The following is a 528,046-nucleotide window of genomic DNA, read 5'->3' as shown; positions in this document are numbered from 1 at the left end:
GAGAAGAGATTGCTGAGCCTCTGGCTACGATCTTTATGTCTTCGTTGTCCACGGGAATGGTACCGGAGGATTGGGGGGAGGCGAATGTTGTTCCCTTGTTCAAAAAAGGTAGTAGGGATAGTTCGGGTAATTGTAGACCAGTGAGCCTTACGTCTGTAGTGGGAAAGCCGTTGGAAAAGATTCATAGAGATAGGATCTATGGGTATTTAGAGAATCATGGTCTGATCAGGGACAGTCAGCATGGCTTTGTGAAGGGCAGATCGTGTCTAACAAGCCTGATAGAGTTCTTTGAGGAGGTGACCAGGCATATAGATGAGGGTAGTGCAGTGGATGTGATCTATATGGATTTTAGTAAGGCATTTGACAAGGTTGCACACAGTAGGCTTATTCAGAAAGTTAGAAGGCATGGGATCCAGGGAAGTTTGGCCAGGTGGATTCAGAATTGGCTTGCCTGCAGAAGGCAGAGGGTGATGGTGGAGGGAGTACATTCAGATTGGAGGATTGTAACCAGTGGTGTCCCACAAGGATCTGTTTTGGGACCTCTACTTTTTGTGATTTTTATTAACGACCTGGATGTGGGTGTAGAAGGGTGGGTTGGCAAGTTTGCAGACGACACAAAGGTTGGTGGTGTTATAGATAGTGTAAAGGATTGTCAAAGATTGCAGAGAGACATTGATAGGATGCAGAAGTGGGCTGAGAAGTGGCAGATGGAGTTCAACCCGGAGAAGTGTGAGGTGGTACACTTTGGAAGGACAAACTCCAAGGCAGAGTACAAAGTAAATGGCAGGATACTTGGTAGTGTGGAGGAGCAGAGGGATCTCAGGGTACATGTCCACAGATCCCTGAAAGTTGCCTCACAGGTGGATAGGGTAGTTAAGAAAGCTTATGGGGTGTGAGCTTTCATAAGTCGAGGGATAGAGTTTAAGAGTCACAAGGTAATGATGCAGCTCTATAAAACTCTGGTTAGGCCACACTTGGAGTACTGTGTCCAGTTCTGGTCACCTCACTATAGGAAGGATGTGGAAGCATTGGAAAGGGTACGGAGGAGATTTACCAGGATGCTGCCTGGTTTAGAGGGTATGCATTATGACCAGAGATTAAGGGAGCTAGGGCTTTACTCTTTGGAGAGAAGGAGGATGAGAGGAGACATGATAGAGGTGTACAAGATAATAAGAGGAATAGATAGAGTGGATAGCCAGCGCCTCTTCCCCAGGACACCACTGCTCAATACAAGAGGACATGGCTTTAAGGTAAGGGGTGGGAAGTTCCAGGGGGATATTGGAGGAAGGTTTTTTACTCAGAGAGTGGTTGGTGCGTGGAATGCACTGCCTGAGTCAGTGGTGGAGGCAGATACACTACTGAAGTTTAAGAGACTGCTAGACAGGTATATGGAGGAATCTAAGGTGGGGGCTTATATGGGAGGCAGGGTTTGAGGGTCGGCACAACATTGTGGGTCGAAGGGCCTGTACTGTGCTGTATTATTCTATGTTCTATAATATTTCAAATGCAACCTCATAAACACCTCAAAAATTGCAATGCAACATCCCAACTTCAGGACTCAGTGTCCTGACTGATAAAGGTCAGCATGCCAAGAGCCATCTTCACCACCCTGTTGTACCTGTGACTCAACTTTCAGGGAAAAATGTACTTGTACTATTAGATCCCTTTGTTCTACAGCACGTCCCAAGACCCCGATTTGTCTTCCTAAATTGCAACAAATTAAACTCCATTTACTATTCCATAAGACACAGGAGCAGAATTAGGCCATTCAGACCATCAAGGCTGCTCTGCCATTCCATCACGGCTGATAATTATCCCTCTAAACAACATTCTCCAGCCTTCTCCTCGTAACCTTTAACACCCTGAGTAATCATGAATCTATTTTAAATTACTCAATGACTTTGTCTCCACAGTCATCTGTGGCAATGAATTCCACAGATTTACTACCCACCAGTTAAAGAAGTTCCTCCTGATCTCTGCTTGAAATGTTCATTCCTCTATTCTGAGGCTATGTCCTCTAGTCCTAGACTCTCCCACTACAGGAAACATCTTCACATCGATTCCATCAAGGTTGTTCAATATTCAATAGAATTTAATGAGATCTCCCTCTTCTAAACTCCAGCAAGAACAGGCCAGGAGACATCAAAAGCCCCTCATACATTAACCTTTTCATTCCTGGAATTATTCTCTGGACCCTATCCAGTGGCAGCACATCTTTTCTTAGATAAAACTGATCACAATACTCCAAGAAAGGCGTTACCAGTGCCTTATAAAGTTTCAGCATTACATCTTTGCTCTTATATTCTAGTCTTCTCAAAATGAATGCTAACATTGCATTTGCCTTCCTTACCCCTGACTCAACTTGCAAGTTAAACTAGGGAATCCTGCACAAGGATTCCTAAATCCCTCTGCACCTCTAACTTTTCAATGGGCCATTTAGAAAATATTCTTCGTCTTCGTGGGACTAGGAGAGAGTAAGAGTTTGACATGGACTAGAAGGGCTGAGATGGCCTGTTTCCATGCTTAATTGTTATATGGTTATTCCTTCCACCAAACTGCATGATCATACACTTCTGTACACTATATTCCATCTGAGATTCTTTGTTGTCCCTCCTCCCAATCTGTTGAAATCCTTCTCCCAATCTGTCGAACTTCCTGCTTCTTCAACACTACCTGCCACTGCACCTATTTTTGCATTGTCCACAAATTTGTTCATAATTCCATCATCCAAATCACTGAAATAAAACGTGAGAAGAAGTGGTCCCAACACCGATCCCTGTGGAACATCACTAGTCACAGCAGCCAATCAGAAAAGGCTCCCTTTATTCCCACCTGCCAATCAGGCAATCCTCTATCCATGCTGGTATCTTTCCTAAAATACCATGGGTTCTTATCTTGTTCAATTGCCTCATATGTGGCTGAAGTCAAGGTATACTACATCCACTGACTCTTTGTCTATCCTGCTTGCTATTTCCTCAAAGAAATCCAACTACCCTGAAACCTCATCCTTAATAATGGACTTCAGCATTTCCTAACCACTGCGATCAGGCTAACTGGCCTATAATTTCCTTTCTTCTGCCTCCTTAGATACAGAAAACCTTCTTAAAGATTGGAGTGACATTTGCATTTTTGCATTCCTTGGGAACCATTCCAGAATCTAGTGATTCTTGAAAGATCATTGCCAATGTCCTTTCAATCTCTTCAGTTACCTCTTTCAGAACAGTGGGTGTAGTCCATCTGCTCCAGGTGACATACCTACCTTCATATCTTTCAGCTTCCCATTTCTGCCATTTCTTTGTCCCCATTACTACCTCTACAGCTTAAAATTTCCAGTGGTCTGATATCCACTCTTGCTTTTCTTTTGCTCTTTGTATATCTGAAATAAAACTTCAGATATCCTGTTTTATATTATTGATTAGCTTACCTTGATATTACCTCTATTGTCTCCTTATGGCATTTTTGGTTGCCTTCTGTTTGTTTGTAAGAGCTTCCTATTTATCTAGCTTCCTACTAATTTTCACTATATGCAGTCTTTGACTTCCCTCGTCAGCCATGGTTGCATTATCCTCCCTTTAGAATACTACTTCAACTTTGGGATGTATCTATTTTGCAACTTGTCCATAGAACCTAACTCCATTTTTGTTCTGCTCTCATCGCTGCTAGTGTCCCCTTCCAATTAGCTTAGGCCAGCTCCTCTCTCATGGCTCTGTAATTCCCTTTACTCCACTGTAATACTGATACATTTGATGTTAGCTTCTCCCTCTCAAACTTCAGGGTGAATTCAATCATTTTATGATCACTACCTCATCAGGGTTCCTTTACCTTAAGCTCCCTACCCCACATTCTGGCTTCTGTTCAGAGGGGTGTATAAAATTCCCATGAAGATCTTTTTACCCTTGCAGTTTCTTAACTCTGCTCTCAAGGATTCTAAATCTTCCAATCGTATGAAACCTCTTTCAAGGGATTTGATTTCCTTTTTTTTTTAAACCAACCCCTCTGACTTCCTGTCTGTCCTTTTAATACAATATGTACCTTCCCCAGATGTGATCCCAATGATCTAAAAATCTGAAACCCTGCCCCCTGCATCAGTTCCTCAGCCACCTATTCATCTGTACTATCATGCTATTCCTGCTCTGACTAGCTTGTGGCACTGGGAGACATCCAGAGATTACCACCTTGGAGGTTCTGCTTTTCAGCCTCTCTCCTAATTCCCTGTACTCACTGCACAGGACCTCGTCCCCCTTTCTAGCTATGTCATTGACGTCAATATGCAGCATGACCTCTGACTGCTCAATCTCCCACTTGACAATATTCTCTGAGACGTCCTGGACCCCAGCTGCTGGACAATCGGTTTACTGATCTATAGTTCCCAGGTTTCTCTTTGCAGCTTTTCTTAAATAAAATTACAATGTTACCCACCCTCCTGTGTTTCACCACTTGTTAACGATGCCTATTTCTCAGCCAGTGCTCCCACAATTCCTTCTCTTATTTCCCACGGTGTACTTGGATGTACCTGATCAGGCCCTGCAGATTTATTTATTTTCATATGCTTCAAGGCATCCAGTACCTCCACCACTGTAATGCAGCCTACCCCAAGACATCTTGGAGTATCAGAGAAAACCTACAGCACAATACTGCTGTGCAGATTGACTCTGTGGTTAAGAAGGCATACGGTGTGTTGGCCTTCATCAATCGTGGGACTGAGTTAAAGAGCCGAGAGGTAATGTTGCAGCTATATAGGACCCTGGTCAGACCACACTTGGAGTACTGTGCTCAATCTGGTTGCCTCACTACAGAAAGGACGTGGAAACCATAGAAGGAGTGCAGAGGAGATTTACAAGGATGTTGCCTGGATTGGGGTGCATGCCCTATGAGAATAGGTTTAGTGAACTTGGCCTTTTCTCCTTGGCATGACGTAGGAGGAGAGGTGACCTGATAGAGATGTATAAAATGATGAGCGGTATTGATTGTGTGGATAGAAACATAGAAACATAGAAAATAGGTGCAGGAGTAGGCCATTCGGCCCTTCGAGCCTGCACCGCCATTTATTATGATCATGGCTGATCATCCAACTCAGAACACCGCCCCAGCCTTCCCTCCATACCCCCTGACCCCCATAGCCACAAGGGCCATATCTAACTCCCTCTTAAATATAGCCAATGAACTGGCCTCAACTGTTTCCTGTGGCAGAGAATTCCACAGATTCACCACTCTCTGTGTGAAGAAGTTTTTCCTAATCTCGGTCCTAAAAGGCTTCCCCTCTATCCTCAGACTGTGACCCCTCGTTCTGGACTTCCCCAACATTGGGAACAATCTTCCTGCATCTAGCCTGTCCAATCCCTTTAGGATCTTATACGTTTCAATCAGATCCCCCCTCAATCTTCTAAATTCCAACGAGTACAAGCCCAGTTCATCCAGTCTTTCTTCATATGAAAGTCCTGCCATCCCAGGAATCAATCTGGTGAACCTTCTTTGTACTCCCTCTATGGCAAGGATGCCTTTCCTCAGATTAGGGGACCAAAACTGCACACAATACTCCAGGTGTGGTCTCACCAAGGCCTTGTACAACTGCAGTAGTACCTCCCTGCTCCTGTACTCAAATCCTCTCGCTATAAATGCCAGCATACCATTCGCCTTTTTCACCGCCTGCTGTACCTGCATGCCCACTTTCAATGACTGGTGTATAATGACACCCAGGTCTCGTTGCACCTCCCCTTTTCCTAATCGGCCACCATTCAGATAATAATCTGTTTTCCTATCTTTGCCACCAAAGTGGATAACTTCACATTTATCCACATTAAATTGCATCTGCCATGAATTTGCCCACTCACCCAACCTACCCAAGTCACCCTGCATCCTCTTAGCATCCTCCTCACAGCTAACACTGCCACCCAGCTTCGTGTCATCCGCAAACTTGGAGATGCTGCATTTAATTCCCTCATCCAAGTCATTAATATATATTGTAAACAACTGGGGTCCCAGCACTGAGCCTTGCGGTACCCCACTAGTCACCGCCTGCCATTCTGAAAAGGTCCTGTTTATTCCCACTCTTTGCTTCCTGTCTGCTAACCAATTGTCTATCCATATCAATACCTTACCCCCAATACCGTGTGCTTTAAGTTTGCACACTAATCTCCTGTGTGGGACCTTGTCAAAAGCTTTCTGAAAATCCAAATATACCACATCCACTGGTTCTCCCCTATCCACTCTACTAGTTACATCCTCAAAAAATTCTATGAGATTCGTCAGACATGATTTTCCTTTCACAAATCCATGCTGACTTTGTCCGATCATTTCAGAGGCTTTTTCCCAGGGCTGAAATGGCTAACACAAGAGGGCACAGTTTTAAGGTGCTTGGAAGCAGGTACAGAGGAGATGTCAAGGGCAAGCTTTTTACGCAAAGAGTGGTGAGATCGTGGAATGGGCTGCCGGCAACAGTGGTAGAGGCGGATACGATAGGGTCTTTTAAGAGACTCCTGGATGGGTACATGGAGCTTAGAAAAATAGAGGGCTATGGCTAATTCTGGGTAATTTCTAAAATAAGTATACAGTATGTTCAGCACAGCACTGTGGGCCGAAGGGCCTATATTGTGCTGTAGGTTTTCCCTATGTTTTCTATCTCTTATAAAACTATCTCAAGCTCCGAAGTCTTCATGTCCTTCTTCATGGTAACAGCAAAGATGACATATTGATTGTCTGTCTTTCCCACATTCTGAAGCTCCGCTCTAAGCTCCAGCTTGACTACGAGAGGCCCCGTTCTCTCTATTCTCTTTTTCCCTAATCTCTTTTTCTCTTAATATACTATTAAAGGCCTTTTGGGTTCTCCTTAATCATCTCTTCTGAAGCTGTCTCATGCCTCCCTTTCTGCCCTTTAGATTTCTGCAAATACAGGCCCGCATCCCCTGTACTTGAGGGATTCACCCAGATGCTTGACCTGACCCTTCCACTTACAAGTGCATCAATATCCCTGCTCACCTAGTCTTTCCCACTTTTGCCAGCCCTTCCTTCATTCTAACAAATCTTGAAATCTCAATCACACTTTTAAAAGCTTCCCACTTGCCAGATATCACACCACTTTTGCAAGTTCCTGTCCAGTTAGTTACTGCGTGTAATACACTTGTGTTTAGGGCAGCAACAAAGGTTCTCCATCTCTGTCTGTCATAGAACATAGAATAGTACAGCACAGTACAGGCCCTTTGGCCCACAATGTTGTGCCGACCCTCAAACCCTGCCTCCCATATAAGCCCCCACCTTAGATTCCTCCATATACCTGTCTAGTAGTCTCTTAAACTTCACTAGTGTATCTGCCTCCACCACTGACTCAGGCAGTGCATTCCACGCACCAACCACGCTCTGAGTAAAAAAAACCTTCCTCTAATATCCCCCTGGAACTTCCCACCCCTTACCTTAAAGCCTTGTCCTCTTGTATTGAGCAGTGGTGCCCTGGGGAAGAGGCGCTGGCTATCCACTCTATCTATTCCTCTTATTATCTTGTACACCTCTATCATGTCTCCTCTCATCCTCCTCCTCTCCAAAGAGTAAAGCCCTAGCTCCCTTAATCTCTGATCATAATGCATACTTTCTAAACCAGGCAGCATCCTGGTAAATCTCCTCCGTACCCTTTCCAATGCTTCCACATCCTTCCTATAGTGAGGTGACCAGAACTGGACACAGTACTCCAAGTGTGGCCTAACCAGAGTTTTATAGAGCTGCATCATTACATCGCGACTCTTAAACTCTATCTCTTGACTTATGAAAGCTCACACCCCATAAGCTTTCTTAACTACCCTATCTACCTGTGAGGCAACTTTCAGGGATCTGTGGACATGTACCCTGAGATCCCTCTGCTCCTCCACACTACCAAGTATCCTGCCATTTACTTTGTACTCTGCCTTGGAGTTTGTCCTTCCAAAGTGTACCATCTCACACTTCTCCGGGTTGAACTCCACCTGCCACTTCTCAGCCCACTTCTGCATCCTATCAATGTCTCTCTGCAATCTTTGACAATCCTCTACACTATCTACAACACCACCAACCTTTGTGTCATCTGCAAACTTGCCAACCCACCCTTCTACCCCCACATCCAGGTCGCTAATAAAAATCACGAAAAGTAGAGGTCCCAGAACAGATCCTTGTGGGACACCACTAGTCACAATCCTCCAATCTGAATGTACTCCCTCCACCACCACCCTCTGCCTTTTGCAGGCAAGCCAATTCTGAATCCACCTGGCCAAACTTCCCTGGATCCCATGCCTTCTAACTTTCTGAATAAGCCTACCATGTGGAACCTTGTCAAATGCCTTACTAAAATCCATATAGATCACATCCACTGCACTACCCTCATCTATATGCCTGCTCACCTCCTCAAACTCTATCAGGCTTGTTAGACACGATCTGCCCTTCACAAAGCCATGCTGACTGTCCCTGATCAGACCATGATTCTCTAAATGCCTTTAGATCCTATCTCTAAGAATCTTTTCCACCAGCTTTCCCACCACAGACGTAAGGCTCACTGGTCTATAATTACCCGGACTATCCCTACTACCTTTTTTGAACAAGGGAACAACATTTGCCTCCCTCCAATCCTCCGGTACCATTCCCGTGGACAACGAGGACATAAAGATCCTAGCCAGAGGCTCAACAATCTCTTCTCTCGCCTCGTGGAGCAGCCTGGGGAATATTCCGTCAGGCCCCGGGGACTTATCTGTCCTAATGTATTTTAATAACTCCAACACCTCCTCTCTCTTAATATCAGCATGCTCCAGAACATCAACCTCACTCATATTGTCCTCACTGTCCTTGGTTATCTTCCCCATTATGGCATAAGTGTGGTTCAAACTCTTTATTTCTGCCTTTATGGTACATTATCAAGTTTTCTTCGGTCTCCGGTGTTTCCTCCACCCTTCAGGGGTCCAATAAACAGCTATCTTAATGACGTACTTGGCCTCTCTTCTCCTCATGTCCAACGTATTTCCAACGTTTCCACATGATGAGAAAACGTCTGTGTAATGCAGGCAAAATTTGCCCTGCACTGGTTTAGAACTTCAACTTGTGGACAAGAGCTGTTATGACCCTTTACAAACTAATAGTCACTGTTGTGCTTTGGTAACTCCAGAAACTAATCAAAAGAAAAACACAAGTGTCGGGAGACAGATCTACTTTAATTTTGATCAGATGGTGTGATGACATATGCCTTTCACGTACTACCTACATGTAACCCATAATGAATTATGGAAACAAAGAATGTTTAATCAAACAATATGTTCACAATATTACTCTTATTACTGAAATACTGAACACATTACACTCCTCTTGAATTAGCTATCAAGTCCAGCTCAATATAGAATGCACCTCAACTCAAACATGTAACTTATTGTTCTCTAGCAATCATGAAGAATACTGAGGAAAAGTCTGAGGCATATATAGCTAAGGTGCTTAAGATTTTTGTACAGTACTGTATAGTACAATCCCAACAAGGTGATCAAACCCTTCTTATTTCACAGCTCCAGGCAGAAAAATTCACTGGATGATCCCTCTGGAATTTTACCTTGGACAACTGCAGTGACTTTCTCCTTAATTAGATTAGATTAGGTTCATCTTTATTGTCATTGTGCAGAGTACAGATACAAAGCCAATGAAATGCAGTTAGCATCTGACCAGAAATGCAAAGAATAGTGTTATTTACAAAATAACTGTGAATAAAAAGTAAGTGCTACAGCACACAAATATAAAAGAACTGAGACAGTACAATATGGGTACAATACTGCTTAGTGCTGTGATTTGAGGTTCTGCAGGGTCACAGCCTCAGGGAAGAAGCTCTTCCTGTGCCTACTGGTGCGGGAGCGGAGGCTTCTGTAGTGCCTACCAGATGGGAGGAGAGTAAAAAGTCCATGGTTAAGGTGAGATGCATCCTCGATAATGCGTTTCGCCCTGCCCAGGCAACGTTTATGGTAGATGTTCTCAATGGTGAGCTATTAGGTGCCGATAATCCGCTGGGCATTTTTCACCACCTGCTGGAGTGCTTTGCGGTCCGATACAGGACAATTGCTATACTGCACTGGGATGTAGTTGGTGAGTATGCTCTCAATGGTACAGAGGTAAAAGTCCGTCAGTATCCTGGGCAGAAATGTAACTCCCTTCCTTTCACTTCTACCTAATACCTATTGTTTGTTTTCACACCTTGTGGTGCGTTGGGTGGCATTTTTTTGCCGTTTCCTTAGCATCTGTTGGTTTTTTATGAGGCCGAGTTGCTAGCTCAATGCTCAACCTAGCACAGATGGGAAGTGTGCAAGGGGCTGGCTGGATTCGAACCTGGGACCATTCTCCCCCTGACCACGTGAGTTTCCCCTGGGTGCTCCGGTTTCATCCAAAATTCCACAGACGTATGGTTAAGGTTGGTGAATTATGAGCAAGTGGAGACTGCGCCTGTCTGTTAATGGAGTAACTGCACTTTTCTGCTGCTCTTAGTTTCCTTTCTCTCCCCCTAGTTTAAACTTAGAATTTAAAAATTTTAATTGCTGATTCTTGAGGGGGAACAATATGTCTATGTCTATGAGGAGTGGGAAGAACTTGTCTGAACCTAGCGATAAAGGTAACGGGAAAGGAAAGATCTGATGAAATGCCACCATGGGCTGAAGATATGGTCCGGATACTGAATTCAATTAAAGATCAGAGTGGATCAGTTAAAAATCAACTGGAAAAGAATAGTAATGAAATGAAGTCATTTCTGGGAAAACTTAAAGACTTGGAAACTCAAGTTGTTACACACGAAGAGGAATTGAGGATAACTAAGCAAAAGTTGTCTGAAACTACAACTCGTTTGGAAAGATATCAAAATAAGATTATAGACCTGGAAACTGGAGCTCACCAGAGAAATATACGAATTGTTGGACTCCAAGAATGAGTTGAAGATGGAAATTTAACTGCTTACTTTGGTAAACATTTCCATACTTTATTTCCTACTATATTATCAAAGCCACCTACTATACAAAGAGCACACAGAGCCTTTATGTCGAAATTTAAAGATTCAGATAGACCAAGGTCTGTTTTGGTCTGTTTTCATCATTTTAAAATTAAAGATCAAATAATGCGACGGGCAAGAAAACAGAGAGTTTTTAAATTTATGGAATCTGAGCTCCGTTTTTATGAATTACGAGCAAGCTACATTGGTGCTGGAAGTGTGCCCAGCGCAATCTTTGCTCATTTCATTTGATGCAAATGATGCATTTCACTGTACATTTTGATATACATGTAACAAATAAAACTAAACGCTTAAAGTGAAAGGTTTATCCTCACTCACTGCCACACTGCTGCCCATCTTGTCCACTGACCTGACAATTATTGAATTCGATCTTGACTTTCAGTCTCCCATCTGGTTTGGATCCCTCACCACTGCCAATCTGTTTTAAACAGGCCCTAGTAGCACCAGCAAATATGCCTGCCAGATCTCCCCCCACACCCCCATCTCAGTTCCAGTGAAACCTGTCTTGTTGTACCGGCCTGCTCTGTCCTAGAAAAAATCTTATTGGTCTGATAAACTGAAACGCTGTTCCCGTTTCCCATATCCTCCTATCCTTGCCCTCACTAGCAGGTGGCACAGAGAGTAATAGAGAGATTACTACCCACGAAGTCCTATCTTTTCAACCTACCTGTATTCACTCTGCACACTACATCCCTTTTTTACCCATCTCATTCATGCCAACATGCCCAATAACTTCTGGCTGCCCTTGAGAATGTTCTATAGGTGCTGAGCACTATCCTTGAGCCTAGCACCAAGGAGGCAACATACTAGTCTTTGCACATTCCTTGCAAATTGAAATGTTTGTTGATCTTTGTTTGTATGTAGCTTTTCAGTGATTCTATTGTATTTCTTTATTCTACTGTAAATGCCTGCAAGAAAATTGATCCTAGGATAGTATATGGTGACAAAAACTGTATGGCCTTTGGTAGGTTTACTTTGAACTTTGAATTTTGAATAAATAATGTTTCAAAAATTTACATTCATTGTTTTTCAGAGACTGGAGTTAATTACCTGGCCTATAGTTGCTACAGAATAGATCTGCACCATTTGCCTTTTTAATGCATAGGAATCTTTGTAATTAAATGAGATTGCAGCCAAGTCAAGTTTCATGAGTCCCAGTTTGCAACTTGTTGTAAGAAGTGCAAATGTCTGTAAATTGATCCTATTTTAAGATCCGTTTTTATCATCAGTACTTGCATGTTGTTCTGATCTTTCCAGAAATCTGAGATCCAACTTTATTCTGCCCATGTAGAAACTAATTAGACCTAATTTCCAGCTTTCATCAATCTATTATAAACATACTGGTTATTTATTTCACTGTATGTCTGCTAAATTCCCACTAGTCTTGCATTCAGAATTTTACTTGGCTCCTCTAATATTTTGTGCCTTAATTTAATTCTGTAGTTTACCAGACCATCTTGTTTCTGGATTTCATGACATCTCCATAAGAAATGAACCAAAATAAAAGCCTGTGGAATTGTAATGAGTAATTTAACATGTGTAGCGATCGAAGTAATACTTGACAGTGCCAGCAGTTGGGGTTTTGATTCCCACCACTGTCTGTAAATACAAACAAGAGAAAATCTGCAGATGCTGGAAATCCAAAGCAACTCGCACAAAATGATTGAGGGTGTTGTGGATCGTGTGGAGGCCTGTCGGAGGTTACAGCGGGACATTGATAGGATGCAAAACTGGGCTGAGAAGTGACAGATGGAGTTCAACCCAGATAAGTGTGAGGTGGTTCATTTTCATAGGTCAAATATGATGGCAGAATATAGCATTAATGGCAAGACTCTTAGCAGTGTGGAGGATCAGAGGGAATTTGGGGTCGGAGTCCATTGAACACTCAAAGCAGCTGCGCAGGTTGGCTCTGTGGTTAAGAAGGCATACGGTGCATTGGCCTTCAATTGTGGGATTGAGATTAAGAGCCGAGAGGTAATGTTGCAGCTACATAGGACCCTGGTCAGACCCCACTTGGAGTACTGTGCTCAGTTCTGGTTGCCTCACTACAGGAATGATGTGGAAACTATAGAAAGGGTGCAAAGGAGATTTACAAGGATGTTGCCTGGATTGGGGAGCATGCCTTATGAGAATAGGTTGAGTGAACTCGGCCTTTTCTCCTTGGAGCGACGGAGGATGAGAGGTGACCTGATAGAGGTGTACAAGATGACGAGAGGCATTGATCATGTGGATAGTCAGAGGCTTTTTCCCAGGGCTGAAATGGTTACCACAAGAGGACACAGGTTTAAGGTGCTGGGGAGTAGGTACATAGAAACATAGAAAATAGGTGCAGGAGTAGGCCATTCGGCCCTTCAAGCCTGCACCGCCATTTATTATGATCATGGCTGATCATCCAACTCAGAACCCTGCCCCAGCCTTCTCTCCATACCCCCTGATCCCTGTAGCCACAAGGGTTATATCTAACTCCCTCTTAAATATAGCCAATGAACTGGCCTCAACTGTTTCCTGTGGCAGAGAATTCCACAGATTCACCACTCTCTGTGTGAAGAAGTTTTTCCTAATCTCGGTCCTAAAAGGCTTCCCCTTTATCCTCAAACTGTGACCCCTTGTTCTGGACTTCCCCAACATCGGGAACAATCTTCCTGCATCTAGCCTGTCCAATCCCTTTAGGATTTTATACGTTTCAATCAGATCCTCCCTCAATCTTCTAAATTCCAACGAGTACAAGCCTAGTTCATCCAGTCTTTCTTCATATGAAAGTCCTGCCATCCCAGGAATCAATCTGGTGAACCTTCTTTGTACTCCCTCTATGGCAAGGATGTCTTTCCTCAGATTAGGGGACCAAAACTGCACACAATACTCCAGGTGTGGTCTCACCAAGGCCTTGTACAACTGCAGTAGTACCTCTCTGCTCCTGTACTTGAATCCTCTTGCTATAAATGCCAGCATACCATTCGCCTTTTTCACCGCCTGCTGTACCTGCATGCCCACTTTCAATGACTGGTGTATAATGACACCCAGGTCTCGTTGCACCTCCCCTTTTCCTAATCGGCCACCATTCAGATAATAATCTGTTTTCCTATCTTTGCCACCAAAGTGGATAACTTCACATTTATCCACATTAAATTGCATCTGCCATGAATTTGCCCACTCACCCAACCTATCCAAGTCACTCTGCATCCTCTTAGCATCCTCCTCACAGCTAACACTGCCACCCAGCTTCGTGTCATCCGCAATCTTGGAGATGCTGCATTTAATTCCCTCATCCAAGTCATTAATATATATTGTAAACAACTGGGGTCCCAGCACTGAGCCTTGCGGTACCCCACTAGTCACTGCCTGCCATTCTGAAAAGGTCCCGTTTATTCCCACTCTTTGCTTCCTGTCTGCTAACCAATTGTCTATCCATATCAATACCTTACCCCCAATACCGTGTGCTTTAAGTTTGCACACTAATCTCCTGTGTGGGACCTTGTCAAAAACCTTTTGAAAATCCAAATATACCACATCCACTGGTTCTCCCCTATCCACTCTACTAGTTACATCCTCAAAAAATTCTATGAGATTCATCAGACATGATTTTCCTTTCACAAATCCATGCTGACTTTGTCCGATGATTTCACTGCTTTCCAAATGTGCTGTTATCACATCTTTGATAACTGACTCCAGCAGTTTCCCCACCACCGACGTTAGGCTAACCGGTCTATAATTCCCCGGTTTCTCTCTCCCTCCTTTTTTAAAAAGTGGGGTTACATTAGCCACCCTCCAATCCTCAGGAACTAGTCCAGAATCTAACAAGTTTTGAAAAATTATCACTAATGCATCCACTATTTCTTGGGCTACTTCCTTAAGCACTCTGGGATGCAGACCATCTGGCCCTGGGGATTTATCTGCCTTTAATCCCTTCAATTTACCTAACACCACTTCCCTACTAACATGTATTTCGCTCAGTTCCTCCATCTCACTGGACCCTCTGTCCCCTACTATTTCTGGAAGATTATTTATGTCCTCCTTAGTGAAGACAGAACCAAAGTAATTATTCAATTGGTCTGCCATGTCCTTGCTCCCCATAATCAATTCACCTGTTTCTGTCCGTAGGGGACCTACATTTGTCTTTACCAGTCTTTTCCTTTTTACATATCTATAAAAGCTTTTACAGTCAGTTTTTATGTTCCCTGCCAGTTTTCTCTCATAATCTTTTTTCCCCTTCCTAATTAAGCCCTTTGTCCTCCTCTGCTGAACTCTGAATTTCTCCCAGTCCTCAGGTGAGCCACTTTTTCTGGCTAATTTGTATGCTTCTTCTTTGGAATTGATACTATCCCTAATTTCTCTTGTCAGCCACGGGTGCACTACCTTCCTTGATTTATTCTTTTGCCAAACTGGGATGAACAATTGTTGTAGTTCATCCATGCAACCTTTAAATGCTTGCCATTGCATATCCACCGTCAATCCTTTAAGTGTCATTTGCCAGTCTATCTTAGCTAATTCACGTCTCATACCTTCAAAGTTACCCCTCTTTAAGTTCAGAACCTTTGTTTCTGAATTAACTATGTCACTCTCCATCTTAATGAAGAATTCCACCATATTATGGTCACTCTCACCCAAGGGGCCTCTCACGACAAGATTGCTAATTAACCCTTCCTCATTGCTCAAAACCCAGTCCAGAATAGCCTGCTCTCTAGTTGGTTCCTCGACATGTTGGTTCAAAAAACCATCCCGCATACATTCCAAGAAATCCTCTTCCTCAGCACCTTTACCAATTTGGTTCACCCAATCTACATGTAGATTGAAGTCACCCATTATAACTGCTGTTCCTTTATTGCACACATTTCTAATTTCCTGTTTAATACCATCTCCGACCTCACTACTACTGTTAGGTGGCCTGTACACAACCCCCACCAGCATTTTCTTCCCCTTAGTGTTACGCAGCTCTACCCATATCGATTCCACATCTTCCCGGCTTATGTCCTTCCTTTCTATTGCGTTAATCTCCTCTTTAACCAGCAACGCCACCCCACCTCCTTTTCTTTCATGTCTATCCCTCCTGAATATTGAATATCCCTGAACGTTGAGCTCCCATCCTTGGTCACCCTGGAGCCATGTCTCTGTGATCCCAACTATATCATAATCATTAATAACAATCTGCACAATCTGACAGAGGAGATGTCAGGGGTAAGTTTTTTATGCAGAGAGTGGTGAGTGTGTGGAATGGGCAGCTGGCGGCGGTGGTGGAGGCAGAAATGATAAGGTCTTTTAAGAGACTCCTGGATGGCTACATGGAGCTTAGAAGATAGAGGGCTATGGGTAAGCCTTAGGTAGTTCTAAGGTAAGGACATGTTCGGCACAGCTTTGTGGACTGAAGGGCCTCTATTATGCTGTAGGTTTTCTTTGTTTCTAAAATCCTGGAGGAACTCAGGTCAGACAGCATCTACGGAAAAGGGTAAGCAGTCGATGTTTTGAGCCGAGAACCTGCATCAGGACTGGAGATAAAAAAAGTCAGAGTAAGAAGGAAGGGGAGGGGTGGAAAAGCAGCACAAGGTAGGTGAAACAGGGGAAGTAAAGGGCTGGGAAGTCGACTGGAGAGTGAAAGAGATAAAGGGCTGGAGAGTGGACAGAAGGCCATGAAAGGAAGGGGAGGGGAGGAGTACCAGAGGGAGGTGATGGGCAACGTAAGAAGATAAGGTGAGAGGGGGAAATGGAAATGGTGACGAGGAGGGGAGGTCAGTTACTGGAAGTTTGAGATGCTACCTGTCCTCCAGCATTTTATGTGTACAGCCTGTAAGTAGTTTGTACATTCTCCCCCTAAACTGCATGGCCTTCCTCTAGCTGTTTGAATTTCCTCTCATGTTCTGAAGAGGAATGGGTTAGGATTAGTAAGCTGTGGGCATGCTATGTTGGAACTAGAAGCATTGTGAGACTTGTGGACTATGCTGAGGTGTGAGGGCATTCCCTGTTTAAGTTCCTTACTTGTACCGTTCTGACGGTGCATATTAAACCAGTCTATATGAATACATGGCCACTTTCTTAGAGGCACAGTACATCATGCTGTCATACTTTCATCTCTGCCAATACTCCCACCATTAAAAACAATCATTATTTGTGTGTGTGCCACGCAGAATTATTATCTGAAGTTTGCCTGTGAAATTATTGTGTCATATCCACATTCAGATCATACACAGTGTCAGTATCTGAGCTGGACAGCTTAATCAAGTGAAAGTGTGTGGTTACCTTTGTGTTCTTCTACTATAACCTGAGTTATATTGCAGTTCATGTTCACCGAAAGGAGAAAATCTCAACGAGGGTGGTAGTAGAGGAGTGGATGACTGCCACATCTGCAACTGGGAAACTGGAAGAGATTGTGGCATTTGGGGATGTAAGGAGGATACAAGGTTTATCATAGTCTTCAGCGTTTCAACCCCACATTAAACTGATCAGCACTGCTACCATTTTGGTGCTAACTGTAGTTACTTCTGTATCCCATCAGTTAGCTGATTCAATGATAATTGTTAATTGGTAACTAGCTTATTCTTGTGTCACATGCAATGAGATACAATGAAAAAGCTTTGTTTTGCGTGCTACCCATACCCAATTAAGGTAGGACAAGGGGAAAACAATAACAAAATGCAGAATATAGTGTTACAGCTATAGAGAAAATACAGACAAATCAAAAATAAAGAAATAGCTTTATTTATCACATGTACATTGAAACATGCAGCACAATGCATCGTTTGTATCAAATTAAATCAGTGAGGATTGTACTGGAGCAATACATGGCAAGTGACCATAAGACATAGGAGCAGAATTAGGCCACCTGGCCCATCAAGTCTGCTCCGCCATTTAATTATGGCTGATCCTTTTTTTTAAAACATCTCCTCCTCAACCCCAGATCCCGGCCTTCTCCCCGTAACCTTTGTTGCCATGCCCTGTCAAGAACCTATCAATCTCTGCCTTAAATACACCCAACAACCTGGCCTCCACAGCTGCCTGTGGCAACAAATTCCACAAATTCACCACCCCCTGACTAAAGAAATTTCTCCACATCTCTGTGTCACCATACTTCCAGCACAAACAAAGAATACACACAACTTACTAACCCTAACCTGTACACCTTTGGAATGTGGCAGGAAATGACAGCTGGCACTGTAATAGCATTACGCTAACCGCTATTCTACCGCGCCATGTTCTACGCTACAGTACCGTCCCTAATACCGTACCAACAATAGGGTGCAAGAACTTCATGAAGTAGATTGTGAGGTTATGAGTTTAGTGGCGCAAAGTTAATGTAGCATTTCAAGATCAACTTGACTACACGTGTGAAGTCATTGAGCTTATAGTGGTATTGAATTCCAGCCCTGGCAATGATTTTTCACAGAAAAATCTCTTCTTTTGAGCATGTTCCTTCATGGTCTCCTGACTGCCGGTAAATTTCGAAACTATAAGGATTTAGTCCTGTGCAGAATGTAGGGTAAAAGGAAATAAAGTTTCTAGCCAGGAAATGGCTGCATTTATTTTTTTTAATATCTGGGAACTGTATTTTGGAACACCCCACAGCCATTTATGAACTTGAACTTCAATTGTGTTTCTCACAAAAATGTTTTTTTTTGCTTTCTTGTGTAGGCTGTTTTGAAACTGGTGTTACAGTCTGACATTCCCTATTGATATATAGGGTCACAGAGAGGGCACACAATATTGCAAATATTTGTGAGAGCCTAGAGGATTGGGGAGCTTTTTAAAAACTAACAGGAGGCAGCTGAAGAAGCAATAATAAGAGAAAAGATGAACTATGAAGGTAAGCCCAGCCAATAATATAAAAGGGTACTCTTTTCAGATATATGTTATGTTGAGACTTTATAAAGCACTGGTGAGACCTCACTTGGGGTATTGTGAGCAGTTTTGGGCCCCTTGTCTTCGAAAGAAAACTGGAGAGGGTTCAAAGGAGGTTCACAAAAATGATTCCAGGATTGAATGGCTTGTCATATGAAGAATGTTTGATGGCTCTGGGCCTGTATTCACTAAAATTCAGAAGAATGAGGGGTGACCTCATTGAAACCAATTGAATGGAAAAGGCCTTGATGTGGAGAGGATGTTTCCTATGATGGGAGAGTCTAAGACCAGAGGACACAGCCTCAGAATAGAGGGCTGTCCTTTTAGTGGTGAGTAAACCACCTTGCTCAGATTCTGTATTTCTAGGGTTTGTATGATCCAAAACTGGAAAACTGGATGTCTCACCCACCCTGAACTCAGATCTGAATGAATACTGTGTAACTACTGCTCCCATGAAATCTGCTGTCAGCAAGAGATAACAGATTGTACACTGCATAGAATTATAAAGAAAGTATATTTATGAAAGTTAACTTAATCAAACCATTGTTAAAGGGAAAAGGGCCCATTATAATTAAAACAGTTAAATGTGTATCAGGTTGGAGCTCAAATCTTCCAAAGCTGACGTGTCCAGTGTGCTCACAGTGCCAACTTCTATTCATCGATCACCGGTAGAATTTCCTATCTCGGACCCCCTTGAATCATGCATTCCAGTTGGATCGAATCCTATGGCCAGTTCTCTCGGGCTTCTTCTCACTCCAACTCCCACAGAAAAAGACCTCTACCTACCCCAGTGTCTGTCACAGAACCTCTCCGCCCAGCATTTTTTGAGAACCTTCTCTCAATTCCACCATCCTGATTGGATGATATGACATCCCTAAGCTGAACATAACAATCCCTTATCTTTAATGGTAACCCAAACACGACCAGCAGAACACACTGCGTTTACAGAAAACCATTAAATCGAACACCCCACAACATTGGCAGTAAAATATTAACCAGGGCGTTGCATATAAGGGGTACAAGAGAGACGAGAGTAGACTGCTGGAAAATAACACTGGACAGATAGTAATAGGGAGCAAAGAAATGGTGGATGAACTGAATTTTGCGTGAGAGTTCACTGTGGAAGACACTGGCAGCATGCCAGTTATTTGATTGAGTGTAGCTGCTAAGTCCCCACCAGACTTAGTCTGGTGAGGAGGGTGTGAGGACACCCAGCAGGACTAAAAAAGAACAAGACCTGACAAAGGGCGGATGAGCTCCTTGTGAGCCAACGGCCATCTTCCGTGGAAAAGATTAAAGCCTTACCATGTGCCTACGAATCATATGCTATGCACTTAGAAGAGACGTGATGAACTTGGGCGTTACACTGTGTGCCTGGACCCGCCCAAGGCCTCCGCCTAAGGAAGGGCCAAGCTCGAAGAAGCGGCCGCGGCTGGAGACCGACACGGCCTCGGGCTCGAGTTCGGCAGGGGCGGCAGCGGGCAGTGCCAAGGTGGCCAGCGAGAACAAACTGGAGGGGAGGCTGTACTCGGTGCTGTCGCAAGTTCAAAGAAGATGGAGGTGCATAGTCACCAATCCTGGATTCGGGACAGCACTCACTGACTGACTGAGCTGCTAATACTAAGGAGTTGGTGCTTGGGAAGCTGTAAGTCTGAAAAGTGGATAGCTCACCAGGACCAGAGGGACCACACTCCAGGGTTAAGAGAGAGTTAGCTGAAGGAATCATAGAAGCATTAGCAGTGATCTTTCAAGAATCAGCAGAATCTGTAGTGGTTCTGGAAGACTCACAAATCACAAATATCACTCCACCCTAAGAATGGAGGGAGGCAAAAGGCAGGCAATTATAGGCCGGTTAGTCTGACGTCAGTAGTTGACAAGATATTAGAGTCCATGATGAAGGATGAGATTTTGGGACACACAATAAAATAGTCCAAAGTCAGCATGGTTTTCTTAAGACAAAATTTGCCTGACAAATCAGTTGGAAATCTTTGAGGAAATAGCAGGCAGGATAAACAAAAGTTGGACACTGTGAGAGAAGCATTAGGAACCTCAGGGCAATGGATTGAAATCACTTACAATGGAAAAATATCTTTGTTTCTTTTTATTTCTGCATATATACCAGTTGTTCCATAGCTCCAGTTCCCTGGGTTAAATCCTGAGCACCCTGTAACCCGCAGAAAGACCATTGCATCATTATCCAAGTATAATCGTTTCTTCTTGTATCATGTCAGTTTAATTGGTGACTATTAATTGTCCTCTTGTATAATAATAAGTACTTTATTGATCCTGAGTGGGAAATTATTTTGTTACAGCAGGAAGATTTAAAAACACAATAATAATAATAACTAGTGTATGAAATAATAAAACAGACTAATGTGCTATGATGTTTGTTCTCGTGTCTCACAGGGATGAACTGTTGTATATGCTTATTGCATTTGGTAGGAAAGATTTTCTGTAACGATCCATGTGACAGCAGAGCTGAATGAGTCTGTTGGAAAGGGTGCTCTGCTGCTTATGTAATAGGTCATGGAGAGGATGTGCCTGATTGTCCATAATGGACCCGGATCTGGGCCGTACCCTCCAAATATCTGGACCTGCATCTGGGTTTTTTTGCACTACCTTACTTTCCATTTTTCTATTTTCTATTTATGATTTATAATTTAAATTTTTAATATTTACTATCGATTTGTAATCCAGGGAGCGAGAAGCGCAGAATCAAATATCGCTATGATGGTTGTACGTTCTAGTATCAATTGTTTGGCGATAATAAAGTAGAAAGTATAACAGTTTGTTTAGTGACCTCCTCTCCAACACTAACTCAAAAGAGACCGGATTCTAGCCAAGGACGGATCCAGTCTTTTTCAAAAGAATTAAAGCCTGGGTTAGTCAAGTCAAGTCAAATTTATTTATAAAGCACATTTAAAAACAACCCACGTTGACCAAAGTGCTGTACAATCCATAACAGGTAGATAAAATCACAAATACAAGAAACACAGATATAAACAACAAGGCACACAGCTTATAGGCACAAAATAAACAACATATGAGCCTAAGCACAAGCCAAAAAATCAGCCACATCAGGAAGATTCAAATGCTAGTGAATAAAGGTAAGTTTTGAGCCTGGACTTAAAAGAGACAATGGAGGGGGCAGATCTGATAGGGAGGGGAATGCTGTTCCACAGTCTAGGGGCTACAACAGCAAAGGCACGGTCACCCCGAACTTAAATTTAGATCATGGGTTCCCAACCTTTTTTATGCCATGGAGCCTTACCATTAACCGAGGGTCCGTTGACCCCAGTTTGGAAACCCACGAATCAAAGGGTCGTTGATGGCAGTGTAATCTCGTTGTCTTGAGCAATGACAATGAAGTTCTATTCTATTCAGTTTTTATGGGGACTGAGAATGCTGGATTGCTTTATTGGCAACTGACATGAACTTGAAGGATGGAATGTTTTCCGTCTGAGTCGTAATAAATAGGTAAACATGTTAACAAGCTGTGAAATTGTGAAGAGGGAAAGATCAACTCTCTCTTTTCTGTATCACTATTCTGTTTTACAGTGAAACTTGAATTGGTCAAATGTTATTGTTATTGCCACATATGGCTCTGGAACCCATCATTGGGTATACTTAAAACAGAAGCTGATAGGTTCTCGATGACTGAGGGTTTCAAAGGTTATGAAGAGAAGGTGGGAGAATGTGACAAAGAAGGATAATAAATCTGCCATGATGGAATGGCAGAGCAGATTTGATGGGCTGAATGGCCTATAACTCTGCTGGTATGTCTCATGGTTTTATTTGTCAAGCACATTATCTAGCCTGTATTTCCCTCATGGTATTTCTGCCCAAAAATGACTTTTGACAATTGTCATCACATTTAATCTTGTGGACTTGCAGGAGTCAGCTGAATGATCTAAACTAAAGTGAGTTATTTCTATCATCTCAATTTGCTCAATGTGCACAGTTAAGATTTCTTGCCAATAAAAATGACATTCATATTAAGCTTTGTGAGCTGTAAAATTGCTTTATTTGGCAGCCGTCCATGAATTTCAAAAAAGAAATAATTAATTTTCTGAGAGCAATAACACAATCATAATTGATGGATTGAGATGATGCCTGTAGGAGTGACTGAAACATTTAGAATCATTATCCAATTTAAAAAAAAGCCTCTGACAAAGGCCTTCACATGTGGCTTGCAGAACCATTTCCACTGACAGGAGAAGGGGCAAAGGCAGGTTACTGGCGTTTAAAACCAGTTGTTTCGGGCGGATGGGGATCATCAGCCGTGGTTGGCAGCTCATCTGGGAGAAAGACCACTCTGACCTCAAACCTCGGCTGCCTTGCGGCTATACCCACTCATGGGGGAGGTTTCAGGAGTAAAACCCTGGGGAAAAATCTGTTGGAGTCTTTAAGCCATTCCTGCGTTGAGTTCAACACATACTGCCAACTCCTGTGATGCCCCTAGTGCCAAACTGTATCAGTCTCAGCTGTTCCTTTGGATTCTCCAGCCGCATGGAAAGGGGGAGGCTGTTGCATAGGCATCATGTTGCTCTTCATATTGTACTGTCCTGGCTGCATATCATGTAGACAGCTGGGATGCAACCTCCATGGTCGACACCGGCCGGCAGAGGGCCTCAATGACCGTGTCATACATGCATTGTAATATGGATATATTTTAAAAAGTGATAGTAGGAGCCATGCACCTGTTTTCTATCTGCATTGTATTCCATGTTGCATGTTTAATATAGTAGTTAGTCACATGGATGGGAACATGATAGAAGTAAATTGTTTTAATTAAGTGCTTATGCTTGGACAAGTGGGATCAAGGTCGTGAGTTCGAGCCTCAGCCGAGGGAACGTGTTGTGTCCTTGAGCAAGGCACTTAATCACACATTGCTCTGCGACTGCACTGGTGCCAAGCTGTATGGGTCCTAATGCCCTTCCCTTGGACAACATTGGTGTCGTGGAGAGGGGAGACTTGCAGCATGGGCAACTGCTGGTCTTCCATACAACCTTGCCCAGGCCTGCGCCCTGGAGAGTGAAGACTTTCCAGGCTCAGATCCATGGTCTCAAGACTAACGGATGCCTTTACTTTACAGCTTTTTAGAGTCATTCTGGTTAGTTTAGGACAAGGTAGTAGGTCGGGTGATATCTTTTTGTTACTGTTTATTTTTGTTTATCTTAATTTAATTTCATTTTAGGTTTATTATTCAAGATTATTTGTTTTCCTAATTTCTTAATAAAGGATGGAATAAATCTTTTCAACTTTGAACATTGTTATTAGATTGTATGGAAGATGCATCAACCAACACCCCCCACCGTGCCAAATCTCTAAGCAGTGTTGGTTGTTTGAGTAGCTGCTACAAGGAGCAATATAGTGAGGTAGTCTTCATGGGCCACTCAGTAACTTGAATGATCACTTGACTGCATTCTACACTCCATGCGGAATGATTAAGAGCAGACTACATAGAATCACCTTATGACTTTTCTGCTTTCCCATTCGATTTCTTTTGCAAGTAGAGCTTCCCTTGGATAATCAACTTCTCATCCTGAAATACACATGAGATTTTCCTAGTTTAAATAGTTTATAGAGATTCCCGAGTAAACCAGTTGTTACAGCACGGTGACAAATTTAAGAAGGTATCAACTAACCTCTGCCGCACTCCTCCAAACATCACCAGTGTTTATTTTTGGGCTGTTTGTTGTTGGGAGATTATGATCATTACAGCTATCAATGTACCTGCAAGATTTGGATGCGGAATCAGAATCAGGTTTATTATCACCAGCATGTGATATGAAATTTGTTAACTTAGCAGCAGCAGTTTAATGCAATACACAGTATAGAAGAAAAAAATAATAATAAATAAAATAAAACATAACAAATAAACAAGTAAATCAATTACGTGTATTGAATAGATTTTAAAAATGTGCAAAAACAGAAATACTGTATATTAAAAAAAGTGAGGTAGAATCCAAAGCTTCAAAGTCCATTTAGGAATCGGATGGCAGAGGGGAAGAAGCTGTTCCTGAATCACTGAGTGTGTGCCTTCAGGCTTCTGTACCTCCTACCTGATGGTAACAGTGAGAAAAGGGCATGCCCTGGGTGCTGGAGGTCCTTAATAATGGACGTTGCCTTTCCGAGACACCACTTCCTAAAGATGTCCTGGGTACTTTGTAGGGTAGTGCCCAAGATGCAGCTGACTAGATTTACAAACTTCTGCAGCTTCTTTCGGTCCTGTGCAGTAGCCCCTCCATACCAGACAGTGATGCAGCCTGTCAGAATGCTCTCCATGGTACAACGATAGAAGTTTTTCAGTGCATTTGTTGACATGCCAAATCTCTTCAAACTCCTAATAAAATATAGCCACTGTCTTGCCTTACTCGACTTATGACCAAGAAGAAGAAATCCCCAATGTCTTTGAAAGCTCAGCAATATTTCAGAAATATCTACAGTAGATGAGCAATAGAATCACCAAGGCATGAACCAAGTACCAGTAAATGGGTTTGAGCACATCCACATGAAGCATCGTCGCGGGAAAGCAGCATCCATCATCAGGGGCTCCCACCACCCAGGTCATGCTGCCATCAGGAGGAAGGTACAGGAGCTTCAAACTCACACCTCCAGGTTCAGGAACAGTTATTACCCCTCAACTACTTCTGGAACTGTTAATGCCTGCAATTTACAATTTGGAGATCGATTTACAATTTGGAGACCTAGCACTTTGCTATCTCAGAGAAAGTTCCAGGAGGCTAGTGCGGAGCTTGAGGTGAAGCTTAGAGATGGTGCATGACCCCGCGATCAACTCCATTTTGCCGATTGAAGCATCGAGGCAAGCGGGTGTTCAGCACTAACTGCCTGCCTCTCGCTTTGCTGTGATGGACCTTTGCCAGAAGGGGTGTCTGTGGGTGGAGGCCTATCTCTCTTGCAGCTCTGCCTCTGCGATTGTGTGGTCTCCCACTCTCGATGCTGTCGGAGGATGTTACCAGAGCTCTGTGATTTATAGATTGGACAGGACTGTTTCTGGTTTCATATCTTTTATATTCTTTGTTTTCACCCATTCTTTCTTGTTGCGATTTAATTTGGGATGATTTCTAAGTTTTTTTGTGTGGGGAAAGAGGAAGTCGATGTTTTTCTTTGAACAACGTCTATGGTTTTCTTTGTTTCATGGCTTTTCAGGAAAGATGAATTTCAGAGTTGTATACTGAATACATAATACAAAATGAACCTTTGAACCCTTGGGCTCTTTAACAAAAGGGGATAACTTCGCTCACCTTCACTTGCCCCACCATTGAAATGTTTCCACAAGCTATGAACTTGCTCTCAAGGACTCTTCATCTCACGTTTTTGATATTTATTGCTTATTTATTCATTATTATTATTTCTTTCTTTTTCTATTTGCAGTTTGTCTTTTGCATGTTGGTTGACTGCCCAAGTTGGTGAGGTCCTTCATCGATTCTATTATGGTTAATATTCTATTACGGATTTATTGAGTATGCCAGCAAGAAAATTAATCTCAAGGTTATATATAACGACATAAATGTAGTTTGATAATAAATTTACTTTGGACTTTGAATTTCAGAATTAGAATCAGGTTTAATATTACTAGCATATGTCATGAAATTTTGGCATAAAATAATAAATCACAAAAACTGTAAATTAGAGTAAGTATATATAAAACAGACCCAGCTGGTGGCGTAGTGGCATCAGCGTTGGACTTCGGGACGAAAGGTCCTGAGTTCGAATCCAGCCGGCTCCCCGCACGCTTTCCATCCGTGCTGGGTTATGAGCTGGTGATCTCTTTGGAAACTCACCCCGCAGAAGGCAATGGCAAACCACTGCCGTAACTTGCCTCATACGCGGTTCCCCACTACATCAGAGAGGCGTGGAGGGAAATTGTCTGCTAATCGGAGAAACTCCAGATGCGACCTACCTTTCCACATGTAAAAACAATCAAGTTCAAGGAAAATTTATTATCAAAGTACATATATGTCAACATGTACAACTCTAAGATTCATTTTCTTGTGGGCATACTCAATAAGTCCAAGACCCATAATAGAATCAATGAAAGACTGCACCCAACAGGACTGACAACCAACCAATGTGCAAAAGACAAACTGTGTAAATACAAAAGAAAAAATATAATCGTAAGTAACCAATAAATAGCGAGAACGTGAGATGAAGAATAATTGGAAAATTAGTCCTGAAGTGCAAAAAGAAAGGGTGAAAATACTGATGAAGTATTCATGGGTCAGAAATCATGGGTCATGTCCTTTCAGAAATCTGATGGTGAAGAATAAGAAGTTGTTCCTGAAACATTGAGTGTGTCTCTTCTGGCTCCTGTATCTGCTCCTTGATGGTAACAATGAGAAGAGGGACTGTTCCAGGTGATGGAGGTCCTTAATGATGAAAGCCGCCTTTTGAGGCATTGCCCTTTGAAGGTGGCCTGGATGCTGGGGAGGTTAGTGGCTATAATGGAGCTGACTGAGTTGTAACTTTCTGCAGCTTTTTCCCATCCTGTGCAGTGGTCTGTCCATACCAGACGGTGATGCGACCAGTTAGAATGCTCTCCATGGTAAACCTGTAGAAATCTGTGAGTGTCTTTGGTGACATAATAATAAGCACTTTATTGATCCTGAGTAGGAAATCCTTTTGTTGGATCAGCAGCAATTAAGAACACACTTGGCAGTGTGCAGGTTTAACTAATAATAACGGACTGAATAATAATACATAATAATAATGTACCAATATCCAATAATGTGCAAAAGTAACTTATGAAATAATAAAGCAGAGACTATTACAGTATGATGTGTGTTCTCCTGTCGCACAGAGATGAACTGTTGTATATGCTTATTGGTTATATGTCGTGTGCTTATACGATACACCAATTCTCCTGATGAAATATAGCCACTGTTGGGCCCAGGATAGATTCTCAGAGGTGTTGACTCCCGGAACCTGAAACTGTTCACCCTTTCCACTTTTGATTTCTTAGAGTTACAGAGAAGTACTGCACAAAAACAGGCCCTTTGGCCCATCTAGTCCATGCTGAACCATTTAAATTGCCCACTCCCATCGACCTGCACCGGGACAATTGCCCCCCATTTCCCTACTATCCACGTCCCTACACAAACTTCTCTTCAATGCTGAAATTGAGCTCACACGGACCATTTGTACTGGCCGCTCATTCCATACTCTCCTGACCCTCTGAGTGAAGAAGTTTCCCATCATGTTCCCCTTAAACTTCTCACTTTTCACCCTTTAAGCCATGACCTCTGGTTGTAGTCCCACCCAACCTCAGTGGAAAAAGCGGTCCTTGATAAGAACTGGTGTGTGTTCCCTTGACCTGCTCTTCCAGGAGTCCACAATCAATTCTTTCATCTTACTGATACTGAGTGCAAGACTGTTGTGCAACATCTCTCTACCTCAGTCCTTGTCACCATCTGAAATTCTGCTGAGAGTTGTGTCATTGACAAATTTATAGATGGCATTTGAGCTGTACCAAGCCACACAGTTGTGGGTGTAGAGACAGTAGAGCAGTGGGCTAAGCACCTATCCTTGAGGCGCACCAGTGTTGATTGTCAGTGAGGAGGAGATGTTTTCCCTGATCTGCACAGACTGTGAGGATCCAGTTGCATGGAGAATTACAGAGGCCCAGGTTTTGGAGCTTACTAGAGCTGAGGGTGTGACTGTGTTGAACACTGACCTGTAGTCAATAAATAGCAGCCTGATGTAAGTATTACTATTGTCCAGATGATGCAAGGCCAAGTGGAGAGCCAGTGAGATTGCATCCACTGTAGACCAATTTTGGTGCTGGTCAAATTGCTGCCGGTCGAAGTCCTTGTATAGGAAGGTGCTTTGTTGGTTAGCAGCAACTGGATTGGCTGAAGGGCCCGTTTCCTTACTATATGACTCACAAGAGCTGAGCTGTTCAACATGCTGATTGTTTCCAGTGTTGGTGTCTTTAAGTTACATTCCTATCATAGTTTTATATGTGGACATTTATCCCATAATTAAAATATCTTTCAAAGCTTTTCACGTGCTTTTTTAGAGTGGAGTGACTTTTTTTATTTAAAACTAAACCCTGTCTAATTCTGTTAAAGATAAAGATTAGCTTTACTTGTCATGTGCACATTGAAACATCCCTCCTGTACGGTCACTGAATGTCTGTTTATAGTCTTCTGCAATTGTAGACTATCTATTTCAAGATTCGACGTGTTGTGTGTTCATAGTTGTAACATGAGGTTACTTGAGTTATTGTTGCTTTACTGTCAGCTTAAACAAGTCTGGCCATTCTCCTCTGACCTCTCTCATTAACAAGCTATTTTTGCCCACAGAATTGCCGTTTACTGATTTTTATCTTTTGTTTTTCACACCATTCTCTGTAAACTCTAAGGACTGCTGTGTGTGAAGATCCCAGGAGATCAGTGGTTTCTAAGATACTCAAACCATTCTATCTGGCTCTAACAATCATTCCACAGTCAAAGTCACAAAGATCACATTTCTGATGTTTGGTCTGAACGATAATCAAACTTCTTGACCATTTCTGCATGCCTTTATGTATCGAGTTGCTGCCACATGATTGGCTGATTAGATATTTGCACTGAGTTTACAGTGAAGCACACCTTTTTGCGTCAACGACCAAAACAGTCTGAGGAAGTGCTGGTGCAGCCCACACGAGTTGCTGTGCTCCAGTACCAAGACAGTATCCGTACAGCTTAATAGCCTTACTTCTAATCCGTATGTCTTTGAAGTGTGGATGAAACCAGAGCACCCCAAGGAAACCCATGGAGTCGGGGAGAGAATGTACAAACTCTATACAGACAGTGGCAGGAATTGAATGCCAGTCAGTGTTCACTAAAGCTGCAAAGTAGTTGTACTGAGTTTTGTGAAGCTAGCCTTTCCCTTTAAATGGTCTCCACCTGTACTGTGGAAAATATCTAAAGCCACAAAAACCAAGAAAGGATTAAACCTCCAGCAATGGCAAGTGCTCTTATAGCAACTGACCCTTCATTTCCTTGGCTAAGTCATACACTGGGTCAGATACACTGAGAGAGAATCACAATGGCTCTTCACAAGTCTTGGGTTAAAATTAATAAATGAACCATGAAGAAAGATCCTATTTCTGGAGAATGTCCTTCCTGTCTATTCAGGAAAGCTGACTGAAATCTTTGGGAACTCTAATGTCCACATGATTCATTTTGTGGTTCCCTCTCCTCCAGGCTAGTCTCTGCTGTGGAGGAAGGGCTAACAATTCCCCTGTCTCATTGTTGTACACCAAAGTTTGATTATCCTTGTTTAAAAAAAACACAACTTTTCAAGGAGAGTGTGGAATGCAATGTTATAGTGCTACTTTTATTGAGTTAATGCTCAGCTTGCAACATTCCCTCTAATCTTTTTTTAATAGCTGCACTGACCAACCATTACTCTGAGAAGGATATTTTTTTTATAGCCTGAAAACTGCACGGCACTTAAAATGTTTTATTTTTGCACAATGGCAGAAGTAAAATATTTAGACAAGACAATGTTCGTGTTCATCAGGACAGCAGATTATTAAAAATGAACAACTGACTTTATTCTGTGTTTATTTTTTACAATTTGTAACAGAGTTGTAACTTGAAATACTGACAATGCAAATATGTTGAAGCTCTAAAAAATGTTTCAAACTAAAGGTCATGGCACGTTTATTATTTAGAAAATTTATAGAAAATTTATTAACACAAAGTTTATATTTACAATTATATTAACAGATTTCAAAATTATTAGCAGTTTCATAATTATATTAACATTATATTAAAGAAAATCCTAGTTGCGTGGCAGCAAAGGCTCGGTATACAGCAGCATTTGTACCTGCATGCTATGTAGAACATAGCTTAGAGGAAACACTGCAGGATATAAGCATGGCATCACTTGCATATGGGCGTTGCATGCAAGTGTCAGTATGTAAGTGATAACATGTTTACCTTTTTCTCTCATCTTGCTCGTGTAATATCAAATTTGAAGGGGTGAGTGTCAGATTTCTGAAAGCCATCGTGATGACCCACAGAGTATCTCATCCCTTTTACAAGTTGAAATTGTCTACAGGCTTATCAACAGTCGCTTTTGATGATTAACTTTCTCCTGCCATTGTCCAATTTTGCATTCCCATTTGATCAACGCACTTGGGCTAAATTCCCACAGGATTTTTGTTTTTAGCGTGTCGCACCAGACAGTCAACTATTCTTGTCTGCCGCGTGGTGTCAGGATTGGTCTCCTTTCGGATTAACCAGGTCACGATATGAATGTTCCTGACTTGACCCCTTTTTTTTTATGAGGTCGAGCGGCTAGCTCAGCACAGATGGAAAGTATGCTCGGGGGGGGGGTGGCCTGACTTGGATTCGAACTCGGGAGCCTTCACTCCGGAGTCCGGCGCTGATGCCATTGCGCCACCAGCCAGCCCCCACAGGATTATAGAACGTTTCAAATATTAATTTTCATTTTATTTAACCTATGAAGAGTTGTCGGACCTTGTAGGCCCAGAGAGAGAAAATGAGTGACCAGCATAACAGCATTAGAGTGGTGGTGTGGGATAAACATTTAAGGAGTATCATATAAAATACAATGCATATTGAAATTAACCATGTGCAGGGATCCTGTAGTGAATCTTGAATAAGTATAACGCAAACCATAGGGCATAAGAGCAGAATTAGGCCATTTAGCCCATCAAGTCTGCCCCATTATTCCATCACGGTTGATTGATTATCTCAACAATGTGTCTTACAAGTGATATAACTTTTGAAGTATTGCTATACTTGACACTCCCATGACTTGAGAATATTGACTTCAATAAAACATGGCTTTTCATAGCCCTGCTTGGTTTTAATGAGCAAATAGGTCGACCAACACCATAACAGTAAGGCTTACAGTTGCACAAATGTCCAGAAGATTTATGGGCACACTAGTGTTAAAGGCTTGTAGCCTGTTTTTTGTGCATATCTTGAAGTTCTTTTATCCAAAAAGGGGTCTGAGTGTATTGAATTCCGTTTTTTTTTTGTCTGAATGATCAGTTTAAAATCTCTGTGATGGAGACACTAAGACAGAGTCCATTTGAGTGCAATCATTAGGGGAGCAAAGAACTAGATAGGTGAGTAAAAGGGAGAAAGGAACCAAGAAGTTCCTCACTAAGGCCAGGATGATGCCAGAGGTTCATTTTTTAGGATGAGGCCAGAGAAATTGAAAGCTATAATATCCCACTATCCACTTAATGTAGCTGTATGGATAACTTGGAAAATATTTGAAGCTCTATTAAAAAGAATTAAGCATGTTGTACATGCACTTCTTCTAGTCCAATAATTCCTTGTTCTATTGAGGCTTAATTTTGAGATGCACTAGTTGGAAGTACATGCTGAACATAATAAAGAAATTGCTGACTCCTGCAGTTTCATTTTGAAATGTCAAACAAGGATAAGCTGATTTGATGAATAAGACATTGACTCCGTCCTCTTAGGGACATGAATGAAAGAAAAATGTAAGGGTTTGCAAGAGGGATGTGTTAGAATGATTTTGGTTAAAATGTCGGCACAACGTCATGGTCAAAATAAGTGTATTGTTCTGTGCCCTTTGGTATATTTTGTCCTTTTGCTGGACGATAATGATTTGGTGGACAACTGACTTGTACCACCTGAAATTGACTTGAAATGCTGGCTGCACAAATCAAAGCAGAAGAGCAGCAGGTCCTGGAAATCTATTGGTAATCAGGGAAAATATCATGGCAGTGCTCAGTCAGCACAGTCTGGAGAACATGTCTAGTGAGGCTTTATGGGTGAAACTGAGGAGTTAAAAAGGTATGACCATGTTAATGGGACTATATTATAGACCACCTAACAATCCAGGGGATTTAGAGGAACAAATTTGTAGAGAGATTGTAGACTGTTACAAGAAATACGATATTGTTATACTAGGTGATTTAACTTTCCATATTGTATGGGAGACCCACACTGTAAAAGGACTAGATGAGAGAAAGATTGTCAAAGGTGTTCTGGAAATACAAAGTCCCAATGAGAGAGTGTGCAACAGTTGATCTGCTATTAGGGAATGAGAAAGGGCAGGTAACAAAAGTTAGTGTAGGTGAGCACTTTGCATCTAGTGATCACAAAGCTCTTAGTTTCAAAGTAAATATGGAAAAAGGTAGGTCTGGTCTAAATTGAAGAAAGACCAACTTCAATGGCATCAGAAAGGATTTGACAGGCTATTTTCTGGCAAAGGTGTACTTGGTGAGTGGGAGGCCTTCAAAAGTGAGATTTTGGGAGTACAAAGCTAATACGTCCCTGTCAGAATAAAAGACAAAGATGACAGGTTTAGGTAACATTGGTTTTCAAGTGATATTGAATTCCTGGTTAAGGAAAAAAAAGAGGCATAGGCAGGTAGGAACAAATTAGGTACTTGTAGAGTATAAGAAATGCAAGAGAACACTTAAGAAAGAAATCAGGAGGCTAAAAGAAGGCATTAGTTTGCCCTAGCAGACAAGGTGAAGGAGAATCCTAAAGGGTTCTACAGACATGTTAAGAGCAAAAGGATTGCAAGGGACAAAATTGGCCCTCTGGAAGAACAGAATGGTAATCTACATGTGAAGATGGGGGGAAACCTTAAATGGATTTTTTTTTGCATCTATAGAAGTGTGGCAAAACAGCAGGTAGGCCATGGACCCTACATTAAAACCTACCTGTTTTTAATTTGCAATGGTTATGTAAAAATTGTAAAGAAAGTTGGGAATCCTAGGTTTTGATTGTGCTCAATGTTAACTTGCAGGTTAACTCAGTATAAAAGGCGACAAATGCAATGGCATTCATTTTGCGAGGACTACAATACAAAAGCAAGGAAGTTCTGCCGAGGGTTTATAAGGTGTTAGTCAGAATGCATTTGGAATATTGTGAGCATTTTTTGCTGTTCTATCAAAGGAAAGATGCAGTGGCCTAAGAGAGGGTCCAGAGGAGGGTCAAAAGAATGATCCTGATCAGGAAAGACTGAGGAGCATTTGCATCTCTGGACCCGGATTTACGACATGCAGTAAATTCTATAACAGTACCACAACACATCAAATATCACATGGTTACAGGGTCATAGACATTGAGAAGTACAGCACAGAAACAAGCTATTCGCCCCAACTAGTCCATGCCAAACCATTTAGTACTGATGCTATTTTGGAGTTCTTAAAGATAGTTAATACCTTTTAATTTAGAGGGAAAGCAATTTAGTGCAATAAAGTTTCAGGTGCCTTTAATTACAGTTTTTCTCAGTAGCCTAGACACTTTAATCAAGCCAGCAGTGTAAGTGGTCAATTCTAAACTCCTTATGAGCAAAACAGCAACCACCTCAGCACAGCAGTCAACCATTGGCACACCAGCATGGACACCAGCCTCAATTGCTAATGAACATTTTGCAAAGTTCTAGACACAGCAGTCATCAGAAGTCACAAAAATCAATTGGAAGTGTCAGGTCAAACAAAATGCAGACAAATGCCCCCAGCTGGCAACAATCAATCCCAAATCATTGACTCAAAGTGGCTCCATTTTGCAAGGAATTAAGCTATCATTGCAAATCTATTGATAAACCAATCAGTACACACTCACACACCACAAAAGTGGTTGGTTGTGTTGTTGCTTTTTTTGAACATGGAAAAAGAAGGGAGAGAACATCCACAAGCCCGGTGGGGATGGGGAAGAGTTCAGGCACATGCTGAAAGAGCCGATGGGAAGGACGAAAGTGACGAAAGCAGTTGTCCAACCTCAACAGTGGTTGTTGACAACTGGTGGTATATTGACAATTCATAGGGTGTTGAAACATCACCACATCAAAATTAAACAGAACTACAGAGCACCCTTTGATGGAAACAGTGACTGGGTTAAGGAACTGAGGGATGTGTATGTACAGCAGAGACTGAGGGGAAATCTGGTAGAGGTTTATAAAATTACAAGAGGCATAGGTAGAGCATACATGGTGTATCTGTTTCCCAGGGTTGAAATGTCTAATACCAGAGGGCATGCATTGAAAGTGAGAAGGGGTAGGTTCAAAGGGGATGTGAGGGCTAAGCTTTTTACTCAGAGAGTGGTGGATGCCTGGAATGCGTGGTAGAGGTAAGTACATTAGAGGCCTTTAGGAGATGTTTGGATAGGCACTTGAAAGTGAGGAAGATGGAGGGTATTGGATGTTGTGTAGGTAGGAGGGACTTATTTGTGGTTTTTTAAATGTACTTTTTAGCTGGTTTTGCACAACATTGTGGGCCAACGGGCCTGTTCCTGTGTTGTACTGTTCTATATTCTAGGTAAGTTGTCAACATCATACATGTAGGTTTTGCATAGAAGTACTATATTATTTCTCTTACACACTCTTCCTGGTGTTTCATTTTATCTTGTCTATTGTGATTGCAGAAGATAATGGAACTATTTGGGTGGCAGGGTCACTGTCTTGTAAAGACACTGCCAGAAGGAGACAGTGGCAAACCACTTCTGTCAAAAATTTGCTAATAACGTGATCGCCCATGTTACATGACACAGCACAAAACAAATGATCAAATGGAGCCAGAGTCCAATGCGATACCACAATTTCATTTACGTTGGCGAAGCCAGGTTCAATATGTCTAAGACAAGGAGGGAGGAAGGAAGGAATGCTGTATGGCAAAGGGCACGGTCCAGGTACCATGCCACAGAGATTTAAACAATACAGTGTGTGCAGCCATATCAGGCAATGATGTTCTGACTTGGTGGGCGAGATAACAGCCCACACCTTATCACATTCCTTGATGAGCTTTACAGACGACTCTTAGAGTCCAAGGAGGAACAGAATGCCAGGATCACTGGCCCACATTATGTCAACATATGGGACAATTTATCTTTCCACCACTTTTCCTGAGCCAATAAGCTGATCCTGGACTTATTTCCTGGCATAATTTACATATTACTATTTAAATTTACTATTTTGTCTTTTGATTTTCACAATGACAGATAGTGAACTGCTGAGATTACAGTGAAGACGTGTGGGTGTTTTCATTCTTGTATCTTATTCTGTTAGCCCTTCAATGTTCTTATTCCTGATTGGAATTATAATCATTTCATTTACAAAAATGAACTAAATATCACGATCTCTGGCAGTATACACAACAAGCATCACACTGTACAACTGACTGCACCAGTACCATTATTGTAGCACCCTTGGAAAGGTTTCACTGCTAACGTAATGGTCTTTCTGTAGAAACAGTGTTTTGGTTATGGTTAGGGATAACGGGTGCTTTGGAATGTGAGCCGTCCAATCAGGGGAGAGGGTTTTTGTGTTGTGAGCCTGACACCAGTGTGAGCTGGGGTCCCTTGTTCAGCGGGAGATGAAGACGCTGGAGAGAACCAGTCATAAAATTTGACCCAGTGGGGGACCATGATTTGATGGAGCAAGGTGCTGGGGTCGACTGTGGATCGATGAATAGGACTTTAGGAAGAGCTGAGCTCCAACTTGTGCACTTTTGACTGTTTAATTATAATGGGCCCTTTTTGTTTTTTTACTTTTTGTTTTCTTTACTAACCCTTTAGTTAGTTAAGGTTCATAAATATCCTTTAATCGTATGCAGCGTGCTGTCTGTTATTCCTTGGCACTGAGTTGTAACAGGGTAGCAAATTACACAGCATCCATGCAAACCAGGATTTGGGGTGAGAGAGCCGTCCCAATCTCACAGGTTTGATGGGACCAGAGGTCTGTTCCCTAGACTTACACAATCAAGGAAACTGGGGGGCGGGGGGAGGAGGATGTTTCATTATGCTTCAGTGAGAAGGATGATGTGTGTTAGTGATGTAATGCTATGGTTTTGAGTTAATTATTCACTTTTGCTGCAAGTATTTGTTGTTATGAGTGTGTTCTGCAATGAGAATGAGGAGTTTTGCAAAATGTATTGGTGTTTTGCGGGCTGTGGCGACTGGTTTGAGAATGTGGCTACTGTTAAGACCGGCGTGGTTAGGTTGCTGAGAAAACCTCAAGTTACAAATTTATGCACTGACTGCAGTATCAACAGACTCCGGCCTGTCCTTGTAGCCATGCTGCATTGTGACTGATTCAGTCAAACTTCTGATGCATCTTAACTGGTAATTAGGGTGTAAATATAATGTGAATGATTAATTGAACAACTGCATTAAATGAATACAATTGAGTTACTGTGGATGATTCTGCTTATGACTAGGTCTTGTACATAATATATTTTGGTGCTATCTGACCCCTTCCAGTCTAATATCAAAATGTAAATGGGGGGTAGTGGTTAGTGCAAAGCTTTACAGTACAGGCGACCCGGGTTCAATTCCTGCCGCAAGGAGATTGTACGTTCTCCCCATGACAGGGTGGGTTTCTTCTGGGTGCTCTGGTTTCCTCCCACAGTCCAATGATGTTCTGACTGGTAGGTTAATTGGTCACTGTAAATTGTCACGCAATTAGCCGAGGATTAAATTGAGGGGTTGTGGGGCGGCATGGCTCAAAGGGCCAGAAAGGCCTCATCTGCTCTGCATCTCAATAAATAAATTTATAATGAGACTGGATCTGGTTAATTAAAATTTTATGAAATTACAGCAACATTCATTTGAGCAACTAACTTTATTTTCATTATATAAAAAAACTTTATTGCATTTCTGTACATATAAAAACCGTGAAAAAATAGCTGTTATATTTACAAAGTGTAATATAAATAGAACTTTGGCATTAAAATACCCAGCTGTAAACTTGTTTTAAAAACAGTAGAAACAGCAAAATATATCCTTTTTTCAAAGTGCTAGTTAGCAATTTTCTATTATCATACCATGTCTTTGTATAAGGCTCTTCGACTGAAATTCTTCCCTTTCTTATAAATTAAAAACGAGTCAAAAATCGTACTTATTTCTGTCAGTCACCATGACTCCCTTGTTATGAGGTGCATAGTTTACAGTTAGAATTAGATTTTAAGTTCGGAAAGTGTAACCAGTTACACAGTAGTACACACAACACACGAGGCTCTTGACCATGACACACAAAATGCTGGATGACCTCAGCAGGTCAGGCAGCATCTCTGCAAATAACATTTCAGGCTGAAACCCTTCTTCAGGACTGGAAAAGAAGAGGAAGACAGCAGAATAAAAAGATCGGGGGAAAAGGAGGATGGCTAGAAGGTGATAGGTGAAGCTAGGTAGATGGGGAAGGTAAGGGGCTGTAGGTAAAGGAATCAGTTAAGAGTGGGGAGTGGAGAAAGGGAAGGAATAGGGAACCCAGAAGAGGTGACAGACAGGTGAGAAGAGTCGCTGGGTTTTTGAACTGTTTATAATGAACATTAGGGGCACCCATTAGTAAATAATTTATGGGCAGACCATCAGGCTCAAGGTGAGAAGGGCTGGTAGTATCAAATGAGGTTAGATGCTCACACCTGTTCCCCATGAGTTGAGAAAGAAGGCAAGGAATGTGTTGAAGGAAATACAAATTCAGAAGGTAGGCTGGGTGTAATGCACCAAGGAAACTGGGTGACGGTCTGAGCTAATGTTAGAATGTCGCAATCGTGCTATTGCAAATCATTCGTTACCTTGTCCCCTCCCCATTACATTTTTTTTTCTCACATTGGTCAACAAAAATCAACTTGGGCAATGGAACAGTTGTGGGGGAATTTGAGCAAGGTGCCATGGTTTAACACTAGCTAATTGGTGGCTTATGAAAAATTGACTATTAAAAAAATTGATACATTTCTATGTCACTACCTCCCAGGGCCCAAAAGCTTTTATACCAGGACACACTTTGGCCCTTGTGGGTCAGTGTACTTTTTAGGTTTGATGTTGTCACTGAATATAAAAAGCACTGAAGTGGATCATCCCGAACCGGATCTATAATTAAAGGAGGCTGGAGGCCCAGAGATAGTCCTGGAGTTGGAGTAGAAACATAGAAAATAGGTGCAGGAGTAAGCCATTCGGCCCTTCGAGCCTGCACCGCCATCCAGTATGATCATGGCTGATCATCCAACTCAGAACCCCGCCCCAGCCTTCCCTCCATACCCCCTGACCCCCGTAGCCACAAGGGCCAGAGTACTGTCAATGTATGTGGGTGGGTGGGAGGAGAAGGGCTTGTTTTGCTAGTGTTGTTGTTTTGTTGCACGTCATGTTCTGTGTTGTTCTGCCGAGCATTATGGGCATGCTAATGAAGGCTCCGGCCTGTGTGGCAGCACTTGTGGGCTGCCCCCAGCACACCCCTCAGGTGTGTTGGTTGCTAACAGAAATGATGCAGTTTCGATGTACATAAATCTGAATCTAAATTGACATTCAGGGCAAAAAGGAATCCCTGTTATTGACCATTGAGAGAGCTAGAGAAGGAAGGAAGAACTAAAGACTTGTGCTCTTCATTGGCTCCTGCAGGGATGTTAAGTGAAGTGATGAGATTGGGTGGAGATACGTCTCTACTAGAGGAGGTGTGAGGCGTTCCTTCCCTCTGCTTGCCTGAAGGTCACCCTTGGTTCTTCCCATCTGCTGAGGCCCCTCCCCCCACCCCCACCCCCAAATCAGGGTCACGTGAAGCCATGGGAGCAGGTGGTGGTTGGTTGTATGAGCATCCAGTGCATATCTCAAATCCTGGTTATGCAATCACTGACGCCAGGCAGAATACTCTGCAGAGTATAGAAAATGGCTGATGTCACCTGCCTTGCAAAAAGACACTGCCAAGAACATTCATGATCATGAGACCATGATCGCCTACGTCATACAATATGGCACAGTCAATGATTTAAAAAAAAATCAGATACCTGTTTCTGAATGACAGCTTTCTCATATTGTATAATCCAATAAAACTGGGCATGTTGATAGACTCCAAGGATACAAAAAATAGAGAGGAAAGGGTGAAGAGATTTGTTTTTCTGACCTTTTAGCCTGAATAATCATGTGGTAAAATTAAGAAGAGTGCAGATATACAGTGGAAATTCTGGGAAAGGTGATCAGAAAGACGACTTTGAGAAGAAGAACAGATGCAGAAAAAGATGACTTCTGGAGCTTATGTAACCAATGGGACAAGAGGCCTCTGTGAGAACGGAAGCTAAGCTACATATTGGAATGAATTGGAATCAATACCAGGTCAAAATGAAATATTTTTCCTAAATATTTACATGTTCTACCTCAGTTCATAATCAAGGGCCTGCGTGTACTATGTGGAGAGATGAGTAGAAAGGTATCATTATCATTACACAGGAACAGCGTTTTTGGTTATTTCACATACTTCTAGCTTGCCACAGTATGAATTCCAAAGCAGAAAATGTCAATGGCTTTCTATGCTACAAAATTAGAACACCCAAAGCATTTTTATAATTTATATTCCACAAATCCTTTGGTAGAATTTTGTTCAAAATAAGAAATATATTTATCACCGTCACTCTGCTTACTTTACTGAGCAAGTCATCTCTTTCTAGGGTGATTTTTTCGTCCAATTATTAGCTTAAAAAGAAAACAATCCAGAAATCCAATTTGCTGTACTAAATGAAAAAAGCATTGCAGTGGTGATATGGGAAGAACCAATTAATTATTTACTCTTTTACTCTAGGCATAATCAATTTCCATTTGCAATGGTACACAGTGCTGCAGATTATTGATGCACCAAAAGCAATACCATTTTTCCCTCCAATATGCTGAACTATTTTTCTCATCTGTGGGATGAAATTTACTAGATACCTGCGCCTTCTCATAAAAGAAGAAAAAAAAAATCCAATCATTATCCCTGTGCTTTTCTTTCGAATACTTTATACCATTAAGCACTGATGACTAATGCTCTGTCCTTCCATTATATGAAGCAGTTTGCTTGTAGGGCTGTTCGCTGAGCTTGGAAGTTTCGGTTGCAAAAGTTTTGTCACCAATCGAGGTGACATCATCAGTGCGCAATTGAGTGTTGTTTCAGCCGTGTGCTCATGTCTATAATGGTCTAACTTGTTCTGATTGGGTGCTGTCACACTGGCCACTAGTCTCTGCTGGGTCTAGTGGAGACCAGTGGCCAGTGCGACAGCACCCAATCAGAACAACGCGTCAGACCAATATATACGTGAGCACTCAGCAGAAACACTTAATTGTGCATTGATATCACCTGGAGATGAAACGTAAGCCTCCAAGCTCAGTGAATAACCCTACAAAACAAGTAGCTAACCTGATCTACTAATCTTGCCTTTCATTTCATATAAAGTAGTACTGAGAGTTTGCAAATATTTTCCTACTTTTCACTTTTATACAAAACAGAACACATTCCAGTGTTAGTTTAATAATGTACTTTGGAGTTTTGGATCATTATGCATATACCTATCTGGAGCTGGTCTTTTATAGAAATACATCTGTTTCTATGTCGACATTAAACTTGTCTTTAAACCAATTAAAGTGGCAGAGCTCAAATTACATTCCCACATGACTTCAAATACAGGTCTGTACTCTTTGGTGTTTAACCATTATGGGAAAAGAAAAACTTTGATCTTTCTCACTACGAGTCTAATCGTAGTAAATTTTGGCTTCTGGTTAAAAGGATGCTACAGATAACCTTGTCTGCCTTAGGGCTGATGTAATTTTCAGTGTTTGTGTTAATTCTAATCCTAAACTATTCAGTGTCCATTTCTGTGTTTAAAACCCTTATTAGTTAGAAAATAATCTTTGTTACTTCCAACACTTTTTTTCAGTCAATTACTGGCTGCAGCAAGTGCAGACAGAATACTATATATACGTAGTAATTCACAATGAATTGTGAATTGTTTCTATTTTTTTAGTATATAGTTTAATTCTCTCCACAACTTGTTCTCCCCAAGATTTGACCATTCCAGCTTGGTGTGTTTTCAGACATCATTCAGCCTGTTATTCAGCACTTCTATGAAAAAGTGAGTGAAATTCTGAGGCTAGTGATCTTACTGATAAAAGTAAGCAGAGTGTGGAGATGGACTTTTACTTGGAATCAATCTAGTAAAACCCAAGTATAGTTGTGACTTGGAAGATAACTTTCCCCCAGCAATGAACAGATTATATTCATAGTCTGTTTTCACATCAACTGTACAAGTTAATTATTCAAATAGATATCTTCCACACCCTAAGTAAAACAATGTTTCCAGTGTTACACTCCTCCTTTCAAGGAGGATGTGTATTAATTTATAGAAGCACCTTGCACATCTCTGGCACTTTAAGTCAGTACTCTAATGTGCAAGGTAGACATTGAATATTAACAGCTAATCATCCGTGGTGAAGCAAAATTGAACATCATAACCAAGTCTAAGAGCTGCACATAAGCTCTATTTCAGTTCTCATTATCTTAGTAAATTGCAAAGCTTCAGTCTTCTACAGATTAACTCCATTTCGGAAAAAAAATGGGGATTAACTCACAGCTTCCTGATCAGTTGTGTTCTGTGCCTGCTTGGCATTTGAGCCCTTGAAAGTTAAAATCTAAAGTCAAATTCACCAATCCTAACAATGCCACGTAACCAACTCAAATATATTGAGTTGTATTGCTAGATTCAAATACAGTCTCTTAATCAAATAAAATAACTTTAATTTAAATTAGATTTGTCGGAATCAGTTTTACCTTCAGTAGTTTTAAGTTGGGGTGTGGGGTTAAGAACAGGGAGTTAAATATTCATACATTCCATAACACCATCTTTCAACAAAGCTTCTTTCTTGGCTCATTCAGACGTTAGTTGCAATGTTGCTTTATGGCTCTTTTTAATGGAAGTCCACAGGATAAAAGTGCTTACAAGATAAAATTGTTGTCACTGAGTAATACAGTTGTCACCCATATCCTGAGCATATCGGTCAGATATTATGGTCCGTAATTCATCAATATCTTTCCGTAATTGATAGACATCAGTTAGCTTCTTTGAAAGAAATTCATCACTGTGATTATTCTCTTCATCACCTGAACACTGCAAAGCTGTGAAACAAAAGGCACAGAAAATTTGAATTACTACAAAAATTCATCACAAAGAGAGGTTCTACTTGTTTGTATGTTATTTTAGTAATTTCCCATATCATATTCCTACTCGTGCTAAATAGTGACTATCTGAATATTTATTTTATTTGTTAAAATATTCAGATAGGTTTGGATCTGTTTTTAAATTGAAATCTTGATTAAATTTTGTTATTAATTCCCTTCATGAACGCCACCAAGGACGGTCCAAAAAAACAGTTACAAAAGAACTTTGGTGGAAGAAATAAATGAGTAGACTATTATTTAGATGGGGCAAGAATTCAAAATGCAGAGATGCAAAGAGACTTGGGAGTCCTTGTGCAGGATACCCTAACAGTTAACCTCCAGGTTGAGTCGGTGGTGAAGAAGGCGAATACAATGTTGGCCTTCATTTCTAGAGGTATGGAATATGACAGCAGGGATCTGATGTTGAGGCTCTATAAGGCACTCGTGAGTCCACACTTGGAGTATTGTGAACACGAGGAAATCTGCAGATGCTGGAAATTCAAGCAACATACATAAAAAATGCCGGTGAACGCAGCAGGCTCCGTCCGCCAGAGAAAGCAGGATCTCCCAGTGGCCACACATTTCAATTCCACATCCCATTCCCATTCTGATATGTCTATCCACGGCCTCCTCTACTGTTAAGATGAAGCCACACTGAAGTTGGAGGAACAACACCTTGTATTCCGTCTGGGTAGCCTCCAACCTGATGGCATGAACATTGACTTCTCTAACTTCCGTTAAAGCTCCACTTCCCCTTTGTACCCTATCCCTTATTTATTTATTTATTCTTTAACCCTTTTTTCTCTCTTTTCTCTCCCTCTGTCCCTCTTACTATAACTCTTTGCCCATCCTCTGGGCTCCCCCACCTTTTCTTTCTCCCTAGGCCTCCCATCCCATGATCCTCTTCCTTCTCCAGCCTCGTATCCCTTTTGCCAATCAACTTTCCAGCTCTTAGATCCATCCCTCCCCCTCCTGTCTTCTCCTATCATTTCGGATCTCCCCCTCCTCCTCCCACTTTCAAATCTCTTACTAGCTCTTCTTTCAGTTAGTCCTGACCAAGGATCTCAGCCCGAAACGTCGACTGTACCTCTTCCTAGAGATGCTGCCTGGCCTGCTGCATTCACCAGCATTTTTTTTTTGGAGTATTGTGTGGAGTATTGTGTGCAGTTTTGGGCTCTTTATTTTAGAAAGGATATACTGACATTGGAGAGGGTTCAGAGAAGATTCACGAGAATGAAAGGGTTATCGTATGAGGAATGTCTGGCAGCTCTTGGGCTGTATTCCCTGGAGTTCAGGAGAATGGGGGAGGGGGGAAATCTCATAGAAATATTACGAATGTTAAAGGGCCTGAACAGATTAGATATGACAAAGTTATTTCCCATGGTAAGGGAGTTTAGGGCCATAAGTGGCTGTGGAGGCCAAGTCATTGGATGTATTTAAGGCAGAGAGAGGTAGGTTCTTGATTAGCCAGGGCATCAAAGGGTATGGAGTGAAAGCAGGGGAGTGGAGATGACTGGATGAATTGGATCAGCCCATAATTGAATGGCGAAGCAGACTCAATGGGCCGAATGGCCTACTTCTACTCCTATACCTTGTGGTCTGTATCTCAAGGTATGTTGGGCATAGGGCTAGTGAAAATCCAGTGCTACAGAAATACCAACAGAAGCTCTAAAGACATCATTCCTGAGAGAGGAAGGGTCTTCACTGTAAGACATATGAAGTTGTGTGGTGGTAGACATAAGTCTGTGGGAGCTACAGGGCTGATCAAACTTCTAAGAAAGGCTGGTCAAAGAAAACCTCAGGAACACCCAGAAGATGGCCTCACCTGGAGACATCTTGAAAGTCTAGCCCAGAACAGAGGACCCTGGTGGGCTGCTCTTTGTGGCCTATGCCCCAGTAGGGGAAATAAGCTCAACTAACTTTCTCTTCATGACAATACTCTACTGCTTGAACTTCTCCAATTGTGTTTGAAATCCAAATAGTCGGTAATAGATTCAACTTCCTACTAGAAGGACAGCCCAAACAACAGCAATGCTGGCTAAACTAAAACCAATCTGGAGAGACAATAACATCACTCTCTGATCCAGGTTGAAGCTCCTGCAGGAACTTATGCTCTCCATCTTCTAGTACGCATGCAACCCATGGATAGCAGAACTGCAAAAGAAGATCCAGGCAGTAGAAATGAGATGCTTCAGAAGGCCCAAACGATGAAGTACGAAGAACAATCATCCAGCACGTGAGACAGTATGAAGATCTACTGTCCACAGTAAGGAAGAGGAAACTGAGATGGTATGGCCACATAACAAGATCAAGTGGACTCTCAAAGATCATTCTTCAGGGAACAGTGCAGGGGAAAAGAAAAAAAGGGACAAAGAGTGGAAGTGGGCAGATGACGCTGCTGAATCCCTAGTTGTGAGTCATCACTGCACTCCATTCTCGAGGATGTACATTCTTGAATAAGGAGACAAGACCAATGCACAATATTTCAAGTGTGATCCAACCAAGGGTCTGTAATACTTGGGGTAAGAGCTCTTTACCCTTGTATACATCCTTTTGTAATGTAGAGATTGGCTTCCGAAATGTTTGTTAACTTAAGAGTGATTCCAGTACTATAAGGCCATAAGAGAAAAATTAGACCATTCTACCCATTGGGTCTGCTCCATCATTCCATCATGGCTGATTTATTATCTCTCTCAACCCCGTTCTCCTGCCTTCCCCCTGTAACCTTTGACGCTCTGAATAATCAAGAACCTATCAACCTCCATTTTGAATATACTCAATGACTCAGCCTCCACAGCCACCTGTGGCAATGAACAAGGACATCCAGGATTATCTGAAAGCCAACACCTTTCAATCTCTTGCAATTTAAAAACCCTCCACCTTTTACTTATTCTGCCACAGGGCTTCATGTTTGTTTTATATTTATATTCCATTTCTCTTATCCTTACCCATTCACTTAACCTGACTATATCCCCCAATGCCCCTACCATCCTCCTTTTAATTTGCCCTACTGGGTTCAGTTTTTCAGGGCCGAGGGATAAAGATGGCTGGATTTTTCAGGTATTCATAAAATCAAAAGATATGGAGTCAGCACAGCATAATGGTGCTCGGGGTAAAAGATTATAGAAGTATCTTACAGCTACATTAACATCCATAAGGCATGGATTCCTGAAGTTTTGTGCTTTTTGAAATGGGCATAGTCATTCACTGAAAGCTGTCATTATTGTAAAATAACTAGGAATGAAGCATCCAATAGTGTTGATACACCTCTGTCTAATTATTCTCTCTTTCCATATCTACAAAGCAACAGAAAATCAATAATATGTTCAATGAATACTTGCATTGTATCCCAAGTAACAGTGAAAGATTTGGCTCCTTTCCCTGTGCTCTCTGAGTAAGAATATTGCACAGTGCCTGCAGATCATGCAGGCAATTAGACATTTCCTTCAGCACCATTTGGATGTCTCTTCTCTCTTCAGCTGAGGAGTACTTGTGCTGCTCAGTTTCCTGTGATCGTTCCCCTAAATTTGAGTTTTCTTCTGCTGTCCTTTGGTTCTTTGATGAATTCTTTAAAGGCAAGAAAATAGATTCAATTTGCATGTCATAGAATTACATCAAAGTAAATATATTTTGTCCATTTCTAACCTGCCAGAGATGCATTGATTAAAAATGTTCATCCTTTTAAGACAGCAGGCAGATTCTCGGTTTAATGTTTTACTCACAATTCAGAGTTGGGTATATTATTACTGACAGATGTTGAGAAATTTGTGGTGGCAGTACAGGGCAAGAGAAAAAAATTACTAAGTTACAATAAAAACTAAATCATAGTGCAAAAGAGGAATAACGAGGAAGCATTCATAGACCATTCAGAAATCTGATGCTGGAGGGGAAGAAGCTATTCCTAAAACATTGAGTATATATCAAAACGTATAGTGAAATGCATCACTTGCATTAGTAACCAACACACATTGTTGTGATGGGGGCAGCCCATAAGAGTGGCCACGCATTCCTGCACCAACAGTACTTGCCCGCCATGTTCAATAGAACAACACAGAACACGCCAAACCAGAACGCGCCAAACGGCAAAGCAACAACTGCAAAACAAGCCGCATTTCCCCCTCCCATATTAGGGTGGCATGGTAGAGTAATGGTTAGCACAACACTTTACAGTACAGGGGACCCGGGTTCCATTCCCGCCACTTCCTGTAAGGAGTTTGTACGTTCTCCCCGTGACCACGTGAGTTCCTTCCGGTGCTCTGATTTCCTTCCACAGTTCAAAAACAAACTGGTCGGTAAGTTAGTACAGGAGTCCCCAACCTTTTTTGCACCACGGGCCGGTTTAATATTGACGATATTCTTGCGGACTGGCCAACCGGAGGGGTGCTCAAGTAGAGTTAAACTCACCTCAACCTGTCCTTTACAGTTAGGGTTGTCAACTTTCTCACTCCCAAATAAAGGGACAAAAGTAGCAGTCAAATTCCGGGACACTTTACCCCAGGAAAGACTACCATGACCATTGGGCACCTGTGTGCGCATGTGTGATGTGCGCGTGTCCATACGTGCTGATTTTCTTTCCCCCCACGCATCGGTTTTGCCTTCATCTTCCCGACTATACTGTACATACGTTATTTCTACTTTATATAGGCTGTGTATTTATCATATCATTCCTGCTTTTACTATATGTTGGTGTTATTTATTTTCAGTTTTATGTGTTATTTGGTATGATTTGTTAGGTTATTTTTTGGGTCTGGGAACGTTCAAAAAATTTTCCCATATAAATCAATGGTAATTGCTTCTTCACTTCACGCCATTTTGGCATGAAAGGTTTCATCGGAACGCTCTACCTTAGCCGGGGAAATACAGGACAAACTAATTTAGCCCAATATATGGGATCTCCTGGCAAATATGGGACAGTTGGCAACCCTATGTTCAAGTTCAACAGAGCGTGACAGGGAATGAGGAAAGGTGCAGCTGACTCATATCGTTTTCTCACGGCCCGGTACTGGTCCGCAGCCCAATGGTTGGGGACCACTGAGTTAGTAGGTCATTGTAAATTGTTCCATGATTAAGCTAGGATTAAATCAGGGGATTGCTGGGCAGTGCAGCTCGAAGGGCTGGAATAAATAAACAAATAAATAAATGTTGTCAGGCTCTGTATCTCCTCGCTGATCAAAAGGGGGACAGGTGCTGAGGGCCTTTAATGATGGATGCCAGCTTCTTGAAACACCACCTCTTGAAGATATCCTTGATGGTGGGGAAGGATGCTCCCATGATCGGCCTGGTGAGTCTGCAGCCCTCTGCAGTTTTTCCAATCCAATCAGTTCTGGTCACCTCACTGCAGGAAGGATGTGGATACTATTGAGAGAGTGCAGAGGAGACTTACAAGGACGTTGCCTGGATTGGAGAGCATGCCTTATGAGAATAGGTTGAGTGAACTTGGACTTTCCTCCTTGGAGCGATGGAGGATGAGAGGTGACCTGATAGAGGTGTATAGGATGACGAGAGGCTTTGGTCATGCGGATAGCCAGAGGCTTTTTCCCAGAGCTGAAATGGCTAAGTCGAAGGGACATCGTTTTAAGGTGCTTGGAAGAAGGTACAAGGAGGATGTCAGGGGTAAGTTTTTCACACAGAGAGTGGTGAGTACATGGAAGCGACAGTAGTGGAGGTGAATACAATGGGGTCTCCTAAGACAGGTACATGGAACTTAGAAAAGTAGAGGGCTACGTGGTAGGGAAATTCTAGGCAGTTTCTAGAGTAGGTTATGTGGTCAGTACAACATTCTGTGATGAAGTGCCTGTAATGGGTACTAATACCCTAGCAGGATTGTTTAATATAGCTGTTAGGGAGGGTTTAAATTAAGTTGGCAGGGGGAAGGAAACCAGGGTGTTAGGGTCGAGGAAGAGGAAGCTAGAAATAAGTCAAAGTTACTGTGCAGCAAAGATGGCAAGGAAGACAGGCAGGTGAATACACAGGATAAGTTGGTGTGCGATAGAAATATAGCAAAATTGGTAATAGATACCGATCTAAATGTACTGTACTTAAATGTACGCAGCATTAGAAATAAAGTGGATGACCTTGCTGCTGTGTAGTGCTGTGTAACAAACCTGAGGCGATTAGGGAGCTGGAGGTAAAGGAACCCCTTGGAAGTAGTGATCATAATATGATTGAGTTCAGTTTCAAATTTGAAAAGGAGAAGCTGGTATCAAGTGTATCCATATTTCAGTGGAACAAAGGAAATTACAGTGGAATGAGAGTGGAACTGGGCCAAGTTGATTGGAAACGTAAGCTAGATGGAAGGACAGTAGAGCAGAATTGTATGAAATTCCTACAAGAAATAAGGAAAGTGCAGGAAAAATATAGTCCAAGAAAAAAGAAAATCATGAGTGGGAAAAATGGCAGCCTCATAAAAATGGACAGAGTAGATGTGGAAAAGCTGTTTCCCTTGGTGGGTGAGTCCAGGACAAGAGGCCACAGTCTTAGAATTAGAAGGTACCCATTTAAAACAGAGATGAGAATTTTTTTTAGCTAGAGGGTCGTGGATCCATGGAATTCGTTGCCACGTACAGCTGTGGAGGCCCGATCATTGAGGGTGTTTAAGGAGGAGATTGATAGGTATTTAATTAATCAGGGTATCAAGGGATATGGGGAAAAAGCCAGAAATTGGAACTAGATGGGAGAATAGTTTGGCTCATGGTGGAGTGGCGGAGCAGACTCTGGGTTGAATGGCCTACTTCCGCTCCTTTTGTCTTGTGATCTTGTGAATGTGCTGTTCTATATAATCCTGTGTATTATACCAGGTAGTGATGCAACCAGAATACCCTCCACAGTACACCTGTAGAACTTTGCCAGTCTCTCTGGTGACATACCAAATCTCCTCAAACTCCTCATGAAATACAGTTGATGCCATAGCTTCCTTGTGATTGCATTAGTATAGAGGGACTTGGGAGTCCTTGTTCCCTATAGGTTAACTTGCAGGTTGAGTCAGTAGTAAAGAAGGCAAATATAATAGGAACATTCATTTTGGGATGAATTTCAATTCTCAAACTGAATGCTAGCATTGCATTTGCCTTTCATTGCAAGAAAGTACAGCTGAGACTTCATAAGGTGTTGATCAGACTGCATTTGAAATATAGTCAGCGACTTTGCGTTCCATAGCTAAGGAAGAAAAGTTTTCAGAGGAGGTTCACGAGAATCATCCCAGGAATGAAAGGTTTAATATATAAGGAGAGTTTGATGGCTCTGGGCATGTACTTGGTGAAATTCAGAAGGATGAAGCAGGGATCTCATTGAAACTTACTGAATACTGAAAGGTTTTGGTAGAATGGTCTTGGAGAGGATGTTTCCAATAGGGAGAGAGAGCAGCCTCACAATAAGGAGACATCCCTTTAGAACCGAGATGAGAAGGAACCTTCAACAAGAAGATTGTGAGTCTATGGAATTCACTGCCATAGAGGCCTGTTGAAGGTCAAGTAATTTGGTGCATTTGAAGAGATTATTGATTTGTAACAGAGTTAAGGGTTACTGGGAGAAAGCAGCAGAATGCGGTTGTGAAAAAAAATCAACTATTATTGAATGGTGGACAAGTCTCAATGGGCTGAATGCCCTAATTCTGCTCCTTTGTCTTATGGTCTCCCTGCTGCTTGCAAAAATAAATCTATATATCCTGATCTGTTAATTATTTTGGTTAACGCATTAAAATATTGCACTTACAAAAGTTAGCAGTCGTCAAATGATGTCATAAACACAAAATAATCTGCAGATGCTGGGGTCAAAGCAACACTCACAACATGCTGGAGGAACTCAGCAGGTCGGGCAGCATTCGTGGAAAAGAACAGACCCCATCCCTGTTTCACTCTGCCCCCTCCCCCAGCTGCCTGCTATCTCCCTCATGGTACCGCCTCCTTCCACTAATTATTGTGCTTTCCCCTACTCCTCCTTCACCTTTCCTGCCTATCCCCTCCCCCACCCCTTGATCTTTCACCTGGCACCTGCCAGCCTTCTCTTTCCCACCCTCCCCCCACCTTCTTTATAGGGCCTCTGCCCCTTCCCCCTTCAGTCCTGACGAAGGGTTCCGGCTCGAAACGTCAACTCATCGTTTCCATGGATGCTGCCCAACCTGCTGAGTTCCTCCAGCATGTTGTGAGTGTCAAATGATATCATCAGGCCCAAAAATGGTGCAGCCACTCACACTGAACCAGACTATTTAAAGAGGACTAGTGCACCTGTTCCACTACCAGGTGGGTTATTTTTAACAATTATTTCCAGCCTAATCATTCCCTGGACTCGTTCCCTGATGTCTCACTTTCTTTCCAAAGCTGCCTTACCCTCATCTCTTCAAATTTCTTTCACTGTCACAGCAAATGCTCTCCGCTGCTCCTGAATCCCATCTGCACTCCTCTGACACCCCTGTGGTAATGGATAAAAATGGCACTGTGTGCACGACTGAGTATAGGTTTCCAGGGCAAAACAAGTATTGCTGGCAGGAGACATGCACAAAACTATTGAGGAATCCTGAAGAAGATTCATGGCCTGAAACCTTGACTGTCCTTTAATTTCCATAGATGCTGCCTGACCTGCTGAGTTCCTCCAGCATGCTGTGTGTGTGTTGCTGAAGCACTTCCTTATACTTTGCCAAATTTAACATAACTTTTGGGTGACTATCTCCAGCCCCTTTGTTCACGTTTCACAGAGCTGTGAACCTAGATTGCTCAATTTTGCTCAATGCTGTCCTCACCCAAACAAAATTGTTGTTTGTGGCATTATTAAAAAAGAAGCAGCAGAATAAATCTATCTTTCCAATAATTGTGATGATAGTATTATAAAATTGCAGCTGGTTCAATGCTCTCTTTACAGTGAGTAATTTATCAGCAGCCAGGATTCCTCCACAATAAAGACCAGTGTTACCTATTTACTGCTGAAGCAAAAAATTCCATGTCAAGAATATATTAACAGTAATTGCCTCTTAAAATACATATTATTGAGTCCTAATATTAATGATCTGATCTTTTAAGCTGTGACTTGGAAATGTTTGTGCATTGTATGTCACATCTTTCGCCTATCATCGCCGAGCTTCCCACTTCATCCTGCTTCCCCCTCCCACCCCACCCTGCTATCCTCTTGCCTGGTTTCACTTATCACCTTCTAGCTTGTATTCCCTTCCCTCCCCTATCCACCTTATTCTGGCTTGTTCCCTTTCCATTTCTGATGGAGGGTCTCAGCCCAAAACATCAACTATTTATTCCTTTCTATAGATGCTGCCTGACCTGCTGATTTCCTCCAGTGTCTTATGTGCTTTACTCTGGGTTTCCAGCATCTGTGGAATCTCTCGTGTTTGTGTCTTGATGTTTGAATGACTTGCCAAAAGTGCTACCAAAAATGGTCGTGTTATAGTTTTGAAAGTCTCTGACTAACTTTGAGTACCAAACACATTAAGATTTGGAACGCACAGTCTGCAGAGACGAGACCCATCATTTTCTGCAATGTATTTGTCCAAGTTCCTTTTAAACAGCCACAAAAATATTGGGCCAGATTTCACTGGATATAGCCAGTGCCTTGTCTTTGATATTGTGTTTGCAACTAAAGTCTGATGTAACAGTATTTCAGTGGAATAAGGGAAATTACAGTGGTATGAGAGAGGAGTTGGCCAAAGTAAATTGGAAGGAACTGTTGGCAGGGATGTCAGCAGAGCAGCAATGATGTGCATTTCTGGGAAAAATGAGGGAGGTGCAGGACATGTGTATTCCAAAAACGAAGAAATACTCAAATGGTAAAATAGTACAACCATGGCTGGCAAGGATGCAATACTGCTTAGTGCTGTGATGTGAGGTTCAGCAGGGTCACAGCCTCAGGGAAGAAGCTCTTCCTGTACCTGCTGGTGCGGGAGCGGAGGCTCCTGTAGCGCCTGCTGGGTGGGAGGAGAGTAAAAAGTCCATGGTTAGGGAGAGATGCATCCTTGATAATGCTTTTTGCCCTGCCCAGGCAGCATTTATGGTAGACGTTCTCAATGGTGGGCAATTGGGTGCCGATAATCCGCTGGGCAGTTCTCACCACACGCTGGATTGCTTGGCGGTCCAGAGCTCAAGCAGTTTCATGACTTCACCTAATTAGGATGGTGATACCTGTGGTAAATTTAAGGATGGTACTGTAGTATTGTGGTTTGTACAACGCTTTACTGTGCTGGGGATTCAATTCCCACTGCAGTCCGTAAGGAGTTCTCCAAGTCCAAAAGAGACACATGGGTTAGGGTTATTAAGTTGTGCGGCCTGACTAGTGTCTTATAAAGGTTCAGTATTATCTCCTTGCTTTTGTATTCTATTCCCCTTGAAATAGTTGCCAACATTGCATTTGCCTTCTTTGCCTAGTTTGGTACAGACTAGATAGGCTGAAGGACCTGTGTATGTATTGTAGTGTTCTAATCAATAGTAGCTGTGCTAGGTTTGGTGATTGCTTCAGCAAAATAGTTCCAAATCATGCAGGTTCCCAATTTAACTGTTTACTAGAATAGGCCCACCCCTTAGAAATTAAGAACAATAAACATCTATATTTGCTATAAGAATTAGCTTTATCTTAAGATTAAAAATGTCACTTCCATTCATTTGTCTTTGATTGAGATGTACAATTAGACCCCATATCAACCACAGACAATCCAAAAGATTCACTTACATCTTCCATGAGGTCTTTCAACAGCTGCAGGTTCCTCTGTGTCTCTCCCAGTTCCTTCCGAAACATCTGTGAGGCAAACTTTTCTTGTGCCAACTTTTCCTCTAAAGCCTTCAAAATGTATTACAGCAGTTGGTGAACATCTGGCAAATTAGCATTACCACAACAAACGACTTCTTTCATAGGCATTCTGAAGGATTTTATTATTGAAGTACTATAGTGGTCTCAAAATTTAATCACAAGGACCAGGTTTTCTGTTCTAAGCTGAATAATTTAATTACTAATAATTGCTAAATCTCATCTGTACTTACAGCACAAGTCGACGTATCAAAAATATTGCCGGTGTTTCATGCTTATTGATGTCCTAACCATCTGAAAGTGCTCAGTCACATCAAATGGAACATAATACGAGTTTTGAATTTTTATTGAACTCATTTCTGCATACAAGGTCCATGGCTGCGCATTTCCCTAAGACAGGAGGGGTGTCTTCCTACACAACTTAGAAAGAATTAACCTGACCTGCTCCATTGGGTTTGGTGACGAAAACATGCATATACCTGGTAAAAGGAAGTCTATGCAAGACTTTGTCCTAACCTTTTGTTCCATCTTACAGCTATCCTCCTCTATTTTTATCACTCCATCTCTGCATTTCCACCCCCCTCCCCCATTGCCCTTGATGCTCTAATATAACCACCATAGACAATCAGTATTGGGAAGTCCACTCCCTAATCAAGCAACTAATGTCCTCCCTCCCCTGTGTATTTATCAGAAGCCATAAATTATGCTTTGTGTTTATAAATTCAACAGGCAATTTTGTGAAGACTTGGCAAAAATTATCAGACAAATATAAATCTTTCATAGAAACATAGAAAATAGGTGCAGGAGTAGGCCTTTCGGCCCTTCGAACCTGCACTGTCATTCAGTATGATCATGGCTGATCATCCAACTCAGAGCCCTGTATCTGCCTTCTCTCCATACCCCCTGATCCCTTTAGCCACAAGGGTCATATCTAACTCCCTCTTAAATATAGCCAATGAACTGGCCTCAACTGTATCCTGTGGCAGAGAATTCCACAGATTCACCACTCTCTGTGTGACGAAGTTTTTCCTCATCTCAGTCCTAAAAGGCTTCCCCTTTATCCTCAAACTGTAACCCCTTGTTCTGGACTTCCCCAACATCAGGAACAATCTTCCTGCATCTAGCCTGTCCAATCCCTTTAGGATTTGATACGTTTCAATCAGATCCCCCGTCAATCTTCTAAATTCCAGCGAGTACGAGCCTAGTCGATCCAGTCTTTCATCATATGAAAGTCCTGCCATCCCAGGAATCAATCTGGTGAACTTTCTTTGTACTCCCTCAATGGCAAGAATGTCTTTCCTCAGATTAGGGGACCAAAACTGCACACAATACTCCAGGTGTGGTCTCACCAAGGCCTTGTGCAACTACAGTAGTACCTCCCTGTTCCTGTACTCGAATCCTCTTGCTATGAATGCCAGCATACCATTCGCCTTTTTCACCGCCTGCTGTACCTGTATGCCCACTTTCAATGACTGGTGTATAATGACACCCAGGTCTCATTGCACCTTCCCTTTTCTTAATCGGCCACCATTCAGATAATAATCTGTTTTTCTATTCTTGCTACCAAAGTGGATAACCTCACATTTATCCACATTAAATTGCATCTGCCATGAATTTGCCCACTCACCTAACCTATCTAAGTCACCCTGCATCCTCCTCATAGCTAACACTGCCGCCCAGCTTCGTGTCATCCGCAACCTTGGAGATGCTGCATTTAATTCCCTCGTCTAAGTCATTAATATATATTGTAAACAACTCGGGTCCCAGCACTGAGCCTTGCGGTACCCCACTAGTCACCGCCTGCCATTCTGAAAAGCTCCCATTTATTCCCACTCTTTGCTTCCTGTCTGCCAACCAATTCTCTATCCACATCAATACCTTACCCCTAATACCGTGTGCTTTGAGTATGCACACTAATCTCCTGTGTGGGACCTTGTCAAAAGCCTTTTGAAAATCCAAATGTACCTTATCCACTGGTTCTCCCCTATCCACTCTACTAGTTACATCCTCAAAAAATTCTATGAGATTCGTCAGACATGATTTTCCTTTCGCAAATCCATGCTGACTTTGTCCGATGATTTCACCGCTTTCCAAATGTGCTGTTATCACATCTTTGATAACTGAATCTAGCATTTTCCCCACCACCGATGTCAGGCTAACCGGTCTATAATTCCCCGGTTTCTCTCCCTCCTTTTTTAAAAAGCGGGGTTACATTAACCACCCTCCACCTTTCATCATTCTTCATTCACGGTCTTTTTTCATTCCTTTCATTCTGAACCCCATGCTCTTAAATTTGACTATGTGCTTAATATATAATATTAAAAATGCTTTACTTTTATGAATATTTATCATTCTATAAAAATCTCTAAATAAATTTTATTTGTATAAATGTCCCTTCCACATTGGGGAGTCCAAGACAGTACTCAATATTCTTAATGAGCCATGTGTATTAATATTCAAATTCTCTTATTTTCTAATGTGCAAATATTGTAGTTTTTTTTCATGAAATTGACACAGTGAAAGAGCGCTTATATAACATCTTTTCCCACTCATCCACACGAGTTCAAACTTATTCAATTTATAGAATGAGATAGAAAAGGATGCATCTGAAAAACACAAAACACCCAGCGGCGATCATGCTCGTTGGCCCACGTCTGTGCTGATCAAAACGTTAGTTTAAAGTAATCCCTTCTGTCTGCACATGGTCTATAATCTCTTCACCCCTTTCCTGTCCATGTGTCTTTCATATCTGTTTCCACCACCGGCCCTAGCAGCCCATTGCAGGCACCAAACTCTATGTTTAAAAAAACCCACAAATTACATTGTGAATACACTTTTCCCTCTCACTTTACAGCTATGTTCTCTAATACTTGATATCTGGGGATAAAAGAATGTCTGCCCAATCTATTTCCTCTCATATTTTTATAAACATCTCTCAGCTTCAGATGTTCCAAAGAAAAAAAATTTCCAAATTTGTCCAAACTCTCTTAAAGTAATACTTCTAATCCAGGCTCCCCTCCCAAAACCATCGCATCCTTCTGGCAATGTGGTGACCTCCACGACAGTCAGTACTCCAAACGTGGCCCAACCGAAGTTTAATACAGCTGCAACATGACTTTCCTTTATCAACATGTTAATTCCCCAAAAGCAGCTCCCACAAATGTACAGATTAACAGAAATTCTCTCTCCACGTTGGCAAGAACTCAGTTGGGTGAACGCATTCTGAGTTCAGATAAACTGACTTTCCAAACCGATTTGAATTCCTACATGATGGTTCGGGAGGGTTTAAACTAATTTGCGAGGGGGATGGGACCCAGGGCGATAGAGCAGTGAAAGAAGTGCATGGAGTAAAGCCAGATCTAACATACAGAGAGGCTTTGAGGAAAGAGAAGCAGAATAAACGGTGTAAAGACAGTAAGGTAGAAGGGCTGAAATGTGTGTACCTCAATGCAAGAAGCATCAGGAACAAAGGTGATGAACTGAGAGCTTGGGATACATACATGGAATTATGATGTAGTGGCCATTACAGAGACTTGGCTGGCACCAGAGCAGGAATGGATTCTCAATATTCCTGGATTTCAGTGCTTTAAAAGGGATAGAGAGGGTGGAAAAAGGGGAGGAGGGGTGGCATTACTGGTCAGGGATACTATTACAGCTACAGAAATGTTGGGTAATGTAGCAGGATCCTCTTTTGAGTCAATATGGGTGGAAGTCAGGAACAGGAAGGGAGCAGTTACTCTACTGGGGGTATTCTATATGCCCCCTGGTAGCAGCAGAGATACAGAGGAGCAGATTGGGAGGCAGATTTTGGAAAGGTGCAAAAATAACAGGGTTGTTATCATGGGTGACTTTAACTTCCCTAATATTGATTGGCACCTGATTAGTTCCAAGGGTTTAGATGGGGCAGAATTTGTTAAGTGTGTCCAGGATGGACTCCTGTCACAGTATGTGGACAGGCCGACCAGGGCGAATGGCATACTAGATTTAGTACTAGGTAATGAACCGGGTCAGGTCACAGATCTCTCAGTGGGTGAACATCTGGGGGACAGTGACCACCGCTCCTTGGCCTCTATAACTATCATGGAAAAGGATAGAATCAAAGAGGACAGGAAAATTTTTAATTGGGGAAAGGCAAATTATGAGGCTATAAGGCTAGAACTTGCGGGTGTGAATTGGGATGATGTTTTTGCAGGGAAATGTACTATGGACATGTGGTCGATGTTTAGGGATCTCTTGCGGGATGTAAGGGATAAATTTGTCTTGGTGAGGAAGATAAAGAATGGTAGGGTGAAGGAACCATGGGTGACAAGTGAGGTGGAAAATCTAGTCAGGAGGTAGAAGGCAGCATACGTGAGGTTTAGGAAGCAAGGATCAGATGGGTCTATTGAGGAATATAGGGAAACAAGAAAGGAGCTTAAGAAGGGGCTGAGTAGAGCAAGAAGGGGGCATGAGAAGGCCTTGGCGAGTAGGGTAAAGGAAAACCCCAAGGCATTCTTCAATTATGTGAAGAAAAAAAGGATGACAGGAGTGAAGGTAGGACTGATTAGAGATAAAGGTGGGAAGATGTGCCTGGAGGCTGTGGAAGTGAGCGAGGTCCTCAATGAATACTTCTCTTCGGTATTCACCAATGAGAGGGAACTTGATGATGGTGAGGACAATATGAGTGAGGTTGATGTTCTGGAGCATGTTGATATTAAGGTAGAGGAGATGTTGGAGTTGTTAAAATACATTAGGACAGATAAGTCCCCGGGGCCTGACAGAATATTCCCCAGGCTGCTCCACGAGGCGAGAGAAGAGATTGCTGAGCCTCTGGCTATGATCCTTATGTCCTCGTTGTCCACGGGAATGGTACCGGAGGATTGGAGGGAGGCAAATGTTGTTCTCTTGTTCAAAAAAGGTAGTAGGGATAGTCCGGGTAATTATAGACCAGTGAGCCTTACGTCTGTGGTGGGAAAGCTGTTGGAAAAGATTCTTAGAGATAGGATCTATAGGCATTTAGAGAATCATGGTCTGATCAGGGACAGTCAGCATGGCTTTGTGAAGGGCAGATCGTGTCTAACAAGCCTGATAGAGTTCTTTGAGGAGGTGACCAGGCATATAGATGAGGGTAGTGCAGTGGATGTGATCTATATGGATTTTAGTAAGGCATTTGACAAGGTTCCACATGGTAGGCTTATTCAGAAAGTTAGAAGGCATGGGATCCAGGGAAGTTTGACCAGGTGGATTCAGAATTGGCTTGCCTGCAGAAGGCAGAGGGTGGTGGTGGAGGGAGTACATTCAGATTGGAGGATTGTGACTAGTGGTGTCCCACAAGGATCTGTTCTTGGACCTCTACTTTTTGTGATTTTTATTAACGACCTGGATGTGGGGGTAGAAGGGTGGATTGGCAAGTTTGCAGACGACACAAAGGTTGGTGGTGTTGTAGATAGTGTAGAGGATTGTCAAAGATTGCAGAGAGACATTGATAGGATGCAGAAGTGGGCTGAGAAGTGGCAGATGGAGTTCAACCCAGAGAAGTGTGAGGTGGTACACTTTGGAAGGACAAACTCCAAGGCAGAGTGTGGAGGAGCAGAGGGATCTTGGGGTACATGTCCACAGATCCCTGAAAGTTGCCTCACAGGTGGATAGGGTAGTTAAGAAAGCTTATGAGGTGTTAGCTTTTGTAAGTCGAGGGATAGAGTTTAAGAGTCGCGATGTAATGATGCAGCTCTATAAAACTCTGGTTAGGCCACACTTGGAGTACTGTGTCCAGTTCTGGTCACCTCATATAGGAAGGATGTGGAAGCATTGGAAAGGGTACAGAGGAGATTTACCAGGATGCTGCCTGGTTTGGAAAGTATGCATTATGATCAGAGATTAAGGGAGCTAGGGCTTTACTCTTTGGAGAGAAGGAGGATGACGGGAGACATGATAGAGGTGTACAAGATAATAAGAGGAATAGATAGAGTGGATAGCCAGCGTCTCTTCCCGAGGACACCACTGCTCAATACAAGAGGACATGGCTTTAAGGTAAGGGGTGGGAAGTTCCAGGGGGATATTAGAGGAAGGTTTTTTACACAGAGAGTGGCTGGTGCGTGGAATGCACTGCCTGAGTCAGTGGTGGAGGCAGATATACTTGTGAAGTTTAAGAGAATACTAGACAGGTATATGGAGGAATCTAAGGTGGGGGCTTATGTGGGAGGCAGGGTTTGAGGGTCGGCACAACATTGTAGGCTGAAGGGCCTGTACTGTGCTGTACTATTCTATGTTCTATGAGGTTGAGACCTCTGGTCACTTTGCCCAAGTCGTCTGGTGAAAAGGGGTCTGCTTACACTCAGAATTCCTTACAGGTACACAGAGAGACTTATCTGCACCAGTAGCACCAGTTGTATATGGTGCTGACATGGAGATCATGGCCTTAATCCCCAGTGGTCATTTTTGTTAATAACTATTAGTTTCTTAACAAAGGCCTGCTCACTTTCCAAAATGCTTAATTACCTTTTTCTCCAGGTTGCACTTTTCTATTTGCTGTTCTTGATTGTCAATCACCTGTAGACAAAGAAAAGAAATCCAAAGGAGTTTTGCAACAGTACATTGACTCCAGGCTGACAAGCCTTGTTCATTCTGTGATGATTATGTCGCCTGTTACCAATCTGGCATTTTTACCATTAGCAACACTTCTCTCTTTGCTTCTACAACTAGGTATGTCAAAGAAGCAGACATGTTTACAAAAACACAAAATTCTTTTCAGAGAAACTGATCTCAAGCATTCCACTGTACTGTTACTTCCTGTATACTTGAGCAATTTTAAACAGTGTGGTGAAGAGAAGTGGAAGAAAAAGGCAGCGAAAAATGGGAAGATCAGGACAAAGCAAGGTTCCCTTAGAACTTGGAGGAGGCATAGAGGGAGGAAGGAAAGAGAGAGGGAGTGGGAGGGGCAGAGAGGGGCGAGACATGGGGAAGAGAGATGAGTGAAGACAAGGGGAAGGGAAGGAGTGAAGAGAGCGGGGAAGAGATTATTTGAAATAAGGACAAAAAAGAGAAAGAAGCTGGGCATATACAGATGAAAATGATAAAGGAATAGAAGGGGTCTGATGTTGGATGGTGAGAGAGAGATTTCCAGCCATAAATTTAAAAATATGAAACCCAATTCCAATCTATTTTTAAAAAAAACTCTCACTTTTATTTTAACAAGTATCGTCGACTCTACATTTCATGTAAGCTTATCATTTAATTACCTTGATAAATGAGCCCATCCCCATTTCTATCTCACATATTTAAGTTCTGTGGACCAAGTTTCCAATCATTTGATAAACCTGGTGGCTGAAGAGAAGCAAGGAGTACCATAACCAAAATAATAATGATAATGAATATAATGGCACTAAAGCACCAAAAACAAGATCATTTCCATTCCAGGATTTTAAAGGATGTGAGTGAAGATTCCCTGAGTGTACTTCATCAAATCAGGAGCATTTCTTTCAGACTGGCTGAGAGAAAGTAACAGGTGCAATTACTGAAACATCTATTTTCAAGAAACTACTGCTGAAGTCTATAAATTGATTAGACTGACTAATTGCCTTAAATTTTCACGAGGCCACAGATAGATTCGTAAAGAGCAATTCACAATGAAGAATGAATATTTTGGGGGAAAAAAAAAATGTAATGGACAGCGGAATCAGGGTTTCAGCCTGAAACGTTGACTGTTTTCTATAGATGCTGCCTGGCCTACTGAATTCGTCCAGCATTTTGTGTGTATTACTTTGATTTCCAGTACGTATCTGCGTATTTTCTCGTTAGTGGAATTTCTAAGGATGTTGTTGTTAAGATTTCCAAAAGATATTTGATAAGTCAGTAAGATGAAGGAACACATACCAATCCTCATAGAGGGATCAGAAGTGGAGAAAGTGAGCAGCTTCAAGTTCCTGGGTGTCAAGATCTCTGAGGATCTAACCTGGTCCCAGCATATTGATGTAGTCATAAAGAAGGCAAGACAGCAGCTATACTTTATTAGGACTTTGAAGAGATTTGGCATTTTAACAAATACACTCAAAAACTTCCATAGTTGCACCGTGGAGAGCATTCTGACAGGCTGCATCACTGTCTGGTATGGAGGGGATACAGCACAGGACCGAAAGAAGCTGCAGAAGGTTATAAATCTAGTCAGCTCCATTTTGAGCACTAGCCTACAAAGTACCCAGGAAGCCGTGTCCATTATGAAAGACCTCCATCACCCAGGGCATGCAGTTTTCTCACTGTTACCATTAGGTAGGAGATACAGAAGCCTGAAGGCACACACTCAGTGATTCAGGAACAGCTTCTTCCCCTCTGCCATCCGATTCCTAAATGGACTTTAAAGCTTTGGACATTACATCACTTTTTTTAACATATAGTATTTCTGTTTCTGCACTTTTTTAAATAATCTATTCAATATATGTAATTGATTTACTTGTTTATTTATTATGTTTTATCTCTCTCTCCCTCTCTCTGTCTCTCTCCCTCCCTCCTAGATTATGTATTGCATTGAACTGCTGCTGCTAAGTTAACAAATTTCACATCACATGCCGGTGATAATAGACCTGACTCTGAGGGTCCTCTTGAGCCAGTTACGAGAGATCTTGAAATTGATTCAAGTTTTCTGCCCATGTGACAAGAACCAGAGACAAGGTGCCAGATGTCCTGACGAAGGGTTCTGGCCCGAAACGTCGACTCATGGTTTCCACGGATGCTGCCCGACCTGCTGAGTTCCTCCAGCATGTCCTGAGTGAAGGTGCCAGATGTTCTGATGCCACATTGAGGTCCTTTTTAACAAGTAAGGGACCTCAACTACTTATTCCATTTATAAATGGTTTAGAGAGGCTGGTGCAGAGAGTTGCAAAACTAAACTTGCTGATAACAGAAAGGTTAGCCGACAAGAACAGAAAACTATAGTACCAGAAGATACAGGAGCAAATTAGGCTATTTAAGCCATTGAGTCTGCTACATCATTTCATCATGGCAGATCTATTTCCCCTCTCAACCCTAGTCTCCTGCCTTCGTCCTGTATCCCTTCTTGCTCTGACTAATCAAGAATCTATCAACCTCTGCCTGCAACCAATACAAACAGAGAAAACTGTGACTTTGGGATTTCAATAAAGCAAATACCATTCATTCAAAGCAACACATACATTGCTGGAGGAAGGCAACAGGTCATGCGGCATATACAGAAATGAACAGACACTCAAAGTTTTGGACCGAGACCCTTCTTCAGGACTGAGAATAAAAAGGTGGAGGGAGGGGGAAGTAGGCTCGCTGGAAGGTGATAGATAAGTGAAGCCAAGTGGGAAAGGTCAAGGGCTGGAGAAGGTGTGGGGTAGCGGTTCTTGTGAGTTCATGGTCAAAGAGTCGGAGGGCAGCAGACCCTTCCTGGCTTCACCTATCACGTTCCAGCTAGCACTCCTCCCCTTTCCCCACCTTTTTATTCTGGCATCCTCCCCCTTCCTTCTCAGTCCAGAAGAAGGGTCTTGATCTGAAAAGTCGACTATTCATTTCCATAGATGCTGCCTGACCTGTGGAGTTCCTCCAGCATTTTGTGAGCGCTGCTTTGAATTTCCTCATTTGCAGACTTTCCCATCTTTGTGATTTATTCATCTTGTGGATTTTTTTAAAAAAAGAACAGAGTATTTCCTCAGGTGGAAAAAAAAAAGCAGTAGTAAAGGTCCACTGAGACTTGAGGAGCCATGCAAGTAAGTCACGCAAATGTAGAAAGTTGCAGGAAATAAAATAAAATGTTGGTCTTTAAATTAAAAGTATTAGGATGCAATAAAAGTTTTACTATATCTATACAAAACCATGGTTAGACTGCCCTCTACAGTACTAAATGATATTCTGATCACTAGGACATCAGAAGGCTACAGCAACCTAGGAAAGAATGGGGTGCATGCACCAAAATTATGATTGGAATCCAAGAATAAATTTGGAGAAGATATTACTGAAGCAAGCATTGAAGGGTAGCAAGAGATTCCAAGAACATCCACAATTTTCAAAGTCGGCAAGACCCAGCATGCTAGTACCAGAGAAAAAGCTTCAAGCCATCACAACTGTACTTGACCATAAAAGAAGAGTAATTGGGACATCCTGACCATTACAGAAAGCTGGTCTTCAAATAATTTGGTTCACTTTTTAATATTAAAACATGGCTGAAAGCACTAGCTAAAGGGTCTATATGAACTGATCCTTCCCGAAACTTTCTATAAATCCACCTATATTGGATCTTCTGATCTAACCACCAGCCTTCCCCTGTTATCCCCAATAAAGCTTCCCTCTGAGCTCGCTCTCCGTCTCACTCCCTGATCTGCAGACATGGCTGGTATCTGCAGCTTTCCTTGCCAAGTGGATCACCCTTTAAACCAACTTGGGATTGGAGCTAAGAAATGCAGTTGGAAATGATGGAGTCACAGAATGCTACAGCACAGAAACTAGCCCTTCAACACATGCAGTCTGCATCATACTACTAATTTGCCTAGTCCCATCAACCTACACCTGGATCGTGGCCCCTTGCACTTCCCTATCTCCTAAACATACATACCAAGGCCAGAAAGGTTCCCATTACAGAAATAAAGGATATAAGTGAGCATCAGAGGCATAAATAAGAAGAGCATTCATCAAACAACAGGACATAAGATGAGAACAAGGCACACAAGTCACATTGTGGTGGAGAACAAATGGAAAACTGCTGCTTGGTGCTCCCAAATCAACCATTAAAGTATGCTTCAGAGAGCATGTGGAAAACTCAAACTCCATCTCCTAAAAGGCTGTATTAAAGTGATCAAAAGTACAATATTTGGCAGCTGTCATAGAATAGTACAGCACAGTACAGTACAGGCCCTTTGGCCCACAATGTTGTGCCGACCCTCAAACCCTGCCTCCCATATAAGCCCCCACCTTAAATTCCTCCATATACCTGTCTAGTAGTCTCTTAAATTTCACTAGTGTATCTGCCTCCACCACTGACTCAGGCAATGCATTCCACGCACCAACCACTCTCTGAGTAAAAAACCTTCCTCTAATATCCCCCTTGAACTTCCCACCCCTTACCTTAAAACCATGTCCTCTTGTATTGAGCAGTGGTGTCCTGGGGAAGAGGCGCTGGCTATCCACTCTATCTATTCCTCTTATCATCTTGTACACCTCTATCATGTCTTCTCTCATCCTCCTTCTCTCCAAAGAGTAAAGCCCGAGCTCCCTTAATCTCTGATCATAATGCATACTCTCTAAACCAGGCAGCATCCTGGTAAATTTCCTCTGTACCTTTCCCAATGTTTCCATATCCTTCCTATGGTGAGGTGACCAGAACTGGACACAGTACTCCAAGTGTGGCCTAACCAGAGTTTTATAGAGCTGCATCATTACCTCGTGACTCTTAAACTCTATCCCTCAACTTATGAAAGCTCACACCCCATAAGCTTTCTTAACTACCCTATCCACCTGTGAGGCAACTTTCAGGGATCTGTGGACATGTACCCCCAGATCCCTCTGCTCCTCTACACTACCAAGTATCCTGCCATTTACTTTGTACTCTGCCTTGGAGTTTGTCCTTCCAAAGTGTACCACCTCACACTTCTCTGGGTTGAACTCCATCTGCCACTTCTCAGCCCACTTCTGCATCCTATCAATGTCTCTCTGCAATCTTTGACAATCCTCTACACTATCTACAACACCACCAACCTTTGTGTCGTCTGTAAACTTGCCAACCCACCCTTCTACCCCCACACTCAGGTCGTTAATAAAAAAAATAGGTCATAAACAAATCTGGGGCTTTTGAACTGGATAATTTTCCTCAATATTTCACAGCACCAGGACCCTGCATGAACATAATTGGACGAGGTGGCCCAATGGGTTGTCTGACCACAGAACAGTGTTTCCATCAACAATGGTATCACACAGGAAGAAAAGAGGAGAAGACAAACCTTGCTGGCATGTTCACACTTTTTCCTGAGGTAGTCATTCTCAGTCTGGAGTTGCTTCATGTCCAGCATGGGAAGCCGAACTCCATCTTCCAGGCACTTCTCTACCTTCTTCTGTAGGCTAGGTTTAAAAACAGCAGAAGGCAAAATAATGAGGGCACTGTATATCAAAGATGAGCAAGAGAAACACAGTTATAAATACGTACTCAACAAGACAAGGTCAGTGGAATGAAAGGTGAATTCTGCGTGTGCGTCCGTTCATCTGCAGATTACTGAGAACTGCTTGTCCTTGCAAATAACACTCATGCATCATCAATATATAGGATATGTCAATCACTGACCTGAGCTATCTATATTTTTGTATGACTGCATGTTTTACTGCTATCTTATATATGCTTCGTACTGTGTATGACTGTTTGTACTGTTTTGAACCATGGCCCCAGACGATTGCTATTTCATTTGGCTGTATTCATGTATAGTTGAATGATAATTAAACTTGAAGATGATACAGTGCAGAAATGAAGAAAAATAATGATTTTTGTCTGGTTCCAAGGCATTGAATTGAGATTTTATTTATTTCTTTTCCTATGTGACCTGCTGAACTTTTCCCCATATTCCTTATCCCATAAAGCAACGTGAGGCTGCAAACTGAACGATTGCCCTCAGCATTCACAGCGAGGCCTTACTGGTGCCAAGAGAAGGGGGCGAGTCATGGGCTTTCCGAAGACTTGTCACTTTTCAGCACACGCTTTTCTCATCCATCATCCAAAAGCAATATTTTTGTTGCGTTGTACTCGTTTCTTTTAACAAGAAGATCAAAGTCTTGGAGCTCATTACGTAACACAACTGTGAGTTTATACTTATTACACGGAAAGGAGAAGTTCAAGGTGTTCAGCATTTCAATAGTCACAGGGTTTTCAAAATCAATTGTGATTAGATTCTACTTTCTGCCTCCACAAATAAACAGAGAGATATGAAAGATGTTTTGTGCCTAGAACTCTTCTGTAATTCATGCCATTCAATTCAACATGCTTACATCAACACATGGAGTGTGCAGTTCTTCAAATATAAAAGGAAAATTGCCTCTTTAAAATGCTTTTTTTATGATTGAAATCAAATGGGTGGCCAGTCTTCCACTCTGTGCCTGCAGAAGGTGTTTTTAAAAATTAAAATAGAGCTGTTATAATATCATTAGGACATTCCTCAAGTAAAATTGACAAGAAAGCAATGGCCCTTAACAGGAACTCAAGGTAGTATATGGTGACATACAAATATATATATATATATATTTTGATAAATTTACTTTGAACTTTAGAACTGTATACCAAATGCAGCCTCACCAATGACTTGTACAACTGTAACATATTGTTCCAGCTCCTATACTCAATGCCCTGACTTGATGAAGGCAGGCATGCTAAATACCCTTTTTACCATTCTGACGACCTGTGACTCCACTTTCCATAAACTTTGCACTCGTTCTCCGAGGTTCCTCTGTTCCATTACATTCTGTAGTGCCCTACCATTCACAGAGGAATATGGGCCGAGCGCGGGAAATTGTGACTACCCGCTGGGTGGGCTCCATTTGGTCAAAGTGCCTAAATCCAAACTGTATTGTTCTATGACTGTGAACTGGTACATACAAACTCTATAAAGCACAGCATCCAGGGAGCAAAGAAAAATTATTATATATATAATCCCTAAATGCTGCTTTTTCTACAAGGTTGAGTAAGCACACAAGATTTTATTTTGGAAGTAGAGGGGAAAGCTCAAATGATTATGGTGGGCAGTGGAATAAATCAACACAGCTACAAATAAAATCATTCTTGCTGAATCAAATCATTGACATTTTGCCCCCTATTTTTGTACGTTTGATGTGCAAAGCAAGAAGTAAGGTGATGGGGCCTGTGTTGTGTCGATGGGGTTCTTATTTCTTGCTTTGAGCACTAAGCTTGTACAAAGTCAGGTGTCTTGACACAGCATAGAATTATTGGCCCAGATGCTGTGATTGCAAGGTCAGCAAAATAATTAGCATTCTCATCCATTAGAAACTGACTGTAACTTCAGAGAACAGAATGTTTAAATTCTGAAAATGAGGAAAAGGCCTTCAGGACCATGGCTCTGGCAAGAATCCCAAGTTGTCATGTCACCAGTCTGGCGCACTCTTTGTTCAGTTGCAATCCTCTGCATTTGAGATGCCAGCCTTAGCGTTTGGTCTACCTTGTTGCATTGAGGAGCACATCCCACCCATAGAAACCATAGAAAAACTACAGCACAGAAACAGGCCTTTTGGCCCTTCTTGGCTGTGCTGAACCATTTTCTGCCTAGTCCCACTGACCTGCACACGGACCATATCCCTCCATACACCTCCCATCCATGTTTCTGTCCAATTTATTCTTAAATGTTAAAAAAGAACCCACATTTACCACCTCATCTGGCAGCTCGTTCCACACTCCCACCACTCTCTGTGTGAAGAAGCACCCCCTAATGTTCCCTTTAAACTTCCCCCCCCCCACCCCCCACCCTTAACCCATGTCCTCTGGTGTTTTTCTCCCCTTGCCTCAGTGGAAAAAGCCTGCTTGCATTCGCTCTATCTATACCCATCATAATTTTATATACCTCTATCAAATCTCCCCTCATTCTTCTATGCTCCAGGGAATAAAGTCCTAACCTATTCAACCTTTCTCTGTAATTGAGTTTCTCAAGTCCCGACAACATCCTTGTAATCCTTCTCTGCACTCTTTCAACCTTATTTATATCCTTCCTGTAATTTGGTGACCAAAACTGAACACAATACTCCAGATTCGGTCTCACCAATGCCTTATACAACCTCATCATAACATTCCAGCTCTTATACTCAATACTTGATTAATAAAGGCCAATGTACCAAAAGCTCTCTTTACGACCCTATCTACCTATGACGCTGCTTTTAGGGAATTTTGTATCTACTGCTCTCCTCAGTGCCTTACCATTAACCCTGTACGTTCTACCTTGGTTTGTCCTTCCAAAGTGCAATACCTCACACTTGTCTGTATTAAACTCCATCTGCCATTTTTCAGCCCATTTTTCCAGCTGGTCCAAGTCCCTCTGCAGGCTCTGAAAACCTTCCTCACTGTCCACTACACCTTCAATCTTTGTATCATCAGCAAATTTGCTGATCCAATTTACCACATTATCATCCAGATCATTGATATAGATGACAAATAACAATGGAACCAGCACTGATCCCTGTGGCACACCACTAGTCACAGGCCTCCACTCTGAGAAGCAATTCTCTACTACCACTCTCTGGCTTCTTCCATTGAGCCAATGTCTAATCCAATTTACCACCTCTCCATGTATACCTAGCGACTGAATTTTCCTAAATAACCTCCCATGCAGGACCTTGTCAAAGGCCTTACTGAAGTCCATGTAGAATCCAAACTATTCAGGCACTCATCCAAACTACTCAGCAGGATCTGGGTCTGGAGAAGGTGACACTGTCAGTGGTTCCTTCTCCACAACAAGGTGCAGTCTTGCAACCTTGCACAGGCCTAATCTTCAGTAATCAGTGAATTTATGAGAAGGTCAAGGTTTTATAAACTGTTCTTGCTGAAAAGCACACTGAAAATGTAATGTAGTGATATGTGAAGTGTGCAGAGGTTTCATTGGTACACAGAACCAAGACTAATCCTTAACAACATCTCAGTCAAGTATGTGTGGGTTATTAATAACTCAGCTAGTTCAAAGTTCAAAGTAAGTATAGTATTAAAGGATGTATATGCTGCTATATACTATGCTGAGATTCATTTTCTTGCAGGCATTCACAGTAGAACAAAAATACAATAGAACCAAAGATGACAAACAGCCAATGTGCAAACGAAGGTAAACTATGAAAACTTTAAAAAAACAGATAATAATAATTATTATTATTATTATTGATAATAAATAAATAATACTGAGAACGTAAGTCCTTGAAAGAATCCATAGGTGGTGTTCAGTGAGCAGTTCAGTGTTGAGTTGAGTGAAGTTATCTACACTGGTTCAAGTGCCCGATGGTGGAGAAAATTTATAAGAATGTTGCCAGGACTTGAGGATCTGAGGTATAAGGGAAGGTTTAATAGGTCAGGACTTTATTGCGCTGGAATGTAGAAGAATGAGGGGAAGTGTACAAAATTAGGAGGGATATAGATAGGGTAAATGCAAGCAGGATTTTTCCACTAAAGTTGGGTGAGGCTAGAACTAGAGGTCATGGATTAAAGCCGAAAGGTGAAATGTTTAGGGGAATCTTCTTCATTCAGAGGGTCATGAGGGTGTGCAACTAACTGCCAGTGGAAGTGGTGGATGTGGGTTAAATTTAAGAGAAGTTTGGATAAGTATGTGGCTGAGAGGAGTATGGAGGGCTATGGTTCAGATGCAAATCAATGGGACTTGGTACAATAATAATTCAGCACAGAGATGGGACTAGGTAGAATAATAATTCAGCACACTGTGCTGTAGTGCTCCATGACTCTGTCATCAATGTAATGCCATGGAACATTTGTTTACGAGAGCAACAATGCCTCAGTTTGATAGTTAATTTGAAGGATTTCACCTCTAATAATGCAGCACTCCTTCAGCATTTCACTGTTATAGCTACCTAGATTTTTGACTTCACACCTCTAGCGTGCAAGGACAAATTAGAGCATGCGAAGGCAGAAAATAGATATCTGATGAATTATTACCTTTGCACAGTAGTGACCAATTCTTTTTCCCTTTTTTTCAGGTTTTCCAGAAGGACCTCCTTCTCTCTGCAAAGGACCCGATTTTCTCCTAGTTTTCTCTCAAAATCTTTGAAGGCACTCTGAAATTGTTCATTTTTCTCTTCCAGGATTGTAAGCTGCAGTGTCAACAAAAGGAGCGTTTCAGTCAGTAATGTTGCTGTTAGTACAGTCAAAAATATTCAAGTATTGTACAGAAAGATATTACATCATACAATGGACTATTGCATCTTTACGTAAAAATAAAAAACCTTTTGTCACCTGGATTTGGTCTGGCTATGTAGCAGTCTTGGTTGCTTTTCCACTTGCCCATAATGAGGTTATTCTGCAGTCACAACCCAGTGCTGAACCTCCATCCATCTTTAGTTTAACCTCATCCGGCCTGAATCCCCCACTGAACTCATAGCAGCCTTGATGCCAACTTATTGCTCCCTTGATAAAATACATTCACAAATCCTGATCCCCATATCATTTGATATTATATATCATCACATCCTCCTTAATGAAACCAACCCTATACCAGCTGCCTAAGCCAATTGTCTCCATCCCTACACCTTCCCTTGTCACTGTTTTAACATCTCCAATACTTTCCTCAACAGCTTCCCATGCTCTACCCTATGTTATCCAGAATGTTATTACTGCATTTTACCCAGAATTAATCCTGTTTGTCCTTCAGCTATACACATGCCAAAGAACATGAGTTCTTGGGGGTCAGTGCAATTTTATTTATTTATTTATTTATTGAGATATTGTGTGGATTAAGCCCTTCCGATCCTTCCAGCCATATCACCCAGTAATCCCCCAATTTAATCAGAGCCTAATCACGGGACAATTTACAATGGGCAATTAACCTACCAACTGGTACATCTTTGGACTGTGGGAGGAAATCAGAGCACCCAGGGGAAACCCACGCAGTCACGAGGAGAAAGTACAAGCTCCTTACAGGCAGCGGCAGGAAGTGAACCCAGGTCGCCTGTACTGTAAAGTGTTGTGCTAACCACTACTCTACTGCGCCACCCCATTTACATTCTTAAACGTTTGCATATCTTGCATGCATCCACTCAATAACGTTACCAAAGTTGCGACACACAAAAAATACTGCAGGAACTCAGCAGGTTAGGTGGCATCGATGGAGAGGAACAAACAGTTGATGTTTTGAACCAAAGCCCATCACAGGAAAGGAAAGGAGAAGAAGTCAGAATGTGAAGGGAGAAGAAGGAGTACAAGCTGGCAAGTGATAGAGAGACCAGTTGAAGGGGAGGGCGGGTGGTGGGGGGAATGAAGTACAAAGTTGGGAGTGGTTCTTCTCAGTTTCTTACATCCTCTCCCTTAACCCCACCCAAAAAGCTTCTCCCTCACTTGTGCTTTTAGTCCTTCCCCTCTCTCCCCCCCCCCACCTTCAGCCCCCTTCCTTCTCAGTCCTGACGAAGTGTCACGACCCAAAATATCAACTGTTTGTTTCTCTCCACAGGTGCTGCCTGATCTGTTGTGCTGCTCCAGCATTTTGTGTACATTACTCTGGATTTCCAGCATCTACAGAATCTCTTATGGTGTGTTTACTAAAATTGTATCCCCTTCCAAATATGCTAGAGCTTTCAGCAACTTTAGATGCTGTCTGTAAGGAGCTTGTATGTTCCCTCGTGACTGTGTGGGTTTCCTCTGGGTGCTCTGGTTTCCACCCACAGCCCAAAGATGTACCAGTTGGTAGATTAATTGGTCATTGTAACTTGTCCTGTGATTAGGCTAGGATTAAATTGGGGGTTGCTGCGTTGGGCAGCTCGATGGGCCAGAAGGGCCTATTCTGCACCGTTTCTCAATAAATATAGAATTTTGTTTAAATTTCTCCTGCAAGATATTCCCCCAGCATTAAAAAAGGCCCCAGTGCAAGACACAAATTCCCTAATGCATTGAAATCATCATATCATTTGAGTCACTTGAACTTTCAAAGATCACATTGGTTATGAGACAATGTATTACATTCCAGATCTGCTTACATCTTTCATGTTAAGTGGTTTTCATTTAGAACATCATGCTCAACTAAATTATATTGTAATAAAGGTAACATCTGTAGGAGATCTTTCTTCAGATGGTGGTGACTAGGATTAGTCTGTCCTTGGCATACGGTTGTTGCAGTGATCAGAACCCATCATCAACTTCCAGCGCAAATGAGAGAAAATCTGCAGATGCTGGAAATCTTTCTGTGTTGGTCAAGTTCCGGAAGCTTCATCCACTCTCCATCTCAGTTCAAACTGAGTGAGTCTTACACCACATGTGGAAACCAGATGGGTTCAGATTCTGTTTGAAAATCCAGCAGTTTGCCTGTCCTTTGTAAAACAGATATAATCTAATCATAATTTACCTCTATTAAAATAACAGCATTTCCTATTATTACTGCTGCCATATGAATAAAAAAGTTTAATTTAATTGAATGAGTAAACCTATAATTACTTTATTCCTGTGCTGTATGGTTCTATGTTCTAAACATTTAGATAGGCACCTGAATATGAGGGAAGTGGGAGGATTTGGGCATTGTGTCGGTAGATGGGCTAATTTCATTTGCTATTTGATTACTAAATTAAATTGGTTCAGCAGAAAATAATGGGCTGAAGAACCTGTTTCTGTGCTGTACTGTTCTATTTTCTATGTATGATGGAAGTTGTGATTTATATTAAGTATTCTTTACAGTGGTTCAGAAGTTGTGAAGTTCTACTAATAGTTACTCACCTAACATAGGAGATTTTGAAAACACAACACCAAGCTACTTGAATGCTCAGTAAGGTCTTTACACAAAAGAAACATATGAAAGTAGTTTAAATTTAGCTGACTTTAAGTAATGTTGTACTTACGTTTGATTTCAAGTTCAAAGTAAATTTATTATCGAAGTACATTAAGTATGTCATCAAAAGTCCAAACCAACTAGGCACACAAAGAGTGTGCAAAGACAACAAACTGTGCAGACACAAAAAGAAAGAAAAAGAAAATAATAATAATAATAAATAAATAAATATGTGATAAATATTGAGAACATGAGATGAAAGGTCCTTGAAAGTGAGTCCATTGGTTGTGGGAACACTTCAACGATGGGGCAAGTGAAATTGAGTGGTTATCCCTTTGGTTCAAGAGCCTGATGGTTGAGGGGTTATAACCGTTCCTGAACCTGGTGGTGTGAGTCCTGAGGCTCTTGTACCTTCTTCCTGATGATAGCAGCAAGAAGAAAGCATGAACTGGGTGGTAGGGGTCCTTGTTGATGGATGCTGCTTTCCTACAACAATGCTCTGTGTAAATGTGCTCAATGGTGGGGAGGGCTTTACCTGTGATGATCTGGGCTGTATCCATCACTTTTTGTAGGATTTTCTGTTCAAGGGCAATGGTGTTTCCGTACCAGGCTGTGATGCAGCCCCTCTCAATATACTATCCACCACTCATTATTGAATTTTGTCAAAATTTTGGATGTCATGCCAAATATTTGTAAACTCCTAAGGAAGTGGGGGCACTGTTGTGGTTTCTTTGTTGTTGCACTTACATGCTGGGCCCAAGACAGGTCCTCTGCAAGGATAACACCATGGAATTTAAAGTTTCTGACACTCTTCATCTCTGATCCCTCAAGGAGACTGGTTACTAGACCTCCAGTTTCCTCCTCTTGAAGAAAATAATCAGCTCCTTCTTCTTACTGACGTTGAGTGAGAGGTTGTTGTTATGGCACCACTCAGCCAGATTTGTCACAACCTTTAATTCAGCCTATGACAGTGATGTCATCAGCAAACATAAATATGGCATTGAAGCTGTGCTTAGCTTCACAGTATAATTATTAAGGCATCTGTTAGTCTTGCAAGGCCTGGAAAGTCTTCACTCTCCAGGGCGCGGGCCTGGGCAAGGTTGTATGGAAAACCGGCAGTTGCCCATTCTGCAAGTCTCCCCTCTCCACGACACTGATGTTGCCCAAGGGAGGGGCATTAGGACCCATAGAGCTTGGCATCAGGGTTGTCGCAGATCAGGTGCTTTGCTCAAGGACACAACACGTTGCCTCGGCTGGGGCTCTAACTCACGACCTTCAGGTCACTAGTCAAATGCCTTAACCACTTGGCCATGTGCCCACACTATACTGAAGTCCTGAAGAAGGGGTGGGCTAAAACATTGACTGTTTATTCATTTCCATAGATGCTGCTTGACCTGCTGGGTTCCTCAGGCATTTTGTGTGTGTTGCTCTGGATTTCCAGCATTCTTGTCTTTATTATACTGTGCTGATGTTTTATTTACCCAAAAAGGACCTTATTAGAATTGCAAGAGAATTTGTGGAGTTGTTTGTACTTGCAAATTAATTTGCATAATTCCACAGATTAAAGGTGGTGATGCATAGATGTGTATAACTATGGTAATAAAGAATTTCACAAATGGTTCTTTGAAATGATTTACATCAAGAAATTAATTAGAATCCACTGATAGCTGCCCAAAGCTTAGTTTGATTATTTCCACCTTTCAGAAAGAGAAATAAATATAAAATTTGTATCTCAACAAATCTGCATAGCATGTTGCACGAAGTTCCAATATAGTCACTCCCTTAGCATCTAATGTCACCTTGCACTCAATCCAGAAATACAAGACTAATCACTTCATTGTTTTTCTGCAGAAATGCTTGCTTCTTGAAGTATGGCATACAGGTATGTGTGTGAGAAATAAGAATGTCATAATTAGTAAGAAAGATCTTATTTCACATCACTGTGGTTCAATTTGTACATAATGTATTTTGCAATAACTTTAGTTTCAAAAGACCAATTCCTTCGAGGGCTGGGAATATATAATTTCAAAAATACGAGGAAGTCTGCAGATGATGGAAATCCAGAGCAACACTCACACAAAATGCTGGAGGAATTCAGCAGCTCAGACAGCATCTGTGGAAACGAACAAACAGTTAATGTTTTGGGCTGAAACTGTCCTTCAGGACTGAAGAGCATGGGGGAAGATGTCAGAATGAAAAGATGGGGGGTGGGGATGGGAAGGGAAGGAAGCTGGCTAGAAAATGAGAGGTTAAGCCAGGTTAGGAAAGGTGAAGGGCTGGAGGGAAGGAATCTGCTAGGAGAGTAGAGTGGACCGTAGGAAGAGGGGACCTGGGAGGAAGTGATAGGTATGTGAGAAGGGGTAAGAGGTCAAAGTGGGGAATAGAAGAAGATGAGAGGGAGAGGAAATGCTTTTTTCAAATTATCGAAAGGAGAAATTGATATTCATGCCATCAGGTTGGAGGATACCCAGACAGGATACAAGGTGTTGCTCCTCCACCCTGAGCATAGCCTCACCTTGGCACAAAAGGAGATCATGGACCAACATGTCAGAATGGGAATTAAAATGCTTGGCCAATGCGAAGTTCCAATTTAATTCAAATATTTTCATAATTTCAAATGCCACTTATATGGTTGTGATAGAAATAATGCAAAATCACAAATGACATTTATTTTCATTTAATGAAAATCGGTGCAATTCTTTCCTGTGAAATTACTCTTAATTTTTGAACTTTCATTATTAAAATGCTCTCTAAAATTCTGTTTGACTTAATTTGAAATAGTGTGGACAGTATGCCAAAATTGAGAACCATTTCCAGCAATTGAAGAATATATCAGTAGATAAGGCTACAAAAGTAATTAAAGAACAAAGCTCTGTACATGGATGCACTTAACATTTAAAACACAGCAGACGTACTGAGAGTTAACTAATGAGGTTAAGCAGAGACATAGCTGCTGATGTACATCAAACGCATCTGAATACTGAAGGGCCCACGGCACTTAGATCAGGAAAAGATGGAGGAGAGAGTCTGTCTATTAATTGTGACTCTAACACTACAGAGAGATATGACCCAGGAAGTTCAGGAAGCTACTTTGGTCGAGATGAAAAATAACGAAAGCACGAAGACACTTGTGAAGGCCCCCAAAACAGAAAGCATATGATGTCTGTCTGTCTAGGTACCATATCCGATGCGGACTTTGGTGACCATGGTTTTCCATATAGATCTATCCTTCGGTTTTTGGATGACTTCCATTTCCTCGATGTGTAGCCACCTGGCTATGCTTTTGATGTACACAAGCCGAGGTTTTCCTCTAGGTTTACTCCCATCAATCTTTCCAGAGAGTATGAGTTTTTCTAGTTCACCTTTCCGCATGATATGTCCTAGGAATCTGAGTTGTCCTTCTCTTATTGTCGGTATGAGTGATCGAACTGCTTGGGCTCTTCTGAGAACTTCTTCATTTGATGTGTGTGTGGTCCATGATATTTTTGACATTCTCCTGTAGAACCATAATTCAGCTGCTTCCAGTCTCTTTTCCATTGCTGGAGAAATGGTCCAGCACACACTTTCATATGTCAGGATAGAATAAATGTAACACTGCAGTATTCTGTTTTTAGTGTACGTGCTCATCTTTCTGTCTGTTAATATGGTCTTCATTTTTTGGAAAGCTTCTTTCACCATTGCTATTCTGTACTTGATATCTGTATCACACCTGCCATCACTTGTTATTAGGCTGCCAAGATATTTGAATTTGTTGACTTGTTTGATGTTTGTATTTCTGATCTTGATCACACATTGTGGGATGTTTGTCTTTCTGGAGATGACCATGCTTTCTGTCTTCTTGGTGTTGAGTGAGAGGCCTCTGCGATTACTTTCTGCTGCCACTATAGTCAATAGTTCTTGAAGTTTTGTTTCTGAGTCAGCTATTAGTACAATGTCCTCAGCACATCTGATGTTATTTATATTATGGCCTCCAATTGTGAATCCTTTGATGTCTTTGATACTTCTCAAAATATCTTCACTATACACTCAAAGCTTTCACTAAAGCTTTTGACACTGTCAGATAGCAAAATCTTCTGGAAGTGCTTCAAGATCTTGACATAGATGGGAAAGATATACGTTTCTTAAGAAACTTATACTGGGACCAGACAGCATCCATCAGAATAGAAGGAGAAATGAGTGAGTATGTGAATATCATGAGAGGAGACAGGTAAGATTGTGCCTTTTCACCAGACTTATTCAACCTGTATAGTGAAAATATCTTGAGAAGTATCAAAGCATATGATAGGACAAAGAATAACAATGGAAATTTACACTTGAAATAAAAACAGAAAATGTTAGAAATAGAAGCTGATAAAGAAACATCAACAGAAAATGTTAATTGTTCCCATAAGGCCATAAGACACAAGCTAGAACTAGGCCACTTGGCCCATTAAGTCTCTTGGCCATTCTATCATGGCTGACTTATTATCCCTCTCAACTCCATTCTTCTGTATTCTCATACACCCAATGACTTGGTCTCCACAACCATCTATGGTAATGAAGTCCACAGATCCACAGAGGACCGGGTTGAGACAACAGAGACTTTTGGAGAAGAGGAGTTTGGTGGGTAATACCGTTCCGGCTGACCGGAAGTGCACTGAGAGCGGTAAGCGTAAAGGAGTTGGGTGCTTACTGTTCTGGCTAACAACGGATGGTGCAATCCGGGACATATTACGATTGAGGAACATGTTTGCAGACTGGATAGTGAACTTTTTACTGTTGGACTTGGGCTACATTCCACTATAATACAACACTTGGCAGCATGGGAGGTTGTTCCTGCCTGTGGCCATCGAACATGCAGCTCCTCCCGTGGAGGGTCAGACAACCTGAGCCAATAGACTGGTCCTGGACTTATTTCCATCTGGCATAGTTTGCATTTTGTTGTTTGATTGTTTGGGTTTTTTGTATTGCTATATTTACGCTCTATTCTTGGTTGGTGCGGCTGTAACGAAACCAAATTTCCCTCGGAATTAATAAAGGATATCTATCTATCTATCTATCTATCTAGTTCTGCTAAAGAAATTCTGCTTCATCTCGGTTCTAGAGGGATGTCCTTGTATTCTCAGGCTGTGCCTTCTGCAGCTGTAGGAAACATTCTCTCCACGTCCACTCTATCCTTTCAATATTCAATAGGCTTTAATGAGTTTACCTTCTCTTCCAAACTCCAGCGAGTTCAGGCTGATGCCTTCTTGTCCTAGATTCCCCCACCAGGGGAAGCATCCTTTCCACATCTACTCTGTCTAGGCCTTTCAACATTCAAATGGTTTCAATGAGATCCCCCTTTATCCTTCTAAATTCCAGCGAGTATAGGTGCAAAACTATCAAACATTCCTCATATGATAACCATTTCATTTCCAGAATCATCCTTGTGAACCTCCTCTGAACGCTCTCCAATGCCAACACAACTTTTCTTAGATGAGGAGCCCAGAACTGTTCACAGTACTCAAGATGAGGCCTCGCCAGTTCCTTATAAAGCCTCAGCATTACATCCTTGCTCTTGTATTCAAGACCTCTAGAAATGACTGTTGACATTGCATTTGCCTCCCTCACACTGACTCTAGCCTTCAGGGTGTACTGCACAAGGATTTCCAAGTCCCTTTGCATCTCAGATTTTTGGATTTTCTCCCTGTTTAGAAAATAGTCTGCACATTTACCTCTTCCTCAAAAGTACATGACCATGCATTTTCCAACACTGTATTTCATTTGCCACTTTCTTGCCCATTCTCCCAATTTATCGCATTCCAATCAGCTTGAAACAGTATGGTCATTCTCCTCTGATCTCATTCATTAACAAGGCGTTTTCGTGCACAGAACTGCTGCCTACTGGATGTTATCTTGTTTTTCACACTATTCTCTGTAAACTCTGGAGAATGTTGTGCATGAAAATCCCAGGAGATTAGCAGTTTCTGAGATTCTCAAACCGACATGTCTGAGACCTACAATCATTCCATGATCAAGGTCACTGAGTACGCATTCCTTACTCAATCTGATGTTTGGCCAGAACTCTTGAACAGATCAGCATGCGTTTGTGTATTGAGTTGTTGCCGCATGACTGGCTGATTAGATATTTGTATAAACAAGCCAGTGAACAGGTGTACCTAATAAAGAGGTCACTAAGTGTAGGCATTTGCAAATACCTTTCTGTATACCTACATCTATCAGATATAAAACTAGACTATTTGTTCTATAAGGATCAAAGCAAGGATCATAAAGGCCAAAATTGTGACTGTTAGAACTACTTTGATGGGAAGGGAGTTATTCCAGTTCAAAGTAAATTTACTATCAAAGTACACATCACCATGCACAACCCTGAGATTCATTTTCTTGTCGGCAAAGTCAATAAATCTTTAACAGAATAATAATGGTAACAGAGTCAATGAAAGACAGCACCAGCCTGGGCATTCGACCAGTGTGCAGAAGACAACAAACTGTGCAAATACAAAAAGAAAGAAATAATAATTTTAAAAAAGCAAAAAAAAATATTGAGAACACGTGATGAAGAGTCCTTATGCGGGTCTATAGTAGGTGGGAACACTTCAGTGATGGGGCAAGTGAAGTTGTTAGTTACTGCCTGTTATACTGCTGGCATTTAGGTCAGCAATGAATGTCCTCCATCTCTGTCTGTCCTTGGTCATCTTCTCTATTGTGCCACAGGTGTGATTCAGGGTCTTCATTTCTCCCTCTGTAGTACAGCACCAAGTTTTCTTTGATCTCCTATGTTTTCTCCACCCTTCTGGTGTCCAATGACGGAGTTGGCCTCTCTTCTTATCACATGCCCAATCCATCTCCAATGTTTTCTCAAGATGATTGTGGCCATATCCTCTTGGAGACACTAAAGGAGTAGGGTGGGGTTAGAGATCTTTCTTGGGCAGAAAATATGGAGGATCTTCACTTAGGGGAAGTTGAATGAAGTAGATTTGAGATTCCAAGGAGGAGGAGAAGATGGCGGCGCGATGCAGCACACATCAGCTGCTCCGGTGAATGATGTCTGTTATTTGTCAAGTAGGGTGCCGTGCACAATCCTGATTTGATGGAGACAGACGTGAGAGCACGAAGGAACACTTAGAGAAACTTCTGAAATGCCTTCTTCGCTGCCGCTGCTACTGTATGATCCAGAATCTCCGGAGGAGAAGGCCCTGAGTCCTTGGCTTTGTTTGTTGCTTGGCAGCCGGGGCGGGTTTGAAGCGCTCGGCAAAGATGGTGCTTGGTGCTTGGTGCTCAGTGTCGGAGGGCTGGTCGGAGGGTCAAAGTTTTCAGACGGACTTAGAGTCGGCTGTGGTCGGGTGCTTTCAATGCGTCGGCAGTTGTCGGCGCCTGGAGGTTTATAGCAGGGAGAGTTTCTCCCTTTTGCCACCTGCTATCAGGACTATCGGGAGTGGATAGGTACTTTGAGACTTTTTTTTATCGTGCTCATAGACTGCTCTTGATCAAATTATGGTATTGCTTTGCACTGCTGTAACTATATGTTATAATTACGTGGTCTTGTCAGTGCTTGTCTTTGGTTTGTCCTTTTTTTTGTGATATCACTCTGGAGGAACATTGTATCATTTCTTAATGCGTGCATTTCTAAATGACAATAAACAAGGACTGAGTGTCCTCATAATCTAATCTAATCTAAATTGGAGAAAGGCCAATTTTGATGGTATCAAAAAGGATCTATCCATAATATCCTTTGGTCTTAACAGTCACATACTATACTTAGAGATACTGATTGCAACATTTCAACAGTAAACGTGACTAACTCAGGCACAAGTTAGTCAAATGACAAGTCCCCCTAGAGACCATCCTTATATACCCTCTCGAGTGAGCAGGACATGGGGCTTAATGCTCGATCTTGATCTATTGGATCTGAATTGCCTATTCCTGATTTGTTAGTTTGAATTAATCTTATTCTGATTGGTCGATTTTTGTGGCCAAACCCTCTTTAGGAAGGATCCCATTCAGAAAGGATCTGTCAAGTGTGAAGTGGGACAGGCTGTTTTCTGGTGAAGGTGTATTTTGTAAGTCAGAGGCCTTCAAAAGTGGCGTTTTGAGAGTACAAAGCTTGTATATGCCTGTCAGAATAAAAGGTTTGTCATAGGTAATCCATTTGTGAAGTCAAAAGAGAGGGAGAGATCTTAAACTGATTTTTTTTTTCCACATCTGTATTTACTCAGGAGATGGACATAGAGTCAATCAAAGTGAGGCAAAGCAGTATCCAGTTCATGGACGCAAAACAGATTACAGAAGAGGAGTTGTTTACTGTCCTGAGGCAAAATAGAGCGGATAAATCCCTAGGTCCTGACAAGTTGTTCCCTTAGACCCTGCGGGAGGCAAGTGCAAAAATTGCCGGAACCCTAGCAGACATATTTAAATTATCCTTCGTGACAGGTAAGGTGCCAGAGGATTTTGGAGGATAGATAATGTTATTCCACTGTTTAACAAAGGCTCTAAACATAAAATAGGAAACTATAGGAAGCTGCCAGGAAAGCGGTGAAGGCAAGGCAGTGGATGCTGTCTACATGGACTTTAGCAAGCTAATTGACAAGGTCCTGCATGGGAGATTTTTCAAAAAGGTTTAATCCCTTGGCATTCAAGATGAGGTACTAAATTTGATTAGACATTGGCTTTGTGGGATAAGTCAGAAAGTGGTAGTAGATAGTTGGTTATCTGACTGGAGGCCTATGACTAGTGGTATTCCACAGGGATTGGTGTTGGGTCCATCGTTGTTTGTCATATATATCAGTTACCTGAATGATAATGTGATTAACTGAACCAGCAAATTTGATTGGGTCATAGTGGACAGCAAGGAAGACTATCAGAGCTTGCAGTGAGATCTGGGCGAGCTGGAAAAAATGGGCTGAAAAATGGCAGATGGAATTTAATGCAGACAAGTGGGAGATGTTGCACTTTGGCAGGACCAACCAGGGTAGGTCTTACACAGTGAACAATAGGTCACTGAGGAATGGTGTAGGACAAAGGGATCTGGGAATATAGATCCATAATTCATTGAAAGTGGTATCACAGGTAGATAGGGTCATAAAGAAAGCTTTTTGGCACATTGGCCTTCATAAATCAAAGTATTTTTGGCACAAGAGGTGCAATGTTATGTTGAATTTGTGTAAGACATTGTTGAGGCCTAATTTAGGGTATTGTGTGCAGTTTTAATCACCTACTTGCAGGAAAATGTAAATGAGATTGAAAGAGTACGGTTAAAATGTACAAGGATGTTGCCAGGTCTGGAGGACCTGAGTTATAAGGAAAGATTGAATAGGTTAGGACTTAGAAGGTTCAGAGGAGATTTGATAGAGGTGTACAAGACACAGGTTGACTCTGTGGTTAAGAAAGCATACAGTGTATTGGCCGTCATCAATCATGGAATTGAGTTTAGGAGCCGAGAGGTAATGTTGCAGCTATATAGGACCCTGGTCAGACCCCACTTGGAGTACTGCGCTCAGTTCTGGTCACCTCACTAGAGGAAGGATGTGGAAGCCATAGGGTGCAGAGGAGATTTACAAGGATGTTGTCAGGATTGGGGAGCATGCCTTATGAGAATAGGTTGAGTGAACTCGGCCTTTTCCGCTTGGAGTGCAGAGGATGAGAGGTAACCTGTTAGAGGTGTATAATATGATGAGGGACATTGAAGTCAGAGTCTTTTTCCCAGGACAGAAATGGCTATCACGAGAAGGCACAGTTTTAAGGTGCTTGGAAGCAGGTACAGAGGAGATGTCAGGGGTAAGTTTTTTATGCAGAGTGGTGAGTGTGTGGAATGGGCTGCTGGTGACAGTGGTGGAGGTGGATACACCAGGGTCTTTTAAGAGTCTCCTGGATAGGTACATGGAGCTTAGAAAAATAGAGGGCTATGGCTAACCTTAGGTAATTTCTAAGGTAAGGACATGTTCAGCACAGCTTTGTGGGCCGAAGGGCCTGTATTGTGCTGTAGGTTTTCTATGTTTCCAAAACTATGAGGGATATAGATAAGACATATGCAAGCAGGCTTTTTTTTTATACTGAGGCTGGGTGGGATAGCAACTAGAGGTCATAGGTTAAAGGGGAAAGGTAAAAAGTTTAAAGGGAATGAGGGGAAACTTTTTTTACTCAGAGTGTTGTGAGAGTGTGGAATGAGCTGCCAGCTTAATGATGGCCTCCATTTTAATGTTTAAGAGAAGTTTGGATAGGTACAAAGATGGTAGGGATATGGAGGGCTATGGTTCCGGTGCAGGTTGATGGGAATAGGCAGTTTAGATGGGCTGGGGGGCTTGCTTCTGTGTTCTATTTTTATATGATTCTATGATTCTACCAACAAATACTGTGAATAATTTACTAGTTACTAGCTAAATCATTCATTTTTTTCTCTGAGATCGCTGTTGGCAGAACTTTTTCAACATTGGAGCCGCAATATATCAGAAAATCTTAAAAATAATATACAATACAGTAATAGTGAAAGTTCTGTAAACACTGAATCATTTCGAGAACTTTTGTGGAGACAGAAACAAGTTAGCATGCCTAGCTGTAATAAGGGCTGATTTTCTATGGTGCGAAAGGCAATGGGCGTGGGAAGAAATACTTTAGCATAGTTTTAGCTATCTTTTCCAGCAGATTCCCAGTCAGTGGGTGGGGAGATGGGGTGATGGGGGTAGAGTGCGGAGTTGTTTTTGGGTCAGTGATAGGGGGGATGGGAGCTGGTGGATGGGGGAGGCGAGTAGTATAGGTTGCTGGTCATGAGGCTGGAGATGACCGCTGTGGGAAGATAATTATCCTGGAAGAAGCATAAAGCAAGTCCTGGGGTTTTCAGGAGTGTGACATGACAGCAATCCTGGGAGGTCTTGGGGAGCTTAGAAAGACAACTCCTGTGATGGGAGAAAATGGATCTGTAAGCAGATCAGTATTGGACATGGACAGAGGGGAGCATCTTGACCAGATCTGAGAAGGCGTGTCTCGTTTTTGCTGCAATCTCCTTTAGTTCCATTAAGAGTTCTTGCTTGTTATTCCGCTGCTAGGTTTCCCTTTGCTCCACCTTTATTAAATGAGAGGAGGCAGCATAGATAACAGTGTAGCTGGTCAAACCACTTCACAGGATCAATGGCCAGAGCTTAATCCAGTGTTGCCTACACTTAGTGGCTATTTTATTAAGTACAACTGTATACCTGCTCATTAATGCAAATATCTGATCAGCCAATCATGTGGCAGCAAAGCATGCAGACATTGTCAAGAGGTTCAGTTGTTGTTCAGACAAAACATCAGAATGAGGAAGAAATGTGGTGTAAGTGACTTTGACTGTTGGTGCCAGATGGGGTGGTTTGAGTATCACAGTAACTGCTAATTTCCTGGGATTTTTATGCACATCAGTCCCTAGAGTTTACGGGGAATGGTGAATAAATAAAAAAAAGTCCAGTGAGTGTCAGTTTTGTGGGCAAAAATGTCTTGTTAATGAGAGAGGTCAGAGGAGAATGGCTTGACTGGTTCAAACTGGCAGGAAGGTGGAAGGAAATCAAACAGGTATGAATTACAGCAGTGATGTGCAGATGAGCATCTCTGAATGTGTATCGAAACTTGAAGTGGATGGGCTACAGCAGCAGAAGACCATGAATGTACACTCAGAGGCCACTTTATTCGATACAGGAGGTGCTGACTATCGTGCCACTGAGTGTATATGGTAGGGTAGGCCAATGCACAGGATAGGAACATGCTGTAGGCCATTGTAGACCCAGCCAATACAAGATTTTCCGACAGCAAACATGTTAATTGCTCCTCCCGTTTGGAAGGAAATATGCACATCCAAGAAACTGTTTAATGTTGCATTTGCTATCAGCTTGTTCACTTGTGTCTAATAATGTTTGACCAAATTCTGAAAAACTGCCAGGAACGATGTCAAGTTCTACTTACCTGTTGGCTCTGACTCTGAAAGTCGTCCAGGGTGGGCAGATCTGCAAGGTATTTCTCCAAAGTTTCTATTCTCTGCTGCCGTTCATGGCTTTGCTCAGATTCCTTTTGCATTTTCTTTTTCAGGCTGCTGATATACTTCTCACGTGCCTTCATCTGAAACATTATAAATAATGATTAATGAGAAGCCAGTCTTTTTTCAGAAATACTTGGAGTGGAGGTAGCAGAGCAGTCACCACAATGCTATTACAGCTCAAGGCATTCAGAGCTTGGAGTTCAATAGCCAGGCCGTTCTGTAAGGAGTCTGTATGTCCTCCCCGTGGAATACTCGGGTTTTCCCCAGGTGCTCCGGTTTCCTCCCACAGTACAAAGGTGTACTGGGTAGGTTAAATGTTCATTGTAATTTGTCCTGTGAATAGGTTAGGGTTAATCAGGGTTATCAGGAGTTGCTGAGGCTGCATGGCTGGAAGGACCAGCAGGACCCACTGAACCCTGTCAGTAAATAAAATAAATAATGGCCTTCAGCTACTTTAGCCATTGATATGCACGACCTGGAGAGTGGACGGGAGGAGAAGTGAGCATTGATTCCAACTGTGCTCACATTCTGAACACCAAAGAACTACAATAGTTATGAGCAAGTTTAGCAACTTAAACAGTTTACTCTGGGTTAACCATTCCGATTGCCTGTGGGGAGAGTATTGCAGAACCCTGGGCGTGTTCGATGACAGAGGAGCATTTGGATAGGTAAGATAACGAACGACACCGCACTGGGTTGGGATGACCTGAGCTGAACTGAATATACCTGGACTCTTTCGAAGACTTTGTGGCTTGGTGTTTTATGTTTTGTGTCTTGCATGTTTTATTTTGCCATTGTTGTGCAATTTGTTCTTTGTGCGTTGGGGACTCAATGTCTTTCTTTGAACAGGATCCATGGTGTTCTTTGTTTCGTGGCTGCCTGTGGGAAGGTGAATCTCGGGGTTGTATACTGCATATATACTTTGATAATAAATGTACTTTGAATCTTTGAACATAGAGGGTGGGACTGACATAAGGGGCTGAACAGAGGAAATTTGGACTAGTAGGGTGGTCAGGGACTGGTTGGGCCGAGGACTCTTATCCATTCTGTGTTGGTCTAGACGGTAAATCAGTGCCTCAGGAGAAAGCCTCCACTGGCACAAGAACACAGGAGGCACCAGAGGTCAGGATTCAACCAGGGCTGCTGGAGTGGTGAGGGAGTAGGCCTGCCTGCTCTGCCACCCAGCTGCGCTACCCTGCACCTCTGTTTGAACTTCCATACAAATTGTGGTGGAGCAGGACAAGTGCTATGCAAAATCATGGCCACGAAATTCTTGTATGCCTACACAATCACACTGCTGTAGTCTGTCTCCATGGCCAGCCCATAATCTATGCTCCTGTAAAAGTTGAAAATGTTCCTCCTTTATCTCTATCTTTCTCCAATTCACGTGACAATCTTCACCTCATTCCTATGAGTCCCTTTGGGTGAACATGCTGCCCTTAAAAACATTGATCCAATGCACAATTTTACAATGTTGCCAATATGGAGCTTCAATGATTCTCTCTGAAATCCAGCCACAAAACACCATACTATTAATAATCATTAAGAATATAATTATATTTCAAGGAAAAAAGTTCTGAAATCATAAATGAATATATTTGGCACCTCGTTTTAAATTTACTAAAACCTCAGAAGAATATTAAAGCTTATTTGCACTATCTACAATTCTTGTTATTAGTTCTATAAATCATCAGTTAGACTCTTTACCTTCTCTTCAATTCTCTTTGTGTCTTCCATGTATTTTTGTGCACTTTTCTTGAGACTTTCTTTGAGGCGTACAATTTCAAGTTCAGCTGCCGACAGTCTTTGCTGTAAATCCTTTTTTCCACAGTCAACCACGTTGGGCATTTCCGTAAGCTGTGAATGTCTCACATTCTCACAAGGAGACTGAAACTGCTAAAGAAAAATATTGCAATGTTTATAGGAAAGCAGGTTTTGGTATATCGATTATTTCATTACATAGAACATAGAACATTACATCCCATCTCGTTGAAGATGCAAGTCTCGACACCTTACACATATAATTTTAACGGAAAAAAGGGGTACAATTTTAGCGTAGACTAACTTGTGTGTATTTCTCTGGAGATGTTCGTTCAGACATCCACCATACAGGGCTGCTTGGTAGTGTAGTGGAACGCAGCAGGTCAGGCAGCATCTATAAGAAGAGGTACAGTTGACGTTTCGGGCCAAGACCCTTTGCCAGGACTCGTCCTGACGAAGAGTCATGGCCTGAAACGTCGACTGCACTTCTTCCTATAGATGCTGCCTGACCTGCTGTGTTCCACCAGCATTTTGTGTGTATTGCTTGAATTTCCAGCATCTGCAGATTTCCTTGTGTTTTCGGTAGTGTAGAGGTTAGCACAATCTCTTTACAGCGCCAGTGATCACCGATCGGGGTTTGATTTCTTCCACCATCTTTAACGCTATGACCACATAGTTATCCTCAAGTGCTTCAGTTCCCTCCCATACTCCAAGGGCGTATGATTAAGGTTAGTGAGTTGTGGGCATGTTACTTTGGTGCCGGAAGCCCAGCGACACCCCAGCACAACGCCCGGACTGTGTTGGTCATTAACGCAAAATGACACAGTCACTGTATGTTTTGATGTACATGTGATGAAAAAGCTAATCTTTACAATCTTACAGTTCCGTTGCAGCCAAACTTTGCTGCCAACCTTTTGGATGCTCCTTTGATTTGCTCTTCAAACCTATGCTATTGAGAGGCCCATGCAAAAAACTGACACCATGGAAGGCTATAGAAAAGGTCAAAGTAACTTTTACTCTCATAATAACACTGATGCCCTGAGAGGATCCACTTCATGGCCGCTGAGGTGCTTTTAAAGTGCAGCCATAATTATAATTAATGGATGTGGTTGAAGGTCAGTGCACAGAAAGTCAAAGCTGTGATTCCTTTTGTTATCATTTGTTTTAAGCAGAACCATAGCATTCTGCAACTTCTCATGAAAAGGTGATATCTCCCCCTGCGTGCATTTGCTATACGCAATTCCATCTCTCATGCTGCATCTCCATCTGGCGTGGGAGTAGCTGAGCATGGGACTAGAATTCTGTACAAAGGACTGTGAGAACAGCTGAGGGGATCAGAGGGGTCTCCTTACCATCCATTTGGGTCATTTATCAGGAGTGCTGCATATGTGAGGCCTTTAATATCCATGCAGCATTTTCTTTGACTTTGTAGCATCATGCAGGAGACTAAAATAAATAAAGGCATCCATTAGTCTTGCGAGACCATGGATCTGCGCCTGGAAAGTCTTCACTTTTGTCGTCCAAGGGAAGGCCATTAGGACCCATACAGCTTGGCACCAGTGTCATCGCAGAGCAATGTGTGATTAAGTGCCTTGCTCAAGGACACAACACATTGCCTCGGCTGGGGCTCGAACTCACGACCTTCAGGTCGCTAGTCCAATGCCTTACCAACTTGGCCATGTGCCCACACAGGACACTATGATGCATAAGAACAAGGACAGTCAGAATGAATCTGTTCTACGAGTCTGTGGTGGCCAGTGGTATCATGTTTACTGTTGTGTGCTGGGGCAGCAGGCTGAGAGTAGCAGACACCAACAAAATCAACAAACACATTCGTAAGGCCAGTGATGTTATGGGGATGGAACTGGACTCTCTGACGGTGGAGTCTGAAAAGAGGATGCTGTCCAAGTTGCATGCCATCTTGGACAATGTCTCCCATCCACTACATAATGTACTGGTTGGGCACAGGAGTACATTCAGCCAGAGACTCATTCCACTGAGATGCAACACAGAGCGTCATAGGAAGTCATTCCTGCCTGTGGCCATCAAACTTTACAACTCCTCCCTTGGAGGGTCAGACACCCTGAGCCAATAGGCTGGTCCTGGACTTAGTTCATAATTTACTGGCATAATTTACATACTACTATTTAACTATTTATGATTTTATTACTATTTATTATTTATGGTGCAACTGTAACGAAAACCAATTTCCCCCGGGATCAATAAAGTATGACTATGACTATGAGAAACAGTTTCTTCCCTCAGGCCATTAGACTTCTGAATTCCCTGCTGCATCACATTCAAAGTGCCCCTGGGTTAATCTGTTCTGTACTTTATAATATAAATTAATTTGTGTCCTGCTGAAGGGTCTCGGCCCAAAACGTCAACTGTACTTTTTTTCCATATGCTGTCTGGCCCGCTGAGTTCCTCCAGCATTTTGTGTGTGTTGCTTTAATTTATGCACTTTGTTAATTTATGTGGAATTCATCTGTAGATTTCATTCTCACTTAGCTAAGTTGCTGTGTGTTAAATGTACTATTGTGGTTTTCACCCCCGTCCAGAGAAATGTGGTCTTGTTTGACAGTATACATATATATAGTTAAATAACAACAAACTTGACTTGACGACTTGATTTGACTTGATCACCACTCAAGCCTCTGTAATGGAGTTTGAACATACAATCTTCTTTCTGAGAGGAAAGTTTGCTACTGCTCAGGCAAGGCTGAAAAGCTGGATGACTGATAATACATGAATTGGTCCTCAAGAAAATAAAGCAATCTGATAGAAAATAGATGAGATTGATAGATAAATGAGTAAAGGTGTAATTAATCACGAATAGGTTATTATACAAGTAACATCCATGGGTTCAAGCTGTATCTTGAGAAGGTGCCTGATTGGAGATCTCTGACAAAGATTATTTTTAATAGCATTGCAAAGAATCAGGGTCAAGGGAACTCCTGTTTCTAGGATCCTCTAGGCTATCTTACATGTTATAAATAGGCTTGTAAGGGCAAGGTAGCACTCAAGAATATTGTTAAACAAATACAGAAATATTCAGCTCAGAAACATGAGAGATTCTGCAACAGCTGGAAATCCATTGTAACATGCAGAAAATGCTGGAGGAATTCAGCAGATTGGGCGACATCTATGGAAATGAATAAACAGTTGACGTTTCATGCTGAGACCCTTCTTCAGGACTGGAAAGAAAGGGGGAAGACGCCAGCATAAAAAGGTGGGGGGGAGGGGAAGGAGGATGGCTAGAAACTGATAGGTGGAGCCAGGTGGGTGGAAAAGGTAAAGGGCTAGGGATGGAGGAATTTGATAGGAGAGGAGAGTGGACCATGGGAGAAAGAGAAGGAGGAGGGGCATCAGGGGAGGTGATGGGCAGGTAAGAAGAGGAGTTCAGAGTGGGGAATAGAATAAGAGGGAAGGGGGAGGGGAGAAATACTCAAAGACAAAATAGATGTTCATGCCATCAGGCTGGAGGCTATCTAAACAGAATATGAGGTATTGCTCCTCCAACCTTGACTCATCGTGGCAAGAGAGGGGGGCCATGGACCGACATGTTGGAGCAGGAATGGGGAAAGATATTAAAATGATTAGCCACCAGAAAATTCCACTTCTGGCCGATGGACAGAGTTGCTTGACAAAGTGGTCCCCCAATTTACAATAGATCAGGTCACAGAAATGTAGAGGGAAGCTACATCAGGAGCACCAGAAAGGTGACCCTAACAGATTCACAGGTGAAGTGTTGCCTCATCTGGAAGGACTGCTTAGGGTCCTGAATGGAGGTGAGTGGGCAGGTGGAGAAATATTCAGCTCAGCCTATATGTGTGTAGAGATCAACAGCATTAACATTCCAAGCCAATGATCTCGTATCATCACAAAGCAGAAATGTCACTTTGAATATATGCACTATATATGCTTAATAGAAATGGTTGGATTTTATATCCTCTTCTGACTGTAATCAAAATACAACATAACTGCTATACTTCCCATGCCCATTCCAACATGTCAGTCCATTCCTCTTCTGCCACGATGAGACCACACTCAGGTTGGAGGAACTGCACCTTATATTTCGTCTGGCTAGCCTCCAACCTGATAACATGAACATTGACTTCCCAAACTCTGGTAATTTCACCCCCCCCCCCCACCTTCACCATTCCCCATTCCTGTTTCCCTCTCTCACCTTTTACTTTGCCCGTCCATCACCGCTCCCTCCCCCACTCCTGCCACTTCGGTGCTCCTCATCCTTCCCTTTCTTCCATGATCTTCTGTCCTCTCCGATCAGATTCCCCTTCCTCCAGCCCTTTGGCTTTCTTACCAATCAACTTCTGATCTCTTTACTTCACCCCCTACCCCTTTCCCGGTTTCTCCTACCACCTTGTACTTCTTCCTCTCCTCCTCCCGCTTCTTACCCCGACTTCCATTATGTTATTCCAGTCTTGATGAAGGGTTTTAGGCTGAAACACTGACAGTTTATTCATTTCCATCGATGCTGCCTGGCCTGCTGATTTCCTCCAGCATTTTGTGTGTGTGGCCTTGGATTTCCACCATCAGCAGATGTTTCCGTGTTTGTAGAACTGCTATATTGTGTGTTGTATATCGTGTACCTTGTTTATATGGACTGTAAGAGGTTGAAGCCCCTATCTGAATATCTGAAAGGGCTGCTCGTCTGGTTTTGGGTGCACCTCAGCCCCATGCTCCTGATGCATGGGCACCCAGAACAGAAGGGGGCAGGTCGCTCAGAGGACCAACTGGTGGGCGTGCTCCTGGGCCTGGCCAAAATGGCCATTGACAGGTCCAGGCAGCGGACAGCCGAGTGCTCTGCCTGCCCCTCTTGCAGGGATACCTTTTGTGCCCAGGCGTCCCTGGAGAAAGAGAAATCAGTCACGATGGGTACAGTGAGGGATTTCCTGGAATGGTGAGCACCCCCCCCCCCAGGTATTAACTGTTTTATAGACAGTAATAATCATATTTTAATTTGAATTTGTTCACAATCTTGTAAATACGTGATGTTTATATTTTGTGAATTTTTGTAGTTTTGTACATTAAAAAATTGTTCATTGAGCATATACTACTACAAATTCAATTCCATTCTGTGTACTTCATGCACACAGGACGTGCTCCAACTTCTACCCAGAGTTATGTAGAAATGCATGTAAAGGGCAATACATTGTACAGCACCATGGTATTCAGAATTACCTGTGTTTTCAGTAAGAGTACAGGGTTGACATGCTCCAAGAATGCCTTTTGTGCTTGTAATTCATTTTCTTGTATTTTTCGCTGAAGCTGGAAGATTTGCTGCTCCTGGCTAAAATAAAAAGAGTCAATCAGGTTCTTTTCGTATTAAGTTTACTCATGGGCCTCCAAACAAACGATATTTGTCTTTTTCTGTCATTATTTCTCTCAAGTACATAAATTTCTCTGGATCTTCTTCTGTGCTGCTTCATAAATCCAGATTATTTATAGGCAAGGCAACCTATGTAAACAGCATAACATTTAGCCATGTCATCTCACTTTCTAATAACAGGCAAAACCAATTCCAGTACTTTTACTGGAACTACAATGAAGGCAAAAGTAAAGCAAAAAAATAACTATCAGAATCCAAAGCTACTGCACTGTGCCTCTTCTGATATATGGGCACCCAGAACGGAAGGGTGAGCGTCGCCCGGAGGAACAACTGGTGGGCTTGCTCCTGGGCTTAACTAAGATGGTCATTATTGGGTCCAGGTGATGAAAGATGAAAGACGGACAAAATAAACTGTTTGGTCAATTGAATTGTTTTAGGACAGCAAAAAAGCAAAACTATTTTTTTTTAATACAACTCCTGGCATTTGCTTCCCGAGGTTAAGAAGAAATCCAGAAACCTCAGAAGAATTTGAGATAGGCTCAAGTAATACTTAGACAATAATAAAACAAAACTTAACCTAAAACTATCTCCCACCCCCCTATCCTCACCACATCCTACAGAGGTTGTATTGAGAGCATCCTGAGCAGCTGCATCACTACCTGGTTCGGAAATTGCACCGTCTCGGATCACAAGACCCTGCAGTGGATAGTGAGGTCAGCTGAGAAGATCATCGGGGTCTCTCTTCCCGCCATTACAGACATTTACACCACACGCTGCAGCCGTAAAGCAAACAGCATTATGAAGGGCCCCACTCACCCCTCATACAAACTGTTCTCCCTCCTGCCATCTGGCAAAAGGCACTGAAGCATTCGGGCTCTCACGACCAGCCTATGTTTCTTCCCCCAAGCCATCAGACTCCTCAATACCCAGAGCCTGGACTGACACCAATCTACTGCCCTCTACTGTCCCTACTGTCTTGTTTATTATTTATTGTAATGCCTGCACTGTTTTGTGCACTTTATGCAGTCCTGGGTAGGTCTGTAGTCTAGTGTAGTTTTTGTGTCGTTTTATGTAGTTCAGTGTAGTTTTTGTATTGTTTCATGTAGCACCATGGTCCTGAAAAACGTTATCTCATTTTTACTGTGTACTGTACCAGCAGTTATGGTCAAAATGACAATAAAAAGTCACTTGACTTGACTTGATGTATACTGGCCTGCAAATTCCCAAAAAACTTGTCTTGCATACTGCTTATGCAGATCAAATAATATACAGTGCATTGAACTAGACAAGTTAAAACAATAACAATGCAGAATGAAGTGTAAAAGCTATTGAAAGAGTGCAGTGTAGGTAAACAATAGAGCGCTAGATCATTATAAGGTAGATAATGAGGTCAAGAGTCCGTCTTATCATACGAGATGTCCATTGAGGAGTCTGACTGATAAGTGGGATAGAAGTTGTACTTGAGACTGGTGGTACACGCTTTCATGCTTTTGTATCTTCTGCTCAATGGGAGAGGGAAGAAGAGATGATGTCCATGGTGGGCGAGGGCTTTGATTATGTTGGCTGCATTACTGAGGCAGGGAGAATTATAGACAGAGTCCAAAGAGGGAAAGCTGGTTCCTGTGATGTATAGAACTGTGTCCACAACTCTCTGCAGTTTCTTGCGATCACAGGAAGATCAGTTGCCATACCAAGCCAATATGCATCCAGACAAATGTGTTTCCATGGCACATCGATAGGAATTGGTAAGGATCAACAGGGACATGCCAAGTTTCTTTAGCTTCCTGAGGAAGTAGAGGTGTTGGTGAGCTTTCTTGTCCGCGTTGGATCAGAACAGGCTTTTGGTGATGTTCATAGCTAAGAACATGAAGCTCTCAACACCATGGAGTCAGACACGAGCAAGTGCACCACCCACCTTTCTGAAGTCAATAACCAGCTCTTGTGTTTTGTTGACTGAGGCAAATGTTGCTATGACATCATGTCACAAAGCACTCTATCTCCTTCCTGTACTCCAACTCATTGAAGTGCGGCTCACTACAGTGGTATCATCTACAAACTTGTAAGTGAAGTTAAAGCTGAATCTAGTCATACAGTTATGAGTTACAGGAAGAAAAGTGGGATCTTGTATCCATATTTTCAGAGAATTGCAATAATATTTACAGGGATATAAAAAACGGTATGAAATATGTGGAAATCAAAATAAACAATTCTAAACAGAGGAAACACTGAGGAAATATTAACAGATCACATCTTTCAATGCTTCTTTTTAATAATAAAATTATGAAATTAATGTCTAAAGTGAATGTTACAAGCGTTTTAAAAAATTGCAATTATTAAAACATTGCTATACCGTCAGCCAGTAGTGTACTGGCATTGGATTGGACTTTGAGGCAGATAGTCCTGAGTTTGAATCTGACCGAGTCCCAACATGGGCAGTACCTACTTTCGTATCTTGCCACAAAACCCCTACGGACCACTTCACCATCCATTGGGTTGCTATGACTTGGCGACGATTTGGCGGCACTCAACACCAGCCTCTTTAATATAACATTCTGTCTCCAAAAAATTATCTAAAATGCAATTTAGATCTTGGTAATATTAAATAAATGTGGGCACGTGGCCAAGTGGTTAAGGCATTCGACTAGCGACCTAAAGGTCGTGAGTTCGAACCCCAGCCAAGGCAGCGTGTTGTGTCCTTGAGCAAGGCACTTAACCACACAGTGCTCTGCGACGACACTGGTGCCAAGCTGTATCGGCCCTTGCCCTTCCCTTGGACAACATCGGTGTGGTGGAGAGGGGAGACTTGCAGCATGGGCAACTGCCGGTCTTCCATACAACCTTGCCCAGGCTTGCACCCTGGAGAGTGAGGACTTTCAAGGTGCAGATCTATGGTCTGACAAGACTAATGGATGCCTTAAATATTAAATAAAGATGCTAAAATATCACAGAAGAAACCAAGAAACAATGTTTAGTCTGTGGAGAGCCTAATTTGCGTAAATGTGCAGAGAGAGCTATTGTGGAACCACACATTCTTCAGTCATTTGAGGAGCTACGGTATATAAGTGCATTATACAAGTGAAGAACTTCACAAAAGTACCTTGAGAATCTGAAGTGCTCAAAGAGATTCGGGAAGCATACTTTACTTTGTACAGCTGGTATTAATGAACATTGTGGAGGGAGGAAAAGCCAGACCATTCTATTCCCAAACAATTGGCATGCTTAAATTTTCCTTTGAATTTTAGCTTCATATATTTGAAGTAAAACCAGAAAATGTTGCAAATATACAAAGCATCAGGGCAATAGCACTGGGGATGGTAGGTGCCGTGAATATGATTGTAATGTTCAGAAAGAAAAGGTCATGCATGACAGGAAGAAGTCCCTTACACACAACTTATGCTTTTTCAACTTATTCCATTATTTTCAGTAGTCTCAGAAGAATATCCAGACATTGTACTGTCTGATTGGTGCAGGAACCACAGGCTATCACTCAACATCAAGAAGACAAAAGAAATGATAATTGACTTCAGGAAGGCAAGAGGTCCTGAATAAGCCCCATGGTGAAGTTGTGGAAAGGGTCTCCAGTTTCAAGTTTTTGGGGATGAAAATCACTGAGGAACTCTCTTGGTCCGTCAACACAACCTCGATAGTAGGGAAGGCACAACAGTGACCAAACTACTTGAGGTGCTTAAGGAGAGCGAATCAGCCTCAGAAATTGCTGTGCAATAGACAGCATACTGACATACGGAATGACAGCGTGGTACTCTAGCTGCAGTAAGACAGATCACAAAGCACTCTAACCGGTGATTAGGACAGTTCAACACATCATTGAGACTCAACTACTGGACCTGGAGACAACCTACAACTCTCAATGCCTACTGCGCTCTTGTAACATCATTAAAGGTCCATCCCATCCCGGACACTGCCTGTTCAATCTCTTGCCATCTGATTGGAAATACAGAAACATCTTAGCCAAGACAGTTAGACTGAATAATGCTTGACCCCAGCTTGCTAATAGCCTTTGAGTGTTACTATGGTAGTCACTTGTTACATGTAAATATGTAAATTTCTATTTATGTATTTAAATTAAGCCATACCACATGCATTGTAAATATCTGTTTTGCACGAACAGGAGCAGCACCATAATCTTGTTGTCTTGACCAATGACAATAAAGTTCTATTCTATTCTATTCCGGCCCACTCTATTCTATTCAGCAGCTGAAAAGTCTGGTTGGGTTTACAGAATTAAACAAACTCAATAATACTTCAAAACTTTACACCTCTGTTGTAGTAATGATGTGCAGGTTTTGAGTTCAGCAACACTACAACAACTTTGATCACTTTGCACTAAAATGGACTTTTATGTTCTAATTGTGTTCGTTCATGTGAAAATTATGTATAATTTATGTTAAGTTTATGATTTTCCTGTGACAGCAGTTTATGTGATGCTGCCGCATATAGGTTTTTCATGGCATGTAGTATCATAGAGCACTACAGCACAGAAACAGGCCCTTCAGTCCATCTTTTCTGCTAGTCCCATCTACTTGCACCAGGACTAGCTCTCTCATCCTCACACCTAACACAAATATCACTAAAGTTCCATCTGAACCTGCATTTAAATTTATAGGTCAGGTAATTGGTGAGGAAGACAAGTGCGATGTTAGCATTCACTTCAAGAGGATTAGAATATAAAAGCAAGGATGTAGTGTTGAGGTTTTATAAGGCACTGGAGAGGCCTCACGTGGAGTACTGTAAGCAGTTTTGGGCCCCTTATCTAAGAAAGAATGTGCTGAGATTGGAGAGGGTTCAGAGGAGGTTCATGAAAATTATACTAAGATTGAAAGGCTTATCATATGAGGAGCTTTTGATGGCCCTGTACTCACTGAAATTCAGAAGAATGAAGGGGGGGACCTCATTGAAACCTGTTGAATGTTGAAAGGCCTCAATGGAGTGGGCGTGAAGATAGTGTTTCCTATGGTAGGGGAGCCTAGAACCAGAGGACCTCAGAATAGAGGGATATCCATTTAGAACGGAGATGAGGAGGAATTTCTTTAGCCAGGGAGTGGTGAATCTGTGGAATTCATTGTTACAGGCAACAAGGCCAAGTATATTTAAGGCAGAGGGAGATAGATCGTTGATTAGTCAGGGCATGAGGGAATACAGGGAGAAGGCACGAATTTGAGGCTGAGAGGGAAATGGATCAGCCATGATGAAATGGCAGAGCAGACTCAATGGGCCAAATGGCCTGACTCTGCTCCCATATCTTATGGTCTTATGACCCACCACTTCCACAGCAGCTTATTCCACACTTGCACCACTCTCTGAGGGAAGAAACTCCCCCCTCAGATTCCCTTTCAATATTTCATATTTCACCCTAAACCTATGATCACTTGTCCTATTCTCACCCAGACTGAGCAGAAAAGGCCTGCATATGCATTTATCCTTTCTATATCCCTTATTATTTAAGATATCCCTTTATTCTCTGGTGCTCCAGAGAATAAAGTCCTAACTTTTTCAACCTTTCCTCAAAGCTCAGGTCCTCAAATCCCAGAAACATCCATGTAAATATCTTTTGCATATATTCAGGCTTATTGATCTACTTACTGAAGAAGCTGACCACAACAGCACACTATACTCATGTAGCCTCACCAATATCTTGTTCATATGACAATAAGCTCAACTTTGACTCTTCAAAGCTGCTATAACATACTTACTTATCCCATAATAAATGGTTCAAATGTTTTATGTAACTGGTTACACATTTAACTTAAATAGCTGCCTCCACAATATCTAGTAAAATAAAGGTTTGCCCAGAGCAGCCCAAGTAACCCAAATACCAGGTTGATATGTCACCAACCATATCTAGAAATGCCATTATTTTCAAACAACATATTGACGCAGTCACAAAGGAGGCACGACGGGGGCTATACTTCATTGGGAGTTTGAGGAGACTTGATGTGTCACCAAAGACACTTGCAAATTTCTACAGATGCTCCATGGCAAGCACTCGACAGGACATGTCACTGTCTGGTATGGGGAGGGGGTGGCACCTCTGCACAGGATTGAAATAAGCTGCAGAAGTTGTTAACTCAGTCAGCTCCATCGTGGCCACTAATATCCAAGACATCTTCAAGGAGTGATGCCTCAAAAAGGCGGCGTCCATCATTAAGGACCCCATCGCCCAGGTCATGCCCTCATCTCATTGCTATCATCAAGGAGGAGGTACAAGAGCCTGATGGCACACACTCAATGTTTCAGGAGTTCCTCTCCTCTGCCATCAGATTTCTGAATGAACTCATGAACAATACCTCACTACTTTTTTTCTATTTTTGCACTACTTATTTAAGTTAACTTTTTAAATATATATATATATTTACTTACTGTAATTTACAGTCTTTATTATCCGTGCAATGTACTGTTGCCGCATGACAACAAATTTCATGAGGTATGCCAGTGATATTAAATCTGATTCTGATCCTGAAGCAAAACTTCAAGGTTTTCCATAAAACATCTACCACTTCTTGTTGAGGTTTACTTTGAAACATCAATAGTGTCATTTTTTTTTATTTAGTAGTCAATGATTGATAGATTAGAGATCCAGTATGACATCACAATCACTGTAGTAGGCAAAGCCATTACATAGACTTGGTTAACTTTATGGATTAGTTCATTGGACTCTGCTGAGAGGATTTTCTTCTACTATTTTGAATAACCGTCACTTAAGTTGTGACAAAATAATTATATTTGTTGCTCCAGCACTTCAGCGGATTGAAAAAGTTAGTGCTCAACACGAATTTAATTTCTTCAGACTAAAGTTGACACAGTTCAAATACAATTTATTTATTTATTGAGATACAGTGCGGAATAGGCCCTTCTTGCCATCTGAGTTGTGCCGCCCAACAATCCCCAATTTAACACTAGCCTAACCGTGGGACAATTTACAATGACTAATTACTCTACCAACAGGTAGAGCGATGGAAGGAAATCGGAGCACCCAGAGAAAACCCACACAGTCATGGGGAGAATGTCCAAACTCCTTACAGATGGTGATCACTGGTATGTAACGCGTTATGCTAACCACTATGCTAATCTGTCACCCCAAGATAAGATACAAGATAAGATCCTCTATACTAGAAGACACAGTCACTTCGGTTGTTTGTTATTTGTTGAGGATCTGAGCTCCATATCCTTACAAATGCTCTAATATATATTAATTAACCAGAAAAGTCAAATATGATTTTCAGAAGCCAGCCAGATAGTCATAGATAATATAATAACCATGCTGTTCATGAGTAATTAAGTGTCAAAAACTACCAGCCCTTTGAAGGAAAAGAGGGCTGATAATTCGATATATTGTAGAAGTTATGTCAATATCAATTAGCCAGAAAGGATTTTTTACAGTTCTAGCTGTACAATAGGAAATTTTACCTCACCAACAATGATATTAAGTCTTTTACTTACTCTGGATTATCAGTCAAATCCTAGCTGCCATTTCCGTTCAGTTAAATACTGAGAAAGCTTAGTCTATCATTAACAATCTGGGTTGGCACTATCATGTAATGGTTAAAAACCACCAATTTCTACAGATGTACCATGGAGAGCGTTCTGAGCAGTATTATCTGCAGCTTAATGTGAAAAAGGCTAAGGAGCTGGTGGTAGACCTGAGGAGAGCTAAGGTACCGGTGACCCCTGTTTCCATCCAGGGGGTCAGTGTGGACATGGTGGAAGATTACATATACCTGGGGATACGAATTGACAATAAACTGGACTGGTCAAAGAACACTGAGGCTGTCTACAAGAAGAGTCAGAGCCGTCTCTATTTCCTAAGGAGATTGAGGTCCTTTAACATCTGCCAGACGATGCTGAGGACGTTCTACGAGTCTGTGGCGGCCAGTGCTATCATGTTTGCTGTTGTGTGCTGGGGCAGCGGGCAGAGGGTGGCAGACACCAACAGAATCAACAAACTTATTCGTAAGGCCAGTGATGTTGTGGGGATGGAACTGGACTCTCTCTCGGTAGTGTCTGAAAAGAGGATGCTGTCTAAGTTGCATGTCATCTTGGTCAATGTTTCCCATCCACTATATAATGTACTGGGTGGGCACAGGCGTACATTCAGTCAGAGACTCATTCCACCGAGATGCAACACAGAGCGTCATAGGAAGTCATTCCTGCCTGTGACCATCAAACTTTACAACTCCTCCCTTGGAGGGTCAGACACCCTGAGCCAATAGGCTGGTCCCGGACTTATTTCATAATTTACTGGTATAATTTACATATTACTATTTAACTATTATGGTTCTATTACTATTTATTATTTATGGTGCAAATGTAACGAAAACCAATTTCCCCCGGGATCAATAAAGTATGACTATGACTATGACTAACTGGCTGCATCGCTGTCTGGTAATGGGAGGAGGGGCTACTGCACAGGATGAAAATAAACTGCAGAGAGTTGTAAAATTAGTTGGCTCCATCATGGGCACTCGCCCCCGTAGTATCCAGGACACCTTCAAGGAGCGACGCCTCACAAACAAGTGGCACCCTTCATTAAGGATCCCATCACCCAGGTAATACCCTGCTCTCATTGCTACCATCAGGGAGGAGATACGGAAGCTTGAAGACACACAATCAACAATTCGGGAACAGCTTCTTCTCCCCTGTCATCAGATGTCTGAACCCATGAATACTACCTCACTACTTTTTAATTTCTATCTTTGCACTACTTATTTAATTTAACAATTTATCAGGTATATATTTACTGTAATTCACAATTTTTTCCTATTGTTATGTATTGCATTGTACTGCTGCTGTAAAGACAACAGATTTCACAACACGATTCTGATTCTGAATAACATGGCCCAGGTTCAATTCCCACCACTGTTTGTAAGGAGTTTGTATGCTTTCTCTGTGACCGTGTGGGTTTCCTCCAGGTGCTCTGGTTTCCTCTCTCATTCCAAAAATCTGCACAGGATAGTAAGCTAACTGGTCACATGAGTGTACAGTAATTAAATTACGGGCACACCGGGCCATTTGGGTCTATTATCGTACTGTATCTCTCAATAAAAATAAACATAAATCTCTGCTGCAAATGCAGACCAACAGTGCTCCAGTAGGTGAGAGAAGGTTAGCGGCTAAGAGAAATGAAGACAAAAATGAGAAGAAAATAAACCGATGATACAAAACTTCTATTGAGCCAATGTCTAATCCAATTTACTACCTCTACATGTATACCTAGCCACTGAATCTTTCTAACTAACCTCCCATGTGGGACCTTGTCAAAGGCCTTACTGAAGTCCATGTAGACAACATCCACTGCCTTCCCTTCATCCACTTTCCTGGTAAACTCCTCGAAAAACTCTAATAGATTGGTTAAACATGACCTACCACGCACAAAGCCATTTTGACTCTCCTTAATAAGTCCCTTGTAGATCCTATCTCTTAGTTCTCCTTCCAATAATTTACCTACTACTGACATCAAACTTAACGGCCTATAATTTCCCTGATTACTTTTGGAGCCTTTTTAAAATAATTGAACAACATGAGCTATCCTCCAATCCTCCGGCACCTCACTCATAGATACCAACATTTTATGTATGTCTGCCAGGGACCCTGCAATTTCGACGTTAGTCTCCTTCAAGGTCGGAGGGAATACCCTGTCAGGTCCTGGGGATTTATCTACTCTGGTTTGCCTCAAGATAGCAAGCACCTCCTCCTCTTCAATCTGTATAGGTTCCATGACCTCACTACTTGTTTGCCTTATTTCCATTGACTCCATGCCAGTTTGCTTTAGTAAATACAGATGCAAAAAACCCATTTAAGATCCCCCCCATTTCTTTTGGTTCCATACATAGCCGACTACTCTGATCTTCAAGAGGACCAATTTTATTCCTTACTATCCTTTTGCTCTTAATATACCTGTAGAAGCTCTTTGGATTATTCTTCACCTTGACTGTCAAAGCAACCTCATGTCTTCTTTTAGCCCTCCTGATTTCTTTCTTAAGTATTTTTTTGCACTTTTGATAATCCTCAAGCACCTTATTTGCTCCCTGTTTCCTATACATGTCCTACATCTCTCTCTTCTTCTTTATCAGAGTTCCAATATCCCCTGAGAAGCAAGGTTCCTTATTCTTATTCACTTTTCCATGGGGGACCCGGATCAACAAAGGCCTCATTATCATTATATATCAAAACAAAGAGCAATTTTTAGTTTCAATAGCAAGCAGTTAAATTTTCCTTCATTGGACCAAGTTCAATATTTATCCATTATGCTCTTTGAGTATAGGCTTCATGTCAATCATCCAGCTGTCAGTATTTTCAATATGAGGTTTTGGTTTCATAACAACAAAGCTGCACAAAATGGATTGCTGATATGAAATAAATGTAAACCAGTGATTTATATCTCAACAAAATGGATAATTTAATGGAAAGAAAATTGTCTGCTGATGTGATTACTGGACTTGTATTGTTGCAGTAAAATGTGGTAGTGTTAAAGTGGCATCTGCTTACAAATTGGAAGGCAGAGTTCTGCTTGAAAAGTGTTTCAATTTCAGTGAAAATTAACTTACAAAAGAAAATGAGCACTGACTGCAAGTATAACAATTCTAACATTTTCTGTCCTCGGTCTTCCTCAGATGTAGGCCAGAGCCCTACATCCAGAGCAACACAAACAAAATACTGGAGGAACTTGGCAAGTCAGGCAGCATCTATGGAAATGAATAAACAGTCAATGTCTTGGGCCAAGATCCTTCTTCAGGACATCCAGATTTCCTCCAAATTTGAGGAAGGACATTCTTGCTATTTAGGGAGTGCAACGTAGGTTCATGAGATTAATTCCCGGGATGGCGGGACTGTCATATGTTGAAAGATTGGAGTGACTGGGGTTGTATACAGTGGAATTTAGAAGGATGAGAGGGGATCTGATTGAAACATATAAGGTTATTAAGGGATTGAACATGCTAGAGGCAGGAAACATGTTCCCGATGTTGGGAGTCCAGAACCAGAGGCCACAGTTTGAGAGTAAGGGGTAGGCCATTTAGAACGGAGTTGAGGAAAAACTTTTTCACCCAGAGAGTTGTGGATCTGTGGAATGCTCTGCCTCAGAAGGCAGTGGAGGCTGATTCTCTGGATGCTTTCAAGAAAGAGTTAGATAGAGCTCTTAAAGATAGCAGAGTCAAGGCATTATGGGGAGAAGGCAGGAACAGGGTGCTGATTGTGGATTATCAGCCATGATCACAGTGAATGGTGGTGCAGCGTAGGTTCACGAGGTTAATTCCCGGGAAGTAGACAATAGACAATAGGTGCAGGAGTGGGCCATTCGGCCCTTTGAGCCAGCACCGCCATTCACTGTGATCATGGCTGATCATCACCAATCAGAACCCCATTCCTGTCTTCTCCCCATATCCCTTGACCCCGCTATCTTTAAGAGCTCTACCTAACTCTTTCTTGAAAGCATCCAGAGAATTGGCCTCCACTGCCCTCTGAGGGTGGAGTGGAGGGTCTTTCTTGGTGTGGAGGGCCAATGCACAGGATCGGTAAAAGCTGCTGAGGTTTGTGAACTCAGCCAGCTCCATCATCAGCACTAGCTGCCCCACCATCAAGGACATCTTCAATAGGCAGTACCTCAAGAGTGCGGCATCCATCATTAAGGGGCCCTTACCGTCCAGGACATGCCCTCTTCTCAGTATTACCATAAGGGAGGAGCCTCAACGTCATCAGATTGGTGAATTGTCCATAAACCATACCATATTCATGTTTGCTGATGACAGCACTGCTGTGGACTGTATCAGAGGGGGGTGATGAATCAGTATACTGAAGCAGATTGAACATTTGGCAGAGAGGTGTCGTAACAACAACCTCTCAATGCCAGCAAGACCAAGGAGATGGTGGAAGACTTCAGGAGAGGGAAAGCAAAAGTCCACGATCATCAGAGGATCAGAAGTGAGATGGTCAGTAAGTTTCTGGGTGTTTTTATTTCAGGGGATCTATTCTGGACCCATCACATACAGAAAGTGCGATTGCAAAGAAAGCACTGCAGCACCTCTACTTCCTTAGGAGTCTGCAGAGGTTCAGCTTGACATCTAAATCTTTGACAGACTTCTATAGATGTGTAGTGGAGAATGTATTGACTGGCTGCATTATGGCTTGGTATGGAAACACCAATCCCTTTGAATGGAAAATCCTGCAAAAGATGGTGGACTCAGCCCAGTGTATCATGGGAAAAACTCTCCCAACCATTGAGCACGTTGACATGAAATCTTGTCGTACAAAAGCAGCATCCATCATCAGTGATCCCTACCACACAGATCATGCTCTTTTCTCACAGCTGCCATCGGGTAGAAGGTACAAGTGCCTCAGGACCCCTCCACCAGGTTCAAGGACAGTTATTACTTCTCAACCATCTGGTTCTTGAACAAAAGAGGATAACTACACTCACTTGTCCCTCCTTTGATATGTTCCCACAACCAATGATTTCACTTTAGAGTCTCTTTATCTTGTTATTTCATGTTCTCATTATTTATTACTATTTATTAATATTTGCATTTGCACCATTTGTTGTCTTCTGCACTCTAATTGATCTCTTTTTGATCCTGTTACAGTTACTATTCTATAGATTTGTTGAGTATGCCCACAGAAAAATATAAAAGGGAACATATATATGCTAAGGTAATAAAATATGAACTTTTGAACTTTGAACACTACCTCATTATTTTCTTGCTTTTGCATTTATTTATTTATAGTTTTATATTTCTTATGTAACTTATTGTAATATTTTAGATGTATTGCATTCTATCACTGTCACAAGACAATGAATTTTACTACATACGTCAGTGACAATAAAGCTGATTCTGAATCAAATATAACTTCAGCATATTCAAGTTGGGGGAGAGCAAAGTTTGTTAATGAACTGGTTATGAACCTTTTGGAAAATCCAGTTTGAGAAGTATTTGTGTATGAGACTTAAAAAGTTCAGCATTTGTGCAGATGCAACTTGTTAAGAGAAGTAGGGAACTCAAATTTCAGTCTGGCTTCAGTAGTCTTTCAATAGAACAAAACCAAACTTGCAAAAAAAACCATAAACACAAAGATTGTTAAAATATTGAAATCCTGACAATGCTTTTGTTACTTGATACATAGAAACATAGAAACATAGAAAATAGGAGCAGGAGTAGGCCATTCGGCCCTTCGAGCCTGCACCGCCATTTATTATGATCATGGCTGATCATCCAACTCAGAACCCCGCCCCAGCCTTCCCTCCATACCCCCTGACCCCCGTAGCCACAAGGGCCATATCTAACTCCCTCTTAAATATAACCAATGAACTGGCCTCAACTGCTTCCTGTGGCAGAGAATTCCACAGATTCACCACTCTCTGTGTGAAGAAGTTTTTCCTAATCTCAGTCCCAAAAGGCTTCCCCTCTATCCTCAAACTGTGGCCCCTCGTTCTGGACTTCCCCAACATCGGGAACAATCTTCCTGCATCTAGCCTGTCCAATCCCTTTAGGATTTTATACGTTTCAATCAGATTCTCCCTCAATCTTCTAAATTCCAACGAGTACAAGCCCAGTTCATCCAGTCTTTCTTCATATGAAAGTCCTGCCACCCCAGGAATCAATCTGGTGAACCTTCTTTGTACTCCCTCTATGGCAAGGATGTCTTTCCTCAGATTAGGGGACCAAAACTGCACACAATAGATACAATCTAGACCAGGGGTTCCCAAAGTTTTTTATGCCATGGACCCCTACCATTAACCAAGGGGTTTTTGTGGACCCTGGGTTGGGTACCCCTGATCTAGCATAAGCTGTTGTGTGGCCCATTTGTGATACCAGCTAGAGCAAAGCAGTATTACACTGCAAAACTTCAGCTTCAGATTCTTATAATCGGACTGCTCCTGTCACTGGCAGAAGTGAAAAATATTGCAGTCAAAGTGACTTTCAAAATACATGTTTCAGTTAAATTATAACTTGAAAATGTAATTCTAATAATAAGCCACAAAGGCAAAGCTTGAAAGACTAAATAGAATGGGAAATGTTTGGAAGCTGAGAATCGGCTGCTCTCTTTAGGTTATAATGCTATTCATGAAGAATTGACTTTTTCTAAAGTGAACCTAGTCTAAACGCCATCACAATCTATTAAGAGAGAACTTATTCCAAAAATGGAATATAATAAATGCCATAAAACTGAAAATGCAGTCTCTATATTCACATTGAAAAATATGAAGCAACCCTCCATTGATCCGGCTTCCAATGGGGGAAAAATACATGACAAGTGTCATTTATTCACACAAGTGTAGATAAAGTGCAACACTGCTCAGCAGAGCACTATAGGATGAATATTTGAGGTGCAAAGGGACTTGGAAGTCCTTGTGCAGGATTCCTAAAAGTTAATTTGCAGGCGGAGTTGGTGGTGAGGAAAACAAATGCAATGTTCTTTGGTACTAAGACCATAAAACCAAAAGATAGAGGAACAGAATTAGACCCATTGGCCCATCGAGTCAATTCATCATGGCTGATCCATTTCTCTCTCAGCCCCTGTCCCCTGCCTTATCCCTGCATCTCTTCATGCCCTGAGTAATCAAGAATCTATCAACCCTTGTCTTAAATGCATCCAGTGATTTGGCCTCTCCAGCTGCCTGTGGCAAGGAATTCCACAGATTAATCACTTACTGGCTAAAGAAATTCTTCCTCATCTTCATTCTGCATAGACATCCCTCTAGTCTGAGGCTGTGTGCTCTGGTTCTAGACTACCCTACCATAGCAAATTCACTCTATCGAGGCCTTTCAGCATTTGATAGGTTTCAATAATATCCCTCTCCTCATTCTTCTGAATTCTAGTGAGTACAGGCCCAGAGGCATCAAACAGTCCTCATATGATAAGCCGGAATCATTTTCGTGAGCCTCCTTTGAACCTTTCCAATGTCAGCACATCCTTTCTTAGATAAGGGGCCTAAAAATGCTTTTAGTACTCCAAGTGAGACCTCAACAGTGCTTTATAAAGTCTTAACATTACATCCTTCTTTTTATATTCTAGTCCTCCCGGAATGAATGCTAACATTGCATTTGTCTTCCTCACCACCAATTCTATCTGCAAATTAACCTCCAGGGAATCCAGCATGAGGTCTCCCAAGTCTCTTTGCACCTCATCTTTTTAAATTTGGTCTACACTTTTATTTCTTCTACCAAGTGCATGACCATACACTTTCTGACACCGTATTCCGTCTGCCATTTCTTTGTACATTCTCCTAATGTCCTTCTGCAGCCTCTCTGCTTCCTCAACACTACTGACCCCTTACCTATCTCTGTATCATTCACAAATTAGGCCACAATACCATCAATACCATCACCCAAGTTATTGACATGGAACATAAGATGAAGCGGTCCCAACACAGACCCCTGTAGAACACCACTAGTCACTGGCAGCCAACCAGAAAAGGCTCCCTTTATTCCCACTCTTTGCCCAGTGCTCTACCCATGCTAATATCTTTCCTGTAATACCATGGGCTCATAACTTGTTAAGCAGCCTCATGTATGGCATCTTGTCATAGGCCTTCTGAAAATCCAAGTACATACATCATTCGATTCTGCTTTGTCTGTCCTGCTTGTTATTTCTTCAAAGAACTCCAATAGATTTGTCAGCAAGATTTTCTCGTAAGGAAACCTTTTTGACTTCAGATTCATTAATCATGTAGCTCCAAGTACCCTGAAACCACATCCTAGTAATCGATTTCAACACTTTCCCAACCATTGAGGTCAGACTAATTGGCCTATAACTTCATCTACTTCATCTTTCTCAGGTGATATTTTAAAATTACTTCAAGTCTGCTCACAAAATACTGCATCTGGACGAAATGAATACATCAAATCCCAAAAACTATCTGCATTTAATTTTATTGAAACATACATTTGTCAGTGTAGGTTAGGACTAGTATCCTTATTTTTAAAAAGCTTGGACTTAAAATCCCATTACAATGTTTTGAGCACAAATTCTAGTCAGAGACTCCAGCCAATGTTGAATGGGGTGTCTCTGTGCTCAGATCAATACTGTTCCAATTTAACAGAAATGACCAGAATTCAGAATTACAGTGCAGATTTCCCAGTCTTGTGAAGATGGATTGTTTTTGGTTCCAGCAAGCAACTCCATTCCCTAGCTGTCAATGCTATTCTGCTTTTTGCCACTGTCTGAGGCTGAAACAGACTGCCCATAGCGTTGGTGTCTTATTGGCCCAAATTCCAGATCTGCTCATTTATGAAGATAACTTACTTCCATCTCTGTAACAGTGTCCAAGCCTGTCATTACCTCTGGTTTGCAATCTCTTCTTTGTTTAGCCCGTCTTCCAATTATCAAAATACGCAGCCCAGGTTCAAGACCAATTGGCTCATCATGACTTCATTGGCCTTCCCATTAAAGCAATGTCTTGATTTTTGACATGCTTGTTCCAATCCCTCCTTGTTGCCATCTCTTCCAAACTTTTACTTCCCCAGCCTCATTATCCAGGTCTTCCAGTTCTGACAAAGTGGTCTCCAAGATTATAGGTGCTCCAGAATTGCCTTCTATGCCTTCTGCTGAATTCCCTCTCTAAGCCTCTCAAACTCTTTCTCTCTCTATTTTTTTTGTATCTGCCTCTTAGTATCCCTTTACATTGCTCCACATCAGCTGTTGCTTAGTGCTGCTGTAGTTAAACGCAGGGGTACAGGAATACCGTAGGGTCAGGGTGACGACTTGAAGCTGGAACTATCCCATTCATACAGACAAATGGAGCAAGAGATAAAGAACTTGGGGCCTATGGGTTCTGAGGAGGACACAGCACTTACAGAATACACATCAGAGATTCTGCAGGTGGTGGAGATTTTAAGCAACACACACAAAATGCTGGACCTGTTCAATTCCTTCAGCATTTTTTGTGCATAACTTATATTGTGTTTTTCAGTAACATTCCATATTTGATAATTACTTTGCAGGTACTGCTCTTACGTCATAAAACATCAGCTATTTACGTTTCCTAAATTGCAACAGTGATTCTCCTTCAAAAGTACCTCGCTGACAGTAAATTGTTCTGAGTGCTGCTGAAAAGAACATAGAAAGTGATATGTAGATGCATATCCTTTCCATCAAGATCCGTAAATAGCAATAAAATAAGTGAACTGGATTTTTTTTTCCTCTGTTGCTGTTGTTCTACGAAAAAAACAATTGCTTTGGTACTAAGGAAACTTACTGCTCTTTCCCAGTGCGGCTGAAGAGGAAGAACCCAGGTGTGTTGGAAGTGGCCAGCATTTTGCTTGGGCATTTTCCAAAATGATGGCCATTTTCCTCTGTAACGCAGCATCAGCCAAACAGCTGAGACTTAGGAGATCAACTACCAGACCTGGGGTCCAACTACAATCTGGAGACAATCTACAATTCTCGATGCCTACAGTGCATTCATAACGTTATTTAAGACCCATCCCATCCTGGAGGCTGTCTGTCAATCTCCTGCCATCTGGTAGGAGATGCAGAAACATCTTAGCTGAGATGGTAAGACTGAGAAACAGTTTTTTCCCAAGGAATGCTGTGCAGCTGAATAATGCTACACCCCAGAATGCCAATGGCCTTTATGTGTTATGGACTATTGAAGTCACTTGTTGCAGGTAAATATGGGATTTTGTTTTTAATTAAGCCGTACCACATGCATTGCAAATATCTGTCTTGCATGGACTAGAAGCACCACAAATTCATTGTCTTGAGCAATGACAATAAAGTTCTATTCTATTGAATCTTTTGTTCAACAATTACAGATTTGAAGATTAAGGGGTAAAGCGGAAGTTTTTTAAAATAACTTTATTTTAGTGCTTTCAATGTTTTCTTGGAAGTTAGTATGTTTATGATCTTACTTTTTAAGAAATGTTATTTTTTGTTAAATTGTTAATTACAATGTTATGCAGAGGCAATAAAATGGATAAAAACGTCTTTAAGCTTTCACAGAAGTTACAAATGACCTACTCCAGATCCTATATTCTATTTTTCTGTTCTCAACAACAAACATTCAACCCATTTTTCCCCTGACACCACTGTTAGTATCAGCTTTGAGAATCTAAATTATAATTCTTCCAGAGCTATCAGTTTTTCCCCACTACCGTCCTGGGTGGAGATTCAGGAATACCATTGCACGCAGATATATGATTCTTCATTGCTGTTTCCGTAACTATTTTTTTTGACCAGTCAGAGTTGTTCGCCCTGAGCTGAACCCTCAAATCTGGAGGACTGCTGGGCCACTCTTAGTCTAGCCTCTAACACTGACCTGTTTTTGCATGTGTGACCCTACTATGAGCCAAACCACTAGGCCCTGACTCCATCCATTATAAGTCTCTGGATCATTGAGGCAGGCGAGCCTCCAAACCCTACAACAAGGTTGTGGTCCTCTTGGCAAATGAAGGGGTGGTGTGCCATCACCCTTTCGATCATTTAACCCTTTCTTGTTACAGAACACGCCTAAAGCCTGCAATATCTCTATTTCTATTTCCATCTGCCCATAACACCAGTGGATCAATCATTACATGAAATAAGACTAAAAAGGACATACTTAAAAAAGGTGCAAAGTTGTAATTCACTTACATAAGCCATAGCACTGAAAACACAGAAAACAAGCTGTACAGGTCTTATACAATCAGCAATTTGTCTGCAATTTGAAAGCTGCAGTCATGATTAATACTGAAATTCTATTTCATAATGACAAGCAAATTAGGTTGAAGAAAACTAAATGGATTTTGACACTTAAAAAGGGCAAAGTACTTTTTATATCACCTGTGCATTTTTAAGACTGTTACACCTTTACTTAAGTACTTTTAAATGTATTTCACAAAATAAAATTTTGCCACTCTTTAATGTCCAGAGGACGATTGATGGTATTGACTTAGTGAGTTCTCTGCTCATTCAAGCAAAGACAAATAATAAGAGTATTATTTTTACTAAGCGGTACTCAGCATGTTGCAGTAATGGGTTTAAATGGAGCCAAAACATTGTGAAATAATTGAAAAAAAAACCCTTTATGTGCACCTGTCTTCCTGAGATGTGATGGTGTTATTAAGTCACAAGTATAGCACCTGCAAACAATTAATATTTAATACTGAGGAAGCAGAGGGGTTGTGAAGATGAAAATCCTATCCTAATCTAAATGTGTAGACTGTATACATAATTTTAATTTTAAGGGAATTGGAGGAAAGTATATGGCCAAGTTTTTTTTACCCACACAGAATGGTGGCAGAGGCAGATACATTAAGGATATCTAAGGGACTCCTAGATAGGCACATTGATGATAGAAAAAAGGAGGGATATTTGGGAGGGAAGGGTTAGATTGATCTTAGAATGGGTTAAAATATCACCACAGCATCGTGGGCCAAAAGGTCTGCACTGTAATAGTGTTGCCTAGCAGAGGTCCTGGGATCCAAGTCTATAGCTCCTTGAAAGTGGCTACACAGGTCTATAGGGGGGTTAAGAAGGCGTACGGAACGCTTACTTTTATTAGTCAAGGCATTGAGTTCGAAAGTCAAGTGGTTATGCTGCAACTTTATAAAACTCTGGTTAGGCCACATCCGGAGTATTGCACACATTTCTAGTCGCCCCACTGTGGAAAGGACGTTGAGGCTTTGCAGAAGGTGCAGGACAGGTTTACCAGGATGCTGCCCGGTTTAGAGGGGCTGGACAAATTTGAGTTGTTTTCTTTGGAGCACCAGAGGCTGAAAGAAAATCCGACAGAGACTTGTACGATTATGGGAGGCATGGATAGAGTAGACAGGGAGTATCTGTTTCCCAGGGTAGAAATGTCCAGTACCAGAGGGTGTGCATTGCAGGTGAGAGGGGTAAGTTCAAGGGGGATGTGAGGGCTAAGTTTTTTTTACTCAGAGAGTGGTGGATGCCTGGAATGCGCTGCCTGGTATGGCGGTAGAGGCAAATACATTAGAGGCTTTTAAGAGCCACTTAGATAGGCACATGGATGTAAGAAAGATGGAGGGATATGGATCTTGTGTTGGTAGGAGGAATTAGTGTTTGGTTGTTTTTGATTTACTTTATGGCTGGTTCAGCACAATATTCCGATGACCCAATCAGTGGCAGGAGCAGGCCACAGCAACGAGGCTTCTTGCAGGTCGGCGATGCTTGTTTCAAAGTACAGAAGGGATAAGTGGGGCAGCCATTGTTGGTTGTAGGCCAGTGGTGAGAGTAGGAGTGTCAGGCTTTGGCTCAAAGTAGGCTTCGGCTCGGAAGAGGTGATGATTCTGGTAAGCTTCTGTTAAGGTTCCCTTTTTTTCCTCTTACTGTACCCAGTATAGTAAATGGCTTCTGTGTGTTCTTCATACCAGATGTTGGAGTCCTGGAAGGCACAGAGTCTCCCAAGGAACAAAATCTGCATGAAGTGCACCCAGCTGCAGCTCCTTGAAGAACATGTTAGGGATCTGGAGCAGCAGCTGGATGACCATTGGCTTGTACGGGAGAGTGAGGAGATAATTGATCAGAGTTCCAGGGAAGTAGTTACCCCTAAATTGCAGGAGGTGAGTAGTTGGTCAGGAGAAGTGGAAATGTGAATAGGTAGTTTGCACATAGCATCCCTGTGGCCATTTCCCACAATAATAAGCATATCATTTTGGATATTGTTGTGGGGGATAACCTCCCAGGGGAATGCCATGGAGACCGGGTTACTGGCACTGAGCGTAAGTGTGTGGTGCAGAAGGGAAAGAGGGAGAAGAGGGGAGAGGTAGTGATAGGGGACTCAATAGTCAGAGGAACAGACAGGGGATTCTGTGGGCATGAACAGGGCACCTGAATGGGATAATGTCAGGGTCAGGAATGTCTTGGATCGCATCCACAACATTTTGGAGAGGGAGGGAGAGCAGTCAGTTATCTTGGTACATATTGGTACCAATGACATAGGAAGGAGAAGCAAAGAGGTCTTGAAAAGAGAATTTAGAGAGCTAGGTAGAAAGCTGAGAAGCAGGACCCTCCCGGATAGTAATTTCTGGATTGCTGCCTTTGCTACGCACCAGTGAGGGTAGAAACAGGATGATTTGGCAAATCAATGAGTCGCTGAGAAGCTGGTTTGTCAGGGCTATTGCAGATGGTTTAAACTAATTTGGTAGGGGGTGGGAACTGGAGTGAAAGGACTCAGGATAGGATGGATGGTAAAAATTGCAAAGATGATGTACAGTTGGTCTGTGAGGAAGGGCAGGCAGATGATAGGACAACATTGCAGCCAGCAGGGTGAGTATCAGTGCTTTAGAGATGTAGAATTAAAAAGGGTAGCAAATACAGTACTCAAGGTGATATATCTCAATGCATGGTATGCAAGAAATAAGGTGGATGATCTTGTTGCACTATTACAGATTGTCCAAGATGATGTTGATGGCAGTTAAATATAGGCCTCCCAACACTGGGATGAGGACCACAGTTTACAACAAGAAATAGAAAAGGCATATCAAAAGGGCAATATTATGACATTCATGGGAGATCTCAACGCGCAGGTTAATGGGGAAAATCAGGTTGGAAATGGATCTTAAGACAGTGAGTTTGTTGAATGTCCATGAGATAGCTTTTTAGAGCCATTTGTCATTGTGCCTACTAGGGGATCAGCTATACTGGATTGGGTGTTATGTAATGAACCCAAGGTGATTGGGGAGCTTACGGTAAAAGAACCCTTAGGAAGCAGTGATTGAGTTCAACATGAAATTTGAGAGGGAGAAAGTAAAGACTGACATAGAAGTATTTCAATGGAGTAAAGGAAATTAGAATGGTGTGAGAACAGAATTGGCCAAAGTAAATTGGAAGGAGAAGCTGGCAGGGATGATAGCAGAGTAACAATTGCACGAGTTTCTGGGAAAACTGAGGGAAGTCAGGATATATGTATTCCAAAAATGAAGAAACACTAAATTGGCAAAATAGTACAACCATGGCTGACAAGGGAATTCAAAGCTAACGTAAAAGCAAAAGAGAGGGCATAAAACAAAACAAAAATTACTGAGAAGACAAAGGATTGGGAAGCTTTTAAAACCCTACAGAGAGCAACTAAAAGAATCAACAGGAGGGAAAAGATGAAATATGAAAGCAAGCTTGCAAACAATATCTGAGTAGATAGTAAAGGCTTTTTCAAGTACGTAAAAAATAAGAGAGGTGAGAGTGGATATTGGACCACTAGAAAATGAGGCCACAGAAATAATAAGGGGGGACAAGGAGAGGGATGATGAACTAATTGAGTATTTTGCATCAGTCTTCACTGTGGAAGACACCAGCAGTGTGGCAGATGTCGAAGGGTACTAAGGAGAGCAGTGAGTGCAGTTAATAGTACAAGGGAGAAGGTGCTCAAAAAGTTGAAATACCTAAGGGTATGTAAGTCATCTGGAGCATATGAACTACACCCTAGGGTTCTAAAAGAGGTAGTGTTAGAGATGTGGAGGCATTAGTAATGATCTTTCAAAAATCATTGGACTCTGGCATGGTGACAGAAGTCTGGAAAATTGCAAATGTCACCCCACTCTTTAAGAAAGGAGGAAGGCAGTAGAAAGGAAATTATAGACCAGTTAGCCAGGCCTCAGTGTTGGGAAGATGTTGGAGACAATTATTAAGGATGAGGTTACAGAGTGCTTAGTGACACAGGACAAGATAGGACAAAGTCAGCATGTCCTTAAGGGAAAATCTTGCCTGACAAACCTGTTGGAATTCCATGAGGACATTACACATAAAATAGATAAATGGGATGCAGTGGATGTAGTATATTTGACCTTTCAGGAGGCCTTTGACAAGGTGCCACACATGAGGCTGCTTACCAAGTTAAGAGCTCATGGTATTACAGTAAATTTACTAACATGGTTAGAGCATTGGCTGATTGGTAGGAGGCAGCGAGTGGGAGTAAAATGATCCTTTTCTGGTTGGCTGCCAGTGACTACTGGTGTTCTGCACGGGTTGGTGTTGGGACCGCTTCTTTTTATGGGGTATATAACTGATTTAGATGGCGGTATAGAAGGCTTTGTTGTCAAGTTAGCAGATGATGCAAAGATTGGTAGAGGGGCAGGTGGTGTTGAGGAAACAGGTAGGATGCAGAAGGACTTAGACAGATTAGAAGAATGGGCAAGAGAGTGGCAAATGAAATTCAACGTTGGAAAATGCATGGTCGTGCACTTTGGTAGTAGAAATAAATGTGCAGACTATTTTCTAAACTGAGAAAGAAATTCAAAAATGTGAAATACAAGTGGACTTGGGAGTCCTTGAGCAAAACACCTTGAAAGTTAACTTGCAGGTAGAGTTGGTGGTGAGGAAGGCAAATGCAATGTTAACATTCATTTCAAGAGGTCTAGAACACAAGAGCAGGAATGTGATGCTGAGGCTTTATAAGATACAGGTGAGGTCTCACCTTGAGTATTGTGAACAGTTTTGGGCCCCTCATCTTAGAAAAGATGTGCTGGCATTAGAGAGGGTTTAGAAGAGCTTCACATGGATGATTTCGGGAATGAAAGGGTTATTTTACGAGAAACTTTTTATAGCTCTGGGTCTGTACTCACTGGAATTTAGAAGGATGAGGACGAATCTCATTGAAACATTTTGAATGCTGAAAGGCCTAGACCGCGGGTCCCCAACCTCTGTTGCACCGTGGACCTGTTTAATATTGAAAATATTCTTGCGGATCGACTGACCGGGGGGGTGGGGGGGAGGAGTGTTCAAGTAGGGTTAAACTCACCTCAACATGTCTTTTACAGTTAGGGTTGCCAACTTTCTCACTCCCAAATAAGGGGCAAAAGTAGCAGTCAAATCCCGGGACACTTGTGTTTACCCCAGGAAAGACTGCCATGACCATGAAGCCTTGCGCGGGCACCTGTGTGCGCATGCGTGACGTGCACAAGTGCGTACGTGCCAATTTTTTTTCACAAATCAGTTTTGACTTAATCTTCCCGACTACGCTGTACGTACATTATTTCTACTTTATATAGGCTGTGTATTTATCATATCATTCCTGCTTTTACTATATGTTACTGTTATTTTAGGTTTCATGTGTTACTTGGTATGATTTGGTAGGTTATTTTTTGGGTCTGGGAAAGCTCAAAAATTTTTCCCGTATAATGGCAATTGCTTCTTCGCTTTACGCCATTTCCGCATGAAAGGTTTCATAGGATCGCTCTACCTTAGCGGGGGAAATACGGGACATGGGCGGTCCCATATGAGACAAACCAATTTAGCCCAATATATGGGATGTCCCGGCAGATACAGGACAGTTGGCAACCCTATGTTGAAGTTCAACAGTGCGTGACAGGGAATGGGGAAAGGTGCAGCTGACTCATATCGTTTCCTCGCGGCACATGCTTTGCGGCCCGGTGGCTGGGGACTGCTGGCCTAGACAGAGCACAAGTGGAAAGGATGTTTCCCATGGTGGGGGAGTCTAGGACAAGAGTGCACAGCCTCAGGATAGAGGGGCATCCATTTGAAACAGAGATGCAGATAAATTTATTTAGCCAGAGGGTGGTGAATTTCAAGGGTTTAATACCAGAGGCAGCTGTGGACACCAGGTCATTGGGTATATTTAAGGCAGAGCTTGATAGGTTCTTGATTGGACTTGGCATCAAAGGTTACGGGGAAAAGGCCAGTGAGTGTTGCTGAGGAGAGGAAAAAAGGATCAGCCATATTTGAATGGTGGAGCGGACTCTTGGACAACTGGCCTAATTCTGCTCCTAGGTTTTATGGTCTAACATTGTGGGCCAATGGGCCTGTTCCTGTTTTGTACTCTTCTATATATTCTTCATAGTTGGTATGTTCTATGATTCAGTATTGAACATTTCAGGTCTATAATCAAACCTATGGAGAAGCCTGTGGACTGGATTGATAATTGGATTAGACTTCGGTCAGAACCTTCATTTGAAATGGCCACTGAGGAACAGACCCATTTCGAAGATTCAAACCCTTGTTTCACTTTAGCCATATTCCTTGTTTTGAGCTGCCCTTATTTAAGTCTTAGTTGTTTTCCATATGTTGATCTGACATTTCCTTACTGGGCTCTTTATTCCCCATACACGACAGAGCATGACATCTTCCATTACAAGTGATATTCAAGCTCCCTCCTGTCGAAGGGTTCCGGCCCGAAACTTCGACTCATCGTTTCCACGGATGCTACCCGACCTGCTGAGTTCCTCCAGCATGTTGTGAGTGTTGCTTTGACCCCAGCATCTGCAGATTATTTTGTGTTAACCAAATGCTCCATACAGGTTCCTGCTGGATATAGAATACTGCACTATATGTCATCATAATGGTAGTCACTGTACTTAAAGATAATTCATGAGACACAAGTCTGAGAAACTGAGATATACTGTACTGATGGACACATTTCTTTCTCATTGTTGTATTTCTTTGTGCTTTTAGTGTCTTAGGAGGAAAACACACAACGAAGGAACCAAGGAGATATTAATAATTTCAGTAATTTTGTGTCACACCTCTATCTTTGTTATGCATTAGTATTGGATTTTACTCACAAATAAACATATAATTTTCTGCCCACAGTGCACCATCATTATTAGGAGTGATTTCACATGCTTTCATTATCTCTTTATGAAGCTGGTACACCCTCAATAAATTCAGTCATAACAGTGATGCATGCGTGTATTAGTGAAGCAGGTAGTTTACAGATAATCTCATCGAAGGCTTCATGTTGGTTGGGAATATTGAGCTAAACTGGAAATACACCAATGTAGATTTTCAACTTGCCATTCACTTTGGCTATGGGATTTTATTTTTTTTAAATACACAATTTTAATACGATTATGCTGAAAAATATGGAAATGATTTATCGTGCATGAATTGTATCATGGGATGAAACAGTGAAGAGGAAGTTGAGAAGATGAATTAGTTACAATTATTTCAAGCTGGGAATGGTGAACCTTTGGATTTGACTGCCAGATGGGTTACTGAGGCAGAAACTGAGTAACAAATTGAAACGTGGAAGAACAACAGAAAATGAAAGATTTTGTTTTTGAACTCATCAGCAGGACAGATTGCTTTTACCTAGTTCTGAACATTTTTCCTATGTATTGTAATAACCTTTCACTTACCAAACCAGTGAACATTATTTTTTTTTACTCATCTCATTTCTACTGTTGCATTTTTGAAGTTAGTAGAGAAACCCGTCCCCCCCTCACACACAGGCTCATCAGAATCTTGGAAGCTCAAAGCTATGTGTTGTTTCTGTATACTTGTGAGACTTAATTCTATGTCATTTTACATTTCCAGAATCTAGAAAAACATTGTGTGGTCTAAACATAATGGTAGTTTTAAAGCCATCTCATAATAGTTAAAGCAACACACACAAAATGCTGGAGGAACTCAGCAGGTCAGGCTCCATCTATGGAAATTAATAAACAGTCAATGTTTCACATCGAGACACTTCTTCAGGACTAAAAGGGAAGGGGGAAGATGCCAGAATAAAAAGATGTGGGGAGGGGAAGGAGGTTAGCTAGAAGGTGATAGGTGAAACCAGGTGGGTGGGAAAGGTCAAGGGCTGGAGAAGAAAGAATCTGATTGGGGCAGAGAGTAGACAATAGGAGAAAAGGAAGGAAGGAAGGGGGACCCAGGGGAAAGTAACAGGCTGGTGGGCAGAAGTGAAAGGTCAGAATGAGGTATGGAGGAATGGGAGAGGGGGAGATTTGTTCACCAGACGGAGTATAAGTTGTTGCTCCTCCACCCTGAGGATGGCCTCATCTTGACACAAGAAGAGGCCATGGATGGACACATCAGCATGGGAATGGGAATTGAAATTAAAATGTTTGGCCACTGGGATGCCTCAATTGTGGCAGATGGTGCAGAGATGCTCGACGAAGCGGTCCCCCAAATTACAACGAGTCTTACCAATGTAGAGGAAGCCACATCAGGAGCACCAGACACAGCAGACTCGCAGCTGAAGCATTGCCTCACCTGGAAAAACTGTTCGGGGCCCTGAATAGAGGTGAGGGAGGCGATGTATGGGCAGGTGTAGCACTTGGTTTGCTTGCAGGGATAAGTGCTTGGAGGGAGATTCGTGGGGAGGGACAAATGGACAAGGGAATCATGCAGGGAGCGATACCTGTGAAAGTGGAGTGGGAGAGGTAAAGATGTTTAGTGGTAGGATCCCTTTGGAGATTGCAGATAATGATGTGTTGGATATTCGTTATCCTCTGCATGCTAGCTAATAAAACAAAGTTTCAGAAGTAATTTTATTGCAACTTATCATATTTATGAATTCAACTGTACAGCTATATGGACAGGAAAGGAATGGAGGATTATGGGTTGAGTGCAGGTCGGTGGGACTAGATGAGAGTAAGAGTTCAGCACGGACTAGAAGGGCCGAGATGGCCTGTTTCCGTTCTGTAATTGTTATATGGTTTATATGAATTCAACTATTATATAGAGCTGCAACAATAAGAAAACATTTTGCCATGCAGACTGTTTATCTAAATATTTCCATAACCTTTTTAACAGGATTACTGGAGAATTAACTTCTTCAATTATGCATTGTCTGTTAAGCTGGCAAACTGAAAGATTTTCCTGTTGCACATAAAGCAAGAAAACCAAGAATAATAGAAAATGTCCAGTACTTTACCGTTCAATAATCATGTCCTTTTTTCTGAGCAGACTCTCCTTTATCTTTAACTGTGCATCCTTTTGACATGGGTCATGGTTTAACTGGGTGGGGAACACCATTGAAACCTGCAATGGTGACTTATTGTGCATCTGAAGAAGAAAATGAGAAAGGCAGATTTAATAAACATTTCAGAATTCATTGACTATGTTCAGTTGATAGTGATTAGAATCAAAGTTCAAAGTAAATTTTATTAACAAAGTACATATGTGTCACCACATACAACCCTGAGATTCATTTTCTTGTGGGCATACTCAGCAAACCTATAGAATGGTAACTGACAGATCAACCAGACCGCAGAAGACAATAAACTGTGCAAAAGTAAATATAAATAAATAGCAATAAGAAACAAAAATTTAGATAAAGAGTCCTTGAAAGTGAGACAATTAGTTGTAAGAACATTTCAATGATGGGGCAAGTGAGTGTAGTTATCCCCTTTTCTTCAGGCGCCTGAGGGTTGAGGGCTCATAACTGTTCTTGAACCAGGTGGTGTAACTCTTGAGACTCCTTCTGTACCTTCTGCATGATGGCAGCAGCAAGAAAGGAGCATGGCTTAGGTGGTGGGGGTCCCTGATGATGGATGCTGCCTTCCTACAATAGCATTTCATGTACACATGCTCAATGGTGCGATGGGGGTTACCCATGATGTAGTGGGCAGAAACCACTACTTTTTGTATAATCATGAAGAAGAATTGACAACATATAAAATATTCCTTCCAAGAAACAAAATACTTAAGAAATTACCTTACATAATCATTATTTTTCTGTCTTACCATCACCACCTTGCTTTCATTCACAGTCCCTTGCATATATAAAGGAAATCCATAATAACATTTGCCACATTTGGATTTTTCAAGCTGAATTCCTGGCCTTGAAGATGCGCATGTTGCCCTGTTCCTCTAACCTATTTAGAATCCGGCTTACAATATCACTTACCTTGAAAATCAGATCACTCTACAGTTTATGTTAAATATAACCAATTAAAGTCTGTATTGGGGTTTTAATAATCTTCAAATGTCAGACATTTATTAAACTTGATGTCTATCACTTTTTTTTCAGTTTTTATGGAGTCACAGAGAAGTACAGCACAGAAATAGGTCCCTTGGTCCATCTAGTCTATGCCAAAACCATTTAAACAGCCCATTCAAACCATACAAGTTTATAAAAAATATTTCAGGTTAGATCATTCTAAACTAAGCAGACCAGGCAGCATCTCTAGGAAGAGGTACAGTCGACGTTTCAGGCCGAGATGCTTCATCAGGACTAACTGGAGGAAGAGCTAGTAGTTAGTCCTGATGAAGGGTCTCGGCCTGAAACGTCGACTGTACCTCTTCCTAGAGATGCTGCCTGGCCTGCTGCGTTCACCAGCAACTTTGATGTGTGTTGCTTGAATTGCCAGCATCTGCAGAATTCCTCGTGTTTGCGTCATTCCAAACTAAGTTTTTTTGAAGGACCCTCACCATCCAGGACATGGTCTCTTCTGCTATCATCAGGTAGGAGGTACAGGAGCCTCAAGACACACTCAACGTTCCAGGAACAGCTTCATCCCCCTCCACTATCAGATTTCTGAATGGTCCATGAACAGTACTCTGTTATTCCTTGTTCTTTGGACTACTTATTTAATTTGTAATTTATAGTGATTTTTACGTCTCTTCATTGGACAAATTTTATGTCATAAGTGAGTGATAATAAAAAAGAGTAATTCATGCATCTCAATGATCTCTGAAATGTAATCTTCTGATGCAAGAAACCAGAACGACAGAATTAATGTGTAGGGTTAACGGCAAACTTTCCATTGATAAAGCGGTAAAGCTTAGAGGTTTAGAAATTATTTTGTACTTAAAAAGGTAGACTAAGTGCTGAGTGGGAGACCCATATCACTTTTAGGCATGGACCACTACAGCAGTTATCCAATTGCACACAAGGCTCAAGGATTCATGGATAGAAAAATAAACCACACACACATCCCCTTGTCCTGCTAGGTCCACGCTCAGTGAAACAGTATAGGAAATAGGGTGGCGCTGTAGTCTGGTGATTAGCACAACAGTTTAGAGCAGCAAGATCAGGGTTCAATTCCCATTTCCATCTGTCAGGGAGTTTATACGTTCTCCCCATGACTGCATGTCTTTCCTCTGGCGGCTCCGGCTTCTTCCCACACTCCCAAGACGCGCGGGTCAGTAAACTGAGGACATGTTACGTGGCGGCAGAAGCGCAGTGACACTTATAGACGGCCCCTAGCACATCTTCAGGCTGTGTTCGGCTTTGATGCAAACGACACATTTCAGTTTATGCTTCAGTGTACATGTTACAAATAAAGCTCATCTTTACCAGAGCACATCACCCTTCCCAAGTATGCACAAAGACACAGTGGTGTTGGGTTACTCTGTTAGGCAACAGAACGCATCATTTTTTTTATATTTGTTTAGAGATACAATACAGAACGGGCCCTTCTGACCCAACGAGCCGCACTGCCCAGCAGCCCAACTATTTAACCCCAGCCTAATCAAGGGACAATTCAGAATGACCAATTAACCCACTAACTAGTACATCTTTGGATATTGGGAGGAAACCAGAGCACCCAGAGAAAACCCATGCGCCCTTGGGAAGGATGCACATACATCTTACAGATGGCAGAATTGAAGTCCGAATGCCAACAGCCTAGGCTGCAGTAGCACCGTACTAACTGCTATACTACCATTATGTCAGCGTTACTAAATCTGATGTTGGGACTCAAGATAGTGCTGACAGAAATGAAGCAGGACTTAAAGAACATTCTAAAGCGAGAGAGAGATGGAGCAGTGTTTGGAGACATTCCACGGCTGAGTATTTTCAAAGTTCAAAGTAAATTTATTATCAAGGAACATATATGTCACCACATAAAAAACTGAACTTCAATTTCTTGTGGGTATATGCAATAAATTTACAGAATAATAACCAGAATAGAATCAATGAAAGACGGCACCAACTTGGGTGTTCAACCAGTATGCAAAAGACAACAAACTGTGCAAATATAAAAAGAAATAAATAAAAATAATAAACAAATATGGAGATGATGAGATGAAGAGTCCTTGAGAGTGATTGCATTGGTTGTGGGAACATTTCAATGAAGGGCAAATGAAGTTGAGTGAAACTATCCCCTTTGGTTCAAGACCCTGATGGTTGATGGGTACTAACCATTCCTGAACCTGGATCTTAGATGGTTGTAGGCTCGAGATGGTTACAGAAATATGGAGGGATCCAATTACAGTGAAATAAATAATGAAGAAAACTTCAATTGAAAAGAAAAAAATACTGCCCATGCAAAAAGTCTAAAATGGAAACAGAAAATGCTGCTCATGTGGAGATGCTGCTCTTCTACGAAAAGAGAATCAAGGTTAATGTTTCAACCTGAATGAAGTCTGTACTGACAAAGGGTCTTTGACCTGAAATATTGATGCTATTTTTTCTTTTCTCAGATGCAGAGAATTTCCAGCATTCATAAACACGAGGAAGTCTGCAGATGCTGGAAATCAAAAGCAACACACGTAAGTTGCTGGAGGAATTCAGCAGGTCAATCAGTATCTATGGAAATTAATAGATAGTTGATGCTTTGGACTGAGGCTCTTCTTCAGGACTGAAGAGGAAGGGGAAGACACCAGAATAAAAAGGTGGGTGGGTGGGAGTGGGGAAGATTCTAGCTAGATAGGTGAAGCCAGGCGGGTGGGAAAGGTTGACAGAGGGAGAGGAAGGAATCTGATAGAAGAGGGGAGTGAACCACAGGAGAAAGGGAGGGAGCAGGTGGCCCAGGATGAAGTTCTAGGCAGAGGAGAAGAAGTAAAAGGTCAGAGTAGGGGAATAGAGAAACTGGATGGGAGAAATTGGTTTACCGGAAGGAGAAATCGATAAGGTTGGAGGGTACATTTTCTTTTTGTTCAAGACAACTATAACGTAGTGGTATTGTCTGACTGGGAGCTATTGTAGGTCAGAGAGCATGGAGGCAATGTAAGTCGAACAGTTTTGGAGGAGCTCCAACAGATATGTCGTTGAGAATAAGTGAGAGAGACACAGAGCTATACGACATGGAATCAGACTTCTGGCATAGCTCATCTGTGCTGACTATGTTGCTTAGACCATTTTTCTCTATTTGGCCCTGGTTGCTCCAAAGCATTCCTATCCATGTATCTGTCCAATGCCTTTGAAATGTCATAATCGTACCCCCTCTGCCACAACCTCTGGTAACTCATTTCATAGACTCACCCCTCTTTGTGTGAAGAATTTGCCCCTCAGATCCCAGTTAAAAATTCTTCCCTTTCACTTGAACCCTATACCCATTATTTTTAGACACCCCTGTCTAGGGTGATCAGGTGGCAGGGTGGAGATACATCTCTACCAAAGGAGATGTAAGGCGCTCATTCCCTGCGCCAGCTTGCAGATCACCCTTGGACAAAGTGTAGCACCTGCTTAGCCCCCAATCAGGGTCACGTGGGAGTAGGTGGTGGATGGTTCTATGAACATCCGGTGCATACAACAAGTCCTGGTTATGCAACCACTGACGCCAGGCAGACAATCTCTGAAGGGTATTAATAATGGCTGGGGTTACCTGTCTTGTAAAGACACTTCCCAGCAGAAGGCAATGGCAAACCATTTCTGCAGAAAAATTTGACAAGAACAATCGCTGTCATGGAAAGACCATGATCACCCACATTATACGATGTGGCACATAATGATTGATCCTGGGGGACGAAAACTGTTGACCTTAACTTATCTATGCCACTCATTATTTTGTAAATCTCTACAAGGTCGTCCCTCAGCCACCTCTGTTGTATGAAGCCAATCTGGAAAGTAAGGCATTATTTTCATGTCCAGGAAATCCACCTTAACATTTTATTTTTATTGGATTAAATGGGTTTGGTTCCATTTTCTAACCTTCCTAAAGTTTACCTAATGGGGCCTTTGCAAGTACCCCACACATTGGAAGCCCTATAATATTCAGCCATTTTCTTAGGCTCTCTACAAGTCCAATTCCCAGTATTTCATATGACCATAAGACAGGAGCAGAATTAGACCAATTGGCCCATCGAGTCTGTTCTGCCATTTTTCATGGCTGATGTATTATCCTTTTCAACCTTATTATCCTGCCTTTTTCCCGTAACTTTTGACATCCTTACTAATCAAAAATCCATTAACCTGCACTTTAAATACTTCTGAAGTACATTCTCATGCAGAAACATTGCCACTATACTGTATATTGCTCTCTTCATCTATAAACTTTGAAAACCTATGATTAGCTATCTCATGTGAAGCATTGACCTTTAATCAATTCTCTTGTCATTTCTGGGTTTAATTAATTTTGCTGATGCACAAGCACTTGAGTATTTATAACTGCAGATCTTAATGTTTTGTGAGAGGTAACTGCATATTGCTAGCTGAACGCAGAGAGCTCTTGAAAGGAATAATCTTATGGTGTCCATTAAGCCCTAAGAGTGATTGCTACATCTGAAAGGAATAGTTCAGATATTCTGAAATAAAAGTAGATACTATATTGTCACTCAATTTGTATTTATTTGTGGCAAACGTCTACAGATGTTTGTGGAAATTTTGCTGCTTGGCTGCATTATGGCCTGGTATGGGAACACCAAAGCCTTTGAGTGAAAAATCCAACAAAAGGTAGTGGTTTCAGCCCAGTACATCATGAGTAACACCATCCCAACCACTGAGCACATCTACAGGAAACATTGCTGTTGAAAATCAGCATCTATCATTAAAGATCCTCACTACCCAGTCTATGCTTTCAACCATAAGGCTCTTGAACAAAAGGAAATAACTATGTACACTCATTCTATTTCTGGTGGTCTCACTTTAAGGACTCTTTATCTTGTTATTTCATACTTGTTAATTATTGCTATTTATTTAGATTTGCATCTGCACAGTTTGTTGTTCACCGATCCTGTTTACAGTTACTGTTCTATAGATTTGCCAAGTATGCCTACAGGAATAAGAAACTCAGGGTTTAGATGCATAACTTGTTTGTCTTTAATTCCTTTTCTAATATCACCTTCTCACGTCTTTTCTCCCCACCTCCCATTTTTTTAAGTCACTCTGTACTTTATTACCATAAACTGTATTCAGAATCCTTTATAAGTTTATGCATTCTCAGCTGTCCTGGTGCATTTCTTTTTGACCACAACTGGCTTCTGGCTGTTCAGTATGGCACTAGCCTGGCGGAGAGCGGCCACGTGGAGGTCCTTCCTGTAGTTGTTCTTACGGATGATGTGGCGCCAACTGTTTAGGGTGGCTCGGCCATTCTTATTGATGGCGATCCTTTCATAGGACGTTGCTGGTTTCCTCCGAACTGCTCGCTTTTTGAGGACTACAAGCACGCCTTTGCCACCAGCCGCTGGCTCCACACCCACAGTTTTACGGTGAATAAGTCCATTGTAACGGAAGGAATTTCGGGCTTTTTTCTGTCAGCGCACTGGAGGAGCAGGGTTCAAGATGTCGTCGCACCTTCAGGGGATGATCATCCGTAATTGCTCGAGCTTCCTCATCAAGCAGAACGACCAGGTGTATAGCACGGATCCCAACAACCTGAAGGCCTGAAATTCCCACCTCCCATTCTCTCCCATCTTCTCTCTATATCCAGGCTTCTCTGCACCATTCTTTTCCCCTTGCCCCAATTTCCCTCTCCCTTTTTGCTTTTTGCTCATTTTCATAAGATATCTGTAGCATTGCTTCCAACATTTGTACCATTGGACTGTTGCGAACAAAATAACAAAGTTCACAACAACAAGTTAGTGACAATAAACCTGATTTTGAATAGTTAACTGCTTGATTTAGCATCTGGAACATATTGAATAAGAAAAGGTCGCAGCTTGGAAGCTTTGTTGGAAATGGGAAAAACAAGGAGTTGTATTAAGTTCTTATGGAAAGTAAGTGCCCTGCTGTATCACGACTGGACATAGCCTGATAATTTTGTACATTGTTGGGTAGATGGCAGTGTTGCGGCTGTACTAGAATACCCTGCTCCCTGGACTGGAAAACCATGGTTTGTCCTGGAGTACCAAACTTTAAAACTAGGGTTGAGATCTTGGTCCTTTGCTGTAACCAGTATGCTCAGTCAGTCATTTTTATTGGAACTGAGTCATAGTGGCTGAAAATTGGCTCTGTGTTAGTGGGACCTCAGAGGCCAAGACTGATTACCCACTCAGTGATCCTGGCTGATAGACTGCTGGCCCCTGAGACAACATTGGCAATGTTCTCCTGCAATGAGCCATAGAGTATTATAGAGCACAACAACATAGAAACAGACCCTTCAGCCCATCTAGTCTATGCTGAACTACTACTCTGCCTACTTCCTATTGACCTGCACCTGGACCATAAGCTGTCCGTACCACTTCTCCAAACTTCTCTTAAATGTTGAAATTGAACCTGCTGGCAGCTCATTCCACACACTCAATGAGCTTTTGAGTTCCCGCTCATCTTTCCCTTAAACACTTCACATTTCATCCTTAACCCATGACCTTTAATTCTAGCCTCACCCAAACTCAATGGAAAAAGCCTGCTTGTATTTACCCAATACCCCTCATAATGTTGTATACAGTACCTCTATCAAAACTTCTCTTATTATTCTATGTTCCGGGAATAAAGTCCTAATCTATTAAACTCTTCCCTATAACATAGGTCCTCAAGTCCCAGCAACATCCTTAAAATTTTTCTCTGTACTCTTTCAATCTTATCGATATCTTTCATGTAGGTAGTTGACCAAAACTGCACCCAATAGTCCAAACTGGAACCTCACCAACATAGAATACAACTTCAACATAACATCCCAACTCCTGTACTCAGTACTTTGATTTATGAAGGTCAATGTGTCAAAAGCTTTCTTTATGACCCAGCCACCTGTGATGCCACTTTCAAGGAAATATGGATCTGTATTCCCGGATCCCACTGTTCTATCACACTCCTCAGTGCCCTAACATTCATTCTGTGAATCCTACCCTGGTCTTTCCTCCTAATTGGCAACACCTCACACTTACCTATATTAAATTCCATCATTTATTTTTCAGCCCTGTTTTTCAGCAGGTTCAAGTCTTTGATAGCCTTCCCCAAACTTGGGGTGTCGTTCACAAATTCGCAGATTCAGTTTACCACATTATCATCCAGATCATTGAAGTAGATGACAAACATGCTTCAAATGGTTGCATGGGTGTGATTCATAACAGGAGAAGCCTGGTGACATTTTCAGAGTGAAGGAAAGTGAACTTGAAATGGGAGAGATTGTGTTTCAGTCATGGAAAAAATGATTAACAATTGTCCTTTAAAATAAAGTTACTCAAATGTAACTCAAGGCAATGGTAAATTAAATCCAACTTCACCAATCTATTCAGAGCAGCTGTTAACAAAACTCAATAAAGCCAAGACCTTATTATCCTGACAGAAATCAGAAACACTGTGGGCTGAGTAGGCAATGTAGGTAACCACAAACAAATAAATGATTAAAGCTGAATGATAATTTTCTTGACTGTTATTTTAATTTTGTGAGCTTATAACAATTATAACCTTTGTATTTGTCAAACATACTTGATGTAAGAGTTATGCTAATGCAATGATTAATATACTTGACAAGGAGCTGGAGATCTGGACCAAAGGAATGTTTGATTTCCACTGTGGCAGCTGGGAACATTAAATTCAAGTCATTAAATCTTGTTTTTAAAAAGCTAAGCTCAGTGATAATATTAAAGTACTGGATTGTTGTAAAAGCACTCTAGTTCACTGATGTTGTTTAAGGAAGAAAATTTACTACCACTACCCTGTCTGAATAATATGCAACTCCAGCCTCATCAGGTTGCCTGTTGACTGCTACCTCAGGATAGGGACAATCAGGCATGAAATTAAAATGTTTGCATTGTCAGGGACATACATATTCTCTGAACAAACAGGAACTAAAATACACCAGCAAAACTTTGGATGCTTTGTGGTATGGAAACTGCACTGTGGTGGCCAGCAGGGCTCTACAACAGGTAGTTAAGCTTCCCAACACATCTCTGTCACCAGCCTGTTTGCTATTAAGGACATGCATACAGAAAGGTGCCAGAAGAAAGACTGCAATATCAGGAAGAATCTCACCTACCCTGCTCCTGGACTGTTTGACCCACTCCTATTAGGGAAGAAGCTATGCAGCATCCACGTCTGGACCACTACACTCAAAAACAGTTACTTCCCCCACTCATCATGCTCATCAACTCCTCCACTCATTAACAACCCTCGCCCATCACTATACATATCACCTAATGTCACTTTATGCATATATAATCAGTCCATGTATACAGTACAATGCAGAAGTCTAGGGTGCCTGAGCCTTTTGCACAGCGCTGCATTTGTTAACGTGGAGCAGAGAGTAAGTTTGTAAATCCGGCAGGGGCAAAGGAGGTTGGGAATTGCAAGGATGGAGAGCTGGGGGGGTGGGGGGTGGGGGGTGGGGGGTGTATGGGACGGGTGGCGGAGAGGGAGGTCCAGGGGCGAGGGGTGGTGTCAGTGCAGACACATCCAGCCCTGAGAAACCAGGCAAGGTCATTTGATTCTGAACAATTACAAAATGTCTCTCTGGTGCTTCCTGCTCTCTCCCCTCTCCCTTCCCCTTTTTGCAATCATGATTCCCCTCTCCCTGCCTCCTTTCCCATTCTCAGTCCACAATAGAGCCCAGATCAGAATCAGGTTTATCATCACTCACATACATTATGAAATTTGTTTTTTTTGTGGCAGCAGTACAGTGCATTACATAAAATGCAGTACTGTGGAATACTCTCAGACACCCTGGCAATATATATGTGCTTAAGACTTTTACTCGGTATTGTACAACAGTTACTCGTACATTCTGTTTATAGGATTGTCTTTATATTGATATCTATTGGTTTTTAAATTTTTTTCTGTGTTCCTTATGCTTAGATTTCTATGCTTCATTGGATACTAATCACTTTGTTCTCCTTTACACTCACGTACTGAAGAATGACAATAAACATTCTTCAATCTTTGAATGTTTTGAAATTGTACATTGTTTTCATGATAGGAGCAACTTAACTTTCAAAACACTAGTGAAGCTTTGTTTCCCACACTATGGAATTACATCACACAGGCTATTTTGGAACTTCGTCCTTTAGTGATTTTGAATATTCGTTTTTTTTAAAGAGTAAACCACAAAAGAGCAATAGTTCAAATAGTTTCGGAAATGATTGGGAACATGTACTGCCGTCATCTGACCAGTTCAGCTCTCCACTAAACTCTGGATTACAGATCCATGATACCAGATCCATCTTACACCCTAAATTTGGACTGTAGCACTCCCCCAAAATGTGATGAAGGTTACCAGCCACTAGATAAGATAAAAGGCACAGGTTTCTGATATTCTGTCTGTCACACAAAAATGCATTATAATTACCTTATTATTCATCTTTTGCATGACTTAGTAACTTTTGTCCTGTTCAATATGTGGTATAATTTGAAGATACTATTCCGATTTGAAAACGATATGACAGTGCCTCTATTCTATTAGAGTTTGCACAGATTCAGCACATCTAAAACTTTGATAAACCTGTATGGATGCTCAGTGTGGAGCATCCTGCCTGGTTGCACAACAACCTGGGTATGGAAGCACCATGCACAAGAGTGGAAAAGCCTACAAAAAGTGGTGGATACAACCCAATTCATCACAGGCAAAGCCCTCCTATCACTGAGTGCTTCCACAAGACAACAGCGTCCATCACCATCCAGGTCGTGCTCTCTTCTCACTGCTGCCATTGGGAAGAATATACAGGAGCCTTAGAACCCACACCACCAGATTCAGGAAGTTATTACCCTTCAACCATCAGGTTCCTGAACCAGCGTGGATAACTTCACTCATCTGCACTCTGAACTGATTCCACAACCTATGGACTCACTGACAAAGACTCTACAACTCATGTTCTCTGTATTATTTATGTGCTTGTTTGTTGATACGTTTCTCCATATATTTTGTATTTGCACAGGTTGCCTTGTGCACATGGTCATTTGTCAGTATTTGTTTTTGTGTAGTTTTCTGTTGCATTCCTTTGTTCAATTGTGAATGCCTGCAAGTAAATGAATACATACTGTAATAATAAATTTACTTTGAACTTTGAACATTCGAGAAGGCGGTGTTACAGCAAACTTTATTCGATAATCATTGCACTTTTATGAATACTTGCTTCTCTTATTGCCTTTGTTTTTCCTGATGCAGACTATATTGTATTTATTGGGTTAGCTTGGGTTCAATAGATGGTATAATTTGAAAGTATTATTCTGATTCTGATAATGTGTGGACACACACACTCCAGGCTGGATGCCCCATTTATTGAACCCTAAGGACAAAGTAGTGGACTACACAAAATAAATTGGCAGATAAAATTACCCATTTACAGTAATTTGGTATTCCGTGCACACAATCATGATGCCAATAACCTAAAGAAATACAGGTGGAAATGACAACCTTTGTGCCTGTGGCAGAAACTAGATCAAAGGGCATTTAAAATCAGTTCCGTGCCTTAAATTCACTACTTCAATGATGTGTGACAAGGTTCTTAAAAGTCATACAGGTAAATTCAAATAGCTTGTGGGAAAACTTGATATAAAATATTTGAAGTAGTTTATGAAATTTACATGTGGCTTCGAAGATGGCTTCATGACTTATTCAAAAATAAGAATTAAATATTTAAGACTAGATTTGTTTCTTCTCCCACCAGAATCCCATCAAGTTGTCAGTATTGGGATGGTGTTGATTTCTCACAATGCTCACGAGGTTAGAACAATAAATGACAGAAATTCTAAAAAATGCTATTGGCAAAGAAGGCCTGCATTGGGAATTTACAATCCAAGTGTGCAATTTTACCATCATGTTTGACAGTACAAGGATTTGACAATACATTTAATGACTTCTATGAAATCATGCTAATGTGACTGTAGCCTTTGTTGAAGTTGGCTTTTTTCCAAGTTAGTGGAGACTCAGCAACTCTACTGATAGGTAATTGGACACTGAGCAGTCAGATAGTTAGTGCCTTCAAATTATACCACTTATTGAAATGATAGTTTTAAATAAATCCTACCAAACAAAGGTAGTGAATTTGATCCAGTACATCATGGGTAAAGTCCTCCCAACCATTGAGCACATCTACATGAAACACTGTCGTAGGAAAGCAGCATCCATCATCAGAGATCCCCACCACCCAGGTCACACTCTCTTCCCACTGCTACCATCAGGTAGAAGGTACAAGAGCTTTAGGATTCACACCAGCATGTTCAAGAACAGTTACTACCCCTCACCATCAGGCTCTTGAATAAAACAGGATAATTACATTTGCCCTATCTTAGAAATGTTTCTACAACCAGTTATCTCACTTTAAGGACTCTTTATCTCATTATCTCATGTTCTTGTTATTTATTGCAATTTACTTATATTTGCATTTGCACAGCTCGTTGTTTCTGCTCTCTGGCTGATTTTTTATTGATCCTGTTACAGTTACTATAGATTTGCTGAGCCTGCTCGCAGAAAAATGAGTCTCAGGGTTATATGTGGTGGCAATATAATAAATTTACTTTGAACTTTGAAATACAACTAGTATCAAAAGAAACAAGTATTCATAAAAGTGTAATGATAATTGCATAAATGGTGTTGGTATGAGCACCTTTTGAGATGTTGGGAACTACGATATCAATTCAAACTTGTAAACTTTCAGGGAGTTTCTGTGTATGATTTGATTAGAGTCACTTATTTATTTAGTGATACAGCGTCCCCTTTCCATCCCCTTTCCATCCCCTTTTCCCTCTCTCACCTCATCTTCTTGCCTGCCCATTTCCTCCCTCTGGTGCTCCTCCCCTTTTTCTTCCTTCCATGGCCTTCTGTCTCTTTCACCAATCAACTTCCCAGCTCTTTACTTCATTCCTCCCCATCCCATTTTCACCCATCATCTGATGTGTCTCTCCCACCTTTTTAAGTCTACTCCTCATCTTTTTCTCTCCAGTTCTGCCAAAGGGTTTTGGCCAGAAACGTCAACTGTACTTTTTGCCATTGATGCTGCCTGGCCTGCTGGGTTCCTCCAGCATTTTGTGTGTGTTGCTCAGATTTCCAGCAACTGCAGATTTTCTCCCGTTTGAGATACACAATGAAATTCACTCTCAGGGAATTTACATGGGACAGTGGATTAAACAAATAAACACAGTGAGAAAGAAACAACAGGTTTTGTCTTTTTTTAGACCAAAAGCCCATAAGACATAGAAACAGAATTAGACTATTTGGCCTATCAAGTCTGCTCCGCCATTTCATCATGGCTGACCCAATTTTCCTCTTAGCCCCAATTTATCTGCTTTCTCCCCATATCCCTACATATCCTGACCAATCAAGGATTTATCAATCTCTGCTTTAAATATACATAAAGATTTAGCCTTCACAGCTGACTGTGGCAAAGGATTCCACAGATTCACCACTCTCTGGCTGAAGAAATTCCTCCTCATCTCCATTCTGAAAAAAACATCCTCTCCACATCCACTCTATCAAGGCCTTTCATCATTTGATAGATTTCACTGAGTTTTCTTTTCAACTAGCAATTCTTGACTAATGCAGAGAATAATGTGGATTTGTTAGTGTGGTAGGTTCATTTCACTGTCTAGCAGTTTTTTTTAATATTTCCTCTGAGAGTTTTCCATATTATTTTCCCTCTAAGCGTCTGAAAACAAGTTTAGATGCAAGTTGTAAATCTATACAAACACCGTTATTTGCTATGATTTATATCATTAAACAACCTTACCTACATTTGATAGGTTTTTGAATGTGCATGTCTCCATTCAGATTGACAGCTGGATGGAGATAAGTATTTATAGTCACTTCTGCCTTCAAACACAGCTGCTGGCCACTTAAGAGATTTGCTTTGGAAACTAACACAGCAATCCCTTAAGCACCCATCATTCACTCCCACCATTATGAACCGGCAGTCATTTTACTCCTCTGTATGTTGAGAGAGAAGCATCCCAGTGAATGCATCTCCACTCATGCATTCAATAGGAGATAGGGCAGCACAAGGTGAACCGTTTTCTAGGGACACAACACCTCTGTAATGTGGGGGTGTTCACCTCTACTTGCCAAAAGGGGGATGCAATAATGATTCATAGACTGGTTCCAAGAATAGGAGATTTGCTCTTTAAGAAAAGATTGAATGTACTAAAACTGTTAGTATAGAATTTAGATGAATGAGAAAAAATCTCATCAAAACTTACAAAATTGTCAAAGGGCTCGACAGATTAAATGCAGCAATGATATTTCTCCTGCCTGTTAGCTGCTGCTGTTGGGAAGAAGACACAGGAGCCTCAGGACCCACATCACCAGGTTCAGGAACAGTTATTACCCCTCAACCATCAGACTCTTGAACAAAGGGATAACCTCACTCAACTTCCTTCCCTCATCATCGAAATGTTCCCAACGCCTATGGACTCACTTATAAAGACTTTATCTGAATTAATTAATTAATAATAGGCATCATGAGACCATGGATTTGCGCCTTGGAAGGTTTCCAGGGCACAGGCCAGGGCAATGTTGTATGGAAGACCAGCAGTTGCCCATGCTGCGTCTCCCCTCACCACGCCACCGATGTTGAAGGACATTAGGACCCATACAGCTTGGCACGGGTGTCAACGCAGAGCAATGTGTGGTTAAGTGCCTTGCTCAAGGACACACACGCTGTCTCAGCCAAGGCTCAAACTAGTGACCTTCAAATCACTAGACGAACACCTTAACTACTTGGCCACGCGCCAACACAAAGACTTTATCTTATGCTCTAGATATCTAATGCTTACTTATTATTATTATTATTGCTTTCTTTTTGTATTTGCATTGTTTGTTGGGTTATGTACACTGGTTGAATGCCTCAGTTGGTGCAGTCTTTCATAGATTCTATTATGGTTATAATACTATTATGGATATACCTGCAAGAGAATGAATCTCAGGGATGTATCTGGTGACATATGTGTACTTTGATAAATTTACTTTGAACTTTGAGTCCAGGGGATGTGATTTCAAAGTAAAGGGCGGGCCATTTATGACTGAGAGACTTGTTCACTCAAAGAATGGTGAACCCTTGAAATTCTCCAGGCTATTTGAGTTTGGAGACTCATTCAAAACACCAAGGGATAACATTAGGGGAATCAAATACAATGAGTAATAAGCTTGGAAATGGAACTAAGGTGAAATATCAACCATTAATGAATTGGGGAGCAGGCTCAAATGGCCTGATCATATGGCTGTCCACAGTATTCTCTCTTTGACATTGATTTTGGAGCAAATTACTCTGTCAGTGCCATACAAAACATTCACATTAGCAACCGGAGATGAATTTTGAGATTAAAAAGTATTCATATTTTACTACTGATATTCAAACAGTAAACCACCTTTTTTGGAGTTAGTTGAAAAGCACCAAGATCAATGTCTTCACAGACACAAGAGGTAATGCAGATGCTAGAAGTCTAGAGCAATACACACAATGTGCTGGAGGAGCTCAGCAGGCCAGACTGCATTAATAGCTGGGAATAAAGAGTCGATGTTTCGAGTGATGAAGGGTCTTGGCACAAAGCATTGACTGTTTATCCCCATCCACTGATGTTGCTTAGTCTACTGTGCTCCTCCAGCACAGTGTGTATATTGCTCAATGTCACCGTATTCATTTTTTCACCATATTCATTTTTGTTCTATTAAAGTAGCAAGACAGACAGACCTAAGAAGGGTGAAAGTCTTAAAGTGTAGACCAAGTCTGGACTAATTCAATGCCAAACAAGGCTTGAGAGTCTGAATGAGATGAATAAGTTCATACAGCATGTTCCAATGCAGTGTACAGCAGCTATCTGAAAACAGAACTACAGTTTGTAACCAGGAGAAGTTCAAGTTTCAGTCAAACGGAAAAAAATCCAATGAACATCATGCTATTTGTTTAATTCAGCCCAATATCTGGCCAACATAATAAAGGGTAGATTATATAAACACAACTGCAACACAATGGTTGCTTGGCAATACTGAGTTTACAAATTATCACATCCAGAAATTTGGCTTTATTGCCAGGTGTTTTTTTTTTAAACTGCTTATATACAGATTCTCGGTTAAGGAGTGGCTGAAAATAGCAATAGGACTTGAGGAGCATTTAAGAGTTGAGGACAGGGAGGAATTTAATATCAGGTTTTGATTTACAAATACCAGTTGATATGAAGCGGGGAAAAAGGAAAGTGCTGGTGCCACTCTCCTTAATGTCAATATACTCCTTCTAAATGGAAATTGTTTCAGCCGACAGCCAGGACATTGTCCTCACCCACACTCTTATCAGAATGGAAACTAGACTGGGGTGGCATCATCAGAAAATAATGCCAACATCTGCAAAGCTGTACCTTGTGTTTTATTACTCTAAGGGATAGTCCACTGATCCAACATTGCTGCAATTTCAGTCATTCTACATGACATACAAGGCTGAAAGACTTGTAATTTTGGGAACGGGGATCGATCAGTTAATTTTACAATGATATGCTTTGATTGTAATAATTGCAGGTTAACAAAGATATTTGGTTCCTAATGCACACTTTGTGAAGAGAAAATTCAATATGATCATGAGACCATAAGATATAGAGCAGAATTAGGCCATTTGGCCCATCCAGTCTGCTCTGCTATTTCATCATGGCTCATCCATTTTTCCTCTCAGCCCCAATCTCCTGCCTTCTCTCTGTATCCCTTCATGCCCTGACTAAGCAAGAATTTATCAACCTCTGCCTTAAATACACATAATGACTTGGCTTCTACAGCCATCTGTGGCATTCCACAGATTCACCACTCTCTGGCTAAAGAAATTCCTCATCTCTTTTCTAAATGGATGCCCCTCCTCTATTCTGAGGCTGTGTCCTCTAGTCTTAGACTCTCCCATGATAGGAAACATCCTCTCCACACTCATTCTATCAAGGGCTTTCAAAAATCAACAGTTACAATGAGGCCACCTCTCATTCTTCTGAATTCTAGTGAATACAGGCCCAGAGCCATCAAACGCTCCTCATATGACAACCCTTTCAATCTTGGAACAATTTTCGTGAATCTCCTTTGAACCCTTTCCAATGTCAACACATCCTTTCCCAGATAAGCAGCTCAAAACTGCTCACAATACTCCAAGTGAGGCTTCACCAGTGCTTTATAAATTCTCAACATTACATCCTTGCTTCTATATTCTAGTCCTCTTGAAATGAATGCTAACGTAGTATTTGCCTTCCTCATCACAGACTCAACCTGCAAATTAACCTTTAGGGAATCCTGTGTAAGGATTCCCAAGTCCCTTTGCGCTTTAGATTTTTGAATTTTCTCTTTATTAAGAAAATAGTCTACACTCTCATTTCTTCTATCAAAGTGCATGACCATACACTTCCCAACACTGTATCCCATCTGACACTTCTTTGCCCATTCTCCTAGTCAGTCTAAGTTCTTCTGTAGCCTCTCTACTTCCTCAAAACTATTTGAGAAAAACGATTTGCTGAGCACAGAGCCCCCGACAGCCAATCCACTGTTCCTGGTGTTGCTTTTTCTCCCATTCCAAAGGCATAGAGTCGGCTCATCCACAGCGCCACAAAGCCTCAGAACCCTGAGGGCAGCTTCTAGGCCACCTCCTTGAGATATTGAAAAACGGCCAGCCATGAGACCCTGGGAGCGGGTCCCACCACCGCAAAGAACCAAAATCTGTGGAGTCAATGGATTCCCATTTCGACATGTCACAATAGCTACACATATTATTCCAGATGCTGTCTCAACAACATCTTTTACAGTTTTATATGGCTATATTTATACTCCGTTCTTGGTTGGTGCAACTGTAACGAAACCAAATTTCCCTCAGGATCAATAAAGTATGACTATGACTATGACCATGACTATGTAGAATAACGTTCCCAATTTGGTATAGTAGCAAAGCATTTAGCAGAATGCTTAAAGGTGCCAGCTGTCAAATCAGGGTTCAATTCCCACTGCTGGTTATAAGGAGTTTGTATATTCTCCCCATAATCGCATGGATTTCTTTCTGGTGCTCCAGTTTTGTGCCACATTCTAAAGACGTATGAGTTAGGGTAAGTTCTGGGCATGCTCTGTTGACTCCAGAAGCATGACTGCACTTGTGGGCTGCCCCCCCAGCACACCTCAGTCTGTGTTAACTGTTGACAGGAAACTATACAATCCACCATATGTTTCAAAGCACATGTGACAAATAAAACTAAAATTTAGCTTATCAAGATCCTGTGCTCAATGCCCCACCTGCACTGTTGTTCCATTTCCCTTCTCCACCATCTTGTCTACATATGTCGTCCCTTTCAGGGGATAGTTTCTTGCAAGACCAGGTCTCTCTGTTCTACAATAGTGTGCAGCGCCCTGCCATATACTGTACCCATCTTCTCATTTAACCTTGCAATTGTCCGAGTTAAATGCCATCTGCAATTCCTTTGCCCACCTTCTCGGCTGATCTAGACCAGGGGTTCCCAAGCTTTGTTTTTAAATGCCATGGACCCTTACCATTAACTGAGGGGCCTGTGGACCCCACGTTGGCAGCCCCTAATAGGACACTGTTGTAACCTTCGACAATATTCTTCATTGCCCACCACCGCATTTGGAAAGGCAACTGATTAGGGACGGTCTGCGTGGCTTTATTCATGTTGTATGAATTTAATCAAGTTTATTGAAGAGACAACTTACAGCACTGACAAGGGCAGGTGGGCAGACTTACTGATCATGATTTTTATCCAAATCGTTAATTGATTTGACAGACAACACAGGACCCAGCACCAATTCCTGTAGCACGCCACTGGTCACAAACCCCTAATCTGAGAGATAACTCCACACTATCCCCACCCTCTGTGTCTTTACACCAAGCAGCTTTGTGTCCAATCGGTTAGCTCACGCTGGACCCTATGTGACCTCACCTTCTGACCCAGTCAAAAGCCTTCGTAAAATCTATGTAGTGGTCTACCACCCAGCCTTCATCAATCCTTTCATCGCCACTTCAAAAAGAAAAGTCAAATATGTGAACACTAGCTTCCTTATACAAAGCTATGATGATTATCCTACATCAATTATACTCCTCAAGTATCTATAGCTGACATGCGCCTATTTCTTTACGCTGACCTGAACCTCAATATACGAATGTTGCAAGAAGTAAAATGTGTTTCTCATGATTTGAAGTGAGAGAAACATTTGTTAAGGAAGAATTAGACTCAGGAGATTAGTAAATTATTTACTAAAACTTCAGAAGAGCAATATTGTCATGATTTTATCTTCGAGAAATTCTAAATTGTTTCTCAACACACAATCCCAATTATGCAAATTGTATCGCATCTTATAATTAATATATGCAAATAAAATGGTGAGAAGATTCCTCACTTTGGTTCACTTCCCAGAGAAAAAAAAAGTTTTTCTGATTGAGTTACACTGAGGCAATTGCCCCCTAATTCAGGATTTGGCACTGTAGCCGAGGCTGTTATCTTAGCGCCACCCGAGAAGAATTGTGCACTCTTGGTGATACCAATTTCTGAACGAGATATTAAATGAGTTCCATCTTTTACATGCAGATTGATGTAAAGGGACTAGGTACTGTCTTAAAACAACAGAGATCGACTGGTGTCCAGGTTAATATTCTTTCCTCAGTAGTTGGAGTTGAGGCCTGGGATAGATAACCAATGATTATATTGAATGGCAGGACATGTTTGTGTGCTAAGGTGCCTGCTCTGCCAACTGTTTTATTGTGCTCAGTCTGACTCCCTTGTAGTTATAGCTGTTATTTAATACATATAAAATCCTTTATAAACATCATTACAGAAAGAATACTTAGAAAAGTGAATTGGGTGTGAAACACGTCATGAGTTACTTTCCATTACACAGATTTTATTTAAAATAAACTAATTTTCCAACTTATTCAGCAGACTTAGGTCACAAATCACATTTGCTGACTATTCTGAACACTCTTTCTAGAACTGCTATCCACTTCTTTTACCAACTGCCCGCATATTTCTCATTTTGCCACTTGCTAACTTTGTTGGATATCACAGATAACAAGGATCAGCAGAAGTAACAAAAAGTCCTGGACACGGATCAGCTAGAAATGAAATAGCCTGAAAACTTTCACACACACACACACACACACACACACACACACACACAAACACACTTTAAGGGTCTAGTAGCAGGCCACCAATGGCTATTAAGTTTGTTGACCTTTGACTGGAGACTCCAATTGCATTCAAAGCCCTAAGAATTAGAGCTTGGCATTCAATTGGTTGTGGGGTGAAGGGTGGAGATATATCAGCTCTGGTGAGCAATAAGGGTGGGTTTAAATACAAGCAGTTGAGGACAGGGCTGTAGCAGGATGGTAGCAGATCGAGGGATAGATGATCCTGGAGACTGGCCAAGCTGGGATATTTGGTTTAGATAGTTGTAGGATGACGAAAGTGGCAGGCCGAGTTTTGGAGATGGCCAATGGGAGAACAACACACACAAAATGCTGGAGGGACTCAGCAAGTCAAGCAGCATCTATAGAGGGGAACAAACAGTCAATGTTTGGGCCAGGAGACTTCATCAGGACTGGAAAGGAAGGGGTCAAAAGCCAGGTTAAGGTGTGGGAGAGGGTGGGCAATGGAAGAAGTTGGTTCACTACTAAAGTGAGAGTTAAGCTATAGATTTATCCAAAAATAATTCCTTGATCTGGGAGGAGCAGGTTGCCAGTCAACAAGTTACCCCGGGACAACGTAGTCCATGTTCAGCAGACGAGCTCCTAATGGAACACCGCACAGAGAAATTACATCCTGTTCACCTGTTGCTGAAACCTGCTCAGAATTCCCACAGATTACTTGGATTTACACATGCCTGACCAGAGTTCTGGGGTCCTTGGAGAAAACATTGTCACGTTTCACTGCAGAAAAAAATGTGATTTTCACTTGAAAGAAAGGAATGCATCTGAATTTCTCAGGAAGCCATTTTATATTTTCCTGGTTCATACTCGGGTAACAATGCACTTTATTTTTGATGACTGAACAGCTGTGGTATACCTAGAACTATTAAGGACCTGATGAACTTAAATTCTGACCTTAAAGATGGCTTAAGGATTAAATGAAACATACTATTTCAAATCAAGTATTTTCTAACTTGTACTTAGACCTTAAGACCATAAGATATAGGAGCAGATGTAGGCCATTCAGCCCATCAAGTCTGCTCTGCCATTCAATCATGGGCTGATCCAATTCTTCCAGTCATCCTCACTCCCCTGCCTTCTCCCCATACCCTTTTATGCCCTGGCTAATCAAGAACCTATCTATCTTAGCCTTAAATATATCCAATGACTTGGCCTCCACTCGTGGCAACAAATTCCACAGATTTACCACCTTCTGACTAAAGTAATTTCTCCGTGTCTCTGTTCTAAATGGACATCCTTCAATCCTGAAGTCGTGTCCTTATTGTCCTAGAATCCCCTACTATGGGAAATAACTTTGCCATATCTAAGCTGTTCAGGCCTTTTAACATTCGGAATGTTTCTATGAGATTCCTCCCTCATTCTCCTGAACTCCAGGGAACACAGCCCAAGAGCTGCCAGACTTTTGTTCAGATAAAATAATCTGAAATGTTCACCTTTCATCTCACTCCACAGATGTTACTCGAACTTTAGCAATTTCTGTTTTTGCAATTCTGTATGTTCTGTATGGTTCATGATACAGATGAATTCAGACATTTAACATTTAATACAAGTTGCCTTTTCTTATGTACCATAGCAGGTCGGAACCAGAACAATTTCAGTTCAATATTTATTTTCTCAAGCATACAACCTGTGATTCCTGCCTATCATATTTGTAGCATCAACTGGATGAGACACATCTTTTGTTTTAAAAGAAAAAGAACTATGTAAACATGAATTGTGAATAATCGGGCAGAGTAGCAGTGATTCCATTTCTCTGTCCTTTCTCGACAATTTATTCAGTCTCCGTAATCCAGTGGTAACCTAGTAACCAGATGCAGAAACACCAGCGCATGTCATGTCCTTTGGGACACTCCGTATTATTTGGCAGGCATCTATATTTCCATGACGATCACTGGTGGTGAACAGTGTATTCCAGTTGTCGAAGAGTGCATACTTGTGCAATTTCTGGCAACAGGGTCAGAGACAGAGGGAAGGGGACATGCTTTTACAATCTTTTGGTGATACACTAGGCCAGATCTCGAGTTCCAAATTGAAAAATCTGTGAAGCTATCCATTTGTTTCTTTGCCAAGACCAGCAATAGATCTGAATTTTGCTGGCATTCACACTGCTGTATTGGCCATTGCTAGCACATTTTTATCTCCAGGGAGGCAATAGCTTCTGTGAGAGTGCATACTTTTAAGGTAATTAAAATAAAGCATAAAATATCAGAGCAACGCACACAAAATGCTGGAGGAACTCAGCAGACCAGGCAGCATCAATGGGAAAGAGATAGTACTGCTGAAGAATCCCGGCCCAAAACATGATTGCACTCTTTTCCCTAGATGCTGCCTGGCGTGCTGACTTCCTCCAGCATTTTGTGCATGTTGCTTGGACTTCCAGCATCCGCAGATTTTCTCTTGCTTGTGGGAGATATCAGGGATAGCTTTTGATTAACTCAGAGATGAGTAAAGGCTTGGATCACCCTCCCAGGTGTGGTGAAAGAGGCAGATACCATACATAAGGGATATTTAAGAGTCTCTTAAGTAGGCAGGTAGATGAAAAAAAATGGAGGACTATGAGGGAGGAATGGGTTTGTTAAGGAACAACTAATCCATCTTGGAGTAAGTTCAAAAGTCAGCACAACATCACAACTCCTATAGTTGTACCGTGGAGAGCATTCTGACAGGCTGCATCACTGTCTGGTATGGAGGGGCTACTGCACAGGACCGAAAGAAGCTGCAGAAGGTTGTAAATCTAGTCAGCTCCATCTTGGGCACTAGCCTACAAAGTATCCAGGACATCTTTAGGGAGTGGTGCCTCAGAAAGGCAGTGTCCATTATTAAGGACATCCAGCACCAAGGTCATGTCCTTTTCTCACTGTTACCATTAGGTAGGAGGTACAGAAGCCTGAAGGTATGCACACAGCGATTCAGGATCAGCTTCTTCCCCTCTGCTATCGGATTCCTGAATGGACATTGAAGCTTTGGACACTACCTCACCTTTTTTTAATGTGCGGTATTTCTGTTATTGCACATTTTAAAAAATCTATTCAACATACGTTATTTATTTATTTATTTATTTATTATGTTTTATTTTATTTATTATTATTATTTTCTCTCTCTGCTAGATTATGTATTGCATTGAACTGCTGCTGCTAAGTCAACAAATTTCACGTCACATGCCAGTGATAATAAAACTGATTCTGATTCTGGGTCAAAGGTCCTGTACTGTGCTATAGTGTTCAATGTTCTACAAATTGCAATTCACGTCCTGTAATAAGTCTGACCTGGGCAGAATCCATGACTCAATAACTTCATTCTGCAGAATGAGTAACAGAGAAGAGAAAATTACTTTTTTCTACGTTAATTGGCCCCAGATTCCTGAGGAAATATTTCATAGTTCTATAGGTGGTCATTGCAGGTTAGGTCATCTCAGATTTCCGTGCCTGCACCCTACAGCATGGCAGTCAGAATTGTATAGCACAAAACAGGCTCTTTGGCCAACCATTCACCGTTGCAAACAAGAGGACATCTGCAGATGCTGGAAATCCAAGCAACACACACAAAATGCTGGAGGAACTCAGCAGGCCAGGCAGCATCTATGAAACAGTTGACGTTTTGGGCCGAGACCCTCCATCGGGGCCCTATTCATACCAGCCATTAGGTGCCGGCCTACACTAATCTCACGCACAACACATGGTGTTTAGGCCTCAATGCCTTGAGAATTCAAACGCTCGAATTGATAATTTTGGAATGTTGTGAGAATACCTGCTTCCACCACAAACTCAGGCACTAAGCTCTGAATTTAATAATACATTCGAAAAAATACTTCCGCAGACCCCATTAAACCTTTCATCCCTTATGCTGTACCCACACTCTAGTTTATGATACTGCTGTTGAAGTGATTTCAAATAAATTTCCTATCTACCACCAGAGTACCTCTTATAATTTTGTATAAATTTATCAGGTTCCCTCTCAGACTTGTCCCGTTCGAGCAAAACAGATCTATCTTAACCAGGCTCTCTTCATAAATGGAACATTTCATCCCAGGCATCGTCCCAGTGAACCTCATCTACACCCTGCCCAATGCAATCACATCATTCCTATACCAAACAGCATTGCTCACAATACTCCAGTTATGGCTTAGCCATCATTTTATACAATTTTACTGTAACCTTTCTGCCTTTGTACTCTGCACTTGAACTAATGAAGGCAAGTGTCCTCTGTGCTTTCATCGCTACCCTATTTTTCCTGTTCATCACCTTCAGGTATCTTTGGACTTGCACACCACGACTCCTCTGTTCCCTAATAGTCCTTAGGGCCTTACTGCTCAGTATATGATTCCAACCCTTTTTCCAAAGTTCATCAGCAATCTTAAAAGCATTAATTTCCATTGCTCTGCATATTTTACTGACTGTTCACTATCTTCCTCTAAGCAGATTATTCTCTTTATTTTTCAACAATACCACTGCTTTTCATCTTACCTTCAAGTTTACTAACCATTCTCCCATGTTCGTATCCAATTCTCTAAAGTACACAGCAGTGTAGCAAATAGCACGATGCTACTACAGCTCAGAGCGTCGGAGTTCAGAGTTCATTTCTGTCTCCGTCTGTCCATCCTCCCTAAGGAATGTGTGGGTTTTCTCCAGCTGCTCTGGTCTCTTCCCAAAGTCCAAAGATGTACTGGTTAGTAGGTTAATTAGTTATTGTAAATTGCCCTGTGATTAGTCTAGATCAGGAGATGCTGGGCAGCACGGGTCAAAGGGCAGGAAGGGTTCCAGCACCAACTCCTGTGGTACAATATTCATTACAGGCTTCCAGTTATAAAAACGTCCCTCCACAATTCACCAATGTACCTTCAATCCCATGGGTCTAAACTTTAGGACCAGTCTTTCATGTGGAACCTTGTCAAAAGCCTTGCTTAAGTCCATGTATACACTACTACGCCCCATGTATACAACATCAACACATTTCTTCCCTACTCAATAAATTCAATCAAGTTGCTCAGGCAGGATAATTTCCAAATAAGATCATGCTGACTATCATTGATTAAGTCCTGATTTTCCAAGTGTAGATTATTCCTATTTCTCAGGAGCTTATAAACCTGCAGATTCCAGACATTTTCTGTTGCACTTTTTGAATAAAGTTACAACATTTGCCCTCCTTCGGTTACGTGGCATCTCAAGCTTGGCCAATGAAGATATCAGCAATAAGCTGGAGATTGGATATTAGTGTATGGTCCTCCTGCTCCTCTGCCCAAGGTCATGGTCCAAACATTCTAAGCTGAGGGAAAGATGCATCTCACATTTATAGAGTCATATGGCATTGATATAATGTCTTCAGCTCATCTGGAAAATGCCAGCCAACATCAAACAAGAGAAAACCTGCAGATGCTGGAAATCCAAGCAACACACACAAATTGCTGGAGAGACACAGCAGGCCAGGTAGCATCTATGGAAAAGAGTAAAATTTCGGCCCGAGACACTTCATCACCGATGCTGGCAATGAAGGGGTTAACATATGAGGAGTGTTTGGCAGCTTTGGGCCTGTACTCACTGGAACTTAGAGGAATGTGGGGGGGATTTCATTGAGACCTTCTGAATGTTGAAACGACTAGATAGGGTGGATGTGGAGAGGATGTTGACTAGATAGGGTGGATGTGGAGAGGATGTTTCCTATGGTGGGGGCATCCAGAGCTGGAAGGCATAACCTCAAAACTGAGGAGCAATCCTTTAGAACAGAGTTAAGGAGGAATTTTTTTAGCCAGAGAGTGGTGAATCTGTGGAATGCTGTGCCACAGACTGCGGTGGAGGCCAAGTCCATGGGTATATTTGAAGTAGAAGTTGATAGTTTCCTGATCGGTCCGGGCATCAAAGGATATGGGGTTGAGTGGAATCCAGGATCAGCCGTGATGGAATGGTGGAGCAGACTCGATGGGCAGAATGGCCTAATTCTGCTCCTATGTCTTATGGTCTTATTAGTCCTGATAAAGAGTCTCAGCCCGAAACGTTGACTGTTCACTCTTTCCCATAGATGCTGCCTGGCTTGCTGAGTTCCTCCAGCATTTTGTCTGTGTTTTCAACCAACATTCCCATCTAAGTCAGTCCTGTTTGTGTGCATTTGGTCCATGTCCCTCTATACCAGGGGTTCCCAACTTGAGATCCACAGTCCCCTTGCTTAATGGCATTGGTCCATGGCATTAAAAAGGTTGGGAAACCCTGCTCTAAACCTTTCTATCCAGGTACATGTCAGCTGCTTTTATTGCTGCCTCAACCACTTCCTCTAGCAGCTCATTCTATATAGTGACTACCCTCATGCTTCTATTAAATCTCCTCCTTCTTACCAATGCTATCTAGATCTTGATTCCCCAGCTCTGGGAAAGAAACCTGCATGAATTCACCCTTTCTATGCTCCTCATAATTTTATACCCCTCCTTAAAATCACTCTTCCCTCTCCTGCACTCCAATGAAACAGTCCCAACCTTCTCAACCTCTCTCCGCAACTCAATCCCTCAAGCCTCAGCAACATCTTCAAAACTTCTCTGCACTCTTTCCAGATTAACGTAATCTTTCCTTCAACTGAAACTGAATACAATATGCCAAATGCAGCCTCATTAACGTTTTGTGCAACTCTGACGTTTCATCCCAGTTTTTATAAACACAACCTTACACCAGCCAGGAAGGGCATATGTTATGCAACTTTGCTCACTTGATCAAAAAAAGATAATTACAGATAAGTGGATTTTAAAAGAAAATAAACTCTAATTTTAAAGTTTTTAATTAACTTATATATTAATTAAAGTCTTTAGATATAGCTGTCATTTAATTTTAATGTATTTTATATTTTACTCATTTGAGGTGGTGGATTGGCGATATGCCTTCACTCCGCGAGTCTGCAGGCCACCCTTGGGCAAGGTGTAGCACCTGCTTAGCTCACCTTGCCATGAAAGCAAGTGGTGGATGGTCGTATGAGCTGCTGGTGCATTCACAAAATGGTGGTTGTATGACCACTGACGCCAGACAGACGTCTCTGAAGAGTATTGATAATGATTGAGGTCACCCGTCATATAAAGACACTGCCCAGAAGAAGGCAATGGCAAACCACTTCCGCCAAAAACAATCACAGTCTCCATGATCGTCTACATTATACAACACGACACATAATAATAATGTTGATGATGACTTTATTCATGATTTACCTCTCTTTGAACTCTTAAGATATCTCTTACCATCAGAGACATTTTAAAGCAAGTCCAAAGCCATCAATAATAGCCAGCTGTCAAAAGCCCATTTGGATGATCAGAAATCTACAAAATGAGGTTCAGCCACCTCTTGCAGCCCAATTCATCCCAGAGGTCAGCTACCACAACGGGGCCTCAAGAGTAATTAGACTTCAGTGGGTGCAAAATACAAGCAATGGAAGTGGGTGATTGTGGAGAATGGACTAGGTTGAACATGGTCCAGCTCATTGCTTGTGTGTTTATACTCAAGTTATCTAATTAACCCTTTTATTTAATTTGTAATCTTAGTAAATTTCTCGATTTCAATATTATATACAACTTTTCAAAAGGTGCCACTAAAGCCATTGCTTGTTACTGCCGTTAGAGCAGCATAGCACTGGAATCTGGGACACTCGGGCTGGTGAATTTGGCTGAAGCAGATAAATGTGGGCAGAGGAAGATCAAGGATGGCAATTCCTCTTGAGTAATGTCTAAGCCATAGACTCCCACTGCATCTATCTACAGTCAAGTTCTGAAAATCAGATGATTCTGAAATCCCTCTGGTTTGGTATCTGTCCCACCGGATGCTCACTTTACATCTCATGAAATATGGCCCAGATTTCTTTTTTTCCCTTTAAACTCATCAGGCCTCTGGCTCCCACGTTCCCTCGAAATTCGGCTATTTCTGTTTCTGACACTCCTTTGAAAATGAGTGCATTCATTGGAAAATGTCTAATTCTCCCTTGTCAAATATTTAAAAAAATGAATGTGTTGGAGCATTCATAGGAATAACATCGAAGAGTCCAGAAAGTCTGCTACTTTGGCACAACCTGAACCCTGATACGCCAATTAAAAGAATTCTAAAATAAATAATTTGGATTTTGTGGACATTCAAATTGTGATTTTTTTTCATCATCTCACTAAATTTAAGACATGAAAGAGCCGACTTTGTTTTTAACTAGATGTTTTTAGTCAAAGCTTTATCTGCCTGCAGTTATCAAAGAACCCTCAAAATGCATACACTGTCTGCAAAGCAGCAGCACTTTGAAAGGGGACTGTAGCATAGCACCCACAGGTGCTAATTCTCAACATTCTTCACACGTTCTGACTGTGGAAGCACCATACAGGAATCCAGAAAAACAGCTTATCATGTGTACATAAGCCCACCACAGGCATCCGTTCAGCAGACACATTTTCCTTACAAGATTGATCCAAAAGAGAATAAGGTGTTTTGAAAGATTTGAAGTGTTTTTTCCCCACAAAACCATTTAGAAATCACACAACATGTTCCTATGAAGTCACTCTCGGATTTTCAAAGATTCAGAAGACAGAGAACAAAATAAATTGTGTAGTGATGTCCCTTTATTCTATCTGCCTTACATCGTGTACAGAATGTTTATTAGAATCACAGAACTCAAGTGCCCTTTGGCTCATCTGGTCATGTCAACCATGATGCCTATCTATGCTAATGCAATTTGCCTGAATTAGATCTTTATCCTTCTCCACTATCCAAATGATTTATAAATGTTGGAAATGCGGCAGCCTCTATCACCTCCTCTGACAACTCATTCCAAAAGAGCACCACCGGCTGTGTGAAAAACTTACCCCTCAGATCTCCTCTTTCATCTTAAACCCATCTTCTCCTGTTACAGACTCCCCTGCCCTCAGGAAAAAAAGAACTGAGTTTCTTTTTTACGGAGAAGATAATTCTGTAGATGATAAACACAAGAGAGTCTGTAGATGCTGGAAATCCAGAGTAACACACGTGAAATGCTGAAGGAACTTAGGAGGTCAGGCAGCATCTATGGAGATGAATAATGACGTTTTGGGCTGAGACCCTTCATCAGGACTTCTAAAATTTTAAATGTGTCCCCTGTCCTTGAACTATTTACTGACAGAAGGAAATCTTTTCCATTTACCCCATCTAAACCGGTTACATTCCAGCCCAATTCTATCAAATCTCCTTGCTTTGCTGTGAAGATGACAGGCCCAGTCCCTCCTATTTAACCTTGAAGCGCAGATCCCTGGAACTATTCCAGTTAATCTTACTGGTGTCCTTTCCAAGATCCTCATGTGCTTCCTACAATAGCATGGCATGGCAGAGTTGGATACTATTAGCCTGTCCGGTATCTTATGCAGTACAGTATTTTAGGCAAAACCTCTAGTTTCCCCTCTATTTATCAATCATATATGATTAGCAAATCACTCTTTCAAGATACCCTACCACTTCCAAAGATTTACACATCTGTACACACAGATCCATCTGTTCTTATTCATCCCGTAGCTACAATTTTGTCCTGTAGACTTTGCCTACTCATATAGGCCAGATCAATATCATATTGATACCATAGTGTTGTCTCTTCAGTTGGAGTTGCATTAATTCTCCAACAATAAAGACAACAACATTCAAACAACCCAGCAGTAATACACAATAAATGCTGAAGGAACTCAGCAGGTTGGACAGCATCTATGAGAGGGAACTCAGCAGTATGACAGCAGGGGATATTGGGCTGTCATAAGTTTTATTACACCCTGAGGCTGAAAACTCTCCACTGAGATTAAACTTCTAAAAGTTTAGTCTTTGATTACACTTCTGTTTTCCTAACTGGTGTAAGTTAAGCTTTGCACTTCTTTTAATATCAGAAGAAATGGCAGGCATTTATCTAGTTCCCAAACAAGACATCTCTTTCCCAGATGCCAAAATCAAATAGGTTATTTTGCATAATGTAGTTTCCAGCTTCCAACTAACACCTCCATATTAGGAACAAGAACAGAATTCACTATCTCAGTGGACCTGTCCTGGACACATCATATAAATGTAATTGCAAAGAAAACACAACAGCATCTCTACTCCTTAGCTGTCTACGGAGATTCAGCATGTCATCGAAAACCTTGAATGCCTTCTATAGGTGTGCGGTGGAAAGTGTATCGACTGGCTACATTATGGCCTGGTATGGGAGCACTAATGCCTTGGAGCAGAAAGTCCTACAAAACGTAATGGATTCAGCCCAGTACATCATCAGTAAATCCCTACCAACCATTGAGCACATCTACATGAAACTTTGTCACAGGAAAGCAGCATCCATCATCAAAGATCCTCACCACCCAGGTGATGCTCTTTTCTTGCTACTGCCATCAGATAGAAGGTACAAGAGCCTCAGGACTTGCACCACCAGGTTCAAGAACTGTTATACACTTCAACTATCAGGCTCTTGAACAAAAGGGGATAACCGCACCTATTCTGATGTGCCCGCAACTGATCATCTCACTTTAAGGACTCTGACTTGTTACTTCATGTTCTCCTTATCTACTGTTAGTTATTTATATTTCCATTTGCACAGTTTGTTGTTCATTGATCCTGTTTACAGTTGCTGTTCTATATATTTACTGAGTATACCCACAGGTAAAACAATCTCAGGGTTGTATGTATTCTGATAATAAATTTTACTTGGACTTTTGAACATGCTTGCTGCATATTAAATACTTCAGCAATATTGGAGTAATATTATAAATATATAAACATTCTTGTTTAGATAAATCATTTATTGTGGGTTATATGTAAAAGTACATGAATGGTATACATCTGCACGGCACCATGTCATATGTGTGTGCTTCACTTAAAGAAAAAGTGATGTTTACAGGCAGCTCTCGGGCTCCCTTGTTTTACTTTTAATTAGTTTTTTGTTTGGAGTAGCAAAACGTAATATTGCCAAATTTTCACAAACTTATCAGAATGCAGAGGCACTGCTTTCCTCGTATTGAGGGGATGACAGCATTGAATGTCAACTGGCAGTCAATGAAGTACACCTTCACTGTGCAGATGTTCCAAGTTTGAGTGAAGCACTCATTAACTTGTATATCACATATATATCACAGTATACATTGAAGTACATCATTTGCGTTAACAACCAACACAACCTAAAAAGATACTAGAGGCAGCCTGCAAATTTTGCCACACATTCCAGCACCAACATAGCATGCCCAGAATGCTCGGCAGTACAATACAGAATACAACAAACAGCAGAACAAGCCTCTTTCCTCACTCCCACTGGCCTACACACCCATTCACACATATAACCCCACAACAAGCCTCAGGGCCTCTGGGCCTCCGGGCCTCCGGGCCTCCGGGCCTCCAAACTCCAGTGGATCTGCGGACTCATAGGCCTCTGACCTCCCCAGTGGACTTCAGACTCGTAGATCGGGGTCTTTGCTTAATGAAGTCTCCTATACATCAGGTCTAAACATTTTTGACACAAGTTCTGAGGAGGTTAACACGAACAAATTGCTTCAGTGAACCATGGAAAATAGCAGTTTGGTTTTCTTGATTTACGAAAGAGCTCTTCAGTTTATGCTATAAACAATTGAGGCACCACTGTCCAAACACCACCAGAGGTGGTCAGGCGGATTAGGTCTGTAATAGTTTAATCAACAGTTTGGATGTGTTCGTAACATCTCCAAATCCAGCCACTGGATTTTGGCAGCATCGTATCTTTAAAATGTCTTATCCTCCCATTCCTTGGCCCTGCAACACACTCATGCATCACTTCTTTGTATATCAGACTTCAAGCTAAATGTCCTTTCCACATGCCTCACGTCGGAAAGGCTTTTAAGTCACTTTATATGTCAGTAAAACATATTTCGCTCAATTGCAGAAATATGTCCTTGTGTATAGTTATCCAGTACAATTCTAGATTAGCAAAAACATGCAGGCTGGTTGTGCAAATGGCAAAACATGCATATTTGCACTGCAGTTGCCTGTTTCAGTGCCTGATCTGTCAGAAAATTAACTATATGAGTATCTTAATGGCTTGTTGTGAATGTATAGATTCCACGTTTCATCTCAAACAGACTAAACATCAGCAATGTCTAACAACAAAAGGTACTGAAATGGATACTTGTAAAGCATAATTTTATTTAATATTGTATCTTCCAGTTCAAAAACTTATTACAAACAATTCATGAATTATTTCCCTTTCTGAATTTTTAACTTTCAGAATATATCCATTTAAATTGAAGTTACTTCTGCAGTTTTGAGGGAATCAGTATAGAGTTGTTACTCAAAGTTCAAAGTACATTATCAGAGTATGTATGCAGTGTACAACCCTGAGATTTATCTTCTCTCAGACTGTCATGAACCAAAGAAACACCATGGAACCCATTGAAAGAAAATATAAAATACTGAACGCGCAAAGGAAAGAATAAATTGCACAAACGGCAAAAATCGAGCGAATGGCACGCAGAACATTAAACATCAAACCGCAGAGTCATTGAAACAGTCTGTTTAGTTCAATTTAGCATCGTGTTGTTTGTTGACTGCAGGCCACCTTGCTCAAAATCACACAAAATAGCAATTTAAAAAAGGAGTAACCAGAAACATATATAACGTGAATTGCAGAGCTTCTTAATGAGTCCAAACCACAAGCCATGCCGATCAAATCATGCCCAAGACTTAAGGTTCTGGCACCTTCCTCCAGTAGCAGTAAGTGAGAGGGAGAGAGGGGAAATTATGAAAGAAAATGAAAGGCGTGCCTTCCTGGGGAACGTAACAGAGCCTTCTAATTTACAAAACAGAACAATGTGGCGAAAATCATATCACCATGCACCACTACATCGTTCAGTGCATAATATCACTGTAACAGAATTGACATATAAGTCATTTCATTTTGGCCACAAAAATAATAAACTCTTATGTGCTTTGTTGTGAAGACAATGAACTTAAACTTCGGATTCCGCTAGGAATCCTTGTGCTAACACTTAAGCAGTACAAATTGCATCTACTGCAAAGAGTTTGCATCTATTGCACTGCCTGCAGATCTTCATCTTTGTGAAGGTGAGGCTCTTCACCATGTCTAAACACCTGAACTCACTGGATATACTTTTTCCAGAAAGCTTGCAATGACTCACCATCACTTTCTGGAAGGCAGTTTGGGATCACTCAACACAGATAATCTTAAACTTAGTCAGCTCCCATCACGGGCACTAGTCTCTCTACCAATGAGGACATCTTCAACAGGGAATGCCCAAAAAGATGCCATCCATCATTAAGGACACTCACCATCCAGGACACGCCTTCTTCTCGTTATTAGTATGACCGAGGAGTCACAGGAGCCTGAAGACACACACTCAACTTTTCAGGAACAGCTTCTTCTCTCTCCTGTGTGATCGGATTTCTGAACAGATCATGAAACCCATGGGCTCTTGCGCACTTCTTATTTATATATATATATAAATTTAGTGTTGTTATTCACAGTACTCTTATGTATTGCAATATACTGTTGCTGCAAAACAACAAAGTTAATAGCATATGACAATAATAATAAACCTGATTTTGATTCATTGGCTGAATGCCCCAGTAGTGGTCCATGGCTCAGGATATGAAAGAGAGCAGGACACTAACATTTTCCGACTCTGCTTTGAACATTCAGAGGTGATGAGAAAAAGTGAGATCTACCCACATGCAACTGGACAGTCTATGACAGTAAGTCATTAAAGGCAGAGGAAGCAAAGGCTCCAGCAGTCAGACTGAAGATTCAGAGGGACACTGATTGAAATGCCTGCACTCGGAGACTCGTAGTGTTACATATTTAATATTTCAAAGTAAATTTATTATCAAAGTGCAGAAATGTCACCATACAATAAATTTAATATTTCAGTAAAATTTGAGTAATAGTGTAGATATGTTGTTTGATTAAGCATTCTTCGTTCACTTAAGTAATTCATTATAGGTTATGTGTAAAAGTGCAAGAATGGCATAGGTCGTTGCACCACCACGTCATATGCGTGTGCCTCAGTAAAAAGTAAAAAGGAAGCATACATGCACCCCCCGGTCTCCCCATGGTTTCCTTTTGGAGTTACAAAACATAGTGGGTTGCAAGAGGACATGGCTTTAAGGTAAGGGATGGGAAATTCAAGGGGGATATTAGAGGAAGGTTCCTCTAATGGTGTGTGGAATACATTGCCTGAGTCAGTGGTGGAGGCAGATACACTAGTGAAATTTAAGAGACTATTAGACAGGTATATGGAGGAATTTAAGTTTCGGGGGTTCATATGGGAGGCAGGGTTTGAGGGTCGGCACAACATTGTGGGCCGAAGGGCCCGTACTGTGCTGTACTATTCTATGTTCTATGCTTTGCACTTTGAGTACCGTGTAGTGCATTGATTTCCTTGTCAGAATATCTGTGTGTATCACCAGGGAACACAAAGAAATCTAACATCAACGTTGCATTCAAAAGATAAACATTTACAAAATAAAAAGCCAGTTATGTTGTATTGACCAGTATTTCCTGTTCCTTATTTCAGTATTTCTGGGATCTGCATTTTTTCCCACCTCTGCCTGTAAGGAGTTTGTACATTTTCCTCATGGTAGCATGTGTTTCCTCCGGGTGCTCTAGTTCCCTCCCACAGTTCAAAGACATGCCGGTCGGTAGGTTAATTGGTCATTGTAAATTGTCCTGTGATTAGGCTAGGATCAAAGCAAGGGATTATTGTGCAGCAAAGCTCAAAGAGCCGGAAAAACCTATTCCATGTTGTATATCAATAAATGAATTGTCTCATCACAAGCTCAAGCAGATATTGGAGCCCACACTTTCCAGCTGGAATACGTTGTGTAATTCCATGCATGACTTTGGCTTGCAGCATGTATATATACTAACCTGAAAGTTGCAACTTTTGCCATTACATTTGTCTTAAAAAATCACTGTCTTGGATTACAAATTGGAATAATGTTGCAGTCCATTATTAGAGAAACATCCATTACAAGTCTGAGTAATTTTGTTCACTAAAAAGGACGATTGTCTTGCTTTCAGCAGCAAAGTAGGATGATCATGTTATCTATTGCTGTGTCCAAGTAAAGAAAAAGTAAACAAAATTAAACAGAATATTATCATAGCCAGTCGAATGGTTGACATGACTGAATTGTGATCAATATTTGGCTGGACTGAAGTGCACAGGGCAAATGTAAAACATTGCAGGAGAAGCCATTCAGGACCCAGATCTTGTTGGGCTTTCAACAGTGTTTGATACTGATAGCTTCAGAGGTCGATTCTTTCAGCACGTATGCAGCCCTCACTTAAATTAGAACGCCTCTTGTTCTGCCACTAAAATATCACGATCATAGAAAGCTTGCCGTTGGCAAAGAGAATCCATTTCTAGTTTTTATTGATTACTTCCAAATATCACAGGTGACATTACCCATTTCTGTGCTCTTGTTGAAGCCTTGTGACTGATGGAAAATGCAGAAGGCACTGCCTTGTACTGCTAGCAGTTGCCAGCATGGACGTTTTTTTATAGACTGTGATATTGCAGGTGAGGGCCTTGACAATTCCATATTTCTACTGGTTGGCATAAGAGATTAACACTATCAGCAACTGTAATAACAACTGTTGCTATGACATCTAAAGCAAAAAGTGATCAGTACTAATGATGTGGCCTGTGAAAATGAAAGACCTGGGACTTATTTAATGACTGTACGCTTAGTGGCCACTTTATTAGGGACACCTGTCCTCCTGCTTGTTATTGTAAATATGTAATTAGCCAATCATGTGGTAGCAGCTCACATAAAAGCATGCAGTCATAGTCAAGACGTTCAGTTGTTTTTCAGCCCAGACATCAGAATGGGGAAGAATTGTGATCAAAGCGACTTTGACTATGGATTGATGGTTGGTGTCAGATGGAGTGGTTTGAGTTTCCCAGAAACTGCTAATCTCCTAGGATTTTCATGCACAACAGTCTCTAGAGTTCATTGAGAATGGTGCAGAAAAACACACAAAAAAATCTAGTGAGTGGCAGTTCTGTGAGTGGAAAATGCATTGTTAATGAGAGAGGTCAGAGGAGAATGACCAGACTGGTTCAAGCCGACAGGAAGGGAACAGTAACTCAAATCACCACATATTACAAACATCAATCTTTGAAGTAGTAGGGTAACAGCAGCAGAAGACCACACACTCAGTGGCCACTCAAGTATGGAGGTACCTAATAGTGTATATTAACTACCATTACAATATACAGTAAAAGAATAACGTTAAGGTCACAATTGTAAACACAGGCCGAAGCCATTTAATCTGTTGCTTCAAATTAAGTTAACTATTCATTTGTAACAACTGTTTTAATTATTCCTTTACATCATACAAAAAATCTCATTTGCTTATGTCATGCTGTATATTAGCTTATCTATTGTAGCAGCGAAGTTAGAAGCACAAACTGGTCCTAAAGATTTCGCAATGAACTTTGAGTTTTCTATAATTATTCTATCCTGGATATCCAATGTCTGTAATCATCAAACAATCTCTCAAAAACAAGTGATTTGGAAATATTATTTTCACATTAATTTATTTATCCAGCATTTAAATAAAGTCATTATTTACCAGCCTGTGTATAATTAGACCATTACTGAACTGCCACATCAGATAATCCTAACAAATGACTGGATTTGGAAAGTTACACAACAATTAATTGTCTACAAAGAAATGCCAATATCCAGTACACATTAAAAAACAGAAAATAATATTAGTTACATAATGCTCAATTGCATAGACTGTACATTCTTTCTTCCATTCCACTCAGGGCCATTAGCTTTTTTTAAAATTTTAATTTGGCCAAGAATAATTTCCAGCCTTGTATTCTCATCTGAATTGATTTATCTAGCTTTTCAAAAGGTCACTTTCTATCATCTTTTGTTTAACTAGTGCTGTTTTTTTTTAAAAAAGTCAGCTAGATACCTTTGCTAAATTGCATGTATAATTAAACATGACAATTTAGTCTTATATTTATAAGACGATTAGACCATAAGATATAAGAGCAGAATTAGGCCACTTAGCCCACCAAGTCTGCTCCGCCATTTCACCATGGCTGATCCAATTTTCCGCTCAGCCCCAAATTTCCTGTCTTCCCTCGTATCCCTTCATGCCCTGGCCAATCAAGAACCTGTCAACCTCTGCCTTAAATATACTTAAAGACTTGGCCTCCACAGCTGCCTGTGGCAAAGAATTCCACAGATTCACCACTCTCTGGCTAAAGAAATGCGTCCTCATCTCCGTGCTAAAAGTACAACCCTCTATTCTGTGGCTGGCCCCTCTGTTTTTTTTAATCCTCTTGTAGCCTCTGCAGAAGCTGGACAGGAACATCCAGACCATACACCATGAGACACGGGGCAGAATTAGGCCTTTCGGCCTATCATGGCTGATTTATTATCCCTCTCAACCCCATTCTCCTGCCTTCACCTCGTAACAATCCTTTGGAAGCTCATGAGAATACAGACCCAAAATCAGCAGAGGGAAATCAACAGGCCGCACACTCCACTCAAAAAACTCGTTGAACTCCCTTGGAGACAACAAAGGGTCAGATCGCCTAATTGGCCCAAAAATGCACCACCAAAATGCAAATGACAGGTTCCAATAGTAACAGAGTCATATTTGAAAGAAGATGAAGTGTAAGAGGTAGTTTCATGAACTGTCTGAAGGACGTCGCCTTTGGTCGCGATCTTTGCTGGCGCCATCTTCTTCGACTATTTACAGTCATCCCATTTTACCCTCCTCAGCAACTCTCCCCAGAATCTGCCTCTCTTCTGGTCAGCGACGAATAAACCTATCAGCTCCTACGTCTTTGGGATGTGGAGGTAAACCAGAGCACCAGGGGAAAACCCATATTATCACAGGGAAAACCTGCAAGCTTACTGTATAAGCAGTAAAGATACTGAAATGAAAACGAGTCTCAAGATAATATACTGTATATGCTAACATATACATTTTTGACAATAAATTTACATTTGAAATTTACTTTGAACTTTGTGTCAATAGCTGAAGATATACCTTTTTAAACATAAATAACCTAAGCTATTGAAAATGGCTATAAGCAAAGTACCCCAATCAATAAACTGATTTATTAGTTGTAAAACTTTCAGGAAAATCTCACTCATGACGTCAGTCCAAGTTATTTTTGATTAGAAGGTTTATTGGCTTTAATTTTTCCAATGTCAAACTGATTAGGGAGTTCTCTGGTGTCCCCAACGTATCGTGGTCAGGAATACGCCTGATAATTTCTGCATATACCTGTCACTTCTGCTTCTCAGCTGGTTCGATTCCAGCCACCTGCTTTATCATCCAGCAAAATGTTAAAGTTTATGAAACGCCACATAATTAAGTATTCTGTTATTTAATGTTCACATTTCAAACTTTCAAAACAAAGCAGCATCCATCATCAAGAACTACCACGCTCTCTCCTTGCTGCTGCCATCAGGAAGGATGTGCAGGTCCCACATCACAGGGTTCAGGAACCGTTATTACCCTTCAACCATCAGGCTCCTCAACCAGCATGGATAACTTTGCTCAGCTCAACTCTGAGTTGATTCCACAACCTACAGACTCACTGCAAGGACTCTACAACTCGTGTTCTCAGTATTGTTTACGCATTAATGTAATTATTTGTTTGTTTACTTGCTTAGTTTGTCTCCTTTTGCACATTGGCTGTTGGTCAGTGTTTGTGTGTTGGTTTTTCATGGATCCTATTGTATTTCTCTGTTCTACTGTGAATGCCTGCAAGAAATTCAAACCCAGGGTAGCATATGGTGACATACTGGTATGTATATTTTGATAATAAATTTACTTTGAACTTAGAAATCCTATCGTCAAGCACCAGGAATTTATTTGTTTTGCGCCATTCAATTTTAATAAAGGATTGATTTTATGTAAAAAGCAGTAGTAACACATAACTGGAAATTTGGGGCAGATCCATCGATTCTCTGTAGAACAGCTGGCCTCCTGCCATTCTCCTAGAGTACTGAGAGGGCCCTTTAAAAGCACCAACCCATTTTCCATTGGCCACAATGTAAATGGTGCAGCAGCTGGCTGTACAGTAAGCCGCCTCTGTTTACTGAAGTGTGTGCAAGACTTGCTTCAATGCCTTTAAAGGAGAATAAACCACAATAATAATTTTTAAAGCAAATAACAGTACAATTTTTGAGACTTCTCATGTGACACTAATGCTACATATTATGCTCATTTAGTTAATGGATGTCTCTTTAGAACAGAGATGAGGAAGAATTTCTCTAGCCAGAGGCTGGTGAATTTGTGGAATTCATTGGCAGAGATGGCTGTAGAGGCCAAGTCATTGTATGTATTTAAAGCAGATGTTGATAGTTTCTTGATTAGTTAGGGTGTCAAAGGTTATGAGAGAAGACAGGAAAATGGGTTTTTGAGGGAAAGTAAATCAGACATGATGAAATAGCAGCACAGACTTGATGGGCTGAATGGCCTTATTTTGCTCCTATATCTTATGGTCTTGAGTAACAATACCTCTTCTTCATTTTCTCAGTGTTTGTTCCCATATTATGAGCCATCCATTCTCTAACAAAACATTGAAAGGATACAAGATAACTTAATATCTAGAGTGTCGTATAAATTCATGAGCCTTGCATAATATTGACTGGTTTTCTCTCTCTGTGCATGCTGCCTGAGTATTTCTGGAATTCTCTGTTTAATTACAGGAATCTAGTGTTTACTAAATGAGGTGTAAGGAGCTCCTTCCATCGGCAAGCCTACAGGTCACCCTTGGGCAAGGTTCCTGCTTAGTCGCCAGATCAGGGTCACGTGAAGCCATGTGAGCAAGTGGGGAATGGTCGTATAAGCGTCTGGTGCATATCACAAGTCCTGGTTGTGCGACCAGTGACGCCAGGCAGACAATCTCTGAAGAGCATTGATAATGGTTGGGGTCACCTGTCTTGTAAAGACACTACCCAGAAGAAGGCAATGGCAAGCCTCTTTTATTTGCCAATAACCATCCTGGTCAAGACCATGATTGTCTATGTCATGCAATACGGCACATAATGAATGACTTACAGGAATTATGAAAATTGAAGTTGCTCTATTGCTGGATTGTCTTGAACAATTTGTCAATGTCCATGGCGCGTCAGATGAAACTGTTTTACAATAGGAGCAAGCTGAAATATAAATCACAGTGTATAATTCTGATGGCAGATCACAGCTGCGCTTGGTCTGGCCTATCTCTGTAACACCACAGAACTGAACTGCTGCCAGCGTAAGATAATAGGGTTCATTTCAAGGTTATTCTCTCAGCAGTGGTTAGGTTTCCAGTTTGGGACATAATTTTCACCATCAGCATTTTGGTCAAAAGAAACCAAAATTAAAAGACAAACAAGAAAAAATCTGCAGATGCCGGAAATCCAAGCAACACAGAAAACACTGGAGGAACTCAGCAGTCCAAGCAGCATCTATAGAAAACAGTACAGTCGACATTTGCTCTTTTCCATGGATGCAACCTAGCCTGCTGATTTCCTCCAGCATTTTGTATGTGTTACCAAAATTAAATGGGTGATTCAAAAATCTCTTGACTGCTTTGAAGCACAACACTGAAAGAGGAATATATTTGAGCCTATCATAAATTCTGAAGAATATTTCATGGGAAAGTGGAGCAAACATTGTTGTGGAACAGAGCAAATGTTATTTCCAATGAATGCCCCATGGCTTATTAATAGGTCCTTACAGTTAAGATATCTGAAAAAGCCATACCCTATACTTAATGCAAATGATCTAATATTTTCAGTCATTCATTGTGGATTAAGCTCTGTGATTCTAAGGAATTTACAGTGGAAAGTGCGCATTAACAGTCAAGGATATTATTAATCTTTCATTAAACCAAACAAGATCCACCGTCATTCCCAGACAGTCCAGATGGAGAGTTCAGGATCTATCACTAGATGGAAGATGATGTTTTGGACTTGGAAACCTGACGAAGGAAGGACAATTTCATCAATGCTGGATTGGGGTTTGAAGGATGGGTAATGGATATTGTCTGCCAGTCTCCGGATTTCCAGTGCTTTCTCAGTCCACCAAGAGTTCATTAGAAAGGTCAGTGACCCGCTGTTGGGAAAAGGAAACTCTTCAAAGACAACATCAGAATCAACCTGAAGAAATTCAACATTACATCTAAAAACTGGGAAGACATTGCACTCAATAGGTACACCTGGAGGAAATCTGCTCAAGAGGGAACTGCACGACGTGAGACTGACTCCCGCTGAGGTACTGGGAACAAGCGGCAGCTGCAAAAGGAGAGACTGAACAATGAAAAGACCCAGTCGTGAGCCACAGCAAATACTCTTGCCCATACTGCAGAGGAATCTGTTGATCCTGGATCAGCCTCTACAGCCACCCGAGGGCCCACCAATAGACAACTCTTAAAGACGGGGGTTCCCAACCTTCTTTTTATACTATGGACCCTACCATTAACCGAAGGGTCCATAAAACCCCAGGCTGGGAATCTCTGCCTTAGGAGAACATCATACGCAGAGAGTGGTGAGTGCGTGGAATGGGCTGCTGGCAATGGTGGTGGAGGTGGATACGATAGGGTCTTTTAAGAGACTTTTGGATAGGTACATGGAGCTTAGAGAAATAGAGGGCTATGGGTAACCCTAGTAATTTCTAAGGTAGGGACATGTTTGGCACAACTTTGTGGGCCGAAGGGCCTGTATTGTGCTGTAGGTTTTCTATATTTCGCTATTTCTATACCTGACTCAAGAGATTGCACTACACCACAATGGATATAGTGGCAGAAAAATAAGCATGTTTACATAGCTTGAGGAAATGGTCTGGTGGAATCTAACAGGAAAAGCCAAAGGACTTCCTGCCCTGAATTTCTATTCCCTGGACCCCCAGAGTTGTACAGATGAATCTCAAATCTTATGCCATATAAGCATTATGCAGCATGATTTCAGACTGAAATACTGTCATTAAATGTTGGAGAGATACAGCAGAGAAATAGCCTCTTCTGCTCACTGAGTCCTTGCCATTTGCCAACCATCCGTTTGCCCCCAATTCCACATGAATTCATCAACCCCCTCCTCACCTGCTGTCAGGGTCTACCACTCTCCTATGCTTTAGGAGAAATTTACAGAGGCAATTAACATACTAAATTGTAAACACAAGAGATTTTGCAGATACTAGAAATCCAGAGCAACAAACACAAAATGCGGGAGGAACTCAGCAGGTCAGGTAGCATCTATGGAGAGGAATAAACAGTCGACATTTTGGGCCAAGACCCTTCATCAGGACTGGAAAGAAATGAGGAAGAAAGCAGAAAGAATACTGGCTTCTTCCCCCTTCCTCTCCAGTATTGGTGAAATATCGACTGCTTATTCTTCTCGTAGACGCTGCCTAACCTACTGAGTTCCTTCAGCATTTTGTGCACGTAACATACCAAGTTAAACATTCTTGAGATAAAATTGGAGCACCTGGAAATAAAAAACACTCACTGCCACAAAATGAACATGCAAACTCCACGCAGGCAACGTGCATGGTGCAGATTGAACCTGGCACGATGAGGCTGTGCTGCCCAGTTTAAAAAAAAACACAAAATTACAGCACACACCATATTTTTCTCAAGTTGGTTGGCAAAGTGTTAATATTTTTAAAACAAAATCTGATTGCATCTCAAAGCAGAGCTCCTGAAAACAGATGAACGTAGAACATATGGCAGCTTTGGAAACATATGCGAGCAGTTTATTGCTTACAGAAATTATGTGTTGAGTTACAGACTGGATAAACCTCAAAACAGAGCCAGAATATTCACTTTTATATTACCTTTTTTTTCAGTTTCATCTGCATACATGGCAACGATAGAGAGGAGATCACAGGAGCAGCATGGTAGTGTAGTGGTTAGCACAGGTTGCTGCAGCTACTGTGCTATACAAAATGCACACCAGCCACAGCCCTGCAGACCTTCGCGCCATGCTGCCTTCATCTTATGAGAGACGGCGCACCACACGATCAAGTTTATCTATGCCTGCTCATGCTGCTTCTATGCCTGATGCAAGAACCTACACACTGGATAGAAGCTTCCTTCACTGTGCTATCAGAATTTGGAACAGCCTTTCAGATGCCGTGGTCGGAAACATCTGCGACGATGGGGTCCAAGCCTTCAATAGTCGAGTGCACAAACACCTATCATCTCTGGGAGGGAGGTCACATGCTTCTTCATAAGCTATCATGAAGGGGACCAGGATGAAAATGCTTGGTTGTTGGTAGGTAGGGTTAATACCTGACTCTCAAGAGCAATTGTGAGTCACCCGCCGGCTGGACTTAGTCCTTAAACTGCTGGAGAACAGTGTGGAAAGAACAGGTGCTGTTTTCTCCCGGTAGGGATTAGTTTTTAGTTCCAAGTGCTCCTGCCACGTTTTGTCACCCTGCAACCTTATCCTTCAATCTCTTTGAATTATGGAGGACAGCTTGTGTATAAATGTCTCTCTCCAGCAGACTTCATCATGATCATCATGACTCTAGTATTTCTACTATTTTTTAATGTTTCTTAATTGTACATGCAGTTGAAGTCAGAAGTTTACATACACCTTAGCCAAATACATTTAAACTCAGTTTTTCACAATTCCTGACATGTAATCCTAGAAAATATTCCCTGTCTTAGGTCAGTTAGGATCACTACTTTATTTTAAGAATGTGAACTGTCAGAATAATCGTAGACATAATGATTTATTTTAGTCTTTATTTCTTTCATCACTTTCCCAGTGGGTCAGAAGTTTACATACACGTTATTAGTATTTGGTAGCATTGCCTTTAAATTGTTTAACTTGGGTCAAACTGGTGTAACTGAGTCAGGTTTGTAGTCCTTGTTGCTCGCACACGCTTTTTCAGTTCTGCCCACAAATTTTCTATCGGATTGAGGTCAGGGCTTTGTGATGGCCACTCCAATACCTTGACTTTGTTGTCCTTAAGCAATTTTGCCATAACTTTGGAGGTATGCTTGGGGTCATTGTCCATTTGGAAGTCCCATTTGCGACAGAGCTTTAACTTCCTGGCTGATGTCTTGAGATGTTGCTTCAATATATCCACATAATTTTCCTTCCTCATGATGCCATCTATTTTGTGAAGTGCACCAGTCCCTCTGGCAGCAAAGCACCCCTACAACATGGTGCTGCCACTCCCATGCTTTATGGTTGGGATGGTGTTCTTCGGCTTGCAAGCCTCACCCTTTTTCCTCCAAACATAATGATGGTTATTATGGCCAAACAGTTCAATTTTTGTTTAATCAGAGCAGAGGACATTTCTCCAAAAAGTAAGATCTTTGTCCCCATGTGCACTTGCAAAATGTAGTCTGGCTTTTTTATGGCGGTTTTGAAGCAGTGGCTTCTTCCTTGCTGAGCAGCCTTTCAGGTTATGTCGATATAGGGCTCGTATTAATGTGGATATAGATACTTGTCTACCTGTTTCCTCCAGCATCTTCACAAGGTTCTTTGCTGTTGTTCTGGGATTGATTTGCACTTTTCGCGCCAAAGTACGTTCATCTCTAGGAGACAAAATGCTTCTCCTTCCTGAGCGGTATGACGGCTGCGTGGTCCCATGGTGTTTATACTTGCGTACTATTGTTTGTACAGATGAACGTGGTACCTTCAGGCATCTGGAAATTGCTCCCAAGCATGCACCAGACTTGACACCATTTTCTGACCTCAATTCGACAGAAAATTTGCGGGCAGAACTAAAAAAGCATGTGCGAGCAAGGAGACCTACAAACCTGTCTCAATTACACCAGTTCTGTCTGGAGGACTGAAACAAAATTCTAACTACTTACTGTGAGAAGCTTGTTGAAGGCTATCCAAAACATTTGACCCAAGTTAGACAATTTAAAGGCAATGCTACCAAATACTAGCAAAGTGTATGTAAACATCTGACCCACTGGGAAAATGATGAATGAAATAAAAGCTGAAATAAATCATTCTCTCTATGATTATTCTGACATTTCACATTCTTGAAATAAAGTAGTGATCCTAACTGACCTGAGACAGGGAATGTTTTCTAGGTTTAAATGTCAGGGATTGTGAAAAACTTGAGTTTAAATGTATTTGGATGCAAACAACAGGAATTCTGCAGATGCTGGAAATTCAAGCAACACACATCAAAGTTGCTGGTGAACGCAGCAGGCCAGGCAGCATCTGTAGGAAGAGGTGCAGTTGACGTTTCAGGCCGAGACCCTTTGTCAGGACTAACTGAAGGAAGAGCGAGTAAGGGATTTGAAAGTTGGAAGGGGAGGGGGAGATCCAAAATGAAGACAGGAGGGGGAGGGATGGAGCCAAGAGCTGGACAGGTGATTGGCAAAAGGGGATACGAGAGGATCATGGGACAGGAGGTCCGGGAAGAAAGACAAGGGGGGGGGGGACCCAGAGGATGGGCAAGAGGTATATTCAGAGGGACAGAGGGAGAAAAAGGAGAGTGAGAGAAAGAATTGTGCATAAAAATATGTAACAGATGGGGTACGAGGGGGAGGTGGGGCCTAGCAGAAGTTAGAGAAGTGGATGTTCATGCCATCAGGTTGGAGGCTACCCAGACGGAATATAAGGTGTTGTTCCTCCAACCTGAGTGTGGCTTCATCTTTACGGTAGAGGAGGCCGTGGATAGACATGTCAGAATGGGAATGGGATGTGGAATTAAAATGTGTGGCCACTGGGAGATCCTGCTTTCTCTGGCGGACAGAGCGTAGATGTTCAGCAAAGCGGTCTCCCAGTCTGCGTCGGGTCTCGCCAATATATAAAAGGCCACATCGGGAGACTTTATTAACCTTGCCTCCAACTTTCACCCTGCCCTCAAGTTTACCTGGTCCATTTCCGACACTTCCCTCCCCTTTCTAGATCTTTCTGTCTCTGTCTCTGGAGACAGCTTATCCACTGATGTCTACTATAAGCCTACTGACTCTCACAGCTATCTGGACTATTCCTCTTCTCACCCTGTCTCTTGCAAAAACGCCATCCCCTTCTCGCAATTCCTCCGTCTCCGCCGCATCTGCTCTCAGGATGAGGCTTTTCATTCTAGGACGAGGGAGATGCCTTCATTTTTTAAAGAAAGGGGCTTCCCTTCCTTCACTATCAACTCTGCTCTTAAACGCATCTCCCCCATTTCACGTACATCTGCTCTCACTCCATCCTCCCACCACCCCACTAAGAATAGGGTTCCCCTTGTCCTCACCTACCACCCCACCAGCCTCCGGGTCCAACATATTATTCTCCGTAACTTCCGCCACCTCCAACGGGATCCCACCACTAAGCACATCTTTCCCTCCCCGCCTCTCTCTGCATTCCGCAGGGATCGCTCCCTACACAACTCCCTTGTCCATTCGTCCCCCCCATCCCTCCCCACTGATCTCCCTCCTGGCACTTATCCGTGTAAGCAGAGCAAGTGCTACACATGCCCTTACACTTCCTCCCTTACCACCATTCAGGGCCCCAAACAGTCCTTCCAGGTGAGGCAACACTTCACCTGTGAGTCGACTGGGGTGATATACTGCGTCCGGTGCTCCCAATGTGGCCTTTTATATATTGGCGAGACCCGACGCGGACTGGGAGACCGCTTTACTGAACATCTACGCTCTGTCCGCCAGAGAAAGCAGGATCTCCCAGTGGCCACACATTTTAATTCCACATCCCATTCCCATTCTGACATGTCTATCCACGGCCTCCTCTACTGTAAAGATGAAGCCACACTCAGGTTGGAGGAACAACACCTTATATTCCGTCTGGGTAGCCTCCAACCTGATGGCATGAACATCGACTTCTCTAACTTCCACTAAGGCCCCACCTCCCCCTCATACCCCATCTGTTACTCATTTTTATGCACACATTCTTTCTCTCACTCTCCTTTTTCTCCCTCTGTCCCTCTGAATATACCTCTTGCCCATCCTCTGGGTCCTCCCCCCCTTGTCTTTCTTCCCGGACCTCCTGTCCCATGATCCTCTCGTATCCCCTTTTGCCTATCACCTGTCCAGCTCTTGGCTCTATCCCTCCCCCTCCTGTCTTCTCCTATCATTTTGGATCTCCCCCTCCCCTTCCAACTTTCAAATCCCTTACTCACTCTTCCTTCAGTTAGTCCTGATGAAGGGTCTCGGCCTGAAACATCGACTGCACCTCTTCCTAGAGATGCTGCCTGGCCTGCTGCATTCACCAGCAACTTTGATGTGTGTTGCTTAAATGTATTTGGCTTAGGTGTATGTAAAATTCTGACTTCAACTGTATGGTTTTTTTGTGTTCTATCGCTGAGCAGCAGTGAACCATCTGATTGGCCTGTCAGAGTTCCCTTTGGGAACTAGTTGACTTGATCAGCATTTCTGATCTGGCTATTGTTCACGATTGCACTTAATAAAAAAAAAAATGCTTTATAGTACCAGTAGTCCAGGTTCAATCCCCACTACTGCCTGGAAGGAGTTTGTACGTTCTCCATGTGACTGCATGGGTTTCCCCCACGCGCTCCAGTTTTTGCTCCCAGAGTCCAAGGTTGTGTGCCGGTTGGTAGGCTAATTGGTCGTTGTAAATTGTCCTGCGATTAGGCTAGAATTAAATTGGGGGTTGCTGACCGGCACTGCTCAAAGGACTGGAAGGGCCTATCCATGCTGTATCTCAATAAATAAAAAATAAACATGAAAACATTCGTGAGCGTGTGTAATGAGCCGCCAGCATAAGCGGTGCAGGTGAGCTCGATAAGAGAAGTTTGGATAGGTACATGGATGGTAAGGGTATGGTAGGCTATGTCCCGGTGCAGGTTGACGGGGGTAGGCAGTTTAAACAGTTCAGCGTGGATTTAAGTATGAGCTAAACATCTCATAAGTTGCCCCGTTATACTTCAACAACATTTGAGTCCAAGAATTTTCCAATCATTAAACGCAGTGTGAGAGGTTGTTAAAGCTGTGTGATGTAATGGAAGCAAATTTCTGACTGGACTTGAAAGGGATTCAGATGTTGCACTGATGTAAGGGGTATGGAAGTGAGAGAATGTTGCATATCTTCAGTGAAAGAATGTTGAAAAAATCTGCCTGGGAGCTCTGGCCATAAACAGTAATGAATCTTTTATTTTTTTGGTTTGCTCCTGAGAAACTACTTCAGTTATTCTTTGAACTGCATTACAGATAATCTGATTTCAAACTCTAGGTACAAACAAAATACAGCATTTTTGCCAGAAACTCCCTCCTGCCTTAAAAGGCACGCTAAACGCCTGACCTCCTCTCAGTACTACACTATTGTGCATGTAATCCAAGCAGCCTGGTATTTCATCTGCTAACTTCCTTCACACAGTGGGCAAGTTGTGGGATACAGGTTATAGTGGAGGGATAGTTGTGGGTGGCCTGAGAGAGTCAGAACTACAATCAAAAGAAGTGGGGGTCTCAAGGGTCATGTCACCTTGGATGGGAGAAATGGGAGGGGGTGGAACGAGATTGCAAACAGTGCAGGTGAGGCGGCAGGAGGACATGAACAAGTCGGAAGTTGGGTTAGGCTGGTGCTGGTGTTGTTTCTAGGCCTGAATGAGGTGCACAGGAATTGCTGATGAGGTGAGAATGAGGGCTAAATGGCAAACCCAGAGGGGCTCCACCTGAAAAAGGTTCAGTATTAGTGGAAACAACAGGAATTCTGCAGATGCTGGAAATTCAAGCAACACACATCAAAGTTGCTGGTGAACGCAACAGGCCAGGCAGCATCTGTAGGGAGAGGTGCAGTCGACATTTCAGGCCGAGACCCTTCGTCAGGACTAACTGAAGGAAGAATGAGTAAGGGATTTGAAAGTTGGAGGGGGAGGGGGAGATCCAAAATGATAGGAGAAGACAGGAGGGGGAGGGATGGAGCCAAGAGCTGGACAGGTGATAGGCAAAAGGGGATACGAGAGGATCATGGGACAGGAGGTCTGGGAAGAAAGACGGGGGGGGACCCAGAGGATGGGCAAGAGGTATATTCAGAGGGACAGAGGGAGAAAAAGGAGAGTGAGAGAAAGAATGTGTGCATAAAAATAAGTAACAGATGGGGTACGAGGGGGAGGTGGGGCCTAGTGGAAGTTAGAGAAGTCAATGTTCATGCCATCAGGTTGGAGGCTACCCAGACGGAATATAAGGTGTTGTTCCTCCAACCTGAGTGTGGCTTCATCTTTACAGTAGAGGAGGCCGTGGATAGACATGTCAGAATGGGAATGGGATGTGGAATTAAAATGTGTGGCCACTGGGAGATCCTGCTTTCTCTGGCGGACAGAGCGTAGGTGTTCAGCAAAGCAGTCTCCCAGTCTGCGTCGGGTCTCGCCAATATATAAAAGGCCACATTGGGAGCACTGGACGCAGTATATCACCCCAGTCGACTCACAGGTGAAGTGTTGCCTCACCTGGAAGGACTGTTTGGGGCCCTGAATGGTGGTAAGGGAGGAAGTGTAAGGGCATGTGTAGCACTTGTTCCGCTTACACGGATAAGTGCCAGGAGGGAGATCAGTGGGGAGGGATGGGGGGGGGACGAATGGACAAGGGAGTTGTGTAGGGAGCGATCTCTGCGGAATGCAGAGAGAGGTGGGGAGGGAAAGATGTGCTTAGTGGTGGGATCCCGTTGGAGGTGGCAGAAGTTACGGAGAATAATATGTTGGACCCGGAGGCTGGTGGGGTGGTAGGTGAGGACCAGGGGAACCCTATTCCTAGTGGGGTGGCGGGAGGATGGAGTGAGAGCAGATGTACATGAAATGGGGGAGATGCGTTTAAGAGCAGAGTTGATAGTGGAGGAAGGGAAGCCCCTTTCTTTAAAAAATGAAGACATCTCCCTCGGCCTAGAATGAAAAGCCTCATCCTGAGAGCAGATGCGGCGGAGACGGAGGAATTGCGAGAAGGCCACACATTTTATTTCCACATCCCATTCCCATTCTGACATGTCTATCCACAGCCTCCTCTACTGCAAAGATGAAGCCACACTCAGGTTGGAGGAATAACACCTTATATTCCGTCTGGGTAGCCTCCAACCTGATGGCATGAACATCGACTTCTCTAACTTCCGCTAGGCCCCACCTCCCCCTCGTACCCCATCTGTTACTTATTTTTATGCACACATTCTTTCTCTCACTCTCCTTTTTCTCCCTCTGTCCCTCTGAATATACCTCTTGCCCATCCTCTGGGTCCCCCCCCCCTTGTCTTTCTTCCTGGACCTCCTGTCCCATGATCCTCTCATATCCCCTTTTGCCAATCACCTGTCCAGCTCTTGGCTCCATCCCTCCCCCTCCTGTCTTCTCCTATCATTTTGGATCTCCCCCTCCCCCTCCAACTTTCAAATCTCTTACTCACTCTTCCTTCAGTTAGTCCTGACGAAGGGTCTCGGCCTGAAACGTCGACTGCACCTCTTCCTAGAGATGCTGCCTGGCCTGCTGCGTTCACCAGCAACTTTAATCAGTATTAGTGGAGATGGTCCCTCAAAAATCTCACAAAATCTGGCTTTCAAGTAATTGATTAGTTCCACTGCTAGATTACACATATACAACTGAAATTGGCTCACTTAGGAGGCTCAGTCTTGCCCTGGCGACAATTCCTCTCAAAGACCCACTCCCATTCCAATACACCTAGTGAGTCCACAGAACCTTAGACAATAGACAATAGACAATAGGTGCAGGAGTAGGCCATTCGGCCCTTCGAGCCAGTACCGCCATTCACTGTGATCATGGCTGATCATCCACAGTCAGCATCCAGTTCCTGCCTTATCCGCATAACCTTTGTTTCCGGTATCTTTAAGAGCTCTGTCCATCTCTCTCAATCTTTCTTGAAAGCATCCAGAGACTTGGCCTCCACTGCCTTCTGGGGCAGAGCATTCCACATATCCACCACTCTCTGGGTGAAAAAGTTTTTCCTCAACTCCGTTCTAAATGGTCTACCCCTAATTCTTAAACTGTGGCCTCTGGTTCTGGACTCACCCATCAGCGGGAACATGCTTCCTGCCTCCAGCATGTCCAATCCCTTAATAATCCTATGTGTTTCAATAAGATCCCCTCTCGGCCTTCTAAATTCCGGAGTATACAAGCCCAGTCGCTCCAATCTTTCAACATATGACAGTCCCGCCATCCCGGGAATTAACCTTGTGAACCTACGCTGCACTCCCTCAATAGCAAGAATGTCCTTCCTCAAATTTGGAGACCAAGACTGCACACGGTACTCCAGGTGTGGTCTCACCAGGGCCCTGTACAGCTGCAGAAGGACCTCTTTGCTCTTATACTCAATTCCCCTTGTTATGAAGGCCAGCATGCCATTAGCTTTCTTCACTGCCTGCTGTACTTGCATGCTTGCTTTCAGTGACTGATGTACAAGAACACCTAGATCTCGTTTTGCTTCCCCTTTTCCTAACTTGACTCCGTTTACATATTAATCTGCCTTCCCGTTCTTACTACCAAAGTGGATAACCTCACATTTATCCACATTAAACTGCATCTGCCATGCATCTACCCACTCACCCAGCCTGTCCAAGTCACCCTGCATTCTCATAACATCCTCCTCATATTTCACACTGCCTCCCAGCTTTGTGTCATCGGCAAATTTGCTAATGTTACTTTTAATTCCCTCATCTAAATCATTAATATATATTGTAAACAGCTGCGGTCCCAGCACTGAACCCTGCAGTACCCCACTGGTCACCGTCTGCCATTCCGAAAGGGACCTTTTGACCTCTATTTGTCTATTTAGGTCCACATCCTCCAGCAACTTTTCAGAGGTCTGATCTACTATTCTATTACTTGTGAGCTATAGTAAATTGCTCAATTGCCCAGTAATTAGATGAACCCTGATAAATTTAGGTCAGCAATACACACAAAATGCTGGAAGAACTTAATGGGTCAGGCCAGCATCTAAGGACAGGAATTTACTGTCAATGTTTTCTACTGAGACCTGTCATGTTCTGTAATTACAAAACATTAAATTAATTCAAAGGACGATACAGGAGTCCAAAAATGCGGTTATAACTTTCTCTTTACTTTTAACGTGGGAACGTGATGATGTATGCAATTAATGTAATTTTACCTATAACACATATTTAATTATTTCAATGAACAAGAATGCTTGAACAAACAATACGTATATAAGATTACTTAAATGTTACTGAAAGTTACACCTGCATGTTGAAATTATACCTCTTTTGTCGCGGAGGAAAATATTAAAAATATCCAGCGTTTTTTCATATAATTTGGAAAAACAAGCAAATGGAATTTGCTTTTGCCTGTTTCTGGTTGTATTGGAAAAACTCATAGTGAGTAAAGAGATTCTCTGCATTAACCAGACTCAGTTCCCTTCATCTAACAGAATAATGGATCAAGGTAACTGAATTGTGACAAAGAAGAAATAAGTGCATGCATAACATTTGACTAATTATAAACATTTGTAGATTAGATTATGAGAACACTCAGTCCTCTTCTATTGTCATTTAGAAATGCATACATGCATTAAGAAATGATACAATGTTTCTCTGGAGTGATATCACAGAAAACAGGACAGATCAAAGACTAACACTGACAGAACCACATAATTATAACATATAGTTACAGCAGTGCAAAGCAATACCATAATTTTATGAAGAACAAACCATGGGCACGGTAAATAATGTCTCAAAAGTCCCCGAGTCGATTGACTCCCCAGTCCCCGATAGCAGGCGTCAAAAGGGAGAAACTCGCTGCCATAAACCTCCAGGCACCGTTAACTTGCCGATGCCTTGGGAGCAGCCGACCACAGCCAACACCGAGGATACTCAAACATATTTTGAACAAGATAATAAGAGGAATAGATAGAGTGGATAGCCAGCGCCTCTTCCCCAGGGCACCAGTGCTCAATACAAGAGGGCATGACTTTAAGGTAAGGAGTGGAAAGTTCAAGGGGGATATTAGAAGAAGGTTTTTTACTCAGAGAGTGGTTGATGCGTGGAATGCACCGCCTGAGTCAGTGTGGAGGCAGATACACTAGTGAAGTTTAAGAGACTACTAGACAGGTATATGGAGGAATTTAAGGTGGGGGGTTTTATGGCAGGCAGGGTTTGAGGGTCGGCACAACATTGTGGGCTGAAGAGCCTGTACTGTGCTGTACTATTCTATGTTCTATATAGTCAGAACCATGCAATATGCACTGATAAAACTTACATTCTTTATATTTTCTCAAATAATTGTTACTCTGATGTACTCTGCAAGCATGCTGCAAGTTCAAGCTCTAGCCATGAGTGTCAAGGTTATTACCTCGTCAGTCAAGAGCAGAGAAGCTATGAAATGTTGAGTATATTTAATGAACTAGAATAAATTAATAAAGTATAAAGAAATTAAAAGTGAATTGTAGTTGCTATCATCAAACAGAAAGGAATTGGTTTCAATATTTTCAGAGTGCTCTATCATTACTATCATTATTGTAGTCCTGTCTGTGGTAGTTCGGAATGGTACAGACATGATGAAGTAAATGCAAGTATTTTCAACCATGTGATAAAATAAGTAGCTAATTTCTTTAGATAGAATTAGTTGATTGTTTGGATTTAAATACATCAGAAGCATTAGCATAGACAAGAATGACTAGTAGAAACTACAGAGATAGCAATCGTGAGTTTTAAGTACCAGGACAACTGGCGTACTCTCAGTGGCCACTTTATTAGGTACACCTGTACACCTGCTCGTTAATGCAAATATCTAATCAGCCAATCATGTGGCAGCAACTAAATGCATAAAAGCATGCAGACATGGTCAAGAAGTGCAGTTGTTGTTCAGAGCAAACACCAGAATGGGGAAGAAATATGATCTAAGTGACTTTGACTGTGGAATGATTGTTGATGTCAGACAGGGTGATTTGAGTATCTCAGAAACTGCTGATATCCTGGGATTTTCATGCACAACAGTCTCTAGAGCAGGGATTCCTAACTTTTTTTTATGACATGGACCAATACCATTACGCAAGTGGTCCGTGGACCCCAGGTTGGGAGGTTGGAAACCCCTACGACTTTACAGAGAATGGTGTGAAAAAAAAATCCACTGAGGGGATACTCTGTACGTGAAAATGCCTTGTCAGAGAAGAATGTCTAGATTGGTTCAAACTGACAGCAAGGTGACAGTAACTCAGATAACCAGATGTTAACAACAGTGGTGTGCAACAGAGTATCTCTGAACACACATGTCGAACCTTGAAGTGGATGAGCTACAGAAGCAGAAGACCATGAACATACATTCAGTGGCTGCTTTATTAGGTATAGGGGGCACATGGCCAAGTGGTTAAAGCATTGGACTAGCGACCTGAAGGTCATGAGTTCGAGCCCCAGCCAAGGCAACGTGTTGCGTCCTTGAGCAAGGCACTTAATCACACATTGCTCTGCGACAACACTGGTGCCAAGCTGTATGGGTCCCTTGGACAACATTGGTGTTGTGGAGAGGGGAGACTTGCCGCATGGGCAACTGCTGGTCTTCCATACAACCTTGCCCAGGCCTGCGCCCTGGAGAGTGAAGACTTTCCAGGTGAAGATCCATGGTCTCACAAGACTAATGGGTGTCTTTAATTTAATAATGTAGTCACTGGGTGTATATGGGAACGATGACCTTGATTTCGACTCAGCATAGTCTGTATAAATCTTTCCCTCAAACATTTTAAAATTTCATATAATATATTACAATAGGACTAAATTATAACTAACACTAAATTAATTCGGACAACTATTGATGAAAGCTATCCAAATCCCAGAGATGAGATCATTTAAATACTTGGAATTAACTTCCCATAGCCTGCAAGTGTTCAGAAGCAACTGGTCTGACAGCTGTCAAGAAAATTATAGTGCTCTTCGATCCACTGAAAGAGCAAGGGGAATATAAGAACCAAAAGTGATGTCTTTGCTATGTGCCCAAGAGAAAGAAATTACTTCATTTTGGGACCAGAACAGCTTTGTGTTGCACAAGGCAAGGGACTTTACAAGGCTCTCAGTGGAGTTTTATACACTCGTAAATATTCTTATAACTAATAAGTAAACCAATATTAGAGCCAAAATCCTACTAGTCAAGAATATTTCCACTAATATGTAATCTAAACACAATGTTGCCATTTGCTGAGAAGCTCCTTCAACAATATTTTTGTTACAAAACATGGCAAAGTATTCTCACGACAGATTTGATCTGCAAAATGTTATTGCACTTGCTAATTTTAAATCCTGTTATCTATAAAATACTGACTACGATAATGGCCCAGAAACGACTTGCAAAAGAGAAACACCAGCAAGTATGCAACGCTCATTATTATGTAAGCAGCCAACAATCTGTATTGAGGCAAGTGTACACAATAAGTACCAGTTCACCACAAACTGATGGATGATTGATGTCGAACTGCCTGAAGCCACCAAAACAGAAAACAACTATCTCCACGAGGTTCCCCATTGTGTAACAGGAAACTGGTGGATTTACACCAACATCATGAATGAAGTGTTGGTGCAGTCACTTAAGGCTGTCAGTTCACACCTGAGGATTGTGCTAGTGATGTGATTTATATCCCGTACATGACTTTCAACCTTGAGAGGCCAGTGAGGGAACAATGAAACATTAGACTTTCAGTTCTACAGTAGGAATTCATTCTTATATGCTTGTCCCCTAACTTAAATGCTTTTCCTGTAACTTGATTACATTTTTTTATTTGTCCTGCTCCCTATTTTCTGCCACTGATTAATTTTTTCCCCTTTCCTACTCTTCATTTTCTTTGTACTGAGTTCATATTATCTACTTCCCCTTTCTGATTCTTGTCTCTCTCTGCACATTAAATTTCCTTTGGCCAGACACTTTGAGATCCCAGATGCCTTGTTTATCTCACCTAGCCTTTACCAAATTCCATCAATTTCCAGAGCAAAATTACTACAACAAGGAGATAAATTCAGCTCATGGCACTTGTTTCATAGTGTATCATTTCTGCAACATACTGACTAATTACATACTCTATTCCAGGAGGAATGTCAAGTAGTATTTAATGACCACATTACAAACAGAAATGTATCTAGATAAACATTTACTTAATGTGTATAAATTTACCCTTATTAAGCAATAAAAATATAGCTGCATTTAACAATATATTTTACTCCTGTATTGTGGACATTTTATCCATGGAATGTGTTGAATGAAGTTTACAATTAACGTCTAAAGCTATTTTGTTTATTAATGATCTCAGTTTTAACAGAACCCATTCACGCTGTGCAGCTGTCACACAATTTAGTCAGTTGACCTGACCTTGTATTCAATCAGTAAAGAAGTTGGGAAAGTTGATTACTAAAGTCAAAGAATTCACCAGATGGATGGAGATATGGTATTTCAGATGTTTTGACTGTACACTGACTAGCACGTAGCCTTTAAATAGTTGTAAGCCAATACACTTGGAAGGGAGACTGCCTATAGTGGTTTGTCAACTTCTTTTTGAGTCATAACTTCTTGGGATTTGAAGGAACATAGATGCTCCGAGTTCAATTCAAATTCTTGAGAAGGAAACCCTTGTAAATTACTGCAAGCATTGCAATTTCAGACGCATGGATAAATTTACAAGATAAAGAACCCACTCTGTTTAGGTTAATTTTATACAGATCAGATTAAAGATGGCAACCTTTCATGTCTTCAGGACATTGATGGGACTTTCTTGAAATATTTGCTTTTGATATGGCAATCCAATATCTGGTTTCAAATTCTCAGATGCCAGTGGTGAGACATAAATTAAAATTATATGGATTGCATCCAGGTTCCTAGATTATAAGACCATAAGATAAAAAGCAGAATTAGGTCATTTGGCCCACTATTTCATCATAGCAAATCCACTTCCCTTTCAGCCCCAGTCTCCTGCCTTCTCCCTGTATCCCTTTATGCCCTAACTAATCAAGACTCTATCAAACTCTGCCTTAAATATACATAAAGAATTGGCCTCAACAGCTGCCCGTGGCAATGAATTCCACAGATTCACCACTCTCTCCTAAAGAAATTCCTCCTCATCATTCTAAAGAGGTGCCCCTCTATTCTGAGGTTGTGTCCTCTGGTTTTAGACTCCCCCACCATAGGAAACATCTTCTTCACATCCACCCCATCAAGGTCTTTCAACATTCAATAGGTTTCAATAAGGTCACCCCTCATTCTTGCTGGCCAATGCCGGCCGGTTAAGCGAGCAGAGCGGCAGACACCCCTGCTGAAATCTGGAGGAAAACACACAGAGGATGCAGAGGGGGATCACAAGGTCGAGGAAAGAGGACCAGGTCGAGACAACAGAGACTTATGGAGAAGAAGAGTTCGGTGGGTAATAAAATGGACAAGTTCACAGCGCTAGCTAGGCGTCAGAGAACATTTCGGGAGTGCAGTGTTATGTGTTTCACTGGAACAGGGCTGCACGAGGACATACCCGATTAAAACTTCTCCATGGACGGCTTCCAGACCGTTCGGGCTGACCGGAAGTGCACTGAGAGCAGTAAGCTTAAAGGAGTTGGGTGCTTACTGTTCTGGTTAACAACAGATGGTGCAATCCGGGTCATACTACGATTGAGGAACGTGTTTGTAGACCGGATATTGAACCTTTTACTGTTGGACTTCGGCCATATTCCACCGAGATACAACACTGGGTGGCACGGGAAGTCGTTCCTGCCTGTGGCCATCGAACTTGCAGCTCCTCCCGTGGAGAGTCAGACACCCTGAGCCAATAGGCTGGTCCTGGACTTAATTTCCATCTGGCGTAGTTTGCATTTTGTTGTTTGATTGTTTGTGGTTTTTGTATTGCTATATTTATGCTCTATTCTTGGTTGGTGCAGCTGTAATGGAACACAATTTCCCTTGGGATCAATAAAGTATATCTATCTATCTATTCTTATGAATTCCAGGGAGTACCGGCCCAGAGCCATCAAACTTACTCACATGATAACTGGCCCTGTCGCAGGAGTTATGCATGAAGTTGCAGGTATATGAAAGGGATGCTGTCCAAGTTGCATGCCATCTTGGACAATGTCTCCCATCCACTACATAATGTACTGGTTGGGCACAAGAGTACATTCAGTCAGAGACTCATTCCACTGAGATGCAACACTGAGCGTCATAGGAGGTCATTCCTGCCTGTGGCCATCAAACTTTACAACTCCTCCCTTGGAGGGTCAGACACCCTGAGCCAATAGGCTAGTCCTGGACTTATTTCCTGGCATAATTTACATATTACTATTTAATTATTTATGGTTTTATTACTATTTAATTATTTATGGTGCAAATGTAACGAAAACGAATTTCCCTCGGGATCAATAAAGTATGACTATGACTATGAAAGGAGATACAGTAAATTAATCCACTAAGAATCACAGGGCATCAGTACTGTGCTTTATACACCTATGCTCATGAAATTTGTCTATTTTGGTGATGTTCCCTATGCCAGCCTGTATTGTTCCCACACAAAATCTTTATGACAAAGGTATCTTTTTACCATCAAAAGTTGAACATCTATGGGATGGTAACACATACGTTAACACATAAACAGGCATATATACCTGCAACTGCATTTTGACGCATTTCAAAAACAATCAAAATTACATTGAACCATTGAATTTATACTATTCTGTTGATCCATTGGGATTGAGCCAAATTAACTTCCTTTTAAAAAAAAAAATAATTGTTTCTGACGGTTCTACAACTAAAGCTAAAAATATTCCACAAAACATCTGGTGCATTGGCAGTTATACAAAACGTACTGACCAATAATTATGGACAATATACTTTCACATCAGCCCTCTTGTGTTATATCCTATAAATTGCAGTGCATGGGATTAAATAACTGCCAGAGCAAAATTGATTGTCTCTATTGTCCTGATTATAGTACTGTGCACTTGAAACTTTTGACATCATTTAGACCATAAGACAAAGGAGCAGAAGTCGGCTGGTCGGCCCATCGAGTCTGCTCCGCCATTTTATCATGAGCTGATCCATTTTCCCATTTAGTCCCACTCCCCTTTGATGCCCTGGCTACTCAGATACCTATCAATCTTTGCCTTAAATACACCCAATGACTTGGCCTCCACTGCTGCCCGTGGCAACAAATTCCATAGATTCACCACCCTCTGACTAAAAAAATTTTTTCGCATTTCTGTTCTGAATGGGCGCCCTTCAATCCTTAAGTCATGCCCTCTCGTACTAGACTCTCCCATCATGGGAAACAACTTTGCCACCTCCAATCTGTCCATGCCTTTCAACATTCGAAATGTTTCTATGAGATCTCCCCTCATTTTTCTAAACTCCAAGGAATACAGTCCAAGAACAGACAAATGTTCCTCATATGTTAACCCTCTCAGTCCCAGAATCATTCTAATGAACCTTCTCTGTAACCTCTCCAACGTCAGCACATCCTTTCTTAAATAAGGAGACCAAAACTGCCCACAGTACTCCAAGTGAGGTCTCAGCAGCACCTTATAGAGCCTCAATATCACATCCTTGCTCCTATACTGTACTCTATTCCTCTAGAAATGAATGCCAGCATTGCATTCGCCTTCTTCACCACTGACTCAACCTGGAGGTTAACCTTAAGGGTATCCTGTACGAGGACTCCCAAGTCCCGTTGCATCTCAGAACTTTGAATTCTCTCCCCATTTAAATAATAGTCTGTCTGTTTATTTACCTGTTATAGTAGATGTCATCCAAAATTTTAAAGTGTAATTTCAATATCAGAAGCTGAAGTAATAACAATGATGGAAATAGAAGGATTAGTGGACAACAGAAGTGTGTACTCATTTCTCTAACAGGGTGAACCATGTATTTTGGTGAGTATATGTACACTGGACAATAAAACCACAAGTCAGTATGAATTTTCCGTTTTGCATAAGAAACTAAGTAATCAGGTCTGATGATTAACTATAGATCTGAGGTCTGATCTTCTATTTCAAGCCCACATTCTGAACCAATTTTTATATCACTCAAATCCCTTAGTTTCTAAAATTCTATAGCAATCAACCTGGAGCTCTCATGTCTGAGAATATGCAGGTATGAACAATGACAAAAAGAAAATACACCATCTAAAAATATTGATTAGTGTTTCTGTCCAAAATGCTTGGCCTCTTGTCCTGACTTATGGTAATATATTCTTGAAAAGTGAAAATTGCAAATCAGGTCTTTAAAACCGCCCTGGGATGCACATTTCAGACAGGTAGGCTCCTCTCACATAAACAGGATCCCTTAGGATCACTAAGATGTCTGAGCATACTACCTTTTTGCTGGGCTGCCCACAGCATCACACCACCCCCACCTCCCCTCCCTCACAAAAGAAGGCATTTTCTGTTGTTTGTTGCTTCACTGGTTGAGATTTTCCATTTATAATTCTAAAAATAGGATCTTGTGAACGTTCAATCTTTTTACCTGGATTGTAGCCCTTGTGAAATCCAGAAAAGAAGTGGGTTGATACTTTGATAATACTGTCATAGTTCTTGGCAGGCTAGCAGGCAACTGATTGCGGTGCTCTTTTGAAAGGACAGGAAAAGGATAAAGATTTTATGATTACTCTGATTACGGCAGTGATGAGCAAGGATATAGATCTTGGAGGCAAAATGAATGGGATAACTATGGAGACAGGAGCTCAGATGACATCAGTACTATAGAAGTTCCTGTCATAAATATTATTGTATGACTACCTAACTGTTTTATACCATATTTCATGAGAACCATTTTCATGTTACCATTAACCTATCTCAAAATGATAGGAGGAATCTACATAAAATAGTAGATAGCGTGTATTTAATAATATAGCAATATTTGAGTAATATTGTAAATATATTGTTTAATTAAGCATTCTTTGTTGTTTAAATAATTTGTTATGGTTATATGTACAAAGTACGTGAGTGGCTTACGTTATCACGCCACCGCATCATGTGTGTCCACCTTACTTAAAGTAAAAACAAACTATGACTCATATTTCTTGTCTCCCTTATTTTCCTTTCAATTAGTGTTATGTTTTGGAGTTTCAAAACATACCAGTGGTGATGAAGAAGTTTTATATGAACCTTAGGTGGCTACCTACTTGCTGAAGTTCAGAGAGACTTTCAAATTTAAAAAAAGCATAGCACACACTTTGGAAGGGACAGATACAATCGAAGTTTTAAAGAAGGCAGAAAACAGAAGAATTCACGGGTTCATAAACAATGGGTACTAGGTGATAATAGTCATTTAAAAAAAGAACAGAAATGGCTGACTACAACGGAAAGATTGATGAGTTTGATTACACAACAGATAACTGTATACTGAGCTAATTGAGCAGTATTTTGAAGCAAATTAAATAGCCAATGAGAAGGGAGTACCTGTTTTTCTAAGTGCATTGGATTTAAAGACACACAGTTTACTTAGAAATTTGTCTGTTCCAACCAAACCAGGCAAAATTAGCTTTCCTGATATCGTGAAAGTACTGCGAGAACATTTAGAACCTAAACTATTGCGACTGAAGAATGCTTTAGGTTGCATAAGCAGAATCAAAATGAAGGGCAGTCCATTCCGTGGCTGAATTGAAGTGATTGTCTGACCATTGTCAGTGCAATGATGAGCTTAGTGATGAACCGAGAAATCATTTGGTTTGTAGAATCTTACGGAAAAGCATTCAGAAATGGCTCTTAACACAACTCACACTTAGAACAGCAGTTGAAATAGCAATGGGAAGACAGAGACGCAATTGAATTGAGTCAGGAATGAAAGTGATCATGAACAAAACTCCAGCGTTTAAACAGAAACCTGCCTGACTGAGCAAATTATGTTACCATTGTGGCAGGGGCTCAATGCAGGTTTAGAGGTGAAACTTGCAGAAATTGTTACAAACTAGGACACATACACACAAGAGAAAATCTACTAATGCTGGAAATCCAAGCAATGCACAGCAGGTCAGACAGCATCGATGGAAAGAGTAAACAGTCGATGTTTCGGGCTGAGACCCTTCATCAGAACAGAAGAAAAAAAGATGGAAAGTCAGAGTAATAAAGTGCGGGGAGGGAAGGAAGAAATACAAGGGAGTAGGTGATAGGTGAAACTGGGAGGGGGAGGGGTGAAGTAAAATGCTGGGAAGTCGGCTGCTGAAAGAGATAAAGGGCTGGAGAAGGGGAAATCTGATAGCAGAGGACGGAAGGCCATGGAAGAAAGGGAACGGAGAGGAGCACCAGAGGGAGGCGATGGGCAGGTAAGAGGATAAGGCGAGAGAGGGAAATGGGAGTGGAGAATGGTGGGAAGGGGGGCATTACCCGAAGTTTGAGAAATTGATGTTCATGCCATCAGGTTGGAGGCTACTCAAGTGCAATAAAAGGTGTTGCTCCTCCAACCTGAGTGTGGCCTTATCATGGCAATAGAGGCGGCCATGGATGGACAGGTCAGAATGGGAATGGGAAGTAGAATTAAAATGAATGGCCGCTGGGAGATCGTGCTTTTTCAGGTGGACGGTAGGTAGGGTGTAGATACTCAGTGAAGTGGCCTCCCAATCCACGTCTGTTCTCATTGATTTAAAACAGGCCACCCTGGGAGCACCAGATACCAACAGACTCACAGGTGAAGTTTTGCCTCACATGGGAGGACTGTTTGGAGCCTTGAATGGTAGTGACAGAGGAGGTGTAAGGGCAGGTGTAGCACTTGATCCGCTTAGAAGGATACCTGCTTGTCCCCCCCAAGGTAGCCCTATAGTTTCTGCTTGTTCCTACCCCATTGAACTTATATCTGCATACCTCAACTCAAGTTTATCCCCACTGGTTCACTCCCTTCCTATCTTCATCTGTGACACATCACATGTTCTTGATCTTTCCAAGGATTTCATGTTCCCTGGCCCCCATCATCTTATTTTCACTATGGATGTCCAGTCCCAATACAGCTCCAACCCCCAGCAAGAAAGCCTCAAAGCTCTCTGTTTCTTTCTGGACACCAGTCCCAAGCAGTTCCCCTCCACCGCCACTCTCCTCCATCTGGCAGAACTGGTCCTCATTCTCAATAATTTCTCCTTTGGCTCCTCCCACCTCCTTCAAATGAAAGATGTGGCCATGGGCACTCAGAAGACTCTCAGCTATGCCTACCTGTTTGTCAGCTACATGGAACAGTTTGTGTTCCAAGCCTACACTGGTGTCCATCCCCCACTTTTCCGACACTACATCGATGACTGCATTGGTACTGCTTCCTGCACCCACAGGGGGCTCATCGACTTCATCAACTTTACCTCCAATTGCCCTCAAATTTACCTGGCCCATTTCTGGCACCTCCCTCACCTTTCTTGATCTCTCTGTCTCTCTCTCTCTCTGGGGACAGCTTATTTACTGATATCCTTTATAAGCCCTCTGACTCTCACAGTTACGTAGACTATACTTCTTCCCAGCCCGTTACTTGTAAAAATGCCACCCCTTCTCTCAATTCCTCCATCTCCACTTCATCTGCTCTTAGGTTGAGGTTTTTCATTCCAGAACTAAGGAGATATCCTCTTTCTTCAAAGAAAGCGGCATCCCTTCCTCTACTATCAAAACTGTGCTCAACTGTATCTCTTCCTTTTCACGCACATCTGCCCTCACTCCATCCTCTTGTCTTCACCTACTACCCTACCAGCCTCCATGTCCAGCACATAATCCTCTGTAAATTCCACCATTTCCAATGGGAACCCACAACCAAACACATTTTTCCCTCCCTCAACCCCCACTTTCTGCTTTCCGCAGTGACTCCCTTTGTCCACTCATCTGTCCCCACTCATTTCCCTCCTGGCACTTATCTTTGCAAGCAGAACAAGTACTACACCTCCTCCCTCACTACCATTCAAACCCCTAACAGTCCTTCCATGTGAGGTGACACTTCACCTGTACTCACTGTTGGGGTCATCCACTGTGTCTGCTGCTTCTGCTGCGACCTGCTGTGTATCGGTGAGACCCGATGTGGATTGGGAGACTGCTTCACCAAGCACCAAAATGCAGGATTTTCCAGTGGCCACCCATTCTAATTCCATTTCCTCTTCCCATTCTGACATGTCAGTCAATGGTCTCCTCTCTGCCGCAATGAGGCCACACTCAGGTTGGAGGAGCAACACCTTATATTCCGTCTGGGTAGCCTCCAACCTAATGGCATGAATATCGATTTTCTCAAACTTCCGGTAATGCCCGCCCCCCCCCCCCCCCATTCCCCACTCCCATGTCCCTCCCTCACCTTATCTCCTTACCTACCCATTCAATCCCTCTAGTGCTTCTCACCCTTCCCTTTCTTCCATGGTCTTCTGGCGTCTCCTATCAGATTGCCCCTTCTCCAGCCCTTTATCTCTTTCACCAATCAACTTCCCAATTCGACTTCATCCCTCTCCTTCCCCCCACCCCCTTCCCAGTTTCACCTATCACCTACTACCTTGTATTTCTTCCTCCCCTCCCCACATCTTCATACTCTGACTTCTGATCTTTTTTTCTTCAGTCCTGTTTGAAAGTCTCGGCCCAAAACATCGTCGAGACACATGCAAAGAGCATGTCTGGCAGACAAAAATAAATGGTCTGCACAGGGCAGAGAAAAGCTAAAAAGTCCACTTGCAGTTTCAAAAAGAGCACTAATCTGCATGCTGTTGATGAAAAATCTGATAATGATGAAAGTGACACAGGACTGGGGTAGCCTTGAGATCTACAGTGTGAAAAATTAACAATAAAGGACACTCCTCTGGACATATTCTCTCCAACACAAATCAAAAGTCTCCCTATTACGGCAGAGATGATCCAAAGGGAAACCACAGAAGTCCCCACATTATCCCAGGTCCATATAACCACACAAAATGGCTGGAACGTGCAGCAGAAGCTCCGCTTCCTCCATTTTTACCAGCACCAGGATGAACTTGCCCTTGACAGAGGTGGCCTTATGTGGGGATTGAGAATTGCTGTAGCATCCAAGCTGACATCTAAAGTGTTGGAGGAGCTACATGCAATCATCTAGGCATGGTCAAAATGAGAGCATTGTTTGGTGGCCTGGAATAGATCAGCAGATCTAGCAACTTGCCATGCACTGTTTGGAATGCTAACACACCTAGAGGATGCCAAGAGCACCCCCCACCCCCCATTGCTGGGAATGGCCAGTGTCGACCTGGCAGAGGATTCATGTAGATTTTGCCAAACCATGCCAGGGCACAAATTTCTTGGTAGCAGTGAAAGCAGCTACAAAGTGCCGGAAGAGTTCCCAATAGCCTCCACTGCAACCTCACAGATTGGTAATGTGTTGAAAAGTCTCTTCTCAAGTATTGGTGTACCACAACACTTAGACATTGCCACTGGACTACAGTTTGTTGTGGAACAGTTCCAGTTATCCCTGAAAATGATTGGAATAAGTTGGAACAGTTTGATTCATACTGGGAAAAAATGGTTTAACTACATAACACCTCATAGACCTGATTTTATTCTCACAAGTCAATCAATATGTTGTTTAAAAAAAGATCACTCCTGACTTTGTACATAGTTTTCTTCTTTTGATTGTTCTTTCTTTGCTCTCCTTTCTGTAAGTGTATACCTCAGATGAATATTATGTGGATATTTGTGACAAATATGACTATATGATATATATGTACAGTATCTGAAATACATCTTATGGGAAGTTTTGTTTGATGATGAACTTCAATAAAAAATAAATTACAAAAAAAAAATGATTGGAATAAGACATATTACATCTGCGCTGTACCAGCCTGCTACAATAGGAGAGGTTTGTCCAGAGTCTACAGAATTTGCTGCAAGCCTTCCCAGCAGAACACACTATGCAAATACTGAATCAGAAGCTTGCCAATTTCCTCCTTGCATATCACAATGCAGCACACCCCACAACCAATAACTCACCAGTTACGCTGTTCCTGAGTCATCCCTTGCATTCACACTTGGATCTCCTCAAACCCAGTCTCAGAAGGAGTATGCAGGACAAACAGCTGAGACAGATTGAAGACTCCTCAAACAAGGAGGTTGAGTGCTTCACTCCTGGACAAGCGGTCCTAGTGAGGGACTACAGAGGTGATCAAGAATGGGTACTTGGAAAGATTAAGGACAGAACTAGACCACTCTAGTACGCAGTGGAGATTGTGTCTGACATCATCACTTCGATCAGTTGAGGAGTCCAAAGTCAATTGTTGGAGAAGAAAGGTGTCCAGAGCTGCCAGAACCACTTCCTGCAGTCCCAGAGTCAACTGTTACAATCACCATGGAGGAGCCCCCAGAACCTGAGATTGTCTCGCAGCCACAAGTCACACCTGCCAAGCAGAGTCATCCTCCTTGTCAGGAAAGAACTTATGCCACAAGAGTAAGAAATCCTCCACAGTGATTAAATTGTTAGGCCTGTATGAAACAATTTAAACTTTACTATGCTGTGAGTGAGACAGAGAAAGACAAACAGAGAGGGGGGAAGGGCGAGGGAGGAGGGGAGGGGGAGAGGGAGGGGGGAGAGGGAGGGGAGAGGGAGAGAGAGAGATGAAGTCTACATTGAGTTGGAGTTTATAGCTAAGCAGGGAAGAATGCATTTAATATTTCTGTAGTATTTGAGTAGTATTGTAAATACATTGTTTAATTAAGCATCATACAGAAAGTGCTGCAGGAGCTCAGAGCTCAGCAGACCAGGCTGCATCTATGGAAAGGAGCAAACATCGACTGTACCCTTTTCCATAGATGCTGCCTGGCCTGCAGAGTTCCTCCAGCATTTTGTATGTGTTGCTTGGATTTCCAGCATCTGCAGATTTTATCTTGTTTGTGGTTTGATTAAGCATTCTTTGTTGTTTAAATAATTCATTATGGTTTATATGTACAAAGTTTGTCAATGGTTTACATAATCACACCACCATGTTAAACATGTGTGCCTCACTTACAGTAAAAGTGAAATAAGACTGGCATCTTCTACCTCCCTTGTTTTCCTTTCAATTAGTTTTATGTTTTGCAGTTACAAAACAGCTTCATATTTTGTGCAGGAATAGGAACCACAGAAGAAAAATTCTGTCTATTGGCTAGTATATATTTCCACTTTGACCATTTTCCAAGGTGCTTAATTTATTTTAGTGTCACTAGCAAGTATCCTTGAGAAATTATACAACATAGCAACATAGAAAACCTACAGCACAATACAGGCCCTTCAGCCCACAAAACTGTGCCGAACATGACCTTACCTTAGAAATTACCTAGGATTACCCATAGCCCTCTGTTTTTCTGAGGTCCATGTACCTGTCCAGGAGCCTCTTAAAAGACCCTATCGCATCCGCCAACCCTAGCGTTATACAACTTGATTGTCTATATATTTAATGACAAGGTTATAAAAACTGCAAGACTTTAGACATATAGCAGAATAGAGTTTCCACAGACAGAATCCCCATTGGTATGATGTTTGCAAATGAACAGTGACCCTAAATGTGGTCACTAATAGAATGGACTTACTATAATTTGCCAACCTGAACCTCAATGTAATCTCTTAACCCTTAGTCTGGCATTGGAAGAACACACTCATTGATATTGCCAAAGTGGAATAGATATTAATCCTGACCTGGTCTTTTGTTTTTCTTTTTTGTTTTCTTAATAGTAACAGGTAGTCCACAAATCACCCAAGGTTCATGAGTCAGACCATTTTCAAGGGCTCCTACTGGATAGTGAATTAGTGAAGACAGGGTTGAGCTTGGCTCTGACACTGACTATAGAATGTCCAATTGTTATTTGTGACCTGATCTCACAGGAGCAGGCTATTTGACAAGCTAGCTATTAAGCAACCAGGAATAGAGTGGTTTCCCAAGAAAAAGGAAAGAAATAAAGGGTTTGAAATATATTCGCAAGGAGCTTCTGTAAACTAGTCTTGATGACTGATGGAATGCAGCCATATCAACAGCTTTCAGAAAGTCAGGTTTAATTCTAAATGAAGATAAAGAGGATAAAGAGAAAAGGCTTGTTCTTCAGGCTCCTGCTGACTTAATCCATTGTATATATTTCAAAATATGTTGAAAATGTTTGAATCAAATATATGCAGGAAAAACCACAGGAGGTAAGGACTTTGTTTGATTCCTCTCAACATTTCAATGAAATTAAAGCAAATCAGTTTGGAATTTCAAAATCTGTAATTGTATAAACTGAACTGGAAGGATAAACACACCCACCTCAACTCTGAGTTAACCCCACATCCTACAGATTCATTTTAAAGGTCTCTACAAACGCATCTTGTGAGTATTTTTAACTATTTTTATTTGCACAATATACCTACTTTTGTACATTGGCTGTTTGTCAGTCTTTGGTTATAATTTTTCATAAATTCTATTGTATCTATTTTCCTATAAATGCCTGCAAGAAAATTCATCTCAAGGTGGTATATGGTGACATACAATCTAAATACTTTTATAATAAATAATATCAAGGACTCTACAAGTCATGTTCTCAATATTATTTATGGATATTTTATTATTATTAATTTGTTTTTCTTTTCATACTTGTACAACTTCTCTTTTGCACATTGGTTGTTCACCTGTTTTTGTGTGTAGTTTTACACTGATTCTATTGTGTTTCTTTGTATTTACTGTGAATGCCTGCAAAAAATAAATCTCTGGGAAGTATATGGTGACATACTCTATATGTACTTCGATATTAAGTTTACTTTGAACATTGAGTTTACTTTAACTTTGAAAATAGTGAGCAATCAAATCAGAGACAGAGAGCAATGGGATGCTGCCTCTCCTGTAACATTGATTACAGTTTAAAAAGTCTGTATTTAGTGATCTTTAAAAAAATAAAATAAAATAAAATTATGTTTAAGATGAAGTACCTAAAATAAAAGCAGATTATTTTGGGAGCTGGAAGAGGTTCCTTATGACAGATGTTTGACTTTTTTTTATGATTAAACACAGTTGAGAGTAGGCTTCTGAATTCAATCCAATAAAGACTCATATATCAGCCTGTAACAATACAAACCACGCCCCTTGAAGTTTGTCTTATCCCCACCCACTTGGTTTAACTGTAATAAACTTTGAGCTACTCAGATGAAAATCGTACAGCACACTGACACTCCTTGATCACAGCCATTCTGCAACTCATACCCCTAACCCACTGAGTCCCTACCAAGGTAAGAGAATACTTTTGTTCTAATTTAACAACCGTGGTTTTAAAATTAATGATTTAAAACAAACATAATGAAGCTGTTTAATTTTTTAAGTACAGTCTTTGCTTGGGAACTGGAAGGAATTAATTCAATCAAAATAATCCAATATTTGAAGCAGAGGATTAATAATTGAAAGTAATATCAAACCTAGAAAATACAATTTAGAATATTTTATATTGTAATAATTAATCATTGCAAAGAAGATTGAACAGAAACAAAAACCTCTTTTACTTTATGAATATTTAAAGGAATTTCTCCATCTTTATTACTGGGAAGAAAGAGGAGATACAATAAAACCAAAGCTAATAGAATGACACACTGATTCAATGCAGTGATATGATTAAATTGATGCCATTGAATTTTTAACTGGCTTAACATCAAGATTCTGTATTTTTAAAGATGTCCGTTGAATGAAATATCTCTAAAGTCTTTGGTCTTGGCTGAACATAAATAAGTATACCATTAAAATACAGCCAAATGTAAAAGAAAATTGGTGGGACGTTGAACGTGTAAGCTAGCAATGAGAAATGCTCAGTTTGTCTCCACTTTGAATTGCACGATTTTAAATAATATTGAGTATTTGAAAACTTTCAAAGCTAAAACTGTTGGTACAAATTTTGAGAGATTGCAGGCAGATTGAAGAATTGGACAAAAGATCCACATACTTGAATCATCTATATTCTCAGGATTATCAATATATTTACTGCACAGATTTTCTTGGCACATCTTCCAAGATCCACCCTGGGAGCAATTCATCGGTGTTCCACACGGAGAGCAGAATTCCACTCAATTTATGTCTATATTTGTGCAGTGATGTGACATTTATCCGCAATTCAGAACATGCCAAAATCCCACTCAAGTTCAGACTAAAGCTTCAATTGTTGTTACTGGTGCAATTTTACCATGAAGAATTTACTTTAAGATTTGGATTTCATGTGCTTTCAGACTTTGGCTGCTCTTTTGATTCCATGTATGTGAAATTCTACCAATGAAAGCCGAGTAATGTTCTCCACCTTTGCTACCTTTACAAAGAGTAGGCCATTATGTATTATGTAATACTGAGATATGTGTTTTCACTTTGTCCTTCACAAAAAACAGTACACCCAGAAAAAATAAGCTACTCAAAAAAGTGTTTATTCTAGAAATCCATGGCAGCAATCATATAGAATAATTGTTCTATCTAGCTTGCTCCTTTCTCTAAGTTAATGTGAATGTACTAGTAATTACAAAAGTGGAACTTCAACACTAAGTACATCAATTAGAAAATAGTCACGTGGCTTGGACAATCAAACCCTTGATTTTAAATTAAAAACAAAGTAGTAGATTTTGAACATCACTGCATCTGTTTCATCATCATCATGATGTGCTGCGTTGCATGACGTGGGTGATCATGGTCTACCTGACTATGATTGTTCTTGGCAACTTTTTCTACAGAAGTGGTTTGCCATTGCCTTCTTCTGGGCAGTGTCCTTGCAAGACAGGTGACCCCAGTTATTATCAAAACTGTTCAGAGATTGTCTGCCTGGCGTCAGTGGTCACATAACCAGGACGTGATATACACCAGCTGCTCAGACGCCCATCCACCAGCTGCTCCCATGGCTTCACATGACCCAGACTGGGGACTAAGCAGGTGCTACACTTTGCCCAAGGGTGACCTGCAGGCAAGCAGGGGGAAGGAGCGCCTTCCACCTCCTTTGGTAGAGACGTATCTCCACCCTGCCACCCAAGCATCTGTTTAACACATTCAAAATGAATACATCGAATGACATTTATAGAAACCAATATTTTACGATGCTAGGATGCCTGCCACATATCTGATCCAACATAGGGAAGGGCCTTTTTTATAACAATGTGTTAAGTTGATCACTTTAAAAAAATCTCTTCTTACTTTAATCCACTTCTTTCACAGGGCTATTTCATCAGCACCAGATTTTATATGGTATACAGCAACAGTCCCTTTACATTCTTGTTAATCATGATAGTGAAGCAAACCAGAGTTCAATATGATTGTGCCTCTCACCCTGCAGTACCAGTGGAAAGTTGAAAGAATTTCATTGTTAAGTTACTGATCTGGTGAGCTGGTGGTGGGTTAGGTAAGAGGAGGTAAAAAAAAAAATAATCAGCAGTTGCTCTGAGAACCCAAGATAAATATACTTTTATCCATAGGATTTCTAGAGAATCATATCCTTGATTCCTAAGCCTTGAGCACCCAAGGGGATTTGCTGAAGTGAGACGTGTCACCTACTATCACTAGTGGAAGTGAAGTTTGCTGTCAGTACATTCACTGTATGGTTAGGATGTCAGATGTGGATTGTAGCTATTTTCAACTCTGGGTTTCAGATTTGCCATTATGTCAGGAACTAGAAGCCCGTGACAGGCCAGCAGGCATTTTATCAAACCGTTAACCCCAAGGCCAACAGATGCACTAGATGGCACAAATTAATGAGCCATGTACTGTTAAAGCATAACAATCTTATTGTTGAAAGTGTGCAAGTCTCAAATAATTAATCAAAGACCTTTATTTCAATGTAGATTACAACAGGTTTTTAATAACAGTAATAAATAACTGCATTGGCCACTGCATTTGGTATACTTGTACACCTGCTTTTCAATGCAAATACCTAATCAGTCAATCATGTAGCAGCAACTCAAAGCATAAGTGCACACAGACATGGTCAAGAGGTTTAGTAGCTGTGCAGACCAAACATCAGAATGGTGAAAGAAACATGATCTAAGTGACTTTGGCCAGGAAGTTATTTTTAGTGCCAGATGGATTGGTTTGAGTATCATAGAAACTGCTGACCTCCTGGTAACACTCCTGTGGGCAAAAGTGCCTTGGTAATGAGGGAGGTCGGAGGAGAATGACCAGACTGGCTGAAGCACACAGGAAGGCGACAGTAACTCAAGTGAGCGTGCGCTACAACAGCGGCGTGCAGAAGAGAATCTCCGACCGCGCAACATGTTGAATCCTGAAGTGGATGGGCAACTGCAGCAGAAGACCATGAACATACGCTCAGTGGCCACATTATTAAGTGCAGGAGGTACAGTATCTAATAAATTGGCCGCTGTGTGTGAATTGTACTTCCTGGACTTTGTTAGGTGAAACAAAGGCTAGTCTCATGTGTAATTTTCAACATGAACAGTGGTTGAGAAAATAACGAACCATCAAAATGTGAGTTATATTCATTTATAAAGAAGTTGAAATACAGGAATGGGTCATGCACTGAAATCTAAACTCATTGGGATTTACACCCTGCTGTATTATGAGCCTTGCTCCCATTCACCTGCCCTTTTCTAATCCCAATTTCCTTCTTTACTCTTATTTCTAACTTGTAAATTCTTGATTAAAATTTGCTTTCATTGCAGTTAACATTTCACTGCACAAATTAACACAATACTATTTTTAAAACTACTGAAACGTGAATAATTGACTACAATTAAATTTTGTTAAATCTGCATCAAGTCACTGAAATCAAACTTACATCACAAACTTACAACAGTCATTTGGATTTATAGACTCGAAGGCATGGCAATGCTCACCTCTCTTTAAACAAAAGGAAAGCAGTTTGGGGAATTACGAGTATGCTAATGAGATTGTGCAGTCATCACTGATGTCACAACTAGGGAGATGATATCATACTGCAACTTCTGCAGGTGGTTGCTTATCTATCTTGCAGAAAGCACCTGTGTAGTTATGCTCTGTGTCAGTACCTGAAGCCTTCATAACCCGGTTGGTCACTCTCCACAGGTGCAAACACTGTTATTAATATAAAAGGTACCATTCATTATTTTCAGCTATATCCTTTAAGATCAGCACTCACCTGAACCAACTAAATCTACCTTGAATAAGAATACAATTAGGCAGTTTATCTCATGAGAAGTTGGCACACACCAGAGAACTTCCTATCTCTGGCTTTATCTCCACCTGTCTCTTGCTGACGTTTGTACGTATCCTTTGAAATCAGGCACTTTTTACCCTGTGTCTAGTGTGCGAATCTGCACAGTGGTGCGGGGGGGGGGGTGCAGGGGGAGTCGGGTGGAGTCAAAATATTTAGTACCTGATGCATTTTTAGGGAAAGAATCTGCTGAAATTCCTGGAAGAGACCTGACAAGGGGAAGGGTTTGCTTTCCCTTGGAATTCCTTCTGTCCTGGTTCCCCTGTGGTTTAGGAATTGGGAGGCCAGAATGAACCTGCCACATGGACCACGAGTGGCAGGAGTGGGGTACACTTTACTCAACTGACGTCCACACATCTATGTTTTATAGAGAGATTCAGTGTTTAATGAACCTCAAGTTTTCATGATCATTATGTAAAGATGATATATTTAACTAAGGCCAGAAATTTGAGAGTAAGGATTTAGGATCTTATAGACAACAGACAATAGGTGCAGGAGTAGGCCATTTGGCCCTTCGAGCCAGCACCGCCATTCACTGTGATCATGGCTGATCATCCACAATCAGTATCCAGTTCCTGCCTTATCCCCATAACCGTTGATTCCACTATCTTTAAGAGCTCTATCCATCTCTTTTTTGAAAGCATCCAGAGACTTGGCCTCCACAGCCTTCTGGGGCAGAGCATTCCATATATCCACCACTCTCTGGGTGAAAAAGTGTTTCCTCAACTCCGTTCTAAATGGCCTACCCCTTATTCTTAAACTGTGGCCTCTGGTTCTGGACTCACTCATCAGCGGGAACGTGCTTCCTGCCTCCAGCGTGTCCAATCCCTTAATAATCTTATATATTTCAATAAGATCCCCTCTCAGCCTTCTAAATTCCAGTGTATACAAGCCCAGTCGCTCGAACCTTTCAACATATGACAGTCCCGCCATCCCGGGAATTAACCTTGTGAAGCTACACCGCACTCACTCAATAGCAAGAATGTCCTTCCTCAAATTTGGTGACCAAAACTGCACACAGTACTCCAGGTGTGGTCTCACCAGGGCCCTGTACAGCTGCAGGAGATCTTCAAACATTATCTTTATTTGTCACAAGCACATCAAAACATTGAAACATACAGTGAAATGCATCATTTACATCAACGACTGACACAAGTGTTGCCATGCTAACATAGAATTGCCATAGCTCACTGACCCTTACTAATCCGTACCTCACTGGAATATGGTGTAAACCAGAGCATTCAGAGGAAACCCTTTCAAACTCAGGGAGAGTGTATAAATTCCTCACAGAGAGTGGCAGGAATTGGACCCCAATCACTGGTGCTGGCCATACTGCTACCATGATGTTCTGGATTGAGCCATTGGTCAAACCATTCATAGAGCCTCCAATGGCCCTTCAAATCATGGAAAATATGATAAATGCTTAAAACTCGACAAATAGTGTGTCTTTAGTTAAGATTAAATGAGTATTAAGTGAGTAGATGTAATGGAACTTTGTGAGGAGGAAAACAACGAGAGATGTGTTTATTATCATGAGCAATTCCTCACTCAAATGTGGTTTCAAACATGTACAAAAACAGAATTATCGGAGAGAAACCTGTTACAAGTTGAGTCTCAGTTTTTTTTAAATTGTTTAGTTTTTACACAAAAATCTCATTACTTTTCCTAACAGTTTAGGGACTTCGAGCTGGGCAGTTATGTGAGAAATTTCACAAGCTGAGCCTGAGCTGGATGCCTTTACACGAATGGACAATGAGGTAGTCTGAGTGCAACATGCAGCAAAGTCCAAAGGAGTTCTTACTGCAGTTATACAACTTCTGATTATGTGAAAGGGCTATAAGAATTCTTCTGGTACTCATGCATTTGTATACTTGTGAACGTTTCATAGAACAGAGCTGCAAAAGGGGCTCCTTACCATAACACACTCATGTTCAAGAACAAAAGAAAATCTCATCTTGTTATTGGTTATATATTTATTTCTTGTTCAGGAATATTGCTCATTGCTGAGTTTAGTCACTAATATACACTCTTTGGCCACCTTATTAGATGCTTCCTGTACCTGAGTGTATGTTCGTGGTCTTCTGCTGCTGTAGCCCATCCACTTCAAGGTTTGATGTGTTGGGCATTCAGAGAAATATTTCTGCAAGCCACCGTTGTAACATCTGATCATTTCCTGCAACATGATGGCATGAATATTGATTTCTACATCCTGTGAAAAAAATTCTCTCCCCTTCCCCTCTTCTATTCCCCAGTCTGGCCTCTTACCTCTTCTCACCTGGGTCCCCTCTTCCTTTCCTATACCCAAAGGTCCACTCTCCTTTCCTAACAGATTCCTTTCTCACCAGCCACTTTACCTTTCCCTCTCACCTATCACCTTCTAGCTAACCTCCTTCCTCTCCTCCCAACTTTTTATACTGGCATCTTCCCTTTCCTTTCCAGTCCTCAAGAAGGGTCTCAGCCTGAAACATTAAATTTTTATTCATTTCCATAGATACTGCCTGACCTGCTGAGTTCCTCCAGCATTTTGCGTGTTGCTCTGGATTCCCAGAATCTGCAGAATTTCTTGTGTTTATAGTTATTAGAGTTACGATTGCCTCTCTGTCAGCTTGAACCAGTCTGGCCATTCTCCTCTGACCTCTCTCATTAACAAAGCATTTTCACCCAAAGAACTGCCACTTAATGGATTTTTTTTTTTTTGTTTTTGTATAATCCTGTGTTAACTCTGGAGTCTGTTGTTTACAAGAATCTCAGGAGATCAGCGGTTTCTAAGATACTCAAACCACCCCATCTGGCACCAAAAATCATCCCACAGTCAACATCACGTATGCAACAAAACTGCTTTGAAAGACACTTCAAAAGCTTGAAGGTGGACAGGTTTATATTTTTAAACAGTTTTTTTTATTGTTAATAGTCAGACTTGCTAAGATGGTTTTATTAATGCTAGGAATACAAAATTGCAAATGATCAAAATCTGAAATAACACCACAAAACATTATGAATAATTAGCAAGTCCTACAGTATCTGTAGAAAGAGAAATGGTGTTGATATTTTGGTCAAAGACCCTCTAATATATCTTCCACAATCTAGGCACTGTTTTTTGTATATTGCGGTTAGCACAACACTTCACAGCATCCGCTGGAAAATTGGGGTTTGATTCCCACCACTGCCTGTAAGAAGTTTGTACATTCTCCCTGTGACCACGTGGGTTTCCTCTGGGTTCCCTGGTTTCCTCCCACATTCTAAAGATATTCAGCTAGGATTAGTGACATGCTACTTTGGCGCCGGACGTGTGGCAACGCATGCAGGCTGCCCAGTACAATCCTTGCTGATTTAATTTGATGCAGACAATGCATTTCACTGTACTGTATGTTTTGATATACAGCTGACATATAAAGCCAATCTTTAGATAATTTTTGTATGAATTGAGATGTCAACAACATTTTGATTGCTTACATCTTCAAGTTAAATACAAATAGAAAGCTACTTTGAAGATCTCTTGGTCAGTGAGAATACCCAAATAGATAAACATCTGGATTAAATAAGAAGCAGGCATCTCAGATCGAGACCTCACACATCATTTAAACAATGGGCAGCATTGACAATTTGGCATTAAACCACAAGTGAAATCAGACAGATTAGGAATATAAAAATAAACTTGCTGCAATGTCTTTCAATTTCCATCTCAAGCATCACACAGTAAGCCATAAATATAATTTACATATAATTTTTTTGAAGTACTAGTACCAACCTTGCAAGAGGCAAGGTTATTAGCATTGTCAAAATACTTTATTGTACGTGGCCAATGCTCAATGTTCAACAAGATATGAGGCAGGTGTTGTCCAAATTTGGTCAGAACACAGGGCTTCCCAAGTAAACCCATTTTGGTTTTAAATGTAAGACTATAAAATACCACTGCAAAAAAGCCCTGTTAAAATGCTTATAAAGTGTAATATGTAAGGGCTATTACTGGCACAGATGAAAAGTCTTAACAATAAAAGCACTGATGGCTCACACAATGTCAGTTTTTAATCAATTCCCATTAAAGTAAATCTTTGACCTGAAAAATTCAGATGAACAAGATCCTTTGAAACTGGAAGTGGAATATTAGAGAGAAGTATGGATTTTATTGTGTTATATTAAATGTATGAAGCCAAACAAAGAATCTAATTAAGTAAGGCACTAGGGTAATTATCCTGTAACATCAGCCCTTTGGAAAATAACCATTATGATATTTTATCACTGGTACCTTCTATTCAATGAAGTGTAGTTCCTGTAAATTTAATTTAACATAATAACGGTTTAAGAAATAAAGTTACCAATACCTTCAAATAAAATAACATTTCCCAAAGTTCAGGAATGGTTTCTCACAAATCCAGCAAAGTGACCAGCACTGGTTACAGACTAGCTCACTGTGTTTATGCCAATTTCACACCAGGAAAACAGGTAGAAGGCAAAGAAATTCCTGCTTTGTCACATCTTGGTGTTATTACAGTACAAAGCAGTGGAAGCAGCAAAAAGCTCAGCTTACAAAACTAGGTTTTAATACATGGTTTTTGCTACCACAATGGAAAATAATCATTGTTACTTTACACTGGTCTATTTTTATCTGATTGAATAAATTGATCAGTGTTTTGATTCAAATTGAAAACTCTATTTTACCATACTCAGTAGTGTTAGCTCAACAATGATAACCTTAGCTAATTCCTAAATAATAATAAGGAAGGAGAGTATCAATTTGCAGAAGATCCTGACTAATTTCGTTGATAGGTCACATTCTACAATGATACCTTAGGAAGTAAACAAGTGCCACAAAGATCGTGTGACAGTCATTAGCTGAGTAGTATCTGCATTCCTGCCATAGTGGAACATTGATGTAGATCATAAGACTCTAAATGTAGCCAGCTGTTAACATTTGCAATTCTGCATTCACTTCAACTGTTTTTCCCCTCAGACCCCATGGCAGTGATAACACACAATATAATAAGCAAACGGAATTCTTTCAGTCCAGTCATGTCTGAAAAAGGAACATTCTTCACACACTGAAAAAAAATCCCCCATCTATCCCACTCCCCCCCCCACCGCAGATGATACAAGACTTTGTGATCAAGAGGCTATTTAGTATCTTCCAGTTAAAAGGTAATGTAATCTCATGGAATAAATTGATAGGAAAGGACTATAACCTGGAAAGCATAGACTATATGACACAGAACTAGAATTAGGCCATTTGGCCCATCAAATCTGCTCTGCTATTCCATCATGGCTGACTTACTATCCCTCTTAATCCCATTCTCTTGCTTTCTCCCCATAACCTTTGACACCTTGATTAATCAAGAAGCTATCAACCTCCAACTTAAACACTCAATGATTTTTTTTCTGCACAGCCTTGTGGCAATGGATTTTACAGATTCACCACCCTCTGACTAAAGAAATTTTTCCTCATCTCTGTTCTAAGTGGACGTCCCTCATTTCTGAGGCTTTGCCCTCCTGTCCAAGACTCCCCCACCATAGGAAACGTCCTGTCCGCATCCACTCTATCCAGACCTTTCAATATTTGATAGGTTTCAATGAGAGCTCCCCTCATTCTTCTTAACTTCAGCAAGTATGTGCCCATAAAGCCATCAAATGCTCCTCATAAGTAACCTTTTCATTCCTGGATCATTCTCATGAACCTCCTCTGGACCCCATTAAAGCATTTAGAATTCCCGGCTGTAGAATTTGAAGGCAAGACAAACTTTGAAGGAAAGTCAGCTTGCTGCATTAATCTATGAATAAAATATGTGCCTGTTTGGTCTTGACAGATCTTCTAAAAGTTCAGCACCACCTGTGATTCAATGCTTCAGACTGGAATGAAACTAATATCCTATTTTTATTGAGTCCTATCTTTATGTAGTTCAAATTTGGGATTTGTAATCATATCCAGCCTCTGCCATGACCTCCAGCCACCTCCAAGTTCTGCTTCCTTTGAACTGAAGACTGCAGCTCTTCTCAATGTTCAAAGTACACTTATTACCAAAGCACGTGTAGAGTATACAACCCTGAGATTCATCTTCCCCACGGGCAGCCATGAAACAAAGAAACACCATGGAACGCACTTAAAGAAAAACATCAAACACCAAACACGCAAAGGAAAGAACAACTCGTGCAAATACCAAAAAGCAATAGCAGAGTCCCTGAAACAGCCACTGAGTCAGGTCAGTTTAGCACTGAACAGGACCTCTCTTCAAAATTCAAACTGAGATATTGATTTCATAACCTTAGAAAGGAGAACTTACAAGGTGGAGGATACTATGTGGTGGGGACAAGTGAACAGAAAACAACAAAAAAAACCTGCAAATGTCAGAAATCCAAAAGAAAACAGAGCAAACTTGAAATTCTCATCAGGTCAGGCACAGTTTGTGGACAGAGAAACAGAGATAACATTTCAGGCCAATGACCTTTTAAATCAGAACATCATAAGTAAGGTTATGTTGGAAAAGAAGGACAATTGGACCTGCAAAGGCAAGAGTCCTGCCGAAGGGTCTCGGCCCAAAACATCACCCGCCACATTGTACTTCTTCCTCCCCTCCCCCTTCCTTTCCAGTCCCGAGAAAGGCTCTCAGTCCGAAACGTCGACTGTTTACTCTTTTTCCAGATGCTGCCTGGCCTGCTGAGTTTCTCCAGCAGTTTGCGTGTGTTGCTCAGATTTCCAGTGTCTGCAGATATTCTCTTGTTTGAGAATGGGAATGAATCATATTAGAGCATATTATTTGTCACCTGTAGATCGAAACAAGCAGCGAAATGTGTTGTTTGCGTCAGATCAGCGAGGATTGGGGGGGGGGGCAGCCATGCTTCCATGCCTATAGAGCATGCCCACAACTCACTGACCTTAACCATCCCTCTTTGGAAAGTGGGAGGAAATCCAAACAGTCACAGGGAGAATGTACAAACTGCTCAAAGTTCAAAGTAAATTTTATTATCAAAGTATATATATGTCACCATATACAACCCTGAGTTTCATTTTCCTGTAGGCATACTCAGCAAATCTATAGACTAGTAACTATAACAGAATCAATTAAGGATCAGCCAGAAGAGTGCAGAACAAACTATGCAAGTGGAAATATAAATAAATAGCAGTAAATAACAAGACCACGAAATAGCAAAATGAGGAGTCCTCAAAGTGAGATCATTGCTTGTGGGTCATAATGGATGGGCAAGTGTGTGTAGTTAACCTCTTGCTCAAGAGCATGATGGTTGTGGGGTAGTAACCATCTGGTGGTGTGAGTCCTAAGACTCCTACAGACAGAGGCGGGGATCGAATCCTGATCTTACAGCTGTGTTGAGCTTTGTTTGTTTATTTGGATTTCTTTTTTTGTAATTCATTCCCGGGATTCAGGCATCAGTAACTCAGCCAGCACTTAAAATTTGTCACTAATCAATGGTATTGCCTGGAGTGATACAGCAGGGAAACACATTCTTTGGCTCAACTGGTGCACGGTGACTAACATGCTCATCTAAACTGGTCCCATTTGCCAACATTTGGCCCATAACCTCCCAAACACTTCCAATCCATGTAGCTATTTAACTATCCTTTAAAAGTTGTTACTTTACCTGCCTCTGGCAACCACTTCCTCTGGCAGCTCATTCCACATAGGTGTCTCTCTTTGTGCAACACAGTTGCCCTACAAGTTCTTATTTTCCCCTTCTTACCTTAAGTGTATATCCCTCTAGTCCTTAATACCCAACTCTGAGGAAAGGATGAGTGCTTTCACCCTATTTATGTTTAAGAGCTTCTTCCCTGAGGCTGTGACACTGCTGAACCTCTTATCACAGAGCTAAGCAGTATTGCATCTGTATTGTACTGTTTCAGTACTTTTATATTTGTGTACTGTAGCACTTCTTTTATTTGCAGTTATTTTGTAAATAATATTTTTTGCATTTCTGGTCAGATGCTAAATGCATTTCATTGGCTTTGTATCTGTACTCGGCACAATGACAATAAAGTTGAATCTAATCTAATCTAATCTAATACACCTTTATAAGATCACTTCTCGATCTTCTATGTCTTAAAGAATAAAATCCTAGCCTATCCAATCTCTCCTTTTAACTCAAAAGATTAAAAATATTCAAGATTCAAAGTACATTTATTATCAAAGTGTGCATGCAATATGCAGCCCTAAGGTTTGACTTCCCGCAGACAGCCAGAAACACAGTCCTGAGAGCATTCTTGTAGATCTCTTTTGCGCTCTTTCTAGTTTTGTAACATTTTCTATGACAGGGCAGCGAAAACTGAACACAATACCCCAAAAGTGTGGTGTCACCAGTGTCCTGCAGACCTGCACCATGACTTCCAACCTAGCTCACTCAAATCTCCCTCATAAATCACGATATCCAATCATGATCCCTCTCTAAGGCTTCCACACCATTCCTGTAATGTGGCTTCTTAAATCATAACAGGTTTGGTGAAGGTTTATATTCCAATCTTGAAGAAGGATCCTCATAATTAATCATATAACATACATAAGAGGTCAATGATTGTAACGTTTGTCTGTTTTCATTGGAACAGAGGAGACTGAAGGTTGACTTGACTGAACTATGAGGGGCATTGATAGAATAACAGTGAGAAACTTTTCCCTGTGGCAGAAAACATCTATAACCAGAGAACTGAGGATTGACATAAGGGGTAAGGGGTTTAGAGGAAAGAAAAGGATTTTTTTTTCCAATTAGAGTGTAATTGGGTATTTGAAATGCAAAGTCAAAAAGTTTCATAGTATTTACTTAGTATTGCAATTGAAACAAAGATATTCAGCGGTTTTTTTTCTATAGATGCTACATGGCCTGCTGAATTCCTCCAGTATTTTGTGTGTATTGCTTGGATTTCCAGTATCTGCAGATTTTCCCCTGTTTGTTACAGGTTGATAGGGTGGTTAAGAAGGCGTATGGTGCTTTGGCCTTCATTAGTTGGGTGATTGAGTTCAAGAGCTGTGATGCAGTGTTGCATCTCCATAAAACCCTAGTTAGACCACACAGCCAGGGTTCATTGCTCATTACAGGAAGAATGTGGAAGCTTTAGAGATGGTGCAGAGGAGATTTACCAGGATGCTGCCTGGATTAGAGAGAATGTTTTATGAGGATAGGCTTAGCAAGTTAAGGCTTTTCTTTTTGGAGTGAAGAATGATTGGAGCAGATTATATTCCATCTGGGTAGCCTGAAACCTGATGGCATGAACATTGACTTCCCTAACTTCCATTAATGCCCCTCCTCCTGTTCTTATCCCATCCCTTATTTATTTATTTCCCCCTTTTTCACCCTCTCCTCTCTCTCTCTCTCTCTCTCTCTCTCTCTCTGTCCCTCTCACAATAACTCCTTGCCTGCTCTCCACCTTCCTCTGGCGCTACCCTCCCCCTTTCTTTCTCCCTAGGCCTCCCATCCCATGATCCTCTCCCTTCTCCAGCCTTGTATCCCTTTTGCCAATCACCTGTCCAACTCTTGGCTCCATCCCTCCCCCTCCTGTCTTCTCCTATCATTTTGGATCTCCCCCGCCCCCTCCCACTTTCAAATCTCTTACTATCTCTTCTTTCAGTTAGTCCTGACGAAGGGTCTTAGCCTGCAACGTTGACTATGCTTCTTCCTATGGATGCTGTCTGGCCTGCTGCATTCCACCAGCATTTTGTGTGTGTTTGCATGAAATGCCCTGCCAGGAATGGTGGTGGAGGCAGAAACATGAGAGATATTTAAGAAACTCTTAGATAGGCGCATGGATGAGAGAAAAATGGAGGGCTATGTAAGAGGAAAGGGTTAGATTGACCTTAGAGTAGGTTGAAAGTCAGCACAAAATCACGGGCTGTACAGCACGTACTCTGCTATATTGTTCTATTTTCTATTTTATTCAAAATCCTTTTCTGAGTTGAAATTGTTGAATGTTCATCAGTTAATCACATTTTAAAAAGTGCTTTTAAAAAGATGTTTTGGTTGTCATTAGGTTGTTGTCACTAGTTGTCAAATATTTTACAGGTCAGTCAAGCAACTGAAAATATATAACTAAGATATGGCAACCATAGAATTCTTATCTCTCCCTAGTATCAAAATAAAAAGTATAATTTTTCTAAGAACAAACTTAAAGTCTTAACTAGCAATACAAGTGAACTGCAAATAAAAGTCCTAACGAAGGGTCTCGGCCTGAAATGTCGACTGCACCTCTTCCTACAGATGCTGCTTGGCCTGCTGCGTTCACCAGCAACTTTGATGTGTGTTGCCTCATTCTTCTATATGGCTTTTCTTTCATATTATTATCTTAAAACTAATTCTAAGTTCCTCTTTGGCTTTTCAAATTGTATATATAGTTTTGAAATATATTCTGTGATGTCCCACAAATCTGTTCTAATTCCCAATCCTCAGATGTGAAAATGCTTGCAGCTCTTTCAGTTCAACCACAGATGATTAAAACATACTTTGTGCTATGAATATATTGCATAAACAAATGGGGCCCCCAAATGATAACAGCAACAGAGAAAATCTCTAGGGTTAGGTCAAGACCTCTATATTACAGACTTCCTCAGTATGAATCACAGAAAACGGGGATGTATTAAACTTTTTGGCTACATTGTTCCATTTCTGCCTACGGTCTCTGTGAAGTCCAGCTGTGCAAACTAGTCCAGCTTGGGTTACCCAGCATCAGCTCCGTCCCAGGTTTAATCTTCACCTGGATCCCAGAGCCCATTGATTTCAATAGTGATTGTGCACAAGGGTTTAAGAAGCAAGCAGGACAATGTTATTTTATTTTTATTTCTTTTGATTTATTTAAATGATTTTATTTATCAAGGATCAATTTTTATCACCATATGCATTTACGTGCATTGGGAATTTGCCGTGGTGTCTTGGTCAGGGTGGGACATGCAAGAAAAATCAAGAATAAACTCCTCTCGGGCTTCTAGCCAGGTACTTGTGTCTATAATAACTGACATTTCGATGACAAACTTTGCCATCTTCATCCAGGATGACGCCTGGGCATGTCTAGTCCAGTGGTGTTTATACCTGTCATCCATCCTTCCTGCTTAGTTAGTCCTCATCCAATCAGGTTTCCACTGTCCCACCATGTTTACAATGGAATTCCAGTTCCTAATTCGAGTGAGACCTTCGTCTTTGTTAAAATTCTCTTCCTCCAGGTTTATTTCAGTATCAGCCAGACAGGATGCATGGTGGAAACCCACATCAAGGAGCACAGGAGGTGTATCCATTTAGGTTACCCGGAGAAATCAGCGGTAGTAGAACATTGAATTTGATGGCACAAAACTACTGTGCCTGACCAATGGCTTTGGGAACTACTTGGTGGAGGAAGCCATTGAAATAAAACCAGAGGATAAGAATTTTAAGAAAGGTGAAGGTGTCCCTTTAAGCAAGAACTGGGATTTGATCGTAAACAAAGTGCGATAGTGGAAATCTGATTGGATGAGGAATAACCAATCAGAAGGGACGGACTACAGGGGTATAAACACTACCAGAACAGGCATGCCCAGGCACCATCCCTGATGAACATGGCAAAGTTTGTCAAAGAAACATCAGTAAAAATCGATACCTGGCTGGAAACTCAAGACAAACTCATATATGCCGGGAAAGCATTGGAGCCCTTTTCAAAAAAAAAACAGCAACATTCAACAATTATAAAGAATAAAGAATTATATAAAAATAAAGTCAGAAGCAGATATGGAATAAAATATGCGTAAATAGATAAATACCAGCATGTACTTACAATGTAAACATAGTAAATCTATGTATGTGTTTTGTCTGATTAAGATCAGAGTGCAGAGACAGAGGGTGGAAGGTCTCATGCTATCCATTCGAAGTAGGCTGCCGTGGGTTTATTGCGTTCACTCTCCAGAAGTGGCTGCATGACCTTGGCTTCACTAGAAGAGAGATCAAGTCAACCAGCAGGGTTGTAGCTGAGGCAGCAGAGAAAGGATCAGCATGGGTGTGGACCAAGCATGTCCAGAGGGGCAGATAGTCAGACAGTGTATACATATCTTGCAAACCCTTCAGTAGTTGCATAGACACCTGAAGAGCAGACTATCTGTTGGATGGAAGTGACTGATCGAGGCAGATGCCAAGTTTTTAAGCTCACCAGTGGGAGGTGGTGCTTTAGCACTGCTGGCCCACCACCTCGAGGGAGTCTTGATCATAAGCGGGCCGAAACTCCTGTAGACAGGTGGCAGATCAACTGATGATCCCACTGGTGATAGCACAGGACAGTTAACATCTTAGTCCAAGTGTACTTTTAACTCTTAGTTAACTTTGCTTTTGAGATTAAATTATTAATCTTTTAAATTACTCTCTTCAGTTGTAATAGTTTGATGTATTGGGATGAAATTATAGACATAGTGACAGCTTTCAATGATGAAGAATCCCTTTGGGGAGGGTATAGTTCAGGAAGGTGGGGGATGAAGCATCAAGTTCAAGTTTAATTATCATTCAATTGTACATGAATGTAGCCAAATGAAACAGCATTCCTCCAGGGCCAAGGTGTAAAACACATTACCCATGGTTATGATAGCAGAAAACATACAGTCGCACAAAATATGCCGCCCAATTCCCTGAATGGCAGGGTCTGTAGAATGATGGTGCCAGGGATATTGTCCTGGTCCAGCTTGTTCTTACACCGAGCAAACACCAAAGGAGGGGCCAGTCCCTAACCCAGAATGGACAGAGGCCTCTGCTCTCTTCCACACTTCCTTGGCATCTCCCCTCCTGGGTGGCTGCAACAGAAGACCCTGCAATCCAAGTCCCTTGTCCTGGCACAACCGCGACAACACAGCTTCCCCGCCATCAGTCTCACCAATGAACTAGTGAGCCAGACCCGTATTATTTCACATTACCAATGTTCAACAATGTTCAATCACAAGAAAATCGTCCAGGACAATCATTTGCACCTCTTCTTGGACTGCACATTGCTTCAGCACAACAATGATACCCAAAAGGTCCAGGTGACAACTATGGTACAAAATAAGTCCGGCTCCATCACCATTGAGCAATCCCTCTATCTCCCACCCTCCTCAAAACCAGCTCTGCTGGTGTCAAAGGACATCAGAGAGGCATTTCAGGAGTGGGGCCTCTGGGTCCAATTTCTGGGTTCCTGAGAATGGAGGGATGCTCAGATCAGGACTCAATATTGTTTTGTTTTGTAGCTTCAAAACATTCAACTAATTTGAAGGAAAACAAGAGAGCCAAGAAAGAGAGTCTTAGTTTGTTCTTTTCTCTAAGCAAGACATGCATGTATTGCTTGGTAGCAGGATGACCAAATCAATTCACGTATTTACCCATATAACGTATTTTATTATTGAAACGAACAAGAATACTTAATCAAAGAAGATTACTCAAATATTACTGATATTTTAAATATACAAGTATCCATCAAGATAAGCAATGGCTTTGTTGGACCAGTGGGCATCAACCCAACATGTTTCAAACCTCAGAAATTACTTAGTCCTTAACACACAAGCCGTATGATAAATCTTCCCTGGTAGATCAATTTCATTCTTAAGTAGTCTAAATAAAATGACCCAGATTCAATAATTGGGATTATTTCTACACCTATTAAATGATTTTATGATCCTATTAAAAAAGTTATAAATCTCCCTATGATAGTCAAGCAGGTAGAGTTTATATCTTATTAACAGAGATTACAAGTTCTCCATTTCCATCTTTATAAAGTACAATATAATTGCATTTTATTGAATTTGTAGTTTTCAGTAATATTGTGCCAATACAAATGTGGATCTGCACTGAGTTAATGGAGTAAGAATGTAAAAACTGGAGCAACTCAGTCACTAAAATCCCATGAGAATAATTAGCTACTCAATAAAATCATACTGGACTTCCCTTCACTTGGTATACCCACGTGTCAAAACCAGAAAGGCTCAAATGGAGGGAAATTTTTATCTCCAACTTGCTGGTTTCAATATTCACATGCATCGACACCAATTTATCTGTGGACTCAGTCACTGTCAGCGGATTATCACTCATTCAATCAATAATAAAATTTGAGTTGGTGAAAAAAAATTATTAAATATATTGTATGAGGCAAGGTCTTATTTCATGCAGCTGAACCACAGGTAAGTAATAGTGTTATCAATATTCTACGCTTTACAAATGTTATTCAGAATTAATTGCTTAACTGACTCCTCATTTTAATGATCCAAAATACAGATTTAGCTTGAGATATGCTAAAATAAATACATTTAGAAAGTCTGAACAGTATTTATTGGCTTACTTGAAAAATATTTGGCATATCCCTTCTAATGTCATACCTAATTATAGCTTCTATCATATAACAGAAAAATGACAGATAACGTCTGTCTGCTGCTAATCAACCTACAAATATATGTCACAAAGTGAATCCAATGTCATACCAATATGCCCTTCCTATTTGTCTTTCCCAGCCATTGCCTAAACTTACAGTTTTGTTTCAGAAAATCAAAGGAGGTTGTTTTCATGCCCAAGCTATATTCAGCATTCAGACAATAGAAACTCAAAAGCTGTGACTTTGTCTGACCTTGAGATGGCTTGTCAAAGATGGAAGGCTTTATGCAGAGATGAAACATATATTAATTAAATATGAATCACAGGGAATGGATTTCTCAAAGAATAAAAACCTGCCCTTTGATATAAAGCAGACAAAAACTGGCCCCTGAGCAGTTTTGAGGTTCATGTTCTTGACAATCTCATCCCTTTTAGTCTTCTGACTTGATCATTTGTAACACTGAGGTTGCAGTTGACAAAAGTACATCTGTTGTCCCGTTGTCTTGACTTATCAGATACCATTATTATGTGAGAATGATCTTCTCACGAGTCATACAAAAAATAAATCATTTCAGTGATTTTGCAGAAATACGTATTACACTGGAAAAGGAGAAAGCAAGATCACACATAATAAAATGTTTATATGCACCACATATATTCTGGAATGAACTATCAGACTGCTATTAACACAATTAACTTTAACACCAGAAATGCATATGCTCCATCTATGAGTTTTTCATGTTAGATTAGATTTAATATCTTTGCATTTTAAATACAGTCCTGAAGCTTTGACAGTGCAAGGTAATTTTAAATGAACTGGCTTTCAACTTTTGACTTTCGACTAACACAGTTATTACACATCAACCATCAGGCTCTTGAACCAAAGGAGATAATTTCACTCTACTTGCCCCATCTTTGAAATATTCCCACAACCTATGGACTCACTTTCAAGGACTCTTCATCTCATGTTCTTGATCTGTATTGTTTGTTTGTTTGTTTATTTATTTATTTGCACAGTTTGTTGTCTTTTGCAAATTGGTTGAATGACCAAGTTGGTGAGGTACTTCATTAATTCTATTATGAATCTATTGAGAATGCACACAAGAAAATGAATCTAAGGGTTGTATATGGTGATATATATGTACTTTGATAACACATTTACTTTGATCTTTTTTCTTACTGGAGAATTTGTAATCATCTGTTACCCTTCAGAACTATTTCTGATATAGCCTGACAAAGCTCAGAAGATCTCACCTTGAATTTGTATGATTATCATTGAGGTCTATGATTAAACAAAACTTACAAATCAATAGAAGCCGTTTCACTGAATTTCAGATTACAGCAAAAAAAAACACATATTGCTGAAGGAACTCATCAGATTACAGATTCCAGCAAGTTTGTGCCTCTAAATTCAATAAAGATCTTTGTAACAACTGTAGGCAAAGTGAACATAGTTCTTTCCCCATGGACCATAAAATTTCTCCATTATATGTTGTGGAAAATTTAGGATGCAAAGAAAGAAAGCAAAATCCCATTAGCCGTGTCAAAATTACAATACAGTCTTTAGAAGTGAAGTGATAAGTATTCTTTTTTTAAAATTTCAAGCATATGTTTTGGTGTGAATTTTAATTTGATTAATTTTTGGTGGTGTAGAGTAAACAGAAGAGATTCTGTAGATGCTGGAAATCCAGAGTAGCACACATAACAGTCGACATTTTGGACCGAGACCCTTCAGTCTTGATGGAGGGTCTCAGTTCAAAACGTCAACTGTTCATACCTTTTAGATGCTGCCTGACCTGCTGGATTCCCTAGCATTTTGTAGGGCTGTGGTAATTTAGCTCCTATACCCCATTTAAGACCATAAGACATAGGAGCAGAATTAGGCCTTTTGGCCAGTCCAGTCTGCTCTGCCATTTCATCATGGCCGATCCATTTTTCCTCTTAGCCTAAGACCAATATCCTACTCAGTACAGCTGAATAATTTGAGGAGTATGGGAGAAAAGTGCATAGTCTGGAAACAAAGAACCAAAATAGGAGAGGGGAAAGAGATTTCTTTCTTGAGCTTCCCTGCAGTGATGATGCAACCAAGAAAGGAGCATGTATCATTGGAAATACTCAACTCCCATTATCTCCAAGGCAAGGGACCCTTTCACTACTGACTCTCTGACTACACTGTGTCTCTTTTATCATGCCTTTAAGAGTTATGTTTCTGCAGAACATGTGAACATTATACTGTAATGAAAACAAATTTTCAGATTGATTTCTTGCCAGTCCCTCACACAAAGCCGAAAGTAAATGAAACAGTTCAGGAGGCATTTGATGTTGTCTTTCACCAACATTCCATAATTTAACAAACTGATTTTTAAGCAAGTGAAATCATGAGAAGTAATTACTAATCTTGAATTAGAATTAGTTTATTATTTTCACATGTACAAAGATACAGTGAAAAGCTTGCCTAGCATTCTGTTCATACAGATTAGATCATTACACAGTGCATTGAGGTAGAACAAGGTAAAACAATAATAATGCAGTGATTATAATAGAAAGTATGAGTGGATTTGCAAGTAGCAGCTTACAATAAGTCACCACATTCTGGCGGCTTCCAGCTAGAAACAATTAGAAAAGAGAAGTTAAATTTGTTGGCTACAGAACTTAAAATATGTGATTTCATTTCTGTGTTTTCATTTCTCCTTGGGACTTGGAACATGGACGATTGAGGGGAGATTTCATAGAGGTATACATAATTATGGGGGGTATAGATAGGGAAAATGCAAGCAGTCTTTTCTCACTGAGGTTAGCTGGGACTACAACTAGAGGTCATGGGTTAAGGGCGAAAGGAGAAAAGTTTAAGGGGAACATGAGGGGAAACCTCTTCACTCTGAGGGTCGCGTGAGTGTGGAATCAGCTGCCAGTACATCTAAATGAAGTTTGGACAGGTACATGGATGGTAGGGATATGGAGAGCTATGGTTCTGGTACAAGTTGATGGGAGTAGGCAGTTTAAATGGTTTGGCATGGATTAGATGGGCCAAATGGCCTGTTTCTGTGCTGCAACTTTCTATGATTCTCTGACTTTGTGTTCACAAAGTAAACATTATCAAATCAAGCAATGAATGTAGCTGAAAGTTAGTTCAGGGAAATTTGATTTGATCCACTTCTTCATAAAAATAAGAAATTTGAGGAAATATAAGCTATTAATAATAAGCATGTATGAAGGAAACAAGTTGTTAATAATACCTGGTTTAGGGCTAGACAGTTAACTTACATGTCCAGTTTACTGAGGTGGTGAACTGGGATTCTGGGTTACTACTTTGAAGCTTATTTTAGCAGTGGGCATGTGCGTCCTTCACTTCTGTGCAGAGAAACATTTCTCCTGATCTGCAAATAACCCTGTTGTAAATCTCCATCTGCAATCTGATCTGAGTTCAATTGACTGCAGTCCGAGCCTTGCCTCGGGAGCTGTCACTTTTCCACTTCATCTTCATTCAACATTGCTGGTCCAGAGCTGCAAGGTTCAACTGGCATTACAGATGCCAAAATGGGTCCAAAATAGTGACAGATGCATGCAAACATAACATGCCTCGTGTCATATTGGGAAGGGCACAATAACTTGTATCGGGCTTGCATGCCAGTACTATGAGGTTTAAGCAAAGTGTAAAGGTCATCCTCATATCTGCAAACACTTTATCACAAACCGGCTAATTTTAGAATCAGAATCAGTATATTATATCTGACATAGGTCGTAAAATTTGCTGTTTTGCAGCTGCAGTACAATGCCATACATAGAAATTACTACTATAAGTTACAATAAGAAATGTATAAAAAATAAGTTAGTGCAAAAAAAGAGCAAAATAATGCTCATGAGCAGTTCAGAACTCTGATGGCAGAAGGGAAGAGGCTGTTTCTAAAACATTGAGTCTTCAGGCTCCTATACCTCCTCCCTGATGATGTAATGAGAAAAGAGCATGTCCTGGATGGTACCTACTTACTTACTGCCTGCTACGCCACCAGCGCTTACGGTAGTAATGAAAGTCTTCCATCTTCATTGCTATTTCCATAACAATTTTTTTTGACCACTCAAGTTTGTTAGCCCTAGGATGAATCCCTGAACCTGGAGGACCAGTTCAGTGGACCACTCTTAATCTGACCTCTACCCTTTGACCTGTTGGTCATGGGTGACCCTACCAGGAGCCAAAGCACAAGGCTCTGATTCCAGCCAACATAGCTCTCCAGGTCACTGAGGCATGCAAGCCAAATCCCACGACAAGGTTGTAGTCCTCTTGGAGGGTCCTAGATGGTGAGTGCCCCGAATTATGATGTCATCTTCCTGGGGCACTGCCTTTTGAAGATATCCTTGATGGTGGGGAGGATAGTTGTCATGGTGGAGCTGGCTAAGTTTACAACCCTCTCCATTAAACACAATCACAGGAGTCAAGGCTTAGACACCTACTGCCCCCATTCTGTACTATGCAAAGTGATTATTGATCACATGCAGGTTTATTGCTGATTGATGGACAGAGTGTTAGTTACCCTGGTCACAGACTCATGGAGTCAGATTCACAATGAGATACAGCAGGGACACAGGCCCTTCAGATGACCAGATTCAACTTTGGCAGCATCTGCTGTGCCCTCAATGCTTGGGTCCTTTTCAAGGACTTTTCTTCTCACCAACTGGCTCTTGATCCCAGTGTGAAACCCACACACAGGAGCAGACCATGCATGTAATGTGGCCACCCATCATATCATCAGTTAAGGATCACTCTGAAACAACAGCCCGTCTCTTAGCAGTGCGTTTGTCCTCAGCCTCCTCCTCTTCCAGGGTGAGGCTTAATGGAAATGAAGGGAACAGCACCTCATATTTTACCTGGGTAGTCTACAACCAGATACAGGTATATTGAATCTGCAACTTAACCAGATACATATACATCGAATCCTCCAACTTTGAACATAGAACTGTACAAGGCAGTATAGGCCCTTCAGATCACGATGTTGTGCTGACCAGTTAACCTACTCCAAGCTCAATCTAACCCTTGTCTCCCACATAACCCTCCATTTTCCCTTCAATCATTTGCCCATCTTAAATGCCCCTAACGTATCTGCCTCTATTGCCACCCCAGGCAGCACATTCCACGCATCCACCACTATCCGTGTAAAAGTTCTGCCTCGGACTTTTCTCCAAATAACTTAAATCTGCGCCCACTCAAACTAACCATTTTCGCCCTGGGAAAAAGGCTTCCGGTAATCTTCTCTACCCACCACCTGAACCCTCTTCCCACTTTGCTCTCCTTACATCCACCCCAGGCCCCCTATCACTATTTCTTTCCACTCCTCCACCCACACACTGGTTCCTTTCCCCTCCTACTGTTTCCCTCTGCCCACCACATTTCCTTTCCACCAGTGAGAGATATTCCCGCTAGATTTGAATCCTCTCATATCAGGTTCTGTCATTACCTCCATCTATCACCTCCTGGTCTCCATCACTATGTCCACTCTTCGTTCTTCATCTGCCTATCACCCCTCCTCAGTTCTGTCCACCTGACACCTGCCAGCTTTCCCTCCTCCCCTTCCTTTCACCTTTTTATACTGGATGCCTCCCCTCTATTCTTTACGCTCTTAACCCAAAATATCAGCTGCCCATTCCAGCCCCACAGATGTGCCTGACCTGCTGAGCTCCTCCAGCACTCGCCTCTGTTGGTCCTGTTGCCGGCTCCACTCAGGAGCCGGCTCGAATAACTGCAGATGGGTTTGTCAGTCCGACCCAGTCTGCTGCAGACTGCTCAACTTGCCATCAGGCAGGCTTAGCTCTTACCAAAAGCTGTCAAGTCGGGAGGCAGTCAAGGAGGAGGTAAAACAAAAAGAGACAAGTTAAAAGTAGGCAAGTAATAACCAATCAGACTGACTTTTTAACAATAACAAGTCCAATATTCCCCTTTCACCAGTGTTCCTGTTTCACCATCTCCTAAATTTGAGTATCATTCATTATCCATTTCATTGCAATGATTCTATAAAAAGCAAACTGAAGATTAAAGCATTTAAATATACAAGCAGAACTTAAACATGGAAACACCAGCTAATTCACTTGATTAATTTGCTTTATGCCAACATTCTTCAAGTCTTTAGCTGCCGTGCCATTCCTAAGCTGTGTTTCCCTGATGGCTGCAGAATGGCTAGAGGAAGACTGATCAACAGTGGCTGGTGAGAGAGTATGTACAATTGTCTTCCTGGCAAAGTTCAGATCAATACCATTCACCTCCGTGGAATTGCTGCCACTTTCCCAAGCTCACATCCTGTCATTCCCAGTGATCTGTTGAGCAGATGGCTGGAGGTGCATCGAAGCCTTGAAGCCACTTGCCCAAGGCTATCCAGGTCATGATAACAGCAGGCAGAGCTTGGACAGCAACACTGGGTGGCTTCTCCCTTTCGAAGGATGTCACCGCTAGTTGCTTGCATAATGTGCCTCACCTTTAGGAGATTCAGGTTGGATTTAATCAGAACAAGCAAACTACAACTGAATATGTAATCATTCACTGTGGAGACGCACTGGCAAAATAGAGCGATTAATGCTGGCTGGTTACTGAAGTGACGATAAGGAAACACCACCAATTTCCTGTACTACCCCTAATTTGTCAAATAGGTGCCAGTTATTCAGGAGTTCTGAGAAACACAAGAGGTTCTACAGATGTTGGAAATCTAGAGCAACACACATAGAATGCTGGAAGAACTCAGCAGGTCAGGCATCATCTACGGAAGAGAATAAGTAGTCGACCTTTTGAGCTGAGAGGCTTCAGGCAGGTATATGGAGTTAAGTGGGATCCAGGATCAGCCATGTTGGAATGGCAGAGCAGACTCAGTGGGCTAAATGGCGTAATTCTGCTCCTATGTCTTATGGTCTTAGGACTGGAAAGCAAGAGGGAAGAAGCCAGAATCAAAGGAGTTCTGATGCCCATCTTATATGAGAAAATGTTATGTATGTGATTATATGACAGCACAAAACTATTGACTTTTGAATATAAGGAGGTGAAGATTCACACTTGGCTTCTGGTTTTAAATGAATTATATTAATTTTATAGGATATTATATCCTGCTCTGTCACTTCACTCTGAATTAGATTTTGCAAGCAGAGTTACCTGATGTCATACTTTTAGTGAGGCCAGGAATGAATTTCTGTCCAGTTCACCAAATGGAGAGCACACTATCTATAACAAGACACCGTGTGTCATACTAAATTACCTGCTAATAGTCTAGGATATAATAGTAATATCCCAGAAGATATTCTGAACATCAAAGTCGTATTTGACATTCTTCAGGAAAAAGTCCTGGAAAACTGGGACCTCTTGAGCACTAAGAGGTCAATTGCAAGTGCCTTTCCTGTGAATACTGCTCTTATAAAAGTACCTAAATAACATAGCAACAGTTATTGTACAAGGACTCTCCAGAGAGGGTTGTTATTCACCAAGTGGCACAAGCTATTCACTTTAAACTATCATTTTGTTCACAAAATGTAAATTTTGCTGTCTGCTTAAATGAATGATAATTTTTCTATGCATTACTGTGTTCTTCTCCAGAAGTACTAATATCAATCTTTGATGTACTTGAGCACTTTGATTTCCTTTCTCACTTTTGCACCTTTCCTCTGCCTGCCTTGTTAGATCTCCTTGAATAAAAGCAGCTTCTGCACTTTCTACCACCTCCTCGCTTCTCTGCCAGCCTCGCATAACGTGTGCCTGAATCGCCATGGATAAGGTTCAGCAGATAACTCGCTCTGCCCTACGAAGAGCCTCTGCCATTGAAGTGAATCCGCAAGCCCGCCAAAAGCTACAGGGACTCCTTATCAACTTTACTCTGATTATTAGTTGTCTCTTTTTTATGTACTTCGTAAAGCTGCTGATATGCTAACACTGGGGCATGGACTCTTGACTTGCAGACTGCTGCAGCTGTTCTAAACTGTGACATGATATTGTGTATATCCTGATTTTTTTTTTGTTAAGAATACTTATGAAATGATACATGAACACAAATATGGTTGAACAAATATTCTCAGTTTTGTTTCAACATAATTACTTCAAATGTTAAATCTTCTCAAAGTTGAAAAGAATTCCAGCTTAGGTTCGTAAAACATACGATGAATGAACGAATGTTACAGTTTTGTCCTTTTAGGCAGTCTTGGCTTGCAGAATCATATGCACTTTACTAAAAAAAAGCTACAATCTACAAGTAGAAGTTAACATCTTGAAGAAACTTTTCCCCTTTAGCCTAAATAAAAGACCATCGGAATATATGCTCCAGGTGATGGGTTTAGATTAGATTGTTACAGAAATTTCACTTGGATGCAAGATGTACGTCTGGAAAATAGTTTGAAGTAAAGCTAAAGAGCATGACTGCCCAGTGGTTGTCTGAATCGTTTAAGAATCTTAGTCTCACAAGATTCAGATAATCACTAAACATTGCATGCAATATGTTTGTAAAGTGGTTTAATGTTTCTATTAATGTTATAAAGACATGTTAACTCCTGTCACTGGATTGTTTGCAATCATTTAGTTAGTATGCTTATTTCTTTGCACTTCAGAAACCATTTTATTTGATAAGGACTTGCTTTTATAGAGTGCTTTTCATGGTCCCATATCGGCCTAGTGCAGGTCAAAAGGAGCAGGCAGTTTAAATGGTTTGGTATGGACTGGAGGGACTATACTTTTCAATGACTCTATAACCTTCTCAGAGTTCTCTGAATTGCTTAATATCCAATTAAATACCTTATGGTGAACAGAGCTGGCTGCTGTTTACATATTTTCATTTTGTTGGGCAATTGTTTGCTGAAGTGTAAACACATGAATATTTAGAGTTACTGTAATATGGGTTCAAGTGAAAGAGCTCTTTCGAACATTTGATTTTATCCATTGGTATCTACATAATACAGCAGTGAGCTGTTTCTTAATTGGAGCCCAGAATCCTGTTCTCCGCAATCCATTCTGATAACATTTTAAAGTTATGAATTGCTCAAGAAATATTTGTTAGCCTCTTTCTTTAAGTCTTCATCCAGAGTAGAAGAGTAAGGAGCTTAGTAATTTTCCTTGTTGCATGCACTGGAAACGTTATAATGTTAAAAAAAAAGCTTGCAATAAAATTCCAAACAAGCACTTACTCATCTTAATCCTTTACGCTCTTTTCAATAAACCAACATTTATTGGATGTTCATTGGATACAAGTACTGGGAAAGTATAATGAAGAATGGAGAAAGTGGAAATGTGTGTAAGGGAAAGCAGGAGCTGCCTGTGTATGTGAGATACTAGTGCTCACAGACATCTTGATCCAGTAGCAAGTGTTCAATTGGTGCATAAACATTAATATACACACTTAGGTCGATAAGTGATTAGGTACCTGCAACAAGTATGCAGTCAGAATTATACAGCCAAAGACATGGGTGGATATAGATGCCTTTGCTCACTGCCTGATCATTGTGAGTGCTCCTATCGAATCCTCTCCATCAATTCTGTCTCCCTGTCACTAAATCCTTTGTTCAGTGTCCTCCAAGCTCCCTGGCTTCCCTCCAGCCATTATATCCCCCTCCCTCTCTCTTGCATCTCAACACAATTTTGCCTTATTTTTCTGATCTTCTCCACCTGCACCCTGAGGACTTTCCCATACTCTCCAGTCCTAAAGGCAATCACCCAAAATTACTCTGAAATCCCTGGAATGTCCAAGCGTTGGTCAACAGGATACCAGTGATCCCTGCACTCCTATATTCTCGAGATATGGACAATCTATAGGCACATCACAGAAGTGAAACGATGCCCCTACAACGAACTATCTAAAATCCTACAAATCCATTGATGTTAGTTTGCTCATCTTGCCAATGTTCTTTTCCAGGCTGGAATTTCTGAAAGCACTTACAAAGACCACTTGTGTAAGATACATCAAATAGATGTCCGACGCATCTGATTTCCAAAAAAAAAAACTCCAATGTGTGGCAATGAATTCCACAGAGTCACCACCCACTGTCATGGTCCAGTCCATGAAATCCGGATTCCGGTCCACAGTCCGGTCCACAGTCCGGTCCATAGTTCCTTATTCCAGGTTTCCTAGTTTTCCCTTTTTCGGTTGGGTGCTCTAATTGAGGCAGCTGATTCACATTTTGGGCCGGCTACATAAATAGCCCCTTGGTTCAGCTTCAGTGGCTCTTTTGCAGGGGAAGTTGGAGTGCCAAGGTAGAATTAAAAGATACCCATTTTTAGATTTGGTTAATAACTGAGCTGTGAGATTGAAACTGACTGAGGAAGACATAGTTGGCCAAATTTGCCTGCCATCTTCCCTTTTTGGCTCTTTCCAGAACCAGAAGTAGACCTATTCCTCCTTTTTCAGCTTAAAGGAAGCAGTGCAATTTCATCAGTGTTGATCACAAATGAATATTTAAATAATAAATAGGGATCTTATCTGAAGATTTTTACTGATGGCTCAGTGGACCCAGAGAGCAGTAGGGCAGGATTTGGGATGTATGTGTCTCAACTTGGAGTTAAGATTGGTCACCGGGTTTCAGATGGTGTTTCTTTCTTTGCAACAGAATTATTAGCAATCCTCTGGGCCTTATGGTGGATAGAAGACTCTCAACCACGTAGGGTTATCATCTGTTCCGATTCTGCTGCTGCCTTAGAGTCTATAAAAGGGAGTAAATCAAAAGCTCGCCCTGACATAGTTATTGAGATTCTCTTAGTGTTGTTTAGAGTAGGGAAGATGGATTGTGCAGTTAGATTTTCATGGATTCCTGAGCATGCTGGCGTGGAGGGAAATGAAATTGTGGATGGCATTGCAAAGTCTTCCTTACAGAGCAGACAAGTAGAAATTAGAGTTCCCCTAGGCAAAGCAGAATTGAGAAGTAGGATTTAAAAAGGTACAGAGAAGAAGTGGCAGGAGGATTGGAAAAATTAATTAAGGGGAAGGCATTATTTTTCTAGTTACCCACTAGTTAAAAAGGTCTCAGACTGTAACCTTTTAAGTCGTAGAGATATGATGAAATTTACAAGACTTAGGTTGGGGCATTGTGGGCTAAACTATTATTTAAAGATAATAGGAAAATATTCTACTGGATTATGTGACTGTGGTAGTCCAGAGACAGTCCGGCATGTTTTGCTGAGCTGTAATCGATACAAGATTGAAAGAAGCATGTTGTTCAAGAGGCTATTGGCTTAAATTTATTTTGATTTTCTATTAAATCTTTGTTTGGCCATCAAGAGAATCAACATCTGATTGAAGAATCTATCATTCAGTTTATATGTGAGACTAGGTTGTATTCGAGAATTTGAGTTCCTTGAAGTTCTATAATTAATTATACATCCTGCAAGGGCGGGGGGTGGGGGAGGAAGAAGAAGAAGAAGAAGAAGAAGAAGCTTCTACTTCTGATTCTGATTCTGATTCAGTGGCTGAATTTTCTCTGTCCATACACCTTGTCTGATTCCCTTCCCTTTACCTGCCTCTGGGAGCCCTGCCTGAAGCCTTGCCTCGCCTGTACACTGCTCTCAAGTTCAACTGCTGGAGCAAGAAAAGGAACTGTCTCTGTGTCCACGCCTTTGCTACGTAGGTCCGGCTGTTTGCCACCACCTAGTGTTGGGAACTGTCTTGTTGTGTTCAGCATTCTGTGTATGAGTCCTGGCCCTACGTCCTGTTCCCAAGGAGGGGTCCCAGCTCTGTGTTCCATGTCCCTGTGTTCCTGTCTCTCCCTTGACCAAGTCCAGGCTTCCGGCTTTGTGTTCTGAGGTTCCTGTTTCCCAAGACCACGTCACGTCTTCGCCTAGTTCCAGAGTCCGAGCCCGAGTCCGAACACAAGCCTTGTCACGTCCTCGGCTCGAGGAACCCAAGCCACATCCAGTTGTGTAGCCACGTCATGTCCTCGCCTGGATCCGGGGTCTGATCCCGAGTCAAGACCCATGTTCTGGGTCCTTGTCCAGTCTCTGGCTCAGAATCCAAGCCCAGGCTCCTAGTTCCCAGTTCCTGGTCCTGGTCCCACTTGCCTAGCCAATGTCCTAGCCCAAGTCTGTGTTCTTGTCCCAGCTCTCTAGTCAAGTTCTGTTCTTAGTACTTCAGTGTCTGTGTCTTGCATTTGGGACTGTCATCAACGCCTCCACTATGATACCCACAGGTTAAAGAAATTCCATATCTCTGCTGGAAAGGGATGGCCCTCCACTCTGAGGCTGAGCCCTCTGTTCCTAGACACATGTACTACAGAAAACATTGTCCACTCTCTTTAGGCCTTTCAATATTCAATAAGTTTCAGTAAGATCTCCCTCATTCTTCTAAACTCCAGTGAGTACAGGCACAAAACCATCAAGCACTCAAACCAGGTTTATATCTGCTCAGGTTTTAAATCCTGCCTTGCAGAGTAAACACTACTATTGAGTCCTGTTTGCCTTGACATACTGTATCAGGATATTGATGGACTTTTACCGCTGTACCACTGAGAGCATACTCACCAACTGCATCTCAGTGTGTATGGCAATTATCCTGTATCGGACCGCAAAGCACTCCAGTGTGTAGTGAAAACTGCCCAGCGGATTATCGGCACTCAACTGCCCACCATTGAGAACATCTACCATAAACGTTGCCTGGGCAGGGCGAAAAGCATTATCAGTGATGCATCTCACCATAACCATGGACTTTTTGCTTTGCTCTCCTCCCGTCCGGTAGGTGCTACAGGAACCTCCGCTCTCGCACCAGCAGGCACAGGAAGAGCTTCTTCCCTGAGGCTGTGACCCTGCTGAACCTCTCATCACAGAGAGCTGTAGCACTTTTTTATTCGCAGTTATTTTGTAAACAACACTATTCTTTGCATTTCTGGTCAGATGCTAAATGCATTTCAAAGTTGCTGGTGAACGCAGCAGGCCAGGCAGCATCTCTAGGAAGAGGTACAGTCGACGTTTCAGGCCGAGACCCTTCGACAGGGTCACCCTAGTCCTGATGAAGGGTCTCGGCCTGAAACGTCGACTGTACCTCTTCCTAGAGATGCTGCCTGGCCTGCTGCGTTCACCAGCAACTTTGATGTGTGTTGCTTGAAATTCCAGCATCTGCAGAATTCCTGTTGTTTGCTAAATGCATTTCATTGGCTTTGTATCTGTACTCGGCACAACGACAATAAAGTTGAATCTAATTTAATCTAAAACAACATGGACTCATTGTCCCAGCCATTCCTCACAACAATGTCACCGAGGATTTGTTCACTGAGTGTTATTTTTTAAAAAATCGTTGACTCACACAAGGACAGAATTACCTTAAACACAAGATTTTCTGCAGATATGAGGAAATCTGCAGATGCTGGAGTTTCAAGCAACACACATAAAAGTTGCTGGTGAACGCAGCAGGCCAGGCAGCATCTCTAGGAGGAGGTACTGTCGATGTTTCAGGCCAAGACCCTTCGTCAGGACTAACTGAAAAAAGAACTAGTAAGAGATTTGAAAGTGGGAAGGGGAGGGGGAGATCCAAAATGACAGGAGAAGACAGGAGGGGGCGGGATGGAACCAAGAGCTGGAAAGTTGATTGGCAAAAGGGATATGAAAGGATCATGGGACAGGAGGCCTAGGGAGAAAGAAGGGGTGGGGGAACCCAGAGGATGGGCAAGGGTTATAGTGAGAGGGACAGAGGGAGAAAAAGGAGAGAGAGAAAAAGAATGAGTGTACATAAATAAATAAATAAATAACAGATGGGGTACGAGGGGGAGGTGGGGCATTAGCGGATGTTTGAGAAGTCAATGTTCATGCCATCGGGTTGGAGGCTACCCAGACGGAATATAAGGTGTTGTTCCTCCAACCTGAGTGTAGCTTCATCTTTACAGTAGAGGAGGTCGTGGATAGACATATCAGAAAGGGAATGGGATGTGGAATTAAAATGTGTGGCCACTGGGAGATCCTGCTTTCTCTGGTGGACAGAGTGTAGGCGTTCAGCGAAACCATCTCCCAGTCTGCGTTGGGTCTCGCCAATATATAAAAGGCCACATTGGGAGCACCAGACGCAGTATATCACCCCAGCCGACTCACAGGTGAAGTGTCACCTCACCTGGAAGGACTGTCTGGGGGCCCTGAATGGTGGTAAGGGAGGAAGTGTAAGGGCATGTGTAGCACTTGTTCCGCTTACAAGGATAAGTGCCAGGAGGGAGATCAGTGGGGAGGGATGGGGGGTGCGAATGGACAAGGGAGTCACGTAGGGAGCAATTCCTGCAGAAAGCAGAGGGGGGGGAGGGAAAGATATGCTTAGTGGTGGGATCCCGTTGGAGGTGGCGGAAGTTATGGAGAATAATATGTTGGACCCGGAGGCTGGTGGGGTGGTAGGTGAGGACAAGGGGAACCCTATTCCTAGTGGGGTGGCGGGAGGATGGAGTGAGAGCAGATGTACTTGAAATGGGGGAGATGCGTTTAAAGAGCAGAGTTGATGGTGGAGGAAGGGAAGCCCCTTTCTTTAAAAAAGGAGGACATCTCCCTTGTCCTGGAATGAAAAGCCTCATCCCGAGAGCAGATGTGGTGGAGACAGAGGAATTGTGAGAAGGGGATAGCAATTTTGCAAGAGACAGGGTGAGAAGAGGAATAGTCCAGATAGCTGTGAGAGTCAGTAGGCTTATAGTAGACATCAGTAGATAAGCTGTCTCCAGAGATAGAGACAGAAAGATCTAGAAAGGGGAGGGAGCTGTCAGAAATGGACCAGGTAAACTTGAGGGGAGGGTGAAAGTTGGAGACAAAGTTAACGAAGTCAACAAGCTCAGCATGCGTGCAGGAAGCAGCGCCAATGCAGTTGTCAATGTAGCGAAGGAAAAGTGGGGGACAGATACCAGAATAGGTTTGGAACATAGATTGTTCCACAAAGCCAACAAAAAGGCAGGCATAGCTAGGACCCATACAGGTGCCCATAGCTACACCTTTAGTTTGGAGGAAGTGGGAGGAGCCAAAGGAGAAATTATTAAGAGTAAGGACTAATTCCGCTAGATGGAGCAGAGTGGTGGTGGAGGGGAACTGGTTAGGTCTGGAATCTAAAAAGAAGGTGAGAGCTTTGAGACCTTCCTGATGGGGGATGGATATAGGGACTGGACATCCATGGTGAAAATAAAGCAGTGGGGGCCAGGGAACTTAAAATCATTGAAAAGTTTCAGGGCATGAGAACTGTCATGAACATAGGTAGGAAGGGATTGAACAAGGGGGGATAAAACCGTGTTGAGGTATGCAGAAATGAGTTCAGTGGGGCAGGAGCAAGCTGAGACCATAGGTCTGCCGGGACAGGCAGGTTTGTGGATCTTGGGTAGGAGGTAGAAACGGGAAGTGAGGGGTGTGGGACCAGATGCTGGAAATCCAGAGCAACACATGTACTTCTGATGGAAATGAGCACGTCAGGCAATATCCATGAAAATGAACAAACAGTCAATGTTTCAGGCTGAGACCCTTCTTCGGGACTGGAAAGGAAGGGGGAAGATACAGAATAAGAAGGTGGGGTGGGGTGAGGGGAAGAATGATAGCTAGAAGGTGATAGGTGAAGCCAGGTGGGTGGGAATGGTAAAGAGAGGAATGAATCTGATAGGAGAGGAGAGTGAACCACAGGAAAAAGGAAAGGAGGGCACAAAGGGGAGGTGACAGGCAGGACAAAAGAGGTAAGAGGCCAGAGTGGGGAATAAAAGAAGAGGGGAGAGGGATTTTTTTTTAACAGAAAGAGAAATTGATATTCATGCCTTCAGACTGGTGGCTACCCAGAAAGAAGTTGTTCAACTTCTGTAGATAAATAACAAAAGACATTATCACTGTTTTCCACTCTGGAAATCATTATTTTTACGCACATAGCAATGTAATCAACAGCAGTGCATGTTCATATTTCTTGGACAAGCTGGGCAATATTTAATCTTCCCGCAGGGTTATGACAGAAAAATAATTCCAGTACATTTTTAGTATCATCAACATGGGAAAATAATACTGGAATGATCTGCTTATTTTGCATAAACAGCCTAAATCTCAAACAGATAAAAGTGGCTGTGTGATCCTGTCTCCCGGATCACTCAGGCTCTCCCCCAAGGGCTGAGGAAAATATTTGCAAATGCTGAGAGAACCATGAAAGAAATGAGGATTTGGGAGAAAACCAAAACAAATAAATATTTCATTTATATAGTGCCTTGCAAGGCATCAGATCATGCCAAAGTACTTCCAGCAAATGAAGTACTTCTGTAAGGTATTTAAAGTTGTATTTCACATCATAGAAGTCAGTGATAGCTAATATAATTCAATTGTATGAAAATATGCAATGTCAATGTCTAATGTGTACTAAGGGAGAAAGCTCCCTTAAAAAATTAGTGTCATAATAAATGTCATAAATAACGAGTCAGCCATCAGGATCGAGTATTTGCCAAGACAAACAATGCTATTAAATCCTGGGCATTGTAGAGCACGGAGTTCATTTCTGGTACCTGTAAAGAGTTTGTACAGTCTTCCTGTGGTCGCACAGTCATAGTCATACCTTATTGATCCCAGGGGAAATTGGTTTTCGTTACAGTTGCACCATAAATAATAAAGTAGTAAAACTATAAATAGTTAAATAGTAATATATAAATATGTAAATTATGCCAGGAAATAAGTCCAGGACCAGCCTATTGGCTCAGGGTGTCTGACCCTCCAAGGGAGGAGTTGTAAAGTTTGATGGCCACAGGCAGGAATGACTTCCTATGACGCTTTGTGTTGCATCTCGGTGGAAAGAGATTTCCTCTGGGTGCTCCGGTTTCCTCCCACAGTCCAAAGACTTAAGAGTTAGTAGGTTAATTAGTCATTGTAAATTGTCCTGTGATTAGGCTAGGGCTGTGGAAGGACAACAAGTATACTTCTCAGGTGTGGTTCGATGGGCAGAGGAGTCTATTCAAGAATGTATCGCTAAATAAGTAAACAAACAAACAAACATAGGTCACACCTGAGAAGTATGCTTGTTGTCCTTCCACACCAGAGAAAATACCTGCAACACACACAAAATGCTGGAGGAACTGAGCAGGTCGGGCAACATCAGGAATGAACAGTCGACATTTCAGGCTAAACCCTTCCAGCATCTGAAAAGTGTCTCGTATATGATAAAAAAGTGAATATTTTGTGGAAGTGCTGTCTAAATATACATTCCCCTACATCTTAAGATAAGATGATTGAACATTAAAGATTAGTTTTATTTGTCACATGTACATGGAAACATTAGCACGTACAATGAACTGCGCTGTTTGCATCAAATCAAATCAGAGAGGTTTGTGCTGAGCATCCCATAAGTGTCACCACACTTCCAGCACCAACATTGCATGCTAGTATAAATAACCAAAACCACATCGTTTCTGAAAAAATAAAGATTGAAAATCTCTCGCAATTGCAAATGACCATTGCTTCGCTGATGGTGATACCTGTGCATCTGTCTGCAAGTTGTCGCAGGGAACATGGGGAAAATATATTCAAAAATAAACCAAATAGTTTCAAAAAAAATAAGACATTGAATATGAAAATGAAAAATGAAAATTAAGATACGGTCATCCTGTGGCATCTGGCGCTATCTCTGAACTGGAATGAGATTTCCAAGCAGCTAATTTACACTGTCTCTGTCACCATATACCCTGGACATTGCAGCAGGTGAACTTGAGATTGACAAGATCACTCACCACCTGATTGATATGCCAACATAATTGGATATCTCAAGTGCAGACATAGTAGTCCTTAATTTATGTAGCAAACCCAGTATCGCTCCTAAATAAAAGACAAAATACTCAGTGATAACTGCATCCCAGTGCACTGCATGTCCTCTGGAGGGAATACGTATTGAAGAACTTGATCTCTCATTGATCGCTCTTTGCGTTGACACAGTTGTTCTTGCTAAAAACCCAGGGCAGAAGCAAAGCTTCAAATAAGAATGCAAATGAGATCACAGAATGTTTTCAAATGAGAAGGAAATTGTTGCAGATTAAAATGGAAAAAGTGGCCAGTATTCGTTCCAAGGTGCTAAAGGAAGCTGGGAATGAACTCAACAGATGCCTGTGGAGGCCAAGTCATCGGGTATATTTGAAGGGGTGGTTGATAGGTTTTTGGTTCAAAGGTTACCAGGAGAAGGCAAGAGAATGGGGTTGAGAGGGATAGTAAATCAGCCAAGATGGAATGGTGGAGCAGTCTGGATGGGCTGAATGGTTTTATTTTGCTCTATGCCTCATGGTTAAGGATAATGCTAAAGAACTCAGAGACTGGACTACAATTAAGTACTAGTAGGTTGGGATAAGAACTAAATGAAAAGGAGCCAGTTTATCCCCTCAAACCTGCTCTGACATCAATAAAATGATGTTTCAGTCCCAATGCGCGCTCTCTCCTTGAACCCATTATTTCCCTTTATTCATAAATGATTAAAAATTAAACTCAAGCCATTAATGTTACTTCAGATATTCCCTTCAATTCCTTGCAGAAAAAGAACATACTGTATGCCAAAATAGGTGGCCAAATGAACTGTGATAGTCCTAGTGACAATTACTTTTCCAGATGTACAAATCTGAAAAGGGATGGTGCACAGTTATTGGTAATCATAATCCAGTTCCTGGAAAGACTGGCTCAGGACTGGTACAGGAACAATCAAGTGACTGTGAGATCAGCCAGCATGCTTTCTGAGAGGGTCTCCTACAGCAACCTTCAATGGCATATCCCAAACCTGCAGAGTTTATACACACACAAGCCCTTCCTCTGCTCATTCTGCAGTTGCTAAAAGGTGGAATTGTGGACAAAAAAGTCCAGCTGAACAAGAAGCAAGGAGGGAGAGCCACTGGTACCTGCATATAATTTCCACACCGTCTCTATGATGTCCCCAGGATGCTCTGGTTACCTCCTATGTCTGTCCCCACGTGTGCTGGTGTTTAACTAGCTGATGTAAATTTTCCGCAGTGCCGGAGAATTGGATGGAATTGTAGGCTTGTGAGAGAGAATTTCACAAGGAAATAAGTTTGGGAATGAAATTGATTGCAAGGCACAGACAGCGAGCATAGGCTTACAGAAGTGAATGGCTTCTTTCTACTTCGCAAGAAAAAATATTATAAAAATTGAGCCACTGGCACAAAATGGAGGAACTCAGCAATTCAGGCAGCACCTATCGAGAGGTTGATGTTTTGGCCAAAACCCTTCATCAGAACTTCTGACCGAGACCTTTCCAAATTCAGCAGAATCTCTTGTGTATATTATCTGAAATGAATATTCTGTGGAACTGTTGTTTAAATGTACATTATTAACAGCAACACACACACAAAATGCTGGAGGAACACAGCCGGCCAGCAGCATCTATGGAAAAAAGTACATTTCCAGCATCCGCCGACATTCTCTTGTTTGTGATTATAAATATGCATATGCAAAGTGGACCAGGAAGCATTTGGCAACCATCACACCAATAAGTAGCCAGTTAATTAATAATCAGTTTTCTGACAAAATTCAAGTGGAATGCATGAAAACTCTCCCACAGTAGAATGCAAATAATTTAAAATAGTCTTTGCTGCAGATTCCATTTCAAAAAAATAGAAAATAAAACAAAGTTTATTACTTATACTTCATAAAATTTCTGTGCTTGCAGATGACTGAAAAATTGTGAACATTATTTGCAATGTATAAACAGAACAGAAAATATTAATCACTCTGTTATGATACATGAACTGAGCTGTTATTGCAGTTGCACATTTCCTTCTGGTTTGGAAAACCTTTCCTTTTGATTAACCCAAGTCCCCTCCAACTGAAGATTTTTGTAAGAAGTAAAGTTCATCTAAAAAAAATGAACCTTTCATTTCTATCTTCAAATCACAAGAGGTAATCTACTTCTAACATGGCTCATAAAGATGTAACAAGCTGATGTGACACTGCAGCTCGAAATATGTTCGCATGATTTGAATGCTACTGAGTGTGTATATTTATCTTAAAATGTGAATAAGTAATGCTGAAGAATTCTATATGGACCTGAATAATTCAGAATCAAATAACTAGTTCATTCACTGCCTAAGGGAGAAGAAAAATCATACACAACACCATATTTGCATACAGACTTAATGCTATGATGTATTACTATTGGAGAACAGGCACACAATGAATGTTTTACATATTATGGCATGTTTCCTATTTGTTCAGCTACAAAGGAGCTCTCCAGTTTACCTTAAATGGCTACAGTCTTCATCCATGCACATTTAAAAATAAAATATAAAATTACTCCTTGCATGGCTCACTAGGAAGAGTTAAAAAAGTACCTCGAGTTTCAGCTAGAGCCCACTCGACATTACTTTATATGGTAGCAACTGAAATCATGTCTGGAAAGCATTAAGCCTTTCCCCTCTAAAAATTTCCATTGGTAAGAAAACAACACAATGAGATTCTTAGACCAGAAATGGTTAACTTTTATTCATATAATTATGCTTTTGACTGAGGAATTAGGGTGAGGGTTAAATATTGCAACATGCAAGGAAATTAATGGCTTGTAAATGCCAACATTTAAAAAGGGCTTCAAATTCTCAAGTGATGGAAATCCAGTGATGTGCACAGTACTAATAAATATTTAATAAAATATAACTGAAGTAACCAATAAAATTACATTTGGAGGCATTAATGAATTTAATTTTGATCTCTCTATCAAATGACAATTGCATTTTTTAACTATGTCCATACACCAAATCTAACATAATATTTTATATACAACAGGGAGGAATGAGGACAAAGGAAAAGTGGCAATAAATTGGAATGATGATATGAATCCTTCAGACGACTAAAACGCGACACCAATCATTTCTGCGACGGGAGATATAACTTAATTCCCTACGTCCCATCAAGGTTGTGGCTGTGCTGGTGCAAGTCAATAGAAAGAATGGATTACCTGACAAACAACAGAGGTCTCAGTCTGCTTCTGAATTTTCTTCTAATTGTCATTGTGTTGTTATTAATGTTTATTATTGTTAAACTCATCTGATCCTTTATTTCTGCTAAATTCTGTCCGTCACTGAAGAAAACTCGCTGTGGTGATTGCAGCTTTCAGAAATAGAAAGGACGACCTGATCTTAATCAAACCATTCATCTGAGATGCGCTGAGCTCCACGTTTGAGGAAAGCACTCACGTTCTACAAAGACCCTTGCAATGATCGCTGTTTTTAAATGTACAAGTCCTTTCCTGGAAGGAAACATCTATTAAGAAATATTAAAGCTAATAAAAATGTGTTGTCTCTTCCAGGAACTTCCTCAATAAATTCCAAAACCATATAAAATCATTTTCTTTCTTAATCCATCAAATATTAATATAATCAAAATTTACAGATGTTAGCTGATTGATAATCAATAGGTTATTGTGTCAGGACCATTATCCCTTCATTCAGAAGTGCATTTCTGTCCAAATGTACTATTGAATTATGCCTTTGATGAAGAATGATTCTAAAAATATTTGATATGAAACATTATCGAGATATCTGTGCTCTTTATTTCAGGAGTCCAATATTTAAGCAATCAAGGTTGGGGTGTGGAAAGCAACACTGTGCTCATGAGCTTCTAAACTGATTCTAAAGACCTCTCCGGAAAGCTGCCCGCAATATTTGATTTCCATTTCTCTATTCCTTAGCTTGTGAATCTTGAGGCAAAGCAGTGTTTCTTAATCTGTGAATCTTGAGCAAAGCAGTACCTAACACCTGTTCCAATGTAACAGGGGTAGTTACATATGAGAAATAAGTGCTGAGAAGCATTAATTATTCACCGTCTTTGACTCCTCTATAAAGACAAGGGATGAGCGGTAAATGTTGGCTTTGTCATCAAGCCCACATCCTAAAGATTAAAGGTTGATTTATTCCAGAGTAGATTTGTACCAGTTCCAATTTTGAGCAACATTTACCACAGAGCTGATGCCTGGAGCCCTGGATTCAATCTAGCACTGGCTAAAAGATAGACCAAGTTGCATTTAACACTCCTCTGTGCTTCTGTTCAATAAGACAAATGCAGAATAATGGCATTAATTTTACATTTATGCTGAGCATGTGGAGGAAACAAATACGAAGCAGTTTTGGGCAGAGAATCATATTAGGTCATTAGCACTAAAAAAGTGCATATCACATAACATTAAATGATTGGCAGACACTATATGGCCCATTCAGAACCAGTAGTTAAAAATAAACTTAAGCCGTCCCTCTCAGCTGATTTCCATCTTGGTACTTATCCCTGCAAGCGGGATAAGTGCCACACCTGTCCCTACACCTTACCCCTCACTACCTTGCAGGGCCCTAAACAGTCCTTCAAAAGCAGGTGAAGCAGCACATCACCTGCAAGTCTGCTGGGGTCGTCTACTGTATCAGGTGCAGTCTCCTTAACCTTGATAAGACCAGATGCAGATTGGTGCCCCACTTCAGCAAAAGGCGGGATTTCCCAACGCCCACTGATTTTAATTCAACTTCCCATTCCAGCATCAGCTGGAGCTGTAGTATTTATGAATCACAGAGTCTGAGCTGAGTGCCTCACCTCTGCTCATTTTAACAAAGGGGACATGTATGTCACACTCGAGAGATTCCAAGCATCGTGTCAGCTTCATGACTTCAATCAATTTTTTTTAAGTTCAGAAGTGAATTAATAAATTTAGCCCATGAATTCTTTAGAGAAGCTCCAAGTTCAATACTACAAGGCTTTTCTTTTATAAATTTGAGTAACATAACTGATGTTGCTTTCAGAAATTCCTTTAGAAATGAAACTTTCTGCGCTATATGACAGAATTTCTACAGACACAAGGTATACAAGGCACTGTGAGATTTTGGTACCGTGAGATCCCTCCTTTCTGGGATAAGTTCAGAACCACCACAGAGTCAATTAAACTTTTACGAACTCCTCTGCAAGCGCATTTTTCAATATCATTCCTCCTCACCAGATATGGGAAAAGCTCAATGCCAATCTTTAATGGAAGCTGTACAAATATTTATCACTTGTTGCTATTCTCTCTGGACAGAGTGGCCTTCAGGTATTTCACCTATTTCTGATGACTCATTGGCTTCACAGCTCTACTAGCAAATGTATGGCAACAGAAAAAGGAGCCATTACAGTCACGGAGGCAACTCAACAAAATGTCTAAAACTAAAGGTTGAAGTCTCATGTTGTTGGACTAAAGCAAATTTTTGATTACTTATGTGTAGCAGAGTACCTCAGGTGCTGTAAGCAAACATCAGAATATTAAGGCCCATCGTACAATCATGCATGCTCAAGAAATGCAAACTATGTCTTCACTTGCAAGTATTTTCCTAATGTGTCAATAAAGCTTCCCAATATATGACAATTCTGGATGTGTCACAGAAGCATTGTTTCGCATTTTTAAAAATATCCATTTTTAAAACTTTGTTCAGATGGTTCCAACAATAACAGATGGAGCATGTTAACTTTTTACCCGCAATACTTTCCTCATAAAATAGGTTAGGATTCGGGGAGATTTAAGTTCACATGGTGACCACATTCAACAAACATGCAAGAATGCTCTAGTCAATTAGAAAAAGATTTATGTCTATGTCATGATTATTGCAGATTACAAAAGTGTGTATGCATTTTGTAAATTAGCATCAAATAAAACAATATTAAGAGTTTAATGAGTTTTCTTATTCCTCTGACTGAATATTACACAAGAGCCTATATGGAAAGCTGATGGGTTGACTTGATCTGATTGACGAGTGATCCACTCTCAGTCCCAGAGATTCCTATTTCATATTTCAGCTCAAGTACAGTGAAAAGCCAACGCCCAGTTCAAGATGAAGGTCATATGGAGCTATATAAATGACTTAGATGATGGAATAGATGGCTTTGTGCCAAGTTTGCTGATGATACGAAAATTGGTGAAGGGGCAGGGAGTGTTGAGGAAACAGATAGGATGCAGAAGGACTTAGACAGATTAGGAGAATGGGCAAGAAAGTGGCAAATGAAATACAATATTGGAAAACGAATGGTCATGCACTTTGGTAGAAGAAATAAGTATGTGGACTATTTTTTTAAACATGGAGAAAATCCAGGAATCTGAGACGCAAGGGGACTTGGGAGCCCTTGTGCAGAACACCTTGAAGGTTAACTTGCAGGTTGAGTTGGTGGTGAGGAAGGCAAATGCCATGTTAGCATTCATTTCAAGAGGTCTAGAATATAAGAGCAAAGATGTGATGCTGAGGCTTTATAAGGTACTGGTGAGGCCTCACCTTGAGTATCATGAACAGTTTTGGGCCCCTCATCTTAGAAAAGATGTGCTGGCATTGGAGAGGGTCCAGAGGAGGTTCACAAAGATGATTCCAGGAATGAAAGGATTATGATATGAGGAACGTTTGATGGCTCTGGGTCTGTACTCACCAGAATTCAGAAGGATGGGGGGTCAGGGGAGGTCTCATTGAAACCTCTTGAATGTTGAAAGACCTAGACAGAGTAGATGTGGAAAAGGTGTTTCCCATGGTGGGAGAGTCTAGGACAAGAGGGCACAGCCTCAGGATAGAGGGGCACCCTTTCAAAACAGAGATGCAGAGAAATTTCTTTAGCCAAAGGGTGGTGAATTTGTGGAATTTGTTGCCACATGCAGCTGTGAAGGCCAGGTTGTTGGGTGTATTTAAAGCAGAGATTGATAGGTTCTTGATTACTGGGGGAAGACCAGGAACTGAGGTTGAGGAGGAGGAAAAAAAAAGGATCAGCCATGATTAAATGGTGGAGCAGACTTGATGGGCCAGATGGCCTAATTCTGCTCCTATGTCTTATGGTCTATATCTGACCTTCCACTTTTCGCTAAACCCAGCAGCAATGCACAAACTCATTGAGGATAGAGCAAGGGACGTGCCCTGGATGGCACTGCCAACTTCATCTCAGAGAAGGCAAGCAAGCAACAGCAATCTACCACCTCTCTGAAAATTAATCATTCCTTTTTCCCCTTATTACCGGTACTCCTCTTATCAGCATGGTCAAGGGCTCCCACTCACCTGTACCTCATGATGTTGAACGGAAAGAAATGAAATTGGAATTAGTTTATTGTTGTCAACTGTTCCGAGATACAGTGAAAAGTGTGTCTTTTGTACTGTTCATACAGAGCAGATCGTGTACCTCACTTACATTGAGGTAAAATAAGATAAAGCAATGTCAATGCAGAATAAAGTGTAACAGCTACAGAGAAAATGCATTATATATATATATACACACACACAGAGTATATTATATAATACAACTACTGTACTATATACAGAAGACATCCACTGCATAGTAAATTTTAAATTGTCACATTCAGGCCTAAAGATTGAATCACTGTGGATGATTTCTTACTCTTGTGGGATAATGTCCTTTCTGACAGGGGGATCACTCTGCTTGGCAAGCGAGTCTTGTGGCTGTGAAACAATCTCAGGTTCATGGGCCTCCTCCATGATGGTCGCAGGGGTTGACTCTGGGACTGCTGGAAGTATTTCTGGCAGGTTGGCCTCAACAGATCGATGTGTCAGCTCCAAATGATATCAGTTGCAAATTCCACTGCTTAGGAGAGTGGTCCAGTTCTGTCATTAATCTTTCCAAGTTCCCACTTTTGATTATCTCTGTAGTCCCTCACCAGTACTGCTTGACCAGCAGTAAAACATCAGACTTTCTTGTTTGAGAAGCCCTCAATTTGTCTCAGCTGTTCATCCTGCACACTGCTTCTGAGCTTGGGTTTGAGGGGATCCAAGCAAGGGTCCACCCAGGAACACACACAAAACGCTGGAGGATCTCAGCAGTAGCTCCCTAAGGGTTTCAGCCTGAAACGTTGACTGTACTTTTTTCCATCGATGCTGCCTGGCTTGCTGAGTTCCTTCAGCATTTTGTGCGTGCTGCTCGAATTTCCAACATCTGCAGGTTTTCCCTTGATAAGGGTCCACCCAGGAACAGCATAGCTGGTAAGTTGGTTGTGGGGTGTTGCAATATGTGAGGAGGAAATTGGTGAGCTTCTGACAGCGTTAGTGTAGTGTGTTCTGCTGAAAAGGCTCACAGTGCTTTCTTTAGACTCTGGAAAAACTAGGTAAATAAGGTGGGACAGCAGAAAGCTGATTGGATGAGAACTAACCAATCAGGAGGGACGGATGACATGGATACAAATGCTACTGGATTAGACAAGCACAGGCATCATCCCTGATGAAGATGGCAGTTTGTCATTGAAACGTTGGTTCAAATCAATACCCGGACATGACTGGAAGCCCGAGAAGAGTTTATTTATCATATATGCCAGGAAAGCCGATCCTTTTTCAACTATACAATATTATTCAAATATCGCTGAAATATAAAATTCGGAACAGTCAAAGTCCAACTTATCACACTAGGGAACTATTTAAAAGTGTTAGAACAGCAAGGTAGAAGTTGTCCTGAATGGCACATGCTCTCAGGCTTTTGTGCCTTCAAAAACTGTGTTGGTTCATTGCCAAATCTCAGCCCTTGTCCTGTAACAGCTAAGCACCATTTTCCCTATGCAGAATGGTGATCAGATGTAGGGTATGCTAACTGAAGTTCCAGTAACATCATCTGCTGTCATTCTTCAGACAACGTGGCTGCTCTCACACACCTTTCACAGCAGTCACAGTCAGATCCTGTTTCAAACCATGACGTCTAACCCTGTTATGACCTCCTATATTAACAAACGTAGCACCCTGACTCACAGGTGGGGCTGATTGGGCAGTGACCAAAATCTGCAATCAATGCCTTGATTCATTTCACACACCACACAGACCAGAGCCTGCGATTGATTCTGATCTGTTGAACACGCTAAGTGAGTTTATTTCTTGCCCCACCACTTTCCTAGATGCCTGGGGCTACTAGATTTACGGTCCTGATTCAAGGTAACATGCAAGGCATGTTTGGAAGCTTAGAATATGGCTGCCCACTGCCAGAGTGGAATAACAGTGGGTTTTATTTGATTTTTATTGAGAGATACAGCACATTAACAGGTCCTTCTGGCCTACCAACTTCCTGTAGCAGTATTCCATTGTCCAGCAAACAACTAGACCATGTTCCAGGTGATCCCCAGCTATCACAGTACACATCACTGTTCCCTGCCTTCTTAACTACCCTTTTGGTTCCAATATTTACAATTGGTGCTGACTGTGGTCCACTTGTTGGCAGTGGTCAGCTCAGTACTTGCCTTGAACAGTTCAACACTTAGAGCAACCCCCCTATCTGCACAGTAGTCAGGTTGTTGCCTTCTCTACATTTGATCTCAGGGCCTGCTGATCTTTGCATTTCAAATTTTCTTTCCTCACATTACAGCATCCTTTCCTTTCATGCATTATTGTGCACAGTGCTAGGAAACATAGGTAATACTTCTAGATCAGGGGTTCCCTCCCTCAGGTTCTTGATGGTAATGGTTCATGGTATCATAAAGGCTGGGTACCCTGTTCTAGATCTTGTTTCATTGATGATTTATACCATTTCCTCTAGTTTTTAATTACCATGTTCTCCTGTGAACTTATCTCGTATGGTGCTGATTTTTTAAAACCTTTGTAATATTTTCTATTTTATCCTTCCATGGTTTATCTCCCTTGTGTTTACACAAGTGGAAATATTTGTCTGCCATCTTTCCTCTATTGATGATATTGCTCAAGTTTTACCAGAGGAAAACATCCTTGGACCATTCTCCCCGCAAGCCTGAGTTCCCCACACAGAATAAAGCAATCTCATTGTTCAGATAAATGATCAAGGGTCTGTTCAGTCAAGCAATTTCTTTCCAGATCAAATCATTGTCCCATCTGGGGTACTAACTATAAAATGGTAATCGTTTTTCAACCAGACAAAACGAGCGCCAATAGGTGGATTGTGCAAAAGGTCAGGAACCTATTGATACAAGAGATTCTGTGGACACTGAAAATCTTTTAACACACACAAAATGCAGGAGGAACACAGCAAGTCAGGCAGCATCTATAGAGAGGAATAAACAGTCAATGAGAACGCACTGATGGATTATATGTAACGCTCTCATCATAGGTTCATAATGAATTAGCGACTGCTGTGAACGCAAACCAACAGTAACATAACTCTACAGTATATGGGGATAACAATGAAAAGGCTATTTTCAATAAATAATCACGTCTAGGGTAAATATGATTCAGGCAAGCACAAACATAAAAGTTTGAATGTTCCTTTAAGGAAACGTAGGATTGTTACTTGTATGAATATTGACACACCCTTGCAAATATACTGTTCGCCAGGAAGCAATAATTTAGCTCACACCATATAAGCTTAGACTAAAATTGTATTGACAAAGTATTTTAAACTATAGCAAATATAATAAAAAAAAGGGCCCATTACATATTATGTGCACATAATGATTGGACCTCATTGTTGCATAATCAATCCAGTTTGCTTCATTTTGTTTAATCACTGCCTGAAAACACAGTCCGAGCAAAACATAAATAAATATCCATGCAATGTCCAAGGACAAGGCATTGAACTTTCTCCAAGGGTGTGTGATAACTAGCTAATTAAAAGTTATCTGTAAATTCTCGTCCATCTGCATGAGGATTTTCCAACAGCAGTATCTGTCCTTCCAAATGGGTTCAGTGAGCATATCACTATGTTCTTCTATGTTTATCAGCTGTCTCCATTCTTTCCTCTTTCTCCTTCGTCTTCCAAAAAAGCTGCACTCTCTCCAGAAAATGGCTGCCCCCCACCACCACCACAACCCACCTGATCCTTCTAGACTTCTTCAAGACATGTTATCGGCCAAATGTTAACAAGACAAATCCTGTTGACGAATTCAACAAGCCTAACTTACCAATCAACTGAATTACACAATTGTATAATGTAATTAAAGGAACACATTGCATATTGAGAAAACCTGCAGAGAATAAAATTCCCAACAGTATAACTGTATGAATAAAATAAATCAAGGATATCACACATATATAATCTATACACGTGGCACTTGTCCACAGCTTTCAAACTCTGGAGCCTTCAGATATATGTTTGTGACATTTTTTTTCAGTCTACCCCTCTTATGCAGTCAATGAGAATTTGTTCTGCGTGCTTAGATCTCAGACAGAGGACACTCATTCAATATCCATACATTGTGCTTAACAGAGCCTGGTTGATTTCATTGGATCTAATGGTAAAACATGGCACAGTCACTAAAGATGACTGAGCATACCTCTTCCCATCCTGTTAAACCCATGGACTCTCACAGCTACCTGGACTATATTTCTTCTATTTCATGCATGTCTGCCCTCAACCCATCCTCCCACCACCCTACCACCACCCCACTAGCCTCCGCGTCCAGCACATAATTCTCCGTAACTTGCGCCCACTTTCTGCTTTCCACAGGGATCACTCCCTACGTGACTCCCTTGTCCGTTCATCCCTCCGCACTGATCTCCCTCCTGGCACTTATCCTTGCAAGCGAACAAGTGCTGCACCTGCCCCTACACCTCCTCCCTCACTACCATTCACGCCTCAAACAATCCTTCCCTGTGAGTCTGTTGGGGTGTTATACTGTGTCCAGTGCTCCCGATGTGGCCTCCTGTATATCGATGAGACCCAATGTAGATTGAAAGACTACTTCACTGAGCATCTATGCTCTGTCTGTCAGATCAAGCGGAATTTCCCTGTGGCCACCATTGTAATTCCACTTCCCATTCCCATTCTGATATGTCTATCCATGGCCTCCTCTACTGTTGCGAGTAGGCCACACTTGGGTTGAAGGAACAACAGTTTATATTCCATCTGGGTAGCCTCCAACCTGATGACATGAACATTGATTTCTCAAATTTCTGGCAATGTCCCACTCCACCCCTCCCCCGCCTTCACCATTCCCCATCCCCTTTCACTCTCTCACCTTATCTCCTTGCCTGCCCAGCACCTCCCTCTGGTGTTCCTCCCCCACTTTTCTTTCTTCCATGGCCTTCTGTCCTCTCCAGTTAGGTTCCCCCTCCACCATCCCTGCATCTCTTGTACTAATCAACTTCCCAGATCTTTACTTCACCCCTCCCTCTCCTGGTTTCACCTATCACCTTGTGTTTCTCCCTCCCCTTCTCCCACCTTTTAAATCTACTCCTCATCTTTTTTTTCCAGTCCTGCAGAAAGGTCTTGGCCTGAAACGTCAAATGTAATCTTCTCCATTGATGCTGCGTGGGCTGACAAGTTCCTCTAGCACTTTGTGTGTGTTGCTCGGATTTCCAGCATCTGCAGTTTTTCTCTTGTTTGTCATTAAAGAATAATGTTCTTCTGGGCTGCAGCCAGGACAGCACTACCTGAACATTCAGTCCTTGCTTACAATTACATTTCCCTCACACATATCATTCACATCTATTCCTGTCCCATTCTTCATGCAGACACCCAAGGTCATGAATAACTGCTTGCCTGCCTTTGTCTCTATCAACTTAAAATGACCCTACGACTTTGGGCTGGCTCATCTTTGGTCACTACCTTTCCATATAATAAGCCGAAAGCTGACTGTAAAAATAGTCACTTGCAAAGGAAGGTCACTCAAGTGATTGATAAGTTCGTGGCCTAGGCTAGAAGGAGATGAGTTATCAACTTCAAACTTTCTGCATAATCACTCAAAGAGTTGAACTGCACGTGCATGTAACAAGAGCTGTATAACTCATCTCCTTCTACCTTAGGCTACGAACTTATCAATCACCCCTGCTGTGGACCACTTTCTGGAGGTCCAAGACGCTGACTTCAACAAAGAAGGGATCTGTATGCTCCATGACCGCTGGACTAAGCGTGTAAATGTAGGAAGAATAAATGTGCTAGGTTTTCTAAAATTGACTCCTTCTACTTTAGGCCACAAACTTATCAATCACCACTCATACAGTTTGTATCCGTTCTGCTGTATTGCCTCAGTTAATTAACAAACTAAAGTTCACTGTTGTAGGTAATAGAAACATTACAACCTATATTGTTTACATAGTAGCTGCACAATTCATGAGGGTTTGACTTATCTACAATTACACTTCAACCAATATTTGCAATAGAAGATAAGAAAAGGTATTGATCAAATCTACAACAATTCACCTCCTAACATTGGGTACAGTCAGGTAGTGAAGTCGGCAGTCTTTATTGGATTCCCATGATGTCATCTCCCCCTCTTCCACCATCTCCATCAATTTCAGGTCGAAATTTACCTGCTGGATTGTTTTGGACTAGCATTATTGCAATGAACAGGATGCCTTGGTCCTGTACAGACCAAATTTAACAGTGTTTCCTGTGTACAGGAATACGTGAATTGAGAAAACACTAATTTGGAGAAGCAGCTTAGGTCATCAGTTAACCCAACAGGTATTTTATATCCTGCTTCCAGCCATTTCGGGGAAGAAATTTAAACTTACTACAGAAGTAGAGACTCCAAATCTGGGTACTGCGTACTTCAGGACAAAATCCACCCTTTAAGTTCTACTCCTTGGCTTTTAAGAGATCCCTGTGCTTTTCTTGAGAGTTATTTATACTACAAAACACCTCTTTAAGATTTTTTACATTTCAGAGAAATAATGGCACAATAAAAAAAACAGATGGCAATGTGAAAATCACTTTGGTGTCATTTGATTCACTCCAGAAATTGTCTAGCAGTCTCTCTCCACTCCAATATTAAGCACACGTCATCCATGTTACTAATTTTAATCAGTTATCTAATTATTCTTTACATAGGTGATGTGTTCAACAAGGGTGCCAGAGTTTTAATTCTTCATCTGTTAGTGCTGGCAATAACGAGCTTTGTTACCTGAGGGCTTTCAGTCCATGTTCTTGTGCGATATATACAGTATAAATATTTCCCTCTTTGATGAGATTTAACACCTGATAATTTCTCTCAATTCAGTGCTTCAGTAAATGAGTTCCTCAGCCAAGAAAACACCAACGTGTACCAGATATATAGGGTAGTGTGGCGACATAGTGGTTATGTAATGCTATTACAACACCAGAGATCTGTGCTTAATTTTGCCGCTGTCTGTAAGGAGTTTGTACATTCTCCCTGTGACCACATGGATTTCCTCCAGGTACTCTGGTTTCCATCCATATTAGAAAGATGTAAGGGTTAGTCGGTTAATTGGTCACATGGACATAAATGGGCAGTGCAGGCTCGTTGGGCCAGAAAGGCCTGTTTCGTGCTGTATCTCTGGATAAAACTATATTCAGGTAGCCCTGAAGGACTGAAAAGAAGTCAACTGTTTCTGGATTGTCATTTGCTGGTTAGATCACATAGGACCTATCTCAAACGTAAGTTAACGGGAGAAAGGTAATTTTCCAAGCTATAAATTAACAAATAGGTTATTAGCCAGTAAATGGATAAATGCACATCAGCAGTAGAATGCTTTGTAATACAGATATACAACTTTACTATACATCATTTGAAGACAGAAAATAAAATGTTTTCATCCACTGCGCTAAATTGCAATGAAAATGAAGAATACATGTTCCTTAAATATTTTGGGATTTATTGAATTTCTGTAATTTATAACTTTGCAGACATCTCCGCGTCTTTCTTCTCTACCTGCACCTTTTTATCCATTCATTAACTTTCTCTAAATGAATTACATTCATATAGCACCTTTCATATGTAATATGCATTCTGAAGTACATCACAACTGATGTTGAACACCTTAAGATTGGACATTGCAGTAATAGAAACATGGAATTGTTACAGCATGGAAAAGTTCAAAGAAAATTTATTATCGAAGTACATATGTGTCCCTGTATACAACCCTAAAATTCTCTTTCATGCGGGCATTCACAGTAAATCCAAGAAACACAATAGAATCGGTGAAAGTCCACACTCAACAGTAAGGAAAAACAACCAATGTGCAAAAGACAACAAATTGTGTAAATACAAAAAGGGGAAAACATAATAAATAAGCAATAAGTATCAAGAACATGAGATGAAGAGTCCTTGAAAGTGAGTCCATTGGCTGTGGGAGCATTTCAATGATGGGGCGTGAAGATGATTGAAATTATGCCCTTTGGTTCAAGAGCCTGATGGTTGAGGGGTAATTGTTCCTGAACATTGTAGTGTAGGCCCTGTGGCTCCTGTACCTTCTTCCTGATGGTGGAAGCGAGAAGAGAGCATGGCCTGGATGGTGGAATTCATTGAAGATGGAAGGTGCTTTCCTGCAACAGCATTTCGTGTAGATGTGCTCAGTGGTGAGAAGGGCATTACCCATGATGGCCTGGGCCAAATTCACTACTTTTCATAGGATTTTCTGTTCAAGGGCATTGGTGTTTCCATACTAGTCAATAAACTCTCCACCACCCATTTATAGAAGCTTGTTAAAGCTTTAGATGTCAGGCCAAATCTTTGCAAACTCCTAAGGAAGTAGAGGTGTTCCGTACTTTCCTCATAATTGCACTTAGATGCTGGGCCCAGGACAGATCCTCTGAAATGATAACAGTGGGGAATTCAAAGATGCTGGCTCTCTCCTCCTCTGATTCCCTGATGAGGACTGGCTCATGGACCTGTAGATTCATCCTCCTGAAGTCGATAATCAGCTCCTTGCTGACATTGAGTAAAGGTTGCTGTTGTGATCTCATTCAGCCAGATTTTCAATCTCTCGCCTACATGCTGATTTGCCACCGCCTTTGATACAGCCAATGACAGCAGTGTCATCAGCAAACCTAAATATGGCATTGGAGACGTGCTTAGCCTCACAGTCATAAGTACAAAGTTCATTTGGCCTAGCAAACCCTTGCTGACTCTTGCAGCAGCAATCCTGTCAATCATGTTCTTCAGCTCCTTCCAAGTGTTGCTGCCACTGGTCTCCAGCTTCCCTTGAAAAGTGAGGATTGAATCTAAGGAAATATTCGCAGCTTCTCAAATCTATTTACAATATAGAAATTCCTTATCCATCGAACTATTTAAATTTTTTCTATGCCTTCTTAGGTCTTCATATATGTTCAAGGAACAATGACCAGAAATGTATGCAGATGAACTATTATCAAACTGTGAACTAATGGTCCTAATATCAACCTCTGTCTCCTTTCCTCTTTCTTGTCAGTTTTGACTGATATGTGCACATTTCCATAGTTATCTTTAAAAATAATATTTATCAACATCTTTCACTGATTTAAGATCTAGATGCTAAATTTAAAATCGGATTGGCAAAAACAATGAAGAACCCAGTTGAAAATAATGTGCCATCAGCTGTCCTGGACTTCATTGTTCACTTAACCTTTGCTCCCCAAGGTATCTGTAAATTCATCACACAGCACTCTTGCTGAACATTGAAGACCTTGGTTTGATGGCTAGATTTTGCTCAAAGGTAACATCCAAACCTTTGCAATTGCCTCCAGAGGGGTATAAGCTATGGAAGCACTTCAGACAGGATTCCTACTCTTGAATGACATGTTCAAAGTCAAGATCAAGTGAAACATGAACATGCTTTGCTGCAATACTTTTCACAAATGCAGATTATGAACTAGCCTCAAATATGAAGAAACTCTCTTGGGCAAGTACTGGAAAGCTGGTTTAACACTAATGGAATTACACACCAGCACAGAACAACTAGAAAAGCAGAGAAAATGGAGAACATTATGAGACTTCTCCCCCACCCCACCCCCAACTCATGGTACTGACCGCAGTGGCATCATTGCCTAGTTGAGTGTTATTTCCTTTATAGGATGTTGTGCAGTATTGTTTTAAGGTTGCCAATTCATCTGTGTAATCCAATTAACAGAACATTGAGTTAAAGTCCTCCTTGCCTTTGGAACAGTCTGCTTATCTATAAGAAGATAGTGATTATCAGTCAAAAACCTAAGCTACATTTTCACACTGCAGAGTATCCTGAACACAAAATAATCTGCAGATGCTGGGGTCAAAGCAACACTCACAACACGCTGGAGGAACTCAGCAGGTTGGGCAGCATCCGTGGAAAAGATCGGTCGACGTTTCAGGCCGGACCCTTCGTCAGAGAGTATCCTGACTGGATACAAAATAGCCTGGTATGGGAACACCAACGCCCAAGCCTTTGAAAAGTGTTGGATACAGGCCAGTCCATCACTGGCAAACCCAGCCCCCCACAACTGAGCACATCTTCAAGGAGAGCTGCACAAGCCATGCTCTGTTCTTGCTGCTGCCATCAGGAAGAAGGCACAGGAGCCTGAGGTGCCACACCACCAGGTTCTGGAACAGCTATTACCCTTTCTACCACCAGGCTCCCGAAGCAAAGCAGATAACTTCACTCACCAGAACACAGAACTGATTCCATTATCTATGGACTCACTTTCAGGGAGTCTACAACTCAAGTTCTCAGTATTACTTATTTATAATTATTAGCTTTTTAAAAATCTGACCAGTTTGTCTTTTGCACATTGGTTGTCGGACTTTGTGTGTAGCTTTTCATTTGTTCTACTTTGTATTATTGTGAATGCCTGCAAGAAAATGAATGTCGGGGTAGTATATGGTGATATACTGTATACTTACTTCAATAATAAATTCCTGTTGACCTTTGAACTTTATTTTGAACAGTGTCACTGATGGAAACTTCTGAAAAATATTCCACGGCTGAGGCTGCTGTAAATGAGCTCAGTGAAGGTAAGAGTGAGCAAGAAGAAAGGTTTTCGCAGACTGCTTCTCATATCTTTCCCATAACCAAACTAGGAACCGTGGACAAGCAGACCATAGTATTCTGATTCTTATTTTCAGAGAAAAACATGTTAATATAAAAATTCCCGAGAGCAAACATATTTCTGTTGATGATACTCAAACAGTTAATTTATTTCCGTACACTCCAGATGCATTATGCAGAGGAACAGGTATTATTTGCTCTTAAATGCTTACCTGCTTCTGACCGGCTTCTTGCCCCAGCTGCTCCGGCGGTTGTTTCCGCTGCCAACCCGCAAATGCACAGGAGCCTTCCGTGGCGCCGAGGCCGAGAGCAGCGGCCTGCATCTGGTCACTCAGCCACCGCTGAGTCCTCAGAGAAGAAGGAGTCGTTGTGCCGCAAGCAGGCTGGTGTTCCCAAGACGGAAAGCCACGTCTCGGTCTGTAAGTCTCCACGTCGTCTGGGGTGGCTTTGGTTGCAGTCAAGGCACTGGGCGCTAAGTCTGAGCGCTTCTTGTTGAGCATGGATGACGACAAAGAGGAGTCACCTGCAGCATTATAAAAACCCTCAAATTTGTACTGCCCATCAGAAATGGGATACTGGTTCTGGCAGAACTCTTTGGTAGATGTATCCCATCGCTTTGTTTCCTCGGTTTTTGAACATTCTGTATTGCGATATGTAAAGTTGTCCAGGTCAGTTTCCCCATATGTACTAGGCTTAACATTGATATTTGTTACAGTGGCCATACAGTTTGCAGAGTTTCCATTGCCAGTAAACTCACAGTCCGGACTCTCCTTCCCCGTTCCATTGAGCTTGGAGAGGGACGACCATTTCCTGATGGGTCGGGGGTCCTTCATGTCCAAGGAAGGGTTCCGAGCAAAAACATCTTTTGACTTGCTAGGCAACGTCTTGGAAAGGTTCACTTTAGTACAGGGAGCTCCGTCATCCTTTTCCCCAGGTCTGCTTAGTGAGGGATTAGAGGTAGAAGGCATGACATGGGCTGTAGGGATGGCAACGTGCGATCGGATTGGTTTGAATGATGAGATTCCACTTGAGTGCTCTAGAAAAGGAAGAAAAAGAAACAGTGAAATAGAGCAATAAAGAAATGCTTTCAACTCCAGCTGAAAGCAAAATGCAATGAACACAATTGGGAATGATCTTTAATAAATAAATACACCTTATTCAACTCTTTCTTATATGCACCAACCTCTCTTTTAATTCCACTTATTTTTTTCCAAATCTGGAGAGTGTCATTGAGAAGCTGCTTGACCTAGTCCATGCCTATTTTTTTCTGGGTTTTGTGGTAAAGTGTTTCTTTCAGACCTGCTTTCTCCATGCCTCTTCACACAACCGTTTCCCACCCAGTACACTAATGATTCTACTGGTGTTGCTTCATGCAACCTAAAGTCAAAAATTCCATTACTTTTGCTGCTAGTTTTCATCCTGCTTTCAATTTCCCATGGTGCCAGACTTTGCTTTTCCCTTTCTTGAGCTCGTTATCTCCATCACAGGACATGGGTTTGTGAACAGTATTCGCATGTTTTGACAGCTATCTTGCCTGCAACTCTTTTCATCCACAGCGAACCCCCACACCTGGTGACCCTGTGATATCTGTCTCAGAGGCTGATGTTAGAACATCCTTCAAGAGGAGTGGAGTTTAATCCACTGCTTTACTCTCTGTACTCTGATCACAGCTCAAATGTCATCTATAATTTCACCAGTCACACCACTGTTTTTGGCAGAATCTCAGATGGCAATGAGGAGGTGTACAAGAGTGAGATAAATTGGCTGGTTGAGTGATGTAGCAACAACAACCTTGCACTCTATGTCAGCAACACCAAGGAATTGACTGCCGGCTTCAGGTCAGGGAACTTGGAGAACCGACTCCAACAAAATACTGGAGGAACTCAGCAGGCAAGCACTATCTATGGAAACAAATAAACAGTTGACATTTTGAGCCGAGTCCCTTCAGCAGGGTCAAAACAGCCCAAGACAGCTGCAGAATCTCATGTTTAGAACACACACCAATACTCGTTCAGCAGTCAGTGGTGGAAAGGGTGAGCAACTTCAAGACCCTGGGTATCAACATCTCAGAAGATCTACCCTGGGCCCAGCATATTTATTTTTATTGTTTACTTATTGAGATACAGCACAGAAAAGGCCCTTCCGGCCCCTGATTTAACCCTAATGATTATTCACAAAGACCAATTAACCTACCAGCCGGTACATCTTTGGACAGTGGGAGCAAACAGAAGCACCCCAAGGAAACGCACGCAGTCACGGGGAGAATGTGCAGGAAATGAACTCAGGTCCCTGTTACTGTAAAGTGCTGTGCTAACCACTACGTTACCCTGCCACCCCATCGCAAAGGCATGCCAATGGTGACACTTCCTTAGGTGTTTGAGGAGATTCTGTACGTCACCAAAGACTGGAAATTCTCTACAGACGTATACTGTACAAAATTAAGAGAGACGTGGGTGGGGTAGACAGTCTGAATCATTTCCCTCAGCATTAAAAGCAAGTGGGCACAAGTTTAAGGTGAAAAGCAGATTATTAAGTGCTCTGAAGAAAACAATTTTTCACACAGAGTGACAGAGAGCAGTTGGTGCAGTCTTTTATGGTTATTGGATTTATTGACTATCCCCACAAGAAAATGAATCTCCGGCTTGCATATGGTGACATATATCTACTTTGAACTTTTGGTATCTGGAATGAAGGGATATTGGAACAGATGCAATCTTTATGTGTAGGAGATAGACAGGTATTTGTATAGGCAATGCATAGAAAGACCTAAGGAGACACAACAGAGGGCAGATGCTGGAAGCTGGAACAATGATATCCTGGAGGAAATCAATGGGTCGAGCAGCACTGGAGAAAGGAATTGTTAATGTTTTGGGTCAAAACCCTGCATCAATGCATCAAATGGGATTGGTGCACATGTACAAATTGTTTGGCATGGAGTGGCACACCAAAGGATTATTGTTGTGCTAAGATGCAGCAGTACCTATATTTAGTCAAGAAGGAACAGCAACATCTACACTTTGAGGAGATTGAGGTGTGCTCCATTCTAACAACTTTCTACAGGAGCACCATCGAGAGTGGTCCTGTTTGGCTATGTCATTGTGAGGTACAGAAGCTGCAAGGCATCAGACCACAAGACCCGATAGAGGACAATACCAACTACCAAGAGGTTCATCAGGGCCTCCCTCTCCCATTTATGACATGTACCAGGAGCACTGTAGATGGAAAGCCCAAAGCCTTGTTGAGGATCTCCACCACCCATCCCACAAACTCTTTGACCCACTACCATCAGGAAGGAGGTACAAAAGTATCAGGACTAGGACTGCCAGACTGGGTAACAGCTTCTTCCCTCAGGTTGTGACAGTAATGAATACCCTGCCACCACCATGTTCCTGTCACTAGGTCAACAGGCTGTTTACTGTATTGATTACTGCTTACCTGTGCTGCATTTCATGATATGCATTTAGAATTATATTTTTTATATAATTCGATTCCAAACAATTGGATTATTAATCATTACAGAATGTCTCTCTGGTGTTTCCTGCTCCCTTCCCTCTCCCTTCCTCTTTTCCTAACCATGATTCCCCCCTCCATGCCCCCTTCCCACTCTCAGTCCACAAAGATACTCATATCAGAATCCGGTTTATCATCACTCACATATGCCATGAAATTTGTTTATTTTTACTGTGCAAAAATCTTAGGCACCCTGTCTATAAATATGTACCTAGGACTTTTGCATAGTACTACCTATACAGTCAGATGACAATAAACTTAACCTTCACTCAAACATTCCTTCCAAGTAGTGATTGAAGCCTTTTCTTTTTGTGCCAGAGTTAGTTAGCCCTATTGTGAGCTTATCCTGCTATAACCCCAGCTCAGTTTGTTTTTTCTCCACAGATGCTACCTGACTAGGTTCGGATTTCTAGTAATAGTTCTGCATCTCACTACTGCCTTCTCGTTTTTTCTCTCTTTATTTGTTGGAATTTTACAACTAACAAATATTCACCATCTTCCCTAGGCAAGCATCAGCAGTATGTTTGCCATCTGGTTACCACCTCCAGCCCTCCCCTTCCTCCGCGACTGAAAACCCAATTGTTTGCTCACTCTAAAAGGTTTGATGAAAAGTTAGTGACCTGAAATATTTATTCTTTTTTCCCTCTCTCCACAGCTGCTGGCTAATCTTTTGAATATTTCCAGCGTTTTCTGCTTTTATTTTCAAGTTCCACTATCTGCAATTTTCTATCACTTTTTGACTGAATGCATTTAAAGCAATTTTGGCAATTAATATTTGAAGTAGGAACGTGTATCACTGAGTTGTAATAATTAAGGAATTAGATTAGATTAGATTAAACTTTATTGTCATTGGGTTGAGTACAGATACAAAGCCAATGAAATGCAGTTAATATCTGACCAGAAATGCAAAGAATAGTGTTTTTTACAAAATAACTGCGAATAAAAAGTAAGTGCTAATTGAACTGTCACACACACTTCCAGAGTTTTTGCCTACAAGGTCTGTCAGAGCCTTTTCAAGTCCAGCAATGTTTGAATGACTAGCATTGGGACTTCCTAATCCAGGAAGCACATGGCTTCAGTTCATGCTAGGAGCCACACTCACGTCCCCATCTACATCAACGGAACTGTAGTGGAGCATGTTGTATCAAGTTTCAAATTCCTTGGTGTCCATATTTCCTAGGATCTCACCTGGTCCCTGAACTCCTCCATCCTGATCAAAAAGATGCAACAGCGCCTTTACTTCCTGTGGCGCATCAAGAAAGCTCACCTCTGTCCCAGGATACTGACAGACTTTTACCGCTGTACCATTGAGAGCATACTCACCAACTGCATCTCAGTGTGGTATGGCAATTGTCCCGTATCGGACGGCAAAGCACTCCAGTGTGTAGTGAAAACTGCCAGGCGGATTATCGGCACCCAATTGCCAACCATTGAGAACATCTACCATGAATGCTGCCTGGGCAGGGCGAAAAGCATTATCAGGGATGCATCTCACCCTAACCACGGACTTTTTACTCTCCTCCCATCCGGTAGGCACTACAGGAGCCTCCGCTCCTGCACCAGCAGGCACAGGAAGAGCTTCTTCCCTGAGGCTGTGACCCTGCTGAACCTCACATCACAGCGCTAAGTAGTATTTCACCCATATTGTACTGTCTCAGTACTTTTATATTTGTGTGCTGTAGCACTTACTTTTTATTCACAGTTATTTTGTAAATAACACTATTCTTTGCATTTCTGGTTAGATGCTAACTGCGTTTCATTGGCTTTGTATCTGTACTTAGCACAATGACAATAAAGTAGAATCTAATCTAATCTAACTGGAGACCAGTAAAGATAGGAATGAGCATCAACCAGGAAAATTGTAAACCACTTGGTGCTTCAGTCTGGTTTCAGGACTAATTCTCCCAGGATAATTAAATTGCAGCTCCTTCAGCTTACTTTTAGCAGCTCATTGATTCCACCCCCCACCCCAACTTTGAGGCAGCTCAGTAATGTAGTGATTGGCTCAATGTTAATCAGTGATCCAGGTTCAATTCACGCCACTGCATGTAAGGCGTTGTATGTTCTCCACGTCATCACGCAGGTTTCTTCTGCGTGCTCTGGTTTCCTCTCACTGTCCAAAGACATACCAGTTAGAAGGTTAATTTGTCATTGTAACTTGTCCCATGATTAGGCTAGAATTAAATTGGGGATCTCTGGGTGGCGCGGTTCGGAGCAGAAGGGCTTATTCCGCCTGTATCTCAATAAATAAAAATATTTTTAAAAACTCCCTCCAGACCTACTGCAAATAATCAGCTTCCCAAAAGCTTGGAGCAGACAGCAACCTGGGATACAGTTGCAGTGGTGTTGTCTCCCATCCACTGCATGCCATACCTGCAATGGCGGGCAGTGATCTTTGCCCAAATACTTAAAGATGAAGGTATTTTCATTCCCATGATTTCCATAATTTGTACACCTAATAACTCTACTCTAAAATAGCTCAATAAAAAACTCTGAAATGAGGGAATGTCATTAAAATAGCAACACAGAGCATGAAGGTCTTAGCTCCAATATTTGTTCAGTTTCCTGATAACATATTGAAGTTAGGAAGATACATTGCTAGTCAGTTTGCCTGACAGGTTAGATCAGGCTGCAAAGTTGCCCCCCTCTGTGATATACCATAACAATGGCAAGCAGTCACCACACATCACCAGGGAACCTCACAATAAATCCTACAACTCCAGATTCAGAATATGCCACACAGGAAGACCAACATTGCTGTTTCATGAAGTTCTCACCTCTAGTCTGAATTTCACAAACAGCATCAGTGTGACACACCGCATTATTTTAACAGCAAGCAACATGGTGGCAGGGAGCAACTTCTAGATTTCAGGGCTTAAAGTGTGGTTAAAGTTACAGAATAGGCTAGTCAAAATTTTCAGTGTGATTGGGGTGAGGGTAGTTGGGAGAGAGAAAAAAAAGATTCTGCTCCTGTCCAAAGAGGAAGTGATATGGTCTTTGAAAAGTTAAGAAATGCACTTAAAGAGAGAAGTTAGCTTTATTTGTCACATGTACAACGAAACGTCAAAACATACAGTGAAAGGCGTTGTTTTGTGGCAAAGACCTACATAGTCTGGGTGTTCGGGGCAGCGCACAAACGTCACCACGCTTCTGGCTCCAACATAGCATGCTCACAAATTCTTAACCCTAACCTGTACATTTTCAGGGTGAGAGAGGAAACTGGAGCACCCAGGGGAGTCACATGCGGCCAAGGGGAGAACTTACAGACAGCTGTTGGAATTGAATTGAGTGCTGACATTACAACTGGCACTGTAAAGCGTTATTCTAACTGCTATGGGGCATAGAAGTTTAAAACACTTCACTGTAAAGAATATGAATCTTAACTCTGGGATGAATAGATTTTTGGCAGCTAAAGGTGAAAGGGACGTGAGCCACAAGTAGGATTACAGAATCAGGATGCTGACCAGGGAGGAATAGCACATACGATTGCGGGACTTTGAGTTCCAAAGCTGTTGGTCTTCCAACTAAAGTGGAAAATTCAGCTGCAGTATTTTTCAAGAGCAAAAGGAAGGAAAATAATAGTGAACCTGATTCACAGACCAGCCCTGTAAGTCACTCTCTATGAAGATGGAGAAGAAAACAGATTATGGTGAGCAATGAAAAGACTGAATTAGTGCAAACTTAAAATCTATTTAAAAAGTTATTGATTATTATTAAGACAAAAACATGCAATGTAATGAGACCTATCACTCTCAGTGGAGAATTTTGTTTATTCCAAGGATGTTAATGCTGAGCAGTTTGGGGTGAGTACACTTGTTTAAGACTGCCATCGTGTGGATTACCCAAGAGCTGCTGCTTATTCAGGTAAGTTCTGACTCCATTTCTATCAGTTATTTCACTAATATTCTGTTTATCACATAAATTTTTTAACCCTGTATAGCAAAGCAGTCAGAGAGCGTTACAGCTGCCTTGGCCCATATAATGCTGACTACTTTAAAAACAGATTCACTGTATATACAAGTAGTATCAGTACAGGTCGACCTTCACTAATCTGACACCATTGGGACCTGAGGAGTGCCGGATTAGTGAAAATGCTGAATTACAGAAGGATCACATTAAGCAATAGCTAACATTCACTAATTCGACACCATTGGGACCTGAGGAGTGCCAGATTAGTGAAAATACTGAATTACAGAGGGATCACATTAAGCATAATCAGTGTTGGATTAGCGAAGGGACCGAATTACAGGTAGTCGGATTAGTGAAGGTCGACCTGTACATAATCTCGCTAGCTCACTGCTTTGCTTTGTTCAAAGTAAATTTTATTAACAAACTTCATACTGTATATACGTATCACATAATACAACCCCGAGATTTATTTTCCTGTGGGCATAGTCAGCAAATCTTTAGAATATTAACTATAACAGGATCAATGAAAGATCAACCAGAGTGCAGAAAACTTCAAACTGTGCAAATGCAAATTTAAATAAATAGTAATAAATAACAAGAGCATGAGATAACAAGATAAAGACTCCTTAAAGTGAGATCATTGCTTGTAGGAACATCTCAATGCATGGGCAAGTGAGTGGAGCAACTGGACAATAATATAGCTTATGTCAGGTTGCTATTATCAATAACAGCTTGAAGCTCAATACTACCATCTCCCAAGCTTCTAAAGCTGGGCATCTGTGCCTCCGTCTACAACTGGATCCTCGACTTCCTCTTTGGAAGATTACTGTCAGTGATAACAGCTCCTCCTCAATGACAATCAACACAGGCACACCTCAAACATGTGAGCTTGGCATACTCCTCTACACTCTCTGCACGCATGACTGTGTCGTAAAAAAACACAGCTCAAATGGCACCTATAAATTCACCATTATTGTTGTTGATACAATCGCAGATTGCAACAAGGTGGTGAAGCAGATTGAGATAGATTGGCTGGTTTGAACGCTGCCACAAGAACCTCACACTCATTGTTAGCAAGACCAAGGAATTAATTGTGGACTTCAGGAAGAGGAAGTCGGGAGAACACATCAGTCCTCACTGATGGGTCACCAATGGAAAGAGTGAGCAGCTTCAAATTCCTGGGTGTCCATAACTCAGAGAATCTATGCTGTGCCCAACACATTGATGCATTCTTAAAGAAGAAATGCCAGTGTTTCCACTTCATTAGAGTTTGAGAAGATCTGGTATCTTACCAAAGACTCCTGAAAATTTCTACAGATGTACCGTAGAGAGCATTCTGACTGGAGGCTCCAACGCACAGGATCGAAAGAGGCTGCAAAGGGTTGTATGCTCAGCCAGCCCCATCACAAGCATGACTCTCCACACCATCAAGTACATCCTTCAGAGGCAGTGACTCAAGAAGGTGGCCTTCATCATTAGCGACCCTCACCACCCAGAATAGGGAATCCCAATCTTTTTATGCCATGGACCAATACCATTAATCGGGAGTTCATCGACTCAGGTAGAATATGCCTTTTTCTCCTTACTGCCATTATGGTAGAGAAGCTTGAAGACCCACACTCAAGTATTCAGAAACCACCTCATCCATCCTGCCATCGGATTTCTGAATAATCCATGAACACTCGCTCATTATTCCTTTCTTTTTGCAATATTTATTTTGTAATTTATAATAATTTTATTGTCTTTGATTTTATTTATTTCAACTGCTGCTGTAGAAGAACAAATTTCAAGTAATATTGTTAATAAACCTGATTCTGAACATCTTTTTCTTCAGTTACATGAAAGTTCTGCTGAAAGGCAACAACATTAATTGGCCATTTTAAAACACACAATGAAACTAACAGCATTTTATTTATTCCTGTATAGTGGCTAACATATTTACATTCATATTCTCAGATATGGGCTGGTTGTGCAGGTTCAGGTCAAGAAATCGATCTTGACTGTTAAACACATGCTGACAGGGCATTGGTCAACGTGCAAAGAATCAATGGAATTGGTTTATTATTGTCAGATGTACCGAGATACAGTGAAAAGCTTGTCTTGCATACTGTTCATACAGATCAAATCATGGCATTGAGGTAGAGCAACTTAAATCAACAACAATGTATAATAAAGCTTAACAGTACAGAGAAAGTGCAGTGTAAGTAAACAATAAGGTACAAGATCATAATGAGGTACTGTAGATTGTAAGGTCAAGAATCCAATTTTTCATACAAGGGAACTATTCAATAGTTTTGTAAAAGTGAGATAGAAACTGTCCTTGAGTCTAGTGGTATGTACCTTCGAGCTTTTATATTTTCCTGCCTGAAAGCGGGGGCGGGGTTGTGAGTGGGGTCTTTGATTATGCTAGCTGTTTTACTGAGGCAGACTGATTTCACCGAGGGGGGGCTGGTCTTTGTGATGTGCTGAGCTATCCTCACAACTCTCTGCAGCTCCTTGCAGTCACGTGCAGAGCAGTTGCCATATATCGGTGTGATGCATCCATATACAAAGCTTCTTATGGCGCACCAATAAAAATTTGTAAGGGCTGATGGGGATTTGCCAAATTTCTTTAGCTTCCTGAGGAAGTAGATCAATGCTAAGTTACTTAGTTGTGCCCTAAGGCCTCGATACCCATTGCAAACTGCTCTTGGCATGAAATGAAACCTAATCTCTAGGCTTCATTAGTTTCTGGGCTTTGTCTTCTGCCTGTGGGGTGGATCTTGATGGTACTGAACAGGTAAAGAGCTTGGAGCCAGCCAACCTACATTTCCCCTCATTTTTATTTCCAGTAAAACCTGTGGAGAAATGAAAAGCAAGTTATGATTCACTTTCTGCTGCTTTACAAATCCTGGCAGTGCCAGGATTTATCTCTACAATTAAAGCTTAAATGTCAGTTTTATTTTAAACTTCCGACAGTGCGTTGAAACAGTCATTACCGTATGAACATGCAGATTTTAATGTCATTACAGTGTATCACCAGAAGAAATTATAATCCAAACATAATCCTCTGAACATTCCAATTTACTCACATCTCTGTAGTGTGGCAAGAAGGCATTAATTATTATGATTTCTTATCAAAGCTCTGACCTCCAACCCAGTTGCAACCATGCCTCTCGCTCACTTTGACTGCTTTCTTTGACACACCGTCTGAGTGCTGCATCTGGAATTAAGAGGCCTTGCATTTGCGTAGCAGCATTCACCTTCTTGGCAGGTCCTCAAGGTGAACAAGTGGAGTGCAATTACATGTTATAACGTAAGAAATTACAACAATTTTCTATTATGACATTGTTCAATTAGTTGAATGTCATAATGGGCCCTTAATGATGAAATCAATAAAAAAATTAGCAGCAACAGGGAGACCCGATGAAAGTGAGCCAGTACATTCACGTAGTGCTGTTACGTACATGCGTGGACAGGGAAAACCTCCCCATTGTAGGATTGTCTCTGTCTCAATGCTCACCACATTTCCCATGGAGACAACTTTCACTTACAAATACAAGAGTGGGTTTTTCACTGTTTCAAATTTGCACCTGCAGCCTGAATGTATTCAAATACCTGTCGTGAAGAATACATTGCAGCCTTTGTTCCAAAATGAAAATATCAGCAGCCTGCATCACATTGAACTTGCTGAAGGAAAAGCTCTGATGCAGATGATAAACAAGCTTAACTCACATTGAACGGAAAGATCTCTGCTTATTTTGGCTCAGGCTGCTGCCAGCACTTGACACCTATGGTCAATGTTTAAATTCCCCAGTTTTATTACTTCAGAGGACCTGTCCTGGGCCCAGCACATAACTGCAATAACAAATTAGGCATGGCAGCACCTCTGCTTCCTGAGGAGTTTGTGGAGGTTCGGCACAAACTTTGACAAACTTCTACAGATGTGTAGTGGAGGGTAAATTGCCTGGTTGCATCACAGCCCAGTATGCAAACACTAATGCGCTCAAATGGCAAACTCTACAAAAAGTAGTGGATACTGCCCAATCCGTCAAGGGTAAAACACTCCCCGCCATTGAGCATGTCCACATGAAACACTTACAGGAAGGCCGCATCCATCATCAGGGACCCCTATCTCCCAGGACATGCTCTCTTCTCACTGCTGCCATTAGGAACAAGGTTGATCTTCAGGACTCGCACCGCCAGGTTCATGAACTGTTATCACCCCTCAACCATCAGGCTCTTGAAGCAAAGGAGATACCTTCAACCAACCTCACTTGCTCCATCATTGAAATGTTCCCACAACCTATGGGCTTTGTCTATCTTTGGACTTGTCATTCTTTGTTCCTTATATATTTTCCACAAATTCTTTGTATACCATTTTTTTCCTTCCACAAGGTAAAATAATAATGAATCTCAAGGTTATACATAGTGATATATACACACTTTGATGATAAATTTACGTTGAACATTCAACAGTTCTTATCACACCATGAAGGTTTTCAGGAATGAACAGAAGAATGTTATCCTTCAAGGATGGAGTGGTGGTGTGTCAAATGAAGGGCGATACATAACTTGGAGGGATGTGGTAGCATGTTATAATATTTCTGCTATCTTTCTTCAGGAGAGGTTTAACAGAAGTTTTGTGTATCCTGTACACCAGCGGTCCCCAACCACCGGGCCGCGGACCGGTACTGGGCCGCAAAGCATGAGCTACCGGACCGTGAGGAAACAATATGATTTGGCGATATGAGTCAGCGGCACCTTTCCTCATTCCCTGTCACGGCCACTGTTGAGCCATTACGCATGCGAGGTCATCCGTGTCAGCGTGGGAAGGAGACCCACTCCTCGGGCTTGCAAATGATGGCGGTCTGAAAAGTATGTTTGACATAACATCTCTGCCGGCATTCTAGATCAAAGTCAAGGCTAAATATCCTGAGATAGCCACGAAAGCACTGGAAACGTTGCTTCCATTTCCAACATTTCTCTGCGAAGCAGGGTTTTCTGCAATGAATGCAACGAAAACTAAATTGCGGAATAGACTGGACAGAAGGAACCCCCTTTGAGTATCGCTGTCTCCCATCACCCCTCGATAGGACCGTCTTGTTGCAGGGAAACAAGCCCAGGGCTCCCACTGATTCAGCGATATTGGTGTGTTGCAATGATTTTATATGTTCATACGGGGAAAATATGTGCTGTGCGTTTAATATCCAAACATTACTTAGAATGTTATGATGTTATTGACTTATATAACCATATAACCATTACAGCACAGAAAAAGGCTATCTCTGCCCTTCTAGTCTGTGCTGACCACTACTCTCACCTAGTCCCACCGACCTGCACTCAGCCCACGACCCTCCATTCCTTTCCTGTCCATATACCTATCCAATTTTTCTTTAAATGATAATATCGAACCAGCTTCTGCCACTTCTACTGGAAGTTCGTTCAATACTTACTTCAAGCTCCCCGTCCTCCCCTGATAATTAACTTACCACTATATTCATGCGAGGAAAATATGTGCTGTGTGTTTAATATTAAATTTGTTAGATAACCCTTTTAGAAACAAAATTGAGTGTATTAACCACTTATCACCTATATTCCGGTCGTGATTAACAACCTCCCCCCCGCCCCCCCCCCACCCCGGACAGAATCACCGAAAATGATTTACAGAAAAAAATCGGCACGTACACACATGCGCAGGTCACGCATGCTCACTGGTGCCTGCACAAGGCTTCATGGTCATTGTAGTCTTTCTTGGGGTAAATACAACGTATTTGACTGCTACTCTTGTCCGTTGGCAACCCTACCCCCTGGTCGGCCGGTCCGCAAGAACACTGTCAATATTAAACTGGTCCGCAGTACAAAAAAGGTTGGGGACCCCTGCTCTACACCATATGCTCCCCAGAAACACCTCAGACTGTTGTGATGGAAGTGATAGAGATAGAATTCAGAAGCCTGAAGGCTAATTAAGTAAACTGTACTATCTGGATGATATCCAGCTTCCTGACTGACCACTTCATAGTCATAGTCATAGTCATACTTTATCGATTCTTAGGATTCAGAAGACAGTTTAGAGTCACTCATTCTTATGTGGTGCTGCAGTCAGATCAAAATGCCAGACTTTGTAAGGATGGTCATTATCCCCAAGCACACCAGGTAATCATTTGATTCTAAGGAATATTTCATATTAAGAAAATCATGGCAGGTTTCTTAAAACGTCCAAAGTATGCTCTTCAACTGAAATCGAAATCTCACATCTCCACAATGCAATTTGATCAAAAGAGTCTCTTACATCTGGATAACTTTCAATAATGTAATTACCACATAGCGTTTTCTGAGCAATAATGTCACAGGATGACAACTCTATCTGGCTTCTTGAGACTGGTATACAATCCTCTGCAATATCGTAATGCCTGTGACATTTTTCCACTGGAATCACTCACAGGTAGACTATCTTTGACTGATATGCAAATCTTTGGTGCATTATCCAGATGTGGCCAAGGCTGAGCCATCTCCTTCTTCAGTGAACTTAGCCACTTTTGAATATCATGTGGATTAAGGAAGTTAGAAACACAGAAACATAGAAAACCTACAGCACAATACAGGCCCTGCAGCCCACAATTTTGTGCAGAACATGTACTTAGTTTAGAAATTACCTAGGGTTACGCATAGCCCTCTATTTTTCTAAGCTCCATGTACCTATGCAGGAGCCTCCTAAAAGACCCTATCATATCTACCTCCACCACCGTCACCAGCAGAACATTCCACGCACTCACCACTCTCTGCGTAAAAACTTACCCCGATGTCTCCTCTGTCGCTAGTAATTGGAAATGTAATGATTGGCAGCACCGACTTTGATATTGTTTGCAGTCTTGATTTTGTTATATTTAGTTATTTCTATTAGATTTCTTGTTATTTTTTTGCAATCTTCTAGGCAAGAAAGCAACAAGTTGAATATGGGTAAAGAAAAAGCAATTACTGTTCTATTCAGTGAAAAGAACAGATGAAATGTAAATATCACATAAAATTTCTACAATGGTTGGCTTCCAAAACTCATGCTGAACAATGGAACAGATACAATGTGATTGTTTTGGAGAGTCCTCTCTGATTTGCACCATTTCCTCCCACATAGCTCACTGACCTTATGTCCCAATGCCTTTTCCTTGAGATTCCTGGCAGGGGATCCCTGCTGGTACTTTGGTAAACAATCACTAAACTGTAACATGATTCTGAACAGCTCTGGCCAAGCATCATCAAATTAGTGGAGGACAGAAGGATCCTGAGGTCCAGATCCATAGATCCCTCAAAGCTGCTTTGGAAGTTGATGGGGTTTTTAAGAAGGGATATGGTGTCATAGAAGCATAGAGAAGTACAGCACAGAAACAGGCCCTTTGCTCCATCTAGTCCCTCTCAAAACTATTTAAACTGCCTACTCCCATCGACCTGCACTGGAACCATAGCCCTCCATATCCCTACCATCCATGTACCTCTCTTTAATGATGAAATTGAGCTCATATGCACCACTTGTGCTGGCAGCTCATTCCACACTCTCATGATCCTCTGAGTGAAAAAGATTCCCCTCATGGTCCCCTTAAACTCTCACCTCTCACCTTTAAGCTATGACCTCCGGTTGTAGACCCACTCAACCTCAGTGGAAAAAGTCTATCTATATCCCTCATACTCTATCAAATCTCCTCTCAGTCTTCTATGTTCCAGGGAATATAGTCCTAAACTATTCAATCTTTCCTTATAACTCAGGTCCTCCAGACCAGGCAACATCCTTGTGTGTCGGCTTTTATTAGTCGAGGGATTGAGTTCCAGCACCACAGACTAATAATGTTTCAACTCCTGGTTAGACCACATTTGCAATATCATGTTCAGTTCTGGTTGCCTCATTGTAGAAAGGTTGTGGAAGGTTTAAAGAGGATGCAGAAGAGATTTACCAGGATGCTGCCAGGATTAAAGAGTGTATCTTATGAAGAGCGTTTGAGAAAGCTAGGGCTTCTCTCTTTAGAGTGTAGGAAGGCGTACTGACAAGTTGCATCTCCATTTGGTATGGGAGCAATCAGGCATTGGACCGGAAGTCCCTACGAAGGACTGTGATAGTGGCTGAGAGAATCACAGGGGTCTCCCTACCACCCATTGGGGACATTTATCAGGAGAGATGCATATGAAGGGCCCTTAGTATTATCAAGTATCCCACCTATCATGCAGGAGACTTCGATGCATAAAAACAAGAACAGTCAGGACAAGAAACAGTTTCTTCCCTCAGGCCTTTAAACTTCTGAACTCGGTGCACCTGCATTAATAGACAGTGAGGAGAAGATGTTATGACGGGTCTGTACTGAATGTGGTGTCCCATTGAGGAAGTCAACCATCCAACCACAGTGAAAAGTACCGATGTCCGGGTTTAGAAGCCTGGTATGATGGTATTATTATTGATGGTATGATGGCATTGAACTTCAAGCTATCATTGATAAACAGCTGCCTGACATATGTCTTGTCACTGAGCAGTTATCTCTGAGGCAGCTGTCCCTGCTCTTTTTGGACATTGATGATTGGTGCCCTTTTGAAGCAGTTGGGAACCTCAGAGATGTGTAGTGAGAGGTTGAAAGTATCCTTGAGTACACCAGCCAGTTGATCAGCACAGGAGTTCCGTACCTGCCAGGTACACCATCGGGGCCGGCAGTGTTATTCTCCTTTTCAAAGTGAGCATAAAGGCCATGGGGCTTATCAGGAAGAGAAATGTCACTGCAATTTATGGTGTTAGGCTTTGCCTATAGAAAGTAATGGCATTCAAACCCACTCACAATGTTGTGCATCTGATTAAGTCTCTAACTTCACGTGGAATTGCCTTTTTTCTCTCACGATGACGTTCCATAAATTAGATGAATCCCTTGCAGGACTCTGGATTGTCAGTCTCAAGTGTCACAGATCTAGCCCTGAGCAGACTGCAAAATCCCTGCTCTCATCCAGGGTTTCTGCTTTGGGAAAACATGGTATATTCTGAAAGGCACACACTTATCCAAGGAGATCTCGATAAAATGGTAACAACTTTTGCATATTAATTCGGATCCAGAGATAATCAATGAATATGGTCCCAACTATTGATTCAAAGCAATCGTGTGAAAATTCCTCTTTCTCTCTTGACCATACCTTCGCAGCTCTCAGCACTGGTGCTGCAGTCCTCAGTCTCAGCCACAGCCAATATGGCGGGAGTAGAAGTACAGCCAGGAGATCAGGCTTGGGTGTGGAATGACAGGATAATCACTCTTGATGGTGCTGAAAATGGGATTGGGTGTGTTGGCTCCTCTGGTTCTGGAGTTAACCTGATAGTAGTTTGTCAGAAACTGCTTCAAACTAGCCTGACTGAAGGCCCCTATGATGATTAGAAAGTCGTCAGGGTACTTCGTCTCGTGACAGTTGATCACGATGCTCAGCTCCTCCAGTGCCAGCTAGGGGGTGGAATAAACACCCGCTACCATGACAACAATGGAGAACTCCCTTGACAGATTGAATTGAGGACATTTGACTGCCAGGTGTCCCCGGTCTGGGGAGAAGGGCTGATACAAAACTCCCATGTCTGTGCAACAAAATGTGTTAATCACGAAACAACCTTCCTTTTCTAATCAATCACTTCCTCTGGTGAAAAAAATAAGATTCATATCACAGACCAAGGTATATGGAACATTTAAAATGCTTTTTTTGTGTGGCAGGGTGGAGATACGTCTCTACCAAAGGAAGTGTAAGGCACACCTTCCAACCATTACCTGCAAGACACCCTTGGGCGAGGTGCAGCACCTGCTTGGCCCCTCAATCAGGGTCATGTGAAGCCATGGGAGCAGATAGTGGATGGTCGTATGAGCAGCCGGTGCAGATCATGTCTTGTTTATGTGACCAGACAGACAATCTCTGAAGAGTATGGAGAAATTCCATGGTGATTTTCTTGATCAGCAGCTCAAAATCCATAAGATACACCCAAAAGTATTCAAGAAGCAAAATGTTTGTTGTTCAGCATAATGGCTGTGCTCACCCACTTGTAAAGACACTGCCCAGAAGAAGGCAATGGCAAAACACTTCTGTAGAAAAATTTGCCACGAACAGTCATGGACAAAAGCCCATGATTACCCACGTCATATGACATGGCACATAATTAATGAACTTCTCCTTCGTGGCCCTGCTGCTGGAAAATTGCTTAAGTGTTCTCTGTAAGTCAATGCTATGATCAACATAACATTATCTGAGACCCATCTGCAGTCAGAAAATACGCTTCCTCAATAAAAACCTAACATAAAAGTCTCCAAGCTCTCTCTAGTCTTCAGATTCAATCTCAGTGGACTGGCATTTATTGATTGCAACATGACACATCTATCATCTCTATAGTTAGTCCGTAGTCAGATTATAATAGCAGGCTAGCTTCCTAAACTATGGCGCCAGAAGAGGTTGTAGGGTACTGCAAAGTCTCCTACATTTTTTAACCCTTCCTGCTCACAAATGAGCTGTTAATTATAGCACAGTTCAGTGTTGGTGCTAATATTTGTTATTGAACACTCCAACATTAACATTGTAATTCATTTTCTGACTTTACCGATGTTTGGAACATGGATTACAGTTTGATGAAATAGTGCTGTCAGACATAATGTGGAACTCAATGCTTATTGAAATTAATACATTCATTCTGCTAAAATTCTAGTAAGAGTAGGTTACTCCACAGTATTTTGCTCTAAGAATTCCTCTGTTATTCATAATTCATTTTTATTTGAGGATAAGAACAGCAGCTGCAGAACAGCAATGTCATTTTAGATCAATGAGCAATCTGAGGATGATTATTTTACGGTGTAGTGATTAACAAACTGTTAGAAACCATTTTTTAAAAAATAATACTTCTTCTAAGAGTTGTACTTTTTAACAAATTCATGTATTTTTCATACTCACTGGCAGAAAGCGGTATAGCAGCTAAACTAACAGATTATCACTGCTCTTGTTTCTCATTGGCTAAGTATTAGCACATTACCCACGTGATTTATTTGTTTTAATTGTGTAACCTATGAACTAATTCCTATTCAAGGAATTTCCCTTATCTTATCTATAAAAGTGATAGATTTTTCAGAAATGTTTTTATTTAGTTTGCTTAGTATTTGTATGTTTGTTTGTACTCTGATAAACTGAATAAACTGAAATCTTGGAATTAAGACTGCCTGTCATTCCTGACTCCCCGAAGAACCTTAAGGATGAGAAATTAAACAGAGATCCAACAAATGTATTACAGTAGTTGAGACAAGCCCAGGGAGGACTCAAGTAATCAGTGCAGCATAGAAATATAGTACAAAGAAAGGCCATTTGGTTCAACATGCTCTGCTGAAGTTTCTTAACTGAACTTATGCAATTAGTCTGCTCTAATTCCCAAAGAACTTAGTTAATTCCTTGCTAAAAATGCTCTAGTTCCTGTCTAAATAGCCTCTCATTCAAAACATCTCATTGCCAACATTTGACTTTCCCTTTGATCCTTCATGAATGGCAATTAGTCAAAAATGAAATTTATCTTCTGAGCATCTTTCACAATTCCAAAAAAAAATTTAGATCTGCGTCAAGGTTGGGTGACACAGTAGCATAGTGGTTAGTGCAATGATTTATAGTTCCGACATTAAGATAGGGGTTCAATTCTCACTGCTGTCTGTCAGGAGTTTGTATGTTCTCCCCATGACCGCATGGGATTCCTCCAGCTGCTCCATTTTCCTTCCACATTCCGAAGATGTGCGGTTAGGGTTAGTATGTGGGGAGCATGCTATTTTGGCGCTGGAAGCTTGGTGACACTTGTGGGCCGCCCAAAGCACAAAGCTGGCTGATTTGATTTGACACAAATGACGCGATTCACTGTAAATTTCAATGTATGGTATATGTGACAAATAAGGAAAATCTTCAATTATTACTGGATTAAACAATCCAATTCTGAACATTTTTTTCATAATTTCTTTTGGAAAACTTCATTGTGGTAGATTTCTGTCCTTCCCCTTTGGTATAGATCTGTTTTCTGATTGATCTTCCAGTTCAAATGACTATTGTATTCAAAACCATCAGACATATTGATTCGAGGAAATTACCATGAACTCATCAGGAGCACTGACGCGTGCACACTAATGACTCGTCTTCTCCCAAAGCTTATTCCCACAACAGGAAAAAACTTCCACTTCATACATATTCAATAGCCCCACAGGTGCACAATTGCTCAGGAACATAAATTGTACATTTCCTAAGACAGCATTACGATCAAGAAGGAACATGTAGACTTTATTGTATGCTTGGCTCCATTTCTAATTAATGGCAAAGTGATTTGTTCATACTTCTTTAATGATCTTTTCTCTTTAATTGAAACCCTTCACATTAAAGCGTCCCCTTATTCTAATTTTACAGATTATAGCTGATGGTTTAGTTTTGGAGAGTAATAACATTTCCATTCACATAGCTTAGAAATCACACAGTGCAGCTTTGAATGTCTCCAAGACAGATCCATTTTACTTAAGTACTCGAGCCCAGCTGATTGTTCTGACAGCTTCTTTCAGTTTTCTTCCACTGACTTTATTGGCCAACAAAAGCAGCATTCAATATACTGCATAAGCCTGCAAGTTCAGCCTAAACATAGAAGACAGATATAAAATAATCTTTTGGGCATTACATTAGAGTCAAAAATTAGGCTCTGATTTATATCCCAGAATTAGGGGACAACCAGTCATAATTATAAGTGCTATCAATTTTTACTGTCACCATTATAATTAAGGAAGCTGTCTAAAAATTGAATTCATTAGTACATTTTTGTGTGTCAATAGATCAACAACTTAGTCATAGTCATACCTTATTGATTCCAGGGGGAAAATGGTTTTTGTTACAGTTGCACCATAAATAATAAATAGTAATAGAACCATAATAGTTAAATAGTAATATGTAAATTATGCCAGCAAATTATGAAATAAGTCCAGGACCAGCCTACCGGCTCAGGGTGTCTGACCCTCCAAGGGAGGAGTTGTAAAGTTTGATGGCCACAGGCAGGAATGACTTCTCATGACGCTCTGTGTTGCATCTCGGTGAAATGAGTCTCTGGCTGAATGTACTCCTGTGCCCACCCAGTACATTATGTAGTGGATGGGAGACATTGACCAAGATGGCATGCAACTTAGACAGCATCCTCTTTTCAGACAGCACCGTGAGAGAGTCTAGTTCCATCCCCACAACATCACTGGCCTTACGGATGAGTTTGTTGATTCTGTTGGTGTCTGCTACCCTCAGCCTGCTGCCCCAGCACACAACAGCAAACATGATCGCACTGGCCACCACAGACTTGTAGAACATCTTCAGCATCGTCCGGCAGATGTTGTAACTCCAGTCCTAAACTATACTCTTGGTCACTAATCACTCAAGACTACAAATGACTCAATCCATGCCTTGCATTTGCATGATCCTACACATGCAATCTTCTTTCAGGGCTACAGTGTACTGGAGACCTCCCCTCTGTGGCCATTCTGTGGGGCGGTGACCATCTTAGATAGCCAACTCTCAGAATCCAGCCCTACTGCCGCCCTGAAACATGCTAGCTCAAAGGCACGTTTCACTGGTGTACGGGGTCTTTCTTTTGTTACATTTAAAATGGCGATTTTTGTTATGTTAATCTGTGGAATGCGGCTTTGTTGTGTTTTAACGCTGCAGAGAGTTTGCGCTAGCAGTTTATTGTGGTTTAGAGGGTGATAAGAGGGTGCTATTAGCCAATGGGTGGTTATGTATCGTTTTGTTTTCGGATGCCATGCTGTATGATATGACTGTGGACTGAGTTTTGGCGGGGAGTCGGGAGGAGAGACGAGGAGGACGGCGGACGTGCGGAGAGGCTCCGGTCGATCACTTCGGGTGGTCCCGAGCCGTGGGTCGACGGAATTCGGGTGGTCGTCTGACGTCGAACTTGAGCTCCAACGGTAGCGCGCGAAGAACTTGGACTTTGAATAAGTGTTGGCGCCTTTTTTTTCATTACTTTCCTCTCTGTATCACATGTATATTAATGCCCTAGAATTAGTAATATCTATAAAGTGTATGTGTTAAAATTTACTGGGTGTGCTGGCTGATGATTGATGTTTGTGATTGATTCGGGCGACGATTGACCCTGAGGGGACTGCTGAAGCAGGTGCTGGGCGGGATTTCCCCTAGACATACACGAGCCAAAATAACGGAACGTTACACTGGTATTAAATATCATTGATATTTAGAGACATTTAAAAGAACTTTAAATTGATTCAAATAAACTTAAAAACAAGTTTAATTAATAAAACATCAAACTATTGTTAAACAATACAAATAAAGTGAACTTTAAAAGTAAACACAACTCAGTGGACTTTACTATGAAGCTCACTGATCTCATTAAAAAAAATGGTATGGTGTCACTTCCTGCATGACAGATGTAAAGCCGAGGGGCCTGATGGAAAGTGCATCACTGCCTCTTACACTGCAGTATCCAGACATCGACATCAATATTTAAAGTCAAAGTATGTTTATGTTAAAGTATGTAGGCAGTATACAACATCATCTGGCAGACTGCAACAAAACCATGATCAGCCATGATCACAGTGAATGGCGGTGCTGGCTCGAAGGGCCGAATGGCCTACTCCTGCACCTATTGTCTATAAAACAAAGAAGCACCATGGAGCCCACTCAAGGAAAACATTAAACACCCAACGCGCAAAAAAAAGGAACAAATCCTGCAAACTGCAAAAAAATGAGCAAATTACACACAGAACATTAAACATCAAACAGTATAGAAATGTTCAATTCAATTCAGTTCAATTAGTGCTGTGTCATTCATCGACTGCAGGCCACAGAGCCAGTCTGCCTCGATCAAAATCACACTAAAGAGTAAAGATTAAAAAAAAGAGTAACCAGAAATACGTGTAACATGAACCACAGAGTCCTCTAAAAATGAGTCCAATCTGCAAGACACACTGATTAAAATTTGCCCAATACCCAAGATTCCAGCACCTTTCTCCAGTAGCAGCAAACAAGAGGGAGAGGGAGACCGGCCAAATGCAGGCAGACGTCGCTGAACACCCGCTCGACTTCCGCTCTTGTCCATGCTGATTTCAGTATTACTGGATGCATTAATCGGCGAGATTGGCAAAAAAAGGACTCGATCCTGGGCTCGCGCCCCATCTCCGGCTTTCTGGCCTCCAGTCCGCACACCTACTCCAAACCTCATCGAACACCCTCAGAGACAGCAATACACTAGATCACCTCAAATCAGCCCAAAAACACACCATCTAACTGTAAATCATAGGTTCCAATGACACACAAATTAGCAGTAGGAGAAATGGTAAAAGAAGTCGTTTGGAGAACTGTCTGAAGGATATCATCATCGGTCACTGGCACCATCAATCACATCAAAAGCATCTCAGATCCCCTTTTCTATTGCCCTCTCTTGGATCTGGTTCTTGGAATGAGTTTTCTGCTTTCTCACCCAGCTATGATCCATTTATTCTCAGATCTGTTGATGCAAGTCTGTTTGCTGATGAGGCTTTAAAGTAAAGCAATTTCACTCAATGCAAAATCAATTTGCAAATTTAAAAATCAATTCAAGTAAAGCAGAGAAGGCAACACTGTTAGATGCTCTCAAGCAATAAAAATTTTACTTGAGAACTTCCTTCCAGGCATTTAATTGAATACTGTCTATTTTGATCATTCTTATCGTTGAGTCATAAATTCATACAGTAGACACAACCCTTTCAGTCTATTGAGTCTGTGCCAACCTATTTTCCCACTTGCCCACATTAGGACTGTATCCTTCAGTTATTTGGCTATTTAAGTGTCTAACAATATGCCTTGCAAACGTATTAATTGACCTGATACCATGCGCTCCTCTGTTAGCACTTCCTGGATATCAACCACTCTGCGTAACATCTCAGGTCCCCTTTAAATCTCCTTGCTCTCACCTGAAAACTTTTTCATACCGTCACCGCTGGAGAAAAACATTTTGATTATCTACCCCATCACCCAGGACACGCCCTCTTCTCATTGCTACCATCAGGGAGGAGGTACAGGAGCCTGAAGGCACTCACTGAACGAGTCAGGAACAGCTTCTTCCCCTCTACCATCAGATTTTCTGAATGGACATTGAACCCATGAACACTGCCTCACTACATTTTTCCTCTTTTTCTATAACTATTTATTTAATTTAACTTCTTAAATATATATTTCTTACTGTAATTTATAGTTTATATTATTACATACTGCTGCCACACAATAATAAGTTTCATGACATATGCCAGTGATATTAAAACTGATTCTGATATCTATACCTGTCAAAACTTTACATACTTCCATTAGGTCATCCCAGGGAAACATGCCTGCACTATCCAATTTCTTCAAATAACTAAAGTCCTCCAGTCAGGAGAAAAATTGCACCATTTCTGATGTAATCTCATCCTTTTAGTAGTGGGACAACCAAAAAATGTACACAATACTCCAAGTGTTCTTTAAAGTTGCAACATAACATCCCAGTTCTTGTATTCTTCCCCAACTATGAAGGCAAGCACACCATATAATTTATCCAATCCTGTTCAAAGCTCAAATTTATTATCAAAGTATGTATCTGTCAATATATGCCACCCTAATATTCACAGTAGATACAAAAAAATAAAATGGAATCAATGAAAAACTACGTGCAAATATAGACAAATGACCAATGTGCAAAAATTGCCACTTCTGTTGTGAATTTCATAGAACTATAGAATTTGACCCCAAGGTTTCTTTATTCATTTACATTCCTTGATGCCTTACCTTTTACTGTATACATGCTACCACTTATTCATTTCCCAAAATGCATTACTTTTCACTTGTCCAGATTAAATCTAATCTGCTAACACTCCACCCGAGATACATTCTGCTATAGCCTTGGGCGGTGATGGATTTGGAAATATTGTTCAGAAATCCCTCCAGAAATCAAGAATGAGGCACAAATCTTGTGGTTACAGTCATTTTATTCCATATTCAGAACAAAGGAATAACAGTAAAGCACAGCAAACAAGAAACAGCAGCAGGTAACTAACTCTAACTGCATCCCACTCACTCTAACAATGACCTGGTCTTCCTTTGTACTGCTAGCAGGTTTAAACTGGACAGATGGGAGTGTAGTGGTTAGCATAACACACTATAGTACAGGAGACTCGGGTTCAATTGCTGCCGTTGCCTGTAAGGAGTTTGTATGTTCTCCCTGTGACCGCCTGGGTTTCCTCCCACAATCCAAAGCCCTACTGGCTGGCAGATTAATTATTCAACATAAATTTTCCTGTGATTAGGCTCAGATTAAACCGGGGGATGTTGGGCGGTGTGGCTCAAAGGGCCAGAAGGGTCTATTCTGCGCTGTATCTCAATAAATGAACAAATGAATAAATAAATAAGGGATCTTCTATGTACAGATTTGTACGGCCAGATTTGGGAACAGCTTCTTTCCAACTGTGATAAGACTGCTGAACGAATCCTGACCCAGGTCTGGGCCGTACCTTCCAAAAATCCGGACCTGCCTCTCGGTTTTTTTGCACTACCTTACTTTCCATTTTTCTATTTATGATTTATAATTTAAATTTTTAATATTCACTAATTTTTACTATTTTTAATATTTAATATTTGTAATCCAGGGAGTGGGAAGCGCAGAATCAAATATAGCTGTGATGATTGTATGTTCTAGTATCAATTGTTTGGCAACAAGAAAGTATGAAGTATACAGCCTGTGAGACAACAAAGACAGTCTTGATTTATGCTGCCATGACACCTCAGGTTTAGACAAAGTACTGAACCAGCTATACTACAAATTACTGAAAATCCCACTGATCATTTGCAGGCAAAGAAGTGATTATACAAACATACATAAAGCAAGCATAATGAAAGCAAACTACAAGAAAAATAACAATTTAGACCATAACCAAGAACAGCCACCTTTGTTGCAAGGGAAGGGTTATATTGATCTCACGGTAGGATAAAATGTTGACATGATGTCGTGGGCCGCAGGCCCTATACTGGGTATAATGTTTTACGATCTAGTGCATGTTATCCACAACACCAACTTTTATGTCAATTACAAATTTATGTGTAACAATTATATCATTTACTGTGATTAATATTTAGAATGATTTGGGACATGTTCAGTTCAAATTGTGTTTAAAGTTTCAAATTTTATTTTAAATCTGTGTCAACGTGTACCTGCAATTGTCTAGATATGGCTGTAGATGGCACTGTTAGTGACTAATTTCCAATATAAATATGTCCCAGTAATATCAAGGAACAAAACAGCCACTGGGGAATTGACATTTAATATGTTGAGAATTGCCACGCATTTCCCCACACTGGCTATCTGGTGACTCATCATGGGGCAAGCTCCATGTTAGGATCATTACACATTTACACTCGAAAGGGTTGGAACTCATAAACAAAGTTTTGCTGTTTGCACTGAAAATTGAAATTAGATTTTTTTTTATAGTTTATTACAGTAAAATTCAATCTCATGTACAGTTGGAGGGAGACACTCTGCTTTTCACTCCATGACCTGTGAGATTTTGATATCGTGCAAATACATTTTTGGAATAATTTAAATTCAAAGTATGCCGATTATCGAAGTATGCATACAGGGTCACAGTTGAGAGCATCCTGACTGGCTGCAACTGTCTTAGTTATTCCTTTACATCTCTCACCTCTGCTCCTCTGATCCTCACCATAGGTGCTCCTCAGGGCTGTGTCCTAAGCCTTTACTCTCTGTATACCCATGACTGTGTTGCCACCCACAGCTCCATTCTGCTAATTAAATTTGTTGATGATACTGCATTGATTGGCCTTATCTCAAATAACAACGAGACAGCCTTTCAGAGAAGTTATCACCCTGACACAGTGGTGTCAAGAAAACAACGTCTCCTTTAACGTTGCAAAAACAAAGGAGCTGGTTGTGGACTACAGGAGGAATGGAGACAGGCTAACCCCTATTGACATCAATAGATCTGGGGTTGAGAGGGTGAACATGGATTGTTCCACAAAGCCAACAAAAAGGCAGGCATAGCTGGGACCCATATGGGTGCCCATGGCTACACCTTTAGTTTGGAGGAAGTGGGAGGAAACATAAAGGCAGGCATAGCTGGGACCCATACGGGCTTTGTGGAACAATCCATGTTCCAAGCCTATTCTGGTATCTGTCCCCCTCTTTTCCTTCGCTACATTGACAACTGGATTGGGGCTGCTTCCTGCACGCATGCAGAACTCGTTGACTTCATTAACTTTGCCTCCAACTTTCACCCTGCCCTCAAGTTTACCTGGCCCATTTCCGACACCTCCCTCCCCTTTCTTGATCTTTCTGTCTCTATCTCTGAACACAGCTTATCCACTGATGTCTACTATAAGCCTACGGACTCTCACAGCTACCTGGACTATTCCTCTTCCGACCCTGTCTCTTGCAAAAATACCATTCCCTTCTTGCAATTCTTCCATCTCCACTGCATCTGCTCTCAGGTCTTCCAGCCTACGTCGGGTCTCGTCAATATATAGAAGGCCGCAATGGGAGCACCAGACGCAGTATATCACCCCAGCCGACCCATAGGTGAAGTTTCGCCTCACCTGGAGGGACTGTCTGGGGCCCTGAATGGGGTGAGGGAGGAAGTGTAAGGGCACGTGTAGCACTTGTTCCGCTTACAAGGATAAGTGCCGGGAGGGAGATCAGTGGGAAGGGATGGCGGGGGGGAACAAATGGTCCAGAGAGTCGCATAGGGAGCGATCCCTGTGGAAAGCAGAGAGAGGGTGGGAGGGAAAGATGTGCTTAGTGGTGGGATCCCGTTGGAGGTCATTCCAGGACGAAGAAGATGTCCTCCTTTAAAAAAGGAGGGCTTCCCTTCCTCCACCATCAACTCTGCTCTCAAACACATCTCCTCCATTTCACACACATCTGCTCTCACCCCATCCTCCCGCCACCCCACTAGGTATAGGGTTCCCCTTGTCCTCACCTACCACCCCACCAGCCTCCGGGTCTAACATATAATTCTCCGTTACTTCCACCACCTCCAACAGGATCCCACCACCAAGCACATCTTTCCCTCTCACCCTCTGTCTGCTTTCCGCAGGGTCCGCTCCCTGCGCGACTCCCTTGTCCATTTGTCCCCCCCCCCCACCCCATCCCTTCCCACCGATCTCCCTCCCGGCACTTATCCTTGTAAGCGGAACAAGTGCTACACATGCCCTTACACTTCCTCCCTCACCACCATTCAGGGCCCCAGACAGTCCTTCCAGGTGAGGCGACACTTCACCTGTGAGCTTCGGCTGGGGTGATATACTGCGTCCGGTGCTCCCGATGCGGCCTATATACTGGCGAGACCCGACGCAGACTGGGAGACCGTTTCCCTGAACACCTACGCTCTGTCCGCCAGAGAAAGCAGGATTTCCCAGTGGCCACACATTTTAATTCCACGTCCCATTCCCATTCTGATATGTCTATCCACGGCCTCCTCTACTGTCAAGATGAAGCCACGCTCAGGTTGGAGGAACAACACCTTATATTCCGTCTGGGTAGCGTCCAACCTGATGGAGAATCTGTTGCGAATGCCTGCAAGAAAATTATTCTAGGCTTGTATATGTTAACATTTTTACTATTTTTATTTTATTGAGATATATCATGGAACAGGCCCTTCCGGCCTTTCGAGTAGCCCTGCCCAGCAACCCTCCAATTAATTCCTGGCCTAATCACAGGACAATTTACAATGACCGATTAACCTTCCAACCAGTACGTCTTTGGAATGTGGGAGGAAACTGGGGCACCCGGAGGAAACCCACACAGTCTCGGGGGGAATGTACAAACTCCTTACAGGCAGTGGCAGGAATTGACCTGGGTCACTGGCACTGTAAAACATTGTGCTAATCACTAGATTATTGAACATACATGTACTTGGATAATAAGTTTACTTGGAGGTTTGAGGTTGGTAGATGACTACACATCGGAAGGGTTGAGTGCAAAAGTCCATCTTCTCGCTTGCTTCGGCGAAAAGGTGACAGAGCTCAGCACCGAAGCGTGCACACGTACAGCTGCCATCTGCACTCGGCAGCTTGAATACCGAGGCTTGGGTGATATGGGATTGGAAACGTATTCACTGCAAGGCAGGGAGCTTTCCATCTGCAGGTTAGCTCCTCTCCCACAGGAGGTACGTTGGCTATGAGATGAAATATTGTGACGTGGAAGTTTGGGTGAAGAGTTTTTGCAATGGTACACACACTGAACACATTCCTGTTGTATATCTGCTGGGGAGTTAGCATCACAGTTTGCAAGCTCCATATGGGATGAATTGCTAGGGCCTTTCCCTTCTCTTTCCCAGTGGTGCTGACATGTCCTCCGACATTTAATTCTACCTCCCAGTTATTCTGTTACTGACACTTTCAATATTTCTCTTTCCACTGTTCAGATTGCACTTCTCCTCGGCACTGTTCTGGCCCAGCACATCCTGGGACTGTGTTGGTTGTTGATGCAAATGACACACCTCATTGTCTGTTTCAATGTGCATGTGACAAATAAAGCTAACCTTTAATATTTACTTATCGAGATACATTGTGGAATAGGCTCTTCCCAGCCCTTCGAGCTGCGGCCGACCATCACACACCGATTTAACCCCAGCCTAATCACGAGACAATTTACAATGATCAAATAACGTATTAACTGGTAGGTCTTTGGACTGTGGGAGGAAACCGGAGAACCCGGCGGGAACCCATGCAGTCACGTGGAGAACGTACACACTCCGTACAGGCAGTGGTGGGAATTGAACCTGCGCTGTAAGGCGTTATGCTAACCACTACGGTACTGTGCCTCATCTTGTTTTGCAATCAGTGTACTTTTTGTTGTATTATCATGTATTCTATTTATTCTGCAAACTTCATGCAAGCAAGAAATGTCGTTGCATTTTGGCGTATATGACAATATAACTATGCCCAACAGTCCTTCCCAATTGATGGAAACAATGATATTGGTAAGGCTGAATAATGAATGATGGCTGGTGTTGCTCCCCGTTGTTGTTTCAGTTGTTATATGGTAAAGACCCTATCCACCACAATCTAGATCAGGAATTCCCAACCTTTTTTATGCCATGGACCCCTATCATTAACCAAGGGATCCGTGGACCCCAGATTTGGAACCCCTGATCTAGATGGACAGAATCCGCAGAGGGAATTATTAATCAGAGCATTGAGTATAGGAGTTGGCATGTAATGTTGAAATTGTATAAGGCATTGGTGAGGCCAAATTTGGAGTATTGTGTACAGCTCTGGTCACCGAATTATAGGAAAGATGTCAATAAAATTGAGAGAGTACAGAGGAAATTTACTAAAATGTTGCCTGGGTTTCATCTCCTAAGTTACAGAGAAAGGTTGAACAAGTTAGGTCTTTATTCTTTGGGGCGTAGAAGGTTGAGGCGGGACTTGCTGGAGGCATTTAAAATTATGAGGGGGATAGATAGAGTTGACGTGGATAGGCTTTTTCCATTGAGAGTGGGGGAGATTCAAACAAGAGGACATGAGTTGAGAGTTAAAGGGCAAAAGTTTAGGGGTAACATGAGGGGGAACTTCCTTACTCAGAGAGTTGTAGCTGTGTGGAACGAGTTTCCAGCAGAAGTGGTTGAGGCAGGTTCGATGTTGTCGTTTGAAGTTAAATTGGATAGATATAGGGACAGGAAAGGAATGGAGGGTTATGGGCTGAGTGCAGGTCGGTGGGACTAGGTGAGAGTAGGAGTTCGGCATGGACTAGAAGGGCCGAGATGGTCTGTTTCCGTGCTGTAATTGTTATATGGTTATATGGAGTTCAGTGGGGTCACTCTTACCTTCACACAATGTTACATCTCCACCACCAATCTTATCAAGTAATTTCTGTGTGTCCCGAAGCCCAGTCCTCACACATAGAAAGCTGAGGCATTCACTGATGGTTGCACTACCCTGCACGAGTGAGAGGGCGACAGCATGAAAGAAAGGTTAAGTGTGGGTGTAGACCACAAAGCAGCAGACTCTGAGCAAGTCTCTTTGTCCACAAATGTTCTGTAGTCCCCATGAATTAAAGATCAACTTCCTGGCACAACTGCAATTGTCACAAAAGAAAAGAAACACAGGCTCATTAAAAATCTGTGCTTGTGATATAAGAGTTTGTGAACAATTTGCTCACAATGCATTTTAAAAATACCGTCCAGTGGGATAAGGATGTGGGGGAGGTGAGGTCATGTTCTAAAATCTCCAGGGATACAGTTAACCAGGATTTATATTTTAAAAGTGATTATGGGAACAAAGAAAGAGCAGGTTGAGGAAAAGACAGTTTGCTGAAAAAGAATAGCTGTTTTGAGAGTGAGTGGAGCTAGAAAGAGAACGAGTGGGGAGGTGAAGAGCGAGAGGTTCAAAGTTCAAAGCTCAAAGTATAAAGTTCAAATTAAATTTATTATCAAGGACACATACATGTCACCATATACAGCCCTGAGATTTATTTTCTTGTGGGCATTCACAGTAAACACAAAAGAAACATAGTACAATCAGTGAAAAACTGCACACAACAAAGACAGATAAAACTACTAATGTGCATAAGGCAATAACTTGTGCAAATACAAAAAGGAAGGATAATTATAAATATCAACATGAGTTGTGGCGTCCTTGAAAGTGAGTTTATAATGTGTGGAACCGGTTCAATGTTGGGGTGGGTGAAGTTATCCCCTCTTATTCAAGAGCTTGATAGATGAAGGCTGATAACTGTTCCTGAACCTGGTGGTGTGGGGCCCAAGGCTGATGGTAGTAGCGAGAAGAGGGCATGACCGGGAGAGTGGTGCTCCTTGAGGATGGATGCTATACTTGAGAGAAAGAGGGGGGAATAGAAATAGAGAGAGAGGGTAAATTGGAAAAAGGTATGGGGGGAAATGGAAAGAGAGAGGGGGGCAGGAGGTTGAGAGAGTGGAAAGTGAGATTGAGCTGAAGTGACAGATGGAAGCAGGAGGGATAGAGAGGGTGTAGTCTAGGAGTCAGACAGGAGGGCAGATGGTCAAGGATCATATAGCATACACTGAATTATTGTAGGTAGTAAATTAAGCAAATTGTTAGGATTAAAAATTAAATGCTGTCAGCACTACAATTGCTGGAGAGATTAATGAAGACAAGCAAAGCAGGGACTCTGAAGAGATTACATTCTTATATAGGATGTTGACTCATGGGCAAAAGAGCCTGATTCTCAGATGGGAAGCTGGCAGTGTGCCAATAGCTATGGGGCAGCACCAGGGCACCTCATTAATGGCCCGGGGCTGGTGGATGAATCTTCAGCAAGTTTATAATGGATTAGGAGCCATTTCTCATAAAGTGGTTGCTAATTAATGGACTGGCTGCTGATTTCAAATAGGAACGGGCAGACTGCATCCCTTGTGATTACACCTTAAAGTCTAAATGTGCAGCTCAGCCTGAAAGCCAGCCAATGTCCTTCACTCCTACAGCTAGCAAACGGCAGCTTAACACCTGCCTGGTACCCACTGCTAGTCAGGGCTATGCTTTTGGCAGCCAACATACAGAGTGTTTGGGATCTCACAGTGGTAGCAGCAGGGGTGGGCTTTGATGGCTGATCACAGTTCTCAGTCATCACCTTATCATAATTAAAAAATTAGATAAGGAACACTGCAGAAACTCTAAAAGTATTCATCGGGGAAATTACCATATGCAGTATCATTTAATTAATGCACTGTCAGATATGCAAATCAGATTTATTATCTCGGACATACATCATGAATTTTGTTGATTTGTGGCAGCAGTGCAAAGCTTAAGAAATCGATGAATTACAAAAATTAATAGAGCAAATTTTCATGTTCAATTGTGATTCAACCACATGTCAACACCCATGACTATAGCCAAACGACAGAGCATTCCTCCGATGCCTGGGTGCAAGACACAGTACCAACAGTCATACACAGCACAAAGCACATATATCATATATAAATACCAATAAACATATAGTCACACATAAAAATAATATCGCCCAAATCCCTGAGTCCATGGCTGTTGTTGGCAAGAAGCCTGCAGTAGTCTGCAGACAAATGCAATCTGGCTTGTCTTTCACCGAGTGAACACTGGAGGGCAGCACCAACACCTGCATGGACACTGCACCATATACCCTCAGACACCATCTCTTCTGGGCGGCTACAACAGGCAACAACACGGCACGAGACCTAGTCCAAGCTGCAACCAAGGCCATGCAGCTACCCCACTATCAGTTCCACCAATTAGCCAGTGAACCAGACTTCCACGTAGCTAATGTCCAACGGTGTCCAGCGATCACAAGGAAATCACTCACTGTTAGTCTGTGCACCACTTTTGCAGACTGACTTTGACACTTCTCTGTAGCAGGCAGCAGCACGGTCCACTCCTCCACCAATGAGCAACTCGCTGATGAGGTAGACGTGCAGTACCTGAATTTCTTAACATCCAGCTGTGTCTTGTGAGTTAAAAGGACATTTGAAAAAGGCAAAAAACACCTTTGGTAGGCCCCGTAGAGGCCGCAGCATCTGAACACGCTGCCATCCTACTGGAGGCAAGATGAAAAAGGAAGTAAGATGTATTTAAGAAAACAAATAAAGGATAGCAAGGCAGTATTCATGGACCATTCAGAAAACAGAAGGTGGAGGGAAAGATGCTGCTTTTAAAACGTTGAGTGGCAGTCTTCAGGCTCAATACTTCCTCTCCAATGGTAGTAAAGAAAAGAGGGTATGTCACAAATTGTAAGATCCTCAATGCTGGATGCCACCTTTCTGAAGCACAATCATTTGAAGATATCGTCAATGGTGGGGAGGCCTGTGCCTGCCGTGGAGCTCGCTAAGTCTACAACCTTCTGCAGCCTCTTTTGACCCCGCACATCGGAACCTCCATACCAGGCGGTGGTACAACCAGTCAGAATGCTGTCCGCTGAATATCTGTAGAAAGTTGCTATGGTCTTTGGTGACATGCAGAATCTCCTCAATTGCATCAATGTGTTGGGCCCAGAATAGATCGCCTGAGCTGAGCTGATCCCTCAACGAGGGCTGGTATGTGTGTTTCCCCAGCTTCCCATTCCTGAAGTCCACATCAACTTTTTGTTTTTCTCTTTTACTCTTGTTGAGTGCAAGGTCTTCGCTGCAAACCACTCAACCAGCTGATGTATCATGCTCCGATATGCCTCTTCACTGCTGTCCGAGAATCTGCCAACAGTGGCGTGATTGGTAAATTTATAGATGGTATTTGAGTTGTGGCTGGAAACACAGTCAAGAGAGCAGAGAGAATAAAGCAGTGGGCTAAGCAAGTATCCTTGGCATGCACCTGTGTTGATTATTCGTGATGTTAATTGATAATTTATAGGTATTGTATGCTTATTCCTTCATCCACCCATTGCAACAGGTTAATAAATTAGCGATTATATCAAAATGGAAGACAGCCCAGTTTTTCCATAAACACTTTATGTGGATTTCTAGTACTGCAGCTTGTGATTTTCCACTGACATATTTGTATTCTGGGAATATTTGCCACATTCCCTAAAAACTCTATCATGAGCACAGCTTGCCAAGGATTATTCCTCTCAGCCCTTTCTTTCCCACACTGACATCATTGTTACAGATTACGTCAGCCTTCTGGATACCGTAAGTAGCTGAGAGGGGAAAACAAGGATAGGAAAAGAGAGGAGAAAATCTGCAGATGCTGGAAGTTTGAGCAACACACACAAAATGCTGGAGGAACTCAGCAGATCAGGCAGCATCTATGGAAAAGAGTAAACAGATGATGTTTCGGGCCGAGACGTTGACTGTACTTTTTTTCCATAGATGCTGCCTGGCCTGCTGAGTCCGTCCAGCATTTTGTTTGTGTTGATATGAAGAGAGGGACTGTAGATAATGACATGGTCAATTTAAAATCGTGTCAATATTTCGATGTTAAGTAACAAATGGTGATACAATCCCGAAAGAAGGTTTCTAGCCTCGGTAGAATGAACAAAGAAAAAGGCTGAGGAATCAGAGACTGTCTGCCTCACTGGGTAACATGGGAGAGCAGATAGCTTCAGGAGAAGCCTCAGGTCAGTTCAAGGAAACCACGTGCCTCAGATGTAGCCACATGACTGAAAGGGCAATTTCCAGAAATAAATTAGATCAAATAACAATTCTGGAAATGCTTACATCTTTGCTGAACAAAAAACATGGTATTGCCCATACTTGTTACCATAGGAACACTAACCCGATCACGACAAGGTCATGGGGATCGAAATGAGAAGGAACATCTGCCTCTTCATTTACTCTAGAGTCAGAATAAGTAAACGTAATCATAAGATATATAAACAAAAATAGCTTTGAGCATGCATGAAGTGTGCGGAGAAGGAGGAGAGGAAAATAAATCAAAAATTGAAACTTATAAATAGGAGAAAAAGTTAAGCAAACAATTCTGCTATAAGTTAATGAAAAGTTTATTTTTTAAGATAATTGATTCTGGATTTTGAAACACCAATAATACTCAAGCTACAGTGCTTGAATTCATACAAACGTATCTGCATATTGATAGAAATATTTGTGCACATTTAAACTTCAAAAACATTTGGCTGCGAACTTGTTCAAAATGTGAATGGATAAACACAGAGTGATGACAAATCTGGGATCTCAGTCAACAAGGAACATACACGAAATGTTGAAGGAACTCAGCAGGTCAGGCAGCATCTATGGATATGAATAAACAGTTGGCCTTTCTGATGAGAGCCTTGATCAAGACTGGAAAGGAAGGGAAAGATACTTGAATAAAAAGGTGGTGGGGAAAGGAAAGATCTAGTTAGAAGATGATAGGTGAACCCACGTGATTGGGAAAAGTCAAGGGCTGGAGAAGAAAGAACCTAATAGAAGGGGACACTTGACCAGAGGAGAAGGGGAAGGAGGAGGGGCCTATGACAAGATTGTGGTCCTCTTGGACCACTGTAATCTAGCTGCTTACAAAATTATAGTTCACAATCTGAAGCAAGTATTTCCTTATTATCAACTGCTGATAGGTTAGTGCATTAATTTTTCCTTTTATCGCTTTTAGTAGTCTGATAACACTTTGCTGAAATGATTAATTTTGCTGCGTACAGCCAAGATAAGCAAATGTAAACGAGACGATCGAAGTGGAGAATAATGTATTTTTAGAAGAAGTGTCAGATATGGCAAGGACAAGAGGTAAGCAAACCTATAAAGTAGAGTCAGGCTTACTGTTGTCAAGATATTCAACTCTTTTGTGAGATCTAATTTATTTACAGAAATTCTAAATGATTTTTGAGTTCTTCTAGTATTTGCACAGGCAAGAACAATGTTTGATAGTTCTTACTCAGTATGGCTTACAGTCTGCTTTTTTAGAAAAAAACAAAATCAGTAACTGGGTTTCAAACAGTTATTTGTTTTCACATCCAGTATTTGTTATGATCACCATGGAGAATTCTGAAAAATACTCAGCAGGTCATGCAGATTCTGTGAAATGAGAAGCAGCTAATGCTTCAGGTCAATGATCTTTTGTTAAAACACTTAGATTTTCATTTAGTCATGGAACCATAGTATCAAACAGCATTGAAACAGACCATCATTCCCAAATGGACAAGCAATCTATACTGGCCCCACTTACCAACACTTGGTCCACATCCAACCATGTCTTGGCAAGACAAGTGCTTGTCCAAATGTTCCTTAAATGATGTGGAGACACCTACCTCAACCAATTTCTCAAGCAGCACGTACAAGATTGAAACCATCCTCCAAGGAATAAAGATCTTCATTGACCCCCTCTAAACCTCTCACTAATCACTATTGGATTGCAGTGTAGAAGAGCTATTTTTCTTGTAATTGGCACAAAGTACAAAGTAATTTTTTTTATTATCGAAGTATATATATGTCACCATATACAACCCTGAGATTCATTTTCTTGTGGGCATATTCAACAAATCTATAGAGTAATAACTATAACAGAATCAATGAACAACCGCCAAACTAAAGCTTTCAACCAGAGTTCAGAAAACAACACACTGTGCAAATGCAGAAAGAAACAACAATAAATGTATTTTATATAGTTATCTATATATATGCAATTGTTCTGTGAATTTTCCAGAATTACAATGCAGTTGCTTCTGTATTTTTCTAGAAACTTCTTAGTTTTCAGCAGCAGGTGTCACACTACTTGAATCTGGCTATTATGGGTTAATTGTTATCATGGGAATTTTTGTTATCTCTGAATATGAGGTGACCTCAATTGCTTTTTCTTTGTCCTTTTTATTGTCTTGTTTTCTTTCCTGTTTTTTTTTCTGTTCTTGTAGCATGTAATAGAACGATGGTAAGCAAAAAGTTTTATGCCTCATTCTTGACTTCTGACAGACCTTTGAATAACAAAAGAATCAGGATCCAACATCACCTTAAACCTAGGCCCTCAGGTTTGGACGTCCCTGTTACAGCAGGGTTTCCCAACCTTTTTAATGCCATGGACCCCTATCATTAACCGAGGGGGTTGTGGACACATGTTGGGAACCACTGTGTAAAAAGGAAGACTTTCTCACAACCCACCCTCAGTACGTCCTTCATAATTTTCCAAACCTCTATCCATCTGCCTCCTCTGATCCAAAGTAAACCAAATGCAGCTCATCCAGAGTAACGAACAACATGCTGAGGGAACTCAGTGAGTTGAGCAGCAACTGAAGGGATAGAGAAATAGTCTCCAGTCTATTCAGACTCTCATAAATGAAGCCATCCATTCCAGGCAATTATTCTGGTGAGTCTCCTTTGTACCATTTCCAATGCAAATGCATTCTCTCTACAGTGCAGCAAGCAACACTACACATTCTATCTGTGGCCAAAGTGATATTTGATAAAATCGTAGCAAGACATCTCTGATCTTAGAATGGAAATAATTATGCTGTTTGCTTCATTCATCACTTTATCCACCTACCCTGCAGGCCTCAGTGTTTTCCTTCATTTCTCCAAAAGCTGATCCAGGAAGAACAACCAGAACGTTGCTCAAAGGTTCAAAGGCTCACTTTATTGTCAAAGTATGCATGTACAATACAATTCTGGTATTTGTCTTCTCCAGATAGCCATGAATTACAGAAAGACCATAGGTGTTGATGAAAGAAAAGACATCAACTTTTCCCACCCCACCGGCACGAAAAAGAAAATCAACAAAACTCGCAGACCCAAAAAATCCCCCCTCCCCCACAACAAAAAAAAGTGACAATTACAGTCCCCGACCCCCTCACTCGCAGAAGAGAACAGTGACAGCAGCACCCCCCATTACACACAAAAATTAACAGATCACCCACTGACCAATCGTCCTCAAGAAAGAAAACACTGAAAAACTGAACCAAATCAAATCAAGATAAATTATCAATCAGACCATACATGGATACAGTCAAACAAGACAGCATTCCTCTGGTGCCCAGGAGCATAACGTGCACGCAAAACAGTGAGAGAGAATAAAAATCACCCACATCGTTACAGAAGAAAACACATGTGTAGTCCAATTCCCTGAGCAAAATGCAAATTGATGGTTTAGCTCCTGGCATTCCAGCCTGTCCTTCTGCTGGTCGAATAATGCAGGACAGCACTGACAAGAGAGTCCAGCTCCCAACCAAGTACAGATGCCACACTACCCTGCCTCCAGCGTTTTCTCGCCTGGACTGCAGCAGAAGGCAAGCCTGCTTGAGGCCTTGTCCTCACTACAGCTGAGGCCATGCTGCTGCCTCGCTGCCTGAATCATCACCAAACAAGGGAAACAGGCCTGCGGCACTTCACATTGTCAATGTCCAACAGGCTCTTGCAATCGCAACAGAAACATCCAAGACAGACACTCACGGTTACACTGCACGCTGCTTTCGCACACCAATTCCAATGTCTTCGAGTAGCAGGCAGCAGCACAGCCTACATCCAGGTCAGCTCCTATAAACCCTCTCCAGCCTGTCCGCTGGCTTCTCCCTCACCCTGTGGAACGCCAGTTTCTCCTCCTCCCGGCCGAATGCCAGCTTCTCCTTCTCCGACTCATCTGCTGGCTCCGTCGCAGCCTGGCCGGTGGCTCTGAACAACGAACAGATCACTGATGCAGTAGACCTGCTGTACTCGATGATCTTGAGTACAGGATAGAAGGAAACCAATATAAAGTACAGTCCAATAATCACATAAATCTCAGAATATTGGAAACATATTCGTCTGCATACAAGGAGAGCAGCTGCACAAACTCAGTCCTTCCATAAAGTGTGACCGCTGACCGGTGGCCAGACACACTGATCCGGGTGCCAATCATAGAAACATAGAAACGTAGAAAACCTAGAGCACAATACAGGCCCTTCAGCCCACAAAGCTATGCCGAACATGTCCTTACCTGAGAAATTTCCTTGGGTTATACATAGCCCTCTATTTTTCTAAACATGTACCTGACCAGGAATCTCTTAAAAGACCCTATCACATCCACCTCCACCACCGTTGCCGGCAGCCCATTCCACGCACTTATCACTCTCTGCATAAAAAACTTACCCCGGCATCTCCTCTGTACCCACTTCCAAGCACCTTAATACTGTGCCCTCTCATGCTAGCCATTTAAGTCCTGAGAAAAAGCCTCTGACTATCCACACAATCAATGCCTCTCATCATCTTATACACCTCTATCAGGTCACCTATCATTCTCTGTCGCTCCAAGGAGAAAAAAACGAGTTCACTCAAACTATTCTCATAAGGCATGTTCCCCAATCCAGGCAACATCCTTGTAAGTCTCCTCTGCACCCTTTCGATAGTTTCCACATCCTTCCTGTAGTGAGGTGACCAGAAATGAGCACAGTACTCCAAATGGGGTCTGAGCAGGGTCTATAAAGCTGCAACATTACCTCTTGGCTCCTAAACTCAATCCCACGATTGATGAAGGCCAATGCACCATATGTACCTCCGTTGGGAGTGATTGCTGACCCTCTCTGCATCCACCTCAATGCTTCAATCTTCTTCGTCACTTCGCGCCTCGTCTCTGATCTTTTGCACAAGATCAGCTTGTGTTCTCGGTCATTTTCAGCCCCCTGTCTCTAACCTTCACAAGGCAGCTCTCTGGACACAGCAGAGCACTGGATCCTTCAGTCGAGTTCCCAACTGTATGTCATAGGCTCAACAGTTTCCATAACACAAACAACACAATAAGAACAAGCTAATGGAATAGATAAAGTGAAATAATTGGAGAGGTTTGCTATCTGAGGATGTCGTCCGAGGAATTGTTGTTAGAAAACACATTTAAAACATGACTAAGATTGAATTTAAAAGAATATGTTCTTCTTCTTCAAGCTTTTCCTGGACTAGGAACCTCATGATATAGTCAGATGACGTAGCTTCACAGTGTCCACCCCCCACCCCCAGCTTAAGTACAGGAAGAACTGAACACATAGCATCGGTTTATGGACATAGTCGATGTATGTAAGCTGTCTTATATATTTGTATTTATTGTGATTTTTTTTTCTCATTGTGTTCTTTATCTTGTGTGTTGTTTTGTGCTGCATCAGAACTGGAATAACAATTCTCCTTTCCACTTGTGTACAGAAAGTGGCATTAAACAATCTTGAATCTTGAACTAGAGTGAGGGAGAATCAGTTCCAATCAGATATCTTCCCAACAGTTAGACTCAAGAAAAAGATGAGTTCTCATATCTCCTCACAACAGGGAAGGACCCCATTCAGGTTGTTGAGTTCCTGCCTGTGCACAGAGCAATCCCATCAGATCATATTCCCTCACATCCACTATCTGTTACGGATTCTCTCTCACAAGGCGATCTACACTCTGTGACCCTTCTGCTGTCCACCTTGTTCCACAGTGAGAACGGAGAAGAATAATAGGGAGTCAAAACCAGTACAAAGAAAGAAATAAAAAGAGAAAGAATTACAGGAAATGTATGTAATATGTATTTATATAACTAATATATTTATATATTAATTAAATTACAACAGTAGTGCAAAACCAGAAATAGTGAGGTAGCGTTCATGGGTTCAATGTCCATTCAGAAATCGGTTGGCACAGGGGAAGAAGCCGTTCCAGAAAATTTACCATTTGCAGGAATGTGGATCATCAATATAATTTCTGGTCTTTCAGTTTATTAGATAATCTAGATATACAAATCTCATTTTTAAATGGCATTTATATTGTAAACAACACACAAAAATGCTGGAGGAACTCAGCAGGCCAGGCAGCATCTATGGAAAATGAGTACAGTCGACGTTTCGGACCGGGACCCTTCATTCCAGCATCTGCAGATTTTCTGTTGCTTGTGATTTATATTGTAGATACCAGCTATAATTGATTAATAATACCCTGATGTAGTAAACTTTCAATTCTTAAGGAAGCTTGGCAGAAAGTATTCATTTTCAAAAGGCGCATTGTGTAACATCAGGATTTATCTAACAAAATAAGGGATATCACAATTAGTGGTGTATCCCTTTCCAAACAAAAACTCTGGCTTATTTATTCTCCAATAATCCCACACTCTATTGCCAAGCAAAGCCAGGCTTATTATATTGTCTACGTTTCCAAAACAATGTATAAGGAGCCATACCAGAATAACATTCAAATACTAATGAGCAGTTTGTAGTCCAGATATATTTATGTTATGATTACTAAGCCTTTCCACAAAAATCTGCTCCTGGCTGTTTGGCTCACTAGTCCCTACACATTGACCAGGGATAGGGGGAGGAAACTGTTTACAATCTCAGAGCACAGAACTAGGAAAAGGATGGGCATCCTGTCATTATTTCCCAAATAGCCTACCAGAATACATCAATAACATAGGAGCAATTTTGTAAATAGACTATTATAAAACTAAATGTTTAATTATTATTTTTAAAAAGGTTTATATCTTATAATGTCACAATTATATTTAGCTATTAGCATTTTATTGTCAGAAAAATCCTTGGCCGAAATCTGTGCATTTTGGAGGGGAAAGGATACAAGAAATTGCATAATGAGTTTAAAAACAAACGGAACAAAAATCATGAAGTGTCTGGGATTTAAAAAGGTCTAATTGCATCATGGTGCTGTGTAACGCTGAGGCTTAAAGAATCATGCTTATGCATAGTTCGGAAAGAAATGAAACTGAAGCAATTTAAGTCTGCAGGTAGAATGACATTAAGTTGCTCATGCCTTGTCATAGCAGTAAGCCTACTTTATTGTTTGGTTCAACCATTCCACTTTTTTATGGTATCTCACATTGCTTTAAGTGAGTCCAATATTTTATATTAACATATATTTTGCACTGTATAATCAGAACTGCTACTTTCCATATTCATTTGGTGTGGAATTAAAGATCCATGTCTGTTCTCACCTTTCTTCATTACCTGTGTGTGGTGATCTGCCAGAATTAATGGCTGGCCTATTGGAAAACTCAGCCTGATTCCAATTCCACTCGCTCCAGTGGAACCGTGGGCTCCACAAAAGGCAACATTATCTCTACCACATCACCACTCAGGTGATGAAGAGTAAATTTATTCCCTGGCATTGTTTTGGACATTAATCACAAGGAATAATGTTCATATTCCCGAGAAGTGATAATAATATGTAAGTAAGAACATTTATAAATAAATAAATAGACCGTGAATTTGTGGATTAAATGAATAGCAGTGTACTGTAACCATGGGATATCCCTGCTAGAACCAAACAACAGGAATTCTGCAGATGCTGGAAATTCAAGCAACACACATCAAAGTTGCTGGTGAACGCAGCAGGCCAGGCAGCATCTGTAGGAAGAGGTGCAGTCGACGTTTCAGGCCGAGACCCTTCGTCAGGACTAACTGAAGGAACTCTTCCTTCACTGAAGGAACTGAAGGGTCTCGGCCTGAAACGTCGACTGCACCTCTTCCTACAGATGCTGCCTGGCCTGCTGCGTTCACCAGCAACTTTGATGTGTGTTGCCTGCTAGAACCAAAGCTGGTTACAGTCTGTATCAGTGATGTGGATTAGGAAATCAAGTGTAATATATCCAAGTTTACTAATGGTAAAAAGTAGGATGTCATGCAAATTATGAAGACTACTTTGAGGTATTGGTGGGTGGACAAGGATCTGGCAGATAGGATATTATCTGGAAAAATACAAGATTATCCTTTTGATTGAAAATTAAAAAGCCAGAATCTGTTAAATAATGCAGAATTGAAATGTGCTTGCATTCAGAGGCAATTGGGTGCCCTTGTACTGTTAAACTTAAATAATTAAAGTAACTAACAAAGCAAGTAGATTTTGAATAGAAACGACAGACTCCTTGCTCCAATTACATAAGGTCCTCATGTATCTGGAGGATTGTTTTCTGGTTGGGTCTACCAAAGTATTATAGTTGAGAAAGTGTAATGAAAGATGGCCAGATTAATCACTGAATTGGCAGAAGTATTGTATGAAGAAATTTAATTTAGATTTACAGCACAGTAAAGTGGCCTTCTGGCCCAATCAGCTTGTGCTGCCCAGTTACACACTTGTGACCCATTAATCTACTAACCTGGAAGAATTTGGACTGCGGGAGGAACCAGAGCACCCAGAGAAAAGCCACACAGTCATGGGGAGAAGGTACAGTACATGCTCTTTCGAGGCAGCAGTGGGAATTGAACCCTGCTCGCTGGTGATGCAAAATGATGCGCTAACAGCTACACTACCGTGGCTCCCCCAAAAAACCGTTAAGCAGACTCCTAAGTTTCATTACAAGTGTGATCTCATGGAAATATAGGACATTCTTAATAGCTGTCTGGAAATAGGAATTACTGTTTTAGACACAAGGGATTTACTATTGAGGACAGAGATGAACAGATTTTTTTTTCATGCAGAGGATGATGAATTGTTGGAAATTCACCACTACCAAAGAGATCTTGTGGCATTTACTCTGAGCACACTGAAGGCAGCAATATTTGAATACGTGCCCTCCCTGGGTTAACAATGTGCAAACAAGCCTTTGGGATAACATTTGCCAGCCGTTGCAGGCATCTTCTGACGGGTGGCAATGGGGCAATTCTTCATGCTGGCCCTCATCCACATGCGCAAACCCACACCCCCCAGCCAAACCATAACAATTGTGGCCTGAGTTAAGCCAAGCAGAGCTGGGAATACTGAACAGACTCACTTGTTCACTTACTGAATTAGTGAGGCTCACTGTCAGCTTCTCTTTCTGTGCCTGCTCACTCCACCATCATAGCTGTTACTGTGATCCTCACCCACACACTGACTTTGTTTATTTATGATTTATGAACATTTCAGGTTAAGGACCGGAATCTCTCATTGCTTGGGCACTGCCTGTATCAAGACAGAGAGACAGAGACAGAGAGAGAGAGAGACAGAGAGAGAGAGAGACAGAGACAGAGACAGAGACAGAGACAGAGACAGAGAGAGAGAGAGAGAGAGAGAGAGATATCACTCCACCCTTTGGATCCTTTCATGTTTTATAGCATTGAATCACAGTGGATTTAATTTGGCTTTTTGATATTGATCAACAGAAAAAGACTCTTTTGTTTCAAAGTGAAGACAGATCTCTACAAAGTAATCAGCATTTTGTGTGTGTTACTCTGGATTTCCAGCATCTACGGAATCTCGATCAGAACTAGTGACACTCAGCTATTTAAATTCTTATAAGGCTGGGACTTTCTGCACATGCACCACAGAAGTCTGAGAATTAATGAATGACAGATGGCATTACATCTGTCACAATGCTCCTTTCCTTGACTCCCTTGGGAATCTAAAAAGAATCCTTTTTGCTGAGATTCCTTTGGGAGAAACTGGTTCACCAATCCAAGATCAGGCCAGTCTTGGAATAGCCTGGAGACCACAATGGGGATTCTAGGACTACAGATTAGGAGACAAAGCGAAAGAGGAGATATATTTTTAATTACTTCATTTAATGATGTTTTTAGCTACACACACAAAATGCTGGAGGGACTCAGCAGGTCAGGCAGCATCTATGGAAATGAATAAACAGTCGATGTTTCGGGCTGAGACCCTTTTTCAGGACTGGAAAGGAAGGGGGTAGACGCCAGAATAAAAAGGTGGGGGGGACGAGATGGAGGCTAGCTAGAAGGTGATAGGTGAATCCAGGAGGGAAGGAAAAATAAAGGACTGGAGAAAAATCTGTGTTTTAATTAAATGATTTTGACCATTTAACAAACGTCAGACCCATTTATAAAAATCCTATCAGCTTTGACAAAAAGGTCCTGCTCAGCAGTCAAAGCCTAGGACCTCTGTACCTTTCCAGCTGATGCTTGCTTGCACTCCAATCTTTCCTTTATGTGGGTTGGACGGTGGTGTAGAGATTGTTGTAATGTTATTATAGCGCCAGGGACTCCGGTTTAATTCCACCACTGACTGTAAGGAACTTTCACAAGACATTCTCTCTGTGACAACATGGATTTCCTCTGGGTGTTCCAGTTTTCTCTCATGTTCCAAAAATGTGTAGGTTAATTAGTTACATAGGGTGTAATTGGGCAGAGGTCCAGAAAAAGGCCTGATACCTTTTTTTCTTTTTTTCTCTCTCTCTGTCTTTATCTCTCTCAATATCTCTAAGCAAAAAAAAAAAACCCTTGAGTATGTGGAAGGCCAGGAAGTTTGGCCTTCTGCATCCAGTCCAGGTATGTAGAGCATTTTTAAGGAGATGCAGCGATTCTTAACCTTGGAAGGGGAAGTCCAGGTAAGTAGAGGTTTTTTAGGGAGATACAAACGGTGATTCCTGACTGTGGAAGGGGAAGTCCAGGTAAGTAGAGGTTTTTCAGGGAGATACAAACAGTGATTCCTGACTGTGGAAGGGGAAGTCCAGGTAAGTAAAGGTTTTTCAGGGAGATGCAAGTGGTGATTCCTGACAACGGAAAGAGAAGTCAGAATCAGAATCAGGTTTATTATCACCAGACAACAGGAATTCTGCAGATGCTGGAAATTCAAGCAACACACATCAAAGTTGCTGGTGAACGCAGCAGGCCAGGCAGCATCTGTAGGAAGAGGTGCAGTCGACGTTTCAGGCCGAGACCCTTCGTCAGGACTGAAACGTCGACTGCACCTCTTCCTACAGATGCTGCCTGGCCTTATTATCACCAGCATGTGTCGTGAAATTTGTTAACTTAGCAGCAGCAGTTCAATACAATACATAACATAGAAAGAATAAGTAAATAAATTACTATAGGTATATTATATATATAGGTATCCGTTAGTCTCGTGAGACCATGGATTTGCACCTTGGAAAGTTTCCAGGGCGCAGGCCTGGGCCAGGTTGTATGGAAGACCAGCAGTTGCCCATGCTGCAAGTCTCCCCTCTCCACGCCACCGATGTTGTCCAAGGGAAGGGCATTAGGACCCATACAGCTTGGCACCGGTGTTGTTGCAGAGCAAAGTGTGGTTAAGTGCCTTGTTCAAGAACACAACACGCTGCCTTAGCCAAGGCTCGAACTAGCGACCTTCAGATCACTAGACAAACGCCTTAACCACATGGCCACACGCCAACAGGTATATACATTTTGAATAGATTAAAAATAGTGCAAAAATAGGTATTTACGTACAGTGAATCCTGACAGTGGAAGGGTTGGGTCGAGCAACACCACCTGGCCTATGATGGGCATTATACAGCTACATTAATAGTGTGTACTTTCATACAGCCAGGACCACGCATTTTAACGAGACCCCCTCAAAGGAAGTAGAACCAAAAGATCACGCAGTCATGAGTAATATAAAACTGGTCTATAAGACTATAATAAAATTCATATTTAAGAATCTGTGGAATTAAACGGATAATGATATCCTGCTGATTCCTGCATTCCGTGTTCCATTACAAGACAATGGTACTTTATTTCCTTCATAGATAAGCACAAACTGAGAGCACAAAGCAAGAATACAAGCCACCATTCAATATAATTGTTATGGATATGACACACTCACGCATTGTGTGAGATTAGTAGGAAATTGCTTCAAAAGTTCTTGTGTAATGTATACTTCATCTCAAAGGTCATGCTTGAGAAATCTGGTTTTGAATCTGTTCTGATCAATTGAAAATAATATTACTACGAACATGTTTATTTAAAAAATTAACAATTGGGCATGGTTATAATCTATGACTGAAAGATGTAGCAGCAATGTTTTTGTATTTGTTTAAAAAGAAATTATGTATCTTAAAACCAAGCATATGTTTGTTTCATTCATTTTTTGGATTCAATCCTCTATTTACTTTAAAAACAATAAAAGAAATGCTTAGGGTCGACAATAAAGTGGGCCCTATTTCCCGTGAAGCCTCTCCTTAACAGAACTGCATGGGGAAAACATGTCATCCAAAGGAACTTAACAGGTCAGAGAGCATCGATAAGGAGGAATGAAGAATCAACATTTCAGATTGAGACTCCATGTTTCCTCATGAGTACATTGTGTGTGCTACTTGGAATTTCCAGCATTGCAGAATCTCTTGTTTTCGAACATGTTAAGCGAATAACTTATTCTCAACAACTTGTTGGAATAATGACAGGGATCACTGAAGTATTGCTTAAATTTGTTAAGATTGCTCAAGCTTGCTTCAAGCAAAATCTTCATTGCTTAAGATTTAATGTCTCAATTGTAAAGTCCAAAACCCAATAAAACTACCATTGATGGATTAGAGCAATAAATAAACACTATCTATTCAGTCAAACTCCACCTCAAACTAACTAAACTGCAGAGGCTTCACAGTAGTCAGACACTGTAGAGCTAACATTCTCTTTAAGAAACAATTTCATGAAGGAATTAGAAGCATTGCAATTAAAAAATAAAATCTAAGGCTTCTATTGTGATTATTTTGCATGTAAAATTTAAGTCCAGGTCTCCCCAGGAAACGGTAGTTTTCTGCTCCTGTTTATAATCTGAACAGTTGGCAGATCAGCAAAGTGGCCACAGAGTTCCCAACTGGCACAAAATGCCGGCAGCAGTTGGCAAATCCATTCCATCAAACTCCTAAACACTCACTCAAACATACCTGTTGGGCATTTGCAAGCTGGAAAGGACCTATATCATTAAGCACAATAAATAAATTTTAGAGGTTACTTTACTTTTGAAGAAATTCATACTACCCGTATTTTTAAAAATTATAAACAAGAGAAAATCTGCAGATGTTGAAAATCTTGCTGAAGGGATTCGGCCTGAAACGCCAACTGTACTTTTTAAAATAGATGCTGCCTGACCTGCTGAGCTCCCCCACCATTTTGTGTGTGTTGCTTTAAAAAAAAAATTACAATTTATTCAATTTATCGTAAACCATCAATAATCCAGCACCCTTGGGATATTGTGGTGGGCTGGTAGATTTTCTGGACTATTGGATATTACACCTATTAATACCACAACATACCTTTAAGTCACCTCCTTTCGGACGTTACAGGGTCTAAAAATAAATATTTTCCAGTGAGACCAGAAAACCTACAGCGCAGGAAAGAAAACTAAATGATTTTAAAGGGACTGCAGGAAGCTGGGTGGTAGGAGGGATGCAGGGGGCAGTGAATAAAATACTGGATAATCAGAATTTTTGAGCTATTGCATTAGTAGATTATCAGAGTATTACCATAAATTGAAAGCAATTCCCTTTGATAATCATTAATTTTTTTTTAAAAGTCTTTGCTTTTGGTACAACTTTAACTTATCTTTAGGAAACTCACAGTTGAGCCAGCTTAAACGCTCAAACTCTCCGGAGTATGTGTGGATAGCTGGTATGGCCCCTTTAAGGGTTCAGAACAATCCCACTAACTGGCAATCATATTTTTGGCACCAGGAATTGAGTATTTAAAGAGCACCTGAGCTGAGGTTTGGTGCTCAGTCGTAAGCCTAACTAGAGATATTGTCCAGCATTTTGTTTTTGCTTAGTTCTTGTTTCAGCTTTATACTGTGTCTCGATTCCAGGCACGGATACACCAGCACTTCCATCCAAACCATCCTTGTCAAGGTCTCTCATCACAGAAACCGTTAGATATGTGGGTTATCTTCAAAAGAAAAATAGTTGGGGTAATTTAGCACTTTCGTGCACGGGTGTTTATTAAGTGCGTCAAAAATCAAACTCGCAAAAATTAGCAAAAGTAGTGAAAAGAATACTGTCAATATTTACAAAAAGGTATCTACTCAGAAAGTTCAACAATAGCTCCAGTGTGAACACTTGGCAGCCCCAATCCCTCTCTCACTGAGGGCCAAGAGATTCTTTTTATTCAGCACCAGGACATACTATCTTTAATTACCCACCAAGTTAACTTAAGGCTACACATGAATTACAATGTGATGCACCCCACAATGTAGTTACAATCATATTACAAAATAAACAGAAGTATTTAACTTAATTATAGTATACAAACGATATATACACATTTGCACATCCCCATTTCTAAAGAAATAGAATATCCCACTGTGTATGGGGGGAAAGGCACAATGAAGTCAACCCCAGCCCAGCAGCTTGGTTTAGGACCCATTGTGACAATATTCCAGGGAAGACATTGTAGTCCATGCACTCAGCACAATAACAGCAGAAGGACAAGGCACTGGTTGTGTGTGTGTAAATGTGCGTGTGTAAGAAGTGCATTTATCGAGTACTCTCCATCACAGAAACACTGCATTAGAAACTGAGGACAGCAAAGTTTTGAATTTTTGGTGGTAAAGGTTTAAGCCGCTATTTGACCAACCCACCCACCAAAAGCTATGAGTTGTTTGCCACTGTGGTGAACAAAGCTAAGGATCAGTCATGATTGGTGACATTTTGCACAAATTACAAAATCAAAGAATCAGAGAGGAAGCTTTTCTAATGAATAGTGCTCTAATTAATTACCCACAAATGCTTATGCTAACTGCTCCAGAATCTTTCCCAGCCTCATCATTATCTCCTCTGCCCTCTCCCACTGGGCAGAAAATACCCAAATTTAAAAGCATGCACAACCAGACACAATGACAACTGTATTTCATTACTAGTACTGTCGAGCTGTTGGAAGATTAACTCTTGATCTCCCAGTTCACCTCATGGTAGAACTTACATTTTATTTGTTGACCTGCACTGCACCTTCTCTGTTTCTGTAACACTTTAGTCTGCATTTTGATTCCTGTTCCTGCCTCTATGTAATTATGTGTAGCATGATCTCTCCAAAAGACACACAAAACAATTTTTTTCAATGTATCCTAATTCAAAATACTCTTATTCAAATTACTAATATGTGTTACAAACAACAGAGGACCCATAAATGAAACATGGCGTAAGCCACTGGTCACAGATCTCCATTCTGAAGAAACACTCATTTCTGTCCGCCAAGCAAATTTTGCATCCAGCTGGCTAGTTCATCTTGGATCCCATGGGTTTTAACTTTTCAGACCAATCTGTCATTCAGGACCTTACCAAAGACTTCATGCTGAAGTCCAATATCTGCTACAATTTCCTCATCAATCATCTTGGTCGTTTCTTCAAAATAATCTGGTTACTGAGACACTATTTCCGATGTGCAAAGCCATGCTGGTGTACCCTTCTTAGTCTTCGCCTAGCTGTCCTTGGGTTTTTGCATCAGGAAAAGACTGTTTCATTTGCCTAGGAGTTGGGAACGGATTTATATGTTATAAAATCACCAACAAATATCTACACATCTGACATTAGGCAGCAAAAAACTCAAGATACTCAGCCCTAGGACAGGAGCCCAAAGGATAAAAGGATGAAATAGATTACTCTATTTTAAGTCTTTAAAGCATGTGCAAGCAATAAAGGAGGACTTTGCAGTTAACAGTAACATCAAATAAATGTATACCCAAGCCAGACACATTATCAGATGGACAAGTAAAGGACTTAATTGACTTGTTTGCTTCCCTCTTTTTCCATTTTTATAATTCTCTTAAAATGGATCATTTGCCTAGACTTTTGGTCACATGCCTGATTATCTCCTCCAGGATCAGCTCTTATCAATAGCGTCCTGGACATTTTCCAGTATTGGTCGTGATACAATATAAACTTCATTGCGAGTCATAAAAGTGGTGGTATTGGTTGTTAAGGAAAAAGAGGTGAAGCCGTTGGAAAACAAATAAGGGAAAATATGGAATAATGACAGAATTCTGATTTCAGAGTCTATTTATCTCGACTCTGAGCAACATGTTATCAAGTGACCAAACAGCTCTGTGATTAATGCTCTTTAATTCTTCACAGAAGTTTCAAAAACACAACAAATATGCAAAGTGCTGAGAAAATAGAACACCTGAGACACCCTTCATTATAAATGGTTCAGGAATTGGGGCTATTTTAGTAAGAGCAAAGTGATACTGTAAAAGACGATATTCCTTTACTATGAAAAATGGAATCAATGCACTGTTCTTGTAGAGGTCAAAACTGCACCAGCATGGCTGCAAACTGATTGCCTTTGAAACTCAATAGCTACAGCAAATCCCATAAGTAATCTCAAGGTCCAGACAATGTGCACTTAGCCATTCAATAATTCGGAAATTGAAGATGAATGTCGGATGTGGATTTCCCCAGTAAACTGAAATTTTTCTTATTGCATTCTCATTCAGGATGTAGATCAATTAGGTGGTCCAGCTCAGCACTATGAAACTTGATCTGTGTATGTGTAACAAGATTGCCTGAGAGAAATCAAAAGGGAGAAAATGGTAGAGTAACTCAAACATTAATCCAAAATATGATATTTACAGTGGAATGCTGTGACACAATGGGAATGTAGTAAATCAGAAATTGTGTCAAATTAACGTTCAGACATTTCCTAATGTTTCAAAAATCATTCAATGCATCCCCCTGGCCACCCTCAGGGTCGCTCGGCTCGCTGTCGTCTAGGGAAACAGCCTCGGCCCCGGCAAACTGGGTAATTCGTTAGTGTGGATGCTGTGTGAGGTACCCCACCCTGCCCAAATAACAGACAATACACCAGATGCAATTAAGTGATTTACAGTTTATAGATGTTACTGGAACTATATAATTAAAAGAGAATAAAATATAAAAGGAAAATAAAAGGTGCCACACTTATCAAAGTTCAATCTCTTCATGCACAAAAACCGTTGGAGCTCAAGGACCTTCTTCTTCACTCTTCGACCTCCTCGGACCACCTCGACCGGCTGCCTGGGAACAACAACGGTCGACCAGACACTCCACACGAGTCTGTCTCCGTCTCCTCGCCAAACGCCCTCCTTGGGGTCCGACCCCATTAGCGGACATCACAGCACATCGTCCATCCTCTGTCTCGCTCTCCCGCCTTCTGCCCCAAAACCCCGCGCATACAGTATCTTCAAATACACCAAAATCATAACAACTATCCCAATTGGTTAATAGCACCCTCTTATCACACTCTAAAGCAAAACAAGCTGCTAGTGCAAACTTTCTCAACGTTTAACACAACAAAGCCGCATTCCCCAGATTAACATAACAAAGACGTCATTTTAATTAACCTCCGCAGCAACATGAATGTTGAAACCCCCTTACACTGGCAAAGCCAGAGTTCGTTGCCCTTTGCTAATACCCCTTCAAAAATTGATGGCAAATCACCTTCTTGGATTGCCACAGTCCTTTTGGTTCAGAGACCCCTGTAGTACTGACAGCAAGAATACTTCTAGGTGCATCTTATGGAACTTGGGCTGCTGATCATGAAAATCACCATGAACTTTTCCTATCACACACCATTTATTTTTTTAAATCTGCTATAATTGTTATTTCAACTTATAATTCAAGTCAATTAAAATGTTGCCCACAATGTAAGTGGAAAAGTTTGCTGTCTTGTCCAGGGCGCATGCTGCATGGCAGGACAGATTTTAGAAAGGATATAAATTTCAATGAAGGATTTTGCTATTTGAGGCGGAGGTTTCCCAGAATAACTGATGCCAAGAATAAGGAAGGCATTTTTGTTGGTCCACAAATCAAACAGTTCAATGACAGAAAATTTGAAGAACTTCTGGTGGGGCCAGACAAAATCACATGGAAGTCTTCAAGGATGGTGTTGAAAATTTTCTTGACAACTATGGAGCACCCATCTATGTGCAGCTGGTTGACAACATGCATGAAGTGCAACATGTCACTCAAGATTCATTTACTGCATTTTCATTTAGACTTCTTCTCTGCAAATCTTGGCACTGTCAGTGTCGAGCATGGTGAAAGGTTTCACTCGGACATTGCGGTCATGGAGAAATGGTCTCAGGGCAGCTGGAATTCAACACCGCTGGCTGATTATTGTTGGGCACATAAGCGAGAAACCTCAGTCACTGAGTACAAATAAAAATCATCAACTAAACATTTTTAGCTTACAGTAGTTAATTATTGTAAATGCACTATTATGCAATTAAATGTATCATATTCAATAAAAGTTTATTTCTTATATTCCCAAATTTCTACATGATACAAGTCAGCTGAAATTATATTTCTGCTCAGATTCAAGGGGTCTTTCATAAGAAAAAAAAAATCTGAGGAAGCAACACTTTTGAAAAATTTTGTTGTCCAGTGTAGTCCAGGCAGTTTGGGGTCTGGCAATGATGGATAAATGAATGTGGTTACATTTCCAGGTCAGGGTGGAAGTCTTAGAAGGGAAACTGCAGGTGGTGGTGTCCCCATATGCCCCATGCCCTTGCTGTTAGTGATAAAGTGGGGGTCTGGGAGATACTGACAGAGTAGCCCGTTGATGATAGTCTGGACAATTAAATATCAAATCATGTTGTAGATGGTACATACTGTTGTCCCAATCCCATCCAACGGTCGGGGAAAATGACTGTTTCGGGTGGTGGATAGCATTCTGCTCAATTAGGCTGCTTTATCTTGGATAGTGTTATATTTTATTTTATTTTATTTAGAGATACAGCAAGGTTATGGCCCCCTCCACCCCCAACAAGCCTGAGCCATCGAATAACACCCCTGTGACCTGTCCATCTTTGGAACACAGGAGGAAACCGAAGCACCAGGAGGAAATCCACATGGTCACAGGAAAAACATACAGACACCTCAGTGACAGCAGAAGGACTGAATCTGGGCTGCTGGCGCTGCAGTAGCATTATGCCTACCATTAAACGTCCCTGCCACTTGTTGGAACTGCACAGTTCGGAGCAACTAAAATACTCCATCACACAACTGGCATGCCTTGTAGATGGTGGAAGAACTTGGGCTGTTATAAGGCAAGTGACTGGCTGGATAAAACCTAGACCCTATTTGCTCAAAATTATAGAATCTGTGTGCTAGTACAGATGATTTTCTATCATTTGTAATCCCCCAGGATAGAGATTTTGAACAACTCAGCAATATTATTATTATTGAATATCAAGGATTTGTGTTTAGACTCTCCCTTTTTGGAAAGGACAATTGTCTAACACACTTATAACACAAATGATATTTGCTATACCCGAATAGCCCTTCATACCCCTACCATTCATGTACCTACCCAAACTTCTCTTAAACTTTGTGCTGGCAGCTTGTTCCTCACTCTCACAACCCTCCAAGTGAAGACGTTTCCCCTTATGTTTCCCTTGAAATTTCACCTTTCACCCTTAACCCATGACCTCTGGTTGTAATCCCACCCAACCTCAGTGGAAAAAGCCTGCTTGTTAATACTTATCATAAAAACATTAAGTGAATGAGATCTGTTGCAAGTTATTTCAGCACGTACAGAAGTTAACAAGCACAAAAACTGACTTCAGATACATTTGTTAGTAATAAACCACAGGATTTTTTTTGTTCATGCAAGCCAAACTGTAAAAGACTTTTTATTGCTATTTTGTGTGATGTTGATTGGGACAATCTGGCTCTGGGACCTGCAGTCAATGAACAACACACCGCTAAGTTACACTGAGCTGAACAACTGAACACTTCCAGATAGTTTCAAGGACTTTGTGGTTTGATGTTTTATATTCTGTGTGTTTTTCACTCGATTTGTTTTAAAATAATTTGTGCGATTTGTTCCCTTTTTTGTGCGATTTGTTCCCTTTTTTGGGCGATTTATTCCCTTTTTTGTGCATTGGGTGTTCAATGTTTTCTTTGAACAGGTTCTGTGGTTCTTCTTTTTCATGGCTGCCTGTAGGAAGAAGAATCTCAGGGTTGTATACTGCCTACATACTTTGATAATAAATATACTTTGAATCATTAATAATGCCAAAGCACCTTGTTTTAAAACATATGCTACAGCAGTTTACTGTACAAAATCTGTTCTGCAGTGTTCATTTCAACAAACATTTCTTGACAAAAATCTCCCTTTAAAATTACAGTTTTGTGTCATACAAAGATTTGTTCACACTTCTAATAAGCAGCATAAAAATAGTATTCAACATATGATTGCAAGGAGATCAAAATGTCTACACTAGCAACATCCAAAAAATAAGTTTAGGAACGTGTCCAGTGTGACTTTCTCCCCGAAACAGTATGTGGAGACGAGGAAACATGCCCAAATAACTGCAACAGGAGAACTTGTTGTGCTGTGCAATAAAAATAGTCTGCTCCAGAAGGGGTAACTGTTTCTTCCAAAAGCAGGCCTACATAGAACACGATTTTTGTGGTATGTGCGGCAGTGCTTTCAAAAGGGAGAATAATATTGCAGAATATTGAGGCACCCAACTCTGGATTATGACTGCAAGGCCACACTTTGGCTGTCTGGTATGTTTGGCATGATGGGTTTTATGTGCTTTCTAGAGTTACAGTAGAAGTGTGAAAGGTGACAAATGAAATTTTCAAAACACTTGTTTAAATATTTCATAGTTTAATCCTCAAGCAATAATTTACTGGTAAAATGATACTATTGATATCCAATCACAAAAGCAAACCATGAAACAACTACTATGTGCCCTTGGCTCTCAGCTGTGTACATACATCTATTGATGCTTCCGGACACATCTTCAGTGATGTTCCTGGAATCATCGGGTGTTTCGGGTCTTTCAACATCATACAACCTCCTCCAGGTGACCCAGCCGGGGCTGATCAGACCCCAGCTTGTGTCCAACTACTATGTGCCCTTGGCTCTCAAAATACATACAACACGTGGGTATGAAATAATCAGGCTTTTTACTTGGTACATGTAAATGGCGATAGAGTATTCTGCAGGTATCCCTGATAAATGCTGCCGTTACATCAACTAACTGGTTAGCAAAAGCAAATGCAGTGGGAATTGTAGATGTTATTTATCCAAGTGAGTGATGAGTAAGGCAAAAACTTTCTTTGTTGCTGTTAGCGATTGTTGTGATGTCACAGACTACCTCACGATCAACATCCGTCAGCTATGATCAAGGAATTTCTTACATTTGGTGGAAGAGGAATGAATCAATCTGCTAGTTCAATGTAAGTTGGCTAATCTCTCTTTAAAACTTTTTTTTCTTATATTTCAGTGCAGATTTCCAAATTTCGTTTGAATGCCTTTGCAGTAGACTTCAGACCGTTCAAGGGGGAAGAAGAGCATAAATTAGGACCAATGGAAAGGGAAGGGTTAGATCATGGTTCCCAAAGCTTGTTATACCATGGACCAATACCATTAAAGCAAGGGACCTGTCAACCCTAGGTTTGAGAACACCTGGTTTAAAGTGATATAGGCCAAATGGAACTAGCTTAGATGGTAATCTTGATTAGCATAGACCAGTTGGGCCAAATGGCCATTTGCTATGCTCTCTGACTCCATCCAATTCTTCCCGTGCCACAATTACAAAAAAAAATTGCTATTAACGGGACTTTGTGAGTAGAATTAGAATGGGTGTAGTTAATTGAAAAATATGCAAAACATTGGCTCCAATTGCAAAAAGTTTTCAAATCTTGTGATTAAACTGTATTGAGCGTAGTAACAATGAAATTGAAATCGGGTGGCAGGGTGGAGATATGTTTCTACCAAAGGAGTGCAAGGTGCTCCTTCCCACACCCTTGGGCAAAGTGTAGCATCTGCTGAGCCCCCCACCCCTCTCCGATCAGAGTCATGTGAAGCCATGGGAGCAGGTGGTAAATGGTCATATGAGCAGCTGGTGCATATCCCAAGGCCTGGCTATGCAACCACTGATGTAAGACAGACAACCTCTGAAGAGTATTGACAATGGCTGGGGTCAATCATCTTGTAAAGACAATGCTCAAGAAAAGGCAATGGCAAACCACCAAAAAATTGCCAAGAATAATCATGGTCAGACCATGATTGCCTACATTATACAAAACGGCACATAATGACTGAGTAAATGAACAATGAAGTACCCAGGTTCCTAAAGAAAAAAGCAGAAAGCAATTAGTGCTCTGTTCTACAAGACCAAAAAAGACTTGGAGATGCAATGCTAATAAAAGATGGAATTGCATGGATAAAATTAAAATGGGGTGGAGATCCTTACAACAGTAAGTACATAGATAATAGAATAATCTAAAATCCATGACGCAGTGGCCTTAGTACCTATTATAACCACCCCTACGGGCCATTTTGTTGGCAATGGAATTTCTAGAACAGATTGTTCCAGGAACTGACCCGAGAGGAAAAAATCTCAGTGAAATGACAACATCCCTTTCACAAGAATAAATAGTGTTCATGGAGAAAAATATTTTGTTTTCAGAACTTTAAGCAATATTCCACTTGATGTTACAATTAGATTTTTCTATAAGAGTCATTTCATTCATTGTTTGAAATATCCTGTGCTGTTTCCAACACTTAACACTTTTGCAGCTTTTTATTTTCTCCATGATGCTAAGGTAGTCCTGCATGCTATTGTTCTACATAGATAGAAATAGCAATATATTGGAAATTGCAAGTTTGGATCCAAACAGTGGAATTAATATGAAAGTGGCCACTTTATTAAGTACACCTGCTTGTTAATGCAAGATTGCCACCTGATGCACCAGAAGGCGTGGAAAGGAACAACAATAGATAGGTGGGGTATGGCTGGCTACAGTCCAGTTGCAGGTTGATAGGAGTAGGTAGTTTAAATGCTTCAGCATGGACTGGATGCACTGAATGGCCTGTTTCTGTGTAGTAGTTTTCTATGTCTCTAAATGCCATGAGTCCTGATGAAAGGTTTCAGACCGAAACATCTACTCTATTTCTCTTCATAGACGCTGCCTAAACATCCGAGTTCTTCCGGCATTTTCTGTGTGTTATTCTAAATACCATAAATTTGGCATCATCCCCATTTGAATCCATTGTGATCTTTTGCAAGGCATGTGATTAAAATTGTTACAACCATGGATTCGACAGCGCAGCAGATACGGCAATTGCACTCGTGAATATGCACATGTCAGCCCATTATTATTTCATTGTGATGGTATTGAACTCCATATTTTTCATTGTAGCACTTGTCAAGACCTGAGCAAAGCACAGCAACGTTTCGCTGCCTGCTTGCATTCAGCCTTGCCTGAGATATTGGACTGTCAAGACAACTGACTGAAGACTATCATTTTATATTTAGTTATTCCATTCAGCCGCAGTGTGGCTTCACTGTCCATTTGAGAGTTTTAGTTAATGGCCCTGTTTGGCCTAGCATTTATTGTTTTCCTTTCTTTCTAACTCTGTTCACATTAAAGTCTGTGAACTATTGACCCGCTTCAGTGTCTCTCTCTCTCCGCACTTGGGCCATATCCGAATGAAGTGACAAAAATGTAGTGAGCGGAAGCAGACCGTTGAGCAGCAGAAAGTTCAGGAGAATCCTTGCAAAGTGTTTCACTTTGTGTTGCAGTAGGCACATAATATAATAAGAGCTGAAACTCACCGAGATTATGGGTTAGAGAGATGATTTATTGTATGTGTAATTCATTGGTTCTACTCTGTCTTTATTACAGCATGGAACGAGGCCAATTGGCCCAAAGAATCCACACCATTCTAACTCCCTTACTATTTGCTTCCCATGCACCACCTCATCTGTATATAACCCTACAAAAATTCAGGTTCAGTTCCCTAGTTTATTGCCTTTCAACCGTACACATATATACAGCTAAATGAAACATTGTTCCTCTGGGGCCAAGGTGCAAAACACAGTGGGTATAGTCATCCACTGCACATATCATTATGATACCTAGCACATACAGTCACAAAATTATATTAGCACAAGTCCCTGAGTGGCATGTCCTGGGGATTGATTTGTTAACATAAAGTGCAAGGAGCATTTTTATGTAAGACAGTATAATGTCGCTAATTAATTTAATTTCAGTATCTTACAATTACCCTACAGACAATAAATCACAGATCTGAACTACGTACTCCATTTAAAAAATATTTTCACTCACATCTTTTATCATCAGCTGAGATATTTGATCCTTGAAAGACCAGTTAAGTGAGAACAACTTCCCTCTGTTCCTCCTTTTGAACCCATTTGCGATCTTGGTTAACATAATCAAATTTCAATTCATTCCTTCCAAAAGAACAACCCAGCTTTTCCAGTCTAACCCTTTAGATGAAATTCCACATCTCTGGATCCACTCTAGTAAATCTGTTCTGCACCAGAGGAATCATTGAAGTAAGTCTAATTATGTCACTATAATCACTTCCAATATTTGAGCTGGATCAGAAGTATGGCATTACAAAACACTGGCCCACTTATAATATTGTCATCTGCTGTTAGGCAGAGCTGCAATGATCCAGACATAATGTATTAATACACAGCTCAGTGTATCTGATCAATTCTTTTTGAAAACCTTTGTAGCTATTTATGTTATGAGCCCTGAAGATACTTCACTTTCTGTTACCACACTACAAATACTGCATTGATATTCTTTCTACACTGTTTTCATTGAGAGTGGCGACTTCCTTTTTACAACATGTTAATACGTTGCATGTGATCTGACTCTGGGCTATAGGTTCTTGTGGCTGCAAACTTCAACAATGTGACAAAGGTGTAGGAATATATCAGCAGATAGAACCAAATGACCCATAAATACGATCTACAAAATCAGAATTGGGTTTATTACCACTGACAGGTCATGAAATTTGTTGTTTTGTGGCAACAGTATAGCGCAAGACAAAAATTACTAAGTTACAAAATATGTAATGCAAAAGACAAATAACAAGACAGTGTTCATGGGATCATGGACTATTTTATAATCATGAAAATCAAGTACACGTTTAACACTAATCCCATTTTATTCTTGCCCGATCCTCTTGAAATACCCTCGAATTCTACTACTCTCCTACACCAGGAGTTTCCAAACATTTTTTATGCCATGGACCCCTCCCATTAACCAAGGGTTGGGAACCTCTGACCTACAAACCAGAAGCAATTTACAGTGTCCAATCAACCTCCAAACATGCACATATTTGAGATGTGGGAGGAAATCAGAGCACTCAGAAAAAAACCTTCACAGTCACGGTTCAAAATAAATTTATTATCAAAGTATATATATGGCAGCCATATACAACCCTGAGATTCATTAGGAATACCCAAAATACAAACATTTGTAGAATAGTAACCATAATAGAATCAATAAAAGACTGCATCAATGTGAGTGTTCAACCAGAGTGCAAAAGACAACAAACTGTGCAAATATAAAAAGAAAGAAATAACAAATAAACAAATAAATAAATAAATAAGCAACAAACATCAAGAACGTAAGATGAAGAGTCCTTGAAAGTGAGTCCATAGATTGTGGGAACACTTCAGTGATGGGCAAATGAAGTTGAGTGAAGTTAACACCATTGGTTCAAGAGCCTGATGGTTGAGGGTTAATAACCTGAATCTGGTGGTCTGAGTCCTAAGGCTCCTGTACCTTCTTCCTGATGGCAGCAGTGAGAAGAGAGCATGACCTGGGTGGTAGGGTCCCTGATGATGGATGCTGCTTTCCTGCAAGAACACTCCATGTAGATATGTTCAAAGGCTTTACCTTTTGATGGACTGGGCTGTATTCACCACTTTTTGAAGCAATTTTTGTTCAAGGGCATTGGTGTATCCATTGCTGGCCCCGCTGCAGCCAGTCAATATACACTCCACCACAAATGTATAGAAATTTATCAAAGTTTTAGATGTCACAAACTACTAAGGAAGTAGAGATGCTACCACGTTTTCTTTGTAATTGCACTTATTTATACGTTGGGCTCCAGGAAAAGTCTTCCGGAATGATAACACTGAGGAATTTAGTGATGAGGATTGGCTCATGGACCCCTGGGTTCCTCTTCCTGAAGTCAATAATCAGCTCATTGGTCTTGCTGACATTGAGTGAGAGGTTGTTGTGGCACCGCTTAGTCAGATCTTCAATCTCCCTCCTATATACTGATTTGTCACTACCTTTAATTCAGCCAACAACAGTGGTGTCAACAGCAGACTTGAATATGGCGTTGGAGCTGTGCTTAGCCACACAGTCATTAGTGTAAATCATGGTCACAGTGAGCACATACAAAATTTACACAAGTTGCACCAGAATACTGGGTTTCTGGAAGTATGAATTAGCGCCTCTCTTAACTGAGCCCTCCCACTATACATTTAAATGTTAACGTTTTTTTCTTGATCTGATGCAAATTTATTCATGAAGCTCGTAGATGGTTTTCTACCTTACATCATGCTGTTTGGTAACAAGCTGTTTGGTACTCAATGCCTCGTTGCATTATGTTTAGGTCCTCAAGACGCAATTGACTCTGATGCTGTGGTCAGAAGGATTTTGCTGACCCACTTGTTCATGTTCAACATTCTTCTCATGGGAACCCTGGTGAAAACCAGCAAGAGATAAAGCTAAACCACTTAACCACGGCATACATCGTGATTAACATCTGCCTTTGTGAGGGGGAAGCTGTGATCAGTTTTGTGTCAAGAAGGTTGCAGGACAATGTGTGTAGAAGATGGCCCAAATCAGGTAAATGTTTGTTTTAAATAAGATGAGCAGATTTTGCATTTTCCAACTTACAGTATTAACATGCCAAGCTGCCCAACACATTTCCTCTGAATTCTCAGCAGATGAATCCTTTATTGAAGTGTAGGCACATTTCACTCTTGGCAATGGTGGTTTGTGATAATCAAACATGTCAATGTATTTCAGACCAGCCTGTTATGTTCCATTATCAACTCCAGCTACGTTTAGGGTCAGTATTGATGTAAAGCAACTCACACAAAATACTGGAGGAACTCAGGAAGTCAGACAGCATCTATGGAAATGAATAAACAGTCAATGTTTCAGGCCAAAACCCTTCTTCAGAACTGGAAGGGAAGAGGGAAGATGCCAGAGTATAAAGGTGGGGGGAGGAGGAGGAGGATAACTAGAAGGTAAAACATAGAAACATAGAAAATAGGTGTGGGAGTAGGCCATTCGGCCCTTCCAGCCTGCACCGCCATTCAGTATGATCATGGCTGATCATCCAACTCAGAACCCTGTACCAGCCTTCTCTCCATACCCCCTGATCCCTTTAGCCACAAGGGCCATATCTAACTCCCTCTTAAATATAGCCAATGAACTGGCCTCAACTATTTCCTGTGGCAGAGAATTCCACAGATTCACCACTCCTTAGTTTTTCCTAATCTCGGTCCTAAAAGGCTTTCCCTTTATCCTCAACCCCTCATTCTGGACTTCCCCAATATCGGGAACAGTCTTCCTGCATCTAGCCTGTCCAATCCCTTTAGAATTTTATACGTTTCAATAAGATCCCCCCTCAATCTTCTAAATTCCAGAGAGTATAAGCCTAGCCGATCCAGTCTTTCATCATATGAAAGTCCTGCCATCTCAGGAATCAATCTGGTGAACCTTCGTTGTACTCCCTCTATGGCAAGAATGTCTTTCCTCACTTAACCATCTAAGTGCACAGCAGACTCGATGGGCCGAATGACCTACTTCTGTCCTTTGTCTTGTCTCTTGTCTTGTGATTCCAACATTAGATGAAGAGATATGGATTTGCAACATATATCGAATCGAAAATTAGGGGACCAAAACTGCACACAATACTCTAAGTGTGGTCTCACCAAGGCCTTGTACAACTGCAGTAGTACCTCCCTGCTCCTGTACTCGAATCCTCTTGCTATGAATGCCAGCATACCATTCGCCTTTTTCACTGCCTGCTGTACTTGCATGCCCACTTTCAATGACTGGTGTACAATGACACTCAGGTCTTGTTGCACCTCCCCTTTTCCTAATCGGCCACCATTCAGATAATAATCTGTTTTCCTGTTCTTGCCACCAAAGTGGGTAACCTCACATTTATCCACATTAAATTGCATCTGCCATGAATTTTCCACTCGCCTAACTATCCAAGTCACCCTGCATCCTCTTAGCATCCTCCTCACAGTTAACACTGCTGCCCAGCTTTGTGCCATCCGCAAACTTGGAGATGCTGCATTTAATTTCCTCGTCTAAGTCATTAATATATATTGTAAACAACTGGGGTCCCAGCGCTGAGCCTTGCGGTACCCCACTAGTCACTGCCTGTCATTCTGAAAAGGTCCCGTTTATTCCCACTCTTTGCTTCCTGTCTGCCAACCAATTCTCTATCCACATCAATACCTTATCCCCAATACCGTATGCTAGGTGGTAGGTGAAGCCAGGTGGGTAGGAAAGGGCTGGAGATGAAGAGAGGAGAGTGGACCATAGGAGAAAGGAAAGAAGGAGGCTACCTAGGGAGAGGTGATAGGCAGGTGAGAAGAGGGAAGAGGCCAGAATAGGGGAAAGAGGAGTGGAGGGAGGGGGAGGGAGAATTTTTTTTAACTGGAAGGAGAAATCGATATTTATACAATCAGGTTGGAGGCTACCCAGACAGAATATAAGGTATTACTTCCCCACCTGAGGGAGGCTTCATTGTGGTACAAGAGGAGGCCATGGACCGACATGGTGGAATAGGAATGGAAATTGGAATTAATATATTTGACCACTGGGAAGTTCCGCTTTTGGCAGATGGTGTGGAGGTGCTTGACGAAGCGGTCCCCAATTTATGACAGGTCTCACCAATGTAGAGGAGGTCACATCGGGAGCATCAGACACAACAGACATCCCTAGCAGATTTGCCTCATCCGAAAGGATGTAGTTGCTTTCCCTCTTACACCCATACCACCACCCCGCCCCCAGACATTTACTAACCTCACTGGAAACTGACCACAGTTTAAATGGTAACGATATCATGGATATAGAGTTTTGAAATTTTGAAATCATAAGATCCTCTCCTCTGCACCCATCAAGTCAGCTTCAGGATCCTATTCTTGCATGGTCCCATTTCTAAATAATGAAATCTACATCATATCTAAAAAGCTGTTGTTCAGTGAACTCCAGGTTTCTCCAATATTCTTTTCTTGGATTGATATCCTCAGCTATCTATTTCCCCCCTTGGTGACAGCGCTTGTCATCATGAAATCAAATTCTACATTTCAAGAATCCTAGTGCAACCTTCCCTTTCTTAATTTCTCCATTGTGTTAGCAGGCCGTTTGTTCAACTTCCAAGCACACGAGCTGCAAACTCATCCACTCAAATGTAGTAGAAACAAAGTCAATATCTTTGTAGCAACACACATAAAAGTTGCTGGTGAATGCAGCAGGCCAGGCAGCATCTCTATGAAGAGGTACAATCAATGTTTTGGGCCGAGACTCTTCGTCAGGACTAACTGAAAGAAGAGCTAGTAAGAGATTTGAAAGTGGGAGGGGGAGGAGGAGATCAGAAATGATAGGAGAAGACAGGACGGGGAGGGATGGAGCCAAGAGCTGGACAGGTGATTGGCAAAAGGGATATGAGAGGATCATGGGACAGGAGGCCTAGGGAGAAGGAAAGGGGGGAGGGGGGAAGCCCAGAGGATGGGCAATGGGTATAGTGAGAGGGACAGAGGGAGAAAAAGGAGAGAGAGAAAAAGAATGTGGGTATATAAATGAATAAATAACGGTTGGGGTACGGGAGGAGGTAGGGCATTAGCGGAAGTTTAAGAAGTCAATGTTCACGCCATCAGGTTGGAGGCTACCCAGACAGAATATAAGGTGTTGTTCCTCCAACCTGAGTGTGGCTTCATCTTGACAGTAGAGGAGGCCGTGGATAGACATATCAGAATGAGAATGGGATATGGAATTAAAATGTGTGGCCACTGGGAGATTCTGCTTTCTCTGGTGGACAGAGCGTAGGTGTTCAGCGAAACGATCTCCCAGTCTGCGTTGGGTCTTGCCAATATATAGAAGGCCGCATTGGGAGCACCAGACACAGTATATCACCCCGGCCGACTCACAGGTGAAGTGTCGCCTCACCTGGAAGGACCGTCTGGGGCCCTGAATGGTGTTAAGGGAGGAAGTGTAAGGGCACGTGTAGCACTTGTTCCGCTTACAAGGATAAGTACCAGGAGGGAGATCGGTGGGGAGGGATGGGGAGGACAAATGGACAAGGAAGTCGCGTAGGGAGCAATCCCTGCGGAAAGCAGAGAGAGGGGAAGGGAAAGATGTGCTTAGTGGTGGGATCCCGTTGGAGGTGGCGGAAGTAACGGAGAATTATATGTTGGATCCGGAGGCTGGTGGGGTGATAGGTGAGGACAAGGGGAACCCTATTCCTGGTGGGGTGGCGGGAGGATGGAGTGAGAGCAGATGTGCGTGAAATAGGGGAGATGCATTTGAGAGCCTTTGTTCTTCTCACTCTCCTTTTCTAACCACTGACTCCAACCTTCTCCTTGGACATAGAAAACTTAATGTGTCTTAAATGATATTTTAACATCCAATAGCATATGAAACAAGAGGCTGAATTCTAGAATAGGCATTACTGTAGATCTGTTCTTGATGTTTGGCATGGGTTAAAGTGTCAGATTCTAAACCATATGCATCTCTAACCCTAGAGCTGAATCAAGCAGAACCCAGGATATCCTCAAACATGGTATCCTCTTTTGCTGTATGCTGAGATTTCAACTTGGTTACCTCATCACACAAATATTGCTAGTTTACACCTCAGTAACATTGTCCTTATTGGATTTCCACCTCCATCTTAATCAATTTATTGGCCTACTTCTGGTCCTTTGTCTTGTGAATTTGATCCTGAAATCCTCAATCACGTCATTATCTCCTCTATTCTCCACTGCTTGACTGGATAGCCTCCTACCCCACACATAGATCCTTCAAATTTCTGTAGTATTCACCCAAACTCGTGTCAAGATAAACTTGCCATTTCATATTCATCCACATCCAGTTATAACACCTTCCAATCCCTCGATGCCTCAAATTTATAATCAGGTAATTAATTCTATAAATTCCTCAGATTTCACACACTTCCACTGTAACATTCTCCTACACTAATTTACGTCCCTCCAGTATCTTGTGCTCAACAATTAAACTCAACTCAACTCCTTGAACTCAACCATTGCCAACTTTCTCTGTATCTGCTCAAGACTTGAGATCAAGAATTCTATCCCTAATTCACCTTCACCTCCTTCTCCAAATCTCTGAACTTCCCTCGTTATTTCCCCCTACTCTCACTAATGAGTAGTCGTACTCTCACTAATTATTTCCTTAAAACTCTGCAAAGCACCAGGAAGACATTTTTCCCCCATTATACTCTGATGAAGTTCTTTGAACTTGGTTATTAAATTATGCTGTAAATTGCAAGTATTTCTTGTTAAACACGCTGGATAAATTTAAGCGGTTTTGCAGTTTTAAAAAATCCACATTTTATGGTCTTTGCCTTGGCTAGTTCATTATAATATCAATTTTCAAAGTCAGGGAATCACAAGAAGCCTTGGGATACATAATAGTACATAAAACAGAGCAACTTCCCTGCATGATGTCAGGAGTTGCTATAATCTTAGACTTCCAACTTAATAAGTTTCATTCCAGCTTGTACAAAGCAGAGACTCATACAGGGGAAAGAAGCTATGGCACTGAAGAACAAGGAATATATTGAAATAAAACCAGAAAGCTTAACATTTATTTCATCTGCAGGCAGATAAAACAAGAATCAAAATAGGAAATCTCAACTACTTGTTCCCCTCAAGCAATAGTTGATTCATATAAACTATCAGCAAATGGAATTGGAATTTTATTGTCCCATTTAGTGAGGTACAGTGAAAAGCTTGTCTTGCATACTGCTCGTACGAATCAACTCATTGCATGGTGAATTGAGGTAGTGTAAGGTAAGCAGAATGTAAATTAAAGTATAACAGCTACAGAGAAAGTGAAGTACAAGTAGTCAATAAGGTGGAAGATCATAATGAGGTAGATTGTAAGGTCAAGAATCTATCTTGTCATACTAGGAAATCATTCAATAGTCTTAATAGTCGAGCTGCCCTCATCTGACGGTATGTGCTTTCAGTCTTTTGTATATCTTTCCCCTGCTGGCAGAGACAAGTAAAGAGAATGCCTCCAGTGGATGGGGTCTTTGACTATGCTGACTGCTTTAATGAGGCAGCATGAAGCACAAAAAGTCAAGGAAAGGGAAAGGAGAAATCCTGGAGATGCTGGAAATCCAAGCAACATACAGAAAATGGTGGAGAACTCAGCATGCCAGGCAAAATTTATGGAAAAGAGTGTACAAGTTGACGTTCTGGACCATGACCCTTCATCAGGACTGAATAAAAGGATGAGAAGTTAGAGCAAGAAGGTAGGGTGGAGGGGAGGAAAAAGTACAGGGAGGTGGATAATAAGTGAAATCAGGCAAAGGGGAAGGGTGAAGAAAAGAACTGGGGAGCTGATAGGTGTAAGAGATAAAGGTCTTGAGAAGGGGGATATCTGATAGGAGAGGGTAGATAACCTTGGGAAAAGGGGAGGAGCACCAGATGGAGATGATGGGCAGGTAAGGAGATGAGGTGAGAGAGAGAAACAGGACTGGGAATGGTAAGGGGGAGGGGGCAATTATTCAAAGTTCCAAAACTTGTTCTTGCCATCAGGCTGGAGGTTAGACATATGGAATATAAGATGCTGCTCCTCCGACCTGAGTGTGGCCTCATCTCGGCAGTAGAGGAGGCCGTTGACTGACACGCCGGAATGGGAATGGGAAGTAGAATTGAAGTGGGTAGCCACCGGGAGATCCCACTTTTTCTGGCAAATGGAGTGTAGGTTCTCAGCAAAGTAGTCCCAATCTACAGGATATACAGGAGGCCACACCAGGAGCACCAGATACGGTATCAGGGGTCCCCAACCTTTTTAGCACCGTGGATCGGTTTAATATTGACAATATTCTTGCGGACCAGCTGAACGGGGGTGGGGTGGGGGGGAGGCGGGTGTTCAAGTTCAACATTGCGTGACAGGGAATGAGGAAAGGTGCAGCTGACTCACATCGTTTCATATCGCCAAATCATATCGTTTCCTCGCGGTCCGGTAGCACATCTACAGCCCAGTACCGGTCCGCGGCCCGGCGGTTGGGGACCACTGCAATAGCTGACCCCAACCAACTCACAGGTGAAGTGTCGCCACATCTAGTAGGACTGTTTGGACCCTGAATGGTAGTGAGGGAGAAGGTATAGGGGCAGGTATGACACTTGTTCCAATTGCAAGGGTAGATTCAGTGGGGAGGGATTAATGGAGTAGGGAGTGATTTATGTGATGTTTTACGCTTTCGCTACATCAGGCACATAAAGGGTATTCAATAGTAACAACGGCTCTATGTTTCAGCTTTGCCATCACAGCATGATACTCAAAGAACATTTCACCAAAAGCATTTTAATAAATTCAAAATCAAAATCAAGTGTGGAAAATTGTTCATGGTGAAAGCAGCTATGAAGATACAAAAAACTCAGATGGGTGTGTAGGGTTCTCAGTAATATTAACTGGACTGTTAACTGTGAACTGCTTATTATAATGTGGCTTTTTTGAAATGTTATAATGAAATGGCTTCTTTGTAATGTTAACTATGAGGTAATGTTCACTGTAGCTGAAATGTTTGGGTTATAGTTATAGATAACGGAGGAACTAACCAATGGAAGCTATGTTATGCTATCTTGTATGTGTGTGCTGAGCTGGGGCTTGCGGGCTTTTTCCTCGGAAGGCGAGCGGAGAGGACGGACGTGTGGGGAACGGACAGCGGTTCCAGGGCAGCAGATACCGGGCCTCGGCGGTTCGGATGGTGGCCAAAGTCTCGGAAGGACATTGTGGATGGAATTGGAGGCGTGAGCTCCAATGTATTAAAATATTATGTGCACAAGACTGATAAGTTTACTCATGTGGCGCCTTTTGTTTTAATTGTTTCTACTAACCCATCACCAAGAATTACTATAAAGTATATTTCTTTACTCGCACTTTGTATATTGTTTGATATTTGTGTCGTGGCTGATATTTGGGTGCCTCACACTGTATCCGCACCAAAGCATTTGCACTGTTTGATGGGGTCAACGGCTATTCACCTAGGGCAACGGGAGTCAGTTGGGGTCACAAACGTTACAGGTGATCTTGTAGCTTCTCTTAAAATACCCTCCCACTCACCATCGCTGTTTCCATATAGTTCTGCAGAGGCACGCACTAAACATCTAAAAATGATACAGCACCCACTCTGAATACTACATGTGGCCAATAAGACAAATTATTTGCAATTAATTTTTACAATACATGTCAATACATTTGGGTGAGGGTGTTTGGAGGCTAATATTCTGTTGTGTTCTGTCAGTGTACGGGGGGCGGAAGGGTTTTTTGTTGGGGGGGGTCGATGCTCCTGTTCCATTTGTGCAGGAAGAAGGGGGTTTTGGAGGCAAATGATCGGGATGCCATTTTTTTTTTTGTACAGGGGATGCTAGGTCTGATGTTGCTCTCTGAACAATTTTTGTGTTCTTTCTTTGTTTCGTGGCTATCCGGAGAAGACAAATTTCAGAGTTATATATAAGTACATGCTTTGATAATAAATGAACATCTAAAAGTTTGAATATGTTCCCAAAAAAGTGACCTTCAATATCATTTGGCACTCCTTTGAAAGAGTATGCTTACTCCCTATCTAATGGGGACTTAGCAGAAGCTTTCAATCCTTGAAGTTTCCTGGGAAAATCTTGAACAGTTTCTTTAGCTGACATCTCCTCCTCCCCACTCTTTCAGTATCTTACAAGCCTTGGGCTTATGAGCCTCCTAATCCATGCACTGCTTTTCATCAATATGTATCTGTTCTGTTTAACACCAAGATTCTCCCATGTAAACAGCATATTAAGCAGTCAAATAATAATGAATTAATACGTTTGTATCCATCTTTGCTACAATTATTTAGAAAATCCTCAAGTTTAATTGATAATTTAGCGCACCAAAAACATCCAACATCTAGTTCATAACTGAGGAAGTTTAGGTATCATCATCTCTCTCAAACGGAAAACATTGGTGACTCAAACTAAAAAAGTTAGGCAATATTTTTAATGAATTTCTCCATACAATTTCACACACAAAACAATATTGCAACAGCCAAGTTGTTAGTCACGTAATTCCAGAAGCAGAATAACCATAACACAGCTACAAGATACCTCCTTTATCCAATGATGTGGCCACTGGGTGCATGTTTGTGGTCTGTTACTGCAGTAGCCCATCCACTTCAAGGTTTTATATATTTTGTACATTCAGAGATGCTCTTCTGCGTGCCACTTGTGTAATGCACAGTTATTTGAGTTATCATCGCCTTCCTGGTGGCTTGAATCTGTCTGGCCATTCTCCTCTGACCTCTCTGACCCACAAAACTGCCACTCAATGGATGCTTTTGTTTGTTTTTTTGCACCATTCAATGTGAACACTAGGGACTGTTGAGTGCGAAAATCCCAGGAGATCAGCAGTTTCTGAGATACCCAAACCACTCAATCTGGCTCCAACAATCATCCCATGGTTCAAAGTTACCTACATCACATTACTTCCCTATTCTGATATTTGGTCGGATTAGCAGCTGAACCACTTGACCATGCCTGCATGCTTTTATGCATTGAGTTGCTGCCACATTGGTTTATTAGGTGTGCCTAATAAAGTGGCCGCTGTGTGTGCAGTACAGAAATGTTACATCTTCAAAATACCATCAGATTCTAATTTTAATTGTCTTGCAATTAACTACAAAAATTCTGTCAAGGTGGTGGAGAATAAGAGGTAGCTGAGATTATCCACTGTCTTTGTGGTTGTCTTCCTTGACATCCTGAAAGGAATGATATCTGCAGAGTGCTGGAACTGAAATAATCCTGCGTTTTACATTAGCAGTCATGGTGCCATCTTGCTGACTACACTCCCCAAGTTAGGATCTAACCTTTCAGCGAAATATTATCTTGCATATGCATCCTCTGAATGGTTCTGCAGCCTTAGGAGTAAAACCTCTGCAGAGCTTACCCTGAAAATGTGCCAGCAGACAATACGATTCAAACTAACACAAACTACAAAAATCAATGGAACTTATCAATCCTGTCTTCTTTGGACTTCCTGTTCTGGATTACAAAAAGTTCATTGTATTTGCCTTTCAAGAATACAAAATAAAAATGCATAACCTGCATTAAGATAGATCTATGAAGCGGACAAGGAACGCTTTCTCGCGTCCCCTTTGTCTGCTGGTGCTATTTTCCATTTGTGCAATGACACAGTACCACAGGACTCATTGGAGAAGCAAAGAAAAAGGAATTTTTAAATCTTAACTCTGTACAGACACTATATATTATTAGATCGTACCAGAAAATGCAATTCCAAACTGATGAACATTATTAGGCGAAGTTACCAAAAAATTGGAATTCATCCTATTTTGGTACATTAAACGTGCTAAATATAGAGCTATAGAAAAGTACAGCACAAAAACAGGCCCTTTGGCCCATCTAGTCCTATCAACTTGCACTGAGACCACAACCCTCTATACCCCTATCATCCATGTACTTATACACTTGTGCAGGCAGCTTATTCCACACTCTTACAACCTTCTGAGTGAAGAAGTTTCCCCTCATGTACCGCTTAAACTTTTTACCCTTAACACTAATTGTAGTTCCAAACAACCTCCCACAGGGTCCGAGGGAACACTTTCTCAGGCCCTGGGGATCTATCCACCTTAATTTGCCTCACGACTGCAAACACCTCCTCTTCCATAATCTGTAATCTAGTCCATGACCTAGCTGCTGCTTTGCCTCACTTCTATATGCCTGCTCCACTTCCTTAAAACAAAAATAGAAAAGTAGTGAGTTACAAACATAGATGAGAAATAGCCCTATGGCATTTTGCAATGCATTAGTGAACTAAAACAGGATCTCTGTTTTTTTTCCCTGTTTGGATCCCAATGCAGAGCTGGCAGCTGCCATGCTGCACACTGAACACTGTAGAAGAAGTTTCACAGTAGGGAAGCAGGAAAGCATTGCCAAGGAGGTGAAGGAAGGCAGAGCAGAGAAGACAAAGCATGCTTTGCTGTGGTTGGCACCACCCACCCGAGGAGCTTGCTTGATTGGCTCCCATGCCATCGAGTACCCACAATGCACTGTGAGGTGTGGACAGATCCTACACACACACCACATGGCCAAAACAATTTTTCTTTATACAATTGGTGAAGGGAACCCCAATAAATTAACATTATGCTCACCATTGAAACACAAGGCTGGAAAATGCAGTTTGTGACATTACTCCAGAGTCCTTCGCAATCCCTGACTGGTGTGTTCCTGGCTTTGTTGAGAGCTAGTAACCGCGGTTTGTAGATCCGCATTTTCTGCCTTGCGACAAAATACACAGTTCATGGCCCGGAATGAAGCATTTTGCACCATGCCCTTTTTGTTGGAATCCAAGGCTCACTTAAGATTCAAAAGGCTTCAGTTAATCCTTCAATTGAAAGGCAGTGGGCATGCAAGTACTCCATCAGCCAGATATCTGCTTAATCCTGTGTTCAACTTGAGTTTATAACCTTTCTGATACAAAGGTGAAAGAGTACCTTGAAGCTCCTGGTAATAAATTGTCTGGGATAAAAGGACGTTTGTGAACTAGGAATTGGAATGGATGAATTCAAGATTGGATCTGGGACTGAAAGAACAATAAAAATGAGAGTACTCAAAGACAGCGTGTTTAAAAAGATGCAAAAGAAAAGACTTTCTAAAAGAAAATTAAGAATTACAACGCTTGTTAACTTACAATGCACAAAGGATTTGCGCTGTGCCACAGCAATAACACACATTCAATGGATTATTCTTGTCAGTGACCACATGCAGAGCCATATGAGACTGTTATACAGTTAATCGTCATCATTATGTGCTGTGTCATATGGTGTGGGCAATCATGGTCATGACCAAATTGTCCTTGGCAAATTTTTCTATGGAAATGACTGCCTTCTTCTGGACAGTGTCTTTACAAGACAGGTGGCCTCAGCCGTTATCATTACCCTTGAGAGATTGTCTACCTGGCATCAATGGTTGCATATCCAGGACTTGTGAAATGCACCAGTTCCTCGTACAACCATTCACCACCTGCTTCATGGCTTCACATGACCCTGATCAGGGTGGCTAAGCAGGTGCTACACCTGGGCTGAAGGGCGACCCACAGGCTTGCAGAGGGAAGGAGCACCTTAGACCTCTTTTGGAAGAGATGTACAGTATCTCCATCGTGCCATCCAATGCAGTTAGTAGTGTATTTAATGCTGCACTGGACAGTAACCACCCAAGGTCTTCATTCAATTCAAAGAGTTCAAATTCAATGAGTTACATTTCACCTGGTCTGAATTTACAAAGCAAGTTCTTTACTATATTAACCTGCAGTTATCACAGAGAAGTAATTCAATCTAAAATAATAGCCAAAATAAACATGGAAGAGGAGTGTATGAGATGATTAACTCAGGTACTTGGTTTAGATTCTAAATTATCCATAATACTGTCAATAATTAATCCAGTTTTATTTTATTTTGTTGTTCCTTTTCACACCTTGCGGCACATCGGGCAGCATTGTTTCAACTACTGCACAGAGTCTTGTCATCTTCAGACGTTTTCTGATGACTCTGCCATAGTTGGATGCATCAGCAAGGGAGATGAGGCTGAGTACAGGGCTACGGTAGGAAACTTTGTCACATGGTGTGAGCAGAATTATCTGCAGCTTAATGTGAAAAAGACTAAGGAGCTGGTGGTAGACCTGAGGAGAGCTAAGGTACTGGCGACCCCTGTTTCCATCCAGGGGTCAGTGTGGACATGGTGGAGGATTACAAATACCTGGGGATATGAATTGACAATAAACTGGACTGGTCAAAGAACACTGAGGCTGTCTACAAGAAGGGTCAGAGCCGTCTCTATTTCCTGAGGAGACTGAGCTCCTTTTGCATCTGCCGGACGATGCTGAGGATGCTCTATGAGTCTGTGGTGACCAGTGCAATCATGTTTGCTGTTGTGCGCTGGGGCAGCAGGCTGAGGGTAGCAGACACCAACAGAATCAACAAACTCATTTGTAAGGCCAGGGATGTTGTGGGGATGGAACTGGACTCTCTGACTGTGGTGTCTGAAAAGAGTATGCTGTCCAAGTTGCATGCCATCTTGGACAATGTCTCCCATCCACTACATAATGTACTGGGCGGGCACAGGAGTACATTCAGCCGGAGACTCATTCCACCGAGATGCAACACAGAGCGTCATAGGAGGTCATTCCTGCCTGTGGCCATCAAATTTTACAACTCCTCCCTTGGAAGATCAGACACCCTGAGCCAATAGGATGGTCCTGGGCTTATTTCCTGTCATAATTTACATATTACTATTTAACTATTTATGGTTTTATTACTATGTAATTATTCATGGTGCAACTGTAATGAAAACCAATTTGCCCCAGGATCAAGCATTTTGACTGCTTCCCCCCCCCCCCCCGCCCCGAGGGCAAGGTACCAGCTCGACGCTCACCCCAGCACAGATGGAAAGCGTGCAAGAGACTGGCTGAATTTGAACTCAGGACCATTTGCCTTGAATATAGGTTAAGAATAGCGCAGTACAGTTTAATATCTTTAAAATATTTACATTGCTGTGTAATTGCTACTGATATGTTAAGATAGTACTTAATAATTATAGCTATCATTCCAAACACATTAAAGTTGATCGTAAAAATTATATTTTAATTTTACAAAATTGCTACTGCTGTGTCTGCCTACATAGTAACAATAATCCTTCAAGAAAATCCATTATGTGTAAAATATTGGAACTTTTCAAAAATTTGATGAGATATCATTTAAAGGCAAGCTTTATTTTATATAAACTGCATATTATCACATAGCTGTGGGTATGCTACGTAGGCACGAGAGGTACAGTGACTCTTGTGGGCTGTCCCCAGCATTTCCTCAGACAGCTGGTTATTGATGTTGATACTATTATTGATGCAAATGACTCATTTACCATTGTACATGTGACAAATAAAGCTAATAAAGCTCATTTTTAATCTTTAGCTTCTCTCTATGTCAGTGTCAGCCCTTGTATGTGTCCTTGAAACTGGTTATTTTTATTATTATTATAAGAGGGAAAAATCAAAAAGGACAGCTTGTTGATTTTAGGAAGTCTCAAAAGAGGCTTATGTTGGGTGTTGATTGTCAAGTTGCTGTATTTTCAAATAGTGTACAACAACCAGGTGATATACAATCGAAAATAAGGTGATTTGTATACAAAATTTCATGCACAAGAAGTTTCTCTCCAATAGAATCAGCGTCAGGTTTAATATCATCATATGTCAAGAAATCTGTTGACTTTGTGGGAGCAATGCAATAATAGAGAAAAATGAAAATTACGGTATGAATGCATATATTAAATAGTTAAGTGAGTAGTACAAAAAAAATCATTTTAAAATGTAGTGAAGTGGTGTTCGTGGGTTCAATGTCCATTCAGAAATCGTTTGGCAGAGGGGAAGGAGCTGGTTCTGAATCACTGAATGTGTGCCTTTAGGCTTCTGTACCTCCGTCTTGGTAGCAATGAGAACAAGGCATGACCTGGGAGATGGGCGTCCGTAATGATGGACGCTGCCTTTTTGAGGCACTGCTCCTTGAAGGTGTCTTGGATACTATGGAGGCTAGTGCTTCTGATGGAGCTGACTAAGAAACAACTCTCTGCAGCTTACTTCAGTTCTGTGAGTAGACCCCCTCTCCATACCAGACGGTGATGCAGACAGTTAGAATGCTCTCCACGGCATATCTGTAGTCCATGCAGATCAAAAGAGGATGAACACAAGTATTACCACGTTTCATCTCCTTTTATCATTGGCATACCCACTGAAAATTCAACAGCCTCATTTCTAGTGGTAACTGAATGGCAAAGATGCTTCAGAACAGATTAAATGTTGACTCACAGTGGATTTTTGGATCTAGTTTGATCCATTGTTCAAATCTTGAGTCGCTATGAGTGGGGTAGCAGGATGGAGATACATTTCTACCAAAGGAGGTATAAGGCACTCCTCCCCTCCGCTAGCCTGCAGGTCACCCTTGGGCAAGATGCAGCACCAGCTTAGCCCCTCCCCCCTCCCCCCTCCCCCCCCCCGATCAGGATCACATGAAACCATGGGAGTAGGTGGTGCATATTGCAAGTCCTGGTTATGCGACCACTGACAACTGGCAGATAATTTCTGAAGAGTATTGATAACGGCTGGGGTCACCCATTTTGTAAAGGCACTGCCCAGAAGAAGACAATGGCAAACCAGTTGTGTAGGAAAATTTGCCAAGAACATCATGGTAATGGAAAGATGTCACACAAACGAGCTCTACAATTGAGGTGGATAATTACAACCAGACAAACTTAACAACACTGCTTCCATTTGTAACAAAAATAGTAAATGTTTCTAATGACCTAGCCATATTCAAAATAAAACTCACTGTAAAATGAATCACTTTCATGTTTAGTGGGTGACTGTACGTATAGTTATTGCATTAAGCATCAGTTGTTTCCATCCTGCGCAATCTGCTCTCACCAGTTACAATGAAAATCACTTTCATGCCTTACAATAAGTAATTTACATACAGTTAATTCAAAATTCTCACCTACCTTCGATGCTGTCTGAGCTTGAAGTGCCTATTCCAGTGTCTCCACTATCGGAGGTAGCGCTGAATCTTCTGCTGGTGTTGTTGTGACCACTGGTCAGGAGCACAGGGGCCTGCCACACTGCCTCACAACCTTGAATCCATCCAGTATGTGCAACATCAGAACCTGGGCAAAGGGAGATTGAACCATGGATTAGAGAAAGCAAAAGCCGAGTAGATTTTTGTCTTATACAGGGTTAATAGCGCAAAGAATATTACAAGAGAAATCAAAAACTAGAAGGCTACCCTACCAATTCTCCACTTTGAATGTTTATTCTTTGTTTCATGCAAACTCACTCCGTGACTTTGCATCAGTTTCATTTGTGAAGTATGTGGTCTGAAGGCAGACCTGCCTAGCTCTTTCACAAACATAGACAATGTGCGGTATTGTCAAAATTTCAACAGAGGAAGTTTGCCCAGAACCAAAAAGTATCACTCTGTTACACTGGCATAAATACTGTATTTTTGAAGCCATCTTCTCCTGTTTGCTGCTTAACTCTTCAGATGTAATGGGACTGCTGAGCTTTGATCCAATCCAGTAATTGTGAGATCAGGCAGCTCTGCCTATTGTTTTTGCGATTCAGTGTGCATCTCAGTTAGGAAGAAAAAGTGCAGAGAGTGAAAACTCAAAATTAAAATCAGAAAATGCTGAAGGTTCTCAAAAGGTCGGGCAGTGTTTATACAAAGAAAAGCAGAGTTAACAATGCTGGTTGATGAAAACTAAATTCAGAGTTTTCCAGCTCCATTATGGCCACTAGCCTCTCAGCATCGAGAACATCTTCAAAAGCTGATGGGTGCCTCAAAAAGGCATCATCCATCATTAAGAACCCCCATCACCTAGGACATGCCCTCGTCTCATTGGCTACCATCAAGGAGGAGGTACGGGTGCCTGAAGACACACACTCAACATTTTAGGTACAGCTTCTTCCCCTCTGTTACCAGATTTTTGAACAAACAACAAACCAACCCATGATCACTACCTCACTATTTCTTTATTGCTCTCTTTTAACTGCTTATTTAATTTTTATACATATACTTCGTATAATTTGCCGCCTTTTATGTATTGCACTGTAGCCGCAAAACAACAATTTTCACGACAGGTGTCCATGATATTAAAGCTGAATCTGATTCCCAAAACAAGTGTGTTTAAAACTACTGAGGGAAGGTGCTGAAGATATCTAACACAGGGTGATGAGACTCATCAACCAGAGTCAATCTGTTTGGGATGAACGAGGGTAGGGGACAAAAAGAATGTTGCAACTGGGAGAAGCAGTTTTTAGAAAACTGAAATAAGGCGGTGAAGAAAGCGCAAAGCCAATCAGCAATGATTAACAAACGTTCACCATTCACTTAGGCGACATCAATAGCATTTGATCTTGACCCTATCGCAAACATACCCTGTGTCTTTTCAACACCACACACCCATCCTGCAACTTAATCTGTGCTTGTTTTTTTTTAAACCAGAGATCAGCCAAGAAATTAGATTTGTCTTGTGTACATTAAGACATACAGTGAAATGCGTCACTTCCATCAACAATCAACACAATCTGAAGATCTGCTGGGGGAAGCCTGCAAGTGTTGCAGCTGTACAGTAAATTCCATTTAACACATCCAACTCAACCTCCTTGCTCTCTGATTTCAGAAACTGGTTGATTTCCATCAGGACTGCTATACAACTTTTCTCTCTTGCACTCAAGGCAAGTGTGGACTACCGTGCAAGCACCGTCTTGAGGGACCTAAAATACCCATGCAATTTGCCCTACCTGATCACAATTAAAATGTCCAAAGCACACAGTTCTAGTAAACATGCCCAGTCATGTCAATGGCTGTCACATCTGCTTCTTAATTTTCACTTGCAGTCACATTGCTCTTTTCTGTCATCAAGCACTTACTTGGCATCTGGAACACCCCCAGACAATCTGCGTACAAAGCTAATGACGGAAACCCCTTGGACTTCATTAACTGTTTAATATCCTCACTACCTGTTAGCACACGGTATCCAGAACAGCCCATGGTCTTTTCTCTTGAACCTGCAGGGTGAGAGGGGAGATACTTAAAACCAGACTGAGGGATATTTTTCCCCATGGAAAAGGTAGTGAGTATATAGAATAAGCTGCCTGAGGAAGTGCTTGACGCAAGTACCTCACTATCATTGAAGAAGCATTTGGATAGGTATATGTACAAGTTCTTCAATTGCTGGAAATCCAAAGCAACACACACAAAATGTAATGATGTAGCTTTATAAAATCCTGGTGAGGCCACACTTGGAGTACTGTGTCCAGTTCTGGTCGCCTCACTATAGGAAGGATGTGGAAGCATTGGAAAGGGTACAAAGGAGAGTTACCAGGATGCTGCCTGGTTTAGAGAGTATGCATTATGATCAGAGATTAAGGGAGCTACGGCTTTACTCTTTGGAGAGAAGGAGGATAAGAGGAGACATGATAGAGGTGTACAAGATAATAACAGGAATAGATAGAGTGGATAGCCAGTGCCTCTTCCTCAGGGCACCACTGCTCAATACAAGAGGACATGGCTTTAAGGTAAGGGGTGGGAAGTTCAAGGGGGATATTAGAGGAAGGTTTTTTACTCAGAGAGTGGTTGGTGTGTGGAATGCACTGCCTGAGTCAGTGGCGGAGGCAGATACACTAGTGAAGTTTAAGAGACTACTGGACAGGTATATGGAGGAACTTAAGTTGGGGCTTATATGGGAGGCAGGGTTCGAGGGTCGGCACACATTGTGGGCCGAAGGGCCTGTACTGTGCTGTACTATTCTATGTTCTATGTTCCTAAATGCTAGAGGAACTCAGCAGGTCAGGTAGCATCTATGAAAATGAACAAACAATTGACATTTTAGGTCAAGACCCTTCTTCAGGACTGGAAAGGAAGGCAGAATAAAAAGGTAGGGTTAGGGAAAGGAGGATAGCTAGAATGTGATAGGGGAAACCAGGTAAAGGGCTGGAGATGAAGATATCTGCTAGGAGCGTAAATCACAGCAGAAAGGGAAGGAGGAGTGGGCACGGGGTGGGGTGGGGGGAGTGATAGGCAGGTAGAGAAGAAGTAAGAGGCCAGAGTGGGGAATAGAAGAGGGAAGGGGGAGGGATTTTTTTTAACCGGAAGGAGAAATCAGCATTCATGACATCGGGTTGGAGGCGATCCAGATGGAATACAAGTTGTTGCCCTCCGTCCTGAGGATGTCCTCATCATGGCACAGGAGAAGATCATGGTCCAACATGTTGGAATGGGATTGGGAATCAGAATTAAAATGTTGGCGTGAAGGTGCTATATCTGTATGGGAGGCGGCTGAAGGGATATGGGCTGAATCCAGGAGACTGGCACTACCCAAGTGGACAGCATGGCCTCGCTGGGCTGAAGGGCCTGAATCCATTCTGCAGAGCTCTATTACTCTAATACTTCCACAGCAGTAACATCTGAAAACTATCGTCCATGTGGCGTCCATAGATTTTTTTCCTGTGTTGTTGGTTAGTAAGGCAAGTGGCCAAACAGTGTTACAGATGTGTAACAAAGCCTAGCTAAAATACTTATAAACACAAGAAAGTCAGCAGATGCTGGAAATCCAGGGCAACACACACAAAATGCTGGAGGAACTCAACAGGCCAGGTGGCATCCATGGAAATGAGATAAACGGTTGATGCTTCAGGCCGAGACTCTCCTTCTTTTGTGTGTGCTGATCAATATTTATAGTTTAAATTATCCAAAGTGATAGCATGTGGGACATGGCTATTAAAAACACACACACGCTCAAAACATAAACATTGCTCAAGAGAAAATGTCTGAATGTTTCTCTTTTTACTCTCACATCTCTGATAAAATTAAAACCACTGTGTAAACAGTCATTAGCCTGTGTAAAGGAATGTTTACTTCAGGCATAAATGGAAAGGCATGATACCCACTGTTTTAATTTTGAAACTGCAAAAGGAAGGATATACTGGATTTGCAGGCAGTGCGGAGGAGGTTCACCAGGTTGATTCCAGAGATGAAGGGGTTAACCTATGAGGAGAGATTGAGTCGCCTGGGACTGTACTCTCTAGAATTCAGAAGAATGAGAGGAGATCTTATAGAAACATACAAAATTTTGAAAGGGATAGATAAGATAGAAGTAGGAAAGTTGTTTCCATTGGTAGGTGAGATTAGAACTAAGAGACATTGCCTCAAGATTCAGGGGAGAAGATTTAGGACAGAGATCACAAGAAACTGTTTTTCCCCCAGAGAGTGGTGAATCTGAGGAATTCCCTGCCCAGGGAAGCTGTTGAGGCTTCCTCAGTAAATATATTTAAGAAACAGTTAGATAGGTTTTTACATAGTAAGGGAATTAAGGGTTATGGGGAAAAGGCAGGTAGATGGAGCTGAGTTTACGGACAGATCAGCCATGATCTTATTGAATGGTGGGGCAGGCTCGATGGGCTGGATGACCTACTCCTGCTCCTATTTCTTATGTTCTTATGTAATGCACTCTCATTTTTCTGAGAAGGTGATTTAATTATTTCCTTCCAAAGTACAAAAGTAAACTTGTTATCAAAGTACATATATATTACCACATACAACCCTGACATTTATTTTCTTGTGCGCACACAGTAAACCCAAGAATTATCATAGAATCGATGAAAGACCACACCCAACAGGACAGACAATATCCAGTGTGCAAAAGACACCAAAAAGTGCAAATACAAAAGAAAAAAGTAATAATAAATAAATAAGCAATAAATATTGAGAAATGAGATGAAGAGTCCTTGAAAGTGAGTCCATAGGCTGTAGGTTCCTCACATCTGTTTGACAACTGTGTTCTATTAGTACTAAGATCAATTACTACTTTAAAGAAAAAAAAAGTGAGGCAATAGGATGAAATTTCAGATCCATTCCCCTTAAAAAAAAATCTGACCACAAGTCCTCCCCAAATTATAACAGGGTTCCATTCCAAAGAATGGCTCATAATCCAAACAGTCTGCAAGTCAGAAATGAACAAAAGCTGTGTATGGGAGAGGATCATGTAAACACCTGTGACAGGCATTCAAAGAACAGTCCCCAGCCTATCTCACTTGGCTCAGCGTCCAGTTCTGCTTGGCTTAAACCAGCCCTTGAATATTGCAGCTCAGATTTGGGAGTTGTGGGGTTTCGGATTTGTAGAAGACACTTGGGAATACCCCACTCTATTTTCACTCAGCAAAAGACGTCTGCAGCCTTACAGCACTCACCAGTTTCCCAAACACTCCCTCACGTAGATGATGTGTCCTTGGGCAGTGGTAACTTGAGGAGGAACTGCAAGTGGTTATTAGTGGTTGTGGTGAATGGTTGTAGCCATCAGGACCAGTCCCCAATGGCATTACAGCAATCTTTATCAGCAACCAATGTAGCATTATCAGAGATTCAGTGTGGCAACAGTCCCTTCTGACCAATGAGCACGCACCACCCAACTGCACCCATGTGACCAACTAACCTAGGAAGCCATCTGTCTTTGGAATGTGGCAGGGAACCAAAGGAAATCCTCGTGGTCATGGGAAGAATGTACACACTCCTTATGGATCCTGGGTAGCTGGAGCTGTAATAACATCACGCTAACTGCTATGTTACTGAGCTGCCCTGAGAATTGTACATTGGCGGTCATTACGTCCACAGTGATTTGATTTGGAGGCTATTAAAGATAGCACATCTGAAATGACAGCTATTAGAGTAATGTAATTCCCGCTCATCTCCTCTTTTAATAAATGTAATCTGGATTGATGATCATATAATAATCTGGACTGGCTCCGAATGGAATAACTAATCTGAATAAATGGCCAAAATAATAATGATCATTTGGTTGTTTCACGTTGTAATATAATTTTGGTGGCTTTTGAAATGTCTTCTATCTAAATAGCCACCATTCAAGTAACCACAAACTGGTAAATATGCTAAACTGTAAAGTGAATTAGCTGCTCTTGTAAACAATGGCTATCTGGTCCCAATCCACATCTCAATGGGTGTGGCATTATCTTATTCTTTTCTCCCCACCTCTTCCATTAAAGTATAGGATTCTAATGCACCACCCCAACTCCATCGTCATCCTCGTGACTATTGGCCATCCTGAACTTGGTCTCTGCGAGTAGAAGGTTATGGGGAGAAGGCAGAAAAATGCAATTGAGAGGGAGAAGAAATTGAATATTAGAGCAGACTCAACAGGCCAAACAGCCTAATTCTGCCCTTATGCAGCAGTAAACATGCAAGTCCTGGCCTGCGGCATTGGTCAAAACTGTAGACGTCAAAAGCCAAGTAACCGGGTTCAGTTCCCCCCCGCTGTCTGTATTGAGTCTGTACTTTCTCCCCGTGACTGCGTGGGTTTCCTCCGGGTGCTCCAGTTTCCACCCAGAGTCCAAAGATGTACTGGTTTGTATGTTAATTATTCATTGTAAATTATCCTGTGATTAGGCTAGTAACAAAAACTGGGGAATTGCTGGGCAACATGGCTCGAAAGGCCGATTCCACGCTGTATCTCAATAAATAAATGCCATTGCTCCTGTGCCTATCCAGTACAGCTCTTAAAGTATGTTAGAATTTATTGGCAGTTGCACCGAAGTGTGATCGACAAACGTGAAAGAGTTGATCTGTTGCTGTTTCTGCAGGTCATAACCCTGAAGCATTCTCTCTCTCTCTCTCTCCCTCCCTCTCTCCCCCCCCACACACACACAAATAATCCACAATATTTGGCATTTGCATAATTCCCTTCCATATTTTTTAATGAGAAGTGAAAAAACTCTTCATAGTCTGGTGCCTTTAAATGTTAAAATAATACAGGCTAGAAACAGGTCCTTCATCCCGACTCTTCCATGCCAACCATAGTGCCCACCTAGTTCCACTTGCCCACATTTGGCCCATCTCAGACTAAACCCCTTCCACCTATGTACTTATACAAATGAATGTTGAATGTTGTTGACACACCTTCCTCAACCCCTTCCTCTGGTAGCTCTTTCTGTATATGCATCACACGCTGAAAAAAGTTGGCCTTCAGGTCCCCTTTGAATTCAAAAATTTATTATCGAAGTACAGTACATACATGTTCCCATATACAATTTTTTGAGATTCATTTTCTCGCAGGTACTCACAGGAAAAATACAACCTTTCACCTTAAACCTATGTTTTAGCTTTTGGCTCCCATTCACTGGGGTGGGGTGGGGAGGGGAGAAGATAAGCAAGATTGAACAGTTAGATTGCATTTACAAAGGGAGGAGGAAATAAAGACAGAGTAGAAAAGGGATAATTAGAGTGGGAGGAATATAAATAGCATCTTAAACCAACAGGGGGATGAATAGCCTGCTTCTCTGCCACAGATTCTCTGCAAGGATGTGAAATTTACTTTATTATACTGAATGATCATCTATCATTTGTGGAATAAATGAGTTTAAATGAGAAGGGCTTGACCTCATCCCATCATGCACATTTTCCCTAAGTGCGTTATAAATAGCTGGCGCTGCGCATGGGTACAAAAGGCAGGAAGGGAAAGCCACCCTCAGTGAGTAACATGAAACACATAAATAATAGAAACTGTGGCTGCTCACTTCTTGCTCATGCACTCTCACTGCTCAAGGTAGGTGACATTGGGCTGTGAGACTGCATCACTCACTTCTTCATCAACAGGATGTAAAGAAATAATGAACCATATGACATGTGCCTTAAAGTGTTCCCCATTTTCAATATTCAGAATCAGATTGCGAAATTTGTTCTTTTGAGACAGCAGTACATCACAATAAATAATAAAAACTTATAAATTACAATAAGAAATTTATACAAATATATAAAATAAATAAATTGTGCAATAAGAGACCAATAATAATGAGGTTGTGTACATGGGTTCATTGTCCATTCAGACATCTGATGGCAGAGGGGAAGAAGCTGCTCCTAAAACGTTAAATGGGTGTCTTCAGGCTCCTGTACCTCCTCCATGATGGTAGCAATGAGAAGAGGGCATGTCCTGGGTGATCGGGATTCTTATTGATGGATGCTGCCTTTTTGAGGCAACCATCACCCTTTGAAGATGTTCTCGACACTGGTGAGACTAGAGTTTATGATGGAGCTGGCTGAGTTTATACCTTTCTGCAGTTTTTTCCAATCCTGTGCAGTGTCTCCTCCATACCAGATGCAATCAGTTAAAAAACAACTAGTAGAAATTTGTGACTGTATTTGATGACATATCAAGTCTCCTCAAATTCAGTGAAATATAGCCGCTGTCATGTTATCTTTGTGTTTGCATCAATGTGTTGGGCCCAGGTTAGATCTTCAGAGAATTTGACATCCAGCAACTTGAAAGTGCTCACCCTTTCCACTGCTGATCCCTTGATGAGGACTGGTTTGTGTTCCCTTGACTTCTCCTTCCTAAAGTCCGCAATCATTTCCTTCGTCTTACTGGTGTTGAGTGCAAGGTTGTTGTTGTGCTACTACGCAACCAGCTGACCTATCTCACTCCTGTATGCCTCTTTGTCATCAGCTGAAACTCTGCCAACAATGCTTGTGTCATCGGCAAATTTATGGATGGCATTTGAATTGTGCCTAGCCACACAGTCATGGGTGTACAGAGAGTAGAGTAGCAGGCATCCTTCATGTGTGCCAGTGTTGATTGTCAGCGAGCAGGAGAATGCTATTGTAGGATTTTGCAAATAAAACATGTGAGGGTCATTTTAAGTGCTTAACAAAAGCTACAATCCTTTGCCTTTGCTTTTTTTGTAATGGCCTTTCATGGACGTCATTACATCAGACACGTTACTTAAAGGGAACACAACAACTCAATGACGATGTTTGTGAATTATGCAGAATAGTTTCTATTATGAACAATATGTGTCATCTGCCACCCATTACATTACGCAATGCTATTTCCCATCCAGAATCACTGCGATCTCACAGAGGCCCAGGTTTTGGAGCTTCTTGATTAGCACTGAGGGTTATGATGGTGTTAAATATTGAGCTGTAATCAATGAACAGTAGTATATATACAGTATTCCAATAAATATTTCAGAAATGCCTTTCTTCCAAAATACTACCTAAAAAAGTCTGCTGGTTGCACTTTTGCTTTGAGTGCCAACCCTTGCAGTCGCCTGTTCAAAAACCTGGTTCCCTCCCTTTTGTCTTTAATTTGCCGTTAATAGGGGAAGGGCAATGCCCTTGAAACCTTGAAATATTTCCAACTGGTGTATTAACCAAATTGACTCTTCTTTCCTCTTTGTTTGGGGAAAGAACTGCAGTGGGAGCAGGTGGCTGAGGGTTTCACTTATTAGATTGGGCTAGCCAGATTTCTTTCAGTGAAAACAGTGTCTAAAAGCTTCGGGTGCCACAAGACCAACTGGTACTATTATATGCATTTAGCATCGGAGCCCTGAAAAATAATTATACAGTGTAGCCTCGGGATTTCCAATAGATTATGTTGGATTTGCCAATCCAAAAGACTGAACATTTTGAAGTACGAATCCAGCAAAAATAAAAATTCTGCCAGTATTTTGCCCAAGTTAAGAAATGAAAACTCTGGAAGCAGGTCCCAACAACACTAGCCATATCCAACAGCAAATCTGAGCATATAGAGTACTACGGCACAGAAATAGGCCCATCTATTTTTTTTTTTATTAAGTGCAATTGTGAACAGTAGCCACATCAGAAATGCTGATCAAGTCAACTAGTTCCCAAAGAGAACTCTGATAGGCCAATCAGATGGTTCGCTGCTGCTCAGCGATAGAACACAAAACAGGCACAAGGGTCGCTAGCCCCTGTACCCCAGAAACACACCTGAGCGGTGCGGCGGAGGTACGTGCTGTGCATGACCTCATCTGAAAGGATCATGTTGACTCATAACAGATCGTGTTTGTGGTGGAACAGCTTAGTCAAGGATGGGGTGATCAGCACAGATGGACAAATTATACCTCCACTACACCAAAATCTAGTACATGCCAAACCATTTTTCTGCTAGTCTCATCTACCTGCACCTGGACCATAGCTCTTCTTACCCCTCCCGCTCATGCGCTTCTTCAAATTTCTCTTAGATGTTGAAATCAAACTTGCACCCACCATTTCGACGGTCTCACCACCCTCGGAGTGAAGTTCCCTTTCACGTTCCCCTTCAAGATTTCACTTTTCACATATGACCTCTATTCTAGTCTCACCCAATCTCAATGGGGAAAAAACAACCTGCTTGCATTTATCCTATCTATACCCCTCATGGTATGACTTTGATCTATCAGCCTTGGAAATGGCTCATGAATTTAGGCCATGAGACATAGGAGCAGAATGAGGCCATTCAGCCCATTGAGCATGCTCTGTCATTCCATCATGGCTGATGCATTTGCCCTCTCAACCCCATTTTCCTGCCTCCTCCCCATAACCTTTGATACCCTTAGTCATCAAAAACCTATAAACCCCCACTTTAAATATACCCAATGATTTGACCTCCAAAGCTATCTGTAGCTTTGAATTGCACAGATTCACCACCCTCTGGCTAAAATACCTTCTCCTCATCTTTGTGCTAAAGGGATTCTGAGGCTGTGCCTTCTGGTCCCATTGGAACGTCCTCTCTCCACATCCACTATCTGGGCTTTTTAATATTCGGTAGGTTTCAAAGTGATGTTCACCTCTCATTCTTCTAAACTCCAGTGAGTACAGCCCCAGAGACATCAAATGGTCCTAATGTGTTAGCCCTTTTATTCCCTAGATCATTAATTGTAAGTACACACATAAAATGCTGGAGGAACTCAGCAGGCCAGAGAGCATCTATGGAAAAAAGTCCAGTTGATGTTTCTGGCCAAGACTCTTCATCAGTCCTGACGAAGGGTCTTGGCCCAAAGCGTCGACTGTATTTTTCTTCATAGATGCTGCCTGATCTGCTGAGTTCCTCCAGCATTTTGTGTGTGTGCTTGGATTTCCAGCATCTGCAGATTCTCTCTTGTTTACCATTCATTGTAAACCGCCTCTGGGCCCTCTCGGATGCCAGCACATCCCTTCTTAGAAACGGGATCTAAATTTATTTTCTTTTCAAAAGGCACAAGTCCTAATGGTATGCTTTAAAAGTTTATTTTCAATTACTGGGAAAATGATTACACTAAAGAAAGTTATGTAGTTTTGCATCTGTTACTTGCTGTCAACTATCTAAAACAGACTTATGCATTAATGATAAACTGAACATGGTGACAACAGGAGATTCTGCAAATGCAGGAACTTCAGATTAACACACACAAAATGCTGAAGGAACTCTGTAGGTCAGGCAAGATCTATGCAGAGGAATAAGGAAATGATGTTTTAGGTCAAGACTCTTCATCAGGATTAATGAAGAGTCTAGGCCCAAAATATGGACTCTTTGTTCCTCTCCATAAAAGCTGCCTGACCTGCTGAGTTCCTTCAGCATTTTGTGTATGTGATGCTGTGATTAGAATGGTTCTTAATGATAAAGCTGACTATATCCGTGCAGGCTAACAGAGAATTGCCTCAAAATTCTTGAGTACAATTTTTCCCCCAAACAAGAATTGAGAATTTGAAAACATTGGCTAATCGTGCTTTTGGCAGCTTTTGCATTCAGCAATCTACAAATAAGTTTAAACAGATGCAAGAGGCAAAAGAAAGTATATGGTTTTTACAATTGCTGCGATTTTGAATGTAATGTGAATGCATTTACCTGGAAGGCTGATTCATGAAAAAGAAATGCTTGCCCACAACATTTGACATCATACCATCTGACATGATGGATGATGCCATTGTTATACAGTACTGGGCAAAGGTCTTAGACATTATAAAGCAAAGATTCTTTCAAAAATAATGAAATGAAAAGTTTCTAAATATCAAAAAGTTTATAATAAAGAGCAGTAAACAGTAAAAGATTAAATCAAATTAATACTGGGTGTAACCACACTTTACCTTTAAAACTGCAACAATACTCTTAGGTACATTGTTGAGCAGTTTTAGAAGAAAATTGGCTGGTAGATTATTCCAAGCATCTTGGAGAACTTGCTGCTCTTCTGCAGATTTTGGCTGTCTCATTTGCTTTGTCTGTGCAGGTAATCCCAGACAACTTCAATAACGTTGGGATCAGGGCTCCATGGAGACCACACCATCCGAAACTGTATAAAATATCTAGGGTGCCTCGGACTTTTGAACAGTACTGTATATACCCTAGGGTTCCTTTACTGTTCAGGAAGATATTGGAGGTACGGACGCACAGAAAACATCATCAGACAGTACACAGAAGTGAAACCAATGCTGCACTCAAGTACACAAAGGAGATGAATACAATTATGGCATGTCATGCTTCAGAATAAAAACTGGAGAAGAGTGCAATTGGTAGAAAACGGTGACACACCAGCTCTCTCCAGCAGTGACAACTCTATCCAAATGCTCCTTCTGAGGGAGAAAACTAGCTGAAATCAAACTTACACTGGTTCCAACCCCAATATCAGATCTGTGTGCAAAAAGAATACAACTTAAGAAACAAGATCATGGGTGATATTTTACTTCACTGCCACTTTTCTACACATCTTCTTAATTCCTAAAGGTTTCTCACATTGTCAAGCAAGTGTATTCACATTCATGCCCTGACTGCAATTAAAGATTAGCCTTGCCGCACGTACACTGAAACATATAGTGAAGTTTGTCATTCGTGTTAACAGTCCGAGTATTGCACTCAAGTATTAGTATGTTTCCAGCACCAACATAGCATGTCCACAACTTACGAACCCTAGCCCATACGTCTTTTTTGGAATGTGGCAGGAAGAGGAAACGCACCTGGTCATGGGGAGAATGTTTCAACTCCTTACAGACATCGGCAGGAACTGAGCCCCAATCAATAATTGCTCTCGTTCCAAGTTTACACTTCCGTGCTGCTCATATGACACGAAGCTGGGCGGCAGTGTTCGCTGTGAGGAGGATGCTAAGAGGATACAGGGTGACTTGGATAGGTTAGGTGAATGGGCAAATTCATGGCAGATGCAATTTAATGTGGATAAATGTGAAGTTATCCATTTTGGTGGCAAAAACAGGAAAACAGATTATTATCTGAATGGTGGCCGATTCGGAAAAGGGGTGATGCAACGAGACCTGGGTGTCATTATACACCAGTCATTGAAAGTGGGCATGCAGGTACAGCAGGCGGTGAAAAAGGCAAATGGTATGCTGGCATTCATAGCAAGAGGATTCGAGTACAGGAGCAGGGAGGTACTACTGAAGTTGTACAAGGCCTTGGTGAGACCGCACCTGGAGTATTATGTGCAGTTTTGGTCCCCTAATCTGAGGAAAGACATTCTTGCCATAGAGGGAGTACAAAGAAGGTTCACCAGATTGATTCCTGGGATGGCAGGACTTTCATATGATGAAAGACTGGATCGACTAGGCTTATACTCGTTGGAATTTAGAAGATTGAGGGAGGATCTGATTGAAACGTATAAAATCCTAAAGGGATTGGACAGGCTAGATGCAGGAAGATTGTTCCCGATGTTGGGGAAGTCCAGAACGAGGGGTCACAGTTTGAGGTTAAAGGGGAAGCCTTTTAGGACTGAGGTTAGGAAAAACTTCTTCACACAGAGAGTGGTGAATCTGTGGAATTGTCTGCCACAGGAAACAGTTGAGGCCAGTTCATTAGCTATATTTAAGAGGGCGTTAGATATGCCTTTGTGGCTAAAGGGATCAGGGGGTATGGAGGGAAGGCTGGTACAGGGTTCTGAGTTGGATGATCAGCCATGATCGTACTGATTGGCGGTGCAGGCTCGAAGGGCCGAATGGCCTACTCCTGCACCTATTTTCTATGTTTCTATATTGCTAAGGAGTTTTTAAAAACACTTTCATCGCACTGGATTTTATTTAAAAGTTCATTATTCAGTGTCTTGCCAAACGTGGCCTGAGAAGGTAATGGTCAGCCACCAGTTTAGGTCGCTGCTATCAGGGAGGATGTCTCAGGACCGAAATGCAGTGACAAGAAAAGGAACAGTGATTCTTTTCCAAGGCAGGATGATGCTTTGACATGGAGGAAAGCCTGTATGTGGTGCTGTTCCCATCAGCCTGGTATCCTGGTACTACTTGGGAGCACAGTGTCATAGGTTTGGGAGATGTCGTAGGAACCAAAGTAAGTAATGGCAGTTCATTTTGTTGATGGTGCAATTGAAGCCATTATGAATCGTAGGTAGAGAGAATTAATATCTAGAGTGATCAGTGAAGTACTATTCAGGCTGGCTGCATTGTCCTTGCTAACGGTTAATTTTGAACTTCCCTACTTCTGAATTAATAATAGACAGGAGATCATTGGTGAAGCTGCTGAACATGGTTGGGTGACTTTACTTTGAAGAATTCCTGAAGCAATGGCCTGAGTCTAAAGTGATGACAGTGGTAGCAACCACTACCACCTACCTTTGCGCAATGTACGAGTTCAATCACTAGAGTGTTATTTCCCTATGATGCCCATTGATTCCAGTTTTACTGGGGCATACAGGGCTACAAGCATGCTAAGCATGTTTTTTGATGTTGAATTCCATTATTCCCTCTCCACCACTGAAATTAGCTTCTTTGGAACATGTTTGGACCAAGGCTGTGAGGAGGTATGGAGATGAGTGGTCCTGGCCAAACCCAAGCTGGGCATCACTGATCAGATTATTGTTTGGCAAGTTCTGCTTGAAAGTAGAATCCATCTATTTTTTCAATAATTGAGAGGAGACTCATTGGATGGTAATTGGATTGCATTAAGTCAAGTCAAGTATGCTCATCTTTTTATGTTTAGAGCAACATTCAACATTATTAGGTAGATACTATATACAGGAGCATCTCTGCTAGAGATATGGCTGGTTCTGGAGCACATCTTCATTTCCACAACAGGTTTGATTCACAACCATATTCCCCATGACCACCTGCACCCCTTATTGAATCACAACACAGATGTTGTCTGGGCATTATGTATCCAGCTCGCGCAGATATCTCATGAAATTATTCACACTAAATTAAACCGGTTGAAGACTGCCTTCCTTGTTGGTGGGCTCTTGGAAGATGACATTAATTACCCTCTTGGTACCTCTGGCCAAACGCGGTTGCGAATGTTTCAGACTCTCCTCTGTGGTCCACCATTGCTGAGGATGGGAATGTTCTTGGAGTCAGAGTCATAGAGCAGTAAACATAGAAGCAGGCACTTTGGCCCATCTAGTCTGTGCTGAACTATTATTCTGCCTGTTCCCATCAAATTCCAACTGCATCATAATCTTCCACATGCTTCCCATCCATGTGATCTCCTCTCATTAATTTTAAATTTTCCACAGGCAGAGATGACTAAATTTAGTAAGACTGCAGAGTGATCTGATCCATTGGTTGTGAAATCACTTATTTCTGTTGATTGCATGCTGATTGGCTTGCATGCTGCCCTGTGTTGCAACTTCTTCAGCTTATGTTTTTAAGCTTGCCTAGTGTTGCTGACCATGCCTTCCACAATGCTTATTGAACCAGAGGTTTGACATTTGGAGAGTATATTGACTGGCTGCATCACTGCCTGGTATGGAAACACGATTGCCCTTGAATGGAAAGTCCAGCAAAAAGTGGTGTTTATGATCCAGTCCATTGTGGGTACAGACCTCCCCACCATTAGACACATCTACATGAAACACTGTTTCAGGAAATCAGCATCCATCAACAGGGATGCCCACCATCTGGAAGACTCTCTCTTCTCACTGCTGCCATCATGAAGGTGGTACAGGAACCTCAGAACTCAAACCACCAGGTTCAGGAACAGTTATTACCCCTCAATCATTAGGCTCTTGAACCAAAGGGGATAACTTCACTTGCCCCATTGTTGAAATGTTCATCTCATGTTCTTGATATTTATTTATCATTATTATTTCTTCTTTTTCTATTTGCAGTTTGTTGTATTTTGCACTCTGGTTGAATGCCTAGGTGGGCAGTGTTTCATCGATTCTGTAAGAGTTGTTATTCTATAGATTTATTGAGTATGCCCACAAAAAAATGAATCTCGGGGTTGCATATGGTGACATAAATGTACTTTAATAATAAATTTACTTTGAACTTTGATTAAGAGATGTTCTAGGCCTTAAGGGTCTATGTTCCCTGCTGCTGTTCATGGTCACAGTGCAGCAGGGATGTCCATTTCAGAGCTGCTAGATCATGTCCACACCAACGAGGGAATCCTCAATGTGAAGAAAATTGTCTCTACAGGCACTATTCCATAGTCACTGCGACCTACACCATTATAGCCAGACAATCCTACCACAGTTAGATGCTGAGAATGAAGTGTGGCTAAGTACAGATCCAATGGCGTATTTAAGATTGCTGATAACAGGATTGTTGCTGGCCCGATCAAATGTTGTGACAAATTGGCATATAGGAGATTGAAAATCTCGTTGAATGGTGTCACAACAACCACCCCTCAACGTCAGCAAAACTGAGAAGGGCTTATTCAATCGACTGCGAAAGGATTATCAACTACACGAGGAAGTCCTCATAAGGGGAGCCACATAAGTGGCTCTTGAATCATATATAATAAATCAGACTGAATAAGGAGGGCAAATATCTTCCCCTGAAGTACATTAGTGAACAAAATGTTTCACTGTTTATTATTAGAATTGTAACAATTATAGTTATTAATTATTCTAACAATTCTGGTTTATTTACTGGAATTTAACTCCACAGCTGCCATGGTGGAATTTGACTCGGGTCTCCAAATTATTGTCCACATGTACAATTTTGAATTTAAAAAAAATGATAAGGACTCAGAAGCACTCTGCAAATCAGGTCGCTCAGAAAAAGAAAAAAAAACCTGGGTTAATATTTCAGGCCACTGACCTTTTATCAGAACTGGGAAATTGAGGAAATGGGTTATGTTTGAAGCTGCAAAGAAGAGGAAGAAACAAGAGGCATATCTTGGAAATGCTAACCTATTGGCAGATTGAGACATTTGAAAAGTTAACCTGTTTCTCCCAATGAGGTGTATGATTAGATGGCAAACAGCAACGTCTGCTTTTCTCACCTACTTCGATACAACAGCTGAGCAAGTAGGAGCAGATTATAGTTCTATCTACTGACCACTGACAATAAACTCCTCTCACTTAAATTGTTCCCCTGCTAAAAACTATTATTCATTTTGGGAAATCGTTCATTCATTTGTCTTATGGATTACATGGCCTTGCCAATACATCGCTCAGGTGCTGTATCTACAGAGGGGCCCAGCAAAAATATATTTGACCCTTTCCTCAGAAAAAGTGCTCACTTATTTGTGAACCCTTCAACTTCCTTGTGCATCAACCAACCTCAAGTCTGCCAACTTATGTTGAATTATGGGAGACTTCAAGATCGCAAGAGATTACAGAGTGCTGTAAACTCAGCCAGCTCCACCACAGGCTTAAGCCTCCTCGTTTCTGATCCTGAATCTACTTGCAATATTTAGTCAATATCCAAACTCACTTCACTTTGAAACCTCAGCATCAGGACTCAATGCCAAAGAAATACTTCTGCTGAATATCTTCCCTGAACATGTGGCGTATGGTCCCGAGTCAGTCCTGAATCTAACTGAGATAATCCAATATCCTCACAATAGCACTTATCAATTTCAATATCCTGTGTAGATTATGGATTAGAACAGTCAAGGCACTTTGCTGGCAACAGTTATTCATTCTCCCCTCAAAAAAAAATGTGGGCAGCAGATGAGGTCGGTGTCAGGATCAAAGGTGTCTACATTGTTGACAGCAGTGATCTAACGGCATAGGTTAAGAGCAGCCAATTCTTCACAGGCTGGACCATCTTCTATACTCAGTAGACACTTTATTAGGTACAGGAGGCCCCGAACAAAGCGGCGCCTGAGTGTACGCTCATGGTCTTCTGCCGCTGTAGCCCATCCATTCCAAGGTTGCGCGTCCAGAGATGCTTGTCTGCACACCACTGTTGTAATGTGTGGTTACGTGAGTTGCTGTCACCTTCCTGTCAGCTTGAACCAGCTGGCCATTCTCCTTTGACCTCTTTCATCAACAAGATGCCCTCAGCCACAGAACAGACACTTGCTGGATGCTGTTTTTTTTTTTGTTTCGTGCATCATTCTCTGTAAACATTAGAGAGTATTGTGCGTGGAAATCCCGAGAAATCAGCAGTTCCTGAGATACTCAAACCACTCCGTCTAGTACCAGTAATCACTCCATGGTCAAAGTCACTTGGATCATATTTCTTTCCCCATTCTGATGTTTGGTCTGAGAACAACTGAACCTCTTGACCATATCTGGGCACTTTCATGCCACATGATTGGCTGATTAGATATTGACATTAATGAGGTGTACCTAATAAAGTGGCCACTGTGTGTATTCTTGGTGAATAGCATCCCTGAACACGTGATGTATAATCCCGAGTCAGTACTGAATCTTACTGCGATAATCCAATATACTGACATTAGCACTAAACAGTTTCAATGTCCTGTGTAGATTGTGGAAAAACAGCCAAGGCACCTTGCCAATCAATTGTTACTCTTTCTCCCCTCACAGGCTTAACTTTCAATATGAAAGTAGCAAAGAAACACTGGAGAGGAGGAGTGAAAGATATTAGGCATTATTGAGCAATTAACACTACCCAATGGTTTTTATATGGTATGTGTAAGCTGTAAGTCAATTTTCTTAAAGTAGTAATATAGTCAGCATATGTGAATGGCTTTGAAATACCAACTGGTACATCACAGCATGGAACTGTATAAAACTGAACACATTCATGGGAATGCTTGTCCGTGGTCACTAGTGGTAGTATGTTGTCCTGTATTCAGTTCCATTCACCTTCGAACTAAATAGTGCATAAACCATTACCAAAGGGAGACAAATTTCTAGGCCAACACATTCAGCAAACTGACACGTTCAGTGACTTCGCTTGTTAGCTGGTGAATTTAAGACTGCCTTGGTGAAAAATGCTAAACATTTTGCGCTTATTCAGTAACTTTTAACTCTGTATTTCAAAATAAACTTTTGCAAAAACAGGTTTAAATTAAAGAGCTCCATGGCAAAATCTCTAACAATATCAGCTCCCTCCCAAAGTAAAATCATTATCATTCATGGCCTGTTACGAGATTTACAAAGCATCAAAAATGAGCTTTTGCCAAAAACATTAAAAGAACAGGAGTACTGTACATCTACAATTTCATTAAACTATGCTGAAATTCAATATAGCAGATGCACAATTGCACCATCTGGATCAGGAACACCAATTTAGTAGTCAGCCTCATCAAACACACAGTTTTCTTCCCCCACAATCTCTGACAAGCTCAGAATGTGTCATTGCCTTTGATTTTTTTCTCTTCTTGTCAATTCAAACACTCTGAACAGTTAAACAACATCTCACTTCTCTGAGCCCCAGCTAGTCTCGACTCGACTCGTACATTGATTAGCCACGCTGCTGGTAGGGACATCCTCCTCCAGCTGCTCCATTAACATTCAGCAAAAAAAAATAAATCCGCTTATTGAATCGAGATCCCCTTCTGCATGCTTTTTACCTGTTTGTCTGCTGCAGATCAGAAAACCATTCTTGTGGTCTGAGATAACTCTGCCCCACATAGTGGAGTGTTAAGTATGAAACCAAAAGTAATCCAGAATTGACCATAAAAGTACCAGTGGCAGTTCCGTAAGACTTCTTTAAAAAAGTATCCTACTTGAGGCCCATTTTGTTGAGCTGACCTCAGACGCAATCCTGAGGGTGAAGACAAACGGCTTTTTTTTTTGGTTTCCTGCTGCTGTAATCCCGAGGATATCATGCAGCCCCCCGAGCTGCTGCGATACACTGATATAGACAGCCTGTAGTGCGAGGATGTGATCTCACTCTGAGCTGCACTGTGTGCTCACTGACAAATTCAATAGCGCCGAATCTCCTCCCACCAGGCTCTGGTCTGCCACTTACTATCTTTGCCCGTTAGCTTTCACAGGCTGCCGAGAGCAGAGGGGGGAGAAAGACAAAAAAAATCCAATCTGCCCAAAAAGATTTAGAAGTTTTCTTCATTCGTGCTCACGTAGTTCCCAGTTTTATCGTCTAGGCCTTGTTGCACAGCTACCACTTAAATGCAGAACGTGGCTTCTAGTGGGGATTGTTTCTTCATTACGTTCGCTGTGTCCTAGGGTCCACCCCTAGGCAGTGCATGTTGTCATGCATCTGCTCCACAATACATCATGTTAATTTATCCTCAATCAGTTGATATCCACTGGAAAGTGCACACATTACCGAGCCCCCTTGGAACTATCATAATTTGCCATATGGCTCCAGTTTATGTGAATTACTCAGATGAATGCTCTGCTGTAGAACAGACCCATTTTTTAAAGAAATATAGCATCATATTTCCAGTAGTCTGAGTTTTAGATTTTGAGTATAGTGTTCCAGCTCGTTTTTCAAATGACTTTTTTTTTTGAAACGTGGACATTTTGAAAATAACTTTTTAATTTACTTGACAGTTGGAGGCTTGCAGATCCTGATTCATTATTTATCTATTTTGTTCAGTTTTGCCTGCACAGTGGCCTTGGATCAGACCCTCCATTAATAACCATTACTGAAGTAGGCTTGGAGCATGAGATTCTATACTGCATTTTACACACAAGAAATTCTGCAGATGCTGAAAATCCAAAGCAACACACGCAAAGTGCTGGAGGAACACAGGAGTTCAGGCAGCATCAATGGACAGGAATAAACAGTCGATGTTTCAGGCCGAGACCCTTCATCAGGACTGCATTTCATTTCGAAGTATTCCGGCCCGAAACATTGACTGATCGTTTCCACGGATGCTGCCCGACCTGCTGAGTTCCTCCAGCGTGTTATGAATGTTGCTTTGACCCCAGCATCTGCAGAGAATTTTGTGTCTACATTTCATTTTTAGCTTACTTAGTCATCGGCATCTCTCCCTTTAATTGGGGATGAAGACCCATAATTAGGTTAATTACTTGAGAAAGACAAAGAGAAGCGTGAAGTGTTCTACTGAAACACTAGAGGAATATAAAGCATCTGGAAAAGCTAGCAGGTAAAACAGCAGACAACCAGTTACAAGTAACTAACATCCCACATTCAATAATTCTGGATAGCAGTAGAGGAGGCAGAAGATCAGGCTCAGCAATAGCCGGGATTGCCCGCCAGAACACAGGGACTGTGGGAGGAAACCAGAGCACCCAGAGGAAACCCATGCAGTCACAAGGAGAATGTACAAACACCTTACAAGCAGCGGTGGGAATTGCCTACACTGTAAAGCAATGTGCTAACCACTACACTACCGTCTGGTCATTGTAAACTGTCATGTGATTAGGCTAGCGTTAAATCGGGGGCTGCTGAGTGGGTGATTGAAGGGCCTATTCCACGCTCTAAGTCAATAAATAAATAAATAAATAAATAAATTCTATAGTGCCATTGACATCAGAAGGCACTTCACATGAATATTTTCATACAAAATTTGACAGGAAAGAATATATTAAGATAATAAAGAACTTTAAGGCGGGTGCATGGTAGCATAGTAGTCATCATAATGCTTGACCCAGACAATCCAGGTTCAATTCCCGCACCACCTGTAAGGAATTTGTATGTTCTTCCTGGGACTGCACGGGTTTCCTCCAGGTGCTCTGGTTTCCTCCCACAGTCCAAACGCATGCTGGTTTGTAATCTAATTGGTCACTGTAAATTGTCCTGAGATTAGGCTAGGGTTAAATCAGGAGATTGCTGAGTGGTGTGGCTCAAAGGGCTAGAAAGATCTGCTCCAAGCTGTATCTCAATGAATAGAAATAAAATGGGACAGCCAAAGAGATCTGCTAAAGTTATCTCATGATAGCGAAGAAGGCTGAGGGAAGGAACTCCAGAGCGTAGGTTCTCAGGTACTTTTTTCAGCCAAGAAATTAAGGCGAAGTAAGCAATGGAGATTGAAAACAACAACAAAATAAGTGGTTCAGAAGAGAAATAGAGGAGATCAGAATTCTCAGAGTTGTGCAGAGTGGGAAAGTGGAATGGAAGCTGGTCATTGGGGCAGGGGTAAATAAAAAGATTGGGTGATATCTGGGAAATGTGGCCTCGGGTTATGTTAAGCATATGCAAAACAAATGTCGGTCATTGGATCTGGAGAATTAGTTTGCTCCTTCATGGGTACTAGCCTCCATAGCATCCAAGGCACCTTCCCAGAGCAGAGCCTCAAAAAGGTGGCGTCCATCTTTAAGGATATCACCTAGGACATGCCCTCTTCTCATTGTTGCCATGACGAAGGAGGTACAGAAGCCGGAAGGCACACACTCAGTAACAGCTTCTTTCCTTCTGCCATCCAATTTCTGAATGGACATTGAACTCATGAACACTATTTCACCACTGTTTTTATTTCTGTTTTTGCACTACTTATGTAATTTAACTATTTGATAGACATACATATATACACTTACTGTAATTCACATTTTTTCTATTATTATGCATTGCATTGCACTGCTGCCACAAAGTTAACAAATTTTGCGGCATATGCTGGTGATAGAAAACCCGATTCTGATTCTGGAGAAATGAGTGGTCTGATCATATACCAATACAGCACAGAACAAGCTCTCAGCCCTTTATATCTGTGAAGAACACAATGGCAAAGTAAATGAAAATTTAAATATTTTCAGCCTGTGGATAATCCATATTCCTTTATTGCATTTGCACCTGTCTGTCCAGCAGCCTCTTAAATGTCACATTCCTATTTGCTACCCCTAGCAGCCTGTTTCAAGCACTTAGCACTCTCTATATAAAAAAAACACCCTCACCTTACCTTACCCTCCCCACCCCCTCACCTTAAATGCACATCATCTACTACTTGACGTTTCTATCCTGAGGGGAAAAAAGATTCTGATTACTAATCCTGTCTCACAATTTTATAAACTATTATCAGGTCTCTCCTCAGCCACCAACACTCTAGAGAAAACAATCCAATCCTTGCAGTTCATATCCTCTTCCTTGGAGCCACTTCTAGAACCAGTCATGCTAAAATTAACTTTCTGAACAGAAATCTGTCCACTGTCCTTGCCTCAAGGCAAACTGATCTTAAAAACTACTCAGAATGAACCTGTTGTTTTGAGGCTCTGACCCGAAATAATTGGGAGTGAAAACAGAAAAGCCAAGAATCTGAATGCATTTCTCCCAAAAAGACCTTAAAAATATACAAAAGTACCTTTCAAGATGCTCTCAAGTTCATTTTGGAGATGATAAAACAATGTAGCTCACGAGGATGATACTGATACACTAACCATGACTTCATCGGTAGAATGCCGACTTCCAAATAAGAGATTGCGAGTTCATCCCATTCCAGAAATGTGGAAATAAAAACTTTGAGTTGAATCTCTGGAGGGAACGTTTTACTATCAGTGATTGTCTCTTCCGTTTGGATTATTAAACAGAGGCTCTGTAGGTTCTGTCACATATATGGAATATATGGAACAACTTCTTCCCCTCTGACGTCAGATTTCTGAATAGACATTGAACCCTTGAACACTACCTTACAACCTTCCTTAAATTTATTTTGCACTAATTATTTAATTTAACTATTTAATAAATATATTTACTATAATTCATGTTTTCTCTGTTATTATGAATTGCATCGTCCTGCTGCTGCAAAGACAACAAATTACAAGACAGATGCCAGTGATATTAAATCTGATTCTGAAAAGATCTCAAAGCAAAAATGTGAAGAGAAGGGAAGTTATCCCAGAGTTCTGAACAATACTTATTTCTCAAATAGCATTACTAGATCATCAGGTCACTATTAGTTTGCTGAATATATTTTGTTTAACATCAGAACTTTACACTTCCCTGACTGTAAAACTTCCCAGCATTGGAAGGTAGGAAAAGGAGTTACAAATGCATAGTTTTGATGAGATGCTCTTGGACTGTCAAGGGAAAAAGTACCGGTGAGATTGAAGGCAACATTTCAGTGATAGAAATTATGTCAAAAGACAGCAAAGTGATGAATCTAGGTTTATAAATATTGCACAAAATGACTTACCCATCTAATTATAAATCCATTAGTGTCACACTGATGAATCAAAAACCTGATTAATGAAGGTATGGGCTAATGAAGGATAGAAATTTGAAAAGGTCATCCCTAATTGAGTTATTCTAGTAATTTCTAGCTGCATACTGCATATGTAATAGGGACTGCAATAAAAGTGGCAGATTGTGCTTTTAAGAAACATATGATAAAGTGGCATATAAGCAGCATGTTGTGCAGTTTAAGACTCAAAAGGGTAGAATCCTCAGTCATCTTTTTTTAAGGTGCCATATAATAGCAACTGTTCATTATATTCAATTTCAGAAATTTGGGTTTAGAAATACACTTCAGGAGCAGAATAAAATGCATTGCCATGGTAATATTGCATAATAAGCATGAGTGAAGGACAGGTTTCTACCTGCAGTCTCTAAAGCTAAGTGGATGGTCTACCAATGCAAAGTACAATCGCAAATCCTGGTTATGCGACCACTGATGCCAGGCAGACTGTCGCGGAAGAGTATTGACACCCATCTTGTAAAGACACTGCCCAGGAGAAGGCAATGGCAAACTGCATCTGTAGAAAAATTTTCCAAGAATAATCATGGTCATATAAAGACCATGATTGCCTACGTCATATGACATGGCACATAAAGATGGCTAGTGCAAAGAGAGGAATAGTTAAAGTGTACCACATTGTTAAAGTATACAGCAGGCAATTATTTTTTTTTCCTTTTAGGTTACAAAATATAATTGATGATGTTCCCAGGGTTTATATTAGAACCTCCATACACAGAAGTTATATAGATAGTGGTAGGGGTTAATATCAACGTTTCTCAAACAATACCAATACTGTGCTGTCCTATGGTCTACAAGAAGCATAATTCAATGACTAGTATTCTTCCCAGCACCGAAATGTCTAATACTAGAAAGCATGCATCTAATGTGAAAGGGGAGCAACACACATCAAAGTTGCTGGTGAACGCAGCAGGCCAAGCAGCATCTGTAGGAAGAGGAGCAGTCGACGTTTCAGGCCGAGACCCTTCGTCAGGACTAACTGAAGGAAGAGTTAGTAAGGGATTTGAAAGTTGGAGGGGGAGGGGGAGATCCAAAATGATAGGAGAAGACAGGAGGGGGAGGGATAGAGCCAAGAGCTGGACAGGTGATAGGCAAAAGGGGATACGAGAGGATCATGGGACAGGAGGTCTGGGAAGAAAGACGGGGGGGGGGGGACCCAGAGGATGGGCAAGAGGTATATTCAGAGGGACAGAGGGAGAAAAAGGAGATTGAGAGAAAGAATATAAAAATAAGTAACAGATGGGGTACGAGGGGGAGGTGGGGCCTAGCGGAAGTTAGAAAAGTCGATGTTCATGCCATCAGGTTGGAGGCTACCCAGACGGAACCCTCTGTCCCTCTGAATATACCTCTTGCCCATCCTCTGGGTCCCCCGCCCCTTGTCTTTCTTCCCGGACCTCCTGTCCCATGATCCTCTCGTATCCCCTTTTGCCTATCACCTGTCCAGCTCTTGGCTCTATCCCTCCCCCTCCTGTCTTCTCCTATCATTTTGGATCTCCCCCTGCCCCTCCAACTTTCAAATCCCTTACTCACTCTTCCTTCAGTTAGTCCTGACGAAGGGTCTCGGCCTGAAACGTCGACTGCACCTCTTCCTACAGATGCTGCCTGGCCTGCTGCGTTCACCAGCAACTTTGATGTGTGTTGCTTGAATTTCCAGCATCTGCAGAATTCCTGTTGTAATGTGAAAGGGGGTAAGTTCAATGAAGATGTGTGGAACAGCCACACGCATATACACACACACACACCACACACACAAATGAGTGATACATACCAGGGATGGTGGTGGAGGCAAATCCAACAGACTGTTCAAGAGGTTCTGAGATTGACACATCAATATGTAGGATGTGAAGAGACATGGGCATTGTGTGTGCAGAAGGGATTAGTTTATATAGTCTTTTTTTAAATTATTGGATCATTTAGGTCAGCAGAATATAATGGGCTGAAGGGCCAGTTCCTATGTTGCACTGTTTGATGCTCTATACCAGTTTGGCAAGTTTTGTAAGACCACAAGGCATAGAAGCAAAACTAGGCCATTTGGCCCATTGAGTCTGTCTGTAATTCGATCATGGTTGATTTATTATCCCTCTAGGTCAGGGGCTCCCAATCTTTAGACCAATATCATTAACAGAGGGGTCCGTGGACCTCAGGTTCGGATCCTTGCTCTCGGGTTTCAATGAGGTCCTTCTCATTCTTCTAAAAGATTGTGAAGAAAAGTGTATGTGATCTCAGGGGACAAGCAATCAGTGGTCAATACCATGCTTGCAGCTTATCTCCAAGGTCACCCAGGTTTTACTCACGTGGGATTTTGTGAATAACACATGAGAATTGTTTTATGTACTTATCAAAAGCCACAGCCCTTTACTTCCATTATGAACAAATCAAAAGCAGTCAAATGAATATAGGTCAACTGGAAGGGGTTAACCTATGAGGAGAGATTGAGTCGCCTGGGACTATACTCTCTGGAGTTCAGAAGAATGAGAGGGGATCTTATAGAAACATACAAAATTTTGAAACGGATAGATAAGATAGAAGTAGGAAAGGTTTCCATTGGTAGGTGAGACTAGAACTTGCCTCAAGATTCAGGGGAGAAGATTTAGGACGGAGATGAGGAGAAACTGTTTTTCCCAGGGAGTGGTGAATCTGTGGAATTCTCTGCCCAGGGAAGCAGCTGAGGCTTCTTCACTAAATATATTTAAGATATAGTTAGATTTTGTACACAGTAGGGGAATTAAGGGATATGGGGAAAAGGCAGGTAGATGGAGCTGAGTTTACGGACAGATCAGTCATGATCTTATTGAATGGCGGGGCAGGCTCAATGTGCCGAATGGCCTACTCCTGCTCCTATTTCTTACGTTTTTATGTAACCCAAGTGTGCTGTAAAGCCATGATAGAATAAGTGTAAAAGAACTGAGATTTGTAAAGAGGGTGAAATACTGCTGAAACGGCAAACATGCAGTGTGGCATCAGAAATATAATCACGTAGCACCCACAGTGGCTGCCCGTATACCAACGCATGTGCAGAGGACTGCAGGCCCACCTTGGGAGCCATCTTGAGCCCTAGCAGGACTCACAGGAGATGACTGTGCCAACACTCATCCACCAGGAAGGCCCTCAGAGCAGTCATAAAGGAACGGTCAAACCATTCTCACAGGCTATTGGACTGCAGGTGATACACTGTGGTGTGATGCAATGTAATGCCAAGGTTCTGGCCATTGAGGACCAGAGGTCTGACATGAAGAAATATCAGGTGGGGTGCCAAACCGAGTGACCCAGGTGTTGATGTACACCTGACAGATGTCTGCAGCATTCATCAATGCTAGAGGGATAACCTCTGGCCATGGTTCACATGGTAAGGAGATGCATGAAAACACAGGAGGTGCTGGGAAGAGGGCTAACCAGGTCCACACTGACGTGGTCAAACCGTTGCTCAGAGACTTTGAAAAGTGCCGATGATACCCAACCACGACAGTTAATTTTTGCCCACTGACACACATCACAGGCTGTACCTCAGTGCCACACAAGCTTTAAAGCAACCAGTTTCTAAGGAGCCTTCCCAACCAGAGGTGAAAGGCCGTGAAAGGAGTTAAAAACAGTATGCCTTCAGTTTGCAGGCACCATGGGGCAAGCACAACCAATTGAGACATCACACAGGAGAGAAACTCCTGCATCCCCAAGCTTGACATCAGCCGACCACAAGTCTGTGACTGCTCACCTGTAAGCTTGGATCTCTGGGTCAGTAGCTTGGTCAGTTGCTATGCCGGTATAGTCAGCCCCAATGTGTATGGAACAGCTGGCCATGAGAGGTAACCAGCCACAGCATTATTTTTCCCCCCTAGATGTGCGGTATGTCAGTTGTGAATTCCCAAATGTAGGCCTAGTGGTCTACACTTTGCCTATTGCATGCACGAAGGGGCTTTGGTCAATTAAAGCTGCAAAATGCCAAACCCCTGGAAGAAAATGAAAATGGCTGATGGCCAGATAGAGACCAATAAGCTTGCGGTCAAACGTGTCAGATATCCTGTAGTTCCTCTTGTGGGGGGTGGGGGGGGGGAATTGCTGCTGGCTGAAGGTGACAAGCAGTTTCCACACACCTCTAACCAACTGGTCATGCACAGCTCCCACAGAATAGCCTGAGGCATCAGTAGTGATGGTGATAGGTGCATTGGGGAGTGGTGAATCACTACTGTCGTGTTTGAAAGAGCTTGGTTGCTGTCAAGTGCTCTAGTCATGTCCGCTGACCACTCAAGCATGCAATTAGGGCACTTTAAGGGTGCTATACAAGGGGAGCACAAGTTTACCGCACCTAAAAGCTCTTGTGGAGTGCTTAGGTAGTGCAGGGCAGTGAAAATCCATAATAGTGGAAACTTTTAATGGCAGGGGTGTCTGAGAAAGTCAATAGTAGACAACCCAAACTGGCATGTAGAGGGGTTAATAATCAGCTCATGTTGCCTTAAGTGCTGAAACGTGTGTGGAGATGTGATAAGTGTTCAGTTTTGGATGCGCTGGTGACAAGTATCTTGTCCAGGTAAACAAAAAGGAAACTCAAGTCTTTTAACACAGAGCCCATTAGTCCCTGGGAAGTCGGTGCTGCATTTTTCAGCCCAAATGGCATGTGCAGAAACTAAAAATGGGCCACGCTGTGTTATAACAGCATTTTGGGAATGTTCTCAGTACACACAGGCACCCTTTTCTCACAGTTACCATCAGGGAGGAGGTACAGAAGCCTGAAGGCTCACACTCAGCGATTCAGGAACAGTTTCTTCCCCTCTCCCAGCTGATTCTTAAATGTATATTGAACTCTTGGACACGACCTCACTTTTTTTAAATATACAGTGTATCTGGTTTTTGCACTTTTTAAATCTATTCAATATACGTATATTATAATTGATTTACTTACTAATTTATTATTATTTTTTAATTTATTTTTTCTCTCTTGTATTGCATTGAACAGCTGCTGCAAGTTAACAAATTTCATGTCACATGCCAGTGATAATAAACCTGATTCTGATGCCTCTGATTAAGTCAACTTTAGAAAAAATTATCTTTCCAGCTAAATGCACCAAAGAGTCTTGAATATTGAATTGAATTTACTTTATTTCTTACATCCTTCACATACATGAAGAATAAAAATCTTTACGTTATGTCCCTATTTGAATGTTCAATGTGCAATTTATAGTAATTTGTAATAGAGTATGTACAAAAGAACAGTCAATATAGCACAGAAGTACAAACGTTGTACAATCGTATCGGCAGGAATTAATCTGGTGGAAGAAGCTGTCCTGGAGCCTGAAAGGATGTCCATAATGAATCGTAGACGACCCTAGCAGCTGGGACTCAGGGTGTTCACAATCCTTTGATGTGCCAAGCACTAGCACTGTTGAAGCTGCATGGAGGTGGTACTTCTTGGCATTTGAGCCAAAGCTCATGTGGAAAAACATGGACCCATTGTTGTTTAGCTCAGACCTGTGGGCGCAAGTCTGCTGGAGGCTCTGTTGACAGGGCTTATTGAGACAGGGAAACTGGGAGGAGCGATGCACCTCAGCCTAGCAGAATAGACTACTGGCCATTTTAGCAAGCTCCCCATTGTCCTTCACAAGTGCATTAGCGAGGGCTATGTAAAACTTGATCTGCCATTTCACAAACAAGAGAAAATCTGCAGATGCTGGAAATCCAAGTGCCCCACACACACACAAAATGCTGGAGGAACTCAGCAGGCCAAGCAGTTTCTATAGAAAAGAGTAAACAGTCAACATTTCAGGCTCCCTCTCCCCTTTCTTCCATGGCTCTCTGTCCTCTCCTATCAGATTCCCCCTTCTCCAGCACTTTATATCTTTCACCAATCAATTCCCAGCTCTTTATTTTACCCTTCTCCCTCTCCTGGTTTCACCTATCACCTACTACCTTGTACGTCTTCCTCCTCCCTCACCTGCTTGCTCTGACTTCTCACCTCTTTTTCCTCCAGTCCTGATGAAGTCTCAGCCTGAAATGTTGACTGCATACTCTTCCATAGATGCTACCTGACCTGCCGAGTTCCTTCAGCATTTTGTGTGTGTTACTTGATCAGGCATTTTTGCATAAGAACTAAAACAAGGATAGTGATTGCCCAGGGGAGATAGCGTGTGGTCCAATAGTTCTGACGGCCTAGCGTCACCTAGGCTGGGCAAGGAGAGCAACACAGTCTGAACCCAGGTCAGCTCCTCCAATATCCCAACGGGCTCCCCTCTCCACCATCCCAGCCGGCACCTTTGACACCTCGGCCGACTTCACCAGCGACGCCAGCCCAGCTACACCGATCAACGAGCAGCTCACTGATGGAGTAGCACATGCAGTACCCAATGTTCTTGGAGCAAAATTGTCATTGGATCATAAAAAACACATTTTACCAAGAACAAAGCACCTTTGTTTAGCAACCCCCTCCCCCCGAGGGGCCACTGTCTTTAAAAGCACTGCCATCTTACCAGAAGATCCCTGCAGTTTTCAAAATTTCTTTTATTTTTTTAAGTGCCTCAGAGTTGAAACGTCAACTCTGCTTTCCCTCCCATACACACAGCCTGCCTGCTGAGTATTTCCAGCGTCTTGGAAACATAGAAAACCTACAGCACAATACAGGCCCTTCAGCCCACAATGCTGTGCCGAACATGTACTTACTTTAGAAATTACCTAAGGTTACCCATTGCCCTCTATTTTTCTAAGCTCCATGTACCTATCCAGGAGCCTCTTAAAAGACCCTATCGTATCCGCCTCCACCACAGTTGCCGGCAGCCCATTCCACGCACTCACCACTCTCTGAGTAAAAAAACTTACCCCTGACGTTCCCTCTGTACCTACTTCCAAGCACCTTGAAACTATGCCCTCTCATGTTAGCCATTTCAGCCCCGAGAAAAAGCCTCTGATTACCCACACGATTAATCTTCTGACTCCAACTGCAGCTATTTGCTTTGCTTTTCACTTGGTTCATCATCAAGTGGTATGAAATGATTGATCTTACTAGGAGAGAATTTGGAGACATCTGCTGAACAGCAAAGTTCTATCACAGGAACACAGGTCATCAGAAACATGCCAGAAAATATTGCCAGCATTGATTTTTCTGAAGTTTTTTTTTTCCTTTAGAGAAGTACAATTGAATGAATAAAATTATGTACAACTTTCTGGGATTTCTACATGCGAGGAAGTATCAACACCTTTATACAAGACATTGAAAGGTTCCTTTGGGACTTCAAGCAAGTAGTTTCAGGCAGACACAGACACAATGTGTTTCAATTAATAGTCACTTGTCAAACTCAAGGTGAGAGTGAGCTTCAGATTCATTACAGCTGCCTAGGTTGGTCAGAAAGCATTTTTCTCAAAATTTGACTGGTTTTTATTGCATTTGCCATCTCCCCAAGGAGATTTTGGGCAGTGTGGTACATATATTGTGTTACATCAATATAATGCAAAGGGGTCTTTATTTTTCCATTAATGTACATTTGACTTGCCTCATGGTGAGAATAATGGAATCAAACCAGAGGTGCAATCTAGTTTCACTAGCTTGATACTAGGTGATAAGTTTTAGGAGACCAAGTTCAATACCCTCTAAAAATTAGTTCAATAATTGTGAAATGCCGTTGTCCAACCTATTCTTTCCAATTCAGGCAAATATTAATGTACTTTATCTATTTCTATCTTTCTCAATCAAGGATAAAGTTTCCCAATTTATCTTTAACTCACACTTTCTTGTTGGACATGTTATCCCTGTAGTTCATGTTATCTACGCTTCTGGTTACTCTTTTATTTTTAAATTGCTATTTTGTGTGATTTTGAATGGGGCAGACTGGTTTTGCAGCCTGTAGTGAAAAGGAACTGGACTGAACTAAACATTCCTAAGATGTTTCAAGGACTGTATGATTTGATGTTTTATGCTCTGTGTATTTTTTGCTAACTTATTGCCATTTTCATGATTTGTTTTTTTTTGCACATTGGATGTTTGATTGTTTCTTTGAGCAGGTTCCATGGTGTTCCTTTGTTTTCAGGCTGCCTGTGGGAAGATGAATGTCAGGGTTGTATACTGCATACATACTTCAATAATAAATCTTCGGATTTATTTTCCTTGTACTTTGATATTCCTATGTTTGTGGGTGTTTTTTATATAATCACCTATATACATGTAATCGTTCAGTGAGATTTTCAGTGGTTACAATTACTTCTGTATTTTTCTGGAAATTTTTTGTTTCAGTGGTTGGTATCATATAACTTGAATCTGTCTGGTTAATGTTATCAATGGAATTTCTGTTATCCGTGGTCTGGTACAAGGCCACACTACTTCAAATCCTTCTCTTTCCCAACTGCTCTTTCATTGTCTGCCCCGCTCTTCTTTGTTTTCTCTCATGTCACCTTTCTATTTTTTGCTCTTGTAATACTTAATAAAATTATCATTTTATGCCCCACTCTTAACTTCCGAAGAATCTTTGAATCACAAGATCATCAGGATCCAGCATCCCTAAAAAAAAAAAGCCTGTGAAATATTGAGCGGCAAAGGCACTCCTGGTAAAAGCAGAGGACTACCGGGCTTTGTAATAACTCTGAAAATGGCCACAGCCTGAGATCTGACATGTATAGAGACCAAAACATTCACAGATTGATTCTTGTGTCTAGTGGCATTTTAATAAGGAGTGCTCTTGAGGTAAATGGGAGTTGGTGGAGAATAATTGCTAAAGTTCCTCATGGAAGGTAATATTTTGAGATCCAGCCCATTTTTTATTTTTTATTTCTAGGAATTTGACATCCTGCTGGTCTACAGCTGCCCAAAATGGATATAAAAGTAAATTGGAGCACTCAGTACTGCGGGGGGGGGGGGGGGGCAGTCACTTGGGCATCTACTGGTGGGCTTGCTCCTGGGCCTGGCCAAGATGGCCATTCATAAGTCTAGGGGGCAAGGGGCAGGTTGTCAAAGGCTCCACCCAGGCCAACTGCCTGTCCCTTTTCCAGGAATACGACCGTGCCTGGGTGTCCTTGGAAAGAGAGCATGCAGGCACCATGGGGGATTTCCAGGAACAGTGAGCCACCCGAGGAATTGACTGCTTTATAAACAGTAATAATAGACAGTAATAATCATATTTTATTTTAAACTTGTGCACTCGTAAATATTTGATGTTGGAAATTTCATGTATTTTTGTGTCCAGAAAATTTTATAGTTGTGTTAAAAAAAAAATTAGAGAATGTGAACGTCCGAGGAGCAGTGATTGGTTCCCTCAGAGGCTGCCTACTAGCAGCTGGGTCTGTCTCACTGGGGAACAGCAAGGGTACTATTTTCATCCCATAGAGAGCAGTATGAATGAGGACAGGGTCAGTACACTGGTCATATTATATGTAACTTTGATTGCTCTCAATAATCCTTGACCATCACCTCAGAGAAACATTCATGTGATTAACTGGCCCCTGGATACAACAACATATATGGGACACTTTCAGAGGCAGTTTGCAGATTTGAACAAACTGTGCACAGTGCATTAGAGGTCCTCATTATCTCATGTTTTGTACATTTCACAATGGATTTCTTTAAATATTAAGAAAGATCCTTGACAATAGGAATAAATTTTTTTTTAACATTCAATATTAACGGACCAAAATAAATAAACAACTTCTGAAGCGGGAGGAGAGAGAGAGAGAGCAGCACACCTGCACATGCGCAGCCCTCCGGCGAAAAATGATATCATATCCGTTAAGAAGGGGCTATGGACAATTCTGATTTGATGGAGATGGACGTGAAAGCACAGAGGAACATCTGGAAAAATTTCTGAAACACTTGGTCGCTGCTGTCGTTACTGCGCAGTCGGGAATCTTTCGGAGGGAAGGTCTCAAAATCCCCAGCTTTGCCTGCTGTTGGCGACTGAGATGGAGGTCGAATCGTTCGGATAGAGATGGCGATCAGTACTCGGTGTCGGAGAGCTGATCAGAGCTCGAAGTTTTCGGATGACTCAGAGTCGGACCGTGGTCGGGTATGGCAGGTCTTCCTTCTCTCCGTCTGCGTGAGATGTGGGACATTTGAGAGACTGAACTTTACTGTGCTCATGGACTTCTTCATCAAGTTATGGTATTGTTGCACCGTTGTAACTATATGTTACAATTATATGGTTTTGTTAGTTTTTTTCAGTCTTGGTCTGTCCTGTGTTTTATGATATCACACCGGAGGAATATTGTATCATTTCTTAATGCATGCATTACTAAATGACAATAAAAAAGGACTGCGTGTTTTCATAATCTACATGCTGATCGTAATACTTCTTTACATAAACAAAAGAGATTCTGCAGATACTGGAAATGCAGAGCAAAGCTCAACAAATGCTAAAGGAACTCAGCAGGTCAGGCAGCATCTACGGGAATGAACCAACTGTCGTTTTGGGCTGAGACCCTTTTTCTGGACGGACATGTCCTGAAGACGTATTTACATGTGTACATAGAATTTGTTAATTGGAATTTATGTTTGTTCTTGTCCTGTAATACACTGCACTACTGCTGCACAATGCCGACTTTCATGGTACTTACACTCTGTGGTTGCAGGCCTATGACAATAATAAGCACAAACTCCTGTCTTTGAATTTATACTTTGACAAAAGTCAGTGCAGTTAATTTTACTGAGCTGATTTAATACAGGGTGGAGATACTTCTCTTCTCGCTCCTTTCCTCCACTAGCCTGCAGGTCACCCTTGGGCAAGGTAGCACTTGCTTAGCCGCGCCCCCCCCCCCTCCCGGATCAGGGTCATGTGAAGCCATGGGAGCAGGTGGTGGGTGGCCAAACGAGCAGCTGGTGCATATCACAAGCCCTGGTGATGCGACAACTGATGCCAGGCAGACAACCTCTGAAGACTATTGATGATAGCTGGCGTCACCCATCTCGTAAAGGCACTGCTCAGAGGGCAGCAATGGCAAACCACTTCTGTGGAAAAATTTGCTAAGAATAACCATGGCCATGGATAGATCATGATTGCCGACATCATACGACGTGTCATATAATAACGATGATGAACATCAGTGAAACCAGAACGACAGCAGTCTAGATTCCTCCTGACGTTTGGTGCTGGGGTCAAGTTAAAATAAGGAAATCAGCCCCCATGATCCATCTAGGCCCATGTTAAAAAGTACAGGTCCACAGCAATCATTCTGACTGCCTCACATTATCGATGTTAAGAAAATCAGTTTCTAACTATTTTCATGCATATTAAGTATTGCTGCAAGTGTTAGATTTTGATCATGGACATTATGTTGGATTTTCACTCTCTGCAAATTCACCCATCCGTTCACAGACTTATCTCTACTAAATACCCAAATGTCACAATATGGTTTGTATTCATTGTCATTTTCCTGCTCAGAAATTTTCAGGACATCTCAACCCATGTTAAAATTCAGAAAACTGGCAAAAACAAAGGCAAAATTTTGTTGCTGAACAAATCACTACCAGAATTCAATGTTTTGCTTTTAACTATTTGTGTCATGATCCTCAGTTTATGAATATTTGTATTGAAATGGACAGCATCTAAGAGCCCCATGATTAAAATCTAACTTTTGCAGTAGTGAAAGATGATCTGAAACTGATTTTCCAAACAGGCAGACAGAATAGCTGTTATGGACCTGTATTTTTTGACATAGGCCTAAATGCGGATTTAAAACATGTTTGTAAGTACAAATCTAGTTTTCATCCTATTATCTTGTTGAATTGACGACACCAAAGTGCATTTGCTAAATGATTCACAGCCAATAAATTACACAGACAGAATCTAATCAGATGACCTACTTGCGTCTATCTCATCGTTGCACAATATAGAATTACAGCCATTTGCTCCACCATGTCAGTGTGGAAACTGCAAAAGAGGATCTTCAGCTGCTCCTTTCCTTCAAAGAAATTATTGCTCAAAGTGCAAGGTTTCTAATGACCTTATGTACCGTTTCTTCAGTGTAAACAGATGCTTAAAGATTGGCTTAGAACTGAACAGCTGCTTCCTTTAATAACATCTGAGTCCCAGTCTTCTGCTAGTGCCAGTACAAGTTCTTATTGTGTATGGTAACATAGGAGATAACCCCACTAAGCCAGGAGATTTGATCATGAGAGAAAGCTCCCTCTCTTCACTTCTGCTGGACTCCAATAGGTAAATCTCTGCAGAGCAACAATAATCCTCAGAACCCCATTTTAAGGAGGAGAACTTCATCCATGGCCTCTGCATCTATTAGTGGAAATCCTGTTGTCAACATACACTCAGTCGCCACTTTATTAGGAGTCCTGTGTGGTCTCCTGCTGCTGTAGCCCATCTACTTCAAGGTTCAACATGTTGTGCATCCAGAGATGTTCTTTGCACACCACTGTTGGCTATTTGCCCCATGGCTATTTGAGTTACTGTCGCCTTCCTCTCAGCTTGAACAAGTCTGGCTATTCTCCTTTGACCTCTCTCAATAACAAGGTGTTTTCACTCACAGAACTACAGCTCACTGGATGTTTTTTGTTTATTGCATCATTCTCTGTAAGCTCTAAACTCTACAGAGTGCTGTGTGTACAAATCCCAGGAGATCAGCAACTTCTGAGGTACTCGAACTACCCTGTCTGGCACCAACAATCATCCTGTGGTCAAACACTGAGATCACAATTCTTTCCCATTCTGATGTTTGACCTGAACAACAACTGAACTTCCTGACCATGTCAGCACACTTTAATGCATTGAGTTGTTGCCATATGATCGGCTGATGAGATATTGTACGGGTACAGTGCTGATACAGAGTTTTCAACCCCTTGGAAGATTTCACATTTTATTGTTTTACGACATTGAATCCCAGTGCATTTAATTTGGCATTTTTTGACACTAATCAACAGAAGAAGGCTTTCATGTCAAAGTGAAATCAGATCTCTACAAAGCGATCTAAATTAATTACAAATATAAAATGCAAAATAATTGATTGCATGAGTATTTACCCCCTTTAATATGACACACCAAATGATCACTGATGTAGCCAATTGGTTTTAGAAGTCACATAATTAGTTAAATGGAGATTTGTGTTTGGAGACCTGTGTGCAATCAAGGTGTTTCAATTGATTGTAGTAAAAAATATACCTGTAGCTGGAAGGTCCAACTGCTGGTGAGTCAGTATCCCGGCAAAAACTACACCAGGAAGACAAAAGAACACTCCAAGAAACTCCACAAAAAGGTTATTCAAAAGCACAAGTCAGGAGGTGGATACAAGAAAATTTCCAAGTCACTGAATATCTCTTGGAGTACAGTTAAGTCGATCAAAAAAATGGACTGAAAATGGCACAGCTGTAAATCTGCCTAGAGCAGGTCATCTCCAAAAACTGAGTGACCGTGTAAGAAGGGGCTAGTGAGAGAGGCTATCAAGACACCTATGACAGCTCTGGAGGAGTTATAAGCTTCACTGGCTGAGATGGGAGAGACTGTGCATACAACAACTGTTCTTCATGGTAGCTGCATCATGTGTGGGGATGCTTCACTGCAGCAGGCCCTGGAAGGCTTGCGAATGTAGAGGGTAAACTGAATGCAACAAAATACAGGGAAATCTGTCTTGAAAAGAACTGCGAACAATGACCCCAAGCGTAAAGCCAAAGCGACACAGGAATGGCTTAAAAACAAAGTTAATGTCCTGGAGTGGGTAAGTCAGAGTCCAAACCTCAATCCAACTGAGAATTTGTGGCTGGACTGAAAAGGGCTGTTCACTCATAATCCCCATGCAACCCGACAGAATTTGAGCAGTTCGTAAATAAGAATGGGGAAAAATTGTGGTGTCCAGATGTGCAAAGCTCATAAGAGATCTATCGGCACCTACTCAAGGCTACGATTGCTGCAAAGGTGCATCTACTAAACACTGACTTGAAGGGGATGAGTAATTATGCAATCAATTGTTATATTTTTAATAATTGTAATAAATTTAGACCAATTTGTAGAAATTTGCTCTCCCTTTGACACAAGAGAGTCTTTTCTGTTGATCAGTGTCAAAAAAGCAAAATTAAATCCATGGTGATTCAAAGTTGTAAAACAACAAAACATGAAATTTTCCAGGTTCGGTGGGGGGGGGGGGGTGGGGGGGTGAATACTTTTTATAGGCAGTGTATACCTGACAAAGTAGCAACTGTATGTGTATGTTCAGTGACTTTACACGGGCAGAAGCAGGACTCCCTCCTCTTGCAGAGTCCCAATAGCATGGGAATTAGACCCATAAAAATCTGCCCCAAACACAACCCATTCTCACAGGTAAGGACCCAGAAACACACTTGGTTCTCAGATTTCTGTCACTAAAGGACAGTCACTTTCCCCAGAGTAGACCAAAAAATTTAATTTGCGCAAGGGCTCCTGAACATTAAGCAAACCTCTTTAAAGACAAAGAAATAACCTCAGAGATTACTAACAGTGTCGGCTGATGACTTCAGCTAAACTTTGCGGTTTACTGGAAAGGTACCATATCTGTGCACTATTGGAAACTGAAGGAGATCACTTCAGGAACCCCTACCTCCATAGGCCATCCTTGGACAGTTATATTTGAGGTCTATCAACAAAGTTCAAAGTAAATTTATTGCCAAAGTACATTATGCCACCAAATACAACCCCAAGTTTTGTTTTCTTGCAGGCATACAGTAAATCCAAGAAACGTAATTGAATCAATGAAAGACAGCACTCAACAGGACAACCAATGTGTAAAAGACAAATATGCAAATATGAAAGAGAAAGACAAGAAATAATAACTAAAAACATAAATATCCAGAACACGAGATGTAAAGTCCTTGAAAGGGAGCCCACAGTTTATGAGAACAGTTCATGCTGGAGTGAGTGAAGTTATCCCTTTTGGTTCAAGAGCCTGATGGTTGAGGGATAATAACTGTTCCTGAACCTGGTGTGCGAGTCCTGAGGTTCCTGTACCTTCTTCCTAATGGCAGCAGCGAGAAACATGCCCTGGGTGATGGGCGTCCCTGACGATGGATGCTGTTTTCCTGCGACAACACTCTGTGTAGATGTGCTCAATGGTATGCAGAGCTATACCCATGAAGGGCTGGGCTGCATCCATTACGTTTTGTAGGATTTTTCATTCAAGGGCATCGGTGTTTCTGTACCAGGCTGTGATGCAACCAATCAATTAACTCTGCACCACACATCAGTAGTAGTTTGTCAAAGTTTTAGCTGTCATGCCAAATCTTCGCAAATTTCTAATGAAGTAGAGGCACTTTCCAAGCTTTTGTCGTAATTGCACCCAAGTGTGGAACCAGGACAGATCCTCTGAAATGATAACACTAAAGAATTTAAAGTTGCTGCCCGCTCTCTACCTCTCATACCACCCCCCCACCCCCCCCCCAAATGACAACTGCTAATGGACCCCTAGATTCCTCCTTCTGAAGTCAATGATCAGCTCCTTGGTCTTGCTGACATTGAGTGAGAAGTTGTTGTTGTGGCACCACTCAGCCAGATTTTCAATATCCCTCCATATGCTGATTCATCACCACTTTTGTTCTGGTGAAGACAGTGGCGTCATCAGCAAACTTAAATATGGCATTGAAGCTGTGATTAGTTTTAAACTATAAAATGAGTGCAGCAGGGGGCTAACCATAGGGTCTTGTGGTGCACCTGTGCTGATGGAGATTGTGGAGCAGATGTTCCTGCCAATGTTCCTGCTTATTTTCCATCTGGCATAGTTTGCATTTTGTTGTTTGATTGTTTGTGGTTTTTGTATTGCTATATTTACGCTCTATTCTTGGGTGGTGCGGCTGTAACGAAACCAAATTTCCCTCGGGATTAATAAAGTATATCTATCTATAATGACAAGGATCTGCAAGTATGGAAATAGAGGATCAACTTGCACAGGGAGGTATTGAGGTCAAGGTCTTGAAGCTTAGTGATTAGTTTTGAGGACAGGGAAGTGTTGAATGCCAAACTATAGTCAATAAAGAGTATCCTGATGAATGCACCTTTGCTCTCCAGATGTTCTAGTGTTGAGACAATGAAATGGCCACTGCTCTGGACCTGTTGTGCTGGCAGCCAAACTCAAGTGGATTCAAGTCACTTCTCGGGCAGGAGTTGAGGTTTCATCACCAGCCTCCAAATGCACTTCATCACAGTAGATGCAATTGCTTTTGGGTGACAGTCATTGAGGCAGGTTACCACGTTCTCCTTGAGCATTGGGATAATAGAAGCAGGTGAGTACCTCAGACGGCTGAAGAGAAAGTCTTAGTCATAGTCATACTTTATTGATCCCGGGGGAAATTGGCTTTCGTTACAGTTGCACCATAAATAAATAGTAATAAAAACATAAATAATTAAATAGTAATATGTAAATTATGCCAGGAAATGTCCAGGACCAGCTTATTGGCTCAGGGTGTCTGACCCTCCAAGGGAGGAGTTGTAAAGTTTGATAGCCACAGGCAGGAATGACTTTCAATGACGCTCAGTGTTGCATCTCGGTGGAATGAGTCTCTGGCTGAATGTACTCCTGTGCCCACCCAGTACATTATGTAGTGGATGGGAGGCATTGTCCAAGATGTCATGCAACTTGGACAGCGTCCTCTTTTCAGACACCACCGTGAGAGAGTCCAGTTCCATCCCCACAACATCGCTGGCCTTACGAATAAGTTTGTTGATTCTGTTGGTGTCTGCTACCCTCAGCCTGCTGCCCCAGCGCACAACAGCAAACATGATAGCACTGGCCACCACAGACTCGTAGAACATCCTCAGCATTGTCCGACAGATGTTAAAGGACCTCAGTCTCCTCAGGAAATAGAGATGGCTCTGACCCTTCTTGTAGACAGCCTCAGTGTTCTTTGACCAGTCCAGTTTATTGTCAATTCATATCCCCAGGAATTTGTAATCCTCCACCATGTCCACACTGATGCCCTGGATGGAAACAGGGGTCACCGGTGCCTTAGCTCTCCTCAGGTCTACCACCAGCTCTACCACCAGCTCCTTAGTCTTTTTCACATCTTGGTGAAGATTTTGGTGAACACTCCAGCCAGTTGATCAGCACAAGTTTTTAGTACTCAGCCAGGGACTGCATCTGGGCCAGATGCTTTTCGTGAGTTCACACTTATGACAGTGCCAACAGGTGGTGTAGTGGCATTCGCGCCAGGCTTCGAAGAGAGTGGTCCAGGGTTCAAATCCAGCTGGCTCCTTGCATGCTTTCCATCTGTGCTGGGTTGAGCGTGGAGGTAGAAACTCGGCCTCATTAAAAAAAAGACAAAATGCTAAAGAAACAGCAAGATTGCTACCCGATGCGCCACAAGGCGCAGAGAGGAACAATTCTCCCGACAGATCCTCTCACGTCATTCTCAAAGACTGAAATCACAGGATCATCAGAGGATGTGGGAGTTCATGAAGGTTTCTCCATATTTTTGATAGTCAAGGCAAGCATCTGGAAGTGAAGCCTTGCTCTCACCTATGTTGTTTGGTTTCACTTTGTAAGAGGTATAATAACATTCAGGCCCTGCCAAAGCTGCGAAGCATCCATTAGTGATTCAAGTTTGGTCCAGAATTGCAGGGTGCAGGTCAAAGGGAGTATAGTTCAGAAGAGGTACATTTCGAAGTTCTGTCACCAGCCCGCAACACGTCATTATGGTTCACCGGCACCATCATGGTAACCAACATCCTAAACAGAGTCCTGAAGAGCAGAGAAGAAACAGCCAGAAATATTGGTCTCCGTACAGGCAGGTCCATCTCACCTCCACACATCTTGGTATACAGCTCTGTGCCAGACAGTGTCTAAAGAAGATTGAGGGGGGATCTGATTGAAGCGTATAAGATCCTAAAGGGATTGGACAGGCTAGATGCAGGAAGATTGTTCCCGATGTTGGGGAAGTCCAGAACGAGGGGCCACAGTTTGAGGATAGAGGGGAAGCCTTTTAGGACCGAGATTAGGAAAAACTTCTTCACACAGAGAGTGGTGAATCTGTGGAATTCTCTGCCACAGGAAACAGTTGAGGCCAGTTCATTGGCTATATTTAAGAGGGAGTTAGATATGGCCCTTGTGGCTACGGGGGTCAGGGGGTATGGAGGGAAGGCTGGGGCGGGGTTCTGAGTTGGATGATCAGCCATGATCATAATAAATGGCGGTGCAGGCTCGAAGGGCCGAATGGCCTACTCCTGCACCTATTTTCTATGTTTCTATGGCAGATAAATGAACAGCAAAAAAATTCTGTTCAAGTTCCTCCTCTGCAGACAGGACACACACCAGAACATCGAGCAAATGCCTCTTCTTTCAAGGGTATTGATCTGCTGTTTCTTGCCCCATAAATAACGCAGGCAACTTGGAGTTCTGCCCAAAGATGAGTGCTTGCTTCCACAATGGACATTGATGTGCAAAACGATACTTCTGACTAAGGCTGTATATGTTATTTATGTACAAAATGAGCTCAACAAATGACTTATTGCAGTGCACCCAGACAACTTTCCCAGACTAGTCACCTTCATGTCCACTGAATGAACTACAATCATTTTAGATGATGTTCACAGATCATTGGCATTTGTTCAAATAAAAGAGAGGAGAAAAGCCTTTACTGGTGTGATAAATACAAAGAAGAAGGGTCTCAGTTCAAAACGTCGACTGTTTATTCTTTTCCATAGATGCTGCCTGACCTGCTGAGTTCCTCCAGCATTTTGAGTATGTTGCTTTGAATGTCCAGTATATGCAGAATCTCTTTTGTTATGGAGATATCAGGATATGGAGTGCAAAGAATTGGGATACACATACAAAATGCTGGAGGAACTTGGCAGGTCAGGCAGCATCTATGAAAATAAATAAACAGTCGGCGTTTTGGATCAAAACCCTTCATCAGGACTGTAAAGGAAGGGGGAAAACGCCGGAATAAAGAGGTGCGGCAAAGGGATTGAGGACAAGCTAAAGAGTGATAGGTGAAGCCAGGTAGCTGGAGAAGGAATCTGATAGGAGAGGAGAGTGGACCTTGGGGAAAAAAAAGTGAAGAAGGAGGAACACCGGGGGAAGTGATAGGCAAGTGCGGAGAAGGAGTTAGAGGCCAAATTGTTGAATAGAAAAAGGAAGGGAGAGGGAAAGAAAAAATAATCTCGGTAAAATTGATGTTTATGCCTTTAGGTTGGATGCTACCTAGGCTGAATACGAGGTGTTGCTCCTCCACCTGAGGGTACCTCCTTGTGGTAGGAGAGAAGCCTTTGCACCAACTTGTTGGAACGGGAATGGGGATAGGAACTAAAATGAATAACCACTTTCAGTGGATGTAGTAGAGTTGCTCAACCAAGCAGACCCCAATTTACGTCAGGTCTGACCAATGTGGAGGAGACTATATCGGTGTATAATGGATGACCCCAACAGAGTTACAGGTGAAGTGTTGTCTCACCTGGAAGGACTGTTTGGGGCTCTGAATGGAAGTGAGAGGGGAGGTGAATGGGTGGGAATATGTGCCAGGAGGAAGATCAGTGGGGAGGGATAAAGGAACAAGGGAATCATGGAGGGAGCAATCCCTGTGGGAAGTGGACAGCAGGGGCGGGGGAAGTGCTTGAGGGTAGGATCCCTTTGAAGATGGTGGAAGTTATGGAGAATGATGTGTTGGATGTGGAGGGTCATGGGGTAGGAGGTGAGGATAAGAGAAGCTCTATGCCTGTTAAGGTGGTGTAAAGAGTGGGCTGAGGGCGTATATCTGGGAAATGGAGGAGATGCGGGTGAGGGCAGTAGCAATGGTAGAGGAAAGGAAGCCCTATTCTTTGAAGGAGGTCACTTCTGGTGCCCTGGAAATGAAAGTTGCATCCAGGGAACAGAGATGCAGCTGAGATGAGGGAACTGAGAAAATGGAGTAACATTTTTATAGGAGACAGGGTAAGAAAAGGTACAGAGTTAGAGGAGATGATGATGGCGCGACGGCAGCATGCGTGGCCACTCCGGTGGTGATGTCTGTTATCTGTCAAGTAGGGGACCGTGCACAATTCTGATTTGATGGAGACAGACGTGAGAGCACGGAGGAACATTTGGAAAACTTCTGAAATGCCTGCTTCGCTGCCGCTGCTACTGTGTGGTAACCGGAATCTCCGGAGCAGAAGGCCCCGAAATCCTCGGCTTTGCGTGTTTCAGTGGCCAGGGCGAGGTCGAAGATGCTCGGCAGAGGATGGCGCTCGGGAGGCTGTATCAGAGAGGCTGGTCAGAAGCTCGAAGTTTTCGGAAGGATGGACTCAGTGTTGGCTGTGGTCGGCTGCTTCCAAGGCATTGGCAAGTTGACAGTGCCTGGAGGCTTATGGCAGGGAGTTTCTCCCTTTGCCACCTGCTATCGGGGACTCGGGAGTCGATCGACTCGGGGGCTTTTGAGACTTTATTTATCGTGCCCATGGTTTGTTCTTCATCAAATCATGGTATTGCTTTGCACTGCTGTAACTATATGTTATAATTATGTGGTTCTGTCAGTGTTAGTCTTTGGTTTGTCCTGTTTTCTGTGATATCACTCTGGAGAAACATTGTATCATTTCTTAATGCATGTATGCATTTCTAAATGACAATAAAAAGAGGACTGTGTGTTCTCATAATCTAATCTAATCAATAAAGCTGTGGGAATCGGTAGGTTTATGAAAGGTGTCAGTAGATGGTTTGCCTCCAGAGATGAAGACAGATTAAGAAAGAGGAGAGAGGTGTCAGAAGTGGACCAATCAAATTTAAGGGCAGGGTGGAAGATGGAGGCGAAGTTAATGAAATCGATGACTCAGCTTGAGTGGATGAAGCAGTACTGATGTAGTGCAGAGGAGTTGGGGAGCATTACCAGGGAGGGCTCAAACATGGACTGTCCTACTTAGCCAATGAAAAGGCAGGCATAGCTATCCCTTGAGTCTGAAAAAAGTAGTTGGAGCAGAAGGAGAAATTGTTGAGGGTGAGGAGCAGTTCTGCCAGACAGAGGAGGGTGATGATGGTGGAGGTGAACCAGTTGGGTCTTTTGTCAAAAAAGAAACAGAGATCTTTAAGGCCTTCTTGATGGGGGATAGAGGTGTACAGGGACTGGTGAAAAGGAGGCAGGGCTCCAAGATGAAAATAAGAATAGGAATATGTAGGAATAAAACAGGGCAACAGGGATAGGAAAATTTGAGGGATATGGACTAAGTACAGGCAAATGGAAGTGGAACCATATTGGTCAGCATGGATGTTGGTCCAAAGGGCCTGTTTCCATACTTTATAGCTCTGAGTCCATCTATGGCCTGAACAAGTGAGAAACAGGACAACACTAAACGCAACAGTGAATTTGCTACCAACCTAATCAACTATTCTTCCTGATCAGTCATCCGAGCTTGGAAATGATAAAAATTTAGAGCAACTTAAATTGATAGGATTATGAGAGGCATGAATAGAGTAGACAGGGAGCATCTTTTTTCCCATGGTAGAAATGTCTACCTAATACCAGCATTGAAGGTGAGAGGGATAGGTTCAAAGGGATGTGAGGGGTAAGTGTTTCTTTTATTCAGAGAGTGATAGATGCCTGGAATGTGCTGCCTGGGGTGGTGGTAGAGGCAAATACATTTGAGGCTTTTAAGAGATGTTTAGAAAGGCACATGAATATGAAGAAGATGGAGGGATGTAGACATCGTGTAGGCAGGAGGGATTAGTTTTTGATTTACTTTTTAGCTGGTTCAGCACAACATTGAGGGCCAAAGGACCCGTTCCTGAGCTGTACTGTTTTATGTTTCATGGTCAGGGTGGAAAATCTAGCAAAAATAAAAAAAAAGGAGGAATATGCTGCCTTTAAAATAAAACATCAAAGACGAAGCTGCCACAACAACCATTAATACTTCAGGGAGGATTGAGAACACGCAAACCTGATAGGATTGGACTTTCTCTTCAGAGGCCGCTGAATATTTAGGCCAAGCTCAAATGTATCGCACCTCGTGTTCTACTCTCTCTCACAAGTGACAGTAGCAGTCCTCCAAAAAAGAGAAAAATCTCTTGCTGAACTTAATTTTAAATAATGCTGCAAGTTTGTATTTTCATAACAATGGACGACATTCATTTCCTACTCTAAAGCAGCATCAATTCTCTGGAAAGGTGGATTATAATATTGTTCACTTAACCCCCCCCCCCCCCAGACAAACTACAGCAAGAGTGGGTATATAGAACATCTTTATACTGTGTATGAATAATGAGGTGTCACTCTCAACTGCTGTGAGATGAAACTAAGGAGGTCTGTTCCGGTTCTGCTTTCCAGTTGTAAAATCATGCTGTTCGCTCAAGTGAAGCTCAGTTACAGATGGAATGCAGCACCTTTGACCTTTGTCATTAGCAGCTTCCTTCACTCAAGGCTCTTCCTGTGGTAGAAGTTGTGTCTGTTTAGAGTCTGCTCAGTTTATTGAGTGTCATTTCTACATTCTGACTCTAAGGCAGGAAATGCACCCCACATGTGGTACTAGAAAAACCAAGTTCTGCTTTTTTTTACATTAGTCTTACTCTACCTCTGTTTGATATATAGACTGACGTATTCACTATTTTGCAGCGTTAGAGATTCAACAGAATTTTCTTTGTTTGGTCTAATGGCTAGGCTTCTTTGTTTCTCCAAACTTTTTTTTTGGTGCAAATGATCAGCAGTTAATTCTTTGCACATGCTAAATGTGAAATGTAACAACATACTTGCCAACCTGATGGCATGAATATTGACTTCCCCATCCAGGGAACAAATTCCACCCTTCCCCCCCCCTATTCCCCCACTCTAACCTATAAATTCTTCTCACCTGCCTATTACTTCCCTCCAGGTCCCCTTCTCGTTGTCTTTTGCATATTGTCCACTCTCCTCTCCTGCCCTTCACCTTTCCCACCCACCTGGCTCCACCAGCCTCTTTCCCCTCCCCTCACCTTTTTATTCTGGCTCCCCCCCCCCCCCCACCCCAGTCCTGAAGAAGGGGCTCGGCCCAAAGTGTTGAATGTTTACTCTTTTCCACTGATGCTGCCTGACATGTATTCGTGCGTAAGCGTACTCGTACACACACACATACACGTGTTTAAAGGGAGCATTGCAAACAAGACACTGATAGATTTAAAGGGACCAAATGTAATGGGGCCCTTGGTGATATTAAACAAACTGCAGGAAATAAAGCTGCCGTGAGTTTAAAAACAAAAGTCATAGGAAATAGGGCCTCAGTAAGTTGGGAAAACAGTGTAGGAAACGGATAAAGAATTTAAATGTGCAGAGAGCAGGGTTGCAATGATTTTAACCAGAGGTAGAAAACAAAACCAGGTTAGCCAAATGCCAAACCACAAGGATTTCTCAATAGTAGGTTATCTGAGTTCTCCTATTATATTGAATGCATTTGCTCCAAGTACAAATACTTATACTCAAAAACAGTTTCTGTAATGCTATCTGGTATAGTATTCTGACCTAAACAGCAATCTACCACATCAGAACAGCTTCAGAAGTATTAGGGCCAAGTTAACTAGAATGGTATTCTTCCACTGCTTCAGATCAGTGACGTCCGGTGCTGGAAGCATTCAGCCAAATGAAGACAAGAGAATTTGCAAAGCAAACTGCCACAGGGCACAATACAACAAAATATGCGGGAATATGCTGAGCAGAAATGTAGACAAAAGCAGTACAGCACAGAAACATGGCTCACAACGTCATGCCAAACTAATTAAAGTAATGATACCTCATTTAAATCATTCCTTTTGCCAGTACATGGTTCATAATCCCCCCATTCTCTGCATATTCATGTACCAAACCAAGAACCTCGACACATCTATCGTATTTGTCCCCACCACCACCACCCAGGCAGCACATTAGAGTTACCTACTGCTCTCAGTAGGAAAAAAAACTGGCCTCACACATCCTGTTTGAATTTATCCCCTCTCAACTTGAAGGCATGGTCTCAACATTCGACATTATGATTTTGGGAAAAGAGATAACACTGTCTACTCTATCAATACCTCTCAATTTTATAAACTTCAATCAACATTTCAAGAGGGCCTAAAATCACGAAGAGGTACTACCTCAGATCAGATGTGACAACCAGCTGAATTTAAGCATATTATTAAGCAGAGGAAAAATGTATAGAATGTATGAGTGATGGCCATCAAGGTAAGTTTCTAATACCATCAAAACTTATTTTAAAAACACATACAATTCAGCCCCATGTTCCACAATATAATCAAGGCTGATCATTTATCTCAGTGCTTCATTCCTGAATTAACACCACCTCCCCCTAATCCTTTGCTCTCCTGCCACTTTAACCATTCCCCCAATCTTTCTGTCCTTCTGCAGACAGCCCGCTTCCTAAACACTGACCTCTCCTCTACCCATCTTCATATCTACAAAGTCATCAATTTCTTCATGCAAATCATTGACATAGAACATGAAAAGCAGTCCCAACTCCAACCCCTGCGGAGCACCACTAGTCACCGGCAGCCAACCAGTAAAAGCTCCCTTTATTCCAACTCTTTGCCTCCTGCTAGTCAGCCAATCTTCCATCCATGCATGTACCCTTCCTGTTATACCACAGGCTCTTATTTTGTTAAGCAGCTTCATGGGTGGCAGCTGTCAAAGGCCTTCTGAAAATCCAAATAAACAATATCCACAGACTCACCTTTGTCTATCCTGCCTGTTATTTCCTTGAAGAATTCCAAAAGATTTGTCAGGCAAGATCTCACCTTGATAAAATAGGCTGTAGTCAGCACGGTTTTCTCATGTGCCCTGTAACCTCATCCTTAATAATGAACTCCAACATCTTACCAACCAATGAGGTCAGGCTAACTGGCCTATAATTACCCCCATTTTCTGCCTCCCACCCCTTTTGAAGAGTAGAATAACATCTGCAATTGTCCAGTCCTCTACAAACACTCCAGAATCCCATGATTCTTGAAAGATTATTACTAATGCCTCCACAATCTCTTCAGCTATCTCTTTCAGAATGCTGGGGTGTAGGCCATCTGGTCCAGGTGATTTATGTACCTTCAGACTTTGGCAGCTTCCCAAGCACCTTCTCCCTAGTAATAGCTTTGGCACTCACTTCTGCCCCTTGACACTTTTGAATTTCTGGCATGCTGCTAGTGTCCACGCATTATTATCTGTCCATTGTCACGCCAGTCTCTCATTTACTCCTTATTTATCTTTAAAAAATAAATTTTATACTCATATTATAGGCTAGCTTACCTTCATATTTTCTCTTCATATTTCTTTCTTTATGGCTTTCTAGTTGCCTTCTGTTGGTTTTTAAAAGTTTCCCAATCCTCTACCTTCAGACTAATTTCTGTAATATTATGTTCCTTCTCTTTTGCTTTTATAGTGTCTTTGATTCCACTTGTCAGTCACATTTGCCTCATACTCCTTTAGAATACTTAATCTTTGGGAAGAATCTTTCCTGCACCTTCTGAATTTCTCCCAGGAACCCCAGCAATTGTTGTACTGCTATCATCCCTGTTAGTGTCCCCTTCCAATCAACTGTGGCTCTCTCCTCTCCCATGCCTCCGTAATTCCCTTTTCTCCTCTGATAATACTGATAGATCTGATTTTGGCTTCTCCTTCTCAACCTGCATATTATGATCATTGTCTCTTAAGCTCCCTAACCAAATCTGGATCATTGCATAACAGTCCAGAAATGATGTTCCCCTAGGTTCATCCACAAGGTGCTCTAAAAAGCCTTCCATAGCCATTCTACAAATTCCCTTTTTTGGGAAAATCAGGTTGGTGCTGGATACCAACATATTGAAATCTACCTGAATATTGAAATTCCCCATGATCATCACATTGCCCTCTTTACATGCCTTTTCTATCTCCTATTATAATTTGTAGCCCACATCCTGATTTCTGTTCGCAGGCATGTATACAACTTCTATTCTGGTCTTTTTAACCTTGTAGTTTCTTAACTGTACCCACAGGATTTCTACACCTTCAGATCCTATGCCACCGCTTTCCAAGGATTTGATTTCACTTTTTCCCCCAAAAGAGCCACCCCACCCCCTCTCACAAACAAGGGAAGATCGGCAGATGCTGGAAATCCGAGCAACACATACAAGATGCTGGAGGAACTCAGCAGACCAGGCAGCACCTAAGGAAAAGAGTACTGTCCACGTTTATGTCCTGCTGAAGAGTTTTGGCCGGAAACGTTGACTGTACTCTTTTCAATAGATGCTGCCTGGCCCGCTGAGTTCCTCTGGTATTTTGTGTGTGTTACCCCACCCCCTCCGCTTGCCTGCTAATCTTTTCGATACAATATGTATCTTTGGATGATCGGATCCCAACTGTGATCTTCTTTCAGTTATGACCAGTTTCATACCTCCCAATCTCCAAGACAGAAATTCTTATAGCGCAGTGATTCTGTATACAGTGTGCATTTAAATATAACACCTTCAGTCCTGTATTTATCACACGTTTTGATTTTGACCCCATTACAATTTAACTCATCCCAATCTTGCCCTATCATCTGTTTGTCCTTCCTCGGTCTCACTACTCACGACATCTGCTTGAAAACCAACAGCCTTATCCTCAGCCCAATCACTCTGGTTCCCAACCCCCGCCAAATTAGTTTAAACCCATCCCCACAGCTCAACCAAACCTATCCCCAAGGATATTTGTCTTCCGTAGGTGCAAGAGTAACCCATCCTTTTTGTACTGGTCTTATCTTCTGCAGGAGAGGTCCCAGTGATCCAGAAATCTGAATCCTTGCCCTCTGCTCCAATTCTTCAGTCACACATTCATCTCCCAAATTATCCTATTCTTATTCTCAGAGATTACCACCCTGGGGTCCTGCTTTTCAGCTTTCTGCCTATCTCCCTCTTCTCTTGTCAGGACCTTCTTCCTTTTCCCACTCATGTTGTTGCGGTGCGTATTGGTATCAACTTCCCAGCTGTTCACACTTCCCCTTCAGAACGCCAAGGTCCTGATCCAAGACACCTCTGACTCTGGGAGTCAGCATTCCAGTCTCTTTCATGTCCACAGAATCCACTTTCTGCTCCTCTAACTATGGAAATCCTCCATCACTTCTGCACTCTTCTCCGGCCCCCCCCCTTCCCTTCTGAACAACAGAGCCAGAGTCAGAGACCAGGTCCTGCAGCTTCCATCATCGTCATTCTCACCACCATCCCATCCCCCACCCTCAATGGTATCCAAAGCAGTATATTTATTGAGAGGCAACAGCCACAGAGGTTTTCAGCACTGGCTGCCTATTCCCTCTTCCTCTCCTAAGAGTCACCCAGGTACCTGCCTCCAGTAACTTACTACATTCCTGTGGTTCCCATCACCTCTTTACGTTCCTGTATGAACAGAGTTTGCACATCTCACACAAAGGTCATAGCACTGCCTCTGAACCCGTTCTCAGCACACTAGCAATGTATTAATAGAAAATCAAACTCGTTGGAAACTGGTTTACTGAGAACGTCCCCCTGTTCTCACCCAAGCCTGACCACTCCAACAGTGAGCTGCTCCACACCCCTGTGCTAATTGTAGCCTGCCAAAAGGAACAGTAAACTGCAGATTTCTTTTTCAAACCTCACGCTGCATCACCAACAGACAACCCCTCACGCTGATTGCAGTCCGCCGATGTATAATGTTATACATCATCATCATGAAGTGCCTTGAGAGGCCATGGCCCACATTAGCTCCCGTGTAAACTCAACCCACTACTAGTCACCTTGCTCTGAAACAGGGTCAATGCAGATGCTATCCCTCTGGCCCCACGTTCACCCCTGGAGCATTGGAGTTAAAAGACACCATGTTGGACTATTGTTTATTGGCTACAGCTTTGTCTTAAATACTATAATTCCATGCAAACATCATCCATCTCCAAGGCTTGGGAATCAACACTTCCCTTTGCATTTGGGTCCATGAATTCCGACCAACGCACTGCAAGTCAATAAGGATAGGCAACAACACCTCTGCTATGATTATTCTCGACACTGATGCTCTGTACACACACAACTGCATAGCCAGGGTCTGCTCTAACTCTATCTACAGCAGGGGTTCCTGACCTGGGGCCCATGGACCCCACTGTTAATGGTAGGGGTCCATGGGATAAAAAAAATCTACAAGTTCACGGATGATATGCCTATAGCGGGCCATATGAGTATAGGAAGGACAGCCTGAGGACCTGGTGTCATGACAACAACCTTTCTGTTGCCATCAGCAAATCAAAAGAGCTGACCATTGACTTTAGGAAGGCGAAGCAAGGCATGTGCTCCTGTTTATAGTAACAGTGCTGAGGTTGAGGTGGTTCAGAGCTTCACGTTCCTAGGACCGAACATCACCAATTGTCTGTCCTGGTCCGAGAAAGCTTACCAGCACGGCTACTCCCTCACAAGTTAAAGACATTTGGTGTGTTCCTGTTGTCCCTCATCCTCTGACAACCAAATTCAACTCCTGTCCTTTGCATGTGGCTGAGCTACCAAGCCCAGTAGACCCAGTTCTACCGATAGGAGAAGGGATAAATGTGGGTTACTGGCACCTGAAAAACCAGTCGCTCGGGCAGATGCGGCTCGTCAGCTGCGGTTGGCGGCTCATCTAGGAAAGTGAAAACTCTGATCTCAAACCTCCACTGCCTTGCAGCGGTACCCACGCATGGGGCAAGCCCCAAGGCAAAAATCCAGAGCTGGAGTCCCTGAGGCAGCCCCACATCAAGTTCAAAGCAGACTGGCAACTCCTGTGACACCACTGATGCCAAACTATAATTGGTCTCTGCTTTTCCTTTGGATTCGTCAGCTGTGTGGAGAGGGGGAGCCTGCTGCACAGGCAACATTTTGCTCTCCGTAGTGCACTGCCCTGGCGTGCATACTGGTTTACTTATCACACTGAGAGCTGGGACGCAATACCAACTGCCCAGGTGGAGGGCCCCCTTGTAGCACATGCCCTCTAACCTAGCCAGCATCCTGGTAAACATGTTATGATATAGTATGGGCCTCTGTCAGTCAGGGTTGACTAGGCCTAGGCACTACAATAGGAGAGCAAACTATCACCCATGTCGCAAGCTTCCTCTCTCCACGCATCAGATGAACCAGGCAGAGGTCGATACAGTTTGTCACCAGCAGTGTCACAGGTGCTGCCAGTCAGCATTGAACTCAACGTAAAACTGCCTTAGGGACTCCACCTCCGCGCCCCCCCCCCGCCCCATCTTCGGGGTTTTCTCCCGAAGCACCCCCCCCATGAGTGGTAAACAGCAACCAACTCTGCCATAAAGATATCGCCAAATTACTGAGTGGGTGCCAGATGAAGAAAACTAACCTTATTGTCTTAAAAACGCACACAACAGGAATTCTGCAGATGCTGGAAATTCAAGCAACACACATCAAAGTTGCTGGTGAACGCAGCAGGCCAGGCAGCATCTCTAGGAAGAGGTGCAGTCAACGTTTCAGGCCGAGACCCTTCGTCAGGACGAAGTGATGCTGCCTGGTCTGCTGCGTTCACCAGCAACTTTGATGTGTGTTGCTTTATTGCCTTAACTTTTATTAGCTGTTTAGCAAAGTTTTAAAAAGGGCCAGACTGTACATTAACAACATGTTACTGTTTGCACTAAACATAGACTATGTCCAGTAAAAACTGACTATAAAATCCATCACAACATGAAGTCAAAGAAAAGTAAAGTATAACAAATTGTATTAAAAGGTTGCATACTCAAACTAGGTCATTCACCATTTTACTATAAATATCATGGTTTCTGATACGGCACATATGTAACATATTGTTACCAAGCGGTACAACTTCACAGTAATGACCACTGCCTCAGTGAAATTCTGAGCAGTCACTAGGCCAGTCTTCATTGACTACACTTGTACGAGTAATTTCTCACTTACCTGACAGGAGCTTTGAAGAGCTTTTAAACTTATTTTCCTCTCCCTATCTTCTGTAGACAGGAATTAATGCAAGCCAAACATAAAAGAGAATTCCTCTCTCTTCCAGATTTTTTGAAAATTGTGAACGTTGACAAGGTAGGTTTGAATGAGAAAGGCATTCCACTCCTTTTGGAAACACTTCCCAAAACTTCAAACCTCCCAAGGAATACAAATGAAACCCAATCCATGCTTCAGAAGGTGGGATAATCATTATACTTTAAGTTTATAAACCGTGTGATCCAAGGGAAGAGAAGATTAAATGTTACGAAGAATGTAAATAGAAACTGTGACCAAGTTTGTCCTGTAACCAGTTGCAGATTAGGTTTGATGTGATTACAACACAAACGAAATCAATTCTGTGATCGCCTTTCAAAGTGATGTAACCCCTTCACCATGCACAAAACAACAGGGTGTTTTGAATTTTCACTCACTGAGATTAGTTTTCATTTCGCTTTACTGCTGTTAGTTTCACCTGTTGTTTTGAACACAATTAAAATAGCTTATTTTATTAATTTATTTGGTTCAGAGTAAGCTGCAGAGAGTTGTAAACTCAGTCAGCTCCACATGGGCTCTAGCCTCTGTAGTTTCCAGGACATCTTCAAGGAGTGATGCCTTCATCATTAAGGATGACCATCACCCGGGACATGCCCCCTTCTCATTGCTACCATCAGGACGGAGGTACAGGAGCATGAAGGCACACACTCATTCGTAACATTTAATTCAGGAACAGCTGCTTTCCCTCTGCCATCTGATTTCTAAATGGACATTGAACCCATGAACACTATCTCACTATCTTTATTTCTATATTTTGCACTACTTATTTAATTTAACATATATACATATATTTTAGTGTCAAAAGGTTGCTTTGATGCAACTAGTGTGGCAGTGTAGCGGGCAGAGCTTATTGCTCTCATTTTCAGCTTCCACCGCTGGCTAGAACATTCAGCTCTCCTTTTTGCAGGTCTCTCCCTACCTGTCCAACAGCAAGCCTCAAGTAGTGCCCCCTCGCTGGCAAAACACGGAAACTGAACTCCGTTTGGACTCAGGCTGAACTACAGAGGACGAGGAAGAGGTCTGGCCCCTGCACACATAGCACATAGACTCACCAATGTGTGGACATGTCCTGCTGTCCTGCTGCTCACGAACCAGATCACCAGCTATGGGTAAATAGCCCCACTGCCTCGTGGGCAGCCTCGGGAGAGACGAAGGCTGCGGGAGTAAACCCAGACAGCAAATCCGGAGTGGAGCCTCTAAGGCGGCTGGACATCATTGAACATCCTTCCGGCAGCTCCTGCAGTCAAGCTGGTACCAAACATATTGCTTCATAAGCTTTCGTTTGGACTACACTGGTGAGGCCAACAGGAGTATCTTGACAACTGGGCATCTCAGGATCTCCATACCTTCCACCCAGGCTTGTGATGATAATCATCATCACCCGTTGTCCTTCGAGACTGGCAGATGCCAACCACTATATATACACATACACACACTTAATGTAATCCCATTTTTTTCCTATTATTATGTATTGCATTGTACTGCTGGCACAAAGTTTGCAAAGTTAACAAATTTCACGACACATGCCAGTGATATTAAACCTGATTCTGATTCTCAGCTTCACCTCATTCTAAAACACTGAACATAATCTTTTAATGCTCCTTAGATGTGGAGACAGTGCCAGAGGATGACAAATATTACACCCTCATTCAAAAAGAATGCAAGGATAACCACAATGACTGCAGGCTTAAACAATGTCTTTTAGAAGCTATGATCCAGAATATGATCAATAGTCACCTGGAGGAAAATTGATGAAATAAGACAAGCCTTTTGTTAAGGGCAAATCATAGCAAACTTGTTAGAACATTTTTGAAGAACTATTGCAGGTTCATTTATAATCAAAGTATGTATGCAGTATAAGCTCTGAGATTCTTCTTCTCCAGATAGCCATGAAACTAAGAAAAACCATCGAAGTCATCTCAAAGAGAAACAGCAAACCCAGACCTCCTGCACAAAAAAAATGGCAACACAACCATCAACCACCTCTCCCACAAATGAAATGCAATAAGAACTTTGGCCCCCAAATCTCCCACATAAAAACCTAACAAAAACACAACACTATCATCAACCCACCAAACTCCCCCTTCTCCCACACGAAAACTAACAAAAAGGCAAGAAGATCGGCTCCCAAATTCCCTCCTCCACACAAAAAAACAAGAAAGGACAAGCAAAAGCACAGAATGTAAAAACAATAAGACGGAAAAAGTCCCTAGTCCAACTCTATAAACGCAGAACCTTAGTAACATCTTCCATTTTGACATTGAGTACATAGACTTCCGGTGGCACATAAAAGGCTTTGCACATTACATAAAAGGAATGTTCATAGTAGGGACATGAAGTTGGGTGGACGATATTCAAAAGAAGGCCTTTGTGAGATGTTGTTTTGTGGACTGGAGGAAGGTGAATATTAATATTCCCTTTGGATCTGTGTTAAGACTATTGCACTTTCCGATATATATTAGTGACCAGGACTTAGGGGTGCAAGCCAAGGATTCTAAAATGTGCAGATGACAGGATTGTGAATTATTTGGGCAACAGGGCAAAATTACAGTGTGATAGAGAGGCATGTGGAAAAGAGACATTGATGTGTTATACAGAGAAATGGAAGGTGATGTCTTATGGAAGGAAGAAACATAGAAACATAGAAAATAGGTGCAGGAGTAGGCCATTCGGCCCTTCGAGCCTGCACTGCCATTTATTATGATCATGGCTGATCATCCAACTCAGAACCCTGCACCAGCCTTCCCTCCATAACCCCTGATCCCCATAGCCACAAGGGCCATATCTAACTCCCTCTTAAATATAGCCAATGAACTGGCCTCAACTGTTTCCTGTGGCAGAGAATTCCACAGATTCACCACTCTCTGTGTGAAGTTTTTCCTAATCTCAGTCCTAAAAGGCTTCCCCTTTATCCTCAAACTGTGACCCCTCATTCTGGACTTCCCCAACATCAGGAACAATCTTCCTGCATCTAGCCTGTCCAATCCCTTTAGGATTTTATACGTTTCAATCAGATCCCCCCTCAATCTTCTAAATTCCAGAGAGTACAAGCCTAGTTCATCCAGTCTTTCTTCATATGAAAGTCCTGCCATCCCAGGAATCAATCTGGTGAACCTTCTTTGTACTCCCTCTATGGCAAGGATGTCTTTCCTCAGATTAGGGGACCAAAACTGCACACAATACTCCAGGTGTGGTCTCACCAAGGCCTTGTACAACTGCAGTAGTACCTCCCTGCTCCTGTACTCGAATCCTCTCGCTATAAATGCCAGCATACCATTCGCCTTTTTCACCACCTGCTGTACCTGCATGCCCACTTTCAATGACTGGTGTATAATGACACCCAGGTCTCGTTGCACCTCCCCTTTTCCTAATCGGCCACCATTCAGATAATAATCTGTTTTCCTATTTTTGCCACCAAAGTGGATAACTTCACATTTATCCACATTAAGTTGCATCTGCCATGAATTTGCCCACTCACCCAACCTATCCAAGTTACCCTGCATCCTCTTAGCATTCTCCTCACAGCTAACACTGCGCCCAGCTTCATGTCATCCGCAAACTTGGAGATGCTGCATTTAATTCCCTCATCCAAGTCATTAATATATATTGTAAACAACTGGGGTCCCAGCACTGAGCCTTGCGGTACCCCACTAGTTAGAGAGGCAATATAGATTAAAAGACATTATTCTAAAAGTGTTGCAGAAACAGAGGGCCTCTGGGAAAATGGCTGCTCAAATCACTGAATGTGACAAGGAAGACAAAATATTTTTTACAAGATGCTGTTGCAGGCTCAAATGGAGTACTGTGTCCAATTCTGTTCAACATATCATAGGTGGGATATGAAAGCATTAGAGAGGGCCCAGAAAAGATTTATGAGCTTGTTACTAGAATGGGGAATTGCAGTTACAAGCATAGATTAGATGGGCTTGGGTGATTTCTTTGAAGAATGGACCGAGGGGATATTTGATGGAGGTCTAACAAATCTTGAGGAATCTGAACAGTGTGGATAGTTTAGGGTGATCACTCTGGTGGTGTGTTCAAGGACCGCACATCAAAGGATAAAATAAGGGGAAGATTGTTGAGAGAGAATCAAGGAAAAGCCATTTTATGCAGTATGTGGTTGGAATATGGGATGCAAAGCCCACAGATGCGGTCGACTCAGGTTCAATTGTGGCCATCAAGAGGGAATTGGAGGAATAAATTAATTTTACTTATTTATTGAAATACAGCATGGAATAGGCCCTTCAGCTCTTTGAGCAGTGCCACCCCGCAATCCCCCTATATAATCCTAGCCTAATCATGGGACAATTTACAATGACAAATTAACCTACCAACCGGTATGTTTTGGACTGTGGGAGGAAACCAGAGCACCTGGAGGAAACCCGTGCGGTCACAGGGAGAATGAACAAACTCCTTACAGGCAGAAGTGGGAATTGAACCCTGGTCACTGGTACTGTAAAGTGTTGTGTTAAACACTACGCTACCGTGCAGCCCAATAAATCCATGCTGGAGACAAACCTGCAGAGAAAATGTTGGTGGATGGAACTTGAGGGTTGATCTAATTGAGGATTGATCTAATTGAGAACTGAGAAGGATACAATAGGCCAAGTGATCTCCTTATACGTTGCAAGTCTGATCCAGTGTTGTCTTCAACAAATTTTTTTTTTGTTCTTATTAGTGCTGGTACTTACTAGTGCAGCTACTTTGGATCTTTGAAAGAGTTACTCAACTATTCATACCGTGCTATTTCCCATTACTCTTTCAAATCCCATTTGGAAAGATAATAATGACTCTGCTTCCATCACCCCTCCTATAATACTTTATACTTTATTGTCGCCAAACAATTGATACTAGAGTGTACAATCATCACAGCCATATTTGATTCTGTGCTTCGCGCTCGCTGGAGCACAAATTGAGAGTAAGTATTAAAAAATTTAAATTATAAATCATAAATAGAAAATAGAAAAAGGAAGATAAGGTAGTGCAAAAAAAACCACAGGTCTGGATATTTGGAGAGTCAGGATCCGTTCAGCAGTCTTATCACATTTGGAAAAAAGCTGTTCCCAAATCTGGCCGTATGTGCCTTCAAGCTCCTAAGCCTTCTCCCGGAGGGAAGAGGGATGAAAAGTGTGTTGGCTGGGTGGGTCGTGTCCTTAATTATCCTGGCAGCACCGCTCCAACAGCGTGCAGTGTAAAGTGAGTCCAAGAACGGAAGATTGGTTTGTGTGATGTGCTGGGCTGTGCTCACAATCTTCTGCAGCTTCTTCCGGTCTTGGACAGGACAACTTCCATACCAGGTTGTGATGCACCCTAGAAGAATACTTTCTATGGTGCATCTATAAAAATAATAAATATCCGTACATGGCAGATCTTAGAAACAAAATGTATGAACACATTTCTTCAGGTTACTTCTGTTTTTTTTCCACTAATTAGTTGAATCTGGCCATTGACTTCTCGATTTGCTTAACTAAACCTCTACAACATTGTGACTACTTAAATATCTCTTCAAATGTCACTGCCCGGCGAAGGGTAATCCACCTGGAGATTGCTCAAGTAAATGATGTACAACATCCCTGAGTATATCTTTGCTATACCTTCTTCAAGGTTTAAGATGGCACCAAACAAAACTACTAACTACTTTATTTATCACACCTTTTCTCAACAATGATCACTGCAATCAATATGCTGTAACTTTCCTTTTGGAGTTGAGCTTTTGAACCACCTGCACAAGCTGGCATTTTTTAGAACATAGAAAACCTACAGCACAATACAGGCCCTTTGGCCCACAGAGTTGTGCCGAACATGTCTCTACCTTAGAAATTACTAGGCTTACCTATAGCCCTCTATTTTACTAAGATCCATGAACCTATCTAAAAGTCTCTGAAAAGACCCTATCGTATCTGCCTCCACCACCGTTGCCGGCAGCCCATTCCACGCACTCACCACTCTGAGTAAAAAACTTACCCCTGACATCTCCTCTGTACCTGCTCCCCAGCACCTTAAGCCTGTGTCCTCTTGTGGCAACCATTTCAGCCCTGGGAAAAAGCCTCTGACTATCCACACGATCAAGGCCTCTCATCATCTTATACACCTCTATCAGGTCACCTCTCATCCTCCTTTGCTCCAAGGAGAAAAGGCCGAGTTCACTCAACCTATTCTCATAAGGCATGCTCCCCAATCCAGGCAACATCCTTGTGAATCTCCTCTGCATCCTTTCTATGGCTTCCACATTCTTCCTGTAGTGAGGTGACCAGAACTGAGCACAGTACTCCAAGTGGGGTCTGACCAGTGTCCGAAATAGCTGCAACATTACCTCTCGGCTCCTAAATTCAATTCCATGATTGATGAAGGCCAATACACCGTATGCCTTCTTAACCACAGAGTCAACCTGCACAGCTGCTTTGAGTGTCCGATGGACACAGACCCCAAGATCCCTCTCTTTACCATTAATACTATATTCTGTCATCATATTTGACCTACCAAAATGAACCACTTCACACTTATCTGGGTTGAACTCCGTCTGCCACTTTTCAGCCCAGTTTTGCATCCTATCAATGTCCCTCTGTAACCTCTGACAGCCCTCCACACTATCCACAACACCTCCAACCTTTGTGTCATCAGCAAACTTACTAACCCACCCCTTCACTTCCTCATCCAGATCATTAATAAAAATCACCAAGAGTAAGGGTCCCAGAACAGATCCATGAGGCACTCCACTAGTGACCAACATCCATGCAGAATATGACCTGTCTGCAACCACTCTTTGCCTTCTGTGGGCAAGCCATTTCTGGATCCACAAAGCAATGCCCCCTTGGATCCCATGCCTCCTTACTTTCTCAATAAGCCTTGCATGGGGTACCTTATCAAATGCCTTGCTGAAATCCATATACACTACACCTACTGCCCTTCCTTCATCAATGTGTTTAGTCACATTCTCAAAAAATTCAATCAGGCTTGTAAGGAATGACCTGCCCTTGACAAAGCCATGCTGACTACTCCTAATCATATTATACCTCTCCAAATGTTCATAAATCCTGCCTCTCAGGATCTTCTCCATCAGCTTACCAACCACTGAAGTAAGACTCACTGGTCTATAATTTCCTGAGCTATCTCTACTCCCTTTCTTCAATAAAGGAACAACAGCTGCAATCCTCCAATCCTCCAGAACCTCTCCTGTCCTCATTGATGATGCAAAGATCATCGACAGAGGCTCAGCAATCTCCTCCCTTGCCTCCCACAGTAGCCTGGGGTATATCTCATCTGATCCCGGCGACATATCCAATTTGATGCTTTCCAAAAGCTCCAGAACATCCTCTTTCTTAATATCTACATGCTCAAGCTGTTCAGTCCGCTGCAAATCATCACTACAATCACCAAGATCCTTTTCCATAGTGAATACTGAAGTATTCATTAAGTACCTCTGCTATTTCCTCCAGTTTCATACGTACTTTCCCACTGTCACACATGATAGGTCCTATTCTTTCATGTCTTATCCTCTTGCTCTTCACGTACTTGTAGAATTCCTTGGGGTTTTCCTTAATCCCAAGGCCTTCTCATGGCCCCTTCAGGCTCTCCTAATTTCCTTCTTAAGCTCCTTCCTATTAGCCTTATAATCTTCTAGATCTCTAACATTACCAAGCTCTCTGAACCTTTTGCAAGCTTTTCTTATCTTCTTGACTAGATTTATTACAGCCTTTGTACACCATGGTTCCTATACCCTACCATAACTTCCCTGTCTCATTAGAACGTACCTATGCAGAACTCCACACAAATATCCCCTGAGTATTTGCCACATTTCTTCCATACTTTTCCCTGAGGACATGTGTTTCCAATTTAAGCCTCCAATTTCCTGCCTGATAGCCCCTTACTCCAATTAAATGCTTTTCTAACTTGTCGGTTCCCATTTCTATTTGCAGTGTGAACTGACGTCTCCAAGGCCCAGGACGTTTGCAGCCTGGCTTGCATGGGGAGAATTGCATCAGCAAGTCCCAGGCACAGGAGTGTATCAAAGTGGCAGGACTCAGGGTTGAGAGCAAAAATAACCCACTGTTTGGTCGATTTAAGCACCAGACCAGATTGAAAAGGACAGAGTGTCAAATTGACAATAAACTGGACTGGTCTAAGAACACTGAGGCTGTCTACAAGAAGGATCAGAGCAGTCTCTATTCCCTGAGGAGACTGAGGTCCTTTAACATCTACCGGACGATGCTGAGGATGTTCTACGAGTCTGTGGTGGCCAGTGCTATCATGTTTGCTGTTGTGTGCTGGGGCAGCAGGCTGAGGGTAGCAGACACAAGCAGAATCAATAAACTCATTCGTAAGGCCAGTGATGTTGTGGGGATGGAACTGGACTCTCTTACGGTGGTGTCTGAAAAGAGGATGCTGTCTAAGTTGCATGCCATCTTGGACAATGTCTCCCATCCACTACATAATGTACTGGGTGGGCACAGGAGTACATTCAGCCAGAGACTCATTCCACTGAGATGCAGCACAGAGCATCATAGGAAGTCATTCCTGCCTGTGGCCATCAAACTTTACAACTCCTCCCTTGGAGGGTCAGACACCTTGAGCCGATAGGCTGGTCCTGGACTTATTTCATAATTTACTGGCATAATTTACATATTACTATTTAACTATTTATTACTATTTTTCTATTACTATTCTATTACTAGTTATTACTTCCATGACTATTACTATTTACTAATAGTAGTATTACTATTTTTATTACTATTTATTATTTATGGTACAACTGTAATGAAAACCAATTTCCCCCGGGATCAATAAAGTATGACTATGACTATACTATCCAGAGGCAGGGGATGGGATGATGTTCAGCTCTCTGCTCAAGCAGGGTGACTCATCTGTGTGCTGAACTGAGGCTGCAGCCTGCATCTGATGGGCTCCTGAATTGGCTGTGACTGGCTTTGTGACTGTGGAATCATGTTCAGTTCCCAATGTTATTGCTTACTTTTATTTTTCGCACAAGTTATTTTGTTTCTGCACATTAGGTGTTTGATGGTCTTTTATTTAAATGGGTTCTATTGGGTTTCTATGTTTTGTGGCTGACTGTAAGGAGACAACCCTTAAAGGTTGTACATAGTATACATACTTTGATAATAAATATACTTTGAACTTTGAAGGTCTTGATATCATTTCCAACCAGCTGTGCCCAAAGTTGGCAGATATGCATATGCAGAACTCTCAGGTCGTCAACCCCAGTCTGCAGCTCCAGGAAGACCACTGGTCAGAGCTGCATTTCAAGTTCAGTCTACAATCCATATTCAAATCTGAATACTGGTTGCTGTTGAAATTAATATTTGATATATACCCAACTCCAGAATACACCCTAACAGGAGGTGCCAAACCTGATCATACCAAGTTTGGCAGAACCTTGAGGGTTCACAGAAAGTTAAACACATGCAACAACTACTTAGCTCTCTTATTGCAAGATGACTCAAGATACTTAAGCATTTCCTAATTAGGGATGGTCAGCACGGCTTTGTGCTGGCAGGTCACATAACTTGATTAGGCTTTTTCTCAAGGAGGAAATGGATGAAGGCAGTGCAGGGAATATTAGCAAAACACTCAACAAGGCCCATCACATTAGGCTCATCCAGAAGGCAAAGGTGCATGGGATCTGTGGTCACTTGGCTGTTTGCATTCAGAATTGGCTTTCCATAGAAGATAGAGGGAAAAATTGATGGGTTTTGGTCTGGCTAAAGGGCCTTGACTGGTAGTGAATCACGGGGATTTATACTGGGACCTCAACTTAGCATGTTCACACACATACAACTTAGTATATTCACACACATACAAAGGTTTGTAGCATTATAGTTAACATAGATTGTCAAAGGATTTAGCAGGATATAGATCAATTGCAGTTATGAGCATAGAAATGGCGCACAGAGTTTAATTCAGGTAAGTGTGAGGTGTTTCGCTTTGGAGGGACAATTGTAAAAGTACACAGTTAATGTGAAAAAGACTAAGGAGCTGGTAGTAGACCTGAGGAGAGCTAAGGTACCGGTGACCCCTGTTTCCATCCAGGGGGTCAGTGTGGACATGGTGGAGGATTACAAATACCTGGGGATACGAATTGACAATAAACTGGACTGGTCAAAGAACACTGAGGCTGTCTACAAGAAAGGTCAGAGCCGTCTCTACTTCCTGAGGAGACTGAGGTCCTTTAACATCTGCTAGACGATGCTGAGGATGTTCAATGAGTCTGTGGTGGCCAGTGCTATCATGTTTGCTTTTGTGTGCTGGGGCAGCAGGTTGAGGGTAGCAGACACCAACAGAATCAACAAACTTATTCGTAAGGCCAGTGATGTTGTGGGGATGGAAATGGACTCTCTCACAGTGGTGTCTGAAAAGAGGATGCTGTCTAAGTTGCATGCCATCTTGGTCAATGTCTCCCATCCACTACATAATGTACTGGGTGGGCACAGGAGTACATTCAACAAGAGACTCATTCCTCCAAGATGCAACACAGAGTGTCATAGGAAGTCATTCCTGCCTGTGGCCATCAAACTTTACAACTCCTCCCTTGGAGGGTCAGACACCCTGTGCCAATAGGCTGGTCCTGGACTTATTTCATAATTTACTGGCATAATTTACATATTACTATTTAAATATTTATGGTTCTATGACTATTTATTATTTATTGTGTAACTGTAACAAAAACCAATTTGCCCCTGGGATTAATAATGACTATGACTAATGGCAAAATCCCTAACAAAATTGATGTACAAAAGAATTTTCAGATCCATGTCCATAGTTCCCTGAAAGTAGTCACAAAAGTCGGTAGGATGGTAGAGGTGGTGTACAGCAAGCTTGTCTTTATTGGCCAAAGCACTGAGTTCAAGAATCAGGAAGTTATGTTGCAGCTTTATAAATCTCTACTTAGGAGGCATCTAGAGTATTGTATTCAATTCTGAGTGCCCCATTATAGGGAGCAGGCCAAGGCTATGGAGAGGGTGCAGAAGAGCTTACTAGAAAGATGCCGAACCAACTCATAGGCTTGTTTGTTCACTTCCACTGATGCTGCCTGACCTGCTGAGTTCCTTCAGCATTTTGTGTATGGTTCTTGTGTTTACTCGGAATGCTGTCTGAATTGGAGGACATGGCCTAAAAGGAATTGTGCTGTTAGGAGTGGTGGTGGGGGCAGTTACGAGAGAAGCATTTAAAAGACTCTTAGATAGGCACCTGAATATACAAAGAATGTGAATATGGACCATGTGCAGGGAGAAAAAGTTGGTTTAATTAAGCACTATTAGTTTAATTAGTTCAACACAATAACATGGGGCAAAGGGCCTATTTTTGTGCTGTACTGTTCTCTGTTCCATGTACCTCATAGGCAAGCAATCAGAAAAAAAAACTACCACATATAAAGTCAGAGTTACAAGGGAGGAAACTTAAAATCCTAGTTCAGAGATCAAGGGATGTTATAAGCCACCAGAGAATTTGCTGCTTCACTCTGTTCTTGCATTCTTAGGATTAATTTATGACTTTGCAATATACTCAAAGACTCATCAGTTATACAACTACAACAATGAAAATCAAATTAATCAGTGGTCTAAAATAAACAAAATCATCAACATCATTGCAAGCTATTTGACGCCTGTGTCACACTGACGGAGGAGGAATCAGTTTCTAACATCTGCTGTGCACTTTAGACTGCACAGTCCATCTTTTACCCTTCCCCCCACCCCCATTTCCTCTTGGTAAGCAAAATTTCTGTCTTTACAAAGACCATCAAAAACATACCCTCAACAAACAAGATGATCAAAGAGACATATTGCTAATCAGCACCATTTGGATTAAAACTCAAAACCAAAAGCCAGTGAGGAGTTAACTTACTTGCTTTCCTCATTGTCTCTGCATAGCTTTACCTCGAATTGTAATTCAGTTCATCAGGAAGTTGCGGTGCATTGGGTAAATTGCAGAAATCTTTAGACAGGAACTCGTATTTCAGTCACTGACTACAACAAATACATTTCATGGCACAGGAAAAAAATGCAATTTCTCAAAATCAGATTGAGACGACATGTCACCTTTGACACCCATAGTTGTTCAGCAGGCAAGCTGTCAAATGCAGCCTGTGCTAGCTTTAAAGACAGCAGTGTGAAGCAGACAGAAGAGCCAGGTGTTGCTACTTAGGAGGATTTCCTCAAGGGGGGATTAATTCAATTAGGCAATGTGACACAAAATGCAAGTTCAGCATGTTAAACTATTAGCTTCATTGCCAAAAGGTCTATTGAACTTCTATTTACTCTAGGGACAGAAAAAAACAACAGAATCACAAATAATTTTTGAGAGGTATATTTATAATCACATTGTATAAATGAGATGGATTTTCACTGAAAAGGAAAGGGGAGATAAAATCTGGTTCTCTGGACCACTGCTGCATCTAAGTAGCATCTCAGTCGTCGCTCATTCTGTCTTCTACTCTGTTGCTAGCAGTTCCTTACGTAGCCTGTTTCATGGACGTACTAAGCTCAAGGAGACACAAAATGCTGCAGGAACTTGGCAGATCAGGCAGAATTTATGGCAGGGTTTCCCAACCTGGGGTCCATAGCATTAAAGTAAAAGTTTGGGGACCCCTGATCTATGGAAAGAATCAATACTTCGGGTCAAGACCCCTCAGCAGGAATTCATTTGTGTGTCCTGATGAAGGGTCTTGGCCCGAAATGTCGACACTATTCGTGTCGGCCTGACCTGCTGAGTTCCTCCAGCATTGTGCGTGTGTTACTCTGGATTTCCAGCATCTCCAGAATCTGATGGCATGAACATCGACTTCTCTAACTTCCGCTAGGCCCCACCTCCCCGTCGTACCCCATCTGTTACTTATTTTTATGCACACATTCTTTCTCTCACTCTCCTTTTTCTCCCTCTGTCCCTCTGAATATACCTCTTGCCCATCCTCTGGGCCCCCCCCGCCCCTTGTCTTTCTTCCTGGACTTCCTGTCCCATGATCCTCTCGTATCCCCTTTTGCCTATCACCTGTCTAGCTCTTGGCTCTATCCCTCCCCCTCCTGTCTTCTCCTATCATTTTGGATCTCCCCCTCCACCTCCAACTTTCAAATCCCTTACTCTCTTCCTTCAGTTAGTCCTGACGAAGGGTCTCGGCCTGAAATGTCGACTGCACCTCTTCCTACAGATGCTGCCTGGCCTGCTGCGTTCACCAGCAACTTTGATGTGTGTTGCTTGAATTTCCAGCATCTGCAGAATTCCTGTTATCTCCAGAATCTCTTGTGTTTAGCTCAAAGAGAGGCGACTCTCCTTCCCACAGCCATTGGTGTTAGCACGTCACCATCCCTGACGTGTCGGTAATACGCTGTGGATCTGTCCCTGACCTGTTTTTTCTTCAATGATGCCACAAATATCTATCTTTTAATGTGACAGCCGAAATCTTAATGCATTATGACCAGAATTGGCCACAGCTTGTTCTTCAAACCATGCATGCTGTTTTCAATTCATGCTGAGACTTTTATCATAAATACTTGTAAGAAGTAGTTAATGTCATCTGTAAAATAACTGAATATTATATTTAAAGACAAATTTGTGAAAGAGCTGGGTGGTGGTGTAACCCATTAGACTATTGTCCTTTTGGATGTGGCAGCATGGTATGATAGCAATTAGCATAACATTATTACAGTGCCAGTGTCTCAAGTTCAATTCCATTGCTGCCTATAAGGAGTTTACACATTTTCCCTGTGACTGTGTAGGTCTACTTCGGGAGCTCCAGGTCCCTCCCATATTCCAAAGGCATACAGATTTGTAGGATAATTGACCAGAATCAGAATCACGTTTAATATCACTGGCATGTGTCGGGAAATTTGTTGTTTTATGGCAGCAATACAATGCAATACATAAAAATATAAATCTGTAAATTACAGTAAGTATATACAGTATATAAGAAAAAATAAATTGAATAAGTAGTGTAAAAAGAGAGGAAAAAATTTTAAGATGCCCTCAGTCTTGGAGAGGCTAATGCCCAAGATGGAGCTGGCTGATTGTGCAGCACTTTCCAATCCTTTTCAGTATCCCCTCCATACCAGATGGTGATGCAACCAGTTCAAATGCTCTCCATGATACATTTGTAGAAATTTGTGACTGTCATTGGTGACATAACAAGTCTTCTCAAGTTCCTAATGAAGTATATCTGCTGTCGTGCCTTCTTTGTAATTGCATCAATATGACAGATCTTCAGAGATGTTGACACCTAAGAACTTGGAACTGCTCACCCTTTCCAATCCTGATCCCTCAACGAGAACTGGTGTGTGCTCCCTCGACTTCCCCTTCCTGAAGTCACAACCAATTCCTTGGTCTTACTGATGTAGAGTGAAAGGTTGCTGTTGCAACAGCACTCAACCAACTGTCCAATCTCACTCTTGTACGCCTCCCCATCGCCATCTGAAACTGTGCCAGCAATAGCTGTGTCATCGCCAAATTTATAGATGGTACTTGAGCTGTGCCTAGCCGCATGATCATGGTATAGAGAGAGAGTACAGCAGTGGGCTAAGCACCATCCTTGAGGTGTGCCCATGTTGGTTATCAGCAAGAGGAGATGTTATTTCCAATCTGTACAGACTGGTCAATGATCCATTTGCACAGCGAGGTACAGAGTTTTTTGATTAGAATTGAGACTATAATTGCATTGAATATTGAGCTGTAAGCAATAACCAGCAGCCTGGCATTGGTACCATTGTCCATTGTCCATTACCATTGTCCAGGTGATACAAGGATAAGAAGAGATCCTGTGAGATTGAATCCATTGTAGATCTATTCATAGTCAAATTGCAGCAGGTCCAGGACCCTGCTCAGGCAGGAGTTGATTCTAACCATGACCAAACCCTCAAAGCACTTCATCACTGTAGATGTAGGTGCCTCCTGTGAATAGTCATTGAGGCAGCTCACTGTCTCTTCACATGAGTATAATTGGGCAGTGCAGGCTCCTTAGCCGAGAAGGACCTGTTACCAGGCTGCATCTCTAAATAAAATATTAAAAAATAAAGTACAACCTCCACTCCCTATTCAAATATTTGTAATTCCCTGGGTCAATGATAATGATAGTGACGTCACTCAACATCAAGAAGACAAAAGAAATGAAAATTAACTTCAGGAAGACAAGAGGTCCTGAGCAAGCCCCACTATTCATAAATGGTGAAACTGTGGAAAGCGTCTCCAGTTTCAAGTTTTTGGGGATGAACATCATCGAGGAGCTCTCTTGGTCCGTCAACACAACCTCGATAGTAGAAAAGGCACGACAGTGACTATACTACCTGAGGTGCTTAAGAAGAGCTAATCTGCCGCAAAAATTGCTGGCCAACTTTTATTGATGCGTGATAGAGAGCATACTGACAGTGAGGTACTGCAGCAAGACAGATCACAAAGCACTCCAATGGGTGATTAGGATGGCTCAGCACGTCATTAGGACTCAACTTCCTGGAGACAACCTACAACTCTTGATGGCTATGGCACAATTGTAACATCATTAAAGATCCATCTCATCCATGACACTGTCTGTTCAATCTCCCACAGGGATATTTTAGCCAAGACAATAAGACTGAAAAACAGCTTCTTTCTGAGGGCTGTTGTGCAGATGAATAATGCTACACCCCAGATTGCCAATTGCCTTTGAGTACTATGGACTATCAAGACCTTTTGTCGCATGTAAATGTGGGATTTTGTTTTTTTAATTAAGCCATACCACATGCATTGTAAATACCTGTTTTACAATGACTGGAGTAGCAGCACAATCTCATTGTCCTGAGCAATGACAATAAAATTTTGTTCTATTCTAGTGAGAGTTCTGCCAAATAAAGACATAATAGTCTGATCCTGGTGCTGCAAGTAACCCACTATTGTAACCAATACAACAATACCAGCTCACAACACAATAGAGTGTGTTATCAGTGTGATGACAGGTTTTTGACCCTACAACGACTATGATGTGCTCATTTTTAAAATGAATGTACATTTTTAAATACTGCAGCTGCTAGAAATACAAAATAAAAATAGAAAATATTCAGAACATTCAGGACACATCAATATATAGAGAAGCAGAGTTAGCAGTTAGCAGCAACTTCAAACAAACTTGTTTTCTCTCTTTCCAAGTTCTGATGAAGAGTCTTGATCTGAAATGTCTGTGCTTTTATTTAATGTATATGCTGTTGTACACAGACACAACAAAATGTTGATGAGGACGAACCTGAACGTCACAAAATATCACCAACTGCACCAACAGTCACAGGGCAAAACTGTGAGAGTTAAACAGCACGAGAAAGCCATCACAGAGGCTAACAAACGCGCGAGTATATTGCATAGTAACGGTGAAAGACGTGCTGAATTTAAAATGAAAGTAACATGGCGATGTCTTCAGTCGGGAAAATTGACAAATTCGATAGTGTTAATGAAGGCTGGGAGTCGTACATTGAGAGGATTGAACTGTATTGTAATGCGAGAAATGTGGAGGAGCAAAAGAAAAACCCTACACTTCTTAGTTTAATGGACCCAAGAACATATAGTTTCTTACACAACCTAGTAACTCCTGCAAAGCCAGCAAGCAAGACATTTGATGGAATTGTTACAATTCAAAAGAAACACTTGAGCTCTAAACCACTGGTAATAGCTGATAGATTAAGATTTTACAAAAGGAACCAGTCAAAAGATGAAAAAACAAACTGGAAAATCAGCAGATCTTGGAAATCCAAGCAACACAGAAAGTACATAGAGGGACGGTTTGCAACATTTAGTCTGCTGGAAGGGAGATTTGAGCTGTCTCATTGGCATTTTTTTTCGATACTTACAAATTAGACACTAAATTCAATCTAAGATTTGTAATTTTGAAATCCTTCCAGGGAAGCATATATTTTTTGATATCTTAAAGAACCCTCCTGACTCCAAGCATCGCGTTTCTAAGTTTGTACGTTTGTTCAATGGTTGTTCTATAGCCTCTACTGTGAAGATGAGGGACGCCTGGAGAGAGGAATTGGGCATTGAACTATCTGAAGCTGCCTGGGACAAGAGTTTGTCAATGATACAAGCTTGCTCTGTTAACAGCAGACTCTTACACAACCTAGTAACTCCTGCAAAGCCAGCAAGCAAGACATTCGATGGAATTGTTACAATTCAAAAAAATCCAGTTTAAAGTTGTCCACCGTCTTCACTATTCTAAACTCAGGTTGCACAGGATTTACCCTTCAGTCTCGCCAATGTGTGATAGATGTCAAGGGACAGAGGCACGTTGTCATACACCTTTTGATTTTGCCCATTACTGACTGGATTTTGGTCCAAAATATTTGACTGGTACTCAAAGACCTATAAAAGACCCTTCCCCTTGGAAGGTGGTCTCGCCATCTTTGGCTGTTCGCAGTCCACTCTATGTTTCCCTACAGCCATACAACAGTCTCTGATGCTGGGGATGACTGTTGCCAAAAGACTTACCTTGAGGGAATGGAAATCACCCTCTCCCCCTTCTTTTAGGAGATGGATGGCTGACATGATCTCAGTCATACAGATGGAGAGACTTAGGTTCTTGAGAACCAAATCAATTATAAAATTTTCAGCTATCTGGGATTCATTTCCTGCCTACGTAGATGAGGTCGGGTGCAGGTGAATAATTTCCTCCAGCTGATTACTCATGGCCCTCATTTGAGACTGAGTGTTTAGCACTTTTGAGTACTTTGTACAATAGGCATCCCTCTAATGTTATGTCCCTTTTTTATTCTTATTTTACTGTTACACATGTCTGAGCTTATATGTTCTTGTTGATTTCATTGTTTTTGAAACTTTTGAAAATAAAGTATATAAAAAAAGAAAATACTGGAAGAACTCAGTAGGCCAGGCAGCATCTATGGAATAAAGTAAAATTGACGTTTCAGGCCAAGATCTTTTAGCAGGACTGCCGAAGAGCGTAGGCCCGAAATATAGACTGTACAATTTTCCGTGGATGTTGCTTGGTCTGCTGAGTTCCTTCAGCATTTTGAGTGTGTTGCAGTCAAAAGATGAAAGCCTTTCTGAATACATTGCAGAACTGCGCAAATTTTCCCAGTACTATGATCTTAGAGATGGACCTTCTGATGCATTAAGAGACAGGCTTGTACGTGGCATGCTAGTCAAAGCACTCACAATAGGCTACAATCTGAAGGAGACCTAACCTTAGAATAGGCATTGACCATGGCAATATCATCAGAGACTGCAGCAAAGGATGCAGCAGAACTACAGAAAAGGAGGTTAGAATGTGAAATGCACAAAATTTCTCTGAATAGTGCAAAAAGCCAAAGATGTTATCGATGTGGCAAATCCTGCCATGATACAAATGATGGTTGGTTCAAAGAAAAAGTCTGCAGAGAGTGTCACAGACAAGGTCACATAGAGAGAACGTGCGAGTCAGACAAAAATCTCAACTAAAGAGAAAAACCACACTAAGTGAAGAATTTCACACAGAAAACTAAGCAATTACATAAAGCGATCAAATGTGAAAGAGGCAACACAGAGTGTGACAAAGGTGAGCTGTCATGCCTAAAATTACATTGTATTTCTGAAGCAGAACACAAAATCATCTGGATCACAATGTATGTGTCTGGTGTAAAACTGAAAATGGAACTGGACACAGGGTCAGCTTTGTCCATAACTTCAGAGGCTGACTACAACAATCTGTTTGCTAAGATATCATTGAAGAAGACTTCAGTGATGTTAAAGACCTACACAGGTGAAAAAGTGTCTCCCAAAGGCAAACTGAAGGTAAATGTGGTACATGGAGGCCAAACACAGCAGTTACGAGCTTTATATATTGAAAAAGTGGAAGGCCAGCACTTTTTGGATGTGAATGGTTGAGAAAAATCCAACTAGGTTGGCACTCAGTCAAAGCTCTCAGCTTGACATCAACAGGCAATTGCAGACAAATGGTAGCACTAACCAGAGACTGTCGCAGCTGCTCAATGCTAACAAGAAGGTGTTTGAGAAGAGAATAGATAAGCAGATTGAAGACTTGGCCAAAGCTGTTCAGGATGCCAAAAAGTTCAAAATGCACCCCCACAGGTACTGTCATATCTGTGAGAGTGGAGGTTGTCACCATGGCAAAGAGTACATATTGACTTTGCTGGGCCATTCATGGACTCCATGCTTCTGATTACTGTGGATGCTCATTTGAAGTGGCCAGATGTTATACCAGTGAACTCAACCAACTCAGCGAAGACTGTCTCTGCTCTGAAGAATATCTTCACCAGAAACAGCTTACCAGAAAAAACTATGAATGACAATGGACCACAATACAATCAGAAGAATTCTGACAGTTCTTGAAGAAAATTGGCTTCAGACATTTCCAGTCAGCTCATCACCATCCAGCAATGAATGGGTTAGCTGAAAGGTTTATCCAACCCTTCAAGAAGTCCATTAAAGTGATGGACAAGGAGGACATTTCTCTACAGCACATGGTGGACAACTTCCTTTTTGTGTATTGGAACTCTGTTCATGAGATGACAAATCAAACACCTGTAATGCTGTTCATGAGCAGGATTATGAGATCTCGCATAGACCTCCTGAAACCAGACCTCCATAGGGAAGCGTTGCATAAACAGTTCAGCCATTTGTCAACTGAAGCAGCAAGAAGCTTTGAGATTCGACAGGAAGTCCCAGCATGTGATTACCGAGAAGACAAGTGGACACCCGGTAGGATAGCTACAAGAACTGGACCACTGATGCAGTGGATGCTGGAGATCAGACATGGAGATGTCATGTGGACCAGATACTGGATGCTCAACCAAAGAACACATCTGAGTAGACTGCATCCAACAAGACTGACACATTACAGCCTCCGGACTTACCTCTCAGTGATGATGTCACTGACAGCAACATGACACCAGAAACTGAGAACGTTATCGTTGACAAGACACCTACCAAACCTGACGCCACTCCACAGATCCAGAGGCGCTATCTTGAAAGAAACAGACAGCCACCCAAAAGACTGAACTTTTAAAACTGTACAGCTGTAATGGACTGTTATTGTGAAAGCATGTTTGTTTGGAATATGGGTTGATGGAAGGGAAATTGAACGTTTGGTACATTACAGTTTTATGTTGAATTAATCTAAAGGGGGAGGGGGTATGGATCTATTTTATTTAGAGAAGTGACCCCCCCCCCAGTGCCTTGTGTTGATCTGTTGTCTGCATATGCACATTGTTCTCTCTCGCTCTCACTGAAATGTGAATACAGCAGTTTAAGCCAATTCCTGTGTGCGTGCTTATATTTAATGGTACACAGACACAACAACCAGCATCTTCTGTTTCTATGATCATTTGAACTGATGCTGTCAAGAGCAGGTCTCTGTCTGGCGATAGACTGAAGAGGTCAGGAATATTGGCTGAAAGGTATGTTTCTATAACGATACCGGGCTGCTGCTTGATCAGCCTTTGAACTGTTCTTCTAGTTTTGTCCCTGGTCCACAGATGTTAGCTTATATGACTTGACAAAGTTGATCTATTTTTGATCCATTCGTCTTTTCCCTCACTTTTGTTTCTCATTGTTGTTCAATCGTTTATTGGGATCTGGACACCCTGTCAAGGCAGCATTTGTTACATGCCACTAATTATTCAAGAAAGTAGCAGTGAACCATAGAACTGTTGAACCACCATAGTACTCTTAGGCTGGCTATGTCTCCATATCAGGATGGTGTGTGGCTTTAAATATACCCAGCCAAAACAAATCTCCAGTCAAGTTCTACTTGATTGTTGAGTTTTCAGGTTGGGAATTGAAGCTGCTGGGTTGGTTTAGGACAGAAACGCAGTGCAGCCATAGTGCGGAGAGTGAGTGGGTGAGAGAGAATCAGGGCTTGTTTTGCTTTCGTTTTATTGCTTGTGCCGAGCACCGTGGGCATGCAACGTTGGCTCCAGAACATGTGGTGACACTTGTAGACTGCTCCCATCACTTTGTTAACTTGTACTGGTTGTTAATGCAAATGACAGATTTCATCAAATATGATAAATAAATGTATCTGCGTCTCAATCTCAGGGAATGAATCTTTATGGTTGTGACAATTAAGTGAGCTGCTTTGTCCTGGTATTGAGCTCCATGAGTATTGGTGCAGTTATGCAGGCTACACCCTGACAGAATTCCTTCAAGCTCCCAATTGTGCCTTGTAAATGATGAAATACCTTAGAGTATCAGGAGAGTCAGTCCTTGTAGGAAAGCCAGCCTCCAACTTGCTCTTACAGTCACAGTATTTACGCAACTTGTTTGGTTGCACTTCTCAAAGCCACACAATGTCTTTTGTCCACCACACCCATGGTAACCATTGCACTGTCTGCATGTATTTTGTTTTCTGCTGTAATACTTTTTGTCATTCAATAATTCAAGTGCTCTTCATCAATGATAAGCCTCAGCAAGACAATGGTTTTGGACTTGGCAATGATGATGCCATTGAAAGTCAAAGACAGCTGTCTCCTGTTGGAGATGCTCATCACGTAGAACGTTTGGGAAACAAATATTTCTTCTCACTGTTCAGTCCAGGCTGAAGTATTGCCTTCATCATACTTTTCATCATTTTTCTGAACAGATGCAAATTCAGTTGAGTTGTTGATAATTATTAACAAGCATCCTCAATTCTGAACTTAGAATGGGAGGACTGCCAATGAACTCAACCAACTTACTTCCTGCAAAGTTCTGCTCTAATCACTGCCATCTACTTCATTAACATCTGTGTTCTCCCTGTGACCACATGGATTTCCTTCAGGTTCTCCGGTTTTCTCCTACATTCCGAGTACGTACAAGTTAGGGTTAGTAAGCTGTGGTCATACTATGTTGGAGCCAGAACCATGGTAACATTTGCAAACTGCCCCAGCACATCCTCGAACTGTATTGGTCAATGACACAAACGATGCATTTCACACTGTATCTTTTGATGTTTCATTTCATACGTGACAAATAAAGCTAATCATTAAAATTCTTTTAACCCTCAAAAAAATTAAAATGCAATTAGTATTCCAAACCTTTAAAACAATAAAATAACTCAGAAACATTACCAATGAGTTTGACATATTAAGACACTAGTGGGGAGATTTAGTGTAGTGGTAATCCAGAGACCTAGTTATACGCTGTGGACATGAGTTGGAATCCCACCGTGGAAGATGGTGAATTTGAATTCAATAAAAATATCTTGTCATCCATTAGGGGAGGAATCCTGCCATCCTTACCTGGTATGGCCTATATGTGACCCACAGTAATGTGGTTGACTTTTAAATGCCCACTGAAACGGTCTAGCTAGCAAGCCATTCAGTTGTATCCAGCCACTAAAAAGAAAATAATAAGGAATGAACCCGAACGGACATCCTGGCATCGACCTAGGCACTAGAAACAACAATGGCAAAACCAGCCCTGTCGACCCTGCAAAGTCCTCCTCACTGACATCTGGGGACTTGTGCCAAGGTTGGGAGAGCTGTCTCACAGGCTGGTCAAGCAACAGCCTGACATAGTTGTACTGACAGAATCATGCCTTACAGTTAACATTCATGGACGGAAGCATCTGTCCATGACAACATTAGTAGAAGTGACCACCACACAGTGTTTGTGGAGACTAAATCCCATCTCTACATTGAAGAAACCCTCTACCGCATTGTGGGTACTACCACCGCACTAAGAGGGATAGACCTCGAACAGCTCTAGCAGCCAAGACTGGGCATCAATGAGGCATTGTGAGCCATTAGCAGCAGCTGAAATGTACTCAAATACAATCTGTAATCTCATATCCCCCACTAACATTACCACCAGGCCAGGGGATCAACCCTGGTTCAATGAAGAGTGCTGGAGGGCATGCCAAAAACAACACCAGGCATACCTCAATATGAGCCGTCACTCTGGTGAAACCACAATACAGGACTATGTGCATGCCAAGCTCCATAAGCAGCAAGTGATAGACAGAACTAAGTGGTCCCACGACCAACGGATCAGGTCTAAGCTCTGTAGTCCTGTCACATCCAGCTGTGAGTGGTGGTGGACAATCAAACACCTCACAGGAGGAGGAGGCTCCACAGATATCCCCATCCTCAATGATAGAGGAGCCCAGCACACCTGCACAAAAGATAAGGCTGAGGCATTTGCAACAATCTTCAGTCAGAAGTGCTGAGTAGATGATCCAGCTCAGCCTCCTCCAGAACTCTCCAGCATCTCAGATGTCAGTATGCAGCCAATCTGATTCACTCCAGGAGATATCAAGAAACAGCTAAAAATACTGGATATTGCAAAGGCTCTACGCCCAGACAAAATACCAGCAATATCCCGAAGTCTTGTGCTCCAGAACTTGCCGCGCCACTAGCCAAGCTGTTCCAGTACAACTACAACACCGGCAACTACCCAGCAATGAGGAAAATTGCCCAGGTATGTCCTGTACACAGGAAACAGGACAAGTCCAGCCCAGCCAGTTACCACCCTATCAGCCTACTCTGCATCATCAGAAAAATAATGGAAGGAGTCATCAACAGTGCCATCATGCAGCACCTACACAGCAATAATCTGCTTATGGATGCCCAGTTTGGGTTCCATCAAGGCCACTCAGTTCTTGACCTCATCACCTCCTTGCGCCAAACATGGACCAAAGAGCTAAATACCAGAGGTGAGGTGAGAGTGATAGACCTTGACATCAAGGCAGCATTTGATCAAGGTTTCCCAGCTAAAATGGAGTCAATGGGAATTAGGGGGAAAACTTTTTGCTGGTTGGACTCATTCCTGACACAAAGGGAGCTGGTTGTGATGGTTGGAGATCAATCATCTCATCCTCAGGACATCACTGCAGGAGTTCCTCAGGAAAATGTCCAAAGACCAGCCATCTTCAGCTGCTTCATCAATGACCTTCCTTCCATCATAAGGTCAGAAGTGGGGATGTTCACAGATGACTGCACAATGTTCAGCACCGTTCGTGACTCCTCAGATAGTGAAGCAATTCATACCCAAATGAAGCAGGACCTGGACAATATCCAGGCTTGGGCTGACAAGTGGAAGGTAACATTCGAGCCATGCAAGTGCCAGGCAATGACCATCTCCAACAGGAGAGGCTCTAACCATCGTCCCTTGACATTCAGTGGCATCACCATCACTGAATCCCCTACTATCAACATCCTGGGGTTTTCCATTGACAGGAAACTGAGCTGGTCTAGCCATATAAACACCATGGCTACCAGAGCAGGTCAAACACTAGGAATCCTGTGGTGTGTAACTCACCTCCTGACTCCCCAAAGCCTGTCCACCATCTACAAGGCTCAGGTCAGGAGTGTAATGGAATGCTCACCACTTGTTTGGATGAGTGCAGCTCCATCAACACTCAAGAAGCTTGACACCATCCAGTACAAGGCAGCCCACTTGACTGGTACCCCTTCCACAAGCATCCAATCCCTCTACCATCGACGAACAGTTACAGCAGTGTGTACTATTTACAAGGTGCCCTAAAACAACCAAAGTTCCTGAGGCAGCACCTCCAGACCCATGACCACTACCATTTAGAAGGACGAGAACAGCAGATTCCTGGGAACACCACCACTTGGAAATCCCCCTCCAAGTCACTCACCATCCTGACCTGGAAATATAACCCCATTCTTTCATTGTCACTGGGACAAAAATCATGGAATTCCCTCGCTAACAGCACTGTGGGTGTACCTACACCTCAGGGACTGCAGTGGTTCAAGAAAGCAGCTCAGCACCACCTTCTCAAGGGTAACCACGGATGGGCAATAAATGCTGGCGTAGCTGGCCATGCCCTCATCCCATAAATGAATACATTTTAAAAAATATATTTGGTGTATCGTAAGGAGGTCTTGAAAGAGAAAAGAGAGAGGAAAAGTGAATTTGAGGAAGAATGCAGAAAGGTTTAGGCAGGCGCAATTTGCCTGAAGTGCTTCATAAAATGAAAGTGTTTGCAGAGCTTTGCCCCACTTCCAGACTCTCTGCTCTGATTGTACACAATTGATTCCGAGAAGAGGATGGAATAGATATTGAGAGATGGGTTTTGTTAATTTGATTAGTGAAATGATGGCAGTACATTCTGGGTTATGGTCAACTGCTGCATGGGTCCAGGACACAAAGAGCCCCTTTATTGCGCAATTGGGCCTCTCAAACCCATTGTCCGCATATGCTCCACAGCCAGCTTTCCCACATTCTTCCTCCAAATGACAGAGAACATTTAAAGGGAGAAGCTTCTTAATGATCATCCATGCCAGGCATGTGACCTGTGACACAGGGAGAGGCTGCCTTCTTTCAGTGATTGCACCCAGCCATGGAGATCACGACAAATAGCAGTGGGCTTTCTGAATTTACCCACGAAGGTGGTCACCAGAGAACAGCACTGGGTTGTTAAAGTAAAATACAAGAAGTTTCTGTTCTAACACATTCAAGATGTTGGGGGAACTCAACAGGTCAAACTGTATCTATGGAAGATAATAAAGAGTTGACATTTCAGGCGGAGACTCTCCATCAGGACTGGTGAGGAGTCTCTTTATTCCATTCCATAGATGCTGCCTAACCTGCTGAGTTCCTCCTGCATTTGTGTGTGTTGCTTTGGATTTCCAGCATCAGCAGAATCGCGCTTGTTAACACATCTCTATTAACGTTCTGCATCGTGTGCTCTGAGTATTTTGTAACACTGAACAGGAGAGATTTATCTTCTTATCAGCCCAATGAAACAGAGAAGTTTAACTAAGTCAACGCATTCTTGGAGCCCATTTATCACTGGTAAGGCAGATTTTAGTTAAAATTCAAAGTTTAAAGAAAATTATTAAAGTACATATATGTCACAACATACAACTCTGAGATTCATTTTCTTGTGGGTACACTCAATAAATCTATAGAATAATAACCATAGCAAAATCAATGAATTGGTGATTAGGTCATAGTAGTGCTTCCCCATTAAGGGTTATCTTACTGCTTCACTGCATGTGAGTGTGAGATGATTTACACTGTTCATACCACAGCCAATTAATTGTACTAATGAGTGAAAATCACCTCTGAAATTCTGTTCATTTAACTCTCCAACTTCCTCTGCACTGCTTGATGCACTCTCCAAAGATTTGATTAGCTCCCTCTCTCAAAGAGAGACCCCATTGACAGCAACATTATATGAACTACGTACCATGGTCAGATGTCTCATTAACCCAGTGCTATTAATCCCCCAAAGCACTGTATTTCTGCAATCTTGTAAAAGCTACAGGGCCAAATCCGTTGCTTAAGATAAAGCTGATTCCTTGAACAGAAGTGCATCAGGTGATTAGTCTGATTGAAATGCAATGTGATAAAGCTGGACAAGGTCCTTTATCATCAGTTGCTCATTAGGCTTCAATAGAAAATCAGTAGGTCAAAGTCAGCTCAACAAGAAGTCTTTCACTGGGAATTGAGAAGGGACTTCATTAGCTTGAGATGTTAATCCTTTAAGTGCTGCTTCCCATACCTCTACCTGCCATTTTGTAAATGGTTTCCTGTGGTAATCAACAGCAGGTCAACAGTCTTTTGGGAATCGTTTCCTCCAGCACCTCCACTCCATCTACCAAAAGCAAAACTCCCCGTGGCCAGACATTTTAATTTTCACTCCCATTCCCATTCTGACATGTTAATTCATCACCTACTCTTGTGCCAAGGTGAGGTCACCCTCAGAATGGAGGAACAACACCTTATAGTCCATTTGGATAGCCTCCAACCTGATGGCATGAATATTGATTTCTCTTTCCAGTATTTTTTTCACTTCCTGCCCCTCTTCTATTCCCCACTCTGGCTTTTCACCTCTTCTTACCTGCCCATCACTTCCCCCTGGGTCAACTCCTCCTTCTCTTTCTCCTATGGTCCACTTTCAGAATCCTTCTTCTCCAGCCCTTTACCTTTCCCATCCACCTGGCATCACCTGTCACCTTCTTTCCCTCCCCGCAGCAATGTAGCTGGGTGGTGGATGAGTCAATGGGGAGTAGACGGGCATGTGAGTGGGAATAGATTACATGGGTATCAATGGGAGAATGAGATCGATAAAAATGTTCTGAGATCCAGCAGAGACACTCCGGACTGAATTTTCTTCTATGTTAGAGGAAAATGTATAAGCCTCCCCCCACTTCCTCTATTCTCCACTCAGGCCTTCTACTTCTTCTTACCTGCCTCCCCCTTCCTTCCCTTTTGCCTATGTTCCACTCCCCACTCCTATCAGAATCCTCTTCTCCAGCCCTTTACCTTTTCCACCCACCTGGCATCACCTATCACCTCCTAGCTAGCCTCCTTCCTCTCCCCCCACCATTTTTATTCTAGCGTCTTCCCCCTTCCTTCTCAGTCCTGAAGAAGGGTCTCGGACCGAAATGTCGACTGTTTATTCATTTCCATAGATGCTGTTGACCTGCTGAGTTCCTCCGGCACTTTTGTTTGTGAGGCTATGGTTATGTATTTAACTAGTGCTATCAACACTAGGAAGATGTCCTCAGGAAGTTAGAATATGTTCAGAGGATGTAAAAAGGCCTAGATAGAGTGGATGCGGTGATGATGTTTCAATAGTCTATGACCAGTGGGCACAGCATCAGAATAAAAGGATGACCCTTTGGAACAGAGATGAGGAGGAATTGCTTCATCCAAATGGTGGGGAATCTGTGGAATTCACTGCCACAAATTGCTTTGGAGGCCAACTCATTGGGTATATTTATAAGCATCCGTTAGTCTCGTGAGACCATGGATTTGCGCCCTGGAAGGTTTCCAGGGCGCAGGCCTGGGCAAGGTTGTATGGAAGACAGGCAGTTGCCCATGCTGCAAGTCTCCCCTCTCCACGCCACCAATGTTGTGAAGGGCACTAGGGCCGATATCACTTGGCACCAGTGTCATTGCAGAGCAATGTGTGGTTAAGTGCCTTGCTCAAGGGCACAACACACTGCCTCAGCTGAGGCTCGAACTCACGACCTTCAGATCACTAGACCAACACCTTAACCACCTGGCCACATGTGATTAAAGCAAAGGATAATAGGTTCTTGAATAGTAAGGTTGTCAAAGATCACAAGGACAAGGCAGTGGAGTAGGCTTGAAAGGGGAAAAAAAATTAGCCATGACCAAAAGATAGAACAGACTTGATGGGCTGAATGGTCTAATTTGTTCCTTTGTTTTTGGACCCATGAGTGCAGCCTATCATCAGGAGATTCTGCAGAGTTAGTAATGAAGGGTTTTGGCCTGAAACATGAACTGTTTATTTCCCTCCATAAATGCTGCCTGATCTGCTGAGGCCTTCTAGCATTTTGTAGGTGTTACTCAAGATTTACAGCATCTGCAGAATCTGTTGTATCTTAGTAAATCCCTGCTAACAATCTGCACTAAAATCAAAGTTTCTCCTCACTGACTCACCAGTGACCTCACTAACTCTGTGGTGGACATCAAACTGAGATGTTTGGCATGGGTCTGGATGGATGACTGGAATGAAATACAAAACTGGGAGTGGCCATGACCTTGAAGCATATACTGGGAGTTGTCCTGATCTGAACGTGTGGCTGAGGATTCTCCTGCAGAATGATACATAACCTCAGCAACGGCAGCATTTGAAAATCCCAGCCTGCACAGATGTTGCTCTAATCACAGTTGGATCACTCTGAAAATTCTCTGTAGACTGAGTCTTGGCATCTGTCTGTCCTGCACACAGACCTCGCTGCTGGGCTTAGTTTAAGCTTCAGTTCAGCAAGCGGAAGACCACTGTGGCATCCACGAAATAGTTTGATCAATAAGTACATTCTGCAAAAAGCTGCAGGTGTGATCTGAGTACAAAAAGCTATCTGGATGGTGTGTTGAGGAGACAACATTAAGTGTTGGAGCTGCCTGGTGAAACTTCTGATGTCAGTAAGGTGGGCCTTTCAATAGTGCAACTCTGCGGAACTCAATTATCGGGCCTTTTGATGGTCTCTGAATGCAGATCACAGCAGGGTTTACTCCTTTTTCATTGCCACCACCAAAACACTGTAGCATTCTGCATCTTGGCACTTTAATTTATGTCACTGTAAGGAAATAGCCTGGACTTGTTGTGTCCCCTTGTGCCAAGATGGTGTGCGATCCAACAAATGGAATGAGTGATTACCTTAGACATTTTTACTGGGATCGCCATACCCTGTTGTACATCAGTAGTGTAGAATACTGCAAGTCCATTTACTGGCGAGACTGATGGCGGGGGATCTGCGTTGCCTCAGTTCGGCTGAGGACTAGGATTCAGCCATGGGGTTGCCTTAGTTGCTGCGGCCTATTGCAGCTGCCTAGGGAGAGAGCAGGGGACTCTGCTGCATGCTCTAGAATCGTGATGGTTAGAGATTGGCCCATCCTGTTGGTGCCTCCTACTGGTGTTCACTCAGTGCTGCCCTCCAGTGTTTGCTCAGTGGAAGAACAAGCTGGACCAGGGGAATCTAAAGTTGTAAGACATAACACATAGAAATCTACAGCACATTACAGGCCCTTCAGCCCACAATGTTGTGCCGACCATGTAACCTACTCTAGAAACTGCCTAGAATTTCCCGACCACATAGCCCTCTATTTTTCAAAGCTCCAAGTACCAATCTAAGAGTCTCTTAAAAGACCCTATTATATCCTCCTACACCACCTTCACCGGCAGTGCATTCCACACACCCACCACTCTGTTTGTGAAAAAACCTACCCCTGACATCCCCTGTGTACCTACTTCCAAGCACCTTAAAACTATGCCCCCTCGTGTTAGCCATTTCAACCCTGGGAAAAAGCCTCTGGCTATCCTCATGATCAATGCCTCTCATCATCTTATACACCTCTGTCAGGTCACCTCTCATCCTCTGTCGCTCCAAGGAGAAAAGGCCAAGTTTGCTCAACCTATTCTCATAAAGCACACTCTCCAATCCTGGCAACATCCTTGTAAATCTCCTCTGTGCTCTTCCTATAGTATCCACATCCTTCCTGTAGTGGGGTCAGCAAAACTGAATACAGTACTCCAATTGGGGTCCGATATAGCTGTAACATTATCTCACAGCTCTTGAACTCAATCCCGTGGTTGATGAAGGCCAACACACCATACACCTTCTTAACAACACTGTCAACCTGCACAGCAGCTTTGAGTGACCTAAGGACGTGAACTTCAAATCCATCTGATACTTCACACTGCCAATAGTCTTACCATTAATATTACATTCTGTCTTCAAATTTGATCTACCAAAATGAACTACTTCACACCTAAGGACATGAGAACATAAGAAATAGGAGCAAGAGTAGGCCATCTGCCCCATCGAGCCTGCTCCACCATTCAATAAGATCATGGCTGATCTGGCCATAGAATCATCTCCACCTGTCTGGCCTTTTCCCCATAACCTTTAATCCCCCTACTATGCAAAAATCAATCCAACCTTGTCTTAAATATATTTACTGAGGTAGCCTCCACAGCTTCATTGGGCAGAGAATTCCACAAATTCAGCACCCTCTCATCTCCATCCTAAATCTACTCACATGAATCTTGTGGCTATGTCCCTATTTCTTGTCTGGGTTGAAATCAGCCCAGTTCTGCATCCTATTAGTGATCTGCTGTAAACTCTGACAACCCTCCAGACTATCCACAATACCCCGAACCCTTGCGTCAACAGCAAACTTACTTACCAACGCTTCTACTTCTTGATCAAGGTCATTTATAAAAATCACAAAGAGGAGGGGTCCCAGAACAGATCCCCGTGGAACACCAGTAGTCACCGTCCTCCATACAGAATACGAACCATCTACAACCACCTTTTGCCTTCTGGATCCACAAAGCAAGGTCTCCTTGGATCCCATGCCACCTTACTTTCTGAATGAGCCTTGCATAAGAAATCTTACCAAATGCCTTACTGAAATCCATATATACTACATCCACTACTCTACCTTCATCAATGTGTTTTGTTACATCCTCAAAGAATTCAATCAGGTTCATAAGGCGTGACCTGCCCTTGACAAAGCCATGCTGACTATCCCTAATCAGATTATGTCACCCCAAATGCTCATAAATCCTGCCTCTCAGGATCTTCTACAACAACTTGCCCACCACTGAAGTAAGACTCACTGGTCACACCACTCAGAATTGGGTTATGTTTTTTTTTCTTTGTGACTGTATGTTTTTCTGAAATCATTCCCATTTGTGCTATCTGCAGCGTGTTGTGTGCTGTTGGTAATGCAGACCCTGGACTTGGAGGAATGCTGTTTTATTTTATATGTTTGATTGATAATTAAACTTGAAACATTGCAATAATGACTGTCATCATTTGGTACTCATCTGATGTTGGGGATACATAATGGGATCCACATATATTTGTGTGGATTTCCAATGGAAATCCCCAGGCAAGTTTCAATTTTGGCAAATAATCCCTAAAATGAGATGTTCTACTTAAGCAGGTTATTGTTCACAGATTGCAAAGTAAAATACACTTTCCTGATAATATTGTTTTTCATATGAATAAAAGATTAAAGTAACCTCACGTGTGCCAAAGTCTTTTCACAATGAATGTATGAAGTTACATTTATATTAGACATGCCATAATTTTAAAAATTCCAAAGTACTTTATAACTCAATGGTCTTTTTTGACGTGTTGTAGGTTGTAATCACATTAACTGACACATTTTAGAATCAGAATCAGAATCAGGTTTAATATTACACCATATGTCACGAAATCTGTTGTTTTGCAACAGCAATACATAATAAAAATATACTACAAATTATAATAAGAAATATATATACTGTATACAATATAATCAGGTGGTAGGTATTAGACCATATTATATAGGAGCAGAATTAGGCCATTTGGCCCATCAAGTCCACTCCACCATTTCACCATGGCTGTTCCAATTTTCCTCTTAGACCCAAACTCTTCCTTTCACCCTGGATCCCTTCATTCCCTGACCAATCAAGAATCCAGCACGCTCTGCCTTAAATATACTTGGTCTCCACAACTGCCTGTGGCAATAAATTCCACAAATTCACCACTCTCTGGCTAAAGACATTCTTCCTCACTATATTCATATACATAAATTCTGAATAAGAGCAAACTAACTCTATATCATTCACCTTGCAGCATTTTAGAAGTTCCTACAGTAGAAAAACTGACTTAATTTAACACTAAAATGTAATTCGTTTGAACTGGAAAAAGCAGATTATTAAGGAGTTGTATAAGTTTATATTTACTATTATTAAAAAGGGATTACATTTGATTTTTAATATGATCCTGTCGTGTGGACAAGTTTCAAAAAGCAAGCAGGTTACAATTTACAGGCATAAATTTTTTCATCTTTGCATTTGATTATGTTAAATTTAGTAGCAAATAACTGGTTTCGATTACATTGGTGATCATAACCAAGCAGGTAGATATTAAATAAGCTTCAAAATTAGGTTGATGTAATACTAAAAATAAAGTGAAAACAGATGGCTACTTTACTCTTGGGCCAAGAAATGGCGGTTTGGGGCCTGTACTGAATCATAAGATTTTCTTCCCCTCCGCCCGTTTTCATGCCTTGGCTCTGACATCATTGACACAGCTGGGAAACAATGACCTGGTAAGTGCATCATGAGTATTGTTGCCAGTTCTGCAAATTAAGTCGAGTGGAAATGCTGGAGAACAGGATGTTCAAAGCAATGGATAAATCAGTAAAGCAGGCAGCAACATCTCCAACATGATTAATTTAGTCTAAACCCTGGTGCTCCAGAAGGTTTTGTCCTCAGCCCCCTACTCTACTCCGAGACATCCCACCCTGCAAAAACTCATTTCAGGGAGGTAGCACCCCCAGTCCCCACAACCGGTCAACCTCCAAGGGTGTATGTAATACTTTGTTTAGTGATTTTGTCTAATCTGTAAACCAAGTTGGGTATATGCAGAAAATGTGACATTAAAATATGTACTTATATTATCATGTTTATTCTATTACAACTTTAAGCAAGTCTACGGGGAGTTTGGCCTCATCACGTAGGACATCAATAGAGTAGCTCCTTAGCAGCTAGCCAGCTAGTTTAAATAACGTTAGCTATGCTAATGAACGAATCACACTTGTTAAACTCACCTCAACATGTCTTTTACATTTTAACCCACCATGGGCAATAGAAAATTCACTGTTGCAAACAGTGCAGCGAGCAACACTGTCATTATTTTTGAGGTCGACTGTAAAGCCCGCCCACAGAGAAAACTGATAGGTCTACTTAGCAGGGGTCCCCAACCTTTTTTGTACCGCGGACCGGTTTAATATTGGGGGGGTGGTGTTAATCACGACCAGAATATAGGTGATAAGTCAACTATAAGTCACTTATAAATGGCTAATGCACTCAATTTCATTTTTAAAAGGGTTTATCTAACAAATTTAATATTAAACACACCGCATATTTTCCTAGCATGAATATAGTGATAAGTCAATTATAAGTCAATAGCATCATAACATTTTAAGTAATGTTTGGATATTAAACACACAGCGCATATTTTCCTCATATGAACATATAAAATCATTGCAACACACCGATATCGCTGAATCACTGGGAGCCCTGGGCTTGTTTTCCTGCAACAAGACGGTGTCATCGAGGGGTGATGGGAGACAGCGATACTCGAAGGGGCTTCCTTATGTCCAATCTATTCCGCAATTTAGTTTTCGTTGCATCCATTGCAGATACATCTTGGAAATGGAAGCAACGTTTTCAGTGCTTACATGGCTATCTCAGGATACTTAGCCTTGACTTTGATCCAGAATGCCGGCAGAGATGTTATGTCAAACATACTTTTCAGCCTGCTGTCATTTGCAAGCTCGAGGAGTTGATCTTCTTCCTGCGCTGACATGGGTGACGCATGCGTAATGACCTCACGTGCATTCAAATTCAACAGTGGGCGTGACAGGGAAAGAGGAAAGGTGCAGCTGACTCATATCGCCAAATCATATTGTTTCCTCGTGGCCCGGTGGTTGGGGACCACTCTTAGCATGAAGAGAGACCAATCAGGTCTCCCTCTCCCTCTCTGTCTCTTTCTCAAAAAAATCGATTTCCGGGATATTGTATATAATTTCCGGGCATCAGGGAGCCACTATCAATATGCAGGAGACTCCCGGAACTTCCGGGAGAGTTGGGATGTCTGTACTCCTTATACATTCAGGACTGTGTGGACAGATTCTGATTAGTGACATGGTATCGTGCCAACAACCATATCAGCAAAGCAAAAGAGCCCATCGTTGATGTCAGGAAGGTGGAGAGGTGCACATGCTCCTGTTATATCAATGGTGTTGCGATAGAGAGGGTTGAGAACTTCAGAATCCTGGGTTTGAACATCACTAATAACTTCTCCTGGTGCAACCAAGTTGATATCATGCCCCAGAAAACTCACCATTGTCTCAACTTCCTCAGAAGACGAAAAGAAATTCGGCAAGTCCCTATTGACCCTTACCAATTTTTACTGATCTGCCATAGATAGCATTCTATCTGGATGCAAAATGGCTTGGAATGGCAAGTGTTCTGCCTCTGACCGTAAGAAACAGCAGAGAGTTGGGAAAAAGCCTTTGGCTATCCACATGATCAATGTCCCTTATCATCTTATACACCTCTGTCAGGTCACCTCTCATCCTCAGTTTCGCCAAGGTGAAAAGGCCAAGTTCACTCAACCTATTCTCATAAGGCACACTCTCTAATCCAAGCAACATCCTCAAAAAACAAAGAATGTTTAATCAAATAATAGATTTGCAATATTCTCGATGATATCACTACTGAAGTGTAGCGGGAGCCGGAACATCGAAGACAGCGAGATTGGTTGTTGGAGGGCTCTGCACTCAGTAACTGATTTGCCAATTCTTGAGTCAGGGAACTCGAGATAAAAGAGCAATGCCTCAGACTAACTGTAACACCGCAACAGTGACTGATGCCTCCCCTGTCGTTGTGGAAGGAACGATATCTGTCTCTCCCCTGTTAGTGAGAGAGAGAGAGAGGCTATGGGGATGTCGAAATGTTGAAGTAAACAATTAGTTATTGATGGACTGTAGACCACAGTCTCGCTCTGGGGGCTTTGCTGATGCTTGCATGTTGGGAATGTTGATGCTTTATGCCAGAATAAGTGGGGGAGGGTTGGTGCTTTTGCTGCTGCTTGTCCATAGGAGTGGGGCAGGGGGCTTTGGGGTTCTTGTTTTTTCTGTCATTCACTCTTTGGAAGTTTTCTTCTGTTTCGAGGAAGTCTGCAGAGGGTAAGAATTTCAGGTTGTATATCTCTGATATTAAATGGAACTATTGATATTACTCAAATATTACTGAAACATTAAATACACAACAAATAGAATCAATGAAAAACTACACATAAAGACTGACGGACAAAAGACAAACTGTGCAAATACAAAAAAAACTACTACTAATAATAATAAATAAGTAAATAAATGCTACAAAGAAAATGAGTTGTAGAGTCCTTGAAATTGAATCCATAGGTTGTGGAATCAGTGCTGAGGGAACTGAAGTTATTCATACTGGTTCAGGAGTCCAAGCACCACGTACGACTTCTAATAAAATTCATTGCATCGTGTACAAAGATATTGTTTTGCCCTTCAGTGGTTGCTCCATTATTAAAGGCAATTCTGTAAGTCAGAATTAATAAGATTTTGCTGGTCAGCACCTTTTTTTGCTGTGAAAATATAATTTTCTGTACCAAATCAAAAGATGGTGCTACCCTCCTAAATGGATGGAGGAATATGTGAAATAACCTAATGCTTGAATTGCTACTGTTTTACTTAGATTTTAAAATAGCATAAGATCAAGCCCAAAGTCAGAAGGAAAGATGTCACAGAAAGAGTCTGTAACCCAAAGAGTAACCCAAAAAATAAACCCTTGAGCTTTATTTTTCAGAGGCATCAGTGAAATACATCATGTACAACAATGACTAATAAAATCCCAGGATGTGCTGGGGGCAGCACCCAAGTATATGCCCACAAATTAAAAACTTTACTAACCTGTATATCTTTGGAACGTGGGAGGAAACCAGACAACTCAAAGGAAACATATGCGACCACGGGGAGAACATATAATTTCTTACAAGTTAAAAACGGAAAAGGAATCCCCAGTTGCTGGCACTGTAAAGTGTTACGCTAACATGTGTGTTAAAAGTTAAAGTCTGTCCCAAGCCTTGCGGCCCATCAGGCCGGAGCTAATGCCGGTTTCTGTGGTGTGAAGTGACTGAGAGTACGAGACTCCCCCCCGGATAGGACGCCAGTCTATCGCGAGGTTAACCCCCAGCATTTGCCGGTACCCATTTTCAGCTGGGTTGACTGGAGCAGTGTGTGGTTAAGTGCCTTGCTCAAAGACACAACACGCTGCCTCGGCCGAGACTTGAACCCACGACCTTCAGATCGTGAAGGTCAATGCCCTAACCGCTTGGCCACACGCTACACTTAACATTTGTGTACCGCTGGTCACTGTGATTTTAGCCACACGTGGATTTAGAAAATCAAAGTTCCTACCAAAAACAGATGCTGTGCTCATAAGTGTGCTCATATGAATATCAGATATTGGATTTGAGACCATAACAGCTTCTTTTCTGTCTCTAATTATCAGATATTGGATTTACAACCATAATGGGCTCTTTTCTGTCTCTAACTGTGCTACTGCTCCTTGTTCATAAACTTCCTCCAATAGACAAGACAGGGTAAGCTAATACTGTGATATTTAAAGGAAACAATTTCATACATTTTAAGTGGAGGTAGGGGACAAAGGATATGCAACTTCAGAGCATTTTTCAGGATGTCAAAACATTCCAGGGTGCTTTACAACCAACTTGCATTGTCAGTGTAAGTAGAGGGAACAACTTCTAACAAGACATTTAACATGTCCGTACTAAAGTGAAAACCCTAACAACTCGTTTTCACTTCTTGTTACGTCTGAATTTCTTCTATTGTTAAGCATTGTCTGTGGCTCCTGCTGTTGGTGTTGGTTGGCAGGTTGATGACATTGACGTCTTAATGTGCTGTATGTTGCTATATTCAATTTTTCCTCGGTTTGCTTCACTTCTGAATCCAGATTAAACTGTTTGCTTTGTTCCCTAAATGACTCTGCAAAAAATGTTTCTATTGTATTTCTTTGTCCTGCTGTGACTACCTGAATCTCAGTGTAATATATGGTGACATATATATACTTTGATAATAAACTTACTTTGAACTAGATTCACATTTCCTGCTTTACATTTCCAAGTTAACATCAGTTAACTTGAGCATGATTAAACTCAACACCAGCCTGTTCAGTCACTTGCAAAGAAAATCACTTTAGTAATGCATTTATTTTTCAGGTTCTGGTTGATATTTGTTACCTGTCACTTCAGAGCAGGGGTTCTCAACGTTTTTTTATGCTGCGGACCAGTACCATTAAGCAAGAGGTTCGTGGACCTCAGGTTGGGAACCCCTGCTTTAGAGCGTGGGGGCAACTGATTAGATTGCTAGACCATGTTAGAGCTCAGGTCGTCAACTACATTAACACAAGAGATTCTGCAGATGCTGGAAATCGCAGTGAACACACACAAGATGCTGGAGGAATTCAACAGGTCAGGCAGCGCCTATGGAGGGAAATGAACAGCTGACGATTTGGCCTGAGACATTTCACCAGGTCCCAGTAATAATTTTGGTCCAGAACATCACCCTTTCCCTCCATAGATGCTGCCTGACCTGTTGAGTTCCTCCAGCATTTTGTGTGTGTTCATCAATTAAAGTGGGTGTTTCTCGAGTCATTTAGGTTAAGCATAGAAGAAGACAATGCAGTAACCCATGTGTACATTATAGAAAGCAGATCTGTTGATGAACTTCTAATTACCTGACTAACTCTAGCTTACACTTAACTCAGTGAACTGTTTGATCAAGCAACCTTTCAAACTTCAGAAAATGAAAAGGAATAATAGAACATAGAACATAGCATAGTACAGCACAGTACAGGCCCTTCAGCCCACAATGTTGTGCCGACCCTCAAACCCTGCCTCCCATATAACAGCCCACCTTAAATTCCTCCATATACCTGTCTAGTAGTCTCTTAAACTTCACTAGTGTATCTGCCTCTACCACTGACTCAGGCAGTGCATTCCACGCACCAACCACTCTCTGAGTAAAAAACCTTCCTTTAATATCCCCCTTGAACTTCCCACCTATAACGATAGGTTTTATACAATTATTCAGTCATGGATATGAGATAGCCAAAAATGCAGTCAATATCGACGAGGATTCTTTCGAAAAGTTACTTACCATGAAGATAACCAATTAAATAATGCCACCACTTAGAGTCATAGAGTCATAGGACATTACAGCACAAAAAGAGGACCTTTGGCCTATCCAGTCTGTGCCGAATCATAAATCTGCCTAGTCCCATCAACGTGCACCTGTACCATAGCCCTCCATACCCCACCCCCCAACTATGTACTCATCCAAAACTTTTTTGAAATATTGAAATTGTGGCATTGATCGTGTGGACAGGCAGAGGCTTTTTTCCAGGGCTGAAATGACTAACACGATGGGGGCATAGTTTTATAGTGCTTGGAAGTAGGTACAGAGGGATGTCAGAGGTAAGTTTTTCATGCAGAGAGTGCTGGGTGTGTGGAATTCACTGCCAACGAAGGTAGTAGAAGCGGATACAATAAGGTCTTTTAAGAGATTCTTAGATGGTACATGGAGCTGAGACAGATAGAGGGCTATGCGGTAGGGAATTCTAGGCAATTTCTAGAGTAGTTTACATGGTCAGTACAACATTGTGGGCCGAAGGGCCTGTAATGTGCTGTAGATTTCTATGTTCCATGTTATATGAAATTGAATCCACATACACCTCATGTGCTGGCAGTACTTAAGCAATGGTGATTGAAGAACTTAGAACACAGCCCATAAGGAATTTAAGCCTAACAGATCATAGTAATTTGGTACTGTTGAGATACAAGGGAATTTGCAGTGGTGCTATCAAGTTCAGTAAGATGTTTCTTTTTGCCAGAAGCTGTGAGGTTATTATTATTTTGCTTTTCACCAAAATAGGAACAAAAATTCTCGTAGTGTGATTTCGGGCAGGTCGGGTGATCTGGTGCTTTGCTGCCTCTGAGCGGACTCCGCGCGGCTGCGACCAAAGCATGCAGCACAGAGGCTAGGAAACCTGGAGCAGTGTGTGGGCCAATGATGGCTCCGTCTCTCACCAATCTCACCAATTAAAGTACCGAGGAAGGTTGGAATCATCGAGGTGGGTGTAGAGGCAAGTGTTCTGCGTCGTCTACCAGCCCCTTGTTCACTGCTGTCAGAGAAGGAGCCTGTGAGTGACGGTCTCTAATTCTCTTTCAGTCACTGCTCTTGAGGGAAGGTCCTTTCACTCGAGTGATCTCTCTCTTCCTTGACGATGTTGGCGGGATGGAGCCAGAGCAACTTTTAATTGACGTAGGTTGTAGATTTGGACTCTAATTCAGGTTTAAGATGTGTTTTAGTTTCTAGTTCTAGTTTTGGTTGCTCTTTGTGAAGTTACTATAACTAGAGGGAAGCTTCTTGGAAAAGTGAAAGGTCTGAAGGTAGATAAGCCCCCTGGACCAGATGGTGTACATGCCAGAGGTCTGAAAGAGGTGACTGAAGAGATTATGGAGGCATTAGTAATGATCTTTCAAGAATCACTAGATTCTGGAACAGTTCCGGAAGACTGGAAAATCGCAAATGTCACTCCGCTCTTCAAGAAGGGAGAGAGGCAGAAAAAAGGAAACTATAGGCCAGTTAGTCTGACCTCAGTGGTTGGGAAGATGTTGGAATTGATTATTAAGGATGAAGTCTCAAGGTACTTGGAGGCACATGATAAAATAGGCCATAGTCGGCATGGCTTCCTCAAGGGAAAATCTTGTCTATTGGACTTCTTTGAAGAAATACCAAAAGAGAATTGGTTGATGTTGTGCAGTTGCATTTTCAGAAGGCCTTTGACAAGGTGCCACACATGAGGCTGCTTAACAAGCTATGGGATTATGGTATAACAGAAAAGATCCTAGCATGGATAAAGTAATGGCTGATTGACAGGAAGCAAAGAGTGAGAATAAAGGGAGCCCTTTCTGGTTGGCTACTGGTGACTAGTGGTGCTTCACAGGGGTCTGTGTTGGGACCGTTCTTTTTATGTTATATATCACTGATTTGGATGAAGGAATTGAAGGCTTTGTTGCAAAGTTTGCAGATAATATGAAGGTAGGAGGAGAGGCAGGTCATTTTGAGGAAGTAGAGAGGATACAGAAGGACTTGGACAGATTAGGAGAATGGGCAAAGAAATGGCAGATGGAATGCAATATCAGGAATTGTATGGTCATGCACTTTGAAAGAAGAAATGACAGGGCTGACTATTTCGTAATAGAGAGAAAATACAAAAATCTGAGGCATAAAGGAACTTGGGTGTCTTTGTGCAAGATTCCCTAAAGATTAATTTGCAGGTCATGTCTGTGGTGATGAAGGCAAATGGAATCTTAGCATTCATTTCAAGAGGATTCGAATATAAAAGCAAGGATGTAATGTTGAGACTTTATAAAGTGCTGGTGAGGCCTCACTTGGAGTATTGTGATCAGGTTTGGGCCCTTTATCTTAGAAAGGATGCGCTGAAACTGGAGAGGGCCCAAAGGAGGTTCGTGAAAATGATTCCCTGTTTGAATGACTTGTCATACGAAGAGCATTTGATGGCTCTGAGCCTGTACTCACTAGGATTCAGAAGAATGAGGGGTGTCCTTATTGAAACCTGTTGAATGCTGAAAGGTCTCGATAGAGTGGAGGTGGAGAGTAGATTTCTTATGTGGGAGAGCCTAAGACCAGAGAACACAGCCTCAGAATAGAGGGATGTCCTTTTAGAATGGAGACGAGGGGGAATTTTTTTAGTTAAAGAGTGGTGAATCTGTGGAATTCTTTGCCATAGTCAGCTGTGGAGGCCAAGTTTTTATGGATATTTAAGGCAGAGGTTGATAGATTCTTGATTGATCAGAGAAGGCAGGAGATTGGGGCCAAATAGGTTCATGTAAAAGGAGGCAGAAATTTGGAACTCACTCTACAAAATTCTGCCATTGATGAGATACAAAGAGCTTCTACAACCAAGAGAGATTTTTGTTCAAATTAAGGACATGTGGAGCAAAGGTAGAGAAATGGACTGAGATGCAGATCAGGCATGAACTTACAGAATGATGAAGAAGGCCTGAGGAGCTGGTGGGTGAGTTCAGGATTCCAGTACAGGCATTTCACTTACAACTGGAAAATCCCCTGTGTTTAGAACTTAAATAACATTTTATCAATCTGCACATTTGCTGGCACTGTGCTTGATATCAACAAAATTGTTTGTATTGGGGTAACCTATTTTAAAGTTCAAAGTACACTTGTTGTCAAAGAATGTATGTGGTATACAACCCCGAGATTCATCTTCCCCTCAGACAGTCATGAAACAAAGAAGAAACATAGAACTCATTCAAAGAAAAACATCAAGCATCAAAACCCCTCCTCCCCACACACAAAATAAATTGTGCTAATAGCAACAAAACAAACAATCAAAAACATGGAATATAAAACTCAAAAGCATATTTCAGTACAGTTCAGCTCAATGTTCATTATCTGCAGGCCACCCAATTCAAAAATAGCCCAATAGTGGTAACAGAATTAGACCATAAGATCATAAAAAATAGGAGCAGAATTAGGCTATTTGGCCCATCGTATCTGCTCCTCTATTCCATCGTGGCTGATCTATTATCCCTCTCAGCCCCATTCTCCTGCCTTCTCATTGTAACCTTTGACGCCCTGATTAATCAAGAACCTACCAACCTTTGCCTTGAATATGCTGAATCACTTGGCCTGCACATCTGGTCTGTGTCAATGAAATCCACAGATTCACCACCCTTTGGCTAAGGAAATTTTTCCTCATCTCTGTTCTAAATGGATGTCCCTTTATTCTGAGGCTGTGCCCTCTGATCCTAGACTCCCCCACCACAGGAAACATCCTTTCCACATCCACGCTATCTAGGCCTTTCAACATTTGATAGGTTTCAATTAGATCCCCCCTTCATTCTTCTAAACTTCAGCGAGTACAGAGCCAGAGCCATCAAACATTCCTCGTATGTTAACCCTCTCATTTCTGGAATTTTTCTCGTAAACCTCTTCTGGACCCTCTCCAATGCCAACACATCCTTTCTGAGATAAGAGGCCCAGAATTCCTCACAATACTCCAAGTGCAGTCTGACCAATGCCTGATAAGGTCTCAACATTGCATCCTTGCATTTCTATTTTAGTCCTCTCAAAATGAATGCTAACAATCTATTTGCTTTCCTTACCACCGATTCAACCTGTAATCTTTAGGGAATTCTGCACGAGGACTCCTTTGCACCTCTGATTTTTGAATTTTCTCCCCATTTAGAAAATAGTCTATGCCTTCTTTTCCTTCTGCCAAAGTGCATGACCATGCACCTCCACACACTATGTTCCATCGACCTCTTCTTTGCCCATTCTCCTAATATGTCTGAGTCATACTGCAGACATATTGCTTCCTCAACACTAACTACCCCTCCATCTATCTTCGTTTCATCTGTAAACATGGCTACAAAGCCATCAATTCCTCAAAGAATTTTAAAAGATTTATCAGCCAAGGTTTCCAATTAAGGAAACCATGCTGACTTTGGCCTATTTTGCCATGTGCCTCCAAGTACCCTGAAACCTCATTCTTAATAATCAACTCCAACATCTTTCCAACCACTGAACTCAGCCTAACAGGCCTATAATTTCCTTTCTTCTGCCTCACTCCCTTCTTAAAGAGTAGAGTGACTTCTGCAATGTTCCAGTTCTCCAGAACCATTCCAGAATCTAGCGATTCATGAAAGATTATTACTAACGTCCCCACAATCTCTTCAGCTACCTCTTTCAGAATCCTGGGGTGTACTCCAACTGGTCCAGGTGACTTATCTACCTTCAGACCTTTCGGCTTCCCAAACGCCCTCCCCTTAGTAATAGCAACTACACTCACTTCTGTCCCCTGACTCTTTGACATATCTGGCATTCTGCTAGTGTCTTCCACAGTGAAGACTGATGCAAAATGCTTATTAAGTATGTCCACCATTACTACCTCTCCAATGTCATTTTCCAGTGGTTCCAATACACAAACTTGTCTCTCTTTTACTCTTGCATTACTGAAAAAAAATTGACGCATCTACTGTCCCTTCCGTGCCTGCGGCCGATTATTCCTTTGGGGGGAAGTTTAGTTTCCATCATTTAGCTTTTAATATGGTAAATAAATATATAACTTATTAACCAAAGATAAGAATGATAAGAACACAGGAACATAAGAAATAGGAGCAGCAGTAGGCCATCCGGCCCATCGAGCCTGCCCCACCATTCAATAAGATCATGGCTGATCTGTCCATAAACTCAGCTCCATCTACCTCCCTTTTCCCCATAACCCTTAATTCCCTTACTATGTAAAAACCTATCTAACTGTTTCTTAACTATATATAGTGAAGAAGCCTCAACTACTTCCCTGGGCAGAGAATTCCACAGATTCACCACTCTGGGAAAAACAGTTTCTCCTCATCTCCGTCCTAAATCTTCCCCCCTGAATCTTGAGGCAGGAATGAAAACAACATTGATACTGATACAGATTTTAAACCCTTGGGTGAGCCTCACCTAATGACTCAATCTGAGTTAAATGGCCTGGCAAGAGATTTGCGTTTGTTAAAGGCAAAAGCAGAATTTCTGGGTTCAAGACTGCAAGGATGGAATCTGCTGTCACCAGGTACAAACATTTTTGTGATGAAGTTTTGATACTTGAGACAGATGTTTCCCAGAATAGGTGATGCCAAGATTAAGGAAGGCATTTTTGTTGGTCCACAAATCAAACAGTCATCCATGACAGGCAACACTTCTAGTAGGACTGGAGAAAATTGCATGGAAGGCAATTTGTTTACTTGGCAAACAGAACGGCAAACTATATGCAGCTGGTTGACAACATGCTTCAAGCATACAAAACTATGAAGTGCAACATGTCATTCAAAATTCATTTTCTGCATTCCCATTTAGACTTCCCTGCAAATCTTGACACTGCCAGTGCTGAGCATGGTGAAAGGTTTCACAGGACATTGTGGTCATCAGGGCAACTGGATTCCTTCAATGCTGGCTGATTATTGTTGGGCCCTTAAGTGAAAAGCCTCAGTCACTGAGTACAAACGAAAATTACCAACTAAACATTTTTAGCTTAGATGAACTATTGCAAAGCGTCAGCACTGTTATGCAATTAAATGAATTATATTAAATAAAAGTTAATTTCTTGATTTTCCGAACTCCCATGTGATGCAAGTAGTCTGAAGTTATATTTGTGTTCAGCTTCAGAACAAAAACAGTTCTGAGGAAGAAACATTTCAGAAAAATTTTGCTGTCCAGTGTATTCAGCTGTAATGTGACAGGTGTTTCTGTATAATGGTTTCTGAATTAGCTTCGTATGACAACCTCAACACATGTGCACATTGACAGCACTTGTAGTGTTGGCAGAAATGTACAGTGCCAGCATCAGCTGGAAAGAGATGATATATATCCTGATCATAATGTCAGTTAGTATGCAACATCAATGCTAATGCCACACTAGAAGACCCAAACTCAACTGAACATGCATTCAGCAGCAAAAAGACCTGGTACTCCTAACACCTACCTCTACACCACAATCAGTTTACAACCATAAGAAACCTACACTTGACAATACACTGGTTCAATTTCTGCAGCTCAACCAGCTTCATTAGCTTCCTCATATTGTACCATGTTGGACAGGTTCGGCTTGTATCTGAACGAGTGAAAGGTGACCTGTTGGAATGCCCAAGACAGCCAGCAGGGAAAAATTGTCTCCAAGTCCTACATCTACGTGCAATGTTGATGTCGAACTATTCCATGACTCTTCATTTTTTTCACAAGCATTCCAACAAAGAAATTAACATTTCTGCGAATGCGCTGGGAATTTTAATTTGCATGCCCATCAGACTAATTCTGGAATTAAATCAGAATGAGAATCAGGTTTACTATCACTGGCATACATTGTGAAATTTGTTATCTTTGCCGCAGCATTACAATGCAATATACAATAATAGATAGGAAAAAACTGAATTATAGTAAGTATGTGTATACTTATTGTAATTCACAGTAGTTGCGCTCCTTATTTAATTTAACTATTTAATATAAAATGGTTAAATAAGTAGTGCAAAAATAGGAAATTAAGAAGTAGTGAGGTAGTGTTCATGGACTCAATGTCCACTCAGAAATCGGATGGCAGAGGGAAAGAAGCTGTTCCTGAATCGTTGAGTGTGTGCCTTCAGGCTTCTGAACCTGCTCCCTGATGGTAACAGTGAGAAGAGCACAAGTCCTGGCTGGTGGGGGTCCTTAAAGATGGACACCTCCTTTTTGAAGCACCGCTCCTTGAAGATGTCCTGGATACTACGGACGTTAGTGTCCATGATAGAAATGACTAAGTTTACCACTCTCGACAGCTTACTCCAATCCTCCGCCGTAGCCCCTTCCCCCACACCAGACAGTGATGCAGCCAGTCAGAAAGCTCTCCATGGTACATCTGTAGAAATTCGCAAATGTCTTTGGTGACATACCAAATCTCCTCAAACTCCTAATGATAGCTGCCGTCTTGCATGCTGGAAACCTGAGCATGCCAGAAATACTCAGCTCATGCTGAGCGAAGGGGAGTTAACAATTCAAGCTGATGACCTTTCACTAGAACTAGGAACACACAGGATATGAAAAAAAATATATTATTCATCTTCCAAAGAAAGGGTGGAAAGGGAAGAAAGAAACACAAATGAAGGAAAGACATATCGCTGGAACTAATGTTTTTCCATAGATGGTGCCTGGCCTGCTGAGGTCCTCCATCACTTTGAGTGTGTTGCTTGGAAGATAAAAAGGGCTAAATTGTAAGGAACCAAAAGTGACCTTGAAAGAAGTGTAAATGGGTAAAGTGTATCCATAATCATCGCGGGTACAACCCTCCCCACCATCGAGGACATCTTCAAAAGGCAGTGCCTCAAGAAGGTGGCATCCTTCATTAAAGACGCTTACCATATAGACCATGCCCTCTTCTCATTACCCCTCCCCCCCAGGAGGTGAAGTACAGGAGCCTGAAGACACACACTCAGTGATTTTGGAACATACTTGTCCCTCCATCGTTAGATTTCTGAACAGTCCATGAACACATGGAAACTACCTCATTTCTTTTTTTTTTGCATTATTTCTTTGTTTTTGTAATTTATCGATTCTTTAAGCCTTTGGTGCCACAAAGCAACACATCTCACATCAGATGACAATAAATCTGATTTAGAGTGGTTGAACTCAGTTTTGAGTCGCACTGCCATTTACAGTAATGGTGTCAAGCAGAGCCCATGACACTGGCTCCCTGTGTTAACACAGCTCTTATGCTAGACTGAACTCCCAACAGAAGATTACAGTGAAGGCCATATTGGAGCCTGGAACATGGCTTAGGGCAGACAATAAGAACCACTTGGTCAACAGAAGATCTGCCCTATTACTTCCCTCAGTAATGACCTACACGTGAAAAGGCACTTGTTCAATTTATGCAGATCAACTAGCTTCAGATGGTGTTGATCTCTCCTGAAGTAAGTTCCCTTCCTGTGGCAATGAACTCCAGTAACATCACTGGCACCCATCAGATGCTAAACGTGTTATAATACATTCACTGGCTACTTTATTAGGTACCTCATGTACCTAATAAAGCTGTGACTGAGTGTATGCTCATGGTCTTCTGCTGCTGTAGCCCATCCACTTCAAGGTTCGACATGTGGTGCATCCAGAAATGCTCTTTTGCACACCATTGTTGTAATACATGGTTATTTGAGTTACTGTCACTTTCCTGTCAGCTTGAACCAGTCTGACTATTCTCCTCTGACCCCTCTCATTAACAAGGAACTTTCACCCACAGAGATGTCGCTCACTGGACTTTTTTTGTTGTTTTTTACACCATTCTCTGTAAACTATAGAGACTATTGTGCATGAAAATCCCAGGAGATCAGCACTTTCTGTGATACTGAAACCACCCCATCTGGCACCAACAATCATTCCTTGGTCGAAGTCACTTAGATCACATTTCTTCCCCACCCTGATGTTTGGCCTGAACAACAACTGCACCTCTTGACCATGTTTGCATGCTCTTATGCATTCAGTTGCTGCCACGTGATTGGCTGATGAGTTATTTGCATTCAGCGGCCACTGAATGTAAGTGGGCAGCTCAATTCAATATAAGGTCTGCTGTAGATTGCATAGGCATGGGCCAGTGCTCATTTCTGGTGGCTAATTGCCTCATTTTCCACTTAGACTAAACTGAAAGGAATAAGCTTGGTGACACTTGAACACATAGCTTATAAAACTTGCACTCCTAACATCAAATTATTTTAGCCCCTAACTTTGGTGAAACTCCATAATTGTTTTTCCTTAAGTGCTTTATCCTGTTTTGACACTAGCAGGAATGAAATATGTTGTAAGCCACTAAGTTAAAATGGGATAAACAAAAGACATGCAAATGAAATGCCAGCTTAAATCACAGTCTGTATTGTAAAGGTGCGTTATAAAAAGTCAAAATAATTTATAAAGATTGCTATAATTGGCTACAAAACCTGAAATGAATCCTAAAAATGTCAGGATTACAAACATTTTAAAAGAAATTTTGAGTCATTTAATACTATACCAGTTACTTCATGAATATCTATGTGTGTTTGTGTGTGTGTGTGTGTCTATCTGTATGTGTGTGTTTGGTGGGGAGGAGGGATGAAACCAGCCAAATTCAAATATTATGTTTCATCTTTCCCAGTCTTTATTCTTCATGGTGAAAAACTTTTAAACTTCTGTTCCAACAGCTGAGAAGTGGCTTTCAGTATGTCCTGATGAAGGGTCTCAGTCTGAAATATTCACTGTTTATTCTTTTCCATAGATGCTGCCAGACCTGTTCAGTTCCTCCAGCATTTTGTGTGTGCTGCTTTGGATTTCCAGCATCTGTAGATTTTCTCATGGTTTCAAAATGATTTACCTCTTTGGGGAGGTATAATATGATTAGGCATAGTCAGCATGGCTTTGTCAAGGGAAGATCATGCCTTACGAGCCTGATTGAATTTTTTGAGGACGTGACCAAACACAATGATGAAGGTAGAGCAGTAGTTGTAGGTTTCAGCAAGGCATTTGATAAGGTAGCCCATGCCAGGCTTTTTGAGAAAGTAAGGAGGCATGGGATCCAAGGCATTGCTTTATCGATCCAGAACTGGCTTGCCCACAGAAGGCAAAGAGTGGTTGTAGACAGGTCATATTCTGCATGGAGGTCGGTCACCAGTGGTGTGCTTCCGGGATCTGTTCTGGGACCCTTACTCTTCATGATTTTTATAAGTGACCTGGATGAGGAAGTGAAGGGATGGGTTAGTAAGTTTGCTGATGACACAAAGGTTGGAGGTGTTGTGGATAGTGTGGAGGGCTGTCAGAGGTTACAGAGGGACATTAATAGGATGCAAACCTGGTTTGAGAAGTGGCAGATGGAGTTCCACCCAGATATGTGTGAGGTGGTTCATTTTGGTAGGTCAAATAAGATGGCAGAATATAGCATTAATGGTAAGACTCTTGGCAGTGTGGAGGATCAGAGGGATCTTGGGGTTCAAGTCCATAGGATGCTCAAAGCAGCTGTGCAGGTGACTCTGTGGTTAAGAAAGCATACAGTGCATTGGCCTTTATCAATTGTGGGACTGAGTTTAAGAACCAAGAGGTAATGTTGCAGCTATATAGGACCCTGGTTAGACCCCACTTGGAGTCCTGTGCTTATTTTTGGTCGCCTCACTGCAGGAAGGATATGGAAACCATAAAAAGGGTGCAGAGGAGATTTACAAGGATGTTGCCTGGATTGAGGAGCATGCCTTATGAAAACAGTTTGAGTGAACTCGACCTTTTCTCCTTGGAGAGACGAAGGATGAGGGGTGACCTGACAGAGGTGTATAAAGTGATGAGAGGCATTGATCATTTGGATAATCAGAGGCTTTTTCTCAGGGCTGAAATGGTTGCCACAAGAGGACACAGGTTTAAGGTGCTGGGGAGTAGGTACAGAGGAGACGTCAGGCTAAGTTTTTTAATGCAGAGAGTGGTGAGTGCGTGGAATAGGCTGCCGGCAACTGTGGTGGAGGCAGATACGATAGGGTCTTTTAATCTTTTGGATAGGTACATGGAGCTTAGAAAAATAGAGGGCTATGGGTAAGCCTACTAATTTCTAAGGTAGGGACATGTTCGGCACAACTTTGTGGGCTGAAGGGCCTGTATTGTGCTGTAGGTTTTCTACGTTTCTACGATTTGTCCTTTTTTTTAATAAATTGCCATAATAAGTGTTGACCTAGAAATATACCAGAATAATGAGGCCCAGTATTCCTAAAGGTTTTAACCTGAGAAAATTAAAATGATTAACAACAACCTGTATCAAAAATAGTTTACACATAGTTGCAGCACTCTGCATCCAATAACTCTCAATCAGCTAGCACAAATTTAATCAGGGCTATTTTTCGAGCTGTTGTCATATTTCTTTCATCGCTGAAGATTCGAACTGGGATCTCTTGCCTCAAGGTCTGGTGCTGATTCCACTACACCACTGGTCAGCTATTCTATCTAGGATAGGGAGGGGAGGGAACGTCGACTCAGACCATGAGAGGCCTGCGTAGGGCATTTACATGCCTTACAAGGCGCAGATTGGAAGTCTGTGGGGTGCCACTCCTCACACAGACACTAGAGCAATGCGTGATTAGTGCCTTGCTCAAGGACACAAACACGCTGCCACAGCTGACGCTCGAACTAGCGACCTTGAGATAACCAGACAAATGCCTTAACCACTTGGCCATGTGCCCAACACTAGGACAAGTTCATTAATTCATCAGCAAAATGCAGGTCTAGTTGTACATTCTTGCTAATAATATTTTAATTGCAAAAAAATTAAAGTAAACAAACTAATTTAGGTAAAATAATTCATATGGTTCTGCATTATTTTCCTGACCTTTCTGTCCATCTGCATTTTAGACTGAAATTCAGCCTTAAAACCCCACATTATAAAGCATTCATAAAAGTTTATTGTTGTTGAGTTTAAAGGATAATGGACCAAGTTAAAGCTCCAAGACCAAAATTAAGTCTAATTACAGAACAAGATCATCAGTGAGACTTGTGAGATAAAACTTAACTCTCAAAGAATGACAACATGCTCTACTTTCTTCAAATAATTTGCTTTGAATGTTTGTTTTTCACAGAACAAGAAAAATGGTTCCAGAGGTCCAAATTACATTACTGCACATTTTAAGCACTCCAGAAATGGTTTCATAAACCTATCAGCAATTAAACTGCATCCAGAGATTTGGAAATCTGCTGCTAAAATACAAAATTGGGACGTAATTTTGTCCATCCATCTGCCTTGACAGTAAACACCCATCCCAATCGGAGTGTTATTTGAGGATAACATAAATGGGAGGGCATCTATTCTTCAGGGACACTAGGAAATTCAAAGCAGGACCTCAGAATGGGAGGTTAAATGACTCAGACCAACAACAGAAATGAATCAGAGTTGTCTTATTTTTTAACATGCTGCCAGATTTTTATATGTATTGACTTCAGTGACATGTAAAATGAAATGACGATTCATTGTCATTTGTGTTGCACTGTTATTCAAAGGGGGATTTTAGTAGTAAAGCTTGAAGATGACTAAGCATGTATTCACAAGAATTCAGAAGAATGAGTGGTGACCTCATTGAAAGTCATCAAATGGTGAAAGGCTTTCGTAGAGAGGATGCGTCGTATGGTGGGAGAGTCTAAGACCAGAGGACACAATCTCAGAATAGAGGGACGTCCTTTCAGAACAGAGATGAAGAGGAATTTCTTCAGCCAGAGAGTGGTGAATCTGTGGAATTTTTTGCTACAGGCAGCTGTGGAGGCCTGGTCTTTATGTATATTTAAGGTAGAGGTTGTTAGATTCTTGATTGATCAGGAAATGAAGAGATATGGGGAGAAGGCAGGAGATTAGGGCTGAAAGGAAAATTGGATCAGCCACGATGAAATGGCAGCGCAGACTCGATGGGCCAAATGGTCTAATTCTGCTCCTGTACCTTATGGTCTTGTTTCTATTGACTAGGTGAATAAATATACTTAAACTTACTGGGAAAGTGAATAGCTCGCGTATTTTATGTAACAAGATCCAAGAGTTTATTTTAATGCATTCTGATGTTTAGTGTCAATTTCTCCATTTATTTGTATTATAAGCATCAAGTTAACTGTAAAGGGAACGATCACTCCATTGAGAGTATTCTATAGGCCCCTCCAATAGCAACAGGGATACAAAAGAGCCGTAAGGAGGCAGATTTTGGAACAGTGCAAAGATAACAGTGTTGTTGTCATGGGTGACTTTCAACTATTGATTGACACTTCAGAGCAAAACATTTAGATGGAGCAGAATTTGTTAAGTGTTCCAGAAAGGATTCCTGACACAGTAGGTGAAAAGGCTGACTAGAGGAGAGGTCATACTGGATCTAGTGTTAGATAATGAACCTGGTCAAGTGACAGTCTTTTGGTGGGTGAGCACTTCAGAGGTAGTGACCATAAATCCCTGACCATCAGTATAGCCATGGACAACGATAGGAGCAGACGGTATTCTATAAACATTTAATTGTGAAGGTCGAACTTAAAGGCAGAATACAAGGTTAATGGCAGAATTCTTAGCAACATGGAGGAACAGAGGGATCTTTGGGTCTATGTCCATGGATCTCTCAGATTTGATGTGTGAAGCTGGTTAAGTAAGCGTATGGTGTGTTGGCCCTCATTGGTTGGGAAATTGAGTTCAAGAGTAACAAAATAACATACACTGCAGCTCGATGAAATCCTGGTTAGACCACACTTGGAATATTGTGCACTGTTCACCTCATTATAGGAAGGAGGTGGAAGCTTTCGAGAGGGGGCAGAAGAGATCTACCAGGATGCTGCCTGGGTTAGGGAGCATGTCTTATAAGGAAAGGATGAGTGAGTTCAAGCTTTTATCTTGGAACAAAGAAGAATGAGAGGTGATTTGACAGAGGTGTGTACGATAGTAACGGTCATAGATAGAGTGGATAGCCAGCACTTTTGTCCCAGAACAGCAATAGCTAGTAGCAAAGGACATTCTTTTAAAGTGTGTAGAAGAAAGGTGAGTGGAGATTTCAAAGGTAGGTTGTTTACACAGAGGTTGATAAGTGCCTGGAACGCACCGGCAGATGTGGTGGTAGAGGCAAACACATTAGGGTTGTTTAAGAACTTTTAGATGGGGACATGGATGTAGGAAAAATAGAGGGTTATGGGTTACACAGGAGGAAGTGTAAGATTAATTGTGGAGCAAGTTAAAAGGTTAGCACAACATTGTAAACAAAGGGGCCCTTACTGCACTGTACTATTCTATGTTCTAAAAGAAACTCAATATAATGTATAATACCGACCGCTTATGATGGGAGAATCATGTTGTGGCATGTGAAATATCCCAAGAGTTTGCATGCAGAATAAGTGTTAATGTTGGGTGCTGCTGAAGATTTTCTAATTTAGGGCAACAAAAGTCCTTCTGCAGATCACAAGGAGCATAGACCACTTACAGGAATGCATGTGTGAATAAGTTAGAAATCATCTAATGTATCAACCTGAAAAACATCACCCTTGTTTGATCTCTCATACCTGATTCCTCCTGTAACTGAGTCCTTTCTTCGAAAGGTACTCCCTGTGACTCGGTGAAATCATGTCAAACGACTTATCCTGGGCCCAGCCTGGATAACCATGCAACTATGAAGAAAGCACAGCAGCACCTCTACTTCCTGAGAAGTTTTCAAGGATAGGGTATGGTATAATACTAATACTTTGACAAACTTCTACAGTTGTATGGTGGAGAGGATATTGACTGGCTGCATCACAGCCTTGTAGGAAACACCAATACCCTTGAACGGAAACTCCTACAAAAAGTAGTGGATACGGCCCAGTCTATCGGTGGTAAAAGCCCTCCCACCATTGAGCACTTCTACATGGATATCGTCACAGGAAAGCAACATCCATCATCAGGGACCCCCACCATCCAAGTCCTGCTCTCTTCTCGCTGCTGCCATCAGCTAGAAGGTACTGGAGCTTCAGGACTTGCACCAGCAAGTTCAAGAACAATTATTACTCCTCAATCAACAAGTTCTTGAACCAGAGGGGATAACTTCATAACTTCACTGAACTCTTCCCACAATTATGGATTCACTTTCAAGGACTCTTCATCTCATGTCCTCCATATTTATTTCTTATTTATTTATTATTATTATTTCTTTTTTTAAGATTTTGTATTTGTGTAGTTTGTTGTCTATTGCACACTTGTTGTCCGTCCTCTAGGGTGTGGTCTTTCTTTGATTCTTTTGGTTATTGGATTTATTGAGTTTGCCAACAAGAAAACAAATCTCAAGGTTGTACAGGGAAGATTCACTAGAATGATTCTGGGAATGAGAGGGTTAACATATGAGGAACATTTGTCCGCTCTTGGTCTGTATTCCTTGGCGTTTAGAAGAATGAGGGGGGACCTTATAGAAATATTTCGAATGTTGAAACGCATGGACAGAGTGGATGTGGCAAAGTTGCTTCCCATGGTGGGGGAGTCTAGTACGAGAGGGCATGACTTAAGGATTGAAGGGCGCCCATTCAGAACAGAAATACGAAGAAATTTTTTTAGTCAGAGGGTGTTGAATCTATGGAATTTGTTGTCACGGGCAACAGTGGAGGACAAGTCATTGGGTGTATTTAAGGCAGAGATTGATAGGTATCTGAGTAGCCAGGGCATCAAAGGTTATGGTGAGAAGGCGGGGGAGTGGGACTAAATGGGAGAATGGATCAGCTCATGATAAGATGGCAGAGCAGACTCGATGGGCTGAATGGCTGACTTCTGCTCCTTTGTCTTATGGTCTTACGGTTGTATATGGTGACCTATATATACTTCGGTGGAGCGTGGCCAAGCGGTTAAGGCGTCGGTCTAGTAATCTGAGGGTCACTAGTTTGAGCCTCAGCTGAGGCAGCGTGTTGTGTCCTTGAGCAAGGCACTTAACCACACATTGCTCTGCAACAACACCAGTGCCAAGCTGTATCGGCCCTAGTGCCCTTCCCTTGGACAACATCAGTGGTGTGGAGAGGGGAGACTTGCAGCATGGGCCAATCTTCCATACAACCTTGCCCAGGCCTGCACCCTGGAAACCTTCCAAGGCGCAAATCCATGGCCTCACGAGACAAACGGATGCCTATATATACTTCGATAATAAATTTAGAATCAGAATCAAAATCAAAGGTTCAAGGGTCCATTTATTATCGAAGTATACAACTCTGAAATTCTTCTTCTCTAGATAGCCACAAAACTAAGAAAGAAAAGAACAGCAGCATGATCATCAACCCCCAATTCCATCCTTCCTACACAAAGAAAACAAGAATGGAACAGGCACATCCCCCTCCACACTCACAAAAAAATGAGAAAGATTGGGCAAAAAATACAGAATACAAAACAACCATCAGACTGAAAAAAAAAGTCCACAGTCCAAGTCCACATCCAAAATGTTGAAAACCTGGGCAACATTCTCCCTCTCCATAGCAGAGTGCTCTCACTAGTGATAAAAAGGCTGTCTCCTATCTCCGGCAGCAGTGCAATCCCCCTGCAATAAAAAGGCAGGCAGCCGGTGTTTCAATCTCCCTCATTGCATTGAGCGTCGAACAAGTGAAACTTTAATCAGGAAAATGGAGTCGAACATCAGCTCAAGACCTTCTTGCCCGAGGTTCCTGCACGCTGCCGCGGCCTCCCAGAATCCCCTCGGAGACGGCAGAGTGCTGAAACACCAAAACAATCTCCAAACTGCTAATCACATTCAAGATGAAAATCAAACATAAAAGACATAAAAAAAGTAAAATATATGGTTTCATGACCTATCCAGAAGATATTGACCAAAGGAGTGTTGTATGCACGTACCAATCTTGACCGGAATCAGTTTTCATATCACCAGCGTATGTCATGAAATCTGTTAACTGTATGGCAGTAGTACAATGATATACATGATAAACAAATATAGAGGAAAAAAACCAGAATTACATTAAGTATATAAATGTCTACTAAATAGTTAAGTTAAAATAAGCAATGCAAAAAAAACAGAAATATTAAGTAGTGAGGTAGTGTTCATGGGTTCAATGCCCATTTAGAAATCGGATGGCAGAAAGGAAAAAGTTATTCCTGAGTCGCTGAGTATGTGCCTTCAGGCTTTTGGATCTCCTTCCCTATGGTAACAATGAGAAGAAGCATGCCCTCGGTGGTGGGGGTCCTTAATGATGGATGTTGCCTTCCTAAGCCGCCGCTCCTTGAAGATGTCTTGGACACTATGGAGACTAGTACCCATGATGGTGCTGGTGAATTTTACAAGTTTCTGCAACTTGTAAATTTACTTTGAACTTTAAAACTGTTTCTGTTAAAGTGATTTTGTTACTGCTGCACTCAGCCAGTTTCTGTGCCTGTGTACACTTACGTGATTGGACTCACGGAGAATAAAGGAGATGATGAAGATATTTTCCAGTTTAGTTGCTGGAAACTCATACAGCTTTCCTTATTTCTGGCTGAAAGAAGCAGTCTCTTAATTGATGCAAATATGTGCCTAATTTGGAAACAGCTTTCCTCATCAGAATCAGAATCACTTTATTCCCAGTATATGAAACGTACCAGAATTGATAGTGGATCAGTGCCAAGCATAAACCATAGGACATAAGCCATGGAATTTGAACAACTTGGGAATGTCTCCATTGTACGGAGGACTGGAACTGTAAACAAATGTGAAGCTAATTGAAAATGGCATGTACTAAATGGTACCTTCACACTGCTCTGTATTACAGAGCTGCCAGCACCCAAGTTCACACTACTAAAACCAGCTGCTGTATCCCATATCAAGACTGTTGCCTGTGTAAAGTATTCTGTGGATCACTAAGTTAGGAGCCATGATTTAGTATGCGTAATCAGATCATCAAGTTCAGCATATTGATCTCTTGGAAATTAGATTATAGCAGCAACAATTTAAATATGGCTTTAGGTAGACTATCAGGTTAGGTAATAGGTAATTTATGGATTGAACTTGTGGCCCTGGAACCTATTTGAAGAAAAACTTGGAAAGCTAGAGGGGAAACCCATTTGTTTAAGCTGGATGAAAAGCCGAAAATTCAGAATTCAAAGAAAATTTATTATCAAAGTAAATATTTGTCACCATATATGCACTTTGATTCATTTTTTTGCAGGCATTCACCGTAAATACTAAGAAATACAATGAAATCAATGAAAAACTGCACACAACAAAGATGGACAAACAACCAGTGCGCAAAAGACAGCAAACTATGCAAAGACAAAAAGAGAAAAAATATTAATGATGATAATTAATTAATTAATTATAAATATCGAGAATTTGAGTTGTAGAATCCTTGAAAGTGAGTCCATAGGTTGTGGAATTAGTTTAGTGTTCGGGTGAGTGAAGTTATCGTCTCTGGTTTAAGAACCTGATGGTCGAGGAGCAATAACTGTTCCTGAACCTGCTGGTGAGACACCTGAGGCTCCTGTACTCCTTCCTGAGGCAAAAAGACTGCATGAGCTGCATGATGGTGGTCCTTGACCATGGATGCTGCTTCCCTGTGACTCCTTATAGAATTGCATGGAATTGTAACTAGTTGTTTTGGCTATATATCTAATATTTGGATGCATTTAATATTTGTTATTGTTTGCATCAGTTTTAAATATCCAGCTATGAACAACCCTTATGGCTAGTGAAACAAAGCCAATGCCGTTTTCTAATCCATTATGTTTGTGGTAGAAAGGCAGACTGTATGGGTATCAGATAATTAGAGGATCATAAGACACAGGAGCAAATTAGGCCATTTGGCCAATCGAGTCTGCACCACCATGCCATCATGGCTGATTTATTATCCCTCTCAACACCATTCTCCTGCCTTCTCCCTGTAAACTTTGATGCCTTCACTAACCAATTATCTATCAACCTCAGCTTTAAATATACCCAATGACTTAGCCTCCAAAGCAATGAATTACATAACTATCTGTGACAACGAATTCCACAGATTCACTACCCTCTGCCTGAAGAGGTTCCTCCTCATCTCCGTTCTAAAAGAGAGTTCTTCTATTCTGAGGCTGTGCCTTCTGGTCCTAGGCTCCTAGGAAACATCCTCTCCACATCCAATCTATCTAGAACGTTAGGTTTCAATTAGATCCTCCCTCATTTTTCTAAACTCCAGCAAGTACATTCAACACCGAGATCTTGAATAGACTATCCAGTTTAAAACATCGACTCATATATGAATAGAAATTGCTGCAGTACTCTTCAGGTAGCATCGGAGGAGAGAGTTAACATTTCAGGTTAACATTTCCAGAATTCTGTTTCATGTCAGATGTCAAGCATCAACAATATTTTACTTTCAGATTTAGTGCAAAATGTATAAACCATCACTCCCATCAATTGCTGATCATGCTGCCAGTCTGGAACATGATGGATACATACAGGTACAGCATCTGAAATATCTTGTTGTGGGTCAATAACGCCAAGCAGCTGCATCCACAGTGGAAAATGAAAGGGTCTTTTTTATTTATTTAGGGCTTCTGGTAAGATGGCGGCACACTTAGACACAAAGGCCTCTCTGGGTCCAACCAAGTGTATAATTGTTCGTCCTTCGTGTCTTCTTTATGATCACAAGACACTATTTAATTCCAATCCCCATTCACATTCCGACATGTCAGTCCTTGGCTTCCTCTGCTGTCAAAATGAGGCCACTCTCAGGTTGGAGGAGCAACACTTCATATTCCATCTGGGCAGCATCCAACCTGTTGGCATGAACATCGATTTCTCTCATTTCCAGTCATTTCTCCCCTACCCCTCCCCTCTTAACCCTACTCTTCTCACCTGCCTATCACCTCCCTCGGTTGCCCAGCTGGTCCGTGCTGAAACAATTTAAACAGCCTACTCCCATCAACTTGCACCGGGACCATAGCCCTACATATCCCTACTATCCATGTACCTATCTAAATTTCTCTTAACCGTTGAAATCAAGCCCACATGCACCCCTTGTGCTGGCAGCTCATTTGGCAATCTCAGCACCCTTTGAGTGAAGAAGTTTCTCCTCATGCTTCCCTTAAACATCTCACCATTCACCCATGACCTCTGATTGTATTCCTACCCAACCTCAGTGGAAAAAGCCTGCTTGTACTTATCCTATCTATACCCTTCATAATGTTGTATACCTCTATCAAATCTCCTCTCAATCGGCTAAATTCTAAAGAATATAGTCCTAAACTATTCAATCTTTCCTTATAACTCAGGTACTCCAGACCAGGCAATATCCTGGTAAATTTTCTCTGCACTCTTTCAGTCTGTCTGGATGGATTGTGTCTGCATTGTTGGAGTCTGAAAGAATGAGCGGTGACCTCACCAAGTATTGTGAACAGTCTTGGTCCCTTATCTAAGAAAAGATGCACTGGTATTGGAGAGGTCCAGGGGAGGTTATTGACCTGTGGAGTTCCTCCAGCATTTTGTGTAAGTTTCTTTGGAATTAATAGAAATGATTTTGTAAATATGTGCAACTGGCTCCAGCTAGGCTCATTCACTCACTTTGATTTAGAATGTAACACACGCAAGATGATTAAAATGGAACCATGTTTCTCTAGTGCAGACTTAATTTAACCCAGCTGCATTACAGTCCCGGTGAGGATTAGCTTGTCTGTCAAAATCTGTTTCAGTTACCCGTTGGGGTCATGCAGATTCCATTTTAATTTTATTTCTGAATTCAGTATTTTAAACCCGTTTGTGTGATATGTGATCTACAATGTCATCTGGGAACTTCAGACTCTCAATTTCCTTACAAATTTCCATGTCTCCTTCGGTTTGAATTAAATCAAATTGCTCAGGCTCTGGATTTTTATTCGTTTTAGAGTTTGGATAAGTTTCTATTTGCTGAAGTTTAGAAGAATGACAGGGGACTTCAGTGAGCCTGTAAGATCCTGAGTAATTATGAATGCTGGAATGATGTTCCCACTGAGGTGAGGAGAAGGACTTCAGAATTGGGTGCACTAAATAAAGATGTGCTGTTAGCAATTTAGGATAGAAATGGGGAGAAATTTCTTTATCCTGGAACGGGTGAGCCTGTGAAATTCTCTAGCTGCTGATTCCAATTTGTTATATATATTCACAAAGAAGTTAGATATAGTTCTAAAGTGATCAAACGGGGACAAGATGCTATATTTGGATAATTATTCATGATTACATTGAATGGCAGAGCAGGTATCTAGTTTCTATGTTTCTAAACCTGGTTTGAATTTGCTGTCTGACACCATATGAGTTATAACTCAAGTAGTACCTCAATAATGCCTGTTATCTCTGCTCCTTCTGCTGTTGATGGGGCTTGTGAGCCATGGTTGGCAGCTCACCTAGGGGAAGGAAAACTCTAATCTCAGACTTCCGCTGTCTTGTGGCTATACTCACTCATGGGAAAGGCTTTGGGAATAAACCCCCAGGGAAAAATCCAGAGCTGGAGACCCTAAGGCAAACCTATTTTGAGTCCAATGCTGATGGGCAACTCCTGCGATGCTGGTGGTGTCTCTGTTGTTCATTTGGGTTCATCGGACACGTGGAGAGGGGAAGCTTGCTACATGGGCAACAACTTGCTCTCCATATTGTACTGGCCAAGCTTGCATATCGTGAATGAGCTTGAATGAGAGGACAAGATGGCGGCCAAGCTTGAATGAGAGGAGAAGATGGCGGCGCGACACAGTGTGCAGCGGCCACTCCGGTGGTGATGTCTGTTATTTGTCAAGTAGGGTGCTGTGCACAATCCTGATTTGATGGAGATGGACGTGAGAGCACGGAGGAACATCTGGTGAAACTTCTGAAATGCCTGTTTCGCTGCCGCTGCTACTGTGTGATCCAGAGTCTCCGGAGGGGAAGGCTCCGAGTCCTCAGCTTTGCCTGTTGCTCGGTGGCCAGGGCAGGGTCGAAGCGCTCGGCAGAGGATGGTGCTCGATGCTGGGTGTCAGAGGGCTGGTCGGAGGCTCGAAGTTTTCGGACAGACTCAGAGTCGGCTGCGGTCGGGTGCTTCCAATGACGCTGCATCGGCAAGTTTGCAGCGCTGGAGGTTCATGGCAGGGAGAGTTTCTCCCTTCTATCGTCTGCGTGAGATGATGGGGTATCGGGACTTGAGACCTTTTTTTTACCATGCCCATGGTCTGCTCTTTATCAAGTTACAGTATTGCTTTGCACTGTTGTAAATATATGTTATAATTATGTGGTCTTGTCAGTTTAGTCTTGGTTTGTCTTGTGTTTCTGTGATATCTTTCTGGAGGAACATTTTTTAATGCATGCATTTCTAAATGACAATAAACGAGGACTGAGTGTCCTCAGAATCTAATCTAATCTAGACAGCTAGGACACAACATCCATGGTTGACCCTGATCGACAGAGGCTTCACTCACTCTGCTGCTGAAAACTGCAATCATACCTGTGTTACCTCTAGACTTCTGCATTTTAATTGACAACTGGTTTACCTCATAGACTCCATTCTAAATCATAAAGTCTGCTGCCTCTCTCCTAACACACTAAGCTCTTAATTCTTTTGCTGATGTTTTACCAATCCTAAATTTAAAATTCCTATTTTGTTTATCTAGTAATACAACCTGCCCCACATCTTTGTGAATTCAATGGAAGAACCGTGAATAATGCCAAGACTCAGATATGAATGAACAATACCCTCTGCATTAGTGTCACTGTAACCTCTGTCCCAGATCATCTTTACACACTAGACAAGGTTAGAGATGGAGTATACTTTATAATTAACTCATTGTGGTGCACAAACATGGTGGTTCTGTCTCAGTCCTGCTCACCCAACCTCGCAGTCAAATGGCATCCATTTTATCTACCGAGGGAGTTTTCTGCCATCATCCTGGCATCGGTGTATTTTCCACCTCAGGCTAATGTCAGGCAGGCACTGGAGGAGCTGAGCAATGTAATCAGCAGGTACGAAACTATGCACCCTTCTTTAACATTACAGGACATTTCAACCAGACCTGCTTGAATAAGGCTCCAAACAACTACCACCAACATATCAAGTTCAATTATCATTCAACCATACATGAATACAGCCAAATGATATAGCGTTCCACTGGGGCCAAGGTGCAAAACATAATACCTATAGTCATACACAGCACAAAGCATGTATAAGTCAGCAGTAAAACATGCAGTCATACAAAAATATAGATAGCTCAAGCCACTGAGTGACATGTCCTATATATTGATGGTGAATGGGTGTTATTGGCAAGAACAAGCAATTCTCTGCAGTTTGCAGATGAATGTACACACGCATGCACACATTCCAGCTTGTCATTCCACCGATCGAACACTGGAGGGCAGCACTAACAGGAGAGGCCAGCCCCCCAGCCAAGCATGTACGCCAAGCTACACAGCACTACAGTGTCTTCTCTCCTGGACTGCAGCAACAGGCAAGCCTGAGACCATGCAACACCCCTGACATGTGTCGCGTCAATAAACAAGGGAAGTGAACTTGCGGCTTTTTACATTATCAATCTCGAACAGGGTCTTTCAATTACAAGAGGAACATCCACGACAATCACTCGCTGTTAGATTGCACACTGCCTTCACGCACCAACTCTGATACCCTCGATGCATCTCTCTTACAGCAAGTTGAGCTCCTCGCCAACGAGCAGCTCACTTATGGGGTAGACATCCAGTATTTAAAGTTCTTAATCAGAGGAGCCAACACACTTGACCACTGTTATGCCACCATCAGAAACGCTAACCGTGCCATCCCATGCCCACACTTTGGAAAGTCTGATCACCTGGTTGTACTTCTACTCCCAGCGTATAGGCAGAGACTAAAGACCCCAGCACCAGTGGTGAGGACCAAGAAGGTATGCTCAAGGGAGCTGGAGGGGAGCTTACAGGATTGCTTTAGGCAGTGGACTGGACAACATTCAGGGATTCATCTGTGAGTCTGAGTGAATGTGCCACAGTTGTCACCAGCTTCATCAAGGCCCATGTGGATGAGTGTGTTCCTTTGGGAACATACTGGACATACCCAAACCCAGAGTCTGTGGACGAAGCAGAAGATTCATACACCACAGAGGGCTGCATTTGTGGCATTCAAGATAAGTAATCCAGAACTATACAAGAAGTCCATGTATAACTAATGGAAGACTATTTTAATGGTGAATAAACACTTCTGATTGAGGTTAGTGACAGAATTGGATGCATGTCAGCTTTGGCAGCGTTTGCAGGCCATCACTTCCTACAAAGCAAATCCTAACATCACGAATGGCTGTAATGCTTCACTCTCAGATCAGCTCAATGCCTTTTATGCGTGCTTTGAAAGGGAGAATTTAATTACACCTGTGCGAATCCCTGCAGCATCTGATAACCCTGTGATCGTTTTATTACTTATTACTTATTGATTGAGATACAGCGCAGAACAGGCACTTCTGGCCCTTCAAGCCATACTGCCCAGCAAACCCCCAATTTAATCCCAGCCTGATCACGGGACAATTCTTAATGACCAATTATCCTACCAACCAATATGTCTTTTAACTGTGGGAAGAAACGGGGGCACCCAGAGAAAACCTACGCGGTCACAGGGAGAACGTTCAAACTCCTTACAGGCAGTGGCGGGAATTGAACCCATGTCACCTGTACTGTAAAACATTATGCTAACCCTTTTGTCCAATGTGAACTCCTGGCAGCTCCTATCTTTCTCTCTCATACTGAGGGCGATGAGCCCTGTTAATTAGGCACCAGGATATACCATCTTTAATTACCCAGAAAGTTAATTTAAGACTGCAGATGATACACCCCACAAAGCAATTACAATCATATTACAAAATAAACATAAGTATTTACCTTAAATACAGTACACAAATAACATATGCATATTACACAACCTCATTACAAAAGAAATGGATTATTCCACTATCAACGGTGGGAAAGGCTTCATAAAGCTAATCTGAGTTTGTTAGCTCAGTTTAGGACCCAATGGACACCCATGGGACGTCTGTGAGATGACATCGTGAAACACAGAATGCTCAACACAATCACTCACGGACAGTTAAGTGCAAATAAAGAGTACAATTAAATTAAACTTTGGTCTGACTTTCAATGTACGTAGCAATGCAGAGGGAAAGCAATGGGTTAATTATGAGACTGTACAGGGGAAGACACTGCAGTGATTACACTCACCACAGCAACAGCAGAATGACAAGGCAACATCTGTGCATGAGTGAATGCACGTGTGTTAGCAGCGTGCTTAACGAGTGCTCTCCGTCACATAGTTAATCAGTTTTATCCAAATCAGATGCCACGATTAAAGCCTTGTAGATCTCTTTATTCCTTTGTATTCAAATCATCTGGCACAGATTTTCGTTATCACCACATTGTATTGCTCCCCTGTGAAATTTGATATTGGAATTGTTTAATCTAAGTGAGAAATACCAAGTTGTTTCATTATAGCAGTGATAGACAATTGTTGGCTAAATCATATTTTACTTAAAATTTTATTTAGACCAGATGCTACTGCTGCATGTGCTCTTTGTATTGTGTTGCTTAAATCCTTGTGTGTCATTTAAAAAATAATTTTAGACCGTAATACAGGAGCAGAAGACATCGAGTCTGTTCCACCATTATATCATGGCTGATCTATTTCCTTCTCAACTCCATTCTTCTGCCTTCTTTCTGTAACCTTTCATGCCCTGACTAATCAAGAACCTATCAACCTCCGCTTTAAATGCACTCAATGATCTGGCCTCCACAGACATCTTTGCAAATGAATTCCACTGATTCGCCACCTTCTGGGTAAGGAAATTCCACCTCATCACCACTCTAAATAGATGTCCATCTATTCTGAGGCTGTGCCCTCTAGTCCTAGACTCTCCCACTAAATGAAACATGATCTTCATATCCACTCTATCAAAACCTTTCAACGTTTGATAGGTTGGAGATCTCCCCCTCATTTTCCTAAATTCCAGCGATTAAAGGCCCAGCACTATCAATTTCTCCTCATACAATAAGACTTTCATTCCTGGAATCACTCTTGTGAACCTCATCTGAGTCCTCTGCAATGTCAGCACATCCTTTCTTAAATAAGGGGCCCAAAATACGGTTAACAATACTCCAGATGGGGCCTCACCAATGCCTTATAAAGCCTGAGCATTTACATCCTTCCTTTTATTTTCTAATTCTCTCAAAAAGAATGGAACATTGCATTTGGCTTCCTCACTGACTCAACCTGTAAATTAACCTTTAGGAATCCTGCACAAGAACTTGTAAGTCCTTTTGTACCTCAGATTTTTGAATTTTCTCTCCATTTAGAAAATAGTTTATACTTTTATTCCTTAACCAAAGTGCATGACCATATGCTTCCCAACACTGTATTCCATCTGCCACTTCTTTGCACATTCTCCAAATATTTTTATGTCCTCCTGCTTCCTCAACGCTATCTGTCCCGCTACCTAGAGTTAAAAAATACACGTGGACTAAGATGTTAACTGTCCTGTGCTATCACCAGTGGGATCATCAGTTGATCTGCCACCTGTCTTCAGGGGTTTCGGCCCGCTTATGATCAAGACTCCCTCGAGGTGGTGGGCCAAAACTCCTGAAGACAGGTGGCAGATCAACTGATGATCCCACTGGTGATAGCACAGGACATCCACAAATGTAGCCTCAAACCCATTAATTCTGTCATCGAAATCATTGACATGCCATGTAAAAAGAAGCAGTTCCAACACTGACCCCCACGGAACATAAGACATAGGAGAAGAATTAGGCCATTCAGCCTATCAAGTCTGCTCTCCATTCCATCATGTCTGATCCCGGATATCACTCAATCCCATACATCTGCCTCTCGCTATGTACTTTGATGCCCTGACCAATCAGGAGACTATCAAATTCCGCCTTAAATATACCCACGGTCTTGGCCTCCACCACAGTCTGTGGCAGAGCATTCCATAGATTCACTACTCTATGGATAGAAAATTCTTCCTTACTTCTGTTCTAAAATGTTGCGCCTCAATTTTGAGGCTGTGCCCTCTAATTCTGGATGCTCCCACCAAAAAAAGCATCTTCTCCACAACCACCATATCTAGTCCTTTCAACATTCAATAGATTTCAATGAGATCTTCATGCATTCTTCTAAATTCCAGTGAGTACAGGCCTAAAGCTGCCAACTGCTCCACATTTGGTAACCCTTTCATTCCCGGAATCATCCTCATGTAACTCCTCTGGACTCTCTCCAATGACAGCATATCCTTTCTGAGATACGGAGCCCAAAACTGTTGACAATAGTCTGAGTGTAGACTGTCTAGTGTCTTATAAAGCCTCAGCATTATCTCCTTGCTTTTATATCCTATTCCCCTTGAAATAAATGCCAACATTGCATTTGCCACCTTTACCACAGACTCAACCTGCAAATTAAACTTCTGGGAGTCTTGCACAAAGAATCCGAGTCCCTCTGCACCTCTGTTGTTCGAACCTTCTCCCCATTTAGTTAATAGTCTGCACTACTGTTCCTTTCACCAAAATGCATCATTGTACATTTCCCAACACTGTATTCCACCTGCCACTTTTTTGCCCATTCTTCCAATTTGTCTAAGTCCTGCTGCAATCACATTGCTTCCTCAGCACTACCTACCCCTGCACCTACCTCCGTATCATCTGCAAACGTTGCCACATAAACATCAATTCTACTATCCAAATCATTGACAAACAATGTGAAAAGTAGCAGTCCCAATACTGGCACCTAAGGAAAACCACTAGTCACTGGCAGCTAACCAGAACCTTTATTTCCACTCGCTGCCTCCAGCCTGTCAGCCATTCCTCTATCCATGCCAGCTTCGTTCCTGTAATGCTATAGGATTTTATCTTGTTAAGCAGCCTCATGTGTGGCATCTTATCAAATGCCTTCCGAAAATCCTAGTAATCGACAACCACTACCTCTCCTTTGTCCACCCTGCTTGTTTTTTCCTTGAAGAATTCTAACAGACTTGTCAGGCAAGATTTCCCTTTACAGAAACCATGGCTGACAAGGAAAGTCAAAGCTAATGTTAAAGTAAAAGAGAGGGCATACAACAAAGCAAAAATTAGCAGGAAGACAGAGGATAGGAAAGCTTTTAAAAACCTACAGTGAGCAACTAAAAAAATAATTCAGAGGGAAAAGATGAAATATGAAAGTAAGCTAGCAAATAATATCAAAGTGGATAGTAAAAGCTTTTTCAAGTATGTAAAAATAAAAGAGAGATGAGAGAGGATATAGGACTGCTAGAAATTGAGGAGAAATAATAACAGGGGACAAGGAGATGGCAGATGAACTAAATGAGCATCTTGCTTCGGCCTTCGCTGTGGAAGACACTAGCAATGTGCCAGATGTTGAAAGGTGAGAGGGAAGAAAAGTGGGTGCAGTTACTACTACAAAGGAGAAGGTGCTCAAAAAGCTGAAAGACCGCAGAGTACGTAAGTCACCCGGACCAGATGAACTGCACCCAAGGGTTCTGATAATAGGTAGCAGTAGCGATTGGGGAGGCACGAGTAATGATCTTTCAAAAATCATTGGATGATGCCAGAGGACTGGAAAATTGCAAATGTTACTCCACTCTTTAAGAAAGGAGGGAGGCAGCAGAAAGGAAATTATAGACCAGTTAGCCTGACCTCAGTGATTGGGCAGATTTTAGAGTCAATTGTTAAGCATTAGTTTATGGAGTACTTGGTGACACAGGATGAGATAGGACAAAGTCAGCATGGTTTCCTTAAGAGAAAATCTTGCCTGATGAACCTATTGGAATTCTTTGAAGAGATTAAAAGTAGGATAGATAAAGGGCATGCAGTGGATGTTGTATATTTGGACAGAAGGCCTTTGACAAAGTGCCTACACATAAGGCTGCCTACCAAGTTAAGAGCCCATGGTATTACAGGAAATGTACTAGCATGGTCAGATCATTGACTGATTGGTAGGAGGCAGTGAGTGGGAATAAAATAATCCTTTTCTGGTTGGCTGCCAGTGACTGGCGGTGTTCTGCGGGGATTGGTGTTGAGACTGCTTCTTTTATGCTGTACATCAAAGATTTAGATGATGGAATAAATAGCTTTGTTATCAAGTTTATAGATGATACGAAGATTGGTGGTGGGGGGGGAGGTAGCGTTGAGGAAACAGATAGGCTGCAGAAGGATTTAGAAGATTAGGAGAATGGGCTAGAAAGTGGCAAATGAAATACAATGTTGGAAAATGGTCATTCACAGCGGGAAGCGCAGAATCAAATATCGCTGTGATGATTGTACGTTCTAATACCAATTGTTTGGCGATAATAAAGTATCACTTTGGTAGTAGATATAAATGTGCAGCCTATTTTCCAAATGGGGAAAAATCCAAAAGTCTGACATGCAAAGAGACTTGGGAGTCCTTGTGCAGAACACCCTGAAGGTTAACTTGCAGGTAGGACCACTGGTGAGGAAGGAAAACGCAATGTTAGCATTCATTTCAAGAGGTCTAGAATACAAGAGCAAGAATGTGATGCTGAGGCTTTATAAGGCATTGGTGAGGCCCCACCTCGAGTATTGTGAACAGTTTTGGATTCCTCATCTAAGAAAAGATGTGCTGGCACTGGAGAGGATTCACAGTAGGTTCACAAGGATGATTCTGGGAATGAAAGGGCTATCATATGAGGAACATTTGATGACTCTGGAGGTGTACTCACTGGAATTCAGAAGGATGAAGGGATCTCATTGAAACCTTTGGAATGTTGAAAGGCCTAGAAAGAGTAGATGTGGAAAGGATGTTTCCCATGGTGGGGGAGTCTAGGACAAGAGGGCATAACCTCAGGCATCCATTTAAAACAGGGATGTGGAGAAATTTCTTTAGCCAGAGGGTGGTAAATTTGTGGAATTTGTTACCACAGGCGGCTGTGGAGGCCAGGTCATTGGGTGTATTTAAGGCAGAGTTTGATTGGTTCTTGATTGGACACAGCATCAATGATTATGGGGAGAAGGCCAGGCAGTGGGACTGAGAAGGAGAATAAAGGATCACCCATGATTGAATGGCGGAGTAGACTCGATGGGCAAATGGCCTAATTCTGCTCCTGTGTCTAATGGTCTTATATTTATCCTGTACCCTGGTATACATGGAGAGGTGGTAAATTGGATTAGACATTGGCTCAATGGAAGAAGCCAAAGAGTGGTAATACAGGATTGCTTCTCAGAGTGGAGGCCTGTGACTAGTGGTGTGCCACAGGGATCAGTGCTGGGTCCATTGTTATTTGTCATCTATATCAATGATCTGAATGATAATGTGATAAATTGGATCAGCAAATTTGCTGATGATACAAAGATTGGAGCTGTAGTGGACAGTGAGGAAGGTTTTCAAAGCTAGCAGAGGGATTTGGACCAGCTGGAAAAATGGGCTGAAAAATGGCAGATGGAGTTTAATACAGATAAGTGTGAGGTATTGCACTTTGGAAGGACGAACCAAGGTAGAACATACAGGGTTAATGGTAAGGCACTGAGGAGTGCAGTAGAACAGAAGGATCTGGGAATACAGATACAAAATTCCCTAAAAGTGGCGTCACAAGTAGATAGGGTCATAAAGAGAGCTTTTGGTACATTGGCCTTTATTAATCAAAGTATTGAGTATAAGAGCTGGAATGTTATGATGAGGTTGTATAAGGTATTGGTGAGTATTGTGTTCAGTTTTGGTCACCAAATTACAGGAAGGATATGAATAAGGTTGAAAGAATGCAGAGAACGTTTACAAGGATGTTGCCGGGACTTGAGAAACTCAGTTACAGAGAAAGGTTGAATAGGTTAGGACTTTATTCCCTGGAGCGTAGAAGAATGAGGGGAGATTTGATAGAGGTATATAAAATTGTGATGGGTATAGATAGAGTGAATGCAAGCAGGCTTTTTCCACTGAGGCAAGGGGAGAAAAAAACCAGAGGAAATGGGTTTAGGGTGAGGGGGGAAAAGTTTAAAGGGAACATTAGCGGGAGCTTCTTCACACAGAGAGTGGTGGGAGTATGGAATGAGCTGCCAGACGAGGTGGTAAATGTGGGTTCTTTTTTAACATTTAAGAATAAATTGGATAGATACATGGATGGGAGGTGTATGGAGGGATATGGTCCGTGTGCAGGTCAGTGGGACTAGGCAGAAAATGGGTCAGCACAGCCAAGAAGGGCCAAAAGGCCTGTTTCTGTGCTGTAGTTTTTCTATGGTTTCTACCCATCACTAGTCACCAGCACCCAATCAGAAGAAGTTCCCTTTATTCCCACTCTTTGCCTCCTGCCACTCAGCAATGCTCTATCCATGCTAGTGTCTTTCCTGTAATACCATGGGCTTTGAAAATCCAAGTACACAACTTCAACCGATTCTCCTTTGTCTATCCTGCTTGTTATTTCCTCAGAGAATTCCAACAGATATGTCAGACAAGATTTTCCCTTTAGGAATCCATGCTGACTACAGCTAATTTTATCTAGTGACTGGTGCTGACTACAACCTATTTTATCATGTGTGTCAAAATACCCCAAAACAACATCCTTATCAATTAGCTCCAACATCTCCCCAACCAATGTCAGACAAAGCAGTCTATAATTTCCTTTCTTCTGCCTACCTCCCTTCATGAAGAGCGGAGTGACATTTGCAACTCTATTTAAAGAATGAGCACAGTAATAACGCCTCCCAATTACAACAATGTGACCAATTAACCTGTATGGCTTTGGAATGTGGGTGTCAGCCAGAGGACACCAACTCAGACACGAGAAAATCTGCAGTTGCTGGAAATCCAGTAAAGCTACGCACACAGAGTGCTGGAGGAACTCGGCAAGCCAGGCAGCCTCCATGGAAAAGAGTAAACGGTCGATGTTTCGGGCCAAGAATGTCCTGAAGAAGGGTCTTGCTCTGAAACATTGACTGTTTACTCTTTTCCATAGATGCTTTCTGGCCTGCTGAGTTCTCCAGCAATTTGTGTGGAAAACCCACAAACTCACAGGGAGAACGCACAAACTCTCCTTACAGACAGCGGCGGAACTGAATCTGGGGCCATTATAGTGTTTTACTAACCACTATGTTACCATGACACCTCGATATGCTGAACTTTCTCATTGTTGCTGTACTGTTCACATAGGCAAGGTAAAAACTCTCAGTCCAACCACTCGTGTGCCATGATTTTCCCCTTTGTGTCTGAGGTCCATCAGTCATCTTGTGCTATTAGTCTCCTTTTAGAAGTAATTGAATTATTGATTGTGGCAGTGGAATCAAAGGTCTTAGACAAAGTGGCAACACATAATCTATTGTTCCAAAGTGTGACCTCAATGAATAGGGTGTATTCAAATTTCAGACTCCAAACGGCAATGCATTTTAGGAACTGATGTGATTACTGTCATTGAGAAAGTAGCAGGCAGCTTGCAAGTGAAACACCCTGATATCCTCGACTATGTAAATTTAGGGAGACAATCTCCGGCCCCGCCAAATTTGTGAGATTGAGACGCGAGCCCACCCCAAACCCCCTGTTTGTATGGCTCTGTGTGGACGCTACCCTATTACAAATTAATGCCGTGAAATAACAGACAGCACACTGCATACGACTGAAGGAATTATATTTCCGAATCTTCACTGAACTAAAGGGTTAGTAAAGAATAACAAAAAGAAAAGGTCCCATTCTAATTAAACAGTCAAATGTGCACAAGTTGGAGCTCACCTTGAACTTTTCTGTCACCCACACGCTGGGCCCTCAGTCAACGTGAAAGCACGCACCACCTTCCGTATGTCCCCTGCAATCCATCTTGAACAAACGGGTCTCCCACCGGATTGTATGTTACAACCGATTCTCCCCAGCGTCTTCTCTCTTCATCTCCTCTTGTACAAAACCCCCAAGCCCAACCTTAGTGTCCCTCCCAGAGAAACCTCCCCTTAATCAGACCACCCTAACTGGATTGCACATATTTCTCCTCTCTCTTTTGTTCAGCAGTAACCCAAACATAAGTTGAAAAAGAGCAGCTCACACAGAACAGCACAAAATGAAATACATACAGCATAACAGTAAAAAATATGAACCAGGGCATCACACAAGTTAAACACTATAAGTGCCATGAAATCATTATTACTAAACTGCACACTGACATTCCTGGACTTTATCAGATTCCAAAGAAGCCTTAGGACTAACATATTTTTCTTAATTCAACATTTCTTCACTCAAATCCACAGCAATTTCCTCCCTTTCATTATTAACTTCAAATGTACATTATTTGATTTGTATAATTCAAGTTATTGTTTAAATAAAATTTGTTGTGAGTTCGCAATCTTTGTATATGTATAGATTTTTGCAAATTTCTGTGGTATTTCCTTTTTTCCCTGTAAACGCCTACAAGAAAATGAATCTCAAGGTAGTATACTATATATGTACCTCGATAATCAATGTGCTTGAATTTTTAGATTTGGGTCAGCACGTTGTAGGAAATAAATGATGAAGGTATTTGAGCACTGTGAACTTTTAATGTCTGAAGGTTCATGTGAGGGAATCCGGAGCTATATCCCAAGGAGAAATTAGTTCTTATTTTAAACTGAAAATAAAACATTAAAAAAATCACTGAACATATTTCACAGTGCATTATGAAATATGTGGAATATAGTACTTTGGTAATTTAGACAAAATTAGGGGAGGGAGGAGAAGATGGCGGTGCGACGCTGCGCGCGCAGCTGCTCTGGAATGATATCTGTATTTGTTAAGTAGGGAACCATTCACAATTCTGATTTGATGAGGACAGACGTGAGAAGCACGGAGGAACATCTGGAGAAACTTCTGAAATGCCTGCTTCGCTGCCGCTGCTACTGTGCGATCGAGAATCTCCGGAGGGGAAGGCCCCAAATCCTCGGTTTTGCCTGTTGCTGGCGGCTGGGGACGGGTTTGAAGCGTTCGGCAGAGATGGTGCTTGGTGCTCAGTGTCGGAGGGCTGGTCGGAGGCTCGAAGTTCTCGGACAGACTCAGAGTTGGACTGTGGTTGGGTGCTTCCAGGATGCTGCATCGGCAAGTTTGCTGTGCTGGAAGCTCATGGCAGGGAGAGTTTTCTTCCTTCTACCGTCTGTGTGAGATGATGGGACTTTCGAGAGACTTTAAGACTTTTTTTTTTGCCGTGCCCATGGTCTGCTCTTCATCAAATTACGGTATTGCTTGCACTGTTGTAACTATATGTTGTAATTATGTGGCTTTTGTCAGTATTCCAGTCTTGGTCTGTCTTGTGTTTCTGTGATATCACACTGGAGGAACATTGTATCATTTCTTAATGCATGCATTACTAAGTGACAATAAAAGAGGACTGCGTGTCCTCGCAATCTAACCTAATCTAAAATATCTGATTAGAGTTCTGATCTAATCATCTGAGCACAAACTAACTAGACTGATTCTCTATGATATCAATTTCTACCTTTCCTTGGAGATTTAATTGTTCAACAAACCAGTTCAGAGTCAGAACCACTTTATTGCCAGTATGTGAAACATACCAGATTGTGGTTCGATGCCAAACATAAAATACAGGACAATACCATAAAAGTCAACATAATAGCAACCAACACACATCAAAGTTGCTGGTGAATGCAGCAGGCCAGGCAGCATCTCTAGGAAGAGGTACAGTCGACGTTTCAGGCCGAGACCCTTTGTCAGGACCAACTGAAGGAAGAGTTAGTAAGAGATTTGAAAGTGGAAGGGGGAGGGGGAGATCCAAAATGATAGGAGAAGACAGGAACGGGAGGGATGGAGCCAAGAGCTGGACAGGTGATTGGCAAAAGGGGTATGAGAGGATCATGGGATAGGAGGCCCAGGGAGAAGGAAAAGGGGGAGGGCGGGAAAACCCAGAGGATGGGCAAGGGGTATAGTCAGAGGGACAGAGGGAGAAAAAGGAGAGTGAGAGAAAGAATGTGTGTATATAAATAACAGATGGGGTACGAGGGGGAGGTGGGGCATTAGCAGAAGTCAGAGAAGTCAATGTTCATGCCATCAGGTTGGAGGCTACCCAGATGGTATATAAGGTGTTGTTCCTCCAACCTGAGTGTGGCTTCAGCTTTACAGTAGAGGAGGCCGTGGATAGACATGTCAGAATGGGAATGGGACATTGAATTAAAATGTGTGGCCACTGGAAGATCCTGCTTTCTCTGGCGGACAGAGCGTACGTGTTCAGCAAAACGCTCTATCCGCCAGGTCTCCAAAATCAGATCTCAATTTAACTACTTACGTAATTTCTAAAACAAATTGGCTGCACCAGTGATGATTTGGTGTGTCATATTAAAGGATGGCAAATCAATTATTTAATATTTTATATTTGCAATTAATTTAGATCATTTTGTGGAATTCTGATTTCACTTTGACATGAAAGAGGCTTTTTCTGTTGATCAGAGTCAAAAAAGCTGAATTAAATCCACTATGTTATAAAACAATAAAACATGAAAACTTCCAAGGGGTTGAATACTTTTATAGTCACTGTAATTAAACTTAAATTTGAAAACTGCTCACATTACTCCAAGCGCAGAATGATCAAGGCCTTATAAAGCTTCAGCATTAACATCCTTGCTTTTATATTCTAGTCCTCTCAAAATTAATGCTAATACAGGTGTCCCCTGCTTTTCGAACGTTCGCTTTACGAAACCTCACTGTTATGAAAGACCTACATTAATACCCTATTTTGGCTAACAGAAGGTGTTTTCACTGTTACGAAAAAAATCAACGTGCGAAAAAAGTAGCGTGCATAAAAGGCAGCGCGTGCCCCGAGCAGCCGCTCTCCCCGGGAACGGCATTCTCACCGGCAGTTTGCTTAAACACGTGCCTGTGAGCAGCCGTTAGCAAGATGAGTTCTATGGTATCGGAAAAGCCTGAAAGAGCTCGTAAGGGTGTTACACTTAGCATAAAACTAGACATAATTAAGCATTTTGATAGTGGTGAACGAAGTAAGGACAACGTGAGTTTGGCTTGTGGAAGCTGACGAAGATGATGTTGAAAAGGTTTTGGCATCCCAAGACCAAGAACTGATAGATGAAGAGCTGATGCAATTGGAAGAGGAAAGGATAACAATCGAAACCGAATTCATTAGCGAAATGAATGTGAAGCAACTGCGTGAGATTTTCACTGCAATGATAAAGTACGACTTTAATTTTGAAAGGGTATGTCGGCTTAGGGGATATTTGCAGGATGGTTTGAGTGCTTACAAAGAACTGTATGATAGAAAAATGCGCGAGGCTCAGCAGGCAAGCACATCCCACAGCGGATGCCGAACCTCGACCTTCGACATCGAGGTGGGCAGTTATAGGAGAAGATGAGCTACCTGCTCTAATGGAAACAGACAACGATGAGATGACACCCCAGTGTCCCACCACCCCAACCCCCGGGCCACGGACAGATACCAATTCACGGAGAATGCAGCAGTAGCCGGGAGGCACACAGAACATCTTTAAGAAAAAAGCCGAAATAAACAAGCTAATTAATTAGGTGCTGCCCGACACGTAATTGTTGGTCCAGATCAGAGGCGATGCAATCGGCAATCGGCACTGATCTGGGTCGACAATTACGTGTCGGGCGGCACCTAATTAATTAGCATGTTTATTTCGGCTTTTTTCTCAAAGATATGCTGGGTGCATCCCGGCTACCGCTGGACCCCTGCGTGCTTCGCGGCAATGTATCGGTTGGTGGCCCGGATGGTGGGGGCCACTGCACCACCCCAACCTGCGACGACTCAGTCTAACACACCATCATCAGCGTGCTCTGCGGTGTCTTCCCGATTCCCGTGACACTACACTGTACATACATTATTTCTACTTTATATAGGCTGTGTATTTTTACGCATTATTTGGTATGATTTGGCAGCTTCATAGCTTAAAGGTTACTGGAGAGCGTGTTTCTGCCAACAGCACTTGTGTGAGATTTTCTGCCGAGAGCGTTTGCGTGCGATTTTTGCTATGAAGAGCAGTGCAGTAATGATTGTGGAAAAGTATTTCTACTTTATATAGGCTGTGTATTTATCACGTTATTCCTGCTTTTACTATATGTTACTGTTATTTTAGGTTTTATGTGTTATTTGGCATGATTTGGTAGGTTATTTTTGGGTCTGCGATCGCTCACAAAATTTTCCCATATAAATAAATGGTAATTGCTTCTTCGCTTTACAACATTTCGGCTTACGAACCGTTTCATAGGAACGCTCTACCTTCGGATGGCGGGGGAAACCTGTATTGCATTTGCCTTCCTTACCCGGTCAAGATGGTGCCAGCATACAACGCTCCATCGGTTGATGTCTACCAGATAGCAAACAAAATTAGCTTTGTTACTTCTTTAACATCTGTTTTTCACCTTAAGTGTGTTTCTGCGACTGTTAGAGCCTGCGATTTACAGCTCGGAGATCACTTGAGCCTTGCTGACTCCCAGAAGATTCTGGGGAGCGAGCACGTACTCGGACAGCCTCGATGCGTAGAAACTTTGAAATGGGGCGCAAGCCGATTTTCGACTCTGTTTTACCATCTAAAGCTGCAGGGGGTTGTAAATCTAGTCAGCTACATCTTCAATACTAGCCTACAAAGTACCCAGGACATCTTCAGGGAGCGGTATCTCAGAAAGGTCCATTATTAAGGACCTCCAGCACCCAGGGCATGCCCTTTTCTCACTGTTACCATCAGGTAGGAGGTACAGAAGCCTGAAGGCACACACTCAGTGATTCAGGAACAGCTTCTTCCCCTCTGCCATCTGATTCCTAAATGGACATTGATCCTTGGACACAATCTCACTTTTTTTTAAATATACAGTATTTCTGTTTCTGCACTTTTTTAAATCAATTCAATATACATATACCACAATTGATTCACTTATTTATTTATTATTTTTATTTTATTTTATATATTTTTTTCTCTGCTAGATTATGTATTGCATTGAACTGCTGTTGCTAAGTTAAAAAATTTCACGTCACATGCCGGTGATAATAAATCTGATTCTGATTCCGAGTCGCTGATCGCCGATCAAACGAAGACTGAGACATTGAGACGAATGTGGATGGCGAGCAAGAGTTCAGTGTCGACTGCCTGCCTTTTGATTGCTACTGGAGAAGGAGTCTATGACCGGCCTGTCGCTGTGGCAGGTGGGTAGCCTCTCTGTCTTGTGTGGTGCCCCTCTCTTTCAATGAATGTCAGTGACATCGGAGAATGGTATCACGGTTCTGCATTTGCGGATTGGGTATTGCTCTTATGGACTTCGGGCTTTTTCAGACTTACGGTTTCAATATTCTGTGTTTTTTTACCTGCTGGAGGAAGATGTTGACACATCACAACAGCAGTGGAGGCAGAGGAGAGGTTCCCATTCCATGCTACTGGATCCTGACCTGTCATGGATCTTGTGGTGGCTGCCTGTACCTCAGCTTCCCCAATCATGCATAGACATTCTCTATTAATGGAATCCATCATAACATCTCAGATCGGCCTCTACTGTCACCTGTAGACAACTTCTTAGGAGAATCTAGGAGTGCTACTACTAGTATACAAGATTTTATAAGTAGGAGCAAACACATCTCAATAGCCAGAGAAATGCTTTACAAAAGTGTAAGTAGGAACATAATCACAATATTGTGTTTCTTTCTATGTTGCAGTTTCAAGATTTGCAAGTGCTTTTGAATAACTGTATGTCATCACATTTTCAAGCACTCCAGATGGCTCATTCTTGATGTTTACTTAGAGTGAGTTTTCATCCATCATAGATCAAGTACTTTGCTCACTGTTCCATCTTTTACAAAAATCATTCCAATAGTTAAAATTAACTATGCTGCACAAAACTACTTTGAGAGGTTCCAGAAGCTGGGAGAGTGTTGCTGTTTGTTGAATACTTAAAATGGCATAAACTATTTCAACCACAATTATGATAAATACATCATACTGATACACTTAAGCAACCAAATTGCCACTTCACTCCACTCTCCAAGAAGGGAAAGAGGCAGAAGAAAGGAAATGGTAGGCCAGTTAGTTTGACCTCAGTAGTTGGAAAGATGTTGGAGTTGATTGTTTAGGATGTGGTTTAAGGGTGGTTGGAGGCACATGGTAAAATAGACATAGTCAGCATGGTTTCCTTTAGGGAAAATCTTGCCTGACAAATCTGTTGGATTTTTTTTAAAGAATAGACAAAGGAGAATTGGTTGATGTTGTCCAATTGGATTTTCAGGCAGCCTTTAACAAGGTGCCACATGAGACTGTTTAACAAGTTACGAGCACATGATATTACAGATAAGATTCTAGCATGGATAAAGCTGACTGACAGAAGGCAAAGAGAGGAAATAAAAGGAGCCTTTTCTGGTTGGCTGCTGGTGACCAGTGGTGTTCCACATCGGTCTGTGTTGGGATCACTTTTTTTTTACGTTATATGTCAATGATCTGGATAATGGAATTGATGGCTTTGTTGCAAAGTTTGCAAATGATACGAAGGTAGATACAGGGGCGGGTAGTGCTGAGGAAGCAAAGAGGCTACAGAGGACTTAGATTAGGATCATGGGTAAAGAGGTGGCATATGGAATACAGTGTTGGCAAGTGTATGGTTATGTATTTGGTAGAAGAAATAAAAGTATAGGTTATTTTCTAAACCAAGAAAACATTCAAAAATCCGAGGTGTAAGAGTCCTCTTGCAGCATTCCCCAAAGGTTAATTTATAGGTTGAGTCAGTGGTGAGGAAGGCAAATGCGATATTGGCATTTATTTCAAGAGGATTTCAAAAGCAAGGATGTAATGTTGAGGCTTTATAAAGCACAGGTGAGGCTCACTTGGAGTATTTTGAGCAGTTTTGGACTCCTTATCTAAGAAAGGATGTACTGCCATTTAAGAGGGTTGAAAAGAGGCTCATGAAAATTATTCTGGGAATGAAAAGTTTTATCATATGAGGCACGTTTGATAGCTCTGGGCCTGTACTTGCTGCAATTTAAAAGATTGAGGGTGGCAGGCATTTCATTGAAACCTATCGGATGTTGAAAGTCCTAGATAGAGTGGATGTAGAGAGGATTTTCCTATAGTGGAGAAGTCTAGGACCAGAGGGCACAACCTCAGATCGAGGGACATCCATTTAGAACAGAGATGAGGAGACATTCTTTAGCCAGAGAGTGGTGAATCTGTGGAATTCATTGAAAAAGCAGGGTGTGGAGCCCAGGCCATTGGGTGTATTTAAGGCAGAGGTTGATAGACTCTTCATAAGAAAGGGCATGAATAGTTACTGGAAGAAGCCAGGAGAATGGGGTTGAGAGGGAACTGTATCAGCCATGATCAAATGGCGAAGCAGGCACGATGAGCCAAATGGCCTAATTCTGCTCCCATTTCTTCTTTCAAGTTATGTTCACTAATGCCAATGATGACAGTGGCAATGAAACATTCCTCGAATTACCTCAGGTCTATCCTAAAAACATCTGAAATGGCAACGGAACTCTTGGATTTTTTAAATTCTGAAACATATTTTGCAAATAATAAGACTTTAGTCATATTTGTCTAGAAACTCAGTGCTGACTGGTGGTGTCACTTGCACTGTACACTCAGTGGCCAGTTTATTAGGTGCGGGGGGGGGGCAGTGTGGTCTTCTGCTGCTTTACTTCAAAGTTCAACATGTTGTGCATTCAGAGATGCTCTTCTACACACCACTGTTGTGATATCTGATTAATTGAGTTACTGGCGCCTTCCTGTCAGCTTAAACTAGTCTGGGCATTTTCCTCTGATCTCTCTCATTAACAAAGCATTTTCAGTCACAGAACTGCTGTTAACTGGATGTTTTTGTTTTTCACACCATTCTCTGTAAACTCTAAAGCAGGGGTTCCCAACTTGGGGTCCACAGACCCCTCAGTTAATGGAAGGGGTTCAAGGCATAAAAAAAGGTTGGCAACCCCTGCTCCAGCAACTGTTGGATTGAAGATCCCAGGAGATTAGCAGTTTCTGAGTTACTCAAACTGCCCAGTCTAGCATCAACAGTTATTCCATGGTTAAAATCACTTCGATCACATTTCTGCCCCATTCTGATGTTTGTTCTGAACAACAACTGATCCTTTTGATCTTGTCTGTGTGTTTTATGCATTGAGTTGCTGCCACATGATTAGCTGATTAGAGAGTTGCATTAACGAACAGGTGTACATGTGTACCTAATAGAGTGACCACCAAGTTTCTGTCGATAAGCGAATGCAATTATCCCAACATTATCATTTAAAACGTTTGGTGATATGGATCAAACTTTCAAGAGGACTAGAATATAAAAGCAAGGATGTAATGTTGAGGCATGAAAAATAAAACCAGATGACACCAATAACACTTAGCATCTGTGGAAAGAGAAAGGATAATTTTTTTCAGGGCTAAAACCCTTTGTTAGAACTGCGTAAGGGAGATTGTTTTTCAAATCATAGTGGGGAAGGGAATAATAATCTCTGACAGCCTGGGTAATTGCTTAAAGATTGTTCCCAGATCAAATAAAAATCATTATTAATAAAAATGTAACTATTAAGTGCTTGATTTGATGATTGAGTGTGCTTTAAGTAGGCAAATATCAAAATCGGTGCATTTATAACTTTATTTTTATTCATTTTTGAGCACGGTAACAGGTCCTCTGGCCCATAATGCCCAATTATACTCAAATGACCAACTGAACTACTAATCCGCAAGTCTTTGGAATGCAGGAGGAAACCAGAGCACCCTGGAGGAAACCCACCCGGTCAAGGGAGGAACGTACAAATTCCTTACAGACAGCAGTGGAATTAAACACGGGTTGCTGGTGCTGTAGAGCGTTAAGTTAAGCGCTATGCTACCCCACACGTCAGCATAAAATGCATTTAGAACAGAAACTCATCTGAAGTACACCAAGTGTGACAGGATGATCTGCTGTTAAACAAAATGTTTTCAAAATGTACTGGTCTTTATTAATAACTCAACCATTGTCAGCAGGTTGAAAATTAATCAACTCAGTTCATGTTTTGTCTTTTTATTAAATATAAAGGACATTTTTTTTAAACAAAAGGTATCAATGTACACTTTTCACATCCTGGAGGTACACCTGGAAGCCGTGCAGATGTCTTAACACAATTTTCATTTATCTAGCACACTCATTAGACAAGGACACAGAGCGCTTCTCTTATTAGACTCTCCTGACATCGGATCAAATTCTTTATGATAGAATCTACTCTTTTTAAAGCCAGCATTTTACAAAATTATGTTTCGCGTGGGTTGTGACACAGCTATTTGTTCACGGTGCCGCATTAGATGATCATGAGTACAAACAAAAATGTCTTTTAAAAATCTATACAGATCCAAGTTCATCAACTAAATTTTGGATTTCTTTCTTCCTTCTTCATCCCAGTCAAAATCCAGAACACAATCATCTTCCATCTCATCAGTAGAGAAGAGGTACCTCCCCATTACAGTGGCAGTAATGTCAGCAGATGGAAATCCAAAGGTCTTCCTTTTTCTGGACAGCACCGCAGACTTGGCAGCATCATTTTGTACCACACTGCTCTGCTTTGCAACAGATACTTCATTTCCACTTGCAGTCTTCTCAGTTTTCGTGTCAGAAGATGGACTGAAAGTGAAACTAGCAAGCTTTGCTAATGTACTGGAGGCCACCTTTACTTGGCCTGCCACAGCTGAACTCTGGCTGGTCTGTTCTCCAGCATTTAACTCTGTGGGAAATGAATGCTTTGATTCATTGGGTGTCACCTTCTGCATCTTTTCCTTGTGTGCATTACCAAGATCCTTCTGCAATTCGAGAGATGGCTCTGTTCCACTGCACTGGGCAACAACTTTACTTGTTTTTTTATGTGAAAGTCGACTTTTAGAATTACAACCATGTAATGTTTGGGGACTTTCTGTGTTATCACTGGCTTGAGATGACTGCTGAAAATCACGTGACAACTCCTTGACTTTGGCAGGGTCAGAGGACAGGATCAAAGGTTCGGAGGCAGAATTACCGGCAGCTGAATGGCTCAGTTTTTGCTTTGGTTTAAATGCAAACGTTTTCAGTTTTGTCAGTAGACTGTTTGAATTCTCACTAGTTTCAGACTCTTGTGGAATGGTATCATCATCCTGTAAAGTACATTGTCCTGAACTACCACCATCTGAACTAGAGTCACCCATGTTTGAAAATGCACTGTAATCACTTGATTCCGATAGATGACTTAAAGTCTTATTATCTTTGAACAGCATTCTGCTCTGTGAAACCCGGAAAGCATGTAGCTTTTTTGACACCCGAACAGTTACAGCATTATTAGGTGTGTTTGAAGATGCACGCTCTTCAACATTTGTCTGACTTTTGAAGTAATCTGTGCCAACTGTTTGCTTAGCTTGCGAATGTTTATTGGCTAAACCAGCAGACTTCATGTTACTTGGATAACAGGAGCCTTTCCGCAGTGAAACCCTGTTAGAACTGGTGGCGACTGCTTCATCCTCTGTATTTTTTGTTGGCGGCAGACTGGCATTTAATTCAGCACAAAGATGCTGATAAGAGTTCTCTGATGTTACTTTAAGTGCGCAGGATTCAGCTGGTACAGTTCCTTCTCTTTCTGCATCTCTTACACAATTCTTGCTTTGGAAGTCAACAAACCAGGTCAGACCACTGTCAGACTGATCAATTGGCTGGGCGATGGGATTCAGTTCCTCAGTGCTTGATTGAGGTGCAGCATCAGAAATTGGATCACATGGGTTTCTTGAGTTTGAACTTCCATGAGGTGGCTGGGGTCCTTTTCTATTAATACTTAAAAAAATATGAATTATTAAATATGCTTACAGACTGTCATAATCCAAAGAACATTCGATCACAACCCAGAACTATCCACGAAGTATGATGTAACATCTATATCCATATTTTTGATAACTTATCAGTTTTTTAAAAGTTCTTGTGTTTTATAGCCAGCAGTAAGAAGCATTTCCTTACACATCTTTCAGGCACGGACTCCCAGCTTGGGTCAATGGACCTCTCGGTTAATGGTAAGGCTCCATGGCAATTTAAAAAAAAGTTGTGAACCCCTGCTACAAGGAGAATAAGGATTTCACATGAAAGACCCAACAAAACTTCCAGTCATGGTTAACAAAAACAGGGATGATCAGACATGGGTTGGATATAAAAATGAAAGAATCAGACAGGATGCTTTATTTAGAGATACAGTGTGAAACAGGCCCTTCGAGCCATGCTGCCAAGCAATTGTCCAATCTGATCCTAGAACAACCACAGGACAATTTATAATGACCAACTAACCTACTATCCGGTACACCTTTGGACTGTGGGAGGCAACCGGAGCACTCGGAGGAAACCCACGCGGTCATGGGGAGATTGTACAAACTCCTACAGGCAGCAATGGAAACTGAATCCGGGTCACCTGTACAGTAAAGCATTGTGCTAACCACTACACTACCGTGCCGCCCCAATTCCACAATTTAAAAAGAAAAATAATGAAGATTATTGTAAGGTGAGTGTTTGATGATTGGCGTGGACTCAGCGGGCAGCTAGCTTTCTGTGGCTGTAACAGAGAACCACCGCAAAACGTTTGTGCAGAATTCATAACAGATACCCAATATCTAAGGCACATCTTTCCAAATGGAAAGTTTGATTTAATCTAATCACATGCTGACCTGTAAGACACAGTACAGTACGCCTACAATAATGCATTTGAGTAACTTAAAAGAACATCCTCATATAGGTGTATTTAAAAAATCCCTGTTAAACAGCAATAGCTTCAAAATGCATCTCAAAACTTCATTTCATATTTTCTGTGTCTCAGTGCAGGTTAATTTCTTGTATTCCCCCTTGCCAATCTGGCCAATCAACAGTTATTAGCCTTGATCAATTGCTTAAATCAGTAAAATAAGCAGACAAGACAAAGCAGCAAGACTCGGTACAGTGCAAATGGCAAGAAGGGGGGTCGAGTGCGCATTATGATCGACACAGCTGCTTTCATGGCTGATATACAAAAGGTGATGCCTCATCCATCATTAAGGAAACCCCTCACTCAGGACATGCTCATTCTCATTATGACCATCAGGGAGAAGGTACAGGAGCCTGAGGACACACACTCAACATTTTAAGAACAGCTTCTTCCCATCCGGCATCAGCTTTCTGAGCAGACAATGACCCAGCCTGTGAACACTATCACACTTATTTTTGCTCCCTATTTGCACCTTATTTAATTGTACACACACATATATAATGTATATGTATATAATATATGTTTATACACACACATATACATATTATATGTATATATATGTGTGTGTGTGTGTGTGTGTGGATCAATGTATATACACAAGTACCTTGAAAAAATATTTGGCTCCCACAACTATTTTCACATTTTACTGTCTCATTTTCTAAATTTAGAATATATTGAAGCAGGATTTATGAGCTGAACTACAAAACAAGGCACATCATGTTTCTATCAATGCTGTCAAAGATAGCATGCAACAGAGATTATAGAAAGAACAGGCAGGAGATGAGGCTTAATCACAGCCAGTGGCATGAGCTACAGGGCAATAGAGGTGTGGTGCAGTTAAAACAGAAAGCAGCAAAGACTGGACCAAAAGTGTTATACTTGAATGCACGCAGCATCAGGAATAAAATGAACCATCTTGAAATTCAGCTACAGATTGGCAAATATGACGTTGTGGCCATCTCTGAAACTTGACTGCCATTGGGAGTTGAATGTCCAAGGATATACGGTGTATTGGAAAGATAGGTTAGTAGGCAGAGGGGGTGGTGTGGCTCTGTGTATAAGAAATAATATTAAATCATTAGAAAGGGGTGACATAGGATTGAAAGGTGTAGAGTGTCTACGGGTTGAGTTAAGAAATGGCAAGTGTAAAAAGATTCTGATTGCGGTTGTATACAGGCCTCCAAACAGCAGCTGGGATGCGGATTACAAATTACAGCAGGAGACAGAAAAGGCATGTCGGAAAGGCAATGTCATGATAATCGTCGGGGAATTTTAACATGAAAGTGGATTGGGAAAATCAGGTCAGTACTGGACCTCAAGAGAGAGAATTTGTGGAATGTCTAAGGGATGGCTTTTTAGAACAGCTTGTTGTTGAGCCCACCAGGGGATCGGCTGTGCTGGATTGGGTGTTGTGTAATGATCTGGAGGTGATAAGAGAGCTTAAGGTTAAGGAACCCTTAGGGAACAGTGATCACAATATGATCGAGTTCACATTGAAATTTGAGAGGGAAAACATAAAATCCAATGTGTCAGTATTTCAGTGGAATAAAGGAAATTACAATGGCATGAGAGGGGAACTGGTGGGAGTTGACTGGAAAGGGACATTTGCAGGAAGGACAGCAGAGCAGCAATGGCTGGAGTTTCTGTGAAAAATGAGGGAAGTGCAAGGCAGATATATTCCAAATAAGAAGAAATTTTTAAAGGGAAGAAGGACACTACCGTGGCTGACAAGTAAAGTCAGAGCCAAAGTAAAAGCAAAAGAGAGGGCATACAAGGAAGCCACAGCTAGTGGGAAGATAGAGGATTGGGAAGCTTTTAAAAACTTGCAGAAGGAAACAAGAATGTCATTAGGAAGGAAAAGATGAATTATGAAAGGAAGTTGACGACTAATATCAAAGAAGATACTAAAAGCTTTTTCAAGTATATAAAGGGTAAAAGAGTCGAGGGTAGATATAGGACCAATGCAAAATGACGCTGGAGATATTGTAATGAGAGATGCAGAGATGGCAGAGGAACTGAATGTGTGTTTTGCATCGATCTTCACAGTGGAAGACATCTGCAGTATACCAGACATTCAAGACTGTCAGGGAAGTAAAGAAGGTGCAGTGAAAATTACGACTGAGAAGGTGCTTAGGAAGCTTAATGGTCTGAGGGTAGATAATCTCTTGGACCTGATAGAATGCACCCTCGGGTTCTGAAGGAAGTAGCTAGAGAGATTGTGGAGGTATTAAGGATGATCTTTCAAGAATTGATAGATTCTGGCATTGTACCAGATGACTGGAAAATTGCAAATGTTACTCCGCTATTCAGGAAGGGTGGGAGGCAGCAGAAAGGAAACTACAGACCTGTTAGCCTGACATCAGTGGCTGGGAAGTTGTTGGAATCGATTGTTAGGAATGAGATTATGGAGTACCTGGAGGCACATGACAAGAAAGGCCAAAGCCAGCATGGTTTCCTGAAAGGAAGTTCCTGCTTGACAAACCTACTGTAATTCGTTGAGGAAATTACAAGCAGGGTTGGCAAAGGAGATGCAGTGGATCTGGTGTATTTGGATTTTCAGAAGGCCTTTCAGAAGGTGACACACATGAAGATGCTTAGCAAGGTAAGAGCCCATGGAATTACAGGGAGGTTAACAGCATGGGTGGAGCATTGGCTGGTTGGCAGCAAACAGAGAGTGGGAATAAAGGGATCCTATTCTGGCTGGCTGCCAGTTACCAGTGGAGTTCCGCAGGGGTCGGTGTTGGGACCGCTGCTTTTTACTCTGTATGTCAATGATTTGGACTATGGTATTAATGGATTTGTGGCTAAATTTGCCAATGATACAAAGATAGGTGAAGGAGCGGGGAGTGTTGAGGAAACAGAGAGACTGCACAGAGACTTAGATAGTTTAGGGGAATGGGGAAAGAAGTGGCAAATGAAATACAATGTTGGAAAGTTTATGGACATGCACTTTGGTGGAAGAAATAAATGTGCAGACTATTATTTAGATGGGGAGAGAATTCAAAATGCAGAGATGCAAAGGGACTCGTGAGTCCTCGTGCAGGATACCCTAAAGGTTAACCTCCAGGTTGAGTCGGTTGTGAAGAAGGCGAATGCAATGTTGAGGCTCTATAAGGCACTCCTGAGACCACACTTGGAGTATTGTGTGCAGTTTTAGGCTCCTTATTTGAGAAATGATATACTAACATCGGAGAGGGTTCAGAGAACATTTACGAGAATGATTCGAGGAATTTAAGGAAAACCGTATAAGGAACGTCTTGCAGCTCTTAGGCTGTATTCCCTGGAGTTCAGGAGAATGGGGGGGGGGGGAATCTCATAGAAACATTCCAAATGTTAAAAGGCCTGAACAGGTTAAATATGGCAGAGTCATTTCCTATGGTAGGGGATCCTAGGGCAAGAGGACCCAACTTCAGGATTGAAGGACATTCTTTTAGAACTGAGATGCGGAGAAATTACTTTAGTCAGAGGGTGGTACATCTGTGGAATTTGTTGCCATGAGTAGCTGTGGAGGCCAAGTGATTGGGTATATTTAAGGCAGAGATAGATAGGTTCTTAATTAGCCAGGGCATCAAAGGGTATGGGGTGAAGGCAGGGGAGTGGGAATGACTGGAAGAATTGGATCAGCCTATGATTGAATGGCGGAGCAGACTCAATGGGCCAAATGGCCTACTTCTGCTCCTAAATCTTATGGTCTTAAAACGTAGTCGCTGGAGAAAAATAGCACTTGTAAAAGAGGCTTCTGTAATACCAACAATCACTCTGAGCTGCAGAAACCCGTGGCTGCAACTGGAGATGAAATTCACGGCTCCACAAATCTGTAAGGCCTTGCACAAAGAGGGTATTTATGGAAGAGTGGCCAAGAAGAAGAGCTGTCTAAAAAAAACACACCTCTGCCTGTAAAGATATTGTAAAGCATCACTTAGAAGATACTGTGAAGATGTGGAAGAAGGTCAGATGAGACTAAAGTGGAACTTTTTGGGCTGAACACTAAGTGTTACGTGTGGCGTAAATGTAATACTGTGCATCAGCTAGGTAATATCATCTCTATTGTAAAGTATGGTGGAGGTAGCATCATCTTTTGGGGATGCTCTTCAGCAGCAGGGACTGGAAATCTGGTCAGGATTATTGGGAGATGAATGCTGATAAATACAGAGAGACATTCTGGATAAAAACCTGCGAGCTCTGCCAGAAAGTTTAAACTGGGGAGGAAGTTCATTTTTCAGCTTTAGCAATTCTGCAAGGAGGAATGTGCAAATCTTGCTCCATCACATTGTGCAAAGCAAATAGAGACTAATCCAAAAAGACTACTGGCTGTAAAAGCTGTGGGAGGAGGTTCAACCAAGTACTGAACAAAAGAGGGGCGGGGGACCAATACTTTTGAACTGCTGACACTTCAGTTTTTGAATTTTTAGTGTTTTATGCTTTGCAATTTTACCATGAAAAAAGGAGCATATGATTCACAAATAAAAATTGTCAGTTAAATTGTTCGAAATCCCTAGTTGTGATACTCATTTATCTGAACAAAGGGTTGGAGGCTGAATTCTTTTTCAAGGCGCTATAATATTTTTTAATATACATCTTCCCTCTTTTCAGTTTTTATTGCAACATTAAAGTATTTAGCATATCAGAAATAGCCATTTATCTAAGTAATTATTTAATACAAATGGCGCAGTATTTTTAATTGTCAAATTAACTTATCCTCAAGTATACTTGTAGTAAAGTTTTGTACCGTTCCCGAATCTCCAGTGAGCCAGTGTGATGTTTTACCTGTCAAGTCTCTGCAGTTCTTGCTGGAGAAGATCGGTTAGGCCCAGTCTTTCCAGAAGCAGTTCACACTGCATTTTATATTGTTCTTTGGTATCTTCTGGAAAGGACGTGTGCAACGCATTCACACCACCAAGAAGTGCCCCTCCCTGGAAGTAACAAAAATGTAAACTATATAGAGTCACCGAAAAACCAAGATACTCAAACATCGTCCAATATTGTGTAACACTTTTACACTGAACTCCTGCCTCAGCAAGGATCTGGACCCACTGCAATTTACCTATCGCCACAATAGGTCAATGGCAGAAGCAATCTCAATGGGTTTTCACACAGCCTTAGACTACCCGGACAATACAAAAACCTATGTCAGGATGTTGTTCATCGACTATAGCTCAGCATTTAACACCATCATTCCCACAATCCTGATTGAGAAGCTGCAGTACCTGGCCTCTGCAACCTCCCTCTGCAATTGGATCCTCGACTTCCAACCAAAAGACCACAATCTGCAGATTGGAGATAATACTTCCTCTTCGCTTATGAACAACACTGGCGCACCTCAGGGGTGTGTGCTTAGCCCACTGCTTTACTCTCTCTACACCCATGAATGTGTGGCATAGCTCAAATACCATCTATAAATTTGCTGAATTTGCATTGTTGGTAGAATCTCAGATGGAGACTGACTAGTGGAGTGGTGTCACATCAACAACCTTGCACAACGTCAGTATGACAAAAGAGCTGATTGAGGACTTCAGGAAGGGTAAGAGGAAGGAACACACACCAATCCTCATAGAGGGATCAGAAGTGGAGAGTGTGAGCAGTTTCAAGTTCCTGGGTGTCGAGATCTCTGAGGACCGAACCTGGTCCCAACATATCGATGCAGTTATAAAGAAAGTAAGACAGTGACTACATAAGGATTTTGAAGAGATTTGGCATGATAACAGAAATATTCAAAGACTTCTATAGATGTACCGTGGAGAGCATCCTGACCGGCTTCATCATTGTCTGGTATCGGAGGGGGGTGCGCTACTGTACAGGACTGCAGAGGTTTGTAAACTTAGTCGGCTCCATCTTGGGTACAGTACTAGCCTACAAAGTACCCAGGATATCTTCAAGGAGCGGTGACTCAGAAGGCAGTGTCCATTATTAAGGATCCCCCAGCACCCAGGGCATGCCCTTTTCTCATTGTTACCATCAGGTAGGAGATATAGAGGCCTGAAGGCACACACTCAGCGATTCAGGAACAGCTTTTTCCCCTCTGCCATCCGATTCCTAAATGGACATTGAACCTGTGAACACTACCTCACTTTTTAAATATATATTATTTCTGTTTTTGGACGATTTTTAATCTATTCAAAATACATATACTGTAATTGATTTACTTATTTATCTATTTTTCTTCTATATTATGTATTGCATTAAACTGCTGCTGCTTAGCTAACAAATCTCATGACACATGCTGGTGATGACAAACCTGATTCTGTAGTATACGTGAATATCACTGAGATAACGCAGCATTCTCTACTTGTTAGACAGTTGGCTCAACTATAAATTATTAAAGATACAAATGGACACTATTTTCCGAGGACTCAATGGAAATTAACCTCTTCTCTTGTATCCCTGGGTATGACTAAACTTCCAATTTCAATGCCTCACAAAAGATTTGATTCTTATTTCTACAGAAAATGTTTTTTAAAAGTACATACCTGCATTGATGACTCCATTACAGAGACCACTGTGATGGCATCTTCAATAGTTACTACATCTCTAAACATCAATCTTGCGTGAGCTAAACAACAATTTTTTTTAATTTCAGGAAATTAAAAAAAAATCAGAAAACTACATTCGTATAATTACATTTGCTGCACATTAGTATACAAGCAGAGAATTGGAGAATTTCCAATATATTTTGCTTTATTAAAGCAATATTTATCTGGGGGGAAAAACAATGAAAACCCCAGCAACACACATAAAAGTTGCTAGTGAACGCAGCAGGCCAGGCAGCATCTCTAGGAAGAGGTGCAGTCGACGTTTCAGGCCGAGACCCTTCGTCAGGACCTCTGCACCTCGGGTCCATCAAATCTGTGTAAGCTTTGAGAAATATGCAAAAAATTAAGTGAAGTCCTCACTTGATTAACTAACCGGAACTCAACTTAACAGCTTAAATATCCTACATTTCTGCAGGAACGAGTATGCAGCAGTTCCTCATCTCATGCTGGTTCAGCAGACGAAGGCAAATTAGCTTGTCTCGCGCTGGTTTAGCTGTCGCCAATCCAGCTCGTTTTCCTGGGGGACGAACACTGGAGAGAAGCACTAATGGGAAGGCCAACCCCCAACCCAGCACGGATCCCAACGCACCTACCACACACCTGTTCTCTCCCACGTGGATTCCGGCACCTCCACCCCTGCATGGCTGTATCAGGCACGGCATGAGAGCTTGACCTACACAATAACCAAAGCCAGACAGCTTTCCCTTTGTCGGTCTTGCCAATGAACCGGACTTAGAGTATTTTATATTAACAATGTCTGCGGGGGCTTTAGAGGCAGTGTAAAGGAGGTTCACTTGGTTGATTCCAGAGATGAAGGGGTTAACCTATGAGGAGAGATTGAGTCGCCTGGGACTTTGCTCCCTGGAATTCAGAAGAATAAGAGGGGATCTTATAGAAACATACAAGATTTTGAAAGGGATAGATAAGATAGAAATAGGAAAGTTGTTTCCATTGGTAGGTGAGACTAGAACTAGGGGACATTGCCTCGAGATTCAGGGGAGAAGATTTAGGACGGAGACGAGGAGAAACTGCTTCTCCCAGGGAGTGGTGAATCTGTGGAATTCTCTGCCCAGGGAAGCAGTTGAGGCTTCTTCACTAAATATAATTAAGATACAGTTAGATAGGTTTTTACATAGTAAGGGAATTAAGGGTTATGGGGAAAAGGCAGGTAGATGGAGCTGAGTTTATGGACAGATCAGCCATGATCCTATTGAATGGTGGGGCAGGCTCTATGGGCCGGATGGCCTACTCCTGCTCCTATTTCTTATGTTCTTATGTCTTGGGATCACAAGAAAAATTAAGATACACATTTGCACCATGTGTTGGACCCAGAGAGGTCACTGAGACCAAGCGCGTCACCATCTTACTGGAGCCATCAAGCACCATCTCAAAATATGGTCAATTCCTTGATTTTTAATGATCTAAAATTAAATCTATTATTTCTGTACTGATAATTAAAAATCCAAAGAACACTTACCTTCAGCTAAACGAACCAAGCTCTCAAGCATGCGTATTGTGGTTCTTGCTGCATTCCTGAATCCACTTTGACGTTGCACTTGGTAATACTTCAAAAGGATTTTATTTGCTTCTTCGGAAATCTTAGGTTGCAAAGTTTTGATCAGACGGAAGTAGGTTTTCATCTTCTCCATGCTCCACAATTTGAGAGAGACAGTTGGGCAGGCTAAAAATTTTAAGAGAGAATATATTGTTTTTGTATTTCCACGAGGACCCCAGCCTTGTGGTGGTTGTTGAGGACTGTGTGGCAGAATGACCTGGAGAGCTATGTTGGCTGGAGTCAGGGCTTTATGCTTTGGCTCTTCGTCAGGTCACTCATGCCAAACAGGTCAAAGGGTAGAGGCCAGACCAAGAGTGGTCCTCCAGGCTCCGGGGTTCAACTCAGGGCTAACAACCTTGACTGGTAAAACTGATAATTATTGCAGGAACAGCAATGAAGGATCCCTCTTTATCGGAGTGTGACAGTATTCTTGGGTCTCCACCCTGGACTTGCAAGACTGACAATAGTGAAAAACGAGAGGAAGCTATTGACACGATGAAGGAAGTCCCGAACACCGCCAGCAATGGAAGACCTTCATTGCTGCTCTAAATGCCACTGCTGTAACTAATGGGCAGTAAGTAATATTATTTTACAATTAAAGCAAATTGACACGGTACAGCACGGCAGTTAGTGTAATTCTATTACTGCGCCACCGACCTGGGTTCCTTTCCCACACTGTCAGTCAGGAGTTTGTACATTCTCCCTGCGACCGCCTGGGTTTCCTCTGGGTGCTTCAGTTTTTTTTGGAAAATTTTTTTGGAAAAGTTTTTGGAAAGTTTCCACATTCCAACAATATACAAGTTAGTAGGTCACATGGATGTAATTAGGCAGGTTACCGTGCTGTATCTCAAACAAAATAACAAGTAAAAAACATTCTTGCATGCAAACATTTGATGTTATTAAAATATCCTTGTAAGCATACAAAACCAAAAAAAAATCCTTTTGACCTTATATACAAACCTTTATTTTCCAGAATAAAAGAAGCAATGACTTTGTCCCATTCTTCATTTTTGCTATCCAGGAGCACCAAAACAAGGTCAAATCTGCTCAGGAGTGGGCTAGCCAGAGCTGTATTTACAGTGATGGATTCATTGGGATCATACTGGCCTTTTGGATTAGTAGCCGCCAACACAGTGGCTCTTGTGTTCAGCTTGCACACTAGACTAAAGATAGAAAGATGATCAGTACCAATGTTTTATAATGTTATAATGATTTATAGTTTTATAATAGAGTCTGTGAATCTCTGTAGATCTGCTGGGGAAGTCGAAGGCCAAAAGCCTGTGAGTTAGAATTAGGGTTGCGAACTGTCCCGTATTAGCCGGGACATCCCGTATATGGGGCGAAATTGGTTTGCCCCATACGGGACCGCCCTTGTCCCGTATTTCCCTGCTAAGGTAGCGCATTCCTATGAAACCGCTCGTAAGCCGAAATGGCGTAAGGCGCAGAAGCAAGCAATTACCATTAATTTATATGAGAAAAATTTTTGAACATTTCCAAACCCAAAAAATAACCTACCAAATCATACCAATAACACATAAAACCTAAAATAACACTAACATATAGACAATAGACAATAGGTGCAGAAGTAGACCATTCGGCCCTTTGAGCCTGCACCGCCATTCTGAGATCATGGCTGATCATCTACTATCAATACCCGGTTCCTGCCTTGTCCCCATAACCCTTGATTCCCCTATCCATAAGATACCTATCTAGCTTCTTCTTGAAAGCATCCAGAGAATTGGCCTCCACTGCCTTCTGAGGCAGCGCGTTCCACACCTCCACAACTCTCTGGGAGAAGAAGTTCCTCCTCAACTCTGTCCTAAATGACCTACCCCTTATTCTTAAACCATGCCCTCTGGTACTGGACTCTCCCAGCATCTGGAACATATTTCCTGCCTCTTTCTTGTCCAATCCCTTAATAATCTTATATGTCTCAATCAGATCCCCCCTCAATCTCCTTAATTCCAGCATGTACAAGCCCAGTCTCTCTAACCTCTCTGCGTAAGAGTCCGGACATCCCAGGAGTTAACCTAGTGAACCTATGCTGCACCTCCTCCACAGCCAGGATGTCCTTCCTTAACCCTGGAGACCAAAACTGCACACAATACTCCAGGTGTGGTCTCACCAGGGCCCTGTACAAATGCAAAAGGATTTCCTTGCTCTTGTACTCAATTCCCTTTGTAATAAAGGCCAACAGTAAAAGCAGTATAGTAAAAGCAGGAATGATATGATAAATACACAGCCTATATAAAGTAGAAATAATGCATGTACAGTGTATCAGAATCGGGAAGATTAAGCCAAAACCGATTTGTAGAAAAAAAATTGGCACATACATGCATGAGCACGTCACGTATGCGCACACAGGTGTCACGCAAGGCTTCATAGTCATGGTAGTCTTTCTTGGGGTAAACACAAGTGTCCCGTATTTGAATGTCACTTTTGTCCCTTATTTGGGAGTGAGAAAGTTGGCAACCCTAGTCAGAATCCACTGTAGGCTGTAGGCCGAAGCAGGCCTGTCCTGGGGTTGGAGGACTGTACCTGCACGGATGGGTAAGTAGATGGGAAGGAGGAACGGGGTTTCTTTTATTGTTGTTTTGTTCTCTTCTGTTCTATGTTGTTCTGCCGAGCATTGTGGGCATGCTACGTTGGCACTGGAATGTGTGGTGACATTTGCGGGCTTCTCCCGGCACACTCTTGGGTGTGTTGGTTGTTAACGCAAACAACATACTTCACTGTATGTTCTGATGTACACGTGATAAGTAAATCTGAATCTTATCTTCAATACTGAATGGGAACAAATAGACTTCAGAATGCATTTCAGCATTGGCCTCCTCTGGATTGGAGCACCAACTGCCTCCAATTTCTCAGCGGGAACTTCAGGTAACTAACTTTAAAAAAAAAATTAAATTAATATACAATCAACTACTACACTGAGTGGACTCATGTTCCTAGAAATCAGACCATACTATGATTTTCCATAATGTAAAGTTGTATCATCTGTACATGTATTAAGAAACACTAATCAAAAAATACATGGATTGTATTAATTTATATTTTTCACATAAATTCCAGAAGCGTAAATTTTATTCCCTTTGGGTGATAATTTGTGCATTGTGCAAGGGTTAATTTCTATTATCCAAATGGCTAATGCAAAGGTCAATCTATGCGCTTGTCTGCTTGTGTTTTCAAATAGTATATCTGGTATTTAATATTCTTCATAAGTATTCATCCTCGCAAAGTATGACTTTATATCAATGTGCACGATACTGAAGATGGGCGAAACACAACAGCAAACACCAATGAGGAAATTATTTTAACACTATCTTTTTCTACAAGTTAATTAAACCATCAGCAGCGAATAAACTGCATGTAATGATAAATTATTTTATAATTCCTATAATTCTGTACTAGGTCAAACTTTTGAACCAAGTTTATTTAGGATGTTTAATTCAAACATTGATATTACAGTCACAAACAAGAGAAAATCTGCAGATGCTGGAATTCCAAGCAACACACACAAAATGCTGGATGAACTCAGCAGGCCGGGTAGCATCCATGGAAAGGAGTACAGTCAATGTTTCATGCTGAGACCCTTCATCGGGACTAGAGAAAAAACGATGACGAGTCAGAGTAAGAAGGTGGGGGGAGTGGAGGGAGAAACACAAGGTGAAAGGTGAAACCGGGAGGAGGAGGAGGGGTGAAGTAAAGAAATGGGAAGTTGATTGGTGAAAGAGATACAGGGCTGGAGAAGGGGGAGTATGATAGCAGAGGACAGAAGGCCATGAAAGAAAGAAAAGGGGGAGGTCCACCAGAGGGAGGTGATGAGCATGTAAGGACATAAGGTGAGAGGGGGAAGTGGGAACGGAGAATGGGGAATGGGGAAGGAGAGGAGGGGGGCATTACCAGAAGTTCGAGAAATCAATGGTCTTGTCATCAGGTTAGAGGCTACTCAGACGGAATATAAGGTGTTGCTCCTCCAACCTGAGTGTGGCCTCAAAATGACAGCGGAGCAAGCCATGGATGGACATATCAGAATGGGAATGGCACTGGCAGATTCTACTTTTTCTGGTGGATGGTGTTCGGTGAAGCGGTCTCCCGGTCTATGTCAGGCCTTACAGATATACAGGAGGCCACACCAGGAGCACCAGATACAGTAGATGACCCCAACAGACTCACAGGTGAAGTGTTGCCTCTGGATGGTAGTGAGGGAGGAGGTGTAGGGGCAGGTGTATCACTTGCTCCGCTTGCAAGGGTAAGTGCCAAGAGGGATATCAGTGGGAGTTGGACAAATGGACAAGGGAATCGCATAGGGAGCGATCCCTGCAGAAAACACAAGGGGGGGGAGGGAAAGATGTGCTTGATGCTGGGATACCGTTGGAGATGGTGGAAGTTAAGGAGAAATGTGTGCTAGACGTGGAGGCTGGTGGGGTGGTAGGTGAGGACAAGAGGAACCCTATCTCTTATAGAGTGGTGGGAAGATGGGGTAAGAGCAAATGAGCACAAAATGGAAGAGATGCAGGTGAGGACAGCATTGATGGCGGAGGAAGGGAAGCCCTTTTCGTTGATGAAGGAGCACATCTCATTAGTTCTGGCTTGAAAAGCCTCATCCTGAGAGCAGATGCTGCAGAGACGGCAATTGAGATGGCATTTTTACAAGTAACAGGGTGGGAAGAGGTAGCTTTGAGAGTCAGTGAGCTACAGTTGCCATTGGAACAGTCTAATTTATATATTACAATTATATGATTTGTTCTTCTGATAACCACAGAGGCTTTGCTGTGAAATATAAATAATAATTTAGTTTGCTGTTGTGAAGACTGAATGTTGGGGTCGCCATGGTAATGTAGCCGCCAGCACAACGCTATTCCAGCTTGAGGTGGAGTTTGGAGTTCAATTCCGACACTGTCTGTAAGGAGTTTGTATATTCTCCCCATGACCGCGTGGGTTTCCTCCACGTGCTCCAGTTTCCTCCCACAGTCCAAAGATGTACCAGTTAGTAGGTTAATCGGTCACTGTAAATTGTTCTGTGATTAGGTTAAGGTTAAATAGGGTTTCTGTGCAGTGCAGCTCATTGGGTTGAAGGGCCCTGTTCTCTATCTCTAAATAAATAGATAAATAAATTAAATAACCTTTAAAATTAAGGAGACCAAGGAACGGAAGTGTAATAGTTAGCATCAAGCTATTAGAGTGCCAGCGACCGGGGTTCAATTATGCCACTGTCTGTCAGGAGCTCGTCCGTTCTTCCCATGACCGTGTGGGTTTCTGCCGGGTCCTCCCATGTTCCTCAGCTGTACATACGGGTTAGTAGGTTATTTAGTCTCATGGCTGTGATTGGCCAGTGCAGGCTCATTAGGCCAGAAGACCCTGTTACTGTGCTGTATCTCGAAATAAAATTAACCAGAAACCAAACATCAATCTCTGTCCTTTGCGAAAATGAACTTCAAAAGATATGAGGAAGTCTTACCCTGCCTTTGCCACACTGATAGTCTGCTGTTCCATTGCCTCATGAATGCTACTCTTATCATGCTCTTTAATACTGTTGAACTCGTCAATGCAGCAAAGGCCTCCGTCAGCCAGAACCAGTGCCCCTGCTTCCAAATTCCACTCGCCAGAGTCCTTTACTGCTGTCACAGTCAGACCTGCAAGTGGAAGAGAAAACAAATCTTATGGTACACCTCACAGAGACAGAGAGCTTGTGCTGGTACTGTCAGCTCATCCAGCAAGCTGGCATGGAAACACCAATAGTCAACAATGGAAAACTCCACAAAATTAACGGATACAGGCCAGTCCATCACAGCCAAAACCCTCCTCAGCACTGAGCCCGTTTATAAGGAGTGCTGCCACAAGAAAGCAGCATCCAACATCAAGGGCTCGCACCATCCAGGTCAAGCTGCCTCTCACTACCACCATCTAGTAGGAGGTACAAGAGCCTTAGGTCTCTCATCACCAGGTTCAGGGATAGTTATTAACCTTCAGCCATCAGGCTCCTGAACCAGTGTGGATAATTTCACTGACCTCAATTCTGGACTGATTCCACAATCTACAGACTTACTTTCAAGGACTTCATAACTCATGTTCTCAGTGTTTATGTATTTATTTATTTATGCAAAATTATTCTCCTTTTGAACGTTGGTATTTTGTCCACCTTTATGTATAATTTTTCATAAATTTTAATATATTTATTTTCCTGTAAATGGCTACAAGAAAATGTATCTCAAGGTAGTATATATTGACATATATATATTTCGATAATAAATTTACTTTGAAGCACGATATTTGGTTTGATATACATTCAGTAGCCACTTTATTGGGTACACCTGCTCGTTAAGGCAAATATCAAATCAGCCAATCATGTGGCAGCAACTCGATGCATAAAAGCATCCAGACATGAAGAGATTTAGTTATTATCCAGACCAAACATCAGAATGGGGAAGAAATGTGACCTAAGTGACTTTCACTGTCAGTGCCAGACGGGGTGCTTTATGGCTACGTCCACACTATGCCGCATAATTTTGAAAACGCCGGTTTCGAGTAAAAACGACAGGCGTCCACACTAAGCATTTTTCAAAATATCTCCGTCCACATTAGGCGGATATTTGGGCGAATCTCCTCCTACTGGGCATGCACAGGACACACAGAAAACAAGCGAAGAGGAAACGATGTACTTCGTGCGCGTTTGTCCAGTTACAGAGTAGAAAAACTTTAAAGGAATTGCTCTTGGCTCTCGCACAGGAGGACTTAAAACTAAAAAAAACAAATACTGGAGCGTATGGAGGCAACCGACAGGGAGTTCATGGACAGTATGACCCAGCTGACAACGAACACTGAAAAACGGACCAACTCTGTTACATTAATAAAGCACCTTGTTAAATGTATAAAACATCTGCATCAGCGTTATCTTGTATTTCCATACAATGTTACATTAGGCTGTTACACATCTATTGTCAGAGAAGTACTTGCATAAATAGGTAAACCACCTTCATACAAGCAAGGACAGAAAACAGGGCGAAGTGAGTATACTTATTTATTCAGTAAACTATGGGTCAACTGGCTTCAGTCTCGTCCGTCTGTTCTGAAATCGTTAGGTGGTGGCGTTCAAGAAAACAACGAACATCTGTTCTGGCACGTCATGGCAGCATTTTTAAATAGTCAAAAAACCTCACTTTACAATTTAACTCTCACGTCGTTCACACCGACTGCACGTTATAACAGCTTGCGCAGTACCAAGCAGAAGCAGAAAAAAGCATTGTTGTTGTGGTGTTGTCATGACAGCGTTTTAAAATCCCTCAAAGGCTAGGTGAGACTAGAATTAAGGGGTCATGGGTTAAGGATGAAAGGTGAAATGTTTAAATGGAACATGAGCAAGTACTTGTGAGAGTAAAAGTTCAGCATGGACTAGAAGGGCCAAGATGGCCAGTTTCCGTGCTGTAATTGTTATATACTTCTTCACTCTCAGAGGATGGTGAGAGTGTAGAACGTGCTGCCAGCAGAAGTGGATGACGTGAGTTCAATTTCAACAATTAGGAGAAATTTGAGTAGGTACATGGATGGAAGGGGTATAGAGGGCGATGGGACTAGGAAGATTAATAGTTTCTCACAGATCAGATGGGCCAAAGGGCCTGTTTCTATTCCAAGACGAGTACTTATTATCTAGACTCACAAGCAGAGAAAGGTTGCTTGGGCAGGATTAGGAGTGGCTGCTGGCATCTCAGCACACATGTCTCAGCAGTCAGGGAGCAAACTGCATTAAACTAGAGGGGATGCAATATTGGATCTCCTGTTAGGAAACGAATTAGGGCAAGTGACAGAAGTCTGTGTAGGGGAGCACTTTGGTTCCAGTGATCATAACACCATTAGTTTCAATTTGATCATGGACAAGGATAGATCTGGTCCTAGGGTTGAGGTTCTGAACTGGAAGAAGGCCAAATTTGAAGAAATGAGAAAGGATCGAAAAAGCGTGGATTGGGACAGGTTGTTCTCTGGCAAAGGTGTGATTAGTAGGTGGGAAGCCTTCAAAGGGGAAATTTTGAGAGTGCAGAGTTTGTATGTTCCTGTCAGGATTAAAGCTAAATTGAATAGGAATAAGGAACCTTGGTTCTCAAGGGATATTGCAACTCTGATAAAGAAGAAGAGGGAGTTGTATGAAATGTATAGGAAACAGGGGGTAAATCAGGTGCTTGAGGAGTATAAGAAGTGCAAGAAAATACTTAAGAAAGAAATCAGGAGGGCTAAAAGAAGACATGAGGTTGCCTTGGCAGTCAAAGTGAAGGATAATCCAAAGAGCTCTTACAAGTATATTAAGAGCAAAAGGATTGTAAGGGATAAAATTGGTCCTCTTGAAGATCAGAGTGGTCGGCTTTGTGCGGAACCAAAGGAAGTGGGGGAGATCTTAAATAGGTTTTTTGCATCTGTATTTACTAAGGAAGCTGGCATGAAATCTATGGAGTTGAAGGAATCAAGTAGTGAGACCATGGAAACTGTACAGATTGAAAAAGAGGAGATGCTTGCTCTCTTGAGGAAAATTAAAGTGGATAAATCCCCGGGACCTGACAGGGTGTTCCCTCGGACCTTGAAGGAGACTAGTGTTGAAATTGCGGGGGCCCTGGCAGAAATATTTAAAATGTCGCTGTCTACGGGTGAAGTGCCGGAGGATTGGAGAGTGGCTCATGTTGTTCCGCTGTTTAAAAAAGAATCGAAAAGTAATCCAGGAAATTATAGGCCGGTGAGTTTAACATCAGTAGTAGGTAAGTTATTGGAGGGAGTACTAAGAGACAGAATCTGCAAGCATTTGGATAGACAGGGGCTTAGTCAACATGGCTTTGTGCGTGGTAGGTCATGTTTGACCAATCTGTTGGAGTTTTTTGAGGAGGTTACCAGGAAAGTGGATGAAGGGAAGGCAGTGGATATTGTCTACATGGACTTCAGTAAGGCCTTTGACAAGGTCCCGCATGGGAGGTTAGTTAGGAAAATTCAGTTACTAGGTATACATGGAGAGGTGGTAAATTGGATTACACATTGGCTCGATGGAAGAAGCCAGAGAGTGGTGGTAGAGAATTGCTTCTCTGAGTGGAGGCCTGTGACTAGTGGTGTGCCACAGGGATCAGTGCTGGGTCCATTGTTATTTGTCATCTATATCAATGATCTGGATGATAATGTGGTAAATTGGATCAGCAAGTTTGCTGATGATACAAAGATTGGAGGTGTTGTAGACAGTGAAGAAGGTTTTCAGAGCCTGCAGAGGGACTTGGACCAGCTGGAAAAATGGGCTGAAAAATGGCAGATGGAGTTTAATACTGACAAGTGTGAGGTATTGCACGTTGGAAGGACAAACCAACGTAGAACATACAAGGTTAATGGTAAGGCACTGAGGAGTGCAGTGGAACAGAGGGATCTGGGAATACAGATACAAAATTCCCTAAAAGTGTCGTCACAGGTAGATAGGGTCGTAAAGAGAGCTTTTGGTACATTGGCCTTTATTAATCGAAGTATTGAGTATAAAAGCTGGAATGTTATGATGAGGTTGTATAAGGCATTGGTGAGGCCGAAGCTGGAGTATTGTGTTCAGTTTTGGTCACCAAATTACAGGAAGGATATAAATAAGGTTGAAAGAGTGCAGAGAAGGTTTACAAGGATGTTGCCGGTACTTGAGAAACTCAGTTGCAGAGAAAAGTTGAATAGGTTAGGACTTTATTCCCTGGAGCGTAGAAGAATGAGGGGAGATTTGATAGAGGTATATAAAATTATGATGGGTATAGATAGAGTGAATGCAAGCAGGCTTTTTCCACTGAGGCAAGGGGAGAAAAAAACCAGAGGACATGGGTTAAGGGTGAGGGGGGAAAAGTTTAAAGGGAACATTAGGGAGGGCTTCTTCACACAGAGAGTGGTGGGAGTATGGAATGAGCTGCCAGACGAGGTGGTAAATGCGGGTTCTTTTTTAACATTTAAGAATAAATTGGACGATTGGACGGACACATGGATGGGAGGTGTATGGAGGGATATGGTCCGTGTGCAGGTCAGTGGGACTAGGCAGAAAATGGTTGGGTACAGCCAAGAAGGGCCAAAGGGCCTGTTTCTGTGCTGTAGTTTCTATGGTTCTATGGTTCTACAACACCAGTCAGAACAAGTGCACTGAACTTTGCAAGGAATAAGCTTTCTTTCACAGTTTGATAATTGTTTGAATTTGTTAAACACAGCTGCTGTTTCTTGCAGAATACATGCCATTGATTGGTAGCTCAGTGGCCCTGGCAGTAATCACAGGCCAATTCTACTCTCCGTGAAAGGACATTGCATGGAGATAATATAACTGTTGTTGGGAGGGGAAGAGGAGCTCGAAAAGCAGCATACCCAGCCTCAGATCAATCTACAGTAGCTGCCAAAGGCTTTCTATATCTTTTTTATGTACTTCTAGTTAGAGACATTTAAAACTTACTCAATAGATTGATTTATTTATAGTTATTATTATTATTTAGCACAGAACAGGCTCTTCTGGCGCAACGAGCCACACTGCCCAGCAGCTCACCCATTTAACCCTAGCCTAATCTCAAGGCAATTTACAATGACCAATTAACCTACCAACCTGTAGGTCTTTGGATTATCGAGTACAGGTTTCCCCTGCCATCCGAAGGTACAGTGTTCCTATGAAATGGCTCGTAAGCCGGAATGTCGTAAAGTGAAGAAGCAATTACCATTAATTTATATGGCAAAAATTTGTGAGTGTTCACAGACCCAAAAAATAACCTACCAAATCATGCCAAATAACATATAAAACCTAAAATAACAGTAACATATAGTAAAAGCAGGAATGATATGATAAATACACAGCCTATACAAAGTAGAAATACTTTTCTACAATCATTGCCGCACTGTTCTCCATAGCGAAAATCTCACGCAAGCGCTCTCAGCAGAAACACTCTCTCCAGTAACCTTTAAGCTATGAAGCTGCCAAATCATACCTAATAACACCTAAAAATCCGCAGCCTATATAAAGTAGAAATAATGTATGTACAGTGTAGTATCACTTACCGGAATCAGGAAGACAGCGCCGAGCACACTGATGATTCTGTGTTAGGCTGAGTCGTCAGAGGTTGGGGTGGTGCAGTGGTCCCCAACCTCCAGGCCGCCAACCGATACTGATCCGCGAAGAATGCAGTGCAATTGACAATCGCCTCTGATCTGGGCCGATGTTTACGTGCCGGGCGGCACCTAATTAATTAGCTTGTTTATTTCGGCTTTTTTTTCTTAAAGATGGGCTGGGTGCATCCCGGTTACCGCTGCATTCTCCGCGGCAATGTATCGGTCCGCGGCCAGGTGGTTGGGGTGGTGGGATACCTGGGTGTCATCTCATCGTCATCTGTTTCCATCAGGGCAGGCAGGTCATCTTTTTCTATATCTGCCTGCCTCAATGTCGAAGGTCGAGGTTCGTTGTCTGCTGTGGCTGATGTGAAAGGCTTGAAAAACGACAGTATGCTTGACTGCTTAGCCTCGCACATTTTTCTATCTTCAGTTCTTTGTAAGCACTCAAACCATCTTGCAAATATGCCTTAAACCTACATACCCTTTCAAAATTAAAGTTGTACTTTTCTGCAATCATTGCAGCGAAAATCTCATGCAGTTGCTTCACGTTCAGTTCCTGGACGACTTCACTTTCGGTCCGTTCGCTACTGCATTCAGTTTCGATTGTTATCCTTTCCTCTTCCAATTGCATCAGCACTTCATCTATCAGTTCTTGGTCATGGGATGCCAAAACCTCTTCAACATCATCTTCGTCAACTTCCACCAGCTAAACTCATTTTGTCCTTCCTTTGTTCAGCACGATCGAAACGCTTAATTATGTCTAGTTTTACGCTAAATTTAACACCCTTACGAGCTCTTTTAGGCTTTTCTGATACCTTGGAACTCATCTTGCTAACAATTGCTGACAGGCACGTGTTTAAGCAATGCCGGTGAGAATGCAGTTCCGGGGGAGGAGCTTGGCCGCTTGGGGCACGCATTGCCTTTTATCGCGGCTGCTTTTTTCGCGCACTGCCTTTTTTCATAACAGTGAAAGCACCTTCTGTTAGTGAAAACAGGTAACTAATGTAGGTCTTTCATAACAGCGAGGTTTCATAAAGCAAACGTTCGAAAAGCGGGGGACACCTGTACCCAGAGGAAGCCAGAACATCAGGAGTAAATCCTCTCAGTTCACGGGGAGAACGTACAGACTCGTTGGAATTGAAGTCTGAACTCTGGAACAAACCCAGCTGTAACAGTGTTGCTCTAACTGCTAATTCTAAAAAGTACACCTGTTTTATAATACACATAATCCAAGTCAGGTTATCAGTTTTTGTAAGAAATAACTGAGGCTTATTACATCTAACATATCCAGATTATTTATTTAGGTACAGTGCAGAATAGGCCCTTATGGCCTGTCACCCCCGATTTAATCTTAGCCTAATGATGGGATAATTTACAATGAAAAACTAGCCTACCAACCGGTATGTCTTTGGAATGTAGGAGGAAACCGGAGCACCTGGAGGAAATCTACGTAGTCACGGGGAGAAAACATACTAACTCTTACTGGCAGGAATTGAACCCATCACAGGTACTAATCACTAATTACGCTGTGCTAATCACTACTCTACCGTACCACCCCTTACAAAAAAGAAAATAGGGTTTTTTCGCTTCCCATCTTTTTTTAGATAGAATAACTTTATTTGTCACCTGTATTGAAACATACAATGAAATGCACTGATTGTGTCAAATCAAGTTGGTGAGGATTATGCTAGGCAGCCCACAAGTGCTTAAGGCCACAACTTAACTGTACGCCTTTGGAATGTGGAAGGAAACTGGAGCACCCAGAGGAAGTCCACACCTCACGGGAAGAACATACAAGTTCCAGACAGACAGTGCCATGAATTGAAGCTCAATCTTATTTCTGATGCTGTATTAGTGCATTACTATAAGACAATAAGAGATAGGAGCAGAATTAGGCCATTTAGCCCATTGAATCTGCTCCGCTATTCCATCATGGCTGATTTGTTATCCCTTTCAACACCATTCTCCTGCCTTCTCCCCACAACATTTGACACCCTGACTAATCAAGAACCTATCCACCTCCACTTCAAATATATCTAATGACAGCCATCTGTACGCTAACCGCTACTCGCTGTGCTGCCCTACAATGCTGATCCAATACTGAAACAAGTTAGTGTAAAAGCCGCCTACAAATGGGCAATTAACAATGTAGTAAAAACTGCCTCTGGGGTGTGTCTGAAGCTAGTTTCCACAAAGAAAAGATACTAATGAAGTGAGTTCAAAAAACAGAAAATTAAAATAAGCACCAAAACAATCTACTTCCCTTTTAGAAATTGGATTCAGAAGGTCATGAAGAAGCTACTCTGTAAATAATAGCTTTAAACTGACCAGTCAATAAAATGGCGGGAGGAGAAGATGGCGGTGCGACGCAGCGCGCGCGCGGCCGTTCCAAATTAATATCGATATGTGTTAACTAGGGGGCCATGCACAATCCGGATTTGATGGAGACAGCCGTGGGAACTGCAGAGGAACACCTGGAGTAACTTCTGAAATGCCTGCTTCACTGCCACTGCTACTGTGCGATCGAGTATCTCCAGAGGGGAAGGCCCCAAATCCTTGGCTTTGCCTATTGCCTGTTGCCGGGGCCGGGGTCGAGGCGCTTGGCAGAGATGGTGCTCGGCGCTCGGTGTCGAAGAGGTGGGTCAGAGGCTCGGAGTTTTTCGGACGGACTGGGAGTCGGACTGTGGTCGGATGCTTCCAGTATGCTGCACCGGCAAGTTGGCGGTGCTGGAGGTTCACCGTCTGCGTGAGATGATGGGACTTTCGAGAGACTTTGGGACTTTTACTGTGCCATGGTCTGTTCTCATCAAATTACTGTATGGCTTTGCACTGCTATAACTATATGTTATAATTAAGTGGTTTTTGTTAGTTTTTAAGTCGGTTTGTCATGTGTTTTCATGATATCATTCTGGAAAAACATTTTATCATTTCTTAACGCATGCATTACTAAATAACAATAAAAGGGGACTGCGTGTCCTCATAATCATAATAATAATAACTAAACCTGTAAATATAAAATCAAATCTTTAAAATGTTATCTTTGGTTTATAATTATGACTCATAAATTGAAACCCAAGATGGGTCTGTGGCACTTTGTGCACCAAATAAGATGTCCTAGACATGCTACATCACTTCAAGAGGTGAAGCTTTCTTCTGTAATATTGTATACACTGTTGAAGGAGCCGTGTATCTATTTATTGTCAGTCTGTAATGTCTTCGTGTTACACATCCTCACTCTGGGTTAAGGTAATTCGTCACGTGGGTTTGTCTTGTGGGATCGGCTGGCGGCATAGAGAGGGTTAAGTACAGAGAGCATATATTTTTGCTGACCGCTCGTCCTTGTTTAAATTTGGTTCAATTATGCTTGCCTCTGTTTTACATGAATTACAGAAGCGTTGATTTATTTTATTGATGGTTTGTAAAAAAGGATTAAACATACTTTTTCAATTTCGAATTCAATTAGTTGGAAGCACGTCATACAGTGCAATACTCCCCCACTTAACCCCTCAGCGACTTTTAGTTTGTTCTTAAGTAGTCGCTACAACTGTAATGCTGTATATATGTTCTAATTTATAGCGTTTTTTTCTTATTATGTATTGCGATGTACTGCTGCCTCAAAACAACTAATTTCACAACTTATGCCAGTGATATTAACCCTGAGGAACACACACAAAATGTTGGAGGAAGTCAGCTCTTTCATGATATCACCTTACCTGCTTATCACCTCCCTCTGGTGCTCCTCCTCCTTCCCATTCTTCCATGGCCTTCTGTACTCTCCTATCAGATTCCCCCTTCTCCAGACCTTTATCTCTTTCATCAATCAACTTCCCAGCTTGTTACTTCACCCGTCCCCCTCTTCCAGCTTCTCCTATCACCTACCACCTTGTACTTCTTCCTCCCCTCCCCACATCTTCTTACTCTGACTTCCCCTCTTCCTTTCCTGTCCTAATGAAGGGTCTCGGCCCAAAACGTCAACTCTTTACTCTTTTCCATACATGCAGCCTAGCCTGCTGAGTTCCTCCATCATTTTGTGTATGTTGCTTTGGTCTTCCAGCATCTGCAGATCTTCTTGTGTTTTCAATATTAAACCTGATACTGATTTTGGCTCTGCATGTTTATTTTTTATCCCCTCCAGCTTTTTTCTATTTTCTCCTCTGGGAGTACAAGACATGCGCAGCCTAACCTGAAAGGCGTGCCTTCCTGCTCTGCATTTCACAATTCCTATAGTATTTTGTACACGTTCTCACTCTCTAACTGCTCCCAGTCTGTCATTGACTAGATAATCTTATTTACAGTTTATCCCAATTGTCAACCCATTTTTACCTCATCACAGACATCTCCCCTCCCCAACAACCTTCAATTCACCAGCCCAGTTCTGATCCACACCCAGTCTTCAATGTGCTGGTTCCCTGATTAGAGGAAGAATATGGAAGTTTTAGAGAAGATGGAGAGGAGATTTAACAAGATTGGAGAGCATGTCTTATGAGGATAGGTTGAGCAACTAGGGCTTTTGTCTTTGAAGTGAAGAAGAATAAGAGGAAACTTGATAGAGATATATAATCATATAGGAAGCATAGACTTAGTGGATAGCCAGAGGCAATTTCCAAGTGTGGAAATGGCTAAGGGGAGAGGGCATAATTTTAAGGTGAATGGAAGAATGTATGGGTGGGTGGGGGGTGGGGGCTGATGTCAAAGATAGATGCTTTATTTTTAAACAGAGAGTGTTGAGAGAGTAGAACACACTGCCAGGAGTGGTGGTAGAGGCAGACACATCAGGGACATTTGAGAGACTTTTTGATATGGATGAAAGCAAAATGGACGACTATGTGGGTAGGGAAAGAAGCACTAGTTTAATCTTGGGGAAAGTTAAAAGTCTAGTTGAGACCACAACTAGAGGTCATGAGTTAAGGGCGAAAGGTGAAATTTGTTTTAGGGGAACATGAGGGGAAACTTCTTCACCAAGAAGGTATTGAGAGTACGTAATGAGCTGCCAGTGCAAGTGGTGGATCCAATGTTTAAGAGAAGTTTGGGTAGTTAGATGGATGGGAGAGGGCTGGAGGCTATGGTCCAGGAGCAGGCGATGGGACCAGATAGTTTAAATGGTTCAACATGGTTCAGATGGGCCGAACAGCCTGTTTCTGTGCGGTAGTTTTCTATGACTCTAACAGGTTGCTACAATATCATGGACAAAAGGGCTTGTACTGTGCTGTACTGTTCTATGTTCCATGATGGTTTTTGACTTGAAACATTAACTTTTTTTTAATCCACAGCTGTGACCTGACCTGCTGAGTATTTCCAGTATTTTCCATTTTCATTTCCAATGGGGCAGGGTTGACTGCTGGAATAAACAAGAGGTGGCCCTTCATCGAGGTGAGTTGAGAGGATTTAGCTGAGCTGGAAACCCAGATGTGTTTTTACAGCAGTCCTGTGTTCACTGTTACTGAGACTGATTTATTTTTAAAATACAGATTTTTATTTAATTACTTGCATTTATGAGTTGGATACCAGACTATTAGTGAATGTGTAACAAGAATCATATTTTGGTTGTAAATTTCAAATGCAGCTCTGTAAAAATAATGGAGAATTAAAATCATAGAGACTTGCATGATTTACAGTCTTGTAAATATTTCTTTTATCTTTGTACGATATATCAATATTTCCCTTACCTGCACTAGTAGACCCAATTCCAGCTGTCAGGACCGACCGGGGTACAATTTTTGCAGCGTATTTGAGAAATTGAGATTTCCCAGTTCCGGGATCCCCAACCAGTAAGAGATGAGGCTCACCTTCAAAACAAAGGAACAATTAAAGGGTACACGCTCTTTCAGTAATTAACTACATGCACTCAGCCTGCACCAGGAAAATGAGAGTGCACACTTATTGAAGCCTGCCAGACCATTCTTGCCATCCTTACTCCCCACCAAACTGGTCTTTTCCTGGATTCAGAGGACTGAATCAACCTTCTAGGAATCCCTCAGGGCAGAAGAGGTTCTGGAAGGCAAGTAGGCAGCATAACCAGCCTCCAAGTAATCTGATGACCTTTGACTACTAGGCAGCATTTAAAGGCTTTTTAGGTCTATAAATCTGCCATAGCCATTTTAAAACTAATCAACAGATACATTTAAAAGTACACATGATTAAAAAAAATTTAAAACGTGTTAAAAGCTTACCTGGGTTATAGGGCAAGGTTAAATAGGTTGGGATGTTTTTCCCTGGAGCGATAGAGAACGAGGGAAGATTTGACAGAGGAATACAAAATTATGAGGGATCTAGATAAGGTAAATGCAAGCAGGTTTTTCCACTGGGTGAGACTGGAACTAGAGGTCATAGGTTAAGGGTGAAAGCTGAAATATTTACAGGGAACTTCTTCACTCAGAGAGTGGTGAGTGTGGACAAAGCTGCCGGTGGAAGTAGTGGATGTGGGTTAAATTGCAACATTTAAGAGAAGTGTGGATAAGTACATGCATGGGAGGAGTATGGAGGACATTGGTCCAGGTGAGTGTCGATGGAAGGTAGAGAACCATTTGGCATGAATTAGATGGGCTGAAGGGCCTGATTTGGTGTTGTAGTGCTCTGTGAGTATTAGAATACCAACAAATTAAGGGGTAAAATAAAAGCAGATGAAAAGACAAGTGCATTTAAATGTACATAATATATAAGAGCATCTTCATACATTGCTTCATATGACTAATACATTTAGATCTTCTGCCCATTCAACGAACAAAATACAACATGAGACTTAACAGAGGGCTTCATCTTCAAAATGAGACTGGAGGTAATTGTGCAGATACACGCAAGATGGAAGTAAAAAATACAGATAATTAAAATATTTCTACAAACCAGGTAGAAATACACACTAATTAAAAACAATGTCAGTTCAATAACATTTCATATCTACTGCCACAGCACTAACCTCGAACTTTGGTGCCAGCTGCATCAATTCTTTGCACTCCACCTGCTAACACCATGGCAACCGCGAGCTTAACCACATACATTCCAAATACCTGTGGACAAAGGCTGGCCAGAATCTCATTTCTTCCTTAAAAATAAAAAAAAAAGAATGACTTACTATGATGAAAGAAAAAAATTGCCTCCATTACTTGTCATCAAAAATCCACACAGGCAAATTTATAATCCACTGTAAACCGATTTATCAGAACCAGCACAGGCTCTACTAGCTCCCAGAATCAGTCTCCCCATGAACTGCTGGCAAGAAATTACACTGTACAGGAGCCTCAGGGTTTACACCACCAGATTCAGGAACAGTTATTACCCCTCAACCATCAGGCTCTTGAACCAGAGGGGATAACATCACTCAACTTCACTTGCCCAATCACTAAAATGGTCCAGCAACCTATGGACTCACCTTCAAGGACTCTTCATATCATAAGACCATAAGATATAGGGGGCTGAAGTAGGCCATACAGTCCATCGAGTCTGCTGCGCTATTCAATCATGGACTGATCCAATTCTTCCAGTCATCCTCACTGTCCCGCCTTCTCCCCATACTCTTTGATGCCCTGGCTAATCAAGAACCTATCAATCTCTGCCTTAAATACACCCAATGACTTGGCCTCCACAGCTGCTCATGGCAACAAATTCCACAGGTTTACCACCCTCTGACTAGAGTAATTTCTCTGCATCTCTGTCCTAAATGGATGTCCTTCAATTCTGAAGTCGTGCCCTAAACTGCCTTACCATGGGAAATAACTTTGTCATATCTAATCTGTTCAGGCCTTTTAACATTTGAAATGTTTTTATGAGATCCCCCCTCATTCTCCTGAACTCCAGGGAATATAGCCCAAGAGCTGCCAGACATTCCTCATATGGTAACCCTTTCATTCCTGGAATCATTCTCGTGACTCTTCTCTGAACGCTTTCCAATGTCAGTATATCCTTTCTATAATAGGGAGCCCAAAACTGCACAAAATACTCCGTGTGGTCTCACGAATACCTTATAGACCCTCAACATCACATCCTTGCTCTTGTATTCTATACCTCCAGAAATGAATGCCAACATTGCATTCACCTTCTTCACCACTGACTCAATCTGGAGGTTAACTTTTAGGGTATCCTGCACAACTTCCAAGTCCCCTTGCATCTCTGTATTTTGAATTCTCTCCCCATCTAAATAATAGTCTGCCTGTTTATTTCTTCCATCAAAGTGCATGACCATACACTTTCCAACATTGTATTTCATTTGCCACTTCGTTGCCCATTCCCCTAAACTATCTAAGTCTCTCTGTAGGCTCTCTGATTCCTCAACACTACCCGCTCCTCCACCTATCTTTGTATCATTGGCAAACTTAGCCACAAATCCATTAATCCCATAATCCAAATCATTGACATACATCATAAAAAGCAATGGTCCCAACACTGACCCCTGTGGAACTCCACTGATAACTGGCAGCCAGCCAGAATAGGACCCCTTTATTCCCACTGTTTTCTGCCGATCAGCCAATGTTCCACCCATGCTAGTAATTTCCTGTAATTCCATGGGCTCTTACCTTGATAAGCAGCCTCATGTGCGGCACCTTGTCAAAGGTCTTCTGAAAATCCAAATATACCACATCAACTGCATCTCCTTTGTCTACCCTGCCTGGAATATACCTGTCTTGCACTTCCCTCATTTTGCGTAGAAACTCCAGCCTTTGCTGCTCTGCTGTCCTTCCTGCCAGTGTCCCTTTCCAGTCAACTTTGGCCAGTTACCCTCTCATGCCATTTTTTTAATATCATGTCCTCAATATTTATTATTTATGTTTATTCTTACTGTATTCACACAGCTTGTCATCTTTTGCACACTGATTGTCTGCCCTGTTGGTGCAATCTTTCATTAATTTTATTACAGTGATTGGATTTATTGAGTATGCCCACAAGAAAATGAATCTCAGGATTGTATATGGTGACATACACGTTCATTGATAATAAATTTGCTTTTAACTTTTGAATTTTGGGACAGGACAAGAAAATAAAACTGCTGCGTACAGATACCATCTTAAATGATGGCAACGCTGAAAATAACTGATTTGCTCTTCGCTACATCCTAATTCTGTGTGCAAGGGAAAACTTCACATGGGTCTCAAATTCATCTACAACTCCGCAAAGGTTCAGTCTACCTTTTAACACAACTTTTAACAGAGGTATTTGGGAAAAGTTAAATAGTTCTCTATCCACATTCTGACATTAAATCATCAGCATCAGTCCTGTCATATTTCAAATTTCAAAGTAAGTTTATTATCAATAGTTCAATTTACTATCAGAGGAATATATACAATATACATCCTGAAATTCTTTCTCTTCACAGACATCCATGAAAACAGAAGTGCCCCAAAGAATGAATGACAGTAAAAACATTAGAACCCCAAAGTTCCCCGTACTCCCCCTCCCACGCACGAGCTCCCCGTACTCCCCCTCCCACGGACAAGCTCCCCATACTCCCTCTCCCACGCACAAGCTGCAGCAAAGTAATGACCCTCCCCCACTACTACCCTCTTCTGCAAAAAAGCATCAGCAGTCTTCACCCACCAAGCAATACAAGCAATAGTGAAGTACATACAACACCTATATAAAGTAATCACTCCCCACCCCCAAAGCTTTCATGCTTTATTGTTTTACAACTTCAAACCACAGTGTTTTAATATGGCTTTATTTGACACTGATCAACAGAAAAAATTCTTTCATGTCAAAGTGAAAGCAAATTTCTACAAATTGGTCTAAGTAGATTACAATTATTAAACACAGTCTGTCCCCTAAAACCCTCACTAATTTTTACAGATGCACCATAGAAAGCATTCTTCTAGGGTGCATCACAACCTGGTATGGAAGTTGTCCTGTCCAAAACAGCAAGAAGCTGCAGAAGATCGAGAACACGGTGCAGCACATCACACAAGCCAATCTTCCGTCCCTGGACTCACTTTACACCGCACGCTGTCGGAGCAGTGCTACCAGGATAATCAAGGACACGACCCACCCAGCCAACACACTTTTTGTCCCTCTTCCCTCCGGGAGAAGGCTCAGGAGCTTGAAAACGCGTACGGCCAGTTTTGGGAACAGCTTCTTTCCAACTGTGATAAGACTGCTGAACGGATCCTGACGCGGATCTGGGCCGAACCCTCCAAATATCCGGTCCTGCCTCTCGGTTTTTTTGCACTACCTTACTTTCCATTTTTCTATTTTCTATTTACGATTTATAATTTAAATTTTTATATTTACTAATTTTTCACTATTTTTAATATTTGATATTTGTAATCCAGGGAGCGGGAAGCACAGTATCAAATATCGCTGTGATGATTGTACATTCTAGTATCAATTGTTTGGTGACAATAAAGTATAATTGATTGCATAATTAATCAACTCCCTGAAGTCAGTTATTATTAGGTGTATCTTTGGCAGCAATTACAGCCTTAAGTCTGTGTGGTAGGTCTCGATCAGCTTTGCACATCTGGACATTACAATTTTTCCCCATTCTTCTTTACAAAACTGCTCAAGCTCTGTCAGATTGCATGGGGATCGTGAGAGAATAGCCTTTACAAGTCCTGCCACAAATTCCCATTTGGATTGAGGTCTGGACTCCAACTTGGCCACTCTAGGACATTAACTTTGTTGCTTTAAAGCCTTCCTGGGCAGCCTTGGCTTCATGCTTGAGATCATTGTCTTGCTGGAAAACAAATCTTCTCCCAAGTCACAGTTCTTTTGCAGACTGCGTCAGGTTTTCCTTCATGATTTCCTTGTATTTTGCTGCATTCAGTTTACCCTCTACATTCACAAGCCTTCCATGGCCTGCTGCAGTGAAGCATCCCCACAGCATGATGCTTCACAGTAAGGATAATGTGTGGTGTTTGGCTTACGCCAAACAGCATCTAGTCTGATGGCCAAATAGCTCAATTTTGGTTTCATCAGACCATAGTACCATCTTCCAGCTGACTTCAGAGTCTTCCATATGCCTTCTGGCAAACTCTAGCCAAGATTTCATGTGATTTCCCCCCCACCCCCAGTAGTGGCTTCCTCTCCATCACTCCCCCATACAGCTGTGACTGGTGAAGAACCAGGCAACAGTTGTTGTATGCACAGTCTCTCCCATCTCTGCCACTGAAGCTTGTTTCTCCTCCAGAGGTGTCAGAGGTCTCTTGGTGACCTCCTTTACTAGTCCCGTTCTTGCACGCTCGGTCAGTTTTTGAGGATGGCCTGCTCTTGGCAGATTTACAGCTGTGCCATATTCTTTCCATTTCTTGACGATTGTCTTAACTGTACTCCAAGGGACATTTAGTGACTTGGAAATTTTACTGTAACCATCTCCTGACTTGTGACCTTTGCACAGAGCCTTGGAGTGTTCTTTTGTCTTCATGGTGTAGTTTTTGCCAGGATACTGACTCACCAGCAGCTGGACCTTCCAGATACAGGTGTATTTTTACTACCATCACTTGAAACACCTTGACTGCACACAGGTGATCTCCATTTAACTAATTATGTGACTCCTAAAACCAGTTGGCTGCACCACTGATGATTTGGTGTGTCATATTAAAGGAGATGTATACTTATACAATCAATTACTTTGTGTTTTATATTTGTAATTAATTTAGATCACTTTGTGGAGATCTGTTTCTACTTTGACATAAAAGACTTTTTCTGTTGATCAGTGCCAAAAGAAGCCCAGTTAAATCCACTGTGATTCAATATTGTAAAACAATAAAACATGAAAACTCCCAAGGTGGGGGGAAAAGAATACTTTATATAGGCACTGTCTATGTCACCATATACATACATGTCATATATGTCACACTGAGATTAATTTTCTTGTAAACATACTTAGTAAATCCAAAAACCATATAATCAATGAAAGACGCACCCAACAGGACGGACAAACAACCATGGTGGAGGTCGAAGACGATGAAGAAGAAATAACTAAGCAATAGGCGGGAGGAGAAAATGGCGGCACGACGCAGCGCACACAGCCCTCCGGTGAAGTGATATCGTATTTGTAAGTAGGATGCTGTGGACAATTCTGATTTGATGGAGACAGACATGAGAAGCATAGGGGAACATCTGGAGAAATTTCTGAAATGCTCGGTTCACTGCCGCTGCTAGTGTGCGATCAAGAATCTCCGGAGGGAAGGCCCCAAAATCCCCGGCTTTGCCTGCTGCTGGCTACCGAGGCTGGGGTCAAAGCGTTCGGCAGAGATGGTGCTCGTTACTTGGTGTCGGAGGGCTGATCGGAGCTCACAGTTTTCTAACGACTCAGAGTCGGACGGTGTTCGGGCATGGCAGGGAGAGTTTTCTTCCTTCCCCCGTATGCGTAAGATGCGGGACTTTCAAGAGACTTTGAACTTTTTACTGTGCCATGGCCTGTTCTTCATCAAGTTATGGTATTGTTGCACTGTTGTAACTATATGTTATAATTATGTGGTTTTTGTTAGCTTTTCAGTCTTGGTCTGTCTTGTGCTTCTGTGATATCACACTGGAGGAATATTGTATCATTTCTTAATGCATGCATTACTAAATGACAATAAAAGAGGACTGCATGTCCTCATAATCTAATCTAATCTAATTATTGAGAACATGAGATGAAGAGCCCTAGAAAGAAAGTGGATATGTTGTGGTAACAGTTCAGTAACAGGGCAAGTGAAGCCCTAAGCAAATGGAGCCTGATGGTTGAAGGGTAATAACTGTTCCTGAACCTGGTAGTGAGTCCTGATGCTCCTGTACTTTCTTCCTAATGACAGCAGCGAGAAGAGAGCATGACCTGGGTGGTAGGGGTCCCTGATGATAAGTGCTGCTTTCCTGCAACAGCACTCCATGTAGATGTGCTCAATGGCGAGGAGAGCTTTAGCCATGGTGTACTGGGCCGTATCCACTACTTTGTGTAGGGTTTTCTGTTTACTGAGAATGAGCATCAATGAACGAAAAGCTTTAACCAACTAAGACAGATGACGGTTTACTGAGACCGTGCTGTGTTAATGCGGTGAAAATTCAGGCATAAAAATGAATGCTTTTACAAGCATTATCCACCACTGTGAAAAAAGGTGGTATGGGTGCAGGTCACTGGTCCACAGGTCCAGCAACCCTAACCTCCAGCACGATCTGTGGAGCGTGTTCTCATTCTCTGTGATCCTGAGAGTTGACTTGATACTGGTGTACAAGATGATAAGAGGCATTGACCGAGAGGAGCCAGAGACTTTTTCCCGAGGCAGAAATGGCTAATACAATGGGGCAGAATTTAAGGTGAATGGAGAAAAGTATATGCGGGGGGGGGGGGTGATGTCAGAGGTGGGTGTTTTCTCCCTTCCCCCCCACAGGGAGAGGTGGGTACATGGAATGTCCTGCCAGGGGCGGTGGTAGAGGAATAAGGGGCATTTACGATACTCTTAGGGACATGCATGATAGAAAAATGGACGACTATGGGGGAAGGAAGTGTCAGATTGATCTTAAAGTAGGTCAAAGGTCAATATGTTATCATGGGCTGAAGGGCCTGTACTGTGCTGTAATATTCTATGTTCTTGTGGTTTTGATAATTGTTCCATTTTCCTCCCTTATCCCAAAGATATTCTGGTCGGTGGGCTAATTCACTACAAGCATCAAGGTGTGGGCAGGTGGTAGAGTTCATGGCAAAGTGGGGGGAAAAGGTCACAGGGAGAATCAGTGAGGAACATGATTGCTCTGTGTATCTGCATAAATTCAATGCGTCAAAACGGCCTCTTTCAACATTGTAAGGAAATGAAAAATCGCCGCATACATTTACATGCATTAGGGATTTGATGTGGTGCGTTGGTCAGGACACGACATGCAACAAACAACAATATTCAACAATTATGAAGAATAAAGAACTATATAAAATAAGTTAGAGGATATGGTTATGGAATAAAGTGTACATAGTTCATAAATACCAGCTCGTATTTACAACATAAACAGTGTTATAAAGTAACAAAGTATTTGCAGTGCAGTGGTGCAAGTAATAGAGGGGGCTGCGGGGGGTGTTAACAAGAATGATTGATCAGATTAATTGCCTGGGAAAGAAGCTTTTAAGATGGCATGACATTTTTGTGAGTAGCGTCCACAATGTTTTTCTGCCCCATTTCATATACAAGAGCAGGGATGTGATACCGAGTTTTTATAAGGCACTGGTGAGGCCTCACCTTGAGTATTGTGAACAGTTTTGGGCCCCTCATCTTAGAAAAGATGTGCTGGCATTGAAGAGGATCCAGAGAAGGTTCAGATGGGTGATTCCAGGACATACTGTCAGGGATAAGTTAGTTAGTTTTTTTGTTACGCAGAGAGTGGTGAGTGCATGGAATGGGCTGCCAGCAACGGTGGTGGAGGCAGATACGACAGGGTCTTTTAAGAGACTTTTGGATAGGTACATGGAGCTTAGACAAATAGAAGGCTATGGGTAAGCCTAGGTAGGGACATGTTCGGCACAAATTTGCGGGCCGAAGGGCCTGTATTGTGCTTTAGGTTTTCTATGTTTCTATTTCATACGTTTCTATCATACGAGGAACGTTTGATGGCTCTGGGTCCGTACTCGCTAGAATTCAGAAGGATGAGGGGGGACCTCATTGAAACTTTTCGAATATTGAAAGACCTAGACAGAGTAGATGGGGAAAGAATGTTTCCCATGGTGGGAGAGTCTAGGACAAGAGGGTACAGCCTTAGGATAGAGGGGCGCCCTTTCAAAACAGAGATGCGGAGAAATTTCTTCAGCCAAAGGGTGGTGAATTTGTGGAATTTGTTGCCACGTGCAGCTGCGGAGGCCAGGTCGTTGGGTGTATTTAAGGCAGAGATTGATAGGTTCTTGATTGGACATGGCATCAAAGGTTACGGGGAGAAGGCCGGGTACTGGGGTTGAGGAGGAGATAGGAAAAAAGAATCAGCCATGATTGAATGGTGGAACAGACTCGATGGGCCAGATAGCCTAATTCTGCTCCTATGTCTTATGGTCTTCATTGTCCTGTGCACATGCAAGTTCTGCAGAGATGGCAGACTGCAGCAAATGACCTTCTCTGCTGACCTGACAGTTCACTGTAGTTTTTGTATCTTGTGAAAGGATGCTACACCAACCCAGATAGTAATGGCTGACGGGAGAATGCTCTCCGTGAAGGATTGAACCAATACGTTCAATATGATGCAGCTTAGAAAAGTTTAGTTAAAATTTGTCAACAATTCATGTTGGATTATACCACCGCACAATGGAAGACCTTAAGAATCTACCAAAAGGAATTGCTTAGCTCTATGCACATCTGCACCTGCTAGAGGATCATCTTTGTAATTCTCCCAGAAGTCTTCAAACTCTTTCTGGACATCATCATCAATAACAACTCCCATCGGCTGTTCATTGTTCACTTCAAGATTATTGGCTTTCAGGACAAGTTCTAGGTCACAGCGGGAGTCTTGAGACAGAGGCCTCCACCTCTGCATAACCACACCATAAATAGTAACATCATCACCTATAATTAAAAAAACACTTATTACTTCTAAGCATGTAGTAAGCAAACCATTTGAGATTTCAGCAAAACTCCAATAATCCACTATCCACTACTTCAGAAATCACATTTGGTCTCTGACTTATGACAGCCTTGTCTCCTGTGCTTCCATGAAGGGCACCCAGGCTCTTTTGAAACTCACCAGATTGATGAGAAAGTTGGGTTAGACATTACATAGTGATGTTAAAAAAAAGTGGACCAAAATCATTTTAAAGTGTTAATTAGACTAACATCCAAAAATCCAGCAAATCTGCCAGTCCAACATCGCCAAAGTCTTGCGTGTGCTGGCCTGTATGTGGTTAACACTATCTGACAACCATTAAAACAGAGAAATAAAATCTGTTTAGATTTGTTTAATCTTTTACCGTGAAAATTTTAAAACTGATTCCACTGGCCGCACAGATTCTAAATGTGACACTAAAGGTTACAAGAGGTAAGCGAATGGAATCACCTGTTCAGCAAAGAACATTTACAAGATATATTTTTTACCACATTACAGTATAACATAGTACAGGCCCTTTGGCCCATGACATTGTGCTAACATTTAAATCCACTGCAAAAATCAATCTACCCTTTCCCTCCCACACAGCCCGCCATTTTTCTTTTCAAATGTACCTATCTTAAATGTCCCTAAATATCTGTTTAACCATCACTCTTGGCAGTGCGCTCCATACCTTAATACTCTCTGAATAACAGATTTACTTCTGACATCCCTCCTATACATTCCTCCAATCACCTCAAAATTATGTCCTTTTGTACTAGCCATTCCAACCCTCAGAAAAAGGCACTGGCTGTCCATTCTATCTTTGCCTCTTAAACACCTCATTTGCTCCAAACAGAAAATCCCTAACTTCCTACACAGTGCACTCACAACAAAGTATATAAAATTCAGCAACAGGTTTGCAACCTTATTAATAAGGTGTCCTGGCTGTCTAGATACGCAAGCCTAGGCAGAACGATATGGACAGAAAGCCGTTGCCCATGTAGCAAGCTTCCCCTTTTCCATGTATCTTATTAACCCAAGGGAACAGCTGAAACCGATACAGTTTGGCACCAGCAGCATTTTAGGAGTTGCCAGTCAACGTTGAACTCAATGTAGGACTGCCTTAGGGACTCCAGCTCTGCATTTTTACCCTCGGGGTTTACTCCTGAAGCCTTCCCCATGAGCGGGTATAGCCACAAGCCAGCGGAGGTTTGAGATCAGTTTTCCTTCTCCTAGATGAGCTGCCAACCATGGCTGACGAGCCCCATCTGCCTGAAGAGTGATAGAAAAGTACACCAAAGAAACCGGCCCTTTGATCCATCTAGTCTGTGCTGAACCATTTAAACTGCCAATTCCATGGTCCGGGATCACAGCCCTTCATACCCAACCAAACTTCCCTTAAACATTGAAATTGACGACTTGCACTGGCTGCTCGCTCTACACTCTCACAACGCTCTGATTGAAGAGGTTTCTCCTCATGTTCCCCTTAAACTTTTCACATGACCTCTAGTCATGGCCTACCCAACCTCAGTGGAAAAAGTCTATTGCATTTATCCTATTTATATCCCTCAATTTTGTATAATTCTATCAAATCTCCTCTCAATCTTCTATGTACCAACGAATAAAGTCCTAACCTATTCAACCTTCCTTTATAACTCAAGTCTTCCATTCCTGGCAACATCCTTGTAATTATAATATGTTGTTCCAGTATTCACTGCCTTAAACTATTCATATCTCATTCATAAGGCCAGTGATGTTGTGGGGATAGAACTGGACTCTCTCACGGTGGTATCTGAAAAGAGGATGCTGTCCAAGTTGCATGCCATCTTGGACAATGTCTCCCATCCACTACATAATGGACTGGTTGGGCACAGGAGTACATTCAGCCAGAGACTCATTCCACCGAGATGCAACACAGAGTGTCATAGGAAGTCATTCCTGCCTGTGGCCATCAAACTTTACAACTCCTCCCTTGGAGGGTCAGACACCCTGAGCCAATAGGCTGGTCCTGGACTTATTTCCTGGCATAATTTACATATTATTATTTAATTATTTATGGTTTATATTGCTATATTTATACCCTGTTCTTGGTTGGTGCAACTGTAACGAAACCGAATTTCCCTCGGGATCAATAAAGTATGACTATGACTATATCATTATCTTTCAGACTATCTGACTATCCACATGATCAATGCCTGTCATCATCTTGTACACCTCTATCAGGTCACCTCTCATCCTTCGTCACTCCAAGGAGAAAAGGCCGAGTTCACTCAACCTGTTTTCATAAGGCATGCTCCCCAATCCAGGCAACATCCTTGTAAATCTCCTCTGCACCCTTTCTATGGCTTCCACACCCTTCCTGTAATGAGGCGACCAGAACTGAGCACAGTACTCCAAGTAGAGTCTGACCAGGGTCCTATATAGTTGCAACATTACCTCTCGGCTCCTAAGTTCAATTCTACGATTTATGAAGGCCAGTACACCGTATGCCTTCTTAACCACAGAGTCAACCTGCGCAACTTCACAAATATTTGTGGAATGAGTGAACAAAGAGCTATAACAGAAACCTGTTTCTCAGATGTTTCTACCCTACTCTGCTTTCTGACTGGTTGGAATCAGTGATTAGATTCAAATGCCTTGTGCTTTTACAAGAATTACACGTTTGCCCGAGGTATTGGGGAAAATGAATCAGCATGGACTAAAGATTGTCCTCAATGCGATAACCGGTCAGAATGATAAGGTCTTTTTCAGGCTGGAGGAATGTAACTAATGGATTGAAGTTATTTATACTTTATACTATCTTTGTACTATACTGCTGTATGCTCAGACCGCTACTGTTCACACCGCTGACACAGGACTGTGTCGCAGAATTCATCTCAAACCGTATCATCAAGTTTGCAGATGACGCAACAGTGGTTGGCCTCATCAACAACGACGATGAGTCCAAGTACAGAGAGGAAGTGGAGCGGCTGGTGGACTGGTGATGAGAACAACAAACCCAGTCTGAATGTGGAGAAGACCAAGGAAATGACTGTGGACTTCAGAATCAGAATTAATATCACCAGCATATGTCGTGACATTTGTTAACTTAGCAGCAGCAATACAATGCGATACATGATAATATAGAAAAAGAAGTAAATTAAACCATATAACCATATAACAATTATAGGCCACCTCGGTCTTTCTAGTCTGTGCCGAACTCTTACTCTCACCTAGTCCCACCGACCTGCACTCAGCCCATAACCCTCCATTCCTTTCCTGTCCATATACTTGCCCAATTTAACTTTAAATGACAACATCGAACCTGCCTCAACCACTTCTGCTGGAAGCTCATTCCACACAGCTACGACTCTCTGAGTAAAGAAGTTTCCCCTCTTGTTACCCCTAAACTTTTTTCTTTTAACTCTCAACTCACATCCTCTTGTTTGAATCTCTCCCACTCTCAATGGAAAAAGCCTATCCACGTCAACTCTATCTGTCCCCTTCATAATTTTAAATACCTCTATCAAGTCCCCCCTCAACCTTCTACGCTTCAAGGAATAAAGACCCAACTTGTTCAACCTTTCTCTGTAACTAAGGAGATGAAACCCAGGCAACATTCTAGTAAATCTTCTCTGTACTCTCTCTATTTTGTTGACATCAAATTAATTATGGTAAATACCTTAGGTGGTTGAATTAAAATAGTGCAAAATCTGAAATAATATATTAAAAAAGTGAGGCAGCGTTCATGAGTTCAATGTTCATCTATGAATTGGATTTTAGATGAGAAGGGGCTGTTACTGAATCACTAAGTGTGTGCCTTCAGGCTTCTGTACCTCCTTTCTGACGGTAACCATGAGAAGGAGAGTGATGGGGGTCCGTAATAATGGACATCGCCTTTCTGACGCACCACTCCTTGAAGATGTCTTGGATACAACAAAGGTGCAGAGGAACCATCCCTCTCTGCACATACATGGCTCCTTGGGAGTTCACATCACGGAGAACCTCACCTGGTCCCTCAATACTATCTCCCTGAATAAGAAGACACAGCATGCCTCCATGTCCTGAGAAGATTGAAGCAAGTGAGGTTTCCTCCCCACCACCTCCACATTTTAACTGTATTTTACAGGAGCACCATTGAGAGCATCCTTACATGGTATCTGGTATAGGAGCAGCAGAGCATCGAGCTGGGAGTCCCTACAAGGGCTGTGAGAATGGTCGAGAAGATTGCCAGGGTTTCCTCACCATCCATCAAGGACTTTTATCAGAAGCACTGCATACTCAGAACCCTTAGTATTATCAAGCATCCCACCCATCCATCCAGCATCCTCTTTGACATTCTACTATCAGGCAGGAGACAGCAATGTACAAAGACAAGAATCGTCAGAATGAGAAACAGTTTCTTCCCTCAGGCCATTAGGCTTCTGAACTCCCTGCCACATTGCATCTGAAGTATCACCAGATAATTTGTACTGTACCCTACAATATTTAATTTATGCACTTTACTTTGTTTATCTATGCATAATCCATCTGTAGATTTAATTTTTACTGTCCTAAGTTATTGTGTGTTATGTGTACCACTGTGTTTTGCACCCTGGCTTGGAGAAACTTTGGTGGTGTACACGTATATAGTAAAATGACGATAAACTTGACTCCATAGCATACAAATCAGTGACCATAAACCTGAGCCAGATTCTAAAGGATTGCTCCAAGGATCAGGTCTTGGTCTTCTGGTTAAGATTTATTGCAGAGGGTGAAGCACCAATGATGTGAAAATAGCCGAGAGAACATGTTGAAATGAGAAAATCTGAACTGAGTCCATGGCATAGATTTATCAGGCAAGTTGGCAAAAATTAAACACACGGAGCTTAATGGGGAGTTGCCAGTCGGAAAGAGCTGCAGAGGGTTGTAAACTGAACCATCTCTGTCTTGGGCACAAGCATCCCCACCATCAAGGACATCTTCAATAGGCCATGCCTCAAGAAGATAGCATCCATCATTAAGGACCTTCACCTTCCGGACATGCCCTCTTCTCATTACTACCATCACTGAGGTGGTACAAGAGCCCAAGGACACACACTCACTGTTTAAGGAACAGCTTCTTCCTCCCTGCTACCTTGAGATGTCAAGATATTTCTACTATTAGAATGAGAGAAGATGAAGAGACAACCTACACGATAATTTAATCCAGAGGTGCACAGGAACTTCTCTTCACAGAGGATGGTGAACTTCTTGAATTCTCTGCACTGGAGGGTGGTATTAGGAGTATTGGGATCATTGGGAATATTTGAGGAGGATGTAGATAGTCTTTGAAAGATAACAGAATTTTGTCCACCCCTCTCCGCTTTCTGCAGGGATCGGTCCCTCCGTGACTCCCTGGTCCACATGTCCCTCCCCACGGATCTCCCAACCGGCACTTATCCCTGTAAGCACAAGTACTACACCTGTCCCTACACCTCCTCTCTTGCCACCATTCAGGGCCCCAAACAGTCCTTCCAGGTGAGGCAACACTTCACTTCTGAGTCTGTTGGGGTCATCTATTGCATCCGGTTCTCCTGGTGCGGACTCCTCTACATCTGTGAAACCCAACGCAGATTGGGGGACTGCTTCATCGAGCACCTCCGCTCCGTCTGCCAAAACAGACAGGATCTCCCGGTAGCCTCCCACTTCAGCTCTGCTTCCCACTCCCATTCAGATATGTCCATACATGGCCTCCTCTACTGCCATGATGAGGCTAAACTCAGGTTGGAGGAGCAACACCTCATATACCGTCTAGGTAGTCTGCAGCCCCTTGGTATGAACATAGAATTCTCCAACTTCTGATAATTCCCTCCCCCTCCCTTCCCCTATCCCTATGTCACTGTGCCCCCTCCTCCAGCTGCCTATCATCTCCCTCATGGTTCCGCCTCCTTCTACTACCCATTGTGTTTTCCCCTATTCCTTCTTCACCTTTCCTGCCTATCACCCCCCGCTTCCCCTCCCCCGCCCTTTTACTGGTTTTTCACCTGGAACCTACCAGCCTTCTCCTTCCCACCCTCCCTCCACCTTCTTTATAGGGCCTCTGCCCCTTCCCTCTTCAGTCCTGACGAAGGGTTCCGGCCTGAAACGTCGACTGATCGTTTCCACGGATGCTGCCCGACCTGCTGAGTTCCTCCAGCGTGTTGTGAGTCTTGCTTTGACCCCAGCATCTGCAGATTATTTTGTGCTTACCATTAAGCAAGGGTCCATGGACCCCAGATTGAGAACCCCTGCTCTAGAGCGAAGAAGGATGAGAGGTGACTTGATAGGGGTGTATAAGATGATAAGAGGCATAGATAGAGTAGACAACTTGAACCTTTTTCCCAGGGTGGAAATAGCTAATACAAGAGGGCATAATTTTAAGGTGATTGGAGGAAAATATTGGGGGGGGGAATGTCAGAGTAGGCTTTTACACAGAGAATGGAGGGTGCATGGAATGCACTGCCAGAGGGCTAGTAGAGGCAGGTACATTAGGGTCATTAAGAGACAGATGGGCTCATGGGTGAAAGAAAAATGGAAGGCTGTGTGGGCGGGAAGGGTTAGATTGACCTTGGAGGGGGTTGAAAGGTCAACACAACATCATGGGCCAAAAGGCCTTACTGTGCTGAACGGTTCTGCGTTCAGCTTACCTATGCCAGCCATTCTCACAACTTAATTAGGAACTTGTACCTGATTTGCAGGTGTCCACCAAATCATCTTCCAGTACAACCAACAACGATCGAGGTATGCTTCCCACTGACAGCCTCTGGACCTGTTAGTGAAACAGGATGGATATGTAAAGAATAATGCAGATATCTTTTGAATGCTGGTCTAATCTTGCAAAGTCCACAGTGACATAGCCAGAGGTCAGGATCAAACCCAGATCACTGGAGCCGTGAGCCAACAGCTCCAACTACTTCACCACTGCTTCATTAAAACAATGGCTGACAGCACTAATGCATGAGTTAGTGGTCTATTTCTAATGGGTATTTTCTCAAATCAGAAAGTACAAAGCATTTGCCATTCAAGATAAAGTGATCTTTTTTAAAAAACATGCAACAGGTCTTAATTATTAAAAAAAATCACTATTATCAAAAATGAACCATTACAAGTGTGGAGACCATTCTGTTCCATTTTAATTATTGTTGGAAGTCTCCACAATTAAAATCTTTTTTGTTCCCCCTCTGTTTCTGATCCTTTTTTTAAATGCACTTCTTCCTTCTGCAACCTGGTATGGAAACAAAAACGCCCAGGAATGGAAAAATCTACAGAAAGTGCTGGATATAGCCCATCCATCAGAGGCAAAACCTTCATCACTATTGAGCTCCTCTACAAGGAGCCCAGCCACAAGAGGACAGCATCCATCATCACGGACCTCCACCATCCAGGCCATGCTCTCTTTCTGCTGCTACCACTGAGACAGGAGCCTGAGATCCACACCACCAGGTTCAGGAACAGTTATTAGATTAGATTAGATTATGAGGACACTCAGTCCTCATTTATTGTCATTTAGAAATGCATACATGCATTAAGAAATGATACAATGTTCCTCCAGAGTGATATCACAAAAAAAAAACAGGACAAACCAAAGACTAACACTGACAAGACCATATAATTATAACATATTGTTATAGCAGTGCAAAGCAATACCATAATTTGATAAGGAGCAGACCATGGGAACGGTAAAAAAATGTCTGAAAGTTCTGATCGACTCCAGATAGTCACCGTTAGCAGGCAGCAGAAGGGAGAAACTCTTTCTGCCATAAAACTCCAGGCACCGACAACTGTCGATGCATTGGAAGCACCCAACCACAGCCGACTCTGAGTCCGTCTGAAAACTTTGAGCCTCTGACCAGCCCTTCGACGCCAAGCACCGAGCACCACCTTTGCCGAGCGCTTCAACCCCGTCCTGGCCGCCAAGCAACAAGCAAAGCTGAAGACTTTGGGGCCTTCCCCTCCGGAGATTCTGGATCACACAGTAGCAGCGGCAGTGAAAAAGGCATTTCAGAAGTTTCTCCAGATGTTCCTCTGGTCTCTCACGTCTGTCTCCATCAAATCAGGATTGTGCACGGCACCCTACTTGACAGATTACAGATATCATTCACCGGAGTGGCCGCGCAAGCTGTGTCGCGCCGCCATCTTCTCCTCCGACAACCATCAGACTCCTGAACCAGTGTGGATAACTTCATTCACCTCAACTCTGAACTGATTCCACAACCTACAGACTCCCTTTCAAAGATTCAACAACTCATGTTTTCAGTACTATTTAATCTATTTGCACAATTTGCCTTCTTTTGCACACTGGTTGTTTGTCAGGTTTTGCTTACGTATTTTTTAATAAGTTCCATTGTATTTCTTTATTTTCTTGTAAATGCCTGCAAGAAAATGAATCTGAAAGATCGTGTATGTACTTTGATAATAAATTTACTTTGACTTGACGTCTCGATAGTTTTTTCACTTTTGCACATTTGGCATAGAATTAAATATTCTGCTTGGTTCCTGGTTTAGGTTCTGTATGGTGCAGTGAGGATTATTCACTCTGATGGGTAAACGAGATACACATTGCTTGCAGATTGAAACGACTGTTGGCAGATGCTGTTCTGCTTTCACCAGGGCAACTGCTGTCAGCACCTGATACAAGATAATGCATTTCGCTGCAGCCAGTTTCAAAAGGCCAAGTGACATAGCTGTTGTCCCCCTCTTTGCTTTTTCTCCATGCTTCCATTTTTCTCAAAACTCAACATAGCCCCAGGAATTGAGTGCAGGAATTTTGTTGATTGTTGTGAATACTGAAAACTTGGGAGTTTTGTCCATGAACTTCTGTCCATTGAAACACGTAGATGGAATTTCACATGCACGTATGCCAATGGTATCCAAAATTACACAACAAAGACAAATAACAACATAGTGGTCAGGGGTTCACGGACTGTTCAGTAATCCAGCTGTTCTTCAAATATTTGGTGTGGGTCTTCAGGCTCTTGTATCTCCTCCCAGATGAGGCAACACTTCATGCTTGCAGGTTACACTCCTAACATTAACCATGCTCCAAAAATCAACTCACAGGCAGCAGGTGGGTAAATACTGTGCCTTGAAAAAACAACAACTATTTTCACCTTTTACTATCTCATTTTCAAAATTCAAAACATATTGAAGCAGGATATTTTGAGCACACATTGTGTATCATGTCAAATCAAAAGAAACATTCTTAAAGCCTGTCAACAATTTACTAGAATTAAAATCCAAAATTGTGAGGTTGAAAAAGTATTGATATCCTTTGTAACTACTATGCTAATTTTCCTCAGGTGCAACACCTTAGCAACACACCAATTTATTGAGGTAGAAAACTGAAGGATCACCTGTGTTTGTGAGAATGAAACCCCCCCTCTCTCTGCAAGGTCCAACAGTACGGCAGATTTTCAACAGACCAAAACAAAATGAAGACAAACGAGCATTCAAGACAAGTCGGAGAAATGATTATAAAGAAGCACAAATCTGGGGAAGGGTAAAAGTCCATCTCAAAGGCATTGAACATACCTTGGAGTCCAACATGAAAAAAAATCGGAAAAAAAAATGAAGCCACAGCCACACTGCCTAAGTCAGGCTGCCCTCCAAGCTTAGTCACCGGAGAGGAATGGCACTTGAAGAATTGCACATGACATCTAAAACTTTGACAAATTTCTATAGATGTGCGGTGGAGAGAAAATTGACTGGTTGCATCACAGCTTGGTACAGAAAAAACAATACCCTTGAACAGAAAATCCTACAAAAAGTAGTGGATACAGCCCAGTCGACCATGAGAAAAGCCCTTCCAACCATTGAGCACATTTATATGAAAAACTATCGTAGGAAAGCAGCATCCATCATCGGGGACCCCCACCACCCAGAACATGCTCTCCTCCCCCTGCTGATATCAGGAAGCTGGTGCAGTAAGCTCAGACCTCACACCACCAAGTTCAGGAACAGTTATTATCCATCAAGCATCAGGCTCTTAAACTAAAGGGGATATCGTCACTCAACTTCACTTGTCCCATCATTGAAATGTTTCCACAACCTACAGGCTTACTCTCAAGGACTCTTCATTTCATTTTCTCAATATTTATTGCTTATTTATTTATTTACAGTTTGTTGAATGCCTAAGTTGATGCAGTCTTTCATTGATACTGTTATGGTTATTATTCTATGGATTTATTGAGTACGTGCACAAGACAACGAATCTTAGGGTTGCATAAGGTGACCTACATGTACTTTGGTAATAAATTTGCTTTGAACTTTGTAAGGGAGGCTACTGTGATGCCAGCAGTCACTCTGAGTCAGCTGAAGTCAATGGCTGCAACTGGAGATGAAGTTCATGGTTCCACAATCTCTAAAGTCTCGCACAATAAGGGCATTTATGCAAGAGTAGACTGGTCAAGAAGAAGCCCTGGTTGAAAGAGAAAACAAATACTTGCCTGTAAAGACTTTGCAAAGCATCACTTAGAAGGTACCGTAAAGATGTTGAAGAAGGTCATGTGCTCGGATGAGACAAAAGTGGAAGTTTTTGGCCTCAACACTAAGTGGCACATGATAGATCTAATACTCAGCATCAGCCAGGCAGCACCAGCCATACTGTTAAGTATGGTAGAGGTAGCTTCATGCTCTGGGGATGCTGTTCAACAGCAGGAAATGGCAATCTGGTCAGGACTGACTGGAAGATGACTGCTGCTATACACAGAGAGATCCTGGATTAAAACCTGCTAGCCTCTGCCAGAAAGTTTAAACTGGGGAGGAACTCATCTTTCAGCAGGACAAACACTCAAAGCACAATGCCAGAGCAGTCATGGAGTGGCTTCAAATGAAGAAAGCACCCATCCTTGAGTGGCCCAGTCAGAGTCCTGACCTTAACCCCATCAAGCATCCCTGGCAAGATCTCAGGTTTGTGTTCCACCACCACTTCCCAACTAACCTGACACAGCTTAAGCAATTCTGCACGGAGGAATGGGCAAATCTTACTTCATCATGTTGTGCAAAGCTAATGGAGACTTAACCAATAAGACTACTGGCTGTAATAGCTGTGAGAGGTGTTTCAACTAAGTACTTAGCAAAGGGGGACGAATACTTTTGAACTGCTGACCATTGCAGTTTTGAATTTTTAGTTTTTCATGCTTTACAATTTTCCTCATTCTTGGGGCTCAAATTGTGAAGTAAAATTTATTATCAAAGTACATATGTGTATATGTGTCACCACGTACAACCCTGAGCTTTTTCTGAGGGCATACTTAGCAAATCTATAGATCAGTAACTTTAAACTGTAAACATCAGGAACTGTAAACTGAACAAACTGTGCAAAATGCAGATATAAATAGCATGAAATAACAATATAACAGAGTCCTTAAATGAGTGCAACTATCCCCTTTTGTTCAAGAGCCTGATGGTTGAGGGGTAATAACTATTTTTGAACCTGGTGGCTCTACTGTGAACAAAGGAGCGTGTGATTCACAAGTTAAAAAATCTCAGTTAAATTGATCAAAAATCTCTGATTGTAATACTCATTTATGTGAGCAAAGGATCGGGGGTTAAATATTTTTACGAGGCACTGTACAAGGGAACCTTGAGATTGTCTCCTGTATAGTTAAAATAAATATAACACTAGCAAAAGAAAAATCACCCAGATTCTGTTTCAAAAGTGCCTTACTACCAGGAAGCTCTCAATATCACATTCCCAAAGGACTCTAATGTTGAGTTGTGGCAGGAAACACATGAACTGAAAATCTGCCAGCCCATCGAAGACAGTTTATGTGGGATAACTTAAATAGGCTTGTACACAGAGAGAAACAAACTCTCTTTGAGTAGGTGTATAATTATTTTATAAACCTGAGGCTTGTGTCAAGTGGTAATGCCAGGTTTTCAAGCAAACTACTCATCTGAGCATCAGATTTTGTCTTCTCTCAGGCTAAGGCACTAGTCTTCCTCCTATCATTAAGCAAGCTTGGATGTCTATTTCTAGACATGAGCCATATCAACTCAAAACCTGGCTATCTTTTACAGTTCAGGTTCACATCACTCTTGCTCAGAATCAGATTTATTACCACCGAGATATGCCATGAAATTTGTTGTTTAAGGCACCAGTACAGTGCAAGACTTAAAAGTTACTACAAGTTACAAAATCAAATTCAAAGTTTCATAGACCATTTACAAATCCGATGGTGGAGGGGAATAAGCTGTTCTTAAAATATTAAGTGTGGGACGTCTGGTTCCCGTACTTCCTCCCTGATAACAGAAGATCGCTAATCCTGGATGGTGAGGGTCTGTAATGATGAACGCTACCTTCCTAAAGCACTGCTTCTTGAAGATTTTCTTCTGGCAGGGAGGGTTGTGCTCCTACTTAATTACATCATTGTTTTATCCCTAATCAACCGGATTTCTTCTTGACAGATCGGTAATTGACCACTGCCACCATGTGGTCACATAGCTGGAAAAAGATTTACTCTGGTCTATTGCTGCCTGTATAAGATGTGCATTAAAGTTGAGTTGGGAATGAATGCATCACTTACCAAATTCTGGGGAACTAACATTTAAGTACCATTTAAATTTCATGAAAACTCAATCAAAAAAAATGCTAGTGTAAAACATTGGTAGTGTAGTGGTTAGCACAACAGTTTACAGTACAGGCAACCCAGGTTCAATTCATGCCGTGCCTGTAAGGAGTTTGTACATTATTTCGTGATCGTGTGGGTTTCCTCCGGGTGCTCCGGTTTCCTCCCACAGTCCAAAGACGTACTGGTTAGTAGGTTAACCAGTCATTGTAAATTGCTTCATGATCAGGCTAAGTTTAAACCGAGGATTGCTGGCCGGCATGACTTGAAGGGCCAGAAGGGCTGTTCCACACTTTTTTTCAACAAATAAATAAAATCTCAGCCTAAGCTTCATTCATCGTACATGTAACCAGTTCCATTTTCAGAATTTAAAGGATATTTAACCTGACAAAGTGTTCCGATGCAAGATCATCATTGTGAAGTAGCTGGCCTGCTCTCCTCTCCGCAGATGCTACCTGGCCTGCAGTGTCTTCTGCTTTGTTAAATGCTTGTTACATAAAAATGGAAAGGACTTCTAATGTTACCATAAATTCTAAAGTAGAGTTTTTATATTACCTGTTCTTGAATTTTGATTTCTTGGTAGTCCTTACACCTTGAAGGAGATGATGAGGAGCCAGAAAGACATGCAAATTTCGTTGAGTTACAACTTTCTGGATTAGGGCAGGATTTGGGGCGGCAGAAGGTATAATACTGTTCAAAGTCTGCAGTTGCAGTGAAGACATGTCTGCACTTGTTACACATGAATTCGTGCTCAAATTCCAACACTTTCACCATTCCAGTGCGGATGACTGTGCCAACAATCGAAAGAAAGTGGCCTACGTCCCTAGTCTTTGGAATACGATCCCTTGTCAATTCAGGGCAAAGTGGCAGTCCTATTAGAAATAGCAACATGCATACACAATTTAGTTAACACATACTCAAAACTTAGTTTTCTGATTGTAGGATAAATATCAACAAGTGCAATACAACAAACCATATGGTGTTCTATTGTTGAACACTGAAAGAACTTTTATGCTGTGACGCCAAACAAAGTTACCGGACGATTGATGCTAATGAGGGAGATAACAGAGACAATGGAGAAATGTTCAAAATGCTAATAAGAGAGGAGAGAGGGATTAACAGAAAAGAAACACAATTCAGAATATTGACAGACTGGTTGCTTTGAACCTGAACTGTTTGATGTTTGATGGACAGGTGATACCCCAGCAGGGGGGTAAAAAGAACAGGTTCGCTAAGGCACGGGACACCATGAGACCACGTGATAATGAGACCCTGGAAACAATGCCCACTTGAGAAAATAACCCAAAGAGATTAATGAAGTTTTCTACAAAGGTCTTTATAATTGCCTGTACCAGTATAGCAGACAGCAGCTTTATTTTTAATTAATTATTTATTAGCTTGTTTGTTTAGCCCTAACCTAATCAGGGGACAATTTATAATTACCAATTGACCTATCCGGTACATCTTTGGACTGCAGGAGGATACGGGATCACCCAGAGAAAACCCACAAATACCACGGCAAGGACGTACAGAGACTCCTTACAGGATGGTGCCGGAACTGAACTCCAAACGTCTGGGTCAGAACTTACACAAGTGGATCAAAATACCTGTTTCACAGCTGGATAGAATGACAATGGACTTCTAAGCATTAAACTCTATTCAGATACGCTCTTTCTAATTGGGGCCAATTTTTGATAGCCCAACAGAATATACTTAAAAAACTTATAAACACATGAGATTCTGCAGATGATGAAAATCCAGGGCAGTAAATGCTGCAGTAACTCAGCAGGTCAGGCAGCACCTAAGGAGAGGAATAATCAGTTGACGTGTTGGGCTGAGACCCTTCATCAGAATTGGAAAGAAGGGGGAGGGTGCCAGATAAGGTAGGGGAGGGGGAGGACTGCAGGCTGGAAGGTGATAGGTGAAACCAGGTGAGGGGGAAGGGGGATGAAATGAGAAGCTGGGAGATGATAGGTGGAAGAGGTGAAGGGCTGAAGAAGGAAGAATCTGATAGGAGAGGTGAGTGGACCATAGGAGAAAGGGAAGGAGAAGGAACAGAGGAAGGTGATAGACAGGTATGGAGATGTGAAGGGATAAGAGGGGAGTCAGTACGTGGAATGGAAAAAGAGACAGCAGAAGGGGAGAGAAATTACTGGAAGTTAGAGAAATCAGTGTTGATGCCATGAGATTGGAAGCTATCCATATAGAATACAAGCTGCTGCTCCTCCAAACTGAGATTAGAAAATTTAAAATGCATTAAGATGATCCTTGTGTTTCCCGTGCATTTTCCCTGGGGCCTGCCCTACAGTAACACTGATAATACAAGTGAAGAAGGGTTGGACTGATTCCTGGGTTCCTTCAATCTTGAAACATGAGAAATAGAAAATGAGACTCTGTATTTGGAATTAACCACCAGTTACGTACAGAGTAATCATTGTTTAAAGTCCCTGAGAGCAGCTGCCACACACCTTTGCTGAAGTTAGCAGTGCCACCTTATGTGTATCAGAGCCTGGATACGAGAATGACCAAAGCTGCCTTGCGTAGATGAGTTTTTATGAGGTGCCCGATTTCCTCCAGAGATGTGCTGGTAGCTTGGTCCCTTAGTCACACGGAGGGTTGTGGTTCTGTGGAATGCTCTGCTTCAGAAGGCAGTGGAGGCCAATTCTCTGGATTCTTTCAAGAAGGAGTTAGATAGAGCTCTTAAAGATAGCGGAGTCAAGGGATATGGGGAGAAGGCAGGAACAGGGTACTGATTGTGGATGATCAGCCATGATCACAGTGAATGGCTGTGCTGGCTCGAAGGGCTGAATGGCCTACTCCTGCACCTATTGTCTATTAATTAAATGCAGACTCCAAGGAGTAATTTATTCTCTCGTTATCTGCCATGTCACATGACGTAGGTGATCATGGTCTTTCCATGACCATGATTGTTCTAGGCAAATTTTTCTACAGACGTGTTTGCCATTGCCTTCTTCTGGACAGTGTCTTTACAAGACTGGTGATCCCAGCCATTATCAATACTCTTCAGAGATTGTCTGCCTGGCATCAGTGGTCGCATAAATAGGACTTGTGATATGCACCAGCTGCTCGTACGACCATCCACCACCTGCTCCTTCGGCTTAATGACAAGTGACCCTGACCGGGGATGGGAGGGGCTTAGCAGATGCTACACCTTGCCGATGACCTGCAGGCTAGCAAAGGGAAGGAGCAACTTACACCTCCTTTGCTAGAGATGCATCTCCACCCCACCACCTTCTTCTTCTTCTCGCTATCCATCCCATAGGACGATGACGGTTCCTTCCAGTCAGTTAGTGGGGTGATACCCCAATCCTCAGAAAGGAACAGCGTGTGCGTGAGTGGATCTTAGGTGAGTAGGGCGTCGCACAGGTCCAGACCCACTCTCTCAACATACCCTCCCAGATGCAGCGGCATGGTGGGGTCAAAGACAGCTGGGGGAAGTTCTGTTGCAGTGAATGGCCAGACCAAGCTTCGATACAAGGGGTGCCCTTTCCACGCTTCATGGCACGTGTTTGCTAGATGGGTGTTGACCCTATCAGAGGGTTCATCCGCCCTTTGACAGGTCTTGTTTTTTGTCCTGCAGGGTGTCCAGCCACCCTCCTCACCAGGCAAGCCTGGTGGGGGAGCCAGTTTAGCCACCGACCACCCGACCATGCGACAGGTAGTACTGGGTTACATGGTACCAGTAACACTCAGATGAGTGACCCAAAGGAGTAATTAACCACTGTAATTTACTCCCTGGAGTAGGCAAAAGAATTGCACTGAGATTTGATGAGCACAAACGGGAGAATTGATTTAAGGAATACAGGGAAATAACAATTAAGAGGAAATAGGACTAATGAGATCTGTAGAGAACTAGTATGGATTCAGTGGACTGAATGGCATTCTTGTGTTAAAACTGATGAGTTCGATATTGAGGGATAGTGCAGAGCACACCAGCATGGCTTCATACAGGCTATTCAACTGAACTTTACTGATAACTCTGCTTGTACAGCATGTGAACTCCTCCCATGTGGGAGAGGCTAACTGAGTCACATAGGCATAACACTATTAACTGCCACAACAATAATTAAGCACAATTCCATAACTTAACATTTCACCTACTAACCTGAAATTCTCACGTGAAGATTTTGCTTCGTGACCAATCCATGTGGCTCTGCATGTGACTGCAAAACGGTCACGGCAGCTCTGTGTAACGCATTGTCAAATATTGGAAATAATTCATTCGGAAACGCACTTAAGTATTCCCCAATCTCCATGCTGATTTCGAACAGTGAAAGTGCATTCACGGTGATCGGATAATGAGCACTTTGATCCGGCTTTTGCAGAACATGGATGATATCATTTTTGTGGAATTCCACAACATATGATTCAAATACTTGTCCAATTAAGGCAACTTGTTCTGAATTCAGATACATACTTTCTGTTTGGAAAACAAAAACAAATATTAAATTTTGTTTACCCAGTTATGAGCAGCAATTGTTACTCAACACATCTAATAATGCCTATGGCAACAATATAGAACTTGCAAATACCTATTAAAAGATCATTTAAGAAACTCCAATATAGGCATTAATGTTGACAATTGTCTTAAATTAATTGACATTGAAACTTAGAACTCCTCACCATTGAAATTTAGAACGTTGGTTATCCTTCACCATGAGTGCTGCAATATTTCAAAAGGGCATCTCATCGCTAACTTTCCTAATGGAAATTAGAAATGGAAAATAAATTCTGGTCAGTCCAATGATGGTTACACCTTGAAAATAAAATTAAAAGTATACTTTTCAGCCCAGGTTTCTATATTCATGTTAAATTGAAGAAAACTTGGTATGAACTTTACAAATATGCTTGAAAATTATATTTCCCTCATATTTGATACTACCATCTCACACACTCACTGCTACCATTGGGCAGGAGGTACAGAAGGTTCTGAACTTAAAGAGGGGTAACCTTGAAGGTATGAGACGTGAATTAGCTAAGATAGACTGGCAAATGATACTTAAAGGGTTGACGGTGGATATGCAATGGCAAGCATTTAAAGGTCGCATGGATGAACTACAACAATTGTTCATCCCAGTTTGGCAGAAGAATAAATCAGGGAAGGTAGTGCACCCGTGGCTGACAAGGGAAATTAGGGATAGTATCAATTCCAAAGAAGAAGCATACAAATTAGCCAGAAAAAGCAGCTCACCTGAGGACTGGGAGAAATTCGGAGTCCAGCAGAGGAGGACAAAGGGCTTAATTAGGAAAGGGAAAAAAGATTATGAGAGAAAACTGGCAGGGAACATAAAAACTGACTGTAAAAGCTTTTATAGATATGTGAAAAGAAAAAAGATTGGTTAAGACAAATGTAGGTCCCCTACAGACAGAAACAGGTGAATTGATTATGGGGAACAGGGACATGGCAGACCAATTGAATAACTACTTTGGTTCTGTCTTCACTAAGGAGGACATAAATAATCTTCCGGAAATAGTAGGGGACCGAGGGTCTAGTGAGATGGAGGAACTGAGGGAAATACATGTTTGTAGGGAAGTGGTGTTAGGTAAATTGAAGGGATTAAAGGCAGATAAATCCCCAGGGCCAGATGGTCTGCATCCCAGAGTGCTTATGGAAGAAATAGTGGATGCATTAGTGATAATTTTTCAAAACTCTTTAGATTCTGGACTAGTTCCTGAGGATTAGAGGGTGGCTAATGTAATCCCGCTTTTTAAAAAAGGAGGGAGAGAGAAACTGGGGAATTATAGACCGGTTAGCCTGACATCATTGGTGGGGAAAATGCTAGAGTCAGTTATCATAGGTGTGATAACAGCACATTTGGAAAGCAGTGAAATCATCGGACAAAGTCAGCATGAAGTTGTGAAAGGAAAATCATGTCTGACGAATCTCATAGAATTTTTTGAGGATGTAACCAGTAGAGTGGATAGGGGAGAACCAGTGGAGGTGGTCTATTTGGATTTTCAAAAGGCTTTTGACAAGGTCCCACACAGGAAATTAGTGTGCAAACTTAAAGCACACGGTATTGAGGGTAAGGTACTGATGTGGGTAGAGAATTGGTTGGCAGACAGGAAGCAAAGACTGGGAATAAACGGGACCTTTTCAGAATGGCAGGCAGTGACTAGTGGGGTACCACAAGGCTCAGTGCTGGGACCCCAGTTGTTTACAATATATATTAATGACTTAGATGAGGGAATTAAATGCAGCATCTCCAAGTTTGCGGATGACACGAAGCTAGGCGGCAGTGTTAGCTGTGAGGAGGATGCTAAGAGGATGCAGGGTGACTTGGATAGGTTAGGTGAGTGGGCAAATTCATGGCAGATGCAATTTAATGTGGATAAATGTGAGGTTATCCACTTTGGTGGCAAAAACAGGAAAACAGGTTATTATCTGAATGGTTGCCGATTAGGAAAAGGGGAGGTGCAACGAGACCCGGGTGTCATTATACACTAGTCATTGAAAGTGGGCATTCAGGTACAGCAGGCGGTGAAAAAGGCGAATGGTATGCTGGCATTCATAGCAAGAGGATTCGAGTACAGGAGCAAGGAGGTACTACTGCAGTTGGACAAGGCCTTGGTGAGACCACACCTGGAGTATTGTGTGCAGTTTTGGTCCCCTAATCTGAGGAAAGACATTCTTGCCATAGAGGGAGTACAAAGAAGGTTCACCAGATTGATTCCTGGGATGGCAGGACTTTCATATGATGAAAGACTGGATCAACTAGGCTTGAACTCTCTGGAATTTAGAAGATTGAGGGGGGATCTTATTGAAATGTATAAAATTCTAAAGGGATTGGACAGGCTGGATGCAGGAAGATTGTTCCCGATGTTGGGGAAGTCCAGAACGAGGGGTCACAGTTTGAGGATAAAGGGGAAGCCTTTTAGGACCGAGATGAGGAAAAACTTCTTCACACAGAGAGTGGTGAATCTGTGGAATTCTCTGCCACAGGAAACAGTTGAGGCCAGTTCATTGGCCATATTTAAGAGGGAGTTAGATATGGCCCTTGTGGCTAGGGGGATCAGAGGGTATGGAGGGAAGGCTGGTGCAGGGTTCTGAGTTGGATGATCAGCCTTGATCATACTGAATGGCGGTGCAGGCTCGAAGGGCCGAATGGCCTACTCCTGCACCTATTTTCTATGTTTCTAAGCCTTAGGTCCCACACCACCAGGTTCAGGAACAGTTCTTACAGCATAGATTATTCATTCACCGCTACTCTGAGCTGATTCCACAACCTACTGACTCACCTTCAAGTCACTTTACAATTCACGTTCTCTGTATTGATTTTTTTATTTGCTCAGTTTGTCTTCTCTTACTCATAGCTGAATGGCCTAATTTGGAGGATTCTGTGCAGTTTTGGTCACCTACCTACAGCAAAGATAATAAGGTTGAAAGAGTACAGAGAAAATTTACAGGGATGTTGCCAGGTCTGGAGGACCCGAGTTGTAAGGAAAGATTGAATAAGCTAGGACTTTATTCCTTGGAATTTAGGAGATTGAAAGAGGTATTCAAAATTATGAGGGGTATAGATAGGGTTAATGAAAGCAGGCTTTTTCCACTGAGGTTGGGTGGGACTACAACCAGGGGTCATGGGTTAAGGGTGAAAGGTGAAAAGATAAAGGGGAACATGAGGGGAAACCTCAGTCAGAGGGTCATGAGAGTGTGGAACAACCTTTTTAATGCCGTGGACCAATACACTTAAGCAAGGGGTCCATGGACCCCAGGTTGGGAACCCCTGGTCTGGACTAACCTTCAACAAAACTGATCAAAGGTCTATCAGATTGAACTACTAAGTATGTTTCTCTCTCCACAGATCTGCCCAACCTGTTCAGTATCTCCAACAATGTTAGACACTGCTTTTTGCTGAGCAGACAGCAGAAACATCTTTCACATGCTGATCCACTTAAGGATATCTGTTAATGCAATTTACCTAGGACTGGAAAATAAGCTCACAATGGGGGATGGAGATGGAGATGTCAGAGTTGCTGGAAAAGAGAAGGCAGGCACCTACGTCTCACTGAAAAGAGCCAGGCTAATCGGATACTGTGGCTCTGTATACTAGTGGCAGAATCAAGTTCACACATCACAGCATACACTGAAGGCTTTCCCAGCTGGTCAGCAAGAGCTCTGCATCATTAAGTTAAGTGTATAGCCCTCACGAGAAGTGGTACGAACACAGTATTGTAACCCAGTGTCTCCATTCCCCCATTAAATTAAAATACAGTTGACAAAAGTTCAACTGGACTAAAATTTAAAGCTCTTTCATAAATACCATTATGACCATCATCTTACCATAAGGCTCGTCCATCGTCATCAATGAAGACCTTGACACCATTAGTACTTTTTTTTTTTACAAGGTCGAGTTGCTAGTTCGACACTCAACCCAGCATGGATGGAAAGCGTGCCCAGGAGCGGCCCGACTGGATTCGAACTCAGGAACCTTCGCTTCGGAGTCTGGTGCTGACGTCACTGCGCCACCAGCCGGCTGATGGTGTCCAGACTAGCACTTGATTTGGATTTAAGTGAGTCAGCCTCACTCTCTCTTCCCAATTCCCATCTGGATCTAGTGGCAAGGCAAGTCGAGACAGCTGGAGATGGGACTAGGCTCAGTGGATGACCAGGACGTCTTCTGTGTCGTATCCTGCTCTACACGTTCCATGACGCTTGCAGAGACGCCTTCTTGACCGTTGGACTTTCCATTGGTCTCGTCCACTCAATCCGCCGGAGTCTGTCTTCACATGCTGGGATAGACAACTCCCTATCTCACCGAAGGTTTGAGACCCGTCGGCTACCCTCACCTGGTTTAGCCGCCTTGTCGAAGCCGTTGCCCGGGGTGTGGCCACTGTCGCATGCAAACAGCTACAGGGAACCACAGGTGAGAGCTGAGTGCCAGGTGGGGACCAAAGGTGGACTAACCGTCTTGAAAAGGACACGACATGTTTCCCCCACCAGAGGTGCTACCCCTCCCTGACACCCCATCTTACCATGGTGCCATCCCAGATAGCATGCCCACTGGAAACTGAATTAAAATTTCCCCAAGTGATTTCATTTGAACCTTTGCAGCAAGGAGACAGATCAGAGTTACCTCAGTTGTTCTGGGTTCCACTCCACCAGAAAGGTCTTCCATTGTCGGGGTTGACCACGAATGTTGTGTCTCAGCTACCTACGTGATACACAAGCCAGTGCAATACAATATGAAGAGCAACCTGTTGCCCATGCACGTAACAGACTCCCTCTTCTCCACACAGCTGATGAATCCAAAGGAAAAGCAGTGACTGATACAGTTTGGCACCAGCAGCATCGCAGGAGTTGCCTGTCAATGTTGAACTCAATATTGGACTGCCTTAGCTCCAGGTTTTTCCTTGGGACATACTCCTGAAGCCTTCCCCATGAGTGAGTATAGCTGCACGGTAGCAGAAATTTGAGATCAAAGTTTTCCTTCTCCGAGACGAGCTGTCACCCACAGATGATGAGCCCCAGCCGCCCAAACCGCTCCGTCACCCCACCCCAGGAATGCCTAGTGTCGACACGTGACATTCCTTTCAAAGAAAGATGTCGATCCCTGGAATTCCCAGCAGCGAGCACAGTACTGTGCCAAATCTATTTTCAGTCAGTTTTCTTGCGAACTTCCTAAACTTATTGGAGTAACATTGTTAAAGTCCATTCAATCTCCTTCCAAGATGGCACGTATACATCAGCCGTGTTGTTACTCTGAATTGGGATTGTGATTTTCCGCTCATCTCTCTAAATTCACACATCTGTACATTGCAACGGAGTCATAACGCAAAGATATTTACTCCCTCACATTGTTGGTCGGATGTAAGATTTAAATAAATTCTAATTCTAATCTTTGTCAATTCCCTAATTCGAAAAGTCATACATCCCAGATTTGGAATGACACTAAGTTCAGGTTTTTTTTAATTTATTGATTTACGGGATGTGGGCATCACCAGCTAAGCTAGCATTTATTGCCCATTCCTAGTTGCCCTTGAGAAGGTGATGAGCTGCCCCCTTGAACCGCTGCAGTCCCTGAGGTGTAGGTACACCCACAGTGATGTTAGGGGAGTCTAAGTTGAAAGACCATGTCCAACAGGTGCTGTTGAAGGATGATAAACCAAAAAGTCTGAATTTAAAATCCGTTCATAAATTAAATGTTACATATTCATGTATATTTTGATGCTCACAGGTTGTTGTCAAGTCTCCCTGAAGGCTGATTTATACTTGTGCGTATGGACTATGCCGTAGCCTACGCCGTAGCCCTGATTTATACTTTTGCATAGCCCTACGCCGTAGCACGCATGCGTAGTTGCGTCTGCGTCGCTCTGCAATTCACCGCCAAAATGCTAGTTGGCAGTGGAGTTTCTATGCCATTGCGTTGAGTTTCTTCGCCATTGTGTTGAGTTTCTTCGTGAGAGACGTGGGCGAAGAAATGCATTTCAAATATTTTCGGATGTTGGCAGGTAGATTTGACGATTTGGCTCATTGTCTCCAACCATTTATTTCGCATCACTGTACAGACACGGTGGAGAAAAGCAACTGGAAATGTGTAGGAGGAAATGCAAAGCTACCAAGCGGACCAATCACAGGCATTGCAGTCTGCGTCGCCGCAACGCACGAGTTACATTTTTGGGGAGGTGCACGTCACCCTATGGCATAGGGTACGCGGTACCTACGGCGTACATTTGACGCAGAAGTATAAATTGGGCTTGAGTGTGACATACTGAATGCAACGTGAGAGGGCATTCTAGGCAGATGCTTTACAAGCAAAATAAAGTTGTACGTTTGTCCTCACCTCTCTGTCTCGCGTCTCTGTGTGCCATTCATGACCACCCAGCTTCCCAGTACCAGAAACATAACAACTGGTGACCAGGTGACAAATCCTCACGACTTTCACTGATGCCCAGTCGAATTTGAGCCCCTCTCGATCTTCATGGGCAGAGATTAGGGAGAGTTGGTCAGGCCGCTTTACAGCACTCTCCTCGCATGGGGACAAAATGCTTGCAAGTAAGTTGCCAAGATCGGAGAACAACTCAACCCAACCATCAACCACCCGAGCTACACACCTTCCGAATTATTTCCAATGGATAAGACTAGTTAACTTTCTGGAACGTGACTGTGTTTGGGAAAGGCAACGATGCTTAGAAGAATGATGGCACGACACAGCAATGGCGTTCACATACTGAAAAATTTGAAGATTTTGCACTGGCAAATCAAATTCCAGATGATATTCATGTTTCAAATTTTCTGACGGTGATGAATGCAAAACTGTTTCCTTCTAGTAACTAGTGCAAACTGCTAAGCCAGGCAATAAGTCTTAAGGACGACTATTCAATTAAACTTTTGATTATTACTGGTAAGTTTAGATTTCATAAAAGGAATCAAGAGGAATGCGAGTCTATTTCATAGTTTGTGGCGGTACTGAAGCAATTGCTTGAACACTGATTCTCACATATCATGCCATTGGATGAAGAGCATCCAATCGCTTTCATGTTGAAGACATAAAGCGAGGCAGAAAGTCACTATGCCCAGATTGAGCAGGAAGCACTCACAATTGTCTTTGGAGTTAAGAAATTCCACCAATTCCTCGACGATACATCACTGACAGATCATTATCCCTTGATGTCAATTTTTGATCCACATGCAGACATTCCTTCTTGGCTGCCAGCCGATTGCAACGTTGGGCTCTGTTACTATCTACACATCAGTACAATATAAAGTGCAGGAGATCCGAGCACCATGCTGAGGGACTGCCCAGACTTCCCACAGCTGTTGAAGCTTCAGAACCATCCTGAACGAAATATTTTACTTCAAGGAAGTGCCGATAGCTCCGATAACCACAGCACAAGTCCGGAAGCACAAACACTCTGACCCTGCCTATCTGAAGTAGTGGACATGGTAACTCATGAATGGAAAGCCCACCATAGAAATGAAACCTTCCGAAGGATCTGGTGAACTGAGGCCCAGGGTCAGATTATCATAAAACCCCCAAATCCTTATTCAAACACTCCAATTTCGCAGCCTTGATGATTTTGAGGTGCTGGTGGTTCAAGAAGGTATCATCCACTATTGAGGACCTTCACTATCCAGGAGATCCCCTCTTCTCAATACAACCATTGGGGAGGAAATAGGAGCCTGAAGACCCACACTCATCATTTTAGGAACAGTTTCTTTCTCTCCACCATGCTCCTCCTCCCCTTCCCCCCACCCAGCCTCCAACCTTCTTATTCTGGCTTCTGCCCCACCCTCTCTCCCATTCCACTGCTGATGAAGGGTCTCAGCTACAATATGAACTGTTTATACTCCCCCCAGGGACGCTGCCTGACCTGCTGAGTTCCTCTGGCATTTTCTGTGTGCGGCATCAGATTTCTGAACTGTCTATGAACACAACCTCATTATTCCTCTTTCTCACTATTTATTTTTGTAACTTACCCTTTCTTGCTCCATGTCAGTGAAAATAAGCCTGATTCTGATTCTAAGGAAGATCAAGCAGTAAATATACCCTCATAATATAGATTTAACTCCGAGAACAAACCTATGCAAATTTTCCATCAAACTCACCATTTCAAGTTCTGAAACCAAACTCCCTTTTAAATAGTCAACTGGGAAGCAACATTGAAGAAAAGACTATGCCATATTTCCACAAACCTCTAACTGGATTTATTTTATCGAATTCCAAGCTCTTCCACCAAGATTCGCACAGCAGTACTAAGTATAAATTCTGTTCACCCTACTGTGCAAAGGTCTTAGCTAGGGTGTCTTTGGTGCTGTTCTATTGTAATTTTATGTATTGTACTGTACTGATGCCGCAAAAACAAAACTAATTTCACGAGTGATGATAAACCTGATTCTGATATGGGTCTCTGTTGTAGACTGAGAGTCGGATGGGGGCAGGGAGGGGGTGAATCATGGTTGGGAAAAGGGAGAGAGGGAAGCACCAGAGAGGCATTCTGTAACGGAATCAAATTACTATGCCTAGAGTCTCAGGGCTGGGTGTGTCTGCACCCGCACCTGGCACTCCTTCTCTACCACCTGTCCCACGCCCCTCCCAGCGCTCTCCCCACACCATTCCCGTCCTTTGCTCTCACCGAATTTACAAACTCGCTTTCCACTCCACGTTAACAAATACAGGACTGTGCATAGGTATTATGCAGTATATATGTCTACGACTTTTGCACTGTATGTGCGACATTCACCCTTCTCAACCAGTATTAGCCGATAAATCCGTTTGCTCCAAGGACTCTTGCGAGGCCACGCTGGAGCCCCCTGCAAATGAGCAATGCCGACGTTACCATACGCTGGCGTTCCGCAAAATACAGCGCAGCCCCGAAAGGGTAAACGGCGCTCGTGCGGGATCCCAGTGTTTCCCAGTGACGTAACAGCAGAAAGAGCGCGTAGAGAAACTCTACCACACAACACGGGGATCCCAGTGACGTCACAATAACTGGCAGTGCCGAGGCGGAATCCCCAGACGCAGCCCCTCGCCTTATTCTCTTCCACCTACCCCTTCCCAGCTTCTCCCATTATTCCTTTCCCCCGATCACCTCCCCATCTTTCTCCTCCCACCCGGATTGTTCAACCCAAAGTACATTTATTATCGAAGTTCGTATTTTGACCTGAAATGTATGCCTACAACTAAATGGCTCAGGTGACATACACGCAAATTGATGATAAATTAATTTTGATCGTTGTTTCGTCAACCTGTCATCTCCCAGCTTCTCACATAATTTCCTCACGCCCCCCTTCCCACTATCTTCCGTATGTTCAGTAGTTCCATCCTTTCCTTCTTATTCCTATCTACTCTACACCCTACACTCCCTTTCCTCTTCCCCCTGGGTCCTCCTATCACCCGCCAGCTCGTCTTCCTCCCCCTTCCCCCGCCCAGCTTCTCCCATCTTTGTTTCCAGTCCCGATGAAGAGTAAAGCCCTAGATTGTTCATTTCGCTATATAAATGCTGTCTGATGGTCAAACCTTCTGTGTGAGTGTGTTGCTCCAAATTTCCAGCATCCCGAGTGTTTCTTGTGTTTGAATAATTGATTCTGTTCCCAGTTCCCGCCAGCCGCGCCATCTCTGACACAAGCAGGGACCGTGTTTCGATTGTTTTCACCTCTTCTTCAATGATTGAGTTATTTCAGTGTAATTATAATAATTTCTTTAATTATTATTACATTCTTAATTGGTGTATTAATAATACATTAACAATACATTAAGGAGTGAAGTTTCTTTTTCCTCCTCCTCCCCCCTCCTTCTGGTAATGGTTGTTCCCGGCATTGCTACTTCAGCGCAGACTCTTTCTTTAATGAAAGCGAAAGAGAAATTGGTTACAAACAGGAAAAAAATTACAGATGCGGGAAATGCAAAGCAACGCACGCACACAAAATGCGAGAGAAACTCAACAGGCCAACAGTGTGATCGGTCGAAATTTCGGGCCGAGGTCCTTCCCCCTCGAGCCTGCTGAGTTCCTCTACAGACAAAAGAAAATCTGCAGATGTTGGAAATCGGAGCAACACCCACAAAATGCTGGGGGAACTCAGCAGGCCAGGCAGCATCCATGGAAAAGAGTATATCGGCTGAAGGGTCTCGGCCCCAAATGTCGACTATACTCTTTCTCAGCATTTTGTCTGTCTTGAGTTCCTCCAACATTTTGTGCAGAGAAACGGGTTAGTGAATTTTGGGCAGGGATCTTAACTCTGTAATTAATAAGGTCCAGACTGCTGTGGAGAAAGCAGGTGGAAAAATGGGGTGAGCAGTGGGGATTTAAGTTTTCAGCAGCAAAAATTCAGGTTATTAGTTTTAGTAAACGTATCAGTAGGCTCTTTTTTGACCGTAGTGTTGGACTGCATGGACGAACGTTGGACAGGTGTCGGTGATCAGGATTCCTCGGTATATGGATGGAGATTTACATTGAAGTATCATGTCAATAAAATACTGGGAGATGTAATGCCCTTACTGTGCTTGGGTGTTTGGTGGGACATGGGTGGGGTGGAGAGCTAATAGGGGTATCTATGATTACCTTGTATTATACGTTGATTAGAGCAGTTTTAGATTATAGACAATAGGTGCAGGAGTAGCCCATTTGGCCCTTCGAGCCAGCACCGCCATTCACTGTGATCATGGCTGATCATCCACAATCTGTATCCAGTTCCTGCCCTATCCCCATAACCTTTGACTCTGCTATCTTTAAGAGCTCTATCCATCTCTTTCTTGAAAGCATCCAGAGACTTGGCCTACACAGCCTTCTGGGGCAGAGCATTCCATATATCCACCACTCTCTGGGTGAAAAAGGTTTTCCTCAACTCCGTTCTAAATGGCCTACCCCTTATTCTTAAACTGTGGCCTCTGGTTCTGGACTAACCCATCAGCAGAAACATGCTTCCTGCCTCCAGTGTGTCCAATCCCTTAATAATCTTATATGTTTCAATAAGATCCCCTCTCAGCCTTCTAAATTCCAGACTATACAAGCCCAGTCACTCTAATCTTTCGACATATGACAGTCCTGCCATCCCGGGAATTAACCTTGTGAACCTACGCTGTACTCCCTCAATAGCAAGTGTGTTGTATGCTTAAGGGGTGTGTTGTATGCGAGTCTGCTGCTCCCTCACTTTTGGAATTGCTAGATGTTATTTTCAAGCCCAGACTTTACGTCTGCGTTGTGATGCTTTTAGGTCTTTTCCTGACTCTGGTCTGCAGGTGGAAATAGGTCAGACACCATCGTATTTGTGAAGATCGCAGATGATTATGAATTATTGGCTACACGTCAGTGGCCATCAGGATGATCATCCAACTCAGAATATACTGATTGTTAGAAATGTCAAGATCACAAGATTTTCAATATTGGGTGGGAAGAAAATGATAAAGCAGGGAACAGGTTTCTGTTTAATATGACTTATGATTCAAGTGTGGCTTTATCCATTATTCCTCCCTGGTTGTTTCAATACCTGGGGTAGATTTGACCCTTTGGGAGATACTGCCAGAATGTGCCGCATGTGTCTCTGAAGAGGTAGTGGTAACCCAATATAATGGAATGGTTAACAACAGGAATTCTGCAGATGCTGGAAATTCAAGCAACACACATCAAAGTTGCTGGTGAACGCAGCAGGCCAGGCAGCATCTCTAGGAAGAGGTACAGTCGACGTTTCAGGCCGAGACCCTTCGTCAGGACTAATTGAAGGAAGAGTTAGTAAGAGATTTGAAAATGGGAGGGGGAGGGGGAGATCCAAAATGATAGGAGAAGACAGGAGGGGGAGGGATGGAGCCAAGAGCTGGACAGGTGATTGGCAAAGGGAAATGGTTCCAGTGTTTACAGATGGCTGTAGAGACCCAGTGTCACATATGTCCCAGAATTTCAGGTGTCAATTTTTTTTTAAAGTTATTTCGAAAGGTTCTCCCATCTAAAGAGCTTTGACCAGTGGCCAGTCAAGACATCGGAAGTTTTGAGAGGAGGGGTCCACTGCCGAAGTACAAAGGGCGACAGCAGGTCACTACAGTGAAAAGGAGCTTTAACCAGCGGCCAATCAGTAGTTAGGAGTGATCAGCAAAAGAGCAAATTAAAGGAAAGCAGGGGCAAGTGCAGCAGCCATCATCCCAGCGACTGTCGTCTGAGTGGATGTAGTCAGAGAGGTGATCTTGAGGCTTCAGCTCGGTCAGAGAAAGCAAAGGAAAGTAAATCTCAAGGTTAAGTTTTTCCCCCTTCCTTTATATCCACTCAGCTTGGACAGTAAAGATACCAGGCGGGATAGTGAAATGCTCCACTTAGAGGATGTGGGAAGGCAGGGCGACCTCCAGTGTCCCTGATGACTACAACTGTGAGAAGTGCATCCAGCTGCAGCCTTTAACAAACCACATCAAGGAGTTGGAGCTGGAACTGGATGAACTCCAGATCATCAGGGACGTTTAAGGGGTGATAACAGAGAGGTAATTATAACTGACGAGGTTATGCACAGGGAGTTAGGTGCTAAGTTAAAGGATTGTGAACTGAGCATTGCCACTGCTGCCACATGCTAGTGAGGCCAGAACTAAGAAGGTTACACAGTTTGCTACGAGACTAATGAATTGGTGTGGGAGGGAGGGCGGGCATAAGATCTTTGGAAATCTGTGGAGAAATAAAAAAGCATGATAGACAATGGAGAATCGGTTGATGTTGTATACTTTCAGAAGGCCTTTGACAAGGTGCCACACATAAGGCTGCTTAACAATCTACAAGCCTATGGTGTTACAGGAAAGATTCTAGCATGGATAAAGCCGTGATTGGCAGGAGGCAAATAATGGGAATAAAGTGAGCCTTTCTAGTTGGCTGTTGATGAGTAGTGTTGTTCCACAAGGGTCTGTGTTGGAACCATTTCACTTACATTATATGTGAATGATTTAGATGTTTGTTGCAAAGTTTGCAGATGATATGGAGCTAGGTGGACAGGCAGGTAGTTTAGAGGAATTACAGAGGCTACGGAATGATTTAGACCAGGAAACTGGGCAAAAAAAAAAGGCAGATGGAATATAGTGTCGGGAAGTGAATGGTCATGCACTTTGGTAAAATATGTGAAAGGGTTGAATAATACTTTTCTAAATGGAGAGAAAACACAAAAAACTGAGGCGCAAAGGGACTTGGGGTCCTTGTGCAGGATTCCCTAAAGGATAATTTGTAGGTTGAGTCTGTGACGAGGAAGGCAAATGCAATTTTAGCATTAATTTCAACAGGACTAGAATATTAAACAAGGATCTATTGTTGAAGATTTATAAAGCACTGTTGAGGCCTCACTTGGAGAATTGTGAGCAGTTTTGAGGCTCTAGTCTTAGAACGGATGTACTGGCACTGGACAGAGTTCAAAGGTAATTCCAGGATTGAACGGCCTGTCATATGAAGAGCAATTTGTTGGCTCTGGGCCTGTATTCACTAGAAATCAGAAGGTTAAGTAAGGCAGACATCCCACCTCTCCCAGAAGTTCCGGGAGTCTCCCGCAAATTAATAGTGGCTCCCTGATGCCCGCAAAATATATGCAATGTCCTGGAAATTGATTTTTTTGAAAGCGAGGGTGAGAGAACGCGCGAGAGAGCGAGCACAAGAGCAAGAAAGCAAGCGCGAGAGAACGACCACGAGAGAGGGAGCGAGAAAGCAAGTGCGAGAGAGTGAGAGCGAGAAAGCAAGCACGAGAGAGTGAGAGAAAGAGAGCAAGAGCGAGAAAGCAAGCGCAAGAGAGTGAGAGTGAGAAAGGGAGAGAGACCGAGAAAGCAAGCGCGAGTGAGAGCAACCATGAGCGAGAGAGCGAGAGAGTTCCAAAAATAGTCAGAGTGGCAGATTGTTCCAAAAAAAGAAAATATAAAACGTACATCACCCCAGACTACACTAAAGTGTACCCTTGCCTAATAGGGGTCAAAATAATGACAGTGTTGTTAACTGCACTGTTTGCAACAATGACTTTTCTATTGCCCATGGTGGGTTAAGATTGTAAAAGACATGTTGAGGTGAGTTTAACAGGTGTCATTTGTTCATTAGCATAGCTACGTTATTTAAACTAGCTGACTAGCTGCTAAGGAGCTACTCTATTGCAGACATCCCACCTCCCCCGGAAGTCTCCTGCAAATTGATGGTGCTACCTTCCTGAAATGAGTTTTTGCTGGGTGGGATGTCTGAGTAAGGGTTGACCTCATTGAAACCCATCAAATGGTGAAAGGCCTTGATAGAGTAGATGTGGAGAGGGTGTTTCCTGTGGTGGGAGGCTCTAAGACCAGAGGACAGAAATGGGATGGGGAAGCATTTCTTTAGCCAGAATATGGTGAATCTGTGGAACCTTTAGCCACAGGCAGCTGTGGAGGCCAAGACTTCATGTATATTTAGAGACCATAAGACAAAGGAGCAGAAGTTGGCCATTCGGCCCATGGAGTCTGCTCCGCCATTTTATCATGAGCTGTTTAAGGCAGAGGTTGATAGATTCTTGATTAGTCAGGGCTTGAAGGGATACCAGTGGAAGGCAGGAGATTGGGGCTGAGAGGAAAATTGGATCAGCCATGATGAAATGGTGGAGCAGAGTCGATGGGCCGAATGACCTAATTCTGCTCTTACATCTTATGGTCTAATAAATTTTTAGTTTACTCTTGAAATCGTGGCAATCCTTGCATTGCAGTGGTTAGAGGATGTATAGACTTGCATTTGGTTCGAAATTTGACAAACATTATTACATTATTAGGAGTGTATGTCTGCTTTTTGTGGATCCCAGCTCATGTAGGTGTGGAAAGAAATGAAATAGTCGATAGGCTGACTAAACAATTTATGAAGATCAGTGCTGTTAATATTGATATTCCACTAAGTAAGGGGAGACAAAGGGTAATTAGGGATCATGTTCTCTCAGTCTGGTCAGTGGAACACAATTGAAGTGGAGACAGATATATGGAATTCAGAAAAAAAGGTTACATCACTTTGGAGGAGAGGAGGGCCCAGATGGGAGGAAGTTATAATTACTTGGTTTAGAATTTGTGTTACTAGATTGAAGGGCATAAAAAGTGGCAGAAAAAGCAGACCCCTGGGAGGCAATATTGTTACTTTGGAGAGTTTGGTGGGGTGTGGGCAAGAAGCATAAGCAACTACTTAAGTTCTTGAAACTTGTTGGGTTGTTTAATATAATTGAAGTCAATAGCATTGAGTGATTATATACTTATTTAATTATTGTTCTTATTACAGTATTAGTATTAGTTCTTCTTGGATATGGTGTTAGGTTCATTCTCCTGAATTCTCCTCACACTCCAGTTCAGTAGGTGGCAGTAATGCACCTTTTTATCGGCCAACCGGCAATAAACAATAGAAGCGTTTGTCAATTTTCAGGGTTCATTTCAAATATGTGTGTTTTGTTCTTTTAAGTAACTTCACATTTCACCACTTCAGTTTTGTTAGACTCAGCATATTTCATTCTCTAGAGCAATACTCAAAATGCTGGAGGAACTCGGCAGCAGCATCTCCGGAGGGAAATGGACACTCAACAATTTTGTCTGAGAATCTAAGGACTGGAAAGAGGGAGACGGCTAGGATAAAAGAGGATGGGGAGGAGGTGGTTAGGGCAAATAGTGCAAGAAGCTGAGAGGTGGAAGTGACAAATGGCTGAAGAAAATGGAATGGGATAAGAGAGGCCAGTAGACAATGGAATAAAAGGAAGGAGGAGAGCAGCCAATGTGTAGGTGATTGCAGATCGAGAAGGCGGAGAGAAACAAAGGGGGACTGAAGGGAGTGCTTACTGGAAATTCATGCTGTCAAGTTCGTGACTATGGTGTGCTGTTCCTTTAATCTATGTCTAGGTTCAACTTGGAAATTCAAATTGTCACTCCACTCTTTAAGAGGGGAGAAAGGCAAAAAAAAAGGAAATTATGGGCCAGTTAGCCTGACCTCTGTGGTTGGGAGAGTGTTGGAGTCTATTGTTAAGGATGAGGTTTCAGGGTACATGGGGACTAATGATAAAGTAGGTCAAAGTTGGCATGGTTTCTGTAAAGGGAAATCTTGACTGACTAAGAAGTAACAAGCAGGGTGGACAAAGGAGAGGCAGTAGACGTCATTTACTTGGGTTTTCAGAAGGCATTTGATAAGGAGGCAGCTTAACAAGATAAAATCCCATCGTATTACAGGAAAGATACTGGCTTGGTTGGAGGAATGGCTGACGGGCAGGAAGCAGCAAGTGAGAATAAAAGGGGCCTTTTCTGGTTGGCTGCCAGTGACTAGTGGTGTTCCTCAGGGATCAGAATTGGGACTGCTACTTTTCACATTATTTGTCGATGATTTAGATCATGGAATTGTTGGCTTTGTGGCAAAGTTTACAGATGATACGAAGATAGATGGAGGGGTAGGTAGTACTGAAGGAAGCAATGTGATTGCAGAAGGACTTAGACATTGAAAGAATGGGCAAAAAAGTGGCAGATGGAATACAGTGTTGGGAAATGTATGATAATGCATTGTGTTAAAAAGAGACAAAACACTATAAATGGGGAGAAAATTCAAACATCAGAGGTACAAAGGCACTTGGGAGTACTCGTGCAAGACTCCCAGAAGGTTAATTTACAGGTTGAGTCTGTGGTAAAGAAGGCACATGCAATGTTGGTATTCATTTGAAGGGGAATGGAATATAAAAGCAGGGATACACTGTTGAGAGGAGGACGTGGACGGACATATCAGTGTGGGAATGGGAAGTGGAGTTAAAATGGCTGGCCGCAGGGAGACCCTGGCCAGTATCACAGATGGAGTTAAAGCGCTTAAGTAAGCAATTTCCCGGAACCTGCAACAGGTCTCACTGATGAAGGGAAGGATAAGCAGACAACAGAGTCAAGGAGAGCCCAATGCCAGTGGAGCATGGAGAGGAGGGGGGAAAATGTGCCTGGTTGTGGGATCCTGCTGGAGATGGCAGAAGCTGCAGAGAATGGCCTATTGAATTCATGGGCTGGTAGGTGACGACAAGGGAAATTCTAACCCTGTTACGTCCTAGGTGAAGGCTAACATAACGGGAAATTGAAGTTGAATCCACAGCAGTGGAAGGGCAATCCTGTTTTCTGAAAGAAGTGGATGGAACTGGACTCTCTGACAGTGGTGTCTGAAAAGTGGATGCTGTCTAAGTTGCATGCCATCTTGGTCAATGTCTCCCATCCACTACATAATGTACTGGGTGGGCACAGGAGTACATTCAGCCAGAGACTCATTCCACTGAGATGCAACACAGAGCGTCATAGGAAGTCATTCCTGCTTGTGGCCATCAAACTTTACAACTCCTCCCTTGAAGGGTCAGACATCCTGAGCCAATAGACTGGTCCTGGACTTATTTCATAATTTACTGGCATAATTTACATATTACTATTTAACTATTTATGGTTCTATTACTATTTATTATTTATGGAGCAACTGTAACGAAAACCAATTTCCCCCGGGATTAATAAAGTATGACTATGACTATGACTATAGTCATTCAGTGATGCTAGGAAGTTTGTGAACCCTGTAGAATTTTCTCTGTTTCTGTGTAAATATGACCTAGAATGGAATGAGATCTTCGCGTAAGCCCTAACTAGATAAAGAGAACACAATTAAATAAAAAACACAAAGAACATTCTACTTGTTCATTTATTTATTGAGAAAAATGATGCAATATTACGTGTTTTTGTGGGGGGAAAATTAGGGTATTCATCCCATCAAGTCTGTTCCACCATTTCATCATGGCTGATCCATTTCCTTCTCAAACCCATTTCTCCCCATAACTTTTCATGCCCTGACTAATCAAGAACCTATCAACCTCTGTCTTAAATGCACCCACTGACCTGGCCTCCACAGCCACCTGAATTCCACAAATTCACCACCCTCTGGCTAAAGAAATACCTCCTTTTCTCTGTTATAAAAAGAAAGCCCCCTATTTTGAAGCTGCGTCCTCTGGACTTAGTCTCCCCCCCCCACCAAAGAAAACATTGTCTTCATATCCACTCTATCTAGGCCTTTGAACATTTAATAGGTTTCAATGAGATTCCTTCCCCCGGCCCCCTTTTTCTTCTAAATTCAATGGTTCCATTTAATATCAGAGAATGTATACAATATACAACCTGGAATTCTTACTCCTCACAGACGTCCTCAAAGCAAGGGGAAAAATCCCTAAGAATGAATGACGGAATAAAAAACATAAGAACCTCAAAGCCCGCTACACCTCTCCCACACATAAGCAGCAGCAAGCAGTATCAACCCTCCCCCCACTTATTCTTGCATAAAACATCAGCATTCCACCCCCACCATGCAAGCAACAGCAAAGCCCCCAGTGAGAGACCATGGCCTACCGTCCATTAATAACTAACTGGTCATTCCAACATTTCAACATCCCACAGGCTCTCTCTCTCAGTAACAAAGGAGAGACAGATATCACTTCCACAGCAAGAGGAGGAACAAACAGTCGCTGTTTCGATGTTGCAGTCAATCCATTCCAATGAGTACAGTCTCCAATTTCCAGTATATGGTGTATGAACTGATGACATTCGAAAAAGTTTGGCAGCCATTAACTTGTCTCTGCTCTACTACATTTGGAAGTGTACCAGTTAAGTTATCCTGACAATATCCATAGAGAAAAATCTGGTGCAAAACAAGCTAATCATCTTTAATAATGCTGGTTGAGACATAAATACTGTGCAACAATGAAGATTCAAATTACTAAGAAGACATAGCAATTTAGCAGCTTACCATATGATGACAAAAGGAGCCTGCAGTTAATGTACCTTGTGATGGATCTCATGCCAGCTTCAGCCTGCCACAGATTCCCCAGCAGAGGTTCTCAGGAACCTAGCTCATATGTGCTATATTCCCAGTGGTGGGGCACAGCCAGGAAACTGCTGGCAGGCATCAAGTTCAGGATTTGAATTCCAGATGTTAGCAATAACAGAAGTCAGGACACAGCGTACCACAGAACTCCCAGAATTTTCTAGCAAGTTATGGCACTTCATAAATGCAAGAGATTCTGCAGAGGCTGGGAGCCTTGTGGAACACAGACAAAATGCTGCAGGAACACAGCAGCTCAGGCAGCATCTATGGAGGGGAATGTTGAAGGTCTCGGCTGAAATATCAACTGTTTATTACGCCTTCCCCTTCTTCCTATTTATTCCAGCTTCCAATCCCTTCCCTTCCAGTCCTGATGAGGGTCTCAGCCCAAAACGTTGACTCCATAGATGCTGCCTGACTTGCTGAGTTCCTCCAGCACTTTGTCGGTATTGCTCGAATTATGATGTTTTGTTGCTGGATACCGGCACTTTATTTGAACTTAGCATCATTAGAAAGTCAGCTCAAAGTTGAAAGGTCCCACAGTAGCATAAGATGGACTCACAGCCTCATAATGTACTTTGTCAAGGTCTTGCACCTTATTGTCTGCTTACATTGCTCCTTGTCAGCAAGACCAAGGAGCTGAATATTGACTTCAGGAGGAGGAAACCAGAGGACCATGAGCCAGTCCTCATCAGAGGATCAGAGTTGGAGAGGGTCAGCAGCTTGAAATTCCTTGCTGTTATTATTTCAGAGGACCTGCCTGGGCAATTTCTAAGAAAGCACAGCAGTGCCTCTACTTCCCTAGAGAGAGTGAAGAAGAGATTTACAAGGATGTTGCCTGGATTGGAGGGTGTTCCATATGAGAATAGGTTGAGTGAACTTGGCCTTTTCTCCTTGGAGCGACAGAGGATGAGAGGTGACCTGATAGAGGTGTTTAAGACGATGAGGGGCATTGATCGTGTGGGTAGTCAGAGGCTTTTTCCTAGGGTTGAAATAGTTAACATGAGGGGGCATAGTTATAAGGTGCTTGGAAATAGGTACCGAGGGGATGTCAGGGGTAAGTTTTTCAAACAGAGAGTGGTGGATGCATGAAATGCACTGCTGGTGGCAGTGATGGAAACGGATACAATATGGTCTTTTCAGAGCCCCTTAGATAGGTACATGAAGCTTAGAAAAATAGAGAGCTATATAACCATATAACAATTACAGCACAGAAAAAGGCCATCTCGGCCCTTCTAGTCCATACCAAATTCATACTCTCACCTAGTCCCACCGACCTGCACTCGGTCCATAACCCTCCATTCCCTTCCTGTCCATATATCTATCCAATTTAACTTTAAACGACAACATCGAACCTGCCTCAACCACTTCTGCTGGAAGCTCATTCCACACAGCCACCACTCTCCCCTCATGTTACCCCTAAACTTTTGCCCTTTAACTCTCAACTCATGTCCTCTTGTTTGAATCTCCCCCATTCTCAACAGAAAAAGCCTATCCACGTCAACTCAATCCCCCTCATAATTTTAAATACCTCTATCAAATCCCCCCTCAACCTTCTACGCTCCAAAGAATAAAGACCTAACTTGTTCAACCTTTCTCTGTTACTAAGGTGCTGAAACCCAAGTAACATTCTAGTAAATCTTCTCTGTATTCTCTCAATTTTATTGCCAACTTTCCTATAATTTGGTGACCAGAACTGTACACAATACTCCAAATTTGGCCTTACCAATGCCTTATACTATTTCAACATTACATCCCAACTCCTATACTCAATGCTCTGATTAATAAAGTCCAGCATACCAAAAGCTTTCTTCACCACCCTATCCACATGAGATTCCACCTTCAGGGAACTGTGCACCATTATTCCTAGATCCCTCTGTTCTACAGCATTCTTCAATGCCCTACCATCTAACATGTATGTCCTATTTTGATTATTCCTACCAAACTGTAGCACCTCACATTTTCCAGCATTAAACTCCATCTGCCATCTTTCAGCCCACTCTTCTAACTGGCCTAAATCTCTCTGCAAGCTTTGAAAACCTACTTCATTATCCACAACGCCACCTATCTTAGTATCGTCTGCATACTGACTAATCCAATTTACCATCCCATCATCCAGGTCATTAATATATATGACAAACAACATTGGACCCAGTACAGATCCCTGAGGCAGTTTCTAGAGTAGTTTACATGCTCGACACAACATTGTGGGCTGAAGAGCCTGTGTAAAATGCTGTAGATTTCTATGTTCTATGCTCTATGTTCCTAAGGAGTTTATGAAGACTCAGCAAGACAGCTAAAATTTTGACGATCTTCTAAAGGGGTGTAGTGGGGAATATATCGACTGGCTGCATCACAGTCTAGTATGGGGACACCATTGCCCTTGAATGGAAAATTCTACAAAAAGTAGTGGATACAGCCCAGACTATCATAGGTAAAACCCTCCTTACCATTGAGCATGTCTACATGAAACAATGTCACAGGAAATCATCATCCATCATCAGGGACCCCTCCCCCACCCCCACCACCTAGGACATGCACTCTTCTCGCTGCTGCC

At 42.0% G+C, this 528,046-nt stretch overlaps 3 protein-coding genes across 8 annotated transcripts; 1 reads left to right on the top strand and 2 right to left on the bottom strand.

Annotated features, from left to right (window-relative positions):
• Positions 1–40,757: 40,757 nt before the first annotated feature.
• Positions 40,758–384,288, bottom strand: cep85l (centrosomal protein 85, like). Of its 5 annotated transcripts, none has more exons than XM_072251606.1 (13): positions 384,238–384,288; positions 318,541–318,702; positions 242,704–243,527; positions 119,554–119,684; positions 91,841–91,949; positions 86,582–86,770; positions 84,802–84,954; positions 70,086–70,240; positions 65,389–65,506; positions 59,942–59,992; positions 53,390–53,497; positions 46,069–46,294; positions 40,758–42,685 (listed from the first exon to the last, which is right to left on the bottom strand). In XM_072251606.1, the coding sequence occupies exons 1-13, from the start codon at positions 384,248–384,250 to the stop codon at positions 42,525–42,527; spliced, it is 2,400 nt and encodes a 799-aa protein (XP_072107707.1). In that variant the 5' UTR covers positions 384,251–384,288; the 3' UTR covers positions 40,758–42,524. The 5 variants fall into 5 exon arrangements, with proteins under 5 accessions (XP_072107707.1, XP_072107705.1, XP_072107706.1 ...); XM_072251604.1 differs by lacking the exon at positions 384,238–384,288 and adding an exon at positions 338,032–338,608; XM_072251605.1 differs by lacking the exon at positions 384,238–384,288 and adding an exon at positions 338,032–338,608 and having other exon boundaries at positions 86,582–86,767.
• Positions 188,704–216,136, top strand: pln1 (phospholamban 1). The gene is made up of 2 exons (XM_072251609.1): positions 188,704–188,789; positions 214,638–216,136. The coding sequence occupies exon 2, from the start codon at positions 214,723–214,725 to the stop codon at positions 214,882–214,884; it is 162 nt and encodes a 53-aa protein (XP_072107710.1). The 5' UTR covers positions 188,704–188,789; positions 214,638–214,722; the 3' UTR covers positions 214,885–216,136.
• A 68,069-nt stretch (positions 384,289–452,357) lies between the features above and the next one.
• On the bottom strand, positions 452,358–516,293 carry mcm9 (minichromosome maintenance 9 homologous recombination repair factor). Of its 2 annotated transcripts, none has more exons than XM_072279223.1 (14): positions 516,210–516,293; positions 506,872–506,949; positions 506,354–506,668; positions 502,783–503,099; positions 496,346–496,427; positions 489,460–489,660; positions 481,137–481,262; positions 479,890–480,009; positions 468,615–468,789; positions 464,114–464,316; positions 463,076–463,279; positions 461,536–461,618; positions 459,836–459,981; positions 452,358–454,119 (listed from the first exon to the last, which is right to left on the bottom strand). In XM_072279223.1, exons 3-14 carry the CDS (start codon positions 506,661–506,663, stop codon positions 452,694–452,696), a joined length of 3,393 nt encoding a protein of 1,130 aa, XP_072135324.1. In that variant the 5' UTR covers positions 506,664–506,668; positions 506,872–506,949; positions 516,210–516,293; the 3' UTR covers positions 452,358–452,693. The 2 variants fall into 2 exon arrangements, with proteins under 2 accessions (XP_072135324.1, XP_072135333.1); XM_072279232.1 differs by lacking the exon at positions 516,210–516,293 and adding an exon at positions 510,533–510,618.
• Positions 516,294–528,046: the final 11,753 nt, after the last annotated feature.

The sequence above is a fragment of the Mobula birostris genome, chromosome 2 (genome assembly GCF_030028105.1).
Source record: "Mobula birostris isolate sMobBir1 chromosome 2, sMobBir1.hap1, whole genome shotgun sequence".
NCBI classification, from domain to species: Eukaryota; Metazoa; Chordata; class Chondrichthyes; order Myliobatiformes; family Myliobatidae; genus Mobula; species Mobula birostris.
This window is presented reverse-complemented; position numbering and strand designations above follow the sequence as displayed.

Bases quoted from the DNA above. Each gene is read 5' to 3' on its own strand.
- cep85l (XM_072251604.1), bottom strand. From the start codon at position 338,092: ATGTGGGGCAGAGTTATCTCAGACCACAAGAATGGTTTTCTGATCTGC. The intron at 91,950-119,553 runs GTAAAGTACTGG...TTTTTATTTTAG, and splicing joins AAGGACATGATTATTGAACG to CCAGGAGCAGCAAATCTTCC. The intron at 53,498-59,941 runs GTAATTAAGCAT...TACATTTTGAAG, and splicing joins AGTGCAACCTGGAGAAAAAG to GCTTTAGAGGAAAAGTTGGC.
- pln1 (XM_072251609.1), top strand. From the start codon at position 214,723: ATGGATAAGGTTCAGCAGATAACTCGCTCTGCCCTACGAAGAGCCTCT.
- mcm9 (XM_072279223.1), bottom strand. From the start codon at position 506,663: ATGTATCTGAATTCAGAACAAGTTGCCTTAATTGGACAAGTATTTGAA. The intron at 464,317-468,614 runs GTAAGACTTCCT...TTCTATCTTTAG, and splicing joins ATCAGTGTGGCAAAGGCAGG to TCTAGTGTGCAAGCTGAACA. The intron at 459,982-461,535 runs GTATGTACTTTT...TGTTACTTCCAG, and splicing joins TAATGGAGTCATCAATGCAG to GGAGGGGCACTTCTTGGTGG.